The sequence below is a fragment of the Phascolarctos cinereus genome, unplaced genomic scaffold, assembly GCF_003287225.1.
Source record: "Phascolarctos cinereus isolate Bilbo 61053 unplaced genomic scaffold, phaCin_HiC Scaffold_9;HRSCAF=440, whole genome shotgun sequence".
Classification (NCBI taxonomy): Eukaryota; Metazoa; Chordata; class Mammalia; order Diprotodontia; family Phascolarctidae; genus Phascolarctos; species Phascolarctos cinereus.
In genome coordinates, this window is record NW_027556402.1 from 67,734,082 (window position 1) to 68,310,797 (window position 576,716).

At 39.3% G+C, this 576,716-nt stretch overlaps 4 protein-coding genes across 8 annotated transcripts; 3 read left to right on the top strand and 1 right to left on the bottom strand.

Annotated features, from left to right (window-relative positions):
- The first annotated feature begins 43,440 nt into the window (after window positions 1-43,440).
- Window positions 43,441-44,088, top strand: LOC110222602 (claudin-24-like). Its single transcript, XM_021007688.2, has one exon. The coding sequence runs from the start codon at window positions 43,441-43,443 to the stop codon at window positions 44,086-44,088; it is 648 nt and encodes a 215-aa protein (XP_020863347.1).
- A 1,536-nt stretch (window positions 44,089-45,624) lies between these two features.
- LOC110222575 (claudin-22-like) lies at window positions 45,625-46,392 on the top strand. Its single transcript, XM_078149033.1, has one exon. The coding sequence runs from the start codon at window positions 45,625-45,627 to the stop codon at window positions 46,285-46,287; it is 663 nt and encodes a 220-aa protein (XP_078005159.1). The 3' UTR covers window positions 46,288-46,392.
- Window positions 46,393-47,418: 1,026 nt separating this feature from the next.
- Window positions 47,419-297,418, bottom strand: WWC2 (WW and C2 domain containing 2). Of its 4 annotated transcripts, none has more exons than XM_021007608.2 (23): window positions 297,108-297,418; window positions 200,957-201,066; window positions 172,190-172,393; window positions 170,556-170,632; window positions 152,780-152,859; window positions 143,099-143,228; window positions 140,385-140,531; window positions 139,332-139,405; window positions 132,386-132,628; window positions 123,966-124,055; window positions 122,336-122,961; window positions 113,272-113,401; window positions 111,143-111,223; window positions 110,878-110,964; window positions 99,786-99,978; window positions 97,873-98,037; window positions 95,586-95,728; window positions 91,104-91,302; window positions 89,290-89,454; window positions 87,789-87,881; window positions 77,566-77,808; window positions 56,995-57,122; window positions 47,419-50,408 (listed from the first exon to the last, which is right to left on the bottom strand). In XM_021007608.2, exons 1-23 carry the CDS (start codon window positions 297,236-297,238, stop codon window positions 50,342-50,344), a joined length of 3,606 nt encoding a protein of 1,201 aa, XP_020863267.1. In that variant the 5' UTR covers window positions 297,239-297,418; the 3' UTR covers window positions 47,419-50,341. The 4 variants fall into 4 exon arrangements, with proteins under 4 accessions (XP_020863267.1, XP_020863270.1, XP_020863271.1 ...); XM_021007611.2 differs by lacking the exon at window positions 297,108-297,418 and adding an exon at window positions 227,877-227,948; XM_021007612.2 differs by lacking the exons at window positions 170,556-170,632; window positions 172,190-172,393 and having other exon boundaries at window positions 297,108-297,197.
- Window positions 297,419-434,095: 136,677 nt separating this feature from the next.
- DCTD (dCMP deaminase) lies at window positions 434,096-485,060 on the top strand. Of its 2 annotated transcripts, XM_078148135.1 has the most exons (8): window positions 434,096-434,172; window positions 437,103-437,217; window positions 439,184-439,319; window positions 476,362-476,478; window positions 479,091-479,187; window positions 480,608-480,682; window positions 483,211-483,350; window positions 484,187-485,060. In XM_078148135.1, the coding sequence occupies exons 1-8, from the start codon at window positions 434,150-434,152 to the stop codon at window positions 484,222-484,224; spliced, it is 741 nt and encodes a 246-aa protein (XP_078004261.1). In that variant the 5' UTR covers window positions 434,096-434,149; the 3' UTR covers window positions 484,225-485,060. The 2 variants fall into 2 exon arrangements, with proteins under 2 accessions (XP_078004261.1, XP_020863361.1); XM_021007702.2 differs by lacking the exon at window positions 483,211-483,350.
- Window positions 485,061-576,716: the final 91,656 nt, after the last annotated feature.

The following is a 576,716-nucleotide window of genomic DNA, read 5'->3' on the forward strand; positions in this document are numbered from 1 at the left end:
AAAACAAAAAACAAAGTGGCATTACTGAGTCAAAGGGTATGCATAGCTTAGTAACTTTGGGGCTAGAGTTCCAGAATTTTCCAGCTTTCCAGAATGACTGAACCAATTCACAGCTCCACCATCTGTTCATTAATCTGCCTGTTTTCTCAAAGCCCCTCTACCATTTGTTTGTCATTTTCCTTTTGCCAATCTGATGGGTGTGAAGTAGAACCTCAGAGTTATTTTCATTTGTATTCGTCTAATCCTTAGTGATTTGGGGCATTCTTATATGTGGATGCTGATAACTTTGATGTCTTCCTGTGAAAATTTCCCTTTCATTTCCTTTGACCATTAATCAATTGGGCAATGGCTCTTACTCTTATAAATTTTAATCTCTTCCATACATCTTGGAATTGAGATCTTTATCACAAAAACTACACATATCTTTAAAATTCAGGTTGTGGAGTGTGTGTTTTATCCCATAGGCAATAGCAAGCCACTGGAAATTTCAGAGGAAAAGATACTCTATGTATACCTATATGCTCCTTTTAAGTATTTTTAATGTATAAATCAGTACTTTCCCCTGGTATTTTTTCTCATCCTGGCTGTGTAAGTTTAAAGGCCAGAGAACTTAAAAAGCACAACCCATGGAAAAGGGGAATACAAAGAGACAGTTCACATGAAATACTAATGGATTTGTTCCTCAAAAATGGATCTCCAGCTTTAGGGGAGGCCTGAATTAGTGTGGCTGGCCATCTTATCATTGAGCTAGGACCCCCTGGCTCCACAGGATGCCTTCAAAAGCTCTCAGGCTCAGAGATTTCTGCCCTGCACATCTCTGTTCTTTAGTTCTTTTGCAAGAAGGAGCCAGGAAACCCAAGGCTCTGTGAGGGGACTCTGACCTCTGAACTTTAGCTGACTTTCTCTTGGCTGAAATTCCATCCATGGGATTCTTTTTCTTTATAATATTTTTGTTATTCTTAACAAATACCAATTAACATGAGTATATCCTCATACAAGGATTACATATGAAACTCCAGATCTTTACTATGAACAGCACCTAATAAATTCAGCATGTTAGTTTTAAAGCTGTCCTTGTTTATGTCACCCTCCAAAACTTCCTCTGTTCTGTTTTTAAATGCTTCATCATTATCATTTGCCCTCCTCTCCCACCAAAAAAACACCCTTCTCTTGAATTAAAAAAAACCAAAACCTTTGTGCCAAATTAGCCCATCATCCAAGACAAATCCACACATTTGCTATGTTTGAAAACACAAATCAGTCTGCCTCCCAGGTCTATCGCCTCTACCAGAAGGTAGGTAGCACACTTTGTCCTCATCCTCTGGAGGCATTGTTAGTCATTGCACTGATCGGCATTCTTAGGTCTTTCAAAGTTGATTTCCTTTATTATACTGTAGTCATGATATAAATTGTTTTCCTGGTTCTGCACATTTCACTCTACAACAGTTCATGTAAGTTCTCACGTCTCTCTGATTCCATCCTTTTCATAATTTTTTAAATAATGCAATATGTTGTATCTATATACTATAAGTTATTCATCCATTCCCCACTCATCAAGCATGTCTTTATTTTTTTTTCCAGCTCTTTGCTACCACAAAAACTGCTGTCATAAATGTTTTTATATGCTATGTGTGAGGTAGAATCACAGGATTATTTTCGTTTGCATTTCTCCCACTCATAATGTCCAGTAAGATCCAGCCTTTTTAGGTTGGGAATTCACAAAGAGCAGCACAATTTTGGAGTCTTGATTCTTCCTTGGATTATAAAAACTGTGAACCACCTAAAGACTGATTTTTAGTCCCCCAATCTTGGGAAGTCCATTATTTTGTGTTTTTCTTCCCTGAGATTCTGTTGCCCTGGAAACTTGCACTAAAGCTTCAGAGGCATTGTGGTACAGCAAAAAACATGCTGGATTAGAAATCAGAGGATCTGGTTTCAAATACTGACTTTGCCAATTACTGACTCTGTGACCTGAAGCAAATCATTTAGCCTGTCTAGGGTCCAGTTTCTCATCTGTAAGATTAGAGGAATGGTTTAGATGGCATCTAAGTTCTCTTCCAGCACAACTTTATGATCTTTGAGCCACTCACTTACTCTCTCTCTGCCTCAGTTTCTTCAGATATAAAATGGAGATATTGTAATAGCACCTCTCTCCAAGGTAAGTGCAAGATAATAATAATAATAATTAATAATAAAATAAGATAATATTTGTAAAGTGCTTTGCAAACCTTAAAGCACTATATAAACACTAGCAATCTGAATTCAGTTGTATGCTCAGGCGAAGAAAAGACAGTCTCATTCACATATATGTATAGAGTAGGGCCAGCACAAAATCCCCTCCAGAAAAAAGAATATGAGGGAAGCATACTAGTCTGGTTAAGGACATCAGTCCTCATGAATCAACTAATCAACAAACATTTATTAAGTGTCTTCTACATGCCAGGCGCTAAGGATACAAAGACAAACATGAAACTATCTCAGATCTCATGAAGCATGCCCTCATTCCATCAGAAACCAACCAACCTATTGAAATGTCTCCTAAAATGAAAAAGAGCAGGAGGGATTGTGGGCCATGGCCAAAGGCCATGGGGGGTGTCACTCACATCTGAGACCTCTCCAGGTTCTATTTCCTTCTCCTCACTCATCTCGTTGTCTCCCATTTTCTAGTTCCTTTTGATATGTTATCTTCCCCCGTTGGAATGTAAGTTCCTTCAGGGCAGGGACTAAGTTGTTTGCTTATATTTATATTTCCAGTGCTTTGAACCCATCCTAGAATGTAGTAGAAGCTTAATAAATGATATCTATCTGTCTATCCATTTATCTATGGAAACAACATGTACACATCAAAGTATATAATCTGTACATATTGTTATCTGGCAAGGTTTGGATGTTTAGAATGGAAAGTAAAAGAAAAAGAAATAATATTCTCTTTTCTGGCTTCCTGCCAGATTGAGAATGTGGGCAGGGCAAATTCTTTCCAGACCATACCTTTCTCCTCCCACTGGGTAGCCTGCCCAAGTTGCAAGACCTTCCCTTGCATCATACCTCTACTTTGTCATGCCCCTTCCCCCCACCTGGCTTCACAGGTTGAAGCTTTCCTGAGATTTCTACATTCTAAACCATCTGACTATGGTTCACCAATGACAAGTCATGGGATATATGATCTCAAATCATCTGGCTCATCTCTCTATGCTATTTGGTAATTTATTAATTGCCACCTAGGTGCTAGGCACTGTGCTGAATGCTAGAGATACAAAGAAAGGAAAAAAAACCAGTCTTTGTTCTCAAGGAACTCACAGCCTACCGGAAGAGACAATATGCAAGAACAGGATACATTGGGAATAGTCTCAGAGGGAAGGCACTGAGATTAAGGAGCCCTGGGACTTTAGCTTAGAATTCAAGGAAGTCAGGAAAGCCAGGAGGTTGAGCATTACAGTCATGGGGTCAGCCAATGAAAACACTCAGAGTCAGGAAATGGAATATGATATGAAAGAAGATCAGTGACACTGGATCATAGACTATGTGGAAGGGAATAACATGTAAAAAGGCTGGAAGGGTAGGACAGGGAATGTTATGAAGGGCGTTGAGAGTCAAACAGAGGATTTTATATTTAATCCCAAAGACTAACTGGGACCCACTGAAATTTATTGAGTAGGAGGGTGATATGGTCAGACTGGCACTTTAGGAGGATCAATTTGATAGCTGAGTGGAGGATGGATTGGAGTGGGCAGAGACTTGAAGCCAGATCAACCAGCAGGTTATTGCAATAGTCTTGGCATGAGGTGATAAGAGCTTTCACCAGGGTGGTGGCAGTGTCAGAGGAGAGAGGTATACATACATGAGAGAGGTTACAAAGGTAAAATAGAGAGGCCTTGGAAAAAAAAGATTGGATATAGGGGATGAGAGTAAGGAGTCAAGGATGACAAGAAGATTGTGATTACTGGGATAGTAGTGATATCCTCAATAGTAATAGGGAAGTTAGGAAGTGGAGAGAGTCTGAGGAAAATATAATGAATTCTGTTTTGGACATGTTGAATTTAAGATGTCCATGAGACTCATAGTTCAGGATGTCTGAAAGGCAGTTGAAGATGCAAGACAAATTTGTAAAAGAGGTTAGAGCTTGACAAGTAGCCCTGAGAGTCACCTGCAAAAAGATCTTCATTGGAACCATAGAAGCTAATGAGTTCTCCAAGGGTAATAGTGTAGAAAAATAAGAAATGAGAGCTCAAAACACAGTCTGGTCACTTGGAGGACCCTCAGTATTTGGGGACATGACCAGGATGAAGATAAAGCAGAGGAGACAGAGGAATAGTCAGACAGGTAGGAGGAGTAGTGTCATGAAAAGCTAGAGAGAAAAGAGTATTTAGGAAAACAGGGTGATTGGGGGCAGCTAGGTGGCACAGTGGATAGAGCACTGGCCCTGGATTCAGGAGGACCTGAGTTCAAATCGGGCCTCAGACACATAACACTCAGTAGCTGTGTGGCCCTGGGCAAGTCACTTAACCCCAATGCCCAAACAAAAACAAAAAAAAAAAGAAAAGAAAAGAAAAGAGGGTGATTGTCAAAGGCTGCAGAGAGATCAAGAAGCATGAAGACTGAAAAAAGACCATTAGATTTGGCAATGAAGACATCATCAACTTTGAAGAGAGTAGTTTCAATGGAATGATGAGATTGGAAGCCAGACTACAAAGAGTCAAGAACAGATTGAGAGGAAAGGAAGTGAGGGCACCTATTATAGATTGCATTTTCAAGGAGTTTAGCTACAAAAGGGAGGAGAGCTATAGGACAGTGGCTAATGAGGATAGACAGATCAAGTGAAGGTTTCTTAAAAATGGGGGAGACATGAGCATGTTTGTAGGCAGTGGGGGAGAAGCCAATAGACAGGGTGTAATTGGAGATATTGAGAGCATAGGGATGATAGGGTAGATAGGAATGGGATCACTTATGCACATGAGATTTGCATTGGCAAGAAGGGTCACATCCAGTTACCAGTGGAGCGAAACAAGGCTATGGGCTTGCTCCCATGCTTTATAGCATGATGTTTTCAGCCATGTTGTCAAACACTTTCAATGAGGACGAACATGGCATCAAGGTCAGCTACTGCACTGATGACAAATTATTCAACTAGAAAAGGCCAAGACTAGTGGAGGGGATGTTGGTGCATGATTTTTTGTTTGCAAATGATTATGCACTCATTGCAGCCTTTGAAGCTGAGATGCAGCAAAGTATGGATTGATTCTCTGCTGCTTATGCTAATTTTGGCCTAACAATTAACACCAAGAAAACACAGGTGTTCCACCACCCAGAACCACACCATTCACATGAAGAACCATTGGTTACAGCAAATGGAGACGTTTTGAATACTGTAAATAAGTTTACTTACTTTGGCAGCATATTCTCCAAGGATGTACACATTGATAATGAGGTTGACGCATACATTGTCAGAGTTAGCTCAGTGTTTGGAAGACTCCAAAGGAAAGTCTAGGAGAAAAGAGGTATTAGACTGACTACCAAATTGAAGATCTACAGAGTCACTGTGCTGATCTCATTGTTGTATGCCTGTGAAACCCAGAGAGTGTATCAGCACCATGCCAGGAAACTAAATTGCTTCCATCTGAATTGTCTTAGGAAGATTCTGAAAATCATCTGGCACAGAGAGGTACTAGAGGCTGAGGTCATTTCTCAAACTAAACTGCCAAGCATTCAAACTCTACTGCAGAGAGCACAACTCTGATGGGCTGGTCACATACGAATGCCAAACAAACACTTGTCCAAAATGCTATTTTATGGAGAACTCACATGGGGCATGCACTCACATGGTGGTCAGAAAAAGCAATACAAAGACACTCTCAATGTTCCCTCTTAAGAACTTTGGAATTAATTGCATGACATGGGGGACACTGGCACAGGACTGCCCAGAATGGCGTGCCCTCATCAGAGAAGGTGCTGTGCTCTATGAACAAAGCAGAATTGCAGTTGGTCAAAAGAAACAGAAGATACACAAATTTAGAGAATCCACCCCAAATGTTCACATGGCTATTTGTGCCTGATCTGTGGTAGAGCCTTCTGAGCTCATATGAGCCTGATCAGCCACAGTTGGACACACTGTAATTTGATTCTCGACTCAACATAGTGATGTCATTTTGGTCCTCTTTGAGAATAAAGGATGACAAAAGCAAACAGAAGTAAGGAGGAGATAGTGGCAGAAGCACTTGATTGATGTGATATGAGAAACAGGAAAGAAGAGGAAGCTCTTGGCAAGTGGCACCAATTTTTTTCAGTAAAATATGAGGCAAGGTTCTAGCTGAGAGGGTGAAGAAGAGAAAGCTATCAAAGATTTGAGGAGGAATGAAAAGGTTCGGAAAGGCCACTGTGATGAGTGGAATAGTGAGTCAATTAGGGAGATGTAAAAGGATTTCTTTTGTAAGGACCCAGTTAAGATTGTATCAAATAATGGTGGATCTTTAATAAACCTTGTCTTTGGCTGCAAAAAAAAAAAAGATTGTATCAAATAGTAGTAGTAGTAGACCCAGTCAGCCCCATTTTGTCATTTTCTTCAGCTTCATTCAGTAAAATGTGAGTAGGAGTAAATGAAGTAGATGGTGGGAATAATCCAACTCTGAGGTTTGGAAGGGCAAGATCTTTGATAGGATAAGGAGAAACAGGGCTTGAGAGAAGACGACAGTGTAGAGTTGAACTTGTTAGTATATAGCTAAGGTAGAACTGATAGCCTGGGAAAGAACTGAGGGATGTGGGTATTAGCAGTCTGCATAAGGACAAAGAAGCTGATGTAAGCTCTGCAAAATCAAAGCCACAAAGTTATTATCACAGTTAGGTCAGCCCCCAGTCAGAGAAACTTTATCATTCTGGACAGAAATTTAAACCTCTGACCTGTTTTAGTTCTATATATACTAAGCTAGTCACTGGTGTCCTCCATTGTACTCTCTCTGCACACAGTTAATAGATATGAGTCACATATCACTGATGGATGACCATATAGGAAACAAAAGCCAGAAAGTAAAAATAGGAGTTAAACCTTTCCTGTCCTCTCAAGGATTTGAGAGTGACCACCATCAGCAATGTCAATCCTCATCATCAGAGATCTTAGTTCTGGAGAACAGAGGTCTGTCTGCTGGAGCCCAACCTAAAATGCTTAGATTAGTCTCTGGTCTTATATTGCAAGACTTCTGTAGGAGTTTTTCTCTTTCTCTAACCACTGTCATCATATAATTAATAGCAACTTGTTCTTATAAACTTGATCTCCATCCTATGAATATCATCAAAGCCAGTGCCACTGCTTCCCTGGGATGCTGCCCTGCGGGATGCCACCACTGCAGTCATCTCTGCAAACTCATGTGCCTCACCATTCCAGCTCCTCACGGTCTTAATCTCAATGTTACAATCATAGAGGTTTCTCTTCTGATCTGCGGAACAACTCCTAGCATTCATTTCTCACAGTTGAGTGATGTAAGTTTAGACGTATTTCTAAAATTAGCCTGGCAATTTACATTGGCATCAGATGCTGCCAATGAGGAACTCCTTCACCAATGCAGGTTGGTATTTTCTCCGCAAGTTATAGTCTTATAGTTGCCTAGAGCATTGTGAAGTTAAATGCCTTGCTTCTGATCATACAATCGTTAGACATCAGAGGCAGGCCTGGAACCCTGATCTTCCCAACTCTGAGGGCAGCTTTCTATCCAACTCAGATAGAAACAGGACCACTAACCCATATAAGATCCTTACAGGCTGCATAGTTATTGACTTAGAAAACCACATATTAACATTACCTATGTGCTATTGTAATTTTAAATTTTTGTTAACTATTTCCCAATTATATTTTAATTTGGTTCTGGCCTCACTCAGGAGTACTGCAGTCCATATATACCTCTGCTGGTCTTTGCGTTTGATACTTCTGCAAGACACCAAATTGCCTTCATATACAAACTATACACCTGATGAATGGAAAGTAATTTGGAGGGGGTTAAAGAAGGAAGGACTACTGGAAAGTGTTCTGTAGAATGTGATACTTCAGCTGAGCTTTGCACAAAGGAACAAGGGCCAGAAAATGGTAGCATTGAGACCAGCTGCCTGACAAGAACATTTAAAAAATAAATATGAGGTGATGGAAAATGCTATCCACATCCAGGGAACAAACTATGGAGTTTGAATGCAGATCGAAGCATACTATTTGTTCCTTTTTCTTCTGTTTTGTTTTGTTTCCTCTTTCTTGTGGTTCCTCCTATTTGTTCTAATTCTTCCTTACAATATGACTAATGTGAAAATGTGATTAATAGGAATGTATATGTAGAGCTTATATCAGAATGCGTGCCATCTTGGGAAGGAGGTGGGGAGGGAGGGAGAGAAAAACTTAAAACTCAAACGCATGTGGAAGTGATTGTTGAAAACTAAAAATAAATTAATAAATTTTTTTTAAAATAAAAAAATAGATATGAGGACGATGCAGACAAATGGTATATTTGAATGGCTCTGGAAAAAACTCAACCAATTATACAATATTCAGAGATCAGATGGAGAAATACAATCGCTGGTCTCCTTTGAGATTTGGGTGCCTACAAATGAGAAAAGAAAAGAGAAGTAGACAAAGAAAAACAGCAGGAACAAGCTAATGCTTTCTAAGCCAGTCACCTACAAGGAAAAAAATCAGAGACCTCGATATAGGAAGAGCCTAGTGATGAAAGAAAGGCATGAATTGCCACAAAATCTGGATAGGAATTGGGGATCTTATAAGAACTGACAGTAGGATCCTTGCTGAAGTTATCTTTTCTGCTAGTGATTCGTCTTTTGTGACTCTTGGGGTAGGAGTATAATCTCATTTCTTTTTAATGAATAAAATTAGAATTTTACTGTCTTGCAAAGGGGTTATTTTATTCATTTGTTATCATGCAGGGTCTTCTGAAACCCCCCACAAGCTTTCAACTAGACCAAATACTCCTCAGCTGCACTCTCATTAGCTATTTGGTCTTAGAACTAATGACAGCGATATACCTAGGGCAAGATACTGTGTCCCAGGACATCAAAATATAGAGGGTGCTGACAGCACCTAAAATTCATTAGCAATGTGAAAACAAATGAGCTTAGCATTCAATTATTGTAGCAGGCATAATTAATATTTCTACTTGTGTCTCATTTCCAGCTATGATCCTCCTCTCTTCCTGTGGCCTCACAGTGTTCTGAGTTTTCTGTTCACTTATTCTATTCATTTATCTACTTCCACATGAATTTATATTAAATTAATTTGGAGAATATTTTGTGCTGCATGTACCAAATGCAAAAATTTCTTGTTATAGCTTTGTGTAGAGGTCTCTGGATCCAGGCCTCAGAAGCAGTGTGGTACAGCAGAAAGAATACAGAACTTTTAGTCATGGGACTTGGGTTCAAATCTTATCTCTGTTATTTACCATCTATGTGAGCTGGAGCAAGTTCCTTGAACTGTTTGGCTTCAGTTGCCTCATTCATAAAATGAGGTGCCTACAAAAAAGTAGGAAAATAAATTTCCTTTGTGAAATGGAAATGGTCTTGTATGACTCCATACTCTTGTGATTTAAGATAACAAAGCAATCCTTCATTGACTATTGAGCAGGAAAAATCAATGACTCAGTGGACATTTTTTAAATGACCTCATTCCTGTCTTCCCATCCCTTCGCTTCTCCTCTTCTTTCTTTTCTTCTGACCTTCCCTCTTTTCCCATGTTGATTATGATTGTTTTGAGCTGCTTCCTGTGAGGTGGTGAGGATTGCCCTATCCTCCATGCCAACAGCCAAGTGGACATGAGAACATCGTCAATAAAAGTTGTGTCTTACACAGGTAAGCCTCTTCCTGGGTTTGGAGCTACCTCTTCTGTGACAAATGTATTTCACTCCTTTCACTGCAAGAATAAAGAGATTATGAGGGTGGAACATTATATACTATAAGACTTAGTAGATAATGTGAGTTCTTTTTAATGAATTGCTTTTTTCTTCGCAAAAATTCTTTATTACAAGTGTAATGCCTGATTTGTGTAGTAAATTGTTATTTTTTATTATATCATAATATTATATGATATATTATTGCTATATTTATATACTCCACAGAGACTGAAGATATTGTTATTGTATCTTTAAGAGCCAAATGGAATTTCTAAAAAGTTATACTTTAACATTCATTTTTTAAAAATGTTTAGTTCCCAATTCTCTTTCTCCCCCTGCATTGAGAAGGCAAGCAAAATTCTATCAATTATACATGTGAAGTCATGCAGGACCTGTTTCCATACTAGCCATGTTGGGGGGAAAAAAGCAAGAAAATATAAGTGAAAAAAGTATGCTTCAATCTGCATTCAGATAGTTCTTTCTCTGGAAGTAGATAGCATTTTCTTTGTGAGTCCTTGGAAATGTCTTGGATCAGTGTATTGATTAGAGTAGCTGAGTCTTTCACAGTTGAATTACATTATTGCTATTACTGTGTACAGTGTTCTCCTGGTTCTGCTTACTTCACTTTCTATCAGTTCAACTAAGTCTTCCCAGGTTTTTCTGAAACCATTCCCTTGTCATTTCTTATAGCACAATAGTATTCCCTCACAATCATATACAACTTGCTCAGCTGTTCTGCAATTAACAGGCATCTCTTTAATTTCCAGTTCTTTGTCACAAGAGATGCTATAAATATTTTTTTGTACACTTAGGTCCTTTTCCTTTTTATTTAATCTCTTTGGGATATAGACCCCAGTCTATGCTTCCAAAGCCCTTTATTGAATTATGGCCTGAAAAGGTTGCCTTTAATACTGTTGCTTTTCTGCATTTGTTTGTAAGGTTTTTATGTCTTAATACAGGTTGATTTTTGTGAAGATGCCATATACAGCCGAGAAAAAGGTATATTCCTTCCTATTCCCATTCATTTTTCTCAAGGTCTGTCACATTTAACTTTTCAAAAATTCTATTCATCTCCTTAACTTCTTTTTTATTTATTTTATGGTTAGATTTATCTAGTTCTGAGAGTGGAAAGTTGAGGTTCCGCATTAGTATAGTTTTACTGTCTATTTCCTTGTTTAACTCCTTTAACTTTTCCTTTAAGAATCTGGATGCTATGCCATTTGATGTATATATGTTTAGTAGTGATAATACTTTACTGTCTTTGATACCTTCTAGCAACATGTAGTTTCTCTGATCTCTTTTAATTAGATCTGTTTTCACTTTTGCTTTGTCTGACGTCATGATTGCTACCCCTGCCTTTTTTCAACCAAACCATAATAGATTTTGTTACAGCACCTTGTTTTAACTCTGTGGATGTCTTTCTGTTTCAAGTGTTTCTTAAATACAATATGTTGTTGGATTCTGATTTCTAATCCATTCTGCTATCTGTTTTTGTCTTAAGGATGAGCCCATTATATTCACATTTATAGTTACAATTACTTCTGTCCTTAAATCCAGCCTCAGACACTTGACACTTACTAGCTGTGTGACCCTGGACAAATCACTTAACCCTGATTGCCTCACAAAAGAAAAATCAAAGACAATTACTTCCTCTCTCCCTATCCCTCCTCAAGAGTACATTAGCCTTCTGACCACTGTAATCCACCCTGTCTCTTATCACAGCCCCCACTTTGTCTTATCCCTTTCCCCTCCTATTTCCTTGTTGGGTAAGGTAAATTTCTGTACCCAGCTGAGTTTGTATATATATTTTTCCCTCTTTGAACCAGTTCAGATGTGAATGAGGTTCAAGCATTGCTCATCCCTCCCCCTGGATTTTCCCCTCCACTATAAAAGTTCTTTCTTGTGTGCCTCTTTTTATGTAAGATAATTTTCCTCTTTCTTCCTTTCCCTTCCTCCTTCTCCCAGTGCATCCATCTTTCTCATCCCATCATTAAAAAAACATCATTCCAACATAATTGACTTGCACCCATGCCCTCTGTCTTTGTAGACTATATCTTATTGCCTTAATAATGATAAAGTTCTTTGGAGTTAAAGATGTAATTTTCCCATGCAAGAATGTAAACAGTTTAATTTACGTCCCTTATGATTTCTCTTTCATGTGTACCTTTCTTTGTTTCTCTTGAGTCTTGTGTTTGAATGTAAAATTTTCTATTTAGCTCTAGTCTTTTTCATCAGGAATACTTGAAAGTCTTAGATTTCATTAAATATCCATTTTCCCCCTAAAGAATTATACTCAGTTTTGCTGGGTAGATTATTCTTGGTTGTAATCCTAGCTTCTTTGCTCTCTGGAATATCATATTCCAATTCCTCTGCTCCCTGAATGGGGAACCTGCAAAATCTTGTGTGATTCTGAGTGTAGTTCCATGGTATTTGAATGGTCTCTTTCTGGCCGTTTTCACCTCCTTGACCTCAGAGCTCTGGAATTTTGGTTATAATATTTTCATTTTAGGATCTTTTTCAGGAGGTGATTGGTAAATTCTTTCAGTTTCTATTTTGCCCTCTAGTTCAAATATATCAGGGTAATTTTACTTTATAATTTCTTAAAATTGTCTAGGCTCTTTTTTATCATAGCTTTCAGACAGCCTGATAATTCTTAAATGATCTTTCCTCAATCTGTTTTCTGGGTCAGTTGTTTTTCTGATGAGATAGCTCATATTTTCTTCTTTTTTTCCATATTTTTGACTTTGTTTTATTGTTTCTTGATGTTTCATGGAGTGATTATCTTGCCCAATTCTAATTTTTAAGGAATTATTTACTTCAGTGAGCTTTTGTACCTCTTATTCCATTTGGCCAATTCTGCCTTTTAAAGAGTTATTCTTCTTAGTAAAAGTTTTGTACCTCTTATACCAAGGAGTTCTTCTCTTCAGTAAAGTTACAAAAACTTTTACCATTTGACCAATTCTGTTTTTTTAAGGTATTATTTTCTTTAGCATTTTTTTGTGTGCTTCTTTTACCAAGCTGTTAATTCTTCTTATAATTTTCTTGAATCACTTTCATTTCTTTTCCCAATTTTTTCTCTACTGCTGTTATTTGATTTAAAATTTTTTTTTTACTCTTTCTTTAGCTTTTCCAGAAATTCTTTTCAGGCTTGATACAATCTGCATTCTTCTTTAAGTTTTTAGTTGTAGCTGTTTTCACATCATTGTCTTCTTCTGAGCTTGTGTCTTGATCTTACCTGTCACCACAGTACTTTTTTTTGTGTGGTCAGGTTCTTTTTGTTGTTGTTTCCTTATTTTTCCAGCCTGTTTCTTGACTTTGAACTTTATGTTAAAGTTGGGCTTTGCTCACCTGGGTAGGGGTGACACTGTCCCAAGCTTCAGAACTTTTGCCACTGCTGTTTTCAAAGCTAGTTCTGGGGTTTCCAAGGTGGTGTGATCTGGGGAGGGATGTGGTCACTGCTCTTCTGATCTGCATTCTGGTCCTTATTGAGTAAGGGCCTCTGATCTTTTGCCAGATGTGAGCCCCTACCCTCTTGTGACCACAACTATTATTGCTCTTCAGGGCCTCTGCCCCTTTGCAAGTGCAAGTGTTAGTATGCCTCTCTACCCTGGAACTGTGACCTGGAGTGGGTATGGGCAGTGGAGTTGTTTAACAGCACCCAGTCCAATGCCCAGTGCTAGCACAGGAGTCACCTGCAACTTTAATATTTGTTTACTCTTAGGAAATGAGGAATTTTGACATATATATTTGATATATAAATTTGACATATAGATGAGAGCAACTACTATTGGGAAAAGAAGTTCCTGAAGTTTACTAAATAAATAATATTTTATGAACTAGGATGAGATTAGTTGATTGAAAGATATGTTGAAATTTTAGTAACTAGTTAATTAATTAGTAATTAATTTAATAATAAATTTAGTAATTAATTTAACAAATATACCTAGACTAGCCTAAAATTTTGGATAGTGATATTAAATATGGGAATGAGCCAAATGGCAGTGTAGGGGAGAGTGCAATATTATCTACAAATGAGTATGTTTGACTCTATATGACCTGGCTGTACACTGGGTCTTGTTTTATTAAACCTGCGACACAAGGGATGGCCATCTGCAGCTATCTTTATGGGGCAAGGGGTATAGAGATATATTCAGAAATGAAGACAATAAAAGACAAAACATATTAATTAAGAAATTTTTTAAAAAACCCTTTAATTTGGGGCAGCTGGGTGGTGCAGTGGATAGAGCTCCAGCCTTGGAGTCAGGAGGACCTGAGTTCAAATCCAATCTCAGACTCTTGACGTTTACTGGCTGTGTGACCTTGAGCAAGTCACTTAACCCCAATTGCCTTACCAAAAAAAAACCAAACAAACCCAAAACCCAACAACTATAATTTGGGGGTTGGTTGATCAGTATCATTTGTCTTAGTTCTAAATCTCTGATCCTATAACCCAAGTCTGCCAACGAAGGCCAAAATATGATTAGGGTGTAGGAAGGAGAGAGGTGGAAATTAATTGGGGCAATCTGCTATTTGTCTTATGGCCTGTTGAAGACACTTGGAATTTTTTAAAATGCTTTTTCAATGTGGGGAGAGAACAGGAATAGCATTAGCCTGCTGGCCATAGAAACTCTGCCTAATGGCCTGGCAGAGGGACCAGAGGAGTCAGGCAGAAGGTATAGACCAGGAGAATATTCAGGATTATGGTATTGAATGGGCTGGGGTTAGTGCCAAAGAAGAGCCAGAGCTGGGGTGGCTCCTGGTCAACAGAAAGCAGACTGACATCTGTGGGGAGGCTTCTAGACTGGCTTTTTCCAACTTACAGCTGGCATGCCCTTGGTGCCCTGGCAAAGGACAGACCTGCAGATTTATAGGCTTATAACCAGGCAGGTGGTGGCTCTCCTGATAAGCCTGTGGGTTGTAATTCCAACCTTTGCTGAAAATGCTCCCATACAAGAGCCTCTTGGCTCTTTTTTTTTCAAGCTTCTTGGCTCATGCTAATTTTCCTGTCCATCATCCTTGCATCTCATAGATGGATAAAATGAAGTTCAAAAAAATTTAAATGAACTTCCAAGGTCACACTCCACATCAGAGGCAGAAGCAAAGAAGAGGCTGAACCTTTGTGCCAACTAGAGCTGATCTCTATCTCCATCTACAACTCAGAATGAAAATGATTTTGTTGGAGCTCCTTCTTCACCCTAGCTTGGAAGATAAAGGGAAGCTTTATGTAGAAATGTTTTAAGTGTATTTCAAAATATGAAGAATATATACATATATATATGTATGTATATGTATATGTGTGTGTATGTACACACATGAACATATATATGTATATATACATATACATATTGTGTGTGTGTGTGTATATATATATATATATATATAATATATATATATATATGCACATATATATATATAAACAAAGACTTCCTTAGAAAGGGGAAGGTGTGGTGTGTTGGTAAATATTTAACAACTAGCTCTCTAAAAAAATATATGGAGGACCCACTTTTAAGTTTAATCTTCACTATTAATGTTTTATCTCTCACTTTTCTAAGTCTGGACAGTCAACAAAACAATAAATCCCATGCTGGTTGTAACATTTGCTAGATTCTGAGGTGTAAATGCTCATACTGAGAGTTTAGCAATCAGGTCTCAAGAACCAGTTCAAGCAGCCCTAATACACCACTGGGAGGGTGGAAATACCCAGAAATGACTATAATGTAAAAATAAAAACCATCAATACAGCTTTAAAAAGCAAGAAAGCCTGCAACATTGGGTGAAAAAATATGTCAGAGAAATCCATGCTTTTTTTAGATGGGACAATGGCTAGAGAGCCTGGTTTGGAGTCAAGAAGAGCTGAGTTCAAATCCAGCTTCAGACACTTCCTAGCTGGGGCAAGTCACTTAGCCCTGTTTGCCTCAAACCACTCCACTGTCTTTGCCAGGAAAACTCCAGATGGGGTTATGAAGAGGCAGACATGACTGAACAACTGAACAGCAAAAAATGAGGATAATAACAGCACCTATCTCACAGGCTTGTGTGAGGATCAGATGAAGTCATATTTATCAAGTGCTTAGCACTGTGCCTGGCACATAGCAGGCATTATATGACATTTGCTAGCTTTTATTATTATTATTGTTTCCATCCCAGGGCACAGGATTAGCTCAATGAAACTCGGCTGCCATTAAAACAATTAAATAGGATTAAATTCAAGCATTACACAGTTGTTCATTTATTCATTTTCCTCTGTCCCTCAGAGAGCTGGTGATGACTAAAATGGTTGAGCTGATTTTATCACAATGAGGTGAGCTCATTCTCTCCTCCCCTCCCCCAATACCTTAACGCAACCAAGTTAAGGTCAGTGTCATGAAGTAAATAAATCACTAATGCTATGGTCAGAACAACTATACCCTATAGTTGGCATCCGTTTTCTTTGGCATCTGATAAGCAGCTCTTATCGCTGCTTCCAGACAATGCATTCTCTCTTTGAAAAGTTTGTCACTTTAACCTGAGACAATAATAGCCATTCTCACGCTTCAACATGAAGAAACAAAGCCTTCTAAAGTTTGGGTTTCTTCGTTGGAATGGCCTCTTATTAACCTAAGCTATTCATTACCAGTGATTTCCATGATAACCCTGGGCTGGTAGGGGCACCCATTTCCTCTCAACTGGATTTTTTTTCCCCCCTTGAGTCAGCTGTAGTTATGACTCAGATACTCAAGACAAAGCTTTCTTCTTCCCATCTCGGGGCCAGTCAAAATACATGTCCATTTGATTTTTGACATTTCTTTGTGTCTCTAGTGAAATTATACCGGAGTTTTAGAGCTAAGGCAGAGTCCTAGTTACTCATTTATGGGCCTTTGGCTCTGTGAGTCAGAACTAAGTGGTGTAACCAGGTATTTAGACCTTCTTCCCTGGGAACTTATGTGCCTGGAAGTTGGGGGTGGGGTGGGAAGGGAGGCCTGGGGTGAGGAAGCTTCCTTGGACAGGGATGCAAATAGGGAGGAAATAGGCCCTAGGATATTATGAGGGTTCTACATTTCTTCATTGTCTGTTGCTAGGGGGCTGGGGTGCAGTAATCTCTGAGGAAGAAGGGAACTTGGGCACGATGCTGTTGGTATACTTTAAATTTTGGTGGCCTGGGATATAGTCTAGAGCTAAGTCTGACTTCACTGTATACCCATGTTTGTATCACATTGTCTTTTTGTTTACTGGCCCTTCTTCTCTTCATTTTAGTGAAAGCGTTCCACTCCTTTTTAACTCACTCCTTCCTAGTACTCCAAAAGTAACAGTACCTGGTCATCTCTATGACTTTTCTTCTTTAATCCTTCACACGTGTCCCCAGTGTTCCCATAATTCTTTCCCCTACAAGTTCCACTGTGGGTTCTCACTCATCACTGCAGCCTTAGCCTAAATCTTTGCTCACTTCACCCCACCCATGTTTACTTTCTTACCTCCTGTATACTTTCCTTCTGCTCCATTCCATAGAACCCAAGCTCCATTGTGGACAAACTCCCCTTTATTCTAAACCAATTTCTCTTTTCTCTCCTTCATCTCCTTGCCCTAACTAAAAGATGGTTCTCTCTCTCTCTCAAAGACACTATGTTGTCTACATCCATAGAGTCCTTAACTTTCTTGTGTTCCTCCTTCCCACTTTGACCAACCTTGGAGACTCAATAGGTAGTCAACATTCTCCTTGATCCTTAGCACCATCTCTGAATCATTGATATGATACCCTCCCTTTTATAAAATCATAGCCTTCTGGAGGTGGAAGAGTCCTTAGGGATTGTCAAAGCTAATGCTTGCCATTTGCCCAAGGTCACACGATTAGTTAATGGAAGAACTGATACTAGAACACACATCTCCAGAATCCCTAGAAATGCTCTTTCCATTGTGCTTTTAATCCTTTGTGATCCACATCATCTGTTTCTGCCACTTTCTTTGAATAGTTGATGGACATCTTTCTCTACCACCACCCAATACCCATTCCTGTTATCTCACTCACATTTTCTTTCTCAACCCTATCTGCCATCCTCCATCACTTCTCTGCTGTAGAGGCACCATGGCATATGGTGAGGAATGTTGGACTTGGAGTTAAAGGAGTCCTGGCCTCAGTTTCTTCATTAGTAACAAAAGGAGGGTAGAAGAGATAATCTCTAAGATGCCCTACTAGCCCTTATTATATCTATGTTATTATATCTCTCTCTACCCCTTTCCTCTCCATCCAGTGGCATGACTTTTAGGTTCAATTCTCTTTCATGTTTGCTATTCCTTAAAGGCAAAGGGGTAACCCAAGCTTACCCCCGCATGCTTGACTCATTCCCACCATATGCTAGTTATACAAAAGACTATCACAAATAGTGAATAGTGCATTTATCCAAGTAGAAAGCAAAAGGAAGTTGAGGATATTCAGATTAAAATGTACCGAAAAGTGAAATGAATGAACTCTCCACTTATGAGTGAAATATCTCAGGTCAGCCAAGAGAAAGAGCCCAATTTCACCCAAGGGAAAATTCCCTGAAGTCTCCAGGAGAGCGAGCTGGAAATCAGGGACATGATGACGTGGGGATTCCTCTACATGTCTACTGCTTCCCAAAGTCTTTATTCTCTCCCCAGAGATCTCTCCCTGAAGAGAATCTGGAACTCTGTCTCTCCCTGTCTCTGTCTCTCTGTCTGTCTCTCTCTCTCTCTCTCTCTCTCTCTCTCTCTCTCTCTCTCTCTCTCTCTCTCTTCAAAGTCCAACTTTGCCCCTCCCTCAGGCACACAGCATTGTCATAACTCTCTCCACCATTTAGTAGAGTCTATGCAAAATGCTCCAGGTTTAGGTGTAGAGTTAGAGGGTTGGAATAAATGTTCTTTATGAGTTACTGAAGAATTTGACCATTATAGATTCTAAGCTTGAGCTTGGATGCTTAACCATCTTTTTATTTGTCATACCCACAAGGAAAAACTATTCTCCTCTTTACCCCCCCCTCCCCCAATTCCTTATTGACTCCCTTCCTCAATCACTAATTTAGGTAAATGATTTGATCTCACCTGCTTTACAAAGAAGATTCAGACAACCCAGTATGAGCAACCTTTATATTTGAGGTCTCTTAACTGGGTTCTTCTTACCACATCTTCCTTGCATCTTTATCTCAACATGTTATTATCACTGACCCTACATCTATCCTCTCATCTTTATCATCAGTCTCAACAGGAAAATTTCTCTCTACTTTTACTATAATCCTTTCACCTCTATAGCAGATCCTCTCCTGGGACTCCACTCCATAACTGTTCCCTCCAGCTCTAGCATATTCTATTCCCAACACTGGTTGGGCTTTTTCCTTTTTACCTGTAAATATCCTGTATCCGCTCATTATTTTTATAACCCATACTAGCAACAATAACAAAAATGGGCATTTATATAGCACATCAAAGTTCTCAACGACCTCTTTCTTACAAAATTCATTTTCCCCTTAGTCCTCATATTCCTTGACATTTCATTACCAATTTCCAAGGTATAAATGCTCACATTGAAATTTTAATGACTAGCTCTTGAAGCTGGCTTGCACTGGCTCCAGCACACCCTTGTCTTTACAGTTCCCAATGACCTTCTTGCAAAATCCAATTTTTTTCTTTGTCCTTACCCTCCAGAGAAGTTTATCCCAACCTCAAACCAGCATGTCCCAAAGTATATGTGCATACTGCTGATTTTTGACAAAGTAGAGCTGAATGAGTACAGCTATTTAAACTTTCTCCATTTAGTCTTGGGGATAGAGTAGCTTCCCCAAAATTCTATTTATAGGAAAGGAAGAGGCACAGTATTTGGATAATAATATTGGTGATTCAGCCCATCACTGGAGTTCTCCTCTGATACTTCACTGGGGTATGGAGGCAACTCAAAGGCCATACCAGTAAAGTACAAGATCTGGGGAGTCCTATATCAAGCTAGAAAGGCATCCAGGACAGGTACATTGATGGTTTGCGTGTCTGTCATTGGTAAAACAGCCTAACTTAATTTTTTGTTGTTTTTTTAATTTAAAAAAAAATTTCAAATGTAGATCTGCCTTCTCTCCTTTCCAAACCATGCCACCCCCCCCACACTGAGAAAGCAAGAAAACCCAACAGCAGTCCTATTCAACCCACCTTAATTTGGGAAAGACTTGGCACCAGGCAGCCCAAAAGGTGATTTGCTGTTGTTATTGTTCCCAGTATCTCACAATCACCCAAGCCTAGAGATATAGTTTTCTATGAAGGTGGAGACGAGACAAATGATGCAGAACATGTTGGAGCCTTGAAATTTTGAAATAAGAATTCACTAGACCAGGTGTTCTTAACTTCAGGTCCATGAAATTGGGCTTTTTAAAAAGTATTTTGATAACTGTTTCAGTATAATTTTTTTGTAATTCTGCATATTTTACTTTATGCACTTAAAAAACATTTTATTCTGGTCCAATGTCCAGACTGCCAAGGGGGTCCATGACACAAAAAAGGTGAAAATCTGATGTGGAAGGTAGTCATGAGCCGACTTTGTTTCTTTCTTTGTACACCTAGCACAGTGCTTTGCACTTTTTGAATTAAAGTGAATTAGAGCTTACAGATTGTGTAAAAGTTCCCAAGCACAGTTGTCCCTACAAGTCCTAGAGGAGAAGGAAGAGTTCTTATTTGTTGTTTGTTTTGTTTTATTTTTGCTAGGCAATAGGGTTAAGTGACTTGCCCAGGGTCACACAACTGGTAAGTGTCAAATGTCTGAGGCCAGATTTGAACTCAGGTCCTTATGACTCCAGGGCTGGTGCTTTATCCTCTGTGCCACCTAGCTGCCCCCAAGAAGGTAGAGTTCTAAAGGTATAAAAGTATTTTCTTTCTGCTTATCCGGGGAAGGCATTCTGAAAGCCTCTTGACTGCTCTTACATTCCAAATCCCATTTATTTTTGCTAAACCAAACCTTTGGAATGGGTGTCTGTTGATTAGAAATTGTATTTATTATAGTGCCTGGGATTTTTTCATCTTATCTTTGTAAAATATCCATCTTTGTGATGCCACTGGTCATACTATGGCCCTGGGATGCACAATCAGTTATCTGATCCTGCTGTTTCAGAGAACACAGTCATGTTGTTCAGATTGCAGCCTTTCTAGCTTGGAAACATTTCCAACCTTCCTCCCATTACTTCCAAACCATATAACATTTTTTTAATACCCCCTTTTATTTTTCTAAAATCTTGCTTCATTTTCTGCCTTTATTCTTCCAGTCTTCTTCTTCTTTTTCCTCTTCCTCCTCCTCCTCCTCTTCTTCTCTCTCTCTCTCTGTCTCTCTCTCTCTCTCTCTCTATCTCTCTCTCTCTTCCCCCTCCTCTTTCTCCCCTCTTTTCTCTCCACATACACTTATAATCAGAATATCCCATTTAACAATTCAGCTCATGCGACCAGAATGAGAGCACAAATTGGCCTTCCACGATCATTATTCTTCCAGAAGAATGTAGAAATTAGACATACATCAGAGGATGGCAGAGGCTACTAGACAAAGCAGGAATAGATGCAGAGCATGGAATGGCCTGGTTCAGAGGTAAGTAGGAAAAGGGCCTTGCAAGGCCATCCTTCTACCCCTAGTGGTCATTGGTGGAATTGCATAATCCTTCTGAAATGAGGGAGTTGAGAGGGTTTTCTTGGGAAACTGAACCTGGCAAACTTCCATTCTCTAAGCATGGGTGTTCCTCCAAGGCTCTGAGCCAGGCCCTCTTTCTCTCTATAGTTTCTTCCTTCGTGATCTCAATGAGTTTGTTTCTTACCTCTATAAAGGTGAGTCCTAAGGTGTGTCTCCCTTGAATTTCAGTTTGATAGCCCCACCCACATGCTGGATATCTCCCACTGGATGTCCTGCCAGCCTCTCTAACCTGATAGGTTGAAAACTGAATTCATCTATGCCCCTAATTCACCCTTTCTCTAGCACTCTCTGCTTTTAACAAGGGTACCAGCATTGTCCCACTCATCCAAGCAAATCTTCCATGTTGACCCCAGCAATAATCAATCAATTGGCATGTCTTGTTGCTTAGACCTTCATACCATTTCTTAACACTATCTGTCTTTGCTTTATTAATTCGACTACCACCACCTCTATGAAGTCATAGAGGACTGGTCAGGTAGGTGGCACAGTGGATAGAGCTCTGGCGTTGAGATCGGGAGAACCTGAGTTCAAATCTGGCCTCAGACACTTGACATCACTAGCTGTGTGACCCTGGGCAAGTCACTTAACCCTGATTGCTTCACTAAAAAGAAAAAAAAAGAACGTCTTCTTTTCCTAAGCAGAAAGAAAATGCTTTTTACCTTTAAAGGATAAAAGGCAAACACATTTTATTTCTGCTTAGAGAGAATATAGAGATCAGAGAGTCATAGATTTAAAGCTGAAAAGCATCTTTAATTCTGATCATAGACCACAGGTTCCCAAAGTGGGTGATACCACCCCCTGGGGGGCACTGGAATCCAGGGAAGCAGCAGTAGCCTCACATACAATTGGGGGAGGGGCAGCTAGGTGGTTCAGTGGCTAGAGCACTGGCCTTGGAGTCAGGAAGACCTGAGTCCAAATCCAGCCTTAGACACATAATACTTTCTAGCTGTGTGACTCTGGGCAAGTCACTTAACCCCAATTGCCCAAAAACAAAAACAAAACAAAAACAAAACAAACTTACAATTGGGGGGGCCTTGAATAAAAATAAGGGGGCAGTGGAAGCATAATGAAAGAAGAGAAGAAAATTTCGAAACACTGTTTGTATATATCTCATCTGTTCTGTAACAGAGTTTAAGTTGTAGTGATTACATTATTTTCCAAATAAACACATAAAATGCAAGTTATAACTGATCTGTGGTCAAGTCTGCCAACAGGTCTTAACAAGCAAGTGTTGGCAGGAGAGCATGTCATGCATTGGCAGGATTATGTGTGTATAATGACTTGTTATGATGATATGATACTATACGGTTATATGGCACAATATTGTGTCATCAAAATTTCAATGCCTAAAAACCCCCACAAATTTACAATAAATTATTAAATTAAAATTATATATTAAATATAAATGTATATAAGATCATTATATAATAAACATTATAATATAATAACACATTAGATATTACATTATAAATACATAAATAATATATAACTTAAATTATATATTAAATCAAATTTATGATTTAATACATTATTAAATCTAATTTTAATGACAGACCACACATTTACATAAATTATTAAATTTAAGATTTTTTTCAATAATACAAATTTCAAAAAACTGTTAAAGGGTTAAAGGAAGTAGATTTTTTTAGGGGAGCACTGAGTAATTTTTTTAAAAAGGAGGCAGTAGGCCAAAAAGTTTGGGAACCTCTGTCATAGACTTACAGCTTTAGAGCTGGAAGTGACCTTAGAGGTCATTTAGCCCAACTCTGTCATTTTACAGGGGAGGAAACTGGTTCCCAGAGAGGGACTTCTCCCTGGAGATGCCAGGGTTCTAAAAGGTGAAAGCATTTTCTTTCTGCTTAGGAAGGGAAGGCATTCTGAAATCCTCTTACATTGTCAAATGGAATATCCTTGTTTGGGGATTCATCACCTCTCTCAAAATTTTCCTAGAGCATCTGGCCTAAATCTCACTATTCCCCATTATCCTCTACCTTGTGTTCTATCTATCTGCCCATGTCTCTCACTCATAGAATGTAATCTCCTTTAAGGCAGAGGCTATAGATTTTATATTTGTATCCCCAGCACCTACCAGAACACTTTGTATACAGGAGGCACTTAATAAGTATTTAATTGAACTGAATGGAAGGACATAGAGAGGCTGGAGTAGAAGCACTGGTGGATTGAAAGCAGGGAGGATGCTCACTAAATGATGCCTGCCATTAGGAGGTGTCTTGTAATGTGATATAAGAGAGGTTGTGTAATGCATTGGACAGCAAACTGGCTGGGTTCAAGTCCCACTTCTGGCACATCTTGGCTCTGTGACCCCAGACATCATCTCTTAGGGCTCCAGGTGACTTGAAAACTCTAAGTTGAAGAGAAGGTGCTGACCTCCACTAGTAGAGGGGAATTTTCATTTTCTGAGAGTTCCCAACATCAATGAAATCACCTAGACGAGAGGGTTCAGTCCCTACTCCTAAATCTTGTAATGTAAACTGAAGGTACAGGGCCACTCAAACTCGGGTAATGAGGTGGGGCTAAATACTAGCCCTTTCTGCCACATTGCTAATCAGCCTCAGAGAAGAAATTGTGGAGATGTGCCTAACCTTAGTTAATAATTATAATAACTCACATTTCTAGAATAATGTTTACAAAGCATTTTCCTCACACTTTGGTGAAGCACATATTGCAAGTATTGTTACCCTTATTTTACAGATGAGGAAACTGAGGTGCTCAGAGAGCTAAATGACTCTCCCAAGACCACATCAATTAGTGTCTGAGAGGTCATTTGGACCCAGTTCTTTCTCAACTCTAAGACCAGGACTAAAAGAGTAGCTTTCTAACTGGGCCCCCTGCCTCAAGTCTCCCCTTTCTCCAGTCATCTGGGAACATATTTTTCTAAAGCATAGATCTTACCATATAACCCCCCTGCTTAATGAGTTCTGGTAGTTCCCTCTCCCCTCAGGCTCAAATATACGAGGCCGGAGAAATTGGTTTTGCCCTAATATCTCATTTGTAACAGTGAAATTCCTACGAAATGTTTGTTGAATTGTTGATTCACCATTGTGTGATACTCACTGACTTTCACTACATCCTTGCTCCTGGAGGTCTGTAGGGAAAACATGATCCCCAGGGGCAGCTCCTTTGCATGAATGATTGTTCAAGTGGTGAGAAAGTGCTATAAAAACATTACCAAGGTGTGGCTCTACTCTCCCATCTCTAACCTGCCCCCCTCAATAATTGTGGAGTGGAGTCATATTCAGACTAGCTGGAGTCAGAGGAATTGAAGTGTAATTAAATGTAGGAATGGTGATGGTGGGTTGTTTAAGAAAAAGCAATGGAAGGACAAGAAAACCTGGAAAAAGAAACTACCTTCCTGAGGGGAGGTTGTAGGCTGATCCCTGTTGGGGAATTTTAAAGTTGGGGCTACAAAGGGAGGCTGATGACTAGGAGAAAAAGGGGACAAAGAAAAGGGGAAGCTTTTTTCTTTTGTAGGATCACAGATTTGAAACTGGGAGAGACCTTATTAGGTCATCTAGACTGTCCATTCCATTTCACAGATGAGAAAACTGAGACTCCAGAGAAGTTAAAGGACTAGCTCAGAAGTCACATAGAGCCAGAATTTCAACCCAGTTTTCATGGCTCCAAACCCAGCTTTCTTCCCGTTGTATCATAGATCTTCTCCAAACTGGCTTGGCTGTGGACCTCCTCCAAATTGGCTTGCTCTAACCATCCCCTTGTTCCATGTTGGAGAAGCTCTAAAAGGTAGGATACATTCATTAATCAACTAATTAATTAATTCTGAACTTCAATTCCAAACAGAATGAATGTTTCCTATACACAGTAGAACAAGGAAAAGATTGTACATGAAACTGTGAATCTCTATTATGTAGAGCTTGTTTTTCTTTGTAAATCTATAAATTCAACTTTCAGTTGTCCTGTTTATCTGTGACTCCTTCTGGCCTTCCTTCTGTTCTGTGTTTTGTTTTGTTTTTTTAAATCCTTAGACCTCCTTCCACTGCCTTTCTCCAACTTTAAAAAAAAAAACAATTCGGAACAAAATTAGGCACTCATAGATCATTCAACAGTTAACAAAAGGAGATTTACTTGGGCAGAGAAATATTCAACAGGAATAAGCACTGAGGACCCCTTGAGTGGATTCGGTTGAGTGGAAAGTTCTCTTGTTTACATTACCCATCTGGATCCACCACTCAAACCTAGGAGAGAGACTTCCCATACTCTGGTAATGAGCAAGTGATGGCAAGTCTGAGTCTTCTAAGCCCGTCAAATTTTTTAGGATGATCTTAATACCTTTTAAAGAAAAACTAGCTCAACCTGCATGGAGAAGTAGTTAAGATATTGGTTCTACCACTGAAAGCTACTGCTGGACAAGAGGAGACCAAACAATTCCACACCCTCCCCCACCAAGATCTTTGGAAAAGTCGTTTCCTTCTTCCTTTTTTAGTCCCTGGGGGTGAAGGGTTTTGGCTGCTGGGCACCCCTACCTTTAATGGTCAGTCCCCTAGATGAAGCTACTCCAAGTTCAAGGTACTGCATGGATCTTGTTCTATTTGAAACCGTAGCTCACACACCCGATACTGACATGGTTACTTTTACTCATCAGCCAGAGGAGCCAACTGGTTTTCAAGACAAAAAAAGAAATGGGGGCAGCTAGGTGGTGCAGTGAATAGAGCTCTGGCCTTGGAGTCAGGAGGACCTGAGTTCAAATATGACCTCAGACACTTGATACTTACTAGCTTTGTGACCCTGGGCAAGTCACTTAACCCCGATTGCCTCGCACAAAAAAAAAAAAGAAGAAGAAGAAGAAGAAGAGGGAAAGAAAGAAATGATGAAACAGCATAGTAAGAAATCTGGGCAGATTCTTCTTCAGTCACACAGGAATAATGAGGACATAAGGAATATGCATGGAGGGGCACACATGTAGCTAGGGAGCAGACAGGACAGGGCAGTTCGCTCTAACATTGCAATGCCACTGATTTCTGCTGGTGATTAAGTTATGTTATCCCTCATACATGCTACTCCTCCATTTGTGCTGTCTCTGCTGGACACTATTAGGTACAATCCCCATGGGCACATAACAGTGGCACTTTCCTCTGCTTCTAGCATATGGCTTTAGCTATCTCTTCTTTATTAGAAGAAAGGACTCTGTCATGCCCTTTATTTTTTTATTTATTTAGGTGAGGCAATTGGGGTTAAGTGACTTGTCCAGAGTCACACAACTAGTGAGTGTAATGTGTCTGAGGCCAGATTTGAACTCACGTCCTCTTGACTCCAGGCACGGTGCTCTATCCACTGCGCCACCTAACTGCCTCTCTGCCATGCTCTTTAAATTCAAAGCCCAGCCCTTTCTCAGAAAAACAGCATCTGTCTCAACTCCTTCTCTTAAGGAAGGCTTGACTTGTTCCCTTCAAAGTCTTGGCTGGGAGACCTCTCATGTCCAACCAAGATTCTTTGTTCAAGGTACCATACATACTCTTACGAACAAAGAACAGAGATTCTCCTAACTAAACTGCTTGTGCCTTCAGGCTCCTGTCTATCTTTTGTCTGTCTAAAGTTCCCAGTCTTCAAACCTGGGGCTTCTGGTAAAAGATTCATTCTAGTTTATGGTGAGTATGCCTTGTACCTCCTGACTTGGACTTCTGAAGGCCAGCATCCTTGTAGGGACAGCTCGTCTAAAAACTGCCCCAAAGATCTAGGTTTTGGGGGGGTCCTTCTGTTTCTCAACTGCAAAGACTCTTTTACTCTTACATGTTGCTTAGTGAGTAGAGATAGAAAGGAAAGGCACAGAAAGATAAAAATTATTGTATTATTAATGATGATAATGATAATAACTAGAATTTACATAGTGCTTCAAGTTTTGCAGAGTGCTTTACATGCTATATAATTTGATCCTCACAGCAAGCCAGGGAGGTAGGTGCTATTATTTGTCCCCATTTTATAGATAAGTGACTTGGCCAGGGTCACACAGGTAAGTCACACATCTAGTCCTCAAGGCCTCTCATCATCCTGCTTGTCCTTCTTTGGACATCCTCCAATTTATCCATGTCCTTTTTAAAGTGTGGTGCCTACAATGGAACAGAGAGCTCCAGGTGCTCGCTTATGAGGGCAGAGGTACATAGTGCAGTATTCCTACCTAATCATGAATACCAAGGCTATGTTGTGGTAAAACAGCCTTGCACATACTCTAGGCTTTTCTCTTCTTTCATCTTTTCCTCTTCCCTCCCTATCAGCTGATGCAGCTGGGCAGGTCCAGTGGCACTACAGAAGAGGAAATGTTCCTGGTGTTTGGAATTCAGCTAGGGAGAGTGCTGGTGCCAACGCATCCTGAAATGTCAGGCACCATGTCCTGGAATGTTCATTTCTTGTCCATTCCTGTAGAACAACATGTGAATCAGGAACCGATTTCGTGCCTTGGCATGAGGGTGGCCTGCAACCCCTTGGAAAGAATTCTTTTATGTACCTGAAGTGAGCAAATATGATAATGAAGAAGTCAAACACATCAGCATTTCAAATACCATCTCATTCTTGTCCTGACAGTGTTCCCTTCAAGCTGAGGCCGACGGAGACACTGGTTCCTACACGAACTTTTTGATTTGTGCTGCCACCTTGGTTAAAATAAAATATAGTCTAGGAGGGAATGTTAGGAAGATCCTAGGTTTATAGCTCTAGAAATGGAAGGGACTTCAATGGTTAATATTTAGATAAACTCCTTCATTCATGGGGCAGCCAAATGTTGCAGTAGATAGAGCACTGACTTGGAATCACAAAGACTTATCTTCATGTGTTCAAATCCGACCTCAGACATTTAGTAGCTGTGTGACTCTGGGGACACAAATTAACTTATTAATTCATATTAGCTTAATAATATTATTAATTAATTAATATCAACAACAATTAACTGAATTGAAATTAACTCTTGCCTCAGTTCCTCATGTATAAAATGGAGGAGGAAATGACAAACCACTCCAGTGTCTTTGCCAAGAAGACCCCAAATGGGGTCATGGAGAGTGACTTAACAAGAAAAAAAAAACCCTTTATATACAGATGATAAGGCTAAGCCTCAGAGGGGTGAGACACCAAACTGAGCTGTTTTGGATAAAAATTCCTCTACTAGAGGGATTCTTAAACTTTCTGGGGTCACTCAATAATTATTAAGTGTTCACTATGTGCCATGCACTGTGCTATGTGCTGGAGATACAAAGGAAGGGAAAAGAGAGACCTGCCCTTAAGGATCTTACAGTCTAACAGGGGGGACAGCACTGAAACAATGATATACAAACAAGCTGGATACATAGGAAATAATCGAAGGTGGGTAAAGTCTATGGATCTCTTCTCAGAATAATGCTGTTTTCAAATAATTGAAGAAAACAGTAGATTTCAGTTGGAGGTGAGTGAAAATAAAGATATCTATTTTTTCTGATCCAAATTATCAGACTCTGCTGAAATTTATCTACCATGTTCTTTTAGAACACTAAAAATCCATAAATTTTACTAATGCCCTATGTCTTACAGGGCATTCCAAATAGAGGTCCAGATAAAACATTTCCAGTGGGTTCTCATAGTACATAAGACACCAGAAATGTCTTCGTTGAGGGAGGGATCTGCCTTCAACACATATGGCATTCAAAATGGAGGGCTCAACTCATCCACTACTAGGACAAGCAGGCTAGCTTAAAAGAAATCAACAAAAAAAAAAAAAAGCCCCCAAAGACCTGTGTCCCAAAAGAGATTAAACATGAAGCTGATTACTCAGGGTATCTGCACCATTTGACAAACTTTATTCTATGGATCTGTAATGCATAAGGACCTTGGACAAAAACACTGGCTATGGGTTCAGAAGATATGGGTTCAAATGCTATATTTGAAATGGACTATTTGTGTTACCTTGGGCAGATCATTAACCTTCTTGGGTGTCAGTTTCCTTATCTGAGGTGCCTTCCAGCTGTAGATCTATCTCCCAGGATAACATTTGTTCAAAAACAAACTAAAAAATAAAGTTAATATGGCGGGCTCTTAATAGCCTTATCTCTGAAGTCCCAAGGCATGCTCGAGGGGCATTGCTCAGCAAGTATTTCACAAGGTAGGCTGTGATGGGGGCAAAGGAGAGAATGTGACGGATGGAACTCTTTCTGCTGAGGTTGGATGAATGGTAACATGGGTTCTCCTCCACCAAAAAAAATCCCTACCACCTAGATCAAACAACTACCCTATCACACATTCCATTATTCCTTAATAAAAACATCAATAAACCTAGTCCATTCAAAGTTCATTATTTCCTTGTCTCCTGGGTCTCAAATCAATGGCAATCTTCATTGCTATTAAAAAAAATATGTGCACCCAGTCTTTTGCACTACTTCCTTGGTATTCAATTGAAATCTGTGCTTCTTAAAGATCAGTCTTCATTGGTGATGGCCACAGGGTGCCAAATGAGATGCGTTTATTTTGGACATGGCAAATGTGGGAATTTGTTTTGCTTTACTATATTTGTTACAAGTGTTTTCTTTTTCTTTTCAATAGCAAGGATGCAGGGAGGGAGACAAAATTGATTATTATTCATCAAAAAATAATTTTCTTAAAAGATCAACCTCAATTTCAAGCAGGTAGCACATTTTTACATAGCAGATCCTGAGATCTGTCAAGAATTAGCTACCTTGGGGCAGCTAGGTGGTGCAGTGGATAGAGTACCAGCCCTGGATTCAGGAGGACCTGAGTTCAAATCCAGCCTCAGACACGTAACACTTACTAGCTGTGTGACCCTGGGCAAGTCACTTAACCCCACTACCTAGCCCCACCCCCAAAAAGAGTTAGCTACCTTTCCAGGACCTCAATTTTCCCCTTTGTTATTATAGTTTCAAATCAGAGACCCTCTCATCCACAAGTGATGACACATTATTTCTTCTCTTTCCCTTATGAGATTACCTCACATCTACTCTCTCGGTCTTGTATGTACCTACTTAATTTCATGTTTGTTTCCCTTACTAGAATGAGAGCACTTTTCATAGCCTCATCTTTTAGTACCTGGCACATAGTAGAACAGGAATAGGGACTGGACTTGTGATTTTATTGGAGATTTCCCATTTAGGAACTCTCTCCACCAACGCAGGTTGGTCCTTTCTCTTCAACATCCAGTTGCCCAAATCACTGAGAGTTTAAGGGTCTCACTTAGGCTCCCACAGTCTATATAGGTCAGAGATGGGCTGTGACCCTAGGTCTTCTTTGCTGAAGGCTAGTTCTCTATCCATTATGGCATGTTGCCTCTCAAAGCATATGAATGCTTAATAAATGCTTGTTGAGTAATGGAAAGAGGGCTGTACTTGAAAGTCACAGAACTCCAGTTCAGATCCCAACTCTGCCACTTACCACCTGGTCTGGCTTCTCTGGGTCTCAGTTTCCTGATTTGTAAATTAGAAGGTTGGACTAGATGACCTCTGAGTTCCCTTCCTGTACTGATTCTAGTTCTTGTGATCCTAAAACTGTTCTTTGTTAAAAGGTTTTGTAAATTTGTAAATTGTAAAGGTTAGTTCTTGTGATCCTAAGAAGTTGTTCCTTGTTAAAAGATTTTGTAAATTCCCTGCTTGTAAGGGTAACAGGACTCCTTCAATGAGCCACATTAGTTCAGGGGCTGAAACCTGAGTGAAGTCTGAGTCCTTACTGCATTATTATTGAGGAACCAAGAAGATGGAGCTTGGTGAGCTCAGATCTGAGACTATCTCAGCACTAGGCACAGTCACTGACTGGTTGATAGCTGGAGCCACAGGAATAGATGAAACCAGCCAGGGAGAGAGTATACAACAAAATTTTGTTTATTGTGCAGAGCGTATAGGCTAGACTCTGGAGGAGAGAGCAAGTTGAGATTAGACAAGGTCTCTGCTTCCACGTGTTTATAGTCTAGTAGAACAAAAGGGAAGTGAAGAAGGTGTAAGACTAACTCTTAGGGGAAGGGGAGATGCTTCTATTTTTAGAGACTGGGAAAGATAAGGTCCAGGGAAAGGTCATACAATTCAACCCACCAAATATATACATGTATATCCAAATATATACATATATATTGACTAGATGGTCTCTGAGATTCTTTCCAGCTATAAATTTAGGATGATTCTGTCTCCCCCACCCCACCCCAACTCTCCCCAAACCTAAAAAGTATAACTACAACCCCTTCACACCATTGCCTATTCTTTCCTTTATTCTTGTCCCTGATAAAGAGGTGACCCTTCTCATCAAGGTCGATCTCTTTACATGTGCCCCCAATTCTAATCCCTTCTGTCTTTTTCTCCAGATTGCCCCTTCAATTATTTCCCCCTCTCTAAACTTCGATCTTTCCCATCTATAAACTCCTTCCCTGCTGCCTACAAACATGCCCAAGTCTCCCCCATTCTTAAAAAAAAACCCTCACTAAATCCTACCATATCCTCAAGCTATCATCTTACATCTCTCCTCTCCCCACCCCACAAACTTCCAGGAAAAAAAGTTACCTACAACTCATTACTTCCACTTCTCTCACTTTCTTGTCAACCCTTTGTAATGTGGGTTGTGTCCCCATCACGGAAATTGCCTTCTTTAAAGTTACAAGTGACGGTACCTAGGTTTGAGACCTCAGTGTCAAGTCTGACCTCTCACTTTCACTCTCCCCACACGCCCATCCAATTGCCTAATCCTAATAGCTCCACGATATCTCCAGCATCTGACTCACCTCCACTCAAGATAGCACCACCCTAGTTCAGGCGCTCATTATCATTTTCTACCTGAACTATTGCAATAAATAGCCTCTTAACTGGTCTTGCTCAGGTCTCTCCTCTCTTCTCCCTGTATGTATCATATACATATACCTGGTATTTACATGTTGTCTCTCCCATTGGAATGTAAGCTCCCTGAGGACAGGAATTGCTTTTTTTTTCTTTTCTTTTCTTTGTATCCTCAGCACTTAACACCCTTAATAAATACTGTTGCTTTGCTGACTGATTCAATCTAGTTGCCACTCAGTTGCCAAAGTATTTTCATAAAATATAAGTCTGACCATATCACTCCCCTTATAAAATAAGTTTCAGTTGTTCCTTATTAACTCCAGAATAAAATGTAAACAACTCCTTGTTTGGAAGTTAAATCACTTTACAATTGGCCTTATTATACTATACTCCTCTCCACACACAGTAGGTTAAGCCGAACTGACCTTCTCACTGTCCCTCTTAGACACAGCTCTACTTCCCATGCCTGGAACGCACTTCCTCCCTGTCTCCCTTGAAGGCTCAGATAAAGCACAGCCTTCTTTCTACATGAAGTCTTCCTCAGTCACCTTATATCTATTTTTTATCTGCAGTCAGCCAGCTATAAACTCTTCAGAGGCCATGAGCTTTTGGATTTTGTCTTTGTATCCCCAGTGCCTGGCACACAGCAGGCACTTAATAAATGTGCATTAATTGATTAAGCAAAACAAAGCAACACATTGGCCATTTTTGACAACAGAAACCTAAGTCCACATAAAGCCCTTCACCTCTCTGCTCGAGAGGGAGGCATGCTTCCCCATCAGTCCTGAGGGGTCAGGCTTGGAAGCGATCGATTCAAGTTTAACAACTTATTCATATCTAAACAAAAAAAGATGATTTTATTTGCAAATGAGGGAAACCAAGGCTACTAGCAGGTCTCTTTTCAGAGACATAAACCCTAGTCCAACATACAAAAAAACCACAATTTTAATCCCAGCATCTGAAAGCTTTGGGGGGGAAAAGGGCTATGGGGGGGGGGTTTACCTGCCAATATCGTACAACATCTACCAGTATCAGACAACAATACAAGCAAATACTATGTCCAGCTGTAGGAAAATGGCATTTAGGGCCATTTTTAAGGGAAAAAAAATAAAACATCTGTCGTCTTTGGGAAAGGTCTGTGTGAGAGTTCTCACCATCTTCTCAAATGGAGAGGAGCATACTCAAAATTGCCTTCTAAAGGAATGTTCATTCCATCAGCACCAGTAACCCCTCCAGGGGAAAGAGAGCTGATGCTGGAGTCAAAGGACCTGAATTCAAATTCTGCCTCTATATGTACTCAGAGCTGGATTGGTCAGCCTCTGAAGTCCCTTCTGGCTTTGAATTTATGACTTTAAAGCCTGAGGAAAATGAGTCTGAGAAAGGTAAAGTGATTTGCCCAAGGTCACACATGTATTTGAAGCCATGCCCTCTTGCTCCAAATTCCACTGGGGAACGTCCCTGGAAGCTACGTGCCCTTGATTTATCTTCAGCACTTAGGGGCTGTTGCAGCAGTTTCCAATACCCCTTGTTTCCTGCAAGAAAAGTGGTTCTTTGCTGCTGAAACATTTACAGAGAATAAGAAATTTTCCCAGTACAGGGAGCCCTCCTCCAATCCAGTCACTTGCTCTCGAGAACACATATTGCTCTTAAGAGTTGACAACAGACAAAAAATATATGACCTGGGCTTGCCCACTTCGTTTGTGGTCCCTGACTGGGATGAAGTGAGTGGAAGGACCATAGGATCATAATTCTAGAACTGGAAAGGACCTCACAGGCCATTTAGTATACCCCTGTCATTTTACAGAAGTGGAAAATGAGACTCAGAGAGCTCCAGTGACTTACCTAAGACACTCAGCATGAGATGTAGGAATTGAACTCAGGTCCCCTGTGCTCTTTCTGCAAGACCACACTGGGGAATAATCTTTTGCTTGTGGGTACTTAGGACTTACTTTTGCATCTCGAAGACAGTAGGCAGTACAGGTGAATCCCAAGGCAACCCTCTACCCTCCCCTCCAAAAAAAATTCCAGCATCACAGCCCAAGGGCAGGACATAAGAGAGCACAGAAGTCCCTAGTTCAGTTTGGTTGTTGAGTTTTCTCTGTCTGACTGACTTGTTTCCTGCTCTCCCATAGCTCCATTAAAAAAATAAAAAAATAAAGTCTTATTGGTACCTTTGTCTTTTGTTTTTACATCACAAACATTTCTGAATATAGCCCCCTGGAAGCCTTCTTTTGGAAACAAAGAAGAAAAAAAGTGAAGCAAAATCAACTGGCATTCTTCTTGGAGTGTGCAACACTCCACACCCATAGACTTCCACTTCTCCAACAAAAAGAGGTTCATTTCCTCATTTTTTTCTCTGAGGTCAAAATTGAACATTATAATTATACAGTGTTCGTCAATTGGTCTTTCTGTTTATACTGCAGGAATAATTGTGTTTGCTGTTTTTCTGGTTCTATTTCCTTCCATCTGCATCAGAGGTGTCAAATTCATTGGCTGTTCTGCTGCTCACAGCACTCCCAAATGGGGCTGGATCCAGACTAAAATGTAATTGGGAAATTTTAAGCAAAATAAATAAAAATACAATAGAAGATAGATGATATTCATACGTGGTTTTCTAAGGCAATATTGGGCCCCTAGGAATCCTTATGTATGATTTAGTGGCCCCTCTTCCTATTTGAATTGCACATCACTTCTCTATATACTTTCATATAGACCTTTCCATGAATTCCTCATATTCATTGTTTCTTATGCCCCATAGTTTAATTCTGATACTTGATTCTCAGGAATTTCTGTTGATGTCATTCTTTGGTTTAAATAGGAAGGCAGGGAGTCCACTGGTTTCCCAACAGAGTAATTCCCCCTTCAACACTTATTAGCTGAGGGACCATGGGCAAGCCATCTGGCCTTTGTGAGTCTCAGTTTCCTTATCTGCAAAATGAGGATAAGAATACCAGTACCCATCTCACAGGATTGTGTTAAGGCTCCAAGGAGACAATATGTATAAACCGATTTGTAGACCTTAGCCATTCTAGGTCAGTTAGGTTCAGGCTATGTCTCTCTTAGAACAGCATGCAGGGTAGCAGAGTGGAAAGAGGGCTGGAGTCAAAGAACCTGGAGCTTGGAGTCAAAGAATCTGGGTACAAATACCATCTCTGACCTGTGTGACCTTGGGCAGATCATCAAACCCCTTTGGGACTTAGTTTCCTCATGTGTAAAATGAGAAATTTGGACTAAATGTCCTCTGAGGTCCCTTCTAGCTTTATCTACAGTCTTATGACTTCCACAAGCCTCCATTTAACCTTCATTGTCTTAGCCATAAACCTAGGCCAGGTTTACCCTAACATCCCCATCAGCTGCCATAGAAAACTGTTGCCACCAATTCAGCTTTTTCTGGTCCTGGTCCAAGGAGGATACACTTTCTTGCCAAAGGAAAGTCTGTATTGAACGGCTGAGACCTCCCATAGTCTGACTTCTTTCCGTTACTATGCTTTGTTCCAGATCTCTCTATTCCCCACCTTAGCCCTATTCAGGAAGTTCCTCTTTCTATGCAAGAATGAGATCTCAAGGCTACTGTCAAAACACAACCTGGGCTGCAAATCTGAGAGCACCTTGGAAAACCAAAAAAAAAAATCTATCATTGGTTATTGATACAAGAATTTACCCTTCCTCCCCTGCTATGAAAAGGCTGTTCGTTGATACTGAGCGATTCAAGCATTACTACTAAATGCTAGATTAAGCCAGCCCAATGTAGAGAAGTACCTACCCTTCAGTCCTATTTCCCTTTCAAAATTTATCTCCTAAAGCTGACTGAAGGCTCTCTTGATGGCCATTAGGAGCCAGGACTGAGTCTTAACTTTTATCAGGGGTGCAAAGTCTCACACTTTCTACCCTCTCATTTGGGGATGGAAGAACAAGGTCACTGATGATTCCAGCTTCCTTTTTTGCTGCCTTGGTACCAGTTTCCATGAGCTGCTTTGACTGAAAGCATAAGAGGCCATCAGCATTTCTTAAGGACAAGGGCTCAGTTCAATGAATGCGGAGAACTGGCATCTCTGAATGTAATTCCCTTGAAACTTCTTCTCATTTTCTCATTGGCAACTGTAACCTGGCATGGCTGTGTTACCTACTCAAGGGGAAAAACTAACAAACCACCAAGATTCAAAGACTTGGAAATGTGTAAGGTCTTCCAGATGTGCTGGATTTTGTTTGTTGTGGGTTTTTTTTAAAGCATTTTCCTTTTAAGTAATCTTTCAACTAATCTGTTTTTGTTTCTTGTTTCCTTTATGTGATAAACTCCTTAGGGCAAAGAACATCTGTCTTCTTTTTCTTTTTTTCCTAGTGCAGTGGTCTGGGTGCTCCATAGGTATTGCTGACCAAAGGCCTGGGATTACTTTTTTTCATCTAATTCTGATTAGAATTTTAGAGCTGGAAAAGACATCAGAGGTCATAGGATCTGACATCCAATGCAGAAAAGACTTTGGAGGCATCCTAGTCCAACCCTCACATTGTAGAGATGAGAAAACAGGCCCAGGGCAGTTAAATGATTCTCCCAAGGTGACAGAGGTAGAAAGTGGCAGAGGGAGGATTTGAATCCAGGTCCTGACTTCAGAGCCAGCACTTTTCCCACTGTACGCACCATGCATGCTTCCTCCCTAGGTCATCTAGTCCAACCCATCACAAAGCAGGGACTCCTCAATATCTCCAAGTGGTCCTACAGGGAAGGGGCACTCACTAGCCACAGAGGCATTCCTGAACAACTCTAATCACTAGGAAATCAAGTTTCCCAGTCATAAACAACTAGATAGAATCGTCTAACAGCTTGCATTTGGTTATAGCTTATGTTTTGGTAAATGTCTTTTACAGTTTGATGACCCTCCCAAATCACAACCCTACTTGTATAAGAAAGATAATGGAGCAGACCAGAAAGGTTAATGGGATATTTCTGACCAGTTGCCTTGGGATGCTAAAGGACAGGTTCGAGAGCAGGAGTTCCCAGAAACTCATCAAGGGATTATGGGGAATATCTGATAAATGACTATGTTGTTGGTGAAAAAAAATTGGAGAGAAAACAACTTTATGATACTAAAAAATGTAAACTTTACTACTAAAATGGTTTTTTAAATGAAAAAAAATCTATTTTATTTATTTTTATATGTATATGCAAGGAGGTATCCCTGACAGAATGACTGTAGGACTGGGGCCAGTCACAGCCTAAGTTTGACAGGCACCTCTATGATTATAAACTGCAAAGAAGGTGCCAACTAACCTGGTGGTGAAAGCTTCCTTACCTAGGAGCTGCCTGTATGGGTGAACAGGGGTAGAAATAGGGGCAGAGGTTGGAAGTACCTGCACAGAAGCTCATGGGACAGAGCCAAAGATGAGAAGTCAGCCCCTTTCTTCTCACCCTGAAACTCCTAAACTAAGCCCACTCGAGAAGAGATAACAAAGTAGATCTGTACAGAAGATCTACTGCATTGGCAAAGCAGCTTGGAGGTGATAGTGTGTGGCCTAGACTCGGAAAGACTCAGATATCTTCCTGAGTTCAAATCTGGCCTCAGATACTTACTAGCCATGTGACCTTGGGCAAGTCACTTAACCCTATTTACCTGAGCTTCTCATCTGTAAAATGAGCTGGAGAAGGAAACAGCAAACCACTCCAGTCTCTTTGTCAAGAAAACCCTAAAATGGGGTCACCGAGAGTTGGACATGACTGAAAAAATGACTGAACAACAAATGGGAGCCTGGGGTGCTGGAGACCAACTTTTCCTAGGCCAGCTCTGCGTCCCAGAATTCTGGGCTCCTATGTGTTGCCAAACAATGGAAGCATTTTCTTTTCACTGTACATGACTTCATCAACTGTCTTCATAGAAAGGCCAGGCTCAAAGCAACTTACACACATTCTGCTCTAGCATGTAGGTTCAGAGAGAAACACCTGTCCCCTACATGGAGAATAATAGAATAAAATAGAGGAAAAGGCTCCTCTTCCGTTGTCGGCAATGCCTTCTGGAAAACTGCAGGTGCAGTGGTTATGAGGTAATAGACGGATAAGGCTGGGAAGGATACCCTACCAGGTGTGGAGAACCTGGCACCTCAAGGCTACATGTGACCCTCTAAGTCCTCAAGTGCAGTCTTTTGACTGAATCCAAATCCCACCCCTGCTAGTTCTTCCTCCCTGGCTTTTCACTTTTCTCCTCCCTTATTTGGAGACACAATGAACAGATCAGCCAGACTTTAAGCAGCAGCTAGCCTTGTACATAGTAGGCATTCCACAGGGGTGTGCTGAACTGATAATGCAATTAAGAAGTTAGAGACCTCAGACCAATTAAAAGCCGAACCCAGAACTCGAGTGAGGCAAGGTAACTGTTGTCTTGGCACAGAAGGCAAAGCCAGTCTGGGAGATAGCGATCTTAACACCTCCATCAGATTAGGACACTGTTTGCCTAACTCGTTAAGATGTTTTGGCAATATTGACTCACTTTCCGCAGTGTTTTCTGCTCCATTGTAAATAGCTGCTGAGAGTCCATTTCTTTTGTTCAGAGTTGATTAGTCATGATCAAAACATCAGGCTGTTTCCTTATTGTTAGAGTTTAATGAAGAGAGCATTCACATTCTGTGTTTGCATTTATTATCATTTAAAGCTGAATGAAAAAAAAAACAAAACAAAACATTCATCCTTTCTGAGTAAGAACTAATCCCCTATTAAAGAAAGGCAGCCACAGTGTAGTGGATAGAGCCAGCCTAGAGGGTCAGAGACCTGGACTGAAGTTCCATCTCAGACACTTCTGGCTTTGTGTTCCTCTGTCCCAGGCAAATTTCTAGGATTTTAAATTGCAGACAGGGTGCCAATCTATATTAATAGGGAGGATTTCTTTACTAGGGTCTCAATCTTTTTTTTTTTAAACCAATGAAACCACAAGTCAACCCCCACTTCCCTTTTTTTTTTTTTTAAGGAGTCACAAAGTACAAGGCATTTTCCCCAGTATGGTGGGAATTGAGAGAGCTGGGATACTAACGTGTGCACCTAGGCAAGTTAATTAACTTCTCAGTGTCCCAGGTAAATCTCCAAGGCTTTAAATTGCAGGAAAAATGTCAATCTAGATTAGTAGGTTTCCTCACCGGGAGTTCCCTATACCAAATGAAATCATAAGGTTGGTCCACCCATCCCTAACTCCCAAACATTTTGCATAGTGTTTTAAAAGGAGCCTACTATGCACAAGGCATTTTTTAAGGTACTATGGTGGTTATGTACCCAGTGCTCAAAGAGCTTACATTCTAATAGAAGAGCTTAACAGTTAATTAGGATAATAGATGGAGGGAAATAAACTGAACCACAGGCATCCAGGACCATGCAGGTGGTCTCACTGACTTCCTAAGACAACCATTCTACTTTACAGATAGCTCTACTTAGCAATCCCCGGCCTGCTCGGTGCAGTCAAGCAGAACAAATATGACCCCTAAGGCTTCTCTCATCTAGCCTAAAAACCTCATTTTCTTTGTCCAAATCCTGACGTGGCCTAAGTTGGAGTCCTCTCAAAACCCTAGTCACCTTTCTGTGGACAGGCTCCAGCTTCTGAAACGTGGTATTCAGAATCGGCACACAACTCCATACATGTATGCTTGGACCAACCATAGTTTTAAGTACATAGTTTTAATTCTGTAAGAATTAGGCAAGGTCTCTTAAAATCACATTCTTTTGCCTTCCAGTAAAGGGAACTCTGGAACGTCTGTACTGTAGTGAATGGGAGGGTTGGGTTGGGGCCTCCATTTTCCACCCCTTCCCCCCACTTTTACCTCTCATCACTTTTTTTCCCTTTGGCTCTTTTAATTACCATCTGATGTCAGTGGTGGTAGAGGTATGTGGGACTATGGAGGAGGAGGGAAATAAATGAGGCAGGTAGGTAATGGAGATGGAGGTAAGAGGGAGATGGACCCACCTTCTGTAGGAAGCCTTTCTTACATTCTATTTCCTTCCCACTGTTAATGACTTCGTATTTATACTGTATGCATGTTTCTATATGTTTGTTTGCATTTTGTCTCCCCCTTAGATTGTGAGCTCCTTAAGGGTAGGGACTGTCTTTTACTTCCTCTTGTATTCTGAGTACAATGCCTGGCACATGGTAAGTGACTAGTATTTATTGATTGCTCCATTGAATAGACCATTGGGGTTTTGGGTGGCCATGCTGTTTTTGTAACCTTATGTCTCATACTGGAGAATAAGGTGAACCATACTCTCAATATTGTGGAAGGAATCCTGGGACTGAGGTAAGGAGGCCTCTAGGCTCTAACACATTTAATAGATCTGTGATCATGGGTACATTACTTCACATTCTTGAGACTCAATTTTCTTATCTGTAAAATTGGGCTAGTCATATTACAACCACCATGTGGGGTTGTTGTGAAGAAAGCACTTTGTAAATGAATTATTAGAAATGAGCCAGGCCAGTCTTACTCCCAGGTATCTAAGGAAACAAAATCAGCAGACATTGGTTGAGGTAGGAAGAGGCAATGTGTGCTCCAATTGAAGACTTAGGTAGGTCACTGAAGGCTTGGCCTAGCCTAGCATGGATTCAAATGTAGCAGAACCCTAAATATGTTAGTAGTAGCTTTGAGTATCACTACAATTTCCACCATGAATATAAAATTGAGAAAAAATGAAAACCAACCAAGGTCTAACCTTTGCAATGTAATAATGTTTACAAAGCATCCACTAAATCTTGGATTCAGTCAAACACCTCCTTGGGTATTTGATTTACCAGCTTCTGAGTTATGATTTACCAGCCAAATCTTGGTTCTACTAAAAGTGTGCACACATCCATCATTGACTTTAGTTTACATTGTAAAATTTTTTTTTGAGCTTTAAATTTGCGAGGCAAGAGAAAAGATCATTCCATTTAGCTTTTGATTCAACTCTTGCTGGTGTTCAATAATATATATTTTTGTGAGGCAAATTTGTGACTCCTGCCCAGAGTCACACAGCTAGTAAGTGGTTATGTGTCTGAGGCTGGGTTTAAACTCAGGTCCTCCAGACTCCAGAGCTGATGCTCTCTCTATCCACTGCTCCACCTAGCTGCCCCTGTTGAATAATTATTAACACTAATATAGGAGTAACAACTTCACAAATAGCCTTTCCTTAATTATTTTCAGCTCTCTGCTAGGAACATTCGTCCTAGGTTTCAGGAAGCAGCATGGTATGGGAGCTTAATGTTGGAAGGGGCCATTTAATCCATCTCCTTCTGCCATGAAGCTCAGCCTCGGCCAGAAGCCTATCAATAATGACAAAACTTACCAAGTCAAAAGGCAGCTTCTTGATTAAGTATGGATCTAATGGTTGGGAAGTTCTTTACATTGAACCAGAATCTGAATTCCTGTAATATCTAACCATTGGGTCTAGTTCTACTCTCTGGAGCTACACAGATGAGTCTAATCTCTCTTCCAGAGGGTTGCCCTTAAAATATTTGAATGGAATTATCAAGCCCAACCCCCAACCTTTCTTTTCCAGACTAAATATCCCTAGTTCTCAGATCCTTACCAATGAGCCCAAACAATGTGTCCATGAAATGACCGCCATCAACTGATAGGGGAGACCCTATGTAAATTACATAGACCTCCTGGACCTGTGATTATTTAAATATGAGCAACACTTTATTTCAAGGTGAAATCACACATAAATTAGACAGTTGCAAGGCTTTTTACAAACACATTAAATAAAAACTCAATTTTCATCATCTCCTCAAACTTCAGAGAATGCAGGTAGAAAAAAGAAAATGTATGTGTAAGAAGAAATCCCAAAGCAACCCCTTTGATGTTTTATATTACGTATATTATTTAAATAAAATATAATCTATGCTTTGCATATATTTAACAAGCAAACTGAGTCAATCTCCCCATATTAAGACCTCATGGAAGATGATCTGTATTTCTTGGACAGTATTAACTAATGAAATTAGAAGTCTGTCTTCTATCACCAATTCAAGGAATATGGAGTCTGTGCAGAAACTTCTTAAACAAACAATCCTGTCTATGGAATTCTTTGCTCCATCAGGGCCCACCAGGAGCTGCCTTTAAGCAGGTTTTAGCCACACACATATAGAGGCACCTTCTACCAACACCAGGCTACCCTTGAAGATTTGGAGCATGTGGCTTTTCGTTTGCATGGTCTCCAAAGCCCCATGGGGTCATACTTAGCTAAGAAAATTATGTTGCCAAGGGGTGTGTGACCTACGTAAAAAATAAATAAGTGAGAGAGGTCAGCCCCACTTTGGTTATTGTTTTCTGGCTAGGGATCATGATTCCTGAAGCATTCTATAGGCCACAGTTAATTATACACAAAACAAAAGCAGATTATAGACTTTAAAAAAAGAGAAGATGATGAAGATGATCAAGGTAAGAATTTGCTTCACTATAGGCCCAACCTATCTCAGTTAATTTCCTGGAAACTGAGATTCATAGAGTGTTGTTTGTTCCATGACTCACGCTTACCTTTATAAATGTATGCTCCTTTCTCACAATGCCTTTCAGAGGAATCCATGAGGGTAATGCTATGCAAAAAGCAAACACTTTCTGGCAAGCATCTACCAAATGCCAGAGATGCTCAAGAACTTGGGGTGGGAACAGGGCAGGAGAAGGGGGGTTGTGTAGGTTGAAGAAGTCAAGGAAGCATAAAGATTATAGGCAAACAGTCTACCTTTCTTTACAAGGCCTTGTTTTACATCCCCAAAATCTCAAATTTAGCTATTACAATGAAGTCCTGTTGCAGAAAGAGCTGGCTTTTTTTTATCACCACTTAAAATCTAATTAATCCATATTGAAGCACAAAGATTTCTGTTGTATTTTAGGGTGAGGGGTCATAGAGCCTCCTTTGTTCATCCTCAGACTTGTAATCATCAGGCATTGGGGATATAATTTTACCAAGCAAATTGGAAGGTAGCAGATCAAATGCTTATCAGAGAACCCAACTCATGGTTTTAACAGAGTCCTTCGTCCTTTACATGAAACCTTATATTCAGGAAGAACAAAAATGTCATTTCAGCTGATCGCAAAGGGTTAATGGCAAAAGCTTATATTTGGGGCAGCAAAGAACCTAGATCATCATAGAACTATATCAGCTACAAAAGATAGCAGCTCCTATAGGGGAGCAAGACAGAGATTACTGGAAATTTTATAATTTGTGACAATGGTTTTAATCTTCAGGAGAGTAATGCAATTAGTTGGACTTTCATTATCTTTGCTAGGATGGGTTTTATCCTGTCTCACAACTTACTTGCCACAGTGGAAGATTCTTAACTTAGAGCTGAATGAAATGGAGAACTGGACCATGGGACTCTGGCAGACTTGCGTCTTCCAAGAGGAAGTGGGGATGCAGTGTAAGGACTTTGATTCATTCTTGGCTTTGCCTACTGAGCTGAGGATCTCCAGGATTTTAATGTTTCTGTCAAATGGATTTGGAATTCTGGGCCTGCTGGTGTCTGGGTTTGGTTTGGATTGCTTGAGGATTGGAGAAGAGCAGGCAGAGCTCAAGAAACGGCTGATTATCCTAGGAGGAATTCTGCTGTGGCTATCAGGAATTACCGCCCTTGTTCCAGTGTCTTGGGTTGCCCATATCACAGTTCAGGAATTTTGGGATGACACTGTTCCAGATATTGTCCCCAGATGGGAGTTTGGAGTAGCTCTCTTTGTTGGCTGGGTGGCTGGATTTTCTCTTCTCCTAGGAGGGTTTCTCCTTAACTGTGCAGCCTTTTCAACTCAAGCTCCTTCGGGCCATTACACAGTGGCAGAAATGCAAGCTCAGTGTCCACACCTGGAAGCTGGAAACAGATCCTAAAGTGGAGGAGTTTTTGAAAAAAAAAAGGGGAGAGCCGTTTTGTTTTATTGTGGAAATGCAATGCAAAAGAATTTATTCTTATCCACTTCAAAGGGTTCTTTGTTACTTAACAAAGTCTCTGCATCTCAGATTTTCTCATTTGATAAGGTGATTTCCAAGCAACATTTCCCCCCCCTTGGGAGAATGAGAGGAAACCTTTTGTTTAAGGAAAAATCATTATATCTAATGAGATTTTACATAGAGGTGGGCAAATAGTTTACTTTGGTCTGCTAATACAAACGAAGAGTATCCTGTGGGTTGTGCCTACTGTAGTCAATTCAGATTCTTAGTTGGCAGCAACTTTTAACTTTGAAAACTTTGTGTTGGCAGTTAGAAACTAATCAGCTTCTCTTTCCTTAGGAAACCAATCCAGATTATTAAAGTATTCTCCATTGCATAATTACACCCAAGACTGATGCTACAGTATTATTTCCACAATACTTACTTCAGTCTCTCGAACAGTCCAATGTTACCTGAACACTCAACAGAGGGGTTTTGTGTCCAGCAAATCACCAGACATCATTCCTGACTTTTCTTTTTCTTTTGTTCTTTCTTTTTTAAAATGAGACTGAAGACTTCTAGGACTAATATTCTCTCAGTTACAGACATTTGTAAGGCCAATGTTCCACAACTTTCACAAAAAAGTTAGTAATAATCCTCTGATGGTTCATTTGCTCCAATGGAAAACTTCATTACTTGCCTCAAATAGCCACGGGGACTTTTGACACTGTGATAAAGATACTAAATCTCTATCTCACAAACTCTGTTTAAAAACAGGAGTTCTTTTATACCTTTTGTCAGTCATGGGTCCCTCTGGCTCTAGGAACCTATGAACCTTTTCTCAGAATCATATTTTTAAATGCATAAAATAAAACACATAGGATGATAAAGGAAACTAATTATAAAATATAACACAATTATCAAAATATTTTTTCAAATAACAAGTTCACGGACCTCAGGTTTAAAGGCAAAGGACTCCTGGTTTAAAGGCAAATTCTTTCCTTAAACACAAAACACTCACATAATGCAAAGAAAACATTAAAAGTGAATCCTTATGCATGGAGGCACACACAAAACACATAGGGAGTGAGTAGCAGGGTAGGTCTGATAAAAAAAATTTCCTTTTTCAAATCCTTTTGACTTGCAAAAAGAAAAAAAAAAGCATAGGCACTAAATAAAGTGACCAGGAACCCTTATCACTTAAATTTATTTAAATGAGAAACTACTTTCTGCAAACTTGAACCAATAGGACATCAACATGACCTTGGCCACACCTTGGAATGACTGGTTTGCAGCATTATTTCCCTATCCTTTTCTGAAACCTATTCAACATGATACCAAACAATAGTAACTGGCAAGCGTCCTTCTATATACACAAAGAAAAAAAATATTTCAGAGCTTTGCATGTGATAACACAAAGTGTCACACTTCTATTCACAGCAACTGACAGAACTTAGCTCAGACAGTACCCACACTCACTGCACTCCACACTACAATATGGCTTTAGTTTTCAGAACGGTGGCACAATTAGTCGGACTTTCATTCTCCTTCCTAGGATGGATTTTATCCTGTCTCACAACTTATTTGCCACAGTGGAAGAATCTCAATTTACATCTAAACGAAATGGAGAACTGGACCATGGGACTCTGGAAGACTTGTGTTATTCAAGAAGAAGGAGGGATGCAGTGTAAGGATTTTGATTCATTTTTGGCTTTGCCTGCTGAGCTGAGGATCTCCAGGATTTTAATGTTCTTATCCAATGGGTTTGGAGTGCTGGGCCTGCTGACATCCGGGTTTGGTTTGGATTACTTGAGGACTGGAGGAGGGCAAAGGAAGCTCAAGAAATGGCTGATGATCCTGGGAGGAATTCTGCTGTGGCTATCAGGAATCACAGCCCTCATCCCAGTGTCCTGGGTTGCCCACGTCACAGTTCAGGAATTTTGGGATGAGACTATTCCAGACATTGTCCCCAGATGGGAGTTTGGAAAAGCTCTCTTTGTTGGCTGGTTTGCTGGATTTTTCCTTGTTATTGGAGGGTCCTTCCTTAATTGTGCAGCCTGTTCTACTCAAACATCTCCATCATTCAATCATTACACAGTGGCAGAAATTCAAGATCCAAGTCAAAATCTGGAGATGAAAAATACCCCTGTGAAAATCTAAGATAAAGGGACCAGGCTCTCTTAAAACTTTTATGCAAGATACTTGTTCAGCTCTGGATGGGCTACGATTATCTGCTCTATGGCCAACCACCCATTATGCTTTTTAATTTTCTAAAATGCATTCTTCCTTTGGCCATTAGGGCTTTAAGCCACAATCTTCTTCTGAGGCTGAAAAACCATTTTCATCTTCCATCCCGAGACCAAAACAATCAAGACTTAATAGTGACCATTCTCATTACACGTGATGAGTTCCTCTTAATTTTATAATACTTCTGGTGATTGCACTGAACTGGTAAATAAAACATTATATTAGTGTTTGACTATATTTAAGGGTATTCACCAAATACCCACCTGAAATGTGCCTGCTAATCATTGCAGCACCCTGTGTTTTCACATGACCTTTTACAATGAAACCACAGTCTAAGGTCCGTTGCACAAATGTTTTCTTTATATCAGTGCCAAATTTTTTCCCCCATATCCAAAAACATTTTCTGCTCCTAAAAGCTTAAAGAGGAGGGGAGATGTTTGATGAATTTTTTTAATCTACTAGAGGCTTCAGTGCCTGTGTTTTTATGTTTACAAAAGAGCCGGTCACTTTTATCAACGCTTCCCAACATGCTGAGAACAGAGAAGGACAATGATAGGATATGCAAGGGATCGAGTTGCTACTGAAGACTGAAGAAAAAAACTGTTCGAGAGTCCATCAAGTGAAACACATTTCGCTGGTAGTTTCCACCGGTCTCCATTTAAGGGTCTGTATCACAACCCACCACTTACTATAGTGCAGCTCTCTGTGACATTTGCAGAACAATACTGTACAGAGAACACCCGAGCCCTGGATATACCTCCATGGGTTGTGCCAGTTTGTAATTAGTTCTGTTATAAAGCTCATTTTCTGAAGTCTTTTGCTGACTCTCAGAATGAAAACATGCCTAAAGATGTTGTATTCCCTATCAGTAATTCACATTGACCTATGAAGAACTATTCAAAAACAAACTGCTGGCATGGGGAATTTTTAATAAACACATCCATATTTGCCATGTAAAGATTTCATGCAGACCCTTTTGCCCCAGCCAAAGAGGGAGAATTTATCTGTCTAATCTGATGCTGGAATAAAATATCAGGCAAAGAGTATCTTTGTTAAAAACTTGTATTTTTTTTCCCGATCACAAACACATGGAAAGTGCAGAGACAAAAGTTAATCTATGTGATGTATTTGCATACTTTTACAAACAAGACAAATTAGAACAGAAAACACATTCAGAATTTAACCTGATTAAATATTTAGTTCAGTCCTGAGCATTTGATATTTAATACAATATAGATAAAGCAATAGCAAAAAAAAAAGATTTTTAAAATTAATTGATTTGTAGTCTACAAAATTCAGCTAAAGTTTGTTCATTTGGCTAATAATAATATTGTTCTTGTACCTGTAATACTTAGATTCTGATATGCAAAACTGTAATAACATACTGATAATCGAAACATGAAATCTAAATATTATATTCGTTACACTCTTTCAAGAGTAAATTCTACTTTTTAAATATTTGTAAGATTAAAATTCATGTTTATCCATTTTTTGATCAATTGACTTTTTTTCACTGTGAATAATTTGGGTTAGTACAAAAATAACAAAATTGTTAAAAGCTGCCCATAAATACGTATGTAACACTATGGCTGATTTTCAAAGTGAAGGAGAAGGGATATGTTAAAAATGTTTGCCTTTCATTTGTAAAATGAGCAAATTTTGAAAAATCTTTTTTAAAAATCTTGATCTTGGCCTTACCTATTAACAATTAGCCTGAGATAGTTTTTACTCTTTACCACCCCTCCAAATCTTTTTTTTTAAATCATATATAATTAATAGCTACTATGGGAGGATTCATAAAGCTAAAAATGATCTGATATGGTCTCTTTCATGTCAGATATTTTAAATGGCCAGAACTGAACTATATTAAGCAGAACATAAATAAGACTGTAAATAAATAAATGAAGAAAATAAAATCATACAGCACAACTACACATCCTTCTAAACACATTTTACAGAATCAGACTAAGAAGCTGAAAATAGAAGACCTTCATTTAACTTCATATTAAATAAACTTCAAAACTTCTGCAGTTCACATTTGACCTTACAAGGATGAATGGTATTTATTTTTGTTGGTTTTCATATATCTTAAAAAGACAGAATTAAGTGGGCAACCTTGGAAAATCTTAGTTCACTCACTTATTCAAAGCAATCCAGTATGTCTTTTTTAAAAAAACAATTTGCATCACTTTGCTTTGAATGTACTGGTACAACAGCTTAAAACTATGGCTAAGTGATCTTTGTGCACAAGTTACAGGTACAGAATTTGCTGGCCTCGATCACACACTCTCTCTCTCTCTCTCTCTCTCTCTCTCTCTCTCTCTCACACACACACACACACACACACACACACACACACACACACACACACACACGTTCTTTTCAAGATAAGTTACTTGTTTGTAAGGATGCTAGCTTACGAATAAAAGCACTGGTTCAGAACCACCCTGAACAGGAAACTTTCTTTTTCTTGAATGTGATTTTACATCCCAGATAAAACTGATTTAGGTTCCTCTCACATTAAGGTTATTGAAATATTTTTTTCAGAAATAAGAGAGTGGATGGTAAAGAGGCTGATATTAATTTGATTTACAATTGCATTTAGCATTTTTCTTTTAAAGCCCTGCCATTTATAATAGTGACCCTGGAACAGCTATACTAAGAGCTTGCTTCTTTTAAAAAGGATCTGATTAAGTAAAGTTAAAGGTTCTATTGTGGTGAATACCTAACTCAGATTTATTTCTGGATGCTTGTTTGTCTGGATCTAGTTTAAAAGCAAACAAAGAAACACACCTACTTGGGGTGAATTTCAACCAAATTAAAAAAAAAAATCCTCCAGATTTCCAAACATTCTTGTCCATGAAGCATTGCTTAAGTCCCCTAAAAATGAGGATTACAGCCTGGATTCTGGTAAAATCCTTCAATTCTGCAATAGTGGTTATCTTTTGGGTCATGATTCAGATCCCAACAAGAAAGACTGGTTCCTGGTCACTGGTTTGCTTTTAAATTTTAGGTAGTAATTTTTCTCTGCCTCACTAATATCGATGGCATTAGAAATGAAATCATGCCACATTCTTCTAGTTAGTAATACTATGATACTTATGGCAAAATACTACTGGTGTCCGTAACAGTGATTATACCTGGAAGTGGCTAGACTATGAACACTTGTGCAAATTCACCCTCAAGTTTTAAGAAGCAGCTGCCCACCAGGTGATTTTCTTTTCCTGAATTTTAGTTATTTGCTATTGTCTTTCAGAATTCTCCTCCTTTCAATGAAATAACTCACGAGATCTTTAGTGCGGCCAAAAGTACTGTACATTCACAGAGTTATATTTATTCCTGCACTCAGTACTCCAATGTTAACTGTTTTTACTTAGACAAATATAAAAGGCCAAAAAAGGGAATCTTTTAAGGAAACAAAATGTTCCAATGTAAGTGAAAGAAATTGACCCAGCACCTATTTGGGATGGCTTTGTAGCCCTGGAAAGAAGCTTATTAGACGCATGTTTGAATTCAAACTTAAAGAGTCATACTCTTCTTGTATAAAAATATTGCATGGCACGGTTGCCATCTTCACAGTCTACTCACATGAAATCAGGGGAAGAGAGAAATCTTCTGAATACAGTATTTCTTGACAGTGCAGTTCAACAGGGTACACACTGGGTACTTGTCTCTACTCCATCTTTACAAAATAAGAGCCCACATGCAATGCACACCTTACTGTACAACAAATCTGTGTACCAGAATTATTCTGTTTTGGACATTAGATTTTTTTCCTTTCCTTTTTTTTTAACATACAATTAATTAAGTTCACGATATTTTACAAATAAACACATCTATAGTCTGATGCAAAATAAAAGATCTGAAAGAATTGGTTACCCCCCCCCAAAAAAAAACGAAGAGAAAAGTTCACCCCTTTCACCTGCCTCCGAGTGAGCAGGTGGGAGAATGATTCAAAATAGGTAATTTACACATCATCCACTGGCAAGGGTGGGATGCTAATCTTTGCTCTTGTAAAATAGGCGATCTTCTCCCTGGAATCAAGTGGGAAGAAAAAACAGACTTAAATGACATGCTGAAAAGGCCTGTGTTTAATATCTAGAACAAGAGTTCTATTGTTTTATTAGAAAGCCCAGATTTTTGTTCTCTTCCACTTATAACTCCCTTTAAAGTTCATTAGTTTGGTTTTGTTTGTTTTCTTTGGTGTTGTTTTTAAGAACAAGTATGGAGATGAACAATGATGGCTCATGTCAACTATCTTGAGACCAAATTCTGTATACCCCTTCTTAGAATTTTTTTAGTTTAAAAAAAATTAACTTTGTTTACTTTTCACTTAAGAAATTTCTAAAATGGTTGGCAATTCCTTATATATATATATTTTTTTTGGTGAGGCAATCAGGGTTAAGTGACTTGCCTAGGGTCACACAGCTAGAATTTCTTCTATTTTTAAGAAGATGCAGGGTTTAGAGTTCAATATTTGAAGGATCTGTGATGTCACTGATTGAAGTATTCCCAGTATACCAGGGATTCTTAACCTAGAGTCCAAGAATTTGTTTTCTGATATGTGGATAACTGTATTTCAGTATGATTGGTTCCTTCTGTTATCTTGTGTTTATTTTATGCATTTAAAAACATTATTCTGAGGAGGGGCCCCTGGGCATCACCAGATTGCCAAAGGGATCTACCACACACAGAAGATTAAGGACCTCCAATAGAGAGTCTATAAAAATTATTATGGTGGAAAGAAATGGATCCCCTTCAGTAGCCAACTTTCTGGTAATAATAAGCCTCTGTGCACTTAGGTAGGTGGGTCCTCGGGCAAGACAGACACACCCACACACACTCTTTCTCTCATTCTCTCCTGTCTCTCTCTGTATCTGTGTCTCTCTCTCTATCTCTCTGACTCACTCTCTGTCCCTCTCTGACTTTCTGTCTGTCTCTCTCATCTCTTTCTCTGCTTCTCTTCTCTCTTCTCTCTCTGCCTCTCTCATCTCTTTCTCTCTCTGCTTCTCTTCTCTCTTCTCTCTTCTCTCTCTGCAGATAAGTCTTTCTAGCTCAACAGAACTTTCCAGAACTTTTGTTCTGGTAGCAAAGCCTTTACATAATGATCAGGCATCGGTGTAAGAATTCAGAAGAAGGTACACTCAAAAAGGGGGAAAACAGTATGCCAGAATTTCTCAATGGCATATCATAAAGGCAACCTGCATCAAGAAGCCTCCTTAAGACCAATGCCATAATGACCATTTGATGAGAGATGCAGGATAGGCACAGTATCCCAATTTCTATGAAATTTCCACAGCATAAGAGCATCAAAACAAATACTTGAGTGTCTCTTGGACATGCAGGTTGGGATGGAACTGAACAGGACACAAGAAATGAAAGGCAACATGGAACAGAAGGAACCGTGCTCAGCTCAGAATGGGAAGAAACCTGGGCTGGCATGACAGTTTGGATATTCCTAGTGGTGAGACCTTAGGTAAATCAATTAACTTCTCTGAACTTGTTTTCTCATTTGTAAAATGGGAATACCTGCATTAACTACATCACAAGATTGTTGTGAGAAAGAGTTTTGTAAATGTAAAGTGCTTTATAAATTTGATGTTACATTATTAACGTAACTACATTATTATTACTCCAAATAATTTCCATCTTTATTTCAATAGGAATTCAGATAGAAATGTCCTGGGGATAAGTCGTTATCCTGACATTATTCTTTTATATTTAACATTCTGCAGACTACTTGCACATGTGGATAAAATAATGGCCTTTTGTAGCTGTCTAAAAAGTAAGTAAGTAAGCTCATCTAGGGTAGACTCAGTGAACATGTCTTTAGGACAACTCCAGTAGCAGCCAGGATGAGAGGGATGATATACATATTCCTCTTCCTGTTCCCAAATAATTTTGATTTCTTCTACTACAGGAGGCTAGGCAGTGCAATGGATAGAATACTGGGCCTGGAGTGAGGAAAACTAGAGTTCAAATGTGACCTCGGATATTTACTAGCTGTGTGACTCTGGCTAAGTCACTTAACCTCTCTCTGCCTTAATTTCCTCAACCGTAAAATGAAGATTAATAATAGCACCTACCTCCCAAAGTTGTGAATATAGAATGAAATCTGTAAAGTGCTTAGCACCTGGCACATATAAGTACCTAATAAATGCTTACTAATTACTAGGCCACTGTATTTTGAAAATTTCTTTGATTACATGAAACTTTGAAACTGTTGAGTATCTAGTATAGCAATTTCTATTAAATGTTTACAGATCAGTATTATATCACAGTGATTGTGGGCAACAGTCCTGAGTATAAAGGTCCCAATCTAGTGCAGTTTATTTACTGAATCTTCAAGGATCTTTCAAGATCTGTATTTGTCATAGGAATCTGCTGTTTGTGAAAGCAAGTTTCACACACACACACACACACACACACACACACACACACACACACACACACACACACACACACACACACACACACATTTCTAGCCACCATGTCATGTCAGATGGGATATTTGGTGGGCTAAATTTTTAGTCTATATTGTAGAGTTTCTACTGTTTTCTTGTATAATTTATTAATTATAAAGTTCAGGCCCCCTAAAGATGTCTAATTTCTGAATTACCCAAGCCTTGCTGTTTCTATAAACAAATCTGCATGATTCAGCCATTTGTTCTATTATTCCTCACCAGCATGTTGTTGGTATTCCTCACCAGCATGGTGATGTGGCCCAAGAAGGGCCTTTTGATTCTACCTTCGGATCTACTCCATCCAGAAGTAAATCATGTTCAGTTGCATTTGACAAACCCAAGGGCGTGTACCTAACGTTCGCCTTTGCTATTTCTTAGTAACGTCTGCTTGATTCAAAAGTATTTCTACAAGTTTTTAACCTGTTTATCATGTGCTCTGAGAACAACTGTCAATAACTCTACCATCTTGTGACGAGGAAGTATTAATCTTTCCATAGCTACCTTAGGGAGAGATGCTCTTTGTTTCATGAATATTGTAAATGTTTTTGTTAGGCTGCTTTACATATTGGTTATGGTCCAAAAATGTATATTAAGTAGGACATAATATGCATATATTAAGAATAAAGTTGCATAGACATGACTTGCTTTGAATGTTATTCTCCATTTTAATTTGCCAGGAAATCTCTTGACATATGTAGCTACAGCTTCCTCCTTGACAGTTTTATGTTTAATATATCTTAGCTGGAGGTGCTAAAGGTATTTATAAGGGTGACCTTTGTTCACTGGTTCAGTTTGCCCTTTGGATTCAAACTGGAGGCCTTCTTTGTCTTTCCCTGGAGTATACTAGGAATTTTACACTTATCAGGTCCACAAGGCATTCTGGTATCTTTGGGTATCATTCATGAGATGCTATTTCATGTGTTTTTCACTGGAGCCATGTAATTTGATGTCATTCCTGTGCATCAAGTGACAAAAACGATGTTTTGGCATGTCTCCATGTGTTACGTGGAAGCCATGTTCCATTCTATTTATGAGATATGGTGATGGTTTTAAGACTTGGAAGAACCTAATAGAGTTTAAACCATCTCCCTAAAAGAGGCCACACTGAGTATCCATGGTTCTTGATGTCACTGTGATGGCAACTGTGCTTTCAACAGAGGACAATTTTCTATGTAGATGTCAAGTATTCCAGCATTTTCACTCTGTTTGATTTTACTTTATATTTTTGCAGTACATGAATAAGCAATGACTGTAGAACTGAGTCAACGGTCTTGAAGTAATCAATAAAAGCAGTAGAAATGTTACAGAACTTTTGAGAGGCTTGTTCAATTATTACCGAATTGCTGTTCTCAATTCTGCAACTTGACACCATTTTTGCTCGCTGTCCAATATATTATTTATTAGAAGTGCTTGTGTGTATACAAGGTGTTTCAAAGCTTTAGTACAGTTTTAAGCTATTAAAGCATAAATAGCCTAAAACTGTACTAAAACTTTGGGACAGACATAGAAGTGACAGACGCTGTGAATGCTTTGTATAAGGTACATATATGTGACAATTAGCCTATTTGGAAGAGTCACTGCTCTGATGTGAAGGAAAGGTGAGTTCAGGTTTGTGTCTAAGAGAGAGCACAGGTATGTGTTGCTATGTCCTGCTGATAAATATAAACTCAAGTTTTCCTCAATCCAAATCCAGTGCTCTATCCACTGTCTCTTGAGATACTCTCTTCTCTGTGATACTCTTTTTTTCTTAGGTTTTCATGACATGCCTCTTTCCTGGTTCTACTCTTACCTGTCTGACTGCTCCTTCTCAGTCTACTTTACTGGATTTTCATCCAGGTCATGCCCAATGATTCTGAGTGTCCCCCATGGCTCTGTCCTAGGCTCCCTTTTCTTCTCCCTTTATAAAATGTCACTTGGTGATCTCCCATGGAAGATGTCTATGCTGATGATTCCCAGATCCACTTCGTACAACTCAAACTTCTTTCTTGACCCCCCAGTTTTGCATTTCCAATTGTCTACTGGACGTCTTGAATTAGGTGTCCTGTAGACATTTTAAACTTAACATGTCCAAAAGTAAACTCATTATCTATTTCCCCCAAAATCTACATCTCTTCTGAATTTCTTGTTGAGGCAATTGGGCTTAAGTGACTTGCCCAAGTTCACACACCTAGTAAGTGTTTGAGGCTGCATTTGAACTCAGGTCTTCCTGACTCCAGGGCCGGCGTTCTACCCACAGTGCCACCTAGCTATCCCTGAATTTTCTGATTACTATCAAGGGCACCATCATCTTTCCTATCACCTGGGTTCACAATCTAGGTGTCATCCTTGGCTTTGCCCTTTCTCTCATGACCTGTATCCAATCAGTTGCAAATCTTATATAGACAGAACTTCTGCAATACCTCTAAGATATATGCCTCTGATGACCCAGACCCTCATCATCTAATGCCTGGGCCTTCTGGTTAGTCTCCCTGCCTCGTCTCTCCCCACTCCTGGCCTTCTTCCACTTGGCTGTCCAAGTGACCTTCCTAAAGTGAAAGTCTGATAATGTCACCCCTTCTACTCAGTAAACTACAGTGGCCACTTCCAGGCTGAAACAGATGATCCTCTATTTGGTGTTCAAAGAGCTCCTTACCTCAAGAAGCTCCCATATACTTTATGATTCAATGACACCGGCCTCTTTGCCATTCCTCACATTTGATAATTCATCGCCTGATTCTGGACATTTCATGCCTGAAATTCTCTTCTCCTCTTTGACTTCCTTTAAGTCCCAGCTTAAAATCTCATTTTCCACAGACCTTTCCTGTCTTCCTTAATGCTAGAATATAGTTTTATTTTGTCTCCTCCATTGTCACTATGAGCTCCTTGAGAAAAAAAAAGACTTTCCTGCTTTTCTTGGTATCTTCAGAGCTTAACATAGAGCCTGGCACATAGTAGGCACTTAAATGTTTGCTGACTTAAATGTTCCACCTCCCTGCTTGACTTCTGCTTACAATGGACAATTAAGGGAATCCAGATTTTTAAAATAATCTTTTGTTTTATTCTATCCTGCGTGTTTCTTTTTTTTAATATTGCTTTTAATTGAATAATAGGGCATTAAAATTTTCTACTGAGCATGTCAAACTAGATAATGCTCTAATCTCCTGATAGCTTTCTGCAGGTCCTCAGCTGCTCTCCCAAGTAGTGTCTGCCATGGTGGTTGGTATTTGATGCCTGTTCTTGGGAGTATTCCATCACAATTCCACCTTTCTGTGGCAAAAGCCTCTGAATATAATATGGTGTGCAGGTCTTGAGATGTTTTCATACCTTCTATCAACCACTCCAGTACTTTGGCCAAGAAAACCCCAAATGGGGTCACAAAGAGTCAGACACGACTGAAAATGACTAAACAACAACAAACCAAATATTGTGGGAAAATGCGCTGGTTCCATGCTGGTTGTAACAATTATGTAATAAAAATGATAATTATTATTATGGGAGATAGCTTTTAAATAAGAATGAGACTTAAAAGGGTGGTATAAGTGAAAAATGTTTTTAAGGTTAATTGATAGAAAAGCTACAGAAGTTATCAGGTGTTCCTTTCACTTTGACTCACTTAAATTATTGGAGCAAGGAAGAATAAATATGTGAGGTGATGGCCTAGATCACAACAGAACCTGGGAATATTTAGGAGATTTGGGGATTATGTCGGGAACACCTGGGCCTTTGTTTGTCTAGACAGGCTAATGCCTGTTAACTACAAAAGAGATCTTGCCAAGTTTGTCTTAAACTAAGAAGCCCCCTCTCCTCCTGTACCATAAAACAAAGAATTTCTGTACTTTCTGGTACCCAGAATCAGGATTTCTTAATGAGATGTCATCACTGCAACGTGACTTAAAGACACAGATTTCTGAATAACCAGCGTTTTAGCAGAGCCATGACAATTATTGGCGTGTTTTTGTTTTTTCCTTTGGCTATTTGCATTTGCCAAAGTGCCATTTTAGTCAAGGGCCAGGAGAGATGGTTTTGGTGCTAACCTAAACATCATAAATGACACCAACCTAAGGAAGAGTCCTAGAAAAAGCCTGTTAGTTGCTCTGGAGTTAAGTGCTGAAGAAAAAAAACACCACAGGGTGAGAACAACAAATAAGGTAGTGCAGAAGATACAAATAGGTGTTACCTGAATGACTGCACCTGAAGGGGTACTTTCTGGCTCTGCTCCCGAAGCCGACACACGTCCTTGGAGACTTTCCTCATCAGTTTCTCAGCATTCAAATCTTGCTTCTGCTCCTCCTTGGATTGTTCAGCCTGGCCAAAGGAGGAAAAAAAATATCCAGCAATGGGCAATTCCCAGGATGCAAAAGGTTGTGAGCTAAGGTCAGCAAAGCAAGCAGATTAGAGATCCTCTCTTCCCCACCCCATCCCCCTCCTCAAACTACAAGAGATTCATGAACAGAACTGACATGTGGAAGTAACACATTAGAGTTGGAAACATCAGTCCCATTGAGATTTCAGCATTTTTAAATCCAGGAGAAAGAGAATATGGCTACAACATGTCTGGAGGAAGGTAAACATATATCTTTACCGACTGTTGGCAAAAACACACCTAGATTTGTGCATGCATATGATATGTGGAGATGTTCCCAAGTACATATGTAACTCCAACATCAGGGAAGAACACAGAGCAAATGAATAATGAATAATCATGAATAATCTTCTGTTTTACTCAATTCCTCAAGCTAAAAGTTACTTTAAGCAACCTGTAAGCTTTCCCTACAGGATGTAACCCAAGCAAAGTGTTGACTGACAACTCCTTGATATGAAACGAAAGATCTCTGAGATTCAAACCCACCTGAGAAATCCAAACAAGGGCTGTTTTCTTTTTTAAAATTAGTAACCATTATTTGCTTGTAATGAAGGTGCAGTCAGGCAAACAAACTAGCTTATATCAAGTATGAAGAGAAGCTAATTCCTGAATAGACTGCTAGTTAATATCTCCCTTAGTATTTGCAGATTACATTACTAATGCTGTGGGCTGAAAAGATCCACTCATCAAAGTTTTTTATGCCCTGAATATGTTTCAGGCTGCCCTATAACCTCCCTGACTCCCACCTCCACACCTATTGTGCTCATAATAGGCATTTACCCTCTTTGCCTGTACCCAGCTGTAAAAAACTCATTTGTTTAGATCATTTTGGCCAATGAAAAAGGCCCTCTTTGCCCTATGGCCAATATGCTCTAACCTCCCATGGGGACAGAACTACCATCTGTTTAAATCTGTATGGTCTTTCAAGGGCTTCGTGTAAGTTTTCTCATTTGTTGTGGCTGCTGCCCCCTCCCATAGGGCCTAATGTTTCCCATCATTCTTCTGACTTGAAATGAAAGATCTGAAATTCAAGCACACATTTCATTCTTACTGCAAGGGATCCTGAAGATGGTTTAGAAGTAGCCATGCCGGTGCAATGCTATGCTACTGAAAGATGGTGGAAATTTTTTTTTAAAGTCTTTCATCTTCTCTCAGCTGCTAAATACTTCTCCTTTGAGGCTATCTTTCATCTCATCTGTATGTATTTTGAAGGCACCTGTTTATTATTTAACATATTGTCTTTCCCTATTATAATGTAAGCTTCTTGAGTGCAGGGGCTATTTTTGCCTTTCTTTGTATCTCTAGGACTTGACTCAGTGCTGGGTACATAGTAAGCACTTAATAAATGCCTGTCGACTGATTCGAGATGTCTGGTCAGGTAAAAGACCCTGAGGTAGCTAGGTGGGTGGTGGATAAAGTGTCCGGCGTGGCATCAGGAAAACTCATCTTCCTTAGTTCAAATCTGGCCTCAGACACTTATTAGTTGTGTGACCCAGGGCAAGTCACTTAAATTCAGTTTCCTTATCTGTCAAATGAGCTGGAGAAGGAAAAAGCAAACTAATCCAGGATCTTTAACAAGAAAGCCCCAAATGGGCTCACAAAGAATTAGACACAACTGAAATAAACAACAACAACCACTATAAGCTGAAACCTCCAGCAAACAAAAATAAGAGAAAACAGTACGCTTTTGTCTGCATTCGGACTCCATAGTTCTTTCTCTGGACGTGGACAGCATTTTCCATCATGAGTCTTTCGGAGATGTCTTAGATCATTGCATTGCTGAGAAGAGATAAGTCTATCAAATTGGTCATCACCCAATGTTGCTTTGTTGTATACAATGTTCTCCTGGTTCTGCTCACTTCACTCAGCATCGGCTCATAAACATGTGGTTTTCTTAGTCAAAATGTGGCCTACAGAAATCTTTATGTATGCTTTACTGGCCCCCATTTCTATTTGAGTTTGACACATCTTGTCTAGAGGACACAACCAGCTTAAGAAACAACGTGAAATTATTCATGCTAATCAATTATCAAAGATGATACTATCTAGCCATCAACAACTGGATACGGCACTTTCAGTAGCTTTTCTAAAAGTGATAAGAGCTTTGCACTCCCTCGGTCCCTGGAATGACTAATGTATTACAGGTCTATCCATTTGGCTCTTAAGTGAAGAATGAATCTCATAAACCTGATCTCGCCACCACTGTAATCATTCATTAGCACAGAAAGGAGGTACACGCTCATGGAAAGCTTGCATAGACCCTGAGTTCTTAGTGTACACAACTATTTTCCCAAGAATTGTTCCTACCTCCCTTAGTAAATCAGTGATTCTCACAACTTGGTTTTGAGACTGGAGTCTCAAAGAAATAGTAATTTTATATATACGCCACTTTTAGGAGACAAGGAACATCACAAAAGAACCTATTCAATATCTACTTTAATTTAACTGGTGGGAAGCCAAGGTGCAGATCTTTAAAGTATAAAGCATTCTATCTGACAACGACGGTGATAAAACCTGGCATTTATATGATGCTTTAAGGTTACAGAGCACGTAAAAAACATCTGATTTTATCCCCACAACAACCCGTGGGGGAGTAGTATTCCCATTTTACAGATGAGGAAGCTAAGGCAGACAAAGGTTAAGGGCCTTGCTCAGGGTCACACAGCTGGTTTTCCTGTCTTTAGGTTCAGCACTCTATCCACTGCACCATTTTGTTCTTCTAGAGAACTGATTAGAGAGGAATGCTTCTCTTTCTGTTTGGGTCTACCCAAGAACTCTATTAAAGGGGTAAGCATACCTAAAAGTTACTATTATAATGCTATGTAACTCATTAGATTGATAATACATTTGAAAGTCATCACACTAAATTAGCTTGGACATGAACAAATCAGAAAAGAAGGGACCTTTTTATTGGATATAGTTAGATAAGAAGATCAGACTAGTTTTCCCAAAAAGAAATTATTTTTTGTCAGAAGAGTATTTTAAGAAGCTCACAACCCCCCCCCCCCAATCTTTTATTTGTTACACTCCATCTGAAAGGAATTTTGGTTTACACCCCTCTGCTTGAAACAGTTCTGTGCCTAGCTCCCCAAACAGAAAGCCTGGTGGTTGATGTTGATAATTTCAACTATTAGCATTTTTGTGGTTACTAGAAAATTACTTTGAAACTTGATTTCATGAACAAGAAACAGAATCCCTCTTCTGATGAATAAATCCATTTCAAGAAACTCTTGCTATTACTATCGGAAGCAGCTCATCTGTCTTTGCTCCTTTAAAGCTGTGTTATATAACTTGGTAGTTGTAGACAGCAGGGGCTGAAGGTAGAGGACCTGGATTAGAAGGTGCATGGCTGCTGAGGCTCTCTGCTCACTGACTGCTCCTATGCCCCTACTCACTGCCCTTATGGAATCTCTGTGCTGAGGGATCTGTGTTGTAAGGTTAAACAGTTGCAGAATTCAAGAGAAGCTTGTGAGGAGTTACAGGTGAGGTAGACTTGCACAAGCCATCCTAGTAGAGATTACAGCTTGGCAGCAATTCAACCTGAGTTATCCAATCCATAACCAAAGGAAGTCCATTATTGTTATTGTTGTTTGTCCTTCCTTCTCGAAGAGGACTAATGACATCAGGAGGGTGATGTCTTGACTTGCAAGTGAATTGGGTTTGAATGAGGCAAAATAATCATTAGCCTTAGACATTTAATGAAGAAAGGAAAAACAGCAAAGACTAAAGAGATGAATAAGCAAAGGAAAATTCCTAAGACAGGAAGTAGGAAGGGAGCCTATGTTAAAATGGATTGAAATGTAACTGGGAAATACTTAAAATTTTAAAAAAATATAATAAAACAGATAATCACATTTTAAAACTAAGTCAATATGTGGCCCAGAGGGATCCTTGTATACGGATTAATGGCCCCTGTTTCTATTTGAGTTAAGACAATCCCAGGATAAAACTCCAGAAAAGAATAATTCAGTATTAACTACAAGCTGAATCTCTAGAAAAAACAAAACAAAACAACAAAACCGAAAAGAATGTGAACATTAGGGAAGGAACTATTAACTACTGAGGGCCCATGGGATTAGGTTACCTTCCAAACACTCAGGAATCAAGACTGGCTGGGAACCAGCAAAGGGCATGGGCTGATTGCATGTTAAAGAAGTCATCTGCCCCCAACTGTGTGCCTGGTTCTCATTCCAGCAGGAGGCTCATGCACCTCCCCTCCAGCTTAAGCTAACAAGAGATTGCTTCAGCTTTGGTCCTCATGCCTCATCAGTACCCTCAGTGGCTTCTGGCTCTCTGATTAGAGAAGGGCTGGAGGATGGAGCAAAAAAACAAAACAAACAAAAAACTCCTGCCAGGCTTTCCTTTGCAGAGGACTCAAAATGCCAGACATTTCTTTATTTACCACCAGCTGCTCTGCTTGGTGGACTCCAACATCATGTCCCCAGCTAGGTATTATACTGCCACCCCTAGCCCTTTCAGTTTCCTTTTGTGTACTGTCTTCCCCAGTTAGAATGTAAGTTCCTTGAGGGTAGGGGCTATCTTTCTTTTTCTTCTGTGTTTCTTATTAGATTGATAATACATTTGAAAGTCTTCATACTAAGTTATCTCTGATAAGAACAAATCAGAAAAGAAGGGATCTTTTCATTGGATATAATTAGATAAGATCAGAGTAGTTTTTCCAAAAGAAATTATTTTTATCAGAAGTGTATTTTAGGAGCAGTTAGGTGGCACAGTGGACAGAGCTCTGGCTTTGGAGTCAGGAGGAACTGAGTTCAAATCCGGCCTCTGACACATAACACTTACTAGCTGTGTGACCCTGGGCAAGTCACTTAACTCCAATTGCCTAAAAAGAAAAAAATTTTTAAAAAAGGGCTAGACTAGATGACTGATAATATGGCTTCTAGCTCTAAATCTATAAATGAATTATCCACAAGAACCCTGAATGCCTAATTTTTAAAAAGTTGAGGTGATAAAGGGTGAAATTAGAATTCTTGATTAAAAAAAACTCAAAAGAAACTAATATAAAGTGAAGTAAGCAAAGTCAAGATAATATACATGATGATCACAAAACCATAAACAGAAAGCATAAAAATGAAACCAAGGGCTGTGCAATTAAAAAGCTCTGCTTCAGAGAAGCCTTGAGAAAATTTACTTCCCTCTCATCTGCAAAGGGTGGGGCATCAGGAACATGGAAAATTGCACACACTGTTGACTATGGCTGACGAGTTGGCTAGGTTTCCTCAACCTACTTTTTCCCTCTTTATTTTTTATTCTTTATTACAAAAAGTAACTTGCCAGGTAGAGTAGGGGAGAGAGGGATAATATTTAGAAGTTAAGGTGATGTAAAAACAAAAGATGTCAATAAAAATAAAACTGAGAAAAGAAAAACTTAGGAGAATAAACAGCTCAGTACAGAAGTGAGAAAATGTTAGCCAAGTAGTAAACAATTTGGCGGAAATTCAAGAAACACAACTAACAATCCAATTATATAACCAAAAAATCAGAGCAAAGTCAAAACAACAGAATTAAAAGACCTTATGAGATCTCTCTCAAACACAACCGACCCAGAAAACGGAACACAGATAATTTAAGAATTTTTCATCTCTCAGAAAACAACATGGTTAAAGAAACTATCTGGACACCATAGTGAAAGAATTTTTTTTAATATTGTTCAGAAGTACTGAACCAGAGAACAAAATGAAAATTGAACTCAAGGGCTACCACTTGGGAGAAATCCATTTCACATATCAAATGAATGGGGCTGCCAAGCTCCAGAGCTTGTAGGTCAATGGAACAATAGGGCAATCAGCCAGGAAGCGAGATCACGCACAAAAGGAACTGGGTCATAATCATATAAGCCTAGGCATCAAAATCAAGAAAGGAAAGCATGTAATGATACAGTGAAGGAAAACAGCCTGCACCATGAGTATCTTTTCTCACAAAGGTGAATGTAGAATAAGGATTTTTGTTGATACTGATTACTTCCATCACTTCCAAGAATTCCTATTGAGAGAAAATGAATCTTCAATAGGCAAATACAGGGGTCAGATTACTTAGGACAAGTTTCTGTTTTATCTCATTGTACTACTTGACAAAACAGGGATTAATGATGGAGGGTTTTTTATTGGGGAGTAATGCAACTGGGCACTATATCCTTGCTTGATCATGGATTCTAGGTCTCAAAGGTTATGCCAGTGAGTGGAGCATAAATTCTGGTAGGTCACCTACCACGCTGGGAAGTCTTTGAGTATGAGCCAATTAACAGGCTATCTGTCTATAAGGCTAGAGACCCTCATCACCAGACTGGCCCTTAGGCTGATCACCCTCTGTTGTGACAGCAACCCTCAAAGACTTTCAACTAAGTCACAGAGGATTTACAGTCTGGGTTGATAGAAAGAAAACACAGAGATGAAATCACAAGTCACCAAACTATTGAAATGTTTCTTTATTTGACTATATGTGGTGAGATGATCCCAATGTTAGTTTAAAAAATTATTTAGACATACTTTGATGGATTCATGATCTTATGGGTGTGGCTATTCTTTCCACCTGTGCATACTGCAACCCACTGATGTCTTCTTGTCTATGCCCTGCCATAATTCACCCCTAGAAGCTCTATGAATGAGTTGAAAGGCTTTTCAACATCCATGGGCACCATGGTAGCCCTTGACCTATCCACCCTTGATTTTTTTCCATATAACCAACCTCCCTTATTTTCCAGTCACATGTGCCCTTCTTGATGTCTTTTATACCATTTTATTAATAAAAATTGTAATCCCAATGTTAATTAATTCTGCTTCCACTTATAGTCCCTGGCATATTGTTATATTAGACACCAATGAAAAAAAAAAGAAATGGCAAAATGCAGGATTTTTGCACTGCCTTTTAAAAGATAACTTCCCTTGATCACAGTGGGTTTCCATCTTTATTTTTACTAATTGTATAAAATTGTAGTGTTTGAATTATGGTCTTTTCTCCTGCCCAAAGTTTGAAAACTCTTATATAGGGTTTATCTTTTCATGCCCTGCTCCACACCTACTTCCCAAGACGCACAATGTGCTTGTTTTTACCAGATACACGATTCCCTTGCAGTACTGAATGCTTGTAAGATTTTTAGCAGGTTGTTAATAAAACGTCTCATGAGGAACAAGGAACCAGCTGAGTAAGAAGTAACTGCTCTCTCAAAAAAAAAAAGATTAACAATACATCTGACATGGTGTATGTGCTTGCCTCTCTCATAAAGAAAAGCCTTTAGGTTTATTATTACTCCCTGAAATCCTCCCCACTCCCATTCTCCTCTGCAGTTAAAAGTCAGTTTAGTACCTTAGCAGAAAAATGTTTTAAACCAAATCCCATTCAAGCACTGCCCAAACACATAAGAAGAGGCTGTGTCCTGAAGTGGTTAGGGCTAAAGCCTCAGAGTCGTAAATCAGGCATGGATGGCAATGTAAGTAGCAAATTACTTCACTGTGATGTAGTTTGAAATTCTCAGCCTCTAACATAAAAATGATCATACCCTACTATGGCATCTAGGGGAGTATAAGGGAATATTAACCTCCTCTTAGATAGGTATGGGCAAATGATCACTATTTCTTGGAGGATTCCAATGAGTTATCTAACAGAAAAGATATGATAAACTATGGAGAATTTCAAGTGATGTGAAATTTATAAATTAAAAGGTGCTTATTTTGCGGACTAATGGCGAAATTTAAATGACCAGAAGAAGGAACCGACACAGACTTCCATTATGCCAGGGGTTCTTAAATGGAGGTCTGTGAACTTTTAAAATTATTCTGACATCTGTGTTTCAATATAATCTCTTTCCGCTGTAGTCCTGTGTATTCTGTTCTATGTATTTAAAAAACCACTAGGCTGCCAAAGTGGCTGGGGTACCAAGATTAGATATTGTTTTCAGATTAAGGAATATTGGAATAGGTTTTGTTTAAGAAGTAATTGTGCTGCTGCTATTCAGTCATTTCAGTCGTGTCTGACTCTCTGTGACCCCAATTTGGGGTTTTCTTGGCAAAGAAACTGGAATGGTATTGCGATTTCCTTTTCTAGCTCATCTGACAGATGAGGAAATGGAGGCAAACAGGGTAAAGTGACTTGCTCAGGGTCCCACAGCTAGTAAGTGTCTGAGGCCAGATTTGAACTCAGAAAGAGGAGTCTCTGATTTGAAACCCAGTGCTCTATCCACTGCGCTGCCTAGCTGCCCTTGAATGTAATTGTAGATACTTTCTTTTGTTGTAATTGATGCCAAAAGATTAGCTTTCATCTTAAGGGCAAACTGATGAACCACTAGGCATCTGTTAGGGGATTTACAAGACCTCATATGTAGGTTTCTTTATTGATAATAAAGAATTTCATGAAGCAACACAGATCTTAGAAATTATCTACAAATATAACACTTGCAACACGATGGATATAGATGTGACTTCAGAAACACGATCTTTGTATTCTCTCACTTTTAGAAAATTTCCTGGCCTGTTTTGTTAGCCCAGAAGTTAGTTGATGCAGCACTTCCTTAGAGAACAAACAGTATCTATCAAGCCCCCTTTTCTCTTCTGAGCTTTAGTATCGTCTCACAGATTTTCTATAGGATATCTCAAACTGGCTGATCCACAGACATTTCCAAATTTAACATGTCCACAATAGAACAGAGATATGATTTCTCCCCCACCAACCTTCCAAACCCACCCCCTCTTCTGAAATTTCCTACTTCTTTTGAGGGCACTGCTATCCTTTCAGCCTTTGCTTTATTCTCAACTCCTCATACTACCTCACCTCACTGAGTCACCAAATCTTGTCGAAACCATCCCCTTCTCATTGTCCTCCTTCTGCTCTTACTACTGACCTTGCTGGCTTCTTTTAAGTCCTAACTACAATCCCACTTTCTACAAGAAGGCTTCCCCAACCGTTCTTAATTCTAGTGCATTCCCTCAGTTAATTATTTCCTATTTATCCTCAATATACCTTGTTCTGTATATGTGTTTACATGTTGTCTCCCCCATTAGATGGTAAGCTCCTTAAGGGCACGGACTGCCTTTTGCCTTTTTTGTACCCGCAGCACTTAACACAGTAATAGCTTGGCACATATATAGGAGCTTAATAAATGTTTATTGAATGAGTTTTCATTCATGAACTGCTACCACTTTAGTTCAGGTCCTTATCACCTCTTCCTTTAACTGTTCCAATAAACCTCCTAATGTGATTTCCAACCTAAGTTTTCCCCTTCTTCACTCTACTCCATTTTCTCATAGCTACCAAAGTGAGTTTCCATACTTGGATGTTTTACTATGTTACTCCCTTAGTAAATAAATTCCAGTCACTCTCTACTGCTAAAATATAATCACCTTTGTTTGGCTTTTAAAACTTTGCTTACATGGCCCCTTAAAGCCTCCACTGTTATCTCTCCCCATCCCCCAAACACTGAAGAAAGAACGGCCTTATATTTATTTTGTACATATTTACAGCTGGAGATGTTGTCTCTGTGGTAAGAGCAAGAATTGTTTATTTACTTATTTTGTGTCCTCCATGTCAGATATAACAAAAGCAAGAGTTGTTTGGATTCTGTCTTTGTGACCCCAATGTCTCATACAATGATTGGCAAAGACACCATTGGCTGATTTTTCTTCCTTCCTTCCTTCCTTCCTTCCTTCCTTCCTTCCTTCCTTCCTTCCTCTCTCTCTCCCTCTTTCTTTTCCTTCCTTCCTTTCTTTTCCATCTTTGCCAGGTAGCAGGGCATGAGTTGAAACCTCGGTATTTTAATTTGCATTTCTCTTACCATTACAGATTTGAAGCATTAATATTACTTTATGGATCATATCAGGTAGTTGTGAGGATTGAATTCAACAACCTATTTAAATAATTTTAACTGTATTAATGTATTATAGGAACATATTATCACAAGTCACAGAATTAGTGAATATTAAAGCTGAGAGGAACTCCAGAGAGAAGGTAGTGGTCACACAGACAGAGCTGGGATACAAACTGTTTGGTCAGGCCTTTTGTGGATGGTGGTGTGGATGATACAAACACCAAGTTTTCCAGGCAACTGTCATGTAACCTCTCTGGGCCTCAGTTTCCTCACTTGTAAAATAATGGGGTTGAACTGAATGCCCTCTAGCATCCTTTCCAGCACTAACCCTATAATCCTGGACTAGAAAATCAGAAGCTATCTTCTTGGGGTTGTGGTTGGGTCTTTTGGTATTTACAATGTGGATCTTATCACCTCAGCAGGTCTGTCTTTTTCTAGTCCAAATCTCTCCTGCTAGGCCACTTCCCCCAAACCTCTTGTAGGATGATCTTCTAGAGATCACGTCCTAGTATCCCTTCTCCTTCACCTTACCCTTTGTCCAAGAAGACTGCAGTGTCAGATTTATAGAATTGAGATATGGACCAAATCCCTAACGACAATGTTGCCAAATGGGAAGAGCTCATTGGGTCACATACAATTCATCTCTACCCCAAAGTATAACGTGCTAAAAAACACCGAGTTTTTCTTCAGGACTTCATATGCCCTGTTCAGTTGTCCTGTTGACCACAGTGGATACTTCTACAGTGTCTTAGGTGTCTAACACATCACCCCTCAGTGCTTCTCTACTTATGAACTTATAAGCCTCTCTACTTATAACCTCTACTCTAATCTCCATAGAAAATGTCAAGTGTTTTATCAGAAGCTTAACACTTCCTAAATCTACTTAAGGTTTCTCTGAGTAAATATCTATCTCATTACAAACAAACTGTTGATTATTTAAGTAAAGTATCAGTACTCAGAAACCAAGGAAATCTTGAAAACTGCAGTCAATAGCTATTACAAATGCAATCAATGATGTAGAGAATTTAATTAGCTTCTGATGCTATGGAAAAGGGCCCTCTTTCTGACTACCTCTAACCTCCTAAACAAGTTTCCTTACTTTGTCTTGATGCAATTACAATCCAAGGTTAAGTATAATTAGCATGCAACAAATTTGTTTTCTTAGGAAGGCAATTTATTAGACCAAAACATGAAAATAACTATTTTGGATTACAGACAATCTTATTTTCACTAGGGACTAAAAAAGCTAATTGAATTTTTAACATTTTATCAACAGAGTCAAATGAACGTGGCATTTGTTAATGCAAACCCCACAGCTTGGTTAACCAGGGGATATGCCAGCTCGTGTCTCCAATGTTGGAGTTTGAGAACAAGAACATTAACAATAATAAGCATTTATAGAGCACTTTAACGTTTACAAAGCACCTTACCGATATGATCTCATTTTATCTTCACAACGCTCTGGGGAGGTAGATGGTATTATTAACCATCTGGAGAGCATTTAGCCACACCCTTCATTTTCCACAAGGGAAATCTGAAGCCAGAGATATGAAATGATTTCCTCAAGGTCATACAGCTTATAGTGGTAGGGACAAGACTTTAACATGGGTCTTATGCCTCCTGGTTCAGTGACCTTCTCAGCACAATAAAGAAAAGTTCTAAGGAGTGATGGGCTGTTGTAATTTTCTGAAGTTTCTTGTGTTCTTGTGGTGAACACAGACAGAAACGCTTTGGTCTCTGGGGCAGAAAAACACCACAACTCGGGACAAAAACCAAGGGGTTCGGCTTGAGTACTTTATAAATCTAACAGTGGAGAGAAGCAAGGATGGTGAGGTGAAATCTGTGGGTACCATTTAAAATCACATATGCTCTTTACCACAGGATGAAAATCAGTAGCAGGAAGAGAATAAGAGTTGTTTCACATTTCCATAGCCCTGAAGGAGCCTTTAGAGAACATCTATTTTAATCTCTCCATTTTGCAGAAGGAAAACTGAGGCCCAGAGAGAGAAAAATGACTTGCACAACATCATAAAGTTGTCTGCAGAGTCAACTGGAATCAAAAATCACGTCTCTTCATTCCCAGTCTAAGATTCTTTCATTATATTGTATTATATTATATTATATTGTATTATATTGTATTATATTATTTCCATTATACAAACTACCTCATTTTACTAGTTTATATAATCCCTTTTCTCTCTTTAATGGGTGTTTCCAGTACTTTGATGGATCTGACCTTATTAGTGTGGGCATCACTGTCCTTCCCCTTATTGAAGACTGAAATCTATTCATGGCTCCTTGTCTGGAATGATTTTTTAAAAATATATCCCTCAATAAAACCCACGTTGATGATGGTCCAACAGGCAGGAGACATTCCTCTAGGTCTTTTAACATTTTGTGAACACCAGTGCAAAAAAGGGGAACGTAACTAATTCAACTGAGATATATATCTCACTCTGCTCTGTCTTCTCTCCCTGTGACAAAAGTAGCTCCCCTTTGCTTCCATTTGCAGTTTTAATAATATCAATAAAATGAAAATAATGGAATTTTAGCTACAATACATTATTAGGACTTTACCTGCAAAGCACAAAATTGAATAGATTATCATCTTCTGAGATTATTTCTAAAAAGTTATTATTTTCCATGACCTATTTCAAAGCTGAAGAAATAAAAATAATGATAACTAGTATTTATATTGCTCTACACAAATAGTATCTCATTAGACCCTCACAACAATCCTATGAGGTAGGGTTTTACTATTCTCATTTTATAGATAAAGAAACTGAGAGAAGCAGAAGGCAAGTGACTTGCCCAGGCTCACATAGCTACGAAGTGCCTGAGGCCAGATCTGAACTCAGGTCTTCCTGAGTCCCCACCTAGCATGCTATCCCCTGTTCTACCTAGATTCTTTTTTTTATATATATATAAATTTATTTATTTTTAGTTTTCAACATTCACTCCCACAAGTTTTTGAATTCCAAATTTTCACCCCATCTCCCCCCTCCCCCCACCCCAACATGGCATGCATTCTTAATATCCCTTCCCCTAGTCTGTCCTCTCTTCTATCTCTCTGCCCTTCTCTTATCCCCTTCCCCTTCTATTTTCCTATAGGGCAGGATAGACTTCTGTACCCCATTTCCTGTATTTCTTATTTCCCAGTAGCATGTGAAAACATTTTTTTAAAACATGTTTTTAAAACTTTAGGTTTCAAATTTTCTCTCCTCCCTCCCCACCCACCCTCATTGAAAAGGCAAGCAACTCAATATAGGTTATACATGTGCAGTTATGCAAAACACTTCCATAGTAGACATGTTGTGAAAAACTAACTCTATTTCCCTTAATCCTATCCTGCCCTCCCATTTATTCTATTCTTTCTTTTGACCCTGTCCCTCCTCAGAAGTATTTACTTCTGATTACCCCTTTCCCAATCTGCCCTCCTCTCTATACCCCCTGCTCTCTTGTCCCCTTCTCCCCTATTTTCCTGTAGGGTAAGACAGATTTCCATACCCAATTGAATGTGTATGTTATTCCCTCCTTAAGCCAAATCCTATGAGAATAAGATTCACTCATTCCCTCTCACCTTCCCCCATTTCCCCTCCACTGTAAGAGACTTTTCTTTTCTGTTTTTTTTTGTGAGATAATTTACCCCATTCTACCTCTCCCTTTCTTCCTTTCTGAGTATAATCCTCTCTCATCCCTTAATTTTATTCTCCAGATATGACCCCTTAATCTTCAACTCACCCTGTGCCCTCTATCTATCTTACATATACATACATATAATTTTTTTCCTCCAACTACCCTAATACTGACAAAGGTCTCATGAGTTATAAATATCATCTTTCCATGCAGGAATGTAAACAGTTCAATCTTAATAAGTCTCTTATGATTTCTCTTTCCTGTTTACCTCTTCATGTTCCACTTGAGTCCTGTATTTGAAAGTCAAATTTTCTATTCAGCTCTGGTCTTTTCATCAAGAATGCTTGAAAGTCCTCTATTTCACTGAATGACCATTTTTTCCCCTGAAGGATTATACTCAGTTTTGCTGGGTAGGTGATTCTTGGTTGTAATCCTATCTCCTTTGCCCTCCGGAATATTATATTCCATGCCCTGTGGTCCTTTAATGTAGAAGCTGCTAAATCTTGTGTTATCCTGATTGTGTTTCCACAGTACTTGAACTGTTTCCTTCTGGCAGCTTGTAATATTTTCTCCTTGACCTGGGAACTCTGGAATTTGGCTATAATATTCCTAGGAGTTTTCCTTTGGGGATCTCTTTCAGGAGGAGATCTGTGGATTCTTTCAATTTCTATTTTGCCCTCTGGTTCCTCTATATCAGGGCAGTTTTCCTTGATAATTTCTTGAAAGATGATGTCTAGGCTCTTTTTTTGATCATGGCTTTCAGATAGTCCAATAATTTTTAAATTCTCTCTCCTGGATCTATTTTCCAGGTCAGTTGTTTTTCCAATGAGATATTTCACATTGTTTTCTAATTTTTCATTCTTTTGGATTTGTTTTACAGTGTCTTGATTTCTCATAAAGTCACTATCTTCCAATTGCTCTATTCTAATTTTTAAGGAAGTATTTTCTTCAGTAAGCTTTTGGACTTCCTTTTCCATTTGGCCAATTTTGCTTTTTAGGGCATTTTCTCCTCATTGGCTTTTTGGACCTCTTTTGCCATTTGGGTTAGGCTGTTTTTTAAGGTGTTATTTTCTTCAGTATTTTTTGGGGTCTCCTTTAGCAAGCTGTTGACTTGTTTTTCGTGATTTTTTTGCATCACTCTCATTTCTCTTCCCAGTTTTTCCTCTACTTCCCTTACTTGCTTCTCAAAATCCCTTTTGAGCTCTTCCAAGGCCTGGGACTGATTCATATTTTTCTTGGAGGCTTTGGATGTAGGAGCTTTGACTTTGTTGTCTTCTTCTGGTTGTATATTTTGATCTTCTTTTTCACCAAAGTAAGATTATAGTCTGACTTTTTTGCACTGCTTGCTTATGATCCCGGCCAATTACTTGAGTTTTAAACTCTTTGTTTAAATGTGTGGAGAATGTACTGTTCCAAGCTTAGGGGGTTTGTACAGCTGTTTTCAGAGATACTTGTAGGGACCTGTAAATTTTCAGTTCTTCCAAGGTGGTATGATAAGGGGCGAGGTGTTTACTCCTTTCCTGGCCTGTGACCACAAGTATTCCTTTCTGTCCTGTAACTGTGAGGAAGGGTTCTGCTCCACAGCCACTCCAAGCTCCACCAAGCCAGCGCTCCTCCTCACCCCAGCACTGCTGCCTAGAACTGTGACCCAGATCCAAACACAGGCAAAGCAAGAGATCCCTGCAATCCCTCTCTGATCAGCCACTGGATTCCCCCTCAGTCTGTGGGCCGGAAGCTTGGGAAGCAGCTGCCACCCCAGGGCCGCACTCTTGGGATATGGAGCTGAAACCCCACCTTCCTTCTCAGCACGACAGAAACAGACTTTTCTCACTGACCTTCTAAGTTGTCTTTGGCATTCGTGGATTGAGGAGTCTGGAAACTGCCACAGCTGCCTGCAATTCAGTCCTCTGAGGCCTGCTCCAGGTTCTCTGCAGCCTGTGCGCCCATGCTGCGCCACGCTGCACTCCCAGCCCGGCGCGATACACCTTTCTGATCAATCATCCAGGTTGTCTTGGGCTGGAAATTTGTTTCACTCTGTCTTTTTGTGGGTTCTGCTGCTTCAGAATTTGTTTAGAGCCATTTTTTATGAGTATTTGGAGGGGGCTGGAGGAGAGCTCAAGCAAGTCACTGCTTTCACTCTGCCATCTTGGCTCCACCCCCTATACTGTCTCTACCTAGATTCTTTGTAGTTAAAAGAACATTCACACAGGAGAGAGTAAATGAGACATCCATGGGCAAGTCCTTTCTGATTTTCAGTTTCCTCTTCCATAAAATAGAGATAATATTTTCACTATGTATTTCATGGGGCTGGTTCTGAGGAAAAGACTCAGATGTTCTCCAGCTGTTTTTTAGTCGTGTCCAACTCTTTGTGATGCCATTTGGGGTTTTCTTGGCAAAGATATTGGAGTGGTTTGCCATTTCCTTCTCTGGCTCATTTTTGCAGATGAGGAAACTGAGGCAAACAGGGTTAAGTGACTTGCCCAGGGTCACACAGCTGGGAAATGTCTGAGGCTAGATTTGAACACAGGAAGATGAATCTTCCTGACTCCAGGCCCAGTATTCTGTACTATGGCTGCTCCCATTGTGAGGAAAGGACTCGGTGAACCTCAAAGTATTACCCAAATCTGCATTGTTATCATTATTTTACTCATGCAGAATGATGCAGTAGGAAGAACTGAATTAAAAAGTGAAAACTGATGACCTGGACACAGATCCAATCCCCACTAATTACTACTTCCGTGATCTTATTCAAATCATCACCACCTGCACAGCTTTGCATGGTGGCGTGAACTCTCATGTACCACACTTCCACATCCCTTCCAGGATGTCTCTTTACTCTCTCCTGTGTGAAGCCATTCTTTTTTATCCTCAGAGGCTGGAGCTCTCTCACCTCCACAAATGACTCCATACATACTTAGGTACTTGTATAACAGGGGTGTGCTGCATGTGCAGAATGCCTGGGACAGCGTGTCCATAAATGGGGAAACTGAGGCTCCTCCCTCTGGGGAGGGTCACGACGATGGGGCATGAAAGCACTCTGAGGTGAGGTTGTGGGAGCGTGTGCAGATGCTCTGTAACCTGCTCTAGTGTGCTGACCATGCAGTTTGGAGGAGGCTTGTTCAGATGGCTGTGTATTTAGAAGCTGTTGTTGGTAAGTTATCTCAGTTGTATCCAAACTCTTCGTGGCCACATTTGGGGTTTTCTTGGCAAAGATACTGGAGTGATCTGCCATTTCCTTCTCTAGATCATTTCAAAGATGAGGAACTAAGGTAAGTGACTTGCCCAGGGTCACACAGCTAGTCTGAGGCTTGATCTGAACCCAGGCCTTCCTGATTGCAGGGCCTGCACTCTGACCACTGCTCCACCTTGCTACAACTAGGGAACATCTTTAAAAGGCTTCAGTCAGCCTCAGCCTAAGTGTTTTTTTGGGCCTTCCTAGCTTTGGCTGCGCTGCCGTGATACGACTCTGCTTACAGTGTTGAATAAGAGACACCGCTGTAAGGGGAAAGTCCTTGGTGCCTTCTGCCCTCTGAGGCCATGCCTGTGAAAGAGCCTTAGCCTCTGCATTATTTCACATCTGTTCCAGGTGAAAGAGGTGGAACCTCCAATCTTGTGAATTTTGAAAGATCAGGATGGGTCCTAGGGTTTGGATTGGCCAGTCCGGGCAGTATCTCTACCCCCTGGAGCAGGGAGTGACCTGACAGTGTGACCTTTGGCACCCCACTCCCATGGTAGGTGAGAGGAAGATTCATCTGGTGCTGACGCCATGTTCGGACCTGAACTTGGTGCAACAATGCTATATGGGAACTGAGCTATGTTGAGTCTATTTCCCCAAAGACCAAGGAAGTGGAGAGAAGAGTATGCCCCCAAGATATCTGGGGGAAATGTTTGTATGATTGCTTTTGCTATACCTTTGAAGCAGATACGCTTTTGTAAAAGCTAATTGATATTATGTGATTAGAAGGAACCGAGGCACTAGTTACTGACACCTATCAGATGAGGAAATAGGGCTGGCGTGAGCGTAAGCAAGAAACACCCAAACTCCTCGTGGTATCCTATAATCGTAAGGGGCAAACATAGCCTGCCTGGCTCTGCGTAAGTGGGACACAGCACTCTTGCTGTATTTATATGTTGCAATCACTCCTATTCTCTAAAGGACACAATCCTTCCCTTTAGGGATTATTTTTCATTTTGTTGTTGAATTTCCAACAGTTAGTACAGTGCCTTGCACAGGAGAAGCATTTAATAAATGTCTGTTGGATTTAATATGACTTCTCTTGGTCTATTTCCTTACCTATAAAATGAAGAGTAGCACCAGACGTCTTGTGAGGTCCCACCCAGATCTAAACCTGTGATCCCATGATCTTAATGGACACTAGCACCTAGGAATCTGCCCTCTGCACTGCTGGTTCACACCTGGAAAGACCTGAAATCTGATTAGGATCCCTTCATGTGTCTATGATGAACTGACCTCTACTTATATCATCAACATGAGAGATGGTAAGAAAATGCCTATTCTTAAGAGCTTTTAAGAGATAGGAAAAATTGACTAAAAGTGAGATTAGATTAAACTGAATTGCTGAAGGTAAACCACAGAAGGCTTTGGCCAAAGGTAAAGGGATGCCATTTTGTTCCAGTTTTGAAAACTCAGAGACATTATTTACCTGCGAGAGTACAGTCACTAGTGAAGCTGGCTCCTAAGTTAGACACAGGAAATATCAAGAGCACAATTCACACCAGCCTAAATATATACTCTCGTAAAATGATGGCTTATCACAGGGACAATCACACTGTGTGACAGAACAAGAAACATCAGACTCTCAGGAGTCAGAAGACTTGGGTTCAAAACCCAGCTCTGCCAATTTTTAGCCACGGGGATTTGAGCAGATCACTACCTTATTTGCACTGGCTGCCTTGGAGAGTTGCAAATAAAGTGCTCCATAAACCAAAAAAACCTCCATAAATGTGATTTGCAAGAGAAGGCTGGCGTTGGAGAGGTGGGCTTTTACAGCAACAAGCACTTTGAATCAATCGATCAACCCAAAAATGCTGCCCCATTTTCCAAATGTAACCCAACTTGATCTCCTTCCTCTCTTCAAATCTGGACCCAGCCCGCTATCCAACACGGATTGTCTCTAACCAAGACATACATTTTGGAATAGCTCAATCCCGTAAGCATTTGTTAAATATCTCTTACGTCCCTGCCTCAAGTCTCTCCCCACTCCAGTCCATTCTCCACTCAACTATCAAAGTGAGTCTCCAAAGTGCAGGGGTAACTTGCCCTGTGAGTACTGATGCCCTAAGCACTTTACATTTTCAGCTGCTGTTTTGCATCCTTCATTTTCAAAGAGGACCAATGACACCATGGGGTGACATCTTGACTTGTGCATGAATCGAATTTAAGTGAGGAAGAGCTGCATGAAGTCGTCGGTCTCATTCTTTCTTCCAGAGTCATTAAATATTTTCTTTAATGCTAATAACAACGTAGACAGCATATATTTGCACACATGCAAATACACACGTATTTTTATATACGCAAACTTTTACTATAATTCCCTAGAATTTGAGGGAATTGTGGTGGTTTAGTTCCTTGTAGATTTGTTTACATGAATAACATTACACTAAACGTAAAAATTTATTTTACCCGTTTTATGTTTTATGTAGCCTAGGACCCGGGGAAAAGCCGGTCCTGCAAGCGTTGTCTGCTTTAAGTACAAAAGATAACCTATTGTGACTGAAGCAGCGAGCAATTACATGTGTGAAAATAATTTTTTAAAAACTCTATCTGTAGGAATATTATTGGGGGCAAATAAGAGATGCAAGAATGAGAAAATCTGCGAGCAGAGAAAACACTTTCAGTGTGAGGAGTTGGAGGAGAGGTGGTTAGGGAAGCCTTCACCACCAGGCATGAAGAGGGTGAATTCCAGGGCTAGAGAATAAATGCACTGGTGGAAAACAGCAACGTGGGACTGGGGAGCAGTTGGCGATCCAGTCTGGCTGCATGGTGGAGCTTGTAAAAGAATAACGTGGAATAGGGCTGGAAAGAAAGGGTGAAGTCAGACTGTGCAATGCTTGAAATGCCTGGAATAAGATGTTTGCCTTGTATCATGCATGTAGGCAAAAAAAGAGCCTTGGATTACTTCTGAGCAGGGAGCCACACATACCTGTGCTGTGGGAATGTTATTTTGGCCACTGTAGGGGTTGGAGAAAGGAAAGACAGGAGGCAGGTAGAGCAACTAAGGGGCTACTGTTTTATGTTCTTCTGCTGGTGCTCAACCGTTCAGAAAGGCACAATGACATTTACAGGCATTCCCTTCATAAAAACAAGTATCATAACTAATATGGAAATATGTTTTACATGACTACACATGTATAACCTATATCAAATTGCCTGCCATTCTCAATGAGGGGGGACAGGAAGGGAAAGAATTTAGAACTTAAAAATTTAAAAACAAATGTTAAATGCAGGACAATATCAGTTCTTTCTCTGGAAGTGAATATTTTTTTTTGTTTTTGTTTTTGGGGGGGCAGCATGGCTACTAGGAAATATGTTTTCCATGATTGCACATGTATAATTGATATGTTGCCTTCCTTCTCAATGGATGGAGGAGGGACTGGAGGGAGATTTTTTTTTTACCAAAAAAAGGGGGGGGGGAAAATAAATGAATGAATGAATGAATGAATGAAACACCTAAACCTTTAGACAAACTGTTGTCCAACTCACATCTCCTATCTGTAGAGTGAAAACTCCTACACTGTTCCTAAGGGTACAGAAATTCCAAGTTCTAAACAAGTAACATAAACAGGCCTTTGGAAGATACTATTTTTTTTAAAGACACCCACATTTTAAGGTGGGAACCTCCTTGACTTCGAAGCAGATTAGACAGAACTCTATCCAAACCCTTCAGAAATGAAGCCACTGTCACCGGTACCTGTTTCTCAGCTTGTTTCAGGAGCTTCTGAAACCGCTCATCCTCCAGCACGGCGGCGGAAAGAGCCAGCTCTCCCTGGGTTTTCATGTTCTCCAGCCTCTGCCGCAAGTCTCTCAGGGCTTGGAGTTCATCATTCAAGCGGCTCTGCCGGGTCAAAGAGGCCTGAAGGTCCAGCTCTAAGTCAAGAGATGTGCGCGGGGGGTGTTCTTGTGCCGATCTTCTACAGACTGGCGGGCAGACGGTCTGGGTGGTAATAAAGGGAGACACAAACCATGAGCTGGCAAATGGTGTAACCTACAGAAAATGGCATTTTTTTTTCTCAATAGGAAACACAAGATACAAACACTCCCCCAACCCCCTCTGCAGGACAAGTGCTATCAGATCATGCAGCCATCCATTTGGCTTTGAGAAATTCATTCAATAAGCATTTATTAAGCACCTACGATGTGCTGGGCATTGTGCTAAGTGCTGGGGGTACAAAGAAAGGCAAGAGATGGTCCATGCCCTTGAGGAATTCACAATCCAATGGTAATGCCAATGAAGGTGAACTTAGACCCAAAGTGGTTTTCCAAATCTTAGGCAGGTCAAGGAAACTCTTAGCCCCCTCCCAGATGAGCTTTAACTCTACTTTGCATGCTACCATTTCCCCCATCAAGTTCCTTTAGCCTTGCTTACAAGTTATACATAATCCAGGTCTTTTTATGGGTCCAAGCCTACCCATCACACCACCATCCAGGCAACTAGCCCAATTTCTCCTGTATAGATCTTATTGGTACACAGACATTTGCATATTGTTGTCCCCTCTCCCCGACATCAGAATGTGAGCAGGGATTTTTTACTACAATTATCTCTTCCACACTGCAACTTTCTACATCACAGTTTTGATATATTGCAGGTTAGCACAAGAAATTAAATGGGAAGTTTGGGGGAGTTTTGTGGACGCTGCAGACAACATGCAAAGGCCAGCAGAAAAAGTATTTTTACTTAACATTGATCTACATTTAGCCTATGACCAAATACTTAACCCAAATTTTATAATATTCTGTAAACATTCTGCAAAAGAAAAAGAAAAAATTCAGACTTCTTGCCTGATAAAAGGGAGGTTCAAAAAATCTTACGCAGATTTTCCAGATCACAAGGGCACTGTGTCCCTAACATCTATGATGTGGAAAAGATAACCGTAATTTTTTTTGACTTTTCTGTATATCTCCAACTCTTAGAACCTACATGGAACTTAATAAATTCATTTTATAAATGCTTGTAGATTAACATTAAAAAAAACCCCCACATCTAATTATGCATCTAGCTCTGTTCTTCTGGAGGTTAACAAGAGTAAAGGCATGGTCTCAATCCTTAAGGAGTCATGACTAACAAATGTGAACCAGAAAATAATATGACCGACCATAGAATTACTACATTGTGTTGCCTACTAATGCATGAATGTGCATAGATGAGGGTGACAGCAGTGGAAATAGAGAGGAAGAGGTCATCGTAGAGAAATTTTAAGGAAAAAAATGGATAGGATTTACAAATACTGAAAAGAGGAGAGGATGGAGCAGGAAGGAAGGCTTGCATGACTATAAAGAGAGAGATCATTGAGGGAAGGGATCATGACAACTCTTCTGTCCTTATTTTGTAGCCCTGGATTGGGCTGCGTTTAACCCCATCATTACCACGACCAACTGAACACCTACTACGTGTTAGATACAGTAGGTATACTGTAAGCACCTATATTGGCTTTCCTTCTGTCCTCTCCTGCTCCTGAAATATGTGATATATGCAAGAACCACCCTCCACAAGCTTCGTTTTGAACCCATCACACACACCCTCACACACATACACACACCATTTTCACCATCAAATAGCTTCCACTTGTTTTTTTGCACGGAAAAAGTGGCTGGGCTTCAAATCCCTGCACACTCAGGTTTGGAGAAACAAGACTTAATGTGGCATGCTCACTCATTTGATGATGCTTTTGATAAACCTTCATGGATATTCTGGATTTTTTCTATGGATAAATCATTGCTCTTTCTATATATCCCTCATTCAGCATACCCTTTTCTGTTGATTTTTACCAGTCTATTCCTATCACATGAAAACCTGGATTAAAATGAACCTTCTACAAAAAAAGTGTTTCAAGAATAACTAGCTATAGTAATGCAAGTCACTAACATCCTAGCAAACCCACTGTGGCTCAGCTGCTACCCTCAGTTCAGAAGTTCTTCTGTGCTTTTGTCCATCTCTTCCTGAATTTTTTCAGTCACGTCCAAGTCTTCATAACTCCATTTGGAGTTTTCTTAGCCAAAATTCTGGAGTGGTTTGCCATTTCCTTTTCCAGCTCATTCAACAGATGAGGAAACTGAGGCAAACAGGATTAAGTGATTTGCCCAGAGTCACACAGCTAGGAAGTGTCTGAGGCCAGATCTGAACTCAGGAAGACAAGTTTTCCTGACTCCAAACCCAACACTCTCTCCACTGCGCCACCTGGCTTCCCTCTCTACTCCTGAATACTATGGACATGTAATACTTGGACTTAAGGTGTGAATCAATAAAAAGTCTGAATTACGTTATGGCACTACGTCATTCATCAATTCAACCCCTGAACTTTTAAATTATTAAAACAAAAAAAAAAGACCTTGGAGCAGCTGAAATATGTATCAAAAACCCCACGTACCTTGGACAACAAACCCTATAAAAGCAGATCATGTCTTTTGACCTGCTGGTCTCAGTACCATGATTATAGCCTAAGAATGTTAACAAAAGGGGGAAAAGTCCTAGCTGTACAAAAGTATTCAGAGATTAGTAATTAAATTGATTAATTAAAAATTAAGAATATAAAATAAAATAAAAAATGAAAACAGAGAATAGTAAATTAGTAATTCAATTAATTAGTAATTAGTAACAAAAAATTAGTCATTAATTAGTAATCAGTAGCAAAAAAAGAAAAAAGGGAAAGACTGAGGTGCTAGGATTTAGGAATGGCAGAACAAACTGTTTCAATCAATGTATCGGAATATGATTTTTGTAATTGAAATAACAAGACAAAGGAAGTGAAACAAAGTAAAGAAAACCAAATTAGAACATTCACATTAACTAGGATTACACAAAACAAACAACGAAATATCATAGGTATAGAGACAGCAGAAAGATTGGAGATATAGCAAATAAGTTGTTATTTTGCTAAAGTTTTTATTCTCATTAAACACACAATTCTAACATGCCTGTCTACAGGGCTCTCAGATCCACTGGTGATTAAAAACAGGGAGTCACAAGGGGCTGAGTGGCTATTGTGGGGTGACATGCTGATAGTGATGACTCACAGGGAGGGTAGAGACAGAAAAACTACAACAAGCAGATCTAAGGACTAAGAGCACAACAGCCAAGGGGCTATTTAGTGTAAATGGCAGACAGGCCTTCTAACACAATTACCCAAGGAATATAATGTATTATTCACCAATACAATAATTGTTGTTTACAGTGATGACCCCGAGGCACCATGAAAAGATCAAATCAATTGATCCAAATTGATCATAAATCAATAAATTTCATTAAATAAAGCAGGAGGATACAGAAATGTATACATTTTGAAGTCAACTATGCACCATAGATGAAGAACAGAAAAGTTAACGTTGACACAGTTAGAAGCAGAGCTAAAACTGGACCAAAATGGTTAAACTAAAACTTCTGGAGCTTGAAGTCATAATTTTCAGTTATTTGGAAATTTTACTTGTTTGGAACATACTTCATTCCCTGATATTGTTCCAAAGAGTTTCTTTGGAGGGAAGAGGAGATGAAGTTTTATTTTTCAAGTTTGATTAAGATTGGAACTGGACCCCAAAATGTGTTGTCCAGTAGAGGCCTTACATGTAACAGGGATAGAGACAGCAATTAAGCCCATGATTGTTGGTCGAGGGAACTCCTAAACAAAGAAAATGAGTGATGAGTTATTCCTGGATCTCAGGCACAACGCAGTGTAGAGACCATATCCAGGGCAAAGTCTGATCTTCACCTCCTGGTCTGACTTCTGCAAGTTCCTGATCTGGGTTTGGGTCTGAACAACTCCACAAGCTGGCACTGTCTCTTCAACTTACAGTCTTAGATAGCAGCCTAAAAGGGGGCAGCTAGGTGGTGCAGTGGATAGAGCACCGGCCCTGGAGTCAGGAAGACCTGAGTTCAAATCTGGCCTCAGACACATAACACTTACTAGCTATGTGACCCTGGGCAGGTCACTTAACCCCACTGCCTAGCCAAAAAAAAAAAAAGAGAAAGCAGCCTACTGAGCTGGGAAGTAAAGCCACATGTTCAAAGTCACATACAACTACTAAGATTGGGGTTCAACTTCCCCAGTGGTAGGCTTTTGATAGTTCAAGCAATATTTCTTGCTGATGATGATAATGAATAGATAATAGTTTGCAATGAATAAGATGCAGGTGCTTTTATTTAAAGAAAATTTTATTGATGCCTTATCTTTCTATCATAGTTCTTCCCAAATATATCACTTGCAAAGCCAAGATGGCAGAACAGCAAAAAATATACAGATGAGCTCTCCTCTACAAAGACATAAAAAAGGCAGCAGATCAAACTTCAATCAGTAAATCCAAGAAAAAAAATCATAGTGAATTATTTTGCTAAGCTAGGTTGGCATAGGGAGACAAAGAGGTCCGTGAAAAGTGGGGATGGGGTCTAGCCAGAATTGCTAGTGGGGGAGGGCATACTAACACAGGGCCCAAGGTTATATACAGGGGCAAGAAGAAGTCCCAGACCTAAAAGTGAGGGGCCTAACTGTGCAAGATGTAGAAAAAGGTGCCAATTGGCAGCTCTGTCACTCACTACCTAGTTCCAGATCAAAGGTCCAGTGAGAGCCTAAACAGGGGACCTGAGCTCAGGAACTTAGCATTCCAAAGTGAGGAGCAGTCCTGGGCTCGAGGCTGTATACTGACCAAGTAGCAAGCTTGGAAACAAGCAGCAACTGTGTGGCTCTGGAGTGGAGTGGGGTCTCAGGTCCAGCCATCATCCTAATAAGAAGCATACACCAGAACACCCCAAGCAGGAATCCAAGACTAAAGGGGAGCCTGAAGCTGTAGCACTTTTCAGCTGGCTCAAAGAAGCTGAGTTCAGCAGCAGACTACTTCAACTCCAACTAGGGATAAGCCCACAGGTATATTGATCAGACCCAAACCCAGATCAGGAACTTGCAGAAGTCGGACCAGAAGGTGAAGATCAGACTCTGCCCTGGATTAGATCTGCACTGTGCCTGAGATCCTGGAATAACACAACACTCAAAACCCCTAAAAAAGTAGGAAGGGGACCCAAAAGGACATAAACTTAGCTCAGACATTTCCTTCAGAAGTGCACAATGCTTAAAATAAGAGGTGGATTAGATAATACGTTTTTTAGAGGAAAACATTAATATCTAATTTAATCTTAATACCAAAACTACCAGATTGAAAAGTCTGACTGTTATTCTGTAGCCAGTCTCAACAAGTGAAGAGAGTTTTTCATGGATATGAGGTGGAGGGGAGAGTGGAATATCCATATGGCTTCATGACACTGACTAATGGACTTTGCTGACCTAGTTTTTGGAAAGCAAAGGGTTACATTTACCTGGTTCATCCTTAATGGCAAATATTTGGATGATTTTAGCCTACAACCAGAGAGATTTCAGTTTTCTAAATTCGAAGTTTAGTAGAAGACAGCTAACAATAGACTAGTTCTATAAACTGTTAAATGTCGTAGGAAACTTTTTTTGGGGGGGAACAATGTTTTTCTTTTCTAAGAATGCAATGCACTAAAACTATTTTAAGAAGGTAGTTAATACTGCTTATTCATAAAACAGCATATACCTGTGTTTTAGATGTAAGATCCAAGCTCTGGCTTTTCTCTCACACTTTTCTCTTTCTTTCTTTTTTTTTAAGACAGTCAGTTTTATTTTTATGACTGTGTTCTTGACATTTGTAATAAATATCTTAAGAGTAAAAAAAAAAGGTACACAATGCCTGGTCCTAATATAAAGTACAAAGTAAGGAAGTAGGATAAAAAAAATGAACAAACAAAAAGAGAATCTCATGATAAAGAGACTGGCCCTAATATGAAGTACAAAGTAATGAAACAAGATTTAAAAAATGAACAAACAAAAAGAGAATCTCATCATAAAGAGACTTGCCCTAATATGAAGTACAAAGTAACGAAACAAGATTAAAAAAATGAACAAACAAAAAGAGAATCTTATCATAAAGAGCTATTACAGAAAAAAGGACACTCTGAAGACATAAACCTAGAGCAGGTAAATGATTCCAAAAAACCTACAAGCAAAGCTTCAAAGAAAAACACAGTTTGGGCACAAGTTTAATTAGAATTCCTAGAAAAGATGGAGTAAGAGAAGAACTCCTTAAAAAGCATAATTGGCAAAATGGAAAAGGAGGTACAAAAATTCAGTGAGGAGGAGAACGCCTTAAAAAGCAGAATTGCCCAAATGGAAAAAGGTACAAAATCTCACTGAAGAAAATAAAATCTTCCTTAAAAATCAGAATTGGGCAAGTGGAAGCTAATGACTCCATGAGACATCAAGAAACAATAAAACACAGGTCAAAAGCATGGGGGAAAAGAATAGAAGAAAATGGGAAATATCAGAAAAACAACTGACATGAAAAATAGATTGAGGAGAAATCATTTAGGAATTATTAGACTGCCTGAAAGCCATAATCAAACAAAAAGCCTAGACATTATATTTCAAGAAATTATCAAGGAAAATTGCCCTAATATCTTAGATCCAGAGGGTAAAACAGAAATTGAAAGAATCCACTGATCACCTCCTGAAAGAGATTCCAAAATGAAAACTCCCAGGAATATTATAGCCAAATTCAGAGCTCTGAGGTAAAAAACAAAAATACTTCAAGCAGCCATAAAAAAATAATTCAAATATTGTGGAGCCTCAGTCAGTATCACTCAAGATTTAGCGGCTTCCATGTTAAAGGAGTGGAGGGTTTGGAATACAATATTCCAGAAGGTAAAAGAGCTAGGATTCAAACCAAGAATAACCTTCCCAGCAAAACTGAGCATAATCCTTCCAGAGAGAAAATAAACATTTAATTAAATAGAGGACTTTTAAGCATTTCTGATGAAAACAGCAGAGCTGATTAGAAAATCTGACATTCAAACAGAAGACTCAAGAAAAGCATAAAAAGGTAGGAAACATGAAAGGGACTCAATAGAGTTAAACTGTTAACATTCCTGTCTGGGAAGATAATACATGGAACTCCTAAGAACTTTATATCACTAGGGCAGTTAAAAGGGAGTTTACATAAACAGAGGGTACGGGTGTTGAATTGATTATGTTGAAATTATCTGGGGCAGCTAGGTGGCGCAGTGAATAGAGCTCCAGCCTTGGAGTCATGAGGACCTGGGTTCAAATCCAGCCTCAGACACTTGACATGTATATTACTAGCTGTGTGACCATGGGCAAGTCACTTAACCCCAACTGCCACATCGAAAAGAAAAAAAAAAGAGAGAGAGAGAAAGGGAAGGAGGGAGGGAGGGAGAGAAAAAGAGAGAGAGAGAGAGAGAGAGAGAGAGAGAGAGAGAGAGAGAGAGAGAGAGAGAGAGAGAGAGAGAGAGAGAAGAAAATGGTATGTAGGAAAATACAGTTAGTAATCATAACTGTGAATGTGAATGGGATGAGTTCACCCATAAAACAGAAGTGGATAGCAGAATGGATTAGAAACCAGAATCCAACAACATGTTGCTTAAAACAGCCACACACCAAACAGAAAGACACACAACAGAGTTAAAATAAAGGAGTAGGGCTAAATCTAATATGCTTCAGCTTAAGTAAAAAAAGGCAGGGGTAGCAATCATGATATCAGACAAAGCAAAAGAAAAATAGTCTTATTAAAAGAGATAATCAGAGAAAAATCTACATTTTTAAAAAAATTTTAGGCAACTGGGGTTAAGTGACTTGTCACACAGCTACTTAAGTGTCAAGTGTTTGGTCTGAGTCTGGATTTGAACTCAGGTCCCTCCTGACTTCAGGGCCAGCGCTCTACCCACTGAGCCACCTAGCTGCCCCAGAAATCTACATTTTGCTAAAAAGTAGACATAGACGATGAAGTAATGTCAAAAATTTTTTAAAGTTTCTCTGTTAAAGGCCTCACTTCTCAAATACGTACTAAGTATAGAACCGAGTCAAATTTATAAAACTAAAAGCCATTCCTTAATTGATAAATGCTTCAAAAAGCAAAAAAAGTCTTCAAAAGAAGAAATCAAAGCTATCTATAGTCATAGGAAAAAATGTTCTATATCACTATTGATTAGAGAAAGGCCAATTAAAACAACTCTAAGGTACCACTTCACACCTATCAGAAATGACAAATGCTGGAGGGAATGAGGGAAAAATAAGTACACTAATGAACTGCTGGTAGTGCAATGAACTTGTCCAACCATTCTGCAGAACGATTTACAACTATGCCCAAAGGGCGATAAAACGGTGCATATCCTTTGATCTAGCAATACCATTGCTAGATATGTATCCCAAAGAGATCAAAGAACATGGGAAAAGACCTATATGTACCAAAATATTTATAGCAGTTCTTTTTATGGTGGCAAAGAACTGGAAATCAAGGTGATGCTCATCACCTGGAGAATGGCTGCACAAGTTGTGGCATACAATTGTGATGGAATACTACTGTACTATAAGAAATGACAAAGGGGGATTGTTCCGGGGGGAAAAAATGGCAAAACCTATATGAACTAATGCAAAATGAAGTGAAAAGAACTGGAGAATCATTCTGCACAGCAACAGCAACCTTATAATGATGATCAACTGTGAAAAACTTGGCTATTCTGATCAATACAATGATCCAAGTCAATTCCAAAGGACTCATGATGAAAAAAACGCTATCCACCTCCAGAGAGAGAGCTGATGAACTCTGAGTGCAAAATGAAGTACAATTTTCTCACTTCATTCTTCTTGCTTTTTAAAAAAGATATGGCTAATATGGAAATGTTTTACATGGTTTCACATGTGTAATTGATATCATATTGCTTGCATCTCAGTGGCTGGTGGAGGGGATGGGAGGTGGGGAGAGAATTTGGAACTCAAAATTTAAATGGAAAAGAATGCTCAAAATAAATAAATAATGAATTGGAATGTTTTGTGTGTTTTTTTTTAAGTCAACATACTACTTGTCCCCATGTTCTTTTACAACATAGATAAAACAATTAACATGGTTATTTCTCACACAGGAAGGTTCTATGGGGACTAGGGGGTAAAGAATCATTGAAAATAACAGTGAAGAACAAAAGAGAATTTTTTTTAATTTTAAGAAAAGGAAAACAGTTGAGCAAAATAAGTAAGCATAATAATTACATCTAGCAGCAGATGCAACATCTTGCATCCCTAATCCCCCTGCCTTTTTCCTAGGAGAAGAGAAGTGTTTCATAATCTATTCGCTATGACCAAGGCTGGTCATTGCAATTAATGAGGGTTCAGCTACCTTTCAGTTTGTTTTATTGCTGTCTTTTTTCACATTGTTTTCCTGATTTTACTTGCTATATTCTGCATTAGTTCATACATGTCTTCTTACGCTTCTCCAAATACAAGCCTGTCATTTCTTATGGCATAATATAGAATACATTTAATATCACAATTTGATCAGCCATTCCCCAATTGATAGGCAACCTCATTGCTTCCAACTTTTTGCTCTAAACGGTTGCTTTTAAGGTATTTAAAAATGTACTGTTTAGTACTTGACTATGTCTTGACTTTTTAATCTTCTGTTGTTTGTTAGACTTCAGTCTTGTTTCCCCAAATTATAAACAGTAAGTCCCTAGAAGGCAGGTGCTGGATTTTAGTCTCCCCTGGTAATCCCCTTCATCCCTGGCACACCGCTAGGTGCAGAGCAGGCCTTCAACATATATAGTTCACACATCAGATTGTTTCTGCATAGATGGTATGGATATAAATTTTAGCTGAGGCTTAGACTCAATAGCCATAAATTCCAAACCACTGGAAATGAAATTAACATGCTTACTTGTATACACCACCATAGACATTTCTAACACCAACGTGACACTTAAGAGTTCTGGATAACCCTGGGGTGCTTATTACAGCTGCCTAAGAGGACGGCAGCATTACACCTTCCACATCTGTCATTGATCATGAACTAATTCTGACCTGCCTGAAAGGGAAGGGGCAGGGGAGGGGGTGGACACAAAGTGATACCTACCCTCTTGACCCGCAAGCTACGGCGTTCTGTTGCATTTCTCACAAAGAGGGATTTTCTAGCCAACGTGGAACTGTCACTGTCACTTCGGTTTAACTGTTAAAGACACAATATAGAGAGGAAAAATATAACTGTACAGTCCAGTTTCACATACATGCGTGTGCACACACATATAGAATCAAATGTAGTTCATGTGCTCCAAATTGTTCTCATCTGTCCATCCAATGAGGGAAGTCTTCTCATTCTTGGGGTGGACATTCCCCTAATTCACCAACAGATTGAGACCTGTCAGTTACTTCCATCCTGGTTTAGCCATCTGCCAAGATGGTTTTACCAGAGTGTGGCTGTTGCACATGCTACAGCTTCTTGGAGCCACAGGTGAGAGGTGAGTACCAGGTAGACACCAAAGGCGGATGAGCAGCCCTGGAAAGGGCTTGGCAAGTTCACACACAGAGGTGTTAGTTTTCCCTGAGCACCAACCCCCAAATGCATCACTGCAAGAAAGAACTAAGTCCAGAAGAGGTAAAGTTTAGTATTACTATCAAGGGGCTCTTTTCATCTTTAGCCTTGAGCAGAATTTTTACTTCAGCAGGACTAATAGGGCCTGAAATATCCTTCATAGCACAGGCCAATATATACTTGCTACATGTTAACAGAAATATATATCCTGTACCTCACTGAGCGGCAGCATGGCAGAGTAGACTGCACATAGGGCTTGGGGTAAGAAATACCCTTATTAGCTTTAGAACCTTATTAGCTGCATGACCCTGGATAAGTCACTTAATTTTCATGTACCTGTTTTTTCATGTATAATAAACAAAATATATAATGTTATATTATATAACATTATATATTTTATATAACATGTAAATATGTAATGTTTATATATAATATGCATGTTTGTGTTATTAAATATATTTTATATAAAATATTTTATATTATATAAAATACATATTAAATTTATACACACATACATTTGAAGTAGATGGTTATGCCTATGGCCTCCAAGGTCCTTTTTTTTTTTCTGGCTAGGCAATGAGGTTAAGTGACTTGCCCAGGGTCACACAGCTAGTAAGTGTTATGTGTCTGAGGCCGGATTTGAACTCAGGTCTTCCTGAATCCAGGGCCAGTGCTCTATCCACTGTGCCACCTAGCTGCCCCCAAGGTCCCTTTTAGCTCTGATGTATGAGCCTATAAATTTATAAATACTAATCCAAATCTCAATAGTTTATCCATTCAACCCACAAAACGTTCTTATTAAATAAGTGCCTACCAAATCACTGATAGTAGGAAGCAACAATTAATCTCTAAGATGTCTACTTAAAAAAAAAAACAAGCAGAAACAGTAAAGTCATTTAAGTATTTTTGGAGAAAAAAAACCACATTTCCAGGTACTGCTTACATCCCAAATCTGGGATTTCTCAGTGGATGATATTTTATTCTTTATGGCTACTCACTGAAATGACAGTTAGTAACAAGTGATTACCCTTGCTTTTCACCTTACCCTACAGATGTAGTGGTTCCGCTCTCCTGGAGAAAAGGTTTGGGAGCGCACAATCATGCTGCTTCTAACAAAGGGATGCTGCCGAGAGCTCAGGCTGGAACGATCCTTAGGTCGGACGGCCACATTTTCATGAAATGCTTCCTCGGTGTTGGTCTCTTTATCAACCTGATGGGGAAAGGAACAATGTCTTATTTGTCTTAAATATGGAATTCAAATATGAAGTGTCTTGTATATCAGAAATAATACATTTTGGGAAAGGTCTCTCTCGCTCCATTTACATGTACACATATATAAAGACGGTTTTCACATACACAAATGAGGAGAAAAAATACTGAATTCAAATATGAAATATCTTGCACATCAGAAATATCAAATCATCAAGTTGCTATAGGTTTCTCTTTCTCTCCATTTGTACATACACACATGCAAAGATGGTTTTCACACACACAAAGGAGGAGAAAAAACATGTACCAAACCAAACAAACACAAAGATTACTCTATCTTTATGTTACAGGCCAGGATGCCTGCTAGTGGGATCAAGAAGTTGTTGTTTTTTTTTTTTAAAATAACACTTGTTAAAAAATAATAAGGGAAATACAGCAAAGTCGATAAAAAGCAAGCCTTAGAATTAGGAGGACTTGGGTTCAAATTCTGTTTTTGACAAATACTAACTGTGTGACTCTGGTGAAGTCACTTAAATTTTCAGTGTCCCAGGCAGCTCCTGAAGAATAGGAGAGGCAGAAGGGCAGTATATTTAAATCGTTAGAGTTTCCTCCCTGGGACCTCCATACTTTGATGAAGTCAACAGGTCAGGACAAAAATGAGGATAGATAGAATAACAGTTTTTGAGAAAACCACTGAAGCAATAAACAAACAAATAAATGAACGAATGAATAAATAAATTACATACACACACATAAATACCTATCTGTCTATCTATCTATATCTAAAATTGCAACTGCTTCAAACACTTTACAGTCTGAAAAAAAAAAGTAAATTTTTAGTAGGTAAACTGTATGCTTTAAAAGGCCTTTCAGAAAAGAGTTTTTCAATTAAAGCTTTAATGTCATTTTTTTTGGGGGGGGGAATAGCCACCAAAAGAATTAAAACTAATATAATGCTCAGCAGAAAATAAATGTTAAAATGTTTTGATTAAACATGGAAAATAAAATCAAAGCTCTTTGACAATTTAATTTTTCCTTGGACTTTATGGAAAGGAAAGTCAAATTCAAACAAAGACCATCAGAAAATGAAAGCAAAGCCTGGATGTTCAGATTACCTCCCCCTTTCAGGATGTGGCTCTCACTATCACTTTCATTCTGCCTATTACACTATTGCTGAGCCTACACTGATCCATTAGCTAATCAAGGAATCAATAATAAACTTTCAATAGGAAAGTCAACTCCCTCTGTGGGTTTCAAATGTTCATTCCCTGTTTAGACCTTAAATCACTGTCACATTGCTTCTATAAGTGTGTGCTCCACAGAATTTAAGAAAAATATATAATACATATTCATGGGAACTTTTATAAATGTATTTATAAAAAATGAGTAGCCCTATTTCTTTTAATTACTCCTAGACTTACCTTTCATATATCAAACACTATCTGAGAATTAGTCTTTTGAATCAATTTATAAATTTTCAAGCCCATACAAAACATCTTACACTATACTCATACATCATCAATGCATTTCATGATTAGATTTTGACTCATGAACACAGAATATAATTACTCCTAAAGAGACAACCCATGTTTGGGGTTTTTGTTTGGTTTTTAGATCACATGCTTTAGAAACACATCCTAAAATACTCACCAGGCTGGGCATGGCAGTAGGGAGCTGACTCTGAGGGTCTTTGGTATGGCTGGTTTCTTTCCCACTCTCGTCCTCACTCGACTTAGACACAGTTGTGCATGGTCCAGACTCTTCTGTTAAGTCATTCCCCTCTGACAGGTTAGCTTCTGCTTCTTCCTTGGCCAGGAGCTCATTGGAGGTCTCTGCTAACATTTCTAACCTACGAGAGGAGAGAGAAAAAGAGTCTGTCCTGAACTAACAACTTCTCTGAAGAAAATCACAGTGCCCAGTTATCACCTGGGTAATGAGCAACAAGGCCAGCAACACGGCTTACAGGCTACCTGCAAGACTCATTTCTAATTTTTCAAGAAAACTAAAACAAAACAAAAAAACAAAAAAAAGAGAAAAAATTAAAAAAAGAAAAAAAAAGAAAACTAAAACAGTGGCAGCTAGGTGGCACAGTGGATAGAGCACCGGCCCCGGAGTCAGGAGGTCCTGAGCTCAAATCCAGCCTCAGACACATAACACTCACTAGCTATGTGACTGTGGGCAAGTCACTTAACCCCAATTGCCTCACCCAAAAAAAAGAAAAAGAAAAAGGCTCTAAATATCTTTGTTCTATGTTATGCTATAAAGTGCAGTAAACAGAGATTCATGAGGCTTGGTGCTATAAGCTAATATTTCTGAAAGTACTTAAAAGCCTGTGATTTCATAACTGTGGGCAGCACCTTCACTGAGGTAGATTACGACCCTTCCATACCAGCAGTTTTTCATGAGTTGCTATGGCTGAAAAAAAGCCATTACTTAGTGGCTGCTAATATTCAGGAAGGATAGTTAGGCGGTGTAGTGGATAGAATGCTGGGCCTAGAGTCAAGAAGACCTGAGCTCAAATCCAGCCTCAGACACTTCCTAGCTGTGTGACCTTGGGCAAGTCACTTGACCGTATTTGTCCCAGCTCCTCATCTGTAAAATGAGCCGGAGAAGGAAATGGCAAACCACTCCAGTATTTTGGCCAAGAAAACCCCAAATGGGGTCATGAAGAGTCGTACACAACTGAAGTGAATGAACGACATTAGCTTTTAAGGGGGAGCGCCAACATTTGAAACAATGTCAGCTGACTCCAAATTCAGTGACTACCCCTTATGTTGAACTAGGGGTCACGAAGAGCTGGACACAGCTTAAGTGACTCAACAAACATTCAGGAAACAAGCTGTTTAGAACCCAACTTGACAGGTTGTATCAGAAAACAGAAATATAGGTTTTGTTGCTGGGTCTTCTCAAGGTGGTCTTTTCAGCTTGGTAGGATACATGAGAGCTGGTGCTCCACGGGCTTGGAGCTGGGCAGCACACAAAGAGAGGTCACCATGAGAGCAGGCCTTCTGGGGAGCTATGACCCACCACGAAGGCAAAATGAGTCTGCAAACCACTGACACAGTTAAGTCATGGGGTGATGGATGAAGGTCTGGCCTTGCAGACAGACCTGGGGTTCGAATCCCGCCTCTGACACACACTGGCTGTGCGGATCTAGAGAAAATCATTTAACCTCTCAATGATCTAGGCAATTCTCCAAGACTGGAAATTGTAGAGATGGAGCCAACTTGTGTGAATACAGGGGGCTTGCTCAACCTGGGAGCTCTCTATGTTCATTCATTTGATCAATAAGCATTTATTAAAGCACCTACTACGTGCCAGGGATAACGAGACAAAGAAAGGCAAAAGCTAGCGCCTGTCACTGAGGAGCTCTCAGTCTAATGGGAGAATATCAACGAAATTACAAGCCTAGACTCCATCCTTATTATACTATTACACCCCCCCCCCAGAACCTTCCTTAAAAAAGGACAGTTCCATTTCAAACCTTTTGTTCTTCTCTTAGATAACTGGGTTTGAGTAACTTGCCCAGGGTCACACAGCTAGTAAGTGTCTGAGGCCACATTTGAACTCAGGTCTTCCTGACTCCAGGGCTGATGCTCTATCCACTACGCCATCTAGTTGCCCCCTGAACCCTTTTAAAAGTGGGTTTACCTACTTAAAGCATCAGAAGAAAATTATTGTATTAGCTAGTCTCTCACCTTCAACAAAATCCTTCACATGAGCCAGTGGTGTCAAACTCAAATAGAAATGGATCCTTATGGGCTGCATCTTGACTTAGAAAAACCACTAATTACCATTATCTATGTTGTACTGTACTTTTATTTACTCTGATAAATATTTCCACGGGAAGCTGCAGTCCGTGCTGCCATCTTTGGCATGGACTACCTTACAAAGAGCCTTATGACTACATCTGTAATTTCTATTTGTAAGAGAGCACTATTGAATGGTAGGAGACAGCTAGATGGTTCAGTAGATAGAGTGCTGAGCCTGGAGTCAGGAAGACCTGAGTTCAAATCTAGCTTCACACACTTCCTAGCTGTGTGACCCTGGGCAAGTCACTTAACTTCTATTTGCCTTAATCCACTGGAAATGGCAAACCACTGCAGTATCTTTGCCAAGAAAACTGCATGGACAGTATGTTCCATGGGCTCACAAAGAGTCACACACAATTGAACAATAACTACCGAATGGAACACCAGAGTCAGTCCGGCTCTTCCCACCTACTGCCGTTTCTGCTGAATGTCTCGCATTAGCAGATGCCAGACATTTATCACTAAAACCTCGTATGAGTATGATGTATTTATCACTAAAACCTCACAGTGTTCATGTGAGACTTTCTACATACAGCTGATGCAGCAGGCAGAAACTTTCTGCTCTAACAAGTATTAATTCTTGGCCATAAGCTTAAGATAAGCGGAAACTGGCAATGAATAACCATGGGATTATTTGTTATACACTACAAATGTATTCCAGGGAAGTTGTTGTATGTACATCAAAACTCATTTTGATACATATATATGTGATTCCATTAAGTTTGCTATGAAAGCTTTTCTACAACATCATTTCACTGTAATGTGCACAGTCTCCTAGCTTATCTATTTTGTAAATCTAGGTTTTTTTTATTTTTTTAAATAATTTATTTTAGTTTTCAACATTCACTTCCATAAGATTTTGAGTTCTAAATTTTCTCTCTCTTCCTCTCCTCTCCCCTCCCCAAGACGGTGTTTAATCTGATATAGGCTCTAATTATACATTCATATTAAGCATATTTTCACATTAGTCATGATGCAAAGAAGAATTAGAACTAATGGGAGGAACCATGAGAATGAAGAAATAAAACAAAACAATAAAAGAAAAGGAGAGCAAATAGTGTGCTTCCATCTGCATTCAGACTCCATGGTTCTTTTTCTGGACGTGGACAGCATTTTCCACCCTGAATCTTCAATCTAAGTTTTGACAGAAAGAATAATAAAATGGAACCAAGCACTGTGTAATTATAATAAGCAAGCCTGAAGAATGCCCCTCCTTCCTTTCATTGCAGAGGTAGATTACTGGTATGGTACAGGTGGATGTCTTGGTTGGTTTTGCTAAATAAATAGCTCCCTGCCCCAATTTAAAAATCTTTGTTATCTTTGTTTTAAGGGACTGTGGATAGAACTGGGGTGGGGGGGGTGAGAGTGGGAGTTGTGGTGTGAATGTTTAGAAATGAGTAGGATGTATAATCAAAAGGCATCAATAAAAACCTGGATTTTGCTCTATCACTCATGCGTGCTGGTTTATCTGTACTGTAACTCTGATCTACACTACAACTGGCAGCACATTATCGGTTGTTCCTATCAAGGTCAGCTAGGTAGCACAACGGACAAAGTGTCAGGCCTGAAGTCGGGAAAAATCATATTCCCAAGTTCAAATCCGACAGCAGACATTTACTAGCTATGTGACCCTGGGCAAGTCATTGAACTCTGTCTGCCTCAGTTTCCTCATCTGTTAAATAAGCTGGAGAAAGAAATAGCAAATCACTCCAGTGTCCTGGCCTAGAAAAGCCCAAATGAAGTCGAAGTCACAAAGAGTCAGGTATGACTGAAAAATGACTAAACACTCATCAAGTGTCCCCAACTATACTGGTTCCTTCTAAACATCTTTCCCATGTAAAAACATAGTAAGGTGTACACACCACACACACCACACACACACACACACACACACACACACACACACACACACACACACACGAAAATGGGGGAGGGGAAAGGACGGGTTAGACAATAATAGTTTTTGTTTTCTGAATTAATTTACATTGTCAGCTTAGAAATGGCCTTTTTGTACTCTTGGTAAGACAAAAGAGCAAGACTTCAGCAACGATAACCAAGATGATCTAACTCTCAAAGTGGTTTACTTAGGGTTCATTAAGGAAAATAAAGTGAAGTGCTCTACAGCCAACATCAGAAGGCATACAGGCTAGAAAAGAGAATTACCTTGGTAATTTGTCCTTTGCCTGACCACAAAAAGCCCACAAAATCCCAAAGAGCTTCCCCTCCATAAGAACCATCCTTCCTGCACACCATCCCCTACCCACCCTCGACCCACACACTCCTGAGCTAACAAAATCGGAAAAGGAAATAACCGCTGTACCAATATTCCTCCAGACTCCTTGAATCTTTCCGCTGTCCCTCTTCTTCTTCCTCTTCTTCCTCTTCCTCTGCTTCTTGTGACAATTCCTGTTCTACAGCCTGTAACTCAGCTGACGTTCTTTCCAGCAAAGCAGACACAGCGTGCTGACGAGTGGAGAGGAGAATACCACAGCCTGGAATTATCACCACTGATAGCAGTTCACATGAAATACCAAAGTTCATTACATATATCACCTCCTTTGATTTTCTACTCTGGCCCCGGGAGTTACGGGTGACTAGTGGACCCATTCTAAAATTGTTTTAGAGATTTTTTAAAAATTTAATTTAATTTTTTATTTAATAATTAACAATAATTTAATAATTAAATTAATTTTAAAATTTAAATTGTTTTAGAGATTAGGAAAACGAGGCTCAGATAGGTTAGGTGAGTTATGGGTGACTATTGGACCCATTCTAAAATTGTTTTTAGAAATTTTAAAATTTAATTTAATTTTAATTTAATAATCTAATTTTAAAATTTAAATTGTTTTAGAGATTAGGAAAACGAGGCTCAGATAGGTTAGGTGACTTCCCAGGGTCACACAGCTAGGCAGTGTGGGTGGGGCTAAGTTTTTCTGATTCTAAGTCTAGTTCTCTACACATTAATCTACAATGCCTCAACTAGCATAGGAAAATGCTACAGAATTTGGAAATTTTATACAGGATGTCCCAAAAGTCTCAGTATGGTTTTAGGTTTTAATAGCTTATAACTACACTATGGCTTTTGGGATGCCCTGTGTATAGCATGACCAATCTCTAGGATTTCTGAAGGTTTTATTTTCCATGCAGTGACTAACACAATGCTAGGCACACCATGGGCACTCACTAATTATTTGCTGATCAGCTGATTCATTGGCTTAGCAAACTCCTCTTTAATAGACCACACAGCAGAGAACTTGGGTCCAGTCCTCATCCTCACAAATTCCAACTTACGGAAGATATTTTTAATAACATGCCTACAGGGAAACATCTTATGAGACAATTAATATTTTCATGAAAAATTCCACATATCATAAGTACTGTCTCATCATACCGAATTTTCTTACAATTGAATAAAAAATTCAGTCCATTCTCCACACTGCTGCCAAAGTAATTTTCCTTAAGTGCAGATCTGATCACGTCACAGTAGCTTTCTAATGCCTCTACAATCAAACATAAACTCCTCTATTTAGCTTTTAAAGCCCTCTTCACAATCTCCTCACAATCTATCTTTTCAGCCTTATTGAACATTACGATTCTACCTCCCTCAGTTTGTAATCCTACATTGGTCTTTGTAAGACCTAAATCGGTCTTCTCTCTCTTCCTTATGTGCGATATTATATGACCTCCCTCTTAAATTACACTGAATTTACTTGTATTTATTCCCTTTACATTTATTCTGTACATATTTACACAAATCCTTCTTTCGCCAGTAAGAAAGTAAGTTTTTTGTGATGACATTTTATTATATATTTATCTATTTTTGTACTATTATCCTTAGTACCTATTTGTATTATATTTTTTTTGTATTTATTACATTTTTATCCTTAGTACCTACTATACTGCCTGGCACATAGTTGGTGTTTAATAATAATTTCTGAACTTTTGGGAAAATAACTAGTAGTTTTAAGCTCCTTGGGAGCTGTAAAAACATTTTCTAATCTAAAACCTGGTAGTGCAATCCAACACATAAAATTAACATCTAAAAGTACAAATTAATAACAGTGACTAGTGTTTGTATAACATTTTAAGGTTTGCAAAGCACTTCATAAAAATATCAATGGCACTGGGAGGTAGTTACCATTATTCCTACCGGCAAAGAAACTGAGGCAGACACAGGTTAAATGACTTGCACACAGACAGTAATTAATTTGGCCTTAGACAAATTAATTGCATGACCAACACCTACACAGATTTAAGCCTTTCTCTTTGCTCAGTTCAGGTCTGTGTTTTCTGGATAGAATGAAGAGAGGTTAAGTAGTTAACCTGCCCTGCCTTTAGGCAAATTAAGTCAAAACACAGTACATGGGCATTTAAAAAGCATGAATTATGCAGCAGAATTTGATTTGATGGTCAGATATCAGGCAGAAAAAACAGATCTCCTTTTATACAAACTACTTGATATAATGCTGGAAAAATGGCCTCTTTGCTTCTTTAGGGAAAAAAGATGTGGAGACTGGGAAGGGAAGAAAGCATTTGATGGAAAATATCCTTTTACAGCTGAATTACATTTTATTGAATTTTAATGACACATTCCAACTTTTGCTCACCAGGTCTAAGGGGCCCAGTGAAGGCTGACTCTGATGAAACCCAACTTCTTCACCGTCTTCTTCATTTTTTCCGTATGAAATTTGCTTGCAAGGTAGCAAGTTATACCACAGAGTGAAAAAATCATCTGCAATGGGAAAATCTGCTAGGCTGATTTGAGTTCCGGCCTATGAAAAATGAGAAAAGGAAAAAAAAAAACAAGAAAGGAAAGAAGGCTTTTAAAATTAGTCTTGGCCTTTCCCCATTCCACAACCCAGCCCCCTACTAGCAATAGTAGTTTTGTGTTTGCTTTGGATTAAAATATGTCTACCTGTGTAGCTTGCTTTTGTGTGTTCTATATACACACTGGCATTTTGTTTTCAGGGCTATTTAAATATTAAATGTTAAAACTAGACCTGGGATCATTTTGTGAGGTACTATTTTGCCCACCCACAAAACTCAATTTAGTTACGATGAACACAAATGAAAATATTTTTACAATGTGCCAGACAAATAAAGTTGCAAACTATACCTGACAAAATACCTGGTTCTTCAACAAGAACAATTGAATGGGTGAGAAACTGGGTTTGCTTCCAGAGCTATTTTAGAGTTATCAGGGGGAAAAAAAATTAAAGTCTTTTGTATTACATTGATCATAAAAGAGTTTACTAACTAGAATCTAAGTGAAATGGGCCAATTAATTTTTTTTAATTCATTTATAATGTTTGCACAGATCATAATTAGCAAAATTATATTGGCAGGCAGCCATGGTGTAACGGAGCCCGGAGACCTGAATTCAAATCCTGCTTCTGACATATATGGGCTGTGTGACCCTGTATGACCATTGAACCTCTCATTGCTCTAGGCACCATCTAAGATGCTAACTTGCAGAGAAGATGTTGACCAGCATTGGGATTTCTTCATCTAGGAATCCCTGACATTAATGAATTACAAGTTCACGTCCTAACCCTATCCTATGCTATGCTTTAGATTGGTTTTGGTTACCTAGATTTTAATCTGCACAATTCCATTTTTGGGAGGAAATCTAAAAATAATTTCTTCCTATTTTTGGTGGTTGTTACTCTGGTTACTGCTCTTAAAAATCATGTCTCATTTTAAGAAATCAGCCTTTTGGGACTTTTGGTTATTGTGCATACAAATCAATACATGTAGCTAGCGGGCATATATACCTACGTACTAACTTTCTAAAATGACATTCACTGAGATGGATATGGGCAAGCTCTGAGAACCACTAAAGGAAGGGTTCTTAACTGGGGGTCCATGGATACCCAAAAGATCTGTGGGCAAATTTAAGGGGACCCAAGGAATATGGAGGGAAAATTACATCTTTATTTTCACTAACCTTTGGTTTCCTTTGTAATCCTACGTATTTTGTTGCATGCATTTATAAATATTATTCTGATTAAGAGGCCCGAAGCCCTCAGCAGATGCCAAAGCGGTCCATGAAACAAAAAAGGTTAAGAAGGCCTGGTTTGATATTACTGAGAAATGAAGCTGCTTGCAATTTCTAATATTTAGGATCTTGTTTTACATACCCTTTTGACACTTCACTATGAGTGAGAGTTTCTTGTAGAGATACACACAATTTTCATGTATCTACAAGAAACAGATAAAATTCCTTCTACAGTCAAAGGGTAGAATCAAAAAATAGTTTCCATGGAAACCAGAGCGCTCCTAACCATTGTATGGAGTTAATACTAAAGTCTAGGCATCTGCTCTAGGGTCAGAGGAACTATGACTTGGAGGAGAATGGAAAGGTGCTCTAAGGACCGTCCTGAGGTCCTGGCTGAAGGTTTCTGGGGGGCCTGGTGAGCAGCAGAAGTGCAACTATGCAACATTCCAGGAAGGGGCAAGAAGAAATGTTATTTGATGGTGGTGATGGTGATGATGATGATAATGCTGACGAAACGCATACCAGGCATTCATCCCGCCGGTCTTTGCTGACAGAACAAACATCCACCCTTAATGTCTTCTGCTGCAATGCTGCCGGGGAAATGGCCACTCTGAATATTTCATTAAACAAAATGAATTCTTCAGCAGGATGGACTTTTGTGCGAAAGAGACAACTGATGTCGGCCGAGGGGGGGAGTACTGTAATCCTAAAATACCTTCAAAGAACAAAACCACAGTTTGAGAAGGTGCTCAAGCCTCTTTGAATTTACTACTAGCATTTAAAATTTATCTCTGAAACAGTGAAAAACACAGAAGAAACTTAAGAATTATGGATCAACATTGGGGGGGTGGGTTTGGGAAGGGAAGGGATGCTTTGCTGTTGTAACCGACTCATGCTCAGCTTCGGAGGTCCTATGCTCAGTAACATCCATGCTGGCTACCCCAGTGAAAGACTGCACAATTACAATCAGCCATCTACCATTTCGGGAAGTCGACCACAATAAAATGCATGCCAGGGGACTGAAGAGGCAGAAATTCAGTGGGGCAGATACATTTAACTTCCCACCCGTCCCACGCACAGCCAATTTCCAAATAGTTATTTCTGTGCCTTGGGAAGGTTAGTGACAGATGAAGTAGGTGGTGTTGACTGTATCCAAATGAATCCTCACCCCGAGCGCTTAATGAGAGATGTGGAAGATCATGTTCCAGAGAACAGATTACGTTATCCTACTGGGCTAAAAAAGGGCTAAAAAAGCCAAAAGATCATTTGGAAGCAGGTGGTTAGAAAATCTAAACAAGAGTTAGACACGTAAAAACATCGTAGCTGGGCATCTCGAAAGTATATAAATAGAACAAACTATCAAGGTGGTGGTTTTTACAGCTTGTAACTTGTAGAGAATGAAAACATGATCAACTGGCAATATTAATCTGCGGTTTCAAGTTGAACCCCCAAAACATGAACCTACACTGAGCAAGGAGAAAGGCTTGAACCTATGAAGAGAGAATGCGATTCTTAAAAGAGTATGAGATGAGGCAGCACAAGAGGGTCTACACCAGTACTGTCAAACTGAAAAAGAAATAAGTCCTTCTTAGGAGCATATTGACTTAGAAAACCACAAATTAAACTTATCTATGTATTTCTGGAAGCAGCTCGGTGGATCAGTGGATAGAGCACTGGCCTGGAGTCAGAAGACCTGAGTTCAAATCTGGCCTCTGATACTCACTAACTGTGTGGCCCTGGGCAAGTCACTTAACCTGTTTGCCTTCATCCACTGGAGAAGGAAATGGTAAACCACTCCAGTATCTTTGCCAAGAAAACCCCATACAGGGTCATGAAGAGTTGGACATGATTGAACAAAAACAACAAAACTGTATTTTTATTTTACCGTGGTCCAGGCCAGACTTGGATGTTTTGCTGGCCTGCCTGAGTTTGACACCTCTGGCCTACACCATGTGTCCTTTCTCCTTGGGGAACTGGTTTCCAAATCATCAAAAAAGGTGGAAAGGGTCAGGAAGAAAACTGCTAAAAATACCAGATACCCATTGGCTCACCGTATCTCACTTACTGGTCAAAAGGTGATTTTTAAAAAAAATTTTCATTAATTTATTTGGATTTATCAACATTCACTTCCATAAGCTTTTGAGTTTAAAATTTTTCTCCCCCTCCCTCCCTAAGATGGCATGCAATCTGATATAGGCTCTACATACACATTTCTATTAAACATCTTTTCACGTTAGTCATATTGTTTATTTTATTTTTAATTTTTATTTATTTACTTATATTTTTAGGCAATTGGGGTTAAGAGACTTGCCCAGGGTCACACAGCTAGTAAGTATTATGTGTCTGAGGCTGGATTTGAACTCAGGTCCCTCCTGACATCAGGGCCAGTGCTCTATCCGCTGCGCCACCTAGCTGCCCCCACATTAGTCATGTTGTAAGGAAGAATTAGAACCAATAGGAGGAACCACAAGAAAGAGAAAACAAAATAAAACAGAAGGAAAAAAAAAAGCAAATAGTATGCTTCCACCTGTGTTCAAATTCCATAGTTCTTTCTTTGGATGTAGATAGTATTAACAGGTGATTTTCTCTGTGAGATCTGCAAATTCAATCTCAGAACTTGAAAATCAACTTCTATTATTCCTGCCTTTTATATCAACATCAATAATAACATTTTTGCAGCTGAAACTCAGTAGGCATCATCCCTGGCATGAGAACCTACTGTGGGCCACAATCTATTTCCTGGGGGAATAAAGTTTTAGCAGTTCCTAATTTAAGAAATATTTTTCCTTTACTAAGAAATGAAAAGAAAGTGGTAGAAGGAGTTTGAACTGCAAATGGGAAGTTCTTTATTTCTTGTACTTGTTTTGACATGATGGGTCTAACTTACCCTTAAGAGGCTACAAGATAAAAATAGCAAATTGAATGCAACACGATTTAAATAGCTATGTGCCAAAGCTTCGAATAAAATAAGGCAGCAGGGACCAAGATGACTTTCACCTTTCCCCACCTTTTCAGCAATTAAGGGTCTTCCCAAGACCTGGGAGCACTTTTTTTTAAAAAAAATTTTTTTAAATTTTTAGGCAATTGGGGTTAAGTGACTTGCCCAGGGTCACACAGCTATTGGGTGCACTTTTATTAGAACTATTGGGCATCAGACAGGAAGGAAAGAGGGTATTTCCTGCTGACTGAAGGGTGTGAGCTGCTTATTTTATTCAATCCTTTTTTTTATCTCTTTAATTTCAATGGGGGGAAAAATGCTATTTTAAGAGATGTCTCTTACTAACCTGTATTTCTAAGGGATAACACTATATGTCATATTATTTCTTGTGGCTATTTTGACATTGCTTTTTAAACGGGTACGAGATAATGATACTCTACAGCACAGGAAAGTTCTGGGGACTAACTAGAATGGGATTATAAATCATTTTGGAGAAAAGAGAAAAAAAAATTTTATACATGCATATACACAGCCATGAAAAAAATGTAATTCTGGCCTTGTATTATTCATACTATCACCATGGACAGCATCTACACAGTATCTCAAGAACAAATATCATAAAAGGACAATATCCTTACAAACAGTTAAAATACATTTTATCGCCACCTCTTGCTCTTCCCATCAGAGTCATTTTCTGATACACTACCCCCACTGAACCCTCTCTTTTACAAAGAAAAAGCTAAGCAAAACTAACCAGACAAGTGATTGTACTTGACAGCATATATAACACGCTGTCCTTATGGTCTCCTGTCCTTTGCTGAGAGGAGGGAAGTGTATCTCGTAGGCATATAAGATCATTGCATCATAGATTTAGAGCAAGAAGAGGCCTTAGAAGCAATCAAATCCACCCCACTTCCATTTTGTAGATAAGGAAACTGAGGCCCAAAGAGGTTAAGCGACATACTCAGGGTCATAATTAGTAACTGTTTGCGGTGAGATTTGAACCCAGATCATCCTCTATTCTCAAGGACTAAGAGGGCTTATTCGCAATGAATCTACCTTTTTGTGCTATGAACTCCTTGCTGTTGAAAAAGATGGCGGCTGGTTTGGTATTAATAATGGTGGAAACAGAAGAGTTTGAATTTATATTATTTTTTTTAAGGGCCTACTTTCTTATCTCTGTAGGGCTAGCTAAACAATGATGCAGCCTCATTCTTTTATTGTTATTTTCTATCAGGTCTTCCAGTTGGTTGTCATTTTTTACCAGCTTAATTCTCTCTAGTCCAGTTTTCCTCTTCGATATTCTACTAAAACCATTCACAAAAGGTCCCTGATGACCTCTTTGACTGCATGTATCATGGAGGTCAAAGCCACAGGCTTTTATGTAACCAATCTTACTTCACATTTCTATTAGCTTTAGGGCTATTGCCCATCCCCTACTTCCTTAAAAGCCCCTCTAATCTAACCTTCTTGCTCTGAGATCATCTTTCTTCTTCTCATTTTTTGATTAAAAAAAAATTGCCCTCAACAGTGAGAGTCCCCATTCAAGGCTTTATCTTACTTAGGTCTTATGCTCTTATTCTTTTAAGAGGAAAATCAGAATTTATTCCTGAGACTTACTTGCTTCCTCTGGCATTTTTAAATATCAGCACATCAGTACCTCCCTATGTAATTCTGGCCTTGTATTATTCATTGTATCACCATGGACAGCATCTACACATTATCTCAAGAACAAATATTATAAAAGGACAATATTCTTACAAATAGTTAAAATACATTTTATCGCCACCTCTTGCTTTTCCCATCAGAGTCATTTTCTGATACACTACCCCCGCTGAACCCTCTCTTTTACAAAGAAAGAGTTAAGCAAAACTAACCAGACAAGTGATTGTACTCCTACAAAAGAAAAATTATCCCATTTTTCTCTCTCCTAAATCCAGTTTTCATCTCTGATCAACCCTTAGGACATTTTGCCACTATCTCAAGTTCTAGACCTGATGCTGAAAGAACCCCACATTTTATTCTCAAGATTTCCTTCTGCTGAACATCCTATCCACCCCCTAGTTCGTCTTCCAATCGCTGTCAAAGTGATCTTCCTAAAACATAAATCTGACCGTATCATTCCCCCTAGGCAGCTAGGTGGCACAGTGGATAGAGTGCTGGGAGTCAGGAAGACCCGAGTTCAGATCTAACCTTAGGCACTTTTTAACTGTGTGACCACTGTGTGCCTCAGTTTCCCCAACTTGCAGAGTTGTTTGTGAGGATCAAATGAGATATTTGTAAAGTGCTTAGCACAGTGTCTGACACATAGTAGGTACCACACAGATGCTTATTTCCTTCTTCTTTCCCTTCCCTATTCAATAAACGCTGGTAGCTCTCTACTATTTCCAGGAACAAATAGAATATTCTCTGTGATATTTAAGGTACTTTACAACCTGGCCCCTCCCAAACTTTCTAATCTTCTTTCTCCTTATTCCCACATACACTTCAATCTGTTGACAATGCTGATGCTCTTCCTCCTGTGAGACCCGCCATTCCTAACTTCAGGCATTTTCTCTGGCTATTCTCCATTCCAGGAATGTTCTTTCTCCTCATCTTTATCTTCTGGCTTCCTTCAAATCCCAGTTAAAAGCCCACCTTTTTCAGGAAGCTGATCCTGATTCGTCTGAATAATAATTGTACCTGCCCTCTGTTAGGCAGCTTGGTAGCACCATAGTACACAGAGTACCAGGTCTGGAGTCAGGAAGATTCTTGTTCCTGAGTTCAAATCTAGCCTCAGAAACTTATTAGCTGTATGACCCTGGGCAGGTCACTTAACCTATTTGCCTCAGTTTCCTCATCTGTAAAACAAGCTGGAGAAGGAAATTGCAAAACACTCTAGTACCTTTGCCAAGAAAACCTTACAGCAACTTATCGCAAGAATGATACACTATGACCAGGTAGGATTTCTACCAGGAATGCAGGGCTGGTTCAATATTAGGAAAACCATCAGCATAACTGATCATATCAACACCAAAACTAACATAAACCACATGGTCATCTCAATAGATGCAGAAAAAGCTTTTGACAAAATAAAACACCTATTCCTATTAAAAACACTAGAAAGCATAGGTATAAATGGAGTCTTCCTTAAAATAATAAATAGCATCTATCCAAGAAAACCCCAAATGGGGTCACGAAGAATCAGACACAACTGAAAACAACTGAACAACAACAAATCTGTTGATTACCTCCAATTTATTTTGTATTTAGCTTGCTTGTATACAGTTGTTTGCATGTTGTGTCCCCCATTAGCCTACGTGCTTCCTGAGAGCAGGGATGTTTTTTGCCTTTCTTTGTAACCTCAATGTTTAGCATAGTGCCTGGCATACAGTAGGTGTTTAATGCTTACTGACTGTCCCCAAGGAAGTCACACCTAGCTCCTCGGGCACAGTCATATTCCACAGCTACTTCAGATTCTCACAGCATTCAACATCTTATTAAAAGCCATCATTAATTCATTGTATATGCCACTAAAACTTGGCCTTTGGCAAAATTCCTCTGGCATCAATAAAATAGCTTTCCCCTTCAGGTACTGGTCTGACACAGGCATAAGAACATAGGGGATGAATGGTAGGGGTGGATGGTGGTGAGGATCGCTAAAAAAAAAAAACCTTCCTCCAGGCCCAAAAGAACTCTTAGGTGACAAGACAGTGAAGTATTAGACTAATGTTCTGCTGGATATCAAAGAGAAGGAGTTCAAAATAAAGGAGATAAAAGGTGATTGCATGTCAGCTGATATAAATGAATATTCTTCATGATGAAGAGTAGCAGTCCTTGGCAGAGATCAGCAATATTTGCACTGATGACTCAAACCCACAAGTGGCCTTTTCAAGGGAATGGCTCAGAAAAATCACATTAATTTGCCTGAAAATAACAATATCAAGGCACTAATGACTTTAAACCTGTTTGGCATGCTGCCCAGGAGCAAGAATACAGAAATTGTAGTTGAATAAGAAAAGGAACATTTTAATTTGTCATTAAAGAATGAGTTGGTTTCCCTCTGGGGAACAGGACACACTGAAAATCTGAATTCTCTTCACAAGGACAACAGCTCAGGTTCTGACACTCTTCACTTCCCCAATTCTCCCCTCAGTTGGAGGGTGAAGCATTAAAATGCCCCCCAAAGCCTTCCTTTGTAGAGGGCTTCTAGCGATCCTGGCGATTCCATTTTCCATGAGCTGTTCGCTTGGATTTGACTTCAGGGAACAAACCTTGTACCAGGTAACCCTTGGTGCCCTCCCACTCCACTTTTCAGCCTCCTTTTGTGTCTTATCTTCCCTCATTAGATTGTAAACTCTTTGAGGGCAGGGACCATCTTTTTTTCTTATCTATATCTCCAATGTTTAGCACATAGTAGGTGCTTAATATTTATTGAATAGAATGGAGGTGAATTAGGATTACAAATACAATAGCAATAATAAAAATGATATCTCTTTATCCCCTTTGTATCCCTTGCACAATGCCTGGCATATAGCTGGTATTTAAACAACTGCTTGCTGAATTGTATTCACATATAGAAAGTTCTAAGGTTTGAAAAGCACTTTCCAAACCCACAATGCTCTAAGGTCTGAGTTACAACTTTCATCGGGGGTAGAGTTATGTTACCTGCCCATGGTTATATAAGTAGCAGCTGAGGTAGGATCAAACAAAGGCAACCTAACTCCAAGTTCATCATTCTACCAGGCTGCCCCTAAGAATAAAATAAAGGAGTCCTTTAAAAAATCCCCAACTTTAAGGTTTTTGAGAAAAAAAATTATATCTTTTGTTTTCACACTATCTAATTTTGCTGCTGTATTCTTCTCCATATCTCCTGCCAGGGAGCCGTCCCACAGAAAAAAAATAATTTTTCAACAGTGTCCTGGAAAGAAGGTTCTAGCAATTTAAAAATTTTAAATAAAATCCTATCCAACAGACTAGTGTAATTCATCCAAAAAATCATTCATGATGGCCAAGTTGGCTTTCTGCCAGCAACGTAAGGATGGGACATTAAGAAAACAATCAACATAACTGATCATATTAAAAAGAAAAATGTTCCAAACCACATCGTCATCACAACAGATACAGGAAAAAACCTTTGACAACAATCACTAAAACATGAGCATGGGGGGGGGGGATCTTTAAAAAAATTTTTTTTCTTTTTTGGTGAGGCAGTTGGGGTTAAGTGACTTGCCAAGGATCACACAGCTAGTAAGTGTCAAGTGTCTGAGGCTGCATTTGAACTCAGGTCCTCCTGACTCCAAGGCTGGAGCTCTATCCACTGTGGCCCCTAGGTGCCCCTGGCACACTTTTTAATGTCATTAAAGATATGTACCTAAAATCAAAAACAGGTATCATATATAATAGAGATACACGAGGAGCTTTCCCAATAAATATAAGTACTGCTTTTCACACTACGATCTGATAAGGTTGTAGAAATGCTAAAGTATCCATTTGGTGCAGTAGATAGAGTGCTGGCCCTGCAGTTAGGAGGATCTGAGTTCAAATCTGACCTCATACACTTACTAGCTTTGTGATTCTAGGCTTAGAACCTTAACTCTGTTTGCCTCGGTTTTCTCATCTGTAAAATGAGCCAGAGAAGGAAACAGCAGTATCTTTGCCAAGAACACCCCCAAATGGGGTCACAAGAGTCAAACACAACTGAAAACGACTGAACAAAATAGAAATGCTAGCAATAAAACAAAAGAAAGAAATGAATAGGTAAAGAGGAGATAAAGCTATCCCTTTTTGCTGATGAAATGAAGGCATACTTAGAAAATCCTGCAGAATCAGCAAAGAGACTAATAGAGGCAATTAATAACTTTAGTAAAGTTAAAGGCTACAAAATAAATCCTCAAAAATCAACAGTACTTCTAAATAATAACAAAATCCAAGAAGCAATAATAGGGAAATCTCATTCAAAATAACTACAAAATACAAAAAAAAAATTTGATGTTCTGCTGAAATGCACAAAATTGTATACAATAGATCAAATTACGAAGTGTTTCTTAAAGAAACATTGACTGGCTTAGCTGGATGATACTCAGTGATCATGGCTGGGCCATGTCAGCATAATAAAAATGGCAACATTACCAAAGTTAATTTATGATTATAATACTATCCCAATGAAACTGTCAAAGGGATACTTTATAGAACTTGATAAAATAGTAAGAAAATTCATTCAGAGGAACAAAAGATCCGGGATATCAGGGAAACAATAAAAAAGATAGAAATAAAGGGAGGAATATCTCTTCCAGCTCTCAAACTATATGATGTAGCATTAGTGGTCAAAGCCATTTGGTAGTTTTAAAAAGTAGACTAATGGAACAGATAAGACAAGTGAAAAATCTATTGAAAAGAGAACTCACTAACATAGGAGACTGCTAGGTCATACAGAGGACAGAGTGCTGTGTCTGGAGTCAGGAAGACCCAAGTTCAAATCCAGGATCAGACACTTACAAGCTATGTGACCTCGGGCAAGTCATTTACCCCCGTCTTGGTCTCAGTTTACGTACTGGTAAAACAGGGAAATAACAGCACCTACCTACCTCATAGGGTTGTTGTGAGAATGTATCAAATGAGATAATATTTGTAAAGCTCTTAACACAATGCTTGTCCCATAGCAGGCACCATATAAATGCTTACTGTCTTCTTACTTTCTTCTTTGACAACTCCCCAAACATAAATTACTTAGGAAAGAATTCCCTATATGATAAGAGCTGCTGAGAAAACTGGAAATAGTCTGGCAGAAATTGGGTTTAGAATAACATTTTACACCATATATCACAATAAATTCAAAATCGATATGAGACCTGAATATTTAAGATCGTATTATAAACATATTTAAAGAGAAGTAGGTCATAAATCTTCCAGAAATATAGGTAAATTCTTAATCAAACAAAAGAATAGAAGAGTATCATTATGAAAGATAAAATAGAGAATTTTATTTCTTGAAATTGAAAAGCTTCTGCACAAACAAAATCAATGCATCTAGATAAAAATAAAAGTAGTTGAATTAAAAAAAAATCTTTGTATCAAGTTTCCCAGATAAGTGTTTGGTACCAGATGTGTGTATGTGTATATGTGTGTATGTATATGTATAGAAACATACACACAACACAACACAGAAGACTAAAAATCCTTCCTCAGTAGATAAATGGTCAAAGAATAATAAAACATAGTTCTTAAAAGAATATTGCAAACTATTAACAACCAGATGAAAGAATGTTCTAGACTACTAATGGTAAAAGAAATGCGTATAAAAACAGCAATGAGCTTTCACCTCGGACCCAGAAAACTGGCAAAGATAACAAAAGAAAGAGATAGTCAGTGTTGGGTGGGGTTTGGAGGGAGAGGCAAACAATGCATTGTTGGTGGAGCTATGATTTAGCATGATTCTTTTGGAAATGAGCAAATGAAGTGGCTAAAATGTCCATATACTCTTTGACCTGCAGATTCTACTGCTAGGCACATATCTCAGGAAGGTCTCTGATGAAAAGGAAGACCCCAAATATATCAAAATATTTATAGAAGCATTTTTTTTTCATTGCAATAAAGAATTAGAAACAAGAGAGGGGGAGAAAATTTAAAACTCAAAATCTTATGGAAGTGAATGTTGAAAACCAAAAATAAGTTAATTAATGAAAATAAATAAAAACTTGAGAAGTGGAAGAAAATTTTTTTTTAATTCCAAAGCAAAAACAAACAAACAAAAATTAGAAACAAAGCTGATGCCCTATAATTGTGGCACATGAACGTAAAAGAATATTACTGTGCTGTAAGAAACAATAAATAGGACAAATTTAGAAAAGCATGGAAGACTTAGATGAACTAATGCAAAGTGAAGTAAGCAGAGGTAGGAAAACACCATACATAACTACAATGTAAATGGCATTTACATTAAATTTACATAATGTAAACGTACATGTACTATACACTTACAATGTAAATGGCATGAACAGCTAACACAAAACAAATGAAAAAGAATGTTGTAATATGACAGAGGGCACGCTTGGCTCCAAAGAAGAGATATGAAGAGACACTATCCTCTCTCCTTTACCAAGGAGAGGGCCAGGCATGGCTGTGGGAAGGGGAGGGTCAGCAGGTATAGAATTCTATGTATGTGGTCAGATTTTTTTCAACGCATTGATAAGTTTTGTCACCTTTTTCTTTTAAAAAATATTTTGTTTGGAATCTGGGATGGGGAGGGATGGGATAGAGGGGGAAATATGCATGATGTAAAAAGATAAAACTTTTTTTTAAAGGCACTATAAATATCTTCTATTTCTATACACTTTGGTGTTGAGCTGAAACAACTGACCTTATTTCTTTAGCGCTACTTCATTTTGCTAAATTGCTCTCCTCCAACATAATAACCTCTAGGCTTAAACAAGCACAATTAAAATACATTAACCTCTGCCTCAGGACAATTTTAAGCTGCTTAAGTGATGTGCAGACTCTTACATTCTCAGTGGCTACTCTTTCTGCCTCCTGATGGCTAAATGTGAGGCCAGGGGTTCATGTGGGTCCAGTAGGATACCACCCCCAGGGTCTGGGGCAGCCATGATGAGGAGCACCCATAGTGCTACTGAATATTCGGGTTTTGGTTTTTTTGTTTTTGTTTTTTTATTACATTTAGCATTGATGATTTTCACTTACACTCTTGAGCTCTGAGATATAGAGAGGACATGAAGGTTTCGGAGTTGTACTACAATCACCATTAAACTGGAACTCTTAGCATCATATCTGCCAAAATGAAAAAAGATTGAAAAGTAAAGGATCATGTTAGGTCATTCTTTACTGAATTAGGATGTAATGTAAAGAACTTTGCAAATGTTCAAGTGTTAAGATAGACATCTGTTATAAATATTATCATTATAAAAGAGTTACTCCCCTGCCCCAAAATTTGCAGATTTTTTTTTACCTGAGTCCTATCTGCACTTGAGCGGTCTCTAGAATCAAAGCATCATCTTCACAATAGAGAACATCCTCAATTTCACCAGGTCTAAGAGGAAAAAGGCAAGTAATTTGAAAAATGATTGCTACCTAGCACTGTATTTCATATAATCTGATTGCATATCTCTTTTAAAAGAAAATAAAAGTGAGCAGAGCCCTTTCAATGTACAGGTAGTATTAATGATTAGAAGACTTGTTCTTTTGGTAACTTAAGTACACTTTAAAAAGGGTTCACTGTGATTCCTTAGGGGAGGAGAGGCAAGAGATATTTTTGAATGACTGGCTTGACCAAGTAACACTAAAGACCATGCCCACCAAACACAGGTAGCTGGAGATGGAGAAGAAATCAAGGAATAGAGATAAACAAGTTTGATATGGTCAAGTGCCATATATCTATAGAACTATCTATATCTATATATAAGTATAGATATAGATATAGATATACTATGCACTCTTTCACTTGGGCAGACAAAATAATGAATTGAATGTAGATTTCAAAGGTCTATACTTTGGTCCATATGGGTCCACTTACAGCTCCTCTATCATTTGGAGATGGTCTTTGTTCTAAGCTCTACTCTGATAACTCATTGCAATGTGGGAATTAACCCAGGCTTTCATGAAGAGGCCGGGCTACAGCAACACCAGATTTATGAAGATACATATTCATCAATGGTGGTCTTATGTACTGGAGATGGCCCAGGATGCAGTGGGAAACCTCAGCCCTTTTAAACTAAAGTCTTTTCAGGTTCTCCCTTTGAGTGAGGCAATGCCCATTCCATGAATAGGCCTCTTTAAGAAGTGAGTCAAGGGATGTCTCCTTTAATAATAATATTTTTTTTTAAAAATCAAACTGGGAGGGGAAGACCTTCAGTGTTGCTGGCCAAAAAATAACCATTAAGTGGTGCTTGGCCTGGGACCTATTGTTGTTAAATCCAAGAAATCCAGAGCAAATTGGATTTAAGGCTTTAAGGTCTACTTGAAGCTTGTAATGGCTCCTTGGTGGCTCAGTGGATAAACCTCTGGACCTGGAGTCAAGAGGACCTGAGTTCAAATCCAGCCTCAGACACTCAGTAGCTGTGAGACCCTGGGCAAATCACATGACCTCTGTTTGCCTTAACCCATTGGAGAAGGAAATGGCAAACCATTCCAGTGTCTTTGCCAAGAAAACCCCAAAGACAGCGGCCCACAGTCATGAAGAGCCAGATACAACTGAATAAACAACAATGACTCCTTTCCAAACTGTTTGAGGACCTACCTATTTAAATATGAGAAGGCTCCATGTCAGTTATAACTCAGGCATAGCAACTCTCAAAGACGATCTCCAAATGAGAGAGAAGATGTAAGTGGACCCATATGGACCACAGGATAGATCTTTGAAATCTACATTCAATCACAGCCATTTTATCTGCCCAAGTGAAAGAGTGCGCAATACATATACGTATGTATGTATATATGTATACATAGGTATATGTACATACATATAGATATACATACATACATATATAGATATAAATATAGATAGATAGATACAGATTTTTTTTGAGTTAAATAAGAAAAGAAACACAGGACACTCAAGAAAAGACTATAGTCTGGATAGGTAGCTAGGATCCCCTAGGATTCTTGATACAGTATGATTACTCAAGCTGACGAACTCCTAGACAAATCAAACAAGAATTATCCATTCAGCATGTGTATGATATAAATCACTCCCAAAGTTCCTCAATAAAACAAAAATATGCTTTCAGGCTCAGACAACGTTTTGTGAAAAGTAAAACACAGCACTAGTCATGACAAGCTAATTAATAATATACCTCACTATTTACTGTAAGGAGATTTTTGGCCACAACATTTCTTTTTTTTTTTAATTTAATATTTTATTTTTTTCCTATTACACACAAAAGCAGTTTTTAACATTCGTGTTCTTTTTTAATTTTGAGTTCCAAATTCGCAGCCACAACAACTCTTTAACCATGAACTTTTTTTTAAATTCAGACTAACAGATCTAGCACAGCACCAAAGCCATCGTATTTGAAACTGCATGTGCTATTATTATGAATGAGATGCATTTAGCTAACGATCATTACTAGTGAAGCCTACTGTTTCACTGATGCTTCGTAGACACCACTGTCTCCAGCCACAGACTCGTCAGACACAGCAGCAGACACGCAAGCTGTTTTCTCTTCCAGTAAGTGGCCTACTGTCCTCCTTGGAAATTGCTCTTCAGCACCTAAGGGGTCAGAGCGAGATCAACCATCAGGGATTTTTATTAGGAAAAGCGTGGCTCATGGGCAGACCAAACTGGGCTGCACTTCCTGAGTGTCTTTAGACATTAATAATCAAAACTCAAATGATCAATAACCAATAGATATCAAATCAAAAGATACAGAAGACATAAAATGCTGTGAATAGGACAAATACAACTTTGACGTACAAGCTAATCAAAAAGTGAGCGCTACAAATAAATTCCAAGGTGACTCTGGACGATAGTAATTACACCCAGCATTTAGATAGCAAGGTCTGTAAAATGCTTTCGAAAATATCTTATTTGAATTTCACAACAACCCTTAAAGTAATGTTATTATCATACTCATTTTACAGATAGAAAAAATTAAGGCTGAGAGGTGAAATGACTTACCCACAGTCATATGACTAATGTTTGAGGTGGGATTTGAATTCTGGTCTTACTATGTCTAGAGCTCTAGACTTGCATCGCCCAGTCACCTAGATTAAGTCACTTTCCCTCTCTGGCCCTCAGTGTTCTCATCCATAAAATGAAAGGGTAGAACAGGGAGGTTTCTGACAGTAACAAAAAAAAATCACAATTGCATGATTTGTTATAATAAAATATGGAAAAAAAACCCTTCCATATGCCTTGAAGATTTGGAAATGGTTGAATAGATAATGACTTATTAATGTAATAATACAGCTACGCTGTAATGAGCGAGAAAGGGCAGCTAGGTGGCGCTGCAGGGGACAGAGTGCTGTGCCTGGAGTCAGGAAGATCTGAGTTTAAATCTGGCCTCAGACACCAGCTGTGTGACCCTGGGCAAGTCACTTAACCATGTTTGCCTCAGTTTTCCTCCTCTGTCAAACAAACTAGAGAAGAAAATGGCAAACCACTCCAGTGTCTTTGCCAAGAAAACCCCCAAATGGGTTCATGGAGAGTCAGACAAGACTGAAAAACGACTGATATGAAGAACTTAGCGTACATAATGCAGATTCGGAAGAAAAATGTACACAATGTAAATAAAGTTCACGTTAACAGGCAGTACAATTAAGGTCAAAGACAAAAGACAACTTTGACACTCTACCATATTATTTTGTTTTGCGGCCCTTTGACTGAATCCAAACTTTACAGAACAAACCCCCTAAATAAAAGGATGTGTCCTGTAAAACTTGGACTCAGTCAATAGGCCGCACCCAAGGACCTAGAAGGCCACATGTGGCCTCCAGGCTGCAGGTTCCCCACCCCAAGTCTAGAGGATAAACTATAGGATATATCAAGGTATTTTCAAATCCTTTCAAAATGGAAGTTTTAATCTAACCTGCCATCTAGCACACGCCATGTTTCATGAAACATGTCTTACATGGAGGCCCAGGAATTATTTGTCTCCTTTGAGCACTGGCAATATCTCTATGACACAGAAATTCTGTTTATTCAACATTAAGAAAGGTTGCCATCTGCATTACATTCCCCTTTCCATATTTTCCATCTTTATTGCCATCCCACTTACTAAAAATTTAAAAAAAAAACCTTAACTGCCTTTTGACTTACAAGAATTCTTAATATAGTTGCTACCATTAAAAAAAAATTTGTGCTATTGAATCTTCAGCACCACATAGCATTTAACTTTTATCTCAGCCTCATATTCCTACATGAGCATCCTGCCAAGAGCAAGGAGCATTCGTTTAAAGCTGGGTTCTGAACTGTAATAAGGCAAAAGCCTGTGGAGTTCTTTTATCTTTCCGTGAGCAAGCACCCGTATTGGTATGCATTACGCCCCCCTTCTGAGTCATGACTTTACATCTTGTTAAGATGTTTAAGTTTTAAGGCTTCCGATTACTGGATTGATTGCTGCGTTTTCCCTTTTATTTCTGGCAGTGGGGGTGCTTTTGTTCCTTGATGATGAAATGCCTTCTCCCCACCAACCCCCCTTGGTGAGAGGGTGAAGGTGATGGCATGATTTATTGAATACCCCCAGGAATAACCATGGCAGCCTGAAATTGACTTTGACAATGACAGAGACTGACAGTAGAAGGCCTTTACAACTATTCCAACTTGGTTTCTGCCATCCAGCAGGGACCAGTGCTGGAGAGCAAAAAATATATATAAAAGGAACCACACTTCACCTCCACAGGGCAGCCTGAAAAGGGCTTGACTACTGAGCAGGTGAGCAGTCTAACAGTTAAACTCAGTTTAACATTTATTTAACACCGAATATGTAGGAAGCGCTCAGGAGCCAGAGAGCAGCTTCTTGTGACCATCGTGGTTTATTGTCATCCCAGCACACCTTAGACCCAACATTCCTCACCTGGAAATTCCAGACTGGACCCTTTAGGGAGCCAAACTGCCCCTACATTCAAGTCAGGATGGCCTCTGAGCACACCAAGCATGGAGACTTTTGTAGCCTAGGCTTTAACCCTGCTGGTCTATTGAGACAGTTTTCTCTCCAAGGTCACTAATAACTTCCTCATGCAAAAGCTAATGGGCCTTTTTTTTTTTTAAATCTTGTATTCATCTTCCTTCACCTCTCTTACCCACATGGACCTGGCTCCCAAATTTACTTCCAGTCTTTCTCTAGAACCTTAGTCTTCAACCTCTAACTTATGGTCAGGTAGCTCTACCTGGATGTCCTCTTGACATCTATTTAAAACTGAACACATAGGGAGCAGCCAGCTGGTGCAGTAGATAGAGCACCGGCCCTGGAGTCAGGAGGACCTGAGTTCAAATCTGGATTCAGATACATGATACTCACTAGCTGTGTGACCCTGGGCAAGTCACTTAACCCCAATTGCCTCATCCCCCCCCCAAAAAAAAGAATTACTTTAAAACTGAACACACATTTCCACCAACTTCGTCTCCCTCCCAAAACTCTGCCTAATGTCTCTAATTTCTGTTGATGTGAATTCCAGCAGCCCAAGACTCTTCACATTGGAACCATTTCTAGTTTTTCTTCTCCCTGACCCCCCAAATCCTGATTCACTAGACAACTCCTGTTCATTCTAACTCAAAAACCTCTCTCTAGTATCTGCCCCATTCTCTCTACTCAAATTGCACCCACCCTAGTTCAAGCTCACATTTCTTAACATCGGGACCACTGTAAGAGCCTCCTAACTGATTTCTCTGCCTTCCTCCCGGTCTATGTCTTCTCCAGTAGTCTTCATACTGCTGTGTGAATAATCTTCCTGTTGTACCAGGAAGTACAATTCAGGTCAAAGACAAAAGATGTCAACATTGTCACCTCTCCACTCAAAAAAACCCTCAATGGCTCCCCAATGCGTACTGAACAAAGTCTACTCCTGGCTTTAGAAGACACCCACCATCTGGCTGCAACCTACCTTTTGAGCCATATCATATGCTGTTAATCCTTCATGGGCAGTTTGCTTCCCAGTCAGATTTAATTTTTGTCTGTCCCTGGTTCTTAACTCCATGCCCTCTCCTCTCATGATGCTTGGCATTGTTCTCATCATCACCTGTATCTGAGATGGACTATCCCTTACTTACTTCCTTCTAATTACAATTACTCAGCTTCTATTTCCTCCGTGAAGCCTTCCCCTGAACTCCTAGTTCAACATAAGGGGCAGTGACTGAATTTGGAGTCAGCAGATGTTCAAGTTTTGGTGCTCCCACTTAAAAACTAATGTTGTTCATTCACTTCAGGTGTGTCTGACTCCTCGTGACCCCATTTGGTGTTTTCTTGGCGAAGATACTAAAGTGGTTTGCCGTTTCCTTCTCCAGCTCATTTTAAGATGAGGAAAACTGAGGCAAACAGAGTTAAGTGACTTGCCCAGGGTCACACAGCTAGTAAGTGTTAGTGTGTGAGGCCAGATTTGAACTCAGGTCCTCCTGAATCCAGGCTGGTGCTCTATCCACTGTGCCACCTAGCTGCCCCAAGTTTATTCAGTTTACAATCAAAGCTCTTGAATCTATTTTCACCAAGCAACACTTTCTACCTGGCTTGGAACACATACGTGTACCCAGCAGGAAAACCACAGCTTTGTGTGTAGCAAGAAGACCACAAGGCAAGACCACCTGTGGAACCAGGTGCTCCCTTCCTCTTAATTAGGCAACATCTTGTCTGCTCTGCTTTTAGGGATTACTCCCCCTTTCCAAATTTTCTCTTTGCTAAGCAAAGGTTATGGGGGATTTTATATTCTTTAACAAGTATGGAGAGCAAGCATATTTTTAAAGCTGCAAATAAGACATTTTGAGGGAAAGAGAAAGACATATGGAGTACCCATGCCTCTAAAAGTCCACAGGAAAAAGAAATGACACAAGTAGATTTATTTTCTCTTTTCTTTTGTAAATACCTCAGGTAATGAGTGACTCACAGTATTTGTGCTCAGCACAGTAAATTTAAGTGACTCATGTTACATATTCAAATGCAGAAGAAAAGAAGCAAAGTGAACTTCATAATCTCTGTTCCGGCTTCCTCACTTCTCTATCACTAGAGCCTTCATGTAGAGTTTTCTTAACGCTTACATCATTTGCCTTGGTGGCCTATTACAGGCTTGCTATTTTAATAATAGGTAACAGTGCCAGGCACTGTGCTAAGTTGCTTTACAATTATTATTATTATTTGTGAGGCAATCAGGGTTAAGTGACTTGCCCAGGGTCACACAGCTAGTGAATGTTAAATGTCTGAGGTCACATTCGAACTCAGGTCCTCCTGACTCCAGGGCCAGTGCTCTATCCACTGTGCCATCTCGCTGCCCCCAAGAAATTCCCTCCTTTTTTTTTTGTGAGGCAATTGGGGTTAAGTGACTTGCCCAGAGTCACACAGCTAGTGAATGTTACGTATCTAAGGCTGGATTTTAACTCAGGTCTTCCTGACTCCAGGGCCAGTGTTCTATCCACTGAACCACCTAGCTGTCCCTGTGCTTTACAATTATTATCTCATTTTATCCTCACAACAACACTGGAAGGGAGACGCTATCATGATAAGGAAACAGGGCAAACATAAGGTTAAATGATTTGTCAGGGTTGCACAGACAGTGAGGGTCTGAGGCTGGATTTGAACTCAGATCTTCCTAACTCCTGCTCTATCCACTGCATCGTATGTGTTTGACATAAGCAGACTGTTTGTAAAAAGAGGTGACAATAATAATAACAATGATGATAACAGCTGACATTTCTATACTATCTGCTGTGTGCCAGGCATTATGCTTAGAGCTTTACAGTTGGACCATTTGATCCTCACAACAACCCTGGACAGAAACTGCTATGATCATCCCCATTTTACAGCTGAGGACACTGAGGCAGAGGTTAAACAACTTGCCCAAAGTCACATAGCTAGTAAGTGTCTGAGGCTGGGTTCGAATTCATGTCTTACTGACTCCAGGCTTCATGTTCTTTCCAGTATACCACCTAGCTGAGTCATACCTATGCAAGGATCTTACTATACCGAGGAGGGGACAGTCTATAAACAAGAGCTTATAACCAAGCCCTAGGCTGTGATGGTAGCCGAAAGGCATCAATCTTAGATGTTTAAGACTAGTCAGAGCCTTCAGTGACAGGGCCATTAAGACACTGCCACCATTTTCTCAAGTCAAGACTGAAGTCCCACTCTGAAGCCTTCGCTGGGGTTATGGAAGAGATCCTGGGATCTTAAAGGTCTGAAGAGATAGAAAACGTTCAGGTTTATTACAGAAAGGCTGACACAGGTGAGCAGGTGAGTGTGGACCGACACTGTTCCCTAGGCTTATTATGGAGAAGGCTGGCACAGGTGGGCAGGTGAATGTGGACTGACACTGTTCTCTAGGCTTATTATGGAGAAGGTTGGCACAGATGAGCACGTGATTGTAGCTTGCCCCTGTTATCCTTGCCCAACTTTTGAGTATCTGTGCATGAGCAAAATACCATGTACTAGTATCAGTGTAAATGTGCCAGAGCCAGGTGTCTCCAGGAGTTAGCTCTTTGAGGTCACAGCACCATACAGAAACTCAGAGGTCACACACTAGTTAAGGGTGAAGGGATTTGGGGGCAAGTAGGTGGCACAGTGGATAGAGCACTGGCCTTGGAGTCAGGAGGACCTGAGTTCAAATTTGACCTCAGATAGTTGACACTGAGCAGCTGTGTAACCCTGGGCAAGTCACTTAACCCCAACTGCCTGAGAGAGAGAGAGAGAGAGAGAGAGAGAGAGAGAGAGAGAGAGAGAGAGAGAGAGAGAGAGAGAGAGAGAGAGAGAGAGAGTTGGATAGTAGTCTTAGAATGTACTTTCTCAGAGAACCACATTGAGTCCCCACCACCACCCTCTAATAGCTAACATCAATATAGTACTTTAAGGTTTGCAAAGCACTTTACAAATATCTCACTTAATCTTCCAATAAAAAGAAACCAGAAAAATTTTTTGTTAAACTGTCCTAAAATGGGAAGAGGGAGAATCTGTTGGGATCCACCTCATACTCTACCTCACGCTATTATGGGGAAATGAAGCAACCCCATGTAGTAGGTAAAGAGAAACTCTGGGGCTGAATCTAGCCTCAAACATTTACTAGTAGAATGGCCCTGGGCAAGTCAGTTAAGCTCTCCAGGCCTTGGTTTTGTCATTTCTAAAATGAGGGGCCTGGACTCTATGACCTCCGAGGTCCCTTTCAGGTATAAATCTACACCTCTTATGAATACTGGTGAGGGTAAAAAAAGAAGGAAAAAGGGGAGGAAACCTGGACCTTGGGAAACAGCTAGTAGAGGGTGAGGATATTTGGGGAAAATGGCCTAAAATTGTTTTAGCTATCTTGTTAAGAGAAAGGGAGACTTGGCTGAAATATTTTGAGAATGTTAAGAAGATTCATGGATAAATAGTTAAAATTGTTTTAGCTATCTTGTTAAGAGAAAGGGGGATTTGGTTGAAATATTCTGAGAATGTAGGAAGATATATGGATAAACAGCTAAAATTGTTTTAGCTATCCTGTTAAGGAAAAGAGAGACTTGGCTGAAATATTTTGAGAATGTAAGTAGATATATGGAGAAGCAGCTAAAAATTTTTTGGCTATCTTATTAAAGGAAAGGGGGACTTTGCTGAAATATTTTGAGAATGTAAGAAGATATGTGGAAAAATTGCTAAAATTTTTAGCTCTCTTGCTAAGGGAAAAGGGGACCTTGCTGTAATATTTTGGGAATGTAAGATGATATATGGAAAAATAGCTAAAAGTTTTAGCTATCTTGTTAAGGGAAAGGGGGACTTTGCTGAAATAATTTTGAGAATGTAAGAAAATGTATGAAAAAAGGCTAATATTTTTAGATATCTTGTTAAGGGAAAGGGGGACTTGGCTGAAATATTTTGAGAATGTAAGAAGATGTATGGAAAAAAAGCTAATATTTTTAGCTATGTTGTTAAGGGAAAAGGCAACCTTGCTGTAGTATTTTGAGACTATAACCAGGAGAGTCACAGTGTATGATAATCTGTCTGTCTGTCTCCCTCTTTAAAACAGAAACCAGAATAACAGACGAAAGGAAAAAGTGAGACTAAGTCAGAAACAGTCTGGTGCTTTCATGGAATAGGGTAGCACAGCCAGGGCAACGGAAAAAAGAAAGAAATAGGGAATATGCAGGTCAGGTGAGGCAAAGCATGGTGATGGATGGGTCTGGAAGTGGGAAAACAGCTGGCAGCAGTGGAAAGGTTGATAGGAGGAAACACTATCTATCAATTAGAGTTATCCAAAATTGGAACAAGTTCCCTCCAGGGGCAGTGGGGTCTCTCTCACTAAAAATCTTCGAGTGAAGCCTGGATCTGCCTAGCAAAGTCAGACAGGTTCATCACCAGAAGGCTGATCACGTAGGTGACATTTTTAGGCCAGAGCAACTTATAAAGGGCTCTCTTAAGGTGTAAAGGGAAAAGGAACTGCAGTAATAAAAGGAGGCCCTGCACCAATGTAATCACAGATCTTCTGGAGGATTGGAAGAAGGATAAAATGAAGGACCTATGAAAAAGACGTAGTGTTCCACAATTAAGAGATATGAAAGTGCCTTTTGAAAGAACGACCCAAAATACTTATTTTTTAAAAAAACTCAATTTCCTAAAGGATAGTAATATGTATATGCTAATAAAATATGTTAATATTAGCATATAAAATGTGCAGATTCTGGACATTATTATTCTGGCCTCTAATAAGGAAATGTATCTTTTATTTATTTTATTTTTTAATCAAGCTGTTAGTACACTACTCTGGTGCATTATGATTATCTCGAAAGAGCTCTTCACTTTGGTGGGTTGACCAGTATACCTAATAAAACAAAGCCTTTTCTGACCTGCTAGAGGAGACAATTCAAATGGAGCCTGAATTTTCCAACTTCAAGCTAACCACAGCCACAAGAAGCCAACATTGTGAATCCTCTCCAGTCTAGACTGTCAATTACTAATGTGGCCAGAAGATGGCAGAGCAATACTGTACATCCAAAAATACTTTTCAGAGCTGGCTTTATAACAAACAGGGGAGTTTGGCAGGAGACAAAAATAGTATTCACACAGAATTCCCTAAGCATCTTAGACATCGAACCCTGGTGCTAATTAGCTGATATGCTAATTGCCTTAGTTTTAATCTGTCTTAAGCCATCTTTTAAAAGTGAGCCCCCTTCTTTTCCATGATATTTCAGACTCTAAATACATTTTATGAAATAGGAACTAGGGTACAAAGATGCTTTCCCAGCTACATGTGATAATACTGATGCTATCTGGCTAGCCATAATTCAAATGCCACCCAGAGCAGGCACCTGGTGATTAAATATGTCAAAGAGAGAGAGAGTGAGAGATATTTTTCTATAATAAAGCAAAACTATTTCTCAGCGTGCTAATAAAAATAAAGTGCTTACCTTTGCCTACGAAATTAAAGTCAAGGGAGTAAACAGAAGAAAAAGGCTGCATAACTTCCCTCTGAAGGTGCCATTCCCTACCCCCACGGAGCCGACAATATAGCAATTTCATGGCATTTTTTTTCCATTTACCTGAAGTTCCTTCACTTAATGGCGATAAAGACTGCCTAACACCTTCGTCAGTATCTTTGTCCTCCGCAAGAGCCTGTGATGCTACCCTTGCATCTGAGTCCAGCAGCATCTGATTTTCGGTAAGGTCAATGTCTGCAAAATGGCTAGTCAATTCACAGTCTTCGAAGTCTGTGGTGAGTTGGTGGAGAGGAGTATCCTGGGCAGACATAGAAAAAGTACCTTCCAGAACTAGAGGAGAACCAGGAGGCGACAAGGAGGACAGGGAGGATCTGGAGGAGAGGGACGTCACAGATTTGGGTGGCTCAGTCAATTTTGAAGCAGGCCCTGCTGCAGAGGATCCAGATGAGTCACTGGAGCCCAGCTGGCTGTGGGACTTCACCACCTCATTTTCATGAATGGTGGTAATGGGTCCAGAAGGAATGTAACCACTTTTTTCTTGTAATAGAAAGTCCAGTTTATACTGATAATCCAAGTCTGGAATTTGATCCCCTTGGTTGTTATAATAGAGCTCCGTGGAACTGAGGGAATTGAGTGACCCTCTACTAGAGGTGTTCAGAGACCCCCGACTGGATGCCAGCGACCCCAGACTGCTTCCTGAAGACATGGACAAGGTACTGGCAGAGAGACTGAAATAAAAACCGGACACAAAACACTTATTTTTAAAAATATGTAAATTTAAAAGATCTGGCAAATATGACCACAATCCTTTCTTCTTCCAAATGCCAGCAGGAGAACGGATGGTATCCAAAAATAAAATAAGTCACTGGCTATCATTATATTCTTCTACATTTACTCATGAATTTATACTCTTGCCCTATGAATGTTTTAATATGTAATCAGTAATTCTACATTTGTTAAAAATGATTATGTCTTTCTCTAAATCTTACCAAAAAAAATCCCAAGGTCAAACATCTATTAAATAAATACACTTGCTGGTACAGTTACTTCTGAAGCTACTACTACACAGCTTCACAGTAAAGAAAAGTGTGGGAAAAGGAGAAAATACATTAAAATACAAAGGGTCCATTTTGGTTATTTTGTTTCCAGGAACAAATGTAGGTTTTTTCATTTTTTATTTTTAGAGAAACATGACTATGAAGACAAAGAATTTGAACAAAGGCTGTGCCGTACCTGTCTTTTCTGTTCTCTTTGGGAAGATATGCATAAGGAATGCATCTTTAAACAATTAACATGAGGAAATATGCTGTTATTTTTTTTTAAAGGCAATTGCTTTGAAGCGGAAAAAGTCTTTTTCCAAGTAGTAAAGAATGTCTTTGTAAAGTCTAAAGTTTGCAAGCATAAAATATTCTTTATGTCCCTAAAAACTACAGTTTGATATTCTAATGGCTTTACTCAAATTCAGAACATATTCACAACCATGTGATTATAAACTTTTTATAAAAATACACCTTTAAGTCATCCATATTTTAATACAAACATCTCTTCTTTTTTTTTTAGAACATCAAAGTATATCCCAACTAGATGACATTTTCAACTTCGAGAAAATAAAAAAAGAAGTGGAAGAGAACAAAAGATAAATGGAGCCTACTCTGTCCTCCGCCCCCAAAATGATAAAACGAGTCTACAGCTTTACAGAACTCACGTGTGAGAATATGAAATGCAGGCCCACCTTTTAATCTGTGAATGCAAATAAGTAGTTAATTTGGTAGTTTCTTCAAGTCTTTTTAGCAGTGCCTTTTTTCTCTCTTCCAATTTTAGCCTAGCAAAACACAATAAAGAGTAATTATTTTAAACTGTTTCAGTAAATGAATGAGGCTAGGCAGGTTAAGAAAAAAATATGAGTAAAGAAAATATTCCTAGTACACAAATAACTTCTCAAAAGCCTAAATTGTTAGCTCAAAGGGGCCAGAGACCATTCTGTCTTCTTTTTATTTTTTTCTATCCTCCCAATGTATTTATCTAGCGCAGTATTTTCCATGGAAACAACATTCAATAATTTAGGAAAGAATGAAATTAGTGGAAACAATGTTTTAAGAAATGAGGAAATAACAGAAATAAATAAGGAGAATTAAGCATATCCAGACTAAGCAAGACAGAAGAACCTAATAACCTGATTCTGATTTTAAAACCAAAATCAAACCTAAATTGTCATTTTAAAATGGACTAATTATCAAACTGTCTCAAACCATCAGGGATGGGAGGAAAGTAAGAACAGATAGAAAGCTTTAAAGATACATGGATACATATACTGTATAGATTTAATATACAATTTCTGGGTTTCACATTATAGAAATGTTAAATAGTAACAATTAAATATTATAAGTAGCCAGCCAATTTACTGTATTTAGTAAGGAAATAGAACTTTCATTCTAGGGTTGATGAAAAAATTCTCCGGATAGAATTTTCAATCAAGAACAAAAACACTAATTATTTTAAACAGTCCCACCATAAATCATGATATAAAGTTAATTTCAGTTTGTTTAGGCAAGAAGAGATAAAAGTGACTGTTAGGTCATCCCTACTCATAAAACACTTCAACAGCAAAAGAGTTTGTGAGTTTAAAAAAAAGATTATTTTATTGAGCTAATTCTAGACTTGGAAAAACAAAGTGACCTTGAAACATATTAAGCATACGGGTTTTAACGCTACCACGAAGAGTTTGTACACTACCTATGAAAAATTTGAAATCTATTTTCCTAATTCAATTGGACAAATATTTATTAGGGATCATAGGTAAGGCTTCCTTACAATGACCTAACATAGAAATGAGTAATGAATGTAAAAATCAGCTCATTTTCTTTAGAGAAAAAAAATTCTCTGTATTTCTAAACTCTTTGAAATATTATGTATGTTTTAGGTACTAGAGAAACATGCCCATATTTTATTTATAAGCATCTCCCTTTGGAAGTGTCAACACCACAATCACTATTTTTTAAAATCAAAAGTAATTCTTGGCATTTTTCTTTAATGCTTCAAGAGGTGTTAAATTTCTGTTTCACAGTTTTCAAAGGTATGTTTTAGAAGGTAGTGGAGGCAGGTGTTGGGTGTTTTCTTTTTTAAGAGACAAAAATAAACAAAAAACCAATGAGGAGTAAAAAGTCAACATAAAATAAGTAGCTTAAAAATAAAGGTATTTAAAGGCCTGGAAAAAGCCAAGTAGCTGGCAAAATCCATGTCTTTTGAAAGAGAAACATTTTTTTAATGAATTTTTAAAACAGAACATCTCACAAAAAGAATTTTGTATCAAGGCTGCATGTAATGCATGCTTGCATTAAGAAGTGAGGATCTGTTATTTTAAAAAATCGAGGCAAGTTGCAATCTTGGTCTTCTCTGACCATCCTGACCCAGAGGGTGCTTCCATTTCTGAACTTCTATTAAATCACTGCTTGAAAAATTCACTTGGCAATTAATTATGCAGTGCCCTGTGACATTTTTCTTTCCATCTTAGTCTTGTCATTAATGCTGTTCTTTAACTTTTCAGATGTCTCTATTTTTGCCTCCTTTGTCAAAACTGGAAACTTCTTGAAAGTAAAGACCATGTATTCCATTTCTTTGTCACTCCCTTTTCCACCATCTTCCCCCTACCTCTGGTACAGTGGTGTCCACACAGTAGGTTCTCCAAACATCTGTTGCTTGCATCTTTTTATTTTAACAACAATAAGCAGATGTCTCACTTGTTGAACCATATTTCTGTTTCAACTCTCAGAAACCAGACATTAAAGTAATTTTAATGGTTAAAAAAACCACACATACCAAAAGGCATCAACTTCCTCTTTATGACTTCTTTAAAAAGAAATTAATATACTTGCTTTGAGAAAACCAAAATGGTAAGACCTATAAATTTGTGGGAAATACCCTAAAAGCCACAATGTTATATGAAGGAATGTTACTATAGGAGCCACTGTGGATCCTGTGAAAAACCACTGTGTCTTCATACTTTCAGTAATACTATGTGGGGTAGAAATGTAAATTGTCCTAAATTGTCCATCTTTTCCCCCATGAACAATTATTTTTACCTAGTAATCTTCTAAGATTGCTCCATTACGCTTCCCTATTTCCTGAATAAGAAAAAGGCACTTTGGCATAGATGAAAGAGCAGAGAGTCAAGAAGAAGAGAGAGTCAGGAAGACCTATGGCTGAGGGTGACCCCAAAAGGCACTTAATTTCTCAGCGCACCAGGATATTCTCTAAGACTACATACATAAGCTGCAAAACAAAGTAAGTGTTGGTCTGCGTTGGTAGAGGGAGTTTTCTCACCACGGCTTCACTATGTCAATGAAATCACAGTTCTAAGACCTGAAAATTTCCCTGATATGCTCAGCCACAAGATGGTGAGGACATTCTTTGTTGTAATGTAGTAAGTGAGGCAAAAATTACAAGGCAGTGGTGTAGAGAACCCACGAAGTGCAGAATTATATAATCCCATAGAGTGGCTGCAAATTCATAGGGGCTTTACTCCACCAGAGATGATAAATGCTGCCATGAAAAAAAAAAAAAAGGAAAAACCCACATTATAAGTGGAAGAAGATTTGGGGGACATAGCAAGGAAACTGTTTGATAGTTGCGTGGAGATACTGAGAGGAAACCACTGGAAAGGGGAGCATATTTTACCTATGCTGAATTTTTTTTATGTAGAGAATCCCCTTTTATAAGTTTCATCTTTGCCATTAACTGCTCCTCTTTTGACAACGAAGGGACAAACTGCTTCCCAAGGTGCTACATTTTAACTCAACAGTAGAAAAAAAAAGGCAAAACAGAAATAAATATACATACATACATACATACATACACACATATATATATACACACATACATATGTAAAAAAAAACATAATGAAAGAAAGAGAATGAAAAAAGTACAATGGGCCATTGCTGCAGGTCCAAAGGATTGGTATTTGTTTATTAGGGTGCTGGATAACCATCTCAGAATTAGAAGGTCACTTTGGAGAGTTGGTCAGTACAGAATAATAAAAGACATAAGTTTCCAGAAGGCTAATGATGTCCACCTGGGAAAGAGGCCATGAGACCTAGAATCTGGCTAAATGCAGATACCACAAGTTTATTAGGAGGCTCAAGCTCCTCACCCTCAGTGCTGCGCAAAACCTACTTACATTTGAAAAATATAGTTATTTTATCACTCTATTTTCACAGCGCTGCCTCTCCCTGGCCCCCATGAGAAGGGAAATCACATATCCTAATCTTTCTCTATTAAAAAGAAATTTTAGATATAACATGAATGCAAAACAAGAAGTCAAAAGTCCAAGCGATTAAAACGAAAATCCACTTCCTTGTATAGCTGAATTATCCATCAAGTACAGGCCTGATTAAAAACACAGTATTATGCTATATCTTTCCTATCAGCAGGGATGGCTTCTGTCAGGGACTTTCCAACCTGAATACATCGTGTTCTCCCCTGTGGAGGCTGCTTGTAGGTATAGCCAAGACCCAGTGCAGTCTCAGGCCACAAGGAGAACTGTTGACATTAAGTTTTTAGCAGCATATTAAACACTTGTGGTTCTATAGTCTTTATCAAGTGTCTCAAATACCTCGATGCCAACCTGAACACAAAAATATAACCCTCCTCCATATGCATTATTACATGAGATCATGATGGTTTTTAGCTAGATCTTTAGGACACTACCTTGGTTATCTCAAATCAATTTGGATTTTTCCTAGGCATTATAACATTCTCCTTTTTATCAGACTCATTTGTGTACATGCCTTACCACCCTATTAAGCTTTAAGCTCTTTGAGGGGAGACACTTTTCCCTCCTTTATCTTTGCATCTTTAGTACCATGGACAGGGAAGGTAGATGATAAATGTTGGTTGGATTAGGTTTTTTTTTTTTTAAGTAAGACCTGAAACAATTAATGCAAAGGCTAGATATTAACAGGCATGTGTACAGTTGGAGGGAGGTCTTTCATGGAGTGCCACTTCTTGACCTTAAGCTGTTTAACATTTTTATCAACCATCTGGGGTAGGTCATGGTTGGCATGGTTATTAGGTCCGAGGACAGAGAGCTGGGAGGAAGGGCAGGCCAAAATGTCAGATGACAGAACTGGGATACAAAAAACATATCTGCAGACTAGAACAACAGGCAGGATACAATAAACTGAAATTTTAAAAGGAATACAATCTTATACCTGGGATCAAAGAATCAACTTCCCAAGTACAAGATGGGGGAGGCATGGTTAAACAATAGTTCCTATCTAAAAAAAGAAATTCTAGGGATTTTAGTGAATCAGCAGTTTGACACAACAACCAAACCTATCCTAGGTAGAATGAAGAGAAGCAGGGTGCCCAGGAGGGAAGTGATGGTCAATCTATCCAACCACAACCTGTCTTCCTGTACCCTCCTCTGGAAGACTCTGCCCAGTCGGTGCTACATGGTAGACAGTAACTAGAAGGCAAGCAGGATGGTGAGAGTGCACTGGAGATCAGAACACACAAGGATCAGCCGGGGGGGGGGGTTGTTTAGTATGGGGTCTGTCTTTAAGCATCTGAAGGTTGTGTGGTTTGTCCTTCATTCTCGAAGAGGACCATGACATCAGGAAGATGATGCCATGACTTGCAAGCCAATTGGATTGAAGTGAGGGAGGGCTGTGCAAAGTCACCAGCCTCACTTTCTCCTCTGGAGCCATTTGGGTCCAGTGGTCAGGTACAGATCAGGACAACTGGGGATGGCCTGGCAAGCATCTGAGGGACTTGTATGTGGAAGAACTTTTTTTTCTGGAAGGCCCCAGAAAGAAATAAGAACAGTGAGTACAAGATGGAAAGAGGTACATTTAGACTCAGTCTAAGGAAAAATATCCCAACAAATTGAGCTGTCCAAATTGGAACGGGCTAGTGGATTCCTCCTTATCACAGATCTCCCTTCAAAAGCAAGATGTGGAAAATAGTATAGGGATGATTAGAGTGAAAGCTCCTCAAGGACAGAGATCTGTGTGTGTGTGTGTGTGTGTGTGTGTGTGTGTGTGTGTTTCTGCTTTTCTTTTTACCCCCAGTGCTTAGCACATTGCCTAGCACATAGCAGGTGCTTAATAAATGTTTACTGATTGAATGATTCTTGTTCCAATGTGGGCTATACTTAATGCCATTTGAAGGTCATCTTTTTTTCAAAAGGTCATCTTTTTATGATGCTGGTGAATACCTCTGAAAAGCACAGTTTTACATCTTGTTTGATGGCAAGATAACTGAACAAACTTTCTTACATACTTGCCTCTGATAGTCTTATATAATTTTAATGTATGCATAGGAGATAACTTATTTAATAAGTCTTTAAGACTACATTTGGTTCTATTGAATCAAATGCTTTTTAAGAAACAGACAGTGCAAGATCTTGTATTATGTGCTCTCAACGCGTCAATTAGTTGTATGACTATAAGGATGTGGCCTACTGTAAGAATACCAGTAAGATTTTACTTTCTAGGTCTTGTTTTCATCAAGGCTACCATTACCCTGCACATAGACCGTTCTAATAAAGATTTTATAACGATGAGAAAATAGGAATTCGTATTGTCAGGATTTGCTTTCTCTATCACCTTTTTTTTTTGAGGCGGGGAGAGGTGGGAAAAGCTACTATATGAGATCTCAATTCTCATTTACTCTTTGAGATGTCTTGAAAAATGATCCCTGAATAGCTCTGAAATGATATTTTATTGTCTAGTTTTTGTTTTTTGGCTATTAACCCTTATTTGCATAGTATGTTAGGTACTAAGTTGACAGAATACAAATACGGTGGTTCTGTCATCACCAACAAAAATAACACTAAAGGCAACACAGCTTATCTGTTCTGTAGTTGACATTCTCTAAGTTTTATCTAAAACTGTTTCCAGGATGACCAGATCTCAAACTAAGCTCTCTACAACTACTTATTTTATTTTTCTCTCTCCACCATTTTTTGCTGTTTTATGAGGAGATAATTTCAGAACTTTAGTGGATCTGTGATTTCATTGGTGCAGGCACTTCCTCCACTGGCACAGATCACGGCTAATCCATTATGCCTCACCCGATGGGTTTCTTGTCTATACCCTTACCACACATCCTCCACAGAGGACATATCTATATCTTCCATAGAGCAGAGATTCTCAAACTTTTTTTATCTTACTCTTAAATTATTGAGAACTTCTGCACAAAGAGCTTTTGCTTCTGTGGGTTATATCTATGACTATTTCTCTCACTTCAAAAAATGTCAGTGTTATTATTAACATAGTTTGCGGACCCCCTGAAAGAGTGTCAGACTACACTTTAAGAACTGCTGGCAGCCCTACCCAACATGCTGGATCTACCATTGCTTCTTTTTACATTTTTACATTTACATATTCCTTGTTCCTACCACATGGACAGAATCCTTAACATTGCCTTACATTTTTCTATACCAAGCTGAATACTTTTTAGAAATCCATCAAACAATAAACACTGAAGGACTTCACTTTTTTTTTTGGCTTTTTGGTGAGGCAATTGGAGTTAAGTGACTTGCCCAGAGTCACACAGCTAGTAAGTGTTATGTGTCTGAGGCCAGATTTGAACTCAGGTTCTCCTGACTCCAAGGCTGGAGCTCTATCCACTGCACCACCTAGCTGCCCCTGGACTTCATATTCTTTATGTCTGCCAGTTAACTCTAAGACTAGGAAAAGGTAATCTACCGTAGAAAACCATTTGCAAAAATTAACCTGTTCTATAGCCTATATCAGATTGCATGCCATCTTGAGGAAAGGGGAGAGGAGGGAGAGGGGAAAATTTAGAACTCAAAATCTTATAAAAGTGAATGTTGAAAACAAAAAATAAATAAGTAAATTAAGATTAAAAAAAAAGATCAAGTTGAAAAGTCAATCCCAGAGTATTTTTAACATTAGATCATCACCAGCAGTCTTCTCTATCTGGTCAGGTCTAATTATTCCTGCTGGTTGAGTAATTGCTTCATATTAAATGTCTCCTCAAAAAACAAAACTTAGTACTGAGTTAATGTAGTTTGTTCACCAATAACTGGCTTCTTTGATTTTTTTCCTTTCCAACTACTTATTTTAGGTCCATGAAAGCAAAGCCTTCATCACAGTATTGGCAGTGAAGAAAGAAACAAAAAGCACAAAATAAATGAGGAATACAAAATATTCCCAAGCATATTTTAGCCAATGGCTGTGGGTATTTGAAAAGGTTGTACAAGTCACAGAGAATAAAAATTATGTGAATTCCTTGACCCTATTAGGGAGAGGTTTCATGAGCAGTTGGTTACCCTAAGGGTGTGTGTCTTCTGTGTTTCTTGACCCCCTTTATCCCCACACTAACTCAGCTTCTGGAAGGAAGGCCAAGCCTTTGGAGAAACCCTTGTCTGCCTGTCCTAATCAGCAGAGACTATATTGCCACAGCCTAACCGGAGGAGTTAATTGCAACCTAATCTAAAAGGCTCTATTTCTATACCTCCTAAATGATTGGTTTACAGAAATGGGCCTCTTTAGGTTAAATGATCAATTTACATCTTCCCACTGCATCAAAGTCTGAAAATTGCTTCAAGTTTTCCCCTTCACGTTTGCACCTGCTTCTGAGGGGGGTTTCCACTGACAAACAAAAGCCAATTGAACATTCTGTGACCTGTAAAAATATCAAAGGCAGTTAGGGAAGGTTGTATTTTCTCTGCAAAACAAAAAGCAATAACCTCTGCATTCCTGTGAGTAATAAAACTGAGAATAGGAAATTTCAGGTGCTGTAACACTCCAGATAATCTTCATTATCAGAGGGCAATAGTTTACAGCTATTGTTATCAAAGCTAGTAAATGATGTACTGCATATCTGATGACATGTTAACATTCCTCGTGATTTAACACCCATCACAATAGGCATTTTCAAGAGTCTAACAAACCCAGGACAAATGAAGCGACCAAGCACACATCAGGGGGTGTGTGTGTGTGTGTGTGTGTGTGTGTGTTTGATGGCCATACAGAAGGTCCCTGTGTAGTACTTTCATTAAGTCATTCCATGGAATGTTTCCTGGAGGAAAATGGCTCATCAAAGCCTACTGCAGATTCTACAAAATGGTGCAAAGGTTAAGCTGTAGTGGGGAATGCTTGAGGTGACCACAGGGATGCAACATACCTCTCGGTGAGGGCTCGACTAGGTGTGTTTCTCACGGACAGCAGCTCTTCCTCTAGAAGCCTCCTCTGGCCTTCCAGGTAGTCCAATTCACCCTGACTACGTTTTCGGGGTGTAACAAACTGAAGCTCTTTCAGAAATTCTTCTTTTTCATTAATCAGCATCAGTTTCTCCTTCTCAACATCCAAGTGCCCAGGCCAGGGCTCACTGTCTAACTTTGACAGCTCAATTTTTAAATTGGCCATGCTAAGGAGAAAAAAAAAAAGGAAGTGAGCATATTTCACATCTTCTAGGAAAAGAACAACCCAGGAGAGCTTAGATGTGGGCTAAAATGTCGATAATTTAACTAATTGGAAAGGAATTTTATCTGGTCTGAGGCCATCCTAAAAACAACAGTCCTTAACCACAGCCTTCTGTGATTTCAACATTCTCTGAGTCCTTGATAAATCATTTAATCTGAGTGATTCATTTTCCCATCATCTTACAAAAGAATGAAAACTAAGATAATAGAAAAGGCTTATAAAAGGAGTCAAGTTCTAGGGGCAGCAGAGCAGGGTTGGTGGGAAGGCAGAGTCAGCTGACAGCTCAAATATTCCAATCTGAAAGAGAAAAGAAACTAGCCTGCTGCTCACAATGTCGTTTCTGCTATATTCCTCCTAACACACCTGAAAATTTCTGGGCAGTTGGGTTTGCTTCAACTTAAACTTGTGTGGACAGAGGGTGCATTAAGGAAGATGTTGATCCTTGTCCATGTTCCAAAAGGCGGCAGCCATACAATGCAATGTTTTCTCCAAAAGGCAAAGAACAGAAGACACAGATGTTGAGGAACTTGCAAAAGGTACCAAAACAAAATTCCTCATTTATAGTTAAAGTTGGAATAAAAAATTCATTTCTTCCCCTCTCAAATCTGCTATAACCTGATTTATATATCATTTAAATACAATATATCAGGAAATAGTATTTAAAATAATTTTGGGTACATTTATTGTGCCTACACATTTTTCTTGATTTTGCACCTTTGAAACAATGAGGTGCTTCCATTTTGCACTGTGTAACCTAAAGGGGTGGATTTTATCCTTTGTTTTTTTGCAATATCTAAATATAATTTAAAAAGCTGTGATAGATTTTTTTAAAAAATTCCAATATGGGGGGCAGCTAGGTGGCGCAGTGGATAGAGCACTGGCCCTGAAGTCAGGAGTACCTGAGTTCAAATCCGGCCTCCGACCAAACACTTGACACACTTACTAGTTGTGTGACCCTAGGCAAGTCACTTAACCCCAATTGCCTACAAAAAAAAAAATTCCAATATGAGCGATGTTTGAAAGGCTCCTAACCATTTCTAATTCCCCATTGACTAAGGGAGTTTGAAACTCTACGATTAGCATTTAATTCGTAGAACTAAAAATGCAAAGTTAGAAGGGAGCACAGGTCTTCTAATTCTCTACCCTGAGATTACCCCTTATTTTTCAAATGAGGAAACTGAGGCCCAGACACACTAAATGATTTGCCTAAGAATATACAAATGGTTAGAAGCAGCAGAGTGAGGATGTGAACCTCAAATCTAGTACTCTTTCCACTAAATGTAATTAATTTTGAGGATGACATCACCTTAGTCCTTAGGGTATCGCATTCATCTCTACCTATCCACCATTGTAAGCTTGGGAACTTTGCAAGCAGAGTATAAGCTATTTGAGGATATGGTCTGTTTTTCATTTTTTAATTTCATTTTTTTTATATTATAGTTACATATTTTATGTTTTATATATATTTTCTGTGTTTTTTCATTCATTCATTTTCATTCATTCATTCATTCATTTATTGTCTTTATATCCCTAGTGTCTAGGTGCCTAGGTAAAGTTGATCAAATTGATTTGACCAAATGGAGTGAGCAAGTGATTCAGGGCCAGAGAGACTGTTACTAAACTGGTGGGAAGGAAGGTAGGGGGAAGCATGTGAACTGATACGGTTTTTCCAAGTGATACCCAAAAAAAACCTGAGTTTCATATACATTCCATGCTACCAACTCTTCCATCATCCCCCCCACCCCCCAAAATTAAGGCAAAACCAGTGGCCTGGGCACATTCTCCTCAGGCTATAATTTATGGTAGCCTCCTTCCCCTTCCTTGGTAATTGTAAACTGGCTTCACCTACATAAATATCTTAGCGTGAGGGGCACAAAATGTGATTTACCCCGAGTCTCCTGCTTCCTGGAAATTAATCCTGGCCTTAGCAATTATTTACACCTTACTTTAACTTAATTTTTTGTCTTGTTTTTTAAAAAATAAGATATTTTCCAAAAAAGAGATGGCTGAGAACATGAAAGGGCAGTGGGCACCAGCAGACATCAGGAAAACAGTGTGGAAAGAGTACCCTCTCATTGTCAGACACACACTTCTCCAACTTCATATTTTTCTCCTGGACGAGGCCTAGCTTCAACTAAAACTCAAACTTGACACTGGATTAGGCTTGTTTGTCCTTCATTCTTGAAGAAGATCATGATATCAGGAAGGTGATGACATGACTTGCAAGTGAATTGGATTTAAGTGAGGAAAGGCTGTGCAAAGTCACCAGCCTCACTTTCTCCTCGGGAGCCATCTGGGTCCAACAGCAAGAAATAGATCAGGATGACTGGAGATAGCCCTAGATGTATTAGGAGACTTTGGCCTGGGTTAGTCTTAGCCCCAATCAAGAAGACTGAATTCTATAGCCCCACTGGTATAATATTAAAGCAACAGGGCTTGTTCACCATGAAACCAAAGGGGGAAAAGGGGTGCATCTACGATTTTGACTATAAGCATAAGATTCAAGGACACTATTTTATTGAGAGAGAGAGAGCACACCATGGTTTCTGCATAAGTAGTCAGTGTTCATGTACAAAGTGTCAGCATGATAAGAGTAAGATACCAAGAAGCATGCAGCAGGACAAAGCAAAACCAAGAGAGGAAAAAAATAACCCTCCTACCCACCCCTCCATCACTTTTTTTTTTAGATTAAAGAAAACAAGACAGCAGAAAAAGAAAACACACATAAAAACCCAATCAGGGATGAAGTCACAAATGATCCTACATCATATCACAATAAGCCTTTTGCTCCAGCTAAAAATATATTTCCCATCTCAAACTGGCACTTGTATATTGTGGGGGTACTTGTGATTTTCATCCACTGTCTGCTCTTATGATAGATGTCTGCTCTTATGATAGATAGCTCTTCTTCAGCTTTTACCACAAAACTATAAACAACTGCCTCAACGTACTGGAAAATTAATCATCAAAATGCTAAATAAGTATGATATTATTAGCTTTTCATTAAGCACATAAAACAAAGGCTGGAAGGACAAAACAGGTTTGAGAGAAACAAAGCCCACTCCTTTATTTATTCGGAATTCAGTAGGAAAAAGCATTTTCAACATAAGCACAGATCCCAGAAATTTATCTTTGTTTCAGTGTTACCAGTGGCTTTACAATAAAATTAAAAGTGGTCATTCAAGAGGGCTGAACTAAAATGCGAGGGAACCAAGTATCTTAAGTTGTGGTGTGAAGTAATTAATAAACAAACTGGGGCCAGAATTGTACAAAGGTGGGGAGAAAAGGACACATTTTTTTTTTACAAGTCAAGCATGAAATAGCTTCTGAATTTCAGACGTATTTTCTAGAGGATGCTTCAAGGTAAAAGAATATGAATAAAAGAATATGAACACCTTAAAAAAAATAAGAATATGAACAAAAGTGTTTAGAATTCCTACAGAAAAAAGGGCAATCTAAGCTTCTGCTATGTTTAACGGTGTGCTCACCAGAGAAATATCCTTGCACTTAGTAGGCATGCAAATGTTTAATGAATTAAGGGTCCAAAGTCTGATTTTATCCAAAGTTATAGGGATGAAAAGTTATGTAAGAGATTCAGCAGTATAAAGTGATGGCCTCAGGCATGCATGCATCCCCAATGTAGATTTCTTGCTATGGAGGTCGTTTCTTATGACTTATTTCACTGAGTGAAATGAATAAAATTTCTGAATTATATTCAAAACAACTCTCTCTGCTGCTTTTGCTTCACTAAAGGCGTATAGCTTGGAGCCATACACTACTCAAATCTTATACCTTGCTGTGTCTCTGCTAGAGCAGCGGGTTCCATCTATTCAATACTTTTCAGGGACATGAAAAACACACTGAAAAATGACTTCGTGCTTGTTCTAATCACTCAGTCAACAAATATTATAATAATATCAGCTAGCATTTTTAGAGCACTTGAAGGTTTGCCAAACACTTTACCTAGGTTATCTGATTTGATTCTCTAGTATGCATAAGGCATCACGGAGGGGCAGAAAATGGCAGTCTAAGAGATATTTCCCACCTTCAAGAAACATAACCGTCTAACTAGTTTAAACTGAAAAGCACTATAGTGACAGACTCTTTAAATACAATTTGCCAGTTTCACCTTCATTTATGGGGGTAAGTGTGTGTACATGTGTCTGTAAGTATAACCGTGTTAGATTTTTCCTATTAAAATTCGGTTAGAGAAATGAAGGGTTTTTTTCTTCTCTTCCATTAAAAAAAAAAGTCCCTCCACCTTACCAAATAAACTTGAATTTTGGCTCTTTGTAGAAATATGTGCAGTTAGAATTGTCAGAATAAATGCTAACGAGACTTTAGTAACAGATTTCAGGATGGTGGGTGGCATGTGATATAGGAAAGTTACATTGCCATCAATTCTAAAGCTGTCCGATTGTTAATGCTACAGAAGAGCTACACCATAGGCAAATTTAATAGTAAACTGACATTACTGTTTAAAACAAAACAAAAAACCCCAACAACATGTTTTAAATTAGACTTCTAATTAGATATAAGCTACAATGGAAAGGAGATGAGAAAAAGAACCTCCTGTCTTCTCTGCAGAGGTGGGGAACTATTGGTGTGAAATATTACACATGTTGTCAGACTCTGAAGATATACTAGTTAATTTTGCTGATTTTATTTCCTCCCCCACCTTCCCTATTTTCTTCTATATTCATTGTTCTGAGAGCTGGCGAATTTACTGAGTGAGGAGGTGAGAAGAGCTATATTTGGAAAGGAAGAGGATATAAAAACAAAATAGCGATACAATTTTTTTTAAAAAAAGCTATAACACAGGGGGCATCGAGGTGGCGCAGTAAATAGAGTGCCGGCCCTGGATTCAGGAGGACCTGAGTTCAAATGTAGTCTCAGACACATAACACTTACTAGCTGTGTGACCCTGGGCAAGTCACTTAACCCCACTGCCAAGCCAAAAAACAAAACAAAACAAAAACAAAACCAAACAAATAAATAATTAAAAAGCTATAAGATGGCACGGACAATTATGCATGTAACACACAGTTCATAGCACATAGTAGGTATTTGTTGAATAAATGCTGAATGAAGATAATTAAAAGGAAGAAAATGACTGAGAGGTTCAGCATTCAACTCTATATTGTATGCACTAAAGAAAATAAATATTTGCATTCCCCGGTGGTAAAATACGATTTATGTTCATAGGACCTATAATCTCCAATACGTGTATGTTTGAGGAAAGACATCATTTTAAGTCATGTCAGTAAATATTTATTAAGTGCTTACTATACAACATGCTAAGCACTCAGGACGGAAAGAAAGGCAAACAAAACAAAACTTGTCTCATACCTCAAGGATCTCACAGTTTAATTGGGGAGACAACAAACAATTTTTTAAAGTTTAAAATTTAATTTTTTTAAAAAAATTTTAAATTTTTAAAATTTATCACTCTTAATAACAATCATATTCTTCAATAGCCAAACAAGAATTCTCCATCAGTAAGAAAAAAAGAACAAAACCAAATAAATAAATGAACAAATAAGCAAACAACACTAACAGAAAAGGAGTGCCCCTTCATTTTCTGAAAACAATTGGTAAATAAAAACCTTTCCGTTCTGTTGTTCTTATTTAGTTGACGTTTTGTGACCCCACTTGGGGTTTTCTTGGCAGAGATACTGAAGTGGTTTACCATTTCCTTCTCTAGCTCCTTTGACAGATAAGGAAACGGAGGCAAATGGGGTAAAGTGACTTGCCCAGGGTCACACAGCTGGTGAGTATATGAGGTCGAATTTGACCAATGGTCTTTCTGACTCTAGGGGCAGCACCCACCCACTGTTCTACCTCGGGGCAGTAAAACACAATTCTAGAGTCCATCTACTACACAAGGGTAGAGTCTTGGCACAGTGTCTGGCACACAGCAGGTGTTGGAGTCCCTTCTGCCACACCGAAGCAGAATCACAAAGCAGGAAAGAATGGAAGTACATAAATCTGACAAGAGTACTTAAATAAGAGAGTTCTCTCCTCACTGTTCACATTGAACTGCCAATCACACAGGTCTAAGAAACATCCCAGGGCCTCCAAAGAGGGATGAAATAAAGAGACCTTCACTTCAGGGAGAAGGACTCCTGAGTTACTTAGGGTTTTGGCTTACAGGTATCTTATCTTTGAACTCCTCAAGGGTAGACTGAGGCCAAGTCTCGGTGTAAAGCACGTGGCAAAATTTGGGTCACTCTCGTGATTTAAAAGGACACATAACAAAGCCTCTGATTCAATGCAACATTATCAAATTCCTGCATATCTGAGAAACCAACCTCTTTACTTCAATGGGAATCATTTAATGGGTTCGGAAGAATCCCTTTCTTCCTCAAAGCACAGGGCAGCCCTTCCTCCCCACTCTCATACCTCTTCTTCTGCCTCCTTACAATACTCTTGCAGGGAAAAAAAAAGAAACCCATACTCTTCTAGGCACATTTTAAAAAATAAAAATAAAAATAAATTTTAAAGGAAGAAACCTTGGCTGCTTTATGCTGAGTTGCCTTCAGAGTGGCCAGCAGATGTCACTGTAGGAGTAAAGATAAATTCCAGCAAAGAAAATGTATTTTGAACCCTTTGCCCACCGAACATCAACAAATAATCCCCATTGTTACCTTCTTTTGGCTTCTTCATACCGTAGACTTAACCTGACCTTTTCCGCTAAGTTGGCTCTATTTCTTGCTCCAAACTAGTAAAAGAAACAAACAAATGACACCAATTAATTCTGCAGTGAATAAAGAAAATCATTTGCATTTTCAGGAACTACAAGTAAATCTTTCTACACAAACTAGGGTTTGTTGGGTTTTTTTAAGATAGCTACATATCTGGTAGCCTCAATGAGGTAACAAAAAAGAAACTTCTGAAGATAATCAATTGTGTAGTGCATCTAAAAACATCTTTCCTTTATGTTAACATTCAAGGTAAAAATGTTAGGTAAATACTTCTGGTGGCTACAATTTTATGGCAGGTGTATAGGCTCAATAAAATACATGAACTGGAACTAATTTCTTTGTTTCTAAGAGCCAAATTTCCATCAATTAGCTTTCAACTGCACAACATGAAAACCAAATTTAAGCATATAATTTTTCAAATGTCAGCCAGGGTTGTGACCTCTACTTGACTTTTACTTTCATAATCATGCTTTAAGAGAAGGTGAGAGAACAGGAAATCAATTAGGAATATGTAAGGAAAGGTATCCATTACCGACATTTCAAAACAACTAAGAACCAAAAAAAAGAACTAAGGAAACTAGAAAACAACTATGGCCTATCTTCTTCTGAATAATGATTCAAAAATGTATTTTCTTTATGGTTTTAAAATCTATTTCACATTAGATGTTTTAAAAATTATTGTAAAACACGTACACAAAAAAGCCAGCATAAATTCAAACTATGAATTTTGTAGAGTTTCAATGGAATACCTGAATATAGCCTGAGGGAGATTAAATAAAACTGTTCATATGGAAAGGATGTGAATAACCTTGGTCCCCAGCCAGAAAAAACAGGGCTATGATTTTTTTAAAACTGCCTCACGAGGATAAAGCCCTGAGTTGGTATCGCTGGACTGCAAACCTTGGCATCTAACTGGCACTGCTGTTTTCCATTCCCACTGGAATCAAGTCCCCCTCGTGACATCATTCAAGCCTCCCTCTCCAGAAAGCCACTTACATCTCCAGAGATGCCTGTTTGTGACCCAGCGTCGAGGGTCTGTCTGGAGAGAGATATATGAGAGCTCACGGAGTCGGTCCTTAAGTCTGGTTCAGATCTCCCAATGCTTTGGTCCAAATGAAGCCGTTCATGCAGCTTGGCGAGACTCTGTCCAGGAAACACAAATTATTTTACAAAACAATTTTTATTTAAGATAGCCTGCCTTAAAGCAAAATTAAACACTGATCCAAGCCCATGACAGAAATGCTCATTACTTCATTGGAATACGCACTTTTATTGAAATGGCTAAGACACAGTATGGTAATAAAATTAATTGCTTTGTATATCTATACATAAAATCATGCTGGAAAATGCTCAATTTTAGCACCATTTTAAGATTTATCAAGGGCCATCTTATTTTTCCAGATCTCTAGAAATGAAAAAAAAATAACATTGTAATTTAATATTGGATATATTCATGAACTGTAAGAACATATTTATATATAGCTTGTATGTAATAGAAATTCTGTGAATGAATTTTAGTAAAATGGAAATAAATTCTGAATGTATTGATGCACTTATTTACTGAAAAAAATCTCAGAATTCTAAAATTTAAAAGAGATGTTTTTAAGGACACAACATTCAGCTCTTAAACTGCATTCGGAGATAATTTTGTCTATCTCTTCATTCTAAAGATGAGGAAGCTGAGGCCCAAATAAGTCTAACGACTAGTTTAGGGCCACATAGTCAGTGGTGACATAGCCGACTCTAGGACTGTGTTAAATAATCGTCCCACCCCTCGTCCAATTTATATGTTTTGTAAATTTTCATAAATTGGGTTTGCTTAAAGTAGAGACAGATTCTTTTCTATATATATGTAGTAAAACTATTAAAAACCCAATGGGGGCCACCTCCAGTCCTGATCAATATCTGGTCACTGGACCCAGATGGCTCCAGAGGAGAAAGCTAGGCTGGTGACTCTGCACAGCCCTCCCTCTCTTAAATCCAATTCACTTGCAAGTCACAGCATCATCTCCCTGATGTCACAGTCCCCATTGAGAATGATGGACAAACAACAACATTAAAAAACCAATACACCAACTTTGAGAAGAACCTGGGTCATGGCCACCCAGGAATAATTTCAAATTATCACCACAGAGGGTTAGAAAGCACCTTCAAGCTGACACTCAGGATATTTAGGAAAAACCTTCCCCTCCCTAGGTAAAACAAATAATTACATAGAGGCTTACAGAAAACATTATTAAACTAAGTTTTTAAAGATACTTAAAAGTTTGCTTTTCTTCTAAAAATTAAAGCATAATATAAAATCCTGTCAGTGTTCGTAGAAACCAGCAGAGTATATACTATTTGCTCTTTAGAGTTTGGTGACCGAGGGAAAAAATTCATTGTCTTGAGAAGAAAAATTCATCTTTTAACTATGGGTATTAGATGAGTCCAAACTTTGATTCAATGATAAGAAAACTGGTTTGATTAGCTCCACAAATTTGCTGACGTGTGAAGACACATTTAATTATTTTATGATCCAATGTTTTAAAGAATTATAAACATTAAGATTCTTATAATGCAAAAATAGACTATTTACAAAAGTATTGTTAAAGCAGTCAATCACTTAACTCTCATCAGAGGTATTTTTAAAGTCTATTTTAGGGCACCTGAAAAGAAAACTTAAAAGTGCCTATTAGCTACAGAAAAATCAAGAATATTTCTCTCTCTCTCCCTCTCTCTCCCAATATATATAACCAATATTCTACCAATGATCTACTTGAGATACCTGTATTTAATTTTAAGGCTGAAGAAGACTTATCAAGAATAGAAATAACACAGTGATATTAGATATTCCTCCAAAAAAGGTAAATCAATCATACTAATTAGCCAGGTTCAGGGCTCAAAACGTCTGAAATCCACTCTGTATGGCTTCAGCAAATTAAATATGGCCTTTTTATTTATTCTCTGATGAAGCTTTGACCTGTCTGCAAATGTCTAAAGTCCTGGGAATGCAGCAGACAGTACAATATAGAGAGCTGAATGGCTTTAGCCTTACTGCATGTAAGACATTAGCTGAATTATGGCCAAATTCTATGTGTTGATTGGAGAATTTCGCTGTTTGTCATCAAGCAATCTCTCCTGATTACATCAGGAGTAGTCCAAGGTGATTTACTTAGATGCTGGTCATCTCTAGGCCGGAAGCCCTTTTCGATTAGTTTTAAGATCCTCCATGAGTTTTCAATTTCCCTTTTATGTGTTGTCTTCTCTGATTAGAATATAAGCTCATAGATAGGCAGGGACTGTCTTTCTTTCTACTTATCCCTAGATAAGCAGAGAGTATCCCCAGAGCTTAGCACAGTGCCTGGCAGATAGCCAGCACTTAATACATTTTTTGACCTGACTTGATAATAGAATTAGGAATCCCCTAGTCTGCGGCTCCAGGAGCTACTGAATGTATCCATACAAAGATTAAGAATTGCGGGGCATCCTCAGAACCAACCTGATCTCTCCAATACTTGTCCTACTTTTTAACACTCTCCCCACCAACTACTTGTCTTGGGCCAAATTTAAACTCACTTGGTGAGCCCTAGGACAATGCTTGAACACAGCACAAGTCAAACAGTAACTTGGTTTACTACAAATGTTGGGTATTTTTCTCCCAAAGGAAGATATGGAGGAACCGAGAGAGTAGAAGTATGTTTAAAAAAAAATAATAATGTTGCACATACCTGCATGAGATCTTGTTTCTCTCTCTCTCCTGAGCTAATGGCCTTCCTGATGGACTTCATTTCAGTTAGAATAGCTTTGGCCTTACTAAGTTCATATCCACTATGTTCCCCAGACATTTTCTGGTCAATTCTGCACAAATATCAAAGGAAGAATACTGGTTAAACCGGTCATTCCATCAAAAACCTTGTCTATAAATAACAATGCCATTTTTTCCCATCCTTTCCAGCTCCTAATTCCCACCTTTTCCCCTATATTTGTTACAATCCAATTCATACTGGAGCTAGTTAAGTTACTCATCTTGTTTCCAAATAGGTCTAAGTTATGGCAGGCTTTCTCTTTCCCCAGCTGTTTTCTCACCTGCATCATTTCATTCCCATTACCACCTATAAGTTCTAGCATCCAAACCTCACACACATTTTCATCCATATCTCCACCATTTCTAGAAGATTAAATAAAGATATTTTAACAGAAAAGTAACATTAATAGTTCTTACTACTGTGACAACCACTGGCATGAATATCTTTCAAATAAAGAAATAATTCTTTATTTGGCCCTGGCAAGTAACCAGCCACATCTAGGCTAAGAGGTTGTTTTTTTCTTTCTAACCCCACCCTGCCAGATGTTATCTCATCTTCATTTTATGAAGCATATGAATAGAGAAAAATGGAGACAGGACTGTCTGTCTTAATAACTTGGTATTTTAGGAAAAAGACAGAATGGTGTATGTTATTTTTTGCCAAGTATATATTGCTAACATTAGTTTAATGAAAATTCATCTTCAAAGGGATTTCATTATAAGTGCAAATCTGGTTACCAACTGGACAACTGTCACTAGTATTCAGCCATAAATATATCTCGTGAGCCCCTTGTGCCAAGAGATATAAATGGGACTTTATGATTATTTTGCGTTGTACAGACCATTAAATAACCTGACTCTATTTGAAAGATTTTTAGAATCATTTCTAAAGACCTTTTCTCATCTTCTGAATCTTACTCTAGCATGCTCTCTAGTCTCATTAGTAATACATTCGATGCTTTAATTGCTGAAAATACAGCTGTACTTTTGCCCCCTCGTTCTCATGCTCACAGACATCCTAGCACACAGGTCTGTTTTATCCACAGAACCTTTGGACAACCGACATAGTAGACCATACTTCTATGAGTCTTCAGAGGAAGCTGTCATTGAGTTCCACTGACTTCTAAGACATTTAAAGAGTTTACATTTCCTTTGGATATAAACATTGTGACCTTAAAAACAATAGCTATTTCATCTTAACTTATATCCTTCCAACTTTAGTTTACTCTAACAAGTGCAGTTTATAAATAACATATTTCCCCCAAGTACTATTTAAGTAAATAATTTATAATGCTAAACAAACAATTATAGCTCTGCTTTAAAGAACTTAGGAAAATACTTCATCATAAAGATCATCACTACATACCAAATGCTTTTTTTCCTCCTGCTTAAAAAAACCACCGCATAGAATGACATTGCTTTTTTCTCCTCTTAATCAGGTCAGCCACCACAAGAAATGCAGTGATTGAACACTATACATACTTACTGACATAAAAGAAACCACAGAATTTTTGTAAAAGGAAGGGTAATTTCAGAGATTACTTTATCCAGACCCTTCATTTTAAAGATTAAGGAAACAGAGGTCCAGAAATGACTTAGCTAAAGTAACATCTCTATTTGGATGGGCTGTTATAGTAATCCCATTCATAAGTTTTGAACTCTGAAAGTTTGGTTTTAAGTTCATTTATTTCTGAAGTGTTTTTGGGGGGAGAGGGCAGGGGAAAAGGCAAGGCAATTAGGGTTAAATGATTTGCCCAGGGTCACACAGCTAGAAGTGTCAAGTGTCTGGTCTGAGACCGGATTTGAACTCAGGTCCTCCTGACTCTAGGGCTGGTGCTCTATCCACTGTGCCACCTAGCTGCTCCTAAATTTTTTACATTCACATTTGACTCTTGTAATATATTACTGCCATCAAAACTTGACCAAAACCCCCAATTCTGATTTGGGGAAAGGGCTTAGAAATTAATTGCTGGTTCCAGATATAATATTCTGGCAGTATGTAATGAGGTAAATATGATCTCTCAAAGGAAAAAAAAAGGTAAGACAATCTGACAGGTTTTGAATACTGGGAATTTTCAAGTGTATTTAGAGTAAATCTTTACAAAATTATAAAGTCAGCATGCTAAGATCTTATAGTCTACACATTTTTCAGGCAATTGCATGACTACAATGACACATTTTCCTTCGGATATTCCTTCTAAAAGTCTCCCATTACATTTAATTTTTTCTCCAATTATATATAAAAACAATTTTTAACATTTTTTTTAATTTTTGAGTTCCAAATTCTCTCCTTTCCTCTCCTCCCCCCCCCATTGAAAAGGCAAGCAATTTGATCCAGGTTATACATGTGTAGTCATGTAAAATGTATGTCCATATCAATCATGTTGTAAAAGAAAACACAAACAAAAAAAAAACCACAAGAAAAATAAAAGTAAAGAAAAAGTATACTTCAATCTGCATACAGACTCCATCAGTTTTTTTCTGAGGAAATGGATAGCATTTTTTCATCATAAGCCCTTCAGAATCGTCTTGGATCACAGCACCGCTAAGAAGAGCCAAGTCATTCACGTTGGTTATCATACAATGTTCTCCTGGTTCTGCTCATCCCACTTTGCATCAGTTCATGTAAGTCTTTGCAGGCTTTTTTATGAGAGCTCATCATTTCTCATAGCACAATAGTGTTCCATCACAATCCCATACAACAATTTGTTTAGCCAGTCCCCAGTTGATGGACATTCTCTCAATTTCCAATTTTTCGCCACGACTAAAAGAGCTGCTGTAAATATTTTTGCTTTTTATCGCTTTACTGCCCTCACTTTTATAAACGTCTCTTGTTGCTTGTCCTTCATTTTCAAAGAGGACCAATGACATTACAGGGTGATATCTTAACTTGTTTGCGAACTGGATTTAAGGGAGGCAGAGTGGTGCAAAGTCAGCCTCACTTTCTCTTCCAGAGTCATAGAAGTCCAGAGGCAAGACAAAAGTCAGGACGATTGACAATGGCCTGCAATGCAGTGGATGACCTTGGCATTGTCAATTTCTGACCAATCTCTAAGTATTCCACAGCCTCTGCTTCAGCCACCTTCATGGCCATTGGAACAATCTGTTCTCATCTACCCATTCTGCTGGGGGAAGTCTTCACATGGTTGGTGTAGCCATCCCCCCAACTCACCCACAGGTTTAAGGCCTGTCAGTTACCCTCAGCCTGGTTTAGTCCATCTGATGAGATGACTTACCATACTGCGGCTGCACATGCTACAGCTTCCCAGAGCCACAGCTGAGAGCTGAATAACCAGGTGGACACCAAAGGACACCAATGAGCAGCTCTGAAAAGGGCTCAGCAGTCCACACATCAGATGCTAGTCCTCCCTAAGCACCCCGTACATCCTATGATTCTCTCTATACACATGTACACTTTTCTCATAAAACATTTTGTAATTACTAATATTCTCTTGGCTACTTCTTTTGGGGTAATAAGTCTGAAGGTTTCCCCTCCCCGACCAAACTTTGAGTATCTTCCCCTCTTTCAGATATGTTAAGACTCAAGGTACATTAAGATACCTTAACACCCTCAAAATTATGCCACCTCCAACACAGACCTCCTTGTGTATTTTTTCATTTGTTTGTTCATTTTTTAGGCAATTGGGGGTAGGTGACTTGCCCAGGGTCACATAGCTAGTAAGTGTCAAGTGTTTGGTCTGAGGCCAGATTTGAACTCAGGTCCTCCTGACTTCAGGGCCAGTGCTCTATCCACTGCGCAACCTAGCTGTCCCACAGAACTCCTCGTAGATGTGAAGACCTGCCCAGTGTGGTAGCTTCATTTCTATTCATGGTGAATTAAGTTTGGTCCATTATCCCTCCTATTTCCCATTTAATACCTTTGGGATGTGTTTATTTTGTTGGGCCTTTGCCATGCTTTCTGAAACTGCTCTCTGCTTGCATTATGATGCAATTCCAATTCATAATTTTCCACCATGCTCTCCATTAAGATTTCATAAATAAGTTTATATTTTAAACTGGTTTTTCCACTTGACTGACATCTCCCTCTGCTTGACAAGGAGATCAATCATTTGCTAGCTGAGGTGGTTTCTAAATTCTTTCAGTTTCCTTGTTACAGCAATTGGCTAATTTGGGTAGATTCCTTAGGAAATGGTGATAGTCTGTGTCAACATCTGTTCTATTTCGTATTTTCCAGTATCAAACAACTGTCTATGTAGGTCAGTTTACAGATACTACAACTGCACACCTTATCTTCTTGGTATTGCTTATGATAGGGTAGCTAGGTGGCACAGTGGATAGAGTGCCATGCCTAGAGTCAGGAAGACTCATCCTCTTGAGTTCAAATCTGACCTCAGATACTTACAAGCTGTGTGACTCTGAGCAATCCTATTTGCCTAGGTTTCCTCACCTGTAAAATGATCTGGAGCAGGAAATGGCAAACCACACCAGTATCTTTGCCAAGAAAACCCTAAATGTGGTCATGAAGAGTCAGACACAGCTAAAATGAGTAAACAGCAACATCGATTACGATCTCTGTTCCTATAAATCAGTGATCTAAATGTACACACACAAGTGATTCAAGAATGAATGACTTGCCCATAAATAAATAATCTTGTTAAAATATAAGCAGATTTATTTTTACGTTATTTGGTGTTCACTCACTGTGTCCAGCGCCTCCCAACTCTGTTCTGAAAAAAGGTATTCGTGACATATCAGTGTAAGTTTCCTGGGTAGTATGGCAAACCTTTGACACTTCACATTTCTTTATTTCTGAGCCATATTTTCCAAAATCTTTTCCCCTGCCCTTTCCTTTTCTGACTTTTACCTTGAAACCTTACTGGTTTTAACGGGGTGGATAGATCTTACTGAATTCTTTATATGATTTCTTACGTTCTTCATTCTTTGCAACAAATATTGGTTTATAATTTGCAGTTATTTTCACGTATTTTTTTTAAATGCTTATCATGAACACTGCAATAAGTGATTGCAAAATATCCCATGAAAGGATGATTCTTCCTGCCTGTGAGCGCTAGATGAAAATCAACATTATTTGCCTCTTTGAGGAGAAGCTATGGACCATCCTTCTCCTTCTACGTGGCTACAATTTCCTTTTCTCTTCAGCTTCATTTATCCTGAGAATGTTAAGATATGATTCTGCTCCTCCTGTATCATATCCACTCATAGTTTTTGGCCAACAGTTAAGTAAAAGCTTGTAGATGACCTGACTGTGGAATTATTAGCATCCCCTTTAACCTTATTAGATGTGGAATTATTAACATCCCCTTTCCCACACTCTGTCACTTGTCCCTGCAGAAGTAGAAAGGGCTATGGAGAACTGTGGGCCATCTTGTATTTCTCTTTGTTTCATGCGGCCAAGGAATTCACCACCTCAGTGTCAGCCTATTGGTGATGAGTGTCTCTCTACTACCCTAGACTAGGCCTTGAAAAGCAGACCAAGTTTGTCCCTAGAGCTGTAGTGAAGGCTTCCCAGCATGGGAGAAGCCACTATAGCCTGCATTCTGCGAAAATAGCTATAGAGAATCTTAGGCATTAGAGCAAGGCTTTGCACAGAGGCTGCTTTTAGTATAGGGCAGAAAAATACAGAAAATACCAGAAAAAAAATCAGTATCCATTTCCTATACAATGCCTGTGGAATGAGAGGAAAAAACAGTTTTGTCACATTTTTTTGTTTCATCCACAGTTCATTCTATATGAACTGTCAGAGTAAAAACCATTTTGGGGGCCTTAGATGGAAAATAATCAAATCATAAAGACATGCCCCCCCCACATACACATATTCTGTTCCCCAATAAAACTGTTAAAAGATTATAGTATAAAATGAAAACATTGAAGAACACTAAAATTACAAGACCCAACAAAAATAATACAGCATTTAAAACACCGAAAATTCCTTTACTGAGCTTCTATTTCAACTCTTTTATGAAGGACTTATTTTTTTCTTCTTAGCCTGCCCCATCACAACCCAGCTATAAGCAAAGATCATTTCAGGTCAAGAGGCTCTTGATTTCTCTAAGTCATCGGGTCTCCAGGTTTAAATAGTTCTAAGGCACACTGATGATGGGGGATTCTGATTGAATGATCACGTAGCGGGCATACTACATGGCAGCACATTACTTTGTACAGTGCCCCACACTCCAAATAAACCTGCTTTATTCTGTGTATAATTAAGATGTACAAAAAGGTCTCCAACATAAGATATCGTATCTTTCAGGTTTCAGCCAAAGGGATTAGATCCATTCCAAAGTGGCTGCCTGAATTTCCACAAGTGTCCATTGTTTTCCTGTGGTATGCTGTTGACAGATTCTCAAACATGCCTTGAATTCCTCTAGAAATTGCTTGCAAGCAAGTCGCTTTAAAACAATACCTCATTGTGGCATTAATATAATAAAAACAGCATGTTTGGCTAACCTTTAATCCCAGGATTGTGGTATGAGTTGTTGTTATTGTTGTTGTTTTAAAACAGCATTAGGCTTGTGTGTGGTCAATGATACCTAATTTCTGGATAAACCTATTAGGGCAATTACCCCTTCACTTTCTAACCACAACCTCAAATTTATAGTGGTTTTATCTCCCACCCCACAAAAAAAAAATCTTATTTTAGAAATTAAACATTTTTCAATCAACTCCATCATTTACTGAGGCAGATTAACTTTGAAATAAACTTCTTTTCACTCAATAACAGGGAATAGTTGGGAGATAGGGGTTGTTTTGAACTTTGATTGTCCTCAAAACTTTCTACTACTCCCAGCTACTAGACAGACTGTAATTCCTACCAGAGAAAATGCAATTCGTGGAAGGGAGAGCGGCGTACAAAACCTCAAACTAATTTGGTTTCCAGATTATTTCATTTAGTCGTGGAGATTTGTTTTGGATTCTGTTCTTCAGGCTGGCTCTGGTTTGGAACCATACTTCTAGGTCAGAATTGAAACCCACACAGCTTTTGAGAATGTAGGGAAATCTAAAGCACCCATGCATTCATGAAAGCCTTGGGTGAAATGGGGAAAAGGGGCCAGGATATATGTATGTAGATACATACCACTGTCCATGTATGCACCAGTAGTCAATGGTCTGCCAGAAGAACAGAACAAATGGCTATCCCTAGATGTCACCTGATATTTTTCCATGTAGAACACTCAGTATATGCTTTTCTGGGGTTAGCAAGATACCAATGAATCACAGGGAGAGATTAGAACACTTCTTATGCAGACCTTGGGAATCCCCTAAGGACACATCCTCGTACCCTATAAAGACTTGGATGGGCTGACAAAAATCATTCTGGTTCCTGACTGCAACAGAGGGTACCCTCCTGAGCTTACAGGGCTGGAACTGAGTACATTCCCCACAGGAGATACTTTAGAACAGGTTGGTATTCTCAGGCAGGATGTGATAGAAAGAAGTGTGAGGGTACAGCAGAAATATTCTCTTCTTGGCCCAGGTTATGGGAATCTCCCGGAACTTGGAATCACAGAAATTTACTGGAATGGTTATTTCCTCTAAACATCTTTTTTTTAATAACAAATGATCACTTAACCTGCATTTAGAGACTTCTATTATGGAAGAATGGACTAACCTCCCAAGGCAGGACATTCCACTTCTAGATACCTCTAATTGTGAGGAAGTTTTTCCTTCCATCATGTCTAAATAGGATCCTCTTCAGTTTTCACCTACTATTCCTATATCAGTCCTCTCAAACCAAGCAGAATATGTCTGTCCCTCTATGCCCAAAGAGCTATAAAACTATGCATACCTTTTGATCCAGCAATACTACCGCTAGATCTATAGCCCAAAGACATCCAAAAAAAAAGGGGGGGGGGGAGGACAGCTAGGTGGCACAGTGGATGATAGAGCACCAGTCCTGGACTCAGGAGGACCTGAGTTCAAATCCAGCCTCAGACACATAACACTTACTAGCTGTGTGACCCTGGGCAAGTCACTTAAGCCCATTACCTACCAAAAAAAAAAAGAGAGAGAAAAGGACCTACTTGTACGAGAATGTTTATAGCAGATCTTTTTGTAGTGGCTAAGAATTGGAAATCAAGGGGATTCCCATCAGTTGGGGAATGGCTGAATAAGCTGTGTGGTATGTGGTTGTGATGGAGTATGATTGTGCCACAGGAAATGACAGGCAGGATGATTTTAGAAAAACCAGAAAAGATTTACATGAACTGATGCAAAGTAAAGTGAGCAGAACCAGGAGAATGTTGTACATATTAACAGCAATACTGTATGACGAAGAACTGTGAATGACTTAACTATTCCTCAGCAATACAATGATTCAAGACAATCCTGGCGGTTTATTATGAGGCATGCTATCCACCTTCACAGAAAGAACCAATATTGTCTGAATACAGACTGAAGTATGCTATTTTTCAGTTTCTTTCTTTCTTTTTTTTATTTGAGTCTTTTTGTACAAAATGACTAATATGGAAATGTTTTACATGATTGTACATGTGTAATCTATATCTGATTGCTCACTGGCTCAGGAAGGAGAGAAGGGAGAGTGCTCAAAACTTTTTAAAAATTATTTTAATATATAATAGGGGGAAAATAAAATATTATCTTTTTTTTAAAAAAGAAAGTAACTTAGATTTTCATTTATTTTCCCTTAATAAAAGCTGTCACTTCTGAAGATATTTAAGATATTTGAGGGGGGAAAAAATAGTCTGTTTCAATGAGGGAACACCAAATACTTGAAGACTGCTACTATGGTCCCCACCAATAGACTAAAGATCTCAAATTTGTTCAATTGACCCTTGTTTGAAATAATCTCTGTTTCCCTCATTATCACTTCATCATCATTCCTAGAGGCACATCTTAGCTCACTGACATTCCTCAAACGTGGCACCTAAAAGCTAAAATAGAGATGAGCTAGCACCAGGGGTATGCTGGTAGATGTTATACCACTGGGGAAAAAATGGCCACAGGGAAAAAAATGTGCACAAGACACACTTTTCAATTTAATATAAATAAATAACATTTCCCCCATCACCTTCTTAGGTCTAGACAAGCAGCAAAACTAGGAGTCAAGCCCTGATCTGTAGTATTTGTCAATTTTCAAGGCGTAAGGGTTCAAAATGACAATGTCACAGCTGGCTCCAGCCCAGCCCTGGCTACCTGCACACTCTGCCATTGCTTATGTCTAACCACAGCCTGCCACCACAACAGCTTGTCTAATGTGGCTGCTATTTTACAATGCTTATTCATAGTGAGCTCACGCTCTACAGAAATGTCCCAGTCTATTTGTGAACGTAAAAATAGCACTTTACATTTATATCCCTATTAAATTTCAGCTTCTTAAATTCCACTCATCATTCTAGGGCACTGAGATTTAGGATGCCTTCTCTGTCATCCAGCATGTTAGCTGTTCCTCCGAGCTGTACATGCTACATCCCCCCAAAAGAAAGCCAATGCCTTGAAGTCAGAGACATGAGGTCACTGGTGTCTTTTGCATCTTCAGTGTGGATGGAGCACAGTACCTTACACACAAGTGTGTGTTATATTGAACCTCCACTGATATTTTATTTGCTGCTAGCCAAGGAGCTCATGATGTATTCAAGTTAATTTCAAACATTTTTATACTCACTGTTGAAGTGTTTCAAACCCTTGTTCTTTGTACAGTAATTCTTGCTTCATCTGTGAGAGTTCTCGCTTCAGTTTTTTAACCTTTTGTGAGAAATTAATGTAAGAATTAGAAAACCAGGGAGAAATAATTTACTTAGAATTACAGACTATTAAATATGGAAGGAACCTTCATGTTTATTTAGTAGAACTTTTTTATTTTACAGATGAGGAAACTGAGGCTCAGGATGCTTAAGTGACTTATCTACATGAGGCCTAGTAAAGCAGAAGAAGCTGGATTTGAAACCAGGGCCTCTGACTCTCAGGCCACTCACTGCATTTTCTACCATACTACTAATGGCATAAGAGCCATTAGTGGCAAAATGTCAAAAAGAAAGGAACCGGTTTCTTGACACTTACTAACTGTGTGACCCTGGGCAAGTCACTTAACCCCAACTGCCTTTTAAAAAAAAAAAGAAAGAATGTAATGAACTGGTTTAAGCAACCTTCTCTTAGCCTTATTAGTCTACAGGAAAAAAAATTTCAGAAGGAATATTAATTTTTCTTTTGGACTCACAGGGTACCTTTACTCAATTACCAATGAAGTATATTCCATAGAACCATAGAATTTAGACCTTGAGGGAATTCTTGATCTTAAATCCAACCCCTTTTATTTTACAAATAAGGAAACTGAGGTCTAAAGAAAAACAATTGTTAACAAGTAACAGCAGAATTTAACCCCAATTCCTCTAGTATCAAATCCAATGTGCTTATACCCCAAGATAAATGGTGTTTAACTGACTCTTCAGAACAAACACTGGGAGAATCCGGCTAATTAGCCAGATAACATTGGTATCATCAAGGCATTTCATTTTGGTCAACTACTAAAGTTCTTCACAGAATGTCCAAAGACAGTTCATTGTGAAGTATCAAATTATATCACGAAAACATTACACATATTCATTTTTGCATTTCTGAACTACATAACTTGCTATTTCATTCATTCAAACGTAAGACACTGTTATGGGCAGCTATCAAAGCTAGTAAGACACAGTCTATTCCTTCAGGGACTTCACTGAGTGACAGAGGAAATAAGACATATATTCAACTACAACTCAAGGTAGAGGATGGACAGTGGTGTAAGGGAAGCATGAGCAATGTGCTACAGGCCTCATGGAAGGGGTGGTGTTTGTCCTTAAAGGATCTACAACATTGATAGGTGGGGACAGGCAGAATCGTGAGGTGGTAGAGAAATGTTCATAAACCACAGAATGATAATTATCATCCAGAGAGATACTGACAATCAACAGCCCAGATAATGTTCTCTTCCCTTCAAAGTTTGGATTCTTTAGGGCTTCTGCAAAATAACCTGTTGTGACTTTTTCTAGAAAACCATTAGTCAGTAACTAAAATAAGGAAAAAGTGAAAAAAAAATTTAAAAGGAAACTGAAGTCATATTAAAGGTAATGAACAATATTGGTTCAAAAGGAAAGATTCTGAAGCACATTTCCTTTCTCTCAGGAAAGAGGTGGGGGACAATGGATGCCAAAAGCTGCATATGCCATTAGCTGTGTTTTCTGTGTGAACTGATTGGCTTCAGAGTTTTTCTATGTGGCAACAAAAGATTCTGGGTGGAGGGAGAGAGGAAACAAGGAATCTTGGGGAAACGGGTACAGTACAAAATCCAAAAGGTATCAATACAACTTTTTATAAAGTTTCCCCCCGCAAAAAAAAAGAAAAGCAGTTAATTTTTTATGTGGTAAGAGCTGGAGGGATTGAATGACTATGACAGAAAGAAAAAAGACATTAATAAATTCTTTTTAATACAGCTCTCAAAAAAGCAACTTCTAATTGAGGCATACAGGGAAATTACATTAGACATTTATTAATTCAGACACTACTCCTTTAGAATTTGTGATAGTTCTGAAAAGGGCTGGGTTAAAATTTATATTTGCCTATTGAAAAAAAATAAAATGAGAAGGGATAATCCATGTTTGACTTAAATTCAGTCAGACAATAAACATTTATTAAGCAATTACTACGTGCCAAGGGCTTTTCCAGGTCTAAATCTATGATCTGATGATCTACAGAAGGGTATATTGTGTGTTAGAAGAGCCACCAAAGTGTCCCGAATATAAAAATGACAGAACCAAGCCTAGATATAAAGAGGATAGTTAGGATAGAGGTATGTAGGATTGCAGATATGGGAAAGTGGTAACTGGGAAGAAGCGAAATGGAAAAGATCTATCAGGCAGCAATAATGGCTAACAAAAAAGGGAGAATCAATAACAGAAAAGTCAAATATAATAATACCAATGCTTCAAGCACGGGAAATTAGGTCAACTCGGAAGGAGGCACTAGCTGAGGAATGTAGTGAAGTTCTGGCAGTGCCACTTGGCTTCAGGTGGACATTTTCACTTAAGAAGTAGGATACTCACATTTCAAGGTCTGAAGGCAGGGCAAGGCTGGAGACATATTTGGAGTCATTTCTATAGAGATGCTAGCAGAAATTATGGAAGTAAACAAGATAGAAAGAAAATAGACGGCAATTTGGAAAACACCTGCTTTTGAGGGGTTAATAGGAGATAAGGAGCTCACTCAGGAAAAGGGAACAATTGGGGGGAAGAAGAACAAGGAGTATGCCCCCAACTACTTGAGATATATTGGGGGAAGGACCAGATTTGTGATTTCTTTTGTACAGGGTAGTCCCATCTTCCACTGATGCAGACTAGTATATGTATGCAACTTTTAGACTTGAAAAAGGTGTTTGATGCCCAGAGAGGTCAATTAACTCACCCAGGTCACAAAGCGACTATATGTCTGTGACTGTATAACTCAAACCATGGTTGCTGCGCATTAATGAATGGAAAAGTGTGCATGACAATATAACAGAAACTCTTCAGAACCATAGCCATTTTCTCTCTGTGAACCATTGTATTATTATGTTCCTCTCTCCCCCCTCAACATGGATCATTGTTATTACTTTTCCCTACTTGCCCAGTCCATTATTAATTGCCCTTCTTCTGCAGGACACCATAAAACATGCTATGGGTGGCTAATGTGGAAACTATGGTTCCCCTAGCATCATGTTTTTGTTCAATTATTTTTTTTAAATGATTTAGTTTAAAAGTTTAGTTATAAAGGGCAAGGAAATGCCCAGATAGGATTATGCATTCTCGAGACTCCTATGCCAAAGCAAAAATCACACTCAAAGAGTAAACAAACAACATATAAAATGCTTAGCTCCAGAATGCTTTACTTCTTCCAAAATGAAAACCTAGTTGTATAATAGCCTATAAGTGGTTCTATCACAATGAAGTGTCTTCATCCTGATGTTTTCTCCAAAGCATCTAATTTTAATCAGCTGCAGTTCACCACCTAATTTTATTATTTTTCACCTAGCATTTATTTTTTATTTATTTTTTACTTTTTAAAAAATTTTCACATTAGTCATGTTGTAAAGAAGAATTAGAACCAATAGGAGGAACCACAAGAAAGAAGAAACAAAACAAAACAGAAGAAAAAAAAGAGCAAATAATATGCTTCGATCTGCCTTCTAACTCCACAGTTCTTTCTCTGGATGTGGATAGCACTTTCCATCATGAGAATTTTGGAGATGTGTTAGATCCTTGCATTGCTGAGAAGAGCTAAGTCTATCCAAGTTAGTCATCGTACAACATTGTCTAATTTTTTAGAACAGCTTCTGCAGTACCAAGCCAGTGTGGTTCTGTGCCAGAAAGATGAGTTCTTTGACCGTAGGCACGTACTGCTTTCTCTGACGACTTCACAAAGTAAACTGACATTTTAAATTTCTTTCAAAGTTATTTTTGAAAACTATAAAGGTAAAATGATTAAATGTGATACATATGACAGGAGTTCATAAGAATTCTGAGACCTCCTGCAGTCTCGATGATGATGAGTCTTATTTTAAACAAAGGAGAAGGAATAGAAAAAGAGAAGAAAGAGGAAAGGTACCAGTCCTGGATCTCAGGAATTTCATAAGACAGGCTGGCTCTGTGGAGAAGAGTTGACCTAAGGGTTCACAAAGCAACATTAAAACAATAATGAGCAAAATGGCATTTGACTAATGACTAACTTCACTTTTCACCATTTCCCAACTTGTCTTTCAGAGGTCTCCTTGAGCAAGTCAAAAAAGGGCAACTGTCAACTTGCTTGTCGAGAGACATCCTTCCCTTGTCTATTCTTATGCACTACAAAAAATATCTCAACACCAAACTTCCCCTACCATGAAAGTCCTCATTAAGGAAGACCAGAAGTAAATTCCAGATGGGCCAAAGGTTTAAACAAAATTTTAATTTCATTTAAAAAATTCATGGAAGAAAACAGAATAGCATATATTTGTGACTCATGAAGAAATGCGGGTACCAAGAAAAAGATGGGTATGCTGGAGTATATTAAAAGAGAAAAACATTTATGCAACGAAATGTCAACATGTTTCAAAAGGAAAACAACAGATTAGAGAAATGTGACATAACTGGTAAAAGCTCATGTTAAAATAATTTAATAAAATAAGATCTTATCCAGATTTTACTCAATGAATAATAAAAGTAAAACATTTATGTGTGTGTATATATGTGTATTTACTTGATTTCTGTGTGTATGTGTATATGTGAAAATAAAGTAAATTGTCACACGGCAAAATGCACAATTTCACTAACAGTTTATCAAAGTATCAATTAAAGCAGCTGCAAGGTGCCACTGTATACCCAATAACCAAACAAACTAAATAAAAAACAATTTTAAAATGGTATTGGGTAGGCCTTGAGCAACAGACATCCTATCAGATTGTTGGTGGTTCCACAAATTGGTTGAATCTTTCTGAAGAGCAATCTGGCAATATGTAACAGCTACATAATGATGACTTCTATACCTTTTGATTCAGTAATGTCTAATTTGAGAGCTTTATTCCAAGAAAATATATGAAAGAGGGGACAAATAATTTGTACAAATGATGTTAATAAAATAAGAAAATATTAGAAAGACCACAAATGCTCAACAATAGATGAACGGTCACTTCAATCATAGTATAAAACTAAGCTAAAACAGGAAAAATACATAGCTGTTAAAATTACAGGGGGCAGCCAGGTGGTGCAGTAGATAGAACACTGGCCCTGGAGTCAGGAGGACTTGAGTTCAAATCCAACCTCAGACACATAACCCTCACTAGCTGTGTGACTCTAGGCAAGTCACTTAACCCCAACTGCCTCACCAAAAATAAATAAACAAAATAAAATTACACATAGCATGACACATTCATATGGAATAACATTTTTAAGTTTAAAAAGAGGAACATACTGGGAGTACAACTTTGATTATAACCACGTGAGGAACCAAAATGTACATTAACAAAAATCAGAAGGTAAAGTGGAGTCAAGTAAACAAACACCTGTGAAAAACAGCACGGTGGAGTGGGGATGGAAAGCCCGCCTGACAGTCAGGAAGACATGGGTTCAAATCTTACCTCTAAGGAGCTTTGGCCTCCTGGGCAAGTCACAACCTCTCCGCACCTCAGGCAACTCTCTAAGAAGAAAAGTTGTTGACCTGCATTGGTAGAGGGAGTTCCTCACTGGGGACTCCCTCCATATACAATGAAATCCCAAGGTAAAAAAAAAATTTTGAATTTTGTTTTACGTCTCTTAGGTTCTTTTTCTCCTATAAAATAATTCATTAAATTCAACGTTAAAGAAACACCGAGAGAACCTCACTATGAAGTAAATGATATAAATAAATCAATAAACATTTATTTATTTTTGGCTAGGCAATGGGATTAAGTGACTTGCCCAGGGTCACACAGCTAGTAGGTGTCAAGTGCCTGAGGTCACATTTAAACTCAGGTCCCCCTGACTCCAGGGCTGGTATTCTATTTACCCCGCCACCTACCTGTCCCCTAAATAAACATTTATGAAGAGCCTACTGTGTGCCAAGCACTGTGCTAAATGCTGGGAATAAAAAAAAGAGGCAAAAGACAGCCCCTGCCCTCAAGGAACTTACAATCTAATGGAAACATCTCCTTAGGATTCCCAAATTTAATGCTTATCTTTTCCACAAATTCCTTTGTCCAAGGTCCAGATTGTTTCCTCAATTACCTAATGAATCAGAAAGGAAATGTGACCCACCATTCTCCTTGACCTCTGTCTCTACAGCCTAGATTCTAGATTCTACAGCCTAGAATCTACTAGAATTCTTACCTCATCCAGAGCCTACAATTCAATCCTGGATGTTGGGGATTTATATGTATCTCCTCATCTTCTCTGCCTCTAACACTGCCTCAATTAAATCAGTCCTTGACACTTGGAGCCATGTCAATGCCACCCTCCATTGAAATCTAAACCTTTCAGATCAAGCAGAGGTGCTTCAGTAGTCATATTCTTCTTATTAAACATGTGAAGACAAGCAAACAAATCATTACATACACATACGGCAATTTTTGTCCACTGGATTTGTTGTCTCCTGCCTGTGGACCTTGCCGTATGTATATGGTTGTGTTAGACACTGACAACAATAGACTTCTTCACTACTTTCCCCCTTTGTACCCCAGGCAGCCAAAGCTTACACACAGCCCTTCAAAGATATGGGAGAGTGAGCTCTGTATGCTTGAAATAGTAAGAAATGATTAAATATTTACAAATATGCATTTCCATATCAATGTTGACTATTTTACACTTTAAGCACCCAAGGGGACTTAAAAGTTGTGAGTAAGTAAATTTAGGCTCAATGTAAAGAAAAATTTCCCAACAATCTGAGCTATGGAAAAGTAGAATGTGCAGCCCTGGGAGGTGCTGTGTTCTGCCTCTCTGAGGGCTTTTAAGTTAAGACTGAATTGGACTATTACTTGTCTTATGTATTATAGATGCATTCACGTATGGTGGGGACTAAGTGACTTCTAAAGTCCCTCCCAACTCTGAGATTCTGTGATTTGTGGTTACTTCTAAGTGGTAGACCACAGGCAGGGCACCACCCATCAGTTCCAAAGAAACAAATGGACCAAACAGCTTGGGATAGGGCAGTATCTGGCAGGGTCTGGCCAATCTGCACATTTAAAAAAGGAAAGGTGGCAGCTAGGTGGTGCAGTGGATAGAGCACCGGCCCTAAAGTCAGAAGGAGCTGAGTTCAAATATGGCCTCAGGCCAAACACTTGACACTTACTAGCAGGGTGCCTAAAAATAAATAAGCAAGTAAATAAATAAATAAATGAAGACAGTTTTTCAGAAAAAGGAAAGGATGTATATATGACCAGAAAAAGTTAACTAAGTATCCTTATATTTATGAAAGAGGTGAATAGTTACCTAATAGTTACCTATATCTCTAAGTTTCAGAATAAGTTAATGAAAAAACACTGCCACATTGTCAGTTTTAAAGGTCTGAATACTTTCACATTCATTAAGTATAGACCCACAGCTAATGCTTCCAGGCAGGACCTGTGAACCCAGAGCATTTGTAAGAAAACTGAACTGAAATATCTCTAAAAACATTTTACTTTTTAGAAGGAAATGAAGGTTCTCCCTAAGACTGGGGTCCACAGCAATCCCTACATATAAAAGTTTTTCCTAGTTCTAGCTGCATTATGTTAGTTTCCAGTAGAATCAAGTTAACTATTCCTGTGCCTTCTCATAGGCTTTATTTTTCTCCAACACAGGGCTCACCCGTCCTCTTAAGACAGAATCCTGCTTGTGAAGCTGCTTGGTAAAATAAATACTTAGATAGATAGACAGATAAAATTAAATTAAATTTTAAAAATTTTAATTAATTTTTTTAAGGCAATTGGAGTTAAGTGACTTGCCCAGGGTCACACAGCTAGTAAGAGTCAAGTGTTTGGTCTGAAGCCAGATTTGAACTCAGTCCTCCTGACTTCAGGGCTGGTGCTCTGTCCACTGCATCACCAGCAAGCCCTAATTAATTTTCTTTTTTAAAAAAAAGCATGATTCCACAAAATAGCTCCTTGACTTAAACAAGTTTCTTAAGCTCTGACTCATTTTCCTCAAATGTAAAACTTATTATGTCTGCCCTGCCAATCTGCTTAAAAATAAAAGGAATATGACTATTCAAATATACAAATCTCAAGCACTGAAATCTTTAAGAAATCAGGGCAGGGAGAGTCAGAATTACTAAGTCCCCCTCACTCAATGATCCCATGCAAGGAAATTTAGACAGTTGAACAGATGCATAGTCCAGTCTTACTCTAGTCAAGTCAACTAGTATTTATTAAATACTTACTATGTGCCAGGCACTATGCAAAACACTGGGAATAAAAGAAAGGCAAAAACAACCCCTGCTCTCAAGGAGCTCAGAGTCTAATGAAATCATGCATGTACAAACAAGATATAGAAAAGATAACTGGGAGATAATCTAAGAAGCAAGGCTCTAGGCATTATAGGGAAGGCTTCTTATAGAAAGTGGGATTTTAGTTGAGACTGGAAGGAAGCCAGGAAAGCAAGGAGATGAGGGAGGAAAGAATTCATGGCATGGGGAAAGTCAGTGAAAATGCCCAGAACTAACTAGGAGAAAGAGGCCAGTGCCAGTGGAACACAGAGTATGTGGAGGGGAGTAAGAGATAAGACTAAAAAGGTAGGAAGACACCAGGTTACAAAGTGCTTTTTTATGTTTGATGCTGGAAGTAATATAGAGCCACTGGAGTTAAATGAATAAGGGGGTTGACATGATCAGAACTAAACTTCAGGAAGATCAATTTGACAGTTGAATGGAAGACAGACTGGAGGCAGGGAGACCAAGAAGAGGAAGGATATAGCAATAGTTGAGGCATGAGATGATAAGGGCCTACACAAGGGTAATGGCACCATCACAGAGGAGAAGATGCACATACCAGAAATGAAAAAATAGAATTGGCCACTGCCGGGACTGGAAACTGATTGGATATTGGGGGGAGGAGAGGAAGGATGTCGAGAGAATGAGGAGTCAAGGATGAAACCTAGGTTGGTTGGGAGCCTAGGTAACTGGGAGGATGGTGGTGTCACCTTGGTAGTAATGGGACAGCGATAGTTGGGAAGAGGTGAGGGCTTAGAGGGAAAGATAATGAGTCCAGCTTCAGATATGTTGAGTTTAAGATGTCTTCTCCAGGCATAAACTATGATATGAACACCAAGAATAAAAAAAAAAATTCAAAACTATGACTTCTCTATATTTGCCCATTTATATAATAATTTGTATAAATAACTTCTATTAAGAACAAAGTATTTACACTAAGGCCACTTTGTGTGAAGATTAGCACAATAGATGGAGTTAGTCTTTTAAAACTAGTTAGTCTTTAAAAACTTTTAAAAGTTTCTTGAAGTCAGTGAGATCACAGACTCTCAGAGTTGGAAGGCACTTCCCAAGACACCTACTCCAACCTCCTAAAACATGACTTTTGTGTATAATATAGCCAACAAAGGTTCTTCCCTCCACCCAAAGACCTTCAGCAACCAGTGGCTCATTTCTTTACCAGGCAGCCCACTCCATTTCCAGACATAGATGATCCTCCTAATTCTACAGAGAATTAAGACCCGCCTTTCTGCAACTGCTACCAACTTACTACTCGTAGTTTTGTACTCTGGGGCCTAGAAATCCCACTTTCACAGGATTTAGGAATGTCAAGGTATAATCTGAACAACAATAACAAGGCCTCCAGTACCCAGGGCAGATTCTGCATGGAAGATTTACAGAAAAAGACGGAATAGCAGCCCACAGGAATTTTGATCTAGTCAACAAAGGAAATTCCTCGCAGGATGATTCCAAGTAAGGTATTTTGGTGAAGGGGCTTGAAGAAGGTGAGGTCCCGACCTATGTTAGGATAAAAAGCTATCCCACAGCCTAAGAAGAAGCATTAACAAAAAAGACAATGCAGTACCAAATTCAGAACACGGATCTGATAGTGCTAAAGCGATACCACAATTCAAAGGAAAGCCAGCAAAACAGATTTATGAGATGCCTTGCATTTGACCTACTTTTTGCTTTTTGAAGAGCTATCATTCTGAGCTGGATTATACTTGGACCTGGGGCCATATTCCTCTGGCTACATCTACTACTGTAGTTAAAAACAAAAACATGGTAACAAGGTAATTTCTACCCAGTTCCCAGCAACACTTACACACTCATAAAGTTGATAAGATTTTCAAATGGTATCTAATCAACATTTCAAAGGGTAGTGATAATAGGTGATAATTTACTTAGAGAAGCCTACAGACTCTAAATTAACATCTTGGCTATCAGGGCATGGAATGAAATCAATTTATATCAGACCGTTCCTGCCCGAAGAATTTCTGTCCTTCTCCCTTTCTTTTTCCAGATTCTAACACCCCCACCCCTGCCTTTGTACCTTAAGTCTTAGGTCTTTTACAGCCTTATAAATATATACCCACCCTCTCTTCCTTTTTCTTGTACCATGACTCCAGTCTTATACCTAACATTTCTATAAACATGAAGGTGGAATAGAAATCATTTTGCACTCCCTTCTTATAGATATTATGAAAATTTTACAGATGAGGGAGCTGACGCTTAGAGAAATGAAGTGATTTGCCCAAGGTTATACAAACAGCACATGCAGGAGCCAGGATCTGAAACTAAGTCTGTCCGGACTCAAAGTCCAATGTTCTGTTATACCACACTGTCTGGTGAGAATTAAAGAAGAGAGGAATGTCTGAAAGTAGTACCTGGAGCCTCCTTTACCCAACAGCCCACAGAAAGCTATATCTGATTCTAGGTATTTGTGGGTTGGAATCCTTACCAAATCATAGCTCACAGGCCCCCATCAATGTGTTAAAATTTTACTAATGAGCTGGGGGACTTACTTAGCTCAAAGTAAAAGTATTTAATGAAATGGTATAGTAATAAAAATAATAATACAACATTCCTCTCATATGTATTTCTCTCCTAGCAACAAACCAGAGATTGATTTTTCCCTATAACAATTTGGAGAAAAAATATTCTCATGCATAAATACCCTAAAATGGAATAGGAGTCAAGAAGGAGATAAAAACATAACTCTGACTACATAATTATGAAAAACCCCAATGACCATAAGAAGGATTCAGCATAATGTCTAGAGAAATCACTGTAGCTGCATAGAAAATTGTCTGACAAACACATTTAAACAAAACTATGTAAGGAATAGCACATAATAAATGATGAATATTAAAGAATGGCATAAATCCAGAAGTATTTCATCAGCCACAATAACATAAGGGATTTCATGAAACACGGAAAGATTTATAGGAACAGGTGTGCAACAAGGAAAGTAGAACAAGAAAACAACATACCTATGCTCCAACAATATTATAATTGGATATGACACTAGAGAACAGAAATAAGGCAGAGCCAAGATGGTGGAGTGAAAGCAATGACTTGCTTGAGCTCTCCCCCAAACCCCACCAAATACCTATAAAAAATGGCTCTAAACAAATTCTAAAGCAGCAGAACCCACAAAAAGACAGAGTGAACCGAATTTCCAGCCCAATACAATCTGGATGATTGATCGGAAAGGTATATCGCGCCAGGCGGAAAGAGGAGCACAGTGTGGCATGGGCGCACAGGCTGCAGTGAACCTGGAGCAGGCCTCAGAGGACTGAATCTCCAGCAGCTGTGGCAGCTTCCAGACCTCTCAACCCACAAACACAAAGACAACTTAGAAGGTCAGTGGGAACAGTCTGTTTCTGCGGTGAGAGAAGAGCTAGGTCTCAGAGCCAGTTCCAGAGCACAGAGCTCGGGCACCAGGGTGGTGGGTGCATCCGGAGCTTCAGGCCTGCAGACTGAGGGGGAATCGAGTGGCTGATCAGAGGGGGACTGCAGGGATCTCTTTGCCAGTGTCGAGGCAGGAATCTCTTGCTTTGCCCGTGCTTGGATCTGGGTCACAGTTCTCAGTGGCAGTTCTGCCATAAGAAGGAGTGCTGGCATGGTGGAGCTTGTAGTGGCTGTGGAAAGGAACCCCTCCTCACAGTTACAGGACGAAAGGAGTACTTGTGGTCACAGACCAGGAAAGGAGTAAACATCCCACCCCTTATCATACCACCTTGGAAGAACTGAAAATTTCAGGTCCCTACAAATATCTCTGAAATCAGCTGTACAGACCCCTGAAGCTTAGAACAGTACATTCTCCACACTGGAAGCAGACTCTTAACTAAAGAGCTTTAAAACTCAAGTAATTGGCCGGGATCATGAGCAAGCAGCACAAAAGGAGTCAAACTGTATTATCTTACTTTGGTGACAAAAAAGATCAAAATATACAACCAGAAGAAGATAACAAAGTCAAAGCTCCTACATCCAAAGCCTCCAAGAAAAATATGAATCACTCCCAGGCTTTGGAAGAGCTCAAAAGGGATTCTGAGAAGCAAGTAAGGGAAGTAGAGGAAAAACTGGAAGAGAAATGAGAGTGATGCAAGAAAATCATGAAAAACAAGTCAACAGCTTGCTAAAGGAGACCCAAAAAAATACTGAAGAAAATAACACCTTAAAAAATAGCCTAACCCAAATGGCAAAAGAGGTCCAAAAAGCCAATGAGGAAAGAATGCCCCAAAAAAAAAAATTTGCCAAATGGAAAAGGAAGTCCAAAAGATTACTGAAGAAAATACTTCCTTAAAAATTAGAATAGAGCAATTGGAAACTAGTGACTTTATGAGAAATCAAGACACTGTAAAACAAATCCAAAAGAATGAAAAATAGAAAACAATGTGAAATATCTCATTGGAAAAACAACTGACCTGGAAAATAGATCCAGGAGAGAGAATTTAAAAATTATTGGACTATCTGAAAGCCATGATCAAAAAAAGAGCCTAGACATCATCTTTCAAGAAATTAGCAAGGAAAACTGCCCTGATATTAGAACCAGAGGGCAAAATTGAAATTGAAAGAATCCACCAATCTCCTCCTCAAAGAGATCCCCAAAGGAAAATCCTAGGAATATTATAGCCAAATTCCAGAGTTCCCAGGTCAAGGAGAAAATATTACAAGCTGCCAGAAAGAAACAATTCAAGTATTGTGGAAACACAATCAGGATAACACAAGATTTAGCAGCTTCTACATTAAAGGACCGCAGGGCATGGAATATAATATTCTGGAGGGCAAAGGAGATAGGATTACAACCAAGAATCACCTACCCAGCAAAACTGAGTATAATCCTTCAGGGGAAAAAATGGTCATTCAGTGAAATAGAGGACTTTCAAGCATTCCTGATGAAAAGACCAGAGCTGAATAGAAAATTTGACTTTCAAATACAAGACTCAAGTGGAACATGAAGAAGTAAACAGGAAAGAGAAATCATAAGAGACCTATTAAGGTTGAACTGTTTATGTTCCTGCATGGAAAGATGATATTTGTAACTCATGAGACCTTTGTCAGTATGAGGGTAGTTGGAGGGAAAAAATTATATGTATGTGTAGAAAGATATATAGAGGGCACAGGGTGAGTTGAAGATGAAGGGGTCATATCTAGAGAAATAAATTAAGGGATGAGAGAGGATTATACTAGAAGAAGAAGAAAAGGAGAAGTAGAATGGGGAAAATTATTTCACAAAAAAAACCAGAAAAGGCTCTTACAGTAGGGAGGAAACGGGGGAAGGTGAGAGGGAATGAGTGAATCTTATTCTCATAGGATTTGGCTGAAGGAGGGAATAACATACACACTCAATTAGGTATGGAAATCTGTCTTACCCTACAAGAAAATAGGGGAGGAAGGGGACAAGAGAGCAGGGGGATGATAGAGAGGAGGGCAGATTGGGAAAGGTAATCAGAAGCAAATACTTCTGAGGAGGGACAGGGTCAAAAGAAAGAATAGAATAAATGGGGAGCAGGATAGGATTAAGGGAAATAGAGTTAGTTTTTCACAACATGTCTACTAAGGAAGTGTTTTGAATAACTGCACATGTACAAACTATATTGAGTTGCCTTTTCAGTGAGGGTGGGTGGGGAGGGAGGAAGGGAGAAAATTTGGAGCTCAAAGTTTTAAAAACACGTTTTAAAAAAAATGTTATCACATGCAACTGGGAAATAAGAAATACAGGAAATGGGGTACAGAAGACTATCCTGCCCTACAGGAAAATAGAAGGGGAAGGGGATAAGAGAAGGGGGAAGAGATAGAAGGGAGGGCAAATTAGGGGAACGGGTATTCATAATGCATGCCATCTTGGGGTGGGGGGAGGGGCGAGATAGGGTGAAAATTCAGAACTCAAAATCTTGTGGAAGTAAATGTTGAAGACTAAAAATAAATAAATTTATATCAAACACAAGAAAATTAAAAATAAAATATAACTGAGACATATTTAACAAAATAAATAAAAATATAACTTGTTCAAAAAAAATAGAGAACAGAAATAAGATCAAAATTAGTGATTACTATTGGTGCTAGATGACAGCCCTGGAAAGAACACACTTTTTCTTTTCAGTAGAAAGATAAGGAAAATTGTTTGAGAGATGAAAGTAAGTATGATACTCGAGGGCAGGAGCTCTTACATTTTTTATCATGGACCCTTTTGGCAGCCTGGTAAGACCTAATGTCTCCTCAAAATGTTTTTAAATGTATAAGATAAAATACATGGGATTACAAAGGAAACCAATTGCACTGAAATATAGTTGTGTACACACACACACACACACACACACACACACACACGTGTATATACATACACACACTTATATGCATATATACACACGCATTTTTTTTTTATCATCATAGAGTCCCAAGTTAAGAAGATCTGCTCAAGGTGGGCAGCTAGGTGGCACAGTGGATAGAGCACTGGCCCTGAAGTCAGGAGGACCTGAGTTCAAATATAGCCTCAGACACTTGACGCTCACTCGCTGTGTGACCCTGGGCAAGTCACTTAATCCCACCACTTAACCAAAAAAAAAAAAAAAAGACCTGCTCTATCTACATCAATTTACACGCTGTGTTGGGGTGGGGAAAGGGGAGAGATAGGGAGAAAATTTGGAACTCAAAAACTTATGGAAGTGAATGTTGAAAACTAAAAATAAATAAATAAAAGAAGACCTGCTCTAGGGCCTAAGACTAAATCTGTTACCATCTAAGGTATTTGTATTTTCGTAGAAAGAATGTTGGATTTGAAGTTCAAGCTTGTTGCTGTTCAATTATTTTCAGTCATTTCCAACGCTTTATGGCCCATTTGGGGATTGTCTCAGCAAAGATACTGGAGTGGTTTGCCATTTATTCTCCAGCTCACTTGATAGATGAGGGAACTGAGGTAAACAGGGTTAGGTGACCTGCCCAGGGTCACACAGCCAGTAAGTGTCTAAGGCCAGATCTGAACTCAGGAAGATGAGTCTTCCTAATTTCAGGCCCCGTACTTTCTCTATCTACTTCACCACCCAACTGCCCCTGGGTTCAAATACTAGTTCAGGAACTTAGTGTCTTTGTGACTTTGGAAAAGTCTCTGGGTCTCAGTTTCCTTATCTGAAAAATGAGGCAGCTGGGCTAGATTCTTCTCTCCCCACCATCACATCCTTTCTGGTTCTCATGCAGTCATGATTTCCGTGCTAAAAGTTTGGACTGAATTTTGTTATTTTTCTAAGGGAAAGTACAATTGTATATGGGAAGGGGTAGTGATTACGGGTAAATTCCTCTGTTGCAAAAATCAAAATATATTTAGAAGACTTTACTTTTAAAGGATTGTATCATAAAAGCCAGGGTCCAACAGAAGCTGAAGCTGTCCCACAGGGATCCTTACAGAGGGACTAGTGGCCTCTCTTTCTACTTGAGTTTGACATAATTGTTCAATAGCATTGGTCGCTAAGGATTTATACCTGATGAAGGGGAAAAAGGAAAAGAACAAACATTTATTACGTGCCTACTATGTGCCAGGCATTGTACTAAGCACTTTACAAATATAATCCTATTTGATCCTTGCAACAGGTGGGTGCTGTAATGATCCCTGTTTTACAGCTGAGGAAACTGAGGCAGACAGAGGTTACGTGACTTACCCAAGGTCACACAGTTAGTATCTGAAGTAGAACTTGATCTCAGACCTGCTTGACTCCAGGCCCAGGGCTCCATCCACTACAGCTGAACAGCACAGGTGTCTCAGGCTTAACGGGTGAGGGGGGATATCACTAAACTGGAGCCATGCCTGCTAATCAGCATGTATTAAATTCCCCCAAGACACTGATCAGAAGAGTACAAGAGAGAGACGACAAGAGGGCATTTTAGACTTTCAGGCAGAACAGCGAGGTACACGATACCAACTAGCTAGCTCCTCTTCCTTCCCATAATGTCTACGCCACTCACTCCTGGAAACAACATAGACTTGTAATAACCAGCATTCGAGAAGGATCCCTTACCACTGATCTGATCACTGCTGCTGCTACCTCTCCCCTCTCCTAATGAATGAAGGCTACTGAAGACATGACATTCTATAGGAATCAGGAGCTAGGATACTCTGTATTCCCAAGAAGCCCTAACTTTGCAGCATCTGTAGACTTCATCAACTGGCTCATTGTATGAGTAGCTAGGTGGCTCAGTGGATAGAACACTGGGCTGGGGGTCAGAAGAACTGAGTTCAAGTCTGCACTAGCAGTTTGACCCTGGGTAAGTCACTTAGTCCTGCTTGCCTCAGTTTCCTCATCTGTAAAATGAGCTGGAGAAAGAAATGGCAAACCACCCTACTATCTTTACCAAGAAAACCCCAAACAGGGTCACAACAGGTATAAACAACAAGAGTTTATATGTCTCTGTGTTCCTAGAGGGAATTAGTGAAAATGAAAGCAGGAATACTACTCTGTTTCTATTTATTTGCAGTAGAAAAGAGTAGTGAAAATGGAAGGAGCTAGTCACACTTTGAGGGGATGTTGCCAGCTGATGAGAATGGACCCCAGAGTAGGTTAACTGTGGAAGGACGGTGTAATGGTAAAGAGTGGGTAAAGAACAAGAGACATGGGGGAATCACCTAATCTCTCAGGACCTGTGTTTCCTTCTCTTTAAAATGATGATGGCAGACTAGATCATTAAGGTTCTCCAAAGCAAAAAAACTCTATGAAGCCATAATTAGGTACTTGTGGGAACACAAGTCCTATCTTTATCATCAAAGAAAAAAAAGCTCAGGGAAAATGACAAGTACTCACCTTCCACAATTTAAAAAAAAAGGCAAATAAGAGTAAAAGTATAGAATAGGAGATACCTACTTTATTAACAATTCATGTTGAGTTTTTTAAAGACCCAGCTAGGGATTTTGTTGATTATAAGCTCAATATGAGTCACATGTCAGAAATGCAGGCTCTCTCTGTGTTCATTTTAACAGAAGTATGGTGGCAAGATCAAAGGAGGCGTAATTTTACTACTGATACTGCACTAATCAGACATCTGCAGTCCTATGTTAAGTTCTGGTTGCCACATTTTAACAGGAAAACTGGCAAACTGAAATGAATGAAGGCAAGCGGAATGGCGAATAGTTTGGAGGCAGAATAGCAGAAAAAGCTGGAGATTCACAACTCAGAGAAAATAAGAGTGGGGGAGTATGAGAAGTGACACACAACAGCTATAATGTGGAAGAGGGCTGTTTCTGTGCGGCTTCCAAAAGCAGAGTGAATTTCAGGCCAACAAATGATAATTATTACAGAAAGGTATATTTGAGTTCAATATAAAGAAGAGCTAAACTAATTTAAACTGTCCAAAACCTAAATGATCTGCCTTGTGACTAGTGAATCCCCTGTCATTAAGTGTAAGCAGGTACTGGAAGACCTACAAGAAATGTTGTAGTGGAGATTCTCACTTGTGAGTGAGATTGGCCTGAATGATGTCCCTTCCAGTATTAATATACTATATGAATAAACAACATGAAATATTCTTACCCTTAACCGTGTCGTGGAGATCTCTGCCTTCAGAATATCAGGGTCATATTTAGTGCTGGATGAAGATCCTGAGAATACTTTTGAAAGAAAAAAAAATAGCCTTTAAGACTGATAATCATATCTCTGATACTCCCATTTTACACATCCAAATGGGCTGTCTACTCTGATGTTTCATGATGGGATGGAGGCAACAGTCGTTTTTTACATTATACCACAGGAGTTAAAACTCTGGCAGAGCCTACCAAGCTAAGAAGCTCTCAAAGTACTGGTCTATAGTTTGTTTCATCGGCGTACCAGCCTACCTGAATACGGAGTACCTCAAAAAAGAGGAGGACAGCATGGGGGGAATTATGTGGCCACAGTGACTCATAAAATTGTGTAAGTATGGTCTGAATCTGTGAAAGCAGTATACCATCTCTTCCTCAGCATCCCCCTGCCCAATAGTGAAACTATGGTCCTGTAAAGTGACATTAAGTATCACTACGCCTATTAATTTCTTTTTTTACATTCCTTAATCAGAAAAGGAATAAATATGAAAACTCATGATCAACTATCCAACCATAATTTAAATTGCCCTTTAATAAAAGAATGAAATTTGTCACAAAAGGAAAAAAGGAACATAATAGTGCTTCATCTTCACTCATCCTCCTTACCCAAGAGAATATGCCCTTGATTCAGTTCTTCCAAGGCTTAGATTATCCAAGTCCTCTTTTCAAATAAGATATTCTAACATCCATCACAGCTTTGCCTAAAATACTTTTAAAACTCTAGATCAAGGGCAGCTAGGTGGCACAGTGGATAGAGCACTAGCCCTGAAGTCAGGAGGACCTGAGTTCAAATCTGACCTCAGGCCAAATACTTGACACTTACTAGCTGTGTGACCTTGGGCAAGTCACTTACCCCCAGCTGCCTAAAAAAACAAAAACAAAAAAGTCTAGATAGGGGTTTTTAACCTCGAGTCTATGAGCTTAAAAAAAATTGGAAACTTTATTTTAAGTGGTTTGCTTTGTAATCCTGTGTATTCTATTTTATCCATTTAAAAATATTAATCAGAGTAGTCCCTAGGTTTCACTGGACTGGCCAAATGGGTACAGGACACAAAAAAAGCTAAGAACCTCTCCTCTAGGGTCCATGTAAAATAATAAGGCAAAATAACAGCTTGGACAAATAAAATCTTTGGGTGAAACAAAAACCCCATCACGGTCAATCATTTCAATACCCTAACTCCATAAGCTCTGTTTGTGTGTGTGTTTGCTAGAGTTGTTCACGAATAACCAAAATTGGATGACTTCTTTCTCTTCTCTCTATCCTTGCAGAGAAAGTAATTAGCAGAGAAATGGCTCAAAATGACAACCAAGAAGAGAAGAAGATGAAGCCAGAGAAGGCAGACATGATCTACAAAACAGAGAAGTTTGACCTGAAGTATCAAGGGGCTGTCTGTAGCCTCCTGGTACGGAGGAAGCTTAATGAGAAATCGGGGGCACATTTTCCTTCCCGAGCATTTTTATGATACTCTTATTACTTGCAGTAGGAAATAAAGCCCCCACCTGAGAACCTGAAGAAGTTTTAGTAGGCTTCCCTTTCTTATACGGAGTACCGAGCTCCTGAATAATCAAATTAGACTGCCCACTTACAGCTTGTGCGGGAGCTCGACTTCTCCTTGTAAGCATCATTTAATCGCATATATTCATCCAGAGCCAGAGCGAGCCTTTTCTCTTTCACATGGTACAGTTCCTTCTGTGTGCTGAGAGCATCTTGGGCCACCATAAGGTAGTCTTTGAGCATTCTCTCTTGTTCTCTCCTCCACTGTTTTCTGGGATCTTCTATCTGTGTGGTTTCTGGAAAGGCAATTGTTGAGATGCTTAAACTACACTTTGTTTTTGGTAAAAATTAATTTTTGCAAACAACTACTTCAACTACTTTATTCTCACCCAGCACCACTAGTTTCCCATTCTTCGATCACCTTTGTATCATGTAGGGTCTCTGAAGGCAAGGGATGTCTCACTTTTATCTGTATGCAGGGCCTAGCATAGTGCCTGGAATATAGCAGGCACAGTTCTTTCTCATCATTCAATGCAATTCAATTTAGTAAACATTTGTTAAGCACCTACTCTGTGAAAGGCACTGTGCAAAGCACTGGGGATGCAAATAAGAAAAAAAAGAGTCCTTAACTTCAGAAGCTTACAATCTAATGGGCAAAAACACATTCTAGAGTCATGGCAAACACTCAATTAGTGAATATTGAATCCATTACTCCTAAGAGAAATGCAAGGTCAATTTCCCTGCAATCCTCTGGTCACAACATTTACTTTAGCACTGAGAGGCTTCAGATGCAGATCAGTGAATTTCTTGTTCCTTTTTCTGAACCCATGACCAATGGCACTAGAACTTCAGCCTGAACAAAGCTTACCAACTACATGTCTTTCTCTCTGGGTACATCACAACCTCCTCAGGCTTGGGAACACTAGAAAGCACTACAGCACCATATTCAGGAGCCATTTTAAATAGCAAAATCAACAAAAAGCACAAAAAAATTTTTTTAAAACCCATGGTACTAAATAGACCATGAAAAAGACACCTGTTCACAGCATGAGAGCTTAAACAAGAAGATGAACCATCACCTTGTTCAAACTCAGCTGGGAATGTGCACGTCATGTCAAGTGACTCAAACCTTTTACCTCACTGCCCATGTCCATGAATGACTGAGAAAGCACTAAGAGTATTGATTTTGAGATTACAAATAAATTTTAGTGAATACACAAATTCACAAACATGGAATCTGTAAGTAAAGAGGATAAACTGTGCTTAATATATATCAGTTAGCTGATTGATTGAGCCTTTTAGGGATTGAAGAACTTATCTGTACTCTTATAGTCTGAATTCTTTTTACTTTTACAAATTCTGGGACTTCCCACTAATATCAGGCATACCCTTATATGCCTGATTTTTCTTTTTCAAACATATTGGATACATTCCAAAATTCTGACTCTAGTATATTCCATTTTTCTTTTGTTTTTTTTCCTTATTATCTTGTAAATTGAAAGCAGCAACCCATTTAACTTAGTTAAACACATCTTTCTCTATACACTAAAGTATTTCCTCTGAGAGGATTTTTGCTGGTTGTCTCAATTCACGTATGGCACCAAATGACAGACTTCATAATGAGCAGTTGTAATGAAGCACTGTCAGACAGGCAGTTTAAATATTCCGAAACATCCTCTGAGTCTTATTGTAAGTACATTAGCTAGCAAGACTTAAAACCCATACTTAATATCATACTGCACCATCACTTGGGGGGGAGGGAGAATGGGGTAGGGAAGAAACAGAATGAGATAGAAGCCATTTTAGCTGCCCTTCTCCCTCCCCACTAATAACCTACCCTAAAATATACTGAATGCCACGAACCGCAGAGACCATGATTCCCATCTCTTGTTTGGCAACACCCCAATTATATCACGTAGCATTAATGAAACTCTCCAAACTGTCTCAAAACAAAATTGATTTTAATTTCATTTACACTAAAACCATTTATGATTAGTATTGGTAGAAGAGTACTGATACTCAATCTACAAGAAGTAGGGTTTTTCCCAAAAATGACTTTTGTATATTTCAATGAACCCATTATTTCATCCACATGGTATACAGATCTTTCCAACAATAGACCACAGTCCATCCATGCTTCCACATCCTGTGTGACTCTTACCCATATCCTACCAAAACTCAAATAAGTTATCTGTAAAGCAATTAGCAGAGTGCCCAGCACATAGTAGGCACTTAATAAATACCTGTTCCTTCCTCTTCCCCTTAAGAATTTCTATCTAATGTCTGTGGCAGAGTCTTTGATGAATTTTCTTCTCACCCAGCTCCACCAGAATGCTGGTCTTAAGAGTCAGGGAACCCTTCTGAGCTTGAGTCTAGTTTCAAACCATCACAAGTGTGTGATGCTTTCACAAGTCACTGAAGCCTCTCTGAGGATCAGTTTCCCTCATTTGTAAAATGAGAATGAGAATGGCATCTATATTCCAGAGTTGTAGTGAGAGGATTAAATGAGATAAAGTATACAAGATACTTCACAAACAGTAAAGTTCTCTATCAGTGTTAACTGTTATTGTCATTATTATTCCTCTAACACATGGAATTGAAAACAAAAATTCCATAGATTCCAGGCAGAATTCTGGTTTTTTCATCAGCTTGGCCTCATATTTGCTCTGTGATCAGTCCACATCCTTTTCTGATCAAATATTTTACTATACAAAATCATTATATTTTGAAAGATCTTATTTCATAAATCAGGACTTCTTAAACTTTTTCCACGGTTTGGCAGCATTCACTGGCGTTGCATGGCCTGAGGGTATGCACAGTGCAAAGTGTGCATGCTTTGTGTTCAGGACCAAGGCTGCAGTGTGCTGCCAGAAGCGCCTCCGATTCATTATGCATTTGGTTTTTAACTAATTTTTGGTCACTGCACATTCAGAAGCCTTTTACTGTCACCAAATTTTTCACGACCTCATATGGGGTAGCAACCATGGTTTAAGAAGTATTGCAGCTGGCCTATGCCTGTAGGCTAACAAGCTGTGCTATATATTCCCATCATCTAATCAATATATCATTTGGGATAAGGAAGGAAATAACAAAAATCAAACTACAGAATGTCATGACTTCTTTAAAAATTGGACATTTTTTGCACCTGTTTTTTCGACATTCCCACTGCCTTTACGTAATGTCCATCTTTAGTTCTCTGGAGGTACAGGTGTTCCAGTTATCACAGTTATCCAACAAAAACCAGCAGCGTCGTTGTACTGAAAAGATAGGCCTTAGCTGTTATGAAATACTTGGGGTCAGTAAAAGTGCTCTGCGTTTCCTAAAAGCAATCTAACACTGTCTCCTCCTCCTGCTCGATTACAGGCGCAGCTCACTGCCCATCTGGATTATCGGTGCCACATGTATGTAAATATTGCTTGCTGGAATTGCTTATTCATTGTCCAGCTCTGTGACCCCATGGACCGTAGAATGCCAGGCCCTTCTATCCTCCATTATCTTTCTAAGTCTGTCCAAGCTCATGTTTGTTGCTTCCTTGACACTATCCATCCATCTCATCCTCTGGGGTCCCCTTTTCCTTTTGCTTCTATCTTTCCCAAAATCAAGGTCTTTTACAGCAAGAATGTAAAGATGAATACGGTTTACCTCTAACGGTAATATGTCTTTTTGTTGTTACTGGACCAGGATCTTACATTTGGTACCAACAGATCAAATCTAAGTTTAACAGGGTAAAAAACCCATGATTTTTAGCATCTTCTCTACTTCCCATCTCCCACTGTACTGCCATAGGAAAGGGGCCACGCGGTTGACTGACTGACCCAGGATAACTTTTACTATTTTTCTGTGTCTCATAGTTTGCCAGGGCCAAAAAAGTTTCTTCACCAGATGGCCAGATTACCGACGATATGCCTCTTCATCTTTAGTTAGAATGGTCTTCAGAAAACATTCTGGTAGACCTTTCCAGGGTTTGTGCTGCATTGGCATGAGCTTCGAGAACCCACAGTCACTTATGTACCACATTGAGACATCAGAGTAGTCATTTTTTTAGGGGGTCCACAAGAACTACAATACCATTTGAATGAAAACAACACTGAAAATATCTGAGCTTAGATTAAGAGCAGTGATATAACCAACCCTACTTCTAGGGAACAGACAGCAGAGGGCGATGTGTGGTACTGCGGAGAAAAAACTGGATTGGAAGCCAGGGACCTGGGAAGCCATGAAACCTCTTGGGACTCAGTTTTCTCATCTGTAAATGAAGGGATATGGACTCTAATGTCCCTTGTGGACCTAAATCTGTGTTCTTTCGTACATTTTTCTCTTCTTGGTAGAGAGGGGGAGACTATAGGCATAGAATGTCACATAAAATTTGAGACAGTCACTATGGCAGGTAGCGGGACTTCCCTGTTCACAGTGTAGGAGTGAGGATGGAGATGGGAGAGGGAGTGTATATCAGGACATAAATGTGGTGTAAAAAGCAAAAGTCAGGGATCCAGTAAAGATGGCAGCATCACAGAAGATGCACAGAATGGTCATGAAAATTACAGCAAGTATGTGAAAGGGGACCCAGAAAAAAAAAAGATAAAGAAATTGGAAAAGAAGGAGAAGTGAGCTACCCCATCCATTCCAGGGCTGCACAAAATGAGGACTGGAAGTGGAAGCAGGTAGAAAGGTCAGATCAAGGAAACCAAGGCCAGTGCAGATAAACATGAAAGCTGTGCCTGCAAGCTAACAAGTATGCTATATATTCCCATCATATCATCAGTATATCACTTGTGATAAGGAAGGAAATAACCAAAATCAAACTATAAGGTGTCATAATGTAAAAAGGATAAAGACGCTAACAGAGGGAGGGAACAGAGTCATGCCAGGAATACCAGAACGAACACCAGTAAGTCAGCCAACTGATCCACAGCAACAGATAGCATTATAAAGTGCTTTAAAGTTTGTCAAGTGCTTTATACATGTCAACTCATTTGATCTTTTAAACATCCCTATGAGGGAGGTGCTATTATTATCCCCATTTTACAGAGGTGGAAACTGAGGCATCTAAAAGCTGAGTGATGTGCCAATAAAAGCCAGAGTCATACTGAAGGGAATATCAGTGCTTGGGCATGATTTACTACCTGGACAGATGCTTTGATAGTGACTGGAAAGAGAAATGCCGGCAACTGGAGAAGCCTAAATCCTTTAGTAGCTTACAGCACCCAACAGAGTTATGGAGGAACTGCAAAGGAGAGCTAGCAATCCAAAGAGAGCTAGCAATCTGGAATGACAGAGGCATAGCAGGAATGCTAATGCAGGGGAGGCTCAAGGGTACTTGGCTGGCAGGGACATAGGAGAGTAAAGGAATGTGGATACAGCTAGAAGCAGTTACCAAAACAGAAATTCAAAATGATGGGTTAGATCAGAGCAGGGGGGAAAATGTGTGTGTATGTGTGTTTCTGTATATTGAGAGGTTTTTTAAAATCTGCATATATGTAGATATACACATATATGCAAATATTTAAATTCTCAATATGCAGAAACTCCCCTTCTGGATGTGGTCAAAATGGGAATTTGTTTTGCTTTACTATGTGTATTTGTTGCATTGATTTTGCTCTGATTTTTTTTTTCTGAAGGGGTGGTAGAAAATGACTACTCTGATGTCTCAATGTGGTACATAAGTGACTGTGGGTTCTCGAAGCTCATGCCAATGCAGCACAAACCCTGGAAAGGTCTACCAGAATGTTTTCTGAAGACCATTCTAACTAAAGATGAAGAGGCATATCGTCGGTAATCTGGCCATCTGGTGAAGAAACTTTTTTGGCCCTGGCAAACTATGAGACACAGAAAAATAATAAAGTTATCCTGGGTCAGTCAGTCAACCGCGTGGCCCCTTTCCTATGGCAGTACAGTGGGAGATGGGAGGTAGAGAAGATGCTAAAAACGAACAAACAAATAAAAAATTAATTCTAGGTCCTTGGCCTGACATTCAGATGTTAGACCTACTGGGGCTTGGATGTTTTGCACACAGCAGTTAAACAATAAATTTATGCAATATTAATGACAATTATGATCTGTGTAAGACAGCTAAAATGAAACATATAGCTTGGGAACTCCAATTCTGCTTACAAACAGTAAGTATGCTGCCAATAAGCCTAGTTCTGAGTTATACAAATTGTTTTCTAAGCTGGGAGAATGAGTGTCTAAGCAAACTAAAATTAAGGGTTCTATGGGCATGTTTCATTTATTGTTTTGATTCTTGCCACAACTGATTGATATCAGCACACCCTTAAACAATTACAACAAGTATTTGACTATGAAATTTCAAGCAACTAAATAATCATTTGAAACTATCTGTATAATATTTTTATAAACCATCTCTCCTTTCCCATTATCTTTCTAAAAATATGGAAATATACATAGTAATGCCACTAAAGTCTTCTTGAAGAAGACTTTAGTGGCATTACTATGTATATTTCCATGGGTCATGGAGGTAACCCTGCATTTCTCAAAACACTATCAGCAGAGCACAAGCTCTGGTCAGTCCTACCAAGTATAAAAGGCTTTCAAAAGTATAGCCTGATTTTATGGACTCTGTGTGTCTCATCTAATAAACAAGCCTAAATAACCTTGAAAAGCCTTATCATACCAGGCTAGTGGCCAAAAGATGACAGATTTTTTTTTTGGGGGGGGAGCCAGGGGGAAGGGAAACTGGGTGGGGGTAGATGCAGCAAATCTGAAAGATCTACTGCTAAATTGAAGAAGGCTGGCAATCTGTATCCCTGCCTGGGATACACTCCCATCTCACTCACCTCGACCTCTAGAATCCTTTGATTTCTTCAGAATTTTGCTCAAGTGACATCTGCACATATCCTTTACTGATCCCCACAGTGCCTGGCCCCCTCTCCACCAAAATTTAACTTGTATTTAATATTGATCTTAACTTGTATTTATTTTTTGGTCTTTGTATCTCCAGGGCTTAGCACAGTACCTGGCCCAGAGGAGGTGCTTAATAAATGTTTATTGACTGACTCACAGAGTGATGATGAGTGCCTTCCTAGGGGATTTGAGTAAGGATGTGTGGTGATAGGATAGCTAGGTGGCACAGTGCATAGTGCGCCAGGCCTGGAGTCAGGAAGACCTGAGTTCAAATGAGATCTGATATTTACTAGCCATGTGATCCTGAGCAAGTCACTTAACCCAGTTTGCCTCAGTTTTCTCATCTGTAAAATGAGCTGGAGAAGGAAATGGCAAACCACTCTTTGCCAAGAAAAATCCAAATGAGGTCATGAGGAGTCAGACACAAATGAAACAACTGAACGATAACAAGTATGCCGGTAACAAAATTAATCCTTCTTGGTAGAGTAGAAAGAAAAAGAGAGGCAGCAAAGCTTGATGAAAAGTCACTGGAGGGGCAGCTAGGCAGCACAGTGCATAGAGCTCCAGCCTTGGAGTCAAGAGGACCTGAGATCAAATCTGGCCTCAGACACTTGACACTTACTAGCTATGTGACTCTGGGCAAGTCACTTAACCTCAATTGCCTCACCAAAAAGCAAAATGAAAAAAAAAAGTACACTGGATTTCAAGTCAGAGCACCAGGGTTCAAAGCCTAGCTGGGTAAAGCTGCCAGTGGCCCTGGTTTCCTCTACAAACTTTTTTTTGCATCCAGTTCTAGAAACCTGAGGAGAACAAAGAACTAATATGAACGCCACCTGACAGAATCTGAATTGGAAAGCCACTTCAAAGTGAATGCAGCCCAGAACCCACCTTATTGCTAAGGGAAAGCACTATTATGACGACAACCAATTAAAATGGTCCCAGAGGCTCTTCATTAAATGTTGTGCTATTCATTGGAGACTGAGGCATAAAAGGAAAGGAGGGAGGGAGAGGGGGAGGGAGGGAGGGAGACGGAGAAAAAGAGAAACAGAGACAGAGCCAGGGGTGGGGGGGAAGGAGGGAGAGAGAGAGACAAAGAAAGAGAGAATGAGAGAGGTTCAGAGACAGAGGGAGGAAGTTAGTGAGAGGAGGAGTGAGACAGCAAAGGGAGGCCAATGAGGTATTGTTTCCTCACCATAAGAACCAGTAAAATCACGTTATCAAACACGGACCTCTGAAATAAGACAGTGATGTTACCAACTTGCCTAATAGCAACGGTGGCAGGAAACATATCATTTCAGAGGATCATAGACTTCAAGAGGGAAGGGTCCTTCAGGGCCATCTAGTCCAGGCCCCCCTCCCCTATTTTACAGATAAGGAATTAAGACCCAGAGGGGTTAAGTGACTTGCCCAAAAATATAAGGTAGAAATGAGCAGACCCTAGGTTCAAACCCATATCCTCTGATTTTGAATCTGTTTCTCTTTCCATTCTTCTCGATGCCTACCCCATTTAAAAATTATTTTGCAAGATTAAATTACCTACACAATTCCTCTATAAAGGCCTACTCTGATTGTCTCATAAGGCCATGCAGTTGACCTTGGGTTTGGAAAGCCAGTGAATGATCACAAGCACTAGCAGGACCTATAAAGTCCCAACTGTGGGATGTATATCTCTCACAGGAGGATGTAATGACCCTAGCAATCTCTTTACTCTACCAAACAAAAAAGTCCTAGGGAAAGTTCAAAACCTGGGTCACCCTATAGCAGTAACAGTAGTGGGGAATTTGAATACCAATTAGTAGTCAATCTCCCAAGAGTGTTCCCCCATACCTACCCCACCCCCAGCCAACAGGATGAATCAGTCCTAGTCCCCAGGTCTTAGCTCCTTGCTCCTCTCCCTTAATTAATTGTCCTGTTCAACTCAAATAAGAACCTCATAAAAGCACACCAGACTCAACTGGTTTGGGGTACTCAATTCCACCTGAGACCTGCTGTTTCCATCTTCCCTAAATGCTCTTCTTTATTATAAATATGTTCCCTCAATAACACTACATTGTTGCACATACAACATTTCCTTGTACTGAACTACTGGTATCCCAAACCTCACAAATGCTAAACCTGCATTAAGATAGAGGAATAGCCTAGCTGTGTGGAGAGGTCCATCTCCAGGGACATGGTCATAGACAGATGATGAATTTTTTTTTTTTTAGGCCATAGAAATTCAGAAGATCTACTTAAGTATGAATAAAGAATGCACATTGATGAAATCACAGATCTTTGAAGAAGCATGAATAACAAACAGCAGAAAGCAGACCACCTTACAGCAATCCAATGTACACAAACCAAGATCATGGAAACATTCTTAGTGGCTTAAAATCTAAGTGATTTTACCAACATTCCACTAGGCAGAAGCAGAGTTTCAAGTGACTTCAATGAACTGCAGTTATGACTCATCTAAATGTAGATGATGTTTGGGAAGTTAGAATGTTTGGGACAGCAATATTGTGTAGAGAAAAGTACAGGGAACTAAAAAATGAAAAGACCTGGTTTTAATTCCTGTTCTGCCATTAACTAGCTGTGTAACTTTAGTAAAGTCACGGCTTCTCAGACTCAGTTTCCTTATCAATAAAATGAGCTCTCATCCCCACTGGAATAAAGCTTCCATTTGAAGAAAGCAAGATGTCATTTCATGTTATCTTTTGATGCCCAGTGTCTATTACAATGCCTTAAACATAAAAGCATTTAAAAAATGTTTGTTGAACTAAATTTAATCAGCTGATCCCAAATGCCTCTTCAAACTCCAAAATTTTATGATTCCAAGTACAGAGTAGAATTCAACACAACAGAAAAAGCCAAGAGTAAAAGGATAAAAACAAAACCCAAATGAATTAGCAACGCTTTACTAATATTAAAATAAAAAATGGAATGGATTGTCTTGAGAGATGATGGGTTCCTCCTCTTTGTAAGTCTTTTAAGCAAGGGCTGGATAACTATTTGGCTGCAATGTTATAGTGAGCATTCTTTTGGTATGCAAATTGGACTAGATGACTTGGCCACTGAAGTCCCTTCCCAACTGTCAAATTCTGGGAGTCTGTGGAATATCTAAATTTGTACAGTGGATAACTATGCCCTTCTTGCCCTGTGCATCTGCAGAATTGCATACGTTGGGAATATGAATGACAATGCAAATCCACATTAATGATAGCCAAGTAATAGCTTTAGGGACTCTGGATTCAGGGATAAATTCAAGGAGTTAGACTCAATTTCTAAGTACGTCAATAAAGCTAAGTAAAGTGAAATGATACTTGTGCGATACCTCCATTATATATAATTTATATGCTGACATTCCACTGAAATTAAAATAAAACTTTGGGTGCACAGGTTACTAGTATTTGTACAAGTAGATAAATCTCAACAATGTCTTCAATGGATTCCTCCATTACCAAAGGAAAAGGAAGTTGAAATAACTTGCAAATTCTCTTATCAGTGTTTGATTTTACAACAGCAAAGAACTTTTCATAGAGCTTTGCTCACTCTTCATCTGGAGGTACAAAATGTATGAGTTCTTACTTAGGTTGGAGCCCTCTAACAAATTTCACTTCATTAAATTTTTTTAAAAGCACTAAGAACTATGGGAAAGACATAAGACAAAAGGGACTAAGATTTATTTTGCAAATAGCCAGAATCTAAGGAAAGAACTCTAAGTCATTGAAACAATTACTATTTGAAGCAAGGCAATTTCAGAATATGCATATGTTATACAGCTCTTTTAAAGTTTACATTTCAAAACATGCATATGTTATACAGCTCTTTTAAAGTTTACATATTTTTAGACAAATAGTGAAGCTAAAATATAGGAATGTATTGAGAGTATTCCAGTATAACTGTTGATTGCATTAATAATGAAATAGCACATACCACATTCTAGAATCTACATTGGTTCCTTCCTCAATGACAGCTCTAAATAAAATTCTTACTATCTGGGGCTTTAATGGAAGGTGTAAGATATCTCTAGGAATGCTACATCTCTATCATTTCCATTTTCTTTAGCCAAGGATGACACAGAATGGCAGAGCAGAAGAAGCAAGATTTGGCAACTAATTAGATATGTGGGGTAAAGGAGAATGAGAAGCGGAAGAAGACACAAGGTTATCAAGTTGGGAGTCTGGAAGGATGGCAGTCCTTCTGACCACCAGAAAAAAGGGCGTTTGGAAAAGAAGGTCAGGGGGAAAGATAATGATTTCAGTTTGGGACATATTAAGTTTAAGAGATGTCTCATGGCCATCTAGTTTCAAGTGTTCACTTGGACAAATGAAAATATGGAACTGAAGCTCAGAAGACAACAACAACATAAAAACATTAATATAGCACTTACTATGTGCTAGGGACTATGCTAGGAACTTCATAATTATTATCTCATTTGATAGATGAGAGATTACGGATAGATAATAAAAGGATGAAATGATAGATATACAAACATACATATGTATATTTGCCAGCATAAATACATGTGTGCATATATCCATATATCCATGCATGATGGGATATATATATATATATATATATATGCATATATACATGTGTATACGGATATATATATATATGAATCACCCGCATGGAGTTGATAATTAAACACATGGGAACCAAAGACATTACCAAGAGACAGTCTGGAGGGATAAGAAATCTCTAAACAGTATCTTTTGAACTATAGTACTTAATGGGCATATAATATAAAATAAGTTAATAAAACTTATGACAATCATTCCAGTGTTTCACTGGCTATTGTTCTTGAAGGTTTAAATGCTTTTCTTGTTACTGCAAATGGAAACAACTCTACAATTCACAGAGCAATAAGGACAGAGAATATAGCTAAATGACCCGAACCAAGGACCTCCTCTTAAAAGGGGAAGAGATCCAGAATGACTACAGAGTGCTATAAAAAAGAGGAAAAAAGAAAGTTACTACAACTCTACACAGTTCAGAAGGAAAACAGAGAATATCAGGGAGAGGACCAAAAGAGGAAGAAGAAAAAAAAAAGAATGATGTGGCAGTGTGGCACTTTCAGGGTGACAGAAGGAGAACTGTTGAAATAAGACCTAAGTAAGGAATGACAAAATGAGATTGAGATCTGCAGGGCCAACCTCCTCTAATCCCATCCACCACCCTCAGGGCAACTTAACTATAAACCAAATAAGACATGATTTTTACTTTAAGAAGGATGCAACAGTTGAGCATAAAGGAAAAATTTGGAAAAGAAATAAGAAGTATAAAATAATTCATTAGGGTTCTGAGGACTGTTCAAGGACTAAAATGTTGGAAATGAGGTCTATGCAGATGCCCAGGGGGTTAGAGGTATAAATCTTCAACTAGGTTAGCCCTTTAGAGCAAAGGTCCTTAACTTGAGATCTACGACTTTATTTTTTAAAAAATATTTCTCTGTTTCTACATAACTTATTTCCATTGTAAACCTATTTATTTTATGCATTTAAAACCACTATTCTAAGAAGGGGTCATAGACTTCCCTGGATTGCAAGATGGAGTCCAGAACACAAAAGAAGGTTAAGAATCTCTCACCTAGAGCCTTTTGGACTAAGGCATCTGGATTTGGCTACTGCTCTTTGAACCAACCTGGCTTCTAGAAATATAGTACTGGTCTGAACAATGGCAAACGCAAATATACCCTGCTACTGTGTTGGTGACTATTCTTCACCAGTATTCTACCAAAGGAGGTTAGGTCTTAAAGTACTACAGTAAGAGACATGGATGGCCCTTTAAACCTCTTCCAAAAAAGCAGCAAAGATAGCATCTCACTTAGACAAACACTCAAAAATCTACTTAATCAACTACAAATTATTTATTTCTAGATAACCATATTTCTAGATAACCCACCTCACCCCCACACATACATATACAGAATCTAAAAAGTCATAGTAAGCACAGCAACATTTTAAAACTTAAGGTTATGAAGCAAAGGTAAATAAACAATGCTGATGATGCCAGAAATCCACACCATATCACAGTCTACTAGAGCTCTCAATTCATAGATGCTAATATTCCCTTCCTACATTCTGAAAGAAGCCCTGCCCAGTCCTTCCTAATCTTGGTGTCTTCTCTGAGATGATGCCCCATTTATTCTGTAAACATCTTGTTTGTACTTAATTGTTTACACATTGTCTTCCCCACTAAGCGCCACTCCCCACCACCACCACCCACATCTTCCGCCCCCCTCACACACACACACACACACACACACACACACACACACACCCTACCCCAGACTCCCTACACTGGACTGCGTCCTCCTCAAAGCCTGGGACTGTCTTTTCTCTTTCTTTGTAATATTACCACTTAGCACAATGCCTGGCACACAGCAGGGGATTAATAAATGCTTGTGGACTGACTGTTACTGGATATATTATGGCATAACCTTTTTGCCATTTACGTTTAAAATAACATAAACAACAAATCATAATTTATAGGAAACTTTCATTTTACTTGGTATTTTATTAACTTTATTCTTATCTGTTTGAGGCAGTTTAAGTGTTGGTGGTCAATGTTCACAATGAAGACTAACAGCTTGTCCTTTCGCCAAGTCTTATCCTAAAGAATCCAATGGGAAAATTACATTCAAAAATGAATATTGTTTGTATAACTCTAATAAAGAACTCTAGTATTTTATCTACTCATAATCCTCTGACCTGTCACATTCCATTCCTCACAAGGTACAGAGAAGATACTAGCCCCTGGTGATGGAGGGAAGGAGGGCAGAAGGGAGGAAGAGAGAAAGGAAGGAAGGAGGGAAGGAGGGAAGGAAGGAGGGAAGGAGGGAAGGAAGGAGGGAGGGAAGGAAGGAAGGAGGGAAGGAAGGAAGGAGGGAAGGAAGGAAGGAGGGAAGAATGGAAGAAAGGAGGGAAGGAAGGAGGGAAGGAAGGAAGGAGGGAAGAATGGAAGAAAGGAGGGAAGGAAAGAAGAAAGGAGGGAAGGAAGGAAGAAAGGAAGGAAAGCAGGAAGGAAGGAAGGAAGCAAGTATTTATTAAATGCCTTTGTTCCAAGAACTGTGCTGAGCGCTTTACAATCCCAATCTCATTTGATCCTCATAACAACCCTGGGAAGCAGGTGCTACGACTGTCCCCATTTTACAACTGAAGAAATTAAGGCAGGCAGAGGTTAGAGACTTGCCTAAGGTCACACAGCTAGTAAGTATCTAAGGCTGGATTTGAACTCAGGTTTTCCTGACTCCAAGCCCAGCAATTATTTCACTGTGCCTCCTTGCTTTCTCTAAAGACTGGGTGTCTCCACGATAACCAAATGCATGCTTTTCAGTCTTACCACAGACCTACCCCACAGGTCTGTTTCAAGAGTAGCAACTTAACAAAACCAGGGTAAATTTGGGAGAGTCTGGAATGGTCCCAGTGGGTGGAGGGTGGGGGCTGGGAGTCCTTGGTCCAGAAGACCCTCGGAAGCCAAACTGGCTTGGGGAATGTGGCATGCCTTAATGCTTCATCTTAGGCCAGACCCAGGCTGGCTTCAAAGGGCACAAGGCAGAGGTAGATCAAAGCTGACCACTAAACTGACTATGCTAGAAAGCTCATCTTTCTTTCAGGCCTAGATTACACAGGAGTGGTTTTCCAGAGCCCAAGCCATTGTATCACTGGGACAGACTTCTTAACTTGGTCAATCCTATTATACATTCCCTCATATTAAAGAAAAGAGAATCTTCTTTAAAGCAGTAAGCATCCTACCACTGTTATTTTTTCATTTATTTATAAAAATCAATGCACATAGTATTTTTTAAAATTACCAAGGTGTAGAATAAGTATGGTTCTTCAATGTCCAAAAATGAAGGCTAAAGACAAGAGATGAGGAGATGCTACTCTGCACAGCAATGAGCCTTTGCAGATAGCATCCCCGTGGATGATCTTGTAGTGTAGACAATTCTGCGGCTGAGTAGGGAGTATCTGTGGTTTCAAGACAATATAGTTACATAGCTTCAATTCTAAATAGTCATAACTTAGTTACTAAACCACTTAATTTATTAAAGTCAATTTCAACTCATATCCGAAGTTACAAAAGACAAATTATTTATTTCAGGCTAGGTTCTAACCACAACTATGTTACAAAAGTTACTCTCTTTGAGGATTTGGGGTACATCAGCAGAAATACTCCTTAGACTCTTGAATACCATGTGCTATAAGGAACGTTTACATTTTATGAAATATTTTGCACAATTCAAACATGAATCACCAAAGAGGGCTCTCAAAGGTACCTTTGAAAAAGGCTTCCTAAACTATGGCCAAAGGGCTATAAAACTGTGCACACCCTTTGACCCAGCAACAGCACTTCTAGGGCTATATCCCAAAGAGATCATAAAAATGGAAAAAGGACCCACACATACAAGAATATTTATAGCAGCTCTTTTTGTGGTGGCAAAGAATTGGAAATTGAGGGGATGCCCACCAGCTGGGGAATAGCTGAACAAGTTGTGGTATATGAATGTACTGGAATACTATTGTGCTATATGAAATGATGAGCAAGCGGACTTCAGAAAAACCTGGAAAAGATTTACATCAACTGATGTTAAGTGAAGTGAGCAGAACCAGGAAAACACAGCTAACTGCAACATTGTTCAATGACTAATTTTGATAGACTCATCTCTTCTTAGCAATGCAAGGATCTAAGACAACTCCAAAAGACTCATGATGGAAAATGCTATCCACATACAGAAAAAGAACTATGGATCCTGAATGCAGATTGAAGCATACTATTTTCTCTCTCTTTTTTTTTCTCTTCTTTTTTGTAGTTCCTCCCATTGGTCCTAATTCTTCTTTACAACATGACTAATGTGAAAATATGCTAAATATGAATGTATATGTACAGCCTATATCAGATTGCATGCCATCTTGGGGAGGGGGGAAGGTTGGGAAGGGGAGAAAAGTTAGAATCCAAAATCTTACACAAGTGAATGTTGAAAATAAAAATTAATTAATTTTTTAAAATAAATTTTAAAAAGATTAAATAGGAAGAAAGAAAGAAAGAAAGAAAGAAAGAAAGAAAGAAAGAAAGAAAGAAAGAAAGAAAGAAAGAAAGAAAGAAAGAAAGAAAGAAAGAAAGAGAAAGGAAGGAAGGAAGGAAGGAAGGAAGGAAGGAAGGAAGGAAGGAAGGAAGGAAGGAAGGAGGGAAGGAAGGAAAAGAAAGAGAGAGAGAGAGAGAGAGAGAGAGAGAGAGAGAGAGAGAGAGAGAGAGGTTTCCTAAAATGATGTTGTACTTCATCTCCATTGAATGTATGTATTTGCTGAACAGATCTATGAAAACTATTTATTAATGGTAAATACTCAAAGAAAGTATATTATTACGAAGGTGGGATTTTTTTTTTATTAAGATGTGGTGGCTCGAGGAGATCACTTACAAGGCAAAATGATTTGAATGTTGTCTATGCTACAGGAGTAGTAATACATTGCATAATGCACAAACATGACAGGTCTCATGGGAATTCACTGTTCCAAGAGTTCTTATGAATGTGGAATTTAAATACAGGAATGAATTATTAGAGCTTGCCATGGAAGACAACATTAGGTTGGTGAAATGCATACTAGTTTAGAACTAATCTCAAGCTTGGCTATTTTTCTCCCTGTTGGGAAGGATGGATATCACCAATATGGGTTTAAAAAATGACCTTGTTTGGACTAATTTACCTTTTCATTATATTCCCTGTAAATCTTCAATTTCTATAACCTACTCCTTCCCTCCACCACAGTGCCACACATAGGGATACCTTGATCTTCCCCCATGCCCTATAAGTATTCTACTTCCATAATTCTGAAATTTTTTCTGACCATAACCTTTTATCACTTCATCTCTCCCTGTGACTCATACCTCTTAAATTTATTCTTCATATTCATCATCCAATGCCCTCCAAACCTTAGAACTCTCCAAGGCATTATCCTCTTCTAGCTTTACTTTCTTCCATTCCCCAACTTGATGCTATACTTAACCAGACCTAGCACTTCAAGATAGCTAGGTGGGGCAGTGGATAGAGTGCCAGGCTTGGAGTCACGAAGACTCAACTTCCTGAGTTCAAATCTGGCCTCAGAAACTTACTTGACCCTGGGCAAGTCATTTGACCCTGTTTGCCTCAGTTTCCTCATCTGTAAAATAAGCTGGAGAAGGAAATGGCAAGCCACTCTAGTATCTTTGCCAAGAAAGCCCCAGATGGGGTCATGAAGAGTGAGACATGATTGAACAATAAGCACTTTACACCGCTCTTTACTGTCTAATTCCATGCCCCTGGCCCATTGCTACTCAAATCATGTCCAACTTCAGACATACCATCCTAAATGAGTTCACAACAAATCTACATTATCTAATTCTTAACTGGGCTGACACTGCCACAAAGCAAATTCTTTTATTTCTCTCCACTTGATTCTCTATCACACTTCCCACCAGAACAGCCATTCCAAACCTTGTTTTCTCTCCTCAAGCTTCCCACAATATCATATATGTTCCCAGAAGATCTCATCCCATGCCTTGCTTTCCAGAAAAAATTATTGATTAATTATGGAGAAAATCTCTTCATCTCAAAACCCTCTATTCTCTCATCCTTCTTCCAATCTCTGATGAAGAGATGGCCCTTGTCAAGGCCAATTCCTCAAAACAGCCCCAGGTTCTTATCCTTTCCTGCCTACTTTGATAAACTGCCCCCACAATTATTCCCATCTCTCTTTCTAAACTTCACGCTCTACCAATCTATCAGCAACTTCCCCATTACCTAAAAGATGCCTAGTTCTCCCCAATAGGTAAAAATCCCTCACTTGACCCTGGTATCCCCTCATTCAATCATCCTCCATTTTATCTTCCTTTTTTAAGCCCAACTGCTAGGGGAAAAAAATATGAATACTTATAGTCTCTACTTCCTCTCCCTCTCACTCGTCTAACCAATGCAGCCTGTGTTCAGACCCCATCATTCACCAAAACTGCTATCTCCAAAGTTATCAATGATCTCTTAATTGCTAAATTTGATGGCCTCTTCCCAACCCTCAACCTTCTTGACCTCTCTGTTGTATTTGACACTGCTGACCACCTTCTCCTACTGAACATTTCTCCTCCCATTTCTTTTCCATCTTGACGGATCTTTCTCAGTCTCTTTTACTGGACCATTTCCCATACTACACTCCCTAACTGTGGGTGTAACACAAAGTTTTGTCCTGGACCCTTATTCTCAACTTATCAGATAACATGGCTTCCATGATCATCTCTTCACAGACAACTCTCAGATTGAGGCATGAGAGTGACTATGAAGCAGCTGGCCACATTTTCCTCTTCTACAAAAAGAGGAAGGTGGGATTAGCTAATTTCTAAGGTTCTGCCTACCTGCTCTAAATTGTTATCTTAAGTTATAATGGAAAATATGTCTTTGCTTTTCTTCTTAAAATAAGGAAGGAAATAAGTAAAATTGGTATTTCAGCTAACCTCAAAGAAAGTTAACAGTACTCAAGTGACATTCTAAATACTATAACTACAAGTCTTTGTGTTTTGAAAATTGTGCTGCAGAATTATCCTTGAGAACTGAGTCACCAGTATTCAACACACACTCTCTTTGTTTTCTATTACTTCTGAAACTTGACCTCACATGAGCTTTATGTATATATTGGAAAGATGCCAGCACTGTCTAATGTTCAATTTACAGACTCTGAAAGGCCATGTTTAAATAATGTAGTCAAGAGGATCAATGCATATGTTCTATCAACTAAGAAACATTTAATTATAATTTGGTCTTCTTAAATGCAGTACTTTTCAATCCTTTCAGGATTCTACTAGGTGTTTACATAGGCCTAACTCTCATAGGACGTTATCTACTCCTCCCCCATCCCCAGCCCCCACCTTGCCTTTCTCCCTTAAGAAGTCAACGGGGGAGGAGAAAGAGTCATCCCAAAAAGGAACTTGAAGCCAGCCTGAAATAAGAGTATTTCATCACGTTTTAAATTTAACATTGAAACCCCAATTTTATATTTTGCCAGTTGCACAATGCTCATGGCCATAAAGTGAATCGGTATTGAAATAGCTCTGCTGGTTGCTTCTCTTTACCAATGGAAAGAAAAAATAGAGCCTGGGAGTCTCAAATTTCTCTTCTAAAATAGTGATTCCTACATTTATTAAAATTTCAAATGCCCTATCAGTCTTTTTGATGCTATTTTAACAAAATCCTGCCCATCTCTCCTTCAAAAACAACTTGAGAGCTGGCAGAAATACAGTAACAGAACAACACATGGCATCCCTTTGGCTAATTAAGGGTACCCTGGGGGATGGAGGAGTCACAAAAACTGGACTGAGAATCATTGCTCCAGAAAAAACTAAAATTTATCACATATATTCTGCCTTAGTAACAGCTATAACAAAGATACACAAGCCAGGTAACTTACTGATTTGAAAATGCAAAAGGACTTTTTTTAAAAAGGGGTTCATAAAACAAGATATTCCGTCTATCGATTCATTCAATTAAGGGGACCCCTTTTAAGCATGTAGTGTGTGTGCACACACAGAACAAAGGGTTATGTGCTGGGAAGATACACAGTTTACATGAGATACAGTCCCTGTCCTCAGAGAATTGAGGGTCTAATAAAATCAGACATACAAAGGTAATTATAATACAGGATACTTCCCACTTCAATACTGCAATGACGTCATTTTATCAGCATGGGAGCTCACTCCTCTATCAGAGAATGTAACCCCTCTAATTTCATCAGATTTGCCTCAGTTTGCATCCCCCTATCATAGCTTCCAATGCCGTGATAAGGTACTTTGCATGCAAGATTACATATTCATACAAGGTAACCACTTAGAGAGCTATGAAATAAATTACTTCAGAAGATCCAAGGGAAAGAAGAAATAGAGGATGGAATGGAAGAAAGAAAGGAAGGGAGGGAGGGTACAGGGAAGAAAAAAGAGGGAGAGAAAAGGAAGGGAGGAAAGGGGGAAAAAATACCTCGAGGCTTACAAGATGACCTTTCTGTTTTCACACGTTTTACAAATATTACTTCATTTGATCTTTGCAACCACCATGCATGGTAAACACCCCCAAGGGATATACTCCAAGTGCATCTCTATTTTACAGAGGCTCAGACAACATCCAATGACTTCCCCATCAGAGGCGAACTTCAAACTCACAAACCCCTAAGTAGAGAGCTGAGCTCTTTCTACCACTACATAAGAATTGTTATCATTACACGATACAGAACTGGAAGGGATCTTAGAGTTCCTTGAGGTGGACATAGTACTGGGTTTAGAGTCAATGGGCTGACCTGAGTGTGGTGAATACTGGTTCTACTATTTACTATTTATGGGACCTTGGATAAGTCCTTTACTTCTCTAGGCCTCACTTTCCTCATTTGTAAAATGAGTGGGTTGGACCAGACCCTTAAGGTCCCTTCTACTTTTAATCTATGTTCTGCTTGCAGATGAAGAAACTGGGGCAGAGGCAGAGCCAAGATGGTGGAGTAAAAGCAGTGACTTGCTTGAGCTCTCCCCCAAACCCTTCCAAATACCTCTAAACAATGGCTCTAGACAAATTCTAGAGCAGCAGAACCCACAAAAAGACAAAGTGAAAAAATTTCCAGCACAAGACAACCTGGATAGTTGACTGGAAAGGTCTATTGTGTCGAGCTGGGAGAGGAGCGCAGTTCAGCATGGGCCACACAGGCAAAGCCAGGCCTCAGCAAACCTGGAGCAGGCTTCAGGGGACTGAATCACGGGCAGCCGTGGCCATTTCCAGACTTCTCAACCCACAAACATCAAAGACAACTTAGAAGGTCAGTAGGAAAGGTTTTTGGACCAAGGTGAGAGAGAAGCTCGGTCCCAGCCCCAGTCCCAGCACAGATCTGGGGTGGTGCCTGCTCTCAGAGCTCTTGGCCCACAGAGAGGGGATCAAGTGGTTTGTTGGTGCTGAAGCAAGAATCTCTTGCTTTGCCCGTGCTTGGATCTGGGTCGCAGTTCTGGGTAGCGGTCCTGGGCTGAGGAGGAATGCTGGCACGGTCATTGTAGCGGCAATGCAGAGAGAATCCTCCTCACAGTTCCAAGGCAGAAAAGAGTGCTTGTCATCACTCATAGACCAGACCCCAGACCAGGAAAGGAGGAAACACTTCACCCTTGATCATGCCACCTTGGAAGAACTGAAAATTTACAGGTCCCTAGAAGTATTTCTGAAAACAGCTGCACAAAACCCCTAAAGCTTGGGACAGTACATTCGCCACACTGGAAGCAGGCCCCTACCTTAATAAAGAGTTTAAAACTCAAGTAATTGGCTGGGAAAATGAGCAAACTGCACACACACAAAAAAGTCAGACCACAGAATCTTACTTTGATGACAAAGATCAACACATACAACCAGAAGAAACTGAGGCATATGAATTAAGTTTAAAAGATTCCAACTTTGAGACTTACCTATCAAGGTGAGTATTTCCCAGGTCCCAATAGAAAAGTTAAAATCTTTGAAAACCCTTCACTACTTATTTCAAGATCCAAATAAGAAAAAATCCACAAAACTTCCATAAACCTATAGTTTTAAGCAACTATAGTTTTCAAGGTCAAACTTTAAAGTATTGACCCAGATGAGACAGTTTTAATAAACAAAACTCTTCAATCCCTCATCCTTCACAAAAAGAAAAAGGAAAACTGCTGAAATTGTGTAATGCACAGATATAGCATATGCACACACCAGCTGTTAAAATAGGATAATACCATTTGCTCTCTAAACTGCTTTACAGGAATGTCTTGAAGATTAATGAGATAATGAACCAGGTCCTTTTAAGTGAGTAATCTACTTTGCTGCATGTAATTTGGACACGTTAGGGTGCATCAAATCCATTAAGGCACTAGGATGTCATTAATGCACTGAGGCAAAATGGTAGCCCTGAAAGTTTTATATCTTTGTGATTATTTTCAAAAATACTGCAAATGAATTGTTTTCTACTTACTTACGTGGAAATGAATTTAATTCCTGAAAGGGGGGGGGGGGAGCCTAACAATTCAATTGTGAGTGAAAGAAAAATTCACTATAACTAAACCTGCAACTACTATGTGAAACACAGTACACAAGGCACTAAGCATGCAAAGATGAAAAGCAATACACTGAAAGAACTTACTTACAGTCCAGCAGAGAACAGAAGACACTTGTCTGCATAAGCTAGGATATACTGAGGACAGAGGAAAAAGTCAAACACATAGGGAATGGGGAAATAAAGGAATGAGCAGGCATCTCATGGAACGGAGTAACACTGGACTTAAGGCTTTATGTAAGGCAGTGATTGTAAGAGGAAGATGTTAGAGCAGACCTGAACAACTTGGCAGTAGGTAGAGGCCAAAATTAAAATAGACTAAAAGTTTCAGGACGCAGATAGGTTTTTAGCAGCTCACTTTCCAAGTAAAGGTATAATTAATCATTAAACTATTTTGCAAATAAACCATATTTTTAAAAAGGAAAGTTTCAATTAATATCAATTAATGATACTTATTACCTAAGAATTTTATTTATCATGAAATCACATTAATGTTAAAAATATTACTTTGCTAAGTGGTACTAGTTTTAATACATTTTTCAGGTTTTCTTACTGTTTATATTTGATTAATAGGACGTGTTACACTTCTTGCAAGCCATCTGTTTATCGTACCCCAGAATCATGTTTGAAATTGATTTCTTTAGAAATCTGACAACTTACCTTAGCAGCTGCCTCATTTTTGGAGTTTACTTTCTTGAAAAACCATTGTTCCCCACTGAGATTTTTCAACAATTTGGATGCTTTAATTTGTTGTTCATTGGTGTCCAATTTGCTTAAGTCAGGATGTTTTGACTCGAAATGGCGATGAAGACTATATTCCTTTGGAATGGCTATTACTTCTTGACAAACAAGGCACAATTTTTTTTTCTCATGTAAGTAAACAAGTATCTATTTGTCTACTCTAGATTAAATATTCTATGTTCTGATTCAATCTTCCATTTCTTTTTATCACTCATTTTACAAAGTCACCCCAAAAACTTTAATGTTAAAACCAAAAAATCTCCACAGCAACTGCCCACATACAAAGAAATATTGAACTGAGTATCTAACCTTGGAGAGAGTACCAGATACTCATGTAACTTTGAGAGAGGCTGCGCAGTGAGGGAGGGGAAGAAGCCCTTGTGCAATGTTCATCACATAGCGGGGTCAACTGTGTTGGCGTGCGGCTGCATTCACTTCGTCCCTGTTCAATGCCAGTAACAACCAAAAACACAGCAAAAAGATATGACTCTCACTCTTCTCAGACTAGAGACAGACTAAGGATGGTAGGTTGCCGTGGGTCATGTGACAAACAGGAGAGAGTGCGCAGCAGCAACCCACCTGCCAAGTTACACGACAGGCATAGTACTGACTACCGGAAGGTAGGCTAAGTAGGACATGGACAAAGCACTCATTATATCTTTCTTTTCTTTTACATCTTCTACAATTTTTGTAGGCTGCCTGAAATCCTTTGGTGGCCTGCAAGCAGTCCCTGGGCTGTACGTTGTGCAGATCTCTGTTAGTGGAGGTATCCATTTCAGGCACCCAGAGCATATCAGGAGCAAGTGCTTAGAGAGGAGACCTAAAACAGGGGATTAACTTAGTATGAATGGCAGAGTGTGTGAAGGCAGGCAGTGTGAAGTAGGCAATGTGAAACAGGGTGGAAAGGCAGGCTAGCATCATCTGGTAGAGGGTTGTCCTAGAATGTCAGACTAAGGGAATGGGGAACCACGGAAAGTTTTGGAAGAGGGCACTGATGAGATGAGACCCAGGTGCTAGGAAGATTATTTTGGCAGTAGAAGAAGCCATAGGACCAATCACATACTTCAGAGATGGAAGTGACCTTAGAATTCACCCGTCCAACATTCTAGTACAGATGGAAACTAGGATCCAAAAAGAGACTCCTCCAAGGTCACAGAAGTACCAGGGCACAGAGCTGGAATCCAAATCCAGGATTCCTCTGGCTCCAAGTTCAACTACTGAGGCTCACCAAGGGAAAGAGCCTTTGAATTACCCTGACTTAGGGGGGAAGAGGACCCCTGAGAAGACAGAGTGAGTGAGACGGAGACAGAACAATCAGAGCAAGAAGAGAGAAAAGAAGAAAAATTAGGGAAGAGAGATTATAAAAGTGAAGTATCTGGTCAGCAGTGATGGCTGGGCAGCTTCAGAACGCCAAAGATGATGAGGACTGCAGGGGGCTATGAGAGTAAAACCTTTTACTGTCACTACAACAACACACATAGAAAATGTTTTAGTTGCAGATGTAATTTTACAGCTGCATCTGCGCGTTACCCTCCTTTGATGACTGCTTCAAGAGACTTCAGTTTATCATAATTATCTGAGATGGCCCCAAAGTATGGTTTTACTGGGTTCTCAAAGACCCTCCCAGCAAACCAAAATGTCGGGTCTTAACCCAACTGGAAAGTGTTTGAGGACAAGGGGAAAAAAAAAGACCTCGTACCTTCCATCCGAGGACCAGCCTCGCTGAATTAAGGATGGGTTCTCATCAGCAAAAGTCTAGGTATCAGGTAATGAACTGCTCTGACCACAAGCACACTCACATAATACAGTCTGCTGAGGCATAGATGGGTTTCAAGTTGCCTCCACAGAAGCGCCATAGGATTTAGAGATGAAAGCAATGGTAGGGAACGTATAGTTCAACTCCCTTATTTTGCAGATGAAGACAATGAGGCCAAGAGAGGCCAAGTCATTTAACAATGACTTACATGAGATCACATGGGGAGTAATCATCAAAGCTAGAATTCTAATCAAATGCTCTAATTCTAAATCTAGTGATCATTCCACTACATCACAGGAATCCCCTACACAGAAGAAATCAAAGGTCTTATCAACTAAAGAAGCAGAGACCACATTTTTTTTAAACCAATTAGTCCCTTCCACCATAAGATTTTGATGTGCCTCCTTTGGTAACAATCAGGAGCTAAAAACAAATGAGAATAGAGCTAAAACAACTGAGTCTAAAACTCACCAGCTTTTGGATTTTTCTGGCTTTAAGCTCTTAAATTTAAAAAACCTTTCAGGTAGAGAAAGAATTTCTTAAAAAGTGAACAAAAGGGGTGGAGCCAAGATGGTGGCGTGAAAGCAGTGACTTGCTTGAGATCTCCCCCAAACCCCTCCAAATACTTATAAAAAAATGGCTCTAAAAAAATTCTAAAGCAGCAGAACCCACAAAAAGACAGAGTGAAACAAATTTCCAGCCCAAAACAACCTGGATGATTGATAAGAAAGGTATATCGCGCTGGTGTCAGAGAGGAACACAGTGTGGCGTGGGCACACAGGCCCCAGCGAACGTGGAGTAGGCCTCAGAGGACTGAATCTCAGGTAGCTGTAGCAGTTTCTAGACTCCTCAATCCACGAATGCCAAAGACAACTTAGAAGGTCAGGGGGGAAAGTCTGTTTCTGCGATGCTGAGAGAGGAACACAGGGTCTCAGTTCCATTCCCCAAGAGCATGGCCGGGGGGGGGGCAGCTGCTTCTTGAGCTTCTGGCCCATAGACTGAGGGGGAAGCCAGTGGCTAATCACAGAGGGATTGCAGGGGTCTCTTTGCCAGTGCTGAGGCAGGAATCTCTTGCTTTGCCCGTGCTTGGATCTGGGTCACAGTTCTCAGTGGCAGTTCTGCCATAAGGAGGAGTGCTGGCATGGTGGAGCTTGTAGTGGCTGTGGAAAGGAACCCCTCCTCACAGTTACAGGACGAAAGGAGTACTTGTGGTCACAGACCAGGAAAGGAGTAAACATCCCACCCCTTATCATACCACCTTGGAAGAACTGAAAATTTCAGGTCCCTACAAATATCTCTGAAATCAGCTGTACAGACCCCTGAAGCTTAGAACAGTACATTCTCCACATTGGAAGCAGACTCTTAACTTAAGAGCTTTAAAACTCAAGTAATTGGCCGGGATCATGAGCAAGCAGCACAAAAGGAGTCAAACTGTATTATCTTACTTTGGTGACAAAAAAGATCAAAATATACAACCAGAAGAAGATAACAAAGTCAAAGCTCCTACATCCAAAGCCTCCAAGAAAAATATGAATCACTCCCAGGCTTTGGAAGAGCTCAAAAGGGATTTGAGAAGCAAGTAAGGGAAGTAGAGGAAAAACTGGGAAGAGAAATGAGAGTGATGCAAGAAAATCAAGAAAAACAAGTCAACAGCTTGCTAAAGGAGACCCAAAAAAATACTGAAGAAAATAACACCTTAAAAAATAGCCTAACCCAAATGGCAAAAGAGGTCCAAAAAGCCAATGAGGACAAGAATGCCCTAAAAAGCAAAATTGCCAAATGGAAAAGGAAGTCCAAAAGATTACTGAAGAAAATACTTCCTTAAAAATTAGAATAGAGCAATTGGAAGCTAGTGACTTTATGAGAAATCAAGACACTGTAAAACAAATCCAAAAGAATGAAAAATTAGAAACAATGTGAAATATCTCATTGGAAAAACAACTGACCTGGAAAATAGATCCAGGAGAGAGAATTTAAAAATTATTGGACTATCTGAAAGCCATGATCAAAAAAGAGCCTAGACATCATCTTTCAAGAAATTATCAAGGAAAACTGCCCTGATATTAGAACCAGAGGGCAAAATAGAAATTGAAAGAATCCACAGATCTCCTCCTGAAAGAGATCCCCAAAGGAAAACTCCTAGGAATATTATAGCCAAATTCCAGAGTTCCCAGGTCAAGGAGAAAATATTACAAGCTGCCAGAAAGAAACAATTCAAGTACTGTGGAAACACAATCAGGATAACACAAGATTTAGCAGCTTCTACATTAAAGGACCACAGGGCATGGAATATAATATTCTGGAGGGCAAAGGAGATAGGATTACAACCTAGAATCACCTATCCAGCAAAACTGAGTATAATCCTTCAGGGGGAAAAACGGTCATTCAGTGAAATAGGGGACTTTCAAGCATTCTTGATGAAAAGACCAGAGCTGAATAGAAAATTTGACTTTCAAATACAGGACTCAAGTGGAACATGAAGAGGTAAACAGGAAAGAGAAATCATAAGAGACTTATTAAGATTGAACTGTTTACATTCCTGCGTGGAAAGATGATATTTATAACTCACGAGACCTTTGTCAGTATTAGGGTAGTTGGAGGAAAAAAATTGTATGTATGTATAGATATATAGATAGAGGGCACAGGGTGAGTTGAAGATTAAGGGGTCATATCTGGACAATAAAATTAAGGGATGAGAGAGGATTATGTTCGGAGAAGAAGAAAGGGAAAGGTAGAATGGGGTAAATTATCTCACAAAAAAAAGTCTCTTACAGTGGAGGGGAAATGGGGGAAGGTGAGAGGGAATGAGTGAATCTTATTCTCATAGGATTTGGCTTAAGGAGGGAATAACATACACATTCAATTGGGTATGGAAATCTGTCTTACCCTACAGGAAAATAGGGGGAGAAGGGGACAAGAGAGCAGGGGGATGATAGAGAAGAGGGCAGATTGGGAAAGGGAGTAATCAGAAGCAAATACTTCTGAGGAGGGACAGGGTCAAAAGAAAGAATAGAATAAATGGGAGGGCAGGATAGGATTAAGGGAAATAGAGTTAGTTTTTCACAACATGTCTACTAAGGAAGTGTTTTGCATAACTGCACATGTATAACCTATATTGAGTTGCTTGCCTTTTCAATGAGGGTGGGTGGGGAGGGAGGAAGAGAAAAAATTTGAAACCTAAAGTTTTAAAAACATATGTTTAAAAAAAATGTTTTCACATGCTACTGAGAAATAAGAAATAAAGGAAATGGGGTACAGAAATCTATCCTGCCCTACAGGAAAATAGAAGGGGAAGGGGATAAGAGAAAGGGGAAGAGATAGAAGAGAGGACAGACTAGGGGAAGAGATATACAGAATGCATGCCATCTTGGGGTGGGGGGAGGGGTGAGATAGGGTGAAAATTTGGAACTCAAAATCTTGTGGAAGTAAATATTGAAAACTAAAAATATATTAATTTATATTTAAAAAACAGAGAACACAAAAAATGAACAAAATTTCTTCTGAGCAGAGTAAAAAGAGATAAAAGGTACCATTTATGATAATTGTTATTTATATAAACAGCCATCTCCACGCATAAAAGCTGGCTTCCAAATATGTGAATATTTGATTTCCACTGGGTTTCACTGATACAATGAGTGTGCCTACTTTAGTACTTCTGATGTACTTACAACTTAAAGATATCACACAGTATTCACATTATATAATGACTTACAACAAGAATTTGCTGAAGAGAATTGTTTGAAGTATGAAATATATTCGATTATATTCCCACAACACTTGCATTAATGAAATGTTTCCAGAAAGTTTATCTGCTACATAAGCTAAAGGGAAATCAGCAAAAGGAGACTGAGAGGGAAATCCCTCCCAACCCCCAGGGGGAACTGAAAGAGTAGCTGCAAAGAGGCAAGGGGAGAACATGGCTTTCTCTCATAGGCAGCTATCACCACATTTATGACAATGGCTGTCCAACTCTATCTGCCATGACGGTGTGGGGGAAGAAAGGCAGCATGTCTCCTTTGCCCCTCACAAGCAAAGCACTTTCAGTCCCCACAGAGCAGTAACAGGAAGGATTCAGAGTGCTTTAAACTTCTATGAGACAGGCAGATTAAATCTTCATGAGCAGAAGACGGTCACTTACTCCCATTCCCCAGAGTCTTGAGAGACCAAAGATGGCCAGAACAAGGCATGTCCCTATATACCAGCAAAATTAACACCAGAGTAATGGAGAACTCTGTCCTTAGTGAATCCACTTTCTCACTGAGTTATTATTCTCAAGTTGGACATGGTTTTTACTATTTTTGTTGTTGTCTCTAATTGAGAAACTTCTCTCCCATTTTTAAAATGTGAAGCCCAGAGAAAACGCACCTTGTAGACAATTAAATTGAGACAACACAAGCAAATACATCTTGAACAGCAAATATCTGGTGTAGGCATTTTAAAAGAAATGAGAAACTTACTGTTGATGTGGTCAATGTAGTAGACTCCAATCTGGTGGTCAAATGCTGCTTCCCATCCCCAAGGCAGCTCATCTCCAACACAATCCGCAAATGAGAGAGGCTTGGTTAACCTGAAATAAATCAAAACAGGAAAGCCAGTGAGAATTATTTCTTCTATAAACAGAACAGAATGAAAGAAGCATTTATTAAGCACTTACTATGTGCCATACACTGCACTTGAACACTTTACAAATATGATCTCAGTTGATTCTCACAACACTACTATAAGAGAGGTCCTATTATTGTCTACTATTTTAAAGCTGAGGAAACTGAGGCTTAGGGTAACACAGCTAGTAAGTGTCTGAGGCTGGATTTAAATTCAAGTCTTCTTGACTCCAGAACCTGCGCTCTATCCAATACTAAAATATCCAAATCCATGGGGACCTTCTCCAGTGGTCCTGATCTCTATCTGGCCACTGGACGCAGAAGGCTCTAGAGGAAAAAGTGAGGCTGATGACTTAGCCCTCCCTCACTTCAATCCAATTCACTTGCAAGTCATGGCATCACCTTTCGGATCAATGCATCAAAACAATTTACAAGATATTTAGATAGGTTAGATTTAAATTGAAGTGAATGAAAGTCAACAAACCTCCCTTAAGTCTTTATTATAGGCATATAACTGTGTAAGTCACTGGAGATACAAAGATGAAAAAGGCTGGGGGCAGGGATTGGGGTGAAATATGCAATAGCTATGTAGCTAAGTATTAAAAAAAAAAAGATTGTGATTATGGTAGGGGGGGCAGGACAATCCAAACATAGAACCCTAGGGATATGGGAGAAAAGAGAGAACCCTTTGAGCTAGTAGGGTCTGGGAAGGATTCATGGAGAAAGCGGCCATTGAGATGAGCCTTGACATAAGAGGAAGGTTTTAGAAAGCAAAGATGAGGAAGAAACATATTGCAAGCATGGAGGAGTGCCTGAAAGAAGCACAGGGGCAGGTGATGCCAGAACAAGTCAGGGAATAATCCGATTTAGCCAGAACAAGGAGTAAGAAGGAGAATGATGGGAATCAAGGCTGGAGACCTGGAGAGGGTCCCAGATGCCAGGCTAAAAAGTTTATCTTTATTCTAAGAACAACAGAGAGCCAACTGAAAAATCTGAACCACTAAGTGACATGGTCAGACCTGTACATTAATATTATTCTGGCAGCTAAATGAAAGATTGGAGGCGAAAAGGGAGACTAGTTGGGAGGCTGTTAACACAGTCCAAGGAAAAGATGATGAGAGGCAGAGGTAGAGGTGAAGATGGGAGTGATAGAAAAGGAGATGTGGCAGTAGAGTCAATAGGACTTTGCAACTAATTGGATATAGCAAAGAAGACAAGGGAAATCACAGAAAATGCCCAAATTTCAAACCCTGGAAACTAGAAGGACGGCGATGTCATCAACAAAATGAAATAGAAAATAGAAATGAGCAGAACCAAGAGGATATTATATATCATGACAGTAATATTGTCTTAAGAACGGCTTTGAGCAAATAAGTCATTTTGACTATTATTAATACCCAAATTAATTTTAAAGGATATAGGAAGAAATATCTGCATCCAGTATGTATAGAATAATTTTACATATATACCTATTTCTGTCTAATAGTAGCCATCTCTGTGGTGGGGGAGGAGAGAAAAAAAGAAATTTACATGATAACTTTATTATATATTTAAAATAAAAAGCAAGCTGTACATAGTAGATTTGCAGTTTCATGTGCAATTGTCTTTTTTATTATGTTATGGAAATGCTTGTTTTATTCTACAAATTAAAAATAAAATAAAAACAGAAATAGGGAAGCTTGGACTGAGAAAGGTTTAGAAGAGATGAGTTTTGTTTTGGACAGGCTGGGTGTGAAGTGATGGTCACTCAAGATGATAAAGAATTAAGTTCTGTATAACAATAAAAATGATAACAGCTATCATTATAATTATGATCATTTCTACAGTACTTGAAGGTTTTCAAAGTTCTTGGCAAATATCACCTCATTTTACCCTTGCAACAACCCAGGGAGGTAGGTGCTATTATCTTCCCTGTTTAGACAGAGGTTAAGGGATGTGACTTGCCCAGAGTCACAGAGCTAGTAAGTGTCTTAGGTCATACTTGAACTCATGGCAGAATAGGTGTTGGAATGAAAAGACATGATGATTCTTTCTAGTACGACTTTGCTCTGCTGTCACTAATGAGCTGTGTGGACCTGAGCAAGGTGTTTAATTTCTCTAGGCCTATTTACTTATCTGGAAAATGAGTGGATTGGATTAGATAATAACTAATTACTTTAAGGTCTTAAAAGGTTCTGACTATGATTCTATTTACAAGTAACTCAGGATTAATTTTACAAAAACTGCATGAACAAAAAATTACTTTAATGATAGCTCAGTTTAATCTAGGCTATCTAAACAGAAAAGGAAATTGTCACTCCCCACAACGAGCCTGACTCAAATCACCCCCCCCCAACTTTAGCACATTCATTTACAGGATTTCAAAAACTATTTTTACTCATCAATATAGCTAGCTCATGTATATGACTGGAATGAAATGAACTAAATTCTAATTCAAAATAAAGTTGACTGAGCATAAATTGGGGAGGCTACTGTGACAGGTTTCGTTCTCATGAATGAACTAATTTCAATCAGGAAAGGCCTCCTATAGAAGGTGGTGTTTAAGCTGAACTCTAAAGTCAGGAAAGCAGCAATTGTAGGAGGTAGGTGGGGAAGGACTGTACTCTGGGTACAGGGAACAGCCTGTTCAATGTCATGGAGGTGAGATAAAGTATCACATGTGCGGAATGGCAAAAATATTTAATAAGAATCTCAGCAAAAGAATTTGATCACTCATGAGAGAAAAAGAATTGCCTTTGTCCCATAGGACCGTCACTGATAGCTCTCTGATGAAAAGCATTTTTACCTAATTCCTAACAAATGAAATAGGCAGTTCTAAATCAGAAAAATAAAATTTTAAATAAGAAATTTAAACACAAAATGCACCCAATAATCAAAATGTACACTAAGTTCATCCGGTGGATATAATAAAAACCAGCCTACCAATATGGCTAATATGAGGCATTATCTGCTGTTTCCCTTCAAAATTATTTCCCAAGATTTAAATATCTATATTGGGGAATTCATCCCATCTGTAACTCTTAGTAATACGACTACAAGAAGTCTGAGTATATTTCATAAGTGGATGATCTTACATAATTTGTTTCACCAACAGAATGTCCACCCACCAACAGGGTGGTCACATTCTCTCTTTATGAAGTTATCCACATTTCTTCTTCTCATAAAATCACCAGAGAGACTATGTAGCTCCCAAAACTTTTCATCGACATAGTTCAGGCTGTTGACAACATCGCTGGGAAGCTGACTTTCTCCTTTATGCCCTGTCATGTTTGCCAAACGTTTCTCTCTTTTCCCTTTGCTCCATTAGAACAGTCACAGAGAGCCTGCCTCCCACCCCTCACCCCCAGATCACCAAATTCTTGTGAGACCACAGACCACATGTCTTCTGATTTAATACCCTACCACCATCTCAATGCTCTTCACTATGAACAGAAGTGCTAATGAATGACAGCTACCCCACAGCAGAATGAAAACAAAGGTCATTTCTATTATCTCATGTACAAATGCAGTTCTTCTCTCTCGGATTGCCAGCAGAAGATAACAATAAAGCAGGTAAAGAAAACATCCTTTCTGTGGCTTGAAGTAGTTCTGGCAACCAGAGTCAGTGAAAGAAGGAAGAGACAATGGCTCTCCTTAGCCCTAAATCTTACTTGAGGGGCGAAATCCTGGGATCTTAGGCAATGTGAACACATTTCAGTCAATTGAAAAAAAAATCAAAACCAGATGATATCACTTAAATACTAAACCAATGCTTTAAAGAACTGACAGCTGCTTTGAAGAAGGCATTGTGTTACAGTATAGGCACCTGAAATTGTGAAGACTTTAAACACTAATTACAAATTACTATCCTGAATACATCTTGTTTACATGTGGTTGCCTGCATATTGTTTCCATCATTAGATCGTGAGCTCCTTGAGAACACAGGGACTGTTCTTCATATTACCAGTGCTTAGCACAATGCCTGGCACATACTAAACATGTTTTAAAATTTCATTTTATTTATTTCTTTGTTATATTTTCAGCTCTAAACTGTCTCCCTCATTCCCCATTCCACACCAGAGAAGGGCATGTATACACACATATATACACACACACACACACACACATATATATATGTAAAAACATACTATGCATACTTCTACTTATCAGTTCTTTCTCTAGGGATATATAGCGTCTTCCTTCATGGGTCCTTTGTAGTTGATTTGAGTATTTATAATACTCAGAATAACTTAGTTGTTCACAATTGTTCTTCAAACATTCTCTTGGTTCTGCTCATTTCACTTTTCATTATTTCATGCAAATCTTTCCATGTTTTTCTAAAATCAACCAGCTCATCCTTTCTTATAGCGCAGTAGTATTCCATCACAATCACATACCACAACTTGTTTAGCCATTCCCCAACTGAGGGGCATCCCCTCAATTTCCAGTTCTTTGCCTCCACAAAGAGAGCTGCTTATAAATATTTTAGAACATAGAGGTTCTTTTCCTTTTTCCCTGATCACCTTGGGAAACAGACCTAATAGTTGTATTTCTGGGTCAAAGGGTATGCACAGTTCTATAATTCTTTGGGTATAATTCCAGATTACTCTCCAAAATGGTTGGATCAGCTCGCAGTCCCACCAACCATAGTAAACATTTAACAAATGCTTGTTGACTTCCTATGAATGGGATTCCATGGTGGTCAATCTACTTAGCTTCAGCATGGTTTACAAAAACAAATTACTTGCTCCCTAACTACTTGACTAGTACTAAGGAAGTGACACTACTAATTGTGTTAAGAGAAAGGAAATAGAATAGTACTAAAGAATGGGTAAAACACTTTCCATAAGCCTAGGTTTTTCATCTATTGGTCTTCCCCTCACTTAGCTTAGAAGAAACAAACTGGGCAGTTCCCTCTTTCCCCACCAACCTAAGAAAAGCCTTAGGCAACCACGCTCAGAGGTCCCAAGTATTTGCATAATAGGAGTTCATGTTGCTTAGAAAAGAACTCACGTACTACTGTTCATAAACCTTTGCCTCTTACCACAGCTTAATCAATTTACATGAAATTGGGATTTCATTTTTAAAAAACAATTTACTTTCACAAGCATTTATTAGCTCTCCCTTCCACTGCTCCTTCAATTAAACATTTTTTTAAACCTGAAAAATAAAACCCTCCTAACAAATATGCAGAGTCCACAGTGACACTGTCCAAAAATACGTCTCATTCTGAATATTAATTTCATCATCCCTTTAGCAGGAGGTTGTTAGCATGTTTCATCTCTAGTCCTCTGAGCTCATGATTTATCACTACATTTATCTGAAGTCTTTCAAACTTGTATCTCTCTGTAATGTGTTGTCATTGTATAAATTGTTCTCCAAGTTCCACACACTCTGCAGCAGGTCATAGAGGACTGTCCAGTGTCCTGTGAAACTGTCCATTTCATCATTTCTTATGATACAATATTATCCCATTATATTCGCACACCACAATTTGTTTAGCCATTCCCCAATAGGCAGGGACTTCCTAGTTTCCAGTTTGAGGACACTAAGAAGAGTGGCTATAAATATATAGGCACATATGGGTCCTTTTCCTCTTTCTTTCATCGTTTTGTGAGTATAGGCTTTGGAGTTATATTACTGGGTTAAAGGATATACATAGTTTTGGAGTAGAGATACAAACTGCTTGTCAGCATGGTGGAACCAATCCATGAGGACAGCACTAGCGTACCTCATTTTTTATTCTGTTTTGTTTCTTTAAAACAGAGAGATGTTTTAGATAGCAGGGAAGGAGTCAGTGTATAAAAAGAGTCTGTTTAGGGAACAGAAAAGAATTGGTTGACCTTTCTTATAGAAAGAAAACTCATGATGACTTTTAAGTTTCCTACTTGCTCTAATCAAAATCTATGGAAAAAAGAGGTTAAGTGTCTTCCAATCAGAGCTAATAAGATGGGCAAATCTATTTGGAGGTCTAATAAGCAATAACTGACAATTTTTTTTTAATGTTTAGAGATCCCAAAGTCTTAAAAGGTCCATTTCTAGGACTTTTTCAATGAGAACAAATCCTAAAGAGGGGGGATATAAATAAATGTTCTATACATTTAAAGCTTCCTATTTCTAAAGATGTTACATGAAATTTTTTAAATGATTCATAAAAATGTTTGAAATAAATTTATAGTTGGTATAGACATAGCAGTGAGAATTAGAAACCTATCTCAATCCCTAAAATACCAAAGAAAAAATGGATTTGAATGCAAACCCATGACTGAATATTGTTAACTTATACAATATATAGATGTCAAAGAGAACTTCAGTCCAACATTCATTTTACAGAATGTAATAAGTCCACAACTATAAAAAGGGCATTCAATTAAATATCATCCAAGTTCTTCTCTCAATAGGAGGATCTCGAGAAGCCCAGAAAGATCAAGCCCAAAATCACATAGCTATGGGTAGCTAGGTGCTACAGTGGATAGACTGCCAGGCCTGAAGTGAGGAAGACTCCTCTTTCTGAGTCCAAATCTGCCCTCAGACATGTACTAGCTGTGTGACCCTGGGCAAGTCACTTGATCCTTCTTCCAGTTTCCTCATTTGTAAAATGGTGATAACAATAGCACTTACTTCCCAAAGTATCAAATGAGATAAAATGCATAAAGTGCTTTACAAACTTTAAGGCACTACATAAATGCTAGCTGTTGTTATGATTATTATTTCTTATCAACAGTATTTGAAGCTGCAGGCAACTCATTTGAAGTAGATCTTTGTGTAAAAGTCATCTTCCTTCTCAATTGCTTTTCAGGTTCAGCTCTACCCACTCGTTATATTCCAGCTGGTTTGCAGACTTTATACACCTCCTCCCTTCTCATCACTTTGCTTTATTACATAATTTAAGAAGATTTTATGTTAAAAAAAAAAGATTGGATGAAAATGAAAGAAGCATCCCTGGGAAAGAGAAGTTGAAACAAGAAAAGCGTTATTTTCACAAGCTGCATGCTGGTGCCTAACACCAATAGCATGTGCGTTCCTTGAGGGCAAAAACAGTGTCATTTTTTAATTTGCAGCCAGCACCTAAGCTCATGGTAGGCCCTAGATAGTTATTTGTTGACTGACTGACTGAATATGCTTAATCCAGCATGTGCTCTGAATCTTCTCATCATTATGAAAAATGATTTTTAAAAAAAAGTACGAAAGTCATTTTTCATGAAGTTCAATTTCCAGATGTGACAAGATTGTACAAAATTATGAAAAATATTTATTTTTGTGCCAGAACTTGCAACCATAGCATAGGCAATGCCAATTCACAAAGCCAAATTTCCTTGGTTTTGCTCTATTTGTTATATATCATTTTCTGCTTAGGAATAATAATTATTATTATTGGGAAGAATTGCCTTCTCAATGGGTGGGGAAAAGGGTAGAGGGAAGGAGAGAATTTCAAACTGAAAGTAATAAAAAATAAAATTCATTTTTAAAGAGAATAACAATAATAATAATAACAATAATATTAATAAATAACATAACCTTTACTATGTGCCAGGCACTGTGCTAAATGATCTCATTTGATCTGCACAACAACCCTGGGAAGTAGGTACTATTATTATCCCCATTTTACAGATGTGGAAACTAAGGCAAACAGAGGCTAAATAAGTTGCCTACCATCATGGCCTACTCTTCTTTTTGACCCCATGGACCATAGCACACCAATATTGTCCATGGGGTTTTCTTGGCAAAGATACTGGAGTGGTTTGCCATTTCCTTATCCAGTAGAATAAGGCAAACAGAACTTAAATGATTTGCCCAAGATGACAACACTAGTGTCTAAGGGCCAAATGTGAATGCAGGCCTTCCTGACTCCAGGCAGTGCTCTATCCACTGAATCACCTAGCTTCCTCCATGGCTGTCCCCCTAAATACAAGCAACATCCCTAACAAGACAGAAAATCAAGGCATAATATTTACTGACTTGAAGATTCTATAACATAGTTTTCACCCAAATTTTAACATTATAAAGATAGCGTGATATTCTCCAGGATTGCCCAAAAAGAAACTTATGAGATACGAAATCTGTTGGAATGGGATAAAACACAAAGAGAGTTACCTATCTTGGCTCTACCGCGTCATCATCTCCCCCAAATAACTGGGAAGCATCCTCAACAAAGCCAAAGGCACTGAACAGAGACATATGATTAGTTTCTAGCATTACTTCATCTTGTTTTGCACCAGGGAACTCCAAAATGCTAACACTTCGTTCTTAATCACGATGATGGTTAGAAGGCCAGGGAGCAACACATATAATAGTTTGAGCTAGAGAGGCATGTTTTTGCTGTCAGGTCACTCTGGAGGAGAAAAATCAAGGAAAAGACCTTATGTGAACTTGGCTGTCCTTCCAAACGCCCAAGCAAGGCCACACTCACTCAGCTTCCAAAACATTCCTCCTCTGAACATGATTAGAAGAAAAAGAGAAAAAACTAATGTGAAAGGAAACGGCGACTTACTCCACTGCCCTGCCAGCATTTACAGCTGAAATCGGATATCTGTGTGGCATTTCCTCTACTTTCTGGCATCGGATTATTATGTCCCACCAATCTATAAACTAATATTTATTGCATGTTACAGATATCTATACTAGTAAGAAACGAGATGGGAAAACACCAAAAATAATTATGGCTCCATTCTGTCGATGTTTGAAGGTAATTCTGCGAACGGTGAAGAAGGCACTGTGCCACTTTGAAAAGAGTATTGACTCTGGAAGCAGAAACTGCATTCAAATCAAGCCCCTGATGCTTAGTAATCATGTGCCTTTGAGCAGGTCACCTAACCCCGAGGGCCTCAGTGTTGTCATCTGTAAAATGACCCGATTGTCCTCCATGGCCGCAAAGGTCCCATCCAGCTCCAGTTTTTTTGTTTTTTTGGCGAGGCAATCAGGGTTAAGTGACTTGCCCAGGGTCACACAGCTAGTAAGTATCAAGTGCCAGTTCCAGTTTTGAGATAAAAAGAAATGGCCTCAAAGCCAGGAAAATTTGAGTTAAAGCCCTATCTGACACATTCTGACTGTGTGACCCTTTGTCATCTAACCCCTCGGTATTGAGTAATTAAGAATTAATCAGTACACTAGTAATTAAGAACTAAGAGTGTCAATCTGCACCGATAGGAGTTTCTTGACTCCAAAGTTTCCTTTATTAATTAAATAAGAGATCCACAAAAGGAAAATCTATGCTCTTTCTGTGAGTATATGTGAATTATACTTGATATTTCAAGGATCCATGAATTCCCTCCACCCAGGCAGGCCTCAAACTCTCTACAACTTAGAAAAGAGTCATGAGAAGTTGCTTTGGCCAAAAATCTGTCAAGCCAGTGACGAGTCTCTCAGAGCAGAATGGGCTGGTCCTCCAACAACAAATGTGTTTCAACTGAGCTCCAGTGATTTGGCCTTCCAGAATCCATGCGCCAATGGACCCCAACAAAGATTTTTAGTAAAAGATATTTACCTATCTATCTTCCTACCTATCTCTCTACACACACAATTACACATATATATACACATACTTGTATGTGTGTATATTTATGAATTTATTTTACCTCTCAGGCTAATAAAACTGTAAAACTCACAGATTAGGTAGTCAATTTCATAGATAAGGATTATTATAATTAGGTTTAATGTGAATACATTTAGTTTCATTTGTTATTTTTTACATTTATGATACTGTGATCATCATAATAGAGTTTTTCTTAGGTCCACTTAGATCATAGCTCACGATTCTTCTTTCAAGAACTGGTCATTTCTTTTGTCTCCTTATCCATTTAGTTCTGTTAGTTGCTTTAATATTTTGGCTATTAGGCCCTTTTCAAAGATATTGATGGAGATCCCCACCCCCACCCCCAATTGACAACTTTTCTTCTTATCCAGCCATCTTCCTGCTAAGCTTTCTCCCTGCTTGCACACAACCTGCCTCCTTCACCTTCCCCCAACCCCCCAAAAATTCCAAATCTGACTCTGGGAACACTGACCAAATTAGCACCACCATTACTAGAAAGGATGGCTCCATTCACCATCTCCGTGACTTTCCAGGCCAAATATTCATCCCTAGCCCTATATGTCTTTTCCCCTTTTTAGAATATAAGCTTGTGGGTAGGGATTATATTATTTTTTGTATTTGTATGTCTACAGCTTAGTACAGTGCCTGATACATAGTAATACTGAATAAATGCTTTTTCATCTATCATATACTATATTTCCAGTTCCCTATCCATTTGCCTAACTCATTTCCACATCATCACCATCTAATTTTGTGATTAATAGTGTTTTACTATACAAGTATCACTGAAAGAAATTATGCTAGAGGAAGGTCTTGTGACACAGTGGGAAGAGCACAAGGCTAAACATCCAGGGACCTGGGTGCGAATTCTGATTTTACTACTTACCAATCTGTACAACTTTGGGCAACTTAACCTCTCTAGGGCTCAGTTTCTTCATTTGTAAAGTAATGGGGCTGACTAAATTGCTAAAATCCCTTAGGTATCTAATTACTATGATTCTAAATGAGTAGATAATTTTAAAGTGATTCAAAAGTTGAGATAGGATTTTTTCTAGTACTTTCCATGGAGAAATCAGTTTGTAGTACAGGAAGAAAAAAAGGACGGTATTTGTCCTATCTATATTTACATCGCCAATGTTTAGTACAGCCTTCAACACATATTAGGTGGCACAGTGGATAGAATGCTAGACCTGGAGTCAGGAACACCTGAGTTCAAATCAGATGCTTACTAGCTGTGTGATCCTGGGCAAGTCATGTAACCTCTGTTTGCCTCAGTTTCCTCAAACGTAAAATGGGGATAACAACAGCACCTACCTTGCAGGGTTGCTGTGAGGATCAAATGAGATACTATTTATAAAGTGCTTAGCACTGTGCCTGGCACACAGTAGGCATAATACAAATGCTTATTCTCTTCCCCTTCCCTACTTATTGATAAATAAATGTTTGCTTAACTGAACCAGTAAACAAAAGTAGAAAATTTTGCCTTATCATTCTTTCTTTTCCAGTACCAACATGTCTAGTAAATTAACACTGGTAAGGTCAGAATAAGTCTTCTAGTATTTTAAAATAAATTAGAATGGCAACCAAAATATTTTTAGTTTTAAGAAAATGGTTTCATTATTACCTGGTATAGTCTTTACAAATATTTTAAATATATTAATAGATGTATATGTTTCCTCCAAAAGACTGTAAACTCCTTCAGATCAGGGACTGGGTCTTTATACTTCCAAAACTTAATATAATGCCTGCCACACAAAAGGTGCTTAATAAATGCATGCTGATGTCATGACATTTGGATAAGGAGTATATTTCAGTGGACAAAAGATATGCTTATGAAAGCTCTATACATCTAATTTTTTAAAATAATCTGTCCTATTTTAAATCTAGAGAAGTTTGTATTTTAAGAGAGTTTGAAATTCTTTTTTTTTAAAAAATAATTTGAGGAATCCTTCTCCAGTAAGCGTAAAATGAACACTCAACTTTAAGACAGGCTATGTCACTAACTAGCTATGTGACCTTGGACAAGTCACTTAAGTTCTCCTGGACCACTATGAAATGAGGGAATTCTGCGTGCCCATCAACTATAAACTTCCTTGGTTCTCTATTTGTTTGGTTCTTTTTTTTTTTAATTTGGCTGTCCTATAATGCAGTTTTTGAAGTAAAAGTATATTTACATATGAATTGCTTAGGCCAATATGCATATTTCCAAGCCAAGCACTGAAATACATAACAATATTAAAGGACTTCAGTGATTTTTAGCCATTCTGTGCACACTAACATCAATGAGTTGAAATTAAATGCCTTTTCAACTCAAAAATACAAACTATCTTCTCCCCACCCCTCTCTGCCCCCAGAACAACCTGCATGCCACAGCTCTAAAAAATCAGTAATCAAATTTTACATATGCCACATATTGTCTTCTACATTGTAACAATGATAACAATAATAGTAACAGTATTTACAGAGTGGTTTTAAGGTTTCCAAAGAGTTTTATCTTTATCAAGTTATCTCCTTTGATCCTTAAAGCAATCATGTGAGGTAGGTGTGATTATACTATCTCCATTTTACAAATGAGGAAACAGAGGCACAGAAAGGTTAAGTGACTTGCCCAGGATCATACAGCTAGTCAGTGTCTGAGGCTACATCAGAACTCAGGTCTTCCCGATTCCATGTATGGCACTCTACTCTAAACACCTGCTTACCTAGCAGCCTCATTTACCTTTCTAGCCTTAAATTTAATGTAGCATCACTGTGTTTCGCAGAAATGAAAAAAAGGTAAAGGCAATCCTTACCCTAAAGGGGGTCACATTATACGGGGGGGAGGGGGAAGGAGTGGAGGTGTAAATAATCGTGCACATACAGGATATGTACAAAGTAGATTAATAGTCATTTGAGAAGGAAAGGCACTAGCAGCTGGGGGGCCAGGAAAGGCCTCACACAGGTGACCTTTAACCTGAAATTTGAAAAAAATGCAAGGGAAACTTAAGAGGTAAAGGTGGGGAGGAAGAGTGTTCCAAGCATGGGGGGGACAGCCTGAAAAGTCATGGACACAGGAGGTACAGCAAGGAGGCCTGTATGGATGGATCTTGGAATTCATGCTGGGGAATAAAATGTAAGAAGACTGGAAAGGTAGGAGAGGACCAGGTTAGGAAGGGCTTTAATGCCAAACAGGGTTTATATCGGATCCTTGAGTTCACAGGCAGCCATAAGAGCTTTCAAACAGGGCAGTGATGTAGTCAGATCTGCTCCTTAGGAAAATCACTATAACAGCTAAGTGGAGGATGGGGGGAGAGAGGGAGGCCAATTTGAAGGTTATTGCAATGTTCAGGTGAGAGGTGATGAGGGTCTGAGCTCAAGTGGTGGCTATGTGAGTGGAGAAAGGGGAACTTACACAAGAAATACGGCAATGGTAGAAACAAGAAGATTTAGCAGTGGACAGGCTATGTGGGATGAGTTTACATCAAGTTTGTATCAAACCCTTGGTCCTTGAAGCCCAATGAAGCAAAGAACAATAGAAGTTATAATAAAGAATACATATTAAAAAGACTCAATTTTTCTCCTTTGAAGATTCAAAAAAGCTCAAATTTAATTTTTTTTCTCTTCTGAAGGGTTCAATTATAAATTATAGATAGGTTCATTGATTCAGAGTTAGAAAATCATCTTGGCCAACCCTCTTACTTGACAAATGTGAAACTGTAGTGTGTTGCAATCTGCTCTTGACCACATGAGTCTTTCTAGAGCCCTTTGAGTGATCTGCAGCTTCAACTCTTCAGGAACTATAACATGCCAGGACATGCAGCCATATATAAATCATCACTAGAAGACCTCTGGTATTACAAAAAGTTGGGACTTTGTTTCAGGGGGAAGCTTGCAGGGGTAACTTAAAAAACAAAAAACAAAAAACTCTGCAACTTCCCCAAGGCTACAGGCTATCCATGTTACTTTCCTCCTGCTGAATTTCAGACCTCTTGACTTCTAGTTCATTGTAGTGACCATCTCAGAAAGGAGTTCTTGACCTTTTTTTGTATCACTGGCCCCTCTGATAATCTAGGGAATCCTAAGGACCCCTCATTATTTTAAATGCATAAAATAAAATATGTAGGATTACAAAGGAAACCAATTATATTGAAACAGATACCAAATACTATTTTTAAGTTTATAAAACAGGGACACTAATGCTCTGTTAGTAGAGCTGTGAACTTGTCCAGGGGCAGCTAGATGGCACAATGGACAGAGTGCCAGGTCTAGAGTCAGGAAGACTCATCTTTGTGAATTCAAATCCAGCCTCAGACACTTACTAGCTTTGTGACCCTGGGCAAGTCACTTAACCCTGTTTGTCTCAATTTCCTCATTTGTAAAATGAGCTAGGGAAGGAAATGGCAAACCACTCCAGTATCTTTGCCAAGAAAACCCCAATGGGGTCACAAAGAATTGGGCATGACTGAAATGACTCAACAACAAGAACTTGTCCAACCATTCTGGAGAATAATTTGGAACTATGCACAAAGAGCTATAAAACTCTGCATGCCCTTTGAACCAGCAGTACCACTAAGAGAAAAGGATGTTTTTATACAAAAATGTTTATGGCAGCTCCTTCTGTGGTGGCAAAAAATTGGAAACTGAGGTGATGGCCATCAATGAGGGAATGGCTGAACAAGCTGTGGTATATGATTATGTGGAATGTTATTGTCTATAAGAAATGACAATGGGAATGGTTTCAAAAAACATGGGAAGACGATTATGAACTGATGCAAAGTGAAGTGAGCAAAACTAGGAAATCCTTGTGCACAGTAACAGTAATATTCTAATGATGACCAATTGTGACAGATTTTGCTACTCTGATCAATACAATGATCCAAGACAATTCCAAAGAACCAATGATGAAAAAAGCTATCTACTTCCAGAGAGAGAACGGATAAACTCTGTGCAGTTTGATCCATACTATTTTCACTTTCTTTATGTTTCTTGCTTTTTATTTTTGCAACATGGCTATTAAGGAACTATGTGTAGCATGACTTCACATGTATAATTGATAGCATATTGCTTGCCTTCTCAATGAGTGGAAGAGGGGAGGGAGAGAATTTAGAACTCAATTTTTTTAAATAAATGTTTTAAGTAAATAAATATATAGACAGATGGATGAATGAATGAATCAATTAATTAATTACTTAGTTGAAGGTTCCTTAGCCTATTAGGAACCCTTGGGTTAAAATTACACACACACACACACACACACCCCTACCTCTAAAGAATGAGCTCCATAGACCATCCAGCCAATGTTATAGAATAATTTTAATACTACATTATATTATAGGTCCTATATTATATCTATATTTTATCTTCTTATTACATCTATATTATCTTTTTAAATGCATACAGTGGATCTGGCAAGTATCTTGGTTATTGTAGAAATAATGGATAGAGTACTGTGCTTGAAATCAGAAAGACCTCAGTTCAAATCTGGCCTCAGGCACTTACTAGCTGTGTGATGCTGGGCAACTCACTCAATCTCTCTGTCCCAGTTTCCCACGTACCTTTCAGGATTGTTGCAAGGATCAAATGAGATATTTGTTTTAAAAAAAATCACTTAGCACAGTGCCTGACATATAGTGGGCACTATATAAATGCTTATTCCCTTGCCTTCTTTTCCCAATTGAAAAAGTGAAATTAAGTGAGTGTTAGAAGTCTCGGGCAGAAGATGGGATTCGAAACCACTGAAGCCTTTGAGTTTAGTAAATAAAGTGCATCTGAATTTTAAATAAGGGTACTTCCCCAGTTATAAACACCTGCCTTGTAACACACATACATATGCATGACCAGTGGCACTTTGCGTCTTCCTTCCCCCATCCATTCCAAAGCCACAGCAACCCAGCTCCCTATGCTGAAGGTACCACATGGCAGCCATCTGCTCTTTTTACCACCTCTATTCACCCCCCGCAGGGCATCATGTGTACTCTGTGCTCTCCCAACATTTCCTCTGTCTTTCACGGCTCCCACAAGTTGATCCTACCAAATATCCTTTCCCTCACATCTTTTCTTCCCTTTCTTTTTCTTTCCTCCTTCCTTTCTCTTCTTTCCTGCTTCCTTTCTTCCAATTCTTACCAAGTTACCTCAGAAAAATATGTACTTCTCTCCATTCCAAATGCGAAAATATAAGCCAAAATACTACCCTAATTATGGCAAATAAGCATAAGAAGGTTATTATTCCCTTGGTGGAAACAGGCACTGGCCAGATAATGGAAGGTGTTATGTCTAAAGAGGGAAAAAAGCCAATATGCTTGGGTAAAAAAGTGTTAAAAATGTGATTTCACGTCCCAGAAATGGCCTTAAATACACAATGAAATGAAACCTGTTGCTACAGCAGTCAAAGATGGAAAGGCCTTGGCCACAATAACATAATCACAGAAGTAATTGTTATGGTAGCCAAACAAACAAAAAACTGGAAACAAAGCAAGTGCCTGGTCAATTGGAATGGCTCGACAAATTGTGCTATGTGGATGCAAGGGACCACTGCTGAACTACAAGAGAAAGCACATAAGAAGAATTCAGAGAAACACAAAAGATTGATTGACACCGATACATAGACTCAGCTGATGGAAGCTGGTCCTTTCGTAACTTTTTTTAGGGATAAAAAGACATCAGCTCCATAATTCAGAAGAGTCTATTAAGGCAATGAAGCCTCTTCAGAACTGCTGCAAAGGTATATGTTACCTTATGTCCTTCTCTCATTAAGCCTGCTGTTCTTCAAATATCAGTTTTCAAGATAAAAAAGCTATTTTACTATAACTGTTCTCTTTTCTTTAGTTAATAGCATACCAAGTCAAGTCAATGAGCATTTATTAAGGGACTACTAAGTTGCAGGCACCATGCTAAGCATTCTAATATCATTGCTTTCTCTTTTGCTCATGTACTTAAAGTAGTTAACCTTATTTTAGCATATAATACATTTGTAAATTAGACAGGGGTGGTACTAAGAAGGGGAATGCCCCCTCCTTTGAGAGATGAACATATATCACATGCATATATTTATATGTTGTATATATATATATATATATACACACACATATATATATATATACATATATATATATATATATATATATATATATATATATATACATATATATATTCTCTTGAATAGAAAAGTACAGTCATAGGAGTTACAGAGGTCCATGCATAGTATCACTAAATTTTCTATTCTGGATGAAGTCAAGCTGTACAGAACAGAAAGGCCAGGTTTGTAGAACAAAAACTATACTGTTAGACCTGGGCAGAGCTGAGCATGGGCTAGCACACTTAGAAAGTCCACGTATTTAAAACAAACAAACAAACAAAAACACCCAACTTTATACTATGGGGACACAATAAAGCAAAGACTCTTTGATTTTAAAAAGGAGGGAAGGGTTTATGTACCTTGAAAGGAACACTTAAAGATTTCTTATTAAATAAAAGTTTAATGAGAAAAAAAATTTTTACACTGAAAAAGCATGCTTTGATTAAGTAGTAATCTAACAGACAGAGTGCTGTGCTTGGAGCCAGGAAGACATGGGTTCAAATTCCACCTCTGATACTTACTGGCCCTAGGCAAGTCACTTAACCACTGTGTACCTTGGTTTCCACATATGTAAAAGAATAGAGTTGGACTAACTTGTCTTTTAAGATACATGACGTTCAGTTGTGTCTGACTATGAGTGACCCCATGGAATTTGTTTGTCCATGAGGTTTTCTTGGAAAAGATATTGGAATGGTTTGCCATTTCCTTTTCCAGCATTTCCCCATTTTACAGATGAGGAACTGCGGCAAATAGGGATTAAGTGACTTGCCCAGGTTTGAGGGTTCGAGGCCACATCTGAACTCAGATCTTCCTGACTCCAGTCTATCCTAGTTGCCCTTTAAGGTGCATTTGAGATCGAAAACTATAATCCTATGACTGTTCCCTTGATGTTAGTGTTAAATTTTGTTCTAAAGTGTATAATACTTTATTTATGATTAATAAAGGATTCATTCACCATTATGCTTGAGTGTTTTAATAATTTCTAAAAACACTAGCAACTGTAATTGAATGGGAAATTCTCTCTCAATTATCCATGCCAATGGAAAGGATGGCCATTTCAGTCCTGTAGGGAACCCCCACTAATAGTTACTGGAATTACAGGCAGAGTCCATAGTAACTCTAAACCATAAAATTATCATATGTCATATCCCTTAACTGGGGCAGCTAGGTGGCACAATGAATAGAGTACCAGGCCTGGAGTCAGGAAGACTCCTCTTCCTGAGTTAAAATCCGGCTTCAGACATTTACTAGCTGTGTGACCCTGGGCAAGTCACTTAACCCTCTTTACCTCAGTTTCCTCATCTGTCAAATGAGCTGGAAAAGGAAATGGCAAACCACTCCAGTATCTTTGCCAAGAAGACCCCAAATGGGGTCACAAAGAGTTGGACAGGACCAAAAAGAACTGAACTTTATAAATCCCTTAACCAACCAACTTAAGGGATGAAGTGTTTTGGTTTATTTAATATTGGTTACCTGGTGGTTAAGCAGGAAGCCCTTTTGCTTCATACATCCTCTGTTGAAAATGTACTTAAAATGTAATAGATCATCTTCTTGTCTAAGCAAAGTACACTAAAGTAACATAATACATCTGTGGTGAATAAGGATCTGCAGTACCTCAGCAGTCATCCAAAGCATCTACTCTCATCATATATTAATATAGAGATGGTAAAGTAAAATAAATAAAGTAGGCTAAATTTGAATCAGTTCAAACAAATCTATTCTGACTGTCAGACACAGTCATTTAACAGAAATTGGGTTTTGCAAAAGAGACACTGCTATAAACTTGATTTCTTTTTTATTTCTTTCTTTCTCCTGAAAACTGCATACAAAGTTCCAACTAAATGAAGTCTCCAACTTGATAGATTCTGATTAAGCAGAGTTATTATACTTTACTCACTGGTTTACTATCATCCATCTGTTCCATAAATGAGTTGCCTGAGGTTTCTTTGGCGTCACAGACTCAGAACTAGAAGGGACTTTAGTAGTCCTTTAGACCAGACAAAGTAAAGGTAAAAAAATTATCAAACTCAATAACCCAGCAACCTATAAACCTGACATGTAAGTTACATCTGGGGGAAAAAAAGCCCTATTTGACAAGAATTGCTGGGAAAACTAGCAATCAGTCTGGCAAAAAAAATTGCTTTAAATCAGCAGCTTACCTCATATGCAATAACATACTCAAAATGGACTAGTGACCTCAATATTAAGAGTCATACCATTAAACACAAGCAAACAAGCAGAAAGATTGCTATGGAAAGACAAGCACATGAATAAACTGTTGATGAAGCTCTGAATTGGCCCAATAATTCTAGAGAGCAATTTGGAATTATAGTATGCTATAATTTTAGTTTAGTTTAGTTATATTAACTAAAATGTCCATAATGCTTTGATCCAGAGATCCCACTCCTAAGTACATATACCCCAAGAAGGCCAGTGGAAAAAGAAAGACCTTTTACACAACAAAATACTTATGGTGGCACTTTTGTACAAACAAAGAACTAGAAACAAAGTAGATCCCCAACAATGGCCAAATTTCAGCCTGGGAAACATTAACTGTGAACATTACTGTGCTACGAGAAATAATTAATATGGGGCAGCGAGGTGGCACAGTGGATAGAGCACCGGCCCTAGATTCAGGAGAACCTGAGTTCAAATCCAGCCTCAGACACATAACACTAGGCAAGTCACTTAACCCCATGGCCTAGCCAAAAAAAAAAAAAAAACGCCCCCAAAAAGAAATAATTAATATGATGATCACAGAGAATGGATAAAAAGTGAATTAAACATGTGAACTTACAGGAACTGATACCAAGTGAAATAAGAAGAACTAGGAAAACAATATAAGAAATAATAATAATATAAATAAAAAGAACAATTAAACAAACAAAATTATGTGAAAAGTTACAAGTTTGGCCTCAAGTAAGAGATAAAAGAAAATACCTTTGCTAGGCTCAACTCAGACTACAGATGTGCAACAGAGCACACGGGTGGGTCATGCTTTCTCTTTTGGATCTCTGGGCGAGGAATCCATTGGAAAATGTAGGCAAATGTAAAAATAAAAGTTACCAATACGAATGTGTTTTTTTTAAGTCACCTGGTCCAATCTCATTTTATAGATGAGAAAGTACTTCCTGTTTCCATGAAGACTTGTCTTTTCAAGAGGGTCCTGAAAGGTGTCGGTGAGAAGTTATCACTTGATGTTTTCTTGAATCTTAAGAACACCAGCAAGGGATAGGGGCAGCAAAACTCCCTGACAAGAAGAGAGTAGAGGAGACCACAGCAGAGACTGTTTCTGTTTCTCTCTCTCTCTCTCTCTCTCTCTCTCTCTCTCTCTCTCTCTCTCTCTCTCTCTTTCTCCCTTTCTTTTCTTTTCTCTCTTACTTCCCCCCTCTCTCCCTCTCTCTCTGTATCTCTCTCCCCACTTACTCTCTCTTCCTGTCTCTCTAAGTCCCATGCAAGCTTTCTCTCATTCTCTCTCTCTCTCTCACTGTTGCACTCCCTCTCTCTGTCTCTTTCTCTCTCCCTCCCCTTCTCCTCTCAAGTCACTTAATCCCGCAATGTGCCCAGACAATTCTCTCTCTCTCTGTCTCTGTCTCTCTCTCTGTTTCTCCCTTTTTCTCTCTTCCTTCCCCCCTCTCTCCCTCTCTCCCTCCTCTCTCTCTTCCTCTCTCTCACTAAATCACGTGCAAGCTGTCTCATTTTCTCTCTTTCTGTCTCTCCCTTTCTCTCCCTCCCCTTCTCTTCTTAAGTAAGTGACTCTCAATGCCCCTAGACAACTCCCCGCCACTGTCTGTTGTGCTTTCTCTCTCTCTGTGTTTCTCTCTTTCTTCCTCTCTCTTGCTTCCCCCTCTCTCTGTCTCTCTCCCCGCTTCCTCTCTCTTTCTCTCCCACTAAGTCACATGCAAGCTTTCTCTCATTCTTTCTCAGTATCTTCCTTTCTTTCTCTCTCCCTCCCCTTCTCCTCTCAAGTCACTTAATCCTCAATGTCTCCAGACAATTCTCTCTCTCTGTCTCTGTGTCTCTCCTCTCTCCTTCCCCCCAACCCCAACAAACTTCACAGAGGGAGTCCTAACGACAACAACTCATTTGAAAATCTACCGAATGAGACTCTCAGATGTTCTGGCATGGACGTAGAAAAAATGAAGGAAAAAATTTCTGAAACTTGAGTTCTAAGTCCAATGGTGCCTGAGTTGCTTGAGGCTTGGTTCACTGCATTCAGGCTTTTTAAAGGGCTGCTATTCCAAGGAACATCGGCACTTTCAGAGCTCAAATTCATCCTCTTCACAAAATATAACTTTGGAGCTTCATTCATTGAAAAGGGGACTCAAGCTGTGTTAGCCAAGACACCAAGAAATCTACACCACTGCAAGAAAACTAGCCTTTTACATGACTACTGTTTGCAAACCTTGTATATATGCAATCAGTTGTATCACAGGCAGACTACTTTAAATGCCAGAAAGTTGTCATTAGGAAGGCTCCAAAAATGTTCTTTCATGAGTTAAGATTGATCCCACCCTACATATCAGAAAATTCTCAAAGGTAATCTTCAAGAGAGCTATTAAGATAGAATTCTCTACCAAAAAAGCAATCATGTTATAAGGATTCATTGAAATGTACATGGAAAGTCATAAGTGTGTGTGTATACATACATATCTATATCTATATCTATATCTATATCTATATCTATATATCTATCTATCTATCTATCTATCTATCTATCTATCTATATATATATACATATATATATATATATATATATACGTACACCTAGGTGATTCAGTGAATAGAATGCCAAGCCTGGAGTCAAGAAAATTCCTGAGTTCAAATGTGACTTTAGACACTTATGAGCTGCATGACCCTGGGCAAGTCACTTAACCCTGTTCACCTCAGTTTCCTCATCTGTCAAATGAGCTGGAGAAGGAATGGCAAACCACTCCAGTATCTTTGCCAAGAAAATCCCAAATGGGGTCACAAGCGTCAGACATGACTGAAAATGACTGAGCAACAACAAAATAAATACATATGTGTGTATGTATCTATAGATATATATATATAGAGAGAGAGAGATATGTCAGAGTACGGAGATATGGTTGGCAGGTAGATAGATAGATAGAAAGATAGAATGATAGATGGATGGATGTGCTTACATACAATGATGGCTAAAAATATAAAAAGGAAATCAGAAGTGAATTGTCTTTTGAGAATCCAAAGAAATCTCTTCCAAAACCTGCTCAATTGCTAACCAAACTTGGTAAGCACTGGCTCACAAGAGAAGCAGCCACCACACTAAAAAGTAAAGTCACTCAAGCAGTTTTTCCTTTCAGAAAAACATGCCTTCCACTCTGAAATTATGTCCCATTTATTCCGTATGATAGACAGATAGACAGACAGACAGACAGATAGATAGATAAATATTTTCATGTTGCCTCTCTCAAGGTGAGTGATTGTCTTTTATCTTTTTTTTGTCTCCTCAGTACTTTGCACTGGTCAATAGTAAATAAGCATTTATTAAGCATCTACTATATGCCAGATACTACTAAGCTCTAGGGATACAAAGAAAGGCACCTTTCCCAGAAGGAGCTCATAATCTAGTGGGGAAGACAAAAAGGAAACAAATATGTATAAATGAGCTATAGGAAATATGTAATAAAGGGGAGGCACAAAATAAGTACACAGTAAATGCTTTTTGATTAATTATATTTTCCCATAAATTTATCTGTCTATATCAACAGAACATAAATATTAAAGCCCAGAAAAAGAAAAGGAAATCCATGGAGCTAAGGAAGCCTTTCATCTTACTATACAGTCATTTATCCACTCCCTTAACAAAGAATCAGTTGGGAAAAAAATTCTAGATTTAATCCCCATTACTCAACTGTGAAAGCAAAGGCACAAAAGCTTTCAAATGTATAAATGCAAAGCTTAAGCAAACATAAAGCAGATATACTACAGGCCTGCTTGAGCACAATTGCCATTATGTTATGACTAGCTGAATATCTTAAGTAGAGTGAACAGCAGGGGTCAAAGAGGAGATGGGAAAGCAAACAAACCGTTCAGTGAATGCAGAGTTCAGCAGTTGGGCCTATGAAAGAACAATGAGGTTCTAGATTTAAAAGTGGATAGAACCTTAGAAATTATCTAATCCAAGCCCCTCTTCCTACAATAGAAGAAAACCAAGCCTGGGGTGGCTAAACTATTAGTGAAAGTTTGTATTGGTGCAGCAGATACTGTGCTGGACAGCAGTCAGGAAGATTTTCTCTTTGTGAGTTCAAATTTAGCCTCACACACATATTAGCTGTGTGACCCTGGGCAAGTCACTTAACTCCCCTGAGCCTCGGTTTCCTCATCTGTAAAACGGGGATAGCATTGACCTCAGAGTTGCTGTAAGGATCATAATATAAGTAAAGTATTCTGCAAAGATTAAAGTGCTATATGAATGCTAGCTAATATTATTATTATCATCCCACATCTTAAAAAAAAACCTTCAAGAAGAATCTATCATCTTCTTAAGTTATTATCCTGTATATCTTCTCCCAAGTTCCTTTTTAAAAAGCCCTCTTGCTGCTTCTACTTCCTCTCATTCCTCAAACCTTTTACAATCTGGCCTCCAATCTCATTACAAGACTGAATCTGCTCTCTCCAAAGTCACCAATCATCTCCTATTTACCAAGCAGTAACAGTGGTCTTTCAGTTCTTCATCCTTCTAGACCTAGCTGTTGCCTTGACACTGGTGACCACCATCTCCTCCTACACATTCTCTTCCCCTTGGACTTTTGTGATTCTATTCTCTCTAAGTTCTCCTTCCTGTCTCGCCACTTCTCAGTCTCCTTTGTTGGTTCAATATTCAAATCACCCCCTCTAACTATGGGTGTTCTCCAAGGCTATCTTAGGACCTCATAATGGTCTCTTCTCTCTACAAGCTTTTTCATTAATTTCATCAACTCCCAAGGTTTTTATTATCATCTCTATGCTGATGACTCCCGAGTGTATCTATCCAGCCCTGGTTCCTCTTTGGCATTCAATCCCAACCTTTCCAACTGCTTAGTACACATTTCAAACTGGATGTCTGAGAGCCATCTCAATCTCAACATGTCCAAAACAGGACTTGTTATTGTTAACTCCCCCAAATCCTCCCTCTTCCAATCTTCTCTTTTTCAATCAAAAGCACCCCCCAAGGGTCAGCTAGGTGGCACAGTGGATACAGCACCAGTCCTGGATTCAGGAGGACCTGAGTTCAAATCCGGCCTCAGACACATAATACTTACTAGCTGTGTGACCCTGGGCAAGTCACTTAACCCCACTGCCTAGCCACCAAAAAAAAAAAAAAGAAAAGAAAAACAGAAAAAAAAGCACCCCCATTCTTCTAGTCTTTGAGGTTAATAACCTCATCATTAGCCTTGATTCCTTCCTATCCCACTCCACCTATCTAGCTACCAAACCTTGCATCTCTTAAATCTGACCCCCTTTTCTCTAGTCACACAATGAGCATCTTAGTTCGGGACCTAAACGTCTCCTGACTAGATTATTGCAATGTTCTTCTAATTAGTCTTCCTGTAACAAGTCTCTCCCTGCTTCAGCTCCTCTTTCCAACTGCTGCCCAGATCACTGACTTTAAGCACATATCTGATCACGGCATTCTCCTACATAATAAAACTCCAGAAGCTTCCCATTACCTGCGGAGTAAAATACAAACTCCTGCTTAAGTTTAAATACTAACTGCCCGCTTAAACTCCTTTACAATCTCATCGTACACTCCTCCTATTCCCTCACTTTGCAATCTAACCAGACGGACCTCTCTCTCTCTCACATTCTCATCTCCATGACTTTGCATTAACCGTGCTTCATGCCAGGCATACACTAATTCCTCACTCACACCTTAGAGGATCCCTCTCTTCCTTCAAGATGCAGTTCAAGTACTATCTTCTATAGAAAACCTTTCCTGATCCCCTCACTCTCAAACTACCTTGTATTTAACTACTTTTGATTTATTTCTATTTAGTCCAAACTACTTGGTAAATAGGAGATGATTGGTAACTTTGGAGAGAGCAGATTCAGTCTTGTAATGAGATTGGAGGCCAGATTGTAAAAGGTTTGAGGAGTGAGAGGAAGTAGAGGCAGCAAGAGGGCTTTTTAAAAAGGAACTTGGGAGAAGATATACAGGATAATAACTTAAGAAGATGATAGATTCTTCTTGAAGGTTTTCTTTTAAGATGTGGGATGATAATAATAATATTAGCTAGCATTCATATAGCACTTTAATCTTTGCAGAATACTTTACTTATATTATGATCCTTACAGCAACTCTGAGGTCAATGCTATCCCCGTTTTACAGATGAGGAAACCGAGGCTCAGGGGAGTTAAGTGACTTGCCCAGAGGTCACATAGCTAGTAAGTGTCTCCGTCAGGTTTTGAACTTCCAGACTCCAGATTAATACTCTACCTACTGTACTATTAACTACCTCAATTTGAGTGTGTTTGAAGGCAGTAGAGAAAGAGCCAATATACAGGGAAAGATTGAAGATATAGGAGTAGGGGAGTAGATGGGACAAGTGCCCTTGATGTCTCCCCCATGAAAATTTCAGTGGAAATTATTTCATTTATTTCAGCACCTAGAACAGCACACGGTTGGCATTTAATGATAGCATGTTGACTGATAGCTTTTCTATGGGTTTCTTGACTTATCTTTCTGTTCCCTATGATCTCATTTGCTAGGCACCTTAGAACACCAGGTAACTAACTTGTCTCAAAGCTACATCTCCTGTAACTGTCCCTGCTCACTCCCAAGTTGAGCTACCTCTTTCACCATTCCATTTTGCCATTCACACAGCCCTAATAGAGGGAGCGACAAACCACTCTAGTATGTGCATATTTAAGCAAACACCCATCACCAGTGAATCATCCCAGAAAAAGCAACATTTTTCTTTTAATTTTAGTGAATAGCTAACATTTATACGGCAACTATTATGTACCAAGCTCTGTGCTAAGTGCTTTACAAATATCTCATTTAATCTTCATGACAACCCTGAGAGTTGGGTGCTATTATTATCCCTATTTCGCAGATGAGGAAATTAAATGACTTGCCCAGGGTCACCCAGCTACTAAACATCTGGGGTTGAATTTAAACTTAGGTCTTCCTGACTCTAGGCCCAGAGTTCTATCCCCTATAGCACCTAGCTGCCGAAACAAATTTTTGTTTGGAATTTTGCTTTTGCAGCAACAGGTTGCAAACAAGTGAGGTAGGTAACTTTTGAGTGGAAAATGTGAAGCACAGAATATTGCAAGCGTTATTGTATCACGTCACCCAAACGGTCACCTTATGAAGGGATCAAAGATCAAAGATGGAGATGAAATATTGTTAGTAAATAAAAATGGAGATCAAATGAAACAAACACTAGATGGTACCATGTCCACAAACACTTCATACAGATCTCCTGATTTCTTGGACTTCAGGGCACCAACCTGTTGTTCTATATTTACTGGATGAAGAGGAGTTTAAGCACTCCCAGCCCCTGGTTTCAAGGAAAGGTACAAAAAAGGAAATTGCTCACCCAACAGGGCCAGAGCCAAGTTTCACAGTTTCAGGTGTAGGTATTCCATAAATATTAAATGGCAAAGAAAGAAAAGCTGGCTATGCCAAAAAGATCATCTCATTCTTACGAGAGGCCACTGCAAGCAAACGAAGGGAGTGAAAAACAAATGAAGCTGTTTCAGAACTAAACTCATTTTGGTTGAAGAGGCCAGTAAGTGACAGGTAATCTATAGAGAATAAGGCCAGTGAGAAAGCAAAGGAAATACTAGTCAGGCAGATGCCACACAGGGGTACAGATCAGAACATTTCCTCTTCCTCCCAAACCTTGAACAACATAAATGATCCCATGACCCCCACCTTTCATCACTGCTCTCAGATGGCACAACAGACCTAGGCATTTCAGTTCCTCAAGGCCCTGCTGATATTCCTTAGTTACACACACTTCATAAAACAACATCAAAAGAAATCTCCAAGTTGGGCTTTCAAGGAATATTGAGGGCATAAAATACCACAAAGCTGAGAAATGTTCCTAGGTGGCCTGAGGAATGCAGCCATCATATTAAAAATCCATTCATAACCCAAGATTAGCTTCATTTTAATATATTAACTTGAGATTGGCCATAAAGAAAGTACTTTATGAGTCATAAAACACTACATAACTGTGAGTTATTTTCATACATACTTTTTGGGTGCTACTTTCCTTGTAATCTCTCTTTTGTTTTCCATTTACAGAGCACTAGATCATATGAGGCCTAAAAATTAAACACATGGAATGTTAAGAATGTCTGATAACATACCTAGTTCAGAGATCATACCCCAGCCATAAAAATATGTATGACCTTTGAGCTTTAGGTAAGAAATTCAAATACACTGCAATCTAGATTACACAAAGGTGTGCTGACTACTGGGGCTGTTCTGCTGCTGCTGCTTCTCTTGTTTTGGGAGAAGCTAAATCTAGTTATTCATTGTTACCAAAAATTAAGAGCATCCTTTTCCCTCACCTTAACATAATTATGAATGCAGTGTGCAAGGCATGGCTTTGGTGAATTTTAAACTAGTAGCTGCAACATGAGAACCATTAAAAACCAGTTTGGAAAACATTTCTTCCAACCCTGTCTTCTATAAACATGGATGTAAGAAGAATGACACTTGTTTCACAGCCATGTCTTTTTTCACTGATTATCTAATTAGCTAATCATTTACCTAACTATCTAATTTGCCACTTCAAAAAAAGCTTCAACATTTTTACAAGATGATCACCTTTACTTTATTTTTCAAAAAACATATTTTACATTTTTACTTTATCTTAATAGTACATTAAAAAATACAAAGTTCTTGTGATCTGACCATGTTTTATAGTTAACAATAGTCTTAGAATTCTGCCACCATCTATTTAGCTGTAAGACCTTGCTTGGAAAAGTTGCCTCTACCTTCTAGGCCTCAGTCTTCCCACCCTGAAAATAAGAAGGCTAAACAAGTTGATTTAACACCACTTCTGCTCTAAAATATTATGATTTTATAAGGTCCTACAAAATTGAAAAGATTACAATATGGGACAGAGCTACACACATACATACACACAAAACCATACACACACATCATTTGATGCTCTCAATAATCTAGTGTATTCATAGATCTCTCTTTCCATAATCTTGTATTTCACAAAAGTGGGTGGACTGAATTTTTTAAATGTTTTATTGATGCTTTTGGACTAAATTTCAATAATTCACATATTTTCCCAATGATTTACAGAATAATCCCAGGGAGGCTCTATCTTCATCTCTGACTGACTGAGCTTCAATTGACAACCATTCTTAATAGTTTAGCTTTAAATTCCCTGTGGCTCAAAGGAAGTCTGTGGTCAACAGAACAGGAAATATAAGAATTCTTATGTATTTTTAATAGTCAGTCCCCATCCCTATTCCTCATCTGTAAAACGAGATTGGATTAGATATTCAAGGGCATTCCTATTTTTGAATTTTAAGATAAAAATGTGGGTTTTGTGTAAATCAGAGCAATATTATCTTTATTCAATATGAGAAGGGGTACGAAGAAGAATTCCTGGTCCAGTGAATGACCTACAACCTATCATATTAAGGAGTGGGGCGGTGGAACAGTGGGAGAGAGTGCCTTTGGAGTCAGAGGATCTGAATTCAAAACCTACTACTTAGGTGACCTTGGACAGATCACTTAACCTCTCTAGCCCTCAGTTTCTTCATCTGTAGGGCTTGACCTGAATGGCCTCTAGAGACCCTTTCAGCCCTAGATCAAAGACCTCTTAAGCCTCATCTTCACCATCAGCATGATGGCCTTATGTGAAATTATTTTTACTGTATCAAGTAAATGTAAACGTGACATTACACAGGCAAGCTAACTGATGACAGAGGGTTGGAAGCCACATCACACTGGAACAAAAAGAAAACACTCCCAATCCAAATTCAAGGACCTGGATTCAAATTTCAGTTCTGCCACCTATGAGGATGCTACTCAACCTCCCTGGATCTCAATTTTCTCATCTGAAAAATGAGGGGGTCAGTTGAAGAAAAGGACTGCCCCAAATCTAAATCCTAGATCCCCAAGCAGCTTAATCAACACTTGCAAAATAACATTTTAACTTCTTCTCTTCCTATCCCCTAAGGTTTTAAATACCCAGCTCAAGAGTTCCCACCACCCAATGTGGTAATCTTCAAGCAGACACGGATTTAAGGACAGAACCGGGATTCATGTGGCTGAAATCTGTCTTGGCGGGTGGAATTCACCCACTTAAAAACTGCAGTCTGGAACAGATGATCTTTGCCAATCTCTCCAGATTCTATTGTTCTTGTGCAAAGAGCATGTAAGCAGAGGAAATGCCAAATTTCAAGCTAAGCCTTAGGAGGAAAATTTTTGTTAAAAAGTATTTATTTCAACCACTAACTAGTTTTCCTTACAAAGTTAAACTGAGAATTTAATAAAAAAAATTTCATTTTATTTAAAAAAAAAAACAGCCAACCTTCTCATTTAAATAGAGATGTGAAAACACATTTTACTAAATGGACCCTCAAAATATCACGATATAAGAACAGTATTCTGTTCGTCTAAACACATTTTTATGAAATTTTATTTAACATAAATGCAGCAAGGAATTTCCTTTAGGATATAATAAAGATTATGAGAAATGTTTACCAGGAAGACAGCTTTTAAAACAGCCATTTGGAATTAAACAAAATCATATATGCTTTTTAAAAAGTCCTCTTTGTGGCTTCTTGTCAAGAATATTTCATTGTAACATATTCAAAAGCACCAGTACAGAATTGAAAAAAAAAATTAAATGATATTCGAAACAATTTTTAAGGCTCCTTTATTACCTAACCTCAGCTTTCCTCATCTGCAAAATGGGAGGATACTTGCACTGTGCACTTTATAGAAACGTGAGCTATATAGTGTCTACATTCTTTCCTTTAAACAGTGATTTTATGAGCCCCAAATGGGCCTCACTCCCTTTTGCAATGAGTCTAATGGTATGAGAAGTATGTAGCATTTATATAACAGGAAACATCTAAAAGCATTCTGCTGAGATTTCCTTCCCCCACACCCCCTTCCACACCCATTCCTTAAAACTGCCTTCAAAGGGTCTTCTGTGTTCTTTAAAAATTAAACACTAGTTACTAATAGAAATATTGTACTTACTTCTTGGTTTGTTTATTAGACACTTGCATTCACCCTAACGTTTTATTTAGACTGGTTTAAATAACTTTTTAATCTCAGCACCTGATCCTCATTGCCCAAGGATTTTAATGTCTGGCAGGTCAAGTATGCTTTTCTTCTGTTATCAGGGTGGAATTTAGGAGGAAAAGAAGTAAGGTTACTCACCTCTCTTTCCATTCTCCACATACCAATGATGGACCAAGAGTCCTTCTTTAGTTAATAGCATGTGACATAAGTGTTACTTTGACACTCAAAGTCACAAGAGGTCACACCTCTCTCTCTCTCTCTCTCTCTCTCTCTCTCTCTCTCTCTCTCTCTCTCTCTCTCTCTCTCTCTCTCTCTCTCCCTCCCTCCCTCCCTCCCCCCCCTTTCCCTCTCTTCCTCCCTCCCCCTCTCAATAGCTCTGACTGCCTAATTCAACCTTGTAAACTAACCCTGCCCAGACATAGGGGGAATCAAGGAAAAGAGAATGTATAATACAATGAGAAATCATGGGACAAAACTCACCCTCTTCTATCTAAAGAAGTAATGGATAATGGGTGGGAAACAATTGTCAGATGTGATCAATGTGTCCATTTGATTTCCTTAAATGTTTGTGTTTTTTAAAATAAGGAATGGTTTTATTGGGGTTATTGGGAAAGGTCTGTGATTTAAAAAAAAATAGCAAGCATCAATAAAACATTTAAAACATACAAAGGGATGCCTATCTTGGTATGTCATAGACAAAAGTATTCTTTCGTGTTGCCACATCTGGAGATGTAAACACATTTCTCAGGGGGAAAAAAAGAGCTCCAAGAATGTCATTATGATAAAAAACTGAATGCCTATTGGTAGCATTGTGGCAAAAAATGCTAGGACATAGAAGACAGAACTATTACCTATGACTTTGCATTAAAAAAAACTAGTCTCTTAGTTTCGATTTCCTAATCTGAAAATGACAGAGGCAGTAGGCCTAGAACTTTAGGGTCCCCTCCAGCTTTAAAATTCCTAGTCTAAGGAATTCTTGGCAAGAAGGCAGCGTCTATTGTTGGGACAGAGCCAGGCTAGCAATTGCCTGGTCTTTCAGCACCCCCTTAACACATTTAGCCTGACAGACGGGCAAGAGCACCAGACCTGAAGGAGACCTGGGTCTCAAGTCCAGTCCCGACATTTAATAGCTTTGTAACTCTGGGCAATTTCTACATCTGTTATTATAAGGAAAATTCTTTGTACAACTTAAAGCACTATATAATTATGAATTATTATTAAGTTGTTTTAAGGCCATACGCAGGAGCAATGAGATGGTTCCACTCAAGAGAAATTGATCTGAAAGGCTGGCCCCCTTCAGTAGCCCCTGAAAATGAGGGTTTCTTACCCATTTTTTGCATCATGAACCCCTTTGTGTCAACCTGGTAAAGCCTATGAACCCCTTCTCAGAAGGATTATAAATGAATAAAGTTAATATAGGATTATAAATGGAAACCAATTATGTTGAAATATAGATGTAATTTTTTCCCCATCCAACTTCATGAACCCTCTGAAATCTATTCATGGTCTCCCTGGGATGGGGTGAGGTACGGGGGTCCATGGACCCCAGATTATGAACCCCGGGGTGTTAGCTGTTTAGTTGTGTCTGACTCTTCATGACAGCATTTGGGGTTTTCTTGGCTAAGATACTGGAGACGTTGGCCATTTCCTTCTCCAGCTCATTTTACAGGTGAGGAACTGAGACAAATAGGGTTAGGTGATTTGCCCAGGATCACACAGCTAGTAAGTGTCTGAGGCTGAATTTGAATTCAGTTCTTCATGACAATAGGTCCAGAGTGTGCCACCTCACTGCCCCTACACTAGAGTAAACCTGCCCTGACCATGCCATGGGTCAGAACCAAACCCTCCAAGACTACAACACCTTTCCTGCAACCACAAGCCTTTATTTCAGGCTACATCCAGTCCTAGGAATTTCCCGAATTTTATAGTAAGGAAAAGACGGAGATCCTCATCAGTTTCTCCATCATTTTAATTTGGATTGTCATCCTCTTCTTCCTGTTTCCTTCTCTTCTACTTACCATCACCCCTCTCCCCAAAGGGACCAGATCAAGTCATCTTAGAGGCCCCAAATACTCTACCACATTCTTAAATTAAGTCATAAGGTCCTCAAAACTGAAAACCAAAATCCTACTTAATAAAATTTAGGGCAGAAAGTGAATCCCTTCCATAGACCCTTTCTTTCTCTCAGTCCAACCAGATGATCTCGAAGGTATCTGCCAGCTCGAAATCCGATGAGTCTGTGATTTTATTGATGACCCAAAGAAACTATCCCATTCCTCCTGTAAGGGCAAAACTGAATTCTGGCTCAATTTTTTCTTTAATCTCCAATACTCTAAAACTATGATTTTGTCAAAATCCTAATTAGAGTCAGTTTGTAATTTGCCTAAATTGTCCAAGCAAATACCAATTTCACTTCATCCAAAATTACTATGACTCAGAAAATTAAGTCCAATAAGCCATCTCTCCCAACCTTTCCACCTTATTTCATGATTCAATTCCACATATGATTAAGTTACAAAATTTAAAACCATCCAATACCTAACTGAGAAATCAGTTCTGGTATCTTGACCTAGAAAATATCCACTAGCTTCACATTAAAAAAAAATGAAAACACCTGAATTAACTAAAGTACTTTTGGGCATCTTCTCCATAGAATAACTCAATCAAGATGCAGGGCACTTTTAAATAGGATGACAATGACTTGTAATATCTTCTGTACCACAAAACAATTATTCCAAATAAAGTGTAGTGAAGGCAATGCAAATTCCTTTTTGGAAATGAAGCAAATATTCCCAGTTCTGTTTATCCATGAAATATTGGCAGTATAACTGTTGCAATTTCTATTCACTTCCTATTATTTTCTCTTCAGCATTCCTTCCATTCTTCACTGCATACTCTCTCAAGAGGAAATAGGTTAGAACTAGATTTACTGGAAAAAATTAGTAAGAATTTCTTTACCTGGGCTATATAATCATTTTGCATTAAATCAAGAAAAATATACTATACTTTTTCCCTCAAAAACATATATGCATGTGTAAACACACACAAAAATGTATATATGTGTGTACATAATACATAGACATACACACACCCCATCCTGCTATCAAACAAAAAAGCAGGATTTGTTCTGTTTAGAAAGGAAAATACTATAGCAACAATTCTCCTTGGTTTCACTTATGTCAGAAATGATTAGGTTCACACCAAAGCCCAGTTCCATAACTTGAGGAATAGGCATCACAGGCAGAAGAGAGATGAGTTAATAAGGGACAGATAAGGGACAGGTGGAGAAGAGGATGCTAACAGTGCTCAAGGAATGACAGATAGCATACGGTGATAATGGGGGATAATGGTGGGCAAAATGGGGAACAGATGGAAGGCAGACAGAGAAGAATATACAGCGGATAATGCTGACAGTGACTGAGAAAAATAGGAGCAGACGCACTCAACTTGTGGTGATTCACCATTGTGGTGAAAAGAGCCTGATATCTGGAGCCCAAAGGTCTGGGTCAGGGGTGGGGAACCTTCAGCCTCAAGTCCACATGTGGCCCTCTAGGTCCTCAAGTATGGCCAAGGATTCTGTCAAAGGGCCACACTCGTGGACCTAGAGGGCCACCTTTGATTCAGTCAAAGGGCTGCACTTGAGGACCAAGGAGGCCATATGTGGCCTCAAGGCCACAGATTCCCCACCCCTGGTCTGGGTCCTAATTTTCATTATGCTAATATTAACTGAGTTATAGGACCTCAAGAAGTCCATTTTACCTCTCTGGGATTCAGTTCCCTCACATGTAAAATGAGGGGCCTAGACTAGGTAATCTCGATATCTCTTCTAGTTCTCAGTCCTATAGTCCTAAAACAACAGACCTAATTTATTAAGTCCCTGCTGGGTACAGGACTCTCTGCTAGAGACACGGAGGATAAGACCTGGTTAAATGAAGCACAGTGTCTACCATCATGGAGCAAACAGGCTACTGAACGATGGAGCACAGAGACAAATAACTGCTTAACAAATCATACATGATAAAGGCCCGAGAGAGGTACAAATGAAATGCTGTGTGAGGTCCAAGATGATGAGGAAGGGACAATGAGAAGTCAATGCCAGCTGCAAGAGAACAGGGAAATTCTCTTATGGAAATGTCATGTAATTTGTACATTCAATGTGTAAGGGAAAGGGGGAAGTCATTCCAGGCACAGGGGACAACCCTAGTTTGAGAAACAGTGGTCCATACGACATAAGGGGCAGCTAGGTAGTGCAGTGGACAGAGCACCAGGCCTAGAGTCAGGAAGACCTGAGTTCCAATCTGGTCTCATTTACTAGCTGTGTGACCCTGAACAAGTCACTTAACCCTATTTGCCTCAGCTTTGTAAAAATAAGCTGAAGAAGGAAATGGCAAACTGCTCCAGTATCTTTGCCAAGAAAACCCCATACAGGGTCACAGAGAGTCAGACACAACTGAAACACCTGAACAGCAACACAGAACATAAGAGAAAAGCAAACTTTCCAGTGTTTCAAATCAAGGCACTTTTATTTAAATTAACTGCAAAATATAAAGACAGAAATATGAAAACTTGTAACAGGTCAGAGTCAGCCACAATACTGGGAGTGAGAAGGAACACTAAAATGAAAAGGACTAGGGGAAAAGTTGCCACCACAAGGGAGCAAAATACTTAGATTCTATAGGGGGAACAACATATATATATATATATATATATAATATATATATATATATATATATATATATGTATATATATATATATATATATATGTATATATATATATATATACATATGTATATATATATATATATATATATATGTAAGCAGGGGTGTGCTGATAAATGTTTAAGAATTGACTCTTTGAAAACAAAAATCAATTAAAAAATTTAAAAACCAAAAATATAAATATAAATAAATAAATAAAAAGAATTGGCTCTCTGAAATGACACATTTTAAATTTAATCAAGCAATCAACCAAAATGTATTAAGCACCTATGTGCCAGGTCCCATGCTAAGTGCTGGGACAGCTCCTGCCCCCTCAAGGAACCTACAGACTAATGAACATTATTTTAATCTGCATTATTAACATTCACTCCATCACTTTCTTAAGTCTAGATGATCCACAAAGCAATAAATTGAGCCCAGATTCCCTGAGATGTAAAATGCTCACACTGAATACCGAACAACAGGCTCATCTGAACTTGGGTCTTCCTGACTCTAGGAACAGAACTCTATCTACTGCCTTATCTACTTTTAAGTGATATTAATAAATGCTAGCCAGTTGGTGCAGTAAATAAAGTGGCAGCCCTAGAGTCAGAAGACTCTGAGTTCAAATCCTGACTTACTAGCTGTGTGACCCTGGGCAAGTCACTTAACCTCAGCAGCCTCCAAAAAAAAAAAAGGAAAGGAAAGAAGGAAGTTTAAAAAAATTAATAAATGCTATTTTATTATTGTCATTATCGTCATCTTACCAAGCTTATTAAATGTAATTCCCCTTAACACACTGCCATATATCTAAACTAGGCTGCTTACTGTTCCCCTTATACATCTCATCTCCTATCTCTTTCCCACATATGGCATTTCTTGATTCCTTCCCCCCTCCTTCACCCACAGCCAACAGTACTTCGTATCTGATACTTCCTTATGTTTACTTTGGATATAAATTTTGTATTTACTTAAATGTATCAATGTTCTTTTTTCAGATACAATGTAAGCTTATCGAGGGTAGAGACCTCTTCTTTTGTCTTTGTATACCTAACAGTGCCTGATGCATAGTAGGTATTCAATAAATGCCTGTTGATCTAATTTTTTTAACTTAGAATGAAACAAATATTCTTTGTCTCCTCACAGATAATTCTGATTTTTCACTTCTCTAGTCTCTGAAGACTCCAAATGCTTATGTGAATTCTAGCAGCTCATGATTGTAATTTTAAAACCTCATAAAAACGTTTTAAATTTGTGATAGCTGCTATTTGCGGAGACATGACTGCTAGATGTTCATGTCAGCTACCACTTTGGCAGTTAAAAACTAACATAATACTGAGGAAAAAATGGGAAAAGCATACTTAGCTGGTTATGACCTTCATATAGCTATTCTAAAGCGGTTATATGAATTTACTATTTCAAACTTAATCCAATTAAAAATATAATCCTTATTCCACAACAATATCTTTAAGATTTAACATGTTTTAAGTTGAATTATCTTTACCTAAGGGTTAAGTGATTTACAAAAACCATTATAAGTGGGAAAAATATTTTAAAACTTATAAAGTTAACTGATTTTTATTTGCACTGCCTCTACTCAGCTATAACCTTAGCTATGCCTTACTGACTAATCAATAGCTAAAAGTGGGTCCCAGGAGTACTGTACTACCACAACCAAAACTAATACTAGTAACAATACATTTCTGTGTGGCTTTATGGTTTGTAAATCATAAAAGTTTTCTTCATAACACCCCAGTGAGGTATGTAACACAGTCATTATCTTCTACAATGATCATTGTTACTCAGTATATCCAACGAGTTGTCAAGTGTTGGCAACTCTACCTCTGCAACATTTTTTGCATCTATCTATCCACTGCCTTCTCTCTACTCACAAAGCCACAACACCACCTTAGAGTTGAGGTCATTATCTCCTCTTGCCTGAAGTATGTAATATACTCTTAAATGGCCTCTGTCTCAAGTCACTCCTGACTCCAATCCACCCTCCACACTGCTGCCAAATGATGTCCCTATGCCAAAAGAAACTGACTATTATCACTTCCTTGCTTAATAAAATCTAACAGCTCCCTCCTGCCTGTTGCACTGATGTTGATTTGAGTATGTGACTGTCTTACCTACCTCACAAAGCTGTTTTGAGGGAAGGGCTTAGTAACCATCAAAACAACATACAGAAGCTATTAATAAAATAAATTAGCTGACATTAAACAATATTTTCAATACCTTTTTCTCTGTCTTGTTTCTGAAATGCGGCGCCTCATCTCATTCATCTGGAACTCATTTTCCTGAGACTATAATGCCTGCGTTGCTATGGAGATGAGAAATGCTTACATTGATGCTATCCCAGAATGCACCAATGGGCGACCTGTAGAACTTGGATTTCTGGGGTTATATCATATATAACTTATATTATTGTATATTACAAAAAATTGGAAGGGAATTAACAACTTGGCACAAGAGGTACAAAACCTTACCTAAGCAACAAACTTCATGAAAATGATAATGGATCAAAGATCATGACCCCATGAGACAACAAAATCAGACAAAAATACATAGGAGAAAATGTAAGAGATGTCATAACAAAAACAACTGGCCTGGGGAAAAAAAGAGATAAAACTTAAGAAACACTGGACTGCCTGAAAGGCATAAGAGGAAAAAATAAAGGGTTTAGACATCTGATTTCAAGAAATCACAAAAGAAAACTGCCCAGACATCTTAGAACCAGAAGGCAATTTGGAAAACAGAATTTACTGGTGACCTCCTAAAAGAAACCTCCCAATGAAAAAATGCATAGGAATGCTATGGCTAAAATCCAGAGCTTCCAGGTAATAGAAAAAAGTACTACAAGAATTCCAAAAGGAAAAATTTGAGTACTGAAATGTCAGGCTCACTCATAGTTTAGCAGTCACCACTACAAAGATGCAGAAAGCTTGGAATATGATATTCCAGAAGGCCACAGATAGAGGCTACAACCAAGGATAACTTCCCCAGCCAAAACTTAGTGTAATCCTACAGGGCAAAAAAAAAAAAAAAAGGAAAAAGAAAGAAAGAAAAGAAAAAGACATGTAATGAAATAGATTTCCAAGCATTCCTGATTAAAAGACCACAGCTGTGTAGAAACTCTGAAATATAAACACAGAAGTCAAGAGAAACATAAAAAAAGTAATCATGAGTGAATCTTCATAAGGGACTAAACAAGGATAAATTGTTTACATTCTATTATGGAAGGATGATATGTGTGTTCCCTCAAAACCCTATCATCATCTAGGATCATAGGGGGAATCTAATTAGACAGAGGGCCTGGGAGTGGTTCTGTTATGTCTTGATGATCTTAAAAGAAGAATGGAAATGGAGAGGACAGGAATACAATAAGGAGTAGAGGAAGAGAGAGGACGATTAGGTGAAATTATCTCACATAACTGGGGTGTGCAAGTAGAAGTTGCTATACCCAAGTGAGGGGGAAGGAGAAGCAGGTGACACTGGGACTCCATTCTCATCTGAACTAGTTAAAGGATGGATAAACACACACACACACACACACACACACACACACACACACACAGGAGTGCAGAAACACCCTGACTCAACAAGGAAACAGGAAAGAAAAGGGAGAAACTGGAGGGGAAGGCAGAAGGGGAGTGGATTTAGAGGGAGGGCTAATTAAGAGAGTGATCAATCCTAAACAAAACAAACTCTAAGTAAAGAGGACGATCTAGAAAAGGAGTTTAAAAGAAAAGAAAGCATAAGAATTTGTGATTGGGCTCTGAGTGAAGGAAAGAGAAGATAGGGAGAGAAACTGATCAACATAATGACCAACCATGATTCCACTGAACTCATACTGAAACACACTAGTTACCTCATGATGGAGAAGTAATGGACTCAGGATGCAGACTGAAACTTTTGGGGGAAGGGGAGTGGGAAGAGAATGTGATCAATGTGGGAATTTATTTTGCTCGACTAAACATGTTTGTCAAAGGTAAGGAAATTAAATTAAAATAAAAACAAAACAAAATAATTAAATAAAATATACCTCCTGAGCCAGTTTTGAGAAATGGAGACAGAACCAGGGAAGGGGTGATCACTTTGGAAAACGGGGACAGTGACACCGACCTCATCATCAATTCCTTATGGGTCTATTCCATCTCAACTTATAGAACCCTGCCTAGAAATCATGATAAAAACTAAGAATGTGGACTGCACTGCTCTCTTAAACACTGAGTCTCAAGTGATCATTTTCCAGCCATTCTATGAGAAATGCTTAAGAAAAGTATCTTTAAATGCTGTGAAAGAGCTTACACTTCATAGAACAAGTAATAAAGACTATCCAACTACATCAAGTTGAGCTTAGAGTTCATTAAGAAAGTTGTTAGTATCAACAGGAAACTGGACACTGTGACTCTGCTGTGTCCAGACCCAAGAACATGCATATGATGAGAATCAATGCCAGCCTATCAAAATATATGCAAGATTTTGACCATCCGTGCTGCCAGTACAAGAGAACAGTGCTGCAAGAGAATAGAATCAAGCAGAGCCAGTGAACAGCACAAGAACACTGGTGGATCCTGACATATCTGGCGAGTTCCCAGTACCAAAAGAACATAAGAACCAGTTGAGGTAGAAGCTCAGTATGACGACGGGCATACTCTCAGTACAGACGTAAGGTGTGGGATAGCTGAGGAGCAGCCCACAAAGTATAATTCACTTATTCATGAGCATGCCATAAAAGTTCTAAAGAGATTATTTCCTCTGTGATGGAAGACCTCAGGAGCCATCTCAAAGAAAGGGCGGTCAATGGCATCATTTTGAAGTCCAGCAGCAACTTGCACCCGCTCTCCCAAAATCAATCAACAAATATTTATAAAGCGCCTACTACGCACCAAGCATCATGCTAGGGATCCAAGAAAAAAGAATAAAATAAAATCTATTCACAAGAAGTTAATAGAGGTAACAAGAAGTACATGTAAAATTATTATATACAGTAAAAAGCTAACAAATAAAATATATGCATAGTACATACATATATATACACATACACACAAATATATAAAAGTATATACAAAATATACGCAAAAGGAGGAAGAGTATTAGCACTTCTAGGAAATCAAGAAAGACTTGATGCAGAAGAACGTGCCAGAGCTGCATCTCAAAGGAGATAGGTAGTTTTAGGAATGCATTTCTTTTCTACGTACCAAGTATCCCAAAAGTCTTAGTGTAGTTTTAAGCTTTAAGAGCTTCAGAGCTTAAAACACTAGTCAGTCAGTAAACATTTAATAAGTGCCTACTATGTGCCAGGCACTGTGCTAAGCAGTAGGGATACAGATATGAAAGAAAAAAAAAGACAGCTCCTGCCTTCAGGGAGCTCAGAATCTAATAGGAGAGAAAATATGCAAAAAGAAGTTGACAAGGAGGTGGGGTGGAGAAGGGAATGTAATGGAGAGTAAGAGATGTCCCAAGATAGTGTAGCTGGTGGAAAATGTGCAGAAAATCTGTGCTGAGCCCCTTCTTTACATAGAGGCCCTGCTCTCCAGTTAGAGGATCCAAACAGAGAGGCAGGAGGGTCCTAATAAGATGTGAATATGAGAATGGACTCATTCTTGCAGGATAATGATTCTTCCCAATGAAAGAATCCAGGCAAAGGAAGACATGATGGAGAGTTCCAAAGAATAAAGAACTGCATGAAGACTTTTGGGACACCTAGTCTTCTGTGTATTCCCTAATAGCTCTTTCAGAGCAGGGTCTGATTCTTTTCCTTGTGTCTTCAGCCCCTGGCATAGCGAAGATGCAATAAAATGATGATCCTGGGCTCCTTATACCAGATCTTATTTTTTTTAATACATTAAATAAGTCTCTATGCTCCACATTTATTAAATAATCAATACTAATAATGAATATAAATACGAAACACTAACACCATTCACTAGGCCAGTGCTTCTTAAACTTCTGGTCTCAGGATCCCTGTATACCCTTAAATATTTTTAAGGGCCCCAAAGACCTTGTGTTTATGTGGGTTATATCTTGATATTTATCATATTAGAAATTAAAGCTGATAAATTTTAAACGTCTTCATTAATGATTTGAAAATAATAATAAGGGCAGCGAGGTGGCGCAGTGGATAGAGCTCCAGTCCTGGAGTCAGGAGGACCTGAGTTCAAATCCAACCTCAGACACTTGATACTTACCAGCTATGTGACCCTGGGCAAGTCACTTAACCCCAACTGCCTCACCAAAAATAAATAAATAAATGATAATAATAAATTCATTACATGTTATCATAAATAATATATTTTTAAAAGAAATTATATTTTCCAAAACTAAAAATGTAGTCATAAGAATGGCAGTGTTTTACATATTTTTTAGAAATGTCTTTAATGTCTGGCTTAATAGAAGAGAATTGTCTTCTCCTCTCTATTATTTGCATTCGATCTGTGGTTGAAGTACATGAAGAAAATTTAGTCTCATACAAGTATGTAGCTGGAAAATGGAGGAGTATTTTAAAAGGAAAATAACATCTTAGCACTATTAAGAAAGTTGTTTTGACCTCACAGAACCTCCAAAAGGACCTGGGAAGGAGGGGAAAAGGAAGGAATGGGCCACACTTTAAGAACAGCTGCACTAGGCTATTCCTTGAAACCAGATTTCACCTTTTATATATGACAGTAGCACTGATTACAAATATAATCTCTTTTTCAAAGAGAGCTATTTTTCTACAAGGGAAAAATGCCTGCCTGCCTAATAATCTCATGTATCTTTTGTACTCAAGGAGGTAAAGCAGAGTTTAAGGATGGTTTGAACAAGATCAGCTGACCACAGAGCTGCAATTTCACAGACTTCTAGAATTTCTTATAACCTACTTTTTTTTTAACCACTTAAAACTAAAGGATTATATGATCAAGCCACTCTAAGCATCTGGTTTTTAAAAGCAATTCCCATTCATGTTTAGCCACGGAACAGAGAAAAAATATTAGTGTGTACAGAAATCTCCTCAGCTAGAAAATATTTTCTGTTTGCTATTCTTGTATTTACCTCAACAAGCTAGACAGCATGTTTTGATTTTTATGACGTTTCAAAACACAGATTCTACCTGAAATAAATTACCTCCACAATGCTTCATGTTATCATTGATCTCAGAAAAAGCTTTATCTCCAGTAAAAAAGCTTACAACTAAACTCCTAAATGCACCTTAAAATAAAGCCAAAACTTTGACAGTTCCTTTCCATTTCCCTTCTTTTTCAACATTTCAAGTTTCATTTAAAGAAATAATCTTTTTTTAAAGCATTCTTTGAAATACAAAAAAAAAATTTTAACAGTCCTATCAACATCACCAACTCTCAGAAAGGGTTCTCAGTGGCCACACAGTATAACTCCTACTCAAAAAGAGTTCCTTCTACAACATACCCAAGAATACTCTCAATTACTGAATTCCGCTTTTCCTTGAAGACCTTCAATATGAGGAGAAACTCACTACTTTCCTAAGACAGTTCATTCTACTTTTGTTGCTACTGTTCATTTTTCAGTTGTGTCTGACTCTTCATAACCCCATTTGGGGTTTTCTTGGCAGTGGTTTGCCATTTTCTTCTCCAGCTCATTTGTCAGAAGAGGAAACTGAGGCAAACAGGGTGAAGTGAATTGCCAGGGTCACACAGCTAGTGTCTGAGGGCAGATTTGAACTCAGGAAGATGAGTCTTCCTGACACTCCACGATCAGCACTCTATCTACTAAAACACCTAGCTGCCCTACTTTTGGACAATTGTGATTGTTAGGGAGTTTTTCCTTTCATCAGACCAAAATATCCCTCTTTGTAATTCTCCCCAGTACTTCAACATATGCAGGACCCCTCCTCCACATGATATCCCATCATGTCCATGAGGACACCAAGGTAGCATAGTAGTTTGCTAAGCTTGGAGTCAGAAAGATTTGCCTTCAAATTCTGCCTCAGACATCACCTAATTTCCAGGGTAATTTTGAGGGTCAAATAAGATAGCAGTCACAGCACTTTGCAAACCTTAAGACATTCACTACATATTAAAAGGTTAGTTAGCTAGCCATGTCCACAGTCACTATTCTCTTGTGCGGGATAATAATTCCCAATTTCTTCAACTAACTCTCATGCAAAAGGACTTTGAAGCCCTTCCCCATACGGGTCATGAGTCAGTTATAAAAACTAGTTGTGAAGAACACATTTCAAGAAAACATATTTGTGCCAGAAAGCACATTCTAGCAACTAAGGTTTTGCCTTTACTTCCAAGGTTTTCATATGAAATAATGTTATGGTGGTACAGTGGATAGAGCTCTGGCCTTGGGAGACAGGAGGACCTGAGTTCAAATCTGGCCTCAGACCTTGATACTTAACTAGCTGTGTGACCCTGGGCAAGTCACTTAACCCCAACTGCCTCATCCAAAAGAAAAACATAAAAAGGCAATGTTAGAGCCTAAGAATATTAGAATCATTTTGATATTATAGAATCTCTTCCTTTCGAGAGCCCCAGTTCTCCAATGGGAGATCTGTGATCTCATCAATGTGGTTTTCCCTCCAATGATGAGATCACAATCCATTTAAGCTTGCCCATCCTATTAGGATGTAAGCTCCTTGAGGGCCGAGATTGCCTTGCTTTTTGTATTTGTATCACTAGCAAACAGTAATTTTTTTTTATTCATTTAAAAATATTTTGAATAATCACAAATGTTTAATTTTCCCAGTTGAAAAATTTGTCTTTTATCACCATACTGCTTATATGTCTGACTAGAAATGACTAACTTGAGGATCACCAAAAATAGCACCATGTAGAAAATAGTCTGATTGATTCATATAGTCACGTTAAAAGGATGATGAAAGTTTTTCCCCATTTATATTGTAACTATAAACACAACATTTATAGGCAACTCTAACAAAACTACAAGAGAAGCAAAGAGGGGATAGCGCCGCAAACAAAAACCACAAAATTTGTGCATTTATGTCATCTAAAGTTGGAATGGGGGAGGACACAAGATAATACACATTAACAGAATAAAATCTAACAAACAAAACATTTGTCTAATGTACTCTTAAAATCTGTCTGTGTACTTATAAATCCCAATTCCCTTATTTTCTTTGCTGTCAATAAGCAATGCAAAAGTTGTCCTGTCTCTGCCAATCTCACTTTGTAACATGTCATACATGTTTACATGTTTATATTCTTCCCTGTATAATGCACCATGATAATCCATTACATTTATATTTATTCTGCTATTCTCTTATATTGAACATATAGGCTGTTATCACTTTTCTCCTCTTACAAATGAAGCTGCCGGGAACATTTTTGAACAGATAAGTCTTTTTTCTTCTTCTTCTTTCTTTTTTTTTAATATAATGTAACCCATAGCCCAGCACCTCAGTGTTGTGTTGACATGGACAAGGTTCCATCTTGAGAACTGTGTGATAACCATACTCTTGGATTATGCTACCCACACAGAATTACTTCCCTTAGAAAAAATAGAATCTGCCCTATATTTCAGTACATATGAAGAGGAAACAGCAACCCCTTCCCCACCAAAGCCTTTGATTTGATTTGTTTTCTTAATATCAATCACAGATCCCATTTTGCTTAATTTTTACTATTTATATTTTATTTTTTCACCTCATCAAGTTTCTCTTTTTAACTGAAGCTATTCAGCGCTATAAATTGGCCTATAAATATTGCACCGGCTATATCTTACAGATTTCAATAAATGTAAAAAATGATAGGCAATCCTAATCAAAGTTAACAGCATTATTCAAGAATTCATTTTTCAGTTTCTATGTGGGCTTAAAAACTTTTATGTTTTAAAAAAGTTTTAAAAACTTCTTTTCCATCTCAACCCAAGAGGATCTCATTATAGATTTTTTATTTTACTTATTGGCAATCTTTATGATTACTCTTTCATGTTTATCTTTTTATGCTTCTCTTGAGTCTTCTGTTTGAATGTCAAATTTTCTATTCGGTTCTGGTCTTTTCATCAGGAATGCTTTAAAATCTTCTATTTCATTAAATATCCATTTTTTCCCCTGAAGGATTTTATTCAGTTTTGATGGGTAGGTTATTCTTGGTTCTAACCCTAGCTCCTTTGTCTTCTGAATACCACATTCCAAGGCCTCCACTCCTTTAATGTGGAAACTGCTAAATCTTTTGTGATTCTTACTGTGGCTCTATGATATCTGAATTGTTTCTTTCTGGCTGCTAGAAGCATTTTCTCCTTGACCTGGGAGCTCTCACATTTGGTTATGATATTCCTGGGAGTTTTTATTTTAGGATCTCTTTCAGAAGTGATGAATGGTTCCTTTAAATCTCTATTTTACCCTCTGGTTCTAGAATACCAGGGCAGTTTTTCTTGATAATTTCTTGAAATATATCTAGGTTCTTTTTTTGAACATGGTTGTCAGGCAGTTCAATAATTCTTAAATTACCTCTCCTCAATCTATTTTCCAGGTCAATAGGTTTTCTGATGAGATATTCTACATTTTCTTCTATTTTTTTCATTCTTTTGTCTCTGTTTTATTGTTTCTTAATGCCTCACAGAGTCATTAGCTTCAACTTGCCCAATTCTAATATTTAAAGAATTATTTTCTTCAGCGAGCTTCTGTACTTCTTTTTCCATTTGCCCAATTCTACTTTTTTTTTTTTTTTGCTTTTTGATGAGGCAATTGGGGTTAAGTGGCTTGCCCAGGGTCACAGAGCTAGTAAGTGTCAAGTGTCTGAGGCCAGATTTGAACTCAGGTCCTGCTGACTCTAAGGCAGGAGCTCTATCCACTGTACCACCTAGCTGCCCCCTCCAATTCTGTTTTTTAAGGAGTTCTTTTCTTCATTGAATTGTTGTGCCTCTTTTAGCAAGCTGTTAAATCTCTTTTTATAATTCTCTTACATCACTCTCATTTCTTTTCCCATTTTTTCTTCTGCAACACCTTAGCTCTTTCTTTAACTCTTCTGGGAAACCTTGTGGGGTTTTGGTACAATTCACATTTTTCTTTGAGGCTTTGCTTGTAGCTATTTTCACACTGTTGTTTTCTTCTAAAGTTTATGCTTAGTCTTCCCTGCCACCACAGTACCTTTTTATTGTGAAGTTCTTTTTTTTTTATCTTGGCTCATTTTTCCAACCTATTTCTTGATTTTGAACTTTATGTTAAAGTTGAGCTCTACTCACCTGGGTATGGGGATGCATTGTTTCAAGGTTTAGGCTTTTTTGTGCTGCTATTTTTGGAGCTAGGTCTACAATTTTTTGGTGCTTCCAAGATGGTGTGATCCAGGGAGAGGTGTGCTCCCTGCTCTCCTGATCTGTACTCTAATTTTTACCCAGAAGCCACAAGCACTAGCACTCCCCTGTAACGGTAAACCACATCCCCTGTTCTTCTGCAGTCACAAGTGCTAGCACTCCTCTCTGCCTTGGAACCACCTGCTCCCTTATGACCAACAACAATTGCTTCTCTCTGCCCTAGAACTGTGACTTGGGACCCAGAACTGCATATGGGCAATAGAGTTTCCAATCAGCATCAGCTATACCTAGTGCCAGCACAAGGTCCCCAGTAATTTCTTTCTGACCAGCTGGCCGATCCCTTTACTGTCTCTGGGCTGAGAGCTCCTGAAGCTGCTACAGCTGCGCTCCAGTGTCTGAGACTGCCAACCTCCTAAGTTGTCTTAGACTGGAAAAGTATTTCTCTCTGATATTTTGTTGGCTCTGCCAATCCAAAATTTGATTCAAGGAGTTATTTTAAAGTTGTTTAGAGGTGAATGTTGGGAGAGTTCAGCTGGGTAGCTGCCTGTACTCTACCATCTTGTCTCTGCCTGACAATATTTCTTTTTCTAATGATCACTGTTATTAACCCAAATTAAACAAAAACAAATGAGTTCTAAACCAAATATTTATACTATGGCCCAAAAGCCAAATCCCAGCTGTTGGCTTCTTTTTGTAGGGCAAGTGAGCTAAGACCTGTTTTAAAAAAATTTTTAATAAAGTTTTATTGAACTTAAAAATATAAAAACCATTCTTAATGGGAAAAGGGGAGGAGCCATACAAAAACAGCCAGTAGGCCATATTTGGTCCTTGGCCTATAATCTGCTTACAGTAGTTATGCCTTATATTGTTAACTGCAGAAGTCTCTAAACTGGACCTTCTTTTAATATTGGTTTTAAGGTTCATGTCTCCTAATGAGATGTCAAAATTTATACTAGTTGATCACATTTTTTGTTCAGAAATGAACACTAATCATTCAGTATAAGAGAGAAGATTCCAATCAAAATGGTGGATTGGGAAGTTGCAAAAAAGTTAGGTTTCTCAAATTCCCTGAAATAAGAACAATGGAAAAACCAAAGAACAAAGCCTTATTTCCTCTTTTTATTTAAATATATTTTATTTTTCCCAATTACATGTAAAACAATTTTAATATACTTTTTTAAAGTTTTGAGTTCCAAATTCTATCCCTATCTCACCTCTCCTCTCCCTGAGATAATAAACAATCTGATACATGTGCAATCACGTAAACTATTTCCATATAGTTCTTTTGTACATGAAAACTCAGAAAGAACAAAAGAAAGAATGAAAGAAAAAAAGAAGAAAAGGAAGGAACAAAAAAAGAGAAAAAGAAAGAAAATTAACTATAATATATAATTACAGGAGAATTAAATCTTTAATTTTTCCATATCAGGGTCCTATGTGACAAAATTGAAATGGACTTTTCCATTTTTTCCGGATTGTCTATGATTTTGTTTTAGGCTACAGTAATTGTTTTAGGTTATTTCTACATATATTCCTGGTTTCTTTCTCTCCTTATTAGGTTTTTTTTAATTCTCCGTGTCAGTCATTTCCACGATTAATTAATCCTGATCATCTTCAGTTTCTAATGTGATTTTAAAATTTCTTCAAATTCTTCTTTTATTTCCTCTTATAAATTGTCTTACTAGATGATTCTCTACTATAATTTATCCATTTGAGGTCACCATTCTTGTAATGTTCCAGCATCATTATAAAACTTTAGTTGTTTCATTTGCTCTCTAATATCTTTTAAAAATTATATTAGCTTTCTTCTTCACTTTTCTTTTTTGGCAAATGTTTTTATTATCATGTTTGATCTTAGCTATTTTTCTTCTTTGGTATTTCCATTGTTCTTTTTTCTGGGAATTTGAGAAACCCAACTTTTTAACAACTTACTAATCTACCATTTTGATTGGAATTTCCTCTTCTGTATTGAATGATTTGTATTTATATCTGGAAAAAAATGTAATTGACTACTATAAATTTTAACACTTCATTAGAAGACATTAAAACTAATATTAAAGCAAAGTAGCTATTGATTTGGAATATACAGTAATTAGAAAACATCAGCTATTCCATCCCCCACCCCATATTAGCTGGCCCTAGATCATGCTTCTTCCCATTCAGCCCTCAACCAGGATATCAGTGCCTTGCCAACACAGGCATCTTGCCATCTGTTCTGCTACTCAATTTCCCTCTTGCTCTGGGAACAATAATCAAATGGTATCATTTTTACTAGAAAGGGCACGTCAACATACAGCTCTGTGTCTCTACCCACAATCCATGGGACGACCTACACCAAAACTCCCTTCCCTGTTTACCCATCACTGATTAGTACCATATTCTCCTAGTAATTGTAACTCTAGCACCTATTCCTGTCACTGCTTAATATTTGTCTAATAAAAAGCTTTCTGGTCAGACACCATGTAATTGTCAATACAAAAAGAGAAGCAATGCAATGAATATTTCAAAATTGATTCAGTAATTAAATTAAATACTAATTTTTTTATGCTTGGAAACTATAATGAAAGTTTTTCTAAGTATATGGAATTATTGTGGCAAATTAGCTGCTATATCCAAAATTTTCCAATTTAGATTTTGAAGGGACCTCAGTGACCAGTAAGTTCAATCTATGCCATAAAGGAATACCCACTATAATTATAAATCACTTTTATCATTTTCAAGGCAGAGTTGAGAGATGATGGAAATTGTCAATGTTGCCATCTCAGACAGTAACACCCCTTATCTAAAATTTTCTTTGGATTTATGCTAGTCAGAATAACCCAAAGAAACCTGTGAATTGTTTCTGGACATAGTGAACAAAAAAAGGGAAGGGAGTGGGAGGTCACACTTTGAAGCTCTAGCTCAGGACCTCCATAAATACAGGTTTACTGAAGTAGGAATCCTATTATAACTGATTCCAAGTATGGCAGTGGGCATAATCTGGAAACGATCATGAAATATTCAAAGACTAAGTTTGTTAAAGAAAAGTTCTTTATACATATCCAAATTCTATTTACCACATTCCTATTTAATAGTTTCAAATGTATATGGCTGGAAAATGACACTTTAATGGTTGCCGCTAAATTTACTACATCTTTGCAACATTTCTTGAGGACTAGAACCTACTCCATCATCCTCATAAATTATAGTTGTATTTGGCCCATAGCCACTCTACCTTGGGCTAGGATCTTGTCAGACTTCATCAGATAAACAAGCCCAGGGATGTGCAATACTTAGAAAAGACCAGCAAGAAATGCCCTGGGGACTTCAAGGAGGGGGCAGGAGGTTAGGACTCTTCCTCATATGACGTCTGTATATGAAGGGGATAACAACTTTTCAAACTCTTCGTAAAACTGAGGTCTTGTCACTTCTCAGGGTAGGGGAAAAGAAGTGGAACCTTATAGTACAGTAGATCTCTAAAGACGAATTTAAGCAAAATTCTTCTTTCTTTTTTCAATAATTGTGAAATTTCATTTTTCTACTCTACATTTTTAATTATCATGAATTTATCAAGGCATTCCTTGAATCAGGCTGGCAACATTATAACACAAACTAGTCCTAACTGTAATAATGATGATGGCTAGTATTTCTATAAAGTTGTAAGATTTGCAAAGTGCTTCACAAGGATACTTTAGGAGGAAGAATTATCCTAGTCATTTGACCCCCATTTATTCAGTATCTGCAAATCGAAACAGTCCCTACTTTGTGAAGCTTACAATTCAATGAATAGACATAATACAAGAGACAGCACAAAATAGTGGCTAGATGATTGACCTTAGAACCAGAGAAGAACTGGGTTCTAATTCTGTCTCTGAAGCATACTATGGATGGACAAGTCATTTCACATGCCAACTTTCTAAGACCAAATAATGGGCATGCAACCAGTCTGCACTATTAGTGGGTGTTTCACTAAGTCAGTCAGTCAGTTTCCTACCAGAAGTTCCCTATATCAATGAAAGAACAGGCTTGGGCCAAAAAGAAAAAATATATATGACAAATAGAAATATGCAACAAGTAAATATTAGCAAGCTGTACTTCAAAGCCCCTCTTTTAAAGCAACCTAGCCACCCCCTACTTCACTGAGAACACTAAGGCCATCCAAAGGGAATGCCCCCAGTTCTCCTCTTCTATTTTCTCTGGTCAGAGGAGGAATTTTTCAACTACTCCTTCAGACTCATTCCACTACCTGCATCCTTGGCTTTTGCTGAGCCTTTCTCACGCACTTTAATGTCTACCTTACTGCTGGTTTATTGCCATCTGTCAACATGCATGCTCAAGTATCCCTAGTCCTTATAGAATCTTAAAGTTGGCAGGGACCATCTAGTCCAACCCATACCTGAACAAGACTCAATCAGCAAGCATTTATTAAACACCTACTGTGTACCAGTATACTGGGCACTGTGGTAGGCAACAGAGATACAAAGATCAAAAAAATAATCCTTGCCTCAAGGAACTAAACAGAAGAAATAATATGTACACACACACACACACACATATAAATATATATATAAGTACATGAAAAATAAATAAAAGACAATCGGAGGGTTTGGGCAGCTAGACAGAACAGTGAAGAGAAAATGGGGTCTACGGTCAGGAGGAACCAAGTTCAAATCCAGCCTCAGACACTTAATAGCTGTGTGACCCTGGGCAAGTCACTTAACCCTATTTGCCTCAGTTCCCTTTTCTGTCAAATGAGCTGGAGAAAGAAATGGCAAACAACTCAAGTATCTTTGCCAAGAAAATCCCAAATGGGCTCACAAAGAGTTGGAGTCAGCTGAAACAAGTGAACAACAACAAAATCTGAAGGCCTGGTGCACCAGCAGCTGAATGAAGGGGGTCAGGAAAGGCCTCATGTAGGAGGTAGCATCTGAGCGGAGCTTTGAGGTCAACTATAGTTTCTAAGAGGCAGAGGTCAAAGGGGAGTCCATTCCAGACATGAACAATTAGCCAGTGCCAAGATATAGAGACAGAAGATGGAATGCTGTGGGTGAAATGTGAGAAGGAGCAAGACGTCTGGTTTGGCTAGACCACAAAGTATATGTAGAGGAGTGATGCTTTATGAAGCTGGAAAAATAAGCTAGAAGAAGGCTGTGAAGGATTTTCAGTGTTCAGCAGAGGAGAATTTTCTCTATAGCATACCTGATAAAGTTTGGGGACTCCAAGGAGGAATTTTAGCTCCCAATCTAGCCTATTCTGCTTTCAGGTAGTTCTACAGAGGAGAGCAGATTCCACCCACTGAGTCTCTCTGAAGCCAAGCAGAAAATCCCTCTTCTGCTTAACAGCCCTTCAAATACCTGACAACTATCCAGTTCCCCATTTCCTCTTCTCCAGGATAAAAATCCTGTTTCCTTAATTGATCCTCATCTGGTCTAAGCTTGAGTCCTTTCATCCTAGTTGACTTGTTCCAGACATTCTCCAGCTTATCAATATTCTTTCTAAAAAAAAAAAGTGGTACCCGGGACAAAACACAAAACGCCACATGTGCTCTGGCAACAGGACTGTGGTGGCTGTATTATTCATTAACAGACACTGTGCCTCTCAATGAAGCTTAAGATCTCAATAGCTTTCCTGGCTGCTATATCTCACAGTTCACTCACATTCAGCTTAAAGTCCACTAAAATCCCCAGATCAGACAAGTTGCAATCTTGCTGTGTGCTTATGAAACTGATTTTTCAAGTCCAAAATTTCATCCCATTAGATTCAGCCTGTCAGGATCTTTTTTAATATGTTAACTATTCCTCCCAGCTGTGACATCCACAAATTTGATAAAGATTTCATCTGTGCTTTATTCCAAGTCAAATACCAAATAGCAAAAGGCCAAAAAAAAATCTTCCTTTAATTCTCCTGCCTCCTCTATTTCTCAAACTCATCTCTCAGTTATAAAGTCCTTTAAAAGTTTATATAAACATGTTTCCACTTTCTTACTACACATGGCTCCTTCTTCTAGTGAAACTGCTTTCTTAAAAGGTCACCTGTGACCTCCTAACTACCATATCCAAAGTCCTTTTCTCAGATTTTATCACTCTTCATGTTTCTGCAGCTTTCAGGCACATATTCTTCTTTCCGGGCTTCAGAGAGGCCATGCATTCCAGGTTCTTTTCCTTTCCTAAACAATCCTGCTCTGGTTCCCTCCTTCCTAGCCCCTTAAATGTAGATGTTCTCCAAGAATCCACACTACACTCCGTGCTTTGACAGTCTGATTCAGTCCCACAGCTTCAACTACCATCTCTGTGCCAAAATGACTGTGAAATCTTTATCTAGTTCTGACCTCTAGACCCACCTTCTCAACTGTCTATAGGCCAACTCCCCCTCAGTGTCTCATCTTTCCCATTCAACCTGTTCCTCCTTCATAATCCACATTTATGTCTGTGACACCACCACAGACCAGATTTCCCATGTGCATAATTTTGGCATTATCTTTGACTCACCTCACATATCTAATGAGCTACAAAGCCCTGACTCCATCTCCACAAAATCTCTCCCATCTATCATCTTCTTTCTTTTCCTACTTCTTTTCCTCTGCCTAGCATTCAAGGCCCTTCACAATCTAATACAATACTCTTAGTCTTATTTCATATTACTGCTCTCCTCCACACAGGCTATGCTCAGCCAAAATGGAAAGCTAGGATCATGGGCTCACAGATTTAAAGCTGAAAAGTACTAAAGAGATTATCTAGTTCAAATCCTTCAGTTTACAGATGAGGAAACTGAATCCCAAAGATGTTAAAGACTTACTCAAGGTCACACAGAGTCATAGTGAAATAAGCCAGATTTTAAAGGGCTGAAGAATGAGGAGTCATTAAGAGGTGAAAGCAGTAAATGTAGATCACCTTTTTCAAGAAGTTTGGTTGTTTAAAGGAAGAGGCAGATGGGATACAAGTGCCAAGGAGATACTACACACTTATTTTAAAATGTTATTTTGGAAAGATGTATTTAAGGCAAAAAAAATGCCATTTAAAATAACTGATGGAATATATTTTAACAATGAATAACAATGTTCATTTGTAGACATCATCATTAGACACATACTACTCTATTATAATCATATAGAGCCATTAAAACCAGAGCAAATCACATATTAATACAGCAGATATCAAATGGGCAATGACATCTGGGATCATATGTATTCTCTTGACAAAAGTTAAATGCTTAAAATTCCAATTAGTACTGGCAGCACAACTAGTTAATCTTGGCATATAGTTAATGAGAAACTTCAAAAGCCTGATTTATCTGTGCTTCCCCCAATCACAAAATTAACAACTTGCAATTTTTTCTTTGCTCTCCCCAAAATTGACCAAAATAGTGTCTAACTTTTAATTCATTCACCATTTAACACTCAATTCAGAACTTATTTATCTGCAAATCTAAAATGTTCAACCAAATAGTAACCTACATAGCATACAAGCTTCACTCATTCAAGAGATCTCAATGCAATCCTCAGATACGTTACTTTCAATTACTAAAATTAACATAATTTTTTTTAAAAAAGGAATAATACCAATCCAAGACTTCTTTTACACACACACATACACTTTAAATTGTCAGTCATTTGAAATAGCAGGGAGGACAGCCTAAAGCATAGAAAAGTCTAATGATTCCTAGAATATTTTAGAGAAATCTAATGTCCTTATTTTCAAGTACTAGCTAACTAACCAGGCTAACAGTGTTTAGTAGCTGTCCAAATGCTGTCTTGCTTTAATGATTAGATATGAATCATGTAATTGCCATAACAACTGTTTATATTTAAATATACTCTTGAAATATTTAGGGTTTGAAAAGTTCACTTTAATATCTTTTAATAAATCCATTTCCTCTTTTCCATGTTCCTACAATCTTATCTTGTTTCCTCATTAATTTGTCCTCTTTATTAAGAAAGGGTTTACTATAAGCAAAGCTAATAATTATTTAAGTTCTCAGTAACTCAAACACCTGCCATAGTACACTGATGGGGGTGGACGGAGTTGTTTTGTCTAAATTTTTTTTCTGATAGAGTGAAACTAAAAGCCCAATTTTTTGAACACTATAATTCTCCATTTGCCCTAAGTCATGGAACACAAGCATGCCCAATGAACTGAAGTTCAGGACCAACCAAAGACCAATGAATAAGCCTATGGTAGCACCTAAAGCAGTTTGCCACACATTACAAACCAGGAATTAGGAAAAGTCAGCAGTGTGAAGTATACTTCAAAGAAATGCACAGTCAACAAAAGAACATAAGCTGTACACGTCGCAAGAGCAAAGGATAACTAACAGATAGCCAACATGCTCCATTTGTATCTTTAAGATGTCAAGAGAAATTGAGGAATAGTCCTAGCATCCAATTTATAGAAGGGGTTTTTTTTGTTTGTTTGTTTGTTTTTTGGTGAGGAAATTGAGGTTAAGTGACTTGCCCAGAGTCATACAGCTAGTAAGTGTTATGTGTCTGAGGCTGAATTTGAACTCAGGTCCTCCTGACTCCAAGGCCGCAGCTCTATACCATGTGCCACTATGGAAGGTTTTGAACAAGAACTGCACTGGATGGGGAGGCATGGAAGATATTTTGTATACAGGAAATATATGCATGATTTCCCCAACAGAATATAAACTCCTTGAAGGCAAGCGCCATTTCATTTATCTTTGTTATCTCCAGGTCTTATAACAATGTCTGATAAAGAGTAGGCATTTACACTGCCTATTGATCGACTGACTGACCTGCATTATTCAAAGGAATGCTCCCATCAATAATATAGCAAATCCATTAGAATACAAAAGAACTATTAAGGTAGTACTATTAACTATAAGAAATACCTGGCTCAGAGTGACTGTAAATAGCAACTATTTCTGTTCTGGCCAGAACCTCGGAAGGTCTTCCACTCAACTTTTCTCATATTGCATTAGAGTATAGCAAAAACATTTCAACTCCAAACACAAATCGGATTTAAAATGGTAATTCCTCATATGTCTTTTTATAGCTCTCAATAGTATACATGCTATCCTTCGCATGAAAATGTTTCAAATACTTACCTAATATCGGTAGATCTTATGCTTTTGGTTGTTTTCCATGTCTTTGTACTATGCTTTGTTTTCACTGTATCATCTGACTTGATCAGGCTACAGTCTATGGCGTTGGAACAGTTTTTTGTCTGTGCTGTGGAAACTGGTAGATATATGACAATTCACAGACTTGGCCTATTAGCCCCATTTTTATTACATTTACTTAAATGCACATAAGAGAAATACTTAATTTGAGATTTACTCAGCCCCACATAACTCATGGATTAATCACTTAATCAACAAGGATATGTGAACAAGTCCTGTGAAAGTGATGGGTATATGAAGACCTAAGTAAAATAGTCCATGTCTTCAAGAAGGCAAGGAGGGGGAGAAATTATATACATAAGTATATGCATGAAACATACATACAAACTAAGTACAAGGTGATTTTTATGGGGAGACTGGGAAGTTGGGTGTGGAGAGCCATCAAGAAGGTCTCATGGAAAAAGTGTTCCTTGAACTGCGAGTTGAAAGTACCTAGGAACTCTAAGAGGCAGGAGTACAGTGGGAATACATTCCAAGCATGAAGGAGATAGGAGATGGAATATTATAGGGAGTGTGAGAACCAGCAAAAAGGTTAGGTTAGATGGAACAGAGAATGTATGAAGGGGAATGATGAATAAGGATGTTGGAAGGGTAGGTTGGAACTCAACCATAAAAGGCTTTAATAGCCAGATGAGCTTTGTATTTGATCCTAGAGATGATAGGCAGCACCACTGAAGTTTGAGCAGGACAGTGACATGATCAGCCTTGCACTTTAGGACAATCAATTTAGAGGACAGACGCAAGAAGGGATGGAGTGAACACTGAGAAACCAATGAGAAAGCCATTGCAATGAGCAACAGGTGATAAGTACCAGAACTAATGATGCTCATGTATCCAGAGGCAAAGGAAAAAAGCCAAGATATGCTGTGAGAACAGAATCAACCATACAATGGGCAAGGGTTTTATATTCAGTTGGTATAATTTTGCTTAAGAATAGCAATTCACATACAACCCACATAAAAAGAGGTTATTGTTGTTATTCAGTCCTTTCAGTCATGTCTGACTCTTCATGACCCTGTCTGGGATTAGCTTGGCAAGGAGTGGTTTGCCATTTCCTTCTCCAGCTCATTTGACATATGAGGAAACTGAGGCAAACAGGGTGAAGTGATTTACAGAGGGTCACAAAGCTGGTAATTGTCTGAAGCCAGATTTGAACTCACAAATGAGTCTTCCTGACTCCAGGTCTGGCACTCTATCCATTGTACCACCTAGCTCCCCATCCATATATATTACACACATACACATACATATGTACGTATACATATGTATATACTATACACACACACACACACACACTCACACACGTACGTACACACACACATATAGCATATACATATATAGTATGGATATGTACATGTGCATACATGTGTTGTTTTCTATACATATACAATGTGCATGTGTGGTTATATATATGTATATAACAAAATATAACCATACACATGTGAATATAGACATGTGTATACCTATATTGTGCATATATGTTATATGGGTGGATACATAACCATATAGGTACTTGTGTGGTTCCATTGTATACCTGTAGCACTGTGTGTGTGTGTGTGTGTGTGTGTGTAGATAGATAGATAGATAGATAGATAGATAGATAGATAGATAGATAGATAGATAGATATGTATATAATGATATCTCTGCTACATGGTTGTATTGTATGCAGCCATGTATGTGTGTATGTATGCGTATGTGCAAGTATATGCATGTGTGTGTCTATTTAGCCATAGCAATTCACTAAGACCATCTAATTAAAAAAAGGTAAAAAGCTGTGCTCCACATCTGTAGAAGGTATAAGGGAAATCAATGATCATTTTGAAGTAATAACTCCTTCAGGACACACTTGCCATCATATTGTGTATTTGTTAGGGCTGTTCAATAAACATTAAACAAGTCTAGGGTGTAATACCTTTGTTCTCACCTTCAAATCAATAGTTCAAAAAAAACCTGAATCCATTAAATGGTCATAAATCTAAGACTACAGTAGTATGGCCCCAGTAGCAATCCAGTCTGCCAATTATGGCCATCTCTCAATTATTGAAATAGGAATACAAATTTGTCTAAAAGAGAGGTAAGACTGTATTAAAGGAACAAACAGAGAAATAGCAGTTAAGAAAAGTTGGCTCTAGTCCAGGCACTGATATTTATAGAACATTTTTTAAGCTCAACAAAATTGAACACGCCATCAATGAGCATCCTAAGAAAAAGTCCCCAGGACCAGATGAATTCACAAGTAAATTCTACCAAACATTTAAAGAACAATTAATTCCAATACTATATAAACTATTTAGAAAAACAGGCAAAGAAAGAGTCCTACCAAATTCCTTTTATGACACACACGGTGCTGATACCTAAACCAGGAAGAGCAAAAACAGAGAAAGAAAACCATAGACCAATTTCCCTAATGAATATTGATACAAAATTTTTAAATAAAATGCTAGCAAGGAGATTACAGCAATATATCACAAGGATTACACTCTATAACCAGGTGGGATTTATACCAGGAATGCAGGGCTGGTTCAAAATTAGGAAAACTATTAGCATAATTGACCGCATCAATAACAAAGCCAACAAAAATAATACCATTACCTCAATACATGCAGAAAAAGCTTCTGACAAAATACAACACTCATTCCAATTAAAAACACTAGGAATAAATAGTGTTTATAAGAATAAATAGAGTTTTCTTTAAAATATTGAGTAGTAGCTATCTAAAACCATCAGCAAGCATTATCTGTAAGAAGAATAAGCTAGAAACTTTTCCAACAAATTCAGAGTGAAGCTAGGATGCCCATTATCTCCATTACTGTTCAATATTGTACTAGAAATGCTAGCTATAGCAATAAGAGAAGAAAAAGAAATTGAAATAGAGTGGGTAATGAGGAAATGCAACTATCACTCTTTGCAGATGGTGGTTTAGATGGATCCTAGAGAATCAACTAAAAAAACTAGTTTTAAGCAATTGACAACTTTAGCAAAGTTGCAGGATATAAAATAAACACATGTAAATCATCAGCATCTCTATATGTTAGCAACAAAGTCCAGCCACAAGCAATAGTAAGAGAAATTACATTTAAAATAAAAGTAGACCGTATAAAATACCTGAGAGTCTACGTGCCAAGACAAACCCAGGAACTATAGGAACAATTACAAAATGCTTTTCACACAAGTAAAGTCAGATCTAAACAACTGGAAAATATTAATTGTTAATGGATAGGCTGAGCCAAAAATCACAATTCTACCTATATTAATTTATTTCTTCAGTGCCATACCAAATTACAAAAAAAAAATTATTTTAAAGGGCTAGAAAAAATAATGAAATTCATCTAGAAAGATAGAAGGTCAAGAATATAAAGGGAATCAATGAAAACAAAATGTGAAGGAAGGTGGCTTAGCCATACCAGATCTCAAACCGTATTTTGTAGTTGTTATTAATCATCAAAACAATTTGGTACTGACTAAGAAATAGAGTGGTGCATCAATGTAATAGAATAGGTACATGATACACAGTAGTAAGTGTCCATAGTAATCTAGTGTTTGATAAACCCCAAAATCAAGCTTTTGGGACAAGAACTCACTATTTGATGAAAATTGGAAATCAGTTTGGCAGAAATTAGGTACAGACCAACCTTTCTCACTACATACCAAAATAAGGTCAACATGGGTCCGTGATTTAGAAATAAAGGGTGATATCATAAGCAAATTAGGGGAGTATGTAGTCAAGTCAAATCTATGGATAAGGAAGAATTTATGAACAAACAAGAGACAGAGAACATTACAAGATGTAAAATGGATAATTTTGATTACATCAAATTAAAAAAGGTTTTGCATAAATAAAATTAATGCAGCCAAGATTAAAATGGTAAGCAGAAATGATAAGTGGCGGGGGGTGAGGGGGGGCGGAATTTTACAAGTTTCTCTGCTAAAGGCCTCATTTCTCAAACATATAGAGAACAGAGTCAAACATATAAGAATATAAGCCATTCCCCAATTGATATATGATCAAAGGATATGAACAGGCAGTTTTCAGAGGAAGAAATCAATGCTATCTACAATCATATGAAAAAATGCCTTAAATCACTATTGATTAGAAAAATGCAAATTAAAACAGCACTGAGGTACTACCTCACACCTATCAGATTGACTAATGTTACAGAAAAGAAAAATGACAAATGCTGGAGGAAATGTGGGAAAATTGAGATGCTAATGTACTGCTGGTGGAGTTGTAAAATGATTCAATCATTCTGGAGAGCAATTTGGAACTATACCCAAAAGGCTATAAAACTGTGCTACAAAAGGCTAGACCCAACAAAATACATTACTAAGGCAATATCCCAATAAGATACAAAAAACGGGGAGAAAGGCCTAAATGTACAAAAATATTTATAGCAACTCTTTTTGTGGCAGAAAAATCTGTAAGACGGGGGGAGGGAGGAAGAAAAAAAGAAATTTACATGATAACTTTCTTGTATATTTAAAAGGAATAGCAAGCTGTACATAGATTTGCAGTTTCATGTGCAATCAACTTTTTTATTATACTATGTTATGGGAATGCTTGTTTTATTCCATAAATTAAAAATAAAATAATTTTTTCAAAAATAAAGAATTGGAAATTAAGGGGATCCCCATCAATTGGAGGATGGCTGAACAGGTGGTATATGATTGTGATGGAATATTATTGTGCTATAAGAAATGACAAGCAGGATACTTTCAGAAAAACCTGGAAAGACATGAATTGATGTAAAGTGAAGTGAGCAGAACGAGAAGAACATTGTACACAGTAGCACCAATGTTGTATGATAATAAACTATGAGTGACTTAGCTATTCTCAGCAATACAATGATTCATGATGAAAAATGCTATCCAATTCACAGAGAAAGAACTAATGTAATCTAAATAAAGAGGGTTTTTTGTTTGGGGGGTTCTGTGTTTTCTTTCACAATATGACTAATATGCAAATATGTTTTACATGACTGCACATGTATAACCTATATCAAATTGTGTGCCTTCTAAATGAGGGGGCAAGGTAGGGAAGAAGGGAGAGAATTTGGAACTCAAAATTTTTTAAAAAGTTAAAAATTTTTACATGTAATTGCAAAAAATAAAATATCTAAAAGTTTAAAAAAAAAGTTTGACAACGTTCACAGAAAAGCAACCAGGATGGAAAGAGATCCAAGAGGATTAGTTGGGGGAAATCGAGGATGTCGAGCCTAGACAAAGAAAAAACTTAGGAAGGGATAGAAAAATGATTTTCAAGTATTTGAAGGGTTATCGGGCATTAGAAGGATCAGCCTTGTCCTGCTTGGCCCCCCGGGGGAGGGGGCTGGATTAACAGACATGGGTCAAAATTTCAGAGAAGCAGATTTATATATTAGGTTTAATATAAGGAAACCTTCACCAGAGCTATCCAAAAGTAGAATGGGTTGCCTCAGGTACTAGTGGGCTCCCTCTTAGTAAAAGTCTACAGGTTGTGTGTGGTTTCTCCCTCATTCTTGAAGAGGACCATGACATCAAGGAGATGATGACATGCAAAGTAAAGGCTAGAGGTTTTCTCGGAGGCTTGTAGGGGAAATTCCTGGATAGCACAAGCTTGACCAAGTCACTCTTCTGCTCAAAAGGTTCCAAAAGCTCTATTGCTTCTATGATAAAATACAAACTTTTCTGGCATTCAAATTCCTTCACAAACTAGCTCCTACCTTTCCATTACTCCCCTTTTCATCAATGTACAATCCAGATAAAATGGCCTATTTAAATTATTCCTTATATACAACATCCCAGCTGCCATTTCTGGGCCTTTGCATGGCTATATACCTGAAGAGCACTCCTTCCTTACTTCTGCCTCTTATAAAAGTATTGCCTCAGACAAACAGAGACTTGGGAAAGACCTTAGCTTAAAAAAAACAAGGTCTCCCACTGCATCCAGGGCCACTGGCCAGTGATCCTAACCTATGTCTTGCCACTGGACTCCAATGACTCTGAAGTGAGAGAATGAGGCTGATGACTGCACAGTCCTGCCTCACTCAAATCCAATTCATTTGCAAGTCAAGATATCATCCTCCTGATGTCATTGGTCCTCTTCAAGAACAAAGGATCAATATAATAACAATTTGTGGGAAAAAAGCCATGAGTGTAACAGACACTAATAAGTGAATGTGTGGCTCCTTAATCAACCCATAGGGTCACAGATCTAAAACTGGGAGACTTTAAAGGTCCTCTATTCCAACCTCTTCATTTTACAGACAAGGAAACTGAGGCACAAATGATTTGCCCAAGGTCACACAGGCAGTAAGAGGAAGAGTAGGGGTATAAACTGAAGACGTCAAATTCGGGGCTCTTTTCACTATGCTATTCCAAGCTGTGCTCAAGTTTTTCAAAGAGGATATTTAATGATTCAAATGAATCTCTAATTGGTAGAATTTTAGGCACATCAATAGTGTGGCAAAAGTTTTCCAAAGAGGGAGTGTCCATAGACAGGCTTGCCTTTCAGGGGTGGGGGTAGGGAGGCTGGAGGGGGAGATGTTAGTTGTCCCAAGCTACTCCTGTTTTTTACAGCTTGCTTTCTTTCTTCCCTTTCCTAACCCAAAGATTATCTAAAAGCCTTAATCATTTTTTTTCAAAGATATTGAATGTGGGTGTTTGGGGAAAGGAGGGGGAAAGAGAGGAAGAGGCAGCAGCTAGGTGGTAAAGTGGGAAAAGCAATGGACCTGAAGTCAGTAATATCTGGGTTCAAATCATGCCTTAGACACTTACTACACATAGACAAATCACTTCATCATTCTAAGCTTCGGTTTATCTATAAACTGAGGTTAATATTAACACCTACCTTACAGGATTGCTGTGAGGGTCAAATGAAATAAAACACTTTACAAACTTCAAAGGCTTTATACAGAGTTGATTGTAGGTCATAAATTGAGGATTCCCCATATTGTCTGTTTTCCTGATTTTCCTTTACAGGGCCTACTAGTGTTCTATACACACGCAGTAGGCACTATGACAAACTCAGTAGGCACATTGACGTGGATACAGCCCTCTTACATTATACACCAATGAGTACATTGTGCAGTGTTCGTTATGCACCAATGAAGTATATAATGGCTTTTACCAAAGTATATAATGTCTACAACGTAGACTTATATATACATATATACACAATGTATATAAAGTATATAATGGCTTTTACCAAAGTATATTATGTATACAACGTAGACATTATATATACATATATACACAATGTATATAAAGTATACAATGGCTTTTATCAAAGTATATAATGTATACAATGTAGACATTATATATACATATATACACAATGTATATAAAGTATATAATGGCTCATTTCATTAACACCTTCATACTATGGCTTAATCCCCAAGTGATGCTCTGTAATATTTGTTTTAGCTAAAATTTCACTGCCACTCATATTATGTAACAATAAAACTGGCCCTGAATGTGTGACCATTCATCCTGGGATTTAAAAATTAAAAAAGAAAAAGAAAAACCAGCAGACTACTTCTAAGAGAATTAAAATATCCCTTTTTGGTTCTGAATCAAATGCTATACAATGATGGCATAAAATAGCCATCATGGAGAAGGAAGCTCCATTTTCTTGGAAACACATGCAAATTCAAACGTTTCTTTGTCAGAGACCTTCCAAAAGCAAAACTTGTATTTCTGCCACCTCTGCTTCCCCTTTCTGGCTCAAGCCTCTGGCAAACCTGAGTGATAACTGGCAGTTAGCGGGCAAAGTTCTAGCTTAAACAATAAACAGCAAATGTAGCAGAAAAACCTCTTTTTCCCTAACGGCTGCTACCCAAAAGTTGGGCAGAGATAATAAGCCAGCTGGCACGTATCAACAGAAAGCTCCTTTCTTCTCCTCCCTCATCTCTCTTGTAAATTAAACCTCAAGTCACTAAGTCAACCAGTACTTAATAAGCGCCTCCTGTGTGCCAAGCAGTAACGTGGGTTTTACTCGTTCTCAAGTCCTCGGTTTCCTTATCTGTCAAATGAGCTGGAGAAGGAAATGGTAAACCACTCCAATGTCTCTGCCAAGAAAACCCCAAATTGGGTCAGAAAGAGTCGGATATGACTAAAAACAAGTGAACACCACCACCACCAGTGCAGGCCATTAAACCCTCCCTTTCAATCCCTCCCTGGCAAACTGTGCATTCATACTTTAATCACTTTGGTTTCAGCTTTCTTTATCAAAGGATATTGTAAAAGTCTGTATCTGAACTTCTCAAAATACTCAAACAAATCTGTTATCTTATTGATGTCATTATTCCTTCCAGTAATAAACTCACAATCCTTTCATGCTTGCCCATTGACAAACAATAAGCATTTATTAAGTACCTACTATGTGCCGGGCACTGTGTTAAGCATAATAAAGAAAGGCAAAAATGATACGTGGTGTGAAGGAACTCACAGAGATTCCTAGAAGAGATCCATAATCAGTCACAACTTTGGCCAAAGCAACTAAACAGAAAGGGCCGGTTGGATAAAAGCAAGTCTACTGTCCAGCAGGGCAGAGCCAAGGGGGTAGAGCAGGAAGAAACAATGCCATGAACCCCCTCTTGCCACACAGACCCCACTCCTCCAAACAGACCTGGAAAATGCACCAAACTGAATCCTGATGGGGAAACCTAAGAAAAAAGTCACAGTGAATCACTTTTCTACCCCGCTTGACATACTGAGAAAGACAGAGAGAGATCTGTGGACGCTAGGGGATGGTATTTGGCCAAGAGTGCCACATATAGAGAGACTGTGCCCCAGAGAAAAGGGAATCAGGGCACATCGAACAACTACCAACTGGCAGCTTTGTCACCTACTACCCAGTTTCAGGTCACAGATCCAGAACAGAATGAGGAAGGGACATGTTCTGGAATGACATTCCAATAGATAATGCTGAAAGGCCCTGGGCACTGTACTGAGAGAGGGAGCAAGTTCAGAAGCAAAGCAGCAGCTATGTAGCTCAGATCCCAGGAACAGAGCTGGGTCTCAGTTCCAGCTTCTAGCCCAATCTGAAGCCTGCAGAAGAATAACCAGGGCAGGAATCCCAGACCAAAGTGAAGCCTGTGGTTCTGTCACTTGGAACTGACAGAAATTTCCAGTTGGCTGACAGAGACCGAGTCCAACAGCAGCCTACTGTTGCTCAGATCCAAAGCAAGGTCAGTAACTTGAGAGCTCAGACCAGAATGATACTGATCAGACTTTGCTCTGGATCAGACCCACCATGAGAGCACTGAAACCTTGCAGCATCCCAGCCTAAACCGTCCCAGTGATCCTGGAATAATCAAAATGAAGCCAAGCACACCATGAGATAAAAAAGAAATCTAGAACCAGACGGCAAAGTAGAAATAAACAGAATCTACCATCCACTTCCTGAAAGAAACCCCAAAATAAAAACTCCTAGGAACAGTATGACTAAAACGCATAGCTTCCAGATTGAAGAAAAATATATAGCAAGCAGCCAGAAGGAAAAAATCCAGGTGCTGAGGTGACCCAGTCAGAATCACATACAACTCAGCAGCCACTAGCAGAAGGCAGAGAAGGCAACTGATATAGACTTACAGCCAAGAATAACTTAGCACACAAAACTTAGTATAATCCTATAAGGGAAAAATATACCTTTAATGAAATAGAGGACTTCCAAGCATTCCTAATGAGAAGACCAGAACTCTATAGAAACTCTGAAGTTCAAACATAGGAGTTAAGACATAGAAATGTAAGCAGCAAAAAAAAAAATCAATAATAAAGGACCAAATGAGGATAAACTACTTACATGAGAATACGGGTAGATGATACATGTGGCCCCTCTGAACCAGACTATCATCAGGAGTCATGGGGAGGGGGGGTGGTTCTGTTATGTCTTAATGATCTTAAGAGAAGAATGGAAAAAGGGAAGAAGAATACACTGACTGGAAGTGAGGGAAGAAAAATGAAGGCTAGTGAAAATTTATCTCAAATAATCAGGGTAAATAAGTAGACATCTATACAAGCAAGAGGAGGGGGTGAAGGGAACAGCTGACATTTGAAGATCACTCTCATTTAACTGGCTGAAGAATACACACACACACACAGAGAGAGAGAGAGAGAGAAGTACATTTCACTCAAAAGGGAAAGAGAAGGAAAGGTAAGAAGGAGCAAAAGGGAATCAGAGGGAAGGCAAGTAAGCTAAGGATGAGTCCTAAGCAAAACAAACTCAAAGTATGTACAAAAATAGTAATAGCTCTTTTTGGTGTGGCAAAAAATTGGGGGAGCCCATATATGGAGAATGCATGAACAAATAATGGTTTATAACTTAAATGAAATACAACTGTGCTGTACAAAATGACAAAGCGGATAGTTTCAAAGAAACCTGAGAAAACTTGAATGAACTGACACAGAATGAAATGAACAGAACCAGGAGAACAATTTATACTGTGTGTGTGTGTGTGTGTGTGTGTGTGTGTGTGTGTGTGTGTGTGTGTGTGTAAGATAGAGAGATAGTATGCATAGCAAAGAACTAGCCTTAGAGCCAGAAAAACCTGGGTTCAAGTCCCAGCTCTAACACAAACTTCTATGTGTGTGACCTTGGGTAAGTCACTTAATTTCTCAATGATCTAGGCAACTCTAAGAATATATGTTTCTTATGAAAGAAAATGGACATCAGTGCAAGATTTGAAAAGGACAAGAACAAGAAAACAGAGACAATCACTCATCTGGACTCTAAAAGAACAGCTCTTCAAATTCTTTAGAGATTCTTTATGGTAATCCAAACAAGTAAAACAATGCAACGGGATGCATTTATCTAAGTCTGAAGAAATATGAATGGCTCTTGGTGCCAAGATTCAAGCATGTCCCTATCTCTGGCTCAATGATGAATGAAAAGCAAAAAGAATAGTTTCCAAAAGATTTGCCAGCAACAAATGACCACTAACAGTAAGAGAAACATACATTAAAACAACTCAGAGGTTTCACCTTACTCCACGCAAATTGGCAAAGATGGGGGGGGGGGCGGGGAGAAAACAGTCTGTGAAGGAGGGGACCCAGGAAAGGAAGGCAAACTATTTTTACTTAATTGTTTTCCTTTTCCTTGAAAGAAGGTTCAGGGGGTAGCTAGGTGGCACAGTGGATAAAGCACCGGCCCTGGATTCAGGAGGACCTGAGTTCAAATCCGGTCTCAGACACATAACACTCACTAGCTGTGTGACCCTGGGCAAGTCCCTTAACCCCAATGCCTAATCAAAAAAAAAAAGGTTCAGTCTGGGGGGCAGCTAGGTGGCACAGTGGACAGAGCACCAGCCCTGGAGTCAGAAGGACCTGAGTTTAAGACTAGCCTCAGACACTTGACACTTACTAGCTGTGTGACCCTGGGCAAGTCACTTAACCCCAACTGCCTTATCCCCCCACCCAAAAAAAGGTTCAATCTGGAGAGAGCTGAGTAAGAAATGATTTGGTTATAAAAATCAAAAGATATTACTAAACTTTTTTTTTAGAAGATGAAAACAAAATGAAGATCCCATGGAACAAGTGATTAAAGACACTTCCCTCACAGCAGAATGCTGTTTATAATATCAGATATGGACTCCATAGCCAGTAGCTGATGCTGCTTGGTTGTCTTCTATGTCCCAAGGGAGGTTTCTATATGAAGGAAAGGGTGGGGTGGGAAACAACAGTGATGAAAAGACAAAAGGAATATATAAAATGCACTTAAAATAATTTAAATCAAATTTCCCTGGGCATGAGCTGTCCTTAATGAACAAAGCTGACTTTGATGCTGATTTTTGGTAATCACTGCTTCCTCTTCTAAAGGCTCACCAATCTTTAAAAAGGTGTTGTAGGATTTTGCCAGAGATAATTCCAACTTGCTAGCCCACTCTTTTGAGAATCTACCTTCTTCTCTTTTTTGAAAAGTGGAATATGCCTTTCTCCAGGCTGAGGAGTTTCCCAGTCTCGATTACCTTTCAAAGGTCATAGTTATCCTTCGTTTCAGTACCCAGGGATGTCGACTTTAGGGAACCACAAAATCCAATGACTGATCTGTGTAACACAGCAGGCACAAAAGGATGCCTCAGCTGTATTGCAACCCAGAAGGAGGAGGATGGTGAAGAACTTTGGAATCATGCCACACAAGGACTCATTAAAGCAGGAGAGAGGGAGGATTAGCCTAGAGGTGAAAAGACCTGGGGGTGAGAGGATGACAAATCCCAAGAGGCAGAAAGAAAAACTTTCTAACAATTAGAAGTGTGTAGGGGCAGCTAGGTGACACAGTGGATAGAGCAAAAGCCCTGAAGTCAGGAGAACCTGAGTTCAAATCCGCCCTTCAGACCAAACACTTGAAACTAGCTGTGTGAACCTGGGCAAGTCACTTAACCCCAACAGTCTGAAGAAGAAGAAGAAGAAGAAGAAGAAGAAGAAGAAGAAGAAGAAGAAGAAGAAGAAGAAGAAGAAGAAGAAGAAGAAGAAGAAGAAGAAGAAGAAGAAGAAGAAGAAGTGTGTAATGGCAGACTTGGTCGGGGACAGTCTTCAGGGAGAGGCCTAATGACTACTTGTCAACAATATTGTTTAAGGGATTCCTTGTTTAGGTATAAATCAAGCTTGATGACCTTTGAAGTCTCAATTGAATTGGAATCAAGGGTAAGTGAATGAGCAAACATATTTGACCAGAACAGAAAAAAGGCCAAGATTGGAAAGGTAGCTAGAGGCCAGATTAGGAAAGACCTAGAATTCTGCACTCAAAGAGTCTGCAAGTTATCTTGTAAGTAATGAGTAAAATCACAGACATGCTACCCATGCCTTAGGAAAATTAACCTGCTGCTAGTACAAGAAAGACTGGAGAAGCAGAAACTAAAGGCAAAATGACCAGTCAGTCCAAGCATGGGATTCAATACAATATTCCACACCTACCTCCCAGGATTCCTGTGAGGATCAGAGAAGATAACATATGTAAACAGCATTTCACAAACCTTAAAGTGCTACACAAAGTCACATTTTTTTAAAATTATTGTTACCTGTGGTCTGACCAGGATTATATATAAGCTTCCTAATCTTGGACACTCCGCCTCTATTAACATAGCAATTCCAGTGATGACAGGAGAAGCTAATATAGGAAGGGGCTAATTCCAGAGGGAATTTACATTTGTGGTATGAGCACTTCAGGGTTTACACAGCACTTTCCTCATAACAACACTGTGCAAATAAATACTAGTCCCAATTTTACAGTCCAACCTTAAGTTAAGAGGTTTGTCCAAAGTCACACACAGCTAGTAAATGGCTGCAGTGGGCCTCAAACCAAGATCTTCAGACTCCAAATTCAATGCTTTTTTCACTACTACACAGAAAAGAAAAAAATCAACAGAACCTGGTAATGGATTGGATGCCCAGGAAGGAGACACAGACAAGCCTGATACACATTTAATAATTACTTCATGAGACTTCAGACAACTGCTAAATTGAAGCCTACAGACTAAGAGTTATAGGAGTTGAAAGATTAATAAAGGAGAAATCAATGAGGGTTTAGAGTAGCTGGGGAAGTTTCTTTAAGAACTTTTAAAAACTAGAGCTCAGCCTCAGATAAAGGAAAGAACTGGAATAAGTAAGTAAAGAGAGGCCCTAATATAAGTGCAATATAAGCAAAGGCACGCAGTGTTTCTAAGAAAAGGGAAGGGTACCCATGGAGAGTAGCAAGAAAAAGGTTGGATTCATAGGGGTGAAGTCTGATTATCAAGGACCCTGAAAGTGAGGTGTAGGACTTTAACAGATCCCTTTTTTCTACCCCTATGAAGTCTAAAGGTTTAGGGACAGAGAAGTAAGTTGATTTTTAAAAAATAGTTAAAGATGATTAATCTGACAATACGATGCAGAATGGAGTACAGAAGTGACATCCTGGGATCAGAAGAGACTGCTGCAATCTTTCAGGCCCAGAGTAAAGAAAGGGTTGGTTGCAATTAAAGCAGAAAGCAAAAGATGCACAGAAGACATTTTCCATGGAAGAACTGATAGGACATCAAAGGGAAAGTTTGAGTTTGATAAATTGAGTCACAATAGGAAAGACAGTAGGTTTAGTTTTTTTAACATTTGAATTAAAGGTGAAAAGCCAACCAAGCAGATTAGAGATTTAGAAATCATTGACAAGGAAAGGATAGTTAGTTGAGGCTGTGAGAATGAGGAGCCTACCAAAGGCAAGAGAACCAAGAATTGGGCCTTAAAAAATATCTTTCTTTAGGGAATAGAAGAACAAAATGGAAAAGGACCAGGGAATTGGGAGGGGAACAAAAATTGTACTGTAATGTGTCAGAGAAGTCCCGAATTTAAGGGAGAGTAGTTTCCAATAGAGTGGGAGTGGTTAGTATTTAAAGTAGTATACTTCAGAGAACAAAGAACAGGTCACTGGATTGATCAAAGAAGAAACAGTTACCCCTTTGACACAGTCGTTTTTGGTGGAGTGGTAGTGAAGCAGAGTGAACTGTGGGATGGTTCGGAAGGAAAAGAGGGAGACAGCAAATGTGGCCCATTCAGTAAATATTGTGGGAGCTAGGTGAACTTGAAGAGGATCCTAATTCTAATGAATGCCGTTTGACCACAACAGTGTTACACCACATCATTATTAATTAATCAAATTAAATTCCTGGTAGAAAATATAACAATTTTTTTAAATCAAGTCACCAAAAACAAACATGCTTCTCAAAACTATCCATCACTTTGCTTAACTAAATCAGGACTGGCTGGCTATGTAGGTGAAAAGGCTAATAAGATCACATTTTACCCCAATTCATGGAAGAAACTTATGATACAAATGAAATCTTAGCACAATACTCTATTTATTTTAAAAAGATGGCAAGAGCTCTAAGATAATAAGGAAATGGATTCAATTTAGTGAGAGCAAGTTTACTAGACAGGTCTAACCACATTTGTCTTAAAAACTAATCCTACAAGATCTCACTGTGCCAGTTCTATGAACTTCTTGTACAGTGGGGTAGACTGAATGTCTACAGTATTTACATGCTTCCAATGAGAAGAAATATAGGTTTGGAGCTTTTCTGAAAGAAAAGTTTTCTGAAGCTAGGAGGTAGTATAATTTAAGGACTGGAATGTTAGATTAAGAATTTAGGAATTCAGTTAACATATTAGGTTTGCCAAGTCTCTCTCAAGAAGCACCTAATACCTAACTTGTAAATTTGAGTCTCAAGGATTCATTTGACTATTAGAGGATGTATGAAACATTTTGTATTCCAGTCCCTTGCCCCCTCTTCCCAGGACATTATTGGATCTTGAAACTTCGATGTATCTGAATAACAAAAATAGGAACTCGGGACCCCCAAGGTATAAGGTATAGAGATTAGCGAAAGTAGAATCAGGAAGACCTCGGTTCAAATCTTGCCAGAAACATTTCCCATCTGTGTGACCATCAGCCAACGGTTTCTTTATCTGTAAAAAGAGCATGATAATAACGTTTACAAACCATAAGATTGTTATAAGAATGCTAGCTGTTATCATTATTTATTATTATTACCTACTTAAAAGGATGTCAGATAAAGCTCTTCACAAACCTTAATCTAAATCAGAGGTGGGGAACATGCAGCCTTGAGGCCACATGTGGCCCTTCTAGTTCCTTAAATGGAACCTTTTGACTGAATTCAATTGGATTAAATGTTTTGCCTACTACAAAAAATTTCAGTTGTCAACTCTTTATGAACCACTTGCTGTATCTATGCTTCTGTGAGAAGTTTTTGATCAAGCTTGTACGTCCCTAAGAGTTTATGTAGAGAACATATTTATGGTACAGTACAGACTATAAACAACTGCTCTATTTTCATCTTCCATAACTCTGGGTCTCCATTTCCTTCCCTGTAAAATGAAAGAGTTGGACTAAATGATCTCTAAAACCCTAATTGTAATTAGCTCTACAAGCAAATACTTGCAGACACATTAACTTTTTCCTCACAACTCCATCCCTTATTTCTTATAGAGAAAATTGCTGGAAATATAGTTTAACACAAGTAAAATTTGAAAGAAAATGACTCGTGCAAAATTCTTACCAATATCTATCCCCAAATATTCAAAATTACATTAATTTTTTGAATTACTTCTTATAAGGATATTTGCATTTATGGTTTTTCAACTCAGTTCAATTTAAATTCAATAATTAAGTAGATATGCCACTTTAATCTGGATGGACTTAAGTGTTAGCTGGTGAGGAATTAAATTTCATAGGCATATGTCTCTGTCACAGAGATCAATGCAGTCACATCTTTAGATGCCAAACCACAGATGTCTGACACTTTAGCAACCCTCAGTGATCTTATTTAAATTATCGAAAACGCATGTCACTGCCCCTACAACATCCAAATAGGATTTCTATCTTGGAATTCACTACATGGAAGCTTCATAGCTGTATACTGCTATCCTCAGTGCTGAAAATCTATTTAAAGAAAGTCAATTCCCAAGGAGGTTAAATCATTAAAGAAATTAGTTAATAAAATAATAGCTAGCACTTATAGAGTGTGTTAAGGTTTGTAGCTAGGTGGCACAGTAGATAGAGTGCTAGGCCTGAAGTCAGGAAGACTCAAGACTCATGAGTTCAAATTTGGCCTCAGACACTTACTAGCTGTGTGACCAAGTCACTTAACCTTGTTTGCCTCAGTTTCCTCATCTGTCAAATGAGCTGGAGAAGGAAATGGCCAACCACTCCAGTATCTTTGCCAAGAAAACCCCAAATGGGAACACTACTGAAAAACAACTGAACAACCACAAAGGTCTGCAAAGCGCTTTACAAATATTATCTCATTTTATCCTCACAATAACCCTGGGGAAGTAAGTACTATTATTATTTTACAGATGAGAAAACTGAGGCAAGTAGAGATTAAATCAGAAAGCAAATAAGTATCTTGAGCCTGACTGACTCCAGGTCCAGTGCTCTAATCACGGCAAGACGTTTCCATCTAAAGATGACTGGTTCTAATCTAGCTAAGGTTCTAAATCCAGTTAAGATTAACAATGGCTAAAAGTTATCTTTAAGAAAAAGAGGTGCCTTGATAGCTCCAAGTTGACAGACGTCCACAAACAGTAATCCTTGGTCTGGCCTCTTTAATTAGTTTCTGCAGAAACACCTGAGAGTACACACCTGGACATTCCACACCATCTGCCATCTGCCATCAGACATCTACATGAAGCAGGCAGCCTGAGGAACCTTCCACGTCTCCTGGGCCAGGAATTTGGGAGCTGGCGATTGACTATTAACCAGGAGGGGGGAAAGGTGGGGGAGAGAAAAAGAGCCTAGGAGGCAGGTAAAGGTAAAGAAACACCTCTGAGTTAGATAGAGCAATGGGTACTTAGGCTTTGTATTGTGGACCCCCTTGGGGTCTACATTCTTAGCACATTTCTCTGGATGGGTAAATAAAATGATGGGAAAATACTATTTAAATTCATACCAGTCAATGTTTTATATTAACATTTGTAGTGAAAAAGCTAGTTAGGAAAACAATAGAAACCACTGGCTAAAATGGGTAATTTGGGGAAGTCACTGGATATCAATGATGCAATGATCTAGTCTAATCTATCTCCGGACTAGGTGGTGCAGTAGATAGACTCCAAACCTGGAGTGAGGAGGACTTCTCTTCCTCAGTTCAAATCTGGCCTCAGATATTTACTAGCTGTGTGACCCTGGGCAAATCACTTAACCTTGTTGGCCTCAGTTTCCTCATCTGTAAAATGAGCTGGAGAAAAAAATGGCTCCAGTATCTTTGCTAAGAAAACCCCAAATGGGGTCACAAAGAATCCGATGCAAGTGGAACAATTAAACAACAACAACATCCCTGTTCCAAATGATAGTTAACTTCGATCTGTACCAGTAGGTGATGATGGAGAGTGGAGGAGGAGAACAGCTGTATTGTGGGTTGAATAATGCACAAGACCCTAGACCAATCAGCAGAGAAGAATGTGAATACCTGTGTGAAGGTAAGGAAAGGGATGTGGAAAAGAAGTGAGTTTATCAATTATCTTCTATTCTCTGTTATCCATATGTGCTTTAACCATAGCAGGTCTATTAGAGTGGCTTTTGTTTTCTGCTTTCTCACTTGCTCAGAAACCAAAGCAGATCAGTATTTAGAGAATGTAAATTAGCTTATTTAACAACTATTTACTTATGTGCCCAGTGCTGAGAGGCACTAATGTTGCTGCTGTTCAGTCCAATTGGGTCCTACTCTTCCTAACCCCATTTGGGGATTTCTTGGCAAAGATACTGGAGTAGTTGGCCATTTCCTTCTCCAGCTCATTTGACAGGAGGACACTGAGGCAAACAAGTTTAAATGACTTAGTCACACAGCTAGTAAGTGTCTGAGGCCAGATTTGAACTCATGAATTTGAGTCTTCCTGACTCCAGGCCTGCTATTCTATCCACTGTGCCACCCAGCAGCCCAGATAGGTACTAAAGAGTTATATACAATAAAAGGTCAACCTATCCCTTTTCCTCAAGGAGCTAACATTCTAGTTGAGATCATAGAATTATTGATTCGAAGTTGGAAGGGACCTCAGAGATCATCTAGTTCAACTACCTCATTTTACAGGTAAGGAAACTGAGGCCCAGAGAGGTTATATGACTTGCCCAAGGACACACAGGGAGTAAGTGGCAGGGATGGGATTCAAACTAAGATTCTCTGACTCCAAATGCAGTGCTTTCTCCACTGCCCCACACTGCCTTCAAAACATGAATTCAAATGACCACTCCAAGAACTGTTTGTCCTGGGAAAGTACAAGCATACTCCACTTAACAACACCAATTAGTTCCACAAAAAGATCCAACAGTAAACATTTCTTAAGTGCCTCCTAGGTGCCAGGCACTGTGCTGAGTACAGGGGACACAAAAAGAGGCAAAAGACAGCTCCTGCCATCAAGGAACTTACAATCTAATGGAGGAGACAACATGCAAACAAATACACACACACACACACACACACACACACACACACACACACACACACGAGATAAAGAAGAAATAATTAACCTAGGGAAGGCACTAAAATTAAGAGGGGTTGGGGAAGGGTTCCTGTAAAACATGGGATTTTAGTAAGGACTTGAAGGAAGACATGAAGGTCAGTAGTGGGAGTATAGAAAGGAGAATTACAGGCATGAAGTGGTAGGTAATGAAGTGTAAGAAGGAAAGAAAGGGGGTAGAGCTAGGTGGCACAGTGGATAGAGCTCTGGCCTTGGAGACAGGAGGACCTGAGTTCAAATCCAGCCTCAGACATCTGACACATACTAGCTGTGTGACCCTGGGCAAGTCACTTAACCCCAATTGCCTCATCGAAGAAGAAGAAGAAGAAGAAGAAGAAGAAGAAGAAGAAGGAGGAGGAGGAGGAGGAGGAGGAGGAGGAGGAGGAGGAGGAGGAGGCGGCTAGAAAGGTAGGACAGGGCCAGATTATGGAGAACTTCAAATGCCATACAGAGAACTTTACATTGCATCCTGGATGGATTCCCTGAAACTTCTTTGGGAGACAGAGAGATACTCGATTAGAACTACACTTCAGAAAAATCACCTGGGCAGCTGAGTGGCAAGAAGATGGGTTGGTGTCACTGAAGCAGAAAAACTAGTTAAAAGGACACTGAAGTAATCCAGGCAAGAAGTGATGAGAGCATGAATGAAGGGAGAAATAAAGAGACCTGACAATGGATTGGACATGTGGGGTGAGTGAGAATGTGGAGTCTAGAATGACACAGAGGTCAAGAAGGATGAGGACTGAAAACGGCCATTAAATTTGGCAATTAAGAGCTCACTGGAAACTCTGGAGAGGACAGTTTCAGTTGAATGAGGAGGTCAGAAGCCAAACCGCAGAGGAGAACTCTAAAATCTATGATGTCATGAATTCAGAGAGGCCAACGGTAGGAAAAAGGGAAGATTAATTGGGCGATACTAATATAAACCTATGTGAGTAATGCATTCAAGAGCAAAGCAGAAAAGTGAAGGTTTAAGTTTGCCATTGTTTTACCCTCTCTTATATGTAGACAAAGTACAGCCTTCTAACTAAAAGGGGAATGGGGGTGGGCTTAGTTGGGAAAGGAGTCCCTGGCCTCTGCAAAAATGTAAACAGTGGGCAGCTATGTTTCTCTCCTGGCAGCTGTGTAGGAGACTAGTGACTTCGGGGCTTATACTCAAGGAGTAAGTCTGGATGACTGGGAGAATGCAGGAAGGGACAAAGAGAGGTTTTTCTTTTCACGGTAGTCCTGGATTCTCAGAGGGAGAATTAGAGTTCATTATCACTATAAATCCCTGAGTATTGGCTAGTTCCCAGAATCCATGCCTTTAACTGGGAAGCTTCCTTACCCAACCACACTTCCCAGTGAATAAGTGAAACAAATGCCAAGGGGTGGGGGCTGGGGGGTGGGCAGGCAGAGCCCTGCTAGATTGTTAAATCTCTGAATCATTTTAAATTCATGGAAAAAAATCTAGTGAGTAGTATCCCACTGGAGAAAAGGAACAATACTACAGAATCCCAGCTTTTTGCCAGAGCTGCACGCAGTACTTAAATTTTCGTACAAATGGAGCAATTTGTGTACTTTGCAATCATCTCTAGTGGAGGTACACACTGCCAATTTAGAGAGCACAAAAGAGCATAATCAAAATTACACAATACACAGACCAGGAATCAGTAAAACTCCAGCCAGGGTAGGGTGGGAAGCAGAGAAACAAACATAGGGACAAAAGAAGTCTTTAGAAATGAGATAACTTGTTACAAAGGGGAGGAAGAAAGTCCAGGAAAGGGGAAAAACTAACAAGCTTGAGAAACCAAGGCTAAGTCACAAGCTTTCGATGGGAGCTACAATGTTGTTTCTTTTCTACCCGTCAGACTAGTGACTATAAGGCCTCAACGCTTGACTAGCCGGCTGAATCTCATAATGTCTTTCCTCATTTGAATAGTATTTTAGGAATGTTTTGTCAATGTGTTGGACGATTATTCATTTCTCCTGCATTCTTTCTTTCACTTTTAACAATTATGGCTGTATTAAGTTTCTTTTCTCATACCTCCGTTTTTACCACCGAAGGGTAGGCTATTTTTACCTGTTAAATTCATATCTTTGTTCACATTTTCTTGAAAAGTCAGAGTTAACTTTCACAACTGTTGCTCATGGCAACAACACAGGAACAAAAGAAAATATTTCTCGCATGCATAATCGAAGCATTTAATTAAAATTCACACACCAAACCTGGTTCTAAAACGCAAGTCAAAAGTAAAAAGTGTCATGCAGGATCCCATGTGGAAAATACACATGGTGTTTATGAGGCTACCACAAAGAAGAGGAGAAGAAGGGGAAAACACGTGAGGAGGAGAAAAAATGCCCAATTTGTAGAATGCCTATTTAGCAGCACTTTGGGTGTCTACAAACCCTCCTGAAAAGCATCTTGTTGATCGCTGACCAACTTCAGATCACGGAATAAATAAAACTGAACACAATTAGTGTGCTTCTCTTTTGGAGGTTAAAGACTGTTCAGTGAGAGGCCAATCTAGGCAGTTTACAGAACCAGCCCCTTAAGCAAGGCACTACACCAACTTATCAATGCTAATGCCCCACCCCAACCCCTTCTACCTCCAGCCCCTTAGCTAAAGTCCGGCAGTCTGTGAAAGACAGCCAAAGCAATAAGAGAAATGAAGACTATCCCTCCAAAGCACAGCATTTGTTGGCAAAAACCAAATGTTTACTAGGAATTGGTCATAAAATAGAATACACTCTGTATACTCCTTAAAATCAATTAAATGGTTTTTTTAAAAGTTTCTTTTTTCAAATAATTTGGGAGATGTTTGGAAAAGTAGTCTGATAAAACATTGATACAGTGGAAAGAGAGCTGGATTTGAAGTGGGAGGACCAGGACTCAAATCCCAACTCTGTCAACTGTAACTTTGGGCATGTCACTCAGCCATTTAACCATGGGCTTCAGTGTCCTCAACTGGTAAATTGGGAGAGGGGTGGACCAGATGATCTCTAAAGTCTCTTAAAAGTTCTAAAGCTATGATCTCATCATCTAAATGCTTTCATTTACAGGCTGATACCTACCCTTTATTAGCAATTGCTAGGATAGGGTGGGTGGGGAGTGCAGGGGCATTTGGGTGAGGAATAACCGGCTAGGTCTCAAAAGTACTTTAAGGCTGAAGTGACAGGTAGGAACGTTCCATGGCATCTCAAATCCAAATCTATAAGAGGATTTTTAAAAGTACAAGTAGCAACCACATTGATTATTGTGTATTATTATTCATTTAAATATATATATTTATATATACATATATTTGAGTATATATAAAGTTATATAATACACTAGGATACAAATTAGAAGAAGCCTAGCCCTAATTCACAAGGGGCTTATAATCTATTTGGAGATAAATTAAAGAACATAAGATGTAAACACTCCAAGACAACAGAAAAGATACCAGAATCTTTCAAGTACTACACTATAAGGAGTTCAGAGGGAGAAACCTCTTCAGGATGTAACAATCAGGGAAAATTTAAGATGTGCCTTACAGGAAGAATAGAATTGGCAAAGGGCATTAGGGGTACAAATGAACAAAAGCAAAGAGACATATGCAAGGTCAATAAATACACTACCGGAATGAATGAATGGAGACAGCAGATCAAGATCAGCCTGGCTAGAATATAAACTGCTTAAAGGGAAGTACTGGGGGAAAAGATCAGAAAAGTTTTTAGAGATAGATTGTAGAGGTCCTGAAATTCCAGACTAAGAAGTTTGTATTTCATCTTTTAGACAATAAATAGGGAATTTTGGAGCAGAAGAAGGGCCTGTACTTCACAAGTATTATTTTAGCAGCTCTGTGAAGGCTGGATTAGAGAGAGGGGGGAGAAACTGTAGAAGGGAGACCACTTAGAAGGTCACCTCAGTGCTCCAGGCAAGAAATGATGAGGGGCCTGGTTTGTGAATTGGAAAAAAGAGGGTATATTTTAGATGTTAATGTAAAATCAATAAGACTCGTCACCTGATTGACTCCTTCCAAAGAATAGAACATTTCAAGCCTGACAAAAAAAAATACAGTTACAGTAGAGTGTTGGCCTCCAACACTCCAGCATCCAGAGAGCTTTGAGTTCAAATCCTACCTCTGATATTTAACTAGCTCCATGACCATGGTCTCTACAAACCCTGTGCCAAATGTGGACAACAAACATCTGCAGAACCAACCACACAGGACTGTTGTGAAGAGCAACTAAGATAACATATACATGGTATTTTACAAATCTGTAAGGGATATATGTAAATGCTAGTCATGATTATGAGGAAGATGGAGTGCCTTTGATGACAATAAGAAAGGAGGTATTCAGCATATAGTGTGAGGGATGAGGAGTTAATTTTGGAAATGTTAAATCTGAAGATCTGGTAAGCCATTCAGTTACAGGCATCCAGCCAAGAGAGTAGAACAAAGGAAAGAATAGCATTATAAAAATTTGGGAGTCATCTGCAGAGAGGTAATAACTGAACCTCAACTGTAAAATAAGAAAGTTAGACCAGAAGACATCTAAGGTCCCTTCTAGCATGAAATCTATGATCCTATAACTTTAACACATGATTTAAAAGGGTTTTGAGGTATGAAAGAAGAGAGATGTCTTTGCATCCCTGGTGCCTAGAACACAGTAAGCACTTAATAAGGGACTGTTGATTGAACCTGAAGAGATAGCCAATGGATAGCCATAAGCTTCTCATAAAATCAGAGTTGAGGTCATCTGCTAAGAAGGGAAGCAGGGGGGATAATTGGAGCCTTAGGGGGGAAAAAAGAAAGACAGGTTCGAATAGATACTTCAGGGACAGTGAGAAGGAGTCAAACTGGAAATGATTATGGTACATCAAAAAGACCCAGCTGAGGTTAAGTAAATGGCATTCACAGTGGACCCAGGTGATAAGCTTGCAATTTCCTCAAAAGCCCTTCAGGAGGTTGGAAGTAGGAGGAAAATTGCCTGATGGGGGTAATCTAGTCCTGTGGATTAGCAGAGTATGAAGCATTCCTGAATTGTCTAGCCAGAGTCAAGAATGAAGGGCAGGGAAATGAGATATCAGATTAAGGAACCAGAGTTCAGTCAATAGTAAATAAATAAGCATTTATTAAGAACCTCTTAGATGGCAGGCACCATGCTAAGAGTGAGGGTTACAAAGAAAGGCAAGAGACAGTCTCTGACCTCAAGGAGTTCACAATCTAATAGGAGAGACAACAAGGGATATATATACAGGACACATAAGAAATAATAGAGAGAAAGCAATAAGATTAAGAGGGAGCCCACCTGAGAAAGTAGGATTTGAGTTAGTACTTCAAGGAAGCCAGGGGGGCCAAGAGGTGGAGATGAGGAGGGAGAGGCATTCCAGGCATGAGGGATAGTCAGAGAAAATACCCAGTGACTACGGTTCAAGGTGAGTTCAAGGTAAAACCTCATTATCTATACCCAGACACTCTCCCTTCTTCCTAACTTTCCTTTTTCTGTTGAAAGGATCCAGGTTCATTACCTCAGAGTCACCCTTCTCTCTCCTTCATCCCTCATGTCCACTTATTTGCTAAGTCTTGTTCATTGTACCACCACCACGTTATGGATCAAATCCATCCCTTGGATTTCCACTCATCACCTTTCACCTGAATTCCTGGTCTCTCTGCCTCCATTCTGGCCCCTCTCCAATCAGTCCTCCCCAGTGCAAGAAATTCCTGTGGCTTCCCCTCTTGCTTCTAGGATAAAATACAGACTCCTCGGTTTAGCTTTCAGTCTTTCCTATCCTGGCTACTTGTCGAAGCTTATTACACGTCATTTTCCTTGTCCAGCCAAAATGGTCTGCTTGCTGAATCTCCTCCATGACAATCCATCTCCTGTTTTCATGCCTTTACCTAGGTTGTCCCCTATACCTGGGATGCAAATCCCTCTTCTCCCCCATTTCCTAGAATACTGAGCTTCCTTCAAGGCTCAGTTCAGGGGTGACCTCCTATAGGGAGGTCTTTCTTTCTCCTGGTTGATAGAAGTCTGCCTACCAAGGAAATCACTTTGTATATATTTTGTATTTAATTTCTTTATTCCTTCTGTATCTAATTTTCTCTGTACGTTACCACTCCCCAACAGAATAGGATATAAATGCCTTTATATTTCTAGTGCCCAAAACAGCACCTGGCACATACTAGGTGCTTTTTAAGTGTCTGTTGAATGAATAAGAACAAAGAAATCATTCAGGCAGCTAAGCCGAGTCAGGAAGCCCAGAGTTCAAATTCCAATTTGTGTTTATTAGGTGTGTGACTTGAGCAAGTGACTTATTTTCTACTTGCCTCAGTTTTCCCTTCTGTAAAATGAGGATAACCGCACCAACCTCAAAGAGGGTTATGCAAATTAAATGAGGCAATATTTGTAATGCACCATCTAGCTATTAGTTAGCTGATGTACAGGAGGTATATTGTATGAGGCAGTAGTGTGGGGACAGATATGAAGGCAAAACCAAAATATCTCTACCTTTAAGCAACTTATATTCTTTTGGGGAGGAATAACATATATGTAAGGGGAAGCTAGGTGGCACAGTGGATAGAGCACTAGCCCTGGAGTCAGGAGGACCTGAGTTCAAATCCAGCCTCAGACACAGGATACTCATCAGCTGTGTGACCCTGGGCAAGTCATGATTGCCTCACCAAAAAAAAAAAAGAAAAGAAAAGAATAAAAAATAACATATGTAGATAAGTGAATGCAAAGTATATAAAATATAATATACATAAAATATATAATATATATATAATACAGTGGAGTGTGGGGGAAGATACTAACAAATGGGGATGGGAAATCAGGATGAATCCTATCAGCTGTGGCACTTGAGCTCAACATTGCAGGAAGCTAGGAATTCTAAGAAGCACAGCTGAGGAAAGAGTACCTTCTGGGTATGGGGCAGAGGCATGCAGCCCGTGAAGAGGAAAGGTGGGGTGATGGACTGTACAGGAAACAGCAAATAGGCCAGTCTGGAAGAAAGCTGAACTGTGAAGGGCTCCAAATGTCAAACAGGAAAGTTTACTTACAGTATTTTATACTAGAGACAATTGAGAGCCATCGGGGCTCCTTGAGCAGGAGAAATGACACTGTCATACCTACGTTTTAGGGATATAAATTTGGCAGCTGAGCAGATTAATTGGAGAGGGAAAAGCCTGGAGGCAAGGCTATCAAAATAGGAGATCACTGCACTACAGTAGTCCAGGTGAAAGGTGAGGGTGGTGGCTAAATGAATGGAGAGATAGAATGGATGGAAGGAATGTTGCCGAGGTCATGGAAATTGAGGAAGTCAATGAACTGGGTGTGACATTGAACACAGAACTATATATCTCTAATTATAAGCATTAGTAAAACCTTTTTATAGACCAAAATGCAATGGAATGCTAACTATTTTTATAAGAAAGATGGAGGTGCCTTCAACAACAATAAGGAAGTTGAGAGAAGGGTTCAGTATATAGCATGAGGGATGAGGAGTTAATTTTTGATGTGTCAAATCTTTCCCTTGTGGAAAAGAGGAAAGGAGAAGGTAAAAGGGACTTTAAACAACCTAAGTTAACTTTGTTGTCTATGGGTCTGCAATTGCAAACTAGGTCTTTACTTGTTTTGTTAAACATTTAGCCAAGTTAAATATTGTTCATAAAAGTACAATCCTATGAGATTTGCTGTATCACTAAGCAAAAAGGTAGGGGGAAGGGAAAAGAGAAGGAGGGAAAAAGAAAGCAAATAACCTATTTCCACCAATGAGAACAGGTGACAACTATAGGCATAGCTGGCCCAAGGAAAAAGCAAAGTCAACTCAGTGATCACAAAGAATATTGACAGGTCAAGAAAGTCACTTAAATGAACAAGCTAACTCCAAACTTACATTCTAGTCCATTCAGAGCATATAGCAAAGATGTAGATTACATGTGCATGCCTTTATTTCTATAATTAGAGAGAGAGAAGTTTGACATTTTTTCCTTCATCTCCATTAAAAACAGAAGAGGAAGTAAGGACTAGGTGAAATTATATACCAGTAAAATAATTCAGTAAAATTGGATACAGTATTTTGTAACCCTACTGGATTGCTATGTCATTTAATAAAGTTCTTTTGCCCAAACCAGAAAAATGGCAATAAGGTATGTAACATCCTATAATTTGTTATGAAGCAAGAATTTTAAGCAGGAATTCATGGCACACATTTCTCACTCTGCTCTAACAACACATTTTACATCTGTTAGAGCTAATGTTCAACATAAGCTTTACATTTGGAGCCCTTCACAGTTCAGCTTTCTTCCAGACTGGCCTATTTGCTGTTTCCTGTACAGTCCATCACCCCACCTTTCCTCTTCACGGGCTGCCTGCCTCTGCCCCATACCCAGAAGGTACTCTTTCCTCAGCTGTGCTTCTTAGAATTCCTAGCTTCCTGCAACATTGAGCTCAAGTGCCACATCTGATAGGATTCATCCTGATTTCCCATTCCCATTTGTTAGTATCTTCCCCCACACTCCACTGTATTATATATATATTACATATTTTATGTATATTATATTTTATATACTTTGCATTCACTTATCTACATATGTTATTTTTTATTCTTTTCTTTTTTTTTTTTTGGCGAGGCAATCGTTGTTAAATGACTTGCCCAGGGTCACACAGCTGGTGAGTATCCTGTGTCTGAGGCTGGATTTTGTTCAACATTGTTCAACATTGAAGCCCAGGGCTACCACAGCCGCTCCAGGGGAGGAAAAAAAGGAAACCAGACTAACAAAATCCATTATCAAAGCATCCTCCTACTTCCAAAAAAAAATTTTTTTCATTTCTACAAAAATGCCACAGACAACTTTAAAAAATCTTTCATTCTACTTTATTTTTTGGTTAGTGAGCATTTATTTTCTCTTCCTCCACACATTATACCTTAAAATGTAATAAAAAATAAAATAAATATTTAAATTTAAATACATTTAAAATTTTTTACAAATTTAAAATAAAATAAACTTAAGATAAAAAAGAAAAACAAAATAAGGCAATTATTTTTGAAGCCTAAAATGATCTCTATTAAAATTTCCTTATAATCTAAGACCCTTGCCCGAACCAAAAACAAATTCATACTCCAACCTTACAAGTATTAATTAATCACCAATGTCTTCGTCAACTTGAACCACACTAGAGTTTTCTTCTTTTACTATTACAACACTCACATGCTTCCTGGATTCAGAAAGTCACCCTTAAAATGTCACTCTCTTCCTTGTTCTTTATCACTATGGATGTGCTTATATGTGTGTAGATGTATACATATATGTACACACATATACATGTACAAATATACAAATGTACATGTACACACACAGACATATTCATGGAAATATACTTTAGAGAACAATATTTTTCCTCATTCCAAATGCCTCAAACTTGTTAGATTTTTTTTTAATGCAAACTTATTTTTTAAATGGCCTCAATTCAAACTCTAAAACATTCCATGGTATCTCAAGAGGAAGACATCCCTCAAAGTATCTTCTAAGTAAGTAAAGTTTAGTGTTTTGGAGTAGAAAAATAGGGAAATTGCCCGCCTTGTGAATTCTAACATGACATCTTTTTACTGACATATTGACTATAGAAAATTAACTTGGTCACTATGAGGAGAAAAAGAGTATTCTTCAATTTTAACAAATGGTTATTATGTTCTTAAACTGTTGGTCCCTGTAACAGAATTAAAGACTTCAGTAATCATTTAGATCTTTAAGTAAAAAATCAAGACCAGGAACAATTTAAATGACGGGGGGGGGGGGACGGGACGGACATCATCAGATTCCAGATCTAAAGTTGGAAGGGACCATTTTACAGACAAGAAAATAGAGTTCAGCCTTGTCCAAGGTCCCAAAGGCTCTAAGAGTGAGATGGTATTTGAACCCAGGTCCTCTGACTCCAAATCTTACCTCAACTAGTATTTCCAGAAAGTCTCCTATCTAGGCCAGATCCTAATTAATTTTTAAGATCAGCCATGTTCAAGATGGCATGTCAAAAGACAGATCATTGTTCTTACTTTCATTTTGAGTTTTCACTTATTTAAAAACCAAACTACTCTCTCAAGTCATTCTATGGCATAAACCACATCTATGCATAAAAATATTTTGGTGGCTCAAAGCGAAAAAGAAAAAAGTCTTTAAATGTATCAGTGGTCATCTATGGATCAGACATTGTGCAAAAGCTCCTCAACAAAGCACCTGGTAGAAAAGATACAGAATGTTTCACTAATCCTGTCCAAATACCCTCACCAATCTTAAGACTTTGTAAAGCACCAATATTCAATTAAATCATTTTTAGAACTTCTACCTGAAAAAAAGAGGCAATATTTGTAAAGCACTTACTAACACAGTGCTTGCTACATAGTAAGTTCTTAATAAATATTTGTCCACTTCCCCTCTTATCTTTGTCAGAGATTGGGGGGGGGAGGGGAGGAGCTAATCTTAATAGCAGACAGGTGTAACCTGACTGAGCTAATGTGTAAGGAGAACCTGAACCCATTCCACCTTAAGTCAAAAGGGTCCATCTGAAGTCTAAGAGTCTCCCTCAACCCCTACTCTGGTCACAACAGAATGGAATGAATTTGAGAAACACATGGTGAAAAAGATCAATATAGTCCAGGAGACAAAGAAACTTCAGGTCTCCCAGAGAGAACCATATATCTTATTACCGTGGTGTGTTCCTTCAAGAATGATCCTCTATGTGGATGATGCTATTACAAAAGTCATAAGGTCCAAGCTGATGTTGGTAAACAAGGCAATTTATAAAGGCTTGAATACTTAATCTAACTGATAAACATTTGCTGGCACTCACTCTGAGACAGGCACTCCATTCAGAATGGACAAGCAGTTCACACTACAGTGAGAGAGATAAGACATATACATAAATAAGTGATACAAAGAAGCATAGAGTAAATGCAATTTAATTTTTAAAAATTTAAGCCGAACTATGGCAGCCTAGTACATGGGGTAGAGAGCTATCTCCAGGTTGGAAAGACCTGGGTTCAGGTTCCCAGGTTCTGATAATGCACACTCGATGTTTGACCGTCCAAGGCTATGCAGTTACAGACCACCCTTCACAGAGGAAGCTCCTCCATCAATGAAAACATAGATCCATAACCCCTATTCCAAACCTGTCTCAAGGCACAATTCTAGATGCTAAGGAAACAGAACCAGAACACTTCCTGCCCTCAAGAACACTGAGCTCTCCTCAGAGATATGTGTGTGTATGTGTGTACATGTATATATGTGTGTATATCATGTATGTATGTATATATGTGTATGTGTATATTATACGTATATGTATATATGCATATATGTGTATATTATGTGTATGTAATATTAGGTGTGTGCATACATATACGTGTGTGTATATTATGCATGTGTATGTATGTACATGTGTGTATATTGTATGTGAATATGCATGCATTGTGTATTGGGTATGCATATTATGTATGTATGTATATGCGTATATGTGTATTGTGCGCATATGTATGGGCATGTGTGTATATTGTGTGTATGTGTGTGTCTATTATATGTATGTATATGTCCATTATGTGTATATGTGTATATATGTGTATGTGTGTATATGCATATATATACATGCATGTCTGTGTGTGTGTGTTTGTATGTATTCAAGTAGACCAGGAAATCTGAAAAGAAAAAATAACCCTAATAACTGGCAGAAATAACCTCTAGAATCCCTTCAAAGGCTTCCAAAAAGAGGTGGCCCCTAAGCTGAGTCTTTTTTTGTTGTTGTTCAGTCATTTTTCAGTTCTGTCCAACTCTTCATGACCCTATTTGGGGTTTTCTTGGCAAAGATACTGGAGTGGTTTACCATTTCCTTCTTCAGCTTTTATTTTTACAGGTCAGGAAACTGAGGCAAAAAAGGTTAAGTTGGCTTGCCCAGGATCACACAGCTAGTAAGTGTCTGAGGCCAGATTTGAACTCAGAAAGAGGAGTTTTCCTGACTCCAGGCCCAGAGCTCTATCCAGCTTAGCCTAGAAGGAAGATAAAGACTGAACTGGGCCTAAGAAAGAGAGATAAGAAGGGACAATATTGCAAGCCCAGAGGATGCTCTGTGGAGTCAGGAATAGCCAGTAAGCCCATTCTGTTGGAACAAAGAATCAGTGAAGGGGAATAATGTGAAGGAATTCTAGAAATATAGGGTGGAGTCAAGAGTGTGAAGAATACTAAAAGTTATGTTAAAGCTTTGTGGAGGAGACAGGATTTGAGTAGGGCCTCGAAATAATGGTAAGATTTGGACAGGGAGAGATGAGAGTGGTGGGAAGGAAGGACACTGCAGAAGGATGGAAGCCAACAGCAGGCAAGTACATCTAGGCTGCATGGAACGTAGTAAGAGAAGAGGCTGGAAAGGGGGTCCTGAATCATCAGAGTCCTGAAAACAACACTCCTTCAAACCACAAGCTTTGCTTCCGGACTGACCTCTTCAAAGCCAGAGTCCAAGGAAGTAACCTTTGTGGAGAAAGGATTCACTACTCCAACCAACGCCACCTGCCCACCAACTGGCACCACCAGGGAGATCAGGCTAAGAACCCTACAAACAACAGCAATCCTCAGACCACTAGCCTTTCTTCTAGCCTCGCTCCGGCCACCATCGTGGAGGGAAGCATGCCTTACAGAAATGTAACCTGTCCATTTCCCCTGCAAGTGCTATGGTTCTTCTCGAGCTACAGCCACAGAAGGACCAAAAAGGAAAGTGCTGGACACAAAAGTCCTGGGCACCACCAAACAGGTGAACATCAGAAGCTGGTAGGGTTTTACTAATGGAAATGACCTTCAAGAAGATGCCATGGGGCCTTGCCATTCGACTTGCAATCGAAACCCTTTATATGTGTGCTCTCAGTTCCAAAGAACTCATGATGAAAAATGGTATCCACCTGCAAAGAAAGAACTGATGGGGTCTGAATGCAGATCAAAGCATACTATTTTTCAGTGGTTTTTTTGGGGGAGGGTCTGTGTTTTCTTTCACAACATGACTAACATGTAAATATGTTTTGCATGATTGAACATGTATAACTTTTATCAAATTGCCTGCCTTCTCAATGAGGGGAGGGCAGACAGGGAGAGAATTTGGAACTCAAAAAAAATTTTTAAATGAATGCTAAAAATTGGTTTTTACATGGAATTGGGAAAAAATAAAATATTAATGGGGCTTTTTTTTGTTTTTTGGTTTTTTTTGGTTTAGCCAATGGGGTTAAGTGACTTGGCCGGGGTCACACAGCTGGTAAGTGTTATGTGTCTGAGGCCGGATTTGAACTCAGGTCCTCCTGAGTCCAGGGCCGGTGCTCTATCCACTGAGCCACTTAACTGCCACCATATTAATGTTATTTTTAAAAAATATGTAGGAGGGGGCAGCTAGGTGGCGCAGTGGATAGAGCTCTGGCCTTGGAGTCAGGGGGACCTGAGTTCAAATCCAGTCTCAGACACATGACACTTACCAGCTGTGTGACTCTGGGCAAGTCACTTAACCCCAACTGCCTGACCAAAAAAAAAAACTATGTGGGGCAGCTAGGTGGCACAGTAGATAGAGCACCAGACCTAGCGTCAGGGGAACCTGAGACACATAACACTTACTAGCTGTGTGACCCTGGGCAAGTCACTTCACCCCGATTGCCTCACCAAAAAAAAAAAATATGTGTGGTCTCTCCCTATTAGAATGTGAACTCCTTGGTATTTTTCTATTCACATTCCCAGGGCTTAGCACAGTGCTTTGTACACAAGAAGCACTTAATAAATACTTTTTCCGTTTATCCATTCATTGTTAGAGGACCCTGATTGCCAGGTAAAAAGAAAATTTCATTCTGTAGACAAGGGGGTGGGGTTTTAAAGAGGGAGTTAAGAGCCAATTCTTGATACAATCTGATTTGTGCTTTAAGATTAAATTTATAGTAGGGTATTGGAGGTATGGTAAGTAGAGAAACTTGAGGCAAAGTGATTATCGTCATAACAGTTGAGAGGTGAACGAAACCTTTTAATAAAGTAGTGATTCTAGAAGATGTAGGATCAGTAAGATTACACACAGACAAAGTGCCCTTCTCGCATACTGTAGGTACTTGATACAAAGCAGAGTACTCCAATTAGGTAAACTGACCCAATTAGGTCAATGAAAGAAAGTCCCACACAGACCAAAAAAATCACAACATAACTTTTTGTTGCAGCAAAAACACTGGAAACAAAACAGGTTGTCACCAGTTGAGGAACAGTCGAACAAACCATAGTACATGAATATGATGAAATAATACTGTACCATAAGTTATGATAAATATGAGGAACAGAGATATGTGAATTAATGCAGAACAAAGAAAGTAGAATCAGGAAAGCAATATACATGATAACTACAACAAAGTAATTGAAAACAATAAAGAGCAAGTGAATTTAAACTAATTGTGATGACCAATCTTGGTGCTAGAGAACAGATGATAAAACACTTCTCTCTATAGGGAGGTAGGAGATAATGAGAGTAAAATACTGACATATTGCTTATGTCAGCCACAGTCGTGTGGTTTAACTGTTTTTCTTTGTTATATGAGAGAATTCAATTGGGGAGGGAATAATATAATCAAATGACTACAATGTCAGGAAAAAAAAGGCAAAACCAAAAGCAAGCATCATATGAAATGTAATACACTAGAAGCATCTCCAACAAGCGCAGGAGTAAAGCAAAGACATCTATTCTCTTGTGTCATTATTTGATATAGTTCTAGAAATACTAGCAAAAACAATGACAAGACTAAAACATTAAAAGTGCTAAGAAAAGCAAAAAGACAAAACTATCCCTATTTGCTCAAGACAAATTCCTTTAAAAAATCCTAGGGAATCAGAAAAAAAAATTAAGACAAGTAATATCTTTAGCAAAGTAGCAAATTTCAAAATAAACCCTTAAAAAAATCAACAACATTTCTAGGTAATAACAACAAAATCCAAGAGGCAATAATAAAAAGGCAAATCCCATTCAAAATAACTGGAAATCATATGACTATTATGGAAATGTTTTGCATTACTATACATGTATAACCTATATTGAATTGCTTGCCTTCTCAATGACTGGCCCGAGGGGGGGTGGGGGGAGGATTTAGAACTCAAAGTTTTAGAAACTAATGTTAAAAATTGTTTTTACATGTAACTGGAGGAAAATAAAATGCTAAATAAATTAAAATATCAAAATAATTGGAAATTGCATAAAATATTTAGGGGCCAATCTACCAAAGCACATTCAATGCCTATATAGATTAAGTTACAAAATATTCCTTTAAGAATTGAAGACCAAAAAAAAAATTAAAAAAAAGAAATGAAGACCATAAATAGATGGAGAAATATTCAGTGCTCAGAATCATCATTTTTATAATGTCATCAAAGTTATTGCTACATCAATAGCATTTTCATGCTATACCAATCAAACTACCAAAGGATACTTTACAGAACTCAATAAAACGACAGTATTTCATTGGAAAAACAAAAGAAGCAGAATATCAAAGAATATAATGGAAATGGGAACAAATGAATGAGAAATAACATTCCTAGACTTCAATTATATTATAAAGCAGTTCTCATCAAAGAACAGTTGATATTGGTTTAAAAATAAAAAAGCAGAACACTACAAGGCAGAATATAGACAAGAGAAATCTGATTAGACGTGAGAGAATCAGAAGTAATGGAACTCAATAACTCAGTGTTCAATATACTGGAAAATACTGATTACTTAGGAAATAACTCCCTGTTTGATAAGAACTGTTAGAGAAAACTAGAAAGCAGTCCTACAGAAATTACGCTTAGAACAACATCTTCTACCATTTGTTGTCATCCCGCTGTTTCAATCACGCCCAATTCTTTGTGACCCCATCTGGGGTTTTCTTGGCAAAGATACTGAAGTGGTTTGCCATTTCCTTCTACAGTTCATATTACAGATGAGGAAACTGAGGCAAACAGAGTGACTTGCCCAGGGTCACAGCCAACAAGTGTCTGAGGCCAGTTTTGAACTCTGGAAGAGGAGTCTTCCTAACTCCAGGTCCAGTATTCTATCCACTGCACCACCCAACTGCCCATCTTATACCATATTCCACAATAACTTCAAAAATAGACATGCCACCTTAATATTAAATATCATACCTTTAAAAAATAAGAAGACAAATATATCACATCCTCTTAACAACTCCGGGTAGGAGCTGCATTCATAATCAATCAAGGAAAAGAGATAATCATAAGATAGATAATTGGATTATATGAAATTAAAAAACTTTTACATAAATAAAATCAATGTAAGGCTAGGCAGGAAAGACATTAACTGGGGGGGAAAAATCTTTGAACCAAATATATCTGATAAGGGTTTGGTACCCAAGATACCTGTACATATAGACAGCTAACAGAGCTACAAGACCAAAAGCTATTCCCCAATAGATAAGTGGTCAAAGATATGAACAAACAATTCTCAAAATGATTACGAACTAACTATTGGGGACAGCTGGGTGGCTCAGTGGATAGCACACTGGCCCTGAAGTCAGGAGGACCTGAGTTCAAATCTGGCCTCAGACACCTGACACTTATTAGCTGTGTGAACCTAGGCAAGTCACTTAAACACATTGCCTAGCAAAAACAAAAAACAAAAAACAAAAAACCAAACCACACCAAAAAAAGAATTACAAGTTATTAACAATATAAAAGGATCCTCCAAATCATTGACAGAAGTGTAATGGAAAGCAAAAGACAATCCTGACATTTTACCTTATAACCATTATATGGGCAAAGCTGATAAAAGACAAGAATAATCAATGCTGGAGAGGTTATGAAATGAAAGGCACATTTTTGGTGGAGCTGTGAAGAGTAAAATTCATTCTGGAAAGCCATTTGGAAATATGCAAATAAAGTAGATTAAATGTCTATAACCTTTGACCCAAAAATTCAACTACTTGTAACTTACCCTAAAAAGGCCATTGACAAAAAGAAAGTTTCCATATACAATAAAATATTAATAGCAGCACTTTTTTGTGGTAGCAAAGAAATGGAAATAAAGCAGATCCTCATCAATTGGGAAATGGCTAAACAAATTATGGTACATGCTTCATATAGAATATTACTGAGCTATAAGAAAGTATGGGTACAATAATACAGAAAAGTTATATGACCTAATGCAAAGTGAAGCAAGCAGAGCCAAGAAAAATAGATACATGATGAGTATAATAATATAAATACAAAGAACAACCATAAAACAACTGAAAATGAATGTTGCAAAATTACAAAGAACAAGCTTGGTCCCAAAGAAGAGATGAGAAGACATCTCACCCACACCTTTGCGAAGGTGAGGGGTCCACAGGTGTGGAATATTGCATATGATGTCAGATGTTTTTCAATGTATTGACCAAGGGGCAGCTAGGTGGTGAAGTGGATAGAGCACTGGCCCTGAAGTCAGGCGGACCTGAGTTCAAAAATCTGCCCTTAGACCAAACAGTTGACACATACTAGCTGTGTGACCCTGGGCAAGTCACTTAACCCCAAATGCCTTAAAAAAAAACCCAAACAATATGTTGACCAAGTTAACTAACATTTTTCTCTTTTTCTTTTTTTGTTTAAAAGCTTTTCTTTATTATAAGGATGGCTCTTTGGGAGGAGAGAGGGAGACAAGGGAAATCTAGGTGATGTAAGAAACAAAATACCAATAAAAATCTATTAAAAATAAAACGCATCAGCAAAAATGTAATGAATTAAGTAGACATATTTAAGACAGAATTGAGAAAGGGCCACGAATGGCTAGGAAACAGAGTGGATGGGTGGAAGGAAATCAGGGCAATTGCCAATAAATAGAAAGAAGTTTTTCAAAGACCTAAACATTTTTTGTATCATCAGATATATTAGCAAACAAGTGCCTTCAATATAACAAACACTTCATAAATGTTTGCCAAATTAACTAGAAATACTGGCTCCATACTTGCCTCATCTACCTTCCCTAATAATATGCTATTAAACACATAGCAGAGTTCACTGTCTAGTAACCCCAATAACTGTTTATTACAACCAACCTGTGCCCTCTGCAATCCATGGCTCTTGGTCCCTGACTAACCTAAGGTATACCATGATGACATAACCCCATCACCATAATAGGTTAGTAGATGGATTCTCTCAACATTTAAACTGATATTATCCACGAGCCACGGAGAGAATCAGAAAACCTAATGTCAGATCATATCAGCATCACTGTGAAGTCACTTTCTATAGTGGGGAACTGATTTTATAAACAGTAAAACTGTCGTCACTTAGTAATGCTTAAGCTGAAGGTAAATTAAAGAAGGCTATGACATCATTCTGAATGAAAGAAGGACTGTCCTATTATTCCTTAACATTCTTCCTATTTACTCCTTACCTGGAAGTGTTAAATAACAAATCCCCTTAATAAAAGGATTTGTTCTGTAAAACCTAGACTCAGTCAAAAAGCCACACTCAAGGACTTAGAAGGTCACCGGCAACCTCAAGGCCACAGGTTCCCCATCCCTGACCTAGACTATTCACCACGTTTCAAGACTCATGGTGGAACACCAATTAGAACTGATAGGAAAAAAGCAAGTCAACAAGCATTTTTTAAACACCTACATCCATATCCATGGAATTTCAAGGGAGCAAGGTAGGAGGAGAGGGTAGGAGAGAAAAAGATGTTATGGGCATCATAGGGTAAGTAGGTGATGCAGTGAAAACAGTAGCAGGCCTGAAGACAGACAACCCAAGTTCAAATCCAACTTCAGACACTTAGTTATGTGACCAAGTCACTTAGCCTCTGTTTGCTTCAGTTTCCTCATCTGTAAAATGGAGAAAATAAATCTACTTCTCAAGGCTGTTATAAGGATAAAAAGTCACAATATTTATAAAGAGCTTTAAACATTAAAGTGCCATATAAATGCTAGCTATTATTATTATTACGCTTGTATTTAGTCAAGCTAACTGAAAGGTCATGACTATTTAAGCAACTAAAGAATATTTAGAAGCATGGTAGTCATTTAGATGTAATGTTTTTCAGTTGTTTTTCAGTAGTGTCAAGCTCTTCATGACCCCATTTGGGGTTTTCTAGGCAAAGATACTAGAGGGGTTTGCCATTTCCTTCTCCAGCTCATTTTACACATCAGGAAACTAAGGCAGGGTTAAGTGATTTGCCCAAGGTCAAATAGGAAGTGTTTGCAGTCAGATTTTGAACTCACATCCTCCTGACTCCAGATCCAGAGCTCTATCCACCGTACCACATAGCTGCCCCAAATATAATGTACAATAGTATTTAAATCTATTCATAAAATATCAAGCCAACTGCCCTATTCACCTTTACTACAAGGCCTCCAAGCCTTTTCATAGGCTGTCCTCTATCCCTCAGAATGCCTCCCTTCTTCATATCTGCCTCTTGGAACTCCTGGCTCCTTTTAAAGGTCAATTTAAATGCTAATTCCTTTAAGGGGCCTCTCCTGATTCCACCAGTTCTTAGTCCCCCTCCCCACCATGTACTCATTTTGTATATATTTATTCCGTTTATTTACTATCCTAACCCCAGCAGAACATTAGCTCCCTGAAGAACTGTCTCATTTTTATGATTTTTTACACCCAAGACCTAACACAGTGCCTGCAGCATAGTAGACACTTAAAAGATGCTTGCTGCTTAATGGGACTGACAGAAGTTAAAAGCTTCGCCAACTGCCACCTCCGACACTGTTTAACAAAAACTACAGTTATCCTAAAAAAAGAAACATGATCAAAACAGGAATTAAAGTTCTGTCAACACTGCTCTCACCTCAGAGAAGAACTTTAAAAAATTCCAATACTTAAGAGCAAAAGACATCACATCTGTCCAACATCCCTAGAGCATCATAATACTAAAGTGATATGGACCAGTTTTTTGGCTTTTAGTCACATCAGACAAAAAGATGCATTGTTTACTTATTTTCCTAACAATAAAATTCATGAGAATTGCTAATCCAATAACAGTTTTAAAATAACACACATCTGACTTGTTTAAGAAGCACTGATACAGATAAGCTTAGCTTTCCTGAGGCATTTACATTTTCTGGTAAATACAGAAAGGAAGATAAAATCTAAAGAGCTGACTGAAGTGGAATAGGACTTAAACTACCCAAATATTTCAAGAATTTACTGAAATTTCAATAACCTACAATTACAAGTATTGGAAAAGCAATAACCACAAATGTCAAAGGCAAATATTTAAACAGGTGCATCAATGATGAAGTTCCATGCATAACATTAGAGCTGACATTTACTATCTGTTAAGTACTTTCAAAGTGCAATGGGGTAAGTCAAATAACACGTTTACAGTGTTAAGTTCATGGCAATACCTAATATGACTGGAGAGACCTATAGAAGGTGTGATGTTTGTCAAAACTTTCACTCTGCAAGAGGTGGGCGGAATTCTGACAAGACCTAGGTCCTGCACAAGTATCTTTTCTAATTTTCAATGGGGAAACCTAAGCTGATACCTTCATGGATAATTTAACAAGGATCATTCCATGAATCTATAATGTCATTTATAACTTTCTTATAATCGCCTTTAATAGCCTTCACAAGTAATATATGAGAGGCAGAGGCAAACTAGAGCATGAAAGATAACAGCAACTATATTCCAGGGCTATTTCTACTTCAGATCTTAGAGAAGGGACTTTAGAAGGGGAAGCAATTTAAATAGTCTGGTTATTAACTTCTCTGACCACATTCCATAAATAACTGAAGAAGAAATTTCAGAAAGAGGTAAAAGTCCAAAAGGGCTAAGTTATTCTTGATTACTGTTTTATTATATTATTACAACTGGCCAAATTCACCCTCCTATAACTAATAACAATCAACTTACTCTTAAAAAAGAAAAAAAAAAGTGAGAAAGGACAGAGATGTAAAATGTGAACACTACATATTATTTAATTTAAATAAATTCCAAAATGGCTTAGATATTAAATATACACACATATACCCATATATATTGTTTTTTTTAACATCTACAGGCAAGGAAAAAGCAGAAGCTTCCCCAAGGCCTGGGAATGGGAGCTAATAGACACTATACTAGGTCTCCAACGGCTAAGAGACCAACAGGTCCCCTTCAGCCACCTTGGCTACAGAATAGTTTCAAGATCTGGAAGATAAGGAAACTGCCCAGTTCAAGATCTCAAAGAAAAGGCAGTTACTTACTATTAGGTAATGAAGCATAGAGTCTACATTTCTAAGAATGGGAAGGTGGTGGAAGTCTAGTCAGCTACTGAACTGTATACATTATTACATTCTCTTAGAAGGGTGTACACATCTTTCCAGGCTTAATCTTTCCAGCAGAGACAGCCTGCCAAAGTCTGACTTCTAATGGGTGGGCTTGGGCTCCCTACACTGTATATAGTTGTAAACTCCAACTATGAGAAGGGGGTGGGGGTTAGGAAGTACTACTGACAGAGATGTCTACAGGTAGCCTGGGTAACTCAGCTTCCCTTCTCCCCCACTTCAAGTCTTTTGTTTTGGAAAGCAAAGCCTCCTCTGAAAATGCCTTCTGTCTGTCCCCCACCCTGGCTCTTAATCTCTTTGTGACTGTTAGGAGCTCATGGGAGGAGGAGGACAACAAACCCCAGCCTGACATCTCTCCCAGCACTGGGGGGCCAATCCATCCCCCTCTTTTGGTCCTAGGGGAGACAGGTTAAATGGAGAGCTAGCTGGCTGGCCAGGACGGCCTATGAGGGAGTGTTTCAGACCCTCCCTTCCCTCCCCTCGCTCCTGCACCCGGGAGTGCTCGGAGGTCCAGCCCCCCGCACTCCCGGTTAAGTGAGGGTGGGAAGAGGGGCCCTGGCACAGGGAGAGGGGGCTCATCCCTGCACCAGGCTGCCTTCCCTAAGAGCCGAGGATGCACGACGAGCTCCCCCAGAGCCGGCGCTGCCGCAGGTTCAAACCCACTCCCAGCGCCCAGCCGTTCCCCCAGTCTCCCGGGGCTGCAGCTCGCCCCGCACTGGGCAGCAGCAGCCGCCGCTCCCCGGTCTCCCGGACAACAAACGCCGCCGCCGCAGCTCTAGCCTGCGGCTGACCATTCACTACTCCCAGACGCCCTCAGCCCTCAGCCAGCAGGATGAGCTGGGAGGATGAGGGGGAGGGAAGGGGTTTCCCCGGCCCCAGCTCCCCGCCCCGGTCCGGCCCCCCGCACCCCTACCTGTCCCGGGGGTCGATCCAGCTGGTCTTCTTGGTGTTGTGGTCGATGTAGAAGACCTTGCCGTCGTAGTCCCTGGCCTCCTCCCAGCCCTGGGGGAGCGGCAGCTGCCCATTCCCGGCTTTCCTAGGCATGGTCTTCGGCGGCCCCCCTGGGGCACAGCTCCTCCATAGGGACCGGGCAGAGGGCACCGGGCGGGAACACAACGACAGCCCGGCCCCGGGAGCCCCGCGGGCAGCGGACACGGCACCGCACGGCACTGCACGGCACGGGGAAGGGAAGGGTGCAGGGGGGCGGGGTGCACGGGAGGGGCGGGGTGCAGGGGGCGGGGTGCACGGGAGGGGGGACCCCGACACGGGGGCTGGGGGGTGGGGGCGTTCAGGAAATCCTGCTCCCTGCCCTGCTTGGGATCAGTCCACCATGTCTACTTCGGAGCAGGAGACTGATTAGGATTACCCCCCTCCTCCTCGCCACTGCCTCCGCCTCTTCCTCCTCCTCCTCCTCCTCCTCCTCCTCGTCCTCCTCCCGGTCCCCCCGCGGGCCGCCCGACTCGCCGCCGTCTGGGCTGGGATCCGGGAAAAGCAGCGTCTTCTCGGCGGCGGCGGCGACCGGGGCCGAGGATCCTGCTCATTTGCATAGGATTAGTATCCTGCCCCGCCCCTCCCGGCTCCAGCCCCACCCCCCTCCCCTCCCCTCTGCTCATCTGCATGCACATTCCTCGCCGCCGCATTCCTCGGGCTTAACCCTGCGGCTCCCGCGACCCTCTGCAGCGCCCCGGAGCTCTCCCTGCCCGGGCAAGGGGGTCAGGGGAAGGGAGGGTGAGGCTAAGTGGGAAGAAAGAGAAAGAATTTTAAAATCAGCGAGTCCTTCTCCTCCCTCCCACCGCCTCACAAAAACCTGAACACCTCTTTTTTTTTTCCTAGAATGGGAGAGATTGCAAAAGGGAAACTATTGCATTTCCTCCCTCTCTCTTCCCAAAGCCTCTCAACTTCCCTCTTGGTTCCTGGAGGAACCACAGGATTCTAAATATGAAAGAGGAGGAAGGGGAATCTCCCCTTCGGGTGAGAAAATTCGTGTCCCACCGAGATCCCCAACGTACAAATAGATTCCAAGTCCCCGCCTAGCTCCCCCCTTTCCTTCCTACAATCCAGTTTCTTGGTGTGTAAGTCCTTTGGGGGAGGGAAAGTAGGAAGCTGGGTGCCCTTGCTTGCTGGATTTTTTTAAGGGGTGGGGGGAGGTTATCTGCAGTCTTCAGTCTCAATAAAACCCCAGGCACTTTGGTGGCTGTTGCGTAAAAGGTTTATTTTTCACGATTTTCCCCAAAGTGACCCCCCTGGTATCTGTTCACTTCTGAAAAGGTGAGCATTGTTTCTTAGGGAAGGGTAAACAACTCCTTGGAGTGAAGCAGGTAAAGGCTTGACCCTTACAGCTTAGTCCTACATGTGTGTTGACTACAATACTGCCTCTTCTCTCTGCCCGTTAGTGGGGTTCAGGTTTATCCCCAGGAAGGGACAAAGGAAGCCAGGCTTTGGAAACTAGTTGCACAATAAACTGCTCCCCATTGGTGTCCGGGCTAGGAGCGTAACAGGTCAAATGCAGGATGACACCCTCACACTCCAATCTCTTCAACTTCTGGGAAGCCTGGCAGGTTGATGAGGTCAAATGCAACAGAAAATTCTTGCTATGCTGTGAATGTCCTCATTGTTAACCAGGTAACAAAAGTCAAAGGATCGCCTCATGCTTTCATTCCAAGACAATTCTGTTCTAGTTGTACTTCTGGTGAGAATGCTTCAGGCTGTGGGTTAAGTAGTTCAGAAAAGACCCTCTAGGAGAGCATGGTCGGAGAAGGAAGAAGTGCGCAATCAGAATTATAAAGTCTGCCCAGGGGACGGGCCAGCGTGTCCTCCGAGCCCCGTAGACTTTTAAAGACTCCTGGTTCTCACCCTAGATGAAACGATAAATTTTTAAATCAATCTTTGGGTAGACATTTATCAGGCATCTACCATGTGTTGGGTAAATATAAGGAGCTATCCCTGCTCTCACACAGTTTTACAATTTACTTGAGAAAGCAGCACATTATAAACAATAAAAGACAAAGAAAAATTAAATTTTGCGGTAAAAATAATAAAAGTGTTTTAACAATTCAGAGAAGAAGGAAATCAATGAGGATTGGAATAATTAAGAAACTGTCACCTTGGACAAATCTCTGGATCTCATTACTTAAACTTTAAAATAAGGGTATTGGCCTACATGATCTTAAAAGTCTCTTCCAGCTCCAAAATTTCTCGAGTCTAATCTTTAGACTTACTCTGGAATTAGTCCTTTATCGTTCAATCAACAAGTATTTATTAAGCAACAAGTACTTATATGCCAGACACTGTGCTAGGCACTGGAGATAAAGACAATGAATGAAACAATCCCTACTATTAAAGACTTTTAAGGAGGAAACAAAAACATATTTAAGTTGATGTTCAGCCCTGCTACTTGCATATATGTTGTTGTGTTGAGTCATTTCAGTAGTGTCCGAGTTGTTGTGACCCCATTTGAGGTTTTCTTGACAAAGAAAACCAGCTCATTTGACAGATGAGGAAACTGAGGCAAGCAGGGTTGAGTGACTTGCCCAAGGTCAAATAGCTAGTAAAAATCTGAGGTCAAATTTGAACTCAGGTCTTCCCAACACAGGCCCAGTGCTTTATCCACAGTGCCACCTAGCTGCACCCTAGAATAGAATCAGATCTAGAGCAGGGATGCGGAAACTGTGGCCTTGAGGCCTCTGATCTAGAGCAAAGAAGGTACCTAAGAGGCCATATAATTCAATCTGCTAAATTTAGTTAAGGAAACTGAGGCCCAGAGAGATTGAGTGACTTGCCTAGGATAATATAAATTGTAAATTGCAAAAAAAAAAAGAGAGAGAGAGAGATTTGAACTCAGCGCCTCAGACTACAAATCTAATTTTTCCACTGTACCAGGCTAGGTAGAGTCAATGCAGGAGGTATCATCAGAAGAGCATTTCTGGAGAGAGCTAGGAAGAAAGTAGGGAGAGGAAGAACTAGAAGGCCCCTCTGAAAACCCCTGAGCTACTTGAAAGAACTCAGGTGGCTGGATTTTCCTGGTTTTTCAACAGAGATTAAAAATGGTCTAAGTATACTGGGCAAAGATAGCCAAGGCATTAGTGGTTCCTAGGGAATACTTGGAAATTACATTCTTTCCCATATCCAAAGAAAGTATGAACACATCTGCTGAAAGAAAAAAAGTTATTTCAATTTAAAGGAGTAGCAATTAACAACATTACAAAAATGATAATTGCTAATGTATAGGGACTTTAATAGTGACTACAAGAGCAGCCTAAACACTCTGGAAGTGCCAGCCGGGCTTGGCATCTGACAAGGCACTGTACCCCCACCTCCCTCTGTCTGTGCTGACTTGCTTACTCCCAACTTGACTTACTGTGAAGTCTGGGGGTGGGGGGGGTTGTTTTATTCTTCCTCAGAGTGAAGCTGAATACATCTGCTTCTCTGGCTCATCCTGCTCCTCCATCTCCCCAACCCCCATGTACCTGTAATCCAGTGACACTGACTTTCTTGCAGTTCCCTGAACAACAAACTCTTAATCTCTTGACTCCAGGTGTTTTCACTGACTGTTCCCCATGCCTGGAATGCTCTTACTCCTTATCTCTGCTTCTTGGCTTCACTGGATTCCTTCAAGTCCCAGCTAAAATCCTACCTTCTTTTACAAGAATTCAGACTTCTATGGAAACACTTCATTCTCTTTCCTCTGTTGATTAGCTCCAATTTCTCCTGTATGTAGCTTGTTTGTACATAATTGTTTGTGAACTCCTTGGGAGCAGAGACTCTTTCCTTTCTTTGTATCCCCATGACTTAGCACAATGCCTGGTCTATAGTAAATACTTTATAAATATTTATTTACCAACCAATTGATAACATTTACTCAACAGAAGGCAAAAGCTTGAATGATAAAGCATTCACAATTATTTAAGAGAAGGCAAAAGCAGAAATTATTAAAACTTTTCAACCCATCTATATTCCTGGGTTATATTTTCCTACCAATGCCAATAGTACTTGTGGGAGAGAGAGGAATACACTTATAGAAACCTAATAGGAAGACATATAAGTTGTAAACCTACATGTTGGGGTATCTTACAACCCTGGACTACAACCTTTGGTATATCTGGTCCCTTTAGGAACAATCTGCACCCCATGAAGCTGTTTCTCTACTACCTGCCCTCTTTCTGGTCCTGAACACTCTCCTATTCCTTTTCTGCTTTCAATCCAAAGAAAGCAATAATAAGATCTCTTCTCTTGTAGTCACCCTTGATAAAGATAGAAGAAATAGTGTTGAGTTCTTTCAGCGACAAGAAATCCCTTTAAGCTCCTCAGCTTCGCAAATACTAGGGAATTTTGCTTCATCCAATCCATTCCAAGCCTCTTCTCACAGTAAAGAACAACTCATAGCAACACATATGCAAAGCCTGTTTTTTCCCCCTATGTTTCTTCCTCTTAACCAGAGAGGGTATTAGACACCAACTTTGCACCCCTCTCTCAGGGGGCAGAAGGGGCTGGAGAGCAAAATAAGTTCTAATACCTGTGCACACCTTAGCAGGATTCAACTCTCTTTCAAATAGCAGAGCAGCTGAAGAGCTCATTCTTTCTCTAGTCAATGATCAAAGTAATCTTTCTCTTCCAATCAGCAGGCTCCCAGCAAAGCAGCTACAAAATCTTCTTGTCAGATTTTGTATTCTGTCTTCTGTAAAAAATCTTTCTCATTGCCTTCTTGATATTTTTCCAGAGCTCAATGTAAAGTGCCAGGCCTCGAGCCAGGAAAACCAGAGTTCAAATCCATCCTCAGACACTTATTGGCTGTGTGACCCTGGGCAAGTCACTTTAACCTCTGCTTGCTTCAGTTTCCTCATGTATAAAATGGGGAGAATAATAGCACCTACTTCCCAGGGTTATTGTGAGAATCAAATGAGATGATAATTATAAAATGCCTGGCACATAGTAAGTGGTATACAAATATTACCTAATACTAGCTACTTCTTCCTCTCTGTAGCTTTTCACATGGCTTCTGCTGCTGGCTTCAAATTAGGGCCTCCCAGTTTTCAGTGACCCATCTTCATAAGGCAAAACTCTAAAAAGCCACTCCTGTCATCTAGGAGTGCTTATATAATCTTCCTGTAACCCACAGTTATTTGGTTTATGATTCTTCAGTTATAAACTTCAAAACTCTAAAAACAGTCACATATTAATAAGCTGATAGAATACAATGGTCTGTAGACACTGCTTTGCCTTCATCTGAGTGGCTGTCCTCTCTCCGGTCCTCAGAATACTTGATGCCTCTTTTCAAATGTTTATCTGAGAAATTCTCTCTTCACAAGCTGATTTTGTCAGTTTTCCACACAAAAGTGCTTTTCTCCCTGCACCTTTCAGCAACCTAATTGTTTATATATAAAAGGGGCAGCATGTCAGGCAAGTTTTGTTGCTTAAGTGACAACAAAGCCATTGATTATATAATCAAAATTACCACATTTCACCACATAGTCGCTGCCACTACATAATCACCACACCCTGTTTTTTCAATCCAAATATTGGTTTATAACCTTTCATCACTTAATCATCGCATGGTATAATTCTGTTCATCATGCTGCTTAAAAGGTGAACAGAGCAGCAACATATTCACCAGTGGCATATGGACATGCATTTATCTCTTGGGCATTTCAAGCTGAGAGCCTAGAATTCTTAGCACACCCACATTGTCAGTATTCAATTCTGACATATATTCAGGAGTATTCCATGCATCCTAATCTTGTACCAAAGACAGCTTAGCAATAAATGATTTTTAAGTAATGCCGGCACAATTTTTAAAACCTTCACGTAATGGTCACACCCACTCTTTTCCCATAAAATCTGCATCGATTATTCGGTGAGATACAATAACGTGCTTTGTAATAATATTCAAAATTTGGTGTCAATGATTATTTTGTCTTTATTAGACCATACGAAACAATTGACTCACCTAGGCTTGGAACAGCTAGTTGACAAATGTGTTGGACATGAAGTCAGAAAAGCCTGATTTTAAATCTTATATTGGACATTTACATTTCACCTCTCTCAGCCTCCGTTTCCTCATCTGTAAAATGAAGGTCATAATAGCACCTACGTGGAGTTGTTAGGATTGAATTAGATAACATAGGCAAAGCTTTTTATAAACCATAGAGTGCTGCCTAAATTCTATTATTAACTACACTTTTTTTCTTTTTTTTTTTCTTTTAGGCAATTGGGGTTAAGTGACTTGCTTAGGGTCACACAGCTAGTAAGTGTCAAGTGTTTGCTCTGGGGCCGGATTTGAACTCAGGTCCTCCTGACTTCAGGGCCAGTGCTCTATCCACTGCGCCACCTAGCTGCCCCTTAACTACACTTTTTTCAATGCATACAATATTCATCACAACAAAGTTTAATTTACAGAAACCATTATATTGTCTCATTTGTATGGGCAACATTCAAAGGCAAAGAAAATTCTTAAAAGAGTCTATTTTCCTTCATTTTTGTGTCTCCAGGAAAGTATGTTAGTGATCACTGGAGGCTTTGAGTCGTAACTGTCATACAGGTAACCTGGTTTATTATACACATGTGCTATGGAGAGCAAATTTGGGTGGCATTAAAAATATGTGCCTTCATATAAAAATAAAATTTAAAAGTGAGCTTTGTTATGTCCTCCTGCTTTTTGCACCCTTACCTTGCCTAGACCAGCTACCCAACTCACAACTCATTCCCAAGGAATAGAACCCAAGAAGAATAAGTTTGTGGCCCTCGCTTGAAGCTGAAGACGGGCATTTCCTTCTTGAAGTCTCCACTGAAAGTATTTGTCTATCTTGACCTCAGTTTACAGATCAGACAAGGGTGGCCCAGTACTTCTACTGTCAGAGAGAGGGTTATTAGCCCTGATGTGGAAGGGGAAAGGGAATCACGCCTCCTCCTCCAATCCATTCCCAAACATACCTACACCTACACCCTCCTCAATATGAAAGGGGAAAAGGTTCAAGGTCTCAAAAAACTCAATTATCCCACTTTTGTTCTAGCAATGGCACTGGAATATAGAGGAGTGCCCTTTCTCAAAAAAATTTTTTTTAATTTAAAAAGCCTTTACCCTATTCCACCTAAAATATAAGCATGCTCTTATGAAATACAAGCATTATGAAACAAGTTGAAGGGAGCTATTAGTCTATTTGGAGTGCTTTCCTCAACCTGTAAATACTGATGAGAAGATTGACTGGGGATAAGGAAGTAGTCCAGGAATGGAGGTGTAATTAGGTAGCAAGGGGCAAGTCAGGAAGTATAAATCTAGTTGAAATATGTATTCTGCAATCAAAAAAAATCAACCTCACTGAAGGTGAGCAGAAGGATTACAGGGTGGGAGAGGGAGACAGAACAGAAGATGAGAAGGTAACAAAGACAAGCTTGTCCGCATTAAACTTTTTTTTCCCTAGAATGCCCTCCCACCCAATTTTCCCAGAAGTCAGATTAAAATACATGCATACATACATATATACATACATATGTGTGTACATATGCATATACACAGATATACAGACATATATAGACAAATACACATGCATGCATGCACACATACAAAATATATAATTATATATAATGTATATATAAATGTATATAAAATTTTCAGGAGCACCTCAGTGAGGTCTAAACCACTGTGGTTCCTTCCTTGAATAAATAAAATCAACAGCAAAAGGAGGCCCAAATCCCGTCTGGCCCGTGATCCTTCCCAGAAGCATCTGGGATAAAGAAGGGAAGGGGGTATGTATAAGGGGACAGCAGAGGGAATAGGATAATTTCCAGTCCACAGAAATGAGCCCCTTCCTAACCAGGGTCTGACTCTCCTGATTTGGGGGGAGCTCATTCCATTTGTAGAAAACAGACTTCCTTTCCTCAACTCCTAATATTACTGCCTAAACCCACTTAAGAAAACCTCCCTTCCCTCTCTATCCCTCACATGTAGAAATGAGTAGAGAATAAGACTGACTCCTTTATTTTGCAGATAATAATTGGTAGCATTTATATAGCACTTTATAAATATACCCCCAGTCCTAAAGCCTACTGGTAAGGGACTTTTTCCTTATTAGTGGAGATCAATGCCTATGCCTTGGGCTTGGGTGGAGGTCTAAGAGGGACGTTGGAGAGTGCTGGGAGAGGAGAGCTTTTCAGTTCTCTTTCTCTTTGGGTACTTCTGGCTTCCAGTTTCTGACTTCCAGGAACAATATGGGAGACAGCCAATCTCACTTCAGTTTGCTAGAGGAAAAGACCCAGGAAAGAAGCTCACCCAGAGCAATCCTCACAAGAGACTTCGGAGAACTTCCCCTTCGGTGAGATCTAGGACTCCTCACTTCCAGTGGGAAAGCTCCTTCACTGTGTATTGTCTGGAATATATTTTCACATGTATATTTTCTCTGAATTTTATTTTCTATCTAATTGGATAAATGGGCTTCTTTGATAATTGCTACATATGTTCATTGTGGAACTGGCATCCAGGGGGGAGAAGGATCAAAGCTTGGATATAAAACTTAAGTCCAGCTCCTACCCAAATAATGAAACAGTATTCCAAGTTCACTTGAACCTGAAAACCACACCTCTTAGAATAACAATATTTTAGGGAACAGACTGATGTAATTCTAGCTCAGTACCCTCTCTCTATGAGAAGAGCAGAGTGGCTAAGCTTTTGGCCTCTAACCTCTTATTTCCCCTCCAAGCAGGAAATAAAGTTTTCCCTTACAGAAAGAAGAGTGGGGGAGAGAAAAGGCTGAAGATTTCTGTTCTGCTTCCCTACAAGCTACACTATATGTAGGAGACAGTCCGCATAACACAAGTGTAATCTCATTTTATCTTCACAACAGCCCTGAGAGGTGGACACTATTATTATCTTTATTTTACAGATGAGGAAACTGAAAGAAAGATGAAGTGAAGCACTCAGGGTCACATAGTTATTAAGTGTCTGAGGCAAGATTTGGACTCAGGCCTTCTTGATTCCAGGTCCTTGATGTCAACAGCTCCATTGTAATAAAATACATGAAAAGCCTGTCCAAATACAAAGACTCCAAGATGTTTGGTGATTTGTCTAGTATTGTCTAGACTTACCTCCAGGTGCTGCAGAAGACTCTCTGGACTTTCCTATCTTTCCTCCCCACTTTCATCTCCCTTTTATGTGTCATCTTCCTCCATCAGCAGATACTATTGAGGGTAGACACCATCTTTCTTTTTACTTGAATTTGTATCGCCAGTGCCGAGCACAGTGTCTGGCACATAGGAAGTTTTTTTGGTTGTTTGTTTGTTTTTAATCTTTTTTCTATCCAGTATCACACAACTGATGAATGGTGAAGCCAGAAATAGAATCCACGTCTCCAGAACTACCTTCAGTGCACTGTCCACTGCCATGGGCAAGCAGATAAGAGCCAGGAAGCTTCAACGGGATAGCCCCAGGTTTAATGCTCTGGAAAGGTTTTGTGTGTATGTGTGTGTGTGTGTGTGTGTGTGTGTGTGTAAGGATCAGAGGAAGGATTTGAATCTAAGCCCCCAACTCCCAAGATAATGCTTTGTTCCATTAAACTAAACTACCTGTTATATATAGTGCAACCAAATTCATCTAAGCAGGCTCAGCCTATTGAGACCGAATGTTGGTACTGAATAACAAATCTCCAGGGCAAACTCTAATAAAGTGGAATGGAATTCCGGAGATGATGGGATAAAAGAAAGAATTGTCTCAATGTTGAACTTTCAAATGTCATTGTGTGTACCGATCGCTTGACGTGGCAAATCTCAATCAGTCTTGGTTTCTCTAGGGCCAAGATGAATAAGCATCCTTTGTTTTAGAATGTCTGATTGCCTATTATAATGACTTTGGAAATTTAACCAGGAACAGTTAATGATCAAATTCCAGTAATCTTGTTTAAAGCCACCTTTTGTTTTTGTTTAGGATAACTTTTGGCCAGAAAATGTAGGTTCTCACTTTTTCAGAATTCATGTTGGTGGTAACAATCAATTTCCATTTATGTACATATGCTTTTAAAGTAGAAAGGTAAAAAATACTTCCCATTACACAAATATGTGAAATGAGGCAAAGCAGGTAGTGAGTTGGGGTAGCTTGGTGGAGAGAGGACTGGGCCTCAAGTCGGGAAGACCTGAGCTCAGATCTGGCCTCAGATACTTGCTAGCTGTGTGACAATTGGGCAAGCGACTTAATCCTTGCTTGCTTTATTCCACTGGAGAAAGAAACGGGAAATCACTCTTATGCTTGCAAAGAAAACCCCATGGACAGTGTGGCTGTGAAGAGTCAGACACTACTGAATCAACTGGACAACTACAAGATACTGAGTATGGGCTTAACTCAGTCCATTCCCTATTAGTGGAGGTTTGATGTTGGAACAAAATTGACAAGTGGAGGTTTACTTATCCATAGCACAGAAAAGATATTCAACAAGGATTCTCCATTGCTTAGCTTGGATAGACAGGGCTTCCAAGTCTCCAGTCTCTACATGGATATTCATCTGCTCAGCAGGGCAAGGTGTGGTGTCTCCAGAGGCATTAAGGACATCTAGCCAAGTCTGAAGGGCTCCAACTCATTGTGGATAGGCCCTATTATGTTCTAAGGTGACAAAGAAGCCATCAGGCTACCAGAAAACTGTATCAAGGGTAGTATAGTTTGAGCCATAGCCAGCTGGGCCAGTCAAGTCCCTCAGACAGCTATGTAGTCCTTGAGAGGTGGGGCCATCTCCAGTCATCCTAATCTATGTCTTGCCCCTGGATTCAGATGACTGTGGAGGAGAAAGTAAGGCTGGTGACTTTGCACAGCCCTCTCTCACTTAAATCCAACTCACCTGCAAGTCATGGCATCATCCTCCTGATGTCATGTTCCTCTTTAAGAACAAGGGACAAACAAGTCCTTGAGGGGAAAAACAGTCAAATCTACATGGGGGTAGGGGTGGGGAACTTGTGGCCCTCTAAGTCCTCAAGTGTGGCCCTTTGATTGAATCCAAGATGAGGCCACATGTGGCCTCAAGGCCACAGGTTCCCCACCCCTGGGTTAGGACATTGTTCCTACAAAAGGAGGTCATTTAAATTTGATCAGGACCCCAATCTTCTGTGGCTATTTACCTCTATATGAATTACCAGGAAAAGTCTGTCCTCATCTACAGAAGTCAGACTATGTACATTCACTCAACAAACATTTGTTAAATGTCTGATGTGTACACAAGATTGTACTAAGTGTTGAAGGAGATATAAAAATTACGCAAGACCTATCCTCCTTATCCTTATGGATTTTACAGACCTATGAGGGCAGAAGACACAAACACAGATAACACTATTGCAAAAGATTGCCTCCATATCTGTGTTTACCATGTACTCCTTCCTACTTTCTTCTTTTATGGTTTCTACCCATCCGTCATTGACCCTCTCTCCCCTGAGTTTGTACTTCAGTTTTCTCGTCAATTAAAAAAAAGACAGCATTAGACAAGATGATTTCTATTCCCTTCTGGCTTTAAATCTTTATAATTCCATTCCCTAAGAAGGTTTTTAGTTTTCTCGGTACCCTCTGAGTCAGAAAATGTTTCTGTAATTTCTATGCTGTTTTTGGACCCCCCTGAGATAATAAAAAATCTCCTGTCCCTCCTGTACATCATCTGCAAGCATCTATTATTTACCTACTATGTGTAGGAGGCAGCTACATGGCTCAATGGATAGATCTCTGGGCCTGGAGTCAGACCTAGTTCAAATCAAATACTTACTAGCTGTGTGACACTGGGCAAGTCACTTAGCCTCTGTTTGCCTTAATCCAATAGCAGGCAATGGCAAACAACTCCAGTATCTTTGCCAAGAAAACCCGGTGGACAATATTGGCATGCTATGGTCCAGGTGGTCACGAAGAGTCAAACAGGACTGAATAACTGAACAACAACGCATGCAGGGCATTGTTAAGTGCTAGAGATATAAAGATGCAAAAGACACAGTCCCTACCCTCAAGAGGCTTATGCTCTAGTTGAAGACCCAGGACACATACATTAAAAAGAAAAATAACAATAAGATGTAGCACATACTAAATTACCAAATTCGAGTTATAGAGTTGGAGTTCAGAGTATCAGTGATGGTCGGGGCAGTTAAGGAAGGCCTGCCAAGGGGGCAACTAGGTGGTGCAGTAGATACAGCTCCGGCCTTGGGGTCAGGAGGATCTGAGTTCAAATGCAACCTCAGACACTTGAAACTTACTAGCTGTGTAACCCTGGGCAAGTCACTTAACCCCGATTGCCTTACAAAAAAAAAAAGCAAAAATAAATAAATAAAAGTATTTCCCTTTTAAAAAAAAAAGGAAGACCTGCCAAATATCAGAGCTCATATTGAACCATGAAAGGGCAGAAGTTGTAATAGCAGAGAGGAAGAGAGGGATTAAGGTAAATAAAAAGATTCAAGTACAAATCCAAATGGTATTTTCAAGTGAAAAAGATCACCTGTTCTTTCTGCAAGGGTGCGTGTTGTAGTTATGTGTATTTGTGTCTTCTGCCATCACTGGTATGTAAAATCCATGAGGGCAGGGAGTGTAGGTATAGTTAGGGTGGAGGATCTATACAGGGGAAGAGTGGGAATTAAAGCTGGAGAGGTAAGTTGGCACTATAACCTATGCTTATAGAGCACAGACCAAAGCTGGAGATGAAAGAGACCTAAGACATCTTTAGTACAACTATGGAAACTGGGGCCTAGGGAAATAAAGTAATTTGCCTAAGGTTGTTAGGCAGTATCAAGGTGATTCAGACTATCGTATCGGCAATGGGAAGCCATTTAAAAGTTTTTAAATGAGCAGTGTGTGTGGCGGTATTTGGGGAAAATTAATAATAGAGTAGCAGTGTGTAAAATAAAAATGATAGAGGTCAGTTAGTCAGTTGTAACAGTACAGTCCTAAGGTGATAAAGGCCTGGATGAAGGTGGTAGCTGGGAATGAAAAAGAATGGAGGGATGCAAGAAACAAAGGAAGACTGGATGAATGATAAATATGAAGAAGTCCAGAAGGAAGCTGGCTTTAGAACAGGGGACTGAAGAGGAAAGTATGACCAGAGATGAGCTTGGTTTTAAGTGTGTTGAATTTGAGGCAATGGTAGGACATCCAGGTGGAGACATCCACTAGACAATTAGAGATTCACAATTGAAAGGCCTGGGTAGAGAAACATATTTGCCCTGATAAGAGTTCCTATTTCTAAGGGAAAGTGTCATAGACTTGTAGGGGCAGAGGTCTGAAACTAGAAGGGACGTCAGAGGCTGTCTATTCCAACTTTTCTCATTCTACAAATGAAGAAACTGAGGCCCAACAAGATTGAGTGATTTGTCAGAGGTCACAAAAGTAGTAAGTGACAGAGCTGGAAAGGAATTCAGGTCTTTTGACTCTAAATGTAATCGTTCTTTCCAGTTGTATCATGCTGGCCACAGAAAGCCTTGGAGGGTAGAAGAAAGATTAGGTGATAATCAGCAGATGAGGGTAGATACACACAGAAAAAGAACACTAATAAAACATTTTTAAAAACTTCAGAGGGGGAAAAGTGCAGAAGAGAACACAAATAGAACATTTTAATTTAATTTAATTTAAAATTAACATATTAATATCTTATTAAATTATGTATACATAATATCTATTGAGCAATTTTGAAGCTATCTTATAAATTTCATGTATAGGTATACAAATAACATAATGTATAACTTATGTATATGTGTTATATATAAAATATTTAAAATAATATATTATATACAGTATCATATCATAGTTATATTGAATATATTATATTATATATAATAAAATCTAATAATATATTATATACCATATGAGCATATATTATAAATGAAAAACATAATTATATGCAGAGTAATTTCATTATTATCTTGTTACATTTTAATATAATGTATACCATATATTATGCAATGTACAGTATAATGCAATGTATGCTATAATGTAATATGTACATCATTTATATATTAATATATTTGATATGTTATTTTATAAATAATATATGATATATTAAATAATATATTTTATGTATAACATCATTACACATCAATTTTAATTAAATAGTAGCAATACTGTTCTGTCTTTGTCTTTTCCGGCCTGTGTATATACCCAAGTATATTTATATTGCTTTAAAATAACCTACATGTAACAATTTCTCAGTTTCTTATATAAGCCTATTTTGGTTCTTTTTTGTGTAATGAAATGTTTACATTTGTTAATTTCACAAAAAAATGGAAATTTAATTTAAACAACAAAAAAGAGAACTTTCTCTGAACAGCAAAGGGAATTAAATAACATCTATGGTGCTACTTCAGATCTGACTAATTTTGTTGCACTTTCATTTATTTCTTTGTAAATCACCTAATTTTCAGGAAATATATGTATAGATATATCTCTGTGTGTGTGTGTGTGTGTGTGTGTGTGTGTGTGTGTGTGTTTACTTTTACATATAAGTATTCTAATGCTTGTACAGTTGCTAGTTAGTAAATCATTTCTGAATGACTTATTGTTATAACCTTTTATTGTTCAGTTAGTGAATAAATTCATATGTGAGACAGGATAAACTGGTTTTCAATATTTTAAATACTATTTGTGTTTCATTAAGAATGTTGGAGGAAAGTCTGAAAAGGTGCTTCCTTTTTTTCTGCATCTTACTAATGCTTACTTTCATGGTCTTTGATATAGAAAAGGTTAGAATAAATAAGGTTGTTAATTACTGGGAAGAGGTAGACCCCATCCACAATTCCAGAAGTTCCTTGTCTAGACAGTCCCTAAGAAAGCAGACATATGATCTTTAAAAAAAAAAATTCCCAAAGTTGGGTCAAGCTAGAAACCTCAATTATCATAACCACTTCCCCTCAAGTTAATTCTCACACTAACACCTCAGGCAAAAACAATCGTTCCAATTCTATAATAAGCAACTTCAAACAGGTTAGGCTTTACCTAACTGCTGATAAAACAGCCGTGCTGAGTACAATCCACGGTAGCTAAAAAGATACATAAAATTTTTGAGTCTTTTTTAAGGTTAGTGAATAAAAGGAGGAACTTAGATATCATGTTTATATTGCATCTGTAGGGTCTACTTCTTGGTATGCTCTAAACATTCACTACATTATCCTTCTAATGTCTGCTATTCAGTTCTAGTTGTTTTCTTAACCACTGAAATTTTGATTTTAGAATCTACCGACTATTTATAGAGATCTTCCAAGGCTGAAACTCTGCTCTAATATCTAGCCAATAAAGTTGTTTCACTTTCACCTCCCTTCCATTTGGATTCTCTCCCTCACATTCTTTCCCCCCTTTTTTATTGTGACCTCTCTCCACCTATCTCATCTTCTCCTCCCTTTCTGCCCCTATGACCAGGCCTGTGACTTTCTGAGCTCTCTCTAGCTGTCTTGGAGGGCTTTAGCTGCTGTCTTGCCTTCCTCATGCCTAATTTTCTTTCTCATTTATTCATTCATTTAACAAAATATCACCCATTTGCCCACAATTTAGAGTGCGGTCAAAGTGCATTAATGAAAAGTCTGAATAATATAATATTTTAAATAAATTTTTATCAGTATCTTTTGTTTTTGTAATACATATATTTTCCAAAACTGAGAGTCTTTCCATAAGACCATGAGTTACAATTTACCAATGAGAATACGATGTGTCAGTAGTTCAGAGAACTACAAAGTTAGAGTGTGGTGGTATTAGGGCCAGAGACATAGGCATTCATAGAGCCTATGGCAGCTGGGTACTTCAGTGGATAGAGTTTTGAGTCTGGAGTCAGGAAAACCTGAGTTTAAATTCGACCTTAGACACTTACACAGCTGTGTGATGCTGGGCAAGTCTCTTAACTTGGTTTGCCTCAGTTTCCTCACCTGCCAAATGAGCTGAAGAAAGAAATGGCAAACCACTCCAATATCTTTGCCAAGAAAATGCCAAATGGGCTAACGAAGAGTCAGGCATGTCTGAAACAAATGACCAATAACAAGATGTGTGTGAACACTCTGGAGATGCATTCCCATTGACCTTTCTCCTTCCCCTTCATCTGAAGGCAAAGGCCCAGAGGAGTACTTCCTTAAGGTATAAGGGCACAGCCAAGACCACAAGTTGTGCATGCCTATGGAAAGGACAAGATCCAGAAAAGGTGGTCTTGGGAAATTTGAGACAGGGAAAGACACCATCAATTGGGGCATGATGATATGGGGTGAGAGGTGGAAACCAAAGAAGGTGTCATGGAAGAGGTGGCACCTGAAGTGATATTTAAAGGAAGAATCACAGAATCTTAGTGTTGGAAATGACTTTAGAGGTCATCTAATCCAATGTGTATTTCTTTTCTTTTCTTTTCTTCTTTTAGGCAATTGGGGTTAAGTGACTTGCCCAGGGTCACACAGCTAGTAAGTGTCAAGTGTTTGGACTGAGGCCAGATTTGAACTCAGATCCACCTAACTTCAGGGCCAGTGGTCTATTCAGTGTGCCACCTAACTGCCCCCCAACATATATTTCAATAGCATTTGTTTAACTTTTCTACATCATTCCTCACTCTACAAACTATATATAGACATCATGAGAAGCAGGTAGGTGGTGCAGTGGATAAGAGTGCTAGACTTGCAGTCAAGAAGACCTGGGTTCTAATCCCACCTCAGACACTTCCTAGCTATGAGACACAGGGCAAGTTACAACCCTCTGCCTTTCTCAGTTTTCCCATCTATAAAATGGGGATAATAGCACCTATCTTCCACGGTTACTGTGAGGATGATTGATGTAACACTTGTAAAGGCTTTTGCAAACCTGTTATAAATGCTAGCTAAATGCTATTCTTTTTTTTTGTGGGGGGAGGATTGAGCAGTAGGGGTTAAGTGACCTGCCCAGGGTCACACAGCTAGTAAGTGTTATGTGTCTGAGGCTGGATTTGAACTCAGGTCCTCCTGAATCTAGGGCCAGTGCTCTATCCACTGCACCACCTAGCTGCCCCCTAAATGCTGTTCTTAATGTAGCCTATGAGTGAGACTTCAGCCTTTTGGGGCGTTGTTTTGTCACAATATAATCATGTTGAGCTTGTGGGCTACCAAAACCCTCAGATCCTTTTCACACATCCTATATCTAACCACATATCCTCATTCTCTGTTTGTGAGGCTGATTTATAGGGAAATAAAGGGTTTTACTTTTACCCCTCTAAAATTTAATCTGAAATAGATTCAACCCAATATTCTAGCCTGTCAAGATCAATTTCAGTCCTGACATTGTCTGTCATCCACCACATTTGCTGTCTTTCCTGAGTTATCTGAAAATTGGATAAGCACGTCATCTGTACCTTTATACAAGACACTGATAAAAATGTTGAACAGAACAGGCCATGTATAGACAGAGCTCTGGATGTGTATGAATACATGTATATGTGTACGTTCCCCGCTTTTCACTGACACCTGGACTGTTGCACCACACAGAAAGCTCCAGTGCTCTCTGTTACTGTCAGGATCAAATATGAAATCCTCCGTTTGGCTTTTAAAGCCTTTCACAACTTAGCCACTTCCTTTCTTTCTAGTCTCATGCTTTAATTCTTCTCCACTTGCTTACGCTGATCTGCTTGTGTTCAATCCCTCAGACACGAGCCTGGGCCTTTTCACGGGCTCCTGGAGGGTAAGAGACCTTGCTTTTGCCTTTCTTTATACCCCTTGTGTCTAGCACAATGCCTGACACATAATATGGGCTTAATACATGATTGCTGACTGGTTGACTCTATTAGAGACCTTCTTTCATACTGACAGTGACCTAATAATGGCCACTCTTCCAGTCAAGTCATTAATTAGTTCCAAATCCAAGTAATTATGCTAATATCTACTTCATATCTCTCCAGCTTTTTTAACATGGACAGCATGAGAGACTACAGAATCCTTTGCAGAAATCAGGTATATTATTTAAAATGGACAGCATGGAAGAGTAGGTAGAAGGCTAGTCTTGGAATTGGGAAAACTTGTTTTCAAATCCTACTTCCGACCCTAGATAACTGCAATCATGGATGACTCATTTAATCTCTCTGAGCCTCAGTTTCCAGGTTCTGCAAAAACAGGACATTGTTATGCAAAAGGGGGCATTGTTATACCTGTGATAGTTGACCCTCTTCCATTTTGCCAATCTCCAATATGGCAGCAACTCTCCCATTCTTTACAACCTAACTTCAGTTTAGTTTTTTTTTCCTTTTTTAGGCAGTTGGGGTTAAGTGACTTGTCCAAAATCACCCAGCTAGTCAGAGTCTAAATCTGAACCCAGGTCTTCCTAACTCCAGGGCCTGTGCTCTATCCACTGCACCACCTAGCTGCTCCAAAAAAGTAGCTTCAACACATCATGTAATGAAATACTGCAGTGCTTATAATATTCAAATGCTCACTTTGGCCAGTGAGGAAATTTCACCCAGGCATTTGCCTTTCTCACCACTGATGGACTGGTCAGAGCCTGCCATAGGGCATTTGGTCAGCTGAATGACTAGTGCTACCCCAACTAGGATATTTTACTAGAAGCTGAAATGTGTCAACAAATGGCTAAACCTTAATGATTGAAAGGACTAATTCGATGTTACCATCCCCTTCAGGAGCACTGTGAAGTTCCACTTTATACTGGCCTAAGGAAGGCTTTTAGGGAGCAATCACTGGCCTGAGTGACACTCGCCCTTGGATTCCAACTGATGGGAAGCCAAATGTACTTCAAGAGACCTAGAGGTTGGGGTTCTTAACTCCCATGGTTGCTAGTAAATTCATCAAAGTGGCTCAGTGGATAGACCCCTGGACCTGAAGTCAGGAAGACCTGAGTTCAAATCCAGTCTCAGACTCTATCTGTGTGATTTTGGAAAAGTCACTTCACTTCTGTTTGCCTCAGTTTCCTCATCTGTAAAATGGGAAGAATAACAGCATCTACCTCTCAAAGTTGTGAGGATAAAAAGTCACAATATTTATAAAGTGCTTCAAACATTAAAGTGCTATAGAAACACTCACTGTTATTATGATGATTGTGTTTAGTCTTCTATTTACATGTTAGATTCCCTAGTGGAATGTAAACATCCAGGGGTCAGGGAACGCTTTTTTTGTTTTTGTCTTTGTATCCCAAGTACTTAGCATATAAGAGGCATTTAATAAATGCTAGTTAAATTGAATTGAACTCTTTAACACTATGGATATGCTTTGTGTAACTCCTTCAGGAGCACCCTGAAGTCAGGAAATGTGATATATGTGGGTATGTATGTATATATGTATACATACACATACATATACATTTGAAGAAAATGAGGAAATTGAATCCCTAAAGCTCCCCCCAACTGTAAAATTCATAGATTTGGAGCTAGAGGGTCTTCAGAAGCCATCTCATTTAACCCCCTCATTGTACACTTCAGAAAACTGAGGGGCGGAAAGGTTTGTCCTGAGTCATACTCATAGTAGGTGGGGATTTGACCCCAGCTCTACCAGCCCAGCACTTTACCCACAATGCCATGCTTCTGCCTAGCTATAAAAGAACTATTGTTTTATTATGAGTCAATTTTTTCTGAAAAATGACAGCAAGATACTATATTTGAGATGACTGATTAAGGTGACTAAGATTGGCCCATGAGCCATGAGTTTATGTAATTCTCCTGTCACTACAAAGGAATTCTCTTCTTCAAGAAACAGCCATTTAAAATTCCTGTATTTATCTCCATGGCACGGTGGATAGAGTGCTGGGCCTGGAGTCAGGAAGACTCATCTTCCTGAGTTTAAATCTAGCTTCAGACAGTTACTAGCTGTGTGACCCTGGACAAGTCACTTAACTCTGTTTGCTTCAGTTTCTCATTTGTCAGATAAGCTAGAGAAGGGAATAGCAAACTGCTCCCAGTATCTCTGCCAAGAAAACTCCAAATGGGGTCATGAAGAGTCAGACACAACTGAACGACAACAATAATGTATACTTACACGTAGAGAGATCTGGGTTCAAGTCCTACCTCTTCCATTTATCGGCTTTGTGACTCTGAACAAGTCACTTAGTCTCTCCTCTAAGGCTGGAAGTCATAAAGAAGTTGTTAAAATGCAATTCTCCAGCCTGGAAGCTCCCTAGACCAATGAAATCATAAATCCATAAAATCATAAATCCATAAATATTGGAATGGAAGGGAAAAGCACTTTATAGATGCTTATTATATGCCAAGCAACAACAGCCTCTGCTCTCAAGCAGCTTTAATTTGGGGAGACAGCTCACAAAAAAGGGATCATGTTGGTGGTCAGGTCATGACAGATGGAAAGAGGGAGGCTATTGAGGTGAAAGTTCCAAGGCGGAAGTCAAGGCCTCATGGATACTGGGGAGTGATGGCAGGCAGATGGTACCCAACCAAGAAGATAATGGGTCCAAAGGTCACAAGGCAATAGGACTCTGGGATACTTCCAGCAGAATTTCAAGATGGGGGGGGTCAGCATCCACCCAAAATTGGTTGTTTGGGGCCCATATGGGGGAAATGTCCATGGCTCCCCTCAGTTGCAGCAGGTAGTGTTGGTCTGTCTTCTGGCCACTATTGGTGGGATGGAACAGAAGATCTGAGCATCTTCCTTGGGGCCAGCAGTGATGGTAGGTCTCTTTCATTGGGCCACATATACATATATTTGTGCATATACATATTTGATTTGAAGCTGAAACCTCCCCATTAGAATGTGAACTTGAGGGCACAGGATTTTATTTTCTACTTGTACCCCCTTCCTTAGCATAGTGTTTTGCACATAATAAGGCTCAATAAATACTTTATTCTTTCATTCATGCAAAAGCATGTATATACACACACTTATATATAAGTATAAATACATATGTATATCTATACATAGAAATACATACGTACTTACATGTATGTACATAACAGGCATTTAATAAATGTTCATTCAATTGAATTGAAATGAACCCTTCAGGTATATGTGCTTTGCTATGTCCCTCCTTTAGTAGTTTCTTGAAAGTAGGAACTGTGTTATGTTTCTTTTATGTTCCACCAGTTCCTAACAGCACATGTGCGCTATGTGCATATTTATTTTTGTTGTTGTGTTGAATCATTTCACTTGTGCCCAACTCTTCATGACTCCATTTGGGGTTTTATTGGCAAAGATACTGGAGCGTTTGCTCTCCAGCTCATTTGACAAATGAGGAAACTGAGGCAAACAGGGTTAAGTGACTTGTGCAGGGTCACACAGCTAGTAAGTGTCTGAGGCCAGATTTGAATAAGATGAGTCTTCACAACTCCAGGCTTGGTATTCTATCTACTGTGCCACATATCTGTCCTATGTACATACACATATATACAAATACACACACTTGCCTATCTGAGCTATACCCTTGAATTTAAGAAGTTTTGCTTTGTCTGATGTCTGGGCAAACCTCTAGGATATCTCCACTCCCAAGCGAAAACAAGAAGTATTCAGCTATCCCTTCACATTGCAAGGGTTAGGGCCATGGCATCACCTCGATCTGGAAAATCCAAATAAAATGTTTTGATCCTCCCTTCATACCAGAGAAGAAGTCTGATTTTTTTTCTTTTTCTCTTGCTGGATGTTTACAGTACCTTATTGTAAAATTTGGGTTAAATATTTGGTCATAAGCTCTGTGCTGTCCACTCACTAGCTGCATGACCCTGGGCAAGTAACTTAACTCTGTTTGCCTCAGTTTCCCCACCTGTCAAATGAGCTGGAGAAAGAAATGGCAAACCACTCCAGTTTCTTTGCCAAGAAAACTCCAAATGGGGTCAAGAAGAGTCGGACACACCTGAAAAAGTGACTGAACAACAACACAAGAAACCTCACAAGAGAGTTCATTACCTGTTAAAAGGCCAAAAGATCTCAAAGCAAAGGACCTAACATGAGGAATAGAATTAACACCTTATTCCCTCACCAATTGAAATGCCTGGGAGCCCAAAACAAAGATCAAAAAGTGGGGAATAGCGTTAGCATCCCAAATGGAAGTGCAAAATAATTCAGATATACTATAACATTCGGCTGTCTTTGCCCACAGAAGTTATGCTGTGTTGGTATGATTACACAGGCCGGGGAGAAATGCTCCCTGGGAAATAAACTCTCACATCTGGGGAGGAAGAGGGGAAGGGAGGGCAAAGGCAACTGCTTCTTACCTTTCTTAGGACTGGCTAGCTTGGGACCACCTAGACTCATGAGCTTCAATGAACAACAGTGGAACTAAGGGATTGTGTGTCTGTGGTGTTCTTTCTGTTCGTAGGGTTTCTCTTTTTCAGATGTAGACGGACTGGAACACCCCATCTTACTCCTTTCCTGTGGCAGAATTTGACATTGTGCTTGCCTATTGGCAGCTGAGACAAGATACTTGGCAGACAAAATGCCTAAATGAGATTATAAAGAGTTATGGGGTGGGGAGGAGATTCAGTATTCAGTATTTACAGAGCTTCTCATTTGATGTTACTCCTGGCCAAATAATTTGGATTGTTTGCATAATTTACAAAAGTTACAGAACACAAATATTTGTCGAATCGTAAGACTGCATACCGATACTTCTGTACTTTTGGAAAATATTAAGTTTGTGGAAAAGTCTGAATTAAAATGAAATAAATACCATTGACCTGAAGGAAGAGTAGACTTTAAGAAACAATACTAGCTTCACCAACATCAAATGGGTCAAACACAGTTTAGTACCAAACCGTGAAAGCTAAGGAACACAGACCAGCAGGCTTCAGAAGTGGAAAGTATCCCATATTGCCAGTACAATCCCTCTTTTAGACAGTTTCGCTTCACTGTTTTTTGGGAAATGGGATTTTGCAGAGAGGTCTCTTTATGTTCTTGTGGGGACACATCTACTATGTCAAAATAAAATAATAAGAAGAAAAATCTCTAGCCTCACAGAGGAAAAGACCACACCTCCGCCTGTTCAGTCCCTGTTGTAACTGTTATAATTTTGTCCAGCTTTATTCTCAATGTTTGAGAAAGGTTTTGGAGAAACCCAGAATGCTCCAATGAAGGACAACAATGATTTTTTTCTTTTGGTCTTGACCTTTGAGTCAAGAGAGCATGAGAAACTTCTACTATGAAAATTCACTCCATAGACACAGATTGAGACTTGTCTTTAACATAAAGCACATCTGGTACATGGTAAGCTCTAATTTGGCGCCTGTTGGTTGACTGAAAAGTGTTAAAAGTCCCTTGGGACCACTGAGAGTTAAATGGTTGGTCAATTATCAGTCATCTGGTACATGCAGAGTTAGATTTGAACCCAGGTCTCCCCAACTTTGAGGCTGGTCTTCTCACATCTCTTGATGCCTTTCTAATGATAATTAAAGGACCTGAAAGGAAATCTCACGAAGAAGGGCTAAGGGAGTTAGTGGCATGTAGTTTGAAAAACAAAAGGTCAGACGATGATAATTAATAAATACTTTCAAATACTGATTTTGAAGAATTATTACAAGGTGCATCAAACTCATTTTTTTCAGTCTCCACAGAAATTTGACTCATATTGCAGAAATCACATAGTTTCACAAAAGTGTAAGAAAGACGTTCTTAACTACAAGATAATAAATGTTTAAACAAGTTACCCAGTGAGGTTGGACCATCTCCATTCTGTTGATCTTTAAACAATAATTGCCTCTAGTTTGTGGGTTGAGCAGTCCAATGGCAGGGAGGCTTGACCATTAGGCATCTCAACATCTTTCCCCTTCTTGCTGAGTTCTGCAATTTTAAGCCTATGAGAATTCAATTTCACTTAATTAATATTTATTGAGTGTCCATGGGGTGTATGGTAATGGTGTGTTTAATGACCCAAGGTGATGAGGAAAGAGATTTATCACATTGAATATTTTATGGCAACAGTCTTTATACCTAACAATTCTAAACTTAATATAGTATATAACTAGTGCAGAGTAACAAATATTTTTCCCATAACACCACTATCTAGTCAGAATGGGTCTACTTCTTCCCCACAGCAGCTGTCATCCCTACGCTTTGCTTTATAGTGCTTTGCCACACCACCATGTGGTACAACTGCCTCAAGGCCACCACTCTCAGGGTCCTGCCTTCTCCCCCAGTTTCTTAGAGGACAAAGATAAACTTCTTTGGGGGACAACTGCAGGAACAACTGCAACAGAAATGTGATGACTCCCTCTGCTGCTGCTGCTATAGGATACCCTACCCTCACCCCTTTTCACCTGAATGTGCCCCTGATGCAAGAATTCCTAATTATGGTTCTGCGTCAATTAAACTACACAAAATAGCAAAGAAATACTATTTTTGCTATCTGTTAAACATTATAGAGATTTAAGAAAACCAAAATTTCCAAAACTTAAATAGTGCTAGCCAAAAAAAAAACGTTTACTCAAAAAATACTGATGGAGTTTGTAAAAAAGCAGAGGTCTTGGAGTGTGGATTAGTTCTGTTCAACAAGACAAGACAACAAGCATGTATCAGGCATTGTACTAGAGCTGGGAATACAAATAAAGGCAAGAACAAGGTTCTTGCCTTCAAGGAGTTCACCTTCTAATGGGGGAGATAACATGCTAATAACTATGTACATGTAAGACATGTACAGGATTATTGGAAATAATCAACAGAGGGAAGGCAGTAAGTGAGACAGAGAAAGGCTTCTTGAAGGTTAAATATTAGCTAACAGTAGAAGAAAGCCAAGGAGGCCAGGAAGTGGGGATGAGAAGGAAACACATTGAGGTTATGGGAAAAATCCGTGGAAAAGGGATGAAGTTGGGGGGAAAAAAGAGTGTTTTGGGCAAAGTAGAGGAAGGAGGGCAGTGTCATTGGGTAAGTAGATCATGTGGAGGAGAGTAAAGACAGAAAATGTAGGAAGAAGCCAAATTATAAAGGTCTTATAAAGCCAAACAGAGGATTTTGTATTTGGTTCTAGAGGTAGTATGGAGCCATTGAAATTCATTGAATAAGGCAGATGACATAGTCAGACCTGCACATTAGGAAAATCTTTTTGCCAGTTGATTTGAGGATGGACTGGAATGGGGAGAGAGTCGAGGCAGGGCAACCAACAGTAGGCTACTGCCATGGTCCAGGTAAGAACTAAGAAAGCCTGTACCAGGGTGGTGGAAGTATCAGAGGAGAGAAGGGAGAGTATTCAAGAGATGTTGGAAAGATAAAATAGATAGGATTTGGTAATCATTTAGGAAATAAGAGAATGAGGAGTTTAGAATGATACCTCCATTGTGGGCCCGAGTAACTGGAAGGATGGTGGTGCCTTTGACAGTACTAGGGAAATTAGCAACAGAAGGGAATGGGATGGGGGAGAAAGATAATGAGTTTCATTTTGGATGTGTTGAATTTAATACATCTGTAGCACATCCATTTCAAGATAGCGGTTGGTGATGCAAGGATGGAGGTCAGGAGAGAGGTTGGGGCTGGTTAAGCAGATCTGAGAAACATTTGCTGATCATAATTGAATACATAAAAGCTGATGAAATCAACACGTGAGATGATAGAGAGGAGAAAAAGGCCCAGGATAGAGCCTCAGCTTACCGTACCAGGCATCACCTGGATGGAATGATCAGATAGTTAGGAGACAAGAATCAGTAGACAACAATGTCATAAAAACCTAAAGAGAAAAAATGATCAAGGAGAAGAGTCAGGGACAGTGCCAAAAGCTTCAGAGAGGTCGAGAAAGATGAGAATGAAGAGAAGGCTATATATTTGGCAATCAGGAGATTATTAGAAAAAGCAGTTTCAGTTGAAAGATGAAGTCAAAAGCAGCCTCCTGAAAGTTAAGAAAAGAATGAGAGGAAAGGACGTGGAGACACCAATTAAAGATAGCTTTCTCAAGGAGTTAAGGGAAGAGAGATACGAGCTAATAGCTAGAAGGCATAGATGGATCAAATGAAGATTTATAAGGATGGAGGAGACATGAATGTATCTGTAGGCCACAGGGAATCAGCCGGTTTGAAGAGGAAAAATGGAAAGGAGGTTAAAAAGAATAAATTAGTGAAGAAAGGAAGAAGAAACTAAGTGAAGTCAAAAAGCATGTATTGAGCATCTGCTAAGAAGGAGATGGAAATTTGTTATTTCTCATAATTGGAAGAAGAAATATAAACATGGAGGAAAGAGTGGGAGGAGCAGGCATCAGATAAACCTCACTCTTTTTTGAAATGGAGAAAGAAAGTTGAACGCGTATACAAACACGTGTAAAAATACATCAGACTCGACTGAGAAATGTGGGGGAAGGCTGTTAAGTGAGGATAATACGTAGGAGGGAATCTAGACAACAAAACAAATTTCATGATCCCAGAGGAGAAATTGAAAGGGGAAAAAAGGGAAAGAAACGAATAACTAGGATCTAAGGGGGTGCCTTAGAATGCCTCTTAGCCAGTTGGGGAATGGTTGAGCAGATGATGGCATATGGATGTAATGAAATATTATTGAGGCATAAGAAATGATGAAAGAAAAAGATCTCAGAAAATCTTGGGTTGCGTGAATTGACCGATGCAGAGTGAACACTAGGAGAACAATTTATAGGAGGATAGCAAGATTGTAAATGGGGGAAAAAAAACAACTTTCAAAGATTTAAGAATTCTGATCAATGCAATTATAACCATGTTTCCAGAAGTCTATAATAAAGCATATTTCCCATCTCCTGACTGAACAGCAATGGATTTAAGGGGCAGACATACATTTTTGGACATGGCTAATGTATAGATTTGTTTGACTATGCTTATTTCTTACAAGTTCTTTTTTCCCACCTTTCTTTTTTAATGGGAGGGGGGAGACGACTAAAGGAGGAGGCCAGCAATACAGATGCTCCCCAAAAGGAGAATCATTGTTGCATTTTTAAAAAACTCAAAAATATTCCACAAGCATTTAGTAAGCCCTTATTATGTGTCAGACACTACACTACATAAATAAAAGGAAGTTCAGTGAGAAACACAGATAAGCAGAATCAATTTATGCTTTGTTTATAATTTAAATTTTCTAATTTTTAAAGATTTTATAAATTTACTTATAATTTATAATTTAAATTGATTTATTTATAATTTAAAGAGAGCAGGATGAAATGGAGATTCATAGTTTCATATAGCGTCCTCTTTTCCTATTCTGCTTTTTGTTATTGTTCATTTGTTTCAGATGTCTGCTGCTACACATATGGAAATGCTCTTTTTTGGTGTTTCAGTATAGAATAAAAATTTTATAAAGGTTTGCTGTGTTCTTACTATCAAATAATAGTTACTGATATTTACTGTATGCAAGGCACTGGGTGCTATACACTACAAACTAATAATAGCCATAAAATTAATGCTCATTGAGTAGTATTCCCCAAACCAAGACAGTGTTAAATATCAAAGGCCTTAAATATGTTGTATAGGATGAGGGCCATTCGAATACTTAATGCAATGGCTCTATGCAGACTCCTTAGAGGGGAAGATTTTCTTTTTCCTTATTCTTAAGATTTTTGGTGTATTGTGAAGAAAAGGCAATTCCACCATTCAGATAGCCAAGTAGCAGATGACACAGATGGACTCTGACCTATCGTTAAGGCCAGAACATTTTACTGATGTTTCTGGTATTCTGTCACCAGCATGGAAAAGTACATTCTCTTGATAGAGTGGCTGTGGACTACCCAGCCATATGCTCTTTCATTTTAAAAAAACACATTGACTCATTTGTGCCCATATATTAAATGATAGAATCATAATTTTTAAAACATCCATTTAAAAATAAATATGGGAGAAAAATGCACTCAGACTCACTTGGGCTCACTGCCCAGAGAATCAGCCAACCTCGTGTTGAGCCTCCTGTTGACTTAAATACTTTCACTAAATCTGGAAGATTAGTTGATGGATTTGATAAATTTCTTTACAATGCAGGCAAGGTAATAATTTGGCAAAGAAATGTCTCCCAGTCGTATGGCTTGATTCATCCGGAGCTGAAAAATGGTTTTCCATGTTGAAATGATTTTGTATGTGACCATGCACAATCTAATATGGGCATATGTATACAGATACATAGAGCCATATGTGGCTTAAAATTAAAGTCATCAGATCACTGTCAGCAATTAAATATTTGGTCCCGGCCCACTTATAGGTCAGTTAGTTATAGGAGATTTATTCTATCCTGTGCTCTGCCCTGGTTACTTTATGCAAAGGAGGGCATAGAGTGTGTGTAAGGGACATTATGCAAACAGACAGAAGGTTATCCCTTTGGGCAGAGATCATACTTTTAAAAAGTATTGGGAAAAAAAGACTCTCCCTGCAGGATACGGGTCTGGGAACCTCTAGCTTCTTTGCCAGATCCAGCCTTAGGCTTCATTTTATCGGAACAGGGGGTGCCAGTTCTGGGGCTACCGAATAACTTTTCACTGGGTGGACTGCTGTGATTGTCCCATTGAGCTGGGCTGCTTTAAAGGATAAAGGATAAAGGACAATTTAAGAACTGTGAAAGTGGTTAATTAGCTAATTAGCATTTCAAAGCTTGGTGATAAACAGGCAACTAGGACAAGAGTACTTAGCTTATACCTCAAATCCTACTGAATTTTTCCCCTCAGTTTATCTGTTTTTCTCCTCTTCCTCTTTCTACTTCAATCTCTCCCATTTTGTCTTCCTTTTTTTTTTTTGGTATGCTTCTCTCTCTTTGGAATTGTCTCTCTGTATCTCGAGTCACTTAACTCTGTTTGCCTCAGTTTCCTCATCTGTCAAATGAGTGGGAGAAGAAAATGGCAAACTGTTCCACTATCTTTGCCAGGAAAACACCAAATGGGGCCATGAAGAGTCGGACATGACTGAAAATGACTGAGCAACTACAAATATTTCTCAGTCTCTCCCACGTATCCCTCCCTCCCCCATCTATATTTTTTTTTGTTTCTTGCTGTCCCGCACACCCCATAACTGTCTACCAAAAAGAAGGTGAAGTGTATTTTTAAAATATGATGTGAGAGGCAGCATAGCCCGAGGAAGGCCTTCATTTAAGTCCTGTGATCTAGGCTAGTTCTCTGGCAGCTTATAGTGGATCCTGGAACAACAACGATAATAACAGTAACAACAATGGATCCTGGAACAACAACAATAATAACACTAACAACAATGGATCCTGGAACAACAACAATAATGATAATAATAACAAACATTTGTATAGTAGTTACTATGTGCCAGGCACTGTGCTAATGCTTTATAATAATTATTTCATTTGATCCTCACTGGGATGTAGGTGCCATTATTATCTCTATTTTACAGATGAGGAAACTGAGGCAAACAGCAGTTAAGTGACTTGCCCAGGGTCATTCAATAGTTAACAAAAGGAGATTTACTTTACCATAGCAGGCGAAGGGTATTCAACAAGGATAGCTGAATGTAGCTGCCCTGACTCTGAGTTACCTATGGTGGTCTGCCAGCTTAAAACAGATGGTGAGGGACTGGACTTCCATTGTTCTGTTCTGTCCTGGGTCTGACTCTGTCCCATGTTCTGGTTTGTGTGCCTCAGGCCAGAATGCCACTGACTCTGACTCATCCGCCATAGTGGTTAAGTTCAGGAACTGCCATGTGGGATGGCTCAGGCAAGTACTGAAGGATTCTGGCTGACCATCGAGTCTTGGTGGTTATCCTCTCCAGTGCAGTGAATTTCTCCTGCTGACAGTTAGCCCCCGTTGATGGACCCAGCACCTCCTGATAACTTCAACTCACAAGATTAGGAACATCAGCTCAGGACTGCCCACCCATGCCCTTAAACAGACCCAGAGCAACAACAGTAACAACAACAAAGATCCAGAGACTTTTCTGGGGCAACATGTACTCTATCTGCCATGTTTAAGCAGCAGCCATTAATTTTGGGCTTGAGGGGGGAGACTCATAGTTTAGGAGTGAAAATGGAAGTTGCCTCTCTTTTTAGACTGAAGTAGCACCGTGTGTTCTCAGCAAATCAACTGGAATGTAGTGGGTACCTTTGTCCATATCCCCCGTCCCAGAAAGGGTCCTGGGATGCTGAAAATTAAGCCATTTTCTTTTTGTCTATTGACAAAGTCCACATGGCTTGGCTCTCAAAGGCTGTCCAAATGCCACAAAAGTCCCAAGAGTTCATTCAGCACTCTTTTACAGACTATTCCAAAATTATAGTCTGGGTGATGGAGGAAATAGGCTGCTTCATCAGCCCACACCTGGGCCTGAAGACCACTATCACTCCCTAATACAACAAATTATTCAAATTCATCTATCATTTTGCTGCAGTTTTCTTCAGAGTTCAGTTCATAATGACACAGAACATTTTCACATAGGTCTCTCCTTGTTGAATGGCCGCAGTTTACTCTCTCATCTCCCCAGGGATAGAAGGGGTACCTGGTGGTAAGCAACCATCATCTCTAGAGGTTTCACTAAAAGCATCACAGAAGCAAGGAGGCCAACCTTGATCTACCCATTCTAACTCCAACAAGATCAGTCCTCTTCCAATCCTCTAAAAATATCCCAATTATTCCAGGCTGTGCCTAATTCAAGCTAGTCCCCTGGTACTTTGTGTGTGATATTAGAATGAAATGAGACACACTTAGGTCATTCAACAGTTTACACACAGAGAATTGCTTAGCCACAACAGAAGAAGGATATTCAGCAGGGATATGCATCAGGGACAACCTAGACTAATTTTTAAGCTCTCCTATTTCTCTGCAGTCCATTGTCAGCCAAACATCAGGCAGCACCTGGAGTTCCTTAGTAATCCGGAAGTGATGTCAATGGCTCAGGAGCCATCAATCTCCCAAACTAATCAAACCTTAAGGATGGCTTCAGTACCTTTTAAGGAAAAGGTAGTTTAACCTGCATAGGGACAGGGGTTAGGACATTGTTCCCACAACGTCCTACCACTGACACATTCTGACTGTATGACTCTGGGAAACTCAATTAAACTCTCCATGTCCGCAGAAACATTTTAAGACTGTAAGTGGCCAACAGGGACTAGTCTACATTTGTAGAAGGAGTTCTTTCATCAGGAGTTTATTATATCAATGAATCCATAGGTCCAAACTTAAAAAAAAATAGGTGGGCGGGACTTTGTCTTTCCTATTAGTAATTTTAAAAAAGACATTACTGTGCTGCTATGAATATTTTGATATGTATTGGACCATTCTATCTTCGACTTCCTCATCATACATGTCAGATAGGGTATAAATAGTGTTGCCATTTTTTTCCTCATAATAATTACAAATTGCTTTCTGGAATAGTTGAGCCAATTTACAGCTCCACCAACCATCTAATCACTATTTTAAATCTCAGTATCACTTTACACTAGTTGAGCCTTTATGCACTGGAGATTTGATTGTGCCACGTGAGGAATAAAAAGATATCAAAGGATATTGGAAAGCATCGTACTTCACAATTATGTTTCACTCTGTCATCACTTAATTCTTCATTAGCATTTCCTGAAGATATTTTTATTTTACTTAATTTTTTGTTACTCTAGAGTTCCAGATCATGTTTGCCTAACAGACCAGTCTTTCCCTGCTTAGACAGAGAAAATGAACAAGAAAGAGAATCTTCTGGGACCATTAAATATAGTTTTTAATCTGTTTCACTTGGCTTTTATTTCAGTAATACCTAGAGGAATATTCATATGTGAATAGACCTGAAATAGCAACATACAGAACAATGGTTTCTTTGGGAAATAGGCCATCCCTCATAGCTACTATTAAAAAGCACCATCTGTTACTAATATTTCTTTCAGAAGGGCTGTCATCAAAATTGTGGGAATGTCACTTGTTCTATTTTTCTTTTAAAATTTGGGACTAATAATTTTTGAAATCAAAACTCCTTTTTGGATGGTGTTTTGATTGCAAAACACACATGAGGAAGAGTACAACGGGTATACCGAATTGGATTCTAAAGGAACCCCATCTAAACATTTTCCAAGGTATGAATGCCCAAATTTGAAATACTTGATACATGTGATGATAATAATAAAAGCTAATATTTATGTAGCATTTTTTTTGTTTGCAAGTAGCTTTCATCTATGTCAAACAACACCCTTGTGAGATGAGGGCTATTAGTATCCCCTTTCTACAGATGAAGAAGCTGAGGTTGAGAGAAGAGGGGACTTTCACACTGCTAGTGAGCAGCTGAGGGAGAATTTGAAGGCAGGTCTTGCTGACTCCATATCCAGGACGCTATCTACTTCACCATTTATCTCGGTGGCTTATGAAAGACTGGTTATTACCTGCCTTTGCTTTCTGCTTACCCACCTCCCCAGGCCTGTCCTGGATAGTTATGGCAGTATCCTGGGCTTAAAACAACAATGCCTTGTGGCTGGTGGGGATAATAAACAAACACGATCTCTTTTCCACCACCCAGGAACAATCCTCAAATATTCTTATACTTTCCCTAACTGCACCCCTCCTCTTTCTCTGTGTTTATAATTAATTACATCTTAGACAATGTTTCTCACACATATATACATCTTTTTTAAAAAATGCTTCCCCCACCTAAACGCTGATTGTGCCTCCATATGCTGTTTCTCCCTTTCCTTATTAAATCCTTCCTTTTCACAAAGTACAGTTTAGGGGCAGCTAGGTGGCGCAGTGGGTAGAGCACCGGCCATGAAGTCAGGAGGACCTGAGTTCAAATCCGGCCTCAGACACATAACACTTACTAGCTGTGTAACCCTGGGCAAGTCACTTAACCACATTGCCTAACCAAAAAAAGAAAGAGTTGCCTGTCCATACCTGTGACCCAGCAACATAGATTCCTTGCCTCTGTGCCCCGATGTGTGATCCCTGTGCATGTCCTCTTCCCAATGATGAAGGGGCTATATGTAAAAGTGACAATATGTCTATAAGGTAAAGTGTGCTCCACATCTAAGGGGGAATTCTGTTGTTGTGTTTCTTATGGTATTTCATTAAATCCCTTTACTTTGAACTAATTGGGCCCTCCGGCTCACTTGTTAAAGAAAATATCAGTAATTAGTGACAGTAAACTGATCAGCAAGAGCTTGTGAGTTTTGAGTAGATGTATATCCAGAGTTCCTTGAAGCTGGGATAGTCTTTCTGGGCACCCGTCTATGAGAGTGGGTACTCCAGGTGCCATATCCAAAAAAAGTTGTTACTTACATCTCGATCCTCTAATTAAACCTGCTGATTTTTCAAGTATTTAAAAATACTTCTTTAATTTTACTCTTCTGTTTTATTTAGTTACTAGCATTGTAATAGTGTACGTTGTTGTTCAGTTGTGTCTGACTTTTTGTGACTCCATTTGGGGTTTTCTTGGCAAAGGTACTGGAGTGCTTTGCCATTTCCTTCTCCAGTAATAGTGTATAGTTCCTTATTATTTCTCTAGTAGATTTATGGCATTTCAGTGATGCTGTGTCTTATATGGATTTTACGGCCTAGCCTGCAACCTTACCACTGCTGATGACACTATTTCTCTGGGGAGAATAATTGAGCTCCAATCAGTTCAACACTTAAACATTTATTTATTTAGGTGAGGCCATTGGGATTAAGTGACTTGCCCAGGGTCACATAGCTAGTGTCAAGAGCCTGGTCTGAGGCCACATTTGAACTCAGGTCCTCCTGACTTCAGGGCTGGTGCTTTATCCACTGAGCCATCTAGCTGCCCCCACTTAAACGTTTATTAAATGCCTCCTACATGCTAGGCCCCCAGCTGGGCATTGGAAAACTGAAACAGTCCCTGTCCTTAAGGACATATAGGGAGCAGGTAGTGCAGTGAATAGAATATTGAGTCAGGAAGACCTGGGTTCAAATCTAGCCTCAGATAATTACTAGCTGTGTGACCTTGGGCAAGTCACTTAACTTCCATCTGCCTCAGTTTCCTCAACTTTGAAATGGGGCTAATAAAAGCAGCTACTTCCCAGGGTTGTTGTGAAGATCAAATAAGGCATTATTTGTAAAAAGTGCTTACTTAGCATAATGCCTGGCACATGGGGGCTATATGAATGCTTACTCCTTTCCCTTACAAAGCTTACATTTTATTTATAAGTGAACTTTGGGAACACCATCACTCTAGATACTAAGGATTTTCTGTACTCCTCGAACAGATAAATTGGCTTTAAATTGGTTTTTAAAAAGCACAGATTAAGTGTCAAGAGACCTGAATTTGACCATTAACCAGCTGTGTAATCTTGGGCCAGTCTGTGCCTGAGTTTCCTCATCTGTAAAATGAGGGGATTAGATGGACTAGGTTCTCTCTAAGGTCCCTTATAGTTTTAAAAATCTACTAATAGGATTCTGATTAATTCAAACCAAACCTGCTACCCTTCAGTACTTTAAGATCTGTGATTTTCTTTAGTAGGGGCCCTCCCTCCATGGAAATATATTGTAACCCAGGGTGGGTGAGGTTCAAATGAGATAATTATATAAAGCACTTTGCAAACCTTAGAGCGCCATATCAATGTGAGTTATAATTATTGTTGTTATCATTGTTATTATTATTATTATATTATTATTGCTAGCCTGCAGTCACCAGACTTCCCATCCATAGATGACTTCATTCCTTGAGCCTTCTTCTGCACTCCTGCTAAGCTCAAGCAATGTTTATAGAATAATGCTGGGGAGTGCTGGTAAATGTTTAACAACTAGTCTCTTTGGAGGAAGAAAGTACTCTGTACTCACACTTTTAAGTTTAATTTGAATTATTATACTTGCTTAAGTCTAGACAAACAATAAATCAAGCCTTGATTGGTAGATTGCTTGTGTCTGAGGTGTAAATGAAAATGAAAATTTAGTAATTGGCTCTCTCAGGAGCTGGCTTCAGAAGACCCTTCTTACAAGCTTTCTGTAACTGAGAAGATAGTCTTCAAGACTCACCACCACTCTTTGCTAGACTAGTGTTTTTAGAACAAACAATAGCTCATTAGGTTCATATATGTCTTTCCAGATTGGTAGAACCTACCAAAGCCTGCACGCTGTTGGCATGCAGCCTTTCAGAACCCAAGGCCACATACTACTTTGGAATAAAAATGAGGACTGGTGGTGACAGTTATAAGACCCAGGGAGAGTGAAATTAGATTTATCACACCAGCTAGAGGAACTGTGCTTATTCCTTGAGAGTGTCCCTAGAGATATGTAAGCCTCCAACACCTTTTTCAGTGTGCTACAGAAATCCAGCTGGGAAGGGAGACTGTATTCTACTGGCTTATTTATATTAATATACATAACAGCATCTACAGTGCAGGGTTGCTATGAGGATCAAATGGGAGAATATTAAAAAAAATACTTAGCACAGTGTCTCACATAGTAGGTGCTATAGAAATGCTTATTCCCTTCCTTTTCTCTAAGTCCCTTGCCTTCTCACTTATTTGCAACCTGCCATGTGTCTATGCTGCCTATCTTGGTGAAGAAGGCAATGGATTTCTACTTCCCTGGGTAGTGCTGCTTTCCAACAAAACTTATAACACTCTGGAGACAAGGGAATTCTACGGGATTTTTTTGAAGGGTTGGAGTTCACAAAATAAAGGCAGAGGAGAAAGAGAGTAAAGGAGAGAGAGAGAGAGAGAGAGAGAGAGAGAGAGAGAGAGAGAGAGAGAGAGAGAGAGAGAGAGAGAGAGAGAGAGAGAGAGAGAGAGAGAGAGACAGTAAGGGAGAGAGAAACAGAGACACAGACACAGAGAGAGAACCCAGGGTCACCTTCATGATCAAATGATGCATCAGAGTAGAATTTTATTTATGTTTTAAAGTTTTATCAGTGTCTGGGTTTTTTTTTTAAACACAATTATTTCCCCCACCCCACAGAACCTTCCCTTGCAACAAAGAGAAACAGTCAAGCAAAATCAACTGATACAAAGACCAAGTCTATCTGCATAAGTGGTATTCAGCATTAAGTCTCCACCTCCTTACTCCATCCATCTTCTGTACTGAGAGGAGGAAGGTATGTTTCATCATCTGCCTTCTGGAACTAAGATTGCACTTAATCTGAATTTCACTTGCATTTTAGTGTTATTTTCATTGACATTATTATAGTAACGGTATACATTGTTTCCTGGGTCTGCTTTCTTCATTCTGCATCAGTTTGTAAAAGTCTTCAAATGTTTCTATGAATTCTTCTTATTCATGATTTCTTGTGACACAAGAATATTCCATTACATTCATATACCACGGTTTGTTCAGCCAGTTTCCAATTTGAACATCCTTTTAACTTCTATTCTTTTGCTACCCAAAAAGTGGTGCTTTGAATATTTTGGTATTTTGGGGGACTTTCTTTTACTTCCTTGGGATGCATGCCAATTAGATCTCCGGATCAAAGAATATGAACAATTTAGTGACTTCTCATGGTCAAGTCACTTAACCAAAACTTCCTGAGCCTCAGTTTCTTCATCTGTAAAGGAAGGAGTTTGACTAAATGATCTCAAAGTTCTATCTACCTAGACCTGCTTACAATGTCATTAAAGATATTTTATACAAAGTTCAAATGGAATACTTTTATTACTCTTACTAGCTTGTATTTGTATAATACATTAAGGCTTGCAAAGCCCTTCATATCTGGTATTGCATTTGATTCTGATAGATACCCTGTGAGGTAGTTACTGGGAGTCTTACTATAGCCATTAGATAGAAGACAGTTTTCCTTTAGATAAGGTTCTGTCCTATTTTTGGAAGACAGTGTGCTGATTATATCAAGCCCGGAAACCTTGCAGGCCTGACCTTCAAAGAAATTCATGATACCTAAAACTCAAAAGAGATTAAGAGATTAGCCTAGCAGTTCACATAAAGAAAATCTATTGGATAAAGAGTATATATTGCTTAAATTATGACAAGCAATTAGATGAGCCAGTCTATCAGCATGTGTATCTTGGACAGGTATAAAAAGGAACAGAGCTGGGCCCAGAATTCAACAGAAGAAATTGAAAAGATTTAAGAAACTGAACTTCCACAACTCCACTGGTGCTCCCTGCTACAAAAGCTCGATTTTAAAATGGTGACCTTCTCATGGTTATTGAATATGCAGATGGAACTCGGAAAACATCACGATCTTAAAATAATAAAAATTGCAAAGGGAGCCAAAAGGCTCCCTGCGGTTGTAAGAAAGCCATTGATCAATTACCAATGATGACGAGTTGCTGGGAGATGTGACACAAAAGACAAAATCAGAAACAGGCATGCCTTAAAAAAAGAAGTGGCTGAAAAATAGCAGAAGGTCAGCTGTTATAACAGTATCCATACAATATTAAAAACACCTAGAGGAAGGTAGATTTTTTTTTTGATGGAATATTTGTAGGAGGACACAGGCAAGAATCACACAAGATAAGACAGAATAGAAGGGTTGTGATTAGCAGTAGTGGAGGCTGATGAGTACCCATGCTGATCCACTAATGCATCCAAGTTAGTATCTATGGCTATTGGTAAAGCAATGAACTTTACTTGGGATGCATACACCCACCCAATAACACTCAAGATTAAAACAACTGCCCAAATAGCATAGTACAGCGGTAACAACACTTGCCTTGGGGACAACAAGATTAATTTCAAATCCTGTCTCTGACATTTACTACCTGTGTGACCTTAAGCAAGTTAGCTAGATATCAGAGTGTCCAGGCTTGAAGTCAGGAAGACCTGAGTTCAAGTGGAGCCTTAGATACTTACTAGCTGTGTGACCCTGGGCAAGTCACTAAACCTCTGTTTGCCTAGTTTCCCCATCTGCAAAATGGGGATAGTAATAGTACTTATCTCCAGGGTCATTGTGAGAATTTAATCAGATAATAAATGTAAAGTGCTTAACATAAGTGTCTGGTACTTACTGTGTACTTACTATGCACTAAATAAAGGTTAGCTATTATTATTTAACCTCTCTAGATCTCAGTTTCCTCATCTGTAAAATGAGGGAGGTAGATTGGATGGCTCTGAGGTCCCTTCCACAACTAGATATATGAAACTATGGCTTCTCAGAATCCAGGGAGCATTCAGCATGCAGAGTGAAAGAACATTGGACTTGGAGACAGAAATCTTGAGTTTGAATATCAGTTCTGCTATACACACACACACACACACACACACACACACAAACACACTTTTGCACATACATAAATGTGGATATATGTGTATAGGCACACATATATATCATGAAAGATTTATCACATATAGTGTATATGTACATATATGTCTCTGCATGTATGTGTGTGCGCGCAAACACAGCACAAAGAACAACCTGCACAAATTCCAGATGGAATCCCTTTATTATCCTAACTATTAGTTTAGGTTTGTACACTATATTAAGGCCTGCAAAGCCCTTCCTACATATTATTACATTTGATCCTTACAGCTGTACTGTGAGGTAGGAAATATGAGTCTCAACAGAACAATTATATAGGGGCAGCTAGGTGGCACAGTGAATGGAGCACTGGCCCTGGAGTCAGGAGGACTTGAGTTCAAATCCAGCCTCAGATGGGTACTGTGACCCTGGGCAAGTCACTTAATACCATTGCCTAGCCAAAAAATAAATAAATAATATATACATAATATGTATGTAACAGCTGTATAAATGAGAGATTTTTTTTCTTTAGATGGAAAGTTTCATTTTACAGAGGAAAAAGCTAAAGGTCAAGTGACTTGTCCAGGGTCACACAGTTAATATCTGAGCAGTATTTGAACTTAGATTTTACTGACTCCAGGTCAATTGCTCTATCCACTGTGCTACCTAGCCACACGATATTAGGTAGGAGTAAATTTGCCTCTGAGCCTCAGTTTCCTCTGTAAATGAAAGGGTTTGATTTTATGATGTCCAAGGTCCCTTTCAGCTCTAAACTCTGTGAACCTATGCTACACATTTGAATATTTTTTCCCTGTAACAGTGATTGTCTCATTAATAACGACTGAAATTTATGCAGTGCTTTAAGCTTTAATTTAAGCAAATAGTTTAAGCAAAATGTTTTACTTGCAAGGAAAAATCCCTGTGAGGTAAATATTATAGATATTAGTAAATCCATTTTGCAGGTGAGAAGATTGAGGCCCAGAGAGAAGTGACTTACCCAGGGTCATACAGTCAGTGACAGAGGCAGATTTTTATGCAGACCTTGCTTAACTCCAGGCCTACTGTTCCAGCCACATACCATGCGCTTCTCAATTAAAAAGAAAACAGATAACCTCCATTCAATCTCAGAATTAATTAAATGGCTTCTTAATTTCCCTTCTTGTCCTAATTTTATTCTCCTTTTCTAGGAGAAATTTGTGCATTTCTAATTGTGCGCTGCCTGCCATCTTGGGTGATGAGTCAGAACTGAAAATCCTTTGAAAACCAAGGGTCTGGGACCTAAGGCATCTCTCAAACTGTTCTCAGATGTGGATCCATGACTTGAAATTAGTTACCCCAAATGCCCACAATTTGGGAAGTCTTTGGGGATTATTTGACTAGCTGATCTCAAATGTCACTATCTTTCTGTGTCTATTAATGACGTCATAGATATCCTATACAAAGTCCAAATGGGTATCTATTACTATAATGATGAGGATATATCTGTGTAATTCCCAGAGATTTCACAGAATTTCAGGAAAAAAAAAAGGTGGCATAAAAAGTTCACAAATGAAGACTGGATTGGGTTGAGCCTGATGACTTTCCTCAGTCAAAATCGTCATCTTCCCTCATCTAGTGCTTACCAAAGGAAGCGAATTTGCCCTGCAATTAGGGCTCTGAGCACAAGGGGAGGAAATAACCTTTGACCACTGTCACTTGGTAACCAAGAAACTTTGATGCATGCCCGGAACTCTAAGAAAAGCATGAACAACATTCATTGGATAGTTTGAGGGCTAGAATATCTTGAGACTCCAAAGTATTCAATGAGCTTGGTTAATAAGAGTAGCAAGTGTAGAGCACTCCTAACTTGGAAGGAGAAAAATTTATCATAAAATGTTCCTCAGTTTACCCAGAAGGTAGAAAATATCTCATTGTGGGCAGAGTAAGTCAAGTGATTTTAACTCTAATTGTCTAGCTACTTATGCCTATTTGGGGGCATGGTGGTAAGGCTGAAGCTATGGAGTGTGTTGCTATAGTGATTTTACCATAGGGCTCCTGAGATTCCCCCAGCACTTCTAATGTGCTGGCATTTATTGTGTAGGAAAAACTTTACTTCCAAACCATGGCAGTTGTAAATGGGGTAGGGGAATCTTTTCTCTTTGTGGCTAAAAAGGGTGAGCTATTGTACCCTCTTGAGCCAGAAAAGGAAAACTGAATCCAGTGCAACCCACCCCCCATTTCAAGTAAAATATTTCTTCCTGACATGTGAATGGGTGAAATTGGCACTGTTGGAAACTGCTCTGATAGATAACTTTTTGTAAAAATACAGATCTTCTGGAAAACAATTTCTACTTCCGTTGTATTCAGAAGTACGTAATTTTTATTCTATACTGGTGATAACAAGATTACAAAGTTCTTAGGAAAAGGACTTACCGGAATCTATAAGATAAACAGCTAGCAGCTTGCCTGTCTAGTGTAGTTTCTGAGACATTTTTCACCACACCCCCCTCCAAATGTTGTGATATCAAATCTGTATTTCAAAAGAATTTTTGCCCTGAGAAATGATAAAATGGGTGGTTTCAGAGAAACTTGGGAAGATTTGTCTGAGCTAAAGCAGAGTGAAGTAAGCAGAACCAGGAGAACAAATTATACAAAAACAACAGCATTATGAAGACAAATGACTTTGAAAGGCTTAGGAACCCAGTTCCATACAATGACCAACCATGCTTCCAGAAGACTCTCAATGAAATATGGTACTGTGTGGGACAGAGACCACTACTCAAAATCAAGACAAAGACTTAGATACCTTGAAAGCAGAAAGGAGTTTATTGCTTTCTCATGAAAAAGGGTATCACCCCTCTTCGAGGGCCAGGGAGTACAAGTTGGTTCCAGAAAGCAAGGCTTATTTATACCCTAACGCCAGCTCCTCCTCCCTAACCCCCTTCTCCTTATCTCATTGGTTGAGCTTCTGGGGGCACAATCTATTCACAGAAATCTCCCCCAGCAACAAAAAGGCAGGAAGTTTTGCAAGGGTAAAAAGTTTAGGTTGGGGTTAGGGCTATTCTTTCTGCTACAACTTTTAAACACCATCTGGGGACAGGGTTTTGACAAGGTCAGAAGGGAGTGTGTTTCAACAATACAACTAAATTCCTTGAGAAGGCCATCTGTAACAGGTGCTTCCAATTTCTCTCCTCTCACTCTCTTCTTAACCTCTTATTATCTGGCTTCTAACCTTATCATTTAACTGAGACAGCTCTCTCCAAATGACCAGTGATCTCCTAATTGCTGCCCTTTGTGAGAACTATTAACAAGAACTATTAACCCTTTGAGGAGGCTGCACTTCTGAGAGATCATTTTTTATAGTACCTTCATGCTGAGAGAGAGGTGATGAACTCTAGATGCAGAATGAGGTAAAATTTTGGATATGACCAATTTAGTCAATCAATAAACATTTATTAAGCACCTACTATGTGTCAGGCATTGTACTAAGCACTGAGGATATAAATATGAAAAAGAAAGGTAGTCTTTGCCCTCAAAGAGCTTACAATCTAATTGATGTTGGGACCTAGACCCCTAAAAGGAAAAGACCATGATGAGGTTGGGGCCCAGATCCCAAAAAGGAAAAACCCTGGACTTTCCCACATGGCCAAATCTCTGGCTTTCACCTGAGGCTATAATCAGCTGGCCTTTCATTGTGAACCTGGGGTAGGGTCCCAGGCCACTTCCCACCCTTAATCCTATCTAGGCTCCATTCTCCCTTGGCCAACATTCCTGGTTGGTCCAGGTCCCTGGAATTCTATTACCTCATAGACCACTTGGCCACTCCTAGATCCCTCCCATAGTCTTAATGTATATAGGATCCATCTTGTCTCCATTAAGGTACTCAGATTCTTACAATCTAGCCAATACCTCACAGACTCTCAGATTCTTCAAGAGTCTAGCAATATGGTGGATCTTTAATAAACCTTGTCTTTGGCTGAAAGAAGCTTGGGTTGAATTCTTTTGACAGGACCCACATGTCGTGATCTTGGGGTCCCAGCATCCCTAAACCTCTAGACCTCATCAACCATGTCTTTGAAAGCAACCTAGTCCCTGAATTTTCCCATACATTTTGGCAGATCACTCATCTCAGCCCAAGGCAACTGGCTTATCCCAGCCACCTAGATCACCTAATTAGTTTACTTGACATCCTTCCACTGTGCTCTGGGCCCATCCCAGACTACTTACCACTCTTTAATACCATCCAGATTCCTTCACTGTCCCTTTTGTATATATGCATGAATTTCACCCCAATTAAATTGCAGGTTCACTAGGAACCTTGCCTTCTACTATTGGCTTTATGATAAACCTTGCCAGTTGACTGGAAGGCAGTTTGAGTGCTTGAATTCATTCCAGGCAGATACCTGCCCTGTAACCTGTCATTTCTGAGTTCCCAGCAACCCTAAACCACATTGTTAAGAGGGAAGACAATACACTAAGGAAGCTGAAAAGTTTGGGTAAGAGAGGGAAGAAGTATCCATCAAGGCAGCCAGATGGAAAAGTTAAAAGAAGTCCAAAAGAGGACAGCCCAGTGGGCAGTGAAGAAATGGCTGGCCAGGGCCCCCTCCTTAAATGGCAGTTAAGTTAAAAAAAAAATCAAGCTTGTATCTGAAATTTGTGTCTATTATAAAATGAGAGCAACAAAAAAAAATAGAACTTTCTTCACTGAAAAAAAGTAAGCCTGATAATCACAGTTCTAGAGAAGAGAGATATGCTATGTTGGAAGGTCATTTGTTAAGTATTTACCAATCTGTTTACTATTAGTATTAGGAAGGCAATGATTTTGCTACCAGGGGGAGGTAGGGCAAAAGTCACTAGCCCTTTCCAGTCTCCTTCATCCAGCTTAGCCCTGTGATTGATGTGGAACTTGAGGGGCATATGGGGAATTGAGAGTAGTCTTCTTACCAGATCATTTGCAGATTTGCTAAGTGGAGCCTCTAGGAAAGATTTGCCATTATGGGGGTATGACAGGAATAAAAAAGCAATAATCTGACCCTAACTCAGAAAAAAGACAGAGTACAAAGAGTAGCAAAGAGAGACAACAGTTCAAAAAATTGACTGAAAAGCCCAAGATATTTTCTCTTTACCTGACTAGGGTCTGCATCACAAAATGGCTAAAATAGCCTGAGAGCTATTCTGGGACCCCACTGAAGCAGCTTTGGAAGCAGCTTAACAAGCCAATTAACAGCCAATTTGAATTTTTTAAGCACCTACTACATTCCTGGTGCTAGGGGATACAAAGACCGAAACAATTCTTCCTTACAGAGTTTGCATTGTAATGGGGAAAGATAACAAGTACACGTACAATATATACAGCATAAACATAAAATTAATAAATACAAATCTGTTCAAAACTGCTAAATACAAAGGAGCTTGAGAAGTAAAGAACTAGCATTTGGGATATCAAGAAAGGTTTCATGTAGAAGATGATACTCAAGTACCACTTGCATTTTAAAAGATGAGAGAGGACCTGAGCTCAAATCCAGCCTCAGACATTTGACACTAGCTGTGTGACCCTGGGCAAGTCACTTAACCCTGATTGCCTCAGCAAAAATAAATAAATAAATAAATGCAGTGACAAATTTAGGAGAAAAAAAAAAGATGAGAGAGGGACCCTATAAGCCAGAGTTAAGGAAGGAATATCAGATGGCCAATGTAAAGGCATGGGAATCAATGACTGAGTGTCATAGATGAGGAAAAAGAGAAGGCTAGTTTGTCTGGATTGACATGGGGGGAGGGGATGGCAAGTAATGTGCAGAGAGCCTGGGTCCAGCGCAGCTAGGTGGTGCAGTAGATAGAGTTCCAGCCTTGGAGTCAGGAGAACCTGAGTTCAAATGTGGCCTCAGATACTTGATACTTACTAGCTGTGTGACTGTGGACAAGTCACTTAACTCTGATTGCTTCACCAAAAAGCAAAATACATACATACATACATACATACATACATACATACATACATACATACATATATATACATATATATACATATATATATACATACATATATATACATATATATACATATATATATGTATATATATATATGTATATATATAGTTTGGGTCCAGACTGAGCAGGGATTTATTTTTAATTTTTTACTTATTTTAACATTCTTTTCTTTTTAAATTTTGAGTTCCAAATTCTCTCCTTCCCTCCCACCCCCACCCATCAAGAAGGCAAACAATAGGATATCAATTGATATGTGTGAAATCGTGCTGAACATATTTTCCATATTGGCTTTTTTTTTTTAAGCAAGAAAAATAAAGTGAGAAAATTTTACTTCAGTTTGTGCTCAGAGTTCATTAGTTCTCTCTCTGGAGGTAGACAGCATTTTTTCATCATGCGTTCTTTGGAATTGTCATGGATCATTGCATTGATCAGAGTAGCCACATCTTTCACAGTTGATGATCATTACAACATTGCTGTTACTGTGCACAGTGATCTCCCAGTTCTTCTCATCATACTTTGCATCAGTTCATATAGGTTTTGCCATGTTTTTGTGAAACCATTCTTATTCTTATTATTATTATTATTATTATTATTATTATTATTATTATTTTGGCTAGGCAATGGGGTTAAGTGACTTGCCCAGGGTCACATAGCTAGTAAGCGTTATGTGTCTGAGGTCATATTTGAATCCTGAATCCAGGGCCAGTGCTCTATCCACTGAGCCGCCTAGCTGCCCCCTCTTATTATTTCTCATAGTACAATAGTGCTCCATCACAGTCATGTGCCATAACTTGTTCAGCCATTCCCTAATTGATGAGTATCCCCTCTATTTCCAATTCGTTGTCACCACAAAAAGAACTGCTATAAATATTTTTCTACATGTAGGTTCTTTCCTTTTTCTTTGATCTCTTTGGGATACAGATCTAACAGGGGTATTGCTGGGTCAAAAGGTATGCATAGTTTTATAGCCCTTTGAGCCTAGTTCCAAATTGTTCTCCAGAATGGTTGGACAAGTTTACTACTCCACCATTGTGCAAGGCTTTAAAAGCTAAACAGGAGTTAGTATTTTATCTTAGAGGCAACTAGAGTGGCTTTAGTAAGGTGGGTTATGTAGTCAGATCTGTATTTAAGGAAAATTACTTTGGCAGCACTATAACTGAAGACTAGAAGATGGTAGCAAAGAAAGCAGTTCAGTAGAGACAGGCTGCAGAAAGAAGTGTGATGTCATCGTTAGAAGGTATTTATGGCTCTGTAGCATCCAAGGCAAGCTTTGTCTCCAGCTATGTGTGTTCCATGGTCACATGTGTTTCCTGTATACATGCCCTTCATATGTGTTCTTTTGCTACACATTCTCCCTACGTATTTGCCTCTCTATATATGCTCCCTAATTGAGTGTACTCCTCCCCTGCTGGGGACACTATAATCTATGGGATAGAGTATTTTTGTGTGTATGGGATGATATTTCTTGTTACTTATTTTGCTATGCCATTTCAAAAAAGTGTACAGATGGCTCCAGAGGAGAAAGTGAGGCTGGTAACTCTGCAAAGGCCTCTCTCACTTAAATCTGAATCACTTCCATGTCATGGCATCACAATAACCTCTGAGTATTAGTAGGAGCTGTCCCACTAGGGACCAAACTGCAACTGGCCAGTTGGGCAACACAGCTCTTTCTTTCTTCTCTCTCTCTCTCTCCCTCTCTCTGTCCCTCTCCCTCTCTCTCTTTCTCTCTCTCTCCCTCTCTCTCTCTCTCTCTCTCTCTCTCTCTCTCTCTCTCTCTCTCTCTCTCTCATCATATCCTTACCTGCAGGTGTTCTGCCCAAAGGAATGTAAATTTTGATCACTGAAACCTCACCAGATAGCTTGGCATTTACTGGCTAGATTTTTTTTCTTAAGGACCGTGCCTTAGACCCAAATCATTGGGGCTCTTATTGATTGGCCAACAATAGGTCCCAGGCAAAGCCCTACTTGCTCATTGTTTGGGCCCTGATTGGCTCAGAGCAAAGATAAATAGCAATTGTTTCTATTCTGTCTAGACTCTATCCCTGAGAGTCTTCTCCTTCCAAATCAATTTTTTTTGACTAGATGAAAGAGGCCATTATCTGACTCATTTCTTACCTAGCCTTCATCACTGAATGGGTATTGCCTTAGTCAAACTGAGGCTGGTTATATATAGACCTTAGCTTAAAAAGGCCAAGGCCTCCCACTGTATCTGAGGCCATCTCCAGTCTTCCTGATCTATATCTTGCCACTGCACACATATGGCTCCTGGGGAGAGAGTGAGATTGGTGATTTTGTACCACCTTCCCTCACTTAAATCCAATTCACCTGCATGTCATAACATCATGCCTCGGATGTTATGGACCGCTTCAAGAATAAAGGACAAACAACAACCTTTGGTTAGTATAATGGATGAAACATACTGATGGGGGCTCATGAGCTAAGGTTTTAGTGTGTGCTGATTCAGAAAGTACCTCAAACAAGGGATAAATTTCTGGCATCCCATGTGTGCAGAGGTCCTGGATACCTCATAGATGTCTATTTGAAGAGAAAAATATAGATATCTAGTCTGAAGAGAAAAAAGTATGCACAGCTTTATTACAGAGGTTAGGCTTAGTTCAAAATGTGTTGTTGGGGGGGCAGCTAGGTGGCACAGTGGATAGAGCACCAGCCCTGAAGTCAGGAGGACCTGAGTTCAAATCCGACCTCAGACCAAACACTTGACACTTGCTAGCTGTGTGACCGTAGGCAAGTCACTTAACCCCAATTGCCTAAAAAAAAAAAATGTGTTGTTGGGAAGCAGAAGGTGACCAGTCCATATTGACTCTGAACGATTTAATAGATAACATTTTGTAATAGAAGAAGTGAAACCACTTTTCTGTGAAGCATCGAGTTTTAGTCATAGAAAGAAACATATGTTCGAGAGGTGAATAATGACTATTGTGAAGCTAGTCTCCACATCATGCTTCCTCAACTCATGTTACCATCTCCATTTCCCTCTCTCCTGCAACATTAGACTCTGCCCTTGGATTCTGGGCTCTGATAGGTGAACTTTTGCTTTCTGTTGCCTGAAACCAAGTCTTGACATCACTTCCCGAACATCTATGGGCCATGCCACTCTCCCTGCCCCCTTTTCCAGCTCACTTTAGTATGTTGTCATTCCCCATTAGAATGTAAACTCCTCAAGGGTAGAGGCTGTCTAGCTTATCTTATTTGTATCCAGCACTTAGCATGGTGCTTGTCACATAGTTAGAGCTTAATAAATGCTTTATCTCTCTATCCTTATCCATCTCATATGTTCACTTGAACAAAGTATGCCAGTGAAGAGTATGTCAAACACCCAAGGGAAAAATAGAAAATACTTCAAAACTGGATATATTAAATGGAAATTGAAATCACAAAGTTAAGAAAAAAGATTTGAATAGAATCTTGAGAATCAAGATGTTAAATTGATTTAATATTTTATTTTTCCCCAATTAGATGTAAAAACAATTTTGACATTCTTTTTTTCAAATTTTGAGTTTTAAATTCTCTCCTTCCTTTCCCTTTTGAGAAGTCAAGCAGCTTGACACAGGTTAAGATGTTAAATTGAAAGAAAATAGAAATAATGTTGGGAGTGGAAGAGTAAAATTCAGACACTAAGAATATCGTCATATCATATTGCATCATTAACCATTCTTTATTGTAGTATCTGGCATATAGTAAATGATTAATAAATGCTCTATCTATCTATCTATCCATTTAGCTAGTTAACAATCTGACAATCTGCTCTGATGTTGCCCTCAAGGAGGTGTAGATATTATTCCATTTTTGTGTTTCTATCCTCAGCATCTACCCTGATGCCCAGGCTATGGACATATTAGATATTTATTGAATGAAATGGAATTGAATTCATCATGGCACGCAACTGACCTGTGTTCTCAATGGCTACAACAATACAGCACAAGTTCTGGTAAAATTTATCAAGCAGAAAAGACCCTAAATCTTGACCCAGAGCCTCATTGGCCTTCCTAAATATGGAGATATTCCTCACCAAACAGTAAGTATAGGGAACTGCAGGTGGTGGAAAGTAATGCTCATGCTGATTAAATAATCATAGATCTTTAAAGGAATTGTCATCCATAGAGAACAAAGGAAAATAACTAATTGATGTGGTACTAATAACAGGACTACAATTAAATAGAATATCATAGAAAGAATGCTCAACTTGAAATCAGGAAATCTGGGTTTGTATCCCAGCTCTAACATTTATTAAGTGTATGACCAGAGGTCAAATCTTTTGACCTCTCTGACCTTCAGTTTTTTTCTTCTGGGAAACAGAGATAATAGCCCTTCATAGGAAAGGTAAGAGTGCTATCCTCCCCTCCCCTCCCCTTCCCTCCTCTCCACTCCCTTCCCCTCTCCCCCTCTCCCCCTCTCCCTCTCTTCTTCCCTCCTCTCTCTCCTCTTTTCTCCCCCCCTTTCATCTTCTCTCCTCTCCTCTTCTCCCCTCTCCTCTCCCCTTACCTGAGGGTGTTCTGCCCAAAGGAAAGTAAATTTTGATGGCCAAAAGCTACTTAGTTGATTTGGGGTTTACTGGCTAGATTTCTTTCTCAAAGACAAAGCCTTAAACCCAAGTCACTCAGAGCTCATGGATTGGAAAATAATAGGCTGCTGCCCACACACCATTTAATGGTTATTTTGGGGGCAATTTTTGTGTAGGTGGCATGTACCACCAAGAAAAAAGTATATTCCTTTCTGTGCCCATTCAGTTTTCTCCAGAGGTCAACCATATTTAACTTTTCTAAAATTCTATTAATCTCTTTAACTTCTTTCTTGTTTATTTTGTGGTTAGATTTATCTAGTTCTGAGAGGGGAAGGTTGAGGTCCCCCACTGGTATAGTTTCACTGTCTATTTCTTCCTGTATCTCCCTTAACTTCTCCTTTAAGAATTTGGATGCTATACCACTTGGTGCATATATGTTTAGTAATGATATTACTTCTTTATCTATGGTACCTTTTACCAGGATATAATTTCCTTCTTTATCTCTTTTAATTAGATCTATTTTTGTTTTTGCTTTGTCTTAGATCAGGATTGCTACCGCTGCTTTCTTTACTTCAGCTGAAGCATAATATATTCTGCTCCAGCCTTTTACCTTTACTCTGTGTGTATCCCTCTGCTTCAAATGTGAATGAAATAATGTGAAATTTAGCAGAGGGAGAAAAGGAGGAAGCTGCGGATGAGTTTGAAACTTGAGGGGCAAGATCATAGAGAAAGAAACAATCTAGAAGCACAGGGTTGGTTACAACCAATTATTAAAATACAGGAGGAAACAGGCAGACAGTAGAGGAATAAGAAAAAAGAAGGAGGACAATCCCAAAGGAAAAGCTAATGACTCCTTCCTCAATACGGTCTTGTTGGACTCTTGCCTGACTCTTGCCCATTCCTCTACCCCAACAAAAGAATCAGTTTGAGGACTGAAGAAATCCAGTCTCAGAGAATAAAGTAGAATCTAGACTGGCCTGGAAAAAGCAGGAGAATTGTCTCTAATACGGTGGCTTCTTGGAATTTCCTTGAAGCTATTAATATGGCCAAAAACCTCATCCAATCCTGGTCATGTAACTGAAGAGAAAGGAGACCAAGAAAGGGCTGGAAGTTGGGCACAGTAGTATTGGGCCTTCAAAACACATTGGCTGCAAGGACCCATAGAGAAATTGGCAGAAGAATTGATTGACTGATAAAAGTGAAGTGAAGAGAAATGAACATTCAAAGAAAGACCCATGTAAATAAAAAATTATTTAACAACAAAGGAAATCAAGTGAAAAATCCCCTGAGGAAGGTGAAGGTATCATTACTAATTCGGCAAGGCCACCTGAAATGGTATTGGAACAACTTTAAGAATGTCAGTGTGCTTCAGAAGAGCACTCATAGAATTAAGTGAACATACCAATAATACAAAATAGAAATCAGAGCTCTTCAGGAAAAAAAAACACAAGTGTAATAAGACACTAAAACATCTAGAAGAAAAGAGAAAGACATTAATTATCACCATGGATTGTTTGAAAAAGAGAATAACAAAATTGGAATGCAAAAATTCAGAAGGCAGAAGGCAATTAATGGGTCAAACCCCACCCCAAAACAAATCCAAACACAAACCCAACCCAAGATTATATGAGCACATAAGAACTCAACAAAACAAGAACACTGAAATTGGAGATTGTCGGAGTGTAGTAGGGTTTGAATTGAAGTGTAATTCATGGGTTGCTGAGTCTGGGCCCCTGGCCTCTTCTGGGGAAGCAGGTTAAGACCAAGAGATTTGGTTCTTTGAGACAATGAAGAAATCCCCTAATTAGTTGCTGAACAGGGAGATCTACTGACTAAGTGGACCTTAAGGTCTTGTTTGCAGATCATGTTTTTCAAGCCCGTCCTTTGAGGGAGAAATGGTTAACCACAAGCATATATTTGGGCTTGGGCAAACCTCCTGCATCTCCCTTTTGTTTTACATCTTTCCTGAGTATAGGTGACTGAACAGTCATCCTGAGATGGATTTGGAGGCTACCTTATGAGTTTGAGATGTCAGGAGCTCCTGATTCTTCTTCTTCTTCTTCTTCTTCTTCTTCTTCTTCTTCTTCTTCTTCTTCTTAGCAATGGGGTTAATGACTTGCCCAGGGCCACATAGCTAAGTGTCTGAGGTCAGATTTGAACTCAGGTCCTCCTGAGTCTCCAGGGCTGACGCTCTATCCACTGCACCACCTAGCCGCACCCTGATTCTTTTTTTAGGTGCAGCTGCTACCGTGCTTCTTAGAAAAGATGACCACCAGTAAGATAATGAGCCCCAAAGTTGGCCAGGCTTGCTAAAAAACACAGACCAGGAGGAACCTGTTTGAACAAAGCTGAGGTGAAATATAAAATACCTATTCTGTCATCCCGCAAACTGCACCCTCTTGACATTTTAAGCATCTGCCTCTCAGGAGAGTATAAAAATGGTTGTGTTATTGCCACTGCTTATTAGATTTTCTGCCAATGTACACTTGTGTGTATAAAGCATTTCTTTAGTCTAAAGGAAATAGTTATCCTATACATGAACGACATTAAACATTGAGTACCTTTTTATTGCCTACTTTGTGACTCCCTTCTCACAACCTTTACCATCTTCTTGTACCTTAACCCTTCCCCTCCCCTGCTATCCAGTGACCTCCTCGCCTTTCCTCAAACAAGACACTCCAATTCCTGAATGTAGGCATTTTCACTGATTGTCCCCTGTGCCTGGAATGCTCTGTCTCATCTCAAACTCCGGGCTTCTCTGGCTTTCTTCAAGTCCCAGCTAAAAGCCTTCTTTCTAGAAGAAGCCTTTTCTGGATGCACCTTAATTCCACATTTTTTCTATTGATCATTTTTAATGTATATATGTATATAATGTATATGTATATATGTTTATAATGTACGTGTATATAATGTATATATCTTATTTATGTGTAGTTGTCTTTTCAAAGCCTCTAGGTGGTGCAGTACGTAGAGTGCAAGGCCTTTTGTCAGGAAGACCTGAGTTCAAATCCAGCCTCAGACACTTACTAGCTGTGTAACCTTGGAAAGTCACTTAACCTCTGTCTGTCTGAACATGCTAGAGAAGGAAATGGCAAACTGTTCCAGTATCTTTACCAAGAAAGCCCCATGGACAGTACTGGCTTGCTACGGTCCACAGGATCGAGAAAAGTTGGACAACAGACAATGTGTGCACGTTGCCTCCCCCATTAGACTGTGAGCTCCTTGGAAGCAGGCTTTGTTGCCTGTTTTATATCCACACTACTTAGTACATTGTAGGCACTTATTAAATGTTTATTACTGATTGACTGATTGGTATTAATTCTCCCTGGGGAGAAGAAAAGGTCAGGATCCCTGGGATAGAAGGCAAGGATCAGAGAGGGTTGAACATGGGGTCATGAGTTCAAAGAGATGTCAAAGCATGACATCAAAAGGAAGAATCAGTAAGGAAAAAGGCAAAGAGTCCTCCAGGCTAGAGTTAGAGGCCAGAAAACATCCCACTGAGCTCTGTTGCCTCTGTCAAGAAGTAACATTCAGTATAGTAGAGCCTATATCAGATTGCACACTATCTTGGGGAGAGAGGTGGGGAGGGAGGAGGAGAAAATTTAAAACTCAGAAGCTTGTGGAAGTGATTGTTGATAATTCAAAATGAATTAATAAAAAAAAAGTAAAAAAAAGAAGTAACATTCATATGAATAGATTGGAGAGAGTAAGGAAGGGAGTTAAATGATCATACTTCTAGGAAATGGGCATTACAATTTAATGTCACTAAATGTGGCTCAGTTCTTGAAAGAAGAGCTGGGCAAATCCAAAAAAGACATTAACAGTACCATAATAGCAATAAATAGTAGGAAATTTTAAAATTCCACTCTTAGAAGAAGATAAATCCAACAGAAAAATAAATAGGAAAATAATGAAATAAACATTTTTTTTCAGCCAAAGACAAGGTTTATTAGAACATTGATTGGGGGTGGGTGAGATTTAAAGTCCACCATATTGGCCAGACTCTTAAGGAATCTGAGCATTTGTGAATTAAACAATTTTTTTAAACAAATTACATTTGACTGACCTATGGAAACTTGAATGGATATTCAGAATATATATATTAGTGTCACACAGTATCTTTATAAAAATTGATCATGTGCCAGGATATCAAAGAATTACAAATAAATGTAAACATGCTAAAATAATAAATGCATCTTTTACAAATCATAATAAAATAGAAATGAATATAGGAAACGTGAGCAAATGGAGATAAAGTAAAGACATCCTTAGTAATGAGTGTGTTAAATAGCAAATCATCAAAAAAAACAGTTGTTTTAAAGGTGGTACAGTGGATAGAGCACTGGGCCTGGAGTCAGGAAGACCTGAGTTCAAATCCAGCCTCAGACACTTATTGGCTGTGTGACCTTATACACACAAGTCACCTAACCTTTTTGCTTCAGTTTCCTCATCTGTAAAATTAGCTGGAGAAGAAAATGACAAACCATTCTAGTGTCTTTGCCAAGAAACCTCCAAATGGGATCACGAAGAATCTGAGATAACTGAACGGACTGAAAAACAAAAGCATGGTATAGTTGTGGATAGAACACTAGACTTGGAGTTAAGAAGACTTGAGTTTCACATGTGCCTTAGTCACTTACTTCCTGTATGCCTCTGGGAAAATTGTCGGCTCTCTCTACAGACTCAGTTTCCTCATCTGTAAAATGGGGATAATAACAGTACCACTATCACCCAGTTTTTGTGAGGATCAAATAAAATAATATATGTAAAACACTTTGCAAACTTTAAAAAGATACATAAATTCCAGTGATGATGATGACAATGACGGCAATGATATTGACAATGAGACAATATACTAAAACTTATGGGACCCAACTAAAACAGTTCTCAGAGGAAAATTTATACTTCTGAAGACATTATATTAACAAAATAGAAAAAGAGGGGATCAAGGTTCTATAAATATAACTTTTCAGTTACTAAAAGACTAGAAAATAAAGAAATTAACTTTAAAGCAAATATGAGAATTTCATAATTAGAGGAGAAATAGAGAAACTTTAAAAAGCTATAGAACTGGTAAAACAAACAGTTTTTAAATTTAATTTAATGTTTTGTTTTCCCCCCAATTACATGTAAAAACAATTCTTAACATTCGTTTAAAAAAACTTTTTGAGTTCCAAATTCTCTTCCTTCTTTCTTTCCCTCCCCCCTCATTGAGAAGGTAAGCAATTTGATATAGGTTATACATGTGCAGCTATGTAAAACATATTTCCATCTAACAGTTTTTTTAATTGATAAACTATTAGCTATTATGATAAATACATAGAGAGGAAAAATAAAATTTTCCAAATAAAAAATAAATAAGTGAATTTGTAAAAAAGAGAAAGGAAATAAAAATATCAGAAATTACTATACACAATTATATGCTACTAAAACTGAGAATTCAAAGAAACTTTGTAAATATCTACAGAAATATAAAGTACCCAAACTAATAAAAGGAGAAGTAGGAATAGTAAATAACCAATTCTCAAACAAGTAAATTAAACAAACCATAAACAAACTGCTAAAAGAAAAAAAGTAATGCCCAGGTCAGGAGAATTTACAATTGAATTATAAGACACTTAAAGAATAATTAATGCCACAAAAATTATTCTCAAAAACAGAGATAAACTTTTTTTATAAGACAAATATGTCTTGATATATCAATCCAGGAAGAGACAAAGCAAAGAAAATTAAACCACTTTATCACCATTTGCATAATTTCTGTCCAGGTCCTTGAAAAGTGAGATAGATCACAGCAATGAAAGGGACTTCAGAGGTTATTTAGGTTTTATGGTACAGTATAAAAAGCACTGAATTTGCCATTGTAACACCTGGATTTGAATCAACTTAACAAAAAGAAGCATTTATTGAAGTACTAAAGGTATCAGGCTATATGTTGGGAATACAAAGTTGAGAATGAAACACTCCTGTCTTCTTGGAGTTTGCATTCTACAGGGGAATACAATATGTAATCCTAGTTCTGTGATTTCCTACCTATTTGAATGTGGGCTTTAGATCCTATTGTGTAATCCAACCTCCTTACTTTATTTTTTTTTTCAGCCAAAGACAAGGTTTATTAAAGGTCCTCCATATTGGCCAGACTCTAAAGGAATCTGACCATTTGTGAGCTATTGGATAGATTATAAGAATCTGAGCACCTTAATGGAAATAAGATGGACCTTATATACAGAAAGACTGTGGGAGAGATCTAGGGAGTATCTTGATGGGGGTGGCCAGTAGGCTGGGTTGATTGGAGGAGGGGTCTAGGGGTAATCTTGATGGGAGTGACTGGGAGGTCTGAGAATGGGCTCTAGATAGGGTCAAGCGTGGGAAGTAGCTAGGTGCCATCAGGACCTACCTCCTTACTTTATAAAGGAGGAAATTGATGTCTGGAAAGGTCTAATAATTTGTTCAAAGGCTATAAAGCAAATTAGTGGTAGGAGAAGAACTAGAACCCTTTCCACTATATCACACTGCTTTGTAGGAAAAAAAAAAAGACTTTTTTTCCCCCTACATTTAAGCTCAAATTAAAATGTTTTGCAATGTTCATCTTATGGAAATAGGCTTTAAAAATGATGAAGGTTTTCCTGATTATATGATTGCTAAATATAGAGTGTTAGCCTTAAGGTTTATTTGTTTGTTATAGCTTCTGTTCCATAGACAAGGCTTGATTCATTCGATGAATGGCACTTTTTAAACTTGGTGAACATTGGTGAATAATATTTCTATTTTAAGATTCAAAAGCAGATAACTAAAGAGTATTGTTGTTCAGAGAGCATGGGCTGGTGTGCCAGTACACTATGAGAGGGATGGGGTGGGGGAAGGAGAGAACATTCCCACTGAGACTTGACCTGAAGGAAAGGAAATAGGCCAATGGGAATACTCCCCCAAGGTATACCAGCACACCCTATAATGCATGCCTATGCTAAACAACTTTACTGATAATTACAGAATTTTAATATTTATAGAAATCTGTCACATTACAAATGGAGATAGTCTCACCATATGTGCTTCTTTCTTCTAAATACAGAAATTAAATTTAACATACATTTACTGAGATTCTGGACACCATACTGCACTTCCAAGTTGATTTTTCATCAAAAGACTCTGTTACTAATCTACTTTCTTATTTAAAAAAGAAATTATTCCCATAAATTTAAAAATTCCAAGCATCCTGCTTTTCTTTTATTGTAAACATACTATATATTTTTCTCTATCAATTACATTCTGCTTGAAAATTCTTCAACACAGATGGTTCTTATTTAAAACTGCAGCACTTAAGTTATATTTATACTATTATTATCATTATTTAAAATGCATCACACAGATCCATGATGAATGCAGCCTTGCATATAAAATATCCATCCATCGTTCTAAGTCTTACTGATTTGCAATCTAAATCTCTATTCAATTCAACATACTTTTTGTTGTAGTTTGGCTGACTCTTCAAGACCCATTTGGGGTTTTCTTGGCAAAGATACTGGAGTGGTTTGCCATTTTCTTCTTTACAGATGAGGAAACTGAGGCAGGCACAGTTAAGTGACTAGCCTGGGGTCACAGAGCTAGTAAGTATCTGAGGCCAGATTAGAACTAAGGGAAGATGAGTCTTCCTGACTCTCCCAACACTACCCACTGCACCACCTAGCGGTAGTCCGGAAAAACTGATGTTAAAATCTTGTCTCTAACACTATCAGTGTGACTCTGGGCAAGTCACTTAACCTCTGTTTGCCTCTGTTTCTCCAACTGTAAAATGGGATAATAACGCTACTGCCCTGTGGGGTTGTGAGGATCAAATGAGATATTTTTAAAGCATTTACTATAGTGCTTGGCACTCAGTAGGCACTTAATTAATGCTTGTTTCCTTACCTGGTTTAAAAAAAAGATCAGTTCATATATGTTTTTGTTATTATTTGTAAAAGTAGGGAGAGTAGCAATTTGAGTAGCATCACAGGAATGTAGGACAAAGATGATCAATTTTGTCATGCCCCTTTTGAGCTTCCTAAGCAAAGCTCTGCCCAGCTCTGGTGTTGAAAGGAATATATTGGGAAACAGCATCAGTTCTAGAGGCAGCGAGCTATTTCAGCTGGGATGCAGAAATAGGAGCAATTGTTTGTCCTTCTCCAAGAGGACCAATGACATCCGGAGAGTGAAGTCTTGACTTGCAAGCAAATTGCATTTAAGTGAAGGAAAGCTGTGCAAAGTCATCAGCCTCACTCTCTCCTCCAGTCATCAGAGTCCAATGGCAAGACATAGGTCAGGACGACTAACTCATAACTCAGGAGCACGAGCTGTCTGCAGTATGCATATTCTTCCTTCCACTGGAAACATTTTTCTTTTCTGTCTTTTCCTCTCCCATTGGTAGCATGGAAATGTGTTGAAGAATATGCCCTTCTGTATGGGAAGGGGGGAAAAGGGAGGTTTCATTGTTCCTTATTATGCTTTTCTCTTTAATTAGATGCACTTATTTTGAATCAATGCGCCTTCCTATTTTTGTGTGGTCACAATCAACAGGTATATATTAAATGCTTCATATGTGCCAGATATCTTGCTATATACTGGGGATATAAATACAAAGAATGAAACAATCCTTGCCCTTCAAGGAGCATACATTACAATGGAGAAAATATACATAACTATATATATATGGAATAAATATAGAGAAACTAAATGCTAGGTGTCTCAAGATTAACCTTGCAGCTGGGTATAGCGTTCAAGAGCCCCACTGCACATGTGGGGCAGCTGAACCTGTGCTTTCATTAACCAGTCAGCCTGAGGCTACAGTGACTATCTTTAGGGAACCCTGTGACCATAGAATCATAGTTCTAGAGACGGCCTTAGAGGCCATCTAATTTAACTTCATCATTCTTCAGAAGATGAAAACTAGGTTCGAGCAGGTTAATTGACTGACCCAGGGTTAAACAGCTAGTCTATGTCATAGGAGGGACCTTCTGGCTCAGAGATCAGCTCTATCTGCCTGTCTTCTGTATTGCAGGGGTATCTGATGAGATGAAGGATGTAAAGCACTTTGTAAACCTTAAGACATTATATAAATGCCACTATTATAAATACATATACATGTCACTATATAAATCATTATCATTATTATTAATTAGCCTCCAGTCTGGTGATGACTTCATTCCCTGAGCCTTCTACTGCCCTCCTGCTGAGCTCAAGCAATGCTCATTACAGGGAGTGTGCTGGTAAAAGTTTAACAAAGGGAGGGATGCCTGGGCATACACTGTGAAGTTTAATCTGCATTATTAGCAGTTTCTTAAGTCTGAACAATCAACAAAACAATAAATCAAGCCCTAGCTTATAGAGACTGCAGATTGCTGAGGTGTAAAGGCTCACATTAAAAATTTAACAATCAGCTCTCAAAGAAAGTTGTTAGAACTCTCTCCAGCACACCCTTAATTTATAGAACACAGATAAATGTGGTCTTTATGAATGCATGTTTTCAAGATATTACATATACATATATATTAAACAGATGCTACAGATGAATAAGTAGCTGGGCCCAGAATTGAATAATAGAATGATTTATAACTAAATATATACATATAGCATATTTTAAATACACACATGCATGTTATTATTTGAAATTCAGCAATTAAAAAATTATGGAAAATTTCTCCCCCTCTCCACAAAAAAAATAAAAAGAGAAACACTTATGTAACCATTTTTGTTGGAGGGGGAAAAAAGTAGTTTAAAGAAGGGATATTTCTCCAAATCTACAACAAACAATGATAATGGCTAACATTTATATAGCACTTTAAAATTCACAAAGCACTATACACATATTGTCTCATTTGAGTCTCATAATTGATGGGGATGAGATCTGGACCCCTAAAATGAAAGGATCACATCTTTGGGACCAAAGCCCAGGCTTTGGGGTCCACATCCCAAAGAGATGGTCCTGTCCTTTTAAGGGTCCAGATCATCCCCAACAATAACAACCCTATGAGGTAGATGCTACCCATTTTATAGATGAGAAAACTGAGGCTAAGAGAGGTTAAGTGTCCTACTCAGAGTCACATAGCTAGTGTCTGAATAAGTGTCTGATTCCAGTTCAGTGCTCAACCCATTGCACCTCTTGTCTCTCTGGTCCTGTTTCATATAATTAGGTGCCAAGTAGACTATGAATGCTGTGGGACTTCAGAGTGGGGAGAGACCAAGAAGAACCAGAGTAATCAGAAAAGACTTCATGGAAGAGGTGAGACTTGGGTGGGCCAGTGGAGGACTGGGAGAACATGGATAGGCAGAGAGAACAGCAGAGAATGAATTTCAGATAAAGGGATGACTGGATGGGAAAATTAGTATAGTGTATGTCTGGGGCACTTGAGAGGACAGGCTTTACGAGGGGCAGAGGATGTGTGTTGGAGAATAATGGGAAATAAAGTTAGTTAGGCCTGATTATGATGGTGTTAGCACAATTTGGAAGGCAGGGCAATTGATCTTTGGGAAAGGAAGACAGAAGCAGCAACCAATAACAGCCTTAATCAGGGCACTAACCTTTCTCTCCTGAAGCTGCCTGAAGCTAACTTGTAAAAGCAGAGATAGCTCAGGCTGCCAGGCTATTTTTCAGATTGGTCTTCATGCTACAGAGTTGGCCAGGCAACATCTGCATGAGGCATAGCCATTCCAGGGAATATGATTACCTGAATGGCCCTGGTTGGACATATATTTACATTCTCCTGTGTGCGTGTGTGTGTGTGTGTGTGTGTGTGTGTGTGTGTGTGTGTGTGTGTGGTTTGCTCCATTGTAAGGTAATGGAGGTCTTAAGGCACAGTATATGCCAAAGGGCAGTGAGATTGTGTCACAAAGTGATTAATAGCTCCATCCTTGACAAGACCCTATGAACGCTTTCCTCACCTTCTCTCCCCTGTACTTCCATCTAGTGACACCAACCTCCTTGCCGTTCCTCAAACAAAATATTCTATGTCTCAGCTCTGGGGATTTTCACTGGCTATCCCCATTGCTTGGATGGCTCCCTCTCCTCATCTCAGTCTCCCTTCCATGACTTCCTTCAGGTCTCAGCTAAGATCTTACCTTCCACAGGAAGTCTTTGCCTGTCTCCCTCAATTCTAACACCTGTGTGTCTGGGAAAGTCAAGTAGTCTGCCCCGGCCTTGTTCCTCATCTGCAAAATGGAGATAATGCTATTTGCCCTACCTCCTCTGTGGAGCTGCTGGGAAGAAAGTGCTTTGTAAATTTTAAAACACTTACACATTAATTATTGTTACTATGGACTAGAGCAGTGCTATCAAACTCAGAAGCAGGGAGACTAATCTATACATAAGGGTACCTGCAGGCTGCATATTGACTTAGTTTTAAAATGTAATGTTGTCTATGTTTTATTGTATTTTTATTTATTTTTAAGTATTCCCCAATTATATTTTAATCTGGTTTGGAGGCACTCTAGAGTGTTGGAAGCTGTGTTTGTGACATCTCTAGACTAGAGGTTGGAATCTAGTGGAGGAAGTCAGGAAGGAGTCTGTGGCCATTGATGGGGATGGATTCGCGCTGGGCTTCTAAAAGGAAAAGATCTTTGGGACCTGGACCCCAAAGTCATATTTTTTTTCTTTTAGGGGTCCAGTGCAAATCCCATCCCCATCAGCAATCATTTCCCCTGAGTAGATGAAGGCCCACACTGGGGTAGTAGCTTTGAAAGTACAGTTATCCCTTCCACATTGCTACTTTCCCCATTATTGTTTTGATATATTGTGGATTGGCATAAGAAATTTAATGGGGATTTGAGGGAGTTTTGTGGAGGCCATAGACCATGCAAGAAGGCTAGCAGATGACACAAAAAAGTTTAGAAACTCAGAAATGCATAAAATACATGCATACTATTATATATCAACATTTTTTCTTTTAATACTATATGTATACACAATTTCTTTTCTCTGATACAAAGGGAGGCCAAAAATTTTACACTAATTTTCCAGATTGGGGCAGGGGGTTGCACCTCAAACCCTCGTAATGTGGAAGGAATCATTTTAGAAAGAATGGAGGTATCGCAGAAAAAATTAGAAGGGAAAAGAACTCCAGGGACTTAGGAACTGCCTGATTTAGCGGTAATTGATAGGGGTTAGGATGAAAGGAAGTTGAAGATAGATACTGCCACACATTTAAGTTTCTGGATTGGGAGAATGATAATGGAGATGGCAAGGCTGTTTGTGTGTGGGGTGGGAAGAAAAAAGGTAAATGTGGACAAAGAGCTAATGACAGGGCTCCTTCCTCTCCTGTGTCTCCCCCTTTTATCATTTATCTTACTTGTTTGTTGCACCCATCTCCATATTGATTTATTTTGCTACCTTTATTTCATTTCCAGAGCCCTGTTACTCAGCATCGTACGTATCTGGACATCGGGAAAGTCAAACACCTAGACAGATTTGACCCGATTCGGCTGAAAGATTAGAAAACTGATACAGGAGCTTGGGAGGACACTGAATGACTTTCAAGTCAGGGCTGCTTTCTCTGTCCTTGGTGCAAAGAGTCATATTCTGTTGAGAGGGAGTTTCACTCAAGTTTGCTCATTTAGTCATTCATTTGTAAATTTCATGGACTTGCACCTGGAAGGAAATTTGGCCATCATGCAAGCCTATTCCCTCTTTTTAAGGATGACAAAATGGAAGCCCAGAGAGGTAAGCGACCTGCCCCAGAGCACACAGGTCATAGATAGCAGAGCTATAATTCAAACCCAGCAGCAAAGGAACCCAGGGGCACAGTTCCAGAGCTGAAGGGACCTTAGAAGCCATTGAGTCCCACCTCTCATTTTAAAGAGGAAATTAAAAGAGCCCCCAAAAGCCTTGATTTGCCCAAAGTCAATAAGGCAATAAACATCAGAAGAGGGATTTGAACTGGGGTCCTCTCTGATTCATTCAGCTATGCTGAGCTACTTCCTGGTCTGATTCCATACAGTGTATATGCATGCATTCATTCATGATTCACCCATTTATTCATGATTCATTTATTCATTCATTCAATAACAACTATTTATCAAGTATCTATCATGTGTAAAACATTGTGCTAGGGGCTCTGGAGATTATTAATATGTGTGCTTCAATTCAATTTAGTTCAACAAACATTTATTAAGTCCTTACTATGTTCAAAGCTAGAGACACAAAGATGAAAAAGGAAATTTCTCCTCTCAGTTTATTAGAGGGGCTATGACAAACACAAAAAATATTATGCAAGGTTGGTTTTTATAACGGCCAAGAAGAGATCTAGACAAAAGGCTATGGGGGAAAGGAATAAGCATTTATTCAATGCCTACTGTGTGCCAAGCACTGTGCTAAATGCTTTACAAATATTGTCAATTTGATCCTCACAACAACTTTGGGAAGTAGGTGCTGTTATTATCTCTAATTTACAGTTTAGGAAACTGAGGCAGAGGTTAAATGACTTGCCCATGGTCACATAGCTAATAAGTATCTGAGGCTGGATTTGAACTCAGAACCTCTTGTCTCCAGGCCCAACATTCTGTCTACTGTGTTAGCTAGCTGCAGAAAATTTAAGGGAAATTTGAGGATAGGGAGATGTTATTTTCAGAGTGGGCAAGGGATGGGGTGCAAAGCATCAGGAAAGGTTTCATGGGAGAGGTGATACTTGAGATGGGTTTTGAAGTAGGAAGAGGAGGAAGAGGAGGTGAAGGAGGAGAAGGAGGAGGAGAAGGAGAAGAAGAAGAAGAAGAAGAAGAAGAAGAAGAAGAAGAAGAAGAAGAAGAAAGAGGAAGAGGAGGAGGAGGAGAGCTAGCATTTATATAGTGTTTTAAAGTGTAAAGCACTTACATGTGTCAAGCTCATGGAGTTTGGTCTAAGAAGAAGGCATGCATGCATGGGAGCCTGTCTAGAACTGGCTTCCTAAGGGAGCCATTCTGGAACTGGGTTCATTTTGGGGTTAGGCTACACAGTTTACATACCTTTCCAACAGGGGCAGATGTCACCCCATTATCATTCACCCCAGGACAGAGAAAATATCTCTATACCAGACCACTCAGTTCTAGGCTATCTAGACAGAAGAATCTCTCTCCACCCAAGTCTGAGTAGAGCAGAATGGGGTTTCTCTACCTTAAATCAAATTACTTCCAAGCTTGGGCTGACCAGGATGAGGAGAGTCAATGCAATCTCGTTATTAGTAATGTAGAAAAACTGAACTTAAAGTCAGGACTTTGGAAGAATGGGGCTGGGGGAAGCTCTGAATCTCATTTTTCACACATGTTATCTAAGTTGATCCTCACAACAGCCCTGTAAAGTAGATGCTAATTTGATTTCCATTTTACAGATGAGAAAACGGAGGCAGAGTGAGGTTAATTGACTCACTCAGGGTCACTCAGCTGATAAAGTCTTTAGATAGAATCAGAATTTGGAGGATCTTCAGTGATTCAAAATCTAGAGCTCTACTCTACTCCACTACTATACTACTACTCTACTCTACTACTATACTACTATTCTACTCTACTACTACTCTACTCTACTACTACTCTGCTCTACTCTTTACTATGTATACCTTGCTGAAAAGGAAAGAAAGGATTTAGCAGAAGGAAGAGACTCTTCCCTTAACTTTATGGAAAAGAAGGCTATTACAGAGGCAGAGATGAATGGAGTGTGTCCTAAGCATGGGGGTACAGGTTGTGCATATGTGCAGGGGGTCAAAGAAGTGGAACCTAAGGGGATTATCATCAGCTGTGGAATAGCTAAATAAGTCATGGCATATGAATATCATGGAATAATGTGGTGCTCTAAGAAATGATGAAGGGGATGATTTCAGAGAAACTTTCAAAGAAGATTTGGATGAACCGATGCAGAATCAGGTGAGCAGAATCAGGAGAACGATTTACACATTAAAAGCAACATCCTAAAGACAAGTAACTTTGGACAACTTAACTCTGATCAGTGCAATGACCAAGCAGTCATGATTCCAGAAGACCCATGATGAAGCATGGTACATATACAATAAGGTGGTAGACTCAGGGTACAAACAGACTTTTTTTTGGGGGGTAGGGAGTTTGGGGGGGATATGGCCAATGAAGAAATTTGTTTTGCTTGGTTATGCAAATTTGTTACAAAACTTTTGTTTTTCTTACTTTTTCATTTGCAATGAGGAGAGGTAAAAGGGAGAACAAACAGATTTATACCAATTGAAAAAAATGAAATAAAATTCAAAGAGAAAGAAGGCTATACTAGGAGCCAGGTTGTCGAGGACCTTAACCAACAGTGTAAGAAGTGTGCACTTTCCGCAGCAGTACAGTATACTGCTGTAGAGATGAAAGAATTGGGATTCTGGGATCAGAAGAACTGGGTTCAAGTGCCACCTTTGACAGTTAATACCTGTAATCTCCCTGGGCCTCAGTTTCTTCATTTATAAAATTAGAGGTCTGGGTTAGATATCTTCTGAAGTCCCTTTCAGCTATACATTTATAGTGAGATATAATGAATTTTTTGAGCAGAAAAGTGACATGATCAGGTCTGTGCATTAAAGATCATTTTATTAGCTATGCATAATAGCTTAATATATGATACTATAATAATAGCTTAAGATGAAGGAAAGTTTTATATTACCATTGTTGGTTTAGGTTAGAGAACATCTGACCTTGAAAACAGTTGAGCAGGGACCTTTAGAGAGCGAGAGATTGAAGAAGGGACAGAGAAGAAAGGGAATGATTGATGGAGCAGCAGAGACAGGAGGGAATGGAATCAGGGAAATAAGTGGAAAGGTTAGACTTTGCAAAGCTTAAGGTCACTTCATTCCCTAATACTGAAACAAAGAAGGACGTAGGGAGGTTTTGAGGTGCAGATCAACATGGACAACAACAGGAACAGGGAAGAGCTGCACCCAATGAATCAATCTTTGCTGAATATCCTTTCCCTGTTGTGGCTCAGTAACCCAAGTAAGTTCATCCAAGTCTTCCCCAGAGGTTTCTCTGAAATAATCCCTTTCATCATTTCTTAGAACACAATAATACCCTTTTTGATCGCTGTTAGATTAAACTATGAGTGTCTCATTTTGTTCAATCTTGAACCTGAACTATTAGACTGGCCTGAGTTAGGCCTAGTCTAATACAGCATGGAATAGCTGCTGTGGGGAGTGTGATAAGGAGTTGATCAAAGATGAATTAAAGGAATACAGTAATATAGTGAAGGCGCAGCAGAGGTTAGACAGCAAAAATTGGTAATGGATAAAAAAAGGGAAAAGGACCCATATGTACAAAAATATTTGTAGCAACTCTTTCTGTGGTGGCAAAGAATTGGAAATTGAGGGGATACCCATCCATTGGGGAATGGCTGAACAAGTTGTGGTATATGAATGTAATGGAATACTGTTGTTCTATAAGAAATGATAAGCAGGCAGACTTAAAAAAAACCTGGAAAGACTTACATGAACTAATGCTAAGTGAAGTGAGCAGAACTAGGAGAACATCGTGCACAGTAATAGCAGCATTGTGTGGTGACCAACTTTGATAGACTTAGCTCTTCTCAGCAATGCAGTGATCTAAGACAATTCCAAAAGACTCACGATGGAAAATGCTGTCCAGAGAAAGAACTATGGAGTCTGAATGCAGATTGAAGCACACTATTTTCTTTTGTTTTCTTTCTCATGGGTTTTTTCTTTTGTTCTGATTCTTCTTTCGTAACATGACTAATGTGGAAATATGTTTAATATGATTATACATGTATAGCCTATATCAGATTGCATGCCATCTTGGGGAGGAGGAAGGGGAGGGAGGGGGAAAATTTAGAACCCAAAATCTTATAAAAGCGAATGTTGAAAACTAAAAATGAGTAAATAAATAAAATTTAAAAAAATTGGTAGTGGAGTAAGTCAGCACAATTTGGTGATTTCCTGCAATTCCTGTGGCTTGGAATCAGGATCACTGAAAGTACTATAGGTGTAGAGTTGGGTTGGAGAGGAAACAATAGAAATGCAAGGGAGAAGAAGATTCCAGCCTGGAGGACAATTTAGGGTGAAAGCCCATGAAAGGGCCAGAGGGGGGAATGAATGGAGTCTGAATGGGAGCTACAGAATGGAAGCCTGGAAAGGGATCAAGGGACTGGAAGGGCACTAATCATCTTCAGGAGGCAATGGGAGAAGTGGAAAGATAAGGGATTGTCATTCTATGGATTTGTTTCAAAATTCCTGATCTTACAGATGGTCCGGTAGTGAAGTCCAAGGATAACCAACTTTGTGTGTAGCTAAGGAATTACAGAGATGAAAGTGATGGGGAGTGGTGGACATTGATAAAGTTGGAGACCAGGATGTTAGTAGAGTCCCTGAGGAAAATGGTGGTTTCACCAAGAATATTGATGGTGGGTGGGGTGAGCCAAGAGTTGACATCATTGAGGAAGATGGGAAAGCAGCTTAGAGGTCAGTGAGTAGCTGACACAAGAATCTAGATAAAGTAATATGATCTGGCGGGTGCTAGAGGATGGAGAACTTTGCTGATGCTGTTACTCAGGTATAGGGGCACTATCTCTAACCTCTAGGAACTCAGAAGCAGAGAGGTTACAGATATGTAAATGCCTCCAATGCCAAGCAGTGTGAACTACAAGACATAAAGGCCATACAAAGAAAGTGCTAAGTTCAGAGGTCATGAGTAAGGTTACTGACTTCAGTTGGGGTTGGGATCAGGGAAAACTTCACAGAGGAGGTGGCATTTGAGCTCAGTTTTGAAGGACAGCTAGAATCGCAATAACTGGAAATTGACATTAGAAAATGTAGGAAGCATAAGATGTTTTTGGAGTGTGGCACAAACCGAACACAATTTTATAGTCTAGCTAGTCTAAATATTATTATTCTCATTCAACCAGTGAAGAGACTAAGGCTCAGGGAGAAAAAAAATAATAATTTGCTCAGGCTTACACAGATGGGAAGGACCAGAGTCCAGATTTAAAGTCTTCTGACTGTAAGGATAACTCTCTAACACATTCGGGATCTGGTGAGCTAGAGCAAGTCTTTAAGGGGGGGACTGCTTAAAGTCAGTATTGTCTTTTAGGATGATTAATCTGTCAGTAATATGCAAAATGGTTTGGACTGAGGGAGGATTAAAGCAGAAGATGAGGGCTTGAATTAGGGTGGTAGAAATAGAAGTGGAAAACTAGATATGGAGTAAGCACAGAATTTGGAATCAGAGTATCTAAATTTGAATCATTCATGCAGCAGCATTTATTAAGCCCCTACTCTGTGCAAGCACTGCACTAGATACTAGGGATACGAAGACAAAAAATTGAAGTGATTCCTGCTCTCAAGAGGTTTACAGCTCTGATTACTGACTCCTTTACTACTGTCTTCAAACATGGCAATCTTCCCCAATTGAGATAATATTTATAAAGCACTTAGCATAGTTCCTGGAACATATTAGGTACTTAATAAATGCTTCTTCCCTCCCCTTTCGTTTAAAAAACATTCAGTACATCTTACCATCCCCTCAAACTATTGTCATATCTCCTCCCTTTCTCAGTAAAGCTCCTAGAAAAAACTGTCTATAGCCATTGCCTTCACTTCTCATTTTATTCACTCCTCATCTCTTTGGGCACATAGTATGTGCTTAACAAATTCTCCCCCTCTTTCCCTCTCTCAGTCTCTGACTCTGAACCTAATACTTGACTTTATCACTGGACTGAAATTGTTCTTCCCAAAGTTGCTAAAGATCTCCCAAACCTTCGTCCTTCTTAATCTACCTGATTGGACACCAGTGACCACACTTTCTTCATGAATATTCTTCCTCATTTGGTTCTCCTCCTATCTATCCATTTCTTCTCAGGTTCATTTGCTGATTTGTCATCCTTATATTGATTCCGAACTGTGGGTGTTCCCTAAGGCTCTGTCCTAGACCCCCTATTCTTTTCTCTATATCATAGATTCTAAACCTGGTGTTGCTGAACTTTTAAAAATATTTTCATAGCCATGTTTCAATATAATTAATTTCTTTTGTATTCCTTTGTGTTTTGTTTTATGCATTTATAAACATCCAAGAAGGGGTCTGCTAGGCTTCCCTAGACTGCCAAAGTGTTCCATGACAAAAAATATTCAGAACCCTTGTTTTATCTACTTTCTGTGATCTGATCAGCTCCTGTGGGTTTAATTATCATCTGAGATCTATCTGAATTTCAATTCCCCCCAGAGCAGCCGCCCCTTTTGGACATCTAAAAATGGATGTCCCAGAGCCATCTCAAACTCAATGTGTCTGAAACAGAACTCGTTATCTTTCCCCCCAAACTCATCACTCTCCCAAACTTCCCTATTGCTGTGGAAGGCAGCATCATTCTTACAGGCTCTCAGGTTTATAAGCTTGGAGTTATCCTTATCTCCTCATTCTCTCTCATCCCATAAAGCCAATCAGTTGCCAAATCTTTCCTGTTGCCAACACTGGAAGGCTTGGGACACAGCTGGCAACCTGTGTTTTGTTTCTGCTGTCATGCTCAATTCTCTACTTTCCACCTTATAAAAAAAATAAGGGGTTTGGACTAGAAGAATTCAAAGATCCTTCTAAAATTTGGTCTTAAAACTTAGAAGAATGTTTTGGAGGTAGAACTGACAAGACTTGGCACCTGATTAGATGAGGGAAATAACGAAGGGAAGAGAGGCCTGAGTGATTGAATGTATCTTGGTATTATTAACAGAAGGAGGGAAATTGAAGGAAAATCCCAGGCAGGAAGAGCTGTTTCTTCTTAACCCCTCCTCAATTGTGTTCCTTGAGGGCTGGGGCTGAGTGGTTTTTAATCTTTACATCTTTGGTACCTAGCACAGTGACTTGCATTTAGTGCTAATGAATGTTGCACTAAACTGAAATAAAATTTAATATATCCACGTGGAATGCATGGAGCATCCCCTGCTTTTTCCTGGGCTCTGAAGCAGATCATTCCTTATGCTGTCATTACACCAGACCGCTATAGGTACACTAAAGTCCTTGCCCACTACCAAGCTGCAGAAAGACATATTCTGAGCCATGTACATTTTTTGTTCTCTTTCTCTCCAGTTACTTCTTTCTTTCTACATTTGCATTTAAATTGATTTCAATCTGTCTTTATGGAGGGCTCATATGTGTTCTGGTAGATTAATGTTCAAGTATTTAATTATTTTGTCATTATTGTGATATCAAACTTCTAGATATTAGTTTGGAAGTGAAGTGGCCTTGATGAAGAGCCTTCTCCCCAAGTTTTGGGGCACCAGATAGAGGAAGTGTACAGGAAAGAGCGATATTTAAGGGGATGAGTGAGCACACTGGAGAGCAAGGAGAAAACATGGGTACAACATTTACATTGCTTTTTGAAAGACATATTCAGATTTACAAAGTAGTTCATAGTTGCTTTATTTGTGAGTTTAAAAAAAGCAAATTCTAGAAACAGTCCATAATGATAATATTTTGCATTTATATAAAGATTCACAATTTGCAGGGTATTTTATATGCTTTATGCCATTTTTTTCCCCTCACAACATCCCTGCAATGTAGTTCATGCAAGTATTATTATCTCCATTTCACAGATGGGGAAACTAAGGTTTCAGGGTGGTGAATTAATTTGCCCAAGATCACATAGCTAGTAAAAAACAGGTCTAGGACTCATTCTCAGGTCTTCTGACATCAAGTCCAACATTCTCTAGATTGCACCAATTACCTTTCTCTAGATGCATTGCAGAGTATAAATGTCTTATCTTAACCTTACTAGTCACTCTGTGGTTTGAACAGCCATAGCACTAACTTCTTATTATGTTTCAACTCTGTCTAGAATAAAAGAAGGGATGCTAGACCAAGCATCTCAGATTTCTAGCCTATGGTTCATTTGGATTGTCACTGCTGCTGTGTTATGGAAGGAAGACGATTTCTCAGTTTTATCTTGTAGAATTAGTCCTTAGGTCATTCCTAGCTGTCCTGAACTACACTCAACTTTTACTTTGTAGCTTCCCTAGCTCTCTCAGTTCCAGGTCTTGTCTCTGGTCTTTGGTGCCTAAAGACTTCTCTACCAGTTCCCACAGATTCATTACCTTTTCATCTCCAAACCTGGCAAAGATAAGGCAGAAGAAAAAAATTTTGACAATGAAGTTAATGAGTATTTCCACACTACATGGATCCATGATTTAAATCATACCCCATTTATGAATTAGTTGATAGTTTTTAAGAGCAAGTAAGGCTAAAAAACTCATTACCCTGTAGTCATCTTGGGTACTCCTCCAACCACACTCTAAGCCTTTCTAGCTTGATAAGACTTTGTACTATTCTGGCTTAGAAGTCAAGAACCTTGGTCACTTCTTTCCCACAAAGAGTCACTGGAGTGGGACTTAAGTGGAAGCATTAATGTATGAATATCCATGTAAAAATATCAGATGAGATGGCATTAACTGTCACAACTGCCTTATCTCACAATTGTGCCCTTTGTTGTGCCCATGTTTTCTCCTTGCACTCCAGTGTGCTCATTCATCCCCTTAAATAGCACCCTTTCCTCTCCACTTCCCCTGTCTGGTACCTCAAAACTTGGGGAGAAGGCTCTTCATCAAGGCCACTTCACTTCTAAACAAACTAATATTTCAAAGTTTGATATAGCAGTAATGAGAAAATAATTAAATACTTGAACATTAATCTATCAGAACACACATGAGTCTTCCATAAAGACAGATAGAAATCAATTTAAATGCAAAGATAGAAAGAATTAAAATAATTGGAGAGAGAGCAACAAATGTACATGGCTCAGGCAAGGCAATATATAAAGATGTCAATAACACCCAAATTAATTTGTATCTTTAATGCAATCCCAATCAAAATACTTTTGTGCTACTTCAACAGAATTAGGTAAAGTGAGAACCACATTTATATAGAACAGACAAGGATATCAAGGGGAATTATAAAAAAAAATGGAGAATGAGGATACTGCCAGATTTCTCTAATTTTTTTCTAAAGAGGTTAATTATCAAAACTATTTAGTATTGGAAATAAAAGAACAATAGAATGGCATAGATAATTCAGAATTAGACCAAAAGGCATAGATAATTCAGAATTAGACCAAAAGGCATATCATTGATAAAAGCAAGATTATAAAACATTAGGGAAGGAAATTATTTGTCAATAAAATTATTGGGAAAACTAGATAGCAACATGTTGAAAATGGGATCATAGCATATATTGTTATAAATCCCAGCAGGATCACTTATCTAAATATAAAATCAATGATTTTATGTATCATTTTTTTCAAATCTTTTTTATTTGAATCCTCCACTAAATTCTGACGAGGAAAAACTTCCTAACAATTTTAGTTGTTTAAAAGTAAAATTAGTTACCTCATAGCACTTATATATATATTTGCTAGAGAAGATTTTTGAGAGTTCCTTGGACAGCAAGAAGGTCAAATCAGTCATTACCTAAAGAAATTAATTCAGGCTATTCATTGAAAGGTCAAATGTTGAAGCTGAAGCTAGCTGAAGCTTAAATACTTTGGCCACATAATGAGAAGACAGGACTCATTGGAAAAGACCCTGATGTTGGGAAAGATTGAAGGCAAAAGGAAAAGGGGATGGCAGAGGATGAGATGGATAGAGAGTATTATGGAAACAATGAACATGAACTTAGACAGACATGGAGAGATAGTGGAAGATAGAAGGGCCTGGCGTGTTCTAAGAATAGTCCTTGGGGTCACAAAAAGTCAGACACAAGTGAATGACTGAACAACCACAATATATAGTACTTTAAAGTTTGCAAAGCATTTTATAAGCATTTTCTTATTTTATCTACAACAACCCTGGGAGGTAGGAACTAGTAGTCCCTCTCTTTTGCAAATCGGGGAACTGGGACTGAGAGAGGTCGAGGAAACTAACTAGGAACACATATGAAAGTGTCTGAGAGATGATTTGAATTCAGGACTTCCTAACTCCAGATCTACCCTTTTATCTACTGGAAGAAGAGGAAGAGGAGAAGAAGGAAGAGAAGAACATGTCTCTTTTCTGGAGATCTTCAAATAGAAACCCGATGAACACTTTTAAGGATGTTTTAGAGGGGAGCTTTATTTAGGTATAGGTTGGATTAGATGCCTTTTGAGGTTCCTTCCAATTATGGCCATTCTGTGGTTATCATAAGATAAAGTCTATTTATTCTTACTTTATGAATAATTCTAGCAGCCTTGGTTATATGGTTTCCTGATCCGTGGCTGATTAGAAACAAGTAAATGATAAGGAGTCCAGGGCCCAGTCCGGGCAAGGACACTGAGAGCAGTGAGAAGTTACCACTGTCCAGTTAGCAATACAGGAAAGAATTGTAAAAATCAGACCAATTAGGTCTGAAAAAACCTCAGTTATTTGGGCTAGTCTTTGAAAAACCAAATAGTCCTAGGCACCTTACTGCCAGGACAATAAGAAAGATCATCTCCAATTTATCAGTTCTCGATCTTATTTGCATGCTGTCTTCCCCAAAAGACTGTGAACTCACAGTCCTTGAGGGTGGGAGCTGTCTTTTACCTTTCTTGGTATCCCCAGAGAGCCTGGCTCAGAGAAGGTGATGAATAAATGCTTGTTTAAGTGATTTCATCACAGTCTCCATGGGGGTAACACTTTATCGTTTGCCAGTGCAAATCGGTTTTAATAATGATGACCTTGAGGTAACAAGAGAAGAGGAGATCAACACCCAAAATGGAGAAAGTTGCTCTCTATGTCTTAGACTGAATGCCCATGTGGATAAGTGCAATTTTTGACTCTATTGATCATTCCCTCCTGCCTCAGTTTCCAGGATACTGACATTATTTCCCTGACCTGTCTATTCCTTCTTGTCTCTTTCATTGATAATCATAGATCTCCTGTCCCCTTAGCATGAGTATTCCCCGGGGCTCTGTCCTGAATCATTTTCTCTTCTCTGTCAATATGAACACCTCCTATGGGTTCATATTTGGTATTTATGCAGATTACTCACCTATCTTGTGTCTTGCTAAGTGACACAGTGATTAGAGCATTGGATCTAGAGTCAGGAAGAGCTGAGTCCATATTTAGCCTCAGACACTCACTAGCTGTGTGAGCCTGAGCAAGTCACTTAACTTCTGTTTGCCTCAGTTTCCTCACCTGTAAAACAAGGATAACAATAGCTTCTACCTAGTAAGGTTGTTGTAAGGATGAAATGAGATAGTAATTGTAAAGCATTTAGCACAGTGCCTAGCACAAAGTAGGTGCTATGTAAAGTTAGCTATTATTATTAGCTTTGTGACCCTGGTATCCTCATTTGTAAAATGAGGATAATTAATAGCACCTACCTTCCAGGGTTGTTCTAAGGTTCGAATGAGATAGTAATTGTAAAACATGTAACACAGTGCCTGGCACATAGTAAACACTACATACATTCTTATTCCCTTCCCTTCCCCTCTCCTTCTTGCCCTAATTTGTCTCCTTATCTTCATTCCCTATTGTCACGTTGATTGGCTTCCTATTGTCTTTAGGATGGAACACAAGGATTCTGAAAGGCCAAGCTGAGTATGTTCCTAGTATGGAAAATGGTCTATCGAAATACGTGGCAGTGGAAAGCAGCATGTCAAGTTTGAGGAAGAATATGATATATGAAGGCTAGTAATATGAAATAAAGTTGGAAAGGTGTGTTGTCATTCAGTTGTTTTTCAATCATGTCTGACTCTTCATGACTTTGTTTGGGATTTTCTTGGCAAAGATACTACAGTAGTTTGCCATTTCCTTCTCCAGCTCATTTAACAGATGAGGAAACTGAGGCAAACAGGGTTAAGCCACTTCCCCAAGGTCACACAGCTAGTAAGTGCCTGAGGCCAGCCACATTTGAACTCATGAAGATGACTCTCCCTGATTCCAGACCCAGCACTCTATGCAGTATGGCGCCATCTAATATGAACCCATGATATTTTTAGCACTATTCAGTTTCATGCCCTAGGTTAATTTTGGACCTAGCCAAAGAGAGTATTAATCCATACTAGTGGTGCCATCACCAAAATGTGTACTTGGTTGGGGACAGAAGGAGAAGAAGGACAGAAGGTGATCCCTGTGGGCATTTCCAGTCTTGGCTCTCTCTGATAGCCTTAGACTCAGAGAACCTCTGCTGGTCTGGTGCCTCAAGCAGAGCACCACCAGGCGAACAATTCAGATAGCTTACCCAGCTCATCGAATTCCCTTGCTGAATAATTAATGCGCTGACAGCAGGTTTCTTGCAGCATCTGAGCCACATGAAATGAAGCTTTGGGGGGCAGGGTTAGAATCACCCCATTTATATCTACCATGAGGCCTAGCCCTTAGCTCTGTACACAGTAGGTACTTAACAAAGATTTGTGAAATTATTGGACTTCATGTGGAAGGGTATCATATGCAGAGAAACAGAAATAGAGAAAGAAAGTATTTGTTGGGCACTTATCAGTATGCCAGGCACCGTGCTTAAACTCTGGGGATACAAGCACAAGCATGCCGGGGTCCCTGCCCCCAGTGGGTTTACATTCCAATGGGAGAAGACAATACATGAAAAAAAGTCTCTCCAGGAGGTGAGAGGCGGGGGAGAAAAGAATGGCCTGGAAGTGGCTTGGAAGTCTGTTTCCAGGCAAGATAAGGTCCCAGATGAGATGTTATCCAAGCCAGGTGTCCCAGGGAAAGAATCAGAGGTTGAGTTAATATGTATGGAGTGTGGCACACTGGGCCCCAGTGCCTAATTCCCATGAGCCTGTGAATTAAAATCTGGCCTCAAACACTCACCCTGGGCAAATCACTTAACTTCTGTTTGTCTCAGTTTCTCCAACTGTGAAATGGTGATAATGATAGTACTCTCCTCACAGGGTTGTTCTGAGGATGAAATGAAACAACACATAAAAAGGCCTTTACAAATGAAAATGCTAGGTATTCTATTGGAGAAAACAGGGAATAACTGACTTTTTTAATACCACATTTTTACCTAATTTTTAAACTTTTTTTGAGGATGAGGGGTCTGTTGCTTGATCACAGGCACAGTATGTGACAGCCAGAGTGGGTGTAGTATCAGCAAAGCCTATAGTTGGAGTCTTTGCCAACGCACATCAATGGAGTCCAGGTCAAATTTGGCCTTAAGCTTGCAACCTTGGTGTCATCCTTGACTTCCCTCTCTCATTCATCCCATATGTCCAAACAGATGCAAAATTTTATCACATCTCTCTCCATAACATCTCTCACATATCTTCTCTTCTCCCCACTCACATGGCCATTAGCCTAGATCACGTCTCATCACATCTCACCTGAACTATTGGTACCTGACTGGAGGCACCGATCCACCCTCCACAAAGCTGCCAAAGTGATTTTCCTAAAACGTGGACCTGACCGTATCACTCTTCTGCTCAAATAAATGCCGGTATCTCCTGATTAAACCTAGCACCAAATGTAATCTCCTCTGTTTAACATTTAAAGCCTTTTACAGCCACGGGTGTCCTGGAGCCAGCTCAAACCAGCTCATGAAAGCTGACTGTTAAACTTCCTATGCAAGCATTTACAATTTGGGAATCAAAGCTTGATTTACTGTTTTGTCGATTGTCTAGATTTAAGAAAGTGATGGGGAAAATGTGAATAGTCTAGGTTAAAATTGAAAGTGCGCCATGGGTTTATTTTCCCTCCAGAAAGCCACAAACATTTACCGGGACACCTTTATTTGCAACTCAGTCTTTTTACACATTATTCTCCTTTATGTGCTTGCTTGCTTATCCTCACCAGGATGTTCCATCTGCTGACTCCTTCCCTTTGCATAGGCTGTCCCTCCTTGCCTGAAATGTCATCCTGATAACTCTTAGATGCCTCTTCAAGATTCGGTTTAAATGCTGCCTTCTGCAGGAGGCCTTTTCCATCTCTCCCAGGTACTCCTAATGCTTTCACCTCTAATGTTATCTTCCTTCTATTCTGTATGTATCTGTATATATTTAGTGTGTCCCCAAAGTCTTAGTGTAGCTTTAAAAGAATTAAACTATTTGAAAGTATTAAAGCTTAAAACTACACTAAGATTTTTGAGATGCTCTGTATACTTACTCATGCACATATCTCCCCACCATTTTAGTACAACACCAGGCACAGAGTGAATGTTTTAAAAAAGTGTGATGAGGGGCAGCTAGTTAGAGCAGTGGAGTCAGGAGGACCTGAGTGCAAATCCAGCCTCAGACCAAACACTTGACACTTACTAGCTGTGTGACCCTGGGCAAGTCACTTAACCCCAATTGCCTAAAATATATATATATGTTGAATGATGGATGAAATGGAGGAAAGGATTAGGAGGTTAGGAAGGAACAAAAATACTAGTTAATTGACAGAAATGGTCCAAGAATCATCTGCCAGATAATCAAGGCAAACTCTAAAAAAAATGGGGAAGTTCTTGGACCCATTATTCTCAGAACGAGTTCATAGACTTCACCATGACACAAAAAAGAGGAAGTTTAACCCTTTCAAGATGATGGGCCTCATTGTAGTCCTCTCATATATTTAGAATTAATAGCCCTGGGTTTGAATCCTGTCATACACTTAATAGCTGTGTGACCTTAGCAGACTAGTTGTCTTACTTCTCTGAATCTCAGTGTCCTCATCTGCAAAATGGGAATAATGACAAGTCTCGTTTGTACCTCACAGGGTCATTGTGAGGCTCAAATGAAATGATATATGGAGCTCTTTTGGAAATTTAAAGTACTAAATCACATCAATTCAAAGGATTTAAGTCATTAAGTCAACAATCATTTATTAAGTGCCTACTATAACGTGCCAGTCACTGTGCTAAGAGCTGGGTATATAAAGGTTTATAAAGGGGATATAATATAAATTCCTGCCATCAGAGCTCAGATTCTAATGGTGGAGACAACATACAAACAAATATGATACATACGGGATAAACTGGAGAGAGTCAAGGAGCTAGCATTAAGGATGACTGGGGAAGGCTTCTTATAAAAGGCTGGTTTTAGCTGAGATTTGAAATAAGCCAGGAAAGGCAGGAGGAGGCAGAGGGGAAGAGGAACAGAATGCTAGACATGAGGAATAGGCACTGAGAATGCAGGGAGTGCCCTGGGCAGTGGTGGGAGTTAGATCCAAGTTTGGTGACTCAACTATCAGTATTCTTTCCACTGGACCACACGGCCTCTATGGATGTTGTTTTTCTGGTTGTCATTTTAACTGTGTAGTTAACGGATGGCAGACCACCTGGTACAATGGAAAGAGCACTAGCTTTTCATTTCAAAGGACCTCTGATCTTTGCTACTTAGGTGATGGTGACACCACTTGACCTCTCTGATTTCTCATACAGGTAAAGAAAAAGAGCTGGACTAGATGGTTTCTGAGGTCCCATCTATTTCTAAATATCTGATTCTATGATGGGACCGTTTCCTATAGACTGAAAGCCATATACAGCCCTCTAGGTCCTCAAGTGCGGCCCTTTGACTGAATCCAAACTTCACAGAACAAATCCTGTTAATAAAAGGATTTGTTCTGTAAAACTTGGATTCGATCAAAAGGACCTAGAAGGCCACATGTGGCCTCAACGCCACAGGTTCCCACCCCTGCTGGACCATTTGCTCTGGCTCTTTCCTGTGGATTGGTCTACTTATGCTACAACTGTCTCCACCAAATCCCCTGGTTCAGTTTTGATCATTATCAAAGCCAAGCTTTAACCTTATTAAAAACTGCCACCACCACCCACTTGTGAGTCTTGCCAAGAGTTAGAACAGGAATGTGAACAGTCTCCCATCCAGCATCCTAGAGATCCAGATGGCAGGGGGAAGCATCTTGCGATTAAGTGATCGAAAACAAAGGCATCATCGGTGGCTGCTCGTATTGTTAACCGTTAAATATGATTGGTTTCTATAATCTAGATTCACTAAATGAAAACAGACCAGGCACTACTACGGTGATGGCTGTGCCAAGTTTGGGCTTCTCTGTGGACTTCATGATTTTTTTTTTACAGAGATGCGTTGTTTTATTGTAGATGTAATTAGCCTTTGTGAAGAAAAGACTCTTTTACTTTCTGCAATAATGCATTCCAACAAATACCCATGACCCCTGGTGCCTGACTGTAAACAATGGTAGTTACTAGCCTCATTAGGAGACTAGCAGATGGCTTATAAAGTCCTCATTGGAGTTTAAATCCATTGGAGGCATGTGGTGCACAAATGTTTATCTTTAAACAGTATAAAATATGTCAGAAGAGGTCTGCTTTCTGTTTTCATTAGCATTAATGTGTTCTGATCCTAACCATGAAAAAACTTCTTTGGGTTAAGCAGTCTTGCTCCTTGCTCCTCGTGAGATGATTTTCAAAGCTACTCCTGGGCATCTTACCCATTAGAAGAAGAAAAATGGTGGTAGGCTTGTCACCTTTGACTTTCCAAGCAGAACAGCTATTAGTGGAACCCAGAGTAGGTACTCAGGGAAATGTCGGTGGAATGAATGCCAATTCAAAGCACCTCTACTCCAGCTCAAGAGAGGTAGATTCAGAAAGGACTATACAGATTATTGAATGAAACTACCTCATTTTACCAATGAGGAGACTGAGGCTCAGAGAGTTTAAATCATTGTCCAAGGTCACCCAGCTAGAAAAGTATATAATCAGAATTCAAACAAAGTGTTTCCGGGGTCCAACATGGTCTTCTTTTTACTGTACCTCTGTTATGAAGGTCCATAAAAATGCCATTAGTGTTCTCTTATGCCTTTAAAATGAACAGGAGATTAGTGACCATTTATTTCCACCTTTTTTGTAAGTCACATTCTGTCCAAAGGGGATATGGCCCCAAATAGGCTTGATTATTCCTGCTAGAAGTTCCAAAAAATGAATTTAACTTTCCTTTTTTTCTGAAGGTTCACAGGGCCCAGTGAACAGATTTATCATAAACTGAGCTGTTGTAACTCATTTGCCATACTCATCACAGCTCCCCTGAGTTAAATTTATACACTTGTTATATGGGAAAACTAAGTTGAGGCACCATGGGTCTCCTGCACCCCGTAAATATCCCAGGCTTTTGGTACCCTGCCAGTTAATTTCTCTCTATTTCCTGGGTTCTCTATTTGTAGCTGGCTAAATCAATCAGTCAATAAGAGAAATTATAAGCTTTTTTTTTAAACTTAAAAATAAGGTATCATCTCAAACTTTAAAAAAATTTGCTATGCACTATAGGAAACTATGTGTAGGTGAATAGAAAGAGGGAGAGAGAGAGAGAGAGAGAGAGAGAGAGAGAGGAGAGAGATTAATAGGGCTACAAGTTTGTCAGGAACAAGTGACCAGAAAAAATAATGAAATACGTTACCCTCTTAAAAGAGAGATGGGGACTATAGGCACAGAATGAGGCATGTACTATCAGACATGATCCTTTTACCAGTTGATTTTTTTTTCTTTTCTGGTGAGGCAGTTGGTGTTAAGTGACTTGCCCAGAGTCACACAACTAGTAAGTGTTGTGTGTCTGAGGCCAGATTTAAACTCACATCCTCCTGACTCCAAGGTCAGTACTCTATCCACTGCACCACCTAGCTGCCCCCACCAGTCAATTTTGATGAATCAATCAATCAATCTTTCTTTCTTTCTTTCTTTCTTTCTTTCTTTCTTTCTTTCTTTCTTTCTTTCTTTCTTTCTTTCTTTCTTTCCTTCTTCCTTCCTTCCTTTTTTTTAACAAGAAAAAACTTAAGCATCATATAATTGGAAAATGATTGTAATATAAAAAAATAAAAGCTATCAAAACTTTCTTAAAAAGAAATAAATAATCCTTGGTCTTACTTCAATAATTTAATGGATACATGATCTCTTCAGTGCAGCTATCCCTCCACCAGTGCAGATGACAAGCTAGAGCATTTGTATAAGAAATTAATAATAGTTAGTATTGATATAGCACTTTCTTATCTCATTTGATCCTCACAAAATTCTGTGAGGGAGATACTGTAACTACCCGCATGTTACATATGATAAGACTGAGGCTGAGATTAAGTGAATTGTCAAAAGTCACATAGCTAGAAAGTGTCTAAAAAGGGATCAGAACTCTTTTGATTCCAAGTCCCAAATTCTATACACTACACCACGAATTGGAACAGATCTGCTGGCCTTTCGAAGGTAATATATTCTCAAATGTGATTCTGGAGCTTGGCCTCTACCACCTCAGTGCCCAACCTATTACCCGAGGAAACAAAAAGGATACTTAAGAAGTCAAAAAGGGTGGCTGGAGGAGCTGACCAAACATTTAATTTTAAAGGAACATGTTAATTTTAAAGACATCTCAAAGAAAAGGGAAATTCTGAGGGAATGAGAAATATTATGTATGGTACTTTTAAAAAAATGGTGGTTGAGAAAATATTAGAAAGTACCTATCCGTTTATCTACTTTAGATAAAATTGTTACTCCATTTTGCATCTACTAGTTTCAACTCAGCAGAACAAGATGCTTCTCCTGGGATAAGCTCATCACTTAGGCTGGTTGGACTCTCTCTATCTGTTTGGGGGCCTGGAGGGCAGGGTACCAAACTCTTCCTAATGCCTTTCTTTATAGAGGGTAGAAACTAGACCAGATCATTCCACTTTGCATCTCCTGCCCTGCCTGGTTTCATTTCAATTCCATAGAACAAGATACACACACACACACACACACACACACACACACACACACACACACACACACACACACATACACAGCTTATCTTATCTTGTCCACCCTCCCACATACTTTCTTGCCTCCTTTTGTGTATTGTCTTTCCCCGTTATATTGTAAGCTTGTTGAGGGCAGGGACATTCTTTCTTTTTATTAATTGTATCCCCAGCACTTAGCCTGGCATGTAATAAATGTTTATTGCATTAGATGGGAGAATAGTCTATTTATGCGCCAGAGTTTGCAGATTTTTGCACAACATTTTCTCCAGCAGATTATATCTCAGCTGTTACAATTGACTGTAAAGCATAGAGAATTATAGTTGGGCCGTTCAATTTTTTTATAAAAGCATTTGACTACATAGAATAAAAGATAGACTTAAAGACTATTCTCAAAGAAAGTCTTTGTATGACTCCCTTTGTTTGACTCCCTCTCTTTTTTCTGACCTTATCTCTGTATCCAAAGCTTTTAGCTTCCTTTTAATCTCTTAGGTTGGGTGCTTGTGGAAATCCTATCTTCCTCCACTCCTTTTTTTGTTTTGTTTTGTTATAACAACAACAGAAATAACCCACATTTATATAGTTCTTTTACAATTTACAAAATGTTATACATAAACTACATCATTTGATGCCCCATAACAAACTTGTGAAGTAAAATAATGAAAATACTGCTAGGCCCATTTTACAGCTGAGAAAACTGAGATTCAGAAAGACCATGTGTAGTTTGCTCAAAATCACTTGGGTAATAAGTGGTAATCCTTTACTTCAAATCCTTGCGACACGTTAAACTCGGGGTTTGGGCTGCATGCAGCCCATCAGGCTCCTGAGTGTGGCCTGAACTAGATGAAAATTGGGAAATGTTTAACAAATAAAGATACAATAAAACATAGATAATGTTACATCTTTTTAAACTGTCAATACATGGTCTCAGGGATCCTTGGCCTCTATTTCTACTTGAGATTGATGCTACTGCTCAGAACCACAGTAATCTCTCCCTGGTAACAGGAATGAGAATTTAGGAAGAGCATTTTTGCCCTCTCTCTTTGCTTTGGATTGCCTCTGAGGTGGCATCCCAAATCCCAGGCCATGATCTTTTTTTGTTTGTTTGTTTGGTTAGTTGGGGTTTTTTAGGCAGTTAGGGTTAAGTGACTTGCCCAGGGTCACACAGTTAGTCAGTGTCAAGTGTTTGCTCTGAAGCTATGGAGTTCTTTAAAGGCAAGAATTGTTTCTTTTTTGTCTTTATATCCCCAATGCCTAGCATTAATATATGCTTATTAAATGTTTGTTGAATTCTGTTGCATCAAATGGAGCAAACCACTTGGTTTCTGAGTTTCATCTTCCTCTTCTGTGAAATGAAGGGGTTGCCCCTTTCACCTCTGAAATTCCAAGAGTCCAATCATAGGTGTGACACATTTCATTAGGGGGAACATGCATGGAACTTTTTTTTTGAGGCAAATACTTACTGTATAATCATAAAGGACATTATTTTTATTCATCAAGTAAATTGAAATCAAAATCTGACTAAACTTAATTTTAAAAAGTTAGTTGAGCTTTACTTTAAAATATGCATCTTAGAAATGAGACACAAGTTTTTAAAAAATTAGGTTGAGACAAAAATTAGCATCTGGTACACCCCTGTAGCTATACCCACACAGATCAGTAAATCTGATGTTCGTGGATAAGCTGGGAAGAATTGGACTATCGCTTTTCATTCTCCTCTTTTTCTCTCTCTTCTTGTTTCAGTGCTATCACTCACTCCTCATTTGGTAACTCTCCGTTCCTTTTCCTTTCTACAATTTTGCATTTTCTTCAATGCCCTGGTCTGAGCGTGGGAAACTTACCCAGGCTACTTTGTTGCTGTGGTTAGCTACACTTAGTCTGCCACCTACAGGACAGAGTTAGCACTGCAAGCAGATTCAATTAAAGCTAATTTATCTGCAAGAGAAACTCGTAGGTAGGAGGATCACAGATCTAGAGTTTCGAACAGGGGACTTCTGGAGCCAGCTTGAACTGGTTCCTAAGAGCTGGCTGTTAAATTCAGGGTGAGCAGTTATACTTCAGGAATCAGCAAATACTACAAATCAGGGTTTGATTGTTTTGCTGATTGTCTAGACTCTATAGCAGGGGTGGGGAACCTGCATCCTCGAGGCCCTCTAGGTCCTCAAGTTTGAAGTTTGGATTCAGTCAAAAGGCTGCACTTGCGGACCTAGAGGGCCACATGTGGCTTCGAGGATGCAGGCTCCCCACCCCTGCTGTAGACTTAAGAAAATGGCAGAGGAAATGTCAACAATGTGGTTTAAATTTAAAAGTGTGTTCCACATACATTTTTCCCATCACAAAGCAGGTTGTTGAACATTTACCAGCACATTCTTGGCTAAAAGGGACCTCAGAAGTCACCTAGCTAATTTGTTATTCTTTAGTCATGTCTGACTCTTCATGACTCCATTAGAGGTTTTCTTGGTAAAGATATTGGATCGATTTGCTATTTCCTTCTCCAGTTTGTTTTACAGATGAAGAAACTGAGGCAAATAGGGTCACACAGCTAGGAAGTGTCTGAGGCCAGATTTAAACTCAGGTGTTCTTGACTCTAGGCCTGATGCTGTATCCACTGTGCCACCTAGCTGCCCTTCCTCTAGTAAATACACCTCCCTTATTTTAGAGATGTGGAAACTGAAGTCCAGGGTGTTAAGGGGGAAGGGAAGAGAATAAGCATTTCTACATTGCCTACTATGTGCTGGGCACTTGCTGAGGACTTTTTGCAGGTATTATCTCATTTGACCATTGGTTAAATGATCACTATCTAGGTGTCATTTGAACACAGGTCTATAAGGTACCTGAGTTAATGGTACCTGAATAGTGAATAATTTCTACAAGAATACCAGCCCATTTGGAATGGGGAAGTATTTTCTCCTAGATATATGTATTGTTCCAAATACAGCCTTCCCTTTCCCCTGACCTGTCCCACTAAATCTGGATTTTTATACGAACAGAAAGTGGCCTATAATTGGTGTTATGTTACAGGATCTATACCTAGGCAATCTTTTTGTTCTCCTTGTAGGGGTATAACCAACATTCAAGTGCAGCCTGTATTAGGACCAACATGGTCATTGTCTAGCTTCTCTTTTGCAGGTAGCTTGGGGTCTGGATCATGAATATGTCTGGCAGCTCAACTGGCAAGCAATTTAAAAAAAGGAAAAAAACCTTAATTTGTAAGTCTCTCCCCCAGTGCAGTTGTACAGTATGGATAGACCTCGAGGAAGTGAGCAGTTATTTTCAGCCAACCTAGCTATTAAAATAAGAACACTCATTTCCTGGGAACTGGAGGGAAACCAGTGACTCATTTCACTCCGACGGTTTGTGTTGCTAGGGCATGGTGGAGAAGGAAAGGAGTGGAGAGAGAAATGCTGGGAAAGCTAAAGACTTGGACAGGTTTGGACTGAAAATGAGTAGGAAAGCCTTGGTATTCAATTTCCACTCTCCCGAAACATGCCATCCCCTGGGAGACATACATAATTGATTATATTACAGCACAATCTGTAGGACTGCAGAGAACCACTATTATTGATTAAAACTTCTAATTTTATTTCATAATTTCTGTATGCCAAAAAAAATCATTGAAAGGTTGTAGAAGGAAATAATTCAGCCAAATAGTTTGTGATCTGCTTGAAAATCACTTTGTGGTTGGGAGAGTACTGTAGTATAGTGAAACAGACTCTGAGCCTGGCATCAGAAGTCACAGGTTTGAATTCCAGCCAGGCTATTCATCAGGTATGTGGTCACGGCACTTCACCCATCTGGGCCTCAGTCGCTGCATCTGTAAAATGGTGATGATAACATTTGTCTTATCTTGAATTCTGCTTAGTATCTCCTGCATATAAGGACTGATAGCAAATGTGTGAACTATGATTCTATTTACTCTTAGGTTATGAAAGCTAAGTGTCATGACCATAAGTAAAATCCAGTACTTGGTTATAGATATCTCCGGGAAAATGTAACATTGGGCAAATCGCTTAGCTCCTCTGGGTCTCAGTTCTTTGACTCTAAAATGAACTAGATGGTTCCTAAGGTCCCTTCCAGCCAGGGATGTGCTGGTAAATGTTTAACAACTGGATCTCCAGGGGAGAAAATGTAGAACACACTTTTAATCTGCATTGTTAACATTTTTTCCATCTCATTCTGAAGTCTAGAAAATCAACAAAACAATCAACAAAGCTGTGATTTCCGAGATGTAAATGTGCAACCTAAAAATTTAATAATAGTCAGAACTGGCTACCACACACCCCTGCTTCTAGCTCTAAATCTGTGATGATGCTATGGTTCTAGAGTAACCATAATCATGGATGACATATATAAGATTTGCAAAGCACTACGTATAGATATTGGAGGCAGTGAGGTGGCTCAGTGGGTAGAGTGCTGGGCCTGGAGTCAATAAAACCTGAGTTCAAATCCAGCTTCAGATACTTATTAACTGTGTGACCCTGGACAAGTCACTTAACCCTGTTTACCTCAGTTTCCTCATCTGTAAAATGAGCTAGAGAAGGCAATGGCAAACCACTCCAATACCTTTGCAAAGAAAATACAACTAAATGATTATATATACATATATATATATTTATATATATATATTTATATATATATATATGATGTGTGTGTGTGTGTGTGTGTGTGTGTGTGTGTGTATATATATATATAAAATATATATATACGCATATATGTTGTTCAGTCATTTTTCAGCCACATCTGACTCCTTGTGACTCCATGGACCGTCCTTGGAGTTTTCTTGGCATAGATACTGCAGTCATTTGTCATTTTCTTCTCCAGCTCATTTTACAGATGAGGAAATGGAGGTAAAAAGGACTAAGTGACTTACTCAGGGTCACACAACTAGTAAGTGTCTGAGGCCAGCTTTGAACTCAGGAGGATGCATCTTCCTGACTCCAGGCATAACTCTGTATCCACTGCGCTATCTAGCTGCCCCATACACACCTATACAAACACATACACACACACATATATACACACACACATATATATATATATATGTATATATATGTGTGTGTGTGTGTGTGTATATATATATATAATCTCAACAATGCTGTCAAGGAAAGACTATTATTCCCATTTTATGGATGAAGAAACAGGCTAAAAGGGATGAAATGACTTGCTCAGAGTCATGTAATTTAGCTAATATTCCTCAAAATTGGGGTTGATTTCTAGCCCACTTATACTGAAAACAGAGCCCTTATCCAAAAGTATGGCATGACTACCCCCACCTGCCCCAACTCAACCTATACCAGATTCCGGCTATACTTTCCAATTTGTGGATAGAAAAGATGGCTGCTTTCTTCATAGGCCTTTTGTAAAGAACAAAAACCATGAGGAAATCAGAGTCACTGTGGAGACACTGCTACTGTTCAGAAATCTATCATATTATCGTCTAAAGTAAGGCAGGATCTAAACAGGAATCCTATCCAACTCCTTTATTTTACAGATAAGGAAACTGAGGCCTATAGTGATGGAATGACTTGCCCAAAGTCACAGAAGTACAGTAATAATAAGTGGCAGAACTGGGATTTGAACTCGGGTCATCTGACTGCAACACACGCCATCACTTCCCTAAGTAGTGTAAATCATAACTCACCTTTATATGCATAATCCAGGCTGGCTTTTCAAGCATGCCCAGTTTGGCTAACTTAGAGCCCAGTAGCATTCCTTATCCTGTGGGTGAGGATAACTCCTTGATTGGCTGCCCACAATCTGCTCTATTTCTGCTGCCTTTGCAGGCTGCTCTTTGCCCTGACTCCTATCTGAGACCAGGGTGGATGCCATGAGCTGAACCCCTGGAGAGGTTCTCTCTTGCTCCTGCTCTCCCTTTTCCCTACAGCTCAGAGAAATGGACCTGGGGTATTTGTTTCTGTTCTGTATTGTTCAGTTTTTTAAAGCTTACAAAGCACTTTCCTTAAACAACTCTATGGGGTTGGTAGTATAGGATTGCTATTCCCATTTTATAGATGAAGAAACCGAGGATCAGAGGAAAGAAGTGACTTCTTTAGAGTCATTCAGCTATTAAAGTATCAGTGGTAGAATGTAAACTTGTCTTTTGATGCCAAAACTGTTGCTTTTTCTACTTCCCTTTCTAATTTATAATAGATCTGAGTTCTTGGCATCAATAAATTTGCAATCTAATCACAGAGATAAGGCAGAAACACACACTTTTAAAACACACATTAAAAAGTTAAATATCGATGTATTAGATAATAAAGACAATAATACAACAGACGTGGCCTTGGGCACCAACAGTAATAGTAGTATTTACATAACACTTTAAGGTCTGCAAAACACTTGGTCTATGCTATCTTATTTGATCCTCGTAACAAGCTCCGTGAAGTAGGTGCTATTATTATTTCCATTTTATAGATGAGAAAACAGAGGCTGGGAGAAGTTAGAAGACTTGACCAGGGTAATACAACTAGTAATAAGTGGCTCCAAGTCGAGGTCTCTGTCAACTAGTTATTATACCATGCTTCCTCTCCAAGTTACTTAACCTTCCTGGGCCTCAGTTTCCTCATCTGTAAAATGGGGGGGAGAGATTTGATAGCCTCTGAGGTCCCTTGTAGACCTAGCATTATGATCCTATAATTAACCCTAAGTGAAAATGATCTGATATTGTGCGGGATAAATTGTTCAGTGGTGTAGACAGAGTGCTATGAGCTCAGAAGAGGAGAGATTGCTGGAGGCGGGAGAGGTCTGGTATAGTATTTTCTCGACTGGGATTCCTCCAGGTGTTGCCAAGGAGATCAGACTGCTAAAGATGGACGCTTCCACACTATACCAGGAAGGATTCACAGAGGAGGAAAGTTTCAAGCTAGGTCAGTGGATGAGTACAATTTAAGGATGGAATTCGACAAAGATATTGTTAGTCAATAGTCAGCAAGGATTTATTAAGCATCTACTATATGCCAGGCACTGTGCTAAGGGATAGGGATACAAAGAAAGGCAAAAGACAGTTCCTACCCTCAAGGAGCTCACAATCTAACAGGGCAGACAACATGCAAACACCTATGTACAAACAAGCTGCAGACAGGTTCAGTAGGAGATGATCAACAGAGGGAAAGCATTAGCATAGAGGGGGATCAGGAAAAGTGTAGGTGTTGAAATCTGTTCCAGGCATGAGAGACAATAATGAACAGAGAAAAGGAGACCAGAAGGAATGACTAGAACAAAGGATGGTGAATACAGAAAGGGAAGGAAATAAGTATTTATTAAGCTCCTATTATGTGTCAGGCACTGAGCTAAGTACTTTACAAATACAAATAACTCATCTGATCCTCACAATAGCCCTGTGAGATAGGTGTTATCAAGATCCCCGTTTTACAGTTGAGGAAACTGAAGCAGACAGAGGTTAAGTGACTTGGCCAGGGTCACACAGCTAATAAATGTCTGAAGCAAAATTTGAACTTAGGTCTTCCTGACTCCAGGTCCAGAACTCTATCCACTGTGCCACCTAAATAGCCCAGTTGGGTTGAAACACAGAGAATACCGAGTAGGGGACAGGAATAGTAACAGTAGCTAAACATTCTGCTTCCTCCAATGCATGTATAGGACGTTATTCCAGGTACAATAGTACTTAATAAATGTTGGCTGAATGAATGAGTCATTCAGTAATATGTACGTTAAAGTTCTTCCCTTGCTTCAGGAAAGATTTTAAAAGGGAGCACTGTGAGATAAGACTGGAAAGGCAGTCTGAACCAGATAACACAAGGTAGTAGTTTTCAGACTTTTTGGTCTTAGGACTCCTTTACACTCTTAAAAATTATTGAGGCCCCTCCAAAGAGCTTTTGTTTGTATTGATCATTGATCTTCACTATATTACAAGAAATTAAAATGTCTCAGTAATATTAGGAAAATAGTTTGACCTTAGAGAACCCCAGCATTCCCAACGTGGTGGGTTAAAATCTGACATAACTGAGGAAGCAAAGGTTCAAATTTCCATGCATATTGATTTGTTAAGCAATGGATGCCAATTGCATAACAAATTGGGAACAGGCCTCCCAGCTTGGCACTGGACCTTAAATGCAGGAGGAGACAGATTTTTATGCATTAAAAGAAAACAATTAACAGGATGTAAATAAGGATACAAGATTAGGTAATCTGATTTCCAATTGGAGAAAAGATTAGGGGTTTCCCAAGTTGGGAGGGAGATGAGTGAGTTTTGAGAGTTGGGAGGGGCAAGAGTGAACAGGTGCAAGTCCCTGAAATAAGAAAAAGAGATGTCCATTCACTTCTAAGTGTCTGTATTAAATCAAAGGAATAAGGAAACAGTACCTGACAGACCAGTATGGGGTCAATTTCAGATAAGACATATTATCTAGAGATAATTGCTTGAGATGTATAATTGTGAGAAAACTCCTTGAATCAATTGGGATCTGACTGGGTTTCTGGTCATCATAACCTACTTCCTTAGTTAAAAGTCTCTAGAGGTGGTCCAGCTTCTCAGCCATGCAGGGCTCGGTTCTAACAATGCAATCAAGTTTTCTCATCATTCCCATAACTGAATAAAGTTTTTTCACAAGACAAATTGCACTAGACCGTAATTGAATTGCAAAGGAACTGAGCTAGATCTAGAATTGCAGTGTGTTTTGCTCAACTCCCACAATTCCCGCACCAAATTAGTCTAATCCAGGAAAAGTCTGTTTGCCACCTCCTGGTCTGAGCTCTGCAAGTTCCTGACCTGGGTTCAGAGCTGAGCAAGAATAGAGTGCTGAGGTACTCACTCCCTACCAGCCAGCTGGAAAGCTCTATTAGTTCAGTGACAGAAGCATTGGCTCACCATTGTTCTGGGATTCTTGCCCTCGTTATTCCACTGCAGGCTGGGCTAGACACTAGAAATGAGACCCTGCTCTGTACCTGAGGTCTGAGTCCCCTCATGGGGGCTGCTGCTGCTAACCTCCTCAGTCTGCCCTACATCTGTGACCTGGAACAGGGGAGTGGGTGACAAAGCGAAGCCATCAATTCACCCATTTCCCCCTCACAGCGCTCCAGTATTGGTCTGGTGGGACCCCAGGACATTTCTAGGACCCTCTCTTGCATTGGTGCACAGCCTTTCCATGGGCATTGGAGTGCCCTGACCAGCATGCTCCTGGCCCAACCACTCTCTCCAGTGTCTGCAGGTCTCTGGGTTTGTCTCCCTTTACCGAGCTGGACTAGACAGATGACTCACTGACTTTTTCTGGAGTTCTTCATCAGGATTCTTTCTGATGCATTTTCTATACCTGTTTGGAGGAGTTTGAGGAGGGGAACTCTCTGCATTGCCTCTTTATATTCCACCATCTTGGCTCTACCTACTTCCCTAGGAGATGTATTCTTAATCAAACAAGTAGTAAAGACAATTACTAAAAATAAAATAGATAACTTTGGGTATATGAAACTCAGAAGCTTCTGCACAGGAAAAATGAATGTGTCTAGGATAAGAACAGAAACAGTCAAATGGAGGAAAATCTTTGTATCAAATTTCTCTGATAAGAGTTTGGTTTTCAAGATATATAAACAATTGACAAATATGGAAGATGGCAGAATAAAAAGGTAGTCGCTCTCACCCTTCCCTATCAACCTTCAAAAACTCAGAAAATGTCACCCCAGAAAAAAACAAAACAAAACCCTGGAACAGCTGAACTAGAAGAAAGATGGGGAACAGCAGTGCTGCAGCCCAGCAAACAGGTCTCCCATTGCCTCAGCAAAAATAAACGCAGCAGCATCACAAAGTGTCCCAGGCAGGTAAGCACCCTGCAGCATTCATCTGAAAGGAGCTGAAGAAAGCAACCAAACATCTTCCTAAAGTCCGAGCCTTGCTGATTCCAGCCCAGCACTAGGTAAGTTGTCAGAACCTCCAACTGTCAACTAGGAAGAGATCTGAAGCCCAGGTGGTAGAGCAGGCAAACACCAACACCTGGACCTCTGAGTGCCTCAGTGAGGGTGCAGAAACCAGCTCAGAAAACCACTAGGTGCCTCGGCACTCTACTGCAAAGGAATATCCCAGTGCATTAGCAGAAACTAGGGAGACAGCACTGCAAGGGGCCCCAGGCAGATAAACACCCTGCAGCACACATCTGAAAGGAGCTGAAGAAAGCTAAAGGAAAGGAAAAGCAGGCAACCTAGAATTGCCTGAAAGTTCCAGCCTTGCTGATTTCAGCTCAACACGAGGTAAGCTGCCAGAACACTACAGCCTTCAATTGCCAACGTAAGAGGCCCCAGCACACAAAGCCAGTGACCAAGGCCTAGGCTCCCAACACGAGAAGCCTGGGTCAGTGCTCTCTGTTCCCCAGCAGGACAGCTCACTCTCTTTAAAGGCCAGGGAATAAAGAAACCATGAGTAAAAAGAAACATACCATAGATTCATATTATGAGAAGAGTGAAGATCAAGACAGAAATTCTGAAGAGGACAACATTGTCAACAAACCCACATCTGCAACATCAAAAGGGAATATGAACTGGTCTGAAGCCCAAAAAGCCTTCTTAGAAGAGCTCAAGAAGGATTTTAAAAGTCTAATGAGAGAGGTAGAAGAGCCCTTAAACAATACAATTGGCCAATTGGAAAAAAAGTCCACTGAAGAAAACAAGTCCCTAAAAAACATAATTGGCAAACTGGAAAAAAAGTCCACTGAAGAAAACAAATCCCTTAAAAATACAATTGGCCAGTTGGAGAAGGAAGTACAAAAACTAACAGAAGAAAACAATCTGTTAAAAACTAGAATTGGAGGGGCAGCTAGGTGGCACAGTGGATAGAGCATCGGCCCTGAAGTCAGGAGGACCTGAGTTCAAATCAGGCCTCAGACCAAGCACTTGACACTGACTAGCTGTGTGACCCTGGGCAAGTCACTTAACCCCAATTGCCTAAAAGTAAAAATAAAAAAAACCTAGAATTAGACAAATGGAAACTAATGACTCTATGAGAGAGCAAGAATCAGTCAAACAGAAACAAAAAAATGAAAAAATAGATGAAATCGTAAAATACCTCATTGGTAAAACAACCAACCTGGAAAATCGATCCAGGAGAAAATAATTTAAAAATCATCAGACTACCTGAAAATCATGATGAAAAAATAGCCTGGACAGTATCTTTCAGGAAATCATAAAGGAAAACTGCCCTGAAGTCCTAGAACCAGAAGGTAAAGTAACCATAGAAAGAATACACCAGTCACCACCTCAAAGAGATCCCAAATTGACAACGCCAAGCAATATAATAGCAAAATTCCAAAATTACCAGATGAAAGAGAAGGTGCTGCAAGCAGCCAGAAAGAAACAATTTAAATATCGTGGAACCACAGTCAGGATTACACAGGACCTTGCAGCTTCTACATTAAAAGACTACAGGGCATGGAACATGATATTCCATAAGGCAAAGGAGCTTGGATTACAGCCAAGGATCAACTACCCTGTGAAAATGAGCATGATTTTTCAAGGGAGGAAATGGATATTCAACGAAATAGGGGACTTCCAAGCCTTCCTGATAAAAAGACCAGAGCTCAACAAAAAATTTGATCTTCAAGTACAAGATTCAAGAAAGACATGAAAAGGTAAATGGGATAGAAAGATACAAAATGTTGTTAATAAGGGTGGACTGTTTACATCCCTACAAGGGAAGATGACACTTGCATCTCTTGAGAACTGTATTGTTATTACACCATGTTAAAGGAGTATACATAAAGGGGGTGGATATTAGTTGACTTTGATGTAATGATAAAAAAAAATCTAATCAAGTGGTTTAAATTGATCCAGGTAAGTGGATTAGTCTGATCTTAAAAAGGTACTGAGAAAGGAGGAGGCAGACAAGGGTAAATTACATTACAGGAAAAGACAGAAAATCCTATGACAGCAGAGGGAAAGAAGAGAGGGGCATGAGCATTGTTTGAACCTTGCTCTCATCAGATTTGGCTCAAGAAGGGAATAACATAATCAGTTAGGTATAGAAATCTAACTTGCCCTATAGGCAGTAAGAGAGAAAAGGGGGGGGGGAATAGAAGGGAGGTAAGAAGCAGTAAGGCTAAAGGGAAAGAAAAGGGAAAAGGAGGGAGGGACTGAGGGAAGCAGTGGTCAAAAGCAAAACACTAGTGAGAGTTTGTACTTACAACTTCACTAATGTGAAAATACGTTTAATAGGAATGTAACTGTATAGCATATATCAGATTGTGCACTGTCTTCAGGAGGGTGGTGGGGAGGAAAGGGGAGAAAAATTTTAAACACAAAAGCATATGGAAGTGATTGTTGATAAATCAAAATAAATTAATAAAATAAAAAAATTGACAAATATGAACAAACATGTATATGTAATTTATATTATTTGCCGGGCATTGTGGTAAACATTTTACAAATATAATGTCATTTGAGCCTAATAACAATCCTATGAAGTACATGCTATTAAGATCCCCATTTACAGTTGAGAAAACTGAGGCATTATAGATTTTAAAATTATATTTAAATTAGTCATATATGTATGTGTATATGAGTGTATGTGTGTATATATGCACATATGAAACTAATGGCCATTTCCCAAAAGATAAGTAGTCAAAGGATATAAAGAAGCAGCTCTCAAAAGAAGAATTGCAAACTATTAGCAACCACATAAAAGAACGTTTCAAATAACTCATAAGAGAAATGAGAATCAAAATAACCTTGAGATTTTATCACACATCCTTCAAATTGGCAAAGATGACAAAAATGGCAACAGTCAATACTGGAGGGGCTGTGGGAAGATAGATACATTGTTGGTAGAGCTGTAAATTGATATATTTTGGAAAGCAGTTTGCAAGTATGTAAATAAAGTAACTAAAATGTCCATGTCTTGTGTCCAGGAGAGTCCATTACCGGTCTTATACCTTTAAGGAAGCGATTGACAAGAAGAAAGTCCTCAAATACAACAAAATATTTATAGTAGCATCTTTTGTGATAGCAAATAATTGGAAACAAAGTAGGCAACCATTGATTGGGAAATGGCTAAAGAAAATGTAGCACATAAATGTAATGGTATATTACCACGCTGTAAGAAATGATGATTTTAATGAATACAGAGAAGCATGGAAAGATCTACATGAACTGATCAAGAATGAAGAAAGTAAAGCCAAGAAAACAATATATACAACAACTGCAACAATGTAAATAGAAAGAACTACCCACCAAAAAATCAAAAGGAAAAGTTGCAAAAGTATAAAAAATAAGTGTATCTTGAAAGAAGACCTATGAGAAGTTACTTCCAATCCTCTCTTTTGCTGAGGCAGGAGGTTTAAAAGTGTGGAACACTGCACACATATTAAAGACTCTTGATAAATTGATAAGTTATGCTGGATTTTTCCTTTTTTGTCTTGAAAAAAATACTATTTGTAATATCAGATGGCTCTCTGTGAGGGGGTGGGATCCTGGAGAAAACTACAGTGATGTAAAAAGCAAAAAAATCAATAAAAACTTATTTAAAAAAAGAAAGGAAAAATGTCACCCTCCTTCCTCCCCCTCTCTTTTCTGGTTCTATGGCTAAAGGTGGCTGCTTCTCTAATTTTTAAAATGTTTTCTATTTTTTAAATTCTGCTTTAAAAAAAAAATTTAAGTACAGTAAAGTATATCCTTCTTATAAGGAGGAGATAATTAAGCACTTCATCTAGAGCCAGAAGCTGCTATCAGAGAACTTCACAGCCACATGTTCAGCTAAGCATCATCCAGCAGAAAGACTATTTGTCCAGGAAAGCACTGGACAATGGAACAGTGTTCTGTAAAGATCAGTGTGGAACAAGTCTAGTGGGCACAGTGAGGTGATATAAGAAAATATTAGCAATCCTTTAACGTCAGAACTGTGAGTTGTCTTTATGCATATGCTCCTTCGTGCATGTTCCCAATGTGTTTTCACTGTTCCCACTGATGATGTACATATTTGTGGGATGATATGCCCCAGGTTTATAAAAGACTTGATTTTCTTGTTTGTTTGTTTTACTTTTTGTCTTACTAAGCCATTATGCTAAATGCTTTCGTTTGAAGTTATTGTGTCCTCTGGCTGACCATTAAAAGTAAACACATCAGTGGGGGCTCATGAGCTATGGTTTTAGTGGATGCAGACCCAAGGATTACCTTGAACTTGTGGCTGCATACTCTGGGGACCTGCTCTGAAAATTGGGGGGAGCCTCCAAGATGTTACATTAATATTTTACTTTTATTCATTTTGCCATCTTCTCAACAGCTTAGTTTATCTCTAAGGACTAAGGTGCATAAAGACTTATTTTGTTGTTCTTCAGTTGTTTCAGTTGTGTCTGACTCTTTGTAACCCCTTTTGGGATTTTCTTGGCGACGATACTAGAGTGGTTTGCCATTTCCTTCTCCAGCCTATTTTACAAATGAAGAAACTCAAGCAAACAGGGTTAAATGACTTGCCCAGGGTCACACAGCTAGTAAGTTTCTGAGGTGGGATTTGGACTGAGATCTTTCTGACTCCAGGCTTGGTGCTTTATCCATTTCACCTCCTAGCTGCCCTAAATAAAGACTTACTAGAACCATTTAAAAAAAAAAAGAATCCTTTAAGTGATGCTTAGAATGGATAAGAAGATCCTATCTGTGCCATTGCTTTTAATTCACTAGAGGCCAGTCTGGCTTTCTGTGGGTCTAAAAGAAGAAGGAAGGCTAGAACCAAGGGTGCAGAAGTTGGCTGAATTTGGGGAGGAAGGAATCTATATAGAATCCTAGTGTGACTTAAGAAGTTCTGCTTGGTGATTTTTGGGGCAACTAGGTGGTACAATGGATAGAACTCTGGCCTTGGAGTCAGGAGGACCTGAGTTCAAATCTGGCCTCAGACACTTGACACTTATTAGCTGTGTGACCCTGGGCAAGTCACTTAACCTCAATTGCCTCCCCAAAGGGGGTAAAAAAGGAACAAAGAAGTTCTGCCCATCTTCCCTGGCACCCAGACTCATGACCCAAGTGTTACCCTCAAGTGCTCTCTCCTCTTACCTTCCCACCCAATCTGGGGCCAAGTCCTGTTGCTTTTTCTTCCTAAATCTTTCATATACACTCCTTTGCTTCCCCTAATACTGTCACCCCCTCTAGCACAGCCTATGTCCCACCCCAAGCTCCCAGTTCTGGATATTTTCATTGACTGTTCCCCAGACCTTGTGCTCTCTCCCTCCTCATCTCTGCTCAAGTCTCAGCTAAAATCGTCCCTTTTACAAGAAACCTTTCCAGATCTGCTTCAGTGATCATGCCTTCCCCTTGTTGATTATCTTGAACTTATCCTTCATATATTTTGTGTGCTCATAGTTGTCTGCATGACGTCCTCCCATTACACAGTAAGCCTTTTGAGATCAGGAGCTGTCTTTTGCCTTTCTTTGTATCATCATTGTTTGACATATAGTAGGTACTTTGTAATGCTTATTGTTTGCCTGACCTGACTTCCTCAGTTCTGCTGGGTTCCAGTGCTACTTTTCTTTCCTGAAATGTGGGAGCTCAGATTCCCATGTGCTGATCTTTCTTAGGACAGCTTTGGCAAGAGATATTGCACATTCAATCCAAATCTACTCATGATTATAGGATCATATCTCTAGGACTAGAAGGGACCCAAGAGACCACCTAGTCTGAGTGATTTTTTTTTTATTTTTAGGCAGTTGGGGTTAAGTGACTTGCCCAGGGTCACACAGCTAGTAAGTGTCAAGTGTTCGGTCTGAGGCCAGATTTGAACTCAGGCACTCCTGACTTCAGGGCCGGTGCTCTACCCACTATGCCACCTAGTTGCCCCCTGAGCTCATTTTTACCGGGGAGGCTATGACTTGTTCAGGGTCACTCAGAGGGAAAATCTCACAGGTGGGATTTGAACCCAAGTTCTATGATTCTAAAGGCAGTGCCTTTTCAATCAATAAGCATTTACAAATACCTACTCTATGCCAGGCAGTGGGGATACATGGAAAAAGTAAAAACAGTTCCTGTCCTCATAGAGCTTATATTCTAATGGAGGAGATAGCATTTACATAGACAGACATATAAGAATTATATAGGTTGGGTGGAAGATAGAAAGGTGCTAGTAGCAATAGGAAAGGTCTAGAAGATAGCATTTGAGTTGAGTGTTAAAAGAAGCTACTGGGGGCAGCTAGGTGGTGCAGTGGATAGAGTACCAGCCCTGGAGTTAGGAGGACCTGAGTTCAAATCCGGCCTCAGGCATTTGATGCTTATTAGCTGTGTGAGCCTGGGCAAGTCATTTAACCCCAATTGCCTCATAAAAAAAAAATAAAAGAAACCATGGTACCTCTTATGATTTGGGGAATAATAATAATAGCAGCATTTATATAGTGCTTTAAGGTTTGCAAAGCACTTTACATATGTTAAGTTATTTGATCCTTACAACAACCCTGTGAGGTGGGTGCTATTATTAACCACCCTTTACAGATGAGGAAACTGAGGCACAAAGAGTTTAAGTGACTTCCCCAGGGTCACACAGCTAGAAAGAGTCTGAGGCAGTATTTGAACTCAGATCTTCCTGACTCCAAGTCCCACACTTTCTTGGTTAAGCTGTCTAGCTGCCCAGACATAAAGATGGCCTGATAAATCTCCTAGCTACTTACCATTTCCCAGCAGCATTCTCTTTGCTATGATTCCTAGGAAGGGGAAGGGCATAGTAAGAAGGGAAGTTGCCTCTCTGGCCTCTATCCCCTTCCCAAAGTCCATAGCTTTGAGGAATGCAAACTAGCTTTTCCTCTCAGAAAGGTGGAGTAGAGAATCCCCTCTAGGATAAAGACTCAAAGACCCACTCAAAGCCAGAGTCAATTAGAGACCTGTGGAGAGGGAAGGAGGGCTTGCAACACACGAGGAGCCAGAGAATGTGGGAGGGACACTTCTAAATATTACTTGATACATCCATTGGAAGCAGGGCTTTAGTGAAGAGGGCTGGATGACACGCTCAATTTCTTAAAGTATGAATTTTATATTTTTCCCTTTCCTACTTTACTTTTATTTCCTTTCCATTGACCATCTTTGTATTCTGAGATCTTATTCATGACTTTTCTATCACTTTGTAATTTCCATTTCCATTTAATACACCAAGCTTTCAGGGTTTTTTGCTTTGTGGTAAATCTATTTTTTCCCTTTGTGGATGATCACGTAGAAGAGGTCTGCACAGAGTCCAAATAGAAGAGGAGTTCCCTACTGAGGTTCTCCACATTGAGAAATCCTCTGTGCTGTTGTCACAAATGGCATTTTGCTAGCACTGGGCAGCTAGGTGGAAAAGTGTCAAGAGTGCTGGGCCTGAAGTCAGGAAGACCCAAATTCAAATCCAGCCTCGGACTTTTACTAAGTGTGTGACCCTGCGTTAAGTCACTCAACCCTGTTTTTCTCAGTTTCCTCATCTGTCAAATGAGCTGGAGAAGGAAATGGTAAACCACTCCAACTTCTTTGTCAAGGAAACCCCAAATGAGGTTACAAAGAGTTGGATGCAACTGAACAAGAATTTTATTTTATGCATTTAAAATATCATTCTGAGAAGGAGTCCTTAGGCTTCTCCAGACTGTCAAAGGGGTTTATGATACACACAAAAAAAGTTAAGAACCCTTGAAGACCATCTGGAAAGGTCTTTCTATCTCTAAAAGTCAATGAGCTTAAAAATGGAGAAATGGAGATAGTGGTGCTAGGAATCCCTAGAGAAGCAGTCTCTAGATTGGGGTCTAATATGAAACTGGGCTCCTTCCCTGTCAAGAGTACAGCAACAGTATGGGGCTGCAGAGGCTACATCCTCTTGTTTCCTTCTCTAAATGCTATACTTATGCTGGGCTGTGTTTTTGATAAGCTATGTATTCTATCCTTTCCTAACGTCTTATTTTGATGGTGGTCCTGGGTTTTCAAAGGGAGAACCTGAAAGGAGCTAAGCCACTCACTTAGTCCAACACTCCCTGGGACCACGCAACCTCCCTTCCAGCACAATGGTGGACAAGTCACTTAACCACTCTGTGCTTCAGTTTCCCCATCTATAAAATGAGGATAACAAAAGAACCCACCTCCTAGGATTGTTGTTGCTGTTGGCGGTTCTTCATTCTTGAAAAGGGTCAATGACATCAGCAAGTGAATTGGATTTAAGTGAAGGAAGGCTGTGCAAAGTCACCAGAGTCACTCTCTCCTCCAGTCATCAGAGTTCATCGGCAAGATATGGGTCAAGATGATTAGGCGACGGCCCCAGATTCAGTGGGAGACCTTGGCCTTTTTAAGCTAAGGTCTTTCCCAGGTCTGTGAGGATCACATCAAATAACATAAAAGCAAAGTGTTCTGCAACCTTTAAAGCACTATGTAAATGTTCCCTATTACCATGCAACCTCTCCTCCACCTGGCCATTTTCTGGTCTGTCATCAGGTATATGCCTCCCTCTCTTTTCCACCTCTTGCCCAGAGAACAGTAATTGAATCAACACTACCATTGCCCCTGGAAAGGGTGTGTCAGTGGCCCGGCCTCTTGTTCTACACATCATCTATGTGATTTTCCTTCCTTGATCACTATTTCCCTCTACCATTAGCTCCCCAATTGGAGTGTAAGTACCTTGAGGGCAGGGTTATGACACTTGTATTTGTATTCCCAGCACTTAGCACAGCATTTGGCACATATTAAGAGCTTAATAAAGGTTCTTCATTCATTCATTCACAAATTATACCAATGGAACACAAGCTCTGAATCCTATCAGGAAAAGTTTTGAAGGTGAGTCAAGCTAGAGATTACACATTTGAGGTCCAGCCAAAATGAATTTAGAGAGACTCATCACCGGAAGCTTTATAGGTGATTTATGATTTATTTTCTGGCCACAGCACCTTCATTAAGCTGATTACCAAGGTGTCGGAGAGGTTACACTATGAATGAGGGAACGGACCTTCCAGTGTCCATGGACACTGGTGAATCATGGATCATTTGAAGTATCAGTGGTTCAATTAATCAACAAGCATTTATTAGGTATCTATTATGTAGCAGCTAGGTGGCACAGTGGATAGAGTGTCCAGCCTGGAGTCAGGAAGACTCATCTTCCTGAGTTCAAATCTGGCCTCAGACACTTACTACCTATGTGACCAAGTCACTTGACTCTGTTTGCCTCAGTTTCCTCACCTGTCAAATGAGCTGGAAAAGGAAATGGCAAACCACTCTAGCATCTTTACCAAGAAAACTCCAAATGGGGTCACAAAGAGGTGGACATGACTGAACAACAATGGACACACCATTTTTTAAACTGCCCTGGAAGAGAGGCAGAGTATTATAGTGGAATAGGCAGTGGACCTGGAGTCAGAAAGACTTGGAGTTCAAATCCTACCACAAATACTTGACCCTGGGCAAGTCATTTAATCTCTCTATGCCTCAGTTTCCTCATTTGTAACAAGGTAGGTAGATTCCAAGATTCCTTCTAGTTGAAAATACATGATCTAGCAGCTAAGAACTGAGGGGGAGGAGAGACACTCTCAGTTTTCAAAATGTAGGCTGTAGAAAAGACTCTAGCTATGAGAGAAGGAAAGCCACATATTTAGGTCACTTCCTAACACACTTAAAGGAAAACGTCTCCAGCGACCATTGATAATTGGATTTCTTGAAGAGGGCACTGAATACTCAGTTAGCTCTTCTCTCCTCTAACTGGGCTTTTGATACCTTGGAGAAGACGGTAGAACACAGACCTATCACAATGGGTGGAGGTAGATAAAAAGGGGAAGATCTGACAAGTTAACATTATTAATTTAACCGCATTCTTTCCCTCAGCAAGGAGGCACTGGCTGACCAGGTCGACCTACAGGCTGAGAATAAGCCAGTGAGATGACATAGATGTACGGCAGGGCTGGCTGACAGGAGTCATACATCAAAGCTGGACAACAAACACTGGGAGAAAATTCGTTTGGGTCCTGTGGCCTTGAGATCTTGATAACAGTGTTTTCATTGCCACATTCCACTGGGTGGGTGAAAGGGACTTACTAGTATCAGGCCTCTTGATATCACGATAAGGAGTAATGAAATCCTGTGCTTTTATTTGTGAGGTACCCAACTAAGCGTTGTTTTCCAAAAAATGGTGTATTTCTGTAGAGGAGCTTACATTCTTAGTGTGTTTAATCAAAGAGGAGATGACTGAATCAGGGCATTGCCTCTGCTGCCTGGGAAATAGACATGTAACAGAGGTCTTACCTGAGCCATCCTGTTCTCTGTGTTTGGAATATTCTTCCCCTTACCCTCATCTCAGTCTGTGGAAGTTCTTCCTTTGGAGCTCAGTTCAGGTACCATTGCTTCCAGGAAACATTCTCTGATTCTCCCAGGTGAAAGGGATCTCTCCTGGGCTGAATTTCTCATAGTGCTTTGCCTGGCTCTCCAGAGCAGCTGTTGGATAAAGTGCCAGGTGTGAAATTGTTCAGTTGTTCAGTTATGTCCAACTGTTTGTGACCCTGTGGGCCATAGCAAGCCAATAGTCCATGAGGTTTTCTTGGCAAAGATACTGAGGTGGTTTGTCATTTCCTTCTCCAGTGGATTAAGGCAAACAGAGATTAAGTGACTTGTCCAGGGTTACACAGCTAGTTAAATGCTAAGGCTGAATTTGAACTCGGGTCTTCCTGACTCCACATCCAGCACTCTAGCTATTGAGCCAGTGACTTCCGACACTTACTAACTGTATGACCCTGCACAAGTCATTTAAATTCTTCTAGCCTCAGTTTCCTCAATCGCAAAATGGGAATAATAAAAACATCCTTGCAATCTTGCAGAGCTGTGGTGAAAATCAAATGAGATAGTATTTGTAAAAAGCACTTAGCAGTGTACCTGGCACAACATAGGTGCTATACAAATGCTTATTCCTTCCTTTCTCCTTGTGGCTATGGCTTTCTATCTGATGTCATATCTTTCTCATTATGAATCTTCTGGAGGGAAGGAATCATGTTATTTTCCATTTTTGTATCCCCCGTACACACACTCTTTCTCTCTCTCTCTCTCTCTCTCTCTCTCTCTCTCTCTCTCTCTCTCACTCTCTCTCTCTCTCTTTCTCTCTCTCTCATACACGCACACATAATATGCTATAAATGTAATATATAATATAGATGTCATATTGTGTATCCATATCTATGTCTATACACCTGTGATTTCATTGGTTTAGGGAGCTCCCAACATAGAAGCATTCTCCACTGGTGAAAATAGTCACTTGCCTATAACGTAACCTTACAGAGTTATCTGGGGCACTAAGCTTAATGACTTGCCCAGGGTCACACAGAAACAAAACTTAAACCCACCTCTCCCAGACTCTAAGGCTGGCCTCCTATTCACCAAACCATGCTGCCTTCTACCTTGGCTGGAGGGGGTATTAAGTACCTGTTTTCTGGATTGGATTGCTTAACCCCAGTGAGAGCTTGGATTTTTGTCCTGAGGCTCAAAGAGTAGTTATGATGGCAAATTGACCACAGCTCTGAATATCCTTCTCCCTGTGTACTTCTTTCCCATATTGCCTGGCATGATGTGTCCTTGAAAAGAAATAAGGGGTATGGAAATCTGTCTTACCCTACAGGAAAATAGGGGGAGAAGGGGACAAGAGAGCAGGGGGATGATAGAGAGGAGGGTAGATTGGGAAAGGGGGTAATCAGAAGTAAATACTTCTGAGGAGGGACAGGGTCAAAAGAAAGAATAGAATAAATGAGAGGGCAGGATAAGATTAAGGGAAATAGAGTTAGTTTTTCACAACATATCTACTATGGATGTGTTTTGCATAACTGCACTTGTACAACCTATATTGAGTTGCTTGCCTTTTCAATGAGGGTGGGTGGGGAGGGAGGAAGAGAGAAAATTTGAAACCTAAAGTTTTAAAAACATATGTTTAAAAAAAATGTTTTCACATGCTACTGAGAAATAAGAAATACAGGAAATGAGGTACAAAAGTCTATCCTGCCCTACAGGAAAATAGGGGAAGGGGATAAGAGAAGGGGAGAGAAATAGAAGAGAGGACAGACCAGTGGAAAGGATATTCAGAATGCATGCCATGTTGGGGTGGGGGAGGGGGTAGATGGGGTGAAAATTTGGAACTCAAAACTTGTGGAAGTGAATGTTGAAAACTAAAAATAAATAAATTTATATTAAAAAATTTTTTAAAATTCATTTTAAAAAAGAAAAGAAATAAGGGGATTGGAGGAAACAGAGAACCAATGAATGATTTAATTAAATAATTAATGATTTAACTTCAGTTGCTAAAAAGGGACAAAATGCATGAGCTTGCTAATTATTTTTCCTGTACCAGTGACATTAGCTAGATTTGGTCTTTAGCTGGTTATAATATCCAGAATATAGCCCATGTAAGATAGATTACACTTAAGGTGACTGTCATCACTTATTGTTCTTGTAGATCTTGGTTAAGGAGTTTCGGGGGGTGGGGGGAAGCAGATGTTAGATTTATTGACTGCTATATTGAACAGACAATTATTAAAATTATTGTTTGCCTGCGTTCTTTCATACCTTTTCTGCCAAAAGATTGTCCATGCAGAATTTCTCTTATCACTCTCAAAGGCTGGTAACTTATTGGGTACAGAAAGCGTCTTGTTTTAAACTTCTATGAGACTGAAAAATCACCTCTTAAAAAGCCCCGGGTGTGATATAACATACCACATATGCACGGTGGATATAGGGAGACACAACTGTATTTATAGATATGCACAGATATATATTTTTTCTGCTTCCCTTCCTTCCTTTGCAAGAATTTTTCTTCTGAGAGCTAGTCCCCAGGCTTTCCTTTCAGCATAGAGGAAAGATGAATATTTTGCCTTCATTGACAGCCTCCATTACTTATGTTTCACACTCAAACACTCAGATATTGAAGCAAGCCAGAATGGACCTCCTCCTGATCTGGGTATTGGGATGGCTTTTCCAGCCCGGAATCTTTATTCTGCTCACCTGGCTAGGACCACATCTGTGTCTGTGGTTTATTGTATGCAATAAGCGAACTGAGAATTCATCTTGGCCATCACCATTCTGAATCAGAGGCAGCAGGGCGGAATGTAATGGAATTCTATTGTCTGGAATAATGGAATAATGATTCAAGGTGACTGTACATTTAGGACAGACAGGAAGAGCAGAGGAGGCAAGATGAATCTTACTTGTAGCTTTGATTTGTGATGAGCTAGATCTGCCGTGGAACTGAAGGAGACAGTTTGTGTTTATGGAAAATCATGTGTCTAGAAGGAACTGATCCTTTGCTAATGTCCCCCTATTTCACAGCATATTAAGAACAGGAAATATTGTCGTAGGTGGCTTTACATTGGTTTGGGATTACTGGAGCCTGTTCTGACTGCAAACAAATCAAGAGAATTGCAGGTCTCTGATATGATTTTGACAATCCTGGGAACCAGCTAGGTGTAAGAATCCATACATTTTTAATAGCTCTGAACTTCTACTAACCAGGCACAGGGTTTTAAGCTACATTGACCCTCGTCCAGGGTCAGGTTGCCTCAAGGGACAACTGGGCTTGTGCCAGGTGGCCTGTGCATGAACCTGGAGTTCTGATTTTCTAGGACCCAGGAAGGGGCAGCTAGAATCTGCTGCCTCTGGAAACTGGCCAAGTACTTTGGAATCCTGGGAATTTGACTAGCCTGCTTGATGCTGGACTGGTGGCCAGAGTCCAAATCTGTCCCTGGCTTTAGGAGAGGTAAAGTTAAGGGCATGCTGAGAGCTAGGACCAATATTTATTTAGCAAAGACTAGGCTTTGCTTAGAGAAAAATTAACTTATTTCTAATTGTCCCAGAAGGAATTACTGAACACAGGTTAGTAGGGTATTAAGCAGGTCATGATAAATGTGAAGAGAAAAGCACATTTGTGTGTGTGTGTGTATGCGTGTGTGTGTGTGTGTGTGTGTGTGTGTGTTGTTGTGGGGAAGGGTTAGATGACAATAGTGGGAAGTGGGGTGTCCCTTTTAGGGCCATAGTTGGTAGCAGTGAATATTCCTTGCTTGGTTGCTGTTGCCCTTACTTACGTAGATGGGGGTCTGCTACATGTGTGGAGCTCCTCGGACAGCATCTCTCCATGTGGAAAAGGCTAGGGAGTTTGCTCCTAGGAGAGCTGCAATGACGTGAATTGGAAGCACCTTGGAGAAACCATAAGGAATGCTTGGACATTCTGTGACTGATTTTGTTGGAGTAGGGGAGGCTCTTTGATTGGCTGTGGGGGCCCTCTTAGCCTTACTGGGTGACTTCTCTTCTCCATTCTGGGATCCGGTGAGGGGCAACGCTGTTGGGGTGAGGCTGGGAGCAGGGCAGGGTGGCCTTGTCTCCTCTGGGGCCACCTGGATCTACAAAATGGCCTCAGTCCTTATATTCTGCATTTCTTCTTTTCCCTTTTGAGTGAAGGAGATTGGAGACTGACCTAATGAGTTTGAAAGATCAGGAGGGCACTGTAATATCCCAGGTGTCAGAGTCTGGGTTCCAGAGCCAGTTTTACTATGTAACATTGATTAACTTTTACAAATGGATATTTACTTCAAGGATATAGCAAGAATAATCTACAAACATTTCTCCCCAGTACCTTCCTAACATACTCTCCCCTAGACCATCTTGGTCTCTGGAGGGGGAAATGGGGACAGGCTCAACTTAGATCAGTTCCTATATAATATTGGTCCCACCAAGGTCATGTCCAAAGCACCATATCTGATGGATGTGTCATTGTCTTAGCTACTGCTGGATCGGTGATTTGAAAGGGTCTTAAGGTCACCCTTTGCTTCTCAAGGCAAATGATACTTGCCAATTTGTGGCTATCTCCTCTTCCACAAATGAAAATTATTCTTTTGGAAGAATTGAGAATGTTTTGTTGGCATTGAGTTTTCTGGCAACTGAAATTGCCTTACTGTGGCTTGGAGGGGACCTTGGGTTCTTGAAGGGTATGGAAGCAAAGAACAAGCTGTGTCAGGTTCTTCCAAGTTGGAAAGGCTTCCAATATGGATCTCAGATTGTGGGGCTGCTGTCCAAAGACCAGACCAAGTAGAGAAAGGCATGTCACAAAGATGACTACAGAGTGATGAAATTTTAGCAATAGCAAGTCTGGAAGTGCACTGATTTTTAAAATAATATTTTTTTCCAATTACATGTAAAGACAATTTTAAACATTCATTTCAAAAATTTGAATTTCAAATTATCTCCCTCACCACTCCCCTCCCTAAGATGGTTAGCAATTTAATATAGATTATGAACATGCAATAACATAAGACATATTTCTATACTAGTCATGTTGTGAAAGAAGAAACAGGCCAAAAGAAAGAACCATTTAAAAAAAAGTGAAAATAGTATGCTTCAATTTGCATCAGACTCTTTAAAAAATTATTCACTTATTTATATATTTTTCATTTTCAACATTCACTTTTTTAAATTTAATTTTTTTTTAAATTTTTTTTTCCATATGCTTTTGAGTTGAAAATTTTTTCTCCCTTTTTCTCCCCCCCCCAAGACGGCGCACAATCTGACATAGGCTTTACATTTACATACCCATTAAACATATTTCCACATTAGTGAAGTTGTAAGTAAAAATTAAAACCAAATAGGAGGAACCATCAGAAAGATGAAACAAAATTCAACTTAAGGTAAAATTAAGTGAGAGCGATTCAACTTCCATAGTTCTTTCTTTGGATGTAGACAGCATTTTCCATCCTGAGGCCTCTGGAGATGTCTTAGATCCTCATAATGCTGAGAAGGGTTCAGTTTAACATTCTTAGTCATTGCATAACGTGGCTGCTATTGTATACAAAGTCCTCTGGGTTCTGCTCACTTCACTCAGCATCAGACCATATAAGTCTTCCCAGGTTTTTCTGAAGTCAGCCTGTTTATCATTTCTTATAGAACAATAGTATTCCATTACATTCATATATCACAACTTGCCCAGCCATTCCCCAATTGATGGGAATCCTCTCAATTTCCAATTCTTTGCCACCACAAAAAGAGCTGCTATGAATATTTTTGTATATGTGGGTCCTTTTCCCATTTGTTCAACATTCACTTTTATAAGATTTTGTGTTCTAAAATTTTCCCTTTCTCCTCTCCCTCCTCCCCAAGATGGCATGCAATCTGACATAGGCTATACATGTGCAATCACATTAAACATATTTCCACATTACTCATGTTATGCAAAAGAATCAGAATGAAAGGGGAAAACCATGAAAAAGAAAAAAAAGAAAGAAAATAGTAGTCTTTGATCTGCATTCAGATTCTTATCAATTCTTTCTCTGGACGTGGATAACATTTTTCATCATGAGTCCTTTGGAATTGTCTTGGATCACTTGTAGCGCTAGAAAGAGCTAAGTCACTTATAGTTGATCATCACATGATGTTAGTGTATACAGTGTTCTCCTGGTTCTGCTCATTTCACTTTGCATCAGCTTACGTAAGCCTTGGAAGTCCAACTATTAAATTATAGAAGGGTTGCAACTGGTAGTCATAATAATATTTAGCATTTTTATAATGTTTTAAGGTTTCAAAGGCACTTTACTTACTATATCTGGTTTAATCCTCACAACAATCTTGTGAGGTAGGTGCTATTATTATCCCCCATTTTACAGATGAAGGAACCAAGCCTTAAGAAGTTAAATGACTTGCACAAGACCACATAGCTCTGTAAAGGTTTGAGACAGGATTCAAATTCAGGTCTTCTTGACTTCAAGTTCAGCATTCTATCCACTGTTCTATTTCACTACGTCATCAGAGAGGAAGTAACCAATAAGACAAAAATCTCTCATTTCACAGATGAGGAAACCAAGACCCACAGAAGTTAAGTAACAGGTTATACAGCTAGTGACTTGCCCAAGGTCATACAGCTAGTGTATGAGGTAGGATTTGAATGTAGATTTTCCTGACTCCAAATCCAGTGTCCTATCCACTACGCCAATGGTTTTTGAAGTGTGGTTCAGGGGTCCCTGGTAGTCCCCCAGACTTTTACAGGGGAGGGGACAGGACAAAACTATTTTCATAATACTAGAACATTTTAATTTCTAGTATAGTAAATATCGATCTATATGACCCCCACGAACAAGAGCTCTTGTGTGTGTGTGTGTGTGTTGTGTGTGTGTGTGTTGTGTGTGTGTGTGTATGGGGAGGGGGTCCTCAAGAATTTTTTATGAGTGTAAAGTTGGCCTAAGACCAAAAAGTTGAAAATTGGCTAGCACCTACTGCCCAGGGTTGTTGGTGAACCAAATGATATAATATTTGTAAAGTGCTTAGTACAGTGCCTGGCACACAACAGATACTTAAGAAATAATCTTTTCTTTCTTTTTCTTCCTTCCTCTCTGGATGGAGTCTGAGGTCCCCTCTCCTATGATGCTATAATGATCTCTAAAATCTCTTCTGATCTAGATCCTAGGATCTCATGCCCAAGGAAAGTACTGCTGCCACCATGTGGCAGTACCTCTAAATTACAGGCTTTAGCTTTTTGAATAAATTTCTTTCAAAGCTTGAATGATTAAACCTAGAATTCTTAAGCCTAGAGTTATTAAGTACACTCAAATATCCTGGGACTGGCTATATCTAATACCATAAAGGTCAAACACAAAGGGCCTCAAAAAAAAGTCTCTCTTGCCTTTTGTATCTTTTCCTTTTTTTTGCTGCCCATTTTTAGATTATTTTTGCTAATTGGAATTTATTGTTAAGTACATGTTCACATCAGATCCATAGAAATGCCACATAACAAATGTCAGCATGAACACAAAACCTGTCCTCCTACCCAGAACATATGGTTCTAACAACGGCAGCAGCATCTCCACTTTCCATATTCTAGAGATGAACAGTTTGGCGGGTGTCTCTTTTGTGGATTCCATATGTTCTTGGATTTCAGGGTTTCCATTTGCCTCTTTTCTTCTGAATAAGGCTCAGAAAAATGATAATTGACAATCTGCTAGCATGAGCATTGTATTAGTCTTTTGTTGTAGGCTTTTTTTTTGGACAGTAAATTAATTTACTATAAATTTAATAACCTGCTCCTCATAATATACATCTTAACAGTGATTACTTTCTCAAATCCTTTGCACAAGCTAAGCAGTGCACCTCAAAATTACCTTTATTGCCTAAAACAGGAATCATGCTTATAATTTCCAGAAAACATCATGTAAATATACTTCCAGGAGAACTTGTTTCAGAGCCGTGAAGGGAAGAAATAGTTTCCGAATTGGAGGGGAGGAGGGACAGGAATAGTCTCAGGAAAGGGAACTCAGTGTAGTCAGCTAGAGGATATAGATGAGGTAGGAAGAGAAAAGAGGGTAAAGTATAAAATGGCTGAAACTTACCTGAGACAGTGTTCCTGGACAGATAAATGGTCTCCAATCAGGGGAACGGAACCTCTGGATGGAAGTTTCTCCATGGTATGGTCTCATGTGTGGGCTTGTAGGATGTTGGGAAGGAGGCCATGGTCAGAGAAAAGGGAATGGTGGCATTATCTTTTTCCAGATACTGACTGGTTAGATACAGAGGTTTCCAAAGTTGGTGATACTGTCCCCTGAGGGGTGCTAGAACAATCAGGGTAGGGCAATAGTAACCTTGGGTGCAATTGGGGGGTGTTGAATAAAAATAAGGAGGTGGTGGAAGCATAAGGAAAGAAGAGAAGAAAATTTTGAAAAACTGTCCTTATATATTTCATCTGTAACAGAGTTAAAGTCCTAGTGATTACATTATTTTCCAAATAAACATACAAAATGTAAGTTATAACCAATCAGTGGTCAAGTCCACTAACAGGTCTTAACAAGGAAGTGTTGGCAGGCAAGCATGCCGAGCATCTTCAGGAAGTCCAGCATCCATGGGCAGGAATATGTACATGTAATGACTTGTCTAAAATATGATACTATATGGTTAACATGTGTGATATTGCACAATCAAAATTTCAATGCAAATTTACAATAAATTATTTAATTTAAGATGCATCATTTTTTTTAAAAAAAAGTATTTCATTTTTTTTTGAAATGACATAAATTTCAAAAAAAATGTTAAAGAAACCAGATTTCCAGGGGTGCATTGAGTATTTTTTTTAAAGGGGGCAATAGGCTAAATTAAGTTTGGGAACCTCTGGTTTAGATGAAATCAAACTCAGCTTGTACTAGTGGATGAGATTAGTCATTGACTGACCACCTGGCATACCACTACCACCTCCCTACCCCTCCTCCTCCCCACTTTCTCAACATTTGGCCAGGGTTGCAAGGAAAAAAGTGGATGTAAGCCTCAGAGATTCCTTGACTGACTCCTGCTTCTATTTCTTTATCAAAGAATGTTTTATTGATGAATCTTTAAACTACCATCACCAGTAAACCACTCTCCCTTCTGAGAGAAGGCAGCACGGTACAGTGGAAAGAGGACTGACCTTGGAGTCATAGAATTGCCTAATTTGTGGGATGTGGAAGTCTTTGTCATTAGATCTTTTTAAAAAGTGAGTGCTGGACTTAACAGCAATATGATTCTGGGTGAGTCACCTAACCCAGACTGCCTCCAAAAAAAAAAAAGTGAATGTTGGAAAAGCAGCAGGTACTTTGTGGATCAGGGGAGAGACAGACTATTTGGAGTTGGAGGACCTGAGTTCACATCCTGGATCAGGAACTTACTGCCTTTGTGACCTGGGACAAGTCATTTAGTGTCATTGGGCCTCAGTCACTTAGCTCAGAAATAACATGATTGGACTAGATGGTTTCTTGTATGTGACCTTCCACCTCTTGATTCTGTTCTTTCTCAAGGCCTTTCCAGTCTTTCTCCCCAAACCACACCATCCCCCCTCCCCTGACAAGATCTTCCCTTTGGGATTGTTGTTGTTTAGTTGTTTAAGTTGTGTCCGACTTCTTGTGACCCCATTTGGGGTTTTCTTGGCAAAGATACTGCAGGGATTTGCCGCATCCTTCTCCAGCTCATTTGACAGGTGAGGAAACTGAGGCAAACAGGGCTAAGTGACTTGCCCAGGTCCCATAGCTAGTAAGTGTCTGAAGTTGAATTTGAACTCAGGTCTTCCTGACTCCAAGCCCGGTGCTCTATCGTTGTGCCACCTAGTTGCTGCTCACTTTGGGATTACTTTTCATTTAATTGATTCTGTATCTTGTACGCAAAAATTTTTTTGCATATTGTCTTCCCCTTTAGAAAGCAAGCTCCTTGAGGGCAGGGATAATTTTTTCTTTCTTTCTTTCTTGGCATTTCCATTACTCAGTCCTTAATCTTGTTGACCGAGTAACATTGACCTACTTCTTTTTCCTATGCACATCTGAATCCTCCTTCCCTTCCTTTAATCCCTTCCTCCTGTTCTTGGCTATCTCAAGTTAAAATGCACTTATAATAAAGGTTTTGTGTTTTTGTTTTTTTCATTTTGTTTTGTTTTGTTTTTGTTTTTAGCATTACCCACCCATCAGTGAAAGCCTCTTAAATCTTCAAAGCAACCACAACAGACCAGACAATAAGTCTAAATAGCTTCATTTTAATATGGCAAAAGGAAAATCTTAGCAGGGGAAAAAAAAATCAGGGAAAGATACTAGTCTTCATGTCTTTGTTGCTTCACATTCTGGTCACCCATACCATTAACAATTAGAAGGGGGAAAAACATTCTGTCCAAAGATTCTGTAATGAGTGATTATGATTTCGTAAATGATGTAGAATCCCAAATGTGAGCATCTACGTGAATATCGCTGTTCCTGCTGAGTTAAAGGAGCAAGACAACACATTCTGTTTCAAGTAGGAATCTGATGACATATGAAATTCTAACTGGTGCTGTCACAAGTCAGTAGGTCTTTGTGACTCTGCTTACACTGGCAGAACTTGCAATGTGTGACACAAATTACAGAAAAGTATCCTGCCCAAACTCCTAGCCGCTTATAGTTCAGTTCATGTGTAAAGGACAGTGTCTAGACAAGACTGAGAATTTAAAGAAATTGTTAAGGTTCCTATCATGTTAGCCATAATAGGAACTTTACATGTGCTGGGCACCTATAAAAGTTTAAAATTTCCCTCTACTGACAATCCTCCTAATTAATTTGCTATTGGGAATTTTGTGACAACTTTCTGCATCCTACTGGTCATTTGTCCAATGGATCAGTAAAAAATGCATTTGTTTGGCCTCTTATTATGTGGCAAGGGCAACTAGGTGGCACAGTGGATAGAACATGGGGCCTGGAGTCAGGAAGACCCGAGTTCAAATATGGCCTCAGACACTAGCTGTGTCACTTCACCCTGTTTGCCTCAGTTTGCTCATCTGTAAAATGCACTGGAGAAGGAACCACTCCAGTATCTTTTCCAAGAAAACTCCAAATGGGGTCACAAAGAGTCAGACACGACTGAAATTATGGAGCAGCAACAGCAAACATGGCAAACACTGTGCTAAGTGTTAGTTACATAAACAGAAAGAGAAGATAGTCCCAGTTGTGAAGGAGAGCACATTTTAATAAGGTTTTTTTGGGGGGGAGGGGCAAACAATACTTGGAAGAGGGTTTAGATGAAAGTTGGTGGCAAAGCCCAGGTGTCCTTCAGATACACTGGCTAACTGCCCTCTGGGGTGGGTGGGGTAGGGTGTCTAGAGGGGACAGAGTGCTAGATTAGGGTTGTGGTTAGGGGTGAGGAAGGGGCAGAGTTCTAATGGAGATTCTAGGTTCCCTCCCGCAAGGGTAGGAATGGAGGTGTCATTATACCGACAGAAGGAGAAAAAGAGAAGAGAACATTGGCGGGAGGGTTGAGGATATAGCCTGGAAAGCCTGGGGAAAGGAGCAGGAGGAACCAGCTCCAAACAGGGCCCTCCAGGTACCCCCATGGATTCTATGGGTAGCCTAAGGATGGAGAGGAAATAGTGAATTGAATTCTACCTGATCTATAGTCTCTGTCCCCTGAGGTACTAAATAAAATGTATATTCATTTGTGTATATCACCATTAATGCTAGACCTTATCATTACACATTAGGCTTAAATACATAGCTACACTGAAAGCCTTCTTAAAGCTAAGTTAATAATATACACTGCGCCTCTTTATCTTACTTGTTCCCCTTGAATGTCTTTTACTGATTGAATTATTAAACTGAGCTTTAACACAAAGATAGATATTTATTTACACATTACACTTGACAACTCCAAGCATGCCAGGAGGCACTTTTCCTTCCTCTACTCCAGGGGCATTGTTTCAGATTTTGCTAGAAGCCAAGTCTGAAACCTAAATAAAGTCAATTTCCTGAGATCCCTCCGTGTGAAACAATGTGATTTCATGTTACAGATAGGGCCTCAAAAAGATTACAGGAAGAATCCTGTCAAGAAATGTTATAAGACACCAACACAGATAGCTATAATGCACAATATTACGTAAATGCATTAGAGAATTATAAGCCAAAAAAACTATGGGAGTCGGAAAGGGGAGGTCATCATTAACCCAAGAGTAGCATTTGAGTTGAGGAAGGAAGGAAGGAATCAAGCAAAGAATGAAAGAAGTCTTTGAAGGCTTTTGAGTAAAGGAAGGAAGGAAGGAAGAAAGGAAGGAAGGAAGGAAGGAAGGAAAGAAGGAAGGCAGGCAAAGGAAGGAAAGAAAGAAGGTATAGGAAGGAAGGAGAGAAAGACAGAAGGAAGGAAAAGAGGAGGGAGGGAGGGAGGGAAAAAGGTAAAGATAGAAGGAAACACATATTTACTATTACCACGTACCAAAGCACTACGCTAAGTTGTTGGACATATTGATTAGGCGGAGTTCTTTCACAATGGCATGAAAGAAGGATTAGAGAACAGAGATACTGGAAGCAGGAAGATCATAGAAAGGAGAATGGACAGAAGAGAAATTTCAGAGATTTGGCCAACTGATTGTAAGGGTTGAGGGAGAAAGAAGAGTCAGTAATGACTGAGGTTTCAAGGTGATGATTAGGAGAATGTAGTGCCTTTAGTAAAAATAGAGGTGTTAGTGCAAGGGTAGGTTTTAGAAAGAAAATAATGAGTTCTGGTTTTGTACATGTTGAGTTTGATGTGAGAGCAAGTCATTTAGGCAGAGGTATCCAATACAGTTGGAAATGAAGGGTGAGCCCATGAAAAAGGCTGGAGCCGGAGATCTGGAACTGACTGAATCAACCTCTGGCTGATTGTACTGCTGATCATAAATTCTATTCAAAGCTATAGTGCTCTGGCTCAAGCAGAAAAATTTAAACCCATCCAATGGGCAGAACTGAGCTCCCATCAGCCAGCCTTAAGGTTCTCATCAACAGTTTTCCAGAAACTGGAAGGTACAAGCAATTGAAAATTCAGAATCTTCTCAATCCTCTTGCTATGGGATCATGAGAAAGAAAAGGAAAAGAAGAGACTGATTACACAAGCACTACCCCCCCACCTTCTCCCCCCCATACCCCTCTCCATTCAGGTCCTTTGCTTTTATAATCTTACTTTATGTGTTTCTGTAGGGCGAGAGGAAGGATTGTGCATATATATATATATATATATATATATATATATATATATATATTATATATATATATGTATATACATATATATACATATATATATACGTATATACATATATATACATATATATGTATATCTACACATATATATATCTCCTCTGATTGCTTCAACCATGTGTGACTCAGCATTTGGTACTTCTGAAATAATAAAATAGCTGCCTGCTTTCCTTCTACAGTTAAAACCAATTGGAGGATAATCATTGTACCAACCAGTTTTCTGACAACACAGCCCTCTGAAAGCCTACTGATTAGGGTTCCCCAAAAGGAAAAAAAAATATGTATAGATTTATTAGTATTCTTTTCAGCTCCAGGCTTTTATGCTAAAAGCATGACATAAGCCATAGTGGTTTTCACATAATCTCTAAACTCAATTTTTTTCAGATATAATCTTTTATTTGATAACTCAAAAACTGACAAACTCAATACAATGTCTGCTGTTGCCTGAGAAAAATCCTAATATATTCTTGGTAATTATCTTCGTTGATGCCACAAATCTGAATTTAAATGTATAATTCAAATTCTTTTGAAGATGCACAAATCTTGGCCATCTCGTCTTCTCATCATGCTTGATAAAAATGAGTCTCTTAAATAAGAATCACCCTTGTCTTTCCATACAAAAATAAAAAATGGTTCCTTTGTTAGATATCTTTATTCTTGCACTGGTATTTCAGAAATATAAATAGCAAGAAGGAATGAGAGGCAAGACTTGGCTGAGAACAATAAATTACAGCAATCAGAACTGGTACTAAAGAAGGAGAAATTGAAAAACCAGAATTGTCACCAACCAACCAGCCATGTCTGCTGTTGCAAAAGTCACCTAACTGAAGGAAGATGATGCTTGTCTTTCATTCTTTCTAGGCTATATTATTTGCCTGAGATGCTACTGAACAGTACTTTTGGGAAAGCTGTGTTGTATAGTGTCTAGAGGGCTGGGCTTAGGGACAAGGATCTGGATTTAAATCTATCTTCTCCTTTCTATTCATACTGACTCTATCCCCCAATTAAAGCCCTCATTAACTCTTGACTTGACTATTGCGGTAGCCTCCTTATATTTGTTCTGACCCCAGTATTTTTCTTCCCATCCTTTCTCTCTACTAAGCAAACCTTTGTGTTGTAGGTCATTGGCAAAAGGTTGTTGTAGGGCCACTTTTTTAGTTGAACTGTCCTTTCACATTTCACATGCATGGTACAGTGGAAAGACCCCCCTGGCTCTGTAGTCAAAATGTAAGTCCTGTCTGATGAATACATCCTTGTGCTACCTTGGACAAGTCATGTAACCTTCTGGGGCCTCAGTTTTCTCATCTATAAAATAGGAAAGATAAAGTCGATGGTCTCTGAGGTCCCTCCCAACTCTACATCTATGAGGCATGTAGCTCTTTCATTCAAGATCTGCCCCATGACACATTCTATGTGTCACTTTACCTTCCCCAAGCATTCCATCTCTTGGTGCCTTGTGGACCTGATCTGGATCCTGCTTCTTGTTCCACCACCCTCCCCATCCCCTCCACTAGTTCTCTATAAAATCTCACTGCAGCAGGTAGCAGAAATGGATGGTGGTGATGTGTGGGTCTGCCATCTTTGATCCTGACTGGGTGGCCTTCTGGAGCTTTGTCTCAGTAGCTACCTCTTTGGCCCAGCTCATGTGTCTATCTCTATAAAGGATGTGGATCCATATGTTGTGTTACCTGTGTTTGTATGCATTTATAGTTTGTTCTTCCCTGTCCCCTAATTAGCTTTTAGAGTCTATAGCAGGACCTATAGATTCTATTAATTTCAGGGCTTTTCAAAGAACCTTGTGCAGTATTGCTGACACTTAAGTAAAGTCAGTGGGCTCTTTTGAGGTGCACACGTAGTAAGGATGTGGTTCAAAGGGAGGCAAGAATAGAAACATCCCTAGCATCTCCTCCCCTGATCTTTCTCCAAGTCTCCAAGCTACTCCAAGAACAGCTGGTCATTCTGGTCTCCTCAAAAGAGAGGGGATACTGGGCTAGAATCATATCTATTTGCTCCCTTAAATATTGAGGGTCAAGAGGTTATAATTTTTGGTTTCAGGCTAAACTGCTGATTGCTATTTCTTAGCAGGGAAAGGAGGAGCCTAAGTTTTATATCCAATCCCCTACAAATAGCGAGTTCCACAATGAACATACATAGCAAACTGCAAAGAAACCCATGGATCCAAGTCAATAGAAAACTAAAAATCAGAAAGCCTTCAAAACAATTGTTTTTGCTTCAAAGGTAGTTTTGAGGAACATCTGCATAGACAGATGGATGGGCTTAGACCAAAAGCTTAGTCCCTTCTATAGAGCTCTGCTTAAAAAAAAATGTATCTCCTAAAATACTACAAATGAATTGTCTTAAACTATCTGAGGGAATTTGCTAAGATGGTGGGGTTGGGGCGGAGCACAATGTTTGCTTTCCAAAATAGTGAATGTAAATGCTTAGATGACTTTGTAGTTCAGTTTGCTAGAGCAAAGTAACGCTAAGAAACTCAACCAAACCAAACCAAAAACCCCTCATTTTTCAATGGAAGTTTCTGGTTCACAACCTAGTACAGCTGAAAAGGTATCTAATACATTTGAAAAATTGAATACTATATAATTATAATAGCAAACCCGGACCTGAAGAAAAGAAAGGAGGGGAGGGCAGGGAAGGGAAGAAACATTTATTAGATGTCTACTATGTACCAGTCACTGTGTTATGTACTTTACAAACACTATCTCATTTGATCCTCACAACAACCCTGAGAGATAGGTGCTATTATTATCTCCTTTTTACAGTTGAGGAAACTGAGGCAGATCGAGGTTAATTGACCTGCCCAGGGTCACACAGCGAGCAAGTATCTGAGGCTGGATTTGAGCTCAGGTCTTCTTGACTCCAGGCCCAGTGCTATAACCACTGTGCCATTTAGAGGGCAAAATATACCTTCCTTCCCTTTTTGCAGAGATGGGGCACTAGGAGTTGGAACATAGCAAACTGTTAGACTCAGTTCATATGTTATTAGTTTTGTTGAACTGTCCCTGACCCCCACCCCAGACCTCTGCTCCGCCCCAGTTTTCTTTATCATAAGGTATGGCTTTCTGTGAGGGAAGAAGGAAAAGATATGTTTGGAAATGAAGAAGATATAAAAATAAAAGATATCAATATATATTTAACAAAATCAAGACAAAAAAGTCATCTAATCGCTCATGAAAAGATCATTAGTATTTCACTCCACCTTTCTGGCCTCAGTTTCTTACCTTCCTCCATCCTTTCTTTTTTCCTTTTCTTCTTCCTTCCTTCTTTCTTTCTTTTCTTCCCTCTTTTTCCTTTCCTTCCTTTCTTTCTTTTCTTTCTTTCTTCCTTCCTTTTCTTCAGGTCCAAGGAATGGAGGAAGAAAGGAAAGAAGGAAAGGCTGGTTGATTGATTTATTGAACAGGTTAGATTTAATAACTTCCAAATTCCCTCTAGTTCTAAATCTATCAATATGAATAAAGCATATGTTTCCAGGGGAATCTGTGATGCTGTTTGCTTTCCTTTGCACAATGACACTTTCATCTGGTTGTTCTTCTGAGCAGATTCCCCAGTCATCTGGCAACTTTATATTTGGCTGTCCACTGGGGAGCCAGGTGGCCAAACCCAATGCATGACACCCTAACCTGGCTTGAACCCTGGTTTCCCCATAACTGTGAGCCCATTCATGACATGCCTGCGCCACCTAGTGGCCAAGGTCGGGAGGGAGGGCGGTGCCTGAATTGTTCTGGGCATTGATGGATGCATTTTGTGAAGCCAAGTGACCCGTGACAGTGATAATGAAGTATTCTGAAGCCTCCATAGGGCTTGACTCTGTCTGTCACCATGGCTTTCTGCCTCGAGTGACATCACCTAATTTGTTCTGCTTTACAGGTGGTTTTCTATAGAAAACGTCTTAGCCAGGGTCCCAGTTTCCTTACTGCTCTTACTCTGTCCTGTCAGATTAAATTTCTCTCAAAGAGAAAATATCGCTCAATATTGATTACAGGGCACCAGATAATTCCAGGTTCTCGCTCTGCAGCTCACCCAAAGCACTGTTTAAAATCTCAAAGGGTTTTCCAAGGCGAAGAGCCACCGTTCAAAAGGACAGTTCTTAAATCTGTTTAAAAGACACTTGGCTATGAGTTTTGTGGTTGCTGTTGTTTTTTCTTTTCTTTTCTGATGTCCTGGTGTCTGATGTTACTTTGCACCAATACGCTTTCCATTGTTATTACAACTGAACCATATCATGGGGAGTTGCACCAGCAAGACCATCAAGGTTTCTAAAAAGCTGTAAAGCTTTGAGGTTTTCTGGCCCATTTCTTACTGTGCAGTTAAAAAAAAAGTCTAACTTCTGTTGGGCAAAATGTGTGCCTCAAAAGACATACGCATGAAAAATCCTTCAAGTGGCTACCGTCACATCTGTCTATCCAGGAGGAAGGTGATATTTGTTTGGCCAAGCCAAGAGAGAGCTTTTAGAAATGAATAAATGCCAAACTTCAGATGGACTTTACTCAAGCCATCTTCTGGCCTGGCTTAGGCAATATAGGAAGGTTCTGCTCTGTTGACAGCTGCTTATTAAGGTTCCCTAAAGCCATTCCATTTTGGTGTTGTTGCGCTGCACCAAAGAGAAATCAGAGGAATTGATTTGAGCCTTGCACCAGTTTGAGAATGAGGACTTTCAGTTTGCAGGGGATTTCTATGATTTTTTATTTTTAATCCTAAATAATTTCTCCACCTTTTGACTGCCTCTTGGCTTTTAAGTAAAGAATGTTAAAACATGTGAAATGTCAGTTCTGTCTAATAATAACTTGCCTAATGCACCACTAATTCAAAACCACTAATAGAATTTGCCACATTTTTATGGAAAGAATATCTTTTAGCTACATGAATGCTTGACCTAGGCAGGTCACTATTTTAGGACCTGGCTATCACAACGGCAGGCTGTTTGAAACAAAATGGATTGCTCTCTAACGGATTTACACTATCAAATGTACACTTGCTTTCTCACCCCTCATCAACACCAACACCATTTGTGATGTGACGTGACAGTAGCAGAATACTTCCATGAAATCCACTCCCCTGGGTTTCCCTGGGAGCTGTGAGTGAAGAAACACAAAGAGTGGGAGGCAAGATAAGAAATTTCCACTTGGGTATATATTGTGTCTACATAATGCTGAATTTCAGCATTCAGCCTTAAGTTTTAGTTATCAGCCTATAAACCATATTTAGTCACACTCATCTCCAATCGGGAAGGGCAATAGATACGGTTTGCATACTTTCATCTATTTATTTTATGTAATGCTTTTTTGAGGATAAGATGATGGAAAACAAAGCAAAGACTTAGGATGGTCCCTAGGCTTTTAGGGAGCATATGTTAAACAGCATAAAGCAGAAAGACAGAAAGAAGATATTTTCTTTTAGCTGAACTTTACCTGTGCTAAGAACATTTGGACAACCAGTGCAAAAAGATGAGTGTCTTTCTCTTCCCAAATATCTTTAGCTGGGCTCAACCAGAACTCAAAGGCAAATTTCAAATCATCCATGGAAGGAAAAATCCCTTCTTTTTTTTTTCTCAGGCTACTCCATGCATATTAGCAATGATGATTTCTGCATAAGTAGAAAAAAGTGTATCATCCCAAGAAAGCCATGGGCCAGGGGGAGGGTAGGAGGTGAGCTGATCATCTAAATGGAGTAAAGGACAATGGATGGCCAGCTCAAGTGTTGTAGGGGTACCCACAAAATGCAGAAGATAGTACCCAGAACTGATGAGGTTTGTAGGTTTAGGGGTGCTGGGACCCCAATATCACAACACATGGATCCTGCCTGAAAGAATTTGACCCAAACTTTCTTTCAGCCAAAGACAAGGTTTATTAGAACATCCATCATTTTGGGCAGACTCTTAAGCAGTCTGAATATCAGTGGACTATTGGCTAGATTCTAAGAATCTGAGCAGTGGCTAGATTTTAAGAATCTAAGCCTATGGCTAGATTATAAGAATCTAAGCACCTTAATGGGGACAAGATGGACCTTATATACAGAAAGACTGTGGGAGGATCTTAGGAGTGGCCAAGAAATCTGGGGGGTGGGGGAGACCGTGAGGTGATAGAAAGCCAGGGACCTGGAACACATGACCAAGGGAGAATGGAACCTAGCTAGGATTAAGGGTGGGAAGGGGCCATAGGGAGATAAGACAATGGTGGGCTAGGCTAAATTAAGGGTAACAGAGAATTGAGAGATTGGGTTTAGCCATGATGAAAGGCTAGTTGATGGGATTATAGCCTCTAGCAAATGCCAGAGATTTGGCCAAATGGGAAAGTCCACGGTTTTTCCTTTTTGGGGTCTAGAATATTAGGAAGCTCTCTATCAAAGACAGATAAGGCATGGACAAGACTACACAGGCTAGGAAGGTATGGATGAGCTGCCATATTTGTCATTAGAGGAAGAGTTATTAGATCATGAAGCCATTGAAACATTGAAGCCATGAAGTATGTCAAGCTATAATGATACTTCTTTGAATCTCAATGTTACATGGATATGAAAAAATGAAGACCTTTGGTTCATGTTGTTGGTGTCATTCATGAATGGTTTTCAATGTAGGGACTGAAACTGGAAAAAGAATCTTAATATAAATTGGACATAATAGAAAAAAACAAACCACACACATAATCTGCAATGGGATCTGGTAACATCATTGTGGGCTAATATTATCTTTTGAATTTGCAAAATTTTGGTCTAAATGTGAAGCTTTTTGAGAGTAGGAACTATATCTTTTTTCTTTCAGTTCACTAGAATACTTGGGATTGTTGCAGTTTGGGGTTGCTGGGGACTCTGAAATGTCAGGGTATAGGGCGATGTCCTCTTGGAATGAATTCACACACTCAAACCATCTTCCAGTCAAAGTGGCAGTTTATTGTAGGCAATAGGAGTGCGACAGGTTCCTAGTGAACCTGCAATTTAATGTGGGTGAGATTGATGCTTATATACAAAAAGGACAATGAAAGGATCTGAGTGGGATTAAGGAATGGCAAGTAGTCTGGGGTAGGCCTGGTGCAATAGTAAAAAGAATATTAAGTAGTCTGGGGTGGACCAAGAAAGCTAATTAAATGATTTAGGTGGGCTGGGGTGGACCAGATGCCTCGGGTGGAGGCCAATGATCTGGGCTACTGAAACATATGGGAAAATTCAGGTACTGGGTTGCTTTCAAGGACATGGTCTTCTCCTTTCAGGGAATCCAGATCCCATCACTAAGTGCTTTTAATAAATATTATCTCATTTGATCCTAACAACAGTCCTGGGAGGTAAATGTTACTGTTATCTCCATTTTACAGTTGATGAAACTGAGGCAAAGAGCAATAAAATGACTTATCCGGGACCACACAGTGACGAAGTGCCCAAGGCCAGATTTGATTTTGAATCCACTAAACCACCAGCTGCCATCAGAGGCAAGCTTTGTAGTCTGATCTTCTGACTCCTCCATTACTTAGTAAGATTTTAAGTAGACAGCGGGTATCCTTCAGTGGATAGATGATTTCATTGGTGTGAGAACTTGCTTCATCTAACCCATGTGGTCTTCTCATAATTTTTCCATGTCCATCTATAAATCCTCCATAAAGATCATTTCCCCTATACTCAGTGTGTTGGAGATCTCCAAGTCTTTTTCAGTATTTTGTGATACTTAAGCTCTCCATCTGTTATCCCTGCTCTTGCTACATGGCTCGCCCACCTGCTTTTACAAGTAAGCATGTCCTCAATGACGCTGTTAATGCCAAGTGTGTGCACAAGCTGTCTTTGATAACATGTGGCAGTCCACCATGCTTCTTTCTAGCATCTTTTGGATAACTTGAAATTTTTGTTCTTCTGACATCATGATGTTTCCATGATTGGTATATGGACTTCATTAAGAGAACACTGATGAACTTTTATGGGAGGGGGCAGCTTAGCGACATTCCAAAGGTAGTGCAATTTCCAAAGTGCGATCTAGCCTGCTCTTCTACTATTCACGTCTGGGCCCAGACTGTTGTCCATCTGCCATGCTCATCCAGTGTATCTGTGTTCTGGTGGACTGACCATCTAACTATATGTTATAATGGGGGCAAAATATATTGTTCATCTAATTGGCATTTTCTGGGTAGATTTGTCCCTCTAGAGTGGTTGTGGGTCTCATTAAGGAAGCCCTTTAGTGTTTTGGGATTCGATCTTCAAATCAAGTCAATTAGCATTTATTAAGCACCTACTATGTGGCAAGTACTATGCCAAGCACTGGTATCAATACAATGTCATTAAAAAAAAGTCAATGAAGTACAATGGATAAGATTTCACCTTCTGTAAGAAGAAGCCTTCTGTTGATTATCTCCAATTTATCTTGTATATATCTTGTTTATACATAGTTGTCGTCATATTGTCTCCCCCAATACACTGAAAACTCCTTGAGAACAGGAACTGTCTTTTACCTTTCTTTGTAGCACCAGCACTTAGCACAGTACCCAGCACATAACAGGCACTTAATAAATGCTTGTTGACTAAGTGATTTGGTACTGGAAGACCTGGGTTCAAATCCTGCCTCAGATCCTTAATAGCTGTGTGACATTGGGAAAATCTCTAAGCCTCTAAGTTTCCCCACGTGTAATATGAGGACTAAATGGCTTCTGAGATCCCTTCTGCTCTAAATCTGTAATCATCCTATAGGAGCATCTGGAGAATCTTATCCATTTAATAAGGAATACTTCTTCTCTCTAGCTTTTGCAGCAGACAGTCTTGATGACCCTGGCCAATATCTTTGATGGGCACGTGTCTCTGTCTTACATGCCTTGCCTGACTTTGCTATTCAGAGGATCGCTGAAGATCTACATCTATCAAGCAGTCTTTCACGATTTTAACACATGTATAAGAGGCACCTTGCTCAATAAATATTTATTGATGAATTTCGTTTTTACACTGTGCATGAGGGGCTTGGTTTAACAAACAGAATATTTGACTAAGAGTCAAGCGACCCAAGTTTTAGACTAACTGTGTCACCTTGGGCAAGTCACTTTCTATGGTATCCAATCCCATATGCATCGTTGTTGTTTGTCCTTTGTTCTTGAGGAGGACCAATGACATCAGGAGGATGATATCTTGACTAGCAAGGGAATTGGATGTAAGTGAGGCAGAGCTGTGCAAAGTCTTCAGCCTCACTCTTCCTCCAGTCTCTGGGGTCCAGTGGTGCAACATAGATAAAGACAACTGGTGATGGCCCAGAATGCTGTAGGAGACCTTGGCTTTTTTAAGCTAGGTCTCATTTTGTCCCAAACAATGAGCAGGTGAGGCTTGGGCTGGGATCTGTTATTGGCCAATCAGTGAGACCCAGAGTGTTTTGGGTTTAAAAGCATAGGCAAGAAGCTCCATTTGGAGGGCAGCTAGGTGGTGCAGTGGATAGAGCTCCAGCCTTAGAGGCAGGAGGACCTGAGTTCAAATCTGGATTTGGGCACTTGACACTTACTAGCTGGGTGACTCTGGGCAAGTCACTTAACCCTGATTGCCTCACTAAAAAGCAAAAAAAGAAGCTCTATTTGAATCCCAATGGGTTTTAACAAAGCCTGGTTTTTCAGAGCTCTATTTCAAGAAACCACAAATGAAAACTACATGAGACAAACCCCAAGAACCATCAGCATAGAAATGATCATTGAAAGAAGTATGGGCTTAGGAGAAAAGGTAATAAATTCCATTTTGGACATATTGAACTCAAGATGTTCTATCAATTACATAGAGATTACATAATGAAATCTTATGTTACATCAAGGTGTTAGGCTCTAAAATCAGTGCATAAGGCAAAAACACTGTAAAATAAGAATTATGTGGGCAGGACAGAGTGTTGGGCCTGTTATCAGGAAGACTAATCATCTCCCTGAGTTCAAATCTGGCCTCAGATACTTACTAGTCTTGTGATCTGGGCAAGTCACTTAATCTGTTTGCCTCAATTTCCTCATCTGTCAAATGAGCTAGAGAAGGAAATGGCAAACTACCCCAGTATCTTTGCCAAGAAAATCCCAAATGGAGTCACAAGGAGTTGGACTCGACTGAACAACAAATTATGCTGAAAATTCCATAAAGTACAGTGCCTACCTATTGAAATAGTTGTAACTGAGAAGAAAGTAAGGTCTCTTGAAATGAAGATAGTCTGTATCAGAGAGCAGATGAATCTGAGAAGGCTACTATGGAAACAAATGAATGTACATTTTATTTCTCACTATACCCAATTAAGCTATTGATCAAGAAAGAAATGGGAACTTGGATTTCTAGTTAAACAGAAGAAAACAAAAGCAGGTAAAGATTTGGCTGGCAATAATACTGATGACGGTTTAAGTAGATCAAGTTAAGTCCATAAGCATTTATTAAGCATCTACTATATGCCAGGCACTGTGCAGAGCTCTGTGAATACAAACAGAAGCAGGAAAGAAAGACATCTTGCTTTTATTCAGAGCTTGCATTCTAGTGGGCCAAACACAATGACAAGAGACATCTGAAAGTGGGGCTACAGGGAGGAGACTGTGCTGAGAACGTGGTAGAGAAAGCTCTGAGAGTCAGGACCCAAGCCTAGGGAGGAATGAAAACATGGCTGAGTTGGGCATTTTTTCCCCTTAAAATGGAGGTTCTAAGAGGAGACAGCCAATCAAAGGAAGGGGCCACAGAGGTGGAGGAGCTCTAGAGGTCTGGAGTGATTGCAAAATCTGGGGGCTTGTTTGCTACAGGCACACATTTCTTGGAGGAGATGACTACCTTGAGGAGGATGAACCATGAATGCCTGGCAGGTCAGAACACATGGAGTTGCTACTCAGACGTTGTGGACTGAGGTAAAAATGAAATCTGTTTAGCAGTCTCATAAGTTTCCTTTGAGCTTTTACCTGGGAGAGTACAGTGGAGGAAATGGGCTTCTATAAGCCTTTGAGTACATAATATGTTTTCTGTATCTGTTTATGGTTTCCTGTGAGTTTTTTTGTTATGGGTTACTGTTTCATGTTTTATGTATTTGTCAATGCAGGCTTATGTGTCTTTTTTTGGTTTTAAGCCTTTCTTTTGTGTTAAAGGAAATAAATAGCTGTCCTGTCCTTGAGAGCTACCACTTTGTACATTGTGTAATTTTTTGACATGGAGCTCTGCTAATCCCATTTTGGGAGACTCTTAGTCATAAGTCAAACCTGAATCTTGTTTAAGGATGTTTTCCTGGACTATGCCCAAAGGGCAATCAAACCATACCCTTTGATCCAGCAATACCACTTCTAGTTTTGTATCCCAAAGAGCTCATAAAAAAGGGAAAACGACCCACATGTACAAAAATATTTATAGCAACTCTTTTTGTGGTGGCCAAGAATTGGAAATTGAGGGAATGCCTATCCATTGGGGAATGACTGAACAAGTTGTGATATATGAATGCAATGGAATACTATTGTGCTATAAGAAATGATGAGCAGGAAGATTTCAAAAAAAACTGGAAAGACTTGTATGGATTGATGCTGAGTGAACTGAGCAGAACCATGCGAATGTTGTACACAGTACCAGCTACATTGTAAGAATGACTAACTCTGACAGACTTAGCTCTTCTCAGCAATGAAAAGACCTAAGACATCTCCAAAAGTCTCATGATGGAAAATGCTATCCACGTGCAGAAAAGGAATTGATGGAGTCTGAATGCAGATTGAAACATACTGTTTTCACTTTTTTGTCTTTTTTTCCCATGATTTATTCCTTTTGTTCTGTTTCTTCTTTCACAATATGACTAATGTGGAAATATGTTTTACGTGATTACACATGTATAGCCTATATCAGATTGCTTGCTGTCTTGGGAAAGGGGAAGGAGGGACAAAAATTTGGAACTCAAAATCTTTCAAAAATTGGAGGCTTAAAGTTGTCTTTACATGTAATTGGAAAAAAATACTATTAATTTTTTTTAAAAAGGATGTTTTCTGGGAATAAATCTGGATAGAGGCATATTAAGCCAAAGAGTATGAAAAAAGGCAGGAGCTCCAATTTTCAGAGGCCAGATCCACCCCAGGATGACCATGAGTCTGTGTGAGCCCAGAGCCAGGGCCCCTTTTGGGGACAGGGGACTCTTAGCTATCAATAACACCTCTAAATAATCGTTTTCAATTTAATGACAATTATAGCAGGTTACTGCCCTCAAACACACACTGCACACTGCAACCAAGATGCTTCTTTTGATTCTTTATGTCACATACCAGAAACCAGCAGCAAGGTGCTCACCAGGTAGTTGATGGCCTACAGCACATATCAAGCAGGTTATGATAGCTGTTAGCACACAAATGCAATTTAACAGCTGCTTTCATTTATAGTGATTTCTTGGACAGTCACCTTGCTAAATCAGTTAAAATACACCCTGCAAAATGACTAGTGATTCTGTATGTCAATAAAGAGTACCCTATCTAGAACTTTAATCCTTGTTGGTAACCCTTTTCCAGATTCCTCAATGACCCCATAGCAGAGTATATAATTTAATGAGATAGTTAATATTTCTATAAAACCAGCAATCTGATAAATTCACATCGTGTAGGCACTTTCATAGAACCAACATGAGTGACTGTTCCACATGAGGCATTATTTTTTCTTGTACGACATTGAAAGCTTACACGCTGCTTGACAAATCTGAATTTTAAAAAGGAAGAATGATTGGCACCCAGTAACTTACACGGAAATAGAAAGTGGCACAAGAAAATTGCCTTTTTTTTATTTACATTTTACACAAATTTTTTTTCTTTTAGTTTGATCCCACACGTGTAATTTCCATGAGAGTCAATCAGAATCATAGATGGAAAAAGGCTACAAGTCAGATCTGTAGAGCAAAAACTTACAAAGCCAACTGGGTCATTTCCTGGTATAGAGAAGAATTCAGGGTGGTGACAGTATGCTTCTGACAAAACTTTCTTCTAATCTCCACATTTGAAACAGTCCTACGAGCAGTGATGTCTTAATGATCAAATATTGATAGATTTGCTGAGGGGAAGAACAAAGAGGTAGGTATAAAACAGAGCAGAGATTTTTAAAAGTGCCATTCTCTAATTTCACAACCAAAAGATAAACCAGATTTTGTTTATACATACATAGGCTGTCCTTTCTTTATGCAGAAGACTCTCCTGGAAAGTTGGGGATAAAGTAAATGTTGTGTATAAAATGACATGAGAAGCAACATGTTGTAATGAAAAGTGTATTGGTTTTAGACCTAAATCCAGAAGACTTGGATTCAAAACCTGACTCTGCTACTTACTCCTTGTGTGACCTTGGGCTTGTAATTTAACTTTTCTGGGCCCCAACTGCCTTATCTGCAAAATGAGGGTTTTGAAGCAGATGACTTCTAATGGTCCTTCCACGGTCTTGTGAATTTTTAGAAACCACCATCAACACCATGGCTATCACTGCCTTTTAGACCCTGATGGAGAGAGCCCAGGATCTTAAATTCTAGAGCTCTGGGAAGACCGGCGTCGTCCAGAATACTCACCCTACTTTTACATAGCCAGCATTGAAGGAAGCAACCCTTGTGGAGAAGGGCCTCCCCTTCTTCACGACCATTAATACCAAACACTGACCAACTACTACTGATGGGTAGGTGAGTCCAAGAGCCTCCCAAATGGCAATGCCCCTATGGCTTCTTCCAGCCCAGATGCTGCCGCCATCATCCCAAGGAAGCCAGCTCTATGGGAGATGAGAACCTAGCAAGTACTTCTACAGGCATAGGAGGGCCCAACTCCTTAGCAATCATAGCTGCTAAGGACCCAGAAAAGAAAGTTCTCCCCACAGAATTCCTTGGCAATGTCAAATGGTACAGCATCAGACACAGACATGATTTTATCAATGGAAACAATGGCAGCTTGGTGGCACAGTGGATAGAGCATGGAAAAGGAGGAGGAGGAGGAGGAGGAGGAGGAGGAGGAGGAGGAGGCACAGGAGGAGGAGGTGGAAAAGGAGAATTTTTATCTGCTTTGCTGCTACACCCTAAGGATCTTTTTAGCTGAAACCTCTTATTTTGGTTGTCTTCTACCATTAAAATATGAGTTCCTCGAGATAAGGGACTGTCTCCACTTCTCTATTTATATTCCTAACATTTAGAAGAGAGCTAGGAAAGACTTGTATGGACTAATGCTAAGTGAAGTAACCAGAATAAGGAGAACATTGTACACAGTAACAGCCACATTGCGCAATGACTAACGTTGATAGACTTAGCTCTTCTCAGCAATGTAAGGATCTAAGACATCTCCAAAGGTCTCATGATGGAAAATGCTATCCACATCCAAAGAAAGAACTATGGAGTTAGAATGCAGATCGAAGCATACCATTTGCTATTTTTTCCTTCTGTTTTGTTTTGTTTTTCTCTTTCTTGTAGTTCCTCCTATTGGTTCTAATTCTTCCTTATAACATCACTAATGTGAAAATATGTTTAATAGGACTGTATATGTATAGCCTATATCAGATTATGTGCCATCTTGAGGAGGGAGGTAGGGAGGGAGGGGGAGAAAAATTTAAAACTCAAAAGCTTATGAAACAAAAACAAGACAAAACAAAAAAAAGCTTATGGAAGTGATTGTTGATAAATTAAAATAAATTAATAAAAAAAAGAGTGCTTTGAATATAAGAAGCACCTAATAATGTGTTCCCACTTATTCAAGTTGTGCATTCACTCATTCAGATCATCACAAAAGACTGAGGTGAGATAGATGCTACAGACATTTGTATCCCCATTTTATCACTGAGGAAGCTCAGCTACTCAAGCTCATAGGTTCTAACTCAGGTTTCTTCCACTCCAAGACCATCCAGACCTCTTTCCAGTCTCCATGAAGACAGTTTGCCAGACATCTCGGCCAACATAAATAGACTCTCCTTTGTACTTAAAAAGTAAATGTTCCAGCCCACAATAAAATAATGAAATCTCTGGTTTTGTTGAGAAATGTGTCAAGTGCTTCTTCTCACTGTATTCACCTCAACACACTACACACTGATTCTCCAGCTTGGTTTTGGAATTGTCATGACTCCATTTCCCACCAATTGTCCCTTGCTCTTGATTCTTTGAGGACTCTAGCTTGACCCCTCCTGTCTACTCCTTATTTAGGCCCTGCTCTCTTTTCCCAGAAAGCTTTTTCTCCCCTCATGATTTCAATCACCAGTCCCATATGCTTAGGGAGCTGCCTAGAGACTGTATTAGGTGGTATAGAATCAAGGATGTGCTGGAGCTCAAACCAACTGTTAAATTTCCAATGTGAGCACTTATACCCCAGAAATCTGTGCAAAGGCTGTAGCCCTTAATTTATCGTTTTGTTGATTGTTCAGACCACAGGCATCAAACACAGAGTGCTGCCTGTAACCATATAGGGTGCATGCTCAACTAGATTAAAGTGTAACTGGAAAATATTTAACTAAATAAATACAAATACAATAAAATACAGATAACAGTAATATGTGGTTTTCTAAGTCAACCCGCAGGGAGTTGGACACTAGTGGTCCATACTTAAGAAAGTGATGGAGAAAATGTTTGTAATACAGATCGAGCTCAAAAGAGTGCCAAGCTTACATTTCTTTCCTTTTAAAAATTTTTAAAAATTCATTTTATTTTTAATTTATGGAATAAAACAAGCATTTCCACGATATGGTATAATAAAAAGATGATTGCACGTGAAACTGCAAATCCATTATATACAACTTACTATTCTTTTTAAGTTATAATGAAGTTACCGTGTACATTTCTCTTTTTTTCTTCCCCTCCCCCTCATTTCTTTTTCAGAGAGCCAGTTGTTAAACATTTACCAGCGTGTTCCTGTTAGACTCCTCATTAGATAGGTGACAATGAACAAATAACTTAATTTCTGCAGGCCTCAGTTTCCTCATATATAAAATAGGGAAAAAGAACATCTATCCATAATAGTGTTATAAGGATCAAATGAGATAATATAATATATTATAATATTATCACAACATATAATAACATAAAATTATAATATAATATAAAGAATTTTGCAAACCCTGAAGTCCTGGTTATTATTTGCTATTATTATCGAGGCTGCTAGGTGGCACAGTGGAATAGAATGTTGAAATTGGAGTCAAGAAGACAGCTAGGTGGTGCAGTGGATAGAGCTCTGGCCTTGAAGTCAGGAGGACCTGAGTTCAAATTTGAACTCAGACACTTGACACTATCTGTGTGACCCTGGACAAGTCACTTAACCCCATTGCCTAGTTAAAAAAAAAAAAGAAAAGAAATTGGAACCAAGAAGACCTGCATTTGAATCCTGTCTCATACTTAGTAGCTATGTCGCCCCTAAACAAGTCATTTAATTCTTCTCAGCCTTAGCTTCCTCATCTGTAAAGTGGGAATAATAATGATAATGATGACGTGAAGATAATCTGAAATAACATATGTAAAGTAGTACTTTGCAAACCTTAAGGTACTCTATAAATGCTGGCTCTATTATCACTCTGCCTCTAATGGAAGTTGCATAGTTATTAAAAAAAAAAGAAAGGAAAGTTAACTCTCATAATTTGCAACTGTTTGATAGTAACATTTACTGTACTGACTGGGAATAAGGAATTTCTGTAGTTCTACAGTTGGAGTAGCAAATGGAGACAGTGGGATTCTATCTGCTTAAAACAAGACCTTGGACATACAACTCTGTCAATGACATGCATAAATAGATGTGCTAATGTGCACTTGGGCTAAGTGGCTGTGTTTGGACCAAGGTTGACTTGTATTTCAAAGTAATGACTGGGACTTGGCAAGGGTAGAGAAACCCTTTTGGACCTAGAACATGAATTTAGAAATTTGAAAAGAGAAGTTTAAAAACTGGCTGCTCCTGAACTAAAGAGAATTGGTAGGTCCCTAAATTAAGATGCCATTAAAGATCGTAGGTTCACATTTTGTTTTTGCATAGATGTGATGACTGCTAACAAATCAACCCAGCAATAAATATTCACTCAACTCCAGCTATGTGCATAGTACTAAAGAGGAAAAATAAGATGGCATTCTTTCCCTCAGGAGTTTAGTCATGGATATAGTTATTAGTGTTCATCAGCTTGTTTATACTATGCTAGTCAATAGAAAGTTGTGAAAATTAAGTATTTTATTAAAAATAGCTTGCATTTGCAGAGTACTTCTTACCATAATGTGCTTTTAAAAAGTTAAATTGGCACCAAACATATATCATAGAATCAGAGGATGTTTTCCAGTGGCACAGACATCTATCTTCTCTCTGTAAGGATCTGTCATTTTGCCCAACAAAAAATGTAAAAAATTAATGGCGAAATTTCCTCATTTCCTTTTCTGACAATGACTGGTGGATCAAGGAAATGCTGTAGGCCTCATATACTTGCTTTTCAACAAGGTATTTGACAGTCTGTCATGACATCCTTGTGGACAAATGGAAAAATATCGGCTGTTTGATATTACAGTTAGACTGGTTAAATTATTCTTCCCCAAGGTCTATGTTGATCACAGGGTAAGGAGGCATCTAGTGATGAGCGTCAGGGTTTTCTCTTCCTCCTTATTTTGTTCAGTCCTTTGTCAACGACTAAGAGTCAGATGAAGTTATAAGATAGAATGCTTGTTGTATCAACTCTTCGTGACCCCATTTGGGGTTTTCTTGGCAAAGATACTGGAGTGGTCTACCATTTCCTTCTCCAGCTCATTTTACAGATGAGGAAACTGAGGCAAACAGGTTAAGTGACTTGCCCAGGGTCAAACAGCTAGGAAGCGTCTGAGGCCATATATGAACTCATATCTTCCTGACTTCTCTATCCACTGTGCCACCTAGCTGCCCAGATGGAATGCTTAGCTCGTTCACAAATGACACAAAGCTAGGAGGAATAGCTAATACATTGCATGGTACATTCAGGATCCAGAAAGATGGAGCCAAGGTGGAATTAAGGGTCCAAATGAAAAAGATACAATTTATTAGGGGTGTTGAAACAAATAAATTGAGATTATTATTAAACAATATTTATTAGTTATGTTGAACCAAGCTTATTGGTAAATTATTTTATATTTAAGCAACCTTTATCTACCACAAAACCCCTCAGTCAGTCAACAAGTATTTGTTTGTTAATTGCCTGCTATGTGCCAGGCTCTGCCCTCCTCATGCACATTCTACTCTAGCCAGGCTAGCCTCGCCACTGTTCCCCAAACACAACTGGCCTTTGAAATTAGCTCCGGGTATTTCCCAGAAAGGTTTCATTTATTGTTACACACAAGCAGTTTGCTTTTCCTCCTTTACAGAGGTAGAGGACTATGGGTTTGGAACACTGTCTATAACATTAGACTTTCTCATTGTATTGGTTTGGTTTTGATAGTCTATTTAATTTTTCTCTTCTTTGCTCTTTGTTCTAGGGGATGAATGTCTTGGAAAGGGAAGGGATACACTTTTTTTTTTTTTAGGCAATTGGGGTTAAGTGACTTGCCTAGGGTCACACAGCTAGTAAGTGTCAAGTGTTTGGTCTGAGGCCAGATTTGAACTCAGGTACTCCTGACTTCAGGGCCGGTGCTCTAGCCACTGAGCCACCTAGCTGCCCCCTGGGATTTTTTTTTCTTAAGTTTGCTCTTGGTGAGATTTGGGAATACTCAGAGCAATGAATGTATTTGCAACAAGAGGATAGTAACACTACTTTGGGAGTGAAAGTTTGACTTTATTGAAAGGTAGGTGGTGCAGTGGATAGAGTGCCAGGCTTGGAATCAGGAAGACTCATCTTCCTGAGTTCAAATCTGGGGTCAGATACTTACTAGCTGTGTTATCCTGGTCAAGTCACTTAACCCTGTTTGCCTCAGTTTCCTCATCTATAAAATGAGCTAGAGAAGGAAATGGCAAAACAATTCAGCATCTTTGCCAAGAAAACCCCAAATAGGGTCATGAAGAGTTGGATACGACTGAGAAATGACTGAACAATGTATGTTTGTGCATATGGTAATCAAAGGGGAGAATAAGAAGGCCAGCTTGCTCTTGCCCAGAGCTGTCAGCCCTTGGGTGTTTCTGGCCGATAGCTGGTCTCCTAGGGCCCTTCCTTCACACTAGAATGGACATACTGGGACATACAGTCCCAGCCAGGTGTCCTGAGACTATTACAGGTGTCCTGGGACTCCTGCTCCTGGCTGACCTTCCCTCCTAAATGTTAATTTAGCCTTAGCCCTCCTTGGTGTTTCTCCTTGTTGGCCTTCCCTTTCCACTATGCTCTCTAAAGCCCTCCTCTTTTGTGTGGCAGTGGAGAGATGGATTTTTCAATCAGGGGACCTGAATCGGAATCCCAGTACTGTCACCCATAATGTGACCTTGAGTAAATGGGTTCCTCATCTCTAAAATAAAATACCTTCCAGTTCTAAATCTATCATCTTAGATATTTTCCTCTCTTATTCTTTCTATCTTCTGCAGATTAATGAAAACTTTTTTTTTCCTGAAGATACCATATGCTCTGAGGCAGCATGCCGTAGAATGGAGTCAGAAAGGGTGGGTTCACAGGAGTACATTGTACACAGTAACAGCCACTGTGTGATGACTGACTTTGATAGACTTAGCTCTTCTCAGCAACGCAATGATCCAAGACAATGTAAAAGTCTCATAATGGAAAATGCTATCGACATCCAGAAAAAGAACTATGGAGTCTGGATGCAGATCAAAGCATACTATTTTCTCTCCTTTTTTCCCCTTTCTTGTGGTTTTTCCCTTTTGTTTTGATTCTCCTTTTACAACATGACCAATGTGGGAATATGTTTAATATGATCGTACATGTATAGCCTATATCAGATTGCATGCTGTCTTGTGGAGGGGCATGGGAAAGGAAGAGGAAAAATTTTAGAACTCAAAAACTGAATGTCAAAAACTAAAAACTAATTCATTAATTTTTTGAAAAGAGTGGGCTCAAATCCCACCTCAGATACTTGTAACCCTGGGAAAATCACTTAACCTCAATATACCCAATTTCCTCATCTTTGAGGTGAAAGATTTGGACTGCATGGCCTTTGAGATCTCTTCCAGCTCTGGTTCTATGATTGATTGATACCCTCTCCAAGGTCAGCTGCTTTTTCTGTCATCCAGGGCCAGGAAGAGGAATAGATGGTACTCTCCTTGCTTCCCAATGTCACTTTCAGATGCTCCTTTCACTATCATTCAGCAACCGGGTCTGGCCATTTAACTGAACCCCATCCTAATCCAGATATTTCTTGTCTTCATCTAGTGACCTTCAGGTCTCTTTATACTCTCCCAAACAGCACAACCACTTAGCTCAAAGCCTTCGTCTTATTCCAAAACCTGCCTTTCTGAATATCCTAACCTCCTTAACCTTCTCAACTCCTGTGACATGTTTGTAGCCTACCTTTGCCACACACTGCAGTGGTCATTTCTTAGACCAGGGCTCTCAACCTGCAGTCTATGAACTTAAATAATTTTTTTTTAATCACGGCATTTCATATCACTGGTATTCCTTTGAAATCCTATGTATTTTATGCACTTAAAAACATTATTCTGAAAAGGAGGCCTTAGGTGAGCTTCACCAGATGGCGAAAGGAGTTCATCACACAAAAAACGGTTAAGAACTTCTGCCTTGGATGAATCCCGCCCTCACTCGACTGAAACTGCCCCAGGTGCCTGAGTTCCTAGTTGCAATTCTGGGAATTGGTGATGTTATCAGGGTATCAGGTATGGTTGGGAGAAAAAGAATGACTCTAAGAAGACCCAGAGATTGTAGTGATAAGACTTCAATGGAAGTTTGGAGAATGAATGAGGAGGCTAAGAATTCAACATTTTTCACAATAAATTTTGGTTGCAATGACATAGGAAAGTAGTCATTTGTCTAAAGGAGCTCTTATTGACTTGGGAAATAATTAAAGTTGCCTACACTGTTTATTTAAGCCTGAGTTTTATCAAGGGCAGAGGTAGGGAACTTGCAGCCTCGAGGCCACATGTGGATCTCTAGGTCCAAGTTTTACAGAACAAATCCTTTTTTTAGGGGATTTGTTCTGCGAAGTTTGGATTTGGTCAAAGTGTTGAGGTTTAGGAGTGCTGGGACCCCAAAATATCGAGAGCAAGAGATGCAGGTCCTGCCCGAATGAGTTTGACCCAAGCCTTCTTTCAGCCAAAGACAAGATTTATTAAAGACCCGCCATATTGGCCAGACTCTTAAGGAATCTAAGCCTTTGTATCGCTAATGCAAGTGTGCCAGATTCTAAGAATCTGAGCACCTTAATGGATGCCAGATGGACCTTATATATATATAGAAAGACTGTGGAAGGGATCTAGGAATGGACAAGTAGTCTGGGGTAACTGGAGGACGGTCTGAGGATCAGGATGGGAGTGGCCAGTAAGCTGGAGTGACTGTGAGGTAACAGAATGCCAGGGACCTGGATGACATGGGCAAGGGAGAATGTAGTCTAGGTGGGATTAAGGGTGGGAAGTGGCCAGGGGCAACCAGAGGTAACAGAACAGAATTGGGGGATTGGGCAGAGCCACAATGAAAGGCCAATTGAGTAGATAGGGCTGCACTTGAGGACCTAGAGAGCCTTATGTGGCCTTGAGGCCTCAGGTTTCCCACCCCTAATCAAGGGAATAAAGAATAAAATCTATATTTAAGAAGTATTTTTGCTTTTGCTTTCCCAGAATCTATCAAGAGCAGTATATAATTTAATTACTGAATCCATAGGCTGGACCATGGAAAGAATGATGTGTCTGCTGTTGTGAGAAATGAGATAGCAGCCCACTGCTCATTCCCATCATTCTTCCTCTGTTGGACTAAATTAATATAGTTAACAAGCTTTTGTTTGGACTAGCAGCTCACATGTGTGATGCACAGATCAGGACTCATGATTATTACAGTATTTATTACTTATTGATTGCTGACAGTGCACTCAGCCAGCACATGAGTGAAAGGAATTCTTTTGTCATTTTATTGTGCCTATGCCAATGCTCAATTTAATTTGACTTGGCAGACATTTATTAAGACCTTACTCTGTGTAAAGCATGGTGCTGGGCAATGAAGGAATAATAAGCCTTGGTAAGACATTAAATCTACATGGAGCTTATGGGGTAAAAGTGGATGTGAGCCCTCTATAGATAAATCCAATACACCAGATTTAAGGGGGCAATTATTAGAGTACTAGTTGTTTTGAGACCAGGGCTGTGGGTCACAAAGCTTCACAGGATAACAAGGTTTTGTTTCGTTTTGGGGGGGGGTAGGCAATGGGGTTAAGTGACTTGCCCAGGGTCACACAGCTAGTTAAGTGTCAAGTGTCTGAAGCCCAGTTTGAACTCAGGTCCTCCTGACTCCAGAGCCAGTGCTCTATCCACTGCACCATCTAGCTGCCCCAGGATAATAGATTTAGAGAGCTGGAAGGGTCTTCCATGGTCATTTAGTCCAACCTCCTCCTTTTACAGAAGAGGAAACTGAGGTCCAGAGAATTAAAATACTTTTGGTCACAAAACCAAGGTCATCCTGGCTTGTGAACCAACTTTTAAGCGTCCTCCTCTGACTTCTTAGAGTTTTTTACGAAAAAGGAAAATGCAACCCTTTTATTTTACAGATGAAGAAAGGCTCAGAGAGGTTAACTTACCCTAATTAGAAGGAAGGGGGAAGAGGAGGAAGGAGGAGGAATGAGAAAAGGGAAAAGAAAAGGAGGAGGAAGAAAGTGGAAGAAAGGGGGAGAGAAAGAAGGGGGAAGAGGAGAAAAGAGGAAGAAGGACAAGACATCTAATTGGCTGGGACCCTAACCAAATCTCCAAAAATTTCATAAGATGCAAATATCATTTCCATATTGCATGCAAAGGGCCATTCAGAACGCTAACAGTAGCAGGTATCAAAACACTAACACAGATCTGTGGATTTCTGGGCCCCTTTTCTCGTAGTTGTCCCCCACTCCCCCACTCTACTGCAGGCCTGCAGCTTCATCACTCTTATCTAATTTGCACTATCTAATTAGCATCCTTTCTGGTTTTCTTTTAGTCACTGGCAAAAACTCGCTTGGTTTCATCCATTCTTCCCTATCAAATGACCAGCCCCTCTAGAATTCTGGAAAAAGTCCCAACACTCCAAAGACTAGAGGTAGAAATGAGGAAGGGCAGAAGTGGACACATAGGGGAGGCAGAGACAGCGGCGGGAGGCGGCTCGAGAGAAGGCAGCGCAACGGCTCGCCACGCGTGCCCCGCGCGCTCTCCCCGCGCGCAGCATCCCCGGCAGCGGGCTCGTGGAAGCGGAGGGAGCCCTGCTAGCGCACAGGCGGGGAGAACGCCCTTCACGAGTTTGGACCTGCGCCCCAGAGGCCGCGCTTCGCAGTTCTCTTGGACAGGGGTGCGCGCTGGCTCTCCATCTCCACCCACAACTTTGGGGCCCCCTCCCTTTTGCGGGAGAAGCTTGCGGGGGATTAGAGAGACTTTTGCGCCAGTTTGCGAGCCCAGGTGGCAGCGTGGCGCGGGCAGATGGAGACGGGGTCAGGGTGAGGGAGGACGCGGGGAGGCGGCTCGGAGGGGATGGCGGGAGATGGGGAGGCGTGCCCGGGCTCCCCTCCCTCCTGGGCCGCCCCGGGAGCCGAGGATGGGCGGGCGGGCGAGCGCGCGCAGGGACCCGGGCTGGGGACGCTGGCCCCGCCTCCGGCTCCTCCTCTTCCCGCTTTTGTTGGCGGCGCGTGGAGGCGGGAAGGCGGCTGCAGCGGCGGCGGGATGAGCGGGGACCGGCTCGGAGGGTACGCTCTGCTCTCCTCCTTCCCATTCTTCCTCTTCCTCCTCCTTTTCTTTTCTCTCTTCCCATTCCTCCCTTCTCCCTTCCGTTTCCTTTTCCCCCTTCCTCCTCCTTTTCTTTTCCCTCTTCTCATTCCTCCTCTTTTCTCTTTCCCCCCTCCTCCTGCCGCTCTTCCTCCACTTTCCTCCTTCACCCCCTTTTTCCCCCTTCCCTCCCCCGCCCTGTCCTGTCCTTCCCCCTCTTTCCTCCTGACCTTACTCCTCTTCCCCCTTCCTCCTTCTCCTTTCCTTCCTCCTTTTCCCCCCTCCTCCTGCTGCTCTTCCTCCACATTCATCCTTCTCCCCCTCTGTCCTGTCCCGTCGTTTCTCCTCTTTTCCCCTCTTTCCTCCTTTTCCCCCTCCTCCTCCTGCTCTTCCTCCGCATTCTTCCTTCTGCCCCTCCCCCCCGCCCTGTCCTGTCCTTCCCCCTCTTTCCTCCTTTCCCCCCTCCTCCTGCTGCTCTTCCTCCACGTTCTTCCTTCTCCCACTCCCCCCCCGTCCTGTCCCGTCGTGCCTCCTCTTTCCTCCTCTTCCCCCTCCTCCTCCTTCACCACTTCCCCAGCCCCGGCCTCTGCGCCCCGGGGTCCCCACGCACGAGGCGCCCTGCGGTGGGAGCCCTTCTGGGGTGTTCCTGTCAAGTGCACTTTCGAGGCTCCCTGTGGAGGAAGGGTGCTGGGCTTTGGGAGCGTTTGCGCTGGAGTGTGTTCAGCCCGCCCACACCACCTGCCCCCAAACCCACTGAAATACCCTGGAAATGAGGAAGAAGGGGTGTAGACTGAACGGATGCTGGAATGGCCTGATTAATTGAAACCTGACGTTGAAGTTGGAATGCCTCAAACTCCCATAATAATAATACCGATAATAATCACAACAGCCTAATAGCCAGCATGGTTTGCACAGCAGCTTAATAATAATTGCTTACATTTATTTAACAGTGCCATAATTTGTTTTCCTGTATTATCTTCAAACAACCCTGGGGGGTAGTTGCTACCATTCCCATTTTACAAATGGGGAAACCTAGGCTCAGGGACAAACTACACTAGTAAAAGGCCAAGACAGGATTTGATCACAGATCCTTATTCTAAGTACAGCGCACTATGTTATTCCACCATTATACCAAAAGAAGCTTGCGCATAGAGAAACAATATATAGTGTTTGTGTATTCCCTGTTAAAGTGTAAAAAAGAAAAAAAAATTAGCCCTTTGGGTGTCTCTGATCTGAATTCAGAATAACTCTTCCCCCATTCTTTCTGCCCCAATTCGAGTCAGTTTATTTTCAGTATTACAAACCAGTCTAGATGAGGGTTGTTGGGGAGAGGATTGATGGTGGATGGCACCCCTCTTTTAGTACATGGAAAATCAGTCCAAAAAACAAGCAATTATTAAATGCCTTCTGTGTGCTATGTGCTAGTGTACAGACAGAGACAGAGAGAAAACGATTCCCAGCTTCCATTCTGTTGGAAGATGGACCTTGGCCTCTTTGCAGGAAGAGTTACAGCTTTTCCATGCTAATATTTTTAAATGCCCTTGCGTGGCCAGGTACTGTTGGTTTTCTTTTTCACCACACCTTCATGAAGAAGTAATAATAGTAACTGAGATTTATATAGCACCTGGATGTTTGCAAAGTGCTTTACCTAGATTATCTCATTTCAACCTCAAAATAGTCCTGTGAAGTAGGTGCAGCAGCAGTTACCTGCATGTTACAGCTGAGAAAAACGGAGACTCAGAGCTTGAGTTGCCTCAGATCACCAAGGTGAATAAATGTTAGAGGTGGGATTGGAATCCAGGTCTTGCTGAATGGGCCCTCCAGCAAAGCTTTTGGAAGGCCCTCCGCCTCCTAGACTGCATCTCTGTGGTTTCCACATGACTTCTCTGCCAAGCCTGGCGCTTGAGCACAGACAGGTTCCAGGGTGTTCTATTGAGGCCTTGCCTCTTTTCCTCGATGACCTTTCAGGAGCTGAAGTTCTCGATTCCCTTTCGTGAGCTCTAGCCCATTTATAGTTCATACTACTGTCAGTCAGCAAACATTTATTAAACCCTTACTGTAGTGCTAGGCACTGTGCTATGAAGATTTTCACTTTATTGTTGGTAGTATAATAATCACTTCATTTCCCATAACAATTTATATTCTTCAAAGTGCCTTGCAAAAGTGTTATAATATTAACTATATTATATTTATGTTATATATAATATAATAATATGAACTATAAATAATATTTATATAGCACTGACCATGTACCAGGCACTGTGGTAAAGTGCTTTACAATTATTATCTTGTTTGGTTCCCATTTTGCAGCTGAGGAAACTGAGTCAAACAGACTGGCCCTGGATTACACAGCTACTCAGTGTTTGAGGCTGGATTTAAACTCAGGTCTTCCTGACTCCAGGCCTAGTGCTCTGTCCACGATACCACGTAGCTATAGAGCAGATTTTATTAATCTTACAAATGAGGAAATTGAGGCACAGTGTTGCCTAAGGTCATATAGCTAGAGTCAGCAAAGCTGACTCCTCTCTTGCACAGATCCCTGCATCATCTCTGGCTGCTGTAGATTGTTTAACTTCTAGAGAAATGTTATATGAGTTGCTAGTCATTTCAATCCTGTCTGATTCTCTGTGACCCCATTTCTTTCTCCAGCTCTGTTTACAGGTGAGGAAACTGAGGCAAGCAGGGTTAAGTGACTTGCCCAGGGTCACACAGCTAGTAACCGTCTGAGACCAGATTTAAACTCAGGAACATGAATCTTCCCTGTTCCAGGCCTGGTGCTCTGTGCGCTATGGTGCCACCTCGCTGGGGGCTGTTGGCCAAAATGACCTGTTTGCTTTTCTCAGATGCTGGGCTTTAAAATTTCTTCTTCTTCATCATCATCATTATCATATTGCTTTTGTTGTCCCTGCAGCTCAAGCCACAGTGAAGCAACTTGTAAAAAACGGGACGACTATTTGGAATGGCCCGAGTACTTCATGGCTGTGGCCTTTTTATCTGCCCAGAGAAGCAAGGATCCAAATTCCCAGGTAAGACCATTTCTCAGAGTGTAGTTCACTCACACTCACACAGATGCACATAAATGCATTGATGGCCGAAAAGGGAAAAATTAGGAGACTGACCATTAATTTTAAGATTTAGGATAAATCTGCTGTCTCCATGTTCGCAGTTTTATTTCTTCTCTTACAGTTCGCTGCCCGAGTACATTGTTAGGTTCTTCAGTTAAGTGCCTCATTGCAGCAGGAATTTGTTTAAAGACTGGTGGATTGTGGAGGCAAGATTGAGGAATGGGTAATCAATCGATCAGTAATCAAGCATTTATTAAGCACCTGCTATGTGTGAGGCACTGTGCTAGGGACAGGAGATACAGATACAGAGAATATAAAAATCTCATTCTAACAAGATAGGGCACCCCACAATGTCTTCCACTTCAGTGGCATTGGAGTTAATTGTATTTCTGGTTTCATTAAATTTTTCTGCTTGTAATAGTAATGATAAATCAAGTGATCTCTCTTGTGGACTGTCACAATATTTTCTTATATACTCTGTACATATGCCCAAGGAGGGACCAGGACCCAAGTCTTCTCGACTCTGAGGCCAAGTCTATATCCACTATACCACAATACCTATCATTATTAACTATCTTATTATCCTCCTACTGGATTGTAAACTCCTTGAGGGTAGGAACCATGCCGTACTCATCTCCAAATCCCTTCAGTATCTACCACCATGACTTATCTTTGTTGCAGTGGATAGAATGCTGTGTCTGGAGTCAGGAAGACCTGAGTTCAAATCCAGTCTCAGACACTTAGTAGCTGTGTAACCTTGGAAAGTCACTTAACCTCAACCTCAGTTTCCTCATCTTCAAAATAGGGGTAATAATTGTACCTACCTCCTAGGGTTGATGGGAGGATCAAATGAGATAATTGTAAAGTATTAGTATTGTCCTGGTACGTAGTAAGAGCTATATAGCCCTGTTGATTATTATATTGTTATAATGTTATATATAATATTATATAATAATATATAGTGTTATACATACTATTATATATTACATAATGCTATATATAATATATAATACTATATGTTATAATGTTTATTATTGTTATATGTGTTATATAATAATATAATGTTTTATGTGCTATTATGCATTATACAATGTTATATGTTATATATATACAATATGTTATAATGTTAATTATTATATTATAATGTTTTATATATGTTATATAATAACATAATGTTATATATACTATCATATATTATATAGACTATTATATATTATAGTGTGTATAGTATACATAGTATATATCATATATAGTATATATAACATAATATTATATATACTATATATTATACAATTGTTATGTAGTATATAATACTATATGTTATGTTAATATATGTTATATTATATATAATGTTATACAATAATATATGTTATATGTACTATTATACATTATATAATATAGAATGTTAAAATGATATGTATTACATACTATATGTTATAATGTTTATTATATTGTTATAATGTTATATATAATGTTATATAATGTTATATTTACTATTCTGTATTATACTATATAATGTTAATTATATTGTTAATTTAAAAAATTTTATTAGTTACTGTTATTAATTTAGTGCTAATATTTTTTAAGAGCCCTTGTTAGGCTGGTAACTGGCTAGGCTTGTTTCTCATAGCACCTTTATGAAGTAGTAATAATAATCATAATAGCAAACACTAATATTGCACTTGGACATTTGTCAACTGCATTCTACATATCATATTTGAAACGCACAACTACTCTTTGAGGTAGCTACTATAGATATCCCCATTTTATGGATGAGGAAACTGAGACTTGAAAAGCTTAAGTGATTGCCTCAAGTCACACATGGGTAAATGTCAGAGGTAGGATTTGAACACAGATCTTCCTGATTCTAAGTGTGGATCTCAAGTTGAATTGGAATCATTTGGGCTTTTTTTTTTTCCCTACTTAGGTTGGGGCTTGCATCGTCAATGCAGAAAACAAAATTGTTGGCATCGGGTACAACGGGATGCCCAACGGTTGCAGTGATGACTTGCTTCCCTGGAACAGGGCAGCCGAGAGTAAACTGGATACCAAATATCCTTACGGTATGGAACATGACCAGATCTCTGTGACAAATGTGTTTCACCTCAGATCTGTTATTAAATCAGAGAGCTGGTCAGACATCTGTCTCCCTTGTTAGCTATCAACAGCTAGGGAAGGAAAATTCTATTAAAATACTTGAATCTGTTGACCCTGCGTACCCCTCAAGTGCCACAGAGGTCCAGCAGATGGAGGGACAGGAGGGCAGTTGTAGCCGGGGCTCCGCTACACACTAGTGGACACTCGGTAAATTTCATTGTCTCACTGATGCTGTAGAGACAGAGCCAGGGCTGCTGATAGAGTTTGAGCCACAGAGACGTTCAGAAGTCATGGAAGAACTTTCTCTGTGACTCCTTGGTCTGCTTCAGTACCATTGGGAATGCTGAGCAAAGGGGTAAGGTGGCCTCCTGGCCAGGGCACTGCTCTTGGAGGGGGCGCCTCCAAGCTCAGCTGTAGAGGTAAAAACAGACAGGGCTGAGGGAGAAGGTGAATCGCTGTTGTGTGTCATATGCAGATGCTGTTCCATAATGGTAACCACACTGCATCTATCTAGGTGTGACTCTTCTGCCTCCTGGCCTCTCCAGGATTGAACCAGGCACCGTCCTTTGTACAGGGAAAGTTGGGTAGGATGCAGTGAGCAGTATGAGATGAATAAGGAGCTGTCAGATTGTGCAAGGCCTTGAATGCCAAGTTAGAGTTTGGACCTTATTTAATAGGTAACAGAGAACCATTGAAGGCTCTTTACAAGTTTATAGGCTCACAGATATAGAGAGAAGGGACCTTAGAGACCATTAAATACAACCCCTTCCCCCCCTTTTACAAATGAAGAGCCTTCAACCCAGAAAAGTTAAGTGACTTGCTCGAGATTGCTCAGGTGTTGAGTGGCTCACCTGGGATTTGAGGTGGCACAGTGGATAGAGCACCAGATCAGGAAGACCTGAGTTCAGATGTGGCCCTAGACACTTACTAGCTGTGTGATCCTGAGCAAGTCACTTAACCCTCTTTGCCTTAGTTTCCTCACCTGTCAAATGAACTGGAGAAGCAAATGGCGAACCACTGGCCAAGAAAACTCCAGATAGGGTCATGAAGAGTCAGACACAAATAAACAACAAAAACAACAGCTGATTCCAAACCCACCGTGTGGTCCATTGTAGCCATCTGCTTCTTCAATTCCTTCCATTCATTGCTCCTAATTCCACTCTCTGGGGCCAAGAAGAACAAATGTAATCCTTCCACTTGACGGACTCCAAGATATATGAAATTAGTTATCCCAACCTTACAGTCTTCTCTTCAATTTAAACATCCTTGCATCTTCCACCCATCCCTCTGATGGCATGACTTTGAATCTCCTTCCCTTCATCAGTCCCCCTTCTTTTGATATTTTCTAGCTTGTCAATGTCCTCCTGAAAGGTGGCTTTCAGAATACTCCAACTAGGGAAGGGCACAGTGGGTCTGTCGATCAACTAGTAAGGATTTAATAACTACCTACTGTGTGTAGACACTATGTTTGGGAATACAAGTTCCAAAGACTGGAGCAATCTATAGTCTCAAGGAAGTTGACATTCTAATGGGGAGAAAACAAGTATGTGTCTAAATTGTTGTGTTTGTCCTTCATTCTCGAAGAGGACCATGAAATCAGTAAGATGACATGACTTGCAATTGACTGATTTGGGTGAGGGAGGGCTGTGCAAGGTCACCAGCCTCACTTTCTCCTCCAGAGCCATCTGGATCCAGTGGCCAGATATTCATCAGGAGGACTAGAGGTGACCCAGGATGCAGTGGGAGACCACCCTTTTAAGCTAAGGTCTTTTCAGGTTCTCCCTTTGAATTAGGCAACACCCTTTCAGTGAATAGGCCTCTTTAAGAAGTGAGTCAAGGGATGACATCTTTAATTAAAAAAAAAAAATCAAACAGGGAGGGGGATGAATGTAAATACGGTCCCATGTATGTGTCTGTTTATTCAACATAAATATAAAGTGAATATAAAAGATAAAATAAGAAATAAATAGAAAAAATAATAAAACAACAGAAAATAAATATATAGAATATAATACAATATATAGAAAGTAGTTAAATACAAGGTCGTTTTGGAGAGAAGGTACTACTGGCGTGTGTGGAGAGGCATTAGGGAGCTGCATATTTTTAAATTTAAATTTATTTTTAACATTTTTTATTTTTGAATTTTGAGTTCCAAATTCTCTTTATTCCTGCAACCCCTCCCCAACCCATTAAAAAGGCAAGCAATATAGTATCAATTACATGGGTGAAGACATGCAAAATATATTTTAAAGGAAGGGCCGCTAGGGGGTGAAGTGAATAGAGCACTGGGATTAGAATCAGGAAGGCTCATCTTCATGAGTTCAAATCCGGCCTCAGACACTTAGTGGCTGTGTGACCCTGGGCAAGTCACTTAATGCCGTTTGCCTCAGTTTCCTCATCTGTCAAATGAGCTGGAGAAGGAAATGGCAAACTACTTCTATATCTTTGCTAAGAAAACCCCAAATGTGGGTCACAAAAAGTCAGACATGACTGAAAAACGACCCAACAGTAAGTCTTTTTTCTCTTTTTTTGTGTCTTGATTTTATTTTTTAAGTATTTAGTATTTTATTTTCCCCCAATTACATGTAAAACAATTTTTAACATTCATTTTAAAAATTCTGAGTTCCAAATTCTGTCCCTTCCCTGATTGAGAAGGTAAGCAATTTTATATAGGTTATGCATGATAACAGTAATCTTAAAGGAAGATAGGGCCTTTGTGAGGTGGAATTAAGGGAGGAATACTTTCTAGGCATGAGGGGTGGCCATTGCACAGGCACTGAGATGGGAGAGTAGTATAGTGTTGGAAGCCAGTTTAGCTGGATGACAGTATAGAGGGGAGAGTCATGTCCAGTGAGTTTGGAAAGACAGGTAGGGAAAGGCTTAAAAAGTTAAACAGAGAAGTTTATCCCTTATCCTAGAGGCAGTAGCCCCCTGGAGTTGGTGGAGTAGAGAAGTCACATGGCCAGCTCTGCACTTAAGGAAAATTACTGCTCTTGCCCCGTATGACTGTACTTTTGTTATTGTGGCCTAAAATCACATTCACTTTTTTGGTTGTCATCATCAGACATGTTCAGTTCACTAACCTTCTGAGGTCCTTTGTACAAGGACTGTTGTCTAGTCACATCTCTCCCATACTATGGGGTTGATTTTTTGAACCCAAGTTCAAGGATTTTTTTTTTAACATTTATCCCTATTAGATTTCATCTTATTACATTTGGTCCACAGTTCTAGCCTTTTAAGATCTTTCCTAATCCCAATTCTGTCACTCAGTGGGTTCTCTATCCCTCTGAGCTAGCTTTCATTTCTAACTTTAGCTAACCATGTCATCTGTACCTTTCTGTAAGTCATTAACAAAAATGTTTAAGGCCAAAGGACTGAGAATAGATCTCTGGGGGGGCCCACTCCACCAGAGGCTTCCCTCTAAGGTGACATTGATCCGTTTAATCACCATTCTTTCCATCTGGTCATTCAATCAGCTCCAAATCCATCTACCTAACCTACCTGTCTCATCCACAGGGAAGCATGAAAAACTTTGTCGATATCCAGGTATATCATAGAGTGTGTACAACAGTCCTTTGATCTGCCAGCCTTGTAACCCATCCACCGAGGAAATGTGATTAGTCTGGTATCGACTTGTCCTTAATGAACCCATGCTGACTTAGAATGATCCCTGCTTCCCTTTCTGAGTTCTCACAAACTACCGCTTTAACAAAGCATTCTGGAATTGTGCTAGAAATTGTCATCAAGCTCACTGGCCTTTTGTTTGAAGACCTCACTATCTTCCTTTTTTTTTTTTTAATCTTTCAGTGCTTCCCTATCTCCAGTTCTATGGTATCTCTCCCCATTTGCAGGATAGTAGTTGAATAATAAATAATGATAATAAGGAATAATGGTACTAGCTAGCATTTATATAATAGCTAGGTGGTGCAGTGGACAGAACATTGGCCTGGATTCAGGAAGACCTGAGTTCAAGTGTGGCTTCAGACACAAGCTGTGTAACCCTGGGCACTTCCCCTGTTTGCCTCAGTTTTCTGAGCTGGAGAAGGAAATGATAAACCACTCTAGTATCTTTACCAAGAAAATGTGAATGGGGTCACAAAGTTGGACACAACTGAGATGACTAAACATCAGTGAATGTGTGTGTGTGTGTGTGTGTGTGTGTGTGTGTGTGTGTGTGTGTATCTCATTTTAAGGTTTGCAAAGTACTTTATATATGTCGACTCGCTTGATCCTAACAACAACCACATGAGGTGGGCATTGTTATTATCTTCCTTTTATGTGTGGTAAACTGAGATTTAGGTTGTGACTTGCCCAAGGTCACACAGCTAGTAAGTATCTGAGCCAGAATTGGAACTCGGGTCTTCCTAACTCCAAGTCTAACCGTGTATCCATAGCATCATGGGATTCTGAAGCTGGAAGGGGTCCTCAAAGTATAATCCCCTCATTTTAGTACTAATACTAATAACAATAAAAACAGCAATACAGGCTGTCCTAAATGTTTTAGTGCAGTTTAAAATTGTTATGGCTTAAGTAAGAGCCAGTGATAGCTGGCATTAGCTCACTTTCATGTGGCGCTTTAAGGTTTACAAAACACTTTACGTTTGTTATTTCATCTTACAGATGAGGAAACAGGCCGAGAAAGATGAAGTGAGTTGCCCAGGATCACATAGGTGTTATATGGCAGAGGGTGTTAGACTGAGACCCTTTGATGCTATGTCCAGCTTTTAAAAAGCCAATCTGGCTTTCTCTGGGAGCAGTTCAGCAGTCATATCTCTGCAAGATCTTTTAGATAACTGGGATACAGTTATTTTGATCCTAATTTTTAAAAAAATCAGTGTGCATTTCCCACCTGCCAGTCATTGCCATATGACTCGAACTCACTGACGGCAGACACAGGAAGGCCCACCACAGAGCATACCTAATCTTTTCAAACTATAACAGTTCTCTGTTTAGAGGGATTTGCTTGCTAAGGGACCAGTTCAGTGCAAAAAGATGGGAATTAGAAGGGCATAAAGTAGCCTTCACTTCGACTCTAATTGTGGTAAGCAAAAAGAAAAAAAGTGTTAAAATTGAGTAAAGATTTTGTATTAATTTGGGTATTTTTTAAAAATTAATTTATTTTGATTTATCAACAATCACTTCCATATGCTTTTGAGTTAAAAATTTTTCTCCCCCTTCTTCCCTACCACCCTCCCCAAGATATAACACAATCTGATATAAGCTGTACATTTACATTCCTATTAAACATATTTTCACATTAGTGATGTTGTAAGAATTAGAACCAACAGGAGGAACCACCAGGAAGAGGAAACAAAACTTAACAGAAAAAAAAATAGCAAATAGTATGCTTCGATCTGCATTCCAACTCCATAGTTCTTTCTTTGGATGTGGATAGCATTTTCCATCACAAGGCCTTTGGAGATGTCTTAGATCCTTTTATTGCTGGGAAGGGTTAAGTTTATCAATATTAGTCATCGCACAGTATGGCTGTTATTGTGTACAATGTTCTCTTGGTTCTGCTCACTTCACTCAACATCAGACCATACAAGTGTTTCCAGGTTTTTCTGAAGTCATCCTGTTCATTATTTCTTTTTTTGTTTGTTTGTTTTTGTTTTTTTTGGTTTTGGCTTGGCGATGGGGTTAAGTGACTTGCCCAGGGTCACACAGCTGGTAAGTAAGTGTGTTATGTGTCTGAGGCCGGATTTGAACTCAGGTCCTCCTGAATCAAGGCTGGTGCTCTATCTACTGCGTCACCTAGCTGCCCCCTGTTCATTATTTCTCATAGCACAATAGTATTCCATTACATTCATATACCAAACTTGTTCAGCCATTCCCCAGTTGATTGGGTATTATTTTTTTATGTTTTTGATAGTAGGAAACAGGAAAGGAAGAGATTAGTGGTGAGTATGTATAGACCCAAACTGTATGTAGTATAGACATGTCCCACATATAGATTTTAGAAATAAAAAGGTCACAGTTTAAAAATTCTGGATTGAAATATGTAGATACCAAAGTCATTATTTATTCACCAAGCAGATAGGACCTTGCCTGAAGGCAGTTTATTCATTCCTGTGCCTGAACCCTGATTTGGAATTCTTTGGAATGGTGAGAAGACCTCAATCCTAATTCCCCGTTGGGCTTTGGCATGCTAGTGTAAGTCAAGTAGAGATTGTTACAAAATAGAAAGGAGATTGTGTGTTACGGTACCCGTCCACCAGCTCATTTCCCATTGGTTGTGAGTAACTCCGCTGGTGGGACCCTCTACAGACGGGTAGCAGTCACCCAGAAGCTAAAGCTTTGTATCCCATTAATGGTCCTCTAGTCGCCTGAACTGCTGATGCCTTCCCAATCTCAACAATAGCAGATTTTGTCTATGTTAAGATGCTGCCTTTGTATGTGTTGACAACATGCTTCGTGAGCAGAGCTTAGGAGCTATCTTTTGTAGAAAGGGTAGAAGGGAAAATACAAACACAGGCATCTGTCTGGCTCTGCAGTTTTTTAGTGTTTTGTTGGGGGGGGTTATTGCCTAGTGTTGAGCTTTGGGGCACTGGTTGACTGTCATTTTTCCGCATCTGTGGAGCCCTTCTAGATTTTCAAAGTTCTTTCCTGTCACTAATTATTCATTTTCTATTTAGCGATGTTAGGATCTGCAGTTGTCTTTAGCCATTGATGTGCTATGGAAGTGTAAGAGTGTATTAAATGGCTTTTAAAAAACACTTAGTATTTCATCATAATACACATAAAGATATGTTAAAATTTTAAATAATGGTGAGTGCAATACTACAAATTAGGTAATTTTTTTTCTAGTATTTGTTATCTGCAAGGAATTTTAGTTCCCTGGGGAAACAAGTAAGTTGTGATGGAATGGACTTGAGGTCATCCTCCCAGTATTTGCCTGTCTTAATGTTAGACTCAGGATCAGGGAAACCTGGGTTGATATCTTGCCTGCTCTTAGAGAGCCTGTATTGTCTACAGAGCTTCATGGAAATAGTCTGTGCAAGCATTAAGGATGTTGTTGATGGAAACATGAAAAGTGAATAGGTTGGCTTCCACAGTCAATTACCTGTTGGAAATCATACCTTTATAGTCACAGAAAAGAGAATAGGTTCCCACTGGGTCTACTACTATTTGATTTTCAAAATTCTTTTGATTAGAGAACAAAATCCAACCTTGAATACTCCTTAGACAAGACATCTTCCTTGCCTGTCTTAAATTGTGCAAGGTTGTGACGCGTGATTACCAAGATCCTAGGTTCTTAAAGTCATTTACTGGCAATATGACCATAAGACAGTCCCAAATTCTTTCCGAGCTTCACTTGAAGGATATTCATTGTAATATTTTTCAGGATTTTTGTGAAGAAACTACTTTGTAAACTTTAAAATGCTATACTTAAATTTGAATTGTTTGTATTTTTTTCTCAGTTGCTAATGTTAAAATTTTCCATTCTAATGGAATGTTTCCTTCTTTGGGATAGCTTGATAATGCATCCTGAGATCCTTCAAAATGGTATAGCTTCCTGTATGAATTTCCTCTAGATGTTTTTTCTTTTTTCAGACCCAAGCATTCTTCTGGACTGCCATCATTTTGAGTATCTCTCCTGCTTCCTTGTGATACATCAGGTGGAGTCCCTGTGTGGTGGTCTTGTCATTGCTAATGAAGATAATCATTATTAAAATGGTGGCAAAGTTTATTAAGCACTTACTGTGTGTAAAGCACTATTAGGTAGTCAAAGCAGATATAATGACATACCAAACTATCCTTGCCTTCAAGAAATTATATTCTGTTGGTGGGGGTGGAGTGGGGTGGGATAGGGGAACACAAGTAAGTATACGACCAAGATAAACGGAGACTGTAGAAGAATGGACTAACAACTAATGAGGGGAGGCGGGGGGGGCTCAAGGAATGCTTTATGAATGGGGTGGACCCTTGCACTGAGCCTTGTAAGACAGAGGTTCCAGTTGGGGGTGATGAGGAAGAAATGCATTCCGGGCATTAGGGAATGGCCTGTACAAAATGTGTGGAGGTGAGAGATGTAACGTTGGATTCGAGGGAACTGCTGATAGTTCAGTTTGGTCAGAATATAACATTCATGAAGGATGGTAGAATGAAATAAGCCCAGAAAAATCAATTGGAACAAGATGGTAGAGGACTTAAAATTATGGACTGAAGAATCTGTGTTTTACCCTAGAGGTTAATGGAAAAGCATTGAATGTTTATGAGCTGGGAAATGGCATAGTTTTCTACATTCCTCGTTGGTAGTAGGTTCCTCATCAGTGGAGGTATTTGAGGAAAAGCTAGGTGACAGAGGGAATGTTTTGGAGTGGATTCAAGTTTAGATGTGGGTTGGACTAAATCAGGGGTTCTTAACCTGGGGTCCATGAACTTTTACGTGTACACATACGTATATACATACAATTGGTTTTCTTTTTAATTCTTACTTTTTGCATTTAAGAACAAATGATCAAATGAGATCATATTTATAAGGCACTAGTACCATGCCTGGCACACAGTAGGTGCTTAATTAATGCTTGCCTCTTCCTTTCTATCTTTCATATTCAGAGAAGGGGTCTCACCAGACTACCAAAGAGGGTTCACAACACAAAAAAAGGATAAAGGCTCCTAGACTAGACGATCTTTGAAGCCTCTTCTGAATTTCTATGATTCTGTGAACAAGATTATTTGCTGATTGAGACAGTTTTTTAGTTCTTTTAATCAAGGAGTTTTAGCCTTTTTTGTATGTCATAGACCCCTTTGACAGTCTGGGGGAGCCCATGGATTCCATATAGTAATGACTGACTGCCTATATCCATAATTGAAGAAAATGCAAAATTTCAGTTAGAGATTAGTAAAAACAAAAATGTTATTTTTTTCTCATTAAAGTTCATGGCCGCCTGGAAATTTGTCCACAGACCTACTAGACTATTCTAGATGGTTGTGAATGAGATACATTTTTCTAAGAAATGGCATTTGACAGGAATATCAGTCGATGTTTGTCCATTTTTCTGGACAAACAGTGTATTTAACAGATTGGGTTGGAGTAGCTTTAATCGTCCTCATGAGAGAGTCATTTCCTCATTGTTTTAAGTTGGTATTTGCTTTGACCTCTTTAAGCAGTCACTGTTTTGACTAACATGGACAGCTGATTCTGAAATGTCTGCTGCATCTGTAACCAATCATTTCATGCCTTTTAAGCCATAGTCGCTTTCATTTCTCCAGATGCCATTCATGGCTCACCACAACCAAAGAGTGTCTTTTGACACTCTTCTTTAAGAAAGTATCTATCATGTCTATCATCTGCCTATCTAGCAAGCATATACAACCTGGGGGTAAGGGTCTAGGAGCTGGGATATCAGGAAAGGCTTCATGCATTTTGCTCTGGGAGAGGAGGAGGCAGTACAGATGAGGAAAGACCTCATTGAGAAGGTAGCACTTGAGTTGAATTTCAAAGGAAGCCAGGTGTTTTAAGAAGAGAATATGAACCAAGGTCTTGTGATTCCAAAACCAGTGCTTTCTTCTGTATGCCAGGTTATAATTCTGATGAAGAAGATGAAGATTATCCTAGCCCAATTAAACAACTTTATCTTTTTTTCTGTGAAAGAACAGAGAAGTATTGTGGTATCACTAGCATTAGATGGTATGAAGACCTCATTGTGAATTTTTTTTTTAAGGAGACCGTATGTGCCAGTAAAGTGGCTCCCTCTCCCCTACCTCATTCCCCATTATCAAATGAGATTTTTTAAATTATAATTTAATGTTTTATTTTTTTCACCAATTACATGTAAAAATAATTTTTAACATTCATTTTTTAAAATTTTTTTCAGTTCCAAATTCTCTCCCTCTCTTCCTCCCTTCCCCCCCATCGAGAAGGCAAGCAATTTGATAAAGGTGGAATCAAGCAAAACATATTTTCATGTTAGTCATGTTGTGAAAGAAAACATTATTAAAAAAACCAAGAAAAATAAAGTGAAGAAAAAGTACGCTTCGATCTGCATTCAGACTCCATTAGTTTTTTCTCTGTAGATAGATAAACATTTTTCATCATAAGTCCTTAAGATTGTCTCAGTTCATTGTATTGCTGAGAATAGCTGTCATTCGTACAGCATTACTGTTACCATATACAGTGTTCTCCTGATTCTGCTCATTTCACTTTGTATCAGTTCATGAAGTCTTTCCAGGTTTTTCTGAGAGCACCCTACTCGTCATTTCTCGTAGCACAGTAGTATTCCATCACAGTCATATACAACAGCTTGTTTAGCCATTCCCTAGTTGATGGACATACTCTCAATTTCCATTCTTTGCCACCACTAAAAGAGCTGTTTATAAATATTTTTTACATGTGGGTCTTTTTTTTTATCTAATGAGATAATATTTGTAAAGCACTTAGCACAGTGCCTGGCACTTAATAAATGCTTCTTTCTTCCCTCCCTTCCTCCTTTTTTCCGTCCCTCCCTCCTTCCTTCCTTCTTCCTTTTCTCCCTTCTTTCTTCCCTCTGATCCCTTCCTTCCTTTTCCTTCTTCCTTTTCTGTTTTTCTTCTTTCCCTCCTTCCCTTCCTTCTCTCCTCTGCTCCCTTTCTTTCTTCTCACACTTTCCCTCTCTTCCTTCCCTTCTTGCTTTCCTTCCTTCCCTATCTACACCTTTCAGAACACCCAAAATCAGTATCAGGTCCAAATGTCCAGGATTGAAGGAGACTGTGTTTAAAACAACAGCAAAACTGAAATGTTTATATTGATGAAAGGCAGGATTGCTGGACCAAAACCAATTGTAGACTCTTCCCTTGTGAAAAAGGAAGGCATTCCTTTCTCCTGCTGATTACTTTATTCCTGCTGGAAAATCTAGTATAGCAAAGATCTGATGAAAACACATGCCACCAAAATAAAGATTCAGTAAAGCACAGATAAAAACACATGTAGCAAATACAAAGAAAAATCACTCCCATTTCCTTGGGTTTTCTCACCCAAGGGGTGCAAGATGATTTTGCAGTTTCTAGACCCAACTAAGGAAAGGGGCAAAAAGGGAACTTCTTCTAGGATCGAGTGATTCTTGTTCCACTTGGGTACATTTAAATAAATGTTCCCCAGACCTCATTAGGCCATTGGGCTCATTTCTGTTGGCTATGTAGAAAGTAATCTACTGTAAATGGGGACTCTTCACCTTGGCCTCTTTGCCATTGATCAAGAATGGCACTATCCCTTTGACTCTACCCTATCATCACAAAATTGGCAATCCTCATGTCCCAGATAAGGAACATCTTTCAATGAAGTGGGACCCAGGAATCAATCTGGAGGGCTTTCTCATGTCTATAGAAGGGCCTCAAAAGAAAGAAACCTGAACTGGGAAAATGCTAAGAAACCTTAAATTTTTGTAGTAAGATGCTGGGAAAGCACATTTTTTAAATGCTGCCAGTGTGTGGCAGTGGTTGTTCGAATTTTATATTTAAATTTAATCTTTATTTCCCAGACTTAGCATATTGTTAAGCGTGCATACGTGTCATTTTAGTGATTACTTAGCCATTTACTTCACCCCTCTTTGAACACTGACATTTTCCTCACTGCCATGCATGTGATATATTTCTTTGGCATCCAAAAGGTTAGTCTGGAGAAACTAATTTATCAAGAAGTTAGGAGGCTGATCCTCTTTAAGCTGTGACTTCCTTCGTAACTTGTAAGAGCTTCCTAGTAATTAAGATCAAATTTGTTCTTGCAGTCAGTTGAAATGGAATGCCCTCTGGTTTTGTGAGGCTGATCCATAGATTTGATGATTTACTGTGTCTTTTTTTACTGCAGAATTTAAATTTCAATTAGAGCTTAAAGTACAAGCAAAATGCTTGTTTTAACATATTGTGTCTTTGCATGGGCTGCCTGGTTTTCTTCATTCTCCATCTTCAGGGTAATCTCGGAAGAGCCCAGCGTGACAGCCAGCCTAATTAGAGATTTTTGCACAAAACAACTGTATCTGACAGGGAAAACCTTTGAGGGATTTTTACAGAAAATAAATCCAGCAGATCACTTATAAATATTGAAGGTGGGGGAATGAGATCCTCAAGTTGTTTATAGATAAATAAAGGCCGCCTATAGATGCAGACGTTTATAACCATTCCTTTCTGGCTGTCAGAAGTGGGTTTGCCTGAACGCGTAACTATTTGTAAATAGTCTCAAGAAAAGAGCACTTAAGTAATGATTTTTTGCTAATTTGCGTTAATGTTTTAATCTGTGATTGCAAGAGTTGAATTATTGGGGTCGTGCTGGAGAATATAACTATAAATGAGAGTCAGGGCAAGGATACAATAACTTTTTCCAGACTAAGAGGGTTAGAATACCCAGCTGAAGGGCTGTCTTCAGAAAGTGGGAGATAACAAGAAACCCAGCAGAGATGCTTCTCATACAAGGATGTAGGAGTTTGTTAGCATTTGCATCTCTTGGAGATTTAACAGAGCATAGAATTCAAACTGGAAAAAATCTCAGAGGTCATTGAGTTTCCTCCCCTTTATATTACAGATGAGGAAACCAGTCCCAGAGAAGATTAAGTGACTGACTCAATGCTATACTGTTAGTAAGAAACAAAGCCAGGAGTTGACCTCATGCACCATGTCCAGGTTCAACATTCTTTTTACTGTTAATTGTCATAAAGTGCTAATTTCAAGTAACATATTCCATATTTGTACTCTGACTTATTTGATGTTTTTCTCTGCGTTGCCCCATTGAAAGGGTTTGCTAAGAAATTAAGAAAATAAGACTTTGGGGGCACATTCAGTGATTTTAAGTACTTTAGAACATTAATTGTTGATATGTAAATGAATGCTGCTAATTATAAATATATCCTATCTGTTCATTAAGGATGATGAGATTTTTGCTTGGAAATACTTTGTTAGCAGTTGGGGTTGTCATCCAGGCTTTGAAAATAATGAGACTGCAATTCTTTAAAATAGTCTGTAAATTAGATATTGTACTAATGCAGTCTGGCCTTCCCCCATTTTCAGGCTGAATTAGTGAGGTTTAACTTTATGGTGAGTTTTTTTTTTCCTGGAGAATCTCCAGTTTACAGGATTTGTTTGTATATGATTTTAAAGTAGAATTTTTAGGCGTTATTTGAACATAGACATAAGAACCAAAATTTAGTTCTTGCAAATTCCTGGGTTTATTTGTGTTATTTCCTTTGATGTGCCTGCATTTTTTTATTTGAATGTGAATGTTACTACAACCTGAACCAAAAAAAAAAATCACAGTGTGGTTTAGTAATAGTACTAGGAGTGTTGGACTTGAATTTTACTAGTTGTGTGACCTTGGGAAAGTCACATCTTGGGTTCATTTGTAAAAGAGACTCGAAATATGTGTACTCTCTGCCTACCAGGGTTGTTATGAGGCTCTTGTGCCATCATGGTGCAGTGGGGAGTCAGAGGATTTAGAGGTGGAAGACCTGGGTTCAGATCACGATTTGACCTCTAAGGTCCAGCTATGATCCTGTGAAGGTCCATGAAGTCCTGGCTCTGCCATTTTGCCTACCTATGTGACATTGGGTGGATCACTATGCCTCTCCAGGCTCCTTTTTCCTTATTTATAAAATAAGCGGGTTGGATGAGGCAACATTAAGATCTCTTCTGTTTCTAAGTCTGTTAGTATTTTGCAAATACATGTTAAAGCAGTGCCCCTAAGCAGCATTCTAAGATCAGAACAGTTGCTGCGCTGGACTCTTAGAGGGAATGTTCTCACTCGGAGCTCCTTCCGACATGAATGAAATAAGTCTAGACCTAAAAATTGTATAAATATATATTTTTTCTAATAGCATTTGAAAAATTTGAGTATAAAAAGGTCTGGTTTGGGGGCCAAGAAACTTGGGTCCCACTGTCTTCCTCTGACACTAACTAGCCATATGACCATGGGCAACTCAACCCACAAATACATTTAGGGGCAACAAGACTTTACCTTTCTGTGCCCCAGTTTCTTTATGTCTAGAATGGGGGGGTGGAGCAATAGATGATCTTCAAGGTCCATCTCAATCCTGTGAGTCAAGCTTTTTGTTTGTTTTTAAGCAGTCTAGTTGTTAGCATTGGGATGGTGCTTTTTCTTTTTCTTTTTTTTTCTTTAATATAAATTTATTTATTTTTAGTTTTCAACATTCGCTTCCACAAGTTTTTGAGTTAAATTTTCACCCATCTCCCCCTCCCCCACCCCAAGATGGCATGCATTCTGAATATCCCTTCCCCTAGTCTGTCCTCTTTCTATCTCTCCCCCTTTCTTATCCCCTTCCCCTTCTATTTTCTTGTAGGGCAGGATAGACTTCTGTACCCCATTTCCTGTATTTCTTATTTCCCAGTAGCATGTGAAAACATTTTTTTAAAACATGTTTTTAAAACTTTAGGTTTCAAATTTTCTCTCTTCCTCCCTCCCCACCCACCCTCATTGAAAAGGCAAGCAACTCAATATAGGTTGTACATGTGCAGTTATGCAAAACACTTCCATAGTAGACATGTTGTGAAAAACTAACTCTATTTCCCTTAATCCTATCCTGCCCTCCCATTTATTCTATTCTTTCTTTTGACCCTGTCCCTCCTCAGAAGTATTTACTTCTGATTACCCTCTTTCCCAATCTGCCCTCCTCTCTATCATCCCCCTGCTCTCTTGTCCCCTTCTCCCCCTATTTTCCTGTAGGGTAAGACAGATTTCCATACCCAATTGAATGTGTATGTTATTCCCTCCTTAAGCCAAATCCTATGAGAATAAGATTCACTCATTCCCTCTCACCTTCCCCTTTCCCCTCCACTGTAAGAGACTTTTCTTTTCTTTTTTTTTTGTGAGATAATTTACCCCATTCTACCTCTCCCTTTCTTCTTCTCTGAGTATAATCCTCTCTCATCCCTTAATTTTATTCTCCAGATATGACCCCTTAATCTTCAACTCACCCTGTGCCCTCTATCTATCTATATATACATACATATAATTTTTTCCTCCAACTACCCTAATACTGACAAAGGTCTCATGAGTTAAAATATCATCTTTCCATGCAGGAATGTAAACAGTTCAATCTTAATAAGTCTCTTATGATTTCTCTTTCCTGTTTACCTCTTCATGTTCCACTTGAGTCCTGTATTTGAAAGTCAAATTTTCTATTCAGCTCTGGTCTTTTCATCAGAATGCTTGAAAGTCCTCTATTTCACTGAATGACCATTTTTTCCCCTGAAGGATTATACTCAGTTTTGCTGGGTAGGTGATTCTTGGTTGTAATCCTATCTCCTTTGCCCTCCAGAATATTATATTCCATGCCCTGTGGTCCTTTAATGTAGAAGCTGCTAAATCTTGTGTTATCCTGATTGTGTTTCCACAGTACTTGAATTGTTTCCTTCTGGCAGCTTGTAATATTTTCTCCTTGACCTGGGAACTCTGGAATTTGGCTATAATATTCCTAGGAGTTTTCCTTTGGGGATCTCTTTCAGGAGGAGATCTGTGGATTCTTTCAATTTCTATTTTGCCCTCTGGTTCTATATATCAGGGCAGTTTTCCTTGATAATTTCTTGAAAGATGATGTCTAGGCTCTTTTTTTGATCATGGCTTTCAGATAGTCCAATAATTTTTAAATTCTCTCTCCTGGATCTATTTTCCAGGTCAGTTGTTTTTCCAATGAGATATTTCACATTGTTTTCTAATTTTTCATTCTTTTGGATTTGTTTTACAGTGTCTTGATTTCTCATAAAGTCACTAGCTTCCAATTGCTCTATTCTAATTTTTAAGGAAGTATTTTCTTCAGTAATCTTTTGGACTTCCTTTTCCATTTGGCCAATTTTCTTTTTAGGGCATTTTCTCCTCATTGGCTTTTTGGACCTCTTTTGCCATTTGGGTTAGGCTATTTTTTAAGGTGTTATTTTCTTCAGTATTTTTTGGGTCTCCTTTAGCAAGCTGTTGACTTGTTTTCATGATTTTCTTGCATCACTCTCATTTCTCTTCCCAGTTTTTCCTCTACTTCCCTTACTTGCTTCTCAAAATCCCTTTTGAGCTCTTCCAAGGCCTGGGACTGATTCATATTTTTCTTGGAGGCTTTGGATGTAGGAGCTTTGACTTTGTTGTCTTCTTCTGGTTGTATATTTTGATCTTTTTTTACCAAAGTAAGATAATATAGTCTGACTCTTTTTGCTGCTTGCTCATGATCCCGGCCAATTACTTGAGTTTTAAACTCTTTGTTAAGGTAAGAGTCTGCTTCCAATGTGGAATGTACTGTCCCAAGCTTGGGGTTTGTCAGCTGTTTTCAGAGATACTTGTAGGGACCTGTAAATTTTCAGTTCTTCCAAGGTGGTATGATAAGTGGCGAGGTGTTTATTCCTTTCTGTCCTGTAACTGTGAGGAGGGGTTCCCCTCCACAGCCACTACAAGCTCCACCACTCCAGCACTCCTCCTCACCCCAGGAGTGCCACCCAGAACTGTGACCCAGATCTAAGCACAGGCAAAGCAAGAGATTCCTGCCTCAGCACTGGCAAAAAGATCCCTGCAATCCCTTTCTCATCAGCCACTGGATTCCCCCTCAGTCTGTGGGCTGGAAGCTCGGGAAGCAGCTGCCCCTCAGGGCATGGGAATGGAGCTGAGACCCCGCCTTCCTCTCAGCACCGACAGAAACAGACTTTTCCCACTGACCTTCTAAGTTGTCTTTGGCATTGGTGGATTGAGGAGTCTGGGAACCTCCACAGCAGCAGGAGATTCAGTCCTCTGAGGCCTGCTCCAGGTTTGCTACAGCCTGCACACCCACAGCGCTCTGCGCTGCGCTCCCAGCCTGTGATACACCTTTCCGATCAACCATCCAGGTTGTCTTGGGCTGGAAATTTGTTTCACTCTGTCTTTTCGTGGGTTCTGCTGCTTTGGAATTTGTTTAGAGCCATTTTTTATGAGTATTTGGAGGGGTTTGGGGGAGAGCTCAAGCAAGTCACTGCTTTATACCATCTTGGCTCCGCCCCCGGGATAGTGCTTTTTAAAATCTGAACAAACATTGTTTCTCAACCAACCAAAGGGTTGTTGAATTATGAGGAGTCAGAAAATGTCAGGGGAAGCCAGAGCCATAGAGTTGTGAACCATGTTTAGTGGCAGCAGCTATGGGCTGCATTGATGAGAATCAGCTGAGTCTTTCAGACTTCTCAAGATCTTGAGTGCTAGAAGGGATGTTAAAGGTATCTTCCCTTCCCTTCCTCCTCCTTTCTATTCTCCCTTTAGGTTAAGGAGTAGGAAGCATGGAGGAAATAAATAAGTTGGAAAAACAATGTATAATGGAAAGGGTCTTATGATTTGGTGGAGAGGGAACTGAAATATAGAAGTAGATAAATATATATATCTACATATATATATATATATGTATGTATGTATGGGTATGTGTATATATGTATATCTATCTGTATCTGTATTTATTGTCCACCTATCTATGTACTGTTAACCAAAAAACAGTATCACAGGTCCATAAGGCATACATTGCAGTTGGATTTATTGCAAGAGAAAGACACGTATACATGGGACCTCCCTATACCAAGGAGCCCAGCAGTGCAGGGAAAGTCTTGGTATTTATGTTATAGGGAAGTCATAGGGGAGGGGGAAAGGACTAATCCCCTCTTGAAGGGGAGAAGGAAGGCGATGGCAAAAATCCACATTCTTTTCCCTGGGAACTGCTAGAGCACGAAGATAGGATAGTCTGCTTATCTACAAGGGTTCCAGCTGCATACAAAAAAACTGCTTAGTCTGGTGCAGACTGATTGGTGCATGTCTTGACTTCTAAGGACACATAGGGAGTCCGCCTTGGGGTGCAAACAGCAAATTGTGTCAGCCTCAAGTTCTGTTCACATTGAGCCGAAATCAATACCTACCATATTGGTCCTAACTGCTCACTCAGTTCAAGCTGTGCCTTCTGTGTGATGCCTCAGCATTTGAGAATGTCAAATATGTGATTGTCAACAAGCATTTATTATGTGCCAGGTACTGTGCTAAGCACTGAAGATATAAAGATGGTGAAAAGGTAGAAGGTGGTCCTTGCTCTTGGAGCTCACTGTCTGATGGGGGAGACAGCATGAGAACAGCTATGGAGAAATAAGATACATACAGGATAAGTTGGAGATATTCTCAAAGAGAATGCACTAAGATTAAGAGGAACTGGGAAAGGCTTTTTGCAGAAAGTGAGACTTTAGCTGGAACTTGAAGGAAGCCAGGGCAGCCTGTGAATTTGTCCTTTCCCTCACCTTCTTCCTCACCCTTTCCCTCTCCATCTTCCTCTTCTCACTTCTTTATCTTCCCCTTTTCTCTAACTCCTTTTCTCCTTTGTTGTTCCTTTTCTTCCCCCTTTCTCTACTCTGTCCTCCTTTCCTTCTTCTCTTTCTTCTTCTCTCTTTCCCCTCCCCTCACTTTCTCTCCCTCTCTTTTTCCCTCCTACTCCTCTCTTCCCCCTTTCTTTCTCCATTCTGTCCTCCCTCTCTTTCCCCCTTTCTTTCCTTCTTATTTTTCTTTCCTTTTTCTCCTCTCCCCTCTCTTTTCTCCCTTTCCCTTCTCTTCCTCTCATTTCTTTTCCTCTTTTTCTGTCTCCCTTCTTTCTCCCTCTCCCCTTTTCTCTCCCTCTCTCTTCCTCCCCTTTCCTCTTTCTCGCTTCTCTTCTCTTTCCTTCTTCTCTCCCTTTCCCTTCTTTTCCTCTTCTTCCTTTCCTTTTCTTCTCTCTCCCCTTCTTTCTCCCTCTCCCCTTTTCTTTCCCTCCGTTTCCCCCTTTCTCACCTTTCCTCTTTCTTCTCTCCTTTTCCCTCCTCTTCTTCTTCCTTTCTTCTTTTTCTCTCCCCCTTTCTTTCTTCCTCTCCCCTTTTCTCTTCCCCCCCTCTCTTTCCCTCTCTGCCTCTCCACCCCTTTTCCTTAGAATACCACTCACTCAGCCTGTGCCCAGTTGATAATTGACATTTAACTTGTTATACACATGTTTTATCTCCCCTACTAGACTTTAAGTTCTTTGAGGATCTTGAGAATCAGGACTGGATGGAACCTTAGAGGTCATTCAGTCCATCCCACTGAGGAAACTAAACCCCCCTGAGATAGCATGACTTGCCTGAGGTTACACAGGTAGTAAGAAACAGGAATGGGAAGGCAGGGTCTCTGCCTCCAAATTTAAAGTCAGCTCCCTAATGTTCAAACCAGCATTCTTTACACAGTATCTCCCTTTTATCTCCAGCAACTAGCCTAATGCCTTGCCCTTAGAGGTGGTCAGAAGATGTTTGTTGAGGAGGGAAAAACCTTCCAAAGTAGAAAGGACTGGCTTTGGAAATCACTTTTAAATCAGTGAATCACTAAAGTATTTTATTGAACGCAGGCCATGTGCCCAGCAATGGTATAGCCCTGATCCTGAGGGCAGAAAGCTAGTATAGGCCTATGTGTAGGCTTGGAGGAGAAGGACATTTATTTTCATCCTCATCCATTCTGGTGACTCTGTACCTCCCAATTAGTAGAGGCATAAACTATTTCTCACTGTTCCTTCCTACCCAAATGATAGATACCACAGTGAGCTTAAAATATTGAATATGATAATTGAGCATGAATTTTTAAATTCTGCAATTAAAGGACTTTGTTCAAGATGCCATTAATTTTGAATTTAGGTGACTACAGTAAAATTGGAGCTCTTTTGGCCATTTTTCCTCATTTTAATCTTTCAGCAAATGTAGATATTAGACTTTACTGTGACAGAATACTTGTAAGTATGGCAGCTGCATAGCGCCATAGTTCATAGAGTGCTGGGCCTGGAGTCAGGAAGACTCATCTTCCTAAGTTCAGATCTGACCTCAGGCACTTACTTACCAACTGTGTGACCCTGGGCAAGTCACTTTACCCTGTTTGCCTCAGTTTCCTCTTCTGTAAAATGAGCTAGAGAAAGAATGGCAAACCACTCCAGTATCTTTGCCAAGAAAACCCATGGAGAGTTGAATACAATTGAGCAGCTTGTTTAGTAGATAAATCTTTAGACTCTGAATGTGGAGAGCCGCCCCCCCCAATCAGAATGCAGATGTTGCCTCAGCACTTAACTAGCTCTATGACCTCGGGCAGGTCTGTTAGCTTCTCCAGGCCCCGTTTCCTTCATCTATAAAATTGTCCATCTGTATAATAGAACAACATATCTATATATAGAAGATATAATGTATATAGTTATAGATATATAATAGAAGAATGAAATTCTTTATCTATAAAAAGTAAAATAACTGAGAATTTCACAGGGTTATTGTTGGGTTCAGTGAGATGTCAGTGAGACATGTAAGGCAAACTTTGAATCACTTACAAATGACAGTTAAAATAATTATTGTTGTTATCCTGCTAGAGCTTGGCCTTATAGAAGGCAGTATGGTTTAGGTTAATGAGTACTGGGTTCAAATCTCAGCCCTTCTACCCATTGCCCATGTGACTGTGGACATGTCACCCAACCTTTCCTGAGTCTCAGTTTCCTTTTATGGTATAATCCCTCACTTTTGTGTTGGCATCCTCATCGTCTCCAACTGTGCCTGGCATATAGTGTTAATACCTCTTATAGATCGGTATAGCATTGATGCTTTTTTCCCCAATGTCCAACACATCTGTCTGACCCAGAGTTCTATGACCCTTTGACATGATTTGCTCTTCATAACAACTGTAGGAGGTTGGTAGAGCAAGAATTAATTTCTTTATCCGTTGTAAGATCCCAAGTCACAGAATAAATGGAAGCCTGTTTCTTGGACGTTCATCCAGGTCGGTATGTGTATACAGCCAGTCATTGGTAAGACTGGGACTCAGACAATGTGGGGTCCCAGAAAGAAGATTGTGACCAAGTCCTATGATGTTAGATGTAGGCCAGAAGGGATTTGGCCAATCATGTGGTGGGAAGTACTGAGGAGGCTTGTTGGACTGAGTTGGGCTCTGTTGATTTTAAGCCAGCTTTGTCTCTGGTTAGGCCTGACCTGGGTTCTGTGGTCGGATCCTTGACAGAGGAACTCTGTCATGATTACTGACAGCCCAGTAACTTATATTTTGGGTGAGATTTTACAGAAAAGAAAAGTCTTAGGCTACTGACCTCCCTGTCTTTCTTTAAGTCCCAACTAAAATCCCACCTTCTGTAGGAAGCCTTCCCCCACCCCTCTTAATTCCAGCCTTCCCCCTGCTAATTGTTTCCTATTTGTCTTCTACATAGCTTACTTTGTATATATTTGTTTACATGTCATCTCCCCCGTTAGATTGTAAGCCCCTTGAGGGCAGGGACTATCTTTTGCCTCATTTTATATCCCCAGCACTTAGCACAGTGCCTGGCACTTAGTAGGTGCTTAATAAATGTTTATTGATTGATTAATTGATCAGCTCTGTTCTTGGCACACTGGTTATAGCCCACAGGTACCAAGTGCAACAGAATAAAAAAGAGATGAGCTTAATTTGTTCTATGTTAAAAAAAAAAAAAGCAAACTTGCCTTGTTTGAAAATAAAAAGTCAGTAACGTTGACAAAATATACTCAGTAAGTGCTTATCAATTAAAATAAGATAAAGACTTTAGGGAAATTATTTTTAATAGATTCTGCCATGGTTGGTTTGGTCCATGCTGATTTTTTTCCCCTAAACTTCTCCTTCCTTCTGTTACCCCTCCCTAAGGATTTTGAGTCTTCCTAAGAGTCAACATGAAGAGTAACCCATCACTCTTAAACAGCCCTGCAGTAAAAAAGGAACTGCATGAAATCTGGTAGGAGAGTTCTATTGGTGATCAAATGAAGCTATTGCTCGATCAGGTTCAGGTTTTAAGGGGATGTTTGTAAATGTCAGTGTGAGTGGAAGGATGCCAGTTTATCTTGTCAAGTGTTCTATAGTTTTGGAGAAATCAAGGGGTTTGGAGTGGGGAAATACTTTTTCCCCAAAAAAGTTTTACTGATGCCTTTTACATCATTTTTGGATATATTTATTCCTATTTCCTGTTCTTACCTCCTGGAATTGAACCTTCTCTTGCATGAAAGAGAGAAAGTTAAACAGAAAACAACCCAATATGGTGACCTCATCTGACAAGGTAGGCATCATTCTGCCCCCATAGTCTCTCACCTCTTTGCCAAAAGGAGAGTGACGTGTTCTACTATCTGTTCTCTGGGGTCAGTTTTTTATTTCAGTCATTCAGGTTGGTTTCCTCTTGATCTTTTTCATTGACATTTTTAGGCGTATTGTTTCTTCTGTTTATTTCAGGCGTATTGTTCTTCTGTTTATTTCAGCCTGTATCAGTTGGTATGGTTCTTCAAGTGTTTCTCCAGATTCCTCCTGTTCTGGTTCTTTTTGGTTTTATTTTTGTTTCAAGCCTCTTTGCATCTAGAGGAGCATTGCAAATATGGTACATCTTCAGTTCTCTCTGCTGCCAAGAGAAGGGTGTTGTTTAGGTAATTTGGAAGAGAGTAAATTACCAGCATTCAGTTGGGCAGTCAGTCCTGAAGTCAGTCACTTAAAAGTTCTCACACCTTATTCAGGTATTTACCTATTTCATTTATTGGGTTCATTCAGCCCCAACAGTACCTGCATGATTACTGACATTTACATAGGCACTTTAAAGTTTGCAAAGCATTTTATATACATTATCTCACTTAACAAACTCCCTTTCCCCCAAAAAACAAAGAAATGAAAAGCCCATTTAGTAAGTACTACAGACATTATTAACTCAGTTTTATAGGGCAGGAAACTGAGGCTCAGAAAGGCTAATGACTCATCCATGGTCACACAGCTAGTAAATATCACAGGTGGAATTTGAACCCAGGTATGAAACTCAAATAGAAACAGATTCCTGCTGGCCAGATGTTGACTTAGAAAACCATGTATTAACATTATGTTGTGTTATATTTTTATTTACTTTGTTGAACATTTCCCAGTTACATTTTAATCTGTGGTGGAGTTTTGCTGACTGGTGGGTCAGGTTTGATGCATCTGCTGCAAGCCTTACTATTGCTTTTTCATTACATTTTTTGAAGGCAGAGACTTTTAGTTTTGTCCTTGTATCCCCAGCACCGGGCACTTTGTAGGCATTTAGTTCTTGCTATAATTGTTGGATTTTGTTGACCTTAGCCCCTATGATTTACCTATACACTCTCACTGGCCCTTTAGTCTGTATTATTCTTTCTGAGACCTTTCCCCCTGTTTCTTCTATCTCTTGTTTTAGCAGTTATTATCTGTGTGACTTTGGGCTGGTCATGTACTTGAGTTTTAGTTTCTTTCCCTATAAAATAGGGGTGATAATGTTTACACCACTACCTACTTCAGAAGGATCGTTAGGGGAAAATGCTTTGTAAACTTGAATGTACTAGATAATAACACTGTGGTGGTTGTGATTCATCCCCCTCTCACCTTCTCTCTCTGGCAGAAAAAAAAAAAGAGAGAATATGTAGTAAATTTGCAAATCCACTGCTTGTTTCCACAGCTAGGGTTCTTAACCTTTTTAGAGGGAGTTCTGGACCCTTTCAGCAGTCTGATGAAGCCTGTGAACCCCTTCTCAGAGAAATTTTTAGGTACATTGAATCGTGTATATAGGATTATAAAGGAAATCAGTTATGTTGGAACGTAGCTATTAAAATATTTTAAAAAATCAAGTTCGTGGTCCCTAGATTAGGGACCCCTGTCGGGAAGGTCTTGGAGACATTGAGAGGGTGGATGAGAACCTGTCCTTGTTCAGTGTTCATTTCTCTGGCTTTAGAGTTGATGTGAATGAGTTGGGGAGAGAGGGCTGTGGCAAAGAGCTTCTGAATTGTTCCATTTGAGGGACAGAGGAAAGATTGACCTAAGAAGAGGAGCAGTTGGGTACCAAGTTGATCTCTGTCCATTGAGCTGCAAAAGAGGGCTGTTAGGATGGCTGGATGGTGAACAGGTCAGCTTTTGAAGGCATCGAGTCAAGGACATCCCCTAGTAGACCTCCTCTGGGTAGTCTGAGCCGTTGACAATCCCTTTGCACTCTCAGATCTGCTTTTACTTTGGAGTGGTGTCTTCACTGGACCAGATAAAACATCAGCTGGGTTTCTGCCATTTTTCTAACTACCTGGTCCAGAACCTGTCAGTTTCTGCTTGCCATGAATAGATGAAGATTCATGTTCCAAATGATTGCTATGTAAAGAGGCTTCTGAGAGTATCTAGGCTTCTTTTGCTTGCCTGCTTTCTTTTCTGATGGCTTCAATGTCTTTTGATCCTGATCTGTTGAATTTTTCACTTGAATTTCAAGTAGAGAAACCAGTGCCCTTGTAGTCTAGGTGTTTCCTCCATGTCCAGAGTTAGTGGGAGCCTTGCTTAATATAAACAATACACACACACACACACACACACACACACACACACATATAAACATAATTTAAAATACTTATATATTATAGAAAATAGCATACATACATTTTCATAGGGAGTAAACGGTATATCAGAGATGTCAAACGTGAAAACCAGTTATATAATGAAAATATTTAACAAAATAAATACAAATACAAAAGAACACAGATGATGTTAATATGTAGTTTCCTACGTTAATGGCTCATAGGGATCCTTTTGTGTGTCTTAGTGGCCCCATTTCTGTTTGAGTTTGACATCCTTACTGTGGGTCATCATGGGTCAGGGGGTAGTAGTATATTGATGCTAAACAAACTTAGCTCAGCTTTATGTTGTGAAATCGTTTTTTCAGTCCATGACCCATTTGGGATTATCTTGCCAGAGATACTGGAGTGGTTTGCCATTTCCTTCTCTAGCTCATTTTACAGATGAGGAACTAAGGCAAACAGGGTTAAGTGACTTGCCCAGGGTCACACAGCTAGTAAATGTCTGAGGCTGGATTTGAACCCATGAAGGTGAGTCTTTCTGGTTCCAAGCCTAACACTCTATCCTCTGTACCGCTTAGCTGCCCAGGCTCGGCTAGCTCAAGGCTAATGCTGTTTCAATCACGACTGCAGGTTCATTCCAAGCTGGTTACCTTGGCAAAGGGCTGTCAGACTATACTACCTTAAGACTGTCCCTTCGGAGGGCAACTAGGTGGTATAGTGATTAGAGCCCTGGGATAGAGTGAGGGATTGAAGGAAAGAATTGATGGATTTACTGGAAGCCTGTTACCCCTTACAGAAAAGAGAAGAAAGCAACCACCGAAGTCCTTGTCTTCTCTGATGATGGGTAGTCTCCAATTATCAAAAGTTTATATCTGAACATATTTTCTTTTCTGTTTAAAAATTTTATTGCTGCCTTTTGTTTTTTATACTACAGATATTTCCCAATATCTCTTCTCCTCCCTTATAAAACCCTTTGTTTTCACAAAGAAAAGTTGTTAAGTAAAACCAAGGGATAGAACATTGGTGTGTGATAGCATACGTAACATTAAATACCCATAGTCCCCCACCTCTTTGCCAAGAAAGGGATGTGATGCCCTACCTTCTGTAAATATTTTCCAGGGGAATCAATGTTATAAATGGTGGTAGGTATGCCAGGCCAATGAACAATCAATCAGTCGACCTAATTAAGTGCCTCCTGTGTGTCAGGAGCAATCCCGAGAGCTGGAGACGCAGACAAAAAGAAGCAATCCGTCCTCACGAGGGCTTCCATTCTATTGGGACAAGTGTATACACACAGCAGTGAATTGGGCCCTAGTCTGTTCCTCTTGACATGTGCTATTTCCTCTGTCAAATAGTATTTTTCTATGTCTTACATGTTAAACAGTACCAGACTTGATGTCTGAAGGCCCAGCACTCTTGTCAAGTAGTTATATTAATACTTGGGTTAACCTTAAACTAATTGGGTTGTTTTAGGAAGGAAGGAAGGATAGAAGGAAGAAAGGGAGAGAAGAATGGAAGAAAAGTTGAGGGAAAGAAGAAAGGGAAGAAAAAGGGAGGGAAAGATGTTCTTATTATGTGCTAGGCACAGTGCCTAATGCTAGGGATACAAATGTAAGTCAAAAGAAAGGTTCTACCCTCAAGGAGCTTCTGTTTTAATAGCAGAAGAAAACAAAAAATGAGATAGAGTACGGAGTTGAAAATGCTTAAAGCCAAGGCATAGTTTTTAAGTCTGAATGGTCAAACGGATCTGGGAGGGTAATGAAGGTTGGTTGACCTGGACCTTTCCACAAAATGGAGGCCCCAGGAAATTCACCATTGGGTCTTGGTGGAGTGATATTCCAGTGTGAGAAGGCAGAAAGGGTGGTTGGGTGTTCCAGGATGAGGAGACCCCAGGAGCTGAGGGAAGTTCCAGTGTGAGACATCAGCTAAGGCATAGTTTTGAATTCTTGAAAGTTAGGAACTGGAATGAGGGTATGAGCTATTGCAGTGTGGGACTAATAGTTCTGTAAAAACGAATCACCATTTGTAACTATGATGCTAATGGAAAATGCATTGAGATCCATGCCCTCGAGTTTGGTACCTTCACCCCACTCCAGTTCCCTTTTCAGCCCCCTTTTGTGTTTTGTCTTTATCCATTAGAATTTAAGCTTCTCGAGGCCAGAGACTGACTTTCTTTTTACTGGTATTCATATCCTTAGCACTTAGCACAGTATTGACACGTGGTAAATGATTAATAAATGCCTTTTTCTTTCCTTCCTTCCCATTAGTTGGGTGAGGAAGCTAGGTCATACAGGAATGACCTACAGTCAGAGTCGGAGATTTGAAACCAGGTCTTTTGACTGTCTTCTACCATGATGCTTGGGGTGAATGGGAGAGGGAAGAGTCCAGTAATAGAGTTTCTGACAACTTATCATCCAATGAGGGGTGGCTTTTGAAGTGGAACAGACTGTATAAATTGGAAGATGCTCAGATAGAGGATTCTGACCTAAAATGTTTGCTTCATGTAGCAATGACCATAGGGAACATTTCCTGTCCTTTTCTGGGGGAAAGGATTTAGATTTAGAGGATATTAAATTGTTAAATTGTTGACCCAAACGATATGTACTTCAAAGAGCAGCATTGATATACGAAGGCCCTGACAGGATGTCTTTCAGTAACTGGAAAATGAATAGTGAAAATCCATTTTAACTCAAGAAGCAGCTGAATAATTCTGTAAATTGATTTTTACAGAAAGGAGAACAATTGAGTTTCCATCACAGGAAGTACTCAGACTGTGACTGAATGACCAACCTGTCAGCAGTGTGGTAGAAGGGGGAGGACCATCAGTGAGTGTCAGGTGGGAGGTTAGAACAGGTAACCCCCAGACTAAGGTTCTTTCTTGTTCTGTGGGAACATTTGATAGTTAAAAGAGCAAACAAAAGACTTTGAATCTCAGTTTTTTGGAGCTGAGACAGACCTTAGAGATCTCTTAGCCTAACCCCTCCATTGGGGTTAAGTGACTTGCCCAGTGTCACACAGCTAGTAAGTGTCAGGTGTTTGGTCTGAGGCCGGATTTGAACTGAGGTCCTCCTGACTTCAGGCCAGTGCTCTATCCACTGCGCTACCTAGCTGCCCCCAACCCCTCCATTTTACAGATGAGAAAATCAAGGCCACACAGAATTATTGGCAGAGTAAGAATTCTAACACAAAGTAATTTGACTCAAATCAATCATAAAACTCAGTTACCGGAATACAGGTAAAGTTTATGGTGGAAATTAAGAAGAAATTATGAGACAGACACACACAAGCCAATATTAGACTTAGGTGTCTCATTCCATCTTAGTTGTTAATTGGATAGTGAACACCCCACTGAAGGTCCTCTGACTCAGGTCAGTCATAAAACTCAGTTACCAGAATATAGCTGGAGTTTATGGTGAAAATTAACAAGGAATTATCAGAGTCACAAACAAGCCAGCATTGAACCTACGTGTCCCATCTCATCTTAGTTGTTAATTGGATAGCAAGGATGCATTGGATAGAGGACACATTTTACTCTTAAAAAATTCCAGAAGAACTACGGTGTAAGATTTTGTTATTTTTACAACCTGACCCTGTCTTGTCAATGAACCAAACTGTCTACATTTTGAACATAGGTGGCCCTCAAAGTCCCAGAACCTTCAGAGTCATCAACTTGGTTCAGGGAATGGGTTCCCCAGAGAAACACATAAAATAGAGTACTGCTGCTACTTTGCAGAAATCAGTGTGCGCCATTGCTAAGTGGTCCCAGATCGCCTATGCCTGGCTGTAAGCCCTTTGCCCTAACATTGCCACTGTGTCAAGCAACCTAATTTCTAAAGGTAGCTTGGGGTCAAGATGGCTTCTCTGAGCTGGAAAACATTTCTTAAAAGAAAAATACCCTACCCTTGAAAATGAAGGCTTTCAGGCAATCTGCAGAACTCCTCTCCTCTTTAATGGGAGTAAAAACTGAAAGGCTACTTGCTGCCATATTTTGCCGGGCATTATTATTACCTGTCATCCTTGCGTCCCGTCTTCAGATCCATCGGCTGTACTGAAGTCGCATTACTGCTAAATTATTGGAGGAACATTAAGGTTTTTTTTTCCCTTGACAGTGTATTCCCTTCATTTTTTTCTTACCTTGTCACCTCTGTGAGTAATCTTAATAATACCATTGTCAGAAACAGATCTTCGTCTTATATCAAATGAGATAAAAGTCAAATCTCCAAAATTATGAAGACTCAGAATCTTTTAAATCTAACCAGGGATAGAATATATCCTGTTAATTTGTCAGCCTTCTAGGTGAGCCGCCTATACAAGATAGTAAGGATTAATCAAGCAAGGGAGAATTTTGAAAAATATATTTTTCTAATTATGCGATCTCTTCACAGTGGTCTGGGGTTAATGCAGAGCTGAATTCTGAGAGTCAGTAACAAGAAAAGAGACTCAAGTATACGAATTGTCTTATAATTACCTGAAAAGAAGATTTTCCTTCTGGCAATCATGAGCTTTTAAAAGTATTAATCTGATATTTTTGGCATTTAATTTCTTTCCTTTTAGATAATTTGGGGAAATAATTGAACAGTTTTATATTATTCTCTGTTCTTATCAAATAAGCATCAAGTATTGTTAGTTTCATTTGGGCATTATCGCTTAGCTATTTCTAAAGAATTGCAGCTAAAATGCTTTAGTAATTGGTCATATTTTCACAGATTTAAAGCATCTCATGAATATTGCAAAGATGTTGTGCCTTCTTTGGTACACTTGACCAGCATGCCTCCTGAGGATACAAAAAGCCTGTACTAGGAAAGTCACTTTCATCTGCCTGGTTTTTGTCATCAGACTTGTTTACAATACTTACCACAGTGATACTTGGGAATTCCAACTGAGAATTAAGGTTGCTTAGCAAAATAGGAAGATAAGTCTGTTCCTTAACTCCTTAGCTTTGGGGGGGAATATTTATTTGTCGAATTTCACTAGAGTGTTCTCAAGATGCAGATTTCCTGCTGGCTGCTCATAAAGAAGGGACTGGGGAGGCAAAGTCAGGAGGAGAGGTAAAGATCTGAAAGCCTTAAGTGAGGAGGCCAGTTCTCCAAGCAGCTGACTAGAGGCAGGGCAATGCTATTAAAACTTAGGACTGTTCATTGGGAAATCCCCACAAAGTGGGGGAGGAGGGAGTTGACATAGGAGAATGATCAGAGAAGTAGGAGGACAGGCAAGCAAGTATGGGTATTCTTCGTGCCTGTGTTGTTATGAGTCGATTTTCAGCCCCGTCCAACTCTTCGTGACCCCATTTGGGATTTTTTTGTCGAAGATGCTAGAGTGGTTTGCCATTTCCTTCTCTAGCTCGTTTGACAGAAGAGGAGCTTGGGGGTTAGGTGACTTGCCCAGGATCACACAGCTAGTAAGTGTCTGAGGCCAGATCTGAACTCAGATCTTCTTGACTCCAAGTCTGGCACTCTATCTACTGTGCCACCTACCTAGCTGCCCCATTCTTTGTTTTGTTTTGTTTTCGGTTATTTTTTTGTTTTTGAAAAGGCGATTGGGGTTAAGTGACTTTCCCAGGTTCACACAGCTAGTAAGTGTCAAGTGTCTGATCTGAGACAGGATTTGAACTCAGGTCCTCCTGACTTCAGGGCCAGTGCTATACCCACTGCACCACGTCGCTATCCCAAGTCGCCCCATTCTTGAGGCTAGAAAGAGTTATAATGGAGATTCGTCACCAAGCGCAAAGGTAGCACAGATGTGTGGAAGGATGAGAAGAGAAAGTGTTGATGGATTTAGTGTGAAAAGAATAAGTGCTTTAATAGCGCCTATTAAGTGCTTTTCTTTTTTTAATCCAGCATTAGCTCATTTAATCTTCACAACAACACTGCAAGGTAGGTGCTATCATTATCATGCCCATTTTACATGGAAACTGATGCAAACACAAGTGGAGTGACTTGCCCAGGGTCTCACAGTCTGAGGCTGGATTTGAATTCAGGACTTCCTGAATCCAGGCCCAGCACTCTGTCTGTGCCATGGAGGGAATTGAGTGTAAGGTAAAAAAAAGACAAAAAATGTCTGACCACAAGAAACTTAGATTCTGGGGATAGAACATGGAGAGAGATAAGGAGTTGTAGGATAATTTGAAGGAAGAAGCACATTGCCTGCAGGGATCGGGGAAGGCTTCCCTGGTATGAGATAATATCCAAGCTCAGCATAGAGCCGGCATGAGGAATCAGACACAGAATTGAGGAATGCATGCGGCACATTCCAGGCATGGGAGAAGGCTTGGGCAGATGCTCCGGGGAGGAGTTTGGTAAGTGGAATTTGGGCGGTGGCCAGCAGTCCATGTTAGCTGGAGCAGCCAGAGTAAGTGAAGGCTAGCCAGAAAGAGGGGTGGCAGCCCTTGAAAGGGCTAAGGGGTTGGCATTTTATCATAAAGAAGTCACTGAGGATATAGGGGACCAGGGGAGGGACATACACCTGTGCCTTAGGATTATCTTGGCAGCTAAGCAAAGCATTGATTAAGAAGGGGAGGAGAGCGTGGAAACAAAGAGATCAGTTAGGAGACTTTTATAGTAGGGCAGGTAAGCCGTTATGAGGGCCTGTGCTAGGATAGTGGCTGTGTATATGAAGTGGGATGACATATGTGACACCTGCTGTGGATGAAATGAAGGTTGGGCAGGGTGTCAGAAGGAGAGACAGATGCAATTCAGAATACAGTTAAGTACCTACGAACTGCCAGAAAGGGCAGCAAGGTGGTGAAGTGGATAGAACACCAGGCCTGGAGTCAGGAAGACTTATCTTCCTGAGTTCAAATCTGGCCTCAGACACTTACTAGCTGTGTGACCCTGTTTGCCTTAGTTTCCTCATCTGTCAAATGAGCTAGAGAAGGAAATGGCAAACCATTCCAGTGTCTTTGCCAAGAAAACCCCGAAAAGGGGTCACAAAGAGTCAGGCATGACTGAAAACGGTTAAATAAACAACCAAATGCCAGATGCTCTTCTAGTTATTAGGGTGTAAACACCAAAAACAGACACTGAGCCATTGAGAGATAAGCAGAGGTGTCAGTGGTCAGTATGTGCTCATGTATCAGGCAAGAGAACTGTTTGTTATTTCAGCTCTTCTAGTAAACTAAAGATTAGACCAAAACTGAGATTAGAAAGGATTTGGTGGGAGGGCTAAACTCGGGCCATTGGTTGTGCGCGCTCTCGCTCTCTCTCTCTTTAATTTAAATTTTATTTTGAACTTAACAAACACCAAAAAAGCACATATGTAGAAGAACAGAAAAAGAGGATTGGACATGAAACAGCAGGTCTCTATTATGTTCATTTGTTTTCACTGCTAATCCCTATGAGAGTGCAAACCCAGAGTTGGAGGAGTCATGTCAACAAGCATTTATTAAGCACTTATGGTGTGCCAGGTGTTCTGCTAAGTGCAGGGTGTACAAAGAAAGGCAAAAACACAGCCCCTGCCCTCAGATAGCTCAGCTTCAAATGGGGGGAAATGGCATGCAAACAGTTGTGTACATTAAGGGTACACAGAGCAAGTACAAGGTAACCTCAGTGTGGGAGGATGTCACAAGGAAAGGTCTTTTGCAAATGGTGGAATTTGAGTGGAGTTTTGAAGGAAGCCAGGGAGCCCAAGTGAGTCTGGAGTATATTCCAGTCATGGGGAGATGGAGTGATGGGGAAGGTGGTATCACCTGCAAGAGACATAAAGCCATTGGAAGGTAAGGCTGGTTTTAGGAGGAAAAGGTCGTGAATCCTGTTTCAGACATGCTGAATCTGAGATGCTAATGGGACATCCAAGTGGATTGAATTGGCCACTGGATTGTCCAGCAGGCAATCAGTAGGACCGGTATACAAGAAATAAAAGAGTGTCGGTCTAATCCAGCATATATTAAGCTCCTACTATGTGCGGGGCACTGTGTACTAGTTACTGGGTATACAAACAGCAGCCCCTTGTCTCTTCTCAGCCCAGCATGGTTTTCTCACTTACCAGGTTCATTTGATCAACATGTTGTTAATCACAGCTCATTTGACAGATGAGGAAACTAAGGCAAACGGGGTGAAGTGACTTGCCCAGGTTACACATGTTGTTAATCAGTCATTTCAGTTGTGTCTGACTCTTTATGACACCATTTGGAGTTTCTTGGCAGAGATACTGAAGTGGTTTTCCATTTCCTTCTCTAGGTCATTTTACGCATGAGGAAACTGAGGCAAACAAGGTTAAGTGACTTGCCCAGGGCCACACAGCTAAGAAGGGTCTGAGGCTAGATTTGAACTTGGTTCTTCCTGGCCCTGCACTCTATCCATTGCACCACTTAGCGGTGGTCCTTTTGCTCCGATAGAACTCAGTTGCATAACTACAGGAATTTATTTCAATTCAACTAATACTTGTTAACCTCCTGTACTGGTTAAGGCACCAGGAGTACAAAAATGAAAAATTACATAGTTCCTTCCTTCAGAGAACTTAATTCTTTTGAGGTTTAAACACAATGGAAAGCAATGATGGAAGTAATTCTGGGGGTTTGGGTTGAGCCCATTAGAAAGATGGAACTGTGAAGAAGAAAGCTTACCTAACATTTAAAAAAAAAACAACTAATGTTTTATTGATGCTTTTTGTTTTAAAGGTCACAGTCCTATCCAGATAGCCCCCACCTCTTGTAGTCTTCCCCTTGTGACAAAGGAAAACAATTAAGTACAACCTAAGCCTGTAGTCTCCCACCCTTTCACCATGAAAAGAAGAGAGTCACATTTTCTCTTGACAGAGATCCCTAGAGCTCAAGAGAGATTACAGAGCAAATGACCAGGAATGATGTGATTTGAGGGATTCACGTGCTGTTGACTCAACCCTGGAATGAAACGACATGTACTGTATCTCTTTATTAAGATAGCTTTTTCGCCTTTTTCCAGATTTGGTGCTCACTTAGACAGCTGGGAGGCTTTGTGTCCCATGGAGGTAGTTTCATGTGTTTCCAAGGATCACACCGATTTCAAGGTTTTCACATTGCCCAGCCGACCATGTTCTCAATAGGGAGGTTTTACGTTTTAACTCCAGTTATTTTGTGGCTAAGTGGAAGGAAGCCTATTTATAATTCTCTGCCTTATTGCCTATAAACCACAGTTTCTTTCTATGCAGAATTGTAAAATGCTGCTTGAGCTGGGAGGATCTGTTTCATATGGTAATTTCCATTAATGAGGTAGGACATAGAAATGTTAAATTTTGCCCCAAACTGCCTAGTGTGAATTAAGGGAAGACTGTTGTAGTCAGTGTTGACAATTTCTTCTGGTGATTCAGAACAGGAGAATATAATTGTGTCCATAACCTGTTTAATGTTCTGAATAGAAAGTAACCGGAAATGTATTTTGTTCGTAGAGGGAGCCTTGCTTTGACATTTGGATTTAGGAAGTCTAAACTTTCACCATCAATAATTGGGGCCCTCATTTCTTTCCTTATTCATTCAATAAGTATTTAACATCCATTGTGTTGATGGCATTGCATTAGGCTTCAAGGGAGTTCCAAAAGCAGAGCAGACAGGGCTCTGCCCTCCAGGGGGGTATAAAAGACAATTACATTTAATTGTTTCTAACAACAAGCAATGTGTAGTTCCTGCACCAAATTTCTTGGCCTCATGGGATGGAGAGATGATTGTGCTGTAGGCATTTCTTAGGAGGAGGGCATTTTGGGATGGAGCTCCCCTTTCCTGTTGGAAACAAAACCTTTACTTCTTTTTTCAGACATTTCTGGGTAGTTGAAATGGTGTAAGTCTCTATTCAATCCATCAGTTAATAAGCCTTTATCAGGCAGGCAGGCAATATGCATTTATGAAATTGTGTGCCAGGTGCTGTACTGAGTTCTGGAGATACAAAGAAAGGCAAAAACAGACCTCTGCCCTCAAGGAGCTTACAGTCTAATGGGGGAAACAATATACAAATAACTGTATCTACGATATACCTAGCATAAATGGAGGGTAATATCAGAAAAGGAGCTAGCAGTGGAGGGAGAGGTAAAGGCATCCTGTAGAAGGTAGAGAATGAGCTGAATGTTGAATGAGATCCACAAAGCTAGGAGGTAAGCAGTGAGAGAGTTCCCCAGATGTGCGGAACAACTATTAAAAAGCTACTGAGTTGGGACATTTACATATATATATAAATATATAGGCACATATAACATCTGGGAGGATTAAGAAGGCTTCATGTATTCTGAGTTACAAGTCAGTCCAACTCAGGCCAGCCCCCTTCTTCCATTTTGGAACAGTTAACAAAAGGTGGTTGGCTTAGCCATAGCATAAAATGGCTATTTGGGTAGATAGCGCCCCTCATCTTCATGTGGAGATGAGTGTAGGCAGAGTGAGGTGACTTCAGTGCCAGTAACCAAGGGACTCCCACATTGATGGGCCTTTTTATGTCCTCAGGTGACCAGGAAGCCACTTTGATACGGCTACCAGGAAGCTTCATAGAAGTACAGCTTTAGCTTTGACCCATGGGCCACTCATGTCAAGTTTTGTTTCTTTTCAGGGAAGAAGTATACCCTGCCTCATGCAACAAATATTTATTTTTTTTTCTGTGTATATAAATAAGCCTGTGCTAGGCAATATGAGGAATACAGAAAGGAATAGCAGTAGATGCCTTACTTTTTGGGGGAGGAGGGGCTAGGCAATGTTAAGTGACTTACCCAAGGTCACACAACTAGTAAGTGTCAAGTGCCTGAGGCCAGATTTGAACTCAGGTCCTCCTACTCCAGGGCCAGTGCTGTATCCACTGCACTACTCAGCTGCCCCAATGCCTTTTTAATTTGAAGAGACAAGTTACAAATGTATAAAACATTAAGGAATGGTTGGGGTATACGTATACCCCGAAGAGGTCAGAAATAGAGAGAAGGGTCCCACCTATCTCAAAATAGTTATGGTTGTAGGGCAAAAAATTGTAAACTAACCAGATGCCTATCATTTGGGGAATACATAAAGAAATTAGAAAACCTTGATGTGGGGGAATATTACTGCATCTTAAGAAATAATGAATATGAAGGATTAAAAAAAATGGGAAGAGTTACATGAACTGATGTGAAGTGAGAAGGCAGAACCTAGAAAACAATATACACGTTGACCACAGCAATGTAAATGTCAACAATTAAAAAAATTGAAATAAAAATCTTTGTAATTATAATGTCCAAGCTTGGCCCCAAAGAAGAGATATGAGTATTAGGGGCAGCTAGGTGGTACAGTGGATAGAGCTCCAGCCTTGGAGTCAGGAGGACCTGAGACTTGACACTTAATTAGCTGTGTGACCCTGGGCAAGTCTCTTAACCCTGATTGCCTCATCAAAAAGCAAAAAGAAGAAGAAAAAGAGAGATGAGTATATATCTTCTTCCTTACTTAGCATTAGTGGAGAGGGCATGAGTGTTGAACACTGTTTATTTTGTTGGAAATTATTTGATTAACTGCTGGAGTACTTTTTTTCCTTTTAAAAAATAAGGGGTGGTTTTCTGGGTGAAAAGGGGAGGGATATATTAGGAAATTAAGGTAATGTAATAAAATAAATCAGTAATTAGGTTAAATTTTTTTAACTGAAGAAGTTTTGTAAACTTTAAATTTTTTCTAAAGTTAAAAAGTTTAGCAGAGGAGTAGGTAATATAGTACCAAATGAATTGTATAGACAGAAGTGCTGTGGATTCAGAGAAGAGGGAAAGAGGCTTGATGGAAGAAAAGTTGGACTTCAGCTAGACCTTGAAAGATGGATTAGATCTGGTCAAGTATCATTCTGGCACACTGGCAGAAATGTCAGATTGTCAATAAAGGAACATTTATTAAGTGCCTACTATGTTCCAGGCACTCTACTAAGTGATAGGGATACAAAGAAAAACAAAAGAGTGTCCTTCCTTTCGAGATCACAGTCTAATGGAGAAAAAAATTAGTGAAATTAACCCTATTTTTGGAACCTTCAAAGACTGTTCAGTTGGTAAAGAATTTAGATTTTTCATTGTCACTGAATTTATCCCTGATACAGGCCCTTAAATGGAGACTCCTTTGAAAAGAAAAAAATAAGAGATATTAGCTGAAAAATCATACCAACAGTAGATCACACAGGTGTTATACAAGCTCATTTGAGATAAAATGTAGCCTTTATGTGGACCAATGCAGTCTCTCTCTCCTTATTTTTCTCCCTTTTATTCTATCTTCTTTTTCTTTTGAGGAAAAAAAAAGGTGTATTTACTCAGCTGAACTGTTTGTACATTCTTATAATTCTTGGGTATCTTTTAAGCATTTCTGGGATGAGTCACTTGGGAGCTGAGCCCAATTCCTCAAGGGAGAAATGCTTAGCTTTACTTTCCAATTCTTTTGTTTCAAAAAAAAAAAACTATGCCTCATACTCTTGACCATAATGATATTCTTACATATGCATATAAATGCGCAAATGGGCCATTTTCCATAGACATTTGGGGTCTCTAAGGTATTCTGAAGCCATGGGTTATTATAACACTTACGGTAGGTAAAGGTACTTGGCCTTGGGCCTTGGTATCTGCTCTAGGTACTAAAACTCGGCAGTGCCACTGTGACTAATGATTTTGTTGCTGATTACCCAACTGGTCAGACCACTTGGCCTTCATTTGGTGATCTTGGGATGCCTCTATTTGCTGATTTTTAAAAATTGCAATCTTCATCATTCAGGTGATTGATCTCGTATAGGATACAGTTAAAAGAACTTCCTCAGTAACAATATATTCTTCATGACCTGGAGTATTGTTTTTCCCTCTCTCATCATGCAGTGTGCCATGCTGAACTGAATGCCATTATGAACAAAAACTCCGCGGATGTGAAGGGTTGCACCATGTATGTTGCCTTATTCCCGTGTAATGAATGTGCTAAACTCATCATCCAGGCAGGTAAGAGCTGGTGCCAGGTTGATTTGTCACATTTGCATTGCTGTCTGCTCCTGAGTACCTCATCACAGATGTATTTGATTTTAAATTGCTGTTGTTTAGATCTAAATTAATTGCACTATCAACTTCGCAGGAGATTTCCCATGTTTTGTGTTTGAATGGTACCAGGTATTCTAAGACTAATTGTATCCTCTGTGATTCTTAGCATGTTTTTAATTTAGGTTTGCAACTTCTTAAACCACCGAGCTGCCAAAGAACAACACCGGCATTGAATATAATTACTGTCAATTTACTGTACTCTGACATATTATGCATAGATTAGGGGGAGGAAATGAACTTCTGTCTGAAACAAGGTCAGTTGGGAGCCTCTCCATGAAATTTTAATTTGTATATAATATAGGGTAGATACTTGAAGATTTTAAAATATCTTTGTTCAGAAATGTCATAAGACTTATATGACCAGCCTTTAATTTTTCCTCTTATTACAGCTGCTATAAATCTGTGTTCTTGCAGCAAGGGTGCCGCTTGGAACGTTTCTCCTTCTTCAGACTATGATATCCAAGTATTGAGCTAACTACAGTATACTTTATCTCCATAAAGCTCTCGGCTTGAGTCCTAAACACTTATCATGTTGGCCAGATGTGTGGCTTAAAGGGCCTGTTTATCATGTGCCTCCATGTGGTTCTGAACAGATTGAGTGTGGGGGTATTGAAATCAAAAGCCTCATGTTGAAGGGCTCTTATAAAAATACCTTTCTGGCCTCCTTTTGTGCTCTCCCTCGGGTTTTATTTTCCCTGGACTGCATTCTCCAGAGGGAACAATGGAAAAGAGACAAGAATCAAAAAAAGCACAGTCTTGTTTATATGTGGGTAGGGAAAAGCAGGGAGCCTGCTAGCACAGGTGGGGTAACTTTCCAGCTTGGTATTGTCAGAAGGGGATGAGGACAGGTATGTTCTATCTTTGCTTCCAAGGAACTAGTTTGAAATAAACACATCTATACCTCTCAAACTATAAAACATTGGAATTGGAAGTGTTTTGGCACTTAATTTCTAAATCAGAGACTCTTAAACTTTTTTGGGTCATGGACCTCTCTGGTGGCCTGGTGATGTTTATGAACTTCTCCAGAATGATGTTTTTAAAAGCAAGATAAAATACATAGGATTAAGAAGAAAACTAGTCATATTGAAATTCAATCGTCAAAATATTTTTTAAACTGGAGTTCATGGCTGTTAAGAATGTTAAGAGCCCTGCTTTAAATTTTCCAGGTCCTCTCCACTATGGAGTTGCCCCAAAGTAGCATCTTGAGTTATAATTTGTGAATGTAGAGTTCACAGATTAAGACTTGGAAGGGACCTTAGAAGCCATTAAGTCTGATTCCTTATTTTACAAATGAGGCGTAGCGATGTAAAGTGATTTGCCCAGGGTCACACAGACACGGGGGTAAGGCAGAGGTGTATAGAGTATTCGGGGAGGACCAGCACCTCTGGTGTGAGGCCTGCCGTGCCCTTTTCAGAGGTGCTTTCCACTTTTGGCGTCCACCTGTGAAGCTGTAGTGTGTGCAGTGGACACACTCTAGTAAACTGTTTCAGCAGTTGGGCTAAACCAGGTTAAGGGTAACTGACAGGCCTCAAACCCATTGGTGTTGGGGTGGGGTGTCTCCCCCAGAATGTACAGATTTCTCCTGGTGGAATGGATGGATGAGAACAACATGTTCCAATGGCCATGAAGATGGCTGAAGCAGGCTCCATGGAGCCTTTAGAGCTTGGTCAGACATTGAAGATGCCAAGGTCATCCACTGACTACATTGTAGGCCATCACCAATCGTCTTGATTTTTGTCTCACCGCTGCACTTCCATGACTCTGGAAGAGAGAGTGAGACTTTGTGCAGCTCTGCTTCACTCCAGTCCAATTCACTCATGAGTCAAGACATCACCCTGTGATGTCATTGGTCCTCTTCTAAAACAAAAGGCAAACAACAGAGTCGGAGGCATGATTTGAACCTGCTCTTCCTGACTTCCCCAGTCATCTATCCACCATGCCATTGACTGTCCAGCGTTGAAGCCAATTTAGTTTAAATTCAGTCCAAACTGCTTATTACCTGTTGGGCAAGCCACTTTATTATCTTAGTACCCTGGTACCCAGCCATTGGGGCTGGTTGGGATTTCGTAGGTAGACTCTAGATCTACAATATCTTATTGCTTCAAGTTAGGTCCTTCCTTAATATAGTGTACTTACTTGTGTTAGACCTCAGTTTTTTCATCCATAAAATGAGGGAGATGGACCAAAGCTGACCTCAGCTCTTAAATCTTCAATCCCATACCTAAAATTCAGTCATCCTCTCAAACCTTAAATGTTTTAGTACGTTTCCATTTCACGTTAAGAGGGTAGAGGTGGGACTCTAAGTTGATTATTGGGAAAATTATGTACTAACTGTTCTTTTCTATGTCAGAGAATGGAAGATAGGGATTTTTGCTAGTAAGAATTGGAATTTTCTATAAGTTCACCTTACAAAGTGTAATTAAGCAGATACTGCAAGGACTCCATCTGTTTCTGTAAATCTTATATATTATACATATCTGCATTTCCTAATGGACTTTTCCACATTATCTCTTAAGGTATAAAAGAAGTTATTTTTATATCTGATAAATACCATGATAGTGATGAAGCCACAGCTGCAAGAGTCATGTTTGACTTGGCCGGGATTAAATTCAGGTAAAAAGGACAAACCTTTCATGGATGTGAGGTTTTTATTTTGTTTGTTTGAGTTCTGAAAAAAATCTCTGTTCCTAATGAAGAGGTTTATTTGACTTGCATCAACATTGGAGTATGCTCTCTAGTTACTCTCCGGGATACCTGACTTTCTTTGCTTTGTTGGGGCTTTTGAAATGATGGAAACACTGTCAGTGTTATAAGAATCTGTACAATGTCATCGAAAGAATAGATTTTTAAAAGCAATGACAGGAGCATCTGAAGGCAATCTGTTTAACAGACTTCAATTCCAGTAACTTTCTAAGGCTTTGACTAATTGTTCTGGGGGGGGGGGATTTAAAAATTCACAGAGTTTTACAATATTAACATAAGACCTTCTTAAATTTTGCAAATATAACAAATGTGGCATAGAAAATTTTAGGATGAAAGCAGCCTGCTAAGTTGAGACACCCAGGAATTCCTACAGCAGTATTTTAAATTGAGGTTTGAAGTCATTCAGTTATTTCTTGCCTTCAAAAGCTATTTGGATTTTGATCATCATCTTGGCTGGGCAAAAGAGGAATATGAGAAGTTTTACTTGGAAGCTAGATCAGCCACCTGGATTCCTGGGGAAAAGTTAGTTGAGCCTTTTTTGAGATGGCAAAGCTTAAGGAAATGGGTCTGATGCCATGGATGGTTTATAATGGTCAGCAGCATAATCAACAGTGGGCTTAAGATAATGACCTAAGGTCTTTGCCTATTACATTAATGGTTAGGGATATGGGCTGTGCTTAATGAATTTCCTGAATTAAACAAAGTGCAATGCCTTATGAGACTTTAACACCATGTTATTTGCATAATTCTTTGTTTGCTGATTGATCCAAAGAAATAAATGCAGTCCCCAAATAGTGTCTTTTTTTAGTTGCTGGGGAAGATTTGAGGTTTTTTTAAGTGTTTGGGGCTCATTTTAATTTTATACTTGCAAGTATAATTTTTAAATAACTTTCTGTTAAAAGTTCATTGATTTATCTGCCCCTATGCAAGATGTGAAGTAAAACTTAAGACTCTTGAGCCACCAGAAATACACTTTCTAAACTTACTGCAAAAATTTGATAGAAAATGAGATAAATTTTGGGAGAAAGCCACTAATCTGATGTTATGTCCTGCAGCTCACTTGTTAGAAATTCGTTGACTCCCTGATAATTCATGAACTCCAAAGCTTAAACAACACACAACCTAAGCAATCCCATGTGTCTTTTTGTCTTTGCCTTTTTTGTTCATTTTTCTCTCAGTATGGTGTACTCTAATTGGCTCAGATAAAATTTCAAGCGAAACATAGAGCATTTTTTTTTCCTTATAGAAAATGTTGCTTAAGTCAAAGTAAACAAATTATTTTAATCTACTCATGAGATCTTTATATTTTTCTTCTTTTTTTTATGTTTAGGAAATTCACACCCAAGTACGGCAAGATTGTCATTGACTTTGATTCAATTAACACCCAACCAAGTCAAAAGCCTTAGTGAGTTACATCTCATTAAAACTCTAGAAGATTGGGATTATCCTCTTCTAAGAAGCTGCTAATGCCTTTCATCTTGAAGTCACCCATAACTTTTTAATAGCCAGTACAGCAAAAGTAGACTTCTAAAGAAAGCCTCAGATCTCCCTTACTGTCTCTCTGCTCTCATGGAATCTACATCTGTTTAAACTATTGATTTGTGATTCGAAATGGAGAAACATCTATAGCATAGGCAAGGCTTGGGTAGAGGTGTTTCTTTTCTTCCTTTCCCAGAAAAAAACAGAGCAGTGAAAGGAGTCAGATTTGGAGTTAGAGGCCCTGGGTTTAAATCCTGACTCTGCCATTTACCAGTTACTGTAAAGTGGGCGAATGCCTTAATCTGTTGGCCTCTGCTTTCTCATCTGTAAAAATAACAGGTTGGGCATACATGATCTGTGGCTCTACGATAAGAGCACCATCCTCTTACCCTGGTACCTAATCGCTGGGGCCAGTAGGGATTACCTAGGTAAACTCTACACCATCGTATCGCTTCAGTTTTCAGTAATATGCAGTGTGCTTACTTGTGCTAGAAGAACAGATAAATAATTGTTGTTGTCTTCTTAGCGGGGATGAGCAGACACACTGTGTTGAACATCTGGTCCCAATGAAGTAGAACATGGAAGTGCCCTTGTTAAAAACAGACTCATCTTATGGTAGCTTCAAAATAGTGCTGGGAGAAGGTCACAAAAAAAGAAGACAGTCACATGTTTAGGATTGCTGGTTTGTCTTGTTAGATCCTGACAGAGGGGCATTGCACCATATCAGTAAATACAGATTGAGTGCTTACTTGTGTGATCATTTACCAGTTGTCATTTACCTTAGTCACGAGATCTGAGCAGAAACAGCTGGGTTTTTTTGTGAATCACTTTTCGTCTTCTTGTCAGACACTACATTTAATTCACCTTGTTCTTCAAACTTCCATGTACCGTCCATTGTTTGTAATAATTTGTTCCTGACCCACAAAACACTGTTAATTGTTTGTAGATTTAAGGTCAAGGACTCACAGGATTTCATGTTTCAAGGAACTTCTTATATTACTTAATCCCACCATTCATGTAACAGATGAGGCAACAGAAAGAGAAATGACTCACTGAGGTTCACCCAGGGAATAAGTATCAGAGTTGGCATTCTGACCCATAACTCCAAATCCTTTCTCCTTCCTCTTCTCATCTCCTGGAAACTGTGTCTGCACACTAGGGCTGGGTTCTGTCTGTCCTCTTGCAGACCGCCTTTGTTCAGCACCTGGGCTACTCTCTAACATGAGACTAAATTTAAAATAAAAGCATTGAGCCCACTTGGAGGCAGCCTGTTCTAGCTAGAGTGGTGACTTGGGCATATTTAATCAAACTGGCTCATTGCCTTTGTCTTCAAAAATATTGCTTAACCAAACAGCCTCACTAATCAGCACGAGGCTTGGGAATGCATGTCAGTGCACCTTGTCTTTTATCTAATTTAATTTTTTATTAGCTGTGTTTAGTCCCTTTGTTTAGAAATGACTCTCTTCTCTTGGAGAGTATTACTTGCTCTCTTTAAAAAAAAAATAAAGCATTATATTTTGCTGAACTTTTATCGTCTCCAAGGTTTTTGTACTCCATATTTTCAGTCATTATGCAATTTGGCGTTTTACCAGTATTATTAAAATCTTATTAAAATCTACTAACTGAAGTATGCTCATCATTATAGTATCATGTTGGATGCTTAATTCTACAATTCCTGCCATGCTTGTTAGTGGTGCCTAGAGCATGAGACAAGACACTGTAACGCCTGCTATTCAGGTTTCTAAGTTACCATTTGTTCAAGCTACTGACATTGCAGATTTTCCCTAGGAAAAATCTGGAGGTGATGCCTTTTCCTGGGGCTAGATTTTAGAAATCAATAAAGAAGTCTTCCATGAGGTATTTGTATATCTTTAGGGTAGGGCCCAGAGCCCTGCCCTTGGAAGAGAAAGTTGATCCTTGCCTCTCCTACCAAGTTGGACTGCCTTTGGGGTTGAGACTCAAATGGAAAAAAAAACAAAACAATTACCACCAGACAGCAGTGAAACAAAAAAGGACTCCAGTTCAATAATAGTAACTTATTAAACTCTTACTATGTGTAAGACACTAGGCCACTATGGTACCATATTTTCAAATAGACTACGTGGGCAAGAATGAAGATTAAAGTGTGTAGGGTTAAGCAAGGAAAACTGACTCCATTGCCTTTGTTCTAGCAAGGACTAGATTTTTCCAGTGGGCACCAATATGTAACCTAGAGGTCACCAGCATTAGCAGAAGCCAAGCTATCTTGGATTCCTTCAGTTAAAGGCAGAAAATTGTCCCAGTTTTAGCCCAGCAACCAGAGTGTAGAAACCAAAGACACACCTCTTTCCTCTGGGTCTGCTACATTCTAACCAAGTCAAGTCAACAAGTATTACTAAGTACCTACTATGTGTCTGGCGTTGTGATAAGTGTTTGGGGTACAAAGGCAAAAAACAGTCTCCAATTCTCTGGTAGCTCACAGTCTAATGGAGGAAACAACATGCAAACAAAGTACATACAACAAGATATAGATGGGACTTATTGGAGATATCTCGGGGAAGGACCTGGCATAGAAGAGCACCAGGAGAGAATTCTTGCAGAAGCTGGGACCTTAGGTAAGACTTAAATACCCAACATGGGTCACTGAAAATGCAGTCTCTTATGCAAGGAGGCCAGAGTATACTGAAGGGAGAGTAGGGTGTAAAAAGACTGTGATAAGGTATAAGATGATTAGGGCTTGGATCCCTCCTCTGAGCAATGGGAGGGGATAATTGATGGCAGAGGGCTCAGGAGAGGAGACATTGATCTTACACATTGCACTCATATGGGCCAGGATTGGAAGGAAAGTGATGGAGAAAGGTGAACAGGTGCTTCCTGTTTCCTTTTTCTCTGTGAAACACCTCTGACAGTGCTCTCCAGCCATCCAAAAAGTGAAGGGATCACAACCAGAACAAATCAGACGAGATTAACAACATTGTGAAAATGAACGTCTGAAAGACCTAAGAACACTGCTCAACACAGTGATCAGTGGTAACTGGAGGACCAGTGTTGGAGAATCCTATCCACCTCCTGACAGAGAGGCAATGGACTCAATATGTTGAATGAGACCCATTTTTTTTAGACATGGCCAATATGGGATTTTGGCTTGACTACGTATATTTGTTATAAGGGTTTTATTTTTCTTCTTTTCTAGGGATGAGTTGAAGTTGAAAGGGAGAGGAAATACATGCTGGTTAATTGGAAAGGCTCCTTTTTTTCACTGGTCCTCTTGTGGGCTTAATTCATCAATGATTATAGACCCTTGAGGAGGGAGTCTGAGGAATTGTAGCCCTAGAGAACTCTTTGCCCAATATGTTCTTTGAAGGGCTGGGTTTTGTCTTTTCTGGAGTGTGCTGTTCCTTCTAGGGAATGGAGGTCCAGGGATTTAACCATATTTTTTATCTTGGTTTAGATGTGGAAATTCACAAAATGATCCATGGGATTTCATAGCCAGTCTGTATTTGCATGTAAAGCCAAGAAGAAATTGACTCGGGGATGGAGCCAAGATGGTGGAGCAAAGAAGAAATTGGATCAGTACAAACTTCAACAGCATACATTATTCCTGAGCCAATGGGGTATAGATAGAGCTGTGGCCCTCAAGTCAGGAAGACTTGGATTTTGGTCTCTCTTCTACTGCTATATTCAAAGTATCCACGAGATCCTGGACAAGTCACTTACTCTTAATGGGCCTCAGTTTCCTCATCTGTAAAATGATGGGGTTGGACACTGACTTCTAAGGCCCTTTCTGGCTCCAAATCTATGCTTTTGTGATCTCTTAAGTGCCTGTTTGAAAAGCAATGGAGCCCCCACCCTACTGGAAGTCAGAATGGGCCATTTTTTCTATTCCCATGTGTTCACCTAACTCACTGAGGTGGAAAGCTTGGAGTGAAGACCCATGGTAAAATGGAGTTGGTTTGGTGTGGGAATCAAGAGAATCAATTAAGATTATATCTTATGAATATTGACTCCATCTTGTACTCCCACATGTATTTCCTCCATGTTGTTATTTCTCTGTAAATCATTCATGCAAATCAACTGGATGGTATAAGCCATTTCTTGTTTCATAAACGCATCCCTCCATTGTTGGAAAAAAAAGACCCAGTTCCCTCCCAACTCAGTCTAAACTCATTGTTCCCCACCATCACCACCACCTCCAAACTTGGAAAGCCTTTAATTTTTCCTCCAGTTAGAAATCAGATTACCTAATTTTGTATCCTGTTAATTGCTTTCTTTTAATTAATTAGTTTTATTTGATTGTTTTTAATAAAAATCTGTTCTGATCTGTATTTAGGGTCTTTGGGGAGTCCATTGACCCATTTATTATGCCTGTTTTGCTAATTAATTGTATTGTTCAGATTATTTCCTCAGTTATCAATTATCCCCCACACCTGGAACTTGTTTTTCTGTTGGTAAAAAGGAAAAATTAGCACTGTTGTCTACAATACAAGGCACTATTTGAAATGGGAAAAGGTTGTGCTGAGCAGCTTATAATAACCGTAGTTAGGGACAATCTTGACACTTTGACCCGATTAAGTTTCCATGTTAGGTTAGGAATGAAGAACTCATAGGCTGTGGAACAGTTAGCAAAAGGAGGTTCACTTAGTCCTAACATAGCAGGAATATGCATCAAAGATACATTGGCCTTAGTGCCTTCCCCTACCCACAGTCTCCATATCAAAATAAGTCTGCAACTCCTAGAATGGGGGCACTGAGAGTTATGGCTTGCCCAGGGTCACATAGGTAGTATGCCTCAGAGGTGGGACTGGAATCCAAGTCTTTTTGACTCTGAGGCTATCCCTCTACCCATTAGGCCATGCGTTCTTACATTTTCATCTGTTTATATGTAATTATTCATTGGTCATGTCCTGCAGTCCACTTATGTGTCTCTCCATTGCCCTTTGGATGACTTGGAATTCTAACTCTTCAAAGACTGTGATATTCCATGATTCACAGCAATTCAGCATTGTTGGAAGGATATTGGTTTTAAAAAGAGAGAATCTTCTGCTTGCCTGTACTATGCAACTTTCCAAACTAATCCATCCCACTTTCTTTAAATAGTTTAAATTTAAATTCAGTCTAAATCTGGGCCCAGCTCATTGCCTATCTTCTGTATCTATCTTAGATAGATAGAAATATAAATTTTCATATCTGTCTATCTATAAACACATATAGATCTATCAATATAGAGATGTATAGATTATATACACAAACTGTGTCTATAGACATAGTTCACAGGTTGTTTATAGGCCTATATGTCATCTATTTAGAGCTAGATATATTGATATATCTATTAGATCATCTATATAGATTAACAGATCTAAGTACATAATATATAGATTGCATCTATAAATACATCTAGATTTTAATATGTATCAATATATCCATACCAGTAGATACAACCATAGATCTCTCTTTCTCTATCTCTATCTTTTTAACACCAATATTCCAATGATGCTGAATCGCTGTGAATCATGGAATATCCCAGTCTTTGAAGAGTTAGAATTCCAAGTCACCCAAAGGGCAATGGAGAGACATATAAAAGTCTGCAGGACATTACCAATGTCCAGATGAAAAGAGATCATAGAGATGTAAAAAAGCATGGCCTAATGAGTAGAAGGATAGCTTCAGAGTCAGAAAGACTTGGCTTCCAGTTCCACCTTTGAGGCATGCTACCTGTGTGACCCTGGGCAAGTCATGACCTCTTAGTGCCCCAGGCTAGAAGTGATATTGTCCAATTTTCCCTAATAGTTGTTTCTTCCCTTCTTTCAGATATTTTTAGATTCATCCCTCCATGCTGTCAAGATCATGTCGCCTTCAACATGGACAACCTCTGTGTATACTTGGTCTAGCCTAGCAACTATTCCCATTTTTGTCCTCTTTAGGACCATTTCTACTTCCTTACGTAGTGTATCAAGGACTATAATCTTTGAGTCCAAATGTGGTGGCTGGCTCCACTCTCATCAATAAACTGAATAATTTGTTATAGAAATTTTGATGGATCTTTTCAGATTTTTGTCTGTTATCCTAATCTAATTTTATCAACCAATTTTATGGACTAACTTAGATGATCTTGCTTTATTGGATCTCACATGTATTTCTGTAAACTTATTTTCTCTTCTTCTCTTACTGTTTTATGAGAGGATACTGCTAATAACCTTACACTATGTTCCATAAAGGTTTGCAGATGAATTTTAATTCTAAACTAGTTTTGCCCTTGTTTATTATGATTCTCTCCTTTAGCAAGGATATCAAATGTTTGCTGGCTGACATGGTTTCTAAGCTCTCTTGTTCAATTCTTTTATCTGTCTCTAAAGAGAACCTGTGAACTGTCCTTCCATTTAGCTATAACTTCCTCACATTTTCTGGTTTAATTAAAGTGAGAATGTCAATATCAGATATGATTTCTTTCTTCCAGTGATATATCTACTTGGTTGTTGGAAATTGAGGGCACCCACAGTTAGATGAATATTTATGGTCTGAAAATTCTGAGATTCTTAATGTCTTTTGTCCTATTTTCCATCATGCAGGCACCAAAATTGGAAGGGTGTTGGTACTGAGACCTGTTCTGTGTTTTTCTGTGTTTCATTGAGTCTCGGGTGAAAGACTTTATGACCTAGTAGCTCTCCTATTTGGCAGTGAGCATTGCTGTATTTAGCCTGGTACTTGAACAGTGAATATAGTCTTCAGCTGTGATGGGACTCTAAGGCAGAGCTATGTGGGGACATAGCTATCAACAACCTCCAGGTTACTTTTGTGCCAGGATGAGTTATCAGAAACATGGAGGAAAAGTTCACTATGCAGCTAATAACAACTATAAATGCTTAACATGAGTACTTCCCCAAATCATTATGATTCCTTTTACTAGAGAAACATGTCCACTTCTGGGCCCCTTCTTGATGCCATGCTTTGCCTTTATTGAAACTTGGAGATTATTGTTGGCAGTGGTGATCATAAATCAGTATTCTCTCCACTGAGAACTTCTGAGAGATTTGGGGGTTAACTTAGAGGTAAGAAAGGAGGGGCTATAATTAGAAACTTAGAAGCAGACTTTTGGAGCTAGTGAGGTGGGGAGGACATTCTAGACTACCTACATGAGTCTAATCCCCTCATTTTACAGAATTTGAAAGGCAGTTCCTTCTTCACCTCCCTTCTCTGTATTTCTCCAGTAGGCAGTACATTGCATAGCGTGTTGGGCCTGGAATCAGGAACCCCTCAGTTCAAATCCAGCCTCAGACACTTCCTAGCTGAGTGACCTTGGGCAAGTTACTTAATCTTTGTTTGCCTCAGGAAAAAGGATTTGTTAAGTGCTTATAAATGTGGAAGCACTATGCTAAATGTTGGGAAAACAAATACAAAAATGAGACCAGACTTTCCCTGCCCTCAGGAGGCTTACATTCTAATGGGGGAAAACAACTTTTATGGGGGGGGGTGGCCAAATAGGTGTATTACGTTTTGGATATTTGGTGAGTGGTGCCATAAGTGATTAGACTGACATGCCCTTTCCTGGGGTAAGGGCAGCATTGATTTCATTGTGGTTCCAGAACTGGGAAGACGGTGGGGTTAGAACAAATTCTTAGAACGTGATATCTGTTCCTACAGGTTAGATAGCTGCTGATGTCCAGGAAGTAGAGGAAAATGTGTCTGGTGACCATCTGAAATAGAAGACTCAGGAAGGTGCTAACCAAGGCCAGGGTTCTGGAACTGAAAGGGTTAAGACTCCAGGGCATGGTTTGTATCCACACCTGGTAGTAGAAGCAGGTGGAGAATACTGTCAGTTTTGGCCGTAAGCTTGTTTTGAAAACTCAGATTTGTTCCAGCACAGTTGATGTAGTAGGGAAGGATTTGACCATAATTCCAATGTGTTTGCTTATGCTCAGTTTCATCTGTCAGAAACAGAATGAAGAAAAATGCACCATTTCACCCCTCTTAGAATGACCACTTCCACAAGCAAACTACAGGACTTTGTGAAGGGAAAGTGCCATCTTTATTGTCTAGCTTGGTGCAGTAGGAGCTGGGGGGGGGGGGCTGGTCTGCACCCCAACCCCCTTCCTCCATGAAGTTCCAGCCTCTGAGGCCCAGAGTTTCAGCCTGCCCTACTTGCCCGAGATTTTGCTAGTCTAGGCCAGAGGTCTGAGCAGCAGCCAGAGGCCTCAGACACCTGCCACTATTTATTGTAATAGTTACTTGTTAACCCCTTAACATGTATAAAAACTGTGCTCCTGATTTTTAAAATTAGGTTCCTATCTTTTTTTTTTTGATATGTCACTGACAAAGCTTTTGAATGTAGTGTTCCTTACTCTATTTTTATCGTAAGCCCTGTGGTTTTTATTGAGAAATTTTGCATAGCTCCATGCTTTTTGGGGATCCCTATGTTGTGTTACATCAGAACTGTCTGTTTTAGAAATATAAATGGGGCCAATCTATGGAAGGGCAGCTAGATGGTGCTGTGGATAGAATGCTGGGCCTGGAGTCAGGAAGACCTATGTTCCTGAGTTCAAATCTGGTTTCAGACACTTACTAGCTGTATGACCCTGGGGAAGTCATTTAACCCTGCTTGCCTCAGTTTCCTCATCTGTAAAATGAGCTGCAGTATCTTTGCCAAGAAAATCCCAAATGGGGTCATGAAGAGTCAGATACGAATGAAACCCCAACAACAACAATAATTCTATTGAAAACATGGGAGATACAGAGACAAACTAAAAGCAGTCCCTCAAGGAGCTTACATTCTATTGGGGTGGATACTGCATGTAAACAGGTAAGTATAGGAGAAAGAGGAGAGCAGGACCAAATAGAGCAGGAAATATATTCCTTGGAGGAGGAGAGGGAGGAAGACAACTGAGCTGAGCCTGGATGCCGAGGCAGATTTGAAGGGAAAGTGCTTTACCGGGTATGGGGGGGTGGTAAGCCTGTGCAAAGTTTCTGCTGTGCTGAATTTGGGGAATAACAAATAGGACAATGTTTTCTAATGGGCTGGTCAAAATAGGGACCTAAAGAGGACAAAAACCAGAATGTTTGCTTTCTATTGCATTATTTATCTTAATTATTTCTTGCACAGCTCATGATCGTAGTTGGGAAAAAGAGCTTATTGTGTAAATTATATTTCTAAAACATCAATACTCTTGTAACCCAGTTGTTAAGGGCAGGCCAGATACCAGCTCCCTGTTAGTTCTGGTTCAGTGTTGGGGTCCAGGACCCTTTTTTCCGTAGGGAAGCCTGTTTATTAATAAGAGCCATTCTCTAATTGATAGTCAAAGGATATGAATAAACATTTCTCAGAGGAAGAAATCTAAGCCATGTGAAAAAATAGCCATATGAAAAAAGTGTGCTAAATCACTAATAATGAATTTGTTGTTGTTCAGTCATTTCAATTATGTGCTACTGTTCATGACCCCATTTGGGGTTTTCATGGCAAAGATACTGGAGTGGTTTGCCACTTCTTTCTCCAGACCATTTTACAGATGAAACAGCTGAGGCAAATGGGATTAAGTGACTTGCCCAGGGTCACACAGCTAGTAGTAAGTGTCTGAAAGCAGATTTGAACTCGGGTCTTCCTGACTCCAGGCCCTGTGCTCTATCCACTGTGCCACCTAGTCATCCACTAATAATGAGAGAAATGCTCATTAAAAAAAACTGTGAGATACCATCTCACAAGCATCAGGTTGGCAAAACTGACAAAAAAAAAAGGAAAATGACAAATATTGGAGGGGCTGTGGATGCATTATTGGTGGAGTTGTGAACTGGTCCAGCCATTTTGGAAGCCTAATACTGGGTCATATTATCAAAGGTTGCCCTGTCTGCTAGTAGGCAATATCTGTGATGATCATCATAATAATGAAGCCCTAATAAAAATATTAACCCAGTAAAGAGACAGAGCAACTTACTACCTAGGTAGCCCTGGGCCAGTCTCCTAGGCCTCTTGTAGCTGTAGCTTTAGGACTTATGAAGCCTCATTTAAGTAAATGATGGAATGAATTAAAAAAAAATTAGGGATAGGAGGAAAAAAGAGGACAAGAAAATGGGGCGGCCCTGGTTTTCAGACATCACTTACTCCCTCCCTTACCCTCAGCTTTCAAGGCCTGGCCTAGGGGCTCAGGAAGATGAGGGAGAAGCCAGAGAACAGGAAAGCCCAAGCATTCTCAGATCCAGGCCTAGTTATTTCCTGAAAGGATCCCTTTCTAGCCTTCAGCCAGGCCCAAAAAACATGGGCAGAGCTCCCTGGGCCTTGGGGACCTTCACTAGGGCCAAGTGAAAGTGAATATACGTAGGGAGGATAAGGGAGGGTTGGGAGAGCTGGAAGCAGGCGGAGGTCTTCCCCAGTGCTACTGGTGCGGCTTTTGCTGGGTCCTCCAGATCCCAGGTAGTAGACTCAGAATGGCAGTTTCAGTCTTTGGTCCCTTCTGCTCCCCATAAACCCAGAACCTAGACCAAGGGTGGAGAACCTACGGCCTTGAGGTTAGATGTGGCCCCAAAGTCCTCAAGTGCAACCCTTTGAATCCAAACTTCACAGAACAAATCCCCTTAATAACATAAAATTTAAAAAAAAACAACTTTGAATCCAAGTTTTAGATTTGTTCTGTGAAGTTTGGATTCAATCAAAGGGTCACACTTGAGGACTTAGAAGGCCACATATGGCCTCAAGGTGGTAGGTTCCCCACCTCTGGATTAAGTGTTTGCTAAGGTCCCTCCCAGTGCTATCATTCTTTGATTATTTAGTCTTTCCCTATTTCCTTCTTTTAATTTTTCTTATTATTTTCTTCTCATACCTTTTCCCTTTCTTTTTTCCCCTCAAAATATGAGAATCAGAAGGAATATAGAGGAAAGAAAATAAAGATACTTTAATGAGAGAAAAGCATTCTAACCATTTTATATTTTACCAGTTTTAGGTTCTAAGCCATGTTGTCAAGGGGCACCTAATTTGTTTTATTTGTAGATATACAAAGGACCCATAAGCCATGGGTGTATATAATCCATCTATTAAAACTCCCACAACACCACCCACCTGTTTTTTTAGTCGAGGTTCATAGTAAATTTATTTCCCCACTCTGGGTGACCTCATTGTTCCTATATACAATTAGATCTATATCCAACTATATCTATTTGTATGTATATATAGTAGATAGATAGATAGATAGATAGATAGATAGATAGATAGATAGATAGATAGATAGATAGATAGATAGATAGATAGATCTATATCTAACTATTCCTATATCCAACTGTAGATCTCTTGGTGATCTATAGCAGTCCAGCTATGCCCTTCAGTAGCAGTGATGCTTCTTCTAGAAACATACTCTCCCCATCCACCACCCCTATCTCAACTTGTTCAAAAGTGCTGAATGTGAATTCAGTGTGATTGGAGTTTTCATCTTTGTGTCCATTGTTACACCCCAACAGGAGGAGGGGCATTTTCCTGATTAGAAAGTTCCCAAGGATGTCAGTGTTCCAGTTAAAGAGAGGTTTGCTTTGAACTGGCTGCCTTTGGGGAGGGCATCCCATAAGGAAGGAGCTTGGAGCAGCCTTTTGCCTGTAAGGCATTCCTAGATAATTGTGGTGAAGTGAGACTCTGAGAGGAGTGTTGCTGCCTGTCATATCTAATAAGTGGCAATAAAGAAAAAGGTCATTCACTGAACCGTTAGGCAGAGGGACTACATTTAAAAGGGAAAATATGTGAGTGAAAGGGATAGAAACCTCATTTCCCAGACATTTGGGGCTGCATTTTTTTTTTAAGAGAACATGCACAAAGATCTTTGGCATCCTGTAGGATTCATGTATTATATTGGTCTGATATTATTTTCATCTTTTCCAAGTCAAAAAGAAAGTAGGATCAGAGCTGTACTGCTGGAAGGGACTTCCTCAGCCTTCTAATCCAATGCCTCCCCCCTTCAGTTTTCAGATAAGGAAAGTGAGGCACAGGGAGCTTTTAGTGACTTGCCCATGGTCACATAGCTGATTATTTATATTTTTTAGCATTAATTTTTTCTTTTTTTAATTTTAATTTAATTTTAAATTTATGGAATAAAACAAACATTTCCATAACATAGTATTAAGATGATTGCACATGAAACTGCAAATCTATTATGTAGAACTTGCTATTCCTTTTAAATATATAATAAAGTTAGCATGTGAATGTCTTTTTTCCTTTCTTTAAAATTAATTTTTAAAAAAATTTGAGTTCCAAATTCTCTCCATCCCATGCTCCTCCCACCCATTGGGAAGCTAAAGAATGTGATATTAATTATATGCAAAACATATTTCCAGATGGCAAGTATTCAAGGCACGATTTGAACCTAAGTTATCAGACACCAGAGCCAGAGGGCCAGTGTGCTTCCCACTACAGTGCCTCTCTAAAAATAGTAGTACAAGAGGAAAAAAAGGAAAGTTGGAAGGAGATTATAAATACAATCCTAGAGCTTTAGAGCAGCCTGACTTGTCAGAGCCAATAGGGGAAAGTGGTGGATTTAGAGTCAGAGGAGCTGGTTTCACATTCTGGATTCTACTATCTGTGTGACTTTATGCGAGGAACTCAGCACCATCTAGACTTCAGCATCCTCATCACTAAAATTAGGGGGTTAGACTAGGCGGCCCCTAATCCTATTTTCCTTTAAAATGTTTAAAATTTTTATTCTGAACTTAAACATTTGTCTTCCCAATACAGACTTACTCATTTTTATAGCAAAACACAAAAAGACAATTGGATATGAAACTATGAATCACTATTTCATGTAACTTACTTAAAAATTACACCTGTTATTTCAAAACTGTCCTGCTTATCTGTGCTTCCTTCTGCATATTAAGACAATTTTTAATGTATCTCTTTTTTGAACATCACTGTTGCTAACTCTCCACTTCCTCCAGCCTGCTCTCCCAAACAAAAATAGAGAAAAAACATTTTTTTAAAAGCATCCTTACTTTAAAATAAACACAGTGAAGTAAAGCAAATCCTCACAGTGGTGCTGTCCAAAAATATTTGTTTCTTTCTCTATCTTGAGACCATAATCTCCCTCTCTGCCAGAAGGTGGCTAAAAGTCTTCATTACATGTCCTCTAGAGACAAGACTGATCATAACATTAATCAGAGTTCTTAAGTCTTCCAGAATTGGTTTTCTTTACAGGGTTGTCCTTATGTAAATTTGTCTTTTAATTTTGCTCACTTCACTCTGGGTAGGTTCATACTCTTCAGGATTCTCTGAAATCATCTGGTTTTTTTGTCATTTCTTAAGATACAATAATATTCCAATATAGTCAGTCATGGCCCAATTGATTAGCATGCCTTATGATATTTGCTTTTCTCCTCCCCATTCCTCTTTAGGATTGGAAGTTTATTTTGCTTTTGTTCTCCCCCTTAGTACCACTCCCCTATCTTCACTATATTTCTATACTAAACTGTGTATGTGTGAATATTCAACCCTTTTTTTTTCCATTTCAGATAAAAGTGAGATTCATCTATGATGACTTTCACCATGTTTTCACGTTCTTCTTCAGGCAGTGAAGTACTAGGCCTGGAGTTAGGAGGAGTATGAGTTCAAATGTGATCTTAGATACTTACTGACTCTGTGACCCTGGGCAAATCACTTACCTTTTGCCTGCTTTAGTTTCTTTGACTCTAAAATGGGGATCAGAGCAGCACCTACCTCCCAGAGGATCAAATATTTAAAAAGCATTTTGCACAGTGCCTAGCACACAGCAGGCATATAGTAAATGCTTGTTTCTTTACTTCCTTCCTCAAGCACTCCAAGTTCTACCCTCTTCTTTCTTCTACACTAGTATAATCCTTTTCTGCTCTTTTTTCTCTCTCAGAACAGATCTAATCCACTTTCATGACTTTTGTCTTTTTAAACTTCTTATTCAATACACTTGGCAAACATTAAGATTTTGAAAGGAAATTTGTGTTTTTTTCCCCACTATTAGAATACCAGCACTTTGTCATCCTATGATTCTTTTCAGTTGCTCAAGTAAATTTACTTTTTTAGGTTTCTCTGGACTCTTGTGTTTGTATTTCAAAGTTCTTACCCTCTTTTGGTGTTCTTTATCATGAATGCTTTAAATTCCTCTAATCCCTAAGAACTTCATATATTCCCTATAAAATCATACTGAGCTTTGAGGAAAAATTGTTTTTAGTTGTAAGCCTATATACCCTTTGCCTTTTGGAATATTGTATTCCATAATCTCCTTTCTTTTATGACAAAAGCTGCCAAATTTTGCGTGATGCTGGCTGTGATTCTTCATACTTGAACTGCTTCTTCCTAGATACCTGCAGTATTTTTTTGTGGGGGTGGGGTGTGATAAGATCTCTGAATCTTGGCTACTATATTCCTGAGATTTTTCCTTCTGGGGCTTCTTTTAGGAGGTAATCTGTGGATTCTTTCTATCTTCACTGTGTTCTCTAATTGTAGTAGATCTAGCCAGTTTTTGTTTATAATTTGTTGAAATATAATATCTAGGCCTTTTTAAAAGTCATGTTTTTCAGGGAGTTCACTGATTCTTAAATTATCTCTTTGGCCTGTTTTCCAAGTCGGTTTTTTGGTGTCAGATATTTTACATTTTCTTTTACTTTTTTCAATCTTTTGAGTTTATTCTATTATTTCTTGTTATCTCATGGAGTTAGTGATTTCTGCTTATTCTATTCTAGTTTTTATGGAGTCAGTTACTTGGGTAAGGATTGCTACTTTTTTTTAAATATAAATTTATTTATTTTTAGCTTTCAATATTTACTTCTACAATATTTTGAGTTCCAAATTTTTACCCCATCTCACCCCTTCCCCCACCCCAAGATGGCATGCATTCTGAATATCCCTTCCCCTTGTCTGTCCTCTCTTCTACCTCTGTCACCCTTCTCTTATCCCCTTCCCCTTCTGTTTTCCTGTAGGGCAGGGTAGACTTCTGTACCCCATTTCCTGTATTTCTTATTTCCCAGTAGCATGTGAAAACATTATTTTAAACACATTTTTAAAACTTTAGGTTTCAAATTTTCTCTCTTCCTCCCTCCCCACCCACCCTCATTGAAAAGGCAAGCAACTCAATATAGGTTATACATGTACAGTTATGCAGAACACTTCCACAGTAGACATGTTGTGAAAAACTAACTCTATTTCCCTTCATCCTATCCTGCCCTCCCATTTATTCTATCCTTTCTTTAGACCCTGTCCCTCCTCAGAAGTGTTTGTTTCTGATTACCCCTTTCCCAATCTGCCCTCCTCTCTATCATCCCCTGCTCTCTTGTCCCCTTCTCCCCCTATTTTCCTGTAGGGTAAGATAGATTTCCACACCAATTGAATGTATATGTTATTGCCTCCATAAGCCAAATCATTCCCTCTCACCTTCCCCTGTTTCCCCTCCACTGTAAGAGACTTCTTTTCTGTTTTTTTTTTGTGAGATAATTTACCCCATTCTACCTCTCCATTTTTCTTCTCTGAGTATAATCCTCTCTCATCCCTTAATTTTATTTTCCAGATATGACCCCTTAATCTTCAACTCACCCTGTGCCCTCTATCTATCTGTCTGTCTATACATACATATAATTTTTTTCCTCCAACTACCCTAATACTGACAAAGTCTCATGAGTTATAAATATCATCTTTCCATGCAGGAATGTAAACAGTTCAACCTTAATAAGTCTCTTATGATTTCTCTTTCCTGTTTACCTCTTCATGTTCCACTTGAGTCTTGTATTTGAAAGTCAAATTTTCTATTCAGCTCTGGTCTTTTCACCAAGAATGCTTGAAAGTCCTCTATTTCACTGAATGACCATTTTTCCCCCTGAAGGATTATACTCAGTTTTGCTGGGTAGGTGATTCTTGGTTGTAATCCTATCTCCTTTGCCCTCCAGAATATTATATTCCATGCCCTGCGGTCCTTTAATGTAGAAGCTGCTAAATCTTGTGTTATCCTGATTGTGTTTCCACAGTACTTGAATTGTTTCTTTCTGGCAGCTTGTAATATTTTCTCCTTGACCTGGGAACTCTGGAATTTGGCTATAATATTCCTAGGAGTTTTCCTTTGGGGATCTCTTTCAGGAGGAGATATGTGGATTCTTTCAATTTCTGTTTTGCCCTCTGGTTCTAATATATCAGGGCAGTTTTCCTTGATAATTTCTTGAAAGATGATGTCTAGGCTCTTTTTTTTTGATCATGGCTTTCAGATAGTCCAATAATTTTTAAATTCTCTCTCCTGGATCTATTTTCCAGGTCAGTTGTTTTTCCAATGAGATATTTCACATTGTTTCTAATTTTTCATTCTTTTGGATTTGTTTTACAGTGTCTTGATTTCTCATAAAGTCACTAGCTTCCAATTGCTCTATTCTAATTTTTAAGGAAGTATTTTCTTCAGTAAGTCTTTTGGACTTCCTTTTCCATTTGGCCAATTTTCTTTTTAGGGCATTCTTCTCCTCATTGGCTTTTTGGACCTCTTTTGCCATTTGGGTTAGGCTATTTTTTAAGGTGTTATTTTCTTCAGTATTTTTTGGGTCTCCTTTAGCAAGGTGTTGACTTGTTTTTCATGATTTTCTTGCATCACTCTCATTTCTCTTCCCAGTTTTTCCTCTACTTCCTTACTTGCTTCTCAAAATCCCTTTTGAGCTCTTCCAAGGCCTGGGACTGATTCATATTTTTCTTGGAGGCTTTGGATGTAGGAGCTTTGACTTTGTTGTCTTCTTCTGGTTGTATATTTTGATCTTTTTTGTCACCAAAGTAAGATAATATAGTCTGACTCTTTTTGTGCTGCTTGCTCATGATCCCGGCCAATTACTTGAGTTTTAAACTCTTTGTTAAGGTAAGAGTCTGCTTCCAATGTGAGAAATGTACTGTCCCAAGCTTTGGGGGTTTGTACAGCTGTTTTCAGAGATACTTGTAGGGACTTGTAAATTTTCAGTTCTTCCAAGGTGGTATGATAAGTGGCGAGGTGTTTATTCCTTTCTGTCCTGTAACTGTGAGGAGGGGTTCCCCTCCACAGCCACTACAAGCTCCACCACTCCAGCACTCCTCCTCACCCCAGGAGTGCCACCCAGAACTGTGACCCAGATCCAAGCACAGGCAAAGCAAGAGATTCCTGCCTCAGCACTGGCAAAAAGATCCCTGCAATCTCCCTCTGGTCAGTCACTGGATTCCCCCTCAGTCTGTGGGCTGGAAGCTCAGGAGGCATCTGCCCCGCCCCAAGGCCATGCTCTCAGGGAACTGGACCTGACACCCAGAATTCCTCTCTCAGCACCGCAGAAACAGACTTTTCCCACTGACCTTCTAAGTTGTCTTTGGTTCTGGTTGAGGAGTCTGGAAACCTCCACAGCTGCCTGTGATTCAGTCCTCTGAGGCCTGCTCCAGGTTTGTTGAGGCCTACGTGCCCAAGCCTGCTGCGTTCCTCTCCCAGCCCGGCGCTATATACCTTTCTGATCAACCTTCCAGGTTGGCTTGGGCTGGAAATTTGCTTCACTCTGTCTTTTTGTGGGTTCTGCTGCTTTAGAATTTGTTTAGAGCCATTTTTTATGAGTATTTGGAGGGGTTTGGGGGAGAGCTCAAGCAAGTCACTGCTTTCACTCTGCCATCTTGGCTCCACCTCTCCTCTATTAATTACTGCTTTTTTAAAGCTGTTCTCCTAATTCTTTCCTCTAGAGTTTTAACCTCTTGCTTCATTTCCTTTAGGTTTTCATGCTGTCCTTGTGAAAAACCCATTGTTTTTCCTCCGAGTTAATTGCTTTTAGTTCTTATGGAGTTACTCACTCCTTATTTTTTTTGGGGGGGGGGATTCTCCATCTAAAATAGTTGTTGTAGTTGTTTTTTTAAAGCTGGTCAGTGTTGTCTTTGATTTACTTATCTCTTCGGCTTTAGCTCCTGAATTGGGACTGTGTGCTGGGCCAAGCTATGTGTCCTGCTGTGGTTTTTGGTGGAGTGGTCAGCCCTGCTGGGTATCCCCTAGGGCTTACTTGGCTTCTTTATACTAACTTCCAACTCTTAATATTGGGTGCCTGTGGATATTTGAGGTTAAAAAGTCTGGATGGTCAGAGTTCTCTGTCCCTACAGGACGGAATGCTAAGGAATGTTAAGTCCTGGGCTCCTGGGCTGCCCCTGTCAGAGCATCACCATGCCTCTCTGGTCACTTCTGCTCCTCAGGGCTTCCAGGGTCCCCACTCATGGAATTTCTGACCATTCTGGGGCTTTCTCAGAGACTTTCCACTCTTGCTGCTTCAGGGCAAGCTAGAAGTGCTTCTGGCCTGTAGAATTGTATTATCTGCAGTTATCAGCCTGTTTGCTTGTGCTGGCTCTGTCTTTTGCTATTGCCCACAGGCTTCTGACTGACTTTGTGTGTATTTTGGGAGTGGAAAAAGTAACTTTCTGTCGTTTCTCATTGTTTTTCTTGGTTATTGTTCAGTATGGTACAAATGTCAGATTCTTGCTGGAGTAGGTATATGGGAGCTAGGCTTAACACACATAGTAGGCACTTAATAAATGTTCATTGACTGTTAACTATCTGTATCTGTTAGGGCAGCCATCTTGGCTGGAAATCCCTTACTTTCCTTTTTTTTTTCCCCCCTTTGGCAATTGGGGTTAAGTGACTTGCCCAGAGTCACACAGCTAGTGAGTGCCAAGTGTTTGGTCTGAAGCGGAATTTAAATTCAGGTCCTCTTGACTTCAGGGCCAGTCCTCTGTCTACTGCGCCACCTCACTGCCCCCTTACTTTCCTTTTTGATTGTGAAAAGATTATTTGTGGAAGGAATTTATAAAATGAGATGTTCGGAATAGGTAATAGCAACAATAAAAACAGATATTATATGGTGTTTTCAAGTTTGCAGAGTGCTTAATAGATAAAATCTCATTTGAACTTCACCGTGGGAGATAGATACTCCTGGTATGCTTATCTTTATTTAATAGATGAAAAAATTGGAGAACTTTGGTGACTTTCCCAGGGTCACATATCTAGTAAGTATCAAAAGGAGTTTTGAACTAGGGCTTTAGGATTCCAAGTTAGAATTCTATTTACTACATCTTCTCCAACCTAAATCTCTGATCAACCTCAATAATCAGATCTCTGATTAACATGTTACTCTTGTTTCTTAGAAAAGAGAGTTTTAATTTTCACTTAATTGTCAGACTTGAGAATTCTCATTAAATGTCAGAGCTGGAAGAGACCTTAACCTGGGGGTCTGTGAATTTTAAAAAATAAATAAATTGATAATTGTATTTGGATATATTCGTTTTCCTTTTATGCATTTAAAAACATTATTCTGAGAAGGGGTCCATGGGCATCAGTAGACTGTCAAAGGGGTCCATGACAAAAAAGGTTAAGAATTCCTGCCTTAGAGATAACCTAGTCCAGCTCTTTTGTTCTATGAATACTGAAGGCTAGAAAGGTGAAAAACCTGTCTAAGTTCATTAGGGTCCAAACTAGCCCTTGAGCCCTAGGTTTCCTGATTCCTGGTCCAGTGGTACTACTTTTGGAAAGTAAATTCTATTCCCCTTTAGGTTTTTCTTGCCCTAGCTGTTTCTGACACTGTAATGGCTTTATACCTAAGCTTCCATGCTTATATGTGTGGTGGTGCTAGTTGAGTATGACAAGACCTTGTGAATTAGTTAAAATGATGAGTGTACTTTGAGACACAGCTGTGCTTGTAACAGTGGAAAGCAGGGAAGCACCCACTCAGCAACCAAACACCTAAATCATTTTCTGTGTCATTTTCTTATGAATGGCTTTAAAAATTTGTCAAAGGGAAAGAAATCTTCTCTTAGCATCCAAGGGTTAATGGACACATTTATCTTGAAGAAAGAAGGATGATTGCTACTTAAACGTGTGCTTTAAAACTTCTGTGTTTTAGTTAAAGCCTCATTGTGTATGGTTTTTAATCAGGCATTTGGCAATAACACAGTACTCTTGGCTGAACACTGGGAGCTGCTGTTCCCATTTAAACCCATGTGATGAGAGGATGTCTTGACCTTAACAGGTCTTAAATCGCTTTGGAATGCTTAGCATAGTATGAGTTCTTTATTTCAAATTTTGTTGTGGGAAGTCATTAAACTATTGATAAGGATCACACGTTCTTTGCGTCAGGTTTTAAATGCATATTTGTACTGAGAAGCCCTTTTCTACATGTGAAGGTGGCTGGCGCCCTGAACATTTGTTTTTTTCACCTCTATGCATAAAATTTAAATACATGTAAAATCCAATATGGCCACAATCTCTCACAGTGTCCTTCCTACATTAACATAGATCAGAATTCATTCATGCCTTCTTATCTTATGTGATCATTGTACACATTTCCCATAAGTCTTAAAAAATTTTTTTTCTACTTACATGTAAAAACAATTTTTAAGGCCATAGATCTTTAAGGATCTACCAATGTGCATGTTTTTACTTTTCATGGATACCATAGCAGTACTTGGCTATCCCTCTGTTGTCCCTCAGCTATATATCTGTTATATGATTATACAGACTATATAGAGGGCTGAGCCTGAAGTCAGGAAGGCCTAAGTTCAAATCATGCCTCAGACACTTACTAGTTGTATAACCATAGGCAAGTCACTTAACCTCTGTTTGCTTCAGTTTCCTCATCTGTAAAATGGGAATAATAGTAGCACCTACTTAAAGCACTATATAAATGTTAGTCAGATGATGAAGAAGATGGTGATGATATTATGTTTATACTGCCTCCTTTTCTGGCTGTACATTTCCCTGACAATATCCTTCACTATGCTTCCTGTATGTAGGTCATTGTTGGAAATATGTTGTAGCCAACTTTACTCTAACCCACACCTCTCCAAGTCCTGTTGGGTCACCTGAAAGTTTGATTCCTTATATATTCCAGTGTTCCATCATTTGCAAACATATTTGTGTTGTTGGGAGAACAGCTGTGTTTAAAGATTGTCTGTTTGTTTGTTTTGTAACAAGGAAATGAGCTTGCGACCCTTAAATACAAGATACAATTTCCTATTCGCAATCCAGCTCATTCTCTTGCTTACTTAATTCTGGGCCCATCATATAGTCTATCTGAATATCTGTCCTCGATATACGTACTCATTTCATTTGTCACTCACCTTCATGCCATAGTCTGGGATATAAACATTTTTCACTCATTTAGATTTTCTTGTTCAGGGTTAGGCAGTATATAGTTAGGTTCCATTTAAGGAGGGGGCCCAGGCCAGCCATTTCTTCATTTCCCATCCAGCTGCACTCCTCTGGATTTCTCTATTAGACTCTCATGCCGGGCACCTCTCCTCTCTTTTTCAGCTTTTTGTCTATTGTCTCCCCTCCTCCCATTAGATTGTAAGCTCCCTGAGAATGGGGACTATTTTTCTTTTTCATATTTTTATTCCCAACACTTAGCAAAGTGCTCGCACATAGTAGGTGCTTAATAGGTTTATAGACTGAGTGTAAATTTGTGACCAATTACTCTTTCAAGTAATTCTGTATCTGACTGAGGAGGCTGTGTCATGCTCTGGGTTTTGAAGCAGTCAACACAACTAGTATGTACAGAAGCATTTGGAAGACGTCACCATCTACAAGGCATTCTTCTTGCCTTTGTCCCCTTGCATAGCCTGTCCACCCTGAGTGAATAAGATCATTGTCAAGCATGCTTTTCTTTGTTTTATGCCTTGCTTGATGTTAATTATCAGAGAATTGTCAAACAATTTTCTCTGCAGTGGCATTGATCAGGGAAAATTTTGTTGGAATTTAATACATGCTTGAGAGATGCCCTCTTGGAAGATAGACTTTCAGGAAGCATTTTGATCTACTGCAGAGGTTCTCAAAACTTTTGGTCTCGGGACTCTATTCTCCCTTTCTCTCAATAATAATTTATTTATATATTTTTAACATTCAGTTTTTTACATGCAGAATTCCAAATTCTCTCCTCTATCCATTGAGAAGGTAAGCAATATATCAATTATACATGTGAAGTCATGAAAAACATATTTCCATATTAGCTATGTTGAAAAAAAAAGCAAGAAATTGAAAAAAGTCTGTTTCAATCTGCACTCAGAGTTCATCAGTTCTCTCTTGGAGGTGGATAGCATTTTCCATCATGTAGACCCCTTTACTTTCTTAAAAATGATTGAAGATTCCTCCAAGAGCTTTTTTTTTTCGAGGAGGGTTATATTTTCAATACTTTCCTTATTAGAAATGAAAACATCTTAATATTATTATGAAAATAGTTTGGACCTTGAGGTCTTCTTGAAAGAGTCTCTGGGACCCAGCCCTGGATCGTACTTGGACAACCACTGCTCTATAAAAACAAATATTCTTTTGTAGTTTATTTTTGTAGTCCACAAAGAGATCCAGCAAGATTTTGTACGCTTTATACCTTTCAGTAAATTTTTGTATCCGTCTGCCGTCTTCTGGACTTTTCCAACACGCCCCAGCAACCTTTCATTCTGCAAAATCATTTCACTCCTGGAACTCACATGGCCCCTAAGAGCCCCTCTCAGAGCCTCCATTTAAAGGGGTGCCCAGCTGTGCTCCTCTGCATTTCTTTGTCGTGTTCTCGCGCCAGCTGCCTCTCCTTCCCCCCTTTTCAGCTTCTTTTTGTATGTTCTTTCCCCCCAGTAGATTGTAAGCTCCCTGAGAACAGAGACTATCTTTCTTTTTCATATTTTTATTCCCAACACTTAGTACAGTGCCTGTATGTAGTAGGTACTTAATAGATTTATTGACTGAATGTAAATTTGTGACCAGTCATACAAAAGCACTTGAAAAAACCTATCTGTTCCCTTTTCATATATTGATCAAGATATATCCTTGATATACATGTAGGTCATTCTTATAAAGATTTTTAAATCTTCAGAAAGCAAACACGTAAGTCAGAAGTCATTGGTTTCCTTTTCATTGCTTTTTTTGTATAATAATATCATCCATTATATTTTCCATTCTTTAGGATTCCTTTATCTTTCCTTCTCTGCCTGATATATATTTATGTGCGCATAAATATATATTTATACACACATATTTATATGCATATGTTTATTATACATATGTTTATAATATATATTTGTACATACACAGGTATTTTTAAATCCCTCAAAACGTTCAAGATTCATTGCTTCTCAGAGTTCTTGGTGTGGAGAGTGCTTAGCAGAGTTACAGCTGCTTCTTCCAATTTTTTTATTTCCATAAATTAACCCATTAATGCTAGATTATGTGTTGTAGATGTTTGATAAAGTGAAGATTCTACTGGTCTTCCAATTTCTTTGGCCCATTAATGGCTAATATAACTGTAATGTAGAGGGGTAGTACAGGTTTACGTACTAACAGATTCTGTTTTCAAAAGAATCTGTAATGCCAGAATCTCCTGGCTTATCGCTTCATTCTGATCTTGCTACAAAAGGGGCATGCTGGATAATTTCAATGTTTCATTATTTTCCTGAGGGATGCACAATAATGGATTCCATATTTACCAATGGTTCTGGTCCTCTTGGCTAATAAAGGATACTTCAAAACGAAACAAAACAAAAAAACAAAGGAAACAATTACCAAACAGGTAAGAAGGGAGGGTCATGTCTCCAGCAAGAACTCGAATATGTCCAACTTCTTCCTTTTTTTTTATGGATACATTTTTTTCATTCACATGAAAAACAGGTGAAATCAGACTTAGTCACAATCACCCTGGCTTTCCAAATCACCAACTTTGTTAAGTTTCACTTCTGTTTCCTCACTTGACATGTCAAGGTCTGAGATGTTAGAGTCCAAATGGTTTCACTGTCACCAAGGATGAAAATGGATTGTTTAGAAAAAGTAATTTAGTGGCACAATTTATAGACTGCTGAACTTGTAGGCTAGAAAATCTGAGTTAAATTATTAACTATGGAGTGTTTTTCAACAACAAACATTTAAGTGCCTACTATGTATAGAACTATGTGCTAGCTCTGAGTGAGATACAAAGGTCAGATAAAATGTAATCCCTTACCCTCATTGAATTAACAGCTATTAAGAATATAGTTCAACTGTATTATGTCTTACATAGGTTTTTGTGGGTTGATCAGGCAATCTTAACGTCTTTTAATTTTTTTATTCAATTTTTATTTTATTTTCAGGTCTGCATTCTCTGCTTCCCATCTTTCTCCTCCCATTGAGAAAGAAAGAAAAACAAAAACCATTACAAACATGTAGAGTAAAGCAAACAAATTGCCACGTTGGTCATGCTCAAAAGATTGTGTGTGTGTGTGTGTGTGTGTGTGTGTGTGAATCTACAATCCAAGTCCATCATGTCTATCTGGAGTTGTCCTTAGGAATTGTGATGCTTAGTTGTGTATTGATTAGAATTCTTAGTCTTTCAAAGTTGTTTGTTTTTACAGTGTTGTTGTTATTGTATAAATTTTTCTGGTTCTGCTCACTTCACTTTGCATCAGTTCACATGGATCTTTCCAGGTTTCTCTAAAACCATCCACTTCATTATGTCTTTCTTTCTTTTTTATATTTATATTCCCAGTCCTTAGACCAGTGCCTGGCACATGGTAAAGTGCTTAATAAATGGTTGCTGACTTGACTTCTATGTAGTTGTGGATTTGGGGCTTTTGTTCTGCCACTTAATTGTCTGAATGCATACAAACACCTGGTTTTGACACAGTAGTAGCCAGGTATTTTCTGTCTGTTTCATAACTTAATTTCATTTTTTTCCATGATATACTCCAATGGTAATAATGTCCAGTGTCTTCTGACCTTCTGGAAAAAAGTATTTATAATAAATAATTATGAAGTTTCTGATTAATGGCTATTGTCCCTTTTCATTATTTAAATTTGAACCATATTTTTCAATGCCCTTTTCCCCATCCTCCCTAATGCCTACCTTTGCATTGAAATCACTGAATATTATACTATATGTTGCTTGAAAAAAATCACAGAAAACAATATCTAGTTGAGTTTTTAATGCCTTTCTAATTAACCATCCATGGAGCTGGTGCATATTTCTTTGGCTTGACTTTTCAATCTACATGAGGAAATCAATTGCAAGATTTGATTTCCAAATTTTTAATGTGTGTCAGAGATATAAGCTATGAGGCTGATGGCAGAGAAACAGAGATTCTCTCAACCACAAAGCAGTCCGCAATTAAAGAGTTCAATTGTCATCCATACTTTGCTGTCTTCAGCACTGCACATCCTCCCAGGAACAAAAAAAAAAAGGTGACACCTGGAGCCTCTTTTAACGTTCAAATTCATCCATTAAAGAAACATTGATTCAGCACTTTGTGCCTGACACTATGATGGGAAATTGTTTTTGTTTTTTAAGTTAAAAAAAATAGAGGAGACATGGTTATTGACCTTGAAAAAGTCATGAGCCATCAAAGAAGGCAAAACATCTTTTTTAAAAAACAATTTTTTTAAAAGCCAAATGGCAAGATTTAAAGAATATAAAAGCCAAAGAACAAAACTAAAGAAAGGTTCAAACATCAGCAGCCAGCTTGGCATGAGTTACTCCTTCGACCATGAAGGCATCTTGATATTGCTTCTCTGTAGAATCAAAAATTGGTTTCCCACTTAGCCGATATCACTGTTTGGGACTGCAGGGCAATTTAGAAACAAGCTTTGCCACCACCAGCTCCATTCCTCAGTCACAAGCACTGTATTTCCTTTCCTTTGTTGCAAGGGTAACTTTGCTTAACAATTTGGTGGCTGTTTCCTGACACTGATCATTTCCTTTTTACTCACAGCTTTGCTTTTTGTGATGTCACAAGTTGAAGGCAAGAAATACTTCATGTCTCAGAATTCTTGAAAAAAAAATAGGTAAGGGCTGGTAAATGCAAAACTGGTTTTGATGCAGCTAAGAGAAAAGAAGCGAGACTGTGTTACTAGTTTTTGTAAATGAGAGCATCATAGATTTTCCCTAGTGAATTATGGTAAATTGAGTAGTCACATCTATTCTGATGCCATGATATATCCAACTACACTGTATCAGTGGCCAAGGCAAAGGACTGGAAATTTGGGCTCTGAATTTTAATAATTGTATTAATCACATACTAATGCTTAAAGCTGTAACTAGGAAGGAGCAACTTGGGCTTTGTCTTACAGTGCCAGCGTACTAAGAGGGTACTCTTTCTCTTTATAAAAATTGTAATAGCCTGTCTCACAGTGGTAAGATTGTTCCCCAGATCACTATCCCCAGGGTCGCATTGTTGAGGCTCCCCTCTCCCATCACATTGCTCCTTTCAATTGGATTTGGCCCAGCCTCAAGAATTCCTGGTTCAGTTCTGTTCATGTCCATCCTGGATGACATGGTTCATCAGTTCTGTTTCCTTATCTGTGAGTAGAGAAAATAGTACCTTTTAAAAAATATTTATTTTTAGTTTTCAATATTTGGGTTTTTTTTCTTTTTCTTTTCTTTTTGCTAGGCAATGGGGTTAAGTGACTTGCCCAGGGTCACACAGCTAGTTAAGTGTCAAGTGTCTCAGGCAGTATTTGAACTCAGGTCCTTTTGACTCCAGGGCTGGTGCTTTATCCTCTGCGCCACACCTAACTGCCCCTCAATATTCACTTTTATAAGATTTTGAGTTCTAAATTTTCTCCCCTCCCTCCACTTTTCCCTTCCCCAGATGGCATGCAATCTGATATAGGCTGTATGTGTATGATCACATTAAACATATTTCCATATTATTCATGTTGTAAAAGAAGAATCAGAATAAAGGGAAAAACCATATGAAAGAAAACATAAGAAACAACAAAAAAGAGAAAATGGTATACTTTGATCTGCATTCAGACTCCATAGTTCTTTCTCTGGATGTGGATAGCATTTTTCATCATGACTCTTCTAGAATTTTCTTAGATCATTGCATTGCTTAGAAGAGCTAAATCTAACAGTCAGTCATTACACAATGTTGCTGTTACTGTGTACAATGTTCTCTTGGTTCTACTCACTTCACTTGATATCAATTCATGCAAATCTTTCCAGGTTTTTCTGCAGTTTACCTGCTCACCATTTCTTATGGGGACAATGGTATTATTACGTTCATAAACCATAACTTGTTCAGCCATTCCCCAATTGATGGGCATCCCCTCAATTTCCAAGTCTTTGCCACCACAAAAAGAGCTGCTATAAATATTTTTGTACATGTGGGTCCTTTTCCCATTTTTTTTTATCTCTTTGGGATACAAACCTAGTAGTGGTATTGCTAGATCAAAGGGTATGTACAGTTTTATAGCCCTTTGGGCATAGTTCCTAATTGTTCTTCAGGATGGTTGGATCAGTTCACAACTCCACCAACAATGCATTAGTGTTTCAATTTTCTCACATGTCCAACATTTATCAGAAAATAGTACCTTCTAACGCCAGAAGTCCGATTGGCCATTTTAGTTGTAGAATTAGAATTTTTTAATCATCTGTGTCAGGCCTGTGGGGTGGGATAAGCAGCAAGGTATCTATAGGAACAATACCTGTAGGTACCTGAGTGGCTCTCCTGGTTAAAGAATAGCACTAATGAGACCGAGGCCATGGCCTTGATCCCATCGATTATCAGTCATTCTCCTTGAATTTGCAAGGGGACCATACCAAATACAACCTACTGAACTAGCCAGCTTTTTCCCCAAAGTACCTAACCTTGGTCAGACATTTATTTCTCAAATATCTATCATTGGCCTCAGGGGGGAAAGGGAAGGAGTAGAGAAGGGTCAAAGGAGATCAGCCCAAACCATAGCAATATAGGGTATAAGAAATGGAAGGAACTTTAGAGGCTCGGAGACTTTTCTAGAGACTAGAGACTGTTCTAGAGTCTTTGCACTTTCTAGAGACTTTGGTTAGAGACTCTTCTCCAAGTCAGACAATGGCAGAGTTGGGACTAGAATTCATCTCCTTAATTCCAGTTCCATGTTCTTTCCACTGCATATGCCCTCTCACTCAAAGCACTGTCTTAATGGTTCATCATTTTTATGAAAAGGTAGAGTGGTATAATGGATGGGGCACCCAACTTGGAGTCAGAATGAATGGGGTTCAAATCCTGCCTCAGGCTACCATGAAGTTATAGACAAGTCATGTGATCCCTGTTGACCTCAATTCATCATCTGTAAAACGAGGAGGTGAGATTAGATGACTTTCTTGCCCTACATCTATGCAGCTAGCTGGCACAGTGAATAGAGTGTTGGGTTGGGAGACAGGAAGACTTGAGTTCAAATCCAGTCTCAGAAACTTATTAGCTGTGTTATCCTAGGTAAGTCACTTAAGTTTGTTTGCCTCAGTTCCCTCCTCTATAAAATGGAGATAACAATGGCACCTACCTTTCAGCATTATGGGGAGGATCAAATGAGACATTTGTAAAGTGCTTAGCACGGTGCCTGGCACATAGTAAGAGCTACATAAATGTTATTATTATTGTACTGAGTTAGTTATAGCACTATATAGTAAGTGCTATGTAAAGTTATCATCATCATCGTTGTTGTTATTTTCTTGTTGTCTTGTCCTGGAGTATGAACCTAATCTCTTTCTTTGTTAAAATATTGTTCTCCTGTTATGGAGAGGGTAACACCAGCCTCTCAGTCCCTCAGGCTCGCAACCCAGGAATCATCCTGAATTCCTGGCTGTCTCTCACCCCCATGTTCCATCTATTGCTAAGGCCTTTTGATTTCACCTTTGCAGCATCTCTCTTATATGCCGTCTTTTCTCTCTTCTGATATTGCTATCTCTCTGGTGCGAGTCCTCATCACTTCACATCTGGGCTACTGCAGTAATCTGCTGGTGGGTCTGCCTGCCTCATGCCTCTCCCCACTCCAATCCATTGAATAGAGATTCTGCCACCAAAGTGGTTTTCCTAATGTGTAAGTATGACCACATTAACCCCTCCAGCCTCCTACCCTTACTCGACAAACTACAGTGGCTTCCTATTGCCTGCAGGATCATGCAAAATCCTCTGTTTCGCATTCAAAGCTCTTCATAATCTAGTCCCCTCCTACCTTTCTTACACCTTACTCCCCCACCACTTATTCTTCAATCCAGCGACACTGGCCTCCTGGCTGTTCCCTGAACAAGTCACTCCATCTCTTGGCTCCAGTCACTTTCTCTGACTGTCTGCCCCTACCCCCCACGTCTGGGGTAGGGGCTTCTGCTTTGCCTACTGACTTCCCTGGCATCCTGTAAACATCCCAACTAAAATCCCGTCTCCTGCAGGAAGCCTTTGCTACTTACCTTCCCTCTTTTAATTATTTCTTATTTGTCCTGTATGTAGCTTGTTTGTGCATATTGTTTGCTTGTTGTCTACTCCATTAGATAGTGAGCTTCTTTTTTTTTTTTTGGTCAGGCAATGGGGTTAAGTGACTTGCCCAGGGTCACACAGCTGGTAAGTGTTAAGTGTCTAAGGTCAGATTTGAACTTGGGTCCTCCTGACTCCAGGGCCGGTGCTTTATCCACTGCACTACCTAGCTGCCCCCGATTGTGAGCTTCTTGAGAGCAGGGACCATCTTTTGCCTTTTTATGTGTCCTCAGTGCTTAGCACAATACCTGGCACACAGTAGGTGCTTAATAAATATTTATAACCTGACTGACCATGGGATAAGAAGATCTATCAGAGCCATGAGAAGTCCTGTGAGCAAATGCAGTTGGTAGCAGAGACTGCTAGAGTGGTTATAACTGATGCCATTGGAAGTCTATGCAAGAGGAGGTAGGAAAACATACCCAAGGGGCAATGCCAGCTTCAGGGATCACATCCTCTCAGAGAAAGAAATGCTTGCTAGGTATTCTAAAAAGACACCAGTCCTTGGAGCTCTGCATAGAGCTGGGAAAAAAGAGCTTGCAGGGCCAGGAGCTGGGAGGCACCCTTTGGTACCAAGCATTGTTAAAGTGTGCCTGAACACTTTCGCATTTTAAGTTTGAGTCCACTCTCCTGAGGGACTTTTTATGTGCAAGGGGAAAGTGAGGTCTCTGTTTGGGGGAATTATTTTGTAACTACTCTTCTTACTCTCAGTAAATCCCTTTTCTAAAAGCTAATAGAGCTCCACTCATTGATAGGGAGCACAGAAGATGGGGGCTTGTGAACAGTGATACTAGAAACAGCGATACTAACCTCTCGGAGTTATCCCTACAACCTTCTAAAGACCCACTCTGCCAGGGTGCTGGGTAGTTGGGATAGTGAGTCCAGAGAATATAGATTTCATATATATCATATATAATATTTGAGTTATAGATAATATAATTATCTATGCATGTATATAGAGAGAGGCATTGTGTATAGTGAATGGAGAGCTTGCCTTAGAGCCAGAAAGACCTGAGTTCAAGTCTCATCTCTATGGATAGAGTGCTGGGCCTGAAGTCAAGAAGATTCATTTTCATGAGCTGGCCTCAGACACATACTAGCTGTGTGACCATGGGCAAGACATTTAACCCTGTCTGCCTCCATTCCTCATAGGTAAAATGAGCTGGAGAAGGAAATGGCAAACCACTCCAGTAACTTTGCCAAGAAAACCCCAAATGGGGTCATGAAGAGTTGAACATGACTGGACTGAACTGATACATCCTGGGTATTTTTGACCTGGAACAAGACAATTAAACTTCTCAGTGCTCTAGGCCAGAGTTTCTTAAACTTTTTCCATTCATGATCTCTTTTCGCTTGAGAAATTCGTGACCCCAGGTTTATAGGTATATAAAATAGGTAAATTAAATCAAACATTTACTGATAATAAATCATAAGAAAAAAGAAATTTAATCATAAAATGATGATAATAATAAATATAAATAAATAGTAATAAAAGAAATCATAAGAAAAAGAAATTTATTTTAAAACAATTCTTTGGTATATATATAATTTTATCATTTATTGTTTTTGGGGGGTTTTTTGGGTTTTTTGGTGAGGGTAACTGGGGTTAAGTGACTTGCCCAGAGTCACATAGGTAGTGAGTGTTGTGTATCTGAGGCCGGATTTGAACTCAGGTCTTCCTGACTCCAGGGTGGGTGCTCTATCCACTTCACCACCTAGCTGCCCCAATTTTACCATTTATTAAAGACAAAAGCAAATTTGCATACTAATAATATGGATGTGCTTGTTTATTTTTACATAAAGATTTAAAACTTGGCAGAACATTTGATACTGCAGGACATAGAATATCTTCAGCATTTTTCAGAGTTGATTGATATTTTGATTTTATAATTGTCAATGCTAAGATAGCCACTTTGCATAAATATGTAGTACAAAATGGCAGAAGTATGTTTAGGGTCATTTCAGAAATTGTTGGAAATTCTGTCCTAATCCCAAGCCAAAATTCATTTAACAATTTTGTACATACAGTAAAAACACTGTAATTCATAACATACAATAATGTCCAATCAGAGCCGAAGTGTTTCTGGCAGCGTTCGTTGGCATTGCATGGCGTGACGGCATGCACGTGCAAAGTGTGTGTGTTGTGTGTTCAGAATCAAGGCTGTAGTGAAGTTGCACGATGAAACACGGGCAAGCGCTGCCAGAAACACCTCGGATTCATTATGCATTTGATTTTGAATTAATTTTTGTTCGTTGCATGTTTAGAAACCTTTTATTGTTGCCAAATTTTTCTTGACCCCACATTCAGTTAGTTACACAACCCCTTATGGGGTCGCTATCCACAGTTTAAGAGCACTGCCCAGGCAAAACTCAAAGAGAAATAGCAGCCACTAAACCATGCATAAGAATCTCTTTGGGCTACATATTAATTTGGGAAATCACACGTTTGTATATTTCTTTTTAAAATTTATTTTGTTAAATATTTCCCCATTAGATTTTAATCTGGTTTGGGCTGCACTCAGGAGTGTTGTGGGCTACATGTGGCCCATGGCATGTGTTTGATATTTCTGTAAGCTGTACAAAAGGTGCCAATATGCATTGATAGAGAGGACTTCCTCTGGAATTCCCCTTATCAATGAAATTACAGGTCCAGTCTCTATCCATTCATATGCATATGTAATATATATATATATATATATATATATATATATATATATATAATACACACATTTAAAATATATGCTAAACATTTTATTATTGAACAATACACAAACACAATAGGAATTAGTTGTGGATAGTGACATATCCCATCCCCAAAGCTATTAGTGCAAATATATTTCATTAATTTCACCATTCTTGTTGGGGGTGAGGAGTAAAATGAGCAGTCAGTGCCAGCTTTCAAAATATAACAGATTTGTGAATGTATGCATATCTGTGAAGGTGTCTGTGTGTGTATGTGTGTGTGTGTGTGTGTGTGTGTGAGCACGCATGTGCGCGCACCAGCTCTAAGACAGTATCAGTTTCCTGGACTAGTTTTAAGTCCTAATGCAAGCACAGGTCATGCATGGAAAACTCATTATTCCCTCCAAGGGGAAAAAAAATGCTTTCTGAGAAAAAACAGTTAAATGGATCAAAGAATTAGTCCCTTTAGCCACTGGTGATGATAAGTGAACTTGGTGCTTCTGAACACTTGAGGTGCTTTTCCCCAATTAGCAAATCAATTGGAGCTCCTACCAGCAGCCATAATACCTGCTGTCTGATGTTTTGCCAACTTGCTTTTAATGCAATCACTCTGCTGAACTGGGATGATATTTCAATTTAGACTCCTGCTTAGTCAAGACAAGAGGAAAAAAATTCATTGTTCAAATGGGCATCCTGCCTGTTAACTTCTGCCTTATCCTCCTCTTTCACTCTTGGGCACTGCCATGACATTGCTTGCCAGCCAAGTGAGTTGTTAGTATTTCATTGCAATAGGATGGCAGGTTTCCATTCTCCAATGGAACAGAAGAGAACACTGCAGTGGAAGATCTCAGCATCCATTTTTCTCTATTAATTTCATCCATTATTTCTTGAATTAAATGGAGACTCAAGTAGTTCTTGGCTACAAAATATCATTCATTCATTCATTTATTGTGAGGCCATTGTGAGGAATGTACTTTGTAAGCCTTTGCAAGCCTATATAAATGTAAGCAATTATTACTGTCATTCATTCAATAATCTAATCAATCATAGCAATCATCGTTACTAGTAAGGGTGGAACAATCTACTGCCTTATGGCTCCACTCACAATCTTTGTGACTCCCCAGAGTCACAAAAGATTCCCTTCACTGATTACCATTTTCCTACATGTTTTATGACCTCTTATTAGAATGTAAGCTCCTTGAGGGCAGCCGCTATTTTTGGCTTTGGCTTTGTACCTCCAGCACCTAGCATAATTCTTTGCCCAGAGCAAACATTTAATAAATGCTTATTGAATGAATGAATGAATTGAACCCAAGGATACAGATAGAAGGGTTAGCCATGGCTAAAAGGAACATCACTTGTTATGTGACAGGCAAGAATGGATGATGACAAAGAGAAGCAGGGAGACTGAAGAAATTTTTAGTGAATCTATAAGCATTGTAATGTAACTTCCCTCCTTCCTTCCTTCCTTCCTTCCTTCCTTCCTTCCTTCCTTCCTTCCTTCCTTCCTTCCTTCCTTCCTTCCTTCCTTCCTTCCTTCCTTCCTTCCTTCCTTCCTTCCTTCCTTCCTTCTTTCTCTTTTTTGCATTGGTTAAAACCAGACTTGTGATTTCTTCACTCTAGAAGCAACTGGTAAGGAACTCCCTCTACCAATGCAAGTCTACACCTTCTCCTCTTAGTTGCTTAAGGCACCAAAAGATGTGTCTCTTGCCCAGGGACATGCGGCAAATATATGTGAGGAATAGACTTGAACTCAGGTCTTACTGCCTCTGAGCCCAGCTCTCTATGTACTCCACCGGTCTGTCTCCTCTGGGTCAGATGTCTAAGAGCTAACTTGAAGTAGAAAGCTAAAAAATCTTCCACTTGTCTTTTGATTATGTACTTCAGCCCTGACCACAAGAGCCCTTCATTAGGCCTTTTATTTACATTTTGTAGAGATTGGTAAGAAATGTTGCACGTTCAAATTCTTTTTTCTTTTCTTTTTTTATTATGAGCTTACTAAAAATCAATAAAGACAAACTTTTCAATGTATAATAAAGAAAAGAGAGACTTTTAGAGGAAATGCTGAACTTTAATTATAGTTTGTTTTTTAAAGTATCTATTAAATTTAATAAAGGTAGTAACAAAGTCGCCCCATTTGTTTTCATCACTTCCGGAATTTCTTTTTGTTTTTCTTCAGTGGACTGCTAGAGGCTTAGAGGATAGAATGCTGACTCCAGAGCCAAGAAGATCTGAGTTCAAATCCAGTCTCAGATACTTCCTAATTGTGTGACCCTAGGCAAGTCACTTAATCTGATTGCTTCGGTTTCTTCAACTGTAAGATGGGGATAACAATAGCTCCCACCTTCCAAGGTTGTTGTAAGAACCAAATAAGATAATAATTGTAAAGCACTAATCAAAGTGCCTAACACATAATGAGCACTTAATAAATATTTGTTTCCATCCTAGTGTTTTATTTACGCTCTTTTTTCAGCTAGATCACTAACTCATCTCACCACCTAGAAATCCTCCCTTGTAGCAGGGTTAAGGTTAAGAAAACCAACTCAACACATTGGTTTTATCTGAAAATGTATGTCATCAGGGCCTGGAACAAGGGGTAGCTCAATCATCAATCAATCAACAAGAATTTATTGAGCACCTACTCTGTGCTGGGCACTGTTCAAAATACTGGAGACGCAAAGACAAAGATGTATATGTGTATATATATACAGGCATACCTATGTACACATGTAGTGAATATGTGCATGCATACATGTACACATATAAATATTATATGTCTCTGTGTGTGTGTGTGTGTGTGTGTGTGTGTGTATGTAATGGCTTAGTGGATAGAATGGTGGGTCTGGGGTCAGGAAAACTCATTTTTCTGAGTTCAAATCTGGCCTCAGGTACTTAATAGCCGTGTGGGCAAATTACTTAACACCATTTGCCTCTGTTTCCTTATCTGTAAAGTAAGTGGGAGAAGGAAATGGCAAATTACTCTAGTGTCTTTGCCAAGAAAACTCCAAATGGGGTCATGAAGGGTCAGACAAAATTGAAACAACTGAACAAATAGAAATGGAGACCCTACTTATATGTGCATATATAAACAAAAACCCACAAGTGTGTACATATAAATAAAATAAATATATATGTGCATATATAAACATGAACACAGTCACTACATATATAGGTATAACTATATATCTATGCATACACACACTATGTATGTACTTATGTACATACATATATGTGAATACATATCTTAATATATGCATACACACACACAGGTATGTGCAAAATCATACAAACAAGAACAAGGGGAAGATTCAGCTGGGGGAGGAACGGGCAAGCCTTAATGCAGAGGGCAGTGCCTGAGCTGAGTCTCGGAAGAAAACCAGGGAATCCTAGAGGCACAGATGAGGAGAGAGAGCAATCCAGGCATGAGGAAGAACCTTCAATCTATCCATGCCTGACCATTCTATATGTCTTTTATCAATGCCAGTCTACAGATTCAACACAGGAGATCCACCTAATGTACTAAGGAACTTCCTTGCTTTCTCTTGCCATTGTGAAGGTCATAGTGGAACACTGGCTGTTCTCTTGTCATCCTGTAACTGGACCATCTTTTCTTCCTGTTATATAATTCCTCGATGATGCCTTTTACTCATGTCCTTTGGAATTCCTTATTGATTACATCGTCCTACCTGCTTACATCTGCCATGTGTCCCTACATTATCTTGTGCATGATACTCTTTTTAAAAATTCTCCAGAGACAAACAATTATATTTTATGTCTCACTGCCATGTAGCAATACCAGTAGAATGTTGTTATTAAAAAGCTAGACTTTTCTTTCATGGGAAGTGTAAGACCATTAAAGGAATTTTCTTGTTTTCCAAAGGTAGTTTAGCCTACTCTTCTCTTCTGAGCCCACTCATTGCTAACTTGCACTATCTGTCACAGATTTACATACTGATGGACAAGCTCTATCGATTGTTTGTTCAAATGCGTGTTGAAATATGGTAAGTAGACATTCTTCATCCACTTGGTCTTTCCTATGTGGAAAGACATGCAAAATCCTTTGAGTGATTATAGCCCTCTTCCAGGAGGCTCTGCAATATTCTGGGACTTGATGCAATTAGTCTAATGTTATCCCTTCACACAAGCTTCTGGAGGACTTTGTCCTCTCAAGGAATCCTTCAGCCTGAGTCCTTCAACATAGCGGCAAATATCTAAGAAAGGCATACCTCTTCCTGTTAAGCACCTCACCTAGTGTTTTTCATCAGAGGGTCACTGAACAAGGTTATTTCTGTTGTTATACCTTCCAAAGAATCTTGAATGATTTTAATTTATGGATAGAAGGCATCTTGTTGTAAAAGAACCTGTAAATTGGGGTTTTGTTTGACCAAATCAAATTTTTTTTTTATAAATAAGCTGTAAGTACAAAGGGATCTTATATTCTCTACATCTTTTAATTAATTGTGAAATGGAAAGGATGTGGTCCATTTATTGTATAGTGGTAAAAGTACAGTCCATTGTTGTATGTTACTTTGAAAATCTTGAGTGTTCCCTGCTAATATCCTTATCAAGGATTCTCTTGCAGGTAGATTACTCGTGGATAGATGACTCTAATAAAGATTTTGTGTATTGGGAGGATAAGCATTTAGGATGGTAGTTATTGATGTTCTCTCTGTAACTTTTTTGGAGGAAGGTAATAATAATGCTGAAGATCTTTTTTCATGCCTTGGGTATCTTTCCCATCTTCAGATACCTTATATATGAGTCCTTCAGTGCCCTCACAGTTGTGTAACCTCCAGCATGAAACTTCTCTATATATACTTAATCCAACTCACCTGCTTTTCCTACCTTGATTCTCTTTAGTGACATTTCCACCTTCCCTATAAATATGTCTAGGACTGTGATGTTGGAGTCCAAGTGTGGCAGTTTTACCATTTAAAAAATTTTTTTTTAAATTAACTAATTTTTGGTTTTCAGCATTCACTTTCATAAGCTTTTGAGTTTTCAATTTTCTCCTCCTCTTGCCTTCCCTTTCCACAAGATGGTTCTACATATACATTCATATTAAACATATTTTCACATTAGTCATGTTGTAAAGAAGTATTAGAACCATTGGGAGGAACCACAAGAAAGAAGAGACAACAAAACAACAACAAAAAAGAGAACAAATAGTATGTTTCCATCTGCATTCATACTCCATAGTTCTTTCTCTGGATGTGGATAGCATTTTCCATCATGAGTCTTTTGGAGTTGTCTTAGATTCTAGCTTTGCTGAGAAGAGCCAAGTCTGTGAAAGTTAGTCATCACACAATGTGGCTGTTCCTGTGTACAATGTTCTCCTGGTTCTGATCACTTCACTTAGCATCAGTTCATGTAAGTCTTTCCAGGTTTTTCTGAAATCTGCCTGCTCACCATTTCTTATAACACAATAGTATTCCATTACATTCATGTACCACAACTTGTTCAGCCACTCCCCAATTGATTGGCATTCCCTCAATTTCTAATTCTTTGCCACCACAAAAAGAGCTGCTGTAAATATTCTTCTACATGTGGGTCCTTTTCCCATTTTTATGATCTCTTTGGGATACAGACCTAAAAGTGGTATTACTGGGTCAAAGGGTATGCACAGTTTTATAGTCCTTTGGGCACAGTTCCAAATGGCTCTCCAGAATGTTTGGATCAGTTTACAACTCCACCAACAATGCATTAGTGTTCCAATTTTCCCACATCTTCTCCAACATTTATCATTTTCCTGTTTTGTCATGTTAGCCAATCTGATAGGTGTGATGTGGTACCTCAGAGTTGTTTTGATTTACATTTCTCTAATCAATAGTGATTTAGAGCATTTTTTTCATATGACTGTAGACAGCTTTAATTTCTTCATCTGAAAATTGCCTATTCATATCATTTGATTATCAATTGGGGAATGACTTGTATTCTTATACATTTGACTCAGTTCTTTATATATTTCAGAAATGAGGCCTTTATCAGAGACACTGGCTGTAAAAATTGTTTCCCAGCTTTCTGTTTCCCTTCTAATCTTGGTTGCATTGGCTTTGTTTGTACAAAAACTTTTCAATTTAATGTAATCAAAATAATCCATTTTGCATTTCATAATGTTTTCTATCTCTTGTTTGGTCATAAATTCTTCCCTTCTTCATAGAGTTGACACGTAAACTATTCCTTGTTCTCCCAGTTTGCTTTTGGTGTCAGTCTTTATATCTAAATCATATACCCATTTTGGCTTTATCTTGGTATAGGGTGTAAGATGTTGGTCTATGCCTAGTTTCTGGCATACTATTTTCCAGTTTTCCCAGCAGTTTTTGTCAAATAATGAGTTCTTATCCCAGAAGCTGGAGTCTTTGAATTTATCAAACAGTAGATTACTATAGTCATTGACTACTATGTCTTGTGTACCTAACCTATTCCACTGATCCACTGTTCTATTTCTTAGCTAGTACCAAGTAGTTTTGATGACTGCTGCTTTGTAATGCAATTTAAGATCTGGGATGGCGAGGCCACCTTCCCTTGCATTTCTTTTCACTAATTCCTTTAATATTCTGGATCTTTTGTTCTTCCAGATGAATTTTGTTATTATTTTTTCTAGCTCTATAAAATATTTTTTGGTAGTTTGATTGGTATGGCACTGAATAAGTAAATTAATTTAAGTAGAATTGTCATTTTTATTATATTAATCCAGCCTACCCCTGAGCAGCTGATATTTTTCCAATTATTTAGCTCTGACTTTATTTGTGTGAAAAGCATTTTGTAATTTGTTCATATGGTTCTTGGGTTTGTTTTGGCAGGTAGATTTGATTTTTTATTTTATATTTTTTATATATTTTATTTTGTCTACAAAATAGTTTATAATATCTACAATAACTTCAAATGGACTTTCTCTTACTATCTCTTGCTGTTGGGCTTTGTTAGTAATATACAGAAATGCTGATAATTTATGTGGGTTTATTTTATAACCTGCAACTTTGTTAAAGTTGTTTATTATTTCAAGTAGTTTTTTACTTGATTCTCTAGGATTCTCTAAATATATCATCATGTCATCTGCAAAGAGTGATAGCTTTCTTTCTTTCTTCTTTGCCTATTCTAATTCCTTCAATTTCTTTTTCTTCTCCTATTGCTAAAGCTAATGTTTCTAGTATCATATTAAAGAACAGTGGTGATAATGGACAGCCTTGTTTCACACCCGATCTTATTAGAAATGTGTCTAGCTTATCCCCATTACATTTAATGCCTTTTTGATGGATTTAGATAGATGCTAACTATCATTTTAAGGAAGACTCCATTTATTCCCCATGCTTTCTAGTGTTTTTAATAGGAATGGGTGTTGTATTTTGCTAAAAGCTTTTTCTGCATCTATTTACATAATCATATGATTTCGTGAGTTTTGTTGTTGATATGGTCAATTATGCTGATAGTTTACCTGATATTGAACCAGCCCTGCATTCCTGATATAAATCCTACCTAGTTATAGTGTATTATCCTTGATATAAGTTGCTGCAATCTCTTTGCTAATATTTTATTTAAATTTTTGCATCTATATTCATTAGAAAAATTGGTCTATAATCTTCTTTCTGTGTTTTGACTCTTCACAGTTTAGATATCAACATCAAATTTGTATCATAAAAAGAATTTGGTAGGACTCCACCTATTTTCCCAAATAGTTTATATAATATTGGAATTAATTGTTCTTTAAATTTTTTGTTAGAGTTCACTTGTAAATACATCTGGCCCTGGAGATTTTTTCTTTGGAAGTTCATTGATCCCTTGTTCAATTTCTTTTTCTGAAATGGGGTTATTTAAGAATTTTATTTCCTCTTCTGTTAATCTGGGCAATTTATATTTTTGTAAATATTCATCCATTTCACTAAGATTGTCATATAGTTGGCATACAGTTGGGGAAAATAGCTCCTAATTATTGTTTTAATTTCCTCTTAATTGGTGGTGAATTAACCTTTTTCATTTTTGATATTGGTAATTTGGTTTTCTTCTTTTTTTTTTAAGATAAAATTAACCAAAGGCTTATCTATTTGATTGTTTTTTTCATAAAATCAGCTTTTAGTTTTATTTATTAGTTCAATAGTTTTCTTGCTTTCAATTTGGTTCTTCCATTCTTGATGGCAAAAATAGTTTGTTAATTTTTTTTTAACAAATTTCCATTTTCTTTGGCTTATAATCCCCTCTTCATTTTCCTCCTCAAATGCCCTTGTATCATTTTGCCTAGTTGGATATCTTGCCAACTTTTCCTTAAACTGATTTTGTCTGACACAGCTTCTCTCTGAATTATAAGATGATACTTCTTGTAATCATTCATCATCCTTCTTTGTAATATTTTTACAAATGAGTTTATGCTACAACTCAGCATAATCTTTGGTAACCATCTCTGTTTCAACAAGTCATATGTGTGTTGTCTAAGATATTTTATGTGCTCTTTTGTACTGTTCTCCTTGCTGTGGCAATCAATTAGTGCCTACTGTGTGCCAGGTGGGGCAGCAAGGTGGCTAAGTGGATAGAGTGCAGGGCCTGGAGCCAGAAAGACTTGTCTTCTTGAGTTCAAATGTGGCCTCAGACACTTACTAGCTGTGTGACCCTAGGCAAGTCACTTAACCCTGTTTGCCTCAGTTTCCTCATCTGTAAAATGAGCTGGAGAAGGAAAGGCAAACCACTCTACTATCTTTGCCAAGAAAACCCCAAAAAGGGTCACGAAGAGTTGGACAAGTCTGAAACAACTGAATAACAATAAATATAAGATGAGATGGAAACTAGGTCTTACTGACTCCAGATTCAGCATCCTCAGTGTAAATATAGATAATATATTTGTATGTGTATATATATAAAATATCACATATATGATATATTCACATGCACATATTTTTTTAAATATTATATATACATAGTTATTTACATATTGTCTCTCTCACTTGAATGTGAGCTCCTTGAGAGAGAGAGACTATCAAATGTAACCTTGGACACTTACTAGCTGTGTGACCCTGGGCAAGTCACTGAACCCTATTTGCCTCAGTTTCCTCATTTGTAAAATGAACTGGAGAAGGAAATGGCAAAAACGCTCCAGTATCTTTGCCAGGAAAATCCCAAATGGGGACACAAAGAATTGGACACAACCGAAAAGTTATTGAACAACAATAACAACATATGCCAGGCACTGTGTTAAGAGCTTAATTAGTTATAGTCAGTTTAGATATCATTTCTGTCGTCCATTTCCTATTTTTTTCAATTATTTTCAATTACTGTTTAAATAGTTGAGGCTTACATTGTGTAGTATATCGTTTCCTCTTCATTATTCTTTCTTCTTGTTTTCTGTTAATTTTTATGTTAGTTCTGACAAGTTGATAGTTTTACTGTATGCTCAGCTGACTCAGAGATATAGCTGGCATTTAATAAATGTTTGTTGACTTGAATAGATGACCAATGACTGATTTGAGAATTTGGTCCAGGAAACAGAAGGGAAAAGGTAGATTCAGGGGGTGACGTGTTGTTTTAAATCCTATATATACATACATACATATATATACATACATATATATATATATATATATATATATATATATATACACACACACACACACATATATATGTATATATTTGAAACTTAGAGTTGTATAATACTTAATGCCTGCCACAGAAATAGTGCCCATTGTAATCGACGATAAATAAAGCACCATCTCTTTTATCTGATAATTAAAGTATTGCATATTTGGAATTCTAGCTGGGACAAAGCAAAATAAGGAAGAAATGAACTTGTGAGCCACTAGGTGCCATCTAGAAAAGAGGAGACACACTCAAAATTATATTCCTATAACTCACCCTCATAGATTTTGACATTCTGAAAGATCCGTGATTTCATTGCTGTGGGTACTTCCATCAATGATGGAGATCAAGATGCCTAAATATTTATCATCGCTAACACATTTTCTCCCAGTGGTCAATCTGCTAGGAATAAGCCTCTCCAAACTTAGCTGGGCTGATGGCGGGATGACAGACTCAGAAAATTCATTCTTGGTTGAGTACTCAAAGTTTTCCTTGTTTGCTCGTTGACCAGAGCTAGCCCTCCGCTGACACAACCTTTAAGTGCCCATGATCACTACCATGCCAGGATTCAGTCCAGTTCCACAAGCATTTATGCGCCAGGCTTTACATGGGAGACAATTTTTGTAGATAGACTAAGAACCCAACTCACGAAAGTGACCAGCCCATGGCATTTTCAGCAATCCTCCCTCTGCTGCACAGCACTGCGGGGCTGTCTCTGAGATTCCTGTCTGGCTCTAGGTCTCTGACTTTATGATCCTGCATTATACCTTGGAACATGACCCTCACAGTCTAACTTTTTTGTGTGTCATGGTCCCCTCTAGCAGTCTGGTGAAGCCTTTGGACTCTTTTTCTTTTTCAGAATCATGTTTTTAAATGCATGAAATAAAATACACAGGTTTGCAAAGGAAACCAATTATATTTAAATGTCTTTTTTTTTTAAACAAATTGATGGACCCCAGGTTGAGAATCCCTGGTTTAAAGTATGGTGCCTACATTCCAGGCTTGCCTTTCTAATCTGGTTAGATATTTTACCCAATTGTCCCTTGATTTTTTTCCAGGTGCAGCAGGCCAGTGCTAATCTGTAGGGCTGAGCTTTTATTTGAGTTGCTCAAAGTGCTCAACATATGCTTTGCTTTGTTACTTCTATAACAAGTTTGTCATACAGACGATCCTTATTTTTTTCTTTCTTGCCATTAACTTGTGGGTAAGCCTTTGGAAAACAAGAGGTGCCTACCAACAAACTTGTCAAGAGACAAAAGGTTGACGACAGTTTCCTCAGCTGTCAATGAAGAAGTTGAAATAGACGATCTCTAAAGTCACATTTGGTTCTAAATCCTGAGAACCTAGGAACATCACATCACAGCTTTCAACCTTGAGGCTAAAATGTCAGAGGAACAGAGGAGAAAATGTTATCACACCAAGGGAGGTGGCATTTCATATTGGAAAGAGCATAGGAACTAGAATCAATGCAAGATATGCTAGAGCAGGAACAGATTGTTAAATTTTCAGCATGAGCATTTACACCTCATAATTTTGGTAATCTGTACAAATCAAGGATTGACTTATTTGGTTGAATGCTTTAAACTTGACGAGAGTGTTAATGATGCAGATTAAACTTAAAAATTAGTATGTATATAGATGAAATTATATTTATATATAACTTTATACTAAAATTTAAGTTTAATCTGCATCATTAATATGTATCTACACACATCCATATCTATAAATACATATATACACACGTGTATATACCTACATATACACGCACATATATGCATATAAAATTATAAGATATAATATAAAAATACATAAACATATACACTTACACACACATACACACATGTACCTACATACACACATACCTAGATACATGTGCAGACATATAAATATACACACATACATATACACCTACCTATATACATATATACAGACATATATACACACATATACCTATTTACATATGCACATATACCTATATACACACATATATACCTATAAGTGCACACACATACCTAGGTACACATATACACATATACCTAAATACATATACATACACACATACCTATATACACACACATACATATACACATATACCTATATACACATACATATATCTATGTGCACACACACACAAACACATATGTCTATGTACATATTTACACATATACCTATATACACATACATGCACACATATACCTATATACAAGATACATCTATATATGCACATACACTCGTATGCACACACATGTCAGTGTACATGTGCACACATATGTCTATATGCACACATGCACGTACAACCTAAATATTTACATATGCACATATACCCATATACATATACCTATGTGCACACACATATACATATACACACATATACCTATTTACATATACACATGTACCCATATGTACACATGCATATACACACATATACTAATATACATACATATACCTATATGCATACACACATATACATACACCTATATACACACAATATACTTATGCACATATACGCACGTACCTACATACATACACATGTACCTATATACAAATATACCTGTATACTTATGTGCATGTATATACATATGCATATATACCTCTACACATGTACATGTATATGTGCATATATGTAGATGCCACCCCCACCTCTCCTGTTAAACTTTAGTCAACACTCATCTTCATTGCTCTCTAAGCACTGTTGGAGCTCAGAAGGAATTCAGTAGAAGACTTTGGGAACAAAGTCATGGCCACATGGAGGCTTGGGACTGTAGGCTAATAATAATAACAATAGTAATGGGCATTTCTATGGTGCATTAAAGTTTACAAAGCCCTTTTTCCATCCATTGTCTCATTTGAGCCTCTTGGCACCTCCTAGTCAAAAGCTCTGGATTTCAATTCTGTGTCTGTTACTCCCTACCTGAGTTCGGGCGAGCCATTTAACCCCTATAGATCTGTTTTCTCATCTGTAAAATGAGAAGGTTGCACTGGATGAACTCTAAGGCAGTATATATTTCAGTGAATAGAACATTAGGCCCGAAGTCAGAAAGACCTGAATTCAAATCTGGCCTTGGACACTCAACTGGCTTGTGACCCTGGGCAAGTCATTTAACCTCAACAGTTTCCTGTTATTGTTCGGTCATTTCAGTCATGTCTGACTCTTTGTAACTCCATTTGGAGTTTTCTTGGCAAAAATGCCATTTCCTTTTCCAACTCACTTCACAGATGAGGCAACTGAGGCAAACAAGGTTAAGTGACTTGCCCAGGGTCACACAGCTAATAAATGTCTGAGGCTGGATTTGAATTTGGGTCTTCCTGACTCCAGGCCTGGTGCTCTATCCACTGTGCCACCTACTTACCCTTTCCTCACCTGTATGACAGTGATAATAATAGTACCTTTGAGGAACAAATGAGATAATATTTATAAAAGGCTCAGCTCAGTGCTTAGCACATAGTAGGTGCTTAGTAAGTGCTTGTTTCCTTTTTTTCAGCTCTAAGTCCTATCAACTTAAGTTTAGAGTACATGCTTCTTTCCTTGACCTTGTCATATGTCTCTCTCACACACGCTTCTTGCCATCTTTTTTTCTTTTTAAGTAACGAGTAGGTGAACTAGCCTGTATTCATATTGGTTGCCCTTCTAGACCTTAAACTGATACTTGGGGAAACCCATGATTCTATTGGTGTGAGTCCCCACTGCCTAGAATAAATAGCAAATTGAAGTTTAATGATCTTGATGATGGGTTTACCTGTGAAGTTCAATTCACTTTTGCATTTTGTTTAGTATTGCAACCCTGTCCTCCCAATCCAGACTTGTAAATTTCATTGTGGGGAACTTGTAGTATGGAAACTCTCTTCATTTTTGTAATACCTGTCATATCTTCAGTAATAAAAAAACAAAAACTAAAATCATCTCTTCCCTCAAGGAGGTGACATTCTTCATAGATCTGCAACCCGTAGTCTTAACAGGGTCTCTTAGGAGTACCAGGAGATTCAGTTACTTGCCTGAGTCTGAGTCAGGACTTGAACCTAGATTTTCCTTGCTCTGACTGGCTCACCATCCATTATACCACACTGCCTTTCAGTTAAGCATGAAAAGCCATAGAATAACATGGTTCTCTTTCTCTCTCTTTTTTTTTTGTTCTTCCTCAACATCGAGGGAAATTTAAAATGGAATATTTACACATTTTCTAAACTTCTTACTCCTCCACCCTCTCTTTCCCCTCCCTAACGAGAACGTTTCTAGAGGAACAAAGCATTGGATGTGGTAAGATTAGCGTCCTTGCCAACCATCCATCACAGGGGGAACGGTCTTCCTCTGTGATGGATCGGGGAAGTCCTCACCTGCGACCTAGGCTTCTTTCCCTTTTAGCTGCCTGCGTGACATTCAAAGAGACACTAGCAGTTCAAGTGCCCCATGGCCCATCAACCAAGCTCTTGATTCAAGGACAGAAAAGTCGCTGTTAAGAGTGACGTTTCCCAGTGTTGGATGACCGTGGGTCTAGGGGTTAACCTTACCCTTTTCTCTTCCTTGGGGTAGTGTCAGCACTCATACATTTGTATGAGGGCCTTTTCTCCCTGGACCACTCCATCCCCTTCCAAATTGTTAAAAGGCGATTTAATATGCAGAGACTCTGTTAGTGTAACATTAGGTTATGACCTGAAGAAATGAAAGGGAAGGGAAAAAAAAAACACCCACAAGATAATCTCAGCCTCAACTCTGCCCTTCACTTGTCCTCCTGTGAATGTGTACTGCACTGGAGCAAGGACAGAAAGGGTTCTTCGTGTACATGTGTTCAGTCGACTAAGATGAAAACTGAGAATGAACCAACTTGAGCTATTTGCAAAATGACCATCCTGTGATAAGTAGCTCTGAATGTTCTATCCAATCATGGAAAAAATGAGGGTCTCGGGTTTTCGTTTTGCTCTTTTGGTGGGTCCTGGGAAGCTGCCCAGCAGGCTGAGTGCTCATCCCAAGTCGTCCTATTTGAGATTGGAGATGTGTTAGAGGAATGCCATCTCTAACCTAGACCTCACCTGTGATTAACCTTCCTTGGCTAGTAAATGTCACTGCTGCTGCAAGTCCACGTACGGAAAGAATCTACATCTGGTGGTCTTGGAAAGGTGATGGAATGAAAGAAGTTATGAAATGACTCTTTTCTCCCCCGTTTCCTTCGGGAGGTTTGTCATATCTCCTGCATGGATGAAAATTGCTTTCTGTAAATCTTGGCCCAACAGAACAAAACACCTATTTCTTTCCAGTCGGGGAGACAAGCCGTTCTCATTGGCATAATGAAGATATTGTAAGCTGTGACTTTTACAAAGTCCGGGAGAAACCAATCTGCGATCTTGACAGATATGATCTTTTCCAGGACGCGCTGTTCGTTTACAGCTGCAAGAGACCTCAATTAATTTATGAGCAGGGCCAGCAGAATGTGAACTCAGGTGCTTAGTCTAGGTGGAGATGTCCCTGTCTGAATTTATGGTCTGGTAATTTAAAAAGATTTATATTAAGCTTTTCTTTCATTTTGAGAGTAGATTAGAATTCTAATGGAAACCATTTGTATGCATTTGTTGGATTGAATAGTATTTATGGCTGGGCGGGAAAAAAATGCGGCAAAATTCTGCCGATAATAAAGTCAGTGAAGCAAGAATAAGTGTAAAAACAGGAAGGAAATGCCCAATAGAAACCATACTGTATTATACAAGTATAATGAGGGTGATAAGCAGAGCAGAACAGGCCAGGGATTAGGCCCCCTGAATGGGATAGTTTTACTTATTTAGTGTAAGGTTTTTATAGCCCTTTTATGACTTAAAACCAAATTTAAATTCTGCAATAGGCCAGATCAGTCTTCTCCGACCCTGTAGCCACACTGCCCTTTCCCATCATTCTTGAACTTAGACCAATGTCCAGGACAAATGGGCAGGAAGAAAAGGGCTGTGATGGGAAGATTTCATGCAGTAGCAGAAAGAAAAGTGCTGACTCTGAGGAACTGGGGCACATGCAGAAAGAGGCCAGAGAGCAGAGAATGTGTCAATGCAGAGGGCTGGGCCCAACAAGGCAGGCCATTTGCCCTTCTGGAAAGATGGGGATGGGAGGTGGAGGGATGAGAATGGCCTCAAAATCACCTGACTTTGTCTGTTGATGAAACAGATACCTTCTCTGATTATGCTGTTAATGTTGGTTCACAGCTACAGGTCAGTGGGCAGGGGGCTGCAAACTCCAGAAGAAGGGGATGTTGTCTGCCGTTGCTACTGTTGAGAAACCCTGCCCCCATACAGGGAAGAAGTGTGGATGGCACCACAATCTGCCAAAATAACTCTCTGAGAAAACAGGATCCCGGATTAAAAGCAATCAGGGAAGCTTCTCTTACCATCACCTTTGATGGGGTAGGGGTGGGGGTGAGAAGGAGAAGGGTGGCATCAAATTCCTTACCTTGTTAGAAGGGCAAAGACATTCAGTTTTCTGTCAACACCCATCTTGGAGCTGAAAGTGTCTAAAATGGAAACTGGGATTCACTCAGAAATAGAGGCCATGATAGCATCTCGGAGTCAAGTAACACCAAGCGTGAGGGCTAACATTACTAAGTGAGGAGAAAATGGAGAATTCCCAGGAGCTGTCTGATCTATACCACCCTCCCCCCACACTTTTTTTTTCCCCTTCAATGATACACATGTTCCACAGCAGAGCCCTGTGAACATCACAAAATGCCTTAGAAGAAAACCTTCCTTTGGCAGATTTCAGATGCAAAGTGGTACTGCTGTCACTGGAAATCTTCCTGCATGGAGGGCTGGGATCAGCTTCAGGAAACAAGGGTCTATGTAAAGGCTCAGCAGAGGCCTTCAGCCAAAGTCTTTTGTTAACAAATATTTACCATATATAAAAATATTCTATTTATATCATTTTGAAAACTGTATTGAGAGGTAGTGGTGCATCGTGGAGAGAGAGCCAGCTTTGGAATCCAGGAAGAAAACTTGGGTTTAGGCCTTTTTGGGGTTTTTTTGGAAGCAAGAATATTATTTATTCTTCTCAAGTATTCCAAAGGAGGAGGGATAGGGAAGGGAACAGGTCAACAGATGTGAAAAGAAACTTCATAATATTTTCATACTATTTTTGAAAATCACAACCTCAAAATTTAGGGTGCTAAGTAAAATAATATCAGTTGCATCTAGCTGGTATTACCTCCTGTGTGAAATATTTGTCACGTAACTAAAGAGTGGTGCTTTCCTCTTACTCCTCCTCCATTCTTTGTCCTACGAAATGGCCATCCATTCACTCACTCATTTGATCCTTTTTTTTATGTACAGTCTACAAACTGCCTGCGTGAACCCTGGCAAGTCACTTAACATCCACTGCCCTAGGTAACTCTCTCAGCAGCTCTCAAGTTACCTGTGAGTTCCTGAGAATCAGTGAAGGGAGTTTCCTACAGTAATGAAAAACAACAACAACCCTAGGTCCAGACATATGTGTATGTGTATAAGTGTGTGGATGAGCAAGTACATGTATGTACACACACAGATGCACACACGTATGCACATGTATGGAGGCATAGATATGGGTATATGAATATGTATATGTGCATATACGTATCCGTATGAAGACATGTACAATTACAGATACATGTGTGAATAGATCTATCTATATCTATAGATAGATATCTCTACATGCATATGATTACATGTATATGTGCGTAATACACATGTGTGCCTATACAATGCACCTGTATATATACCTGCATAAAAACACACATATTCATATACAACTATATACGCACACATACACACACACACATACACAAAATGATCTGAAAGTCTTTGTGTAGTTTTAAGCTATTAAAGCTCTGGACCACTCTGTGTGTATGTACATATATACACACGTATATAGATTAGAGATTCTCCCTCTGTGTGTGCCTGTTATCCTAGGAAAATACATATTAATATCTATGCTATTTCAAGTCTCCAGCATTCACACAGAGATTCTCTTCCACATGTGTACAATTCTATTGATTGATCTTCATCATAGAATCCTGCGGGGGCAGTCAACAATCAATTTTAGAAAAATTTTCACTGGGCTGAAGGTTCCTTATCCTTGATGTAGGGGATATCTGCACATCAGTGATCTTTGATTACGTAGAATGAACACTTCTTTATTCCTGAAATTATTTAGCATGTCAGAGGTCAAATGTCATAGCCTACATGCCATACAGTGTATGAGGGCCATGGTTTAGAGCAGGCTTAGACAATTCAAACACCCAAAGATTTAGAACCGTTGACTCTAACAGTTCCCACTCTGAAAGTGAGTCTTTCATCTAATGAAATAGCATAATAAGAAAAGTAACAACAAAACATTTGCCCCATAAAACTGGGACATATTCTCCCACAAATACACATATCATCAATGGGGAAGAGAGCCAGTGTGTCGAAATGGATAAAGAGCTGGCCTTGGAGCTAGGTTTAAGCCCTGTCTCTGTTAGCCACTGGCTGTGTGATCCTAGACAAGCAATTTAAACTTTTAGTGCTCTAGACCACTCTCTAGGACTATAAGTTGCAGAGAAGATATCACTCAAAGACCATTGAATTTTAATGAGAAATACGAATAATTTGTGACTAAACTATGATGTTGCCTTCTTCCACTTTCTGATGGCACTGATGAGTAATTATGATAGCTGGCAAAACTGTCTTCCTATGCTTCTTCCACATGGAAATGAGCCTTGGTTCTCAAGGACTCTGCCTTCAGAGTGGAAATTCTGTCAGGTGTCACCAACCTGAAAAGTTTCCAAAGAAAGGATGTGGTGACAAACCATATGTCTGTCATCCGAGGATAGGTCTAGCTCAGTGATGGTTGGAGAAACAATTTCAGGGGGAGATGAAAGAGCAGGCACCAGAAGATTAATATTTTGGTCACAACAACTCATGAAACTATCCATGTATTAATATGTATTATCTCCTAGGATAATAGGTATGTAAACTCTTGGTTCTAGAATAAAATCCTCCAAGTCCCAAATCATTGAAACACATAAAGTGTCAAGACTTCATCACTGTAAATGGCAGCATTTACATTGGCTCCTGAGTACCTGGTACTTTTGCTACATGTATTTCTTATATACATGTTTCTTGGTGCATTTTTCCTGTGTGTGTCCATTTTTTCCTACTGATAAGGGAGAAGGCTAGGGGCTGCCAAGGGATTTCATTGGTGTAGGGACATCCTTTATTAATTCAGATTGGTATCTTCTCTGCAACTTATAGTCCTAGAGAGTGGTCTAGAGCACTGAAAGTTTAAATTGCTTGTCTAGGATCACACAGCCAGTGGATAACAGAGACAGGGCTTAAACCTAGCTCCAAGGCCAGCTCTTTATCCATTTCAACACACTGGCTCTCTTCCCCATTGATGATATGTGTATTTGTGGGAGAATATGTTCCAGTTTTATGGGGCAAATGTCTTGTTGTTACTTTTCTTATTATGCTATTTCATTAAATACCTTTGTTTTGAACTAGTACCATTTGGCTGACTGTGAAAGAAAAATATGTTGGGGGGGGCTTGCAATTGATGCTTTTGAGGGGAGACAGATCCAATCAAATATTAATAAGTATTAATTAAGCATCTACTATATGCTAGGTACTTTATGAGACCCATATTTTATCTTGAGCCAGGGGTAACTTTCCTGGGGAAAGCTCTGCAAATTGGTTGGGGGAGAGGCGGTGCTCAAATAAGGACTGTACAACAAGGCACTACATATATAAACAGATATGATAGAATTTCACCTCAGGCTGACACAAACTCTTGCCAAATATCCAGGTGACATATATGATTAAAAGCATTAAATGCCACATAAATGTGAGGACTTTTGAAATCAGGATTTCTGAAAATTGTTTTTATTTCTACAAGAAAACAAAACCAAGGGCTTTTTCCTTATAAGAGAAAGAGAATTTTTCTCTATCTGGCCTTGAGACCTGAAAGGATATATAGCACACTGGGGTGGGATCTTAGGGGCAGAATTTTCTTTTTGACAAGGCAAAGTGACTTGCCCAGGGTCACATAGCTGGTGTCAAGTGTCTGAGGTCAGATTTGAATTCAAGTCTTCCTGAATTCAGCCCCCAGGGGCAGAATTTTCAAACATTGAGAGGAAGGATAAAAAGAAGCACTTCTTTCATTGATGAGCTCCGCATATATATTGATGAACACTGGAGGACATTCAGGCCATTTCTCTAATGTCCTGTCACTCTTTTTTGATAGAGGTTCTTTTAGACCTTGGGGGCAGTTGGTGGTTCCATGGATAGAGCTGGGCCTGGGATCAGGAAGGCTCATCCTCCTGAGTTCAAATCTGGCCTCAGACACTTACTAGCTGTGTGACCCTGGGTCACCCTGTTTGCCTCAGTTTCCTCATCTGTAAAATGAGCTGGAGAAGGAAATGGCTAACGACTCCATTATCTTTGCCAAGAAAACCCTAAATGGGCCATGAAGAATCAGACACAACTGAAATGACTGAACAAAACAAGCTTTTAGTCCTCAACTTTCTAGGCTGTTAAGTTCTAGACTCCAAATAACATAGCAGTTATTTGGTTCATTCTGCTATCCATCGTAGCTCTAGAATCACTTAACCAGGTATGAGAAACACATTCGAACTGGAGCTAGTGGGTAGAAAGGATAGAATGATCATTACATTTGTGGAACTGAGCATAATGCCATTTCTCTGATATTTTCCTTAGCTACTATTTATAACCTTTGTTATAGTAAGCCTTTTTTTTTTGAGTATGGTTTTTTTTTTAGAAAAGCCTTAAACCCTTTTTGTCTCAAATGTTCTTGAATGAAAATACCATTATCATCTGTTGTGTTTCTGACATGCTTTTACTCAGCTCATTGTCCCCAACACAGTGAGCATTTTGTCACTCTCAGCCTCACCCTATAACCCCCATGCCCACAATGCTTAAAACCCCACCTTGTCCCCTTTTTTTATCCCTCACTTCAGCCAAATCTCCATACATGAAACATTTCCAAAACTATAAATAAGGTGCTGTCTTTTATTTATTCATTTTAAAGATTACGTAGTGAATTTGTGCCAGTCAGAGCCAGCAGTACCAAAATACACTGCCTCTTTAGCAGTAAGCTTTGAATTAGATATAAACCAGGACACTTAAAAAGAAAAGTTAGGACTGTGATATGCAAGCTGGGCAGCTACCTAGGCTGAAGGAATAGGGAACATAGGAAAGCATCCTTTCTGTTCTTGTTTCTGAACATGTGAAAGGTTGTTCTTTTGTAACCCAACAGAAATAATTCTCATTAGAGATTTGGAGAAGAGGCAGCTAGGTGGTGCAGTGGATGGATTGTGTGTCTGGGGTCAGGAAGACCCGAGTTCAAATCCAGCATCAGACACTTACTAGCTGTGTGTCCCTGGGCAAATCACTTAACCTCTGCCTCAGTTTCCTCATCTGTAAAACGAGGATAATAGCTCCTACTTCACAGGGTTGTTGTGAGGATCAAATGAGATAATTTTTTTTTTAGGCAATGGGGGTTAAGTGACTTGTCTAAGGTCACACAGCTAGTAAGTGTCAAGTGTTTGGTCTGAGGCTGGATTTGAACTCAGGTCCTCCTGACTGCAGGGCCAGTACTCTATCCATTGTGCCACCTAGTTGCCCCGAGATAATAATTTTAAAGCACTTAGCATGGTTCCTGGAACATAGTAAGCTCTATGTAAATGCTAAATCCCTTTCCCCCTTCATTAAAAGGACCAAGGTTCAGAGGACCAGATCCTTGTACTAGGAGAAAAAGATTCTGGTTCTATCTCTGTAATTAGTTTTCTGTATGACCTTGGGCAAGTCACATAACTTCTCTGTATCTCAGTTCTGTGACAAGGTCTGTGCTTTTTGGGAAATCATTTTGGCAGATGAGTGGGCATGGAATAAACTGAGGAAAGACAAGGCAGGGAGATCGCACAGGCAGGCGCTGGTGTTGAGGGACTATGGCGGATATGTAAATGTATGTAAAGTATGTAGAATATGTAATATGTAAAGTATGAGGGATTGGATTTCATGATTTCCAAAGTCTCTGCCATCTTGAAAATTCTTTGATTCTACAACTTAATCCCTTGAGATTTTTCTGCTTTGGTTTTACCCTTTGTCTAATTCCATCTTGCCAATAAAACGCAGCATGGTATGGTAGTCAGAATACTGTAAGACCTGGATACTAACGCCATCTTAGAAACCCATTACCTTCCCCCCAAACCCTCCCCTCTTCCCAGCTTTCCTAGCACTGTCAAAGGTGCCACTATCATCTAGGCTCCTAACCTCAATGTCATCCTTGACTCCTCCTTTTTTTTTTTTTTGGCTAGGCAACGGGGTTAAGTGACTTGCCAGGGTCACACAGCTAGTAAGTGTTATGTGTCTGAGGCCGGATTTGAACTCAGGTCCTCCTGAAGCCAGGGCAGGTGCTCTATCCACTTTGTCACCTAGCTGCCCCTTGATTCCTCATTCTTAATCTACACAAGCAAATCTGTTGTCCAATCTTGTTATTTTTACCTCCTCTGCATCTCTCACTTGTGTGCCCTTCTGTCCCCACTCACACAGGTACCACCTACCACCACATCCACCGTAGCCCCTCAACACCAGGGCCTGCCTGGACCATTCAGTAGCCTGTGTGATCTCCTGCCTCCTCTTTCCTTGCTTTATTCCATGCCCACTCATCTGCCAAAGTGATTTCCCAAAAAGCACAGACCTTATTGTGTTATTCCCCTACTCAATGAACTTCAGTGGCTCCCTAGGACCTGTAGAACCAAATCCCTCTGTTGGATATTTAAAGCCTTTCCCAGTCTGCCTTCTTCCTAGCCTTTGAGTCTTACGTTTTATGCCCTTCCTCACACTCTAGTTACATTGGCCTATTTTCTATTCTCATGCGCAATACTCTTGCCCTCTTACCCTCCTCTTTGAATGACGGCCCCTTGCCATGCCTAAAACCTTCATTCTTTTCACCTCTGTGTCCTCGTTTCCTTAGCTTCCTTCAGGACTCCGTTGAAATCCCACCTTCTGTGAAGGGCTTTTCTATTCCTTCTTACTGCTGGTGACATTGCCTTCCATTTATTTCATTCACACATATACACACATAACATATATACATATATACACATACAGAGCGAGAGAGAAAAACTATATATACATAATTTTTTCAAATCCAAGATGGGGTTAGAATCCAGATCTTACTGACTCCAAATTCAATAACCTGGAGATATATATATACGTGTGTGTGTGTGTGTGTGTGTGTGTGTGTGTATATGTATAGATAGATACACACATACACATATATACACATGTATATAATATATACATAAATGTATGTACATATATGTGTATATAAAATATATGTATATATACACATATTTTAAAATATATATACACATATGTGTGTATATATATATATACATATATACACACACACACATTTCATATCTATATATCATCTATATATATATATATGTATTTCTTTTCTTTTCTTTTCTTTTGGTAAGGCAGTTGGGGTTAAGTGTCTTGCCCAGGGCCACACAGCTAAGTGTCAAGTGTCTGAGGCTGAATTTGAACTCAGATCCTCCTGACTCCAAGGCCAGAGCTCTATCCACTGTGCCACCTAGCTGCCCCTGTATACATATACATATATATATTTTAAAAATACTTTATGTAATAATTATATGTATTGTCTCTTCCACTTGAGTGTGAGCTCCTTGAGGACAGAGTCTATCAGATCTGGCCTCAGACACTAGCTATGTGACCCTGGGCAAGTCACTTAACCCTGTTTGCCTTAGTTTCCTCATCTGTAAAATGAACTGGAGTAGGAAATGGAAAACCACTCCAGTATCTTTGCCAAGAAAACCCCAATGGGATCACAAAGAGTCAGACACAAATGAAATGTGGGGGAAGTGAGGGAAGACAGTTCCCTACTCTAGTTCCTATCTTGATCTGAGGGCCTAGGCTAGTGCCTTGCACAGAGTGAACTCTAAATCAATTATGATGTCATTGAATGAGTTGTTTGGAGCCAGGCTGGGGAGAACTGTAACCAAAGAAGGAGGAAGTTGCCTTGTTCACATCACAAGCTATGAAACTGAAGCGTTGAGGTGACCACCACCACATACACACAAAAAATTCAATAACCATAGTGACGAATCCGGAATTGAGACTGAATGCTTCTTAGATGGAAGGCCTGAATTGTAGCCTTCTCTTATTAGGAGAGTTATTTATCCTGGCTTTTAATAGGCACTTAATCATTGTCAATTAATCCTGAAAATTCCTATGAGTGTTAAGGGGTTCAGAGTCGGATTTCAGAGAAAAGGAAAAGAAGGTGTGCAGCCACTCAGGCAGCTTGGGTTTGGTTGACAGTCATGGTGCCATAAACCTAGAAAGTCTGCCCCTCACTGGCCCGACTTGTCAAGCGATTCCTCCCACTATGTTTTTGCTAGGGGTTGTAGTTTGTTCTGTCTCTGTTTGCCTCAGTTCAGTCAGAATGGGATTCAAACCCAGGGCCTTGGCCTGTGGATGTGACTCCTGACCACCCTGCAGGGAGGAGCTGTATCTGATCATGGTGGTGACCCAGCTGACCCTGGGCAGGGGAAATGGGGAAAGAACTAGATCCCAGGACTACTGGGAAAAGTATGTGAGCATCATAGGGTCAGAGATTTAGAGTTAGAAGGGGCCTTAAGTCCTATCCCCTCATTTTACAGATGAAGAAGCTGAGGCTGAGAGAGTTTGGGTGGTGCAATGGATAGGACACTGGGCCTGGAGTCAGAAAGACCTGAGTTCAAATCCAGTTTCCAATACATATTAGCTGTGTGACCCTGGGCAAGTCCCTTAATCTCTGTCTACCTCAGTTTCATCAACTACAAAATGGGGATAGTAATAGTTCCTACCTACCTCCCAGAGTTCTTTTGAGGATTCAAATGAGATAACAATTGTAAAGGGCTTAGTACCAGTGCCTGGCACATACTAGGTGCTTTATAAATGTTGGTTATTGGTATTGTACAGGGTTACCCAGCTAATAAGTGCCCAAGGTGGGATATGAACCCAGGTCTTACTGACTCTAAATCCAGTACCCTACATACACTGCCTCCTTAATAAAGGGCAAAATTCAGTGGCACTGGGATTTTTTTTTTAAATAGGGCATGTTGTACAAAAGCAGTCAGATTGAGTTGATATGTGTGGTTTATTTATTTGCTTAGCTTTATTTCTGAGTTGCTAGAGCAGCTGCCCTTAGGATTCAAGATAAAACCAAGAACTAGCTAAGCCATCCTGGTTGACCAAGGCAATTAGTAACACTAGGTTTCGGTTTTCAACAGCTGGTGACCTCCAACTGTGGCTTTGTCACCTGAAGGGTTTTGTTTTTCCTTCCTTCATTTTAATTTTTTTAATAGGAAAAAAAATGTTTTTTAAAACTATTATTTATTTTTAACATTCCTTTAAAAAATTTTTGAGTTCCAATTTCTCTCCTTCCCTCCAGTCCCCTCTGCACCCATAGAAAAGGCAAGCAATACGATATCAATTATGCTTGTCCATTCATTTTTTTTAACTTTTTGGTGAGGCACTCAGGGTTAAGTGACTTGCCCAGGGTCACACAACTAGTAAGTGTCAAGTGTCTGAGGCCATATTTGAACTCAGGTCCTCCTGACGACTCCAAGGCCGGATATCTACTGTGCCACCTAGCCGCCCCAAAAGGAAGGTTTTTCAACAAGGATATTGTAGCATATAGTTTGGGTAGGCAATACCATTCCCCTACCCCCCACTGGAAGATGCCTACTGACTCAGGCTGGTACCCTGTTAGTTTAAGTTTGGTAATGGAATGAAATGATATACTTTTGGATAATTAACAAAAAGAGGTTTTCTTAGCTATAGCAAAGGAAGGCCTTCTTTCTTTCTTTCTTTCTTTCTTTCTTTCTTTCTTTCTTTCTTTCTTTCTTTCTTTCTTTCTTTCTTTTTCTTCCTTTTTTTTGCCTTTTTGGTGAGGCAATTGGGTTAAGTGACTTGCCCAGGGTCACACAGCTAGTAAGTGTCATGTATCTGAGACTGGATTTGAACTCCTGACTCCAAGACCGGAACTTTATCCACTGTGCCACCTAGCTGTCCCAAAAGGAAGGTTTTTCTTTTTCTTTTTTTTTACTTTTCTTTTTATTTATTTATTTATTTATTAATTTATTAATTTATTTATTTATATTTATTTTTATTTTTTAAGGAAGGTTTTTCAACAAGGATATTGTAGCATTTAGTTTGGGTAGACAATACCATTCCCCTACCCCCCATTCCCCAACTCCAAATGGAAATGTGTCTGGTCAGCAGGAGAAAGAGTGGTGCTAGATCTACTGGGACATCTATTAACTCTGAAAGGCTCGGCCTGTAGTGGGTCTTTTTATGCCTTAGGAGACCAGGAAGTCATCTCAGTTAAGGCCAGAGGCCACCTGGAAACTGTATCAATGGAGGCTCCTTTGAACCCTAGCTCCCTGGACCAATTCAGGGACAGCTTTGTAGACAATTCAAGGAAAAAAATTACAAGAGGGGAAGCAGGAGAATGTGAGGGAGACTGGTACATGGTGATCCTATCATAGCTACTTACATACATTACTGGATCCTCACAAAGATCCAATGAAATAGACACTAAAGTGCCTAAAAATCCCCATTTTACAGATAGAGAAATTGAGTCTCGGAAAGGTTAGATGAATTGTCCGTCATCACAATTCAGTAAGTGTTGAATGAATAAAGGTGGATCACGAATAATGTCCTGATTGTAAGTTGATGGAATCCTGGAGATCTTTTAAAAAATTGGCTGGATCAGTGTTGGCATGGTATAGTGCAAAGAGTATTGGGTTTGGAGGATTGTGTATGACCTTGGGAAATTACTTTTCGCTCTCTGAAGTTCAATTTACTCCTGCATTGATTGTTGTCCTTTGTTCCCGAAGAGGATCAAAATGACTTGACTAGAGTCAAGTTTCAGTGTGTCTCCTGTGGCTGATCAGACCAACGGGAGCTCGGAATGCTCTACCACAGGTCGGGCATAGATAGTCCACAATAACCCTTCCAGTGGTTTCTCGAAATCTGCACATCTTGCATTTCCTTTAAGCTGCTTTGCTCATAGAAACAGTATCTTCTCTGATGTGGGCGCACCATGCTGAGCGGTCCTGTGTCAGTGTCTGCCGTGTCACACAATCAGTTCCAAAGCTCTTAAGGGAGACCTTGAGAGTGTCCTTGTATCTCTTCTCCTGACCGCCATGTGAATGCTTGCCCTGTGCGAGTTCTCCGTAAAATAGTCTTTTTGGCAAGCGTACATTTTGCATTTGAACAACGTGGCCAGCCCCTCGGAGTTGTGCTCTCTGGAAGATGGTGGGGATGAGCTATCTCAGACACTTTGCAGCTCGGAATCTAGACTGTTCAGCAGGATCATGTTATCATGTGCTCTGCCATTGCTGCTGTGATTCTACTCACCTAGAGCAGCAAGCTTGGGGATGGACTTCTAGAATCCATGCCCCGAGGCTCTGGGGGAAGTTAATGACTCAGCTTTGGAAAAGTGACCTAGGGCTGAGCTACACTAATGACTGAATATAAATTTCCCTAACCTTCAAAATCTAGCCGGCCCCAGCTCACAAGACTTTTTTACTTTGTACCCTATCCTGTCATCCACGAAGGTCACCTTGCCGGCAGTCCTGTTTCTCTGTCCTCTTTCCACCTCTTGCTGTGGGCACAGTAATTAAATTAATACTACCGTGGTTTCTTGAAATAGTGAGTCATTTGACTGTCCTGTGACTCTCCCCAGGCCTTCCTCGCTACCACTCTTACCATGTATTGCTTCACCTTTTTAGAATGTAAGCTTTTTGTGGGCAGGCATGGTCTCATCTTTCTTTCTTTCTTTCTTTTCTTTCTTTCTTTCTTTCTTTCTTTCTTTCTTTCTTTCTTTCTTTCTTTCTTTCTTTCTTTCTTTCTTTCTTTCTTCTTTCTTTCTTTCTTTCTTTCTTTCTTTCTTTCTTTCTTCTTTCTTTCTTTCTTTCTTTCTTCTTTCTTTTCTTCTTTCTTTCTTTCTTTCTTTCTTTCTTTCTTTCTTTCTTTCTTTCTTTCTTTCTTTCTTCTTTCTTTCTTCTTTCTTTCTTTCTTTCTTCTTTTTCTTCTTCCTCTCTCTCTCTCTCAATCCCCACTCCCCGCTGCCCTCCCTTTTCTTACCTTTTTTATGACTGCCAGACTTTGGCAATATGATGAAACCTATCCCCTCTTAGAATGATGTTTTTAAATGCATAAAATAAAATGCATCAGATTAGTCTTCCTTTCTTCTTCCCTCCCTCCCTCCCTTCCTTCTTTTCTTCTACATCTCCCTTCCTTCTCTTCCTTTCATTCATCCTGTGATCTGTCTCAGATAGATGATTTAAGTGTTGATTGCTCAAAAGCAAGGGACTGGACCAAATGACCTCTCCAGGAGTGGGTCAGAGTTTCCCAACTCTAACATACCATTAGTTTCACTCACGCCTCTTATTTTATTTCTCTCAGCCTCTCTCTGTACAATCCTCTCCCCCCTCCCCATCCTGATTCCCAATCATCTTTGAGGATATACGTTTTCCCCTGGCCTCTGGCTCCTAATCACTTTCCGTCTGCCTGCTCTTTTATAGTATTTAATGTAGTAACTGAATTATTTAACTGTAGAAGTGTTTAGGGACAGAGTTTGAAGGGCAAATGAGATAACAAATGAAGCTGCAATGTTTGTATGATTCCTTTCGCTGGCGGGAATTCTTTGGCTTTTTATTTTTCTTAGGCATCTTCACTCTCCTGCCATGGAGAGTCCAACAAATCACACCCGCAAATCAAGCCATGAGCCCCATCAGAGTCGCCCAGAAGAACAGGAGAGATTTGCAATGAGCAGATTAGTGTTGGAGCTAATGGAGCAGGAGCTAGGAACACTTGTCTGGGGCTGCCAGCACCAGATGCCCCCTTATCACCTTCCAAGAGTGTATTATTTTAATGTTAAACATCGCAAATTGCAAGCTAGTAAAGTCACATTCGGATGGCTGTTCCCTGTGGTTGGCTGGTGATGGCAGCTCTGCATTAATAAGTATCTCCTTATTGTAAGAGTTTCTGCAGCGCCAGCCTTATTCCAGTCTTTATCTCCACTGGTGCCTTCCCTTGAACCATGCAATAAAGTCTTCTTTTTAAAGTACAATATGTCTCTCCCTTCCCTCACCCCACCCCCCCCTTCTTCTGGCACTTTTATGAATCACAATTGACAAAGGCTTCACTAATGGAAATGCAAATTTCCTACCTGTCAAAGACTTAGAATGCTTTTTGAAAACAGAAGCAGAGAAAGAATGTGCATTAGCATCAGCATAATAGAGAGAGAGAGAGAGAGAGAGAGAGAGAGAGAGGCATGTCCCAATAAATGTGCAGGAGAAGATGCTGTGATATAAGTAAAATAGTAATGATTAAATCTTCCATCCTGATCTTCAGAGATGACAACTACTCATAGATTTTCTAACTTGTAGGCTATTATTATTATGATTATTATTAGGCACTTTTGTGGTATAGTACATAGAGCCCCAGGCTAGGAAGTGAGCACTGGGTTCTAATTCTTGCTTTGCCACTTATTAGCTGTGTGGCCTTGGATAAATCATTTCTCTCAAAGCCTTAATTTACCTATATGTAAAATACAGGGATTAGAACTGGATCAAAGCTTCTTAACCTTTTTTGTGATGGCCAGACTTTGGCAGTCTGATAAAGTCTATCCCTTTTTAGAATGATGTTTTTAAATGCATAAAATAAAATGCATTACAAAGGAAATCCATTAAATTTAAATAAAGATGCAATTTTCCCCCTAGCCTAGATTACAGACTCCCTGAAATCTATCCAAAAACTCCTTGGGGGTCTGTGGATCCTAAATTGAGCATCTCTGAATTAGACGATCTCTAATTTCAACCCTAACAATATATGGAAGGGAAGTATATAATAATAATAACTGTAGCTGAAATTTATATAGCACTTTCCAGCTTGCAAAATGCTTTATACACACTGTCCTTTAAATTTTTACAATTTATTTCATTAAATATTTCTTAATTACATGTAAATAATTTAACATTCTTTTAAAAATTAACATTTAATTTTTGGTTTTTCTCAATTACATGTAAACAAAAATTTGCCTTTGTTTTTTAAAATTTTAAGTTCCAAATTCCCTCCCTCCTCCCAGCCCCACCCCCACTCAATGAGAAGGCAAGTAATATGATATTGATTATACATGTGAAGTCATGCAAAAACATTTCCATATTAGCCATGCTGCAAAAAGAAAACATGCAAAATGCAAGAAAAATAAAGTTAAAAAAAGTGTGCTTCAATCTGCTGTCAGAGTTCATCACTTTGTCTTATTTGATCCTCACAATAATCCTGTCAGGTGGGCGCTTTTATTAGTCCCATCTTACAGATGAAGGAACTCAAGCTAAGAGAGAGACTTGCTGAAGGTTACTCTGTTACTAACTGTCATAGTCTGGATTTGAACTTAGATCTTCCTACAAGGCAGTATGTGAGCTCGAGATGACTTAGGTGATGAGGTGGAGAGAGCATTGGGCCAGAAGTCAAGAATGTCTGAGTTCAAATTCTACCTCAGGCACTTCTTAGCTGTGTGACCTGGGGAAGTCACTTACCCCTGTTTGCCTCAGTTTTCTCATATGTCAAATGAGCTGGAGAAGGAAATGGCAAAACTATTCCAGTATCTCTGCCAAGAAAACCCCAAATGGGGTCATGAAGAGTCAGACACAACTGTAACAACTGAACAACAACAATAACATGAACGAGACATTGTGTTGAGTAATAAAAGCGTTCCGATCAACTGATGGGTATTAGCTCTGGAATCAGATGCTCTGGGTTCAAATCCTCACTCTGACACTCCCTGGGTGACATTGGGCAGATCACTCAAGATGAAGAGGTCAGATTACATGACCCTAAGTAAGGGTCCTTCCATCTCTCCATACACAATCCTCTGATTCCCTATGTAGCCCTCCATCCACTCTGCCGACACCAGCAAATGTATCCGCTATCCATCTGATCTCCACTTTATTAAATAGGTCAAAGAAAAGTATGCAAGATTTTCCAGTGTTGAGTTTACGTCCTCCAAATCCAGGTCCAAGATAGCGATTTGGTCCCTCAAGGATTTCCCAGAAATACATTGGCTCATAGATTTAGACTCAGGAAGGATTGTAAGCATCATTTGGTGCAGGGCCCTCATTTTACAGATGAGGAAACAGAGGACCAGAAGAGGTAAGTGCGTTGCCTAGGATGACCCAGCTAATAAATGACAGGGCCAGGAGTAAAATCCAGGCCTTCTGACTCCAAGGTTATCTCCAGTCTTAAAACAAGAACAAGAAGCAAATGGTATGATGTAGGTAATTAAATGTCTAGAGCACTGGTCAGGAAAACCGAACTCTAAGGTGGCTTCAGATACTTACTAGATATGTGACCCTAAGCAAGTCACTTCACTTTTTTCTGCCTCAGTTTCTTTATCTGGATAATAATAATAACAACAACAACAACAACAACAACAACAACAACAACGTCTACCTCCCAGGGTTTTTGTGAGGCTGAAAGGAGGTAATACTTGTAAAGGGCACAAGTTAAAGTGCTATATAAATGCTGGTATTATGAGGATATACTTGCATCTTAGGATATGTAGCCTGCAAAGTGGATTGAAGTCTACTGTCAACCTCATCGCCCTCATCATTATTGTTTAATTCTTATTGAGTGCTCACGCTTCAGAGGTGCTGTGAGAACAGCGAGGGAAATATGGTCTCTGCCCAGTGATTTTGCATTCTGATTAGTCAACAGAAGGCAACATGAGGGAATGTTCCCAGGGGAAAGAAAGGTGAGGACAGGCTAATCTGGAGATGTGAGAAGGATTCTTAACAAGGAGAGCCTTGCTTTCAGGGTAAAAAAAAAAAAAAGAAAGACAGAGAGAGGGGGAGAGAGAGACAGGGAGGAAAAGACCCTGCAGACTCCAGCCTGCCCCTGGCCCCCTGCTCTCGCTTGTCACTGGTGTTTGCCATTGCAATGGCAAAGGATTTCCAAGGACCTAAATGCTGGACTTCCCTCATGCCCAGCAGAAGTCCTGAAGCACAACACATCTTAATCATTGAAAAAATGCACCATAATCATAATTACACTGATCAAAGTGACTTTCCCTGAGTCAAAGTAACATTCACTGAGAGTTTCTTTAAAAAAGGACTCTCTCTTCTCTCACTCCTCTCTTCCCTTCTTCTTCTTCTTCTTCTTCTTCTTCTTCTCCTTCTCCTTCTCCTTCCTTCTCCTCCTCTCCTCCTCCCCTCCTCCTCCCCCTCTCCCTCCTCCTCCCTCTCCTCCTCCTCCTCCTCTCTTTTGTAACATGGATAGCTTACTGGATATAGGACTGGAGAAAGATAAGATATATTTGGAAGTGAAGATGATGTTTATAACAGCTGGGTGGGATGTGAAATATCCTAGAGTTCAATGTGGAATGTGTCTTTGAGATAGCTCATCTAGACCAACCCATTGTTTTCTGGAGGAATAAACTGAGGTCCAGAGAGGGGAAATTAATTTCTCAAGGTCATACACATAGAAATGACAAGGCCAGGATTTGAACCCCAGTCCCCTGGCTCCAAACCCTTTGCACTATACCATGCCAATGCTGACCTAGCCAATTTTTAAAAAACAAAAACATCATTAAAGTTTTTTTCAAAAAAGAAAAACAAGGGCAAACATTTAAAAGGTAATATTCGTGTCTAATTCTGGTGTCAGTTGGGACAATGGAATGACCCAGAATGATAAAGCTGTGATCCAAGACTTCTGGACTTAACATGAGAAAGAGCTGAGCTGAAGTCCCCCCATGACATTTATTGGCTGGGTCTTTGAGCACAAGGCAGCTCTCTTCCCTCACAAGAACTTCTCGCTTTTACCCCACAGATCCAAACAGTCGCCACACGTTGTAGCTTCTGTTTCTCCATAACATGTCTTGCACACAAGCCCTCCCCACCACCAGCACAGCCACCACTTTAATCAGGCCCTCATCACCTTTTGTCTGGACAGTCATGTCCTATTTGGTTTCCTCGCCTCAAGTCTTCTGCCTCTTCAATCCATCCTCTATAGAGCTGCCAGACTGATTTTCCTAAGGTCTATGTCACTCCCCTACTCAATAAACTTCTGTGGCTCCCTATTACCACCAGGATCAAATATAAAATCTTCTGTTTAGCATTTAAAGTCCTTTGTAACCTGTCCCCTTCTTCCTTTTTCAGTCTACTCATCATTCCCTTCTATGCTTTCTAACGTCCAGCCATATCAGCTTACTTGTAATTCTTTAAACACAGTTCTAGGCTTTTGTGATAGATGGCCCCCATTCCTGGAATGCTCTCCCTTTTCACCTACATCTCTTGGAAACCCTGGTTACCTTCATAATACAGTTTAAACACCAACTGTTCCAGAAGGTTTTTGCCAGTCCACTCAGATGTTATGTTTTCTCCTCCAAGATTACTTTCTTTTTTATTTGTATTTGTTTTGGACATTTGTCAGAGGCAGCTGGTAGGTAGTGCAGTGAATAGAGTCCTGGGCCTGTAGCCAGGAAGACTTGAGTCCGAATCTGGTTTCACTTACTAGCTGTGTGACCCTGGGCAAGTCACTTAACCTCTGCCTCAGTTTCTTCAACTGTAAAATGGGGTTGTTCTGAGGCTCAAAGGAGAAAATTATGCCCCAAAGTGCTTAGCATAGTACTTGACACATAGTAGATGCTTAATAAATGCTTATTCCCATCCCTTTTCCTATATCAATATGTGTCCATGTTGTCTTCCTCATTATTAGAATGTGAGCTTCTTGAGGGAAAGAATGGTTTCATTTCAGCCTTGGGATCCCCAACTCCTAACACAGTATCTCACACATAGTGGATGCTTCATAAATGCTTGTGGATTGATTCTTATGAAGTAGGGAGTATATGCATTATTATTATACCGTGTCTCAGGTGAGGAAACAGTCTTGAGGTTGAGTGAATTCTAAGGCAGCAAAAATTGTTCCTGCATCTCAGGTTTCTGACTTGAGGCCCATTACACACAATTCACTCAGTTTCTCTTAAAAGAGCTTTACAATTTATAAAGTGTTTTCCTCATAACAACTTTGCAAGGTGGTTAGTGCCGCTGGCATTTTCACTCTTTTATAGATTTGAAAGTGGAGGCTCAGATAGTGCAGAATCTCACAATTGTTGGGGACCTCTGATGCCCTCTGATGAGGGATTAGCCACTGTCTCCCAAAGAACTCATTCCATATTTGGAGAGTTCTAATTTTTAAGAAGTAATTCTTTACACTGAGCATAAGTTTGTCTCTAGTTCTGCCCTCTGGGTCCAAGCAGAAGACTAAGTCCAGTCATTAAAAACAAACAAACAAAAACCCTAAACTGTTAACATTTAAGTTAATTAATTTCAATCCCTTTCCTTTAAATCCCCATGAGAACTTTTCCCCCATTCATTCATATTCACTCTTCTTCGTATAATTGTAGTTACCATGGTCTACATTTTTTTTCCTGTTCTTGTTTTTCATTTGTTTTTGCACTAGTTCATGAAGGTTTTTTTCCAGATTTCTTTGTATTCCTTAGCCTTGTCATTATATAGTTTGATATATGAATGTGCTACAATTTATTTAACCATTCACCATTGTTGGACATTTAAGTTGCTTCTTAAGTTGCTTTGGGGCAATTAGATATATAATGTTATTTTGAAGATCTTTGACCAGGTAGACCATTCCGATTTTTTTTGGCAACATTGTGGAATATATTCCTAATCATTCTTTTGTGGGACATTACTTCAGATGCTGGAGGGTGGCTTTCATGGCCCTACTAAATCTTCTCAAAGTGAAAAATGTCTAGCACCTGAAGTGCTAAGCAGGGGGTATGCTGGGGCCAGCTCTAACAGGCTTGCAGGGCCCATGGCTAAATTTTCCATGTGAGCATTTATACCTCAGAAATGGCAGTGCTGCAAATTGGGGGTTGTTTTATTGTTTAGTCTAGCCTTAAGAAGCTGGTAATAACACAGATGAAACTAAAAAGTGAGCAAAACCAAGAGAACGGTAACAGCAATATTGTTTTAAGAATGACTGAGAGATGAAGTCATTTTGGCTATTATAAATACAAAAATTAAAAATAAAGGCCATATGAAGAAAGATGCTATCTGGGTCCAGAGAAAGAACTGATAAATAGAAATATGTATAGAATAATTGTGTGTGTGTATGTATATATACGTATATATATGTATATATATATACGTATATATATGTATATATATATGTATATATATGTATGTATGTATGTGTATATATATATATATGTATATATGTGTGTGTGTGTGTGTGTATATATATATATATATATACACACACGTATGTATATTCCTATTTGTGTCTAATGGTAGCCACCTCGCAGAGAAGGGAGGAAGGAAGAAAAAAAAGAAAAAACATGATAACTTTACATTTAAAAGGAATAGCAAGTTGTACATAATAGATTTGCAGTTTCAAGTGCAATCATCTTTTTTATTATAGTATGTTATGGAAATGCTTGTTTTATTCCATAAATTAAAAATTAAATTAAATTTAAATAATTAATAATAATAAAATTAAAAATAAAAATAAAAATTTTAAAAAGTATACCTACATCTTCCCCTTCCTCTCCTTAAACATTTACTGACAGATCCCTGCCTTGCTCTATAAATATTACTTGAGCTCAAGAGGAGTGCAGAAGAAGACTCAGGGAATGAAGTCATCACTGTTGTAACATCAACAATTATTATTAATTACCAGCCCTGAGAATTATTAATAGCTATTATTAATAGCACTAATTATCAATAGCAATTAATTACCACCCATGGTAACAAATATAAATAATTATCAATTCATACCAATAAACATAGATATCAATGAATACTTATTAATAACATTATGAATACTTAATAATGGCCATTTATTTAAATAAATACTTCAAAGTCTGCAAAGTACTTTACCTTCACTGTCTTACTTGAACCTTACAACATTCCTGGGGTTAAGTGACAAGTCCAAGGCCACACAAGAGTAAGTTGTGGACCTGTACCCAAATTTTCTGACTCCAAGTCACCTCCCCCTTTATGTTTTCATATGCACTCTAGCTATTTCTAGGATCAGTTAGTAAAAAACTGTTGTTCCAGAGGAACCTTTTACTTTTCCTTCTTTTTTTCCATGTTTTTTATTCCTTTACTATACTTTTCCTTTCATTTTTTTCTCTCTCTACATGTTTTTCTACTTGTTTACACATGATGGGTGAAAGCATGTTACAACACATCACAGACATGGAATGATGAAGGAAGAGTAATATAAAGGATATATCAATCAAATAAATGTTTGAGCTAGCCAAAAACAATATGGGTGGGTTCCATGGTGAGAACAAAGGATAATTAATGGACCACCCACTTTCTCTGTCTGTATTCCCAGGATGTCAGAGAATTCAAGGAAAGCTTCCATCACATTGAAGGGACCTCCTATGACAAACTGATGGAAAGAAATGGATTTGAGTTCATAGAATAGGCAGGTTTTGGATGGGCTGCAGTCAGCATCATTTCCAAAGAGGAGTTTATGGCAAATGGAGTGTTAGAGTTTTTGTTCTTTTAAAGCCTTCAGAAGGCATGTAGGTGATATGGTGGATAGAGCACTGGAGTTACAATCAGGAAAACCTTAGTTTGGCTACTGCCTTAGACATTTACAAGCTATGTGATCTTAGGTAAGTCACTTAACCTCCACCAGCCTCAGTTTCTTCCTTCGTAAAAATGAGCATAATAATAGCACCATACCTCATTGGATAGCTGTGAAAATCAAATGAGATTATATATGTGTATATATATATATATATATATATATATATATATATATATATATATATATATATATATATATATATATAATATATATATATACATGCATATATATATATGTATATACATGTGTATGTGTGTGTGTAAAATGCTTTGTAAACCTCAAAGTGATATATAAATGGTACCTATTATTATTATTATTATTATTATTATTATTATTATTATTATTACTCAGAGACAAGAAGGGACTTTATTCAGCCCTAACAATAAAAGAAACTTCTAACTTCTAAAATAGAATTTTCTTCTATCTTTCTCCAGTCTTTCCATCCTTCCTCTCCTTGTCTCTTTCTTTTCTCCTTCCTTTTCTTCCTCCCTCTTGCCAGTGGCACCATAGTAATGGCTTAGCACCAAAGGAGTGGAACCAAGAGTCAGGGTGGAAGAGGTCACTGACCACTGAGTAATCCATTGAAGTGTGAAAAGGCCTTGTGAGGTGATAGTGGAGGAAGCTTTCTTTCCATGAAATGATGACAGTGAGACTAGGCAAAGAATGGGGCTTGGTGCTGGAGGCCCCAAGCATGGTATGGTCCAAGTGACCCTGGTTCAGCCCAGAGGATGGACTAGCTGATCTAACTGGCCGCATGTAACTCCAATTTCTATGGGTTCTATGTGTATTGATTGAGTCTGCAAGTGTCACTTATGACAAATGTTGCTCTAGTGATGAACATGTTTTGAAGGGGAAAATAAACAAGGCACAATTGACTTGTTGCTGAAAATTAATTAAAACTAGATTCCAGAAAAGGGGAAGAGTAGAAAAATGTCAGAATAATTTAGTGGCATGGCAAAGGTAAATCAAGTAACACTCAATTTAGCGCCATGTTCAATCATTATAATAAAGGAGAATAAACATGTCCTTGTTAGTAAGATACAGGTAGTACTTAACTTGGCCTCAAGGTTCTAGGAAGACCCAGAATGTCTAGTATTCCTGTAGTCACTCCAGTGGATCAGACTGAACAGAATAATAATAATAAGAGGCTATAAGTTTATAGAGATTTAATGTTTGAAAAGGGCATTTCTCACAACACTGTGAAGTAGGTGCAAGTAATATTGTTATCATCAACATCATCATCATCATTTTTCCCCAACAGCTAGAGGAAAGAACCCTGAATTTGGAGTCACATGACTTGGGTTCAGTGTGATCTTGGGGAAGTCACTTTAACTGTTTGGGCTTCAATTTTCTCAAGCGCAAAATTAGCTGATTGGAATAGATGACCCCAAAGGTGCCTTCTGCCTTTAGATCCTATGAATCTAATGTCAGAGGTATGGGTACCGGTTTAGAGCTCTTTTTTTTTTTCTACATGGTATATGCAAGAGTCTATCCAAACCGGGCTTGTGTCTATTTTATTCCATTTTCTTTTCAGATTAAAATCAAAGTATTTGCTCAAGGAGACTATTTAGGTCAAAATATGTCTCTGTTGCCCAGGATGTGATCTTAAGTTTTATGTGACTTTTAGCAGGTTCTTTTGAAAAACCTGAATTCTACCCTCAAAATCACTAAACCATTTATATCTTTTAAATCTGTAATGCTACTACTAGATCCATGCCCTACTTAGAGCAAAGAAGAGAAAAGACCCATATTTTTTAAAAAAACATTTATAGTAGTTCTCTTTATTGTAGCAAAGAACTGGAGACTAAGGGGGAAGTGCCCTTCAATTGGGGAAAAGCTGAAGAAACAGTAGATGAATGTAATGCAATACTATTGAGCTGTAAGAAATAACAAAAGGGACAACTTCAGAAAAACCTGGGAAGACTTGTATGAACTGATGCAGAGTGAAGTGAGCAGAACCAGAACAGTTTATACAACAAACTTTTTCAAGACAAACAACTCTGAAAGTCTTAAGAACTCTGACCAATGCAGTGACAACTGCAGCTTCAGAGGAAGGATGATGAAGTGTGCTACTCACCTCCTGACGGAGAGGTGATAGATGAGTGGTGCACAATGAAACACACTGTTTTCAGGAATGGTTAATGTGTGGATTTGTTTTGCTGGATTATGCATATTTGTTTAAAGGGCTTTATGTTTCCTTTTTAAAAAGTATATTCAATGGTAAAAGGAGGGGGAAGAGTAGGGGCTAACATAATAAAAAAAATTTTAATTAAAAAAAAAAAGAAAAACCTGAATTGTACAGGCATCTAAAACATGATAAACTTTCTAATTCTGACTTGTCTTCTTTGGTGATCTTGCAAAAGCCTCCAGATTCTTTGATAAATTAGCTCTCTGCCTCTAATTCCAGAAGTGATTACAGGGAGATAGATGAAAGAGTTGAAAGAAGACAGAGTGGGAGGAACATAGGTTTGTCCATAGAAGTAGTGGTGGGATTGCTGACCCTGCCTTCTAATTTTTCAGGAGGAGCTAGAGTCCGTATCACTGTTTCATATAGTCAAGGGGCAAAGATTCTTCAGTTTTCAAAAAAATACTTCCTCCATAGATTCCAACTGCAGAATATTTTAGCATAAAAGATACCCAAGAGATCATCTGGTCCAACCCTGTACCCTCCTATGAGAATATCCTTGACCTTTGACAATTTCAACCTCTGTCTGAAGACCTTGAGTGTCAATTAGTCAACAAGTATTTATTAAGTGCTTACTATGTGTCAGATACTTGCTATTTCTGCATCTTCTATTTCTTGATCTAGCTGTTAAAACTCTTCCTTGTAGTCAGCCATAATAACTTCCACCCATAGATACGGGTTCTGTCCTCTGGAACCACACAGACTGTCTAATTCTTCTTCCTTATGACAGTCCTTCAAATATTTAAAGACAGCTACTACATTGCCCTCCCTCCATCCCAAATCATCTCACCTCCAAACTCAACATCCCTATGACTTGGGTCTTGAGTTAGCTTGCCATGCTTGGGGTGTTTCATCTAAGCACAGCATCTAGAATACCCAATACCCTAGGTATGATCTGTATGCTACAGAGGGACTATTGTCTACTTTGTCTTAATACTATAATTCTATCAGTATAGCCTGAGATCAACATGAGAAGCAGTATGCTGGAGCTCATAGGGAATGGGAATTGGGATGAGCTAGGGTTAGGTCTCATCTCTGACATATATTGGCTATATGACTCTGGGCCAGTCCCTCAACTTCTACCAAGCAACTCTCTAAACACTATATAACTCTACGTTATAGGGCAAGTACCCCTCTGTATTAGGAGAAGGGGTTTCCTTATCTGGGATTTCCCTATAGCAAGGGTCTTTTACCTTTTCTGTGCCATGAGCCTCTTTGGCTATCTGGTGGAGCCTAATAGGGCCCCTCCTCAGAATAATGTTTTTAAATGGGTAAATTATAAACATGAGATTACAAAGGAAACCAGTTATATTGAAAAACACTTATCAAAATATATTTTTAAAATATCTCAGATTCAGAACTCTCATTGATTAAATTACAGGTCTGGACAAAAAAAACCCATTATTTAAAAATGCATATTCTTTTGTAGCCACACAATACTGTTTATTTATATGGAGTGTGTGGTCTACTAATACCCCTGAGGTTTTTTGTCTATAAACTGGGGCTCCTCCATGTATGTATGTATGTAAAGCTGTGGCTCCTCCATTCTCTGTTTTCACAGGTAATGTTTTGAACCTAACTGTAGGATTTGACATTTATCACCATTTACTTCCACCTTGGTAGAATCAGCCCACCATTATAGATTAGAGTTCAGCAAACTAGGGCCTAAGGATCAAATCTGGACCACCTGTTTTTGTAAGACCCCCAGCTAAGAATGGTTTTATATTTTTAATACAATAAAACTGTTGGAAAAAATATTAAAAAAACCATTCTTGCCTCTGCTGCATATAAAAAGGGGTATCAAGCCAGATCCATTTGCTGACCCCTATTCTAGACCATGAAGGATTTTTTAGATTCAGCATCCAGCATGTTAATTATCTCTGCCAAATTTGGGTTATCTGAAGACTGGAAGAGTAATCTTTTTATAGATTTATTGAAGTCATTGTTTAAAAAAAATTAACATGTTATCTCTGAACTCTTCCTGAGCTCTTCAGTTAACTAACTTCTAAATCGAAAATGCAAATACTTCCTGTTGGGTTGAATCTGTCCATCATTTACATTTTAGTGGAAATTATATATTGAAAAAGATCAGACTTTGATCGTGATGGAGGCTAGAGGAAAGGAGGAATTATTTGTGGAGGATAAGGAAGGCTGAAGTTGGGGATAAAGTAGATATTTTGGACAGACAAAAGGCAACTTATCATGCTAGGTGCCTTTGTACCTGCCTCGAGACAGGGGTTTTGAGATTAGGGTCAGAAAGTAAAAGGGGTCAGGGCAGCTAGGTGGTGCAGTGGATAGACCACTGGTCCTGGAATCAGGAGGACCTGAGTTCAAATCTGACCTCAGATCCTAGCTGTATGATCCTGGGCAAGTCATTCAACCCTAATGCCTACCCCCCCCAAAAAAAAGAATGAAGAAAGTAAGAGGAAATACAGAAAAGAAAGTATGAAGAAACCCAAGACAAGCTTCCATCTACTTTGCCAACTTGTCCAGGGTGTTGGTGGCTGCAGAATCTACTTTGTGCTTTAATACAAATGACTTCGTTTGCCTAATGTCCATACTATGCCATCTCTCTAGTTTGAGAATTATAGTCACAGTGTTTGAGTGTCTCAATCCCTTTAGCTAGGCAATTCCTACCTGAATAAATGAAAAACGCATATGTTAAGGGCTTTTTATATGCCAGGCACTCCTAAGCACTGGAAATAAATACCAGAGTGACACAGTCTTGTCCTCAAGGAGTTTATATTCTAATGGATGAGAATGAATGAAAAAGCATTTATTAAGCCCTTACTATATCCCAGGATATAGTAACTAAGTTAGATGCTAAGGATATACATAGAACATGTGTCAAGGAGCTTGTAATCAAATTGGGGGAGATAATACGTGAAAGAGTTAATGTGTAGGGCATATGGAAAGGAGTCCTTAGGGTGAATTGTTGGGGGTCTATGACAAGGCTCAGGAGTCCTTAGAGTATATTAGTAGACCAGATTAGAGTTCTTGCGACTATGTTGGCAGCCCTGGCATACCTGGAGGATGCAGGAGAAGGGCAGATGGGCCTAGTGGTCCTCCACTGAGCTGGAAAAATTAAAGTTGGTGACTCCCACCTCATCCAAGTGGTGTGAGCAGTTCTCTTGCTCTTTCCTAGCAATCAGCCTAATGGAGTTTGTAGAAAAAGAGGTCAGGGAGAGGGGACCCTTGGTGGTAAGACAACACATATGGGGGGACTGGTGGCCGTGAACAGGTGTTTTGACCTGGAAAGTCACAGAGCTAGTGAGCTGATCTATAGGGAAGTTGATTTTCATGCTTTTTCCTAAAGCAATGGTAGCATTGATTGATTACTATGCCTGGAGCGAGAGGTAGAAAGAAGTGTAAGGTGGGTGGGGCAGAACAGATGGCAAAATGGTCCATGTGGACAGTTGGATGGGATGTGAAGCATGCTCTGTTCTGGGGCCAAATAGATAGAGTGGAGTGAGTGAGTTTGTGAGGTGTGGGGCTAAGGACTCTTTCACCAGTCAAGAGAGCTGAGCTCTGGGGCCAGAGTTCCAAAACTGAGGCAATTAACTGGCCCACAAACTGTGGCTTCTGGAGGTGTGTTCTAAAAGGTGTTGCTCCAGCTGGCATTGGGGCAGAGGCAAAGCAGGTGGCAAGATGGCGAGATGATCCAGGTGGATGGCTGAACAGCTGGATGGGATGGGAAGGAACCTAAAGGAGGCTGCTTCACTGATGTGCTAGATAACCTGGACGTATGCCTATACAAACTCAGAGCTCAGTTCTGGTTCTATTGACAGAGTATTGTTGAGAAATCGGACCAGTCTAGACCACTAACCAGCCATGAGGCAGAGTCAGACAGGCCTCCAAGTAAGCGGGTTAGACCCTCTGCTGTGAGCACAGGTGGCTGCTTGGCTGTGGGCAAGCCTCTTTTCAGAAGCCCACAGATGGGGTGCTCCCTGGGATGCTGCGTGCCTACCCTAGGAGGCACAGACTCTGCATCCTGCTGGTCTGACTGGCCCACTGACTCCATTAGATGACAAAGCGGGGCCCATGTATTGCTAATAAAGTCGAGCTGTCTTCTCCCACAGCATGCTGCATCTGTCTTCATTGAAGCATGCCCCTGGTAATTTCATTTTGGGGTTTTCTATTAAAAAGTTTGATTAATTCCATAAATATTAAAATAAGACAGATAATTAGACTCCAGGTACTCACCGTTACACAAATGCAGTAAAATCTGTACTAAATTATTATTAATAAGGACTCTTATAATAAGTGCCTGGAAAGTGGTTCACAATCATTTTTATAGTTTTTATTAGTTATTTCTCAGGACAGCCTAAGGTAGGCAGTCATTGTGGCTTTCTCCATATTCTTGGTGTGGAAATCGAAGCCCGTGGGTGTCAATGACTTGCTTTGGATGGCTCAGCAGATCAGTTGTAGGTAGCAAGTGGAAATCCCCAGATTAGTTACTGGAGTCACTGGGCTCATATATATTACAGAATGATTTAGCTGAAAGGGACCTTAGAAATCATCTGTGGAGGCAGCATGGAGTCACAGATCCCTCTTCTACCACTTATACTACCTATATGACCTTGGGCAACTCATTAAATTTCTTCGTGCCTTGGTTACACATCTGTACCTTGAAGGTGTTGGGCTTAGAGGACACTTTAAGGTACTTTTTAGCTCTCATCCTATGCTGCTTTGATCCGGTCCAAATTTCTAACTTTTTAAGTGAAAAAAATTAAACCCAGAGAATTATAGTGTACTCTTTGCCCATGGCCACACAGACATTTATTGGCAGACCCAGGAGAAAAATCTAGTACTCTCAAGTTCTAATCTTTGTTATTGTTTTCTGAACCTTTTCCTTATGTAAGTGAAATCATTGATAGGAGTGGATGAATGTGAAATTCTACTGTACCAGGTTATTATCTAACAGATAATTTTGCCATGACTCCCCTCCTCACCATGTAACTAAATAATTTCTTTCTACTGTCCTCATGTGGGTTCTATGCTATTTCATTTGACTAACTTGGTGATGGGCACAGCAAAGAACCTGATTCCAAGGGGAGTGCTTGTAGCACACAGTGAAAGCTGAGTAATAGGTGTCTCAGAACCTCTCTACAAATCATGTAGACATGTGTAAGGTATGAATCATTAAGGTAGAAAAGTGGGTACACAGAATCAATCAATAATAATAATAATAATATTAATAATAAATAATAATAATAACAATAATTTAAGCTGATGTGCCTATTTTGCTGTATTGGGTCAGATTTGTAATTGGCTCACTAATCACTTTACGGGGGGGGGGGGATCAAGTGGGGGATGGGAGAATCTTTGCTTTTATTTTTAATCAGAGAAGAAAGCTGACTGAACAGAAGAATTCTTATTTTGCCTTCTTCTTTTAAAAGCATTCATGCATCCAGGCAGCTAACCAAGAACCGACCAGTCTCTTCCATAACACTCCTCAGGTGGTATTTCTTCTGAAGCTCTAACAGTTGTGGCTGGAATGCACTGTTTCCAGGACGGCAGCTTCCCAGAAAGTTCCTTAGTTCTAGGGTGTATCTCTAGCTTCTGCTGGGATAGAGACTCCTGTGACGCCATCTACTGGCTGGGCACAGACGTTGTAGATTGTTATAGGAATAATAGTATGGCAAGACTTGGACTGGCTTCCTTGGAAGGGGATAGTAGTAGCTCAGTAAAGGTCCTGGGAGCTGTATTTCTTTCCAGCTCAGGCAGAAAGGAAGCTATTATGGGACCAGACCTGGGAGGTGGAATTTTTCCATTACTAAGGGAGTTTTAAATCTCCCTGGAGAAGGAAGCTGGAGACCAAGGGATAGGTGGAGAAGGAGTAGGAACCTCAAGAGTTGTTCTGGAAAAAAATAGGTAGAACAGGGACAATAGGTAAAAGAGAAAGAAAAAGTAGGATTGAACTGGGACCAGACAGGCAATAATCAAGGAGATCCATGAGCCCTCTAGGCATGTCGGAGCAGCAGACTCCAGCTGAAGCCACTGGTTTTACCGACCTCGAGGCACTGTGGGAAATTCCTACCATAAGGATGTACTGACTTCAAGAACTCAGGGAAATTCCAAGAAAAGGTCTGCTTTCCCCCAACTTCCCCTCTCTGTACCTGTCCCTCAACAGACACTGCTACGTGTTCTGCTCTCTTCTTTACCCAGATGTTTCTTGTAACCTGAAGTTTGCCTCAACAATGAGGAAGTCAGCAAGCCAGAGATTTATTTTTTATTTTTTGGAGAGGCAATCGGAGCTAAGTGACTTGTCCAGGGTTACACAGCTAGTGTCCTGTGTCTGAGGCCACATTTGAACTCAGGTCCTCCTGACTCCAAGGCTGGAGCCCCTCGAGCTAGAGACTTAAATCAAGGCAGAGGACCAAACCTCTGCTCAAGTGTTACTTAGGGCCTCTGAACAATTGTGCTTGTATTCTTAATATTTTATTTACTATAAACCCCTTGAAGGAGCAGAGGAGGAGATCAGGTGAATCTGAGGAGTCTTTTTATTTCCCCTAGGCTAAACAAAAAGAGCTAATTGTTTTTAACATGTTGATTAATCTCTAGAGACAAAGTGGGGAGGGAGGAGAGGATGGTGAGGAATATTGCTGACCAAGTGTAGTTTCCACAGGGACACCCACATCCATCAGTGTTACATAGGGATGGCAGGATTACCTCTCTTCTCTTCTTCTTAACATATTGATGAAACTAAAGGAGTGCTCCATTCCCTATTTCTACTGAAATCCAAGGGCAGCTAGGTGGCAAAGTAGAGTGCCCTGGAGTCAAGAAGAGTCATCTTCATGAGTTCAAATCTGGCCTCAGATACTAGCTGTGTGACCCTGGGAAAGTCACTTAATCCTGTTTGCCTCAGTTTCCTCATCTGTCAAATGAGCTAGAGAAGGAAATAGCAAACCATTCCAGTACCTTTGCCAGGGACCTCAAATGGGTCACAAAGGGTTAGACATGACCGAAACAACTCAGCTACAACAACAACAACAACATATGGATCTCTGATGTAAAGGCAAAAGACTAGTTATAGTATGATAGAGTAAAATCTAGGAGGGACCTTAGAGATCATCTAATCCATCGCCATTCCTCTCTCTTTGCCTCCTGCCTGGAGGGCAGGGATGCAAGCAGGGATATTATGCCCTCCCCCACCAGAAGCAACTCCCCTTCCCCCACCCCCCACCATAGCACTCCCTAGAGCAGCTTCCTTTTGATCTGAGCTGACACCCTGCTATGCCACATCCCCCACTTCACCTCAGCTGAATTGGCCCCAGACACGAGAATGCCTAGTTATAACCTCAGAACCAAATGCAGAAAAGCAGAAATAGTAGATGCATCCTTTTCATATCATAATTCTGTGGAGTTTTAAAGTTTACAAAATACTTCCCTTGTCCTGACCCTGTGAGGTAGATAATAGATATATTCTCTCCATTTTCCAGGTTAGGATACTGAGGTTTAGAGGAGTTAAGTGACATTTCCATACTTGCAAAGGTACTAAAGAGTGGGATTGAGGATGCAAACCCATCTTCTGGCTCCAAGTCCAGTGATGTTTTAATTCACATCTCTCAAGCAGCTCTCTGTAAATATCCCATTTGATCATCTGAGGCATCAATGTTCCGTCTCCCCAACTAGAAATAAAACTATCATATTTTTGTATCTTCTCAAAGCACCTAGTGCAGATAATTCCCGTTTTTTATTGTCACTGCTGCTGCTGCAGTCTCCAGACCTGCTCTTCACAAACTAGTCCCTGGAGAAAAGAAGATGTTTCTTTCCCTGAGATCAGGCTGACTTGAATGGTGAGCGCTCACATATCTCAGACCATGCTTACTGGACCCACTTTCTGCCATCCTAGGCATGCCTGATGTCCATACATTCCATCTCTTCCTCTGGGAAAAGTAATCAAAGTGACATTACCATGGCTCCTGGAAATAAGTCATTCGACTGCCTTACGGCTCCATTTACTATCTCTGTTACTCAGCACACCAAAATTCCCCTCCTTAGCCACTACTCCCTCCATTTGTGTTAGAATATAAGCTCTAAGGGCAGGAGCTGTCTCTCTTTTGTGATTGTATCTACATCTCTGAGCACAATAGCTGGCATATAGTACGTGCTTAATAAATGGGGAAGGGAAAAGAAGGTAACAAGCATTTATTAAGTGCCTGTTATGTGCAAGGCACTGTGCTGAATGCTTTATGAATGTTATCTTATTCGATCCTCAGAACAACCACAAAATGCTTTTTTCATTCATTCATTTATTCAACAGACAGCTTGGTTCATTAGGAGGAGGGTACTAGGAAATTGGAGGGATTACCTCTCTCCTATTTCCAAAAGGAGTTCTCTTTCCCCATTGGGGTCATTTCTTGGAAAGACCTTAGCTTAAAAAGGCCAAGGTCTCCCACGGCATCCTGGGCCATCTCCAGTTGTCCTGATCTGTATCTGGCCACTGGACCCAGATGGCTCCAGAGGTAAAAATGAGGCTGGTGACTTTGCACAGCCCTGCCTCACCCAAATCCAATTCAATTGTAAGTCATGGCATCATCTTCCTGATGTCATGGTCCTCTTTGAGAACAAAGGACAAATCACACACAACAATTTCTACTGAACTCCATGGATTTCTGATGCAAAGGTAAAAGATGAGTCCTGGGATCATAGGTTAAAATCTAGGAGGGACCTAGATGGATCATCTAATCCATCTCCATCATGTTTCATATAAGAAAACCCCTGATTCACGTTTCTCCACCTCTTGCCTTATGAAAGAGGTGACATAAGAACTGTGCCTTCAAGGAGGCTGAGATGAGGAAGGAGTATATTATGAGTATGGGAAACAGCCAAGGATGGAAATGACAGATGGAATTTTATGTAGGGAGAAAAAAGCAAGAAGGACAGTGTGGAGGGAGTGTAGTACATGTGGAAGAGTCATGTTGTAATTAGCCTGGAAAGGTGGGCTGGCACTAGGTAGTGAAGGGTTTTAAATGCCAAGAACCTGAACACAATATTAATATTATTTTCATAATTTACTGTTGTGCTGTCCTTTTAAAACCTACTGTGAAGCAAAAACAGGTGATGGTAATGAGGTCATTTAAATGGCTCTGATCTTATTTCAGAAGGAGGGCTGGGAGTCCAAGAATGGGTTACATAACCAAGACTTAAACCTTATTTATTTAAAAGAAAAAGAGACAGCATGGTGTAGTAGAAGAACAGCAGAAAGATCTGGGTTAAAATCTCACCTCTGACACATCCAGGTTGTGTCACCTTGGACAAGTCACTTCACATTTCAGCGCTCTGGCAAATCACTAATAGTATGATTTTCAGGGACAGTGTTGCCTTACATTGGTAGAAGGAATTTCCTTACTCAGGAGTTCTCTATACCAATAAAATCATAGGCCTAGACTCTATCCTCCTCCCAGTAGTTGTTGGAATAAAACAGCCAAAGAAAGCTAGGGCTGAAAGGGCTCATCTTAAAGCTCCAACTTCAGAAAAAAGGACAAATACTCAATGCTACACCAGATCTGTGATTTCATTGGTGTGGGTATTTTCCAACAATGCAAACTGCAGCCTATTCATTTCTTCACATCTTCTGTGACTTGTCCAGGTCTTCCTGAGGCTCTGGTCCTTGATTTCTCTCAATATACTAAAGCCACTACTGAAGCACTCTGCTATCCATCAGTTTTCCCTTTCTCCCAACTGGTAACCAGCTCATAATCTTTTTTATTCATGCATTTCACTGATGGCATCCTTCACACTGATTCTCCTGCATAATTCCTTTTGTAGTGTGTTCCTGACTGCTCACACCCACTATGTTCCTTTCTATCATCCTCTGAGGGACTGTCATTTTTAATTCTTTTGAAACCACAGTGTTCCATGACTCACAGCCCTACAAAAACTTCCAGACATTTCTCGAGAGTTTAGCTAAATGTTCTCCTAGAGAGTGACCTTAGGCAAGTCACATTTCTGGACCATCAATAAAATGAAACTGATATACTAGATCAGTGGTGGGGAGCCTGCGGCCTCAAGGTCACATGTGTCCCTCTGGGTCCTGAAGTGTGGCCCTTTGATTGAATCCAAACTTCACAGAACAAATCCCCTTCATAAAAGGATTTGTTCTGTAAAACTTGGACTCAGTGAAAAGGCTGCACCTGAGGACCTAGATGGCCACATGTGGCCTCGAGGCTGCAGGTTCACCACCCTGTGCTAGGTAATCTCGAATGACTCTTCCAGCTTTAAATTCTGTGATCTTACGAAGTGTGAAAAGATCCAAATAATTCTCCCCAAAGCCCTTCTAAATTCTAAGTCAAGCAAAATCATTGTTGATGAATTTTTTAATTTTTACATGCCACCATCATATTAGCTTTAGGCCAAAGATACTGTACGGTAGAGTTGTATGGTTGTTATAGTTGATTCTTGGAGCACAATTTGACTTTGTTAAGTGATTACAGGGGCTCTGAGTTACTGAACCTTACTGGTAGGTCTGGTAGCTTTGATTTATTTGCTGCCAAGCCCGTGGTCAGTAACACAACTCCCAATTATAACATTTTTTCCTATGGGAAAATGTGATCTTCTTTAGGATATTACTTTTAGGAATATATTGTGGCTGAAAGTGAGGGCTGCCTATCCAAGTAATGAACTTAATGGACTTTGTGAAATTGATTAACAAAAGTCTCTTCCATGTATTCTCTTTCTCCCCTTTTCTCCTCCCACCTCTTCCTGGCCTAGTGAGGTTAGTTTCTTTTGTATTCATTCATTCATTCATTCATTCATTCCTTCAGGTATTTGTTCATTCACTCACTCATTCATTTACTGATTCCTTCAGTAATCATTTATTAGCACCTACTATATGCCAGGCATACAGATGCAAAGATACTAAGTGAAATAGTCTTTCCCCTTGAGGAGCTTACATCCTAAGTGAAGGGCGAGGATATATACATGTTATATAGAGAGTAAATAAAAAGCAATTTTGGAAGCACAGTAATAGCAGTTGGGAGAGGCCAGTGGTGGTGGTGGTGGGTGGTTTGCAATCACAAAAAGCCTTTTGTAAGAGGTGGCATATGAACTATGCCTTGAAGATAAAGGAGGAATTTTAAGGCAGAGAGAGGTGAGGATGGTCTTCATTACAGTATGAGGAACAGTTTGTGCAAGGGCATAGTAATAATGCTGGGTATGGGGGAGTAGACCCCTTTGGCTGGGTGCAGTGTAGAACTTATAAGGGGGAGGAGGAAGGTATAATCAGCCTGGAAAGTTAGGTAGTAACCAGAGGATGAAAGGCATTAGAGGCTAAACAGAGGATGCTTCTTACTGAGCTCCTCTCTTTTAGGGACGCTGAAGAAGGACTATTCTCTTCACTCTCAGAAGGCATGAAGCAGGAGTGTGGTGGTGCCAGCTCTAGCTGGCTTGTAGAGCACACTGTTAAAATTTCAGTATGAGCATTTACACTTCAAAACCCGGCAATTGCCTCAAATCAGGGCTTGATTTATTATTTTGTCGATTGTCTAGACTTACAAAAGTGTTAATAATACCGATTAAGCTTAAAAGTATGTGTACATACATTTTTTTCACCCAGAGAGACCAGTTGTGAAACATTTACTGATACACCCCTGACATGCAACTTCCTTTGTTAAAATGGGTTTTTTTTGGTATTAAGAGATAAAGGGAGAGTAGGCTCGAGTTATAGGTGGCTTTGACTCCAACCTGTGTTTACAGACTTACTTCATATCACTCGTCTTCACAAATTCTATGTTCCAATAGAACTGGACTATTATCTGTTCTATTTGTGGAATGGAGTTTAGTCTTACCTTTATCATCCTTCAAAGCTTTCCCTGATTGTAGACGGAGATTTAGAGTTGGAAGAACCCTAGAGGTCATCTTCACCCAGTTCTTCTCTTCCTCCTCAAAGTACTTCCTACTGTCAAATGGTTCAACATCAGAAATAGATGAGGTTTTATCAGTGAAAATGACATGAAAGAAGAAGCAACTGCTTCCACCTGCTTTATCACCATACTCTAAGGATCATGGGATCTTTCTATCTGACTCACAACATGTATTGTCTCTCCCTATTAGAACAGGTGTTCCTTGAAAGCAAGGATTGCCATGTTTTTCTGTCTGTCTTCCCAGGGCTGAGCCCAGGGTTTTGCATGCAGTAAGCGCTAAAGAAATGCTTTTTGTTTTTTCATAATTCTTGAAGAGTTGTAGGACTTTTGGGGTGCTACAAACCCAAAATCGCGGTACCGGGTCCTGCTGAATGAATTCAACTCACATCTTCAGCCAGAGGAAAAGTTTATTAGTGATAAATCACAGAGGCCAGGTGACGCCCGCCTGTAAGGACAAGGGGGGCACGAGAAAGGCTCAGCCTTGTGGGCCTGAGATTCTCAGCATCTGAATGAGGGCCAAGGTGGATCTTAAATACTAAAGTAACTTTGGGTGGCCAGAGAAGGGGGTTGGGAAATGGGTCTAGGTAAGAATTCTAAGTGGGGAGGTCTGAGAGATTGAATAGACAATGGGAATAGCTAATGGAGGGAACAGGAAGGCAGAAGCTTGAAAGGCATCTGCACAAAATCAAGGTGGGGCTAGGACTTTCAAAAGGAGAAAAGGGGAGTCGATAAGGAACAGTTTGAGACCAGAGAAGGGAGCCAGATTCTTTTAGGGCGCATCTGAATAAGATTAAAAGGTAAAGCTAAGGCTTTCTGAGGGAGATGAGGGTCTGGGGCCTGTGAGTCAGATTCCCTTTGGGGCAAAGGGCGAAGAGCTTGGTTTGGGCCCCACCCCCATCAATTCCTTTGTTCATTTATGGTGCCTTGGAAAGGAACTAGATTAGGAATCAAAGCACACGAATTCAAATCCCAATTCTGTCAGCTCTTTCCTGCAGTAGGTGGGGGGGGCAACAGGAAGCTGAATCCTGACCAGCTTCCCTCTAGGACTTTTGTATATGGGGGCCAGAGGCCACTAAGACTCTTTTTAACTACCAGTACTTTCGCTTAGGACTGCCTTTCATGGTGCCTGGCTTTTGTTATAGCCTAGGAATCAGGGACACTTGAATTCCAGCCGAATGTATAGGCAACAAAGTTAGTTCCTTGCTTTTCATCTTGGGGACCCCCAGGGGGAGAGAGGTGGTTGCTCCCAATCCTGTTTGGTTTTTTTTTGTTTCTAAATTATTGACTCAATGACCAGATCTGCTTCTGATTCTTTTTTTTTTTTGCATCAACTCTATCCCTCTATTTTATGAAATATTAATATCATTTAAACAAAGGTCACCTTTCTGGACCTCATTTTCCTCGTTTGTAAAATGGGGAGGAAGAAGGAGGAGGTAGGGTGAGATGACTTATAAAAATACCATCTACCTCTTATTCTATAATCCTACGAGATTATAGAATCCTAAGAATTCTGTTTTGCTTTCTGCTCTGCTCCGAGACTAAGTCGCTTTTCTGACTGCAGAGGAGTCCCCTCCCTTGTCCTTCCATGCCTTTGCCCTCCCATTTGGGAAGCAGAGTGTCACAGGATGTCATTCATATAAGACAGAGTCATATGTAAAGTTGAATCTCCTGCGGGGGTATGAAACAGGGTTACTCAAAGATAAGTTACTCTCCTTTATGTTAAACTAGCCTATTAATTAGGTCATTTTAGCATCATGGCACTTTACAAAAGACACACAAATCCTGGCTCAGTGTGTGTTTGTACCCAGGACAGACACATTCCTGTGGCCCTGCCCTAGATGAGAGCATCTTGACTGAATCAAAGATGAACCCCTTTGAGTGTCCTCAATGGGAAAGCAGGCCGTTTGTGTTGGAAACACAATGGAGAATTGGAGCCTTTGAATTCATGCAGCTCTGGAGATTCCTTCAGGTACCTGAGGCTCACTGTTTCTGACTGGGTAGAAGCAGGGCAGAGATTATATCTATTCTTTGAGCCTCTCTACATAAGCAGAAAGACACAGAAACTTCCAAGTTCGGTGATCAAGGCCAAGGGACTGGAAAATTACGTGAGGGAGTAAATAAGGCAGATAAAGACGCTTCTGAGAGATTACTCTCCTTGACTGCCCCCAATCCTCACCACCACAAAGGCCATGAAGGGTTAGGGCTCCAGGTTAATGTTTCAGCTATTGGAGAGCTCTCCCTGTCTTTTCTGTAATAAGTATCTTAACTGCTAACATGGGCTGCCCAGTCTCCTACCCAGATGAATATAGACGCCTCACCAGAGCCCTTTCTGGCTTGGTGAGATGACCAGTACTGGTAATATTAATAATAATAGTAATGATGATATTTTTTACGCCATGCCTTTAATTCCATTGGTATAAGAAACTTCCAGTGAGTAAATTCCCTCTACCAAAGCAGATCGGCAACTGCTCAGCATTTTATGGTCTTAGGAGTTGTCTGGAGCACTGAGAAGCTGTGATTTGTCAAAGGTCACACAGCCAGTAAGTATCAGGAAGTGGGACCAAAGCCTGGTCTTCTCGACTCCAAGGGCCAGGCCCTCCTGACTCTGAAGCCAGCTCCCTGTCCACTGCACCACTTGGTGATGATTCACATTGCTATAGTGCATTAAGCATTGCACAGGACTGTCCTTGCAACAACTCTGTGAGGTAGGTGGGTTCTAGAGAAGAGGGAAGTGAGGGTCTGCCTTCCCAAGTTCTAAGTATTTGATCTTGGTATGCAAAGAGATAGGCCACACATTACAAATGGTCCAGAGCAGACCCAGAGATAGACAAACCATCTGGGAAATCATCTAGGAACCTTCCAGGACTTAGAGATGGGAGGGAATTTGGACAAACTGGTAAAACATTATGGATGCTGGTAGTAGGCAAGAGATAAGTCAGCATCAGGATAAGGTCTGCAGCAAGGAGGCAGGGCCCAGGATTTGGTTAATCTGGGGGCTGATCCCTTGGCAGCAGATATGAGCAGATAAGTCGTTGGTACCTGGCAGTGAGTGGGGCAGTAATAGGCACCCTGCCTCAAAAGACCCTTGTTTAGGGTCAGGGCTCTAGTTTCTGGAGGAACTGATGGCGATCATGGAACCAGAGCTCAAAGGGAACTCAGAGGCTATATAGTTCAGCCGTCTCATTTTGCAGATGAGGAACAGGCCCAGGGAGGTTAAGTGATCTGTCCAAAGTGACTCAGATAATATGTATAGAGGTCAATCAATGAACCAGCATGTTTTAATTGCTATCATGCACCTAGCACTTTAAGGTTAGCAGAATGCTTTACATATGTTGATCCTCACAAAAAACCTCACAAAGAAAAGATGCTGTTATTACCGCTATTTTACAGATGAGGAACATTAAGAGACTTCTCCAGGGTCACACAGCTTATAAGCATCTGAGGCAGGATTTGAACTCATGTCTTCCTGATTCAGTCTCCAGTGCTCTACCCACTGGGAGACCTAGTGGCCCAGCTGCCAGTTCAAGCACTGTGCTAGGTGCTGAGAAAACAAATACAAAATATGAAACAATCCTTACTCTCAAGCTTACATGCTATTGGGAGAGACAACATAATTATATATAGAATAAATATTATATAATAAATAATATCATATATATGATTATATACAGACTAAATATGTACAGAATGAATACAAAATAAAGGTAATTGTGGAGGAAGAACTTTACCAGTGGGAAAGGTTTCAGGAAAGGTCTCTTGTATAAGACAGTTCTCGAATTGCATCTTTAGGGAAATGAGTGAGGGATTCAGTGAAGTAGTAGTGAGAAGGGAGTGAATTTAAGTCACCAGGGATGGCCAGTGCAAGGCATGGCCTACAGATGGAGTGCCATGTGGGAGGAATGAAGAGAAGGCCAGTTTGGATAGACAGTAAAGTGTAGGAAGGAGAGTCATGTTGAATGAGGCTGGAAAGACAGGCTGGGACCAGGTTAGCTTGGAAAGCTAAACAGAGGAATTTATATTTTATCTTAGAGGCAATAGAGAGCCACTGGAATCTACTGAATGAGGATCAGCTCTACACTTAAAGAAAATAACCATGGCAGCTGTATAGAGGTTGGGTTTGAGTGAAGGGAGATGAGAAGGGAGGAGGTTCTTGGGACCTTTGCGACAGCATAGAAGAGGGATATTGAGAGCACAGCTCTCACCCTAGAGCTGTGCAAGTAGAGACAGATGCCATGGAGGTAGAAACGAGAAGATTCACCAGCTGATTGGGTAGGAGGGGTCGGGCAGAGTAAACAGTTGAGAATTAACTCTGAGGCTATAAAGCTGGGAAACTGGAAGAATGGGGATGCCTTAGAAATAGGGAAGGTTGGTGAAGGGGTAGAGTTTGGGAAAAGAAGACAACTTCTGGTTTTTATGAATGAATTTGTAAGTCATCTGAATAGAGATGATAAGTAAACTCATGGGAGCTGATGAAGGCACTGAGAAAAAAAGTATAGAGCCGGGGGTTCTTAAACCCGGGCCTTGTGAACTTTTAAAAAGTATTTTAATAATTGTAATGTATTTTATGCATTTAAAACATTATTTTAAAATATATTTATTTAAATTTCCCCCAATTACATGTAAAAACAATTTTTGATATATTTTTTAAAATTTTGAGTTCCAAATTCTTTCTCTCCCTCCTCCTCTTCCCCCATCAATGAGGAGGCAAGCAATTTGATATAGGTTTTACATGTGCAGCTATGCAAAACACATTTTTATATTAGTCATGTGAAAGGAAACATGAACCAAAAAAAAATCCCAAGAAAAATAAAGTTAAAAAAGTATGCTTTGATATGCATTCAGACTCCATCAGTTCTTTCTCTGGAAGTGGATAACATTTTTCATCCTAAATACTCTGGAATTGTCTCGGTTCACTATTCTGAGAAATGGTAAGTCATTCACAGTTAATCATTGTACAGTATTGCTGTTACTGTATACAGTATTCTCCTCCTTCTGCTCATTTTACTTTGCATCAATTCATTTAAGTCCAAGTTTTTCTGAGAGCATCCTGCTCATCATTTCTTCTAGTACAATAGTATTCCATCACAATCATACTACAACGTGTTCATTCATTCCCCAGTTGATGAGCATCCCCACAATTTCCAATTCTTTGTCACCAATAATTTCTCAATTGCAGAATGACTTATATTCTTATAAATTTGACTCAATTCTCTAAGTATTTGAGAAATGAGGCCTTTATTAGTGAAACTTACTTTTTATGCTTCTCTTGAATTTTCTTTTTAAATATCTATATCTATCTATCTCTCTGTATATCTATATCTATCTATCTATCTATACATATTTGAATATCTTGTCTTTTCATCAGGAATACTTGAAAGTCCTCTGTTTCATTGAATGTCAATTTCCCCCCCGAAGGATTATATTCAATTTTACTGGGTAGGTGATTGTTGGTTGTAATCCTAGCTCCTTTGACCTTCAGAATATCATATCCTAAACTCTCCAGTTCTTTAATGTAGAAGCTGCTAAAACTTGTGTTATCCTGATTGTGGCTTTATGATGTTTGAATTCTTTCTTTCTGGGGTGCTTGTAATATTTTCTCCTTGACTTGGGAACTCTGGAATTTGGCTATAATATTCCTGGGGAGTTTTCATTTTGGGATTTCTTTCAGGATGTAATCTGTGGATTCTTTCAATTTCTATTTTACCCTTTGGTTCTAGAATATGAGGGCAGTTTTCCTTGATCATTTCTAGAAGGATGATGTCAGGGCTCTTTTTTTGATCATGGCTTTCAGGCAGTCCCATAATTCTTAAATTATCTCTCCTGGATCTATTTTCCAAGTCAGTTTTTTTCAATGAGATATTTCATATTTCTTCAATTTTTTCATTCTTTTGATTTTATTTTATTGTTTCTTGATGTCTCATTGAGCCATTAGCTTCTGCTTGGCCAATTCTAATTTTTAGGGAGTTCTTTTCTACAGTGGATTTGTTTCCATGACACTATCTGTCCATTTCATTCTCTACCATATCCTTTTCCTTTTGCCTTCAATCTTTCCCAGCATCAGAGTCTATTTCAATGAGTCCTTTTTTTCTCATTATGTGGCCAAAATATTTAAGCTTCAGCTTGAGTATTTGTCCTTCCAATCAATAGTTTTTAAATTTTTAATTAATAAAAATTAATTTCTTTAAGTATTGACTGATTTGATCTCCTTGCTGTCCAAGGGACTCTCAAAAGTTGTCTCTAGCACCACAATTTGAAAGCATTGATTTTTGTGGCACTCAGCTTTCCTTATAGTCCAACTGTCATAGCCATACATTATTGCTGGAAAAACCATCACTTTGAATACATGGACTTTGTTGTTAAGGTGATATCTTCGCTTTTTAGCATGTTGTCCAGATTTGCCACAGCTTTTCTTCTAAGGAGCAAGTAACTTTTAATGTCATGGTTGTAGTCACCATCTGCAGTGATCTTTGAGTCCAAAAATATAAATCTGACAGTGCTTCCAATTATTCTCCCTCTGTTTGCCAAGAAGTGATAGGACCAGACATCATGATCTTAGTTTTTTTAATGTTAAACTTCAAGCCAGTTTTTATACTCTCCTCTTTCACCCTCATCAAGAGGCTTCTTAAGTCTTCTTTACTTTTTGCTACCAGAATGGTGTCTGCATATCTGAGATCGTTGATATTTCTCCCAGCAACAACAATTCTGGCTTTTGATTCATCCAGCCTGGCATCTTGCATGATATACTCTGCAAATAAGTTAAATAAATAAGGCAACAATATGCGGTCTTGTCATCTTTCTTTCTCAATCTTGAACCAATCAGTTGTTCCATATTAGGTTCTAACTGTTGCTTCTTTAGCCTCATACAGGTTCTTCAAGAAGGGGGTCCATGGGCTTCAACAAATTGCCAAACAGGTCCATGACACACTAAAGGTACAGAAAGAAAAGAGGGCCCAGGGCAGAGTGTGAAAGAACATCTATAGTTAGTTTTGGTTTGAACTCAGGTTCTTTGACTTTACAGCCAACCTATGGGAGAAGAACTGGGGGAGAAATATGGGCAATGTGGCCAAAGCAGAGAAAGGGAGGGATGTTTATGGCATCTGGGCATAAAGGGAAGGAGGGAAGACTTGTTCATGGAGAAAAAACCTAGCTTCTACAACGGGGCTACAAGTTGCAGAAGCAATGCCAGGACAGCAAAGTTGACTCTGATGAGGAGCCATCTGAGTTATTTGTCCATTTAACTTTTTCTTTCATTCTGTATGTGTCTGTTTTTCAGGTGTGTTTATTTTATGTAGCAGATCATTAGATTTTGTTTTTTTATTTGCGGAGATGGGGGGACTAGGGCAGTTAAATGATGCAGTGTATAGGGTGCTGGGCCTGGAATCAGGAAGACCTGAGTTCAAATCCAGCCTCAGACACTTCATAGCTATGTGACCCTGGGCAAGTTGCTTAACCTGTTTGCCTCAGTTTTCTCATCTGTAAAATGAAGATAACAATAGCACCTACTTTGCAGAGCTATAGTGAGAATCAAATCAGAGAATAACTGTAAAGTTTCTAGCATGGTGCCTGACACATAGCAGGCACTATATAAATGTTAGCTATTTTGATGATGATGTTGGAATTCCATAATTAGACCCTAAACCCAAGCTTGAATAATTATTTGCATAGGGGTTAGAGGTATTGACTAAGAGTTCTAACCATTTAAGTTTTCTGATGTTATTAAATGCTGTTTGTTTTCTTACTTGGTGTTTCTATCTTTCCATATTGTGGAGACAGTTTTGATTATACTATATATGGTTCATCATTACCTTTCCTGGTTTTCTTTTTTCTTTGGGTGGGGTAGGGGGTTGGAGACCTTTATAGAAAACAACTACTCCACCATCTTACTGATCATGGGAAGTCCAATTAATATTCATTCAACATTCAACATACAGTTATTAAGTGACTTCCCTATGCCAGGCACCCTCCTAGCTATCACAAAAGGACCATAAAGACAAAAACAAAATAATTCTTACTCTCAGGCAGCTTACATTCAACCAGGGTTTCCTTGGATCCTCATGTTTCCCTCACAGAAGAAAGACTGATCTTAATACCTGTGAGGGATAATCTGCAGGTGGGGGCCAGACAGGAGGAGGAATAGGGTGAGGAGAGGGTTGATGTGAGAATAACAATGTCAGGGGGTGACCAGAAAGCCAGGAGAGTCAACAAACTGCTTACAAGGAGCTTAACTGTCTTTTTTTTTTCTTCAATGTAGCAAGTCATTGAATATCTGTTATGTATGTGACATGAATATTCATTTTGACAACAAATGCAGTGGGGCACATTAATTAAAGAGCTGTTTTCTTTATTTTGTATACCTGAATGAAATTAGGGGCTTCTTTAACTCAAAATGCAGATGCATGCAAAGTGTTATGCAAATACTTACAATTTAGTAGCAGCCTTGGACTTTTTTTTTTTAAGTGAACATCCCAAGAGCATTGAGTCTCACGGCAAAAAAGCTACCTGGACCCAGAACTAAGGCCCAGCATCTCCAGGTGCTTATTTAAATCTCCAGCAGGGGACAGAGGAGCTGGGGATATTTGAAAGACACTACCTGTCCAGTACTGACAGTGGCTCTCTCCAATGAAAGCTGGGTGATGAGAATTTGCCCAGCAGGACAAAGGTGGTTATAACTTCTCTTAAGCAATTTGCCCCTGGGGAGAGGGGCTCAAAGGGAGACTAAACAGAAGCTGCTGGGGTTGTCTGACATTTACAGTTGAAGCTCTCATTTGAAATTCTTCACTTTCATCATCCACTCATTCAGAGGGGAACTCCTTCTTTCCCCCTTCCAGTCTTCGGTACACTCTTAATCAGAATATAATATGCAGTGGTACCCAGTGGCAGCTCAGGCAGTCATGTTAAGCCTGCCTTTAATCAGGCCTTGATGCTGTTTTCCCTTTTGAAGATGATTTCCTTTTCCTCTGGAGGAGCTCAACACTCCTACAAAACTTCAGAGGCGATTTTGCTAAATGGTTCGAAGTCACATGTGCATTATTAGTTCAGAGGATTTCTTGCCTGCGATGTTAGTGATATTTGCAGTAGGCACTGCCTCAAGGCCTTGTTTATGAATCCCAGGCAGGGATTGTGTGCATTTTTCAGAGGGCTTTCTTTTAAGGCTGGAAATAGAAATGAATTCAGTACACTTACTTAATGGGGATGGAGAAACAGCACCATAGTTAGTACTGGATAATCTTCTTTGGGCAGGTACAGTTTTTTCATTCAGGTGGTTAAGGTTTGAATTGCTTTGCTTCTGGAGAGTTGGGTGGCATTTTGCTTTCATGCTTATTTTGATGGTGCAGATGTATTGGCTGGCTTTGTAAGGTTTCATGGCGTGTGGGATCCATTAATATCGAATTACTTTGTCTTCAATTCCTTCATCCTCTTTTCCCATTAGTTGAATGTATGCTCCTTGAAGACAGGGACTGTCTCACTTTTGTCTTTTTATCTCTAAAACCTAATATGGTACATGGGGGATAGTAGGCTTTAAATAAATGCTTAGAAAAGTAGATACCCATTGATTATGGAAAGGCTAAGCAAATTGTGGGACAGCAATGTAATAAGAAGTCTTTGCACTATAAGAAATGATGAATATGAAGAATACTGAGAAGCATGAAAGATTTTTTTGAACTGATGCAAAGTGAAGTAAGCAGAACCAAGAAAACATGATATTCAATAACTACAAAAAGATAAATGGAACGAACAAAAGAAAAGAAAACTGAACAGCACGTGGTCGTGATGATCAAATTTGGCCCAGAAGAATCATCAGACCATAGATTTGTAGTTACAAGGGACCCGAGATCATCTGGATTTGTCTCGTCTTGTCTTTTCTTTATGTGACCTTGGGCAAGTCTTCTACACTCTCAGTGCTCTAGGACTGTGGCAGAGAAGGTACTGATCTGTACTAGAAAAAGGAATTTCCTCACCTAGGACTTCCCTATCTCAATGAAATCACAGATCTATTCCCTACCCCTGCTGCGAATGATGTATCTCTTTATGTCATATCAAGCTAGGTGACACATGAATTCAAAGCAAAATGTATTCAGTGGAATAAAGGAAATGGCAAGGTAATAAATCAGAAGGGATTGGATCAGGGATTCATTATTCTCAGCACCCATTCTTCAAATAAGGCATCATATATAAAGCGCTTTGAAACCTTAAAGTGCTATAGAAATATCAGCAAAACAAATGACTGCTGCCCCTAGTACTGATAGTAGACTTCTCTTTAATTCCCCAGTCTCCCCAAGATGGTGGGAGAGAGTCATGTCAGGTTATTAATGGAAAGGTAATAGGGAAACTCACCTCAGCAATACTCTTGGAAGTCCCTGACTTCTTGGCCTGGAAACTAGAATGGTTGCTGACTTCTTTTGGTGTGGCGTCATCAGTCTTGGGGGTACTGGCTTCTTAGTGCTGTAACTTGGTGTGCTCTGGTGCCTCTTGGCTCTGCAGGTACTTCTGCTAGGTACATTAGCCCTGGCACAGTCTAGCTGCAGCTTCCATTCTTCCTCATTCTCTTTTGTCTTTTTTGCTCTATTCTCTCAACTTGTAATAATCCTGCAGCCTTTTCATATGTGCTAGCAGCATGCGTATCCAATCAGGCTATGTGCTGGGCAATGCTGCCAATATAGGGCCCATGCACAAGCTTCTGGGAGGTGCAATTTTCTCAGATAAGAACATTTTTCCCATGATAAGATTAAAATATCTTCTAAATATCTGCACTTCTCTACTATCCACCATTAGAGTATGGGTGCTCCTTGAGGGCTCTGTCTTAAATTTTGTATCTCCCTATAAGAAACATGGTAAGAAGCTTAAAAACCCTAGAGTAAGACCATCAGTAATGGCTCCAAACCCCTCAAATGAGAAAGAATATTAACTTATTGCCCGTTCCCTAGCTATCCTTTCCTTACCCCAGGATAAGCCTGCAGCAGTGACCTATACCCCAAGTCTGAGCTCTCCTGCTCCCTATACCCAAAGGCTGGTCGTGTTTGAGTCAGATAAAAACCTTATAAGGACCTATCCCACTTCATCTGTCTTGGGCACCTAACTCCATTTAGGATGTCAGTATACTGCCCCAAGTCCTTCCTCCCTGACAGCCCCTTTGTTTATTGGAGTAGCTCCCTTTAATACATATACCTGCTTCACCTTCTGTCTGCTCCTGTTGTGGGCTATGTTTTATACTCTGATGTTCTACTTCCCAGCCAGTCCAGTTTTCTCCTTGGAGTCATCAGCTGTCATCCAGGCCTGTGACTAATGATCTCATCAGCTACACCTACATCCCTGGGAATATAGGATGAAAGGACAAAATCCAGAACTACATAAAACAATGGCAGGGCCTTCCTCCTTCTCTCTGACACCTGGGTTGAGACTAGGGGCCCTGCCCCAACAGAGTGCCTCAAGGGCTTTCTTCTCTAGCAACATAAAAAGAAGATACCTTCCTTAGATTACATCTTGGTATTCTGAACCTTTCTCAGTACTCAGCATAGTGATTTCTACAAAACAAAAACAAAAACAAAAACAAAAAAAAACAACCCCCCCCAACTTTCTAAATATATGTTGAGTAAGTGAATGAATGGATGTTAAAGATGAAAAGGACTTTAGGACCTCCTTTCTATTTTCAGATGACAAAACTGAGGACCAGAGAGGATTGTGAAGAAGAGACAGAATTAGTCCCTCACTATGGGCTCAGTGACCACTCCTGGCTGCCTGCCAACTCAATGGCTTGTTTCAAGCATGTTGCATCAAAGAAGGGACATGATTTGGCAGAGAATGGTGTTTTCTGGCTCTGTTGTGCTCTCAGAGAGTGATTGGTATGGCACAAATATGCTTAAAGTATGCAAAAGAGCTTCTTCTCTCCTGGTTTCCAGAAAAGTGCCAGCAGCCTGCAGCCTAGAATATCATCTGGATCCACTGGATGTAAGTCTAGCCCGATTGGATTGTACAAGAGGATGGCACAGACCTACTTTAAGACATACTTAGAGTTTTCTGGGTGATAGGGATTGGAGCTACAAAGTGATTTCTGTACTCTGCATCTGTCCATCTTTTTTTGTAAGTTCTATTTTTAACTAATCTCAATTTTCCTTTAAGGACATGGAAATGAAGGAGAAGGAAGCAGGGAAAGGAGAGAAAACCAGAGACTTTGGAAGACTTCTGGACATTAGAAACCAATTGACTGAGATGTATTGAGTTTCAGAGACATGAAAACCAGGTTTATGACTCTTGTGGTGTTGAGCTGTGTGTCTTTATAAAGCTCACTGCCAAGAATGCTGTCCAAAGCTGATGTATCTCCCTTCACTGTTACATTCTTAGTAATCCATCCTTCATTTTCTTGAAACCAGAAATGGGAAATCTTTTTTCCATCTATTCCCACTAATCCACAGAGGGAAAATTCAACTGAGGGCCCAATGTAAGTAAAAATCAACTCAATTTAGATTTTTTTTCACAAAAGAAGAGCATAAAATATTTCTATTGTCTTTTTTAACATTAAGAATATTCCTAAAATAATAAAAAATAAATAAAATAATAAAATAGCAAAGACCTTTTTGGTTTTATATTGTGGCCAATTAAAGGAATAGTCTGGGAAAGAAATGGAAAAGGTAGATGCAGATATATCTATATCTATATACATCTATGAGAGAGATACACACACAGAAACAGAAACAGAGAAAGAGAGTTGGACAGACATATAATGACAGAGACAGGAGAAAGAGTTGTGGATTTGGCATCTGAGAATTGGGATCAAATCTTAACTGTGGTTGTACAGGGGCCTCAGGCAATGACTTAACCTCTTCGGGCCTCATTTTTCTTAACTGTAAAATGAAAGGGCTGGTTTGGATGACCTTGAAGGTTTCTTCCAGCTCCAAATCTATGGTCCTGTGATTATGAGACATCATCATCATCATCACTAGCATTTACTTCGCACTTTAAGGTTTGCAAAGTGCTTGACTGGGAGAGCAAAACAGAGTAAGTCAGAGACATACACAGAGAGAGCCCAACAGATATGTGAGGTAGGGAATATGGTAGCTAGAAAATAATGAGATTTCTAGTTGGAGGACCTAGGTTCAAATCACAGCTCTGCTGCTTACTTTACTTTTTGTATCATTTCAGCTAAGTTGCTTAATTTCTCTAGGCTTCAGTTTTCTTATTTAGAAAGGGGCTGGTTCTTTTAAATCTAAGTTGATGAGCTAGAGATTTGGGGGAGAAGTGTTATGGTGAATGTTCTATTGCAGATCTTGCTTGGTGTGATCTCTGAGAGTAACAGTGCCTGGCACATAGCAGAGACTTAATAAATGCTTGTTGAAAGTTATGGTATATAGGGGGCATCGAGGTGGCACAGTGGATAGAGCTCCGGCCTTGGAGTCAGGAGGACCTGAGTTCAAATTTGGCCTCAGACACATAACACTTACTAGCTATGTGACCCTGGGCAAGTCACTTAACCCCATTGCCTCATCAAAAAAAAAAAGTTATGGTATATGAATATAATGGAATACTATTGTACTATAAGAAATGATGAGCAAGCAGACTTCAGAAAAACCTGGAAGGACTTACATGAACTGATGCTGAGTGAAGTGAGCAGTACACAGTAACAACCACATTGTGCAATGACTGACTTTAGTAGACTTAACTCTTCTCAGCAATGCAAGGCTCGAAGACAACTCCAAAAGACTCAGAATGGGAAATGCTGTCCACATCCAGAGAAAGAACTTTGGAATCTGAATGCAGATAGAAGCACACTATTTGCTCTCCTTTTCTTTTATTGTTTTGTTTTGTTTCTTCTTTC

What these genes read in the sequence shown, in the direction of transcription:
- DCTD (XM_078148135.1), top strand. Translation starts at nt 434,150, where the DNA reads ATGAGCGGGGACCGGCTCGGAGG. An exon ending in TAAACTCATCATCCAGGCAG is followed by an intron (nt 476,479 to 479,090) that starts GTAAGAGCTGGT and finishes TTATCTCTTAAG; the next exon opens with GTATAAAAGAAGTTATTTTT. An exon ending in TTGGCCGGGATTAAATTCAG is followed by an intron (nt 479,188 to 480,607) that starts GTAAAAAGGACA and finishes TTTTATGTTTAG; the next exon opens with GAAATTCACACCCAAGTACG.
- LOC110222575 (XM_078149033.1), top strand. Translation starts at nt 45,625, where the DNA reads ATGGCTTTAGTTTTCAGAACGGTGGCACAATTAGTCGGACTTTCATTC.
- LOC110222602 (XM_021007688.2), top strand. Translation starts at nt 43,441, where the DNA reads ATGGTTTTAATCTTCAGGAGAGTAATGCAATTAGTTGGACTTTCATTA.
- WWC2 (XM_021007608.2), bottom strand. Translation starts at nt 297,238, where the DNA reads ATGCCTAGGAAAGCCGGGAATGGGCAGCTGCCGCTCCCCCAGGGCTGG. An exon ending in AGAAACAAGATCTCATGCAG is followed by an intron (nt 140,532 to 143,098) that starts GTATGTGCAACA and finishes TTTCCTGGACAG; the next exon opens with AGTCTCGCCAAGCTGCATGA. An exon ending in CTTCAGGTGCAGTCATTCAG is followed by an intron (nt 50,409 to 56,994) that starts GTAACACCTATT and finishes ACTTGATTCCAG; the next exon opens with GGAGAAGATCGCCTATTTTA.